This window comes from Aptenodytes patagonicus, chromosome 11 (genome assembly GCF_965638725.1).
Source record: "Aptenodytes patagonicus chromosome 11, bAptPat1.pri.cur, whole genome shotgun sequence".
Classification (NCBI taxonomy): Eukaryota; Metazoa; Chordata; class Aves; order Sphenisciformes; family Spheniscidae; genus Aptenodytes; species Aptenodytes patagonicus.
The window spans coordinates 22,298,787-22,732,020 of NC_134959.1; the positions used below are offsets into that span (position 1 = coordinate 22,298,787).

Below are 433,234 nucleotides of genomic sequence, written 5' to 3' on the forward strand. Positions count from 1 at the left end.
GGCACCAACGTCGGCACCCTGCGCTGGCTGGCAAGCGCGGAGCCCCGGAGCCTGTGGGGCTGTGGAAGGGCTGCCAAGGGAAGGCGAGGGCCAGCAACACCTGGGAGTCCTGGCCCCTTTGGTGTGGGAGCAGGCGCTGGACGTTTGCAATGTTGGGGGCTGGGCTCTGGCGGCATCGCTGAGAGCGAGCAAGGCACCAACGTCAGCACCCTGCGCTGGCTGGCAAGCGCGGAGCCCCGGTCCCTGTGGGGCTGTGGAAGGGCTGCCAAGGGAAGGCGAGGGCCAGCAACACCTGGGAGTCCTGGCCCCTTTGGTGTGGGAGCAGGCGCTGGACGTTTGCAATTTTGGGGCTGGGCTCTGGCGGCGGCGCTGAGAGCGAGCAAGGCACCAACGTCGGCACCCTGCGCTGGCTGGCAAGCGCGGAGCCCCGGTCCCTGTGGGGCTGTGGAAGGGCTGCCACGGGAAGGCGAGGGCCAGCCACACCTGGGAGTCCTGGCCCCTTTGGTGTGGGAGCAGGCGCTGGACGTTTGCAATGTTGGGGCTGGGCTCTGGCGGCGGCGCTGAGAGTGAGCAAGGCGCCAACGGCGGCACCCTGCGCTGGCTGGCAAGCGCGGAGCCCCGGTCCCTGTGGGGCTGTGGAAGGGCTGCCAAGGGAAGGCGAGGGCCAGCAACACCTGGGAGTCCTGGCCCCTTTGGTGTGGGAGCAGGCGCTGGACGTTTGCAATTTTGGGGCTGGGCTCTGGCGGCGGCGCTGAGAGCGAGCAAGGCACCAACGTTGGCACCCTGAGGTGGCTGCCAAGCTCTGAGCCCCAGTCCCTGTGGGGCTGTGGAAGGGCTGCCAAGGGAAGGCGAGGGCCAGCAACACCTGGGAGTCCTGGCCCCTTTGGTGTGGGAGCCGTCGCTGGACGTTTGCAATTTTGGGGCTGGGCTCTGGCGGCGGCGCTGAGCGCGAGCAAGGCACCAACGTCGGCACCCTGCGCTGGCTGGCAGCGCGGAGTCCTCCATTGCCTGTGGGGCTGTGGAAGGTCTGCCAAGGGAAGGGCGAGGGCCAGCAACACCTGGGAGTCCTGGCCCCTTTGGTGTGGGAGCAGGCGCTGGACGTTTCAATTTTGGGGCTGGGCTCTGGCGGCGGCGCTGAGAGCGAGCAAGGCACCAACGTTGGCACCCTGAGGTGGCTGCCAAGCTCTGAGCGCCAGTGTCTGTGGGGCTGTGGAAGGGCTGCCAAGGGAAGGCGAGGGCCAGCAACACCTGGGAGTCCTGGCCCCTTTGGTGTGGGAGCAGGCGCTGGACGTTTGCAATTTGGGGCTGGGCTCTGGCGGCGGCGCTGGCGCGAGCAAGGCACCAACGTCGGCACCCTGCACTGGCTGGCAAGCGCGGAGCCCCGGTCCCTGTGGGGCTGTGGAAGGGCTGCCAAGGGAAGGCGAGGGCCAGCAACACCTGGGAGTCGTGGCCCCTTTGGTGTGGGAGCAGGCGCTGGACGTTTGCAATTTTGGGGCTGGGCTCTGGCGGCATCGCTGAGAGCGAGCAAGGCGCCAACGTCGGCACCCTGCGCTGGCTGGGAAGCGCGGAGTCCCGGTCCCTGTGGGGCTGTGGAAGGGCTGCCACGGGAAGGCGAGGGCCAGCAACACCTGGGCGTCCTGGCCCCTTTGGTGTGGGAGCAGGCGCTGGACGTTTGCAATGTTGGGGCTGGGCTCTGGCAGCGGCGCTGAGCGCGACCAAGGCACCAACGTCGGCACCCTGCGCTGGCTGGCAAGCGCGGAGCCCCGGTCCCTGTGGGGCTGTGGAAGGGCTGCCAAGGGAAGGCGAGGGCCAGCAACACCTGGGAGTCCTGGCCCCTTTGGTGTGGGAGCAGGCGATGGACGTTTGCAATGTTGGGGGCTGGGCTCTGGCGGCGGCGCTGAGAGCGAGCAAGGCACCAACGTCGGCACCCTGCGCTGGCTGGCAAGCGCGGAGCCCCGGTCCCTGTGGGGCTGTGGAAGGGCTGCCAAGGGAAGGCGAGGGCCAGCAACACCTGGGAGTCCTGGCCCCTTTGGTGTGGAAGCAGGCGCTGGACGTTTGCAATGTTGGGGGCTGGGCTCTGGCGGCATCGCTGAGAGCGAGCAAGGCACCAACGTCGGCACCCTGCGCTGGCTGGCAAGCGCGGAGCCCCGGTCCCTGTGGGGCTGTGGAAGGGCTGCCAAGGGAAGGCGAGGGCCAGCCACACCTGGGAGTCCTGGCCCCTTTGGTGTGGGAGCAGGCGCTGGACGTTTGCAATTTTGGGGCTGGGCTCTGGCGGCATCGCTGAGAGTGAGCAAGGCGCCAACGGCGGCACCCTGCGCTGGCTGGCAAGCGCGGAGCCCCGGTCCCTGTGGGGCTGTGGAAGGGCTGCCAAGGGAAGGCGAGGGCCAGCAACACCTGGGAGTCCTGGCCCCTTTGGTGTGGGAGCAGGCGCTGGACGTTTGCAATTTTGGGGCTGGGCTCTGGAAGCTGCACTGAAAGCGAGCAAGGCACCAACGTCGTCACGCTGCGCTGGCTGGCAAGCGCGGAGCCCCGGTCCCTGTGGGGCTGTGGAAGGGCTGCCACGGGAAGGCGAGGGCCAGCAACACCTGGGAGTCCTGGCACCTTTGGTGTGGGAGCAGGCGCTGGACGTTTGCAATTTTGGGGCTGGGCTCTGGCGGCAACGCTGAGAGCGAGCAAGGCACCAACGTGGGCACCCTGCGCTGGCTGGCAAGCGCGGAGCCCCATTGCCTGTGCGGCTGTGGAAGGGCTGCCAAGGGAAGGCGAGGGCCAGCAACACCTGGGAGTCCTGGCCCCTTTGGTGTGGGAGCAGGCGCTGGACGTTTGCAATTTTGGGGCTGGGCTCTGGCGGCGGCGCTGAGAGCGAGCAAGGCACCAACGTCGGCACCCTGCGCTGGCTGGCAAGCGCGGAGCCCCGGAACCTGTGGGGCTGTGGAAGGGCTGCCAAGGGAAGGCGAGGGCCAGCAACACCTGGGAGTCCTGGCCCCTTTGGTGTGGGAGCAGGCGCTGGACGTTTGCAATGTTGGGGGCTGGGCTCTGGCGGCATCGCTGAGAGCGAGCAAGGCACCAACGTCAGCACCCTGCGCTGGCTGGCAAGCGCAGAGCCCCATTGCCTGTGGGGCTGTGGAAGGGCTGCCAAGGGAAGGCGAGGGCCAGCAACACCTGGGAGTCCTGGCCCCTTTGGTGTGGGAGCAGGCGCTGGACGTTTGCAATTTTGGGGCTGGGCTCTGGCGGCATCGCTGAGAGTGAGCAAGGCGCCAACGGCGGCACCCTGCGCTGGCTGGCAAGCGCGGAGCCCCGGTCCCTGTGGGGCTGTGGAAGGGCTGCCAAGGGAAGGCGAGGGCCAGCAACACCTGGGAGTCCTGGCCCCTTTGGTGTGGGAGCAGGCGCTGGACGTTTGCAATTTTGGGGCTGGGCTCTGGCGGCGGCGCTGAGAGCGAGCAAGGCACCAACGTCGGCACCCTGCGCTGGCTGGCAAGCGCGGAGCCCCGGTCCCTGTGGGGCTGTGGAAGGGCTGCCAAGGGAAGGCGAGGGCCAGCAACACCTGGGAGTCCTGGCCCCTTTGGTGTGGGAGCAGGCGCTGGACGTTTGCAATGTTGGGGGCTGGGCTCTGGCGGCGGCGCTGAGAGCGAGCAAGGCACCAACGTCGGCACCCTGAGGTGGCTGCCAAGCTCTGAGCGCCAGTGTCTGTGGGGCTGTGGAAGGGCTGCCAAGGGAAGGCGAGGGCCAGCAACACCTGGGAGTCCTGGCCCCTTTGGTGTGGGAGCAGGCGCTGGACGTTTGCAATTTTGGGGCTGGGCTCTGGCGGCGGCGCTGAGCGCGAGCAAGGCACCAACGTCGGCACCCTGCGCTGGCTGGCAAGCGCGGAGCCCCAGTCCCTGTGGGGCTGTGGAAGGGCTGCCAAGGGAAGGCGAGGGCCAGCAACACCTGGGAGTCCTGGCACCTTTGGTGTGGGAGCAGGCGCTGGACGTTTGCAATTTTGGGGCTGGGCTCTGGCGGCGGCGCTGAGAGCGAGCAAGGCACCAACGTCGGCACCCTGCGCTGGCTGGCAAGCGCGGAGCCCCATTGCCTGTGGGGCTGTGGAAGGGCTGCCAAGGGAAGGCGAGGGCCAGCAACACCTGGGAGTCCTGGCCCCTTTGGTGTGGGAGCAGGCGCTGGACGTTTGCAATTTTGGGGCTGGGCTCTGGCGGCGGCGCTGAGCGCGAGCAAGGCACCAACGTCGGCACCCTGCGCTGGCTGGCAAGCGCGGAGCCCCATTGCCTGTGGGGCTTTGGAAGGTCTGCCAAGGGAAGGCGAGGGCCAGCAACACCTGGGAGTCCTGGCCCCTTTGGTGTGGGAGCAGGCGCTGGACGTTTGCAATTTTGGGGCTGGGCTCTGGCGGCGGCGCTGAGAGCGAGCAAGGCACCAACGTCGGCACCCTGCGCTGGCTGGCAAGCGCGGAGCCCCGGAACCTGTGGGGCTGTGGAAGGGCTGCCAAGGGAAGGCGAGGGCCAGCAACACCTGGGAGTCCTGGCCCCTTTGGTGTGGGAGCAGGCGCTGGACGTTTGCAATGTTGGGGGCTGGGCTCTGGCGGCATCGCTGAGAGCGAGCAAGGCACCAACGTCAGCACCCTGCGCTGGCTGGCAAGCGCAGAGCCCCATTGCCTGTGGGGCTGTGGAAGGGCTGCCAAGGGAAGGCGAGGGCCAGCAACACCTGGGAGTCCTGGCCCCTTTGGTGTGGGAGCAGGCGCTGGACGTTTGCAATTTTGGGGCTGGGCTCTGGCGGCATCGCTGAGAGTGAGCAAGGCGCCAACGGCGGCACCCTGCGCTGGCTGGCAAGCGCGGAGCCCCGGTCCCTGTGGGGCTGTGGAAGGGCTGCCAAGGGAAGGCGAGGGCCAGCAACACCTGGGAGTCCTGGCCCCTTTGGTGTGGGAGCAGGCGCTGGACGTTTGCAATTTTGGGGCTGGGCTCTGGCGGCGGCGCTGAGAGCGAGCAAGGCACCAACGTCGGCACCCTGCGCTGGCTGGCAAGCGCGGAGCCCCGGTCCCTGTGGGGCTGTGGAAGGGCTGCCAAGGGAAGGCGAGGGCCAGCAACACCTGGGAGTCCTGGCCCCTTTGGTGTGGGAGCAGGCGCTGGACGTTTGCAATGTTGGGGGCTGGGCTCTGGCGGCGGCGCTGAGAGCGAGCAAGGCACCAACGTCGGCACCCTGAGGTGGCTGCCAAGCTCTGAGCGCCAGTGTCTGTGGGGCTGTGGAAGGGCTGCCAAGGGAAGGCGAGGGCCAGCAACACCTGGGAGTCCTGGCCCCTTTGGTGTGGGAGCAGGCGCTGGACGTTTGCAATTTTGGGGCTGGGCTCTGGCGGCGGCGCTGAGCGCGAGCAAGGCACCAACGTCGGCACCCTGCGCTGGCTGGCAAGCGCGGAGCCCCAGTCCCTGTGGGGCTGTGGAAGGGCTGCCAAGGGAAGGCGAGGGCCAGCAACACCTGGGAGTCCTGGCACCTTTGGTGTGGGAGCAGGCGCTGGACGTTTGCAATTTTGGGGCTGGGCTCTGGCGGCGGCGCTGAGAGCGAGCAAGGCACCAACGTCGGCACCCTGCGCTGGCTGGCAAGCGCGGAGCCCCATTGCCTGTGGGGCTGTGGAAGGGCTGCCAAGGGAAGGCGAGGGCCAGCAACACCTGGGAGTCCTGGCCCCTTTGGTGTGGGAGCAGGCGCTGGACGTTTGCAATTTTGGGGCTGGGCTCTGGCGGCGGCGCTGAGCGCGAGCAAGGCACCAACGTCGGCACCCTGCGCTGGCTGGCAAGCGCGGAGCCCCATTGCCTGTGGGGCTTTGGAAGGTCTGCCAAGGGAAGGCGAGGGCCAGCAACACCTGGGAGTCCTGGCCCCTTTGGTGTGGGAGCAGGCGCTGGACGTTTGCAATTTTGGGGCTGGGCTCTGGCGGCATCGCTGAGAGCGAGCAAGGCGCCAACGTCGGCACCCTGCGCTGGCTGGCAAGCGCGGAGTCCCGGTCCCTGTGGGGCTGTGGAAGGGCTGCCACGGGAAGGCGAGGGCCAGCTACACCTGGGAGTCCTGGCCCCTTTGGTGTGGGAGCAGGCGCTGGACGTTTGCAATTTTGGGGCTGGGCTCTGGCAGCGGCGCTGAGCGCGACCAAGGCACCAACGTCGTCACCCTGCGCTGCCTGGCAAGCGCGGAGCCCCGGTCCCTGTGGGGCTGTGGAAGGGCTGCCACGGGAAGGCGAGGGCCAGCAACACCTGGGAGTCCTGGCCCCTTTGGTGTGGGAGCAGGCGCTGGACGTTTGCAATTTTGGGGCTGGGCTCTGGCGGCGGCGCTGAGCGCGAGCAAGGCACCAACGTCGGCACCCTGCGCTGGCTGGCAAGCGCGGAGCCCCATTGCCTGTGGGGCTGTGGAAGGGCTGCCAAGGGAAGGCGAGGGCCAGCAACACCTGGGAGTCCTGGCCCCTTTGGTGTGGGAGCAGGCGCTGGACGTTTGCAATTTTGGGGCTGGGCTCTGGCGGCGGCGCTGAGAGCGAGCAAGGCACCAACGTTGGCACCCTGAGGTGGCTGCCAAGCTCTGAGCGCCAGTGTCTGTGGGGCTGTGGAAGGGCTGCCAAGGGAAGGCGAGGGCCAGCAACACCTGGGAGTCCTGGCCCCTTTGGTGTGGGAGCAGGCGCTGGACGTTTGCAATTTTGGGGCTGGGCTCTGGCGGCGGCGCTGAGCGCGAGCAAGGCACCAACGTCGGCACCCTGCGCTGGCTGGCAAGCGCGGAGCCCCATTGCCTGTGGGGCTGTGGAAGGTCTGCCAAGGGAAGGCGAGGGCCAGCAACACCTGGGAGTCCTGGCCCCTTTGGTGTGGGAGCAGGCGCTGGACGTTTGCAATTTTGGGGCTGGGCTCTGGCGGCATCGCTGAGAGCGAGCAAGGCGCCAACGTCGGCACCCTGCGCTGGCTGGGAAGCGCGGAGTCCCGGTCCCTGTGGGGCTGTGGAAGGGCTGCCACGGGAAGGCGAGGGCCAGCTACACCTGGGCGTCCTGGCCCCTTTGGTGTGGGAGCAGGCGCTGGACGTTTGCAATTTTGGGGCTGGGCTCTGGCAGCGGCGCTGAGCGCGACCAAGGCACCAACGTCGTCACCCTGCGCTGGCTGGCAACCGCGGAGCCCTGGTCCCTGTGGGGCTGTGGAAGGGCTGCCAAGGGAAGGCGAGGGCCAGCAACACCTGGGAGTCCTGGCCCCTTTGGTGTGGGAGCAGGCGCTGGACGTTTGCAATGTTGGGGGCTGGGCTCTGGCGGCATCGCTGAGAGCGAGCAAGGCACCAACGTCGGCACCCTGCGCTGGCTGGCAAGCGCGGAGCCCCGGTCCCTGTGGGGCTGTGGAAGGGCTGCCAAGGGAAGGCGAGGGCCAGCAACACCTGGGAGTCCTGGCCCCTTTGGTGTGGGAGCAGGCGCTGGACGTTTGCAATTTTGGGGCTGGGCTCTGGCGGCGGCGCTGAGAGCGAGGAAGGCAACAAAGTCGGCACCCTGCGCTGGCTGGCAAGCGCAGAGCCCCGGTCCCTGTGGGGCTGTGGAAGGGCTGCCAAGGGAAGGCGAGGGCCAGCAACACCTGGGAGTCCTGGCCCCATTGGTGTGGGAGCAGGCGCTGGACGTTTGCAATTTTGGGGCTGGGCTCTGGAAGCTGCACTGAAAGCGAGCAAGGCACCAACGTCGTCACGCTGCGCTGGCTGGCAAGCGCGGAGCCCCGGTCCCTGTGGGGCTGTGGAAGGGCTGCCACGGGAAGGCGAGGGCCAGCAACACCTGGGAGTCCTGGCACCTTTGGTGTGGGAGCAGGCGCTGGACGTTTGCAATTTTGGGGCTGGGCTCTGGCGGCAACGCTGAGAGCGAGCAAGGCACCAACGTCGGCACCCTGCGCTGGCTGGCAAGCGCGGAGCCCCATTGCCTGTGGGGCTGTGGAAGGGCTGCCAAGGGAAGGCGAGGGCCAGCAACACCTGGGAGTCCTGGCCCCTTTGGTGTGGGTGCAGGCGCTGGACGTTTGCAATATTGGGGGCTGGGCTCTGGCGGCATCGCTGAGAGCGAGCAAGGCACCAACGTCGGCACCCTGCGCTGGCTGGCAAGCGCGGAGCCCCATTGCCTGTGGGGCTGTGGAAGGGCTGCCAAGGGAAGGCGAGGGCCAGCAACACCTGGGAGTCCTGGCCCCTTTGGTGTGGGAGCAGGCGCTGGACGTTTGCAATTTTGGGGCTGGGCTCTGGCGGCGGCGCTGAGAGCGAGATAGGCACCAACGTTGGCACCCTGAGGTGGCTGCCAAGCTCTGAGTGCCAGTGTCTGTGGGGCTGTGGAAGGGCTGCCAAGGGAAGGCGAGGGCCAGCAACACCTGGGAGTCCTGGCCCCTTTGGTGTGGGAGCAGGCGCTGGACGTTTGCAATTTTGGGGCTGGGCTCTGGCGGCGGCGCTGAGCGCGAGCAAGGCACCAACGTCGGCACCCTGCGCTGGCTGGCAAGCGCGGATCCCCGGTCCCTGTGGGGCTGTGGAAGGGCTGCCAAGGGAAGGCGAGGGCCAGCAACACCTGGGAGTCCTGGCCCCTTTGGTGTGGGAGCAGGCGCTGGACGTTTGCAATTTTGGGGCTGGGCTCTGGCGGCGGCGCTGAGAGCGAGCAAGGCACCAACGTCGTCACCCTGCGCTGGCTGCCAAGCTCTGAGCGCCAGTGCCTGTGGGGCTGTGGCAGGGCTGCCACGGGAAGGCGAGGGCCAGCAACACCTGGGAGTCGTGGCCCCTTTGGTGTGGGAGCAGGCGCTGGACGTTTGCAATTTTGGGGCTGGGCTCTGGCAGCGGTGCTGAGAGCGAGGAAGGCGCCAACTTCGGCACCCTGCGCTGGCTGGCAAGCGCGGAGCCCCGGTCCCTGTGGGGCTGTGGAAGGGCTGCCACGGGAAGGCGAGGGCCAGCAACACCTGGGAGTCGTGGCACCTTTGGTGTGGGAGCAGGCGCTGGACGTTTGCAATTTTGGGGCTGGGCTCTGGCGGCGGCGCTGAGCGCGAGCAAGGCACCAACGTCGGCACCCTGCGCTGGCTGGCAAGCGCGGAGCCCCATTGCCTGTGGGGCTGTGGAAGGGCTGCCAAGGGAAGGCGAGGGCCAGCAACACCTGGGAGTCCTGGCCCCTTTGGTGTGGGAGCAGGCGCTGGACGTTTGCAATTTTGGGGCTGGGCTCTGGCGGCGGCGCTGAGCGCGAGCAAGGCACCAACGTCGGCACCCTGCGCTGGCTGGCAAGCGCAGAGCCCCATTGCCTGTGGGGCTGTGGAAGGTCTGCCAAGGGAAGGCGAGGGCCAGCAACACCTGGGAGTCCTGGCCCCTTTGGTGTGGGAGCAGGCGCTGGACGTTTGCAATTTTGGGGCTGGGCTCTGGCGGCATCGCTGAGAGCGAGCAAGGCGCCAACGTCGGCACCCTGCGCTGGCTGGGAAGCGCGGAGTCCCGGTCCCTGTGGGGCTGTGGAAGGGCTGCCACGGGAAGGCGAGGGCCAGCTACACCTGGGCGTCCTGGCCCCTTTGGTGTGGGAGCAGGCGCTGGACGTTTGCAATTTTGGGGCTGGGCTCTGGCAGCGGCGCTGAGCGCGACCAAGGCACCAACGTCGGCACCCTGCGCTGGCTGGCAAGCGCGGAGCCCCGGTCCCTGTGGGGCTGTGGAAGGGCTGCCAAGGGAAGGCGAGGGCCAGCAACACCTGGGAGTCCTGGCCCCTTTGGTGTGGGAGCAGGCGCTGGACGTTTGCAATGTTGGGGGCTGGGCTCTGGCGGCGGCGCTGAGAGCGAGCAAGGCACCAACGTCGGCACCCTGCGCTGGCTGGCAAGCGCGGAGCCCCGGTCCCTGTGGGGCTGTGGAAGGGCTGCCAAGGGAAGGCGAGGGCCAGCAACACCTGGGAGTCCTGGCCCCTTTGGTGTGGGAGCAGGCGCTGGACGTTTGCAATGTTGGGGGCTGGGCTCTGGCGGCATCGCTGAGAGCGAGCAAGGCACCAACGTGGGCACCCTGCGCTGGCTGGCAAGCGCGGAGCCCCGGTCCCTGTGGGGCTGTGGAAGGGCTGCCAAGGGAAGGCGAGGGCCAGCAACACCTGGGAGTCCTGGCCCCTTTGCTGTGGGAGCAGGCGCTGGACGTTTGCAATGTTGGGGGCTGGGCTCTGGCGGCGGCGCTGAGAGCGAGCAAGGCACCAACGTCGGCACCCTGCGCTGGCTGGCAAGCGCGGAGCCCCGGTCCCTGTGGGGCTGTGGAAGGGCTGCCAAGGGAAGCCAAGGGCCAGCAACACCTGGGAGTCCTGGCCCCTTTGGTGTGGGAGCAGGCGCTGGACGTTTGCAATTTTGGGGCTGGGCTCTGGAAGCTGCACTGAAAGCGAGCAAGGCACCAACGTCGTCACGCTGCGCTGGCTGGCAAGCGGGGAGCCCCGGTCCCTGTGGGGCTGTGGAAGGGCTGCCACGGGAAGGCGAGGGCCAGCAACACCTGGGAGTCCTGGCACCTTTGGTGTGGGAGCAGGCGCTGGACGTTTGCAATTTTGGGGCTGGGCTCTGGCGGCAACGCTGAGAGCGAGCAAGGCACCAACGTCGGCACCCTGCGCTGGCTGGCAAGCGCGGAGCCCCATTGCCTGTGGGGCTGTGGAAGGGCTGCCAAGGGAAGGCGAGGGCCAGCAACACCTGGGAGTCCTGGCCCCTTTGGTGTGGGAGCAGGCGCTGGACGTTTGCAATGTTGGGGGCTGGGCTCTGGCGGCATCGCTGAGAGCGAGCAAGGCACCAACGTCGGCACCCTGCGCTGGCTGGCAAGCGCGGAGCCCTGGTCCCTGTAGGGCTGTGGAAGGGCTGCCAAGGGAAGGCGAGGGCCAGCAACACCTGGGAGTCCTGGCCCCTTTGGTGTGGGAGCAGGCGCTGGACGTTTGCAATTTTGGGGCTGGGCTCTGGCGGCGGCGCTGAGAGCGAGCAAGGCACCAACGTTGGCACCCTGAGGTGGCTGCCAAGCTCTGAGCGCCAGTGTCTGTGGGGCTGTGGAAGGGCTGCCAAGGGAAGGCGAGGGCCAGCAACACCTGGGAGTCCTGGCCCCTTTGGTGTGGGAGCAGGCGCTGGACGTTTGCAATTTTGGGGCTGGGCTCTGGCGGCGGCGCTGAGCGCGAGCAAGGCACCAACGTCGGCACCCTGCGCTGGCTGGCAAGCGCGGATCCCCGGTCCCTGTGGGGCTGTGGAAGGGCTGCCAAGGGAAGGCGAGGGCCAGCAACACCTGGGAGTCCTGGCCCCTTTGGTGTGGGAGCAGGCGCTGGACGTTTGCAATTTTGGGGCTGGGCTCTGGCGGCATCGCTGAGAGCGAGCAAGGCGCCAACGTCGGCACCCTGCGCTGGCTGGGAAGCGCGGAGTCCCGGTCCCTGTGGGGCTGTGGAAGGGCTGCCACGGGAAGGCGAGGGCCAGCAACACCTGGGCGTCCTGGCCCCTTTGGTGTGGGAGCAGGCGCTGGACGTTTGCAATTTTGGGGCTGGGCTCTGGCAGCGGCGCTGAGAGCGAGGAAGGCGCCAACTTCGGCACCCTGCGCTGGCTGGCAAGCGCGGAGCCCCGGTCCCTGTGGGGCTGTGGAAGGGCTGCCACGGGAAGGCGAGGGCCAGCAACACCTGGGAGTCCTGGCCCCTTTGGTGTGGGAGCAGGCGCTGGACGTTTGCAATTTTGGGGCTGGGCTCTGGCGGCGGCGCTGAGCGCGAGCAAGGCACCAACGTCGGCACCCTGCGCTGGCTGGCAAGCGCGGAGCCCCATTGCCTGTGGGGCTGTGGAAGGTCTGCCAAGGGAAGGCGAGGGCCAGCAACACCTGGGAGTCCTGGCCCCTTTGGTGTGGGAGCAGGCGCTGGACGTTTGCAATTTTGGGGCTGGGCTCTGGCGGCGGCGCTGAGCGCGAGCAAGGCACCAACGTCGGCACCCTGCGCTGGCTGGCAAGCGCGGAGCCCCATTGCCTGTGGGGCTGTGGAAGGTCTGCCAAGGGAAGGGGAGGGCCAGCAACACCTGGGAGTCCTGGCCCCTTTGGTGTGGGAGCAGGCGCTGGACGTTTGCAATTTTGGGGCTGGGCTCTGGCGGCGGCGCTGAGAGCGAGCAAGGCACCAACGTTGGCACCCTGAGGTGGCTGCCAAGCTCTGAGCGCCAGTGTCTGTGGGGCTGTGGAAGGGCTGCCAAGGGAAGGCGAGGGCCAGCAACACCTGGGAGTCCTGGCCCCTTTGGTGTGGGAGCAGGCGCTGGACGTTTGCAATTTTGGGGCTGGGCTCTGGCGGCGGCGCTGAGCGCGAGCAAGGCACCAACGTCGGCACCCTGCGCTGGCTGGCAAGCGCGGAGCCCCATTGCCTGTGGGGCTGTGGAAGGGCTGCCACGGGAAGGCAAGGGCCAGCAACACCTGGGAGTCCTGGCCCCTTTGGTGTGGGAGCAGGCGCTGGACGTTTGCAATTTTGGGGCTGGGCTCTGGCGGCATCGCTGAGAGCGAGCAAGGCGCCAACGTCGGCACCCTGCGCTGGCTGGCAAGCGCGGAGTCCCGGTCCCTGTGGGGCTGTGGAAGGGCTGCCACGGGAAGGCGAGGGCCAGCCACACCTGGGCGTCCTGGCCCCTTTGGTGTGGGAGCAGGCGCTGGACGTTTGCAATTTTGGGGCTGGGCTCTGGCAGCGGCGCTGAGCGCGACCAAGGCACCAACGTCGTCACCCTGCGCTGGCTGGCAAGCGCGGAGCCCCGGTCCCTGTGGGGCTGTGGAAGGGCTGCCAAGGGAAGGCGAGGGCCAGCAACACCTGGGAGTCCTGGCCCCTTTGGTGTGGGAGCAGGCGCTGGACGTTTGCAATGTTGGGGGCTGGGCTCTGGCGGCGGCGCTGAGAGCGAGCAAGGCACCAACGTCGGCACCCTGCGCTGGCTGGCAAGCGCGGAGCCCCGGTCCCTGTGGGGCTGTGGAAGGGCTGCCAAGGGAAGGCGAGGGCCAGCAACACCTGGGAGTCCTGGCCCCTTTGGTGTGGGAGCAGGCGCTGGACGTTTGCAATTTTGGGGCTGGGCTCTGGCGGCGGCGCTGAGAGCGAGCAAGGCACCAACGTGGGCACCCTGCGCTGGCTGGCAAGCGCGGAGCCCCGGTCCCTGTGGGGCTGTGGAAGGGCTGCCAAGGGAAGGCGAGGGCCAGCAACACCTGGGAGTCCTGGCCCCTTTGGTGTGGGAGCAGGCGCTGGACGTTTGCAATTTTGGGGCTGGGCTCTGGCGGCATCGCTGAGAGTGAGCAAGGCGCCAACGTCGGCACCCTGCGCTGGCTGGCAAGCGCGGAGCCCCGGTCCCTGTGGGGCTGTGGAAGGGCTGCCAAGGGAAGGCGAGGGCCAGCAACACCTGGGAGTCCTGGCCCCTTTGGTGTGGGAGCAGGCGCTGGACGTTTGCAATTTTGGGGCTGGGCTCTGGAAGCTGCACTGAAAGCGAGCAAGGCACCAACGTCGTCACGCTGCGCTGGCTGGCAAGCGCGGAGCCCCGGTCCCTGTGGGGCTGTGGAAGGGCTGCCAAGGGAAGGCGAGGGCCAGCAACACCTGGGAGTCCTGGCCCCTTTGGTGTGGGAGCAGGCGCTGGACGTTTGCAATTTTGGGGCTGGGCTCTGGCGGCGGCGCTGAGAGCGAGCAAGGCACCAACGTTGGCACCCTGAGGTGGCTGGCAAGCGCGGAGCCCCAGTCCCTGTGGGGCTGTGGAAGGGCTGCCAAGGGAAGGCGAGGGCCAGCAACACCTGGGAGTCCTGGCCCCTTTGGTGTGGGAGCAGGCGCTGGACGTTTGCAATTTTGGGGCTGGGCTCTGGCGGCGGCGCTGAGCGCGAGCAAGGCACCAACGTCGGCACCCTGCGCTGGCTGGCAAGCGCGGAGCCCCATTGCCTGTGGGGCTGTGGAAGGTCTGCCAAGGGAAGGGGAGGGCCAGCAACACCTGGGAGTCCTGGCCCCTTTGGTGTGGGAGCAGGCGCTGGACGTTTGCAATTTTGGGGCTGGGCTCTGGCGGCGGCGCTGAGAGCGAGCAAGGCACCAACGTTGGCACCCTGAGGTGGCTGCCAAGCTCTGAGCGCCAGTGTCTGTGGGGCTGTGGAAGGGCTGCCAAGGGAAGGCGAGGGCCAGCAACACCTGGGAGTCCTGGCCCCTTTGCTGTGGGAGCAGGCGCTGGACGTTTGCAATTTTGGGGCTGGGCTCTGGCGGCGGCGCTGAGCGCGAGCAAGGCACCAACGTCGGCACCCTGCGCTGGCTGGCAAGCGCGGAGCCCCATTGCCTGTGGGGCTGTGGAAGGGCTGCCACGGGAAGGCAAGGGCCAGCAACACCTGGGAGTCCTGGCCCCTTTGGTGTGGGAGCAGGCGCTGGACGTTTGCAATTTTGGGGCTGGGCTCTGGCGGCATCGCTGAGAGCGAGCAAGGCGCCAACGTCGGCACCCTGCGCTGGCTGGCAAGCGCGGAGTCCCGGTCCCTGTGGGGCTGTGGAAGGGCTGCCACGGGAAGGCGAGGGCCAGCTACACCTGGGCGTCCTGGCCCCTTTGGTGTGGGAGCAGGCGCTGGACGTTTGCAATTTTGGGGCTGGGCTCTGGCAGCGGCGCTGAGCGCGACCAAGGCACCAACGTCGTCACGCTGCGCTGGCTGGCAAGCGCGGAGCCCCGGTCCCTGTGGGGCTGTGGAAGGGCTGCCAAGGGAAGGCGAGGGCCAGCAACACCTGGGAGTCCTGGCCCCTTTGGTGTGGGAGCAGGCGCTGGACGTTTGCAATTTTGGGGCTGGGCTCTGGCGGCGGCGCTGAGAGCGAGCAAGGCACCAACGTCGGCACCCTGCGCTGGCTGGCAAGCGCGGAGCCCCGGTCCCTGTGGGGCTGTGGAAGGGCTGCCAAGGGAAGGCGAGGGCCAGCAACACCTGGGAGTCCTGGCCCCTTTGGTGTGGGAGCAGGCGCTGGACGTTTGCAATTTTGGGGCTGGGCTCTGGCGGCGGCGCTGAGAGCGAGCAAGGCACCAACGTCGGCACCCTGCGCTGGCTGGCAAGCGCGGAGCCCCGGTCCCTGTGGGGCTGTGGAAGGGCTGCCAAGGGAAGGCGAGGGCCAGCAACACCTGGGAGTCCTGGCCCCTTTGGTGTGGGAGCAGGCGCTGGACGTTTGCAATTTTGGGGCTGGGCTCTGGCGGCATCGCTGAGAGTGAGCAAGGCGCCAACGTCGGCACCCTGCGCTGGCTGGCAAGCGCGGAGCCCCGGTCCCTGTGGGGCTGTGGAAGGGCTGCCAAGGGAAGGCGAGGGCCAGCAACACCTGGGAGTCCTGGCCCCTTTGGTGTGGGAGCAGGCGCTGGACGTTTGCAATTTTGGGGCTGGGCTCTGGAAGCTGCACTGAAAGCGAGCAAGGCACCAACGTCGTCACGCTGCGCTGGCTGGCAAGCGCGGAGCCCCGGTCCCTGTGGGGCTGTGGAAGGGCTGCCAAGGGAAGGCGAGGGCCAGCAACACCTGGGAGTCCTGGCCCCTTTGGTGTGGGAGCAGGCGCTGGACGTTTGCAATTTTGGGGCTGGGCTCTGGCGGCGGCGCTGAGAGCGAGCAAGGCACCAACGTTGGCACCCTGAGGTGGCTGCCAAGCTCTGAGCGCCAGTGTCTGTGGGGCTGTGGAAGGGCTGCCAAGGGAAGGCGAGGGCCAGCAACACCTGGGAGTCCTGGCCCCTTTGGTGTGGGAGCAGGCGCTGGACGTTTGCAATTTTGGGGCTGGGCTCTGGCGGCGGTGCTGAGCGCGAGCAAGGCACCAACGTCGGCACCCTGCGCTGGCTGGCAAGCGCGGATCCCCGGTCCCTGTGGGGCTGTGGAAGGGCTGCCAAGGGAAGGCGAGGGCCAGCAACACCTGGGAGTCCTGGCCCCTTTGGTGTGGGAGCAGGCGCTGGACGTTTGCAATTTTGGGGCTGGGCTCTGGCGGCATCGCTGAGAGCGAGCAAGGCGCCAACGTCGGCACCCTGCGCTGGCTGGGAAGCGCGGAGTCCCGGTCCCTGTGGGGCTGTGGAAGGGCTGCCACGGGAAGGCGAGGGCCAGCAACACCTGGGCGTCCTGGCCCCTTTGGTGTGGGAGCAGGCGCTGGACGTTTGCAATTTTGGGGCTGGGCTCTGGCAGCGGCGCTGAGAGCGAGGAAGGCGCCAACTTCGGCACCCTGCGCTGGCTGGCAAGCGCGGAGCCCCGGTCCCTGTGGGGCTGTGGAAGGGCTGCCAAGGGAAGGCGAGGGCCAGCAACACCTGGGAGTCCTGGCCCCTTTGGTGTGGGAGCAGGCGCTGGACGTTTGCAATGTTGGGGGCTGGGCTCTGGCTGCATCGCTGAGAGCGAGCAAGGCACCAACGTGGGCACCCTGCGCTGGCTGGCAAGCGCGGAGCCCCGGTCCCTGTGGGGCTGTGGAAGGGCTGCCAAGGGAAGGCGAGGGCCAGCAACACCTGGGAGTCGTGGCACCTTTGGTGTGGGAGCAGGCGCTGGACGTTTGCAATTTTTGGGCTGGGCTCTGGCGGCATCGCTGAGAGTGAGCAAGGCGCCAACGGCGGCACCCTGCGCTGGCTGGCAAGCGCGGAGCCCCGGTCCCTGTGGGGCTGTGGAAGGGCTGCCACGGGAAGGCGAGGGCCAGCAACACCTGGGAGTCCTGGCACCTTTGGTGTGGGAGCAGGCGCTGGACGTTTGCAATTTTGGGGCTGGGCTCTGGCGGCGGCGCTGAGAGCGAGCAAGGCACCAACGTCGGCACCCTGCGCTGGCTGGCAAGCGCGGAGCCCCAGTCCCTGTGGGGCTGTGGAAGGGCTGCCAAGGGAAGGCGAGGGCCAGCAACACCTGGGAGTCCTGGCCCCTTTGCTGTGGGAGCAGGCGCTGGACGTTTGCAATGTTGGGGGCTGGGCTCTGGCGGCGGCGCTGAGAGCGAGCAAGGCACCAACGTCGGCACCCTGCGCTGGCTGGCAAGCGCGGAGCCCCGGTCCCTGTGGGGCTGTGGAAGGGCTGCCAAGGGAAGGCGAGGGCCAGCAACACCTGGGAGTCCTGGCCCCTTTGGTGTGGGAGCAGGCGCTGGACGTTTGCAATTTTGGGGCTGGGCTCTGGCGGCGGCGCTGAGAGCGAGCAAGGCACCAACTTCGGCACCCTGCGCTGGCTGGCAAGCGCGGAGCCCCGGTCCCTGTGGGGCTGTGGAAGGGCTGCCAAGGGAAGGCGAGGGCCAGCAACACCTGGGAGTCCTGGCCCCTTTGGTGTGGGAGCAGGCGCTGGACGTTTGCAATGTTGGGGCTGGGCTCTGGCGGCGGCGCTGAGAGCGAGCAAGGCGCCAACGTCGGCACCCTGAGGTGGCTGGCAAGCGCGGAGCCCCAGTCCCTGTGGGGCTGTGGAAGGGCTGCCAAGGGAAGGCGAGGGCCAGCAACACCTGGGAGTCCTGGCCCCTTTGGTGTGGGAGCAGGCGCTGGACGTTTGCAATTTTGGGGCTGGGCTCTGGCGGCGGCGCTGAGCGCGAGCAAGGCACCAACGTCGGCACCCTGCGTTGGCTGGCAAGCGCGGAGCCCCGGTCCCTGTGGGGCTGTGGAAGGGCTGCCAAGGGAAGGCAAGGGCCAGCAACACCTGGGAGTCCTGGCCCCTTTGGTGTGGGAGCAGGCGCTGGACGTTTGCAATTTTGGGGCTGGGCTCTGGCGGCATCGCTGAGAGCGAGCAAGGCACCAACGTCGGCACCCTGCGCTGGCTGGCAAGCGCGGAGCCCCGGTCCCTGTGGGGCTGTGGAAGGGCTGCCAAGGGAAGGCGAGGGCCAGCAACACCTGGGAGTCCTGGCCCCTTTGGTGTGGGAGCAGGCGCTGGACGTTTGCAATTTTGGGGCTGGGCTCTGGCGGCATCGCTGAGAGCGAGCAAGGCGCCAACGTCGGCACCCTGCGCTGGCTGGCAAGCGCGGAGCCCCAGTCCCTGTGGGGCTGTGGAAGGGCTGCCAAGGGAAGGCGAGGGCCAGCAACACCTGGGAGTCCTGGCCCCTTTGGTGTGGGAGCAGGCGCTGGACGTTTGCAATTTTGGGGCTGGGCTCTGGCGGCGGCGCTGAGAGCGAGCAAGGCACCAACGTCGGCACCCTGCGCTGGCTGGCAAGCGCGGAGCCCCGGTCCCTGTGGGGCTGTGGAAGGGCTGCCAAGGGAAGGCGAGGGCCAGCCACACCTGGGAGTCCTGGCCCCTTTGCTGTGGGAGCAGGCGCTGGACGTTTGCAATGTTGGGGGCTGGGCTCTGGCGGCATCGCTGAGAGCGAGCAAGGCACCAACGTCGGCACCCTGCGCTGGCTGGCAAGCGCGGAGCCCCGGTCCCTGTGGGGCTGTGGAAGGGCTGCCAAGGGAAGGCGAGGGCCAGCAACACCTGGGAGTCCTGGCCCCTTTGGTGTGGGAGCAGGCGCTGGACGTTTGCAATTTTGGGGCTGGGCTCTGGCGGCGGCGCTGAGAGCGAGCAAGGCACCAACGTCGGCACCCTGCGCTGGCTTGCAAACGCAGAGCCCCATTGCCTGTGGGGCTGTGGAAGGGCTGCCAAGGGAAGGCGAGGGCCAGCAACACCTGGGAGTCCTGGCCCCTTTGGTGTGGGAGCAGGCGCTGGACGTTTGCAATTTTGGGGCTGGGCTCTGGCGGCGGCGCTGAGAGCGAGGAAGGCGCCAACTTCGGCACCCTGCGCTGGCTGGCAAGCGCGGAGCCGCGGAGCCTGTGGGGCTGTGGAAGGGCTGCCAAGGGAAGGCGAGGGCCAGCAACACCTGGGAGTCCTGGCCCCTTTGGTGTGGGAGCAGGCGCTGGACGTTTGCAATTTTGGGGCTGGGCTCTGGAAGCTGCACTGAAAGCGAGCAAGGCACCAACGTCGGCACCCTGCGCTGGCTGGCAAGCGCGGAGCCCCGGTCCCTGTGGGGCTGTGGAAGGGCTGCCACGGGAAGGCGAGGGCCAGCAACACCTGGGAGTCCTGGCCCCTTTGGTGTGGGAGCAGGCGCTGGACGTTTGCAATGTTGGGGGCTGGGCTCTGGCGGCATCGCTGAGAGCGAGCAAGGCACCAACGTCGGCACCCTGCGCTGGCTGGCAAGCGCGGAGCCCCGGTCCCTGTGGGGCTGTGGAAGGGCTGCCAAGGGAAGGCGAGGGCCAGCAACACCTGGGAGTCCTGGCCCCTTTGGTGTGGGAGCAGGCGCTGGACGTTTTCAATTTTCGGGCTGGGCTCTGGCAGCGGCGCTGAGCGCGACCAAGGCACAAACGTCGTCACCCTGCGCTGGCTGGCAAGCGCGGAGCCCTGGTCCCTGTCGGGCTGTGGAAGGGCTGCCAAGGGAAGGCGAGGGCCAGCAACACCTGGGAGTCCTGGCCCCTTTGGTGTGGGAGCAGGCGCTGGACGTTTGCAATTTTGGGGCTGGGCTCTGGCGGCGGCGCTGAGAGCGAGCAAGGCACCAACGTCGGCACCCTGCGCTGGCTGGCAAGCGCGGAGCCCCAGTCCCTGTGGGGCTGTGGAAGGGCTGCCAAGGGAAGGCGAGGGCCAGCAACACCTGGGAGTCCTGGCCCCTTTGGTGTGGGAGCAGGCGCTGGACGTTTGCAATTTTGGGGCTGGGCTCTGGCGGCGTCGCTGAGAGCGAGGAAGGCGCCAACTTCGGCACCCTGCGCTGGCTGGCAAGCGCGGAGCCCCGGTCCCTGTGGGGCTGTGGAAGGGCTGCCAAGGGAAGGCGAGGGCCAGCAACACCTGGGAGTCCTGGCCCCTTTGGTGTGGGAGCAGGCGCTGGACGTTTGCAATTTTGGGGCTGGGCTCCGGAAGCTGCACTGAAAGCGAGCAAGGCACCAACGTCGTCACGCTGCGCTGGCTGGCAAGCGCGGAGCCCCGGTCCCTGTGGGGCTGTGGAAGGGCTGCCACGGGAAGGCGAGGGCCAGCTACACCTGGGAGTCCTGGCCCCTTTGGTGTGGGAGCAGGCGCTGGACATTTGCAATTTTGGGGCTGGGCTCTGGCGGCGGCGCTGAGAGCGAGCAAGGCACCAACGTCGGCACCCTGCGCTGGCTGGCAAGCGCGGAGCCCCGGTCCCTGTGGGGCTGTGGAAGGGCTGCCAAGGGAAGGCGAGGGCCAGCAACACCTGGGAGTCCTGGCCCCTTTGGTGTGGGAGCAGGCGCTGGATGTTTGCAATTTTGGGGCTGGGCTCTGGCGGCATCGCTGAGAGCGAGTAAGGCACCAACGTCGGCACCCTGCGCTGGCTGGCAAGCGCGGAGCCCCGGTCCCTGTGGGGCTGTGGAAGGGCTGCCAAGGGAAGGCGAGGGCCAGCTACACCTGGGCGTCCTGGCCCCTTTGGTGTGGGAGCAGGCGCTGGACGTTTGCAATTTTGGGGCTGGGCTCTGGCGGCGGCGCATAGCGCGACCAAGGCACCAACGTCGGCACCCTGCGCTGGCTGGCAAGCGCAGAGCCCCGGTCCCTGTGGGGCTGTGGAAGGGCTGCCAAGGGAAGGCGAGGGCCAGCAACACCTGGGAGTCCTGGCCCCTTTGGTGTGGGAGCAGGCGCTGGACGTTTGCAATTTTGGGGTTGGGCTCTGGCAGCGGCGCTGAGCGCGACCAAGGCACAAACGTCGTCACCCTGCGCTGGCTGGCAAGCGCGGAGCCCCGGTCCCTGTGGGGCTGTGGAAGGGCTGCCAAGGGAAGGCGAGGGCCAGCTACACCTGGGCGTCCTGGCCCCTTTGGTGTGGGAGCAGGCGCTGGACGTTTGCAATGTTGGGGGCTGGGCTCTGGCGGCATCGCTGAGAGCGAGCAAGGCACCAACGTCGGCACCCTGCGCTGGCTGGCAAGCGCGGAGCCCTGGTCCCTGTCGGGCTGTGGAAGGGCTGCCAAGGGAAGGCGAGGGCCAGCAACACCTGGGAGTCCTGGCCCCTTTGGTGTGGGAGCAGGCGCTGGACGTTTGCAATTTTGGGGCTGGGCTCTGGCGGCGGCGCTGAGAGCGAGCAAGGCACCAACGTCGGCACCCTGCGCTGGCTGGCAAGCGCGGAGCCCCGGTCCCTGTGGGGCTGTGGAAGGGCTGCCAAGGGAAGGTGAGGGCCAGCAACACCTGGGAGTCCTGGCCCCTTTGGTGTGGGAGCAGGCGCTGGACGTTTGCAATTTTGGGGCTGGGCTCTGGCGGCGGCGCTGAGAGCGAGCAAGGCACCAACGTCGGCACCCTGCGCTGGCTGGCAAGCGCGGAGCCCCGGTCCCTGTGGGGCTGTGGAAGGGCTGCCAAGGGAAGGCGAGGGCCAGCAACACCTGGGAGTCCTGGCCCCTTTGGTGTGGGAGCAGGCGCTGGATGTTTGCAATTTTGGGGCTGGGCTCTGGCGGCGGCGCTGAGAGCGAGCAAGGCACCAACGTCGGCACCCTGAGCTGGCTGGCAAGCGCGGAGCCCCGGTCCCTGTGGGGCTGTGGAAGGGCTGCCAATGGAAGGCGAGGGCCAGCAACACCTGGGAGTCCTGGCCCCTTTGGTGTGGGAGCAGGCGCTGGATGTTTGCAATTTTGGGGCTGGGCTCTGGCGGCGGCGCTGAGAGCGAGGAAGGCGCCAACTTCGGCACCCTGCGCTGGCTGGCAAGCGCGGAGCCGTGGAGCCTGTGGGGCTGTGGAAGGTCTGCCAAGGGAAGGCGAGGGCCAGCTACACCTGGGAGTCCTGGCCCCTTTGGTGTGGGAGCAGGCGCTGGACGTTTGCAATTTTGGGGCTGGGCTCTGGCGGCGGCGCTGAGCGCGACCAAGGCACCAACGTCGGCACCCTGCGCTGGCTGGCAAGCGCAGAGCCCCGGTCCCTGTGGGGCTGTGGAAGGGCTGCCAAGGGAAGGCGAGGGCCAGCAACACCTGGGAGTCCTGGCCCCTTTGGTGTGGGAGCAGGCGCTGGACGTTTGCAATTTTGGGGTTGGGCTCTGGCAGCGGCGCTGAGCGCGACCAAGGCACCAACGTCGTCACCCTGAGCTGGCTGGCAAGCGCGGAGCCCCGGTCCCTGTGGGGCTGTGGAAGGGCTGCCAAGGGAAGGCGAGGGCCAGCAACACCTGGGAGTCCTGGCCCCTTTGGTGTGGGAGCAGGCGCTGGACGTTTGCAATTTTGGGGCTGGGCTCTGGCGGCATCGCTGAGAGCGAGGAAGGCGCCAACTTCGGCACCCTGCGCTGGCTGGCAAGCGCGGAGCCCCGGTCCCTGTGGGGCTGTGGAAGGGCTGCCAAGGGAAGGCGAGGGCCAGCAACACCTGGGAGTCGTGGCACCTTTGGTGTGGGAGCAGGCGCTGGACGTTTGCAATTTTGGGGCTGGGCTCTGGCGGCATCGCTGAGAGTGAGCAAGGCGCCAACGGCGGCACCCTGCGCTGGCTGGCAAGCGCGGAGCCCCGGTCCCTGTGGGGCTGTGGAAGGGCTGCCAAGGGAAGGCGAGGGCCAGCAACACCTGGGAGTCCTGGCCCCTTTGGTGTGGGAGCAGGCGCTGGACGTTTGCAATTTTGGGGCTGGGCTCTGGCGGCGGCGCTGAGAGCGAGCAAGGCACCAACGTCGTCACGCTGCGCTGGCTGGCAAGCGCGGAGCCCCGGTCCCTGTGGGGCTGTGGAAGGGCTGCCACGGGAAGGCGAGGGCCAGCAACACCTGGGAGTCCTGGCACCTTTGGTGTGGGAGCAGGCGCTGGACGTTTGCAATTTTGGGGCTGGGCTCTGGCGGCGGCGCTGAGAGCGAGCAAGGCACCAACGTCGGCACCCTGCGCTGGCTGGCAAGCGCGGAGCCGCGGAGCCTGTGGGGCTGTGGAAGGGCTGCCAAGGGAAGGCGAGGGCCAGCAACACCTGGGAGTCCTGGCCCCTTTGGTGTGGGAGCAGGCGCTGGACGTTTGCAATTTTGGGGCTGGGCTCTGGCGGCATCGCTGAGAGCGAGCAAGGCACCAACGTCGGCACCCTGCGCTGGCTGGCAAGCGCGGAGCCCTGGTCCCTGTGGGGCTGTGGAAGGGCTGCCAAGGGAAGGCGAGGGCCAGCAACACCTGGGAGTCCTGGCCCCTTTGGTGTGGGAGCAGGCGCTGGACGTTTGCAATTTTGGGGCTGGGCTCTGGCGGCGGCGCTGAGAGCGAGCAAGGCACCAACGTCGGCACCCTGCGCTGGCTGGCAAGCGCGGAGCCCCATTGCCTGTGGGGCTGTGGAAGGGCTGCCAAGGGAAGGCGAGGGCCAGCAACACCTGGGAGTCCTGGCCCCTTTGGTGTGGGAGCAGGCGCTGGACGTTTGCAATTTTGGGGCTGGGCTCTGGCGGCGGCGCTGAGAGCGAGCAAGGCGCCAACTTCGGCACCCTGCGCTGGCTGGCAAGCGCGGAGCCGCGGAGCCTGTGGGGCTGTGGAAGGGCTGCCAAGGGAAGGCGAGGGCCAGCAACACCTGGGAGTCCTGGCCCCTTTGGTGTGGGAGCAGGCGCTGGACGTTTGCAATGTTGGGGGCTGGGCTCTGGCGGCATCGCTGAGAGCGAGCAAGGCACCAACGTCGGCACCCTGCGCTGGCTGGCAAGCGCGGAGCCCCATTGCCTGTGGGGCTGTGGAAGGGCTGCCAAGGGAAGGCGAGGGCCAGCAACACCTGGGAGTCCTGGCCCCTTTGGTGTGGGAGCAGGCGCTGGACGTTTGCAATGTTGGGGGCTGGGCTCTGGCGGCATCGCTGAGAGCGAGCAAGGCACCAACGTGGGCACCCTGCGCTGGCTGGCAAGCGCGGAGCCCCGGTCCCTGTGGGGCTGTGGAAGGGCTGCCAAGGGAAGGCGAGGGCCAGCAACACCTGGGAGTCCTGGCCCCTTTGGTGTGGGAGCAGGCGCTGGACGTTTGCAATTTTGGGGCTGGGCTCTGGCGGCGGCGCTGAGAGCGAGGAAGGCGCCAACTTCGGCACCCTGCGCTGGCTGGCAAGCGCGGAGCCCCGGTCCCTGTGGGGCTGTGGAAGGGCTGCCAAGGGAAGGCGAGGGCCAGCCACACCTGGGAGTCCTGGCCCCTTTGGTGTGGGAGCAGGCGCTGGACGTTTGCAATTTTGGGGCTGGGCTCTGGCGGCGGCGCTGAGAGCGAGCAAGGCACCAACGTTGGCACCCTGAGGTGGTTGGCAAGCGCGGAGCCCCGGTCCCTGTGGGGCTGTGGAAGGTCTGCCAAGGGAAGGCGAGGGCCAGCAACACCTGGGAGTCCTGGCCCCTTTGGTGTGGGAGCAGGCGCTGGACGTTTGCAATTTTGGGGCTGGGCTCTGGCGGCGGCGCTGAGCGCGACCAAGGCACCAACGTCGGCACCCTGCGCTGGCTGGCAAGCGCGGAGCCCCGGTCCCTGTGGGGCTGTGGAAGGGCTGCCAAGGGAAGGCGAGGGCCAGCAACACCTGGGAGTCCTGGCCCCTTTGGTGTGGGAGCAGGCGCTGGACGTTTGCAATTTTGGGGCTGGGCTCTGGCGGCATCGCTGAGAGCGAGCAAGGCGCCAACGTCGGCACCCTGCGCTGGCTGGCAAGCGCGGAGCCCCAGTCCCTCTGGGGCTGTGGAAGGGCTGCCAAGGGAAGGCGAGGGCCAGCTACACCTGGGAGTCCTGGCCCCTTTGGTGTGGGAGCAGGCGCTGGACGTTTGCAATTTTGGGGCTGGGCTCTGGCGGCGGCGCTGAGAGCGAGCAAGGCACCAACGTCGTCACCCTGCGCTGGCTGGGAAGCGCGGAGCCCCATTGCCTGTGGGGCTGTGGAAGGGCTGCCAAGGGAAGGCGAGGGCCAGCAACACCTGGGAGTCCTGGCCCCTTTGGTGTGGGAGCAGGCGCTGGACGTTTGCAATGTTGGGGGCTGGGCTCTGGCGGCATCGCTGAGAGCGAGCAAGGCACCAACGTCGGCACCCTGCGCTGGCTGGCAAGCGCGGAGCCCCATTGCCTGTGGGGCTGTGGAAGGGCTGCCAAGGGAAGGCGAGGGCCAGCAACACCTGGGAGTCCTGGCCCCTTTGGTGTGGGAGCAGGCGCTGGACGTTTGCAATTTTGGGGCTGGGCTCTGGCGGCGGCGCTGAGAGCGAGCAAGGCAGCAACGTCGGCACCCTGCGCTGGCTGGCAAGCGCGGAGCCCCGGTCCCTGTGGGGCTGTGGAAGGGCTGCCAAGGGAAGGCGAGGGCCAGCAACACCTGGGAGTCCTGGCCCCTTTGGTGTGGGAGCAGGCGCTGGACGTTTGCAATTTTGGGGCTGGGCTCTGGCGGCGGCGCTGAGAGCGAGGAAGGCGCCAACTTCAGCACCCTGCGCTGGCTGGCAAGCGCGGAGCCGCGGAGCCTGTGGGGCTGTGGAAGGGCTGCCAAGGGAAGGCGAGGGCCAGCAACACCTGGGAGTCCTGGCCCCTTTGGTGTGGGAGCAGGCGCTGGACGTTTGCAATTTTGGGGCTGGGCTCTGGCGGCGGCGCTGAGAGCGAGCAAGGCACAAACGTCGGCACCCTGCGCTGGCTGGCAAGCGCGGAGCCCCGGTCCCTGTGGGGCTGTGGAAGGGCTGCCACGGGAAGGCGAGGGCCAGCAACACCTGGGAGTCCTGGCCCCTTTGGTGTGGGAGCAGGCGCTGGACGTTTGCAATGTTGGGGGCTGGGCTCTGGCGGCATCGCTGAGAGCGAGCAAGGCAGCAACGTGGGCACCCTGAGCTGGCTGGCAAGCGCGGAGCCCCGGTCCCTGTGGGGCTGTGGAAGGGCTGCCAAGGGAAGGCGAGGGCCAGCAACACCTGGGAGTCCTGGCCCCTTTGGTGTGGGAGCAGGCGCTGGACGTTTTCAATTTTCGGGCTGGGCTCTGGCAGCGGCGCTGAGCGCGACCAAGGCACCAACGTCGTCACCCTGCGCTGGCTGGGAAGCGCGGAGCCCCGGTCCCTGTGGGGCTGTGGAAGGGCTGCCAAGGGAAGGCGAGGGCCAGCAACACCTGGGAGTCCTGGCCCCTTTGGTGTGGGAGCAGGCGCTGGATGTTTGCAATTTTGGGGCTGGGCTCTGGTGGCATCGCTGAGAGCGAGTAAGGCACCAACGTCGGCACCCTGCGCTGGCTGGGAAGCGCGGAGCCCCGGTCCCTGTGGGGCTGTGGAAGGGCTGCCAAGGGAAGGCGAGGGCCAGCTACACCTGGGCGTCCTGGCCCCTTTGGTGTGGGAGCAGGCGCTGGACGTTTGCAATGTTGGGGGCTGGGCTCTGGCGGCATCGCTGAGAGCGAGCAAGGCACCAACGTCGGCACCCTGCGCTGGCTGGCAAGCGCGGAGCCCTGGTCCCTGTCGGGCTGTGGAAGGGCTGCCAAGGGAAGGCGAGGGCCAGCAACACCTGGGAGTCCTGGCCCCTTTGGTGTGGGAGCAGGCGCTGGACGTTTGCAATTTTGGGGCTGGGCTCTGGCGGCGGCGCTGAGAGCGAGGAAGGCGCCAACTTCGGCACCCTGAGCTGGCTGGCAAGCGCGGAGCCCCGGTCCCTGTGGGGCTGTGGAAGGGCTGCCAATGGAAGGCGAGGGCCAGCAACACCTGGGAGTCCTGGCCCCTTTGGTGTGGGAGCAGGCGCTGGATGTTTGCAATTTTGGGGCTGGGCTCTGGCGGCATCGCTGAGAGCGAGTAAGGCACCAACGTCGGCACCCTGCGCTGGCTGGGAAGCGCGGAGCCCCGGTCCCTGTGGGGCTGTGGAAGGGCTGCCAAGGGAAGGCGAGGGCCAGCAACACCTGGGAGTCCTGGCCCCTTTGGTGTGGGAGCAGGCGCTGGACGTTTGCAATTTTGGGGCTGGGCTCTGGCGGCGGCGCTGAGCGCGACCAAGGCACCAACGTCGGCACCCTGCGCTGGCTGGCAAGCGCGGAGCCCCGGTCCCTGTGGGGCTGTGGAAGGGCTGCCAAGGGAAGGCGAGGGCCAGCAACACCTGGGAGTCCTGGCCCCTTTGGTGTGGGAGCAGGCGCTGGACGTTTGCAATTTTGGGGTTGGGCTCTGGCAGCGGCGCTGAGCGCGACCAAGGCACCAACGTCGTCACCCTGAGCTGGCTGGCAAGCGCGGAGCCCCGGTCCCTGTGGGGCTGTGGAAGGGCTGCCAAGGGAAGGCGAGGGCCAGCAACACCTGGGAGTCGTGGCACCTTTGGTGTGGGAGCAGGCGCTGGACGTTTGCAATGTTGGGGACTGGGCTCTGGCGGCATCGCTGAGAGCGAGCAAGGCGCCAACGTCGGCACCCTGCGCTGGCTGGCAAGCGCGGAGCCCCAGTCCCTGTGGGGCTGTGGAAGGGCTGCCAAGGGAAGGCGAGGGCCAGCAACACCTGGGAGTCCTGGCCCCTTTGGTGTGGGAGCAGGCGCTGGACGTTTGCAATTTTGGGGCTGGGCTCTGGCGGCGGCGCTGAGAGTGAGCAAGGCACCAACGTCGGCACCCTGCGCTGGCTGGCAAGCGCGGAGCCCCGGTGCGTGTGGGGCTGTGGAAGGGCTGCCAAGGGAAGGCGAGGGCCAGCAACACCTGGGAGTCCTGGCCCCTTTGGTGTGGGAGCAGGCGCTGGACGTTTGCAATTTTGGGGCTGGGCTCTGGCGGCGGCGCTGAGAGCGAGCAAGGCACCAACGTCGGCACCCTGAGCTGGCTGGCAAGCGCGGAGCCCCAGTCCCTGTGGGGCTGTGGAAGGGCTGCCAAGGGAAGGCGAGGGCCAGCAACACCTGGGAGTCCTGGCCCCTTTGGTGTGGGAGCAGGCGCTGGACGTTTGCAATGTTGGGGGCTGGGCTCTGGCGGCATCGCTGAGAGCGAGCAAGGCGCCAACGTCGGCACCCTGCGCTGGCTGGCAAGCGCGGAGCCCCGGTCCCTGTGGGGCTGTGGAAGGGCTGCCAAGGGAAGGCGAGGGCCAGCAACACCTGGGAGTCCTGGCCCCTTTGGTGTGGGAGCAGGCGCTGGACGTTTGCAATTTTGGGGGCTGGGCTCTGGCGGCGGCGCTGAGAGCGAGCAAGGCACCAACGTCGGCACCCTGCGCTGGCTGGCAAGCGCGGAGCCCCGGTCCCTGTGGGGCTGTGGAAGGGCTGCCACGGGAAGGCGAGGGCCAGCTACACCTGGGCGTCCTGGCCCCTTTGGTGTGGGAGCAGGCGCTGGACGTTTGCAATTTTGGGGCTGGGCTCTGGCGGCGGCGCTGAGAGCGAGCAAGGCACCAACGTCGGCACCCTGCGCTGGCTGGCAAGCGCGGAGCCCCGGTCCCTGTGGGGCTGTGGAAGGGCTGCCAAGGGAAGGCGAGGGCCAGCAACACCTGGGAGTCCTGGCCCCTTTGGTGTGGGAGCAGGCGCTGGACGTTTGCAATGTTGGGGGCTGGGCTCTGGCGGTGGCGCTGAGAGCGAGCAAGGCACCAACGTCGGCACCCTGCGCTGGCTGGCAAGCGCGGAGCCCCGGTCCCTGTGGGGCTGTGGAAGGGCTGCCAAGGGAAGGCGAGGGCCAGCAACACCTGGGAGTCCTGGCCCCTTTGGTGTGGGAGCAGGCGCTGGACGTTTGCAATGTTGGGGGCTGGGCTCTGGCGGCATCGCTGAGAGCGAGCAAGGCACCAACGTCGGCACCCTGAGCTGGCTGGCAAGCGCGGAGCCCCGGTCCCTGTGGGGCTGTGGAAGGGCTGCCAATGGAAGGCGAGGGCCAGCAACACCTGGGAGTCGTGGCACCTTTGGTGTGGGAGCAGGCGCTGGACGTTTGCAATTTTGGGGCTGGGCTCTGGCGGCATCGCTGAGAGTGAGCAAGGCGCCAACGGCGGCACCCTGCGCTGGCTGGCAAGCGCGGAGCCCCGGTCCCTGTGGGGCTGTGGAAGGGCTGCCAAGGGAAGGCGAGGGCCAGCAACACCTGGGAGTCCTGGCCCCTTTGGTGTGGGAGCAGGCGCTGGACGTTTGCAATTTTGGGGCTGGGCTCTGGAAGCTGAACTGAAAGCGAGCAAGGCACCAACGTCGTCACGCTGCGCTGGCTGGCAAGCGCGGAGCCCCGGTCCCTGTGGGGCTGTGGAAGGGCTGCCACGGGAAGGCGAGGGCCAGCAACACCTGGGAGTCCTGGCACCTTTGGTGTGGGAGCAGGCGCTGGACGTTTGCAATTTTGGGGCTGGGCTCTGGCGGCGGCGCTGAGAGCGAGGAAGGCGCCAACTTCGGCACCCTGCGCTGGCTGGCAAGCGCGGAGCCCCGGTCCCTGTGGGGCTGTGGAAGGGCTGCCAAGGGAAGGCGAGGGCCAGCAACACCTGGGAGTCCTGGCCCCTTTGGTGTGGGAGCAGGCGCTGGACGTTTGCAATTTTGGGGGCTGGGCTCTGGCGGCGGCGCTGAGAGCGAGCAAGGCACCAACGTCGGCACCCTGCGCTGGCTGGCAAGCGCGGAGCCGCGGAGCCTGTGGGGCTGTGGAAGGGCTCCCAAGGGAAGGCGAGGGCCAGCAACACCTGGGAGTCCTGGCCCCTTTGGTGTGGGAGCAGGCGCTGGATGTTTGCAATTTTGGGGCTGGGCTCTGGCGGCATCGCTGAGAGCGAGTAAGGCGCCAACGTCGACACCCTGCACTGGCTGGGAAGCGCGGAGCCCCGGTCCCTGTGGGGCTGTGGAAGGGCTGCCACGGGAAGGCGAGGGCCAGCTACACCTGGGCGTCCTGGCCCCTTTGGTGTGGGAGCAGGCGCTGGACGTTTGCAATGTTGGGGCTGGGCTCTGGCGGCGGCGCTGAGAGCGAGCAAGGCACCAACGTCGGCACCCTGCGCTGGCTGGCAAGCGCGGAGCCCCGGTCCCTGTGGGGCTGTGGAAGGGCTGCCAAGGGAAGGCGAGGGCCAGCAACACCTGGGAGTCCTGGCCCCTTTGGTGTGGGAGCAGGCGCTGGACGTTTGCAATGTTGGGGGCTGGGCTCTGGCGGTGGCGCTGAGAGCGAGCAAGGCACCAACGTCGGCACCCTGCGCTGGCTGGCAAGCGCGGAGCCCCGGTCCCTGTGGGGCTGTGGAAGGGCTGCCAAGGGAAGGCGAGGGCCAGCAACACCTGGGAGTCCTGGCCCCTTTGGTGTGGGAGCAGGCGCTGGACGTTTGCAATGTTGGGGGCTGGGCTCTGGCGGCATCGCTGAGAGCGAGCAAGGCACCAACGTCGGCACCCTGAGCTGGCTGGCAAGCGCGGAGCCCCGGTCCCTGTGGGGCTGTGGAAGGGCTGCCAATGGAAGGCGAGGGCCAGCAACACCTGGGAGTCGTGGCACCTTTGGTGTGGGAGCAGGCGCTGGACGTTTGCAATTTTGGGGCTGGGCTCTGGCGGCATCGCTGAGAGTGAGCAAGGCGCCAACGGCGGCACCCTGCGCTGGCTGGCAAGCGCGGAGCCCCGGTCCCTGTGGGGCTGTGGAAGGGCTGCCAAGGGAAGGCGAGGGCCAGCAACACCTGGGAGTCCTGGCCCCTTTGGTGTGGGAGCAGGCGCTGGACGTTTGCAATTTTGGGGCTGGGCTCTGGAAGCTGCACTGAAAGCGAGCAAGGCACCAACGTCGTCACGCTGCGCTGGCTGGCAAGCGCGGAGCCCCGGTCCCTGTGGGGCTGTGGAAGGGCTGCCAAGGGAAGGCGAGGGCCAGCAACACCTGGGAGTCCTGGCACCTTTGGTGTGGGAGCAGGCGCTGGACGTTTGCAATTTTGGGGCTGGGCTCTGGCGGCGGCGCTGAGAGCGAGCAAGGCACCAACGTCGGCACCCTGAGCTGGCTGGCAAGCGCGGAGCCCCAGTCCCTGTGGGGCTGTGGAAGGGCTGCCAAGGGAAGGCGAGGGCCAGCAACACCTGGGAGTCCTGGCCCCTTTCGTGTGGGAGCAGGCGCTGGACGTTTGCAATGTTGGGGGCTGGGCTCTGGCGGCATCGCTGAGAGCGAGCAAGGCGCCAACGTCGGCACCCTGCGCTGGCTGGCAAGCGCGGAGCCCCGGTCCCTGTGGGGCTGTGGAAGGGCTGCCAAGGGAAGGCGAGGGCCAGCAACACCTGGGAGTCCTGGCCCCTTTGGTGTGGGAGCAGGCGCTGGACGTTTGCAATTTTGGGGGCTGGGCTCTGGCGGCATCGCTGAGAGCGAGTAAGGCGCCAACGTCGACACCCTGCACTGGCTGGGAAGCGCGGAGCCCCGGTCCCTGTGGGGCTGTGGAAGGGCTGCCACGGGAAGGCGAGGGCCAGCTACACCTGGGCGTCCTGGCCCCTTTGGTGTGGGAGCAGGCGCTGGACGTTTGCAATTTTGGGGCTGGGCTCTGGCGGCGGCGCTGAGAGCGAGCAAGGCACCAACGTCGGCACCCTGCGCTGGCTGGCAAGCGCGGAGCCCCGGTCCCTGTGGGGCTGTGGAAGGGCTGCCAAGGGAAGGCGAGGGCCAGCAACACCTGGGAGTCCTGGCCCCTTTGGTGTGGGAGCAGGCGCTGGACGTTTGCAATGTTGGGGGCTGGGCTCTGGCGGTGGCGCTGAGAGCGAGCAAGGCACCAACGTCGGCACCCTGCGCTGGCTGGCAAGCGCGGAGCCCCGGTCCCTGTGGGGCTGTGGAAGGGCTGCCAAGGGAAGGCGAGGGCCAGCAACACCTGGGAGTCCTGGCCCCTTTGGTGTGGGAGCAGGCGCTGGACGTTTGCAATGTTGGGGGCTGGGCTCTGGCGGCATCGCTGAGAGCGAGCAAGGCACCAACGTCGGCACCCTGAGCTGGCTGGGAAGCGCGGAGCCCCGGTCCCTGTGGGGCTGTGGAAGGGCTGCCAATGGAAGGCGAGGGCCAGCAACACCTGGGAGTCGTGGCACCTTTGGTGTGGGAGCAGGCGCTGGACGTTTGCAATTTTGGGGCTGGGCTCTGGCGGCATCGCTGAGAGTGAGCAAGGCGCCAACGGCGGCACCCTGCGCTGGCTGGCAAGCGCGGAGCCCCGGTCCCTGTGGGGCTGTGGAAGGGCTGCCAAGGGAAGGCGAGGGCCAGCAACACCTGGGAGTCCTGGCCCCTTTGGTGTGGGAGCAGGCGCTGGACGTTTGCAATTTTGGGGCTGGGCTCTGGAAGCTGAACTGAAAGCGAGCAAGGCACCAACGTCGTCACGCTGCGCTGGCTGGCAAGCGCGGAGCCCCGGTCCCTGTGGGGCTGTGGAAGGGCTGCCACGGGAAGGCGAGGGCCAGCAACACCTGGGAGTCCTGGCACCTTTGGTGTGGGAGCAGGCGCTGGACGTTTGCAATTTTGGGGCTGGGCTCTGGCGGCGGCGCTGAGAGCGAGGAAGGCGCCAACTTCGGCACCCTGCGCTGGCTGGCAAGCGCGGAGCCCCGGTCCCTGTGGGGCTGTGGAAGGGCTGCCAAGGGAAGGCGAGGGCCAGCAACACCTGGGAGTCCTGGCCCCTTTGGTGTGGGAGCAGGCGCTGGACGTTTGCAATTTTGGGGGCTGGGCTCTGGCGGCGGCGCTGAGAGCGAGCAAGGCACCAACGTCGGCACCCTGCGCTGGCTGGCAAGCGCGGAGCCGCGGAGCCTGTGGGGCTGTGGAAGGGCTGCCAAGGGAAGGCGAGGGCCAGCAACACCTGGGAGTCCTGGCCCCTTTGGTGTGGGAGCAGGCGCTGGATGTTTGCAATTTTGGGGCTGGGCTCTGGCGGCATCGCTGAGAGCGAGTAAGGCGCCAACGTCGACACCCTGCACTGGCTGGGAAGCGCGGAGCCCCGGTCCCTGTGGGGCTGTGGAAGGGCTGCCACGGGAAGGCGAGGGCCAGCTACACCTGGGCGTCCTGGCCCCTTTGGTGTGGGAGCAGGCGCTGGACGTTTGCAATTTTGGGGCTGGGCTCTGGCGGCGGCGCTGAGAGCGAGCAAGGCACCAACGTCGGCACCCTGCGCTGGCTGGCAAGCGCGGAGCCCCGGTCCCTGTGGGGCTGTGGAAGGGCTGCCAAGGGAAGGCGAGGGCCAGCAACACCTGGGAGTCCTGGCCCCTTTGGTGTGGGAGCAGGCGCTGGACGTTTGCAATGTTGGGGGCTGGGCTCTGGCGGTGGCGCTGAGAGCGAGCAAGGCACCAACGTCGGCACCCTGCGCTGGCTGGCAAGCGCGGAGCCCCGGTCCCTGTGGGGCTGTGGAAGGGCTGCCAAGGGAAGGCGAGGGCCAGCAACACCTGGGAGTCCTGGCCCCTTTGGTGTGGGAGCAGGCGCTGGACGTTTGCAATGTTGGGGGCTGGGCTCTGGCGGCATCGCTGAGAGCGAGCAAGGCACCAACGTCGGCACCCTGAGCTGGCTGGCAAGCGCGGAGCCCCGGTCCCTGTGGGGCTGTGGAAGGGCTGCCAATGGAAGGCGAGGGCCAGCAACACCTGGGAGTCGTGGCACCTTTGGTGTGGGAGCAGGCGCTGGACGTTTGCAATTTTGGGGCTGGGCTCTGGCGGCATCGCTGAGAGTGAGCAAGGCGCCAACGGCGGCACCCTGCGCTGGCTGGCAAGCGCGGAGCCCCGGTCCCTGTGGGGCTGTGGAAGGGCTGCCAAGGGAAGGCGAGGGCCAGCAACACCTGGGAGTCCTGGCCCCTTTGGTGTGGGAGCAGGCGCTGGACGTTTGCAATTTTGGGGCTGGGCTCTGGAAGCTGCACTGAAAGCGAGCAAGGCACCAACGTCGTCACGCTGCGCTGGCTGGCAAGCGCGGAGCCCCGGTCCCTGTGGGGCTGTGGAAGGGCTGCCACGGGAAGGCGAGGGCCAGCAACACCTGGGAGTCCTGGCACCTTTGGTGTGGGAGCAGGCGCTGGACGTTTGCAATTTTGGGGCTGGGCTCTGGCGGCGGCGCTGAGAGCGAGGAAGGCGCCAACTTCGGCACCCTGCGCTGGCTGGCAAGCGCGGAGCCCCGGTCCCTGTGGGGCTGTGGAAGGGCTGCCAAGGGAAGGCGAGGGCCAGCAACACCTGGGAGTCCTGGCCCCTTTGGTGTGGGAGCAGGCGCTGGACGTTTGCAATTTTGGGGGCTGGGCTCTGGCGGCGGCGCTGAGAGCGAGCAAGGCACCAACGTCGGCACCCTGCGCTGGCTGGCAAGCGCGGAGCCGCGGAGCCTGTGGGGCTGTGGAAGGGCTGCCAAGGGAAGGCGAGGGCCAGCAACACCTGGGAGTCCTGGCCCCTTTGGTGTGGGAGCAGGCGCTGGACGTTTGCAATGTTGGGGCTGGGCTCTGTCGGCCTCTCTGAGAGCGAGCAAGGCACCAACGTCGTCACCCTGCGCTGGCTGGCAAGTGCGGAGCCCCGGTCCCTGTGGGGCTGTGGAAGGGCTGCCAAGGGAAGGCGAGGGCCAGCAACACCTGGGAGTCGTGGCACCTTTGGTGTGGGAGCAGGCGCTGGACGTTTGCAATTTTGGGGCTGGGCTCTGGCGGCGGCGCTGAGAGTGAGCAAGGCGCCAACGTCGGCACCCTGCGCTGGCTGGCAAGCGCGGAGCCCCGGTCCCTGTGGGGCTGTGGAAGGGCTGCCAAGGGAAGGCGAGGGCCAGCAACACCTGGGAGTCCTGGCCCCTTTGGTGTGGGAGCAGGCGCTGGACGTTTGCAATTTTGGGGCTGGGCTCTGGCGGCGGCGCTGAGAGCGAGCAATGCACCAACGTCGGCACCCTGCGCTGGCTGGCAAGCGCGGAGCCCCGGTCCCTGTGGGGCTGTGGAAGGGCTGCCAAGGGAAGGCGAGGGCCAGCAACACCTGGGAGTCCTGGCCCCTTTGGTGTGGGAGCAGGCGCTGGACGTTTGCAATTTTGGGGCTGGGCTCTGGCGGTGGCGCTGAGAGCGAGCAATGCACCAACGTGGGCACCCTGCGCTGGCTGGCAAGCTCTGAGCACCAGTGTCTGTGGGTCTGTGGAAGGGCTGCCACGGGAAGGCGAGGGCCAGCAACACCTGGGCGTCCTGACCCCTTTGGTGTGGGAGCAGGTGCTGGACGTTTGCAATTTTGGGGCTGGGCTCTGGCAGCGGCGCTGAGAGCGAGCAAGGCACCAACGTCGGCACCCTGCGCTGGCTGGCAAGCGCGGAGCCCCGGTCCCTGTGGGGCTGTGGAAGGGCTGCCAAGGGAAGGCGAGGGCCAGCAACACCTGGGAGTCGTGGCCCCTTTGGTGTGGGAGCAGGCGCTGGATGTTTGCAATTTTGGGGCTGGGCTCTGGCGGCATCGCTGAGAGCGAGTAAGGCGCCAACGTCGACACCCTGCACTGGCTGGGAAGCGCGGAGCCCCGGTCCCTGTGGGGCTGTGGAAGGGCTGCCACGGGAAGGCGAGGGCCAGCTACACCTGGGCGTCCTGGCCCCTTTGGTGTGGGAGCAGGCGCTGGACGTTTGCAATTTTGGGGCTGGGCTCTGGCGGCGGCGCTGAGAGCGAGCAAGGCACCAACGTGGGCACCCTGCGCTGGCTGGCAAGCGCGGAGCCCCGGTCCCTGTGGGGCTGTGGAAGGGCTGCCAAGGGAAGGCGAGGGCCAGCAACACCTGGGAGTCCTGGCCCCTTTGGTGTGGGAGCAGGCGCTGGACGTTTGCAATGTTGGGGGCTGGGCTCTGGCGGCATCGCTGAGAGCGAGCAAGGCACCAACGTCGGCACCCTGAGCTGGCTGGCAAGCGCGGAGCCCCGGTCCCTGTGGGGCTGTGGAAGGGCTGCCAATGGAAGGCGAGGGCCAGCAACACCTGGGAGTCGTGGCACCTTTGGTGTGGGAGCAGGCGCTGGACGTTTGCAATTTTGGGGCTGGGCTCTGGCGGCATCGCTGAGAGTGAGCAAGGCGCCAACGGCGGCACCCTGCGCTGGCTGGCAAGCGCGGAGCCCCGGTCCCTGTGGGGCTGTGGAAGGGCTGCCAAGGGAAGGCGAGGGCCAGCAACACCTGGGAGTCCTGGCCCCTTTGGTGTGGGAGCAGGCGCTGGACGTTTGCAATTTTGGGGCTGGGCTCTGGAAGCTGCACTGAAAGCGAGCAAGGCACCAACGTCGTCACGCTGCGCTGGCTGGCAAGCGCGGAGCCCCGGTCCCTGTGGGGCTGTGGAAGGGCTGCCACGGGAAGGCGAGGGCCAGCAACACCTGGGAGTCCTGGCACCTTTGGTGTGGGAGCAGGCGCTGGACGTTTGCAATTTTGGGGCTGGGCTCTGGCGGCGGCGCTGAGAGCGAGGAAGGCGCCAACTTCGGCACCCTGCGCTGGCTGGCAAGCGCGGAGCCCCGGTCCCTGTGGGGCTGTGGAAGGGCTGCCAAGGGAAGGCGAGGGCCAGCAACACCTGGGAGTCCTGGCCCCTTTGGTGTGGGAGCAGGCGCTGGACGTTTGCAATTTTGGGGGCTGGGCTCTGGCGGCGGCGCTGAGAGCGAGCAAGGCACCAACGTCGGCACCCTGCGCTGGCTGGCAAGCGCGGAGCCGCGGAGCCTGTGGGGCTGTGGAAGGGCTGCCAAGGGAAGGCGAGGGCCAGCAACACCTGGGAGTCCTGGCCCCTTTGGTGTGGGAGCAGGCGCTGGACGTTTGCAATGTTGGGGCTGGGCTCTGGCGGCCTCTCTGAGAGCGAGCAAGGCACCAACGTCGTCACCCTGCGCTGGCTGGCAAGTGCGGAGCCCCGGTCCCTGTGGGGCTGTGGAAGGGCTGCCAAGGGAAGGCGAGGGCCAGCAACACCTGGGAGTCGTGGCACCTTTGGTGTGGGAGCAGGCGCTGGACGTTTGCAATTTTGGGGCTGGGCTCTGGCGGCGGCGCTGAGAGTGAGCAAGGCGCCAACGTCGGCACCCTGCGCTGGCTGGCAAGCGCGGAGCCCCGGTCCCTGTGGGGCTGTGGAAGGGCTGCCAAGGGAAGGCGAGGGCCAGCAACACCTGGGAGTCCTGGCCCCTTTGGTGTGGGAGCAGGCGCTGGACGTTTGCAATTTTGGGGCTGGGCTCTGGCGGCGGCGCTGAGAGCGAGCAATGCACCAACGTCGGCACCCTGCGCTGGCTGGCAAGCGCGGAGCCCCGGTCCCTGTGGGGCTGTGGAAGGGCTGCCAAGGGAAGGCGAGGGCCAGCAACACCTGGGAGTCCTGGCCCCTTTGGTGTGGGAGCAGGCGCTGGACGTTTGCAATTTTGGGGCTGGGCTCTGGCGGTGGCGCTGAGAGCGAGCAATGCACCAACGTGGGCACCCTGCGCTGGCTGGCAAGCTCTGAGCACCAGTGTCTGTGGGTCTGTGGAAGGGCTGCCACGGGAAGGCGAGGGCCAGCAACACCTGGGCGTCCTGACCCCTTTGGTGTGGGAGCAGGTGCTGGACGTTTGCAATTTTGGGGCTGGGCTCTGGCAGCGGCGCTGAGAGCGAGCAAGGCACCAACGTCGGCACCCTGCGCTGGCTGGCAAGCGCGGAGCCCCGGTCCCTGTGGGGCTGTGGAAGGGCTGCCAAGGGAAGGCGAGGGCCAGCAACACCTGGGAGTCGTGGCCCCTTTGGTGTGGGAGCAGGCGCTGGATGTTTGCAATTTTGGGGCTGGGCTCTGGCGGCATCGCTGAGAGCGAGTAAGGCGCCAACGTCGACACCCTGCACTGGCTGGGAAGCGCGGAGCCCCGGTCCCTGTGGGGCTGTGGAAGGGCTGCCACGGGAAGGCGAGGGCCAGCTACACCTGGGCGTCCTGGCCCCTTTGGTGTGGGAGCAGGCGCTGGACGTTTGCAATTTTGGGGCTGGGCTCTGGCGGCGGCGCTGAGAGCGAGCAAGGCACCAACGTGGGCACCCTGCGCTGGCTGGCAAGCGCGGAGCCCCGGTCCCTGTGGGGCTGTGGAAGGGCTGCCAAGGGAAGGCGAGGGCCAGCAACACCTGGGAGTCCTGGCCCCTTTGGTGTGGGAGCAGGCGCTGGACGTTTGCAATGTTGGGGGCTGGGCTCTGGCGGTGGCGCTGAGAGCGAGCAAGGCACCAACGTCGGCACCCTGCGCTGGCTGGCAAGCGCGGAGCCCCGGTCCCTGTGGGGCTGTGGAAGGGCTGCCAAGGGAAGGCGAGGGCCAGCAACACCTGGGCGTCCTGGCCCCTTTGGTGTGGGAGCAGGCGCTGGACGTTTGCAATGTTGGGGGCTGGGCTCTGGCGGCATCGCTGAGAGCGAGCAAGGCACCAACGTCGGCACCCTGAGCTGGCTGGCAAGCGCGGAGCCCCGGTCCCTGTGGGGCTGTGGAAGGGCTGCCAATGGAAGGCGAGGGCCAGCAACACCTGGGAGTCGTGGCACCTTTGGTGTGGGAGCAGGCGCTGGACGTTTGCAATTTTGGGGCTGGGCTCTGGCGGCATCGCTGAGAGTGAGCAAGGCGCCAACGGCGGCACCCTGCGCTGGCTGGCAAGCGCGGAGCCCCGGTCCCTGTGGGGCTGTGGAAGGGCTGCCAATGGAAGGCGAGGGCCAGCAACACCTGGGAGTCCTGGCCCCTTTGGTGTGGGAGCAGGCGCTGGACGTTTGCAATTTTGGGGCTGGGCTCTGGAAGCTGCACTGAAAGCGAGCAAGGCACCAACGTCGTCACGCTGCGCTGGCTGGCAAGCGCGGAGCCCCGGTCCCTGTGGGGCTGTGGAAGGGCTGCCAAGGGAAGGCGAGGGCCAGCAACACCTGGGAGTCCTGGCCCCTTTGGTGTGGGAGCAGGCGCTGGACGTTTGCAATGTTGGGGCTGGGCTCTGGCGGCGGCGCTGAGAGCGAGCAAGGCACCAACGTGGGCACCCTGCGCTGGCTGGCAAGCGCGGAGCCCCGGTCCCTGTGGGGCTGTGGAAGGGCTGCCAAGGGAAGGCGAGGGCCAGCAACACCTGGGAGTCCTGGCCCCTTTGGTGTGGGAGCAGGCGCTGGACGTTTGCAATGTTGGGGCTGGGCTCTGGCGGCCTCTCTGAGAGCGAGCAAGGCACCAACGTCGTCACCCTGCGCTGGCTGGCAAGTGCGGAGCCCCGGTCCCTGTGGGGCTGTGGAAGGGCTGCCAAGGGAAGGCGAGGGCCAGCAACACCTGGGAGTCGTGGCACCTTTGGTGTGGGAGCAGGCGCTGGACGTTTGCAATTTTGGGGCTGGGCTCTGGCGGCGGCGCTGAGAGTGAGCAAGGCGCCAACGTCGGCACCCTGCGCTGGCTGGCAAGCGCGGAGCCCCAGTCCCTGTGGGGCTGTGGAAGGGCTGCCAAGGGAAGGCGAGGGCCAGCAACACCTGGGAGTCCTGGCCCCTTTGGTGTGGGAGCAGGCGCTGGACGTTTGCAATTTTGGGGCTGGGCTCTGGCGGCGGCGCTGAGAGCGAGCAATGCACCAACTTCGGCTGTGGGGATGGGAATCTCACTAACGGACATTCCTGAGTTTGATTTTAATGAGCAAACACTGTACCACCTGGCATGACAAGGCACTTAAGCAGAAAACAACGGAGAAAGGAATGTGCAGCTGGAAGGAGAAAAACAAGATAAAGACCATGAGGGCATTTCGCATGATCAGAAAGAACGGGCCAATCTGCTAGAGCATAGATGCGCGTGAACACAAGGCTATAACCTATCTGCAAGCTGCAGGTAGCGCGTGTACACTTCTGCTTGCTATAAAAGATGCTAACAAAGAGCAATAAAGGTCTTTGGTTGCCGTGTCTGCCGGAGTCCGTGCCGCTTTTCACCCCCACAAATGGCGCCCAACGTGGGGCGAAAATGCTGGAGCAGAGCACCGGTGGGGAGCCAGCTGAACGAGTCATAGCCAGCGGGAGACAGAGCAGTCTCAGGAAAGAGCTGGAGCCGGAACTTTGAATCATCGCCTCGTTGGAGCAGAGGTGAGCAGCTGGGAAACTTAAAATGGGATCGCAACTAACTAAGGAGGAGGAATCTATACTATGTACTATTAAGAAGCTGTTAGAAAAGTGTGGAATTAAGTATGATGATTATACCCTCCGCCTATTGCTTTCATGGCTAAAACGAAAGGGAATTCCCCTTGATTCGGCTACTGCTTTTAACGGCGAGCGGGAGACCCGCTATGGGGCGTGGGACTCGCTCAGTTAATGGGGGAAGACCCTGTCAATACGCCGCAACTGCAGGCACGGCTGGTGCCTGAAATTTTAAGACAATCAGCAGACCTTGCGTTTCAAGCAATGATAAAGGTCCCTGATACAGGACGACCGGTAAAATCCTTTACTAGCATTAAGCAAGGGACCAACGAACCTTATATGGATTTTATCGACAAGCTCCAAGAAGCTATTCAAAAACAAATACAAAATCCTGAAGCCAAAGAGGTATTGCTTATGAAATTGGCTATAGAGAATGCCAATGAGGACTGTAAAAGAGTCTTACAGACATTGCGAAATCCGACCATAACAGACATGCTTGACGCGTGCAATCGTGTGGGTTCAATTACACATAAGAATGAGGTTTTTGCAGCCTGTTTAGCCGCTGCCTTGCGTCCCGGTAACAAAGCGTGTTTCCGCTGTGGAAACTCGGGGCATTTTAAACGGCAATGTCCTGAGAATCCTGTACAGAAGGGAGGATCGGAAGGAATTCAGCAGCCCCCTGGTATTTGCCCGTGCTGCTGCAAGGGGAGGCACTATGTTAATCAATGCCGGTCGAAATACGATCTCCGCGGTCGACCCTTGTCGGGAAACGGGAAGTCGAGCGCGAGGTGGGGGCGCGCACCGACACAAATGCCACCCCAAAATCCCCAACCCCAAAACCCCATGAGACCGCTGTCTCAGCAGGCCTGGATCACCTCAAGGCCAGAACCATCGGCAGTGCCGGAGTGGATGTCTCCACAGCCACCAATCTCTCTATAAACGATCAGACTGTGCACAGGGTGCCCCTCAATGTGAGAGGCCCCCTTGGCCAGGGGCTGAGTGCCCTATTGGTGGGAAGGTCCAGTGCTACTATGCAGGGTTTGTTTGTGTTACCTGGGGTTATCGACTCTGATTATACGGGACAGCTGCAAGCGTTGCTATGGACCCCCTCTCCTCCAGTATTTATTCCAGCTGGAAGTAGGATTGCACAGCTAGTTCCTTTTAAGAGTATGGTTCGTAATCGGGATCCTATTTCCCGGGGGGCTGGTGGATTTGGGTCAACAGGTGAACCAAATATTTTTTGGACTCAGCTTGTCCAAAGAACTCAGCCCACTTTGACCTGCACTCTAAAGAATAAAGGCAGCAAACCGGAACAACTGGTAGTGAAGGGAATGATAGATACAGGGGCAGACGTTACTATCATCAGTACTGCAAAGTGGCCTGGATCATGGGAAACCATCCCGGTCAACACAGGGCTAGTGGGAATCGGAGGCCTGTCGACGTCCAGGCAGAGTGCCAACTTAATACAGATTGTAAGCCCAGAAGGACAGGTTGCAACTATTCGACCTTTTGTGGTTCCTGTGCCGTTAAACCTGTGGGGACGAGATGTCTTGAGCACTTGGGGACTAGTGATTGGCACTGCTGATTCGCATCAACATTTTTAGTGGGGGTCACTGGCGCTCGGCCCACCGTTCGACTCACATGGCTCACCGATCAGCCAGTGTGGGTGGATCAGTGGCCCCTATCACAGGAAAAGGCCGACGCGTTGCAAACGTTAGTGGACGAGCAAGTGAGTCAAGGACATCTGGTTCCCACCACCAGCGCCTGGAACACCCCAGTGTTTGTTATAAAAAAGAAAAGTGGTAAATGGAGACTTCTACATGATTTACGGCAAGTAAATGCCGTGATTCAAGATATGGGGACATTGCAACCAGGTATGCCTTCACCGACATTGATACCTCGTCAATGGGACATTGTGATTATCGATTTGAAAGACTGCTTTTTCACGATTCCCTTAGCGCCGGAAGATGCTCCCAGATTTGCCTTCTCTCTCCCAGTTGTAAACCATCAAGGGCCTAGGCTGCGATATCATTGGACGGTGTTGCCCCAGGGCATGAAAAACAGTCCCACAATATGTCAAATGTATGTTGCGCGTGCGTTGTCGCCCATAAGAAACAAATATCCTGACTTAATTTGTTATCACTACATGGACGATATTTTAATCGCCGGACGAGACCCAAAGGAACTCGTCACAGTTATGAAAGATATGTTGCAGGGGTTAAAGACATACGGCTTGCAAATAGCTCCTGAAAAGGTGCAAGTGCAAGCCCCGTGGAAGTACTTGGGGTGGAAGATTTTAGAACATACAATACAGCCCCAACCCATAACCTTGCAATCTAACATTAAAACACTGAATGACTTGCAAAAACTAGCAGAGACTATCAATTGGGTACGCCCATTGCTGGGAATAGATAATGACATGTTAAACCCACTGTTCAAGTTGTTAAAGGGTAATCCTGAGTTGACATCTCCACGAGAATTAACGACAGAGGCCAAACAAGCGCTACAAAAAATATCACAGGCGCTTACCGAAAGGCAAGCACAACGCGTAATTGAAGGATTGGGAGTTAACTTGTATGTCCTAAATCAGTCCCGACAAGCAGTGGGCCTCTTAGGCCAATGGGACACCAAGGGTACCCAGGATCCCTTAGCCATCATTGAATGGGTATTCCTGCCGCATCAAGCACCAAAAACAATAGTGACAAGGGTGGAAATGTTTTCGATGCTTGTGCGAAAGGGACGCGCACGATGTTTGGAATTAACGGGCACAGATCTTAAAACAATTTATCTCCCACTGACTAAAGACCACCTTAATTGGTGTGAGGCTAATAGCCTAGAACTACAGATAGCACTGGAAAATTTTAAGGGACAAATTCTAATTCACTATCCATCTCACAAATTATTCTCCCTTAATGAGGAAATTAGTATAATTCCTGAATCGTTGAGTAAGGAGGTACCTGTCGAAGGACCCACCTTATTCACCGATGGATCAGGACGAACAGGTAAGGCAGTTATAGTGTGGTCTGAAAAAGGGGAATGGAAACATCAAGTTCACCATGTTGTAGGAAGTCCTCAGCTGGTGGAAATATACGCAGTAATTCAGGTCTTTCGCCAATGGGAGATGCCATTAAATTTGGTTACTGATTCTCAGTACGTCGCCAACGTTGTCAGGCGCTTGGAAAAGGCTTGGCTCAAAGAAGTTGATAACGAACCAGTGTTTTTAATGTTCAAACAGGTATGGGACTTGTTGAATCGCCGTGTAAACCCGTATTACGTGCTCCACGTGAGGAGTCATACCTCCCTCCCAGGGTTTATATCGGAAGGGAATGCGCGAGCTGATCGTCTCGCTGCCCCCGTATGGACAGTCCCTGTACCAGACGTTTCTACACAAGCCCGATTGTCGCACGAGTTTTTCCATCAATCTGCCCGAATGCTGCGTCGACAATTTGGGTTGACTTGGAACATGGCACGAAGTATCGTACAAATGTGTTCTGACTGTCAGCAATTAGTTCCCATACCCCAAACAGGGGTAAATCCCCGAGGAGAAAAGGCCCTACAGATTTGGTAATCCGATGTTACTCATATCGGAGAATTTGGCAAACAAAAATATGTGCATGTTTCCATCGATACATTCTCCGGAGCTCTATGGGCGACCGCAGAGACCGGAGAAAAAAGCAAAGATATTTTACGGCACTGGAAAGGGGCCTTTGCTGCTCTAGGGGTTCCACACCAGATCAAAACGGACAATGGGCCCGGGTACATAAGCGCAAAAACGCAGGCCTTTTTGGCACAATGGGGCATTCGACATATCACTGGTATCCCTTATTCCCCTCAGAGCCAGGGTGTCGTTGAGCGGGCTCATCTTACTCTCAAGCAGCTACTACAAAAACAAAAAGGGGGAATGCTAGGGGAATCACCGCAAGCCCGCCTCCATTAAGCAATATATGTGTTAAATCATCTTACAATAAGGGAAGACAGGACAGCAGTTGACAGCCCTAACACGGTAATAACGAGACACTTTACATCTTGTAACTCAGCTTCTCCAGTAGGAGAAAGGGCTCGGGTGTGGGTCAAGTCATTGGAAAATAGCCAATGGGAAGGCCCTTATGATCTTATAACATGGGGGAGAGGATATGCTTGTGTTTCCACAGATCGTGGACCCCGGTGGATACCTGCCCGCTGCGTTCGACCGTATCTGGACAAGGAGCCCAAGGAGGCCACAGATGCATCAATGGTTTGAAGTAGATTACTGGGACTTACACAAAGTATCTCATTCGATATTTGGGGAACCACCTAGTGGGCCAGGCCGTGCCGGGGTATATAGGGGACCAAGTGTGTTGCCATTAGCCGTGGACTGGGAACACCAGGCGGCAGAGAACAGTCAACTGGATAATCGAGAGGTGACAGGAATTCCCTGCCTCCAGTGTCCCGGATCAACACATCACGCATGGACTTTGTGCAAATGTGATAATTGCAAAAAAAAAAAAAAAACCCAAAACCTGGTATTGTCACTCTCAGTTCCGGGCAGGAAGGTGCACAAGGTGTAAAGGGAATACCACCGGGAACGCCGAACCACAGAATCTACAGCTAGTGTGTGGGAGATCACATTGTGTCCCCCAGCTGTGGACTGTGTGGGAAACGGACTGGGAAAGTACCAAACGACAGTGTGACAAACGACTTGGGTGGAAACGGAACAAAAAGAGAACGTAAACCATGACGCCAGCATGGGGGGGTGTCTTGTGGCTAGTATCACTGTGTGCGGTTGCTGCGTTATGGGCACCCTCACAGCCGAAGGAAAATGTTTGGGTAACTCTGGCCAATCAGACAGGACAGGATTCCATCTGCCTGTCGATATCTTCCCCCGGAACCCCTTTTCTACCTGCCTAGTGGGGCTTCCTTTAGATAATTGGGACTTGGGCCTGATTAGTTCTTTCAAGGAGGCCTGCGGGGGGGGACGACACGCCACTGACAATTGGGATGGATGCCTACCACATCTTAATCACTTGCCAATAGAACCTCAGGAACTTGAGCTATTAGGGTCCATAAAAATGGATTGGTGTTTGTATTTCAATTATTCAGGGGCCAATGTTTCCTGAGCCTGGCCTGGCATTCCCTCTCATATTAAAGGTGGGCCGTGTTCGTTGGGAAGATTAACTCTACTAATGCCAAACACATCTATGATCCTAGACCACAGAAGGAGCACCCCTAAGACGCGCAGTAAGCGCAGAGCACATGCCTACACTTCACAATGTGATGATGCTGTCGACCTATGGAACCGGAACACTATAGCTGCGGTTGCAATCTTGGCTCCAGGTGTCGCAGCAGCAAAGAGTTTGGTCACATTAAATAAATTAGGATGTTGGCTAGCGAAACAATCAAATGCAACCTCTGAAGCACTAACGGGATTATTAATGGATGTAGATTCTATACGACATGCTACTTTGCAAAATAGAGCAGCGATAGATTTTTTGCTTTTAGCGCAAGGCCATGGGTGTGAAGAGTTGGAGGGAATGTGTTGTATGAACCTATCTGATCATTCGGAATCAATTCACCGCAGCATTCAGATGTTGAAGGAAGGAGTACAGAAGCTAAGAGTGGAAGACCCCTGGGACTGGTTGGATAAATTATTCGGGAAATGGGGTCTAAGTGGCTGGTTAAAAGGACTAGCCAAGCTAGGAGGGCTATGCTTAGTAATGTTTCTTTGCATCCTGGTTTGTGTGCCGTGTCTGTTACAAGGTATGCGAAAAATGATTGAAAGATCTGTTTCAGCAGTGTTTCTAGTAAAACAAAAAGGGGGAGATGTGGGGATGGGAATCTCACTAACGGACATTCCTGAGTTTGATTTTAATGAGCAAACACTGTACCACCTGGCATGACAAGGCACTTAAGCAGAAAACAACGGAGAAAGGAATGTGCAGCTGGAAGGAGAAAAACAAGATAAAGACCATGAGGGCATTTCGCATGATCAGAAAGAACGGGCCAATCTGCTAGAGCATAGATGCGCGTGAACACAAGGCTATAACCTATCTGCAAGCTGCAGGTAGCGCGTGTACACTTCTGCTTGCTATAAAAGATGCTAACAAAGAGCAATAAAGGTCTTTGGTTGCCGTGTCTGCCGGAGTCCGTGCCGCTTTTCACCCCCACAGTCGGCACCCTGCGCTGGCTGGCAAGCGCGGAGCCCCGGTCCCTGTGGGGCTGTGGAAGGGCTGCCAAGGGAAGGCGAGGGCCAGCAACACCTGGGAGTCCTGGCCCCTTTGGTGTGGGAGCAGGCGCTGGACGTTTGCAATTTTGGGGCTGGGCTCTGGCGGCGGCGCTGAGAGTGAGCAATGCACCAACGTGGGCACCCTGCGCTGGCTGGCAAGCTCTGAGCACCAGTGTCTGTGGGTCTGTGGAAGGGCTGCCAAGGGAAGGCGAGGGCCAGCAACACCTGGGCGTCCTGACCCCTTTGGTGTGGGAGCAGGTGCTGGACGTTTGCAATTTTGGGGCTGGGCTCTGGCAGCGGCGCTGAGAGCAAGCAAGGCACCAACGTCGGCACCCTGCGCTGGCTGGCAAGCGCGGAGCCGCGGAGCCTGTGGGGCTGTGGAAGGGCTGCCAAGGGAAGGCGAGGGCCAGCAACACCTGGGAGTCGTGGCCCCTTTGGTGTGGGAGCAGGCGCTGGACGTTTGCAATTTTGGGGCTGGGCTCTGGAAGCTGCACTGAAAGCGAGCAAGGCACCAACGTTGGCACCCTGCGCTGGCTGGCAAGCTCTGAGCCCCAGTGTCTGTGGTGCTGTAGAAGGGCTGCCAAGGGAAGGCGAGGGCCAGCAACACCTGGGAGTCCTGGCCCCTTTGGTGTGGGAGCAGGCGCTGGACGTTTGCAATTTTGGGGCTGGGCTCTGGCGGCGGCGCTGAGCGCGAGCAAGGCACCAACGTCGTCACCCTGCGCTGGCTGGCAAGCGCGGAGCCCCATTGCCTGTGTGGCTGTGGAAGGGCTGCCAAGGGAAGGCGAGGGCCAGCAACACCTGGGAGTCCTGGCCCCTTTGGTGTGGGAGCAGGCGCTGGACGTTTGCAATGTTGGGGGCTGGGCTCTGGCGGCGGCGCTGAGAGCGAGCAAGGCACCAACGTCGGCAGCCTGCGCTGGCTGGCAAGCGCGGAGCCCCGGTCCCTGTGGGGCTGTGGAAGGGCTGCCAAGGGAAGGCGAGGGCCAGCAACACCTGGGAGTCGTGGCACCTTTCGTGTGGGAGCAGGCGCTGGACGTTTGCAATTTTGGGGCTGGGCTCTGGCGGCGGCGCTGAGAGTGAGCAAGGCGCCAACGGCGGCACCCTGCGCTGGCTGGCAAGCGCGGAGCCCCGGTCCCTGTGGGGCTGTGGAAGGGCTGCCAAGGGAAGGCGAGGGCCAGCAACACCTGGGAGTCCTGGCCCCTTTGGTGTGGGAGCAGGCGCTGGACGTTTGCAATGTTGGGGCTGGGCTCTGGCGGCGGCGCTGAGAGCGAGCAAGGCACCAACGTCGGCACCCTGCGCTGGCTGGCAAGCGCGGAGCCCCAGTCCCTGTGGGGCTGTGGAAGGGCTGCCAAGGGAAGGCGAGGGCCAGCAACACCTGGGAGTCCTGGCCCCTTTGGTGTGGGAGCAGGCGCTGGACGTTTGCAATTTTGGGGCTGGGCTCTGGAAGCTGCACTGAAAGCGAGCAAGGCACCAACGTTGGCACCCTGCGCTGGCTGGCAACCTCTGAGCCCCAGTGTCTGTGGGGCTGTGGAAGGGCTGCCAAGGGAAGGCGAGGGCCAGCAACACCTGGGAGTCCTGGCCCCTTTGGTGTGGGAGCAGGCGCTGGACGTTTGCAATTTTTGGGCTGGGCTCTGGCGGCGGCGCTGAGAGTGAGCAAGGCACCAACGTCGGCACCCTGCGCTGGCTGGCAAGCGCGGAGCCCCAGTCCCTGTGGGGCTGTGGAAGGGCTGCCAAGGGAAGGCGAGGGCCAGCAACACCTGGGAGTCCTGGCCCCTTTGGTGTGGGAGCAGGCGCTGGACGTTTGCAATTTTGGGGCTGGGCTCTGGCGGCATCGCTGAGAGCGAGCAAGGCACCAACGTCGGCAGCCTGCGCTGGCTGGGAAGCGCGGAGCCCCGGTCCCTGTGGGGCTGTGGAAGGGCTGCCAAGGGAAGGCGAGGGCCAGCAACACCTGGGAGTCCTGGCCCCTTTGGTGTGGGAGCAGGCGCTGGACGTTTGCAATTTTGGGGCTGGGCTCTGGCGGCGGCGCTGAGAGCGAGCAAGGCACCAACGTCGGCACCCTGCGCTGGCTGGCAAGCGCGGAGCCCCAGTCCCTGTGGGGCTGTGGAAGGGCTGCCAAGGGAAGGCGAGGGCCAGCAACACCTGGGAGTCCTGGCTCCTTTGGTGTGGGAGCAGGCGCTGGACGTTTGCAATTTTGGGGGCTGGGCTCTGGCGGCGGCGCTGAGAGCGAGCAAGGCACCAACGTCGGCACCCTGCGCTGGCTGGCAAGCGCGGAGCCCCAGTCCCTGTGGGGCTGTGGAAGGGCTGCCACGGGAAGGCGAGGGCCAGCAACACCTGGGAGTCCTGGCCCCTTTGGTGTGGGAGCAGGCGCTGGACGTTTGCAATTTTGGGGGCTGGGCTCTGGCGGCGGCGCTGAGAGCGAGGAAGGCGCCAACTTCGTCACCCTGCGCTGGCTGGCAAGCGCGGAGCCCCGGTCCCTGTGGGGCTGTGGAAGGGCTGCCAAGGGAAGGCGAGGGCCAGCAACACCTGGGAGTCCTGGCCCCTTTGGTGTGGGAGCAGGCGCTGGACGTTTGCAATTTTGGGGCTGGGCTCTGGCGGCGGCGCTGAGAGCGAGCAAGGCACCAACGTGGGCACCCTGCGCTGGCTGGCAAGCGCGGAGCCGCGGAGCCTGTGGGGCTGTGGAAGGGCTGCCAAGGGAAGGCGAGGGCCAGCAACACCTGGGAGTCCTGGCCCCTTTGGTGTGGGAGCAGGCGCTGGACGTTTGCAATGTTGGGGGCTGGGCTCTGGCGGCATCGCTGAGAGCGAGCAAGGCACCAACGTCGGCACCCTGCGCTGGCTGGCAAGCGCGGAGCCCCATTGCCTGTGGGGCTGTGGAAGGGCTGCCAAGGGAAGGCGAGGGCCAGCAACACCTGGGCGTCCTGACCCCTTTGGTATGGGAGAAGGTGCTGGACGTTTGCAATTTTGGGGCTGGGCTCTGGCGGCGGCGCTGAGCGCGACCAAGGCACCAACGTCGGCACCCTGCGCTGACTGGCAAGCGCGGAGCCCCGGTCCCTGTGGGGCTGTGGAAGGGCTGCCACGGGAAGGCGAGGGCCAGCAACACCTGGGAGTCCTGGCCCCTTTGGTGTGGGAGCAGGCGCTGGACGTTTGCAATTTTGGGGCTGGGCTCTGGAAGCTGCACTGAAAGCGAGCAAGGCACCAACGTTGGCACCCTGAGCTGGCTGGCAAGCTCTGAGCCCCAGTGTCTGTGGGGCTGTGGAAGGGCTGCCAAGGGAAGGCGAGGGCCAGCAACACCTGGGAGTCCTGGCCCCTTTGGTGTGGGAGCAGGCGCTGGACGTTTGTAATGTTGGGGGCTGGGCTCTGGCGGCATCGCTGAGAGCGAGCAAGGCACCAACGTCGGCACCCTGCGCTGGCTGGGAAGCGCGGAGCCCCGGTCCCTGTGGGGCTGTGGAAGGGCTGCCAAGGGAAGGCGAGGGCCAGCAACACCTGGGAGTCCTGGCCCCTTTGGTGTGGGAGCAGGCGCTGGACGTTTGCAATTTTGGGGCTGGGCTCTGGCGGCGGCGCTGAGAGCGAGCAAGGCACCAACGTCGGCACCCTGCGCTGGCTGGCAAGCGCGGAGCCCCGGTCCCTGTGGGGCTGTGGAAGGGCTGCCAAGGGAAGGCGAGGGCCAGCAACACCTGGGAGTCCTGGCCCCTTTGGTGTGGGAGCAGGCGCTGGACGTTTGCAATTTTGGGGCTGGGCTCTGGCGGCGGCGCTGAGAGCGAGGAAGGCGCCAACTTCGGCACCCTGCGCTGGCTGGCAAGCGCGGAGCCGCGGAGCCTGTGGGGCTGTGGAAGGGCTGCCAAGGGAAGGCGAGGGCCAGCAACACCTGGGAGTCCTGGCCCCTTTGGTGTGGGAGCAGGCGCTGGACGTTTGCAATTTTGGGGCTGGGCTCTGGCGGCGGCGCTGAGAGTGAGCAAGGCGCCAACTTCGGCACCCTGCGCTGGCTGGCAAGCGCGGAGCCCCGGTCCCTGTGGGGCTGTGGAAGGGCTGCCAAGGGAAGGCGAGGGCCAGCAACACCTGGGAGTCCTGGCCCCTTTGGTGTGGGAGCAGGCGCTGGACGTTTGCAATTTTGGGGCTGGGCTCTGGCGGCGGCGCTGAGAGCGAGCAAGGCAGCAACGTCGTCACCCTGCGCTGGCTGGCAAGCTCTGAGCACCAGTGCCTGTGGGGCTGTGGAAGGGCTGCCACGGGAAGGCGAGGGCCAGCAACACCTGGGCGTCCTGGCCCCTTTGGTGTGGGAGCAGGTGCTGGACGTTTGCAATTTTGGGGCTGGGCTCTGGCAGCGGCGCTGAGAGCGAGCAAGGCGCCAACTTCGTCACCCTGCGCTGGCTGGCAAGCGCGGAGCCCCGGTCCCTGTGGGGCTGTGGAAGGGCTGCCAAGGGAAGGCGAGGGCCAGCAACACCTGGGAGTCCTGGCCCCTTTGGTGTGGGAGCAGGTGCTGGACGTTTGCAATGTTGGGGCTGGGCTCTGGCGGCGGCGCTGAGAGCGAGCAAGGCACCAACGTCGGCACCCTGCGCTGGCTAGCAAGCGCGGAGCCGCGGAGCCTGTGGGGCTGTGGAAGGGCTGCCAAGGGAAGGCGAGGGCCAGCAACACCTGGGAGTCCTGGCCCCTTTGGTGTGGGAGCAGGCGCTGGACGTTTGCAATTTTGGGGCTGGGCTCTGGCGGCGGCGCTGAGAGCGAGCAAGGCACCAACGTCGTCACCCTGCGCTGGCTGGCAAGCTCTGAGCACCAGTGCCTGTGGGGCTGTGGAAGGGCTGCCACGGGAAGGCGAGGGCCAGCAACACCTGGGAGTCCTGGCCCCTTTGGTGTGGGAGCAGGTGCTGGACGTTTGCAATTTTGGGGCTGGGCTCTGGCGGCGGCGCTGAGAGCGAGCAAGGCACCAACGTCGGCACCCTGCGCTGGCTGGCAAGCGCGGAGCCCCAGTCCCTGTGGGGCTGTGGAAGGGCTGCCAAGGGAAGGCGAGGGCCAGCAACACCTGGGAGTCCTGGCCCCTTTGGTGTGGGAGCAGGCGCTGGACGTTTGCAATTTTGGGGCTGGGCTCTGGAAGCTGCACTGAAAGCGAGCAAGGCACCAACGTTGGCACCCTGCGCTGGCTGGCAAGCGCGGAGCCCCGGTGTGTGTGGGGCTGTGGAAGGGCTGCCAAGGGAAGGCGAGGGCCAGCAACACCTGGGAGTCCTGGCCCCTTTGGTGTGGGAGCAGGCGCTGGACGTTTGCAATTTTGGGGCTGGGCTCTGGCGGCATCGCTGAGAGTGAGCAAGGCACCAACGTCGGCACCCTGCGCTGGCTGGCAAGCGCGGAGCCCCAGTCCCTGTGGGGCTGTGGAAGGGCTGCCAAGGGAAGGCGAGGGCCAGCAACACCTGGGAGTCCTGGCCCCTTTGGTGTGGGAGCAGGCGCTGGACGTTTGCAATGTTGGGGCTGGGCTCTGGCGGCATCGCTGAGAGCGAGCAAGGCACCAACGTCGGCAGCCTGCGATGGCTGGGAAGCGCGGAGCCCCGGTCCCTGTGGGGCTGTGGAAGGGCTGCCAAGGGAAGGCGAGGGCCAGCAACACCTGGGAGTCCTGGCCCCTTTGGTGTGGGAGCAGGCGCTGGACGTTTGCAATTTTGGGGCTGGGCTCTGGCGGCGGCGCTGAGAGCGAGCAAGGCAGCAACGTCGGCACCCTGCGCTGGCTGGCAAGCGCGGAGCCCCAGTCCCTGTGGGGCTGTGGAAGGGCTGCCAAGGGAAGGCGAGGGCCAGCAACACCTGGGAGTCCTGGCCCCTTTGGTGTGGGAGCAGGCGCTGGACGTTTGCAATTTTGGGGCTGGGCTCTGGCGGCGGCGCTGAGAGCGAGCAAGGCACCAACGTCGTCACCCTGAGCTGGCTGGCAAGCGCGGAGCCCCAGTCCCTGTGGGGCTGTGGAAGGGCTGCCAAGGGAAGGCGAGGGCCAGCAACACCTGGGAGTCCTGGCCCCTTTGGTGTGGGAGCAGGCGCTGGACGTTTGCAATTTTGGGGCTGGGCTCTGGCGGCGGCGCTGAGAGCGACCAAGGCACCAACGTCGGCACCCTGCGCTGGCTGGCAAGCGCGGAGCCGCGGAGCCTGTGGGGCTGTGGAAGGGCTGCCAAGGGAAGGCGAGGGCCAGCAACACCTGGGAGTCCTGGCCCCTTTGGTGTGGGAGCAGGCGCTGGACGTTTGCAATTTTGGGGCTGGGCTCTGGCGGCGGCGCTGAGAGCGAGCAAGGCACCAACGTCGTCACCCTGCGCTGGCTGGCAAGCTCTGAGCACCAGTGCCTGTGGGGCTGTGGAAGGGCTGCCACGGGAAGGCGAGGGCCAGCAACACCTGGGCGTCCTGGCCCCTTTGGTGTGGGAGCAGGTGCTGGACGTTTGCAATTTTGGGGCTGGGCTCTGGCGGCGGCGCTGAGAGCGAGCAAGGCACCAACGTCGGCACCCTGCGCTGGCTGGCAAGCGCGGAGCCCCAGTCCCTGTGGGGCTGTGGAAGGGCTGCCAAGGGAAGGCGAGGGCCAGCAACACCTGGGAGTCCTGGCCCCTTTGGTGTGGGAGCAGGCGCTGGACGTTTGCAATTTTGGGGCTGGGCTCTGGAAGCTGCACTGAAAGCGAGCAAGGCACCAACGTTGGCACCCTGCGCTGGCTGGCAAGCGCGGAGCCCCGGTGTGTGTGGGGCTGTGGAAGGGCTGCCAAGGGAAGGCGAGGGCCAGCAACACCTGGGAGTCCTGGCCCCTTTGGTGTGGGAGCAGGCGCTGGACGTTTGCAATTTTGGGGCTGGGCTCTGGCGGCATCGCTGAGAGTGAGCAAGGCACCAACGTCGGCACCCTGCGCTGGCTGGCAAGCGCGGAGCCCCAGTCCCTGTGGGGCTGTGGAAGGGCTGCCAAGGGAAGGCGAGGGCCAGCAACACCTGGGAGTCCTGGCCCCTTTGGTGTGGGAGCAGGCGCTGGACGTTTGCAATGTTGGGGCTGGGCTCTGGCGGCATCGCTGAGAGCGACCAAGGCACCAACGTCGGCAGCCTGCGCTGGCTGGGAAGCGCGGAGCCCCGGTCCCTGTGGGGCTGTGGAAGGGCTGCCAAGGGAAGGCGAGGGCCAGCAACACCTGGGAGTCCTGGCCCCTTTGGTGTGGGAGCAGGCGCTGGACGTTTGCAATTTTGGGGCTGGGCTCTGGCGGCGGCGCTGAGAGCGAGCAAGGCACCAACGTCGGCACCCTGCGCTGGCTGGCAAGCGCGGAGCCCCAGTCCCTGTGGGGCTGTGGAAGGGCTGCCAAGGGAAGGCGAGGGCCAGCAACACCTGGGAGTCCTGGCCCCTTTGGTGTGGGAGCAGGCGCTGGACGTTTGCAATTTTGGGGCTGGGCTCTGGCGGCGGCGCTGAGAGCGAGCAAGGCACCAACGTCGTCACCCTGAGCTGGCTGGCAAGCGCGGAGCCCCAGTCCCTGTGGGGCTGTGGAAGGGCTGCCACGGGAAGGCGAGGGCCAGCAACACCTGGGAGTCGTGGCACCTTTGGTGTGGGAGCAGGCGCTGGACGTTTGCAATTTTGGGGGCTGGGCTCTGGCGGCGGCGCTGAGAGCGAGGAAGGCGCCAACTTCGTCACCCTGCGCTGGCTGGCAAGCGCGGAGCCCCAGTCCCTGTGGGGCTGTGGAAGGGCTGCCAAGGGAAGGCGAGGGCCAGCAACACCTGGGAGTCCTGGCCCCTTTGGTGTGGGAGCAGGCGCTGGACGTTTGCAATGTTGGGGGCTGGGCTCTGGCGGCGGCGCTGAGAGCGAGCAAGGCACCAACGTCGGCACCCTGCGCTGGCTGGCAAGCGCGGAGCCCCGGTCCCTGTGGGGCTGTGGAAGGGCTGCCAAGGGAAGGCGAGGGCCAGCAACACCTGGGCGTCCTGACCCCTTTGGTATGGGAGAAGGTGCTGGACGTTTGCAATTTTGGGGCTGGGCTCTGGCGGCGGCGCTGAGCGCGACCAAGGCACCAACGTCGGCACCCTGCGCTGACTGGCAAGCGCGGAGCCCCGGTCCCTGTGGGGCTGTGGAAGGGCTGCCACGGGAAGGCGAGGGCCAGCAACACCTGGGAGTCCTGGCCCCTTTGGTGTGGGAGCAGGCGCTGGACGTTTGCAATTTTGGGGCTGGGCTCTGGCGGCGGCGCTGAGAGCGAGCAAGGCACCAACATTGGCACCCTGAGCTGGCTGGCAAGCTCTGAGCCCCAGTGTCTGTGGTGCTGTAGAAGGGCTGCCAAGGGAAGGCGAGGGCCAGCAACACCTGGGAGTCCTGGCCCCTTTGGTGTGGGAGCAGGCGCTGGACGTTTGTAATGTTGGGGGCTGGGCTCTGGCGGCATCGCTGAGCGCGACCAAGGCACCAACGTCGGCACCCTGCGCTGGCTGGGAAGCGCGGAGCCCCGGTCCCTGTGGGGCTGTGGAAGGGCTGCCAAGGGAAGGCGAGGGCCAGCAACACCTGGGAGTCCTGGCCCCTTTGGTGTGGGAGCAGGCGCTGGACGTTTGCAATTTTGGGGCTGGGCTCTGGCGACATCGCTGAGAGCGAGCAAGGCACCAACGTCGGCACCCTGTGCTGGCTGGCAAGCGCGGAGCCCCAGTCCCTGTGGGGCTGTGGAAGGGCTGCCAAGGGAAGGCGAGGGCCAGCAACACCTGGGAGTCCTGGCCCCTTTGGTGTGGGAGCAGGCGCTGGACGTTTGCAATTTTGGGGCTGGGCTCTGGCGGCGGCGCTGAGAGCGAGCAAGGCACCAACGTCGGCACCCTGCGCTGGCTGGCAAGCGCGGAGCCCCATTGCCTGTGGGGCTGTGGAAGGGCTGCCAAGGGAAGGCGAGGGCCAGCAACACCTGGGAGTCCTGGCCCCTTTGGTGTGGGAGCAGGCGCTGGACGTTTGCAATTTTGGGGCTGGGCTCTGGCGGCGGCGCTGAGAGCGAGTAAGGCACCAACGTCGGCACCCTGCGCTGGCTGGCAAGCGCGGAGCCGCGGAGCCTGTGGGGCTGTGGAAGGGCTGCCAAGGGAAGGCGAGGGCCAGCAACACCTGGGAGTCCTGGCCCCTTTGGTGTGGGAGCAGGCGCTGGACGTTTGCAATGTTGGGGGCTGGGCTCTGGCAGCGGCGCTGAGAGCGAGCAAGGCACCAACGTCGTCACCCTGCGCTGGCTGGCAAGCGCGGAGCCCCAGTCCCTGTGGGGCTGTGGAAGGGCTGCCAAGGGAAGGCGAGGGCCAGCAACACCTGGGAGTCCTGGCCCCTTTGATGTGGGAGCAGGCGCTGGACGTTTGCAATTTTGGGGGCTGGGCTCTGGCGGCGGCGCTGAGAGCGAGGAAGGCGCCAACTTCGGCACCCTGCGCTGGCTGGCAAGCGCGGAGCCCCGGTCCCTGTGGGGCTGTGGAAGGGCTGCCAAGGGAAGGCGAGGGCCAGCAACACCTGGGAGTCCTGGCCCCTTTGGTGTGGGAGCAGGCGCTGGACGTTTGCAATTTTGGGGCTGGGCTCTGGCGGCGGCGCTGAGAGCGAGCAAGGCACCAACGTCGGCACCCTGCGCTGGCTGGCAAGCGCGGAGCCCCGGTCCCTGTGGGGCTGTGGAAGGGCTGCCACGGGAAGGCGAGGGCCAGCAACAGCTGGCAGTCCTGGCCCCTTTGGTGTGGGAGCAGGTGCTGGACGTTTGCAATTTTGGGGCTGGGCTCTGGCGGCGGCGCTGAGAGTGAGCAAGGCGCCAACTTCGGCACCCTGCGCTGGCTGGCAAGCGCGGAGCCCCGGTCCCTGTGGGGCTGTGGAAGGGCTGCCAAGGGAAGGCGAGGGCCAGCAACACCTGGGAGTCCTGGCCCCTTTGGTGTGGGAGCAGGCGCTGGACGTTTGCAATTTTGGGGCTGGGCTCTGGCGGCGGCGCTGAGAGCGAGCAAGGCACCAACGTCGGCACCCTGCGCTGGCTGGCAAGCTCTGAGCACCAGTGCCTGTGGGGCTGTGGAAGGGCTGCCAAGGGAAGGCGAGGGCCAGCAACACCTGGGCGTCCTGGCCCCTTTGGTGTGGGAGCAGGTGCTGGACGTTTGCAATTTTGGGGCTGGGCTCTGGCGGCGGCGCTGAGAGCGAGCAAGGCACCAACGTGGGCACCCTGCGCTGGCTGGCAAGCGCGGAGCCCCGGTCCCTGTGGGGCTGTGGAAGGGCTGCCAAGGGAAGGCGAGGGCCAGCAACACCTGGGAGTCCTGGCCCCTTTGGTGTGGGAGCAGGTGCTGGACCTTTGCAATGTTGGGGGCTGGGCTATGGCGGCGGCGCTGAGAGCGAGCAAGGCACCAACGTCGGCACCCTGCGCTGGCTGGGAAGCGCGGAGCCCCGGTCCCTGTGGGGCTGTGGAAGGGCTGCCAAGGGAAGGCGAGGGCCAGCAACACCTGGGAGTCCTGGCCCCTTTGGTGTGGGAGCAGGCGCTGGACGTTTGCAATGTTGGGGGCTGGGCTCTGGCGGCATCGCTGAGAGCGAGCAAGGCGCCAACGTCGGCACCCTGCGCTGGCTGGCAAGCGCGGAGCCCCGGTCCCTGTGGGGCTGTGGAAGGGCTGCCAAGGGAAGGCGAGGGCCAGCAACACCTGGGAGTCGTGGCACCTTTGGTGTGGGAGCAGGCGCTGGACGTTTGCAATTTTGGGGCTGGGCTCTGGCGGCGGCGCTGAGAGCGAGCAAGGCACCAACGTCGGCACCCTGCGCTGGCTGGCAAGCGCGGAGCCCCATTGCCTGTGGGGCTGTGGAAGGGCTGCCAAGGGAAGGCGAGGGCCAGCAACACCTGGGAGTCCTGGCCCCTTTGGTGTGGGAGCAGGCGCTGGACGTTTGCAATTTTGGGGCTGGGCTCTGGCGGCGGCGCTGAGAGTGAGCATTGCGCCAACTTCGGCACCCTGCGCTGGCTGGCAAGCGCGGAGCCCCGGTCCCTGTGGGGCTGTGGAAGGGCTGCCAAGGGAAGGCGAGGGCCAGCAACACCTGGGAGTCCTGGCCCCTTTGGTGTGGGAGCAGGCGCTGGACGTTTGCAATTTTGGGGCTGGGCTCTGGCAGCGGCGCTGAGAGCGAGCAAGGCACCAACGTCGTCACCCTGCGCTGGCTGGCAAGCTCTGAGCCGTGGTGCCTGTGGGGCTGTGGAAGGGCTGCCACGGGAAGGCGAGGGCCAGCAACACCTGGGCGTCCTGGCCCCTTTGGTGTGGGAGCAGGTGCTGGACGTTTGCAATTTTGGGGCTGGGCTCTGGCGGCGGCGCTGAGAGCGAGCAAGGCACCAACGTGGGCACCCTGCGCTGGCTGGCAAGCGCGGAGCCCCGGTCCCTGTGGGGCTGTGGAAGGGCTGCCAAGGGAAGGCGAGGGCCAGCAACACCTGGGAGTCCTGGCCCCTTTGGTGTGGGAGCAGGCACTGGACGTTTGCAATTTTGGGGCTGGGCTCTGGCGGCGGCGCTGAGAGCGAGCAAGGCACCAACGTCGGCACCCTGCGCTAGCTGGCAAGCGCGGAGCCCCATTGCCTGTGGGGCTGTGGAAGGGCTGCCAAGGGAAGGCGAGGGCCAGCAACACCTGGGAGTCCTGGCCCCTTTGGTGTGGGAGCAGGCGCTGGACGTTTGCAATTTTGGGGCTGGGCTCTGGCGGCGGCGCTGAGAGCGAGGAAGGCGCCAACTTCGGCACCCTGCGCTGGCTGGCAAGCGCGGAGCCGCGGAGCCTGTGGGGCTGTGGAAGGGCTGCCAAGGGAAGGCGAGGGCCAGCAACACCTGGGAGTCCTGGCCCCTTTGGTGTGGGAGCAGGCGCTGACGTTTGCAATTTTGGGGCTGGGCTCTGGCAGCGGCGCTGAGAGCGAGCAAGGCACCAACGTCGTCACCCTGCGCTGGCTGGCAAGCGCGGAGCCCCAGTCCCTGTGGGGCTGTGGAAGGGCTGCCAAGGGAAGGCGAGGGCCAGCAACACCTGGGAGTCCTGGCCCCTTTGGTGTGGGAGCAGGCGCTGGACGTTTGCAATTTTGGGGGCTGGGCTCTGGCGGCGGTGCTGAGAGCGAGGAAGGCGCCAACTTCGGCACCCTGCGCTGGCTGGCAAGCGCGGAGCCCCGGTGTCTGTGGGGCTGTGGAAGGGCTGCCACGGGAAGGCGAGGGCCAGCAACACCTGGGAGTCCTGGCCCCTTTGGTGTGGGAGCAGGCGCTGGACGTTTGCAATTTTGGGGCTGGGCTCTGGCGGCGGCGCTGAGAGCGAGCAAGGCACCAACGTCGGCACCCTGCGCTGGCTGGCAAGCGCGGAGCCCCGGTCCCTGTGGGGCTGTGGAAGGGCTGCCACGGGAAGGCGAGGGCCAGCAACAGCTGGCAGTCCTGGCCCCTTTGGTGTGGGAGCAGGTGCTGGACGTTTGCAATGTTGGGGGCTGGGCTCTGGCGGCATCGCTGAGAGCGAGCAAGGCACCAACGTCGGCACCCTGCGCTGGCTGGCAAGCGCGGAGCCCCGGTCCCTGTGGGGCTGTGGAAGGGCTGCCAAGGGAAGGCGAGGGCCAGCAACACCTGGGAGTCGTGGCACCTTTGGTGTGGGAGCAGGCGCTGGACGTTTGCAATTTTGGGGCTGGGCTCTGGCAGCGGCGCTGAGAGTGAGCAAGGCGCCAACTTCGGCACCCTGCGCTGGCTGGCAAGCGCGGAGCCCCGGTCCCTGTGGGGCTGTGGAAGGGCTGCCAAGGGAAGGCGAGGGCCAGCAACACCTGGGAGTCCTGGCCCCTTTGGTGTGGGAGCAGGCGCTGGACGTTTGCAATTTTGGGGCTGGGCTCTGGCGGCGGCGCTGAGAGCGAGCAAGGCACCAACGTCGGCACCCTGCGCTGGCTGGCAAGCTCTGAGCACCAGTGCCTGTGGGGCTGTGGAAGGGCTGCCACGGGAAGGCGAGGGCCAGCAACACCTGGGCGTCCTGGCCCCTTTGGTGTGGGAGCAGGCGCTGGACGTTTGCAATGTTGGGGGCTGGGCTATGGCGGCGGCGCTGAGAGCGAGCAAGGCACCAACGTCGGCACCCTGCGCTGGCTGGCAAGCGCGGAGCCCCGGTCCCTGTGGGGCTGTGGAAGGGCTGCCAAGGGAAGGCGAGGGCCAGCAACACCTGGGAGTCCTGGCCCCTTTGGTGTGGGAGCAGGCGCTGGACGTTTGCAATGTTGGGGGCTGGGCTCTGGCGGCATCGCTGAGAGCGAGCAAGGCGCCAACGTCGGCACCCTGCGCTGGCTGGCAAGCGCGGAGCCCCGGTCCCTGTGGGGCTGTGGAAGGGCTGCCAAGGGAAGGCGAGGGCCAGCAACACCTGGGAGTCCTGGCCCCTTTGGTGTGGGAGCAGGCGCTGGACGTTTGCAATGTTGGGGGCTGGGCTCTGGCGGCATCGCTGAGAGCGAGCAAGGCGCCAACGTTGGCACCCTGCGCTGGCTGGCAAGCGCGGAGCCCCAGTCCCTGTGGGGCTGTGGAAGGGCTGCCAAGGGAAGGCGAGGGCCAGCCACACCTGGGAGTCCTGGCCCCTTTGGTGTGCGAGCAGGCGCTGGACGTTTGCAATTTTGGGGCTGGGCTCTGGCGGCGGCGCTGAGAGCGAGCAAGGCACCAACGTCGGCACCCTGCGCTGGCTGGCAAGCGCGGAGCCCCGGTCCCTGTGGGGCTGTGGAAGGGCTGCCAAGGGAAGGCGAGGGCCAGCAACACCTGGGAGTCCTGGCCCCTTTGGTGTGGGAGCAGGCGCTGGACGTTTGCAATTTTGGGGCTGGGCTCTGGCGGCGGCGCTGAGAGCGAGCAAGGCACCAACGTGGGCACCCTGCGCTGGCTGGCAAGCGCGGAGCCCCGGTCCCTGTGGGGCTGTGGAAGGGCTGCCAAGGGAAGGCGAGGGCCAGCAACACCTGGGAGTCCTGGCCCCTTTGGTGTGGGAGCAGGCGCTGGACGTTTGCAATTTTGGGGCTGGGCTCTGGCAGCGGCGCTGAGAGCGAGCAAGGCACCAACGTTGGCACCCTGCGCTGGCTGCCAAGCTCTGAGCCCCAGTCCCTGTGGGGCTGTGGAAGGGCTGCCAAGGGAAGGCGAGGGCCAGCAACACCTGGGAGTCCTGGCCCCTTTGGTGTGGGAGCAGGCGCTGGACGTTTGCAATTTTGGGGCTGGGCTCTGGCGGCGGCGCTGAGAGCGAGGAAGGCGCAAACTTCGGCACCCTGCACTGGCTGGCAAGTGCGGAGCCCCATTGCCTGTGGGGCTGTGGAAGGGCTGCCAAGGGAAGGCGAGGGCCAGCAACACCTGGGAGTCCTGGCCCCTTTGGTGTGGGAGCAGGCGCTGGACGTTTGCAATTTTGGGGCTGGGCTCTGGCGGCGGCGCTGAGAGCGAGCAAGGCACCAACGTCGGCACCCTGCGCTGGCTGGCAAGCGCGGAGCCGCGGAGCCTGTGGGGCTGTGGAAGGGCTGCCAAGGGAAGGCGAGGGCCAGCAACACCTGGGAGTCCTGGCCCCTTTGGTGTGGGAGCAGGCGCTGGACGTTTGCAATGTTGGGGGCTGGGCTCTGGCGGCATCGCTGAGAGCGAGCAAGGCACCAACGTCGGCACCCTGCGCTGGCTGGCAAGCGCGGAGCCCCGGTCCCTGTGGGGCTGTGGAAGGGCTGCCACGGGAAGGCGAGGGCCAGCAACACCTGGGAGTCGTGGCACCTTTGGTGTGGGAGCAGGCGCTGGACGTTTGCAATTTTGGGGCTGGGCTCTGGCGGCGGCGCTGAGAGTGAGCAAGGCGCCAACGTCGGCACCCTGCGCTGGCTGGCAAGCGCGGAGCCCCGGTCCCTGTGGGGCTGTGGAAGGGCTGCCAAGGGAAGGCGAGGGCCAGCAACACCTGGGAGTCCTGGCCCCTTTGGTGTGGGAGCAGGCGCTGGACGTTTGCAATGTTGGGGCTGGGCTCTGGCGGCGGCGCTGAGCGCGAGCAAGGCACCAACATCGTCACCCTGCGCTGGCTGGCAAGCTCTGAGCACCAGTGCCTGTGGGGCTGTGGAAGGGCTGCCACGGGAAGGCGAGGGCCAGCAACACCTGGGAGTCCTGGCCCCTTTGGTGTGGGAGCAGGTGCTGGACGTTTGCAATTTTGGGGCTGGGCTCTGGCGGCGGCGCTGAGAACGAGCAAGGCACCAACATTGGCACCCTGCGCTGGCTGGCAAGCGCGGAGTCCCGGTCCCTGTGGGGCTGTGGAAGGGCTGCCAAGGGAAGGCGAGGGCCAGCAACACCTGGGAGTCCTGGCCCCTTTGGTGTGGGAGCCGTCGCTGGACGTTTGCAATGTTGGGGGCTGGGCTCTGGCGGCGGCGCTGAGAGCGAGCAAGGCACCAACGTCGGCACCCTGCGCTGGCTGGCAAGCGCGGAGCCCCAGTCCCTGTGGGGCTGTGGAAGGGCTGCCAAGGGAAGGCGAGGGCCAGCAACACCTGGGAGTCCTGGCCCCTTTGGTGTGGGAGCAGGTGCTGGACGTTTGCAATTTTGGGGGCTGGGCTCTGGCGGCATCGCTGAGAGCGAGTAAGGCGCCAACGTCGGCACCCTGCGCTGGCTGGCAAGCGCGGAGCCCCGGTCCCTGTGGGGCTGTGGAAGGGCTGCCAAGGGAAGGCGAGGGCCAGCAACACCTGGGAGTCCTGGCCCCTTTGGTGTGGGAGCAGGCGCTGGACGTTTGCAATTTGGGGGCTGGGCTCTGGCGGCATCGCTGAGAGCGAGCAAGGCGCCAACGTCGGCACCCTGCGCTGGCTGGCAAGCGCGGAGCCCCGGTCCCTGTGGGGCTGTGGAAGGGCTGCCAAGGGAAGGCGAGGGCCAGCAACACCTGGGAGTCCTGGCCCCTTTGGTGTGGGAGCAGGCGCTGGACGTTTGCAATGTTGGGGGCTGGGCTCTGGCGGCTGCACTGAGAGCGAGCAAGGCACCAACGTCGGCACCCTGCGCTGGCTGGCAAGCGCGGAGCCCCGGTCCCTGTGGGGCTGTGGAAGGGCTGCCAAGGGAAGGCGAGGGCCAGCAACACCTGGGAGTCCTGGCCCCTTTGGTGTGGGAGCAGGCGCTGGACGTTTGCAATTTTGGGGCTGGGCTCTGGCAGCTGCACTGAGCGCGAGCAATGCACCAACGTCGGCACCCTGCGCTGGCTGGCAAGCGCGGAGCCCCGGTCCCTGTGGGGCTGTGGAAGGGCTGCCAAGGGAAGGCGAGGGCCAGCAACACCTGGGAGTCCTGGCCCCTTTGGTGTGGGAGCAGGCGCTGGACGTTTGCAATTTTGGGGGCTGGGCTCTGGCGGCGGCGCTGAGAGCGAGGAAGGCGCCAACTTCGGCACCCTGCGCTGGCTGGCAAGCACGGAGCCCCGGTCCCTGTGGGGCTGTGGAAGGGCTGCCAAGGGAAGGCGAGGGCCAGCAACACCTGGGAGTCCTGGCCCCTTTGGTGTGGGAGCAGGCGCTGGACGTTTGCAATTTTGGGGCTGGGCTCTGGCGGCGACGCTGAGAGTGAGCAAGGCGCCAACTTCGGCACCCTGCGCTGGCTGGCAAGCGCGGAGCCCCGGTCCCTGTGGGGCTGTGGAAGGGCTGCCAAGGGAAGGCGAGGGCCAGCCACACCTGGGAGTCCTGGCCCCTTTGGTGTGGGAGCAGGCGCTGGACGTTTGCAATTTTGGGGCTGGGCTCTGGCGGCGGCGCTGAGAGTGAGCATTGCGCCAACTTCGGCACCCTGCGCTGGCTGGCAAGCGCGGAGCCCCGGTCCCTGTGGGGCTGTGGAAGGGCTGCCAAGGGAAGGCGAGGGCCAGCAACACCTGGGAGTCCTGGCCCCTTTGGTGTGGGAGCAGGCGCTGGACGTTTGCAATTTTGGGGCTGGGCTCTGGCGGCGGCGCTGAGAGCGAGCAAGGCACCAACGTCGGCACCCTGCGCTGGCTGGCAAGCTCTGAGCACCAGTGCCTGTGGGGCTGTGGAAGGGCTGCCACGGGAAGGCGAGGGCCAGCAACACCTGGGCGTCCTGGCCCCTTTGGTGTGGGAGCAGGTGCTGGACGTTTGCAATTTTGGGGCTGGGCTCTGGAAGCTGCACTGAAAGCGAGCAAGGCACCAACGTTGGCACCCTGAGCTGGCTGGCAAGCTCTGAGCCCCGGTCCCTGTGGGGCTGTGGAAGGGCTGCCAAGGGAAGGCGAGGGCCAGCAACACCTGGGAGTCCTGGCCCCTTTGGTGTGGGAGCAGGCGCTGGACGTTTGCAATTTTGGGGCTGGGCTCTGGCGGCGGCGCTGAGAGCGAGCAAGGCACCAACGTCGGCACCCTGCGCTGGCTGGCAAGCGCGGAGCCCCGGTCCCTGTGGGGCTGTGGAAGGGCTGCCAAGGGAAGGCGAGGGCCAGCAACACCTGGGAGTCCTGGCCCCTTTGGTGTGGGAGCCGTCGCTGGACGTTTGCAATTTTGGGGGCTGGGCTATGGCGGCGGCGCTGAGAGCGAGCAAGGCACCAACGTCGGCACCCTGCGCTGGCTGGCAAGCGCGGAGCCCCGGTCCCTGTGGGGCTGTGGAAGGGCTGCCAAGGGAAGGCGAGGGCCAGCAACACCTGGGAGTCCTGGCCCCTTTGGTGTGGGAGCAGGCGCTGGACGTTTGCAATGTTGGGGCTGGGCTCTGGCAGCTGCACTGAGCGCGAGCAATGCACCAACGTCGGCACCCTGCGCTGGCTGGCAAGCGCGGAGCCCCGGTCCCTGTGGGGCTGTGGAAGGGCTGCCAAGGGAAGGCGAGGGCCAGCAACACCTGGGAGTCCTGGCCCCTTTGGTGTGGGAGCAGGCGCTGGACGTTTGCAATTTTGGGGGCTGGGCTCTGGCGGCGGCGCTGAGAGCGAGGAAGGCGCCAACTTCGGCACCCTGCGCTGGCTGGCAAGCGCGGAGCCCCGGTCCCTGTGGGGCTGTGGAAGGGCTGCCAAGGGAAGGCGAGGGCCAGCAACACCTGGGAGTCCTGGCCCCTTTGGTGTGGGAGCAGGCGCTGGACGTTTGCAATTTTGGGGCTGGGCTCTGGCGGCGGCGCTGAGAGCGAGCAAGGCACCAACGTGGGCACCCTGCGCTGGCTGGCAAGCGCGGAGCCCCGGTCCCTGTGGGGCTGTGGAAGGGCTGCCGCGGGAAGGCGAGGGCCAGCAACAGCTGGCACTCCTGGCCCCTTTGGTGTGGGAGCAGGTGCTGGACGTTTGCAATGTTGGGGGCTGGGCTCTGGCGGCATCGCTGAGAGCGAGCAAGGCACCAACGTCGGCACCCTGCGCTGGCTGGCAAGCGCGGAGCCCCGGTCCCTGTGGGGCTGTGGAAGGGCTGCCAAGGGAAGGCGAGGGCCAGCAACACCTGGGAGTCGTGGCACCTTTGGTGTGGGAGCAGGCGCTGGACGTTTGCAATTTTGGGGCTGGGCTCTGGCGGCGACGCTGAGAGTGAGCAAGGCGCCAACTTCGGCACCCTGCGCTGGCTGGCAAGCGCGGAGCCCCGGTCCCTGTGGGGCTGTGGAAGGGCTGCCAAGGGAAGGCGAGGGCCAGCCACACCTGGGAGTCCTGGCCCCTTTGGTGTGGGAGCAGGTGCTGGACGTTTGCAATTTTGGGGCTGGGCTCTGGCGGCGGCGCTGAGAGTGAGCATTGCGCCAACTTCGGCACCCTGCGCTGGCTGGCAAGCGCGGAGCCCCGGTCCCTGTGGGGCTGTGGAAGGGCTGCCAAGGGAAGGCGAGGGCCAGCAACACCTGGGAGTCCTGGCCCCTTTGGTGTGGGAGCAGGCGCTGGACGTTTGCAATTTTGGGGCTGGGCTCTGGCGGCGGCGCTGAGAGCGAGCAAGGCACCAACGTCGGCACCCTGCGCTGGCTGGCAAGCTCTGAGCACCAGTGCCTGTGGGGCTGTGGAAGGGCTGCCACGGGAAGGCGAGGGCCAGCAACACCTGGGCGTCCTGGCCCCTTTGGTGTGGGAGCAGGTGCTGGACGTTTGCAATGTTGGGGGCTGGGCTCTGGCGGCATCGCTGAGAGCGAGCAAGGCACCAACGTCGGCACCCTGCGCTGGCTGGCAAGCGCGGAGCCCCGGTCCCTGTGGGGCTGTGGAAGGGCTGCCAAGGGAAGGCGAGGGCCAGCAACACCTGGGAGTCCTGGCCCCTTTGGTGTGGGAGCAGGCGCTGGACGTTTGCAATTTTGGGGCTGGGCTCTGGCGGCGGCGCTGAGAGCGAGCAAGGCACCAACGTGGGCACCCTGCGCTGGCTGGCAAGCGCGGAGCCCCGGTCCCTGTGGGGCTGTGGAAGGGCTGCCAAGGGAAGGCGAGGGCCAGCAACACCTGGGAGTCCTGGCCCCTTTGGTGTGGGAGCAGGTGCTGGACGTTTGCAATGTTGGGGGCTGGGCTATGGCGGCGGCGCTGAGAGCGAGCAAGGCACCAACGTCGGCACCCTGCGCTGGCTGGCAAGCGCGGAGCCCCGGTCCCTGTGGGGCTGTGGAAGGGCTGCCAAGGGAAGGCGAGGGCCAGCAACACGTGGCAGTCCTGGCCCCTTTGGTGTGGGAGCAGGCGCTGGACGTTTGCAATTTTGGGGCTGGGCTCTGGCGGCGGCGCTGAGAGCGAGCAAGGCACCAACGTCGGCACCCTGCGCTGGCTGGCAAGCGCGGAGCCCCGGTCCCTGTGGGGCTGTGGAAGGGCTGCCAAGGGAAGGCGAGGGCCAGCAACACCTGGGAGTCCTGGCCCCTTTGGTGTGGGAGCAGGCGCTGGACGTTTGCAATTTTGGGGCTGGGCTCTGGCGGCGGCGCTGAGAGCGAGCAAGGCACCAACGTGGGCACCCTGCGCTGGCTGGCAAGCGCGGAGCCCCGGTCCCTGTGGGGCTGTGGAAGGGCTGCCAAGGGAAGGCGAGGGCCAGCAACACCTGGGAGTCCTGGCCCCTTTGGTGTGGGAGCAGGTGCTGGACGTTTGCAATGTTGGGGGCTGGGCTATGGCGGCGGCACTGAGAGCGAGCAAGGCACCAACGTCGGCACCCTGCGCTGGCTGGCAAGCGCGGAGCCCCGGTCCCTGTGGGGCTGTGGAAGGGCTGCCAAGGGAAGGCGAGGGCCAGCAACACCTGGGAGTCCTGGCCCCTTTGGTGTGGGAGCAGGCGCTGGACGTTTGCAATTTTGGGGCTGGGCTCTGGCAGCTGCACTGAGCGCGAGCAATGCACCAACGTCGGCACCCTGCGCTGGCTGGCAAGCGCGGAGCCCCGGTCCCTGTGGGGCTGTGGAAGGGCTGCCAAGGGAAGGCGAGGGCCAGCAACACCTGGGAGTCCTGGCCCCTTTGGTGTGGGAGCAGGCGCTGGACGTTTGCAATTTTGGGGCTGGGCTCTGGCGGCGGCGCTGAGAGCGAGCAAGGCACCAACGTCGGCACCCTGCGCTGGCTGGCAAGCGCGGAGCCCCGGTCCCTGTGGGGCTGTGGAAGGGCTGCCGCGGGAAGGCGAGGGCCAGCAACAGCTGGCACTCCTGGCCCCTTTGGTGTGGGAGCAGGTGCTGGACGTTTGCAATGTTGGGGGCTGGGCTCTGGCGGCATCGCTGAGAGCGAGCAAGGCACCAACGTCGGCACCCTGCGCTGGCTGGCAAGCGCGGAGCCCCGGTCCCTGTGGGGCTGTGGAAGGGCTGCCAAGGGAAGGCGAGGGCCAGCAACACCTGGGAGTCGTGGCACCTTTGGTGTGGGAGCAGGCGCTGGACGTTTGCAATTTTGGGGCTGGGCTCTGGCGGCGACGCTGAGAGTGAGCAAGGCGCCAACTTCGGCACCCTGCGCTGGCTGGCAAGCGCGGAGCCCCGGTCCCTGTGGGGCTGTGGAAGGGCTGCCAAGGGAAGGCGAGGGCCAGCCACACCTGGGAGTCCTGGCCCCTTTGGTGTGGGAGCAGGCGCTGGACGTTTGCAATTTTGGGGCTGGGCTCTGGCGGCGGCGCTGAGAGTGAGCATTGCGCCAACTTCGGCACCCTGCGCTGGCTGGCAAGCGCGGAGCCCCGGTCCCTGTGGGGCTGTGGAAGGGCTGCCAAGGGAAGGCGAGGGCCAGCAACACCTGGGAGTCCTGGCCCCTTTGGTGTGGGAGCAGGCGCTGGACGTTTGCAATTTTGGGGCTGGGCTCTGGCGGCGGCGCTGAGAGCGAGCAAGGCACCAACGTCGGCACCCTGCGCTGGCTGGCAAGCTCTGAGCACCAGTGCCTGTGGGGCTGTGGAAGGGCTGCCACGGGAAGGCGAGGGCCAGCAACACCTGGGCGTCCTGGCCCCTTTGGTGTGGGAGCAGGTGCTGGACGTTTGCAATTTTGGGGCTGGGCTCTGGAAGCTGCACTGAAAGCGAGCAAGGCACCAACGTTGGCACCCTGAGCTGGCTGGCAAGCTCTGAGCCCCGGTCCCTGTGGGGCTGTGGAAGGGCTGCCAAGGGAAGGCGAGGGCCAGCAACACCTGGGAGTCCTGGCCCCTTTGGTGTGGGAGCAGGCGCTGGACGTTTGCAATTTTGGGGCTGGGCTCTGGCGGCGGCGCTGAGAGCGAGCAAGGCACCAACGTGGGCACCCTGCGCTGGCTGGCAAGCGCGGAGCCCCGGTCCCTGTGGGGCTGTGGAAGGGCTGCCAAGGGAAGGCGAGGGCCAGCAACACCTGGGAGTCCTGGCCCCTTTGGTGTGGGAGCAGGTGCTGGACGTTTGCAATGTTGGGGGCTGGGCTATGGCGGCGGCGCTGAGAGCGAGCAAGGCACCAACGTCGGCACCCTGCGCTGGCTGGCAAGCGCGGAGCCCCGGTCCCTGTGGGGCTGTGGAAGGGCTGCCAAGGGAAGGCGAGGGCCAGCAACACCTGGGAGTCCTGGCCCCTTTGGTGTGGGAGCAGGCGCTGGACGTTTGCAATTTTGGGGCTGGGCTCTGGCGGCGGCGCTGAGAGCGAGCAAGGCACCAACGTCGGCACCCTGCGCTGGCTGGCAAGCGCGGAGCCCCGGTCCCTGTGGGGCTGTGGAAGGGCTGCCGCGGGAAGGCGAGGGCCAGCAACAGCTGGCACTCCTGGCCCCTTTGGTGTGGGAGCAGGTGCTGGACGTTTGCAATGTTGGGGGCTGGGCTCTGGCGGCATCGCTGAGAGCGAGCAAGGCACCAACGTCGGCACCCTGCGCTGGCTGGCAAGCGCGGAGCCCCGGTCCCTGTGGGGCTGTGGAAGGGCTGCCAAGGGAAGGCGAGGGCCAGCAACACCTGGGAGTCGTGGCACCTTTGGTGTGGGAGCAGGCGCTGGACGTTTGCAATTTTGGGGCTGGGCTCTGGCGGCGACGCTGAGAGTGAGCAAGGCGCCAACTTCGGCACCCTGCGCTGGCTGGCAAGCGCGGAGCCCCGGTCCCTGTGGGGCTGTGGAAGGGCTGCCAAGGGAAGGCGAGGGCCAGCCACACCTGGGAGTCCTGGCCCCTTTGGTGTGGGAGCAGGCGCTGGACGTTTGCAATTTTGGGGCTGGGCTCTGGCGGCGGCGCTGAGAGTGAGCATTGCGCCAACTTCGGCACCCTGCGCTGGCTGGCAAGCGCGGAGCCCCGGTCCCTGTGGGGCTGTGGAAGGGCTGCCAAGGGAAGGCGAGGGCCAGCAACACCTGGGAGTCCTGGCCCCTTTGGTGTGGGAGCAGGCGCTGGACGTTTGCAATTTTGGGGCTGGGCTCTGGCGGCGGCGCTGAGAGCGAGCAAGGCACCAACGTCGGCACCCTGCGCTGGCTGGCAAGCTCTGAGCACCAGTGCCTGTGGGGCTGTGGAAGGGCTGCCACGGGAAGGCGAGGGCCAGCAACACCTGGGCGTCCTGGCCCCTTTGGTGTGGGAGCAGGTGCTGGACGTTTGCAATTTTGGGGCTGGGCTCTGGAAGCTGCACTGAAAGCGAGCAAGGCACCAACGTTGGCACCCTGAGCTGGCTGGCAAGCTCTGAGCCCCGGTCCCTGTGGGGCTGTGGAAGGGCTGCCAAGGGAAGGCGAGGGCCAGCAACACCTGGGAGTCCTGGCCCCTTTGGTGTGGGAGCAGGCGCTGGACGTTTGCAATTTTGGGGCTGGGCTCTGGCGGCGGCGCTGAGAGCGAGCAAGGCACCAACGTGGGCACCCTGCGCTGGCTGGCAAGCGCGGAGCCCCGGTCCCTGTGGGGCTGTGGAAGGGCTGCCAAGGGAAGGCGAGGGCCAGCAACACCTGGGAGTCCTGGCCCCTTTGGTGTGGGAGCAGGTGCTGGACGTTTGCAATGTTGGGGGCTGGGCTATGGCGGCGGCGCTGAGAGCGAGCAAGCCACCAACGTCGGCACCCTGCGCTGGCTGGCAAGCGCGGAGCCCCGGTCCCTGTGGGGCTGTGGAAGGGCTGCCAAGGGAAGGCGAGGGCCAGCAACACCTGGGAGTCCTGGCCCCTTTGGTGTGGGAGCAGGCGCTGGACGTTTGCAATTTTGGGGCTGGGCTCTGGCGGCGGCGCTGAGAGCGAGCAAGGCACCAACGTCGGCACCCTGCGCTGGCTGGCAAGCGCGGAGCCCCATTGTCTGTGGGGCTGTGGAAGGGCTGCCAAGGGAAGGCGAGGGCCAGCAACACCTGGGAGTCCTGGCCCCTTTGGTGTGGGAGCAGGCGCTGGACGTTTGCAATTTTGGGGCTGGGCTCTGGCGGCGGCGCTGAGAGCGAGGAAGGCGCCAACTTCGGCACCCTGCGCTGGCTGGCAAGCGCGGAGCCGCGGAGCCTGTGGGGCTGTGGAAGGGCTGCCAAGGGAAGGCGAGGGCCAGCAACACCTGGGAGTCCTGGCCCCTTTGGTGTGGGAGCAGGCGCTGGACGTTGGCAATTTTGGGGCTGGGCTCTGGCAGCGGCCCTGAGCGCGACCAAGGCACCAACGTCGTCACCCTGCGCTGGCTGGCAAGCGCGGAGCCCCGGTCCCTGTGGGGCTGTGGAAGGGCTGCCAAGGGAAGGCGAGGGCCAGCCACACCTGGGAGTCCTGGCCCCTTTGGTGTGGGAGCAGGCGCTGGACGTTTGCAATTTTGGGGCTGGGCTCTGGCGGCGGCGCTGAGAGTGAGCATTGCGCCAACTTCGGCACCCTGCGCTGGCTGGCAAGCGCGGAGCCCCGGTCCCTGTGGGGCTGTGGAAGGGCTGCCAAGGGAAGGCGAGGGCCAGCAACACCTGGGATTCCTGGCCCCTTTGGTGTGGGAGCAGGCGCTGGACGTTTGCAATTTTGGGGCTGGGCTCTGGCGGCGGCGCTGAGAGCGAGCAAGGCACCAACGTCGGCACCCTGCGCTGGCTGGCAAGCTCTGAGCACCAGTGCCTGTGGGGCTGTGGAAGGGCTGCCACGGGAAGGCGAGGGCCAGCAACACCTGGGCGTCCTGGCCCCTTTGGTGTGGGAGCAGGTGCTGGACGTTTGCAATTTTGGGGCTGGGCTCTGGAAGCTGCACTGAAAGCGAGCAAGGCACCAACGTTGGCACCCTGAGCTGGCTGGCAAGCTCTGAGCCCCGGTCCCTGTGGGGCTGTGGAAGGGCTGCCAAGGGAAGGCGAGGGCCAGCAACACCTGGGAGTCCTGGCCCCTTTGGTGTGGGAGCAGGCGCTGGACGTTTGCAATTTTGGGGCTGGGCTCTGGCGGCGGCGCTGAGAGCGAGCAAGGCACCAACGTGGGCACCCTGCGCTGGCTGGCAAGCGCGGAGCCCCGGTCCCTGTGGGGCTGTGGAAGGGCTGCCAAGGGAAGGCGAGGGCCAGCAACACCTGGGAGTCCTGGCCCCTTTGGTGTGGGAGCAGGTGCTGGACGTTTGCAATGTTGGGGGCTGGGCTATGGCGGCGGCGCTGAGAGCGAGCAAGGCACCAACGTCGGCACCCTGCGCTGGCTGGCAAGCGCGGAGCCCCGGTCCCTGTGGGGCTGTGGAAGGGCTGCCAAGGGAAGGCGAGGGCCAGCAACACCTGGGAGTCCTGGCCCCTTTGGTGTGGGAGCAGGCGCTGGACGTTTGCAATTTTGGGGCTGGGCTCTGGCGGCGGCGCTGAGAGCGAGCAAGGCACCAACGTCGGCACCCTGCGCTGGCTGGCAAGCGCGGAGCCCCATTGTCTGTGGGGCTGTGGAAGGGCTGCCACGGGAAGGCGAGGGCCAGCAACACCTGGGAGTCCTGGCCCCTTTGGTGTGGGAGCAGGCGCTGGACGTTTGCAATTTTGGGGCTGGGCTCTGGCGGCGGCGCTGAGAGCGAGGAAGGCGCCAACTTCGGCACCCTGCGCTGGCTGGCAAGCGCGGAGCCGCGGAGCCTGTGGGGCTGTGGAAGGGCTGCCAAGGGAAGGCGAGGGCCAGCAACACCTGGGAGTCCTGGCCCCTTTGGTGTGGGAGCAGGCGCTGGACGTTGGCAATTTTGGGGCTGGGCTCTGGCAGCGGCCCTGAGCGCGACCAAGGCACCAACGTCGTCACCCTGCGCTGGCTGGCAAGCGCGGAGCCCCGGTCCCTGTGGGGCTGTGGAAGGGCTGCCAAGGGAAGGCGAGGGCCAGCAACACCTGGGAGTCGTGGCACCTTTGGTGTGGGAGCAGGCGCTGGACGTTTGCAATTTTGGGGCTGGGCTCTGGCGGCGACGCTGAGAGTGAGCAAGGCGCCAACTTCGGCACCCTGCGCTGGCTGGCAAGCGCGGAGCCCCGGTCCCTGTGGGGCTGTGGAAGGGCTGCCAAGGGAAGGCGAGGGCCAGCCACACCTGGGAGTCCTGGCCCCTTTGGTGTGGGAGCAGGCGCTGGACGTTTGCAATTTTGGGGCTGGGCTCTGGCGGCGGCGCTGAGAGTGAGCATTGCGCCAACTTCGGCACCCTGCGCTGGCTGGCAAGCGCGGAGCCCCGGTCCCTGTGGGGCTGTGGAAGGGCTGCCAAGGGAAGGCGAGGGCCAGCAACACCTGGGAGTCCTGGCCCCTTTGGTGTGGGAGCAGGCGCTGGACGTTTGCAATTTTGGGGCTGGGCTCTGGCGGCGGCGCTGAGAGCGAGCAAGGCACCAACGTCGGCACCCTGCGCTGGCTGGCAAGCTCTGAGCACCAGTGCCTGTGGGGCTGTGGAAGGGCTGCCACGGGAAGGCGAGGGCCAGCAACACCTGGGCGTCCTGGCCCCTTTGGTGTGGGAGCAGGTGCTGGACGTTTGCAATTTTGGGGCTGGGCTCTGGAAGCTGCACTGAAAGCGAGCAAGGCACCAACGTTGGCACCCTGAGCTGGCTGGCAAGCTCTGAGCCCCGGTCCCTGTGGGGCTGTGGAAGGGCTGCCAAGGGAAGGCGAGGGCCAGCAACACCTGGGAGTCCTGGCCCCTTTGGTGTGGGAGCAGGCGCTGGACGTTTGCAATTTTGGGGCTGGGCTCTGGCGGCGGCGCTGAGAGCGAGCAAGGCACCAACGTGGGCACCCTGCGCTGGCTGGCAAGCGCGGAGCCCCGGTCCCTGTGGGGCTGTGGAAGGGCTGCCAAGGGAAGGCGAGGGCCAGCAACACCTGGGAGTCCTGGCCCCTTTGGTGTGGGAGCAGGTGCTGGACGTTTGCAATGTTGGGGGCTGGGCTATGGCGGCGGCGCTGAGAGCGAGCAAGGCACCAACGTCGGCACCCTGCGCTGGCTGGCAAGCGCGGAGCCCCGGTCCCTGTGGGGCTGTGGAAGGGCTGCCAAGGGAAGGCGAGGGCCAGCAACACCTGGGAGTCCTGGCCCCTTTGGTGTGGGAGCAGGCGCTGGACGTTTGCAATTTTGGGGCTGGGCTCTGGCGGCGGCGCTGAGAGCGAGCAAGGCACCAACGTCGGCACCCTGCGCTGGCTGGCAAGCGCGGAGCCCCATTGTCTGTGGGGCTGTGGAAGGGCTGCCAAGGGAAGGCGAGGGCCAGCAACACCTGGGAGTCCTGGCCCCTTTGGTGTGGGAGCAGGCGCTGGACGTTTGCAATTTTGGGGCTGGGCTCTGGCGGCGGCGCTGAGAGCGAGGAAGGCGCCAACTTCGGCACCCTGCGCTGGCTGGCAAGCGCGGAGCCGCGGAGCCTGTGGGGCTGTGGAAGGGCTGCCAAGGGAAGGCGAGGGCCAGCAACACCTGGGAGTCCTGGCCCCTTTGGTGTGGGAGCAGGCGCTGGACGTTGGCAATTTTGGGGCTGGGCTCTGGCAGCGGCCCTGAGCGCGACCAAGGCACCAACGTCGTCACCCTGCGCTGGCTGGCAAGCGCGGAGCCCCGGTCCCTGTGGGGCTGTGGAAGGGCTGCCAAGGGAAGGCGAGGGCCAGCAACACCTGGGAGTCCTGGCCCCTTTGGTGTGGGAGCAGGCGCTGGACGTTTGCAATTTTGGGGCTGGGCTCTGGCATCTGCACTGAGAGCAAGCAATGCACCAACGTCGGCACCCTGCGCTGGCTGGCAAGCGCGGAGCCCCGGTCCCTGTGGGGCTGTGGAAGGGCTGCCAAGGGAAGGCGAGGGCCAGCAACACCTGGGAGTCCTGGCCCCTTTGGTGTGGGAGCAGGCGCTGGACGTTTGCAATTTTGGGGCTGGGCTCTGGCGGCGGCGCTGAGCGCGAGCAAGGCACCAACGTCGGCACCCTGCGCTGGCTGGCAAGCGCGGAGCCCCGGTCGTGTAGGGCTGTGGAAGGGCTGCCACGGGAAGGCGAGGGCCAGCAACACCTGGGAGTCCTGGCCCCTTTGGTGTGGGAGCAGGCGCTGGACGTTTGCAATTTTGGGGCTGGGCTCTGGCGGCGGCGCTGAGAGCGAGCAAGGCACCAACATCGGCACCCTGCGCTGGCTGGCAAGCGCGGAGCCCCGGTCCCTGTGGGGCTGTGGAAGGGCTGCCAAGGGAAGGCGAGGGCCAGCAACACCTGGGAGTCCTGGCCCCTTTGGTGTGGGAGCAGGCGCTGGACGTTTGCAATGTTGGGGCTGGGCTCTGGCGGCGGCGCTGAGAGCGAGCAAGGCACCAACGTCGGCACCCTGCGCTGGCTGGCAAGCGCGGAGCCCCGGTCCCTGTGTGGCTGTGGAAGGGCTGCCAAGGGAAGGCGAGGGCCAGCAACACCTGGGAGTCGTGGCACCTTTGGTGTGGGAGCAGGCGCTGGACGTTTGCAATTTTGGGGCTGGGCTCTGGCGGCGGCGCTGAGAGCGAGCAAGGCGCCAACTTCGGCACCCTGCGCTGGCTGGCAAGCGCGGAGCCCCGGTCCCTGTGGGGCTGTGGAAGGGCTGCCAAGGGAAGGCGAGGGCCAGCAACACGTGGCAGTCCTGGCCCCTTTGGTGTGGGAGCAGGCGCTGGACGTTTGCAATTTTGGGGCTGGGCTCTGGCGGCGGCGCTGAGAGTGAGCATTGCGCCAACTTCGGCACCCTGCGCTGGCTGGCAAGCGCGGAGCCCCGGTCCCTGTGGGGCTGTGGAAGGGCTGCCAAGGGAAGGCGAGGGCCAGCCACACCTGGGAGTCCTGGCCCCTTTGCTGTGGGAGCAGGCGCTGGACGTTTGCAATTTTGGGGCTGGGCTCTGGCGGCGGCGCTGAGAGCAAGCAAGGCACCAACGTCGTCACCCTGCGCTGGCTGGCAAGCTCTGAGCACCAGTGCCTGTGGGGCTGTGGAAGGGCTGCCACGAGAAGGCGAGGGCCAGCAACACCTGGGCGTCCTGGCCCCTTTGGTGTGGGAGCAGGTGCTGGACGTTTGCAATTTTGGGGCTGGGCTCTGGAAGCTGCGCTGAAAGCGAGCAAGGCACCAACGTTGGCACCCTGAGCTGGCTGGCAAGCTCTGAGCCCCAGTGTCTGTGGGGCTGTGGAAGGGCTGCCAAGGGAAGGCGAGGGCCAGCAACACCTGGGAGTCCTGGCCCCTTTGGTGTGGGAGCAGGCGCTGGACGTTTGCAATTTTGGGGCTGGGCTCTGGCGGCGGCGCTGAGAGCGAGCAAGGCACCAACGTCGGCACCCTGCGCTGGCTGGCAAGCGCGGAGCCCCGGTCCCTGTGGGGCTGTGGAAGGGCTGCCAAGGGAAGGCGAGGGCCAGCAACACCTGGGAGTCCTGGCCCCTTTGGTGTGGGAGCAGGTGCTGGACGTTTGCAATGTTGGGGGCTGGGCTATGGCGGCGGCGCTGAGAGCGAGCAAGGCACCAACGTCGGCACCCTGCGCTGGCTGGCAAGCGCGGAGCCCCGGTCCCTGTGGGGCTGTGGAAGGGCTGCCAAGGGAAGGCGAGGGCCAGCAACACCTGGGAGTCCTGGCCCCTTTGGTGTGGGAGCAGGCGCTGGACGTTTGCAATTTTGGGGCTGGGCTCTGGCGGCGGCGCTGAGAGCGAGGAAGGCGCCAACTTCGGCACCCTGCGCTGGCTGGCAAGCGCGGAGCCGCGGAGCCTGTGGGGCTGTGGAAGGGCTGCCAAGGGAAGGCGAGGGCCAGCAACACCTGGGAGTCCTGGCCCCTTTGGTGTGGGAGCAGGCGCTGGACGTTTGCAATTTTGGGGCTGGGCTCTGGCAGCGGCCCTGAGCGCGACCAAGGCACCAACGTCGTCACCCTGCGCTGGCTGGCAAGCGCGGAGCCCCGGTCCCTGTGGGGCTGTGGAAGGGCTGCCAAGGGAAGGCGAGGGCCAGCAACACCTGGGAGTCCTGGCCCCTTTGGTGTGGGAGCAGGCGCTGGACGTTTGCAATGTTGGGGGCTGGGCTCTGGCGGCTGCACTGAGAGCGAGCAAGGCGCCAACTTCGGCACCCTGCGCTGGCTGGCAAGCGCGGAGCCCCGGTCCCTGTGGGGCTGTGGAAGGGCTGCCAAGGGAAGGCGAGGGCCAGCAACACGTGGCAGTCCTGGCCCCTTTGGTGTGGGAGCAGGCGCTGGACGTTTGCAATTTTGGGGCTGGGCTCTGGCGGCGGCGCTGAGAGTGAGCATTGCGCCAACTTCGGCACCCTGCGCTGGCTGGCAAGCGCGGAGCCCCGGTCCCTGTGGGGCTGTGGAAGGGCTGCCAAGGGAAGGCGAGGGCCAGCCACACCTGGGAGTCCTGGCCCCTTTGCTGTGGGAGCAGGCGCTGGACGTTTGCAATTTTGGGGCTGGGCTCTGGCGGCGGCGCTGAGAGCAAGCAAGGCACCAACGTCGGCACCCTGCGCTGGCTGGCAAGCTCTGAGCACCAGTGCCTGTGGGGCTGTGGAAGGGCTGCCACGAGAAGGCGAGGGCCAGCAACACCTGGGCGTCCTGGCCCCTTTGGTGTGGGAGCAGGTGCTGGACGTTTGCAATTTTGGGGCTGGGCTCTGGAAGCTGCACTGAAAGCGAGCAAGGCACCAACGTTGGCACCCTGAGCTGGCTGGCAAGCTCTGAGCCCCAGTGTCTGTGGGGCTGTGGAAGGGCTGCCAAGGGAAGGCGAGGGCCAGCAACACCTGGGAGTCCTGGCCCCTTTGGTGTGGGAGCAGGCGCTGGACGTTTGCAATTTTGGGGCTGGGCTCTGGCGGCGGCGCTGAGAGCGAGCAAGGCACCAACGTCGGCACCCTGCGCTGGCTGGCAAGCGCGGAGCCCCGGTCCCTGTGGGGCTGTGGAAGGGCTGCCAAGGGAAGGCGAGGGCCAGCAACACCTGGGAGTCCTGGCCCCTTTGGTGTGGGAGCAGGTGCTGGACGTTTGCAATGTTGGGGGCTGGGCTATGGCGGCGGCGCTGAGAGCGAGCAAGGCACCAACGTCGGCACCCTGCGCTGGCTGGCAAGCTCTGAGCCCCGGTCCCTGTGGGGCTGTGGAAGGGCTGCCAAGGGAAGGCGAGGGCCAGCAACACCTGGGAGTCCTGGCCCCTTTGGTGTGGGAGCAGGCGCTGGACGTTTGCAATTTTGGGGCTGGGCTCTGGCGGCGGCGCTGAGAGCGAGGAAGGCGCCAACTTCGGCACCCTGCGCTGGCTGGCAAGCGCGGAGCCGCGGAGCCTGTGGGGCTGTGGAAGGGCTGCCAAGGGAAGGCGAGGGCCAGCAACACCTGGGAGTCCTGGCCCCTTTGGTGTGGGAGCAGGCGCTGGACGTTTGCAATTTTGGGGCTGGGCTCTGGCAGCGGCCCTGAGCGCGACCAAGGCACCAACGTCGTCACCCTGCGCTGGCTGGCAAGCGCGGAGCCCCGGTCCCTGTGGGGCTGTGGAAGGGCTGCCAAGGGAAGGCGAGGGCCAGCAACACCTGGGAGTCCTGGCCCCTTTGGTGTGGGAGCAGGCGCTGGACGTTTGCAATGTTGGGGGCTGGGCTCTGGCGGCTGCACTGAGAGCGAGCAAGGCACCAACGTCGGCACCCTGCGCTGGCTGGCAAGCGCGGAGCCCCGGTCCCTGTGGGGCTGTGGAAGGGCTGCCAAGGGAAGGCGAGGGCCAGCAACACCTGGGAGTCGTGGCACCTTTGGTGTGGGAGCAGGCGCTGGACGTTTGCAATTTTGGGGCTGGGCTCTGGCGGCGGCGCTGAGAGCGAGCAAGGCACCAACGTCGTCACCCTGCGCTGGCTGGCAAGCGCGGAGCCCCGGTGCCTGTGGGGCTGTGGAAGGGCTGCCACGGGAAGGCGAGGGCCAGCAACACCTGGGAGTCCTGGCCCCTTTGGTGTGGGAGCAGGCGCTGGACGTTTGCAATTTTGGGGCTGGGCTCTGGCATCTGCACTGAGAGCAAGCAATGCACCAACGTCGGCACCCTGCGCTGGCTGGCAAGCGCGGAGCCCCGGTCCCTGTGGGGCTGTGGAAGGGCTGCCAAGGGAAGGCGAGGGCCAGCAACACCTGGGAGTCCTGGCCCCTTTGGTGTGGGAGCAGGCGCTGGACGTTTGCAATTTTGGGGCTGGGCTCTGGCGGCGGCGCTGAGCGCGAGCAAGGCACCAACGTCGGCACCCTGCGCTGGCTGGCAAGCGCGGAGCCCCGGTCGTGTAGGGCTGTGGAAGGGCTGCCACGGGAAGGCGAGGGCCAGCAACACCTGGGAGTCCTGGCACCTTTGGTGTGGGAGCAGGCGCTGGACGTTTGCAATTTTGGGGCTGGGCTCTGGCGGCGGCGCTGAGAGCGAGCAAGGCACCAACATCGGCACCCTGCGCTGGCTGGCAAGCGCGGAGCCCCGGTCCCTGTGGGGCTGTGGAAGGGCTGCCAAGGGAAGGCGAGGGCCAGCAACACCTGGGAGTCCTGGCCCCTTTGGTGTGGGAGCAGGCGCTGGACGTTTGCAATGTTGGGGCTGGGCTCTGGCGGCGGCGCTGAGAGCGAGCAAGGCACCAACGTGGGCACCCTGCGCTGGCTGGCAAGCGCGGAGCCCCGGTCCCTGTGGGGCTGTGGAAGGGCTGCCAAGGGAAGGCGAGGGCCAGCAACACCTGGGAGTCGTGGCCCCTTTGGTGTGGGAGCAGGCGCTGGACGTTTGCAATTTTGGGGCTGGGCTCTGGCGGCGGCGCTGAGAGTGAGCAAGGCGCCAACGGTGGCACCCTGCGCTGGCTGGCAAGCGCGGAGCCCCGGTCCCTGTGGGGCTGTGGAAGGGCTGCCAAGGGAAGGCGAGGGCCAGCAACACCTGGGAGTCCTGGCCCCTTTGGTGTGGGAGCAGGCGCTGGACGTTTGCAATGTTGGGGCTGGGCTCTGGCGGCGGCGCTGAGAGCGAGCAAGGCACCAACATCGTCACCCTGCGCTGGCTGGCAAGCTCTGAGCACCAGTGCCTGTGGGGCTGTGGAAGGGCTGCAAGGGAAGGCAAGGGCCAGCAACACCTGGGAGTCCTGGCCCCTTTGGTGTGGGAGCCGTCGCTGGACGTTTGCAATGTTGGGGGCTGGGCTCTGGCGGCGGCGCTGAGAGCGAGCAAGGCACCAACGTCGGCACCCTGCGCTGGCTGGCAAGCGCGGAGCCCCAGTCCCTGTGGGGCTGTGGAAGGGCTGCCAAGGGAAGGCGAGGGCCAGCAACACCTGGGAGTCCTGGCCCCTTTGGTGTGGGAGCAGGTGCTGGACGTTTGCAATGTTGGGGGCTGGGCTCTGGCGGCATCGCTGAGAGCGAGGAAGGCACCAACGTCGGCACCCTGCGCTGGCTGGCAAGCGCGGAGCCCCGGTCCCTGTGGGGCTGTGGAAGGGCTGCCAAGGGAAGGCGAGGGCCAGCAACACCTGGGAGTCCTGGCCCCTTTGGTGTGGGAGCAGGCGCTGGACGTTTGCAATTTGGGGGCTGGGCTCTGGCGGCGGCGCTGAGAGCGAGCAAGGCGCCAACGTCGGCACCCTGCGCTGGCTGGCAAGCGCGGAGCCCCGGTCCCTGTGGGGCTGTGGAAGGGCTGCCAAGGGAAGGCGAGGGCCAGCAACACCTGGGAGTCCTGGCCCCTTTGGTGTGGGAGCAGGCGCTGGACGTTTGCAATTTTGGGGCTGGGCTCTGGCGGCGGCGCTGAGAGCGAGCAAGGCACCAACGTCGGCACCCTGCGCTGGCTGGCAAGCGCGGAGCCGCGGAGCCTGTGGGGCTGTGGAAGGGCTGCCAAGGGAAGGCGAGGGCCAGCAACACCTGGGAGTCCTGGCCCCTTTGGTGTGGGAGCAGGCGCTGGACGTTTGCAATGTTGGGGGCTGGGCTCTGGCGGCATCGCTGAGAGCGAGCAAGGCACCAACGTCGGCACCCTGCGCTGGCTGGCAAGTGCGGAGCCCCGGTCCCTGTGGGGCTGTGGAAGGGCTGCCAAGGGAAGGCGAGGGCCAGCAACACCTGGGAGTCCTGGCCCCTTTGGTGTGGGAGCAGGCGCTGGACGTTTGCAATTTTGGGGCTGGGCTCTGGCGGCGGCGCTGAGAGCGAGCAAGGCACCAACGTCGGCACCCTGCGCTGGCTGGCAAGCGCGGAGCCCCGGTCCCTGTGGGGCTGTAGAAGGGCTGCCAAGGGAAGGCGAGGGCCAGCAACACCTGGGAGTCCTGGCCCCTTTGGTGTGGGAGCAGGCGCTGGACGTTTGCAATTTTGGGGCTGGGCTCTGGCGGCGGCGCTGAGAGCGAGCAAGGCACCAACGTCGGCACCCTGCGCTGGCTGGCAAGCGCGGAGCCCCGGTCCCTGTGGGGCTGTGGAAGGGCTGCCACGGGAAGGCGAGGGCCAGCCACACCTGGGAGTCCTGGCCCCTTTGGTGTGGGAGCAGGCGCTGGACGTTTGCAATTTTGGGGCTGGGCTCTGGCGGCGGCGCTGAGAGCGAGCAAGGCACCAACGTCGGCACCCTGAGCTGGCTGGCAAGCGCGGAGCCCCAGTCCCTGTGGGGCTGTGGAAGGGCTGCCAAGGGAAGGCGAGGGCCAGCAACACCTGGGCGTCCTGGCCCCTTTGGTGTGGGAGCAGGCGCTGGACGTTTGCAATTTTGGGGCTGGGCTCTGGCGGCGGCGCTGAGAGCGAGCAAGGCACCAACGTCGGCACCCTGCGCTGGCTGGCAAGCGCGGAGCCCCGGTCCCTGTGGGGCTGTGGAAGGGCTGCCAAGGGAAGGCGAGGGCCAGCAACACCTGGGAGTCCTGGCCCCTTTGGTGTGGGAGCAGGCGCTGGACGTTTGCAATTTTGGGGCTGGGCTCTGGCAGCGGCCCTGAGCGCGACCAAGGCACCAACGTCGGCACCCTGCGCTGGCTGGCAAGCGCGGAGCCCCAGTCCCTGTGGGGCTGTGGAAGGGCTGCCAAGGGAAGGCGAGGGCCAGCAACACCTGGGAGTCCTGGCCCCTTTGGTGTGGGAGCAGGCGCTGGACGTTTGCAATGTTGGGGGCTGGGCTCTGGCGGCTGCACTGAGAGCGACCAAGGCACCAACGTGGGCACCCTGCGGTGGCTGGCAAGCGCGGAGCCCCGGTCCCTGTGGGGCTGTGGAAGGGCTGCCAAGGGAAGGCGAGGGCCAGCAACACCTGGGAGTCCTGGCCCCTTTGGTGTGGGAGCAGGCGCTGGACGTTTGCAATTTTGGGGCTGGGCTCTGGCGGCATCGCTGAGAGCGAGGAAGCGCCAACGTCGGCACCCTGCGCTGGCTGGCAAGCGCGGAGCCCCAGTCCCTGTGGGGCTGTGGAAGGGCTGCCAAGGGAAGGCGAGGGCCAGCAACACCTGGGAGTCCTGGCCCCTTTGGTGTGGGAGCAGGCGCTGGACGTTTGCAATTTTGGGGCTGGGCTCTGGCGGCGGCGCTGAGAGCGAGCAAGGCACCAACGTCGGCACCCTGCGATGGCTGGCAAGCGCGGAGCCCCGGTCCCTGTGGGGCTGTGGAAGGGCTGCCACGGGAAGGCGAGGGCCAGCAACACCTGGGAGTCCTGGCCCCTTTGGTGTGGGAGCAGGCGCTGGACGTTTGCAATTTTGGGGCTGGGCTCTGGCAGCTGCACTGAGCGCGAGCAATGCACCAACGTCGGCACCCTGCGCTGGCTGGCAAGCGCGGAGCCCCGGTCCCTGTGGGGCTGTGGAAGGGCTGCCAAGGGAAGGCGAGGGCCAGCCACACCTGGGAGTCCTGGCCCCTTTGGTGTGGGAGCAGGCGCTGGACGTTTGCAATTTTGGGGCTGGGCTCTGGCGGCGGCGCTGAGCGCGAGCAAGGCACCATCGTCGGCACCCTGCGCTGGCTGGCAAGCGCGGAGCCCCGGTCGTGTAGGGCTGTGGAAGGGCTGCCACGGGAAGGCGAGGGCCAGCAACACCTGGGAGTCCTGGCACCTTTGGTGTGGGAGCAGGCGCTGGACGTTTGCAATTTTGGGGCTGGGCTCTGGCGGCGGCGCTGAGAGCGAGCAAGGCACCAACATCGGCACCCTGCGCTGGCTGGCAAGCGCGGACCCGCGGAGCCTGTGGGGCTGTGGAAGGGCTGCCAAGGGAAGGCGAGGGCCAGCAACACCTGGGAGTCCTGGCCCCTTTGGTGTGGGAGCAGGCGCTGGACGTTTGCAATGTTGGGGCTGGGCTCTGGCGGCGGCGCTGAGAGCGAGCAAGGCACCAACGTGGGCACCCTGCGCTGGCTGGCAAGCACGGAGCCCCGGTCCCTGTGGGGCTGTGGAAGGGCTGCCAAGGGAAGGCGAGGGCCAGCAACACCTGGGAGTCCTGGCCCCTTTGGTGTGGGAGCAGGCGCTGGACGTTTGCAATGTTGGGGCTGGGCTCTGGCGGCGGCGCTGAGAGCGAGCAAGGCACCAACGTCGGCACCCTGAGCTGGCTGGCAAGCGCGGAGCCCCGGTCCCTGTGGGGCTGTGGAAGGGCTGCCAAGGGAAGGCGAGGGCCAGCAACACCTGGGAGTCCTGGCCCCTTTCGTGTGGGAGCAGGCGCTGGACGTTTGCAATGTTGGGGGCTGGGCTCTGGCGGCATCGCTGAGAGCGAGCAAGGCGCCAACGTCGGCACCCTGCGCTGGCTGGCAAGCGCGGAGCCCCATTGCCTGTGGGGCTGTGGAAGGGCTGCCAAGGGAAGGCGAGGGCCAGCAACACCTGGGAGTCCTGGCCCCTTTGGTGTGGGAGCAGGCGCTGGACGTTTGCAATGTTGGGGGCTGGGCTCTGGCGGCATCGCTGAGAGCGAGGAAGCGCCAACGTCGGCACCCTGCGCTGGCTGGCAAGCGCGGAGCCCCAGTCCCTGTGGGGCTGTGGAAGGGCTGCCAAGGGAAGGCGAGGGCCAGCAACACCTGGGAGTCCTGGCCCCTTTGGTGTGGGAGCAGGCGCTGGACGTTTGCAATTTTGGGGCTGGGCTCTGGCGGCGGCGCTGAGAGCGAGCAAGGCACCAACGTCGGCACCCTGCGATGGCTGGCAAGCGCGGAGCCCCGGTCCCTGTGGGGCTGTGGAAGGGCTGCCACGGGAAGGCGAGGGCCAGCAACACCTGGGAGTCCTGGCCCCTTTGGTGTGGGAGCAGGCGCTGGACGTTTGCAATTTTGGGGCTGGGCTCTGGCAGCTGCACTGAGCGCGAGCAATGCACCAACGTCGGCACCCTGCGCTGGCTGGCAAGCGCGGAGCCGCGGAGCCTGTGGGGCTGTGGAAGGGCTGCCAAGGGAAGGCGAGGGCCAGCAACACCTGGGAGTCCTGGCCCCTTTGGTGTGGGAGCAGGCGCTGGACGTTTGCAATTTTGGGGCTGGGCTCTGGCGGCGGCGCTGAGCGCGAGCAAGGCACCAACGTCGGCACCCTGCGCTGGCTGGCAAGCGCGGAGCCCCGGTCGTGTAGGGCTGTGGAAGGGCTGCCACGGGAAGGCGAGGGCCAGCAACACCTGGGAGTCCTGGCCCCTTTGGTGTGGGAGCAGGCGCTGGACGTTTGCAATTTTGGGGCTGGGCTCTGGCGGCGGCGCTGAGAGCGAGCAAGGCACCAACGTGGGCACCCTGCGCTGGCTGGCAAGCGCGGAGCCCCGGTCGTGTAGGGCTGTGGAAGGGCTGCCACGGGAAGGCGAGGGCCAGCAACACCTGGGAGTCCTGGCACCTTTGGTGTGGGAGCAGGCGCTGGACGTTTGCAATTTTGGGGCTGGGCTCTGGCGGCGGCGCTGAGAGCGAGCAAGGCACCAACGTCGGCACCCTGCGCTGGCTGGCAAGCGCGGAGCCCCGGTCCCTGTGGGGCTGTGGAAGGGCTGCCACGGGAAGGCGAGGGCCAGCAACACCTGGGAGTCCTGGCACCTTTGGTGTGGGAGCAGGCGCTGGACGTTTGCAATTTGGGGGCTGGGCTCTGGCGGCGGCGCTGAGAGCGAGCAAGGCACCAACATCGGCACCCTGCGCTGGCTGGCAAGCGCGGAGCCGCGGAGCCTGTGGGGCTGTGGAAGGGCTGCCACGGGAAGGCGAGGGCCAGCAACACCTGGGAGTCCTGGCCCCTTTGGTGTGGGAGCAGGCGCTGGACGTTTGCAATTTTGGGGCTGGGCTCTGGCGGCGGCGCTGAGAGCGAGCAAGGCACCAACGTGGGCACCCTGCGCTGGCTGGCAAGCACGGAGCCCCGGTCCCTGTGGGGCTGTGGAAGGGCTGCCAAGGGAAGGCGAGGGCCAGCAACACCTGGGAGTCCTGGCCCCTTTGGTGTGGGAGCAGGAGCTGGACGTTTGCAATTTTGGGGCTGGGCTCTGGCGGCGGCGCTGAGCGCGACCAAGGCACCAACGTCGTCACCCTGCACTGGCTGGCAAGCGCGGAGCCCCGGTCCCTGTGGGGCTGTGGAAGGGCTGCCAAGGGAAGGCGAGGGCCAGCAACACCTGGGAGTCCTGGCCCCTTTGGTGTGGGAGCAGGCGCTGGACGTTTGCAATGTTGGGGGCTGGGCTCTGGCGGCGGCGCTGAGAGCGAGCAAGGCACCAACGTCGGCACCCTGCGCTGGCTGGCAAGCGCGGAGCCCCGGTGTGTGTGGGGCTGTGGAAGGGCTGCCAAGGGAAGGCGAGGGCCAGCAACACCTGGGAGTCCTGGCCCCTTTGGTGTGGGAGCAGGCGCTGGACGTTTGCAATGTTGGGGGCTGGGCTCTGGCGGCTGCACTGAGAGCGAGCAAGGCACCAACGTCGGCACCCTGCGCTGGCTGGCAAGCGCGGAGCCCCGGTGTGTGTGGGGCTGTGGAAGGGCTGCCAAGGGAAGGCGAGGGCCAGCAACACCTGGGAGTCCTGGCCCCTTTGGTGTGGGAGCAGGCGCTGGACGTTTGCAATTTTGGGGCTGGGCTCTGGAAGCTGCACTGAAAGCGAGCAAGGCACCAACGTCGGCACCCTGCGCTGGCTGGCAAGCGCGGAGCCCCGGTCCCTGTGGGGCTGTGGAAGGTCTGCCAAGGGAAGGCGAGGGCCAGCAACACCTGGGAGTCCTGGCCCCTTTGGTGTGGGAGCAGGCGCTGGACGTTTGCAATTTGGGGGCTGGGCTCTGGCGGCGGCGCTGAGAGCGAGCAAGGCACCAACGTCGGCACCCTGCGCTGGCTGGCAAGCGCGGAGCCCCAGTCCCTGTGGGGCTGTGGAAGGGCTGCCAAGGGAAGGCGAGGGCCAGCAACACCTGGGAGTCCTGGCCCCTTTGGTGTGGGAGCAGGCGCTGGACGTTTGCAATTTTGGGGCTGGGCTCTGGCGGCGGCGCTGAGAGCGAGCAAGGCACCAACGTCGGCACCCTGCGCTGGCTGGCAAGCGCGGAGCCCCGGTCCCTGTGGGGCTGTGGAAGGGCTGCCACGGGAAGGCGAGGGCCAGCAACACCTGGGAGTCCTGGCCCCTTTGGTGTGGGAGCAGGCGCTGGATGTTTGCAATATTGGGGCTGGGCTCTGGCGGCATCGCTGAGAGCGAGTAAGGCACCAACGTCGGCACCCTGCGCTGGCTGGGAAGCGCAGAGCCCCATTGCCTGTGGGGCTGTGGAAGGGCTTCCAAGGGAAGGCGAGGGCCAGCAACACCTGGGAGTCCTGGCCCCTTTGGTGTGGGAGCAGGCGCTGGACGTTTGCAATTTTGGGGCTGGGCTCTGGCGGCGGCGCTGAGAGCGAGCAAGGCACCAACGTGGGCACCCTGAGCTGGCTGGCAAGCGCGGAGCCCCGGTCCCTGTGGGGCTGTGGAAGGGCTGCCACGGGAAGGCGAGGGCCAGCAACACCTGGGAGTCCTGGCCCCTTTGGTGTGGGAGCAGGCGCTGGACGTTTGCAATTTTGGGGCTGGGCTCTGGCGGCGGCGCTGAGAGCGAGCAAGGCACCAACGTCGGCACCCTGCGCTGGCTGGCAAGCGCGGAGCCCCGGTCCCTGTGGGGCTGTGGAAGGGCTGCCAAGGGAAGGCGAGGGCCAGCAACACCTGGGAGTCCTGGCACCTTTGGTGTGGGAGCAGGCACTGGACGTTTGCAATGTTGGGGGCTGGGCTCTGGCGGCTGCGCTGAGAGCGAGCAAGGCACCAACGTCGGCACCCTGCGCTGGCTGGCAAGCGCGGAGCCCCGGTCCCTGTGGGGCTGTGGAAGGGCTGCCAAGGGAAGGCGAGGGCCAGCAACACCTGGGAGTCCTGGCCCCTTTGGTGTGGGAGCAGGCGCTGGACGTTTGCAATTTTGGGGCTGGGCTCTGGCGGCGGCGCTGAGCGCGAGCAAGGCACCAACGTGGGCACCCTGAGCTGGCTGGCAAGCACTGAGCCCCGGTCCCTGTGGGGCTGTGGAAGGGCTGCCAAGGGAAGGCGAGGGCCAGCAACACCTGGGAGTCGTGGCACCTTTGGTGTGGGAGCAGGCGCTGGACGTTTGCAATTTTGGGGGCTGGGCTCTGGCGGCTGCACTGAGAGCGATCAAGGCACCAACGTCGGCACCCTGCGCTGGCTGGCAAGCGCGGAGCCCCGGTCCCTGTGGGGCTGTGGAAGGGCTGCCAAGGGAAGGCGAGGGCCAGCAACACCTGGGAGTCCTGGCCCCTTTGGTGTGGGAGCAGGCGCTGGACGTTTGCAATTTTGGGGCTGGGCTCTGGAAGCTGCACTGAAAGCGAGCAAGGCACCAACGTCGGCACCCTGCGCTGGCTGGCAAGCGCGGAGCCCCGGTCCCTGTGGGGCTGTGGAAGGGCTGCCACGGGAAGGCGAGGGCCAGCAACACCTGGGAGTCCTGGCCCCTTTGGTGTGGGAGCAGGCGCTGGACGTTTGCAATTTTGGGGCTGGGCTCTGGCGGCATCGCTGAGAGCGAGCAAGGCGCCAACGTCGGCACCCTGCGCTGGCTGGCAAGCGCGGAGCCCCGGTCCCTGTGGGGCTGTGGAAGGGCTGCCAAGGGAAGGCGAGGGCCAGCAACACCTGGGAGTCCTGGCCCCTTTGGTGTGGGAGCAGGCGCTGGACGTTTGCAATGTTGGGGCTGGGCTCTGGCGGCGGCGCTGAGCGCGACCAAGGCACCAACGTCGGCACCCTGCGCTGACTGGCAAGCTCTGAGCACCAGTGTCTGTGGGGCTGTGGAAGGGCTGCCACGGGAAGGCGAGGGCCAGCAACACCTGGGAGTCCTGGCCCCTTTGGTGTGGGAGCAGGCGCTGGACGTTTGCAATTTTGGGGCTGGGCTCTGGCGGCGGCGCTGAGAGCGAGCAAGGCACCAATGTGGGCACCCTGCGCTGGCTGGCAAGCGCGGAGCCCCGGTTCCTGTGGGGCTGTGGAAGGGCTGCCAAGGGAAGGCGAGGGCCAGCAACACCTGGGAGTCCTGGCCCCTTTGGTGTGGGAGCAGGCGCTGGACGTTTGCAATTTTGGGGCTGGGCTCTGGCGGTGGCGCTGAGCGCGAGCAAGGCACCAACGTGGGCACCCTGCGCTGGCTGGCAAGCGCGGAGCCCCGGTCCCTGTGGGGCTGTGGAAGGGCTGCCACGGGAAGGCGAGGGCCAGCAACACCTGGGAGTCCTGGCCCCTTTGGTGTGGGAGCAGGTGCTGGACGTTTGCAATTTTGGGGCTGGGCTCTGGCGGCGGCGCTGAGAGCGAGCAAGGCACCAACGTCGGCACCCTGCGCTGGCTGGCAAGCGCGGAGCCCCGGTCCCTGTGGGGCTGTGGAAGGGCTGCCAAGGGAAGGCGAGGGCCAGCAACACCTGGGAGTCCTGGCCCCTTTGGTGTGGGAGCAGGCGCTGGACGTTTGCAATGTTGGGGGCTGGGCTCTGGCGGCGGCGCTGAGAGCGAGCAAGGCACCAACGTCGGCACCCTGAGCTGGCTGGGAAGCGCGGAGCCCCATTGCCTCTGGGTCTGTGGAAGGGCTGCCAAGGGAAGGCGAGGGCCAGCAACACCTGGGAGTCCTGGCCCCTTTGGTGTGGGAGCAGGCGCTGGACGTTTGCAATGTTGGGGGCTGGGCTCTGGCGGCATCGCTGAGAGCGAGCAAGGCGCCAACGTCGGCACCCTGCGCTGGCTGGCAAGCGCGGAGCCCCGGTCCCTGTGGGGCTGTGGAAGGGCTGCCAAGGGAAGGCGAGGGCCAGCAACACCTGGGAGTCCTGGCCCTTTTGGTGTGGGAGCAGGCGCTGGACGTTTGCAATTTTGGGGCTGGGCTCTGGCGGCGGCGCTGAGAGCGAGCAAGGCACCAACGTGGGCACCCTGCGCTGGCTGGCAAGCGCGGAGCCCCGGTCCCTGTGGGGCTGTGGAAGGGCTGCCACGGGAAGGCGAGGGCCAGCAACACCTGGGAGTCCTGGCGCCTTTGGTATGGGACCAGGCGCTGGATGTTTGCAATGTTGGGGGCTGGGCTCTGGTAACATCGCTGAGCGCGAGCAAGGCACCAACGTCGGCACCCTGCGCTGGCTGGCAAGCGCGGAGCCCCGGTCCCTGTGGGGCTGTGGAAGGGCTGCCAAGGGAAGGCGAGGGCCAGCAACACCTGGGAGTCCTGGCCCCTTTGGTGTGGGAGCAGGCGCTGGACGTTGTCAATGTTGGGGCTGGGCTCTGGCAGCTGCACTGAGAGCGAGCAAGGCACCAAAGTCGTCACCCTGCGCTGGCTGTCAAGCGCGGAGCCCCGGTCCCTGTGGGGCTGTGGAAGAGCTGCCAAGGGAAGGCGAGGGCCAGCAACACCTGGGAGTCCTGGCCCCTTTGGTGTGGGAGCAGGCGCTGGACGTTTGCAATTTTGGGGCTGGGCTCTGGCGGCGGCGCTGAGAGCGAGCAAGGCACCAACGTCGGCACCCTGCGCTGGCTGGCAAGCGCGGAGCCCCGGTGTCTGTGGGGCTGTGGAAGGGCTGCCACGGGAAGGCGAGGGCCAGCAACACCTGGGAGTCCTGGCCCCTTTGCTGTGGGAGCAGGCACTGGACGTTTGAAATGTTGGGGGCTGGGCTCTGGCGGCATTGCTGAGAGCGAGCAAGGCGCCAACGTCGGCACCCTGCCCTGGCTGGCAAGCGCGGAGCCCCAGTCCCTGTGGGGCTGAGGAAGGGCTGCCAAGGGAAGGCGAGGGCCAGCAACACCTGGGAGTCCTGGCACCTTTGGTGTGGGAGCAGGCGCTGGACGTTTGCAATTTTGGGGCTGGGCTCTGGAGGCGGCGCTGAGAGCGAGCAAGGCACCAACGTGGGCACCCTGCGCTGGCTAGCAAGCGCGGAGCGCCAGTCCCTGTGGGGCTGTGGAAGGGCTGCCAAGGGAAGGCGAGGGCCAGCAACACCTCGCTCTCAGCGATGCCACGAGAGCCCAGCCCCAAAATTGCATACGTCCAGCGCGTGCTCCCACACCAAAGTTGACAGGGCTCCCAGGTGTTGCTGGCCCTCGCCTTCCCGTGGCAGCCCTTCCACAGCCCCACAGGGAATGGGGCTCCGCGCTTGCCAGCCAGCTCAGGGTACCCACGTTTGTGCCTTGCTCGCTCTCAGCGCCACCACCAGAGCACAGCTCCGAAATCGCAAACGTCCAGTGCTTGCTCCAACACCAAAGGGGCCAGGGCTCCCAGGTGTTGCTGGCCCTCGCCTTCCCGTGGCAGCCCTTCCACAGCCCCACAGGGACCGGGGCTCACAGCTTGGCAACCAGCTCAGGGTGCCCACGTTGGTGCCTTGCTCGCTTTCAGTGCCGCCGCCAGAGCACAGCTCCGATATTGCAAACGTCCTGCACCTGCTCCCACACCAAAGGGGCCAGGACTCCCAGGTGTTGCTGGCCCTCGCCATCCCTTGGCAGCCCTTCCACAGCCCCACAGGGACTGCGGCTCCGGGATTGCCAGCCAGCGCAGGGTGCTGAAGTTTTTGACTTGCTCGCTGTCAGCAGCACTGCGAGAGCTCCGCTCCCAAATTGCAAACGTCTAGTACTTGCTCCCACACCAAAGGTGCCAGGGCTCCCAGGTGTTGCTGGCCCTCGCCTTCCCTTGGCAGCCCTTCCACAGCCCCACACACACCGGGGCTCCGCGCTTGCCAGGCAGCTCAGGGTGCCCACGTTGGTGCCTTGATCGCTCTCAACACCGCCGCCAGAGCCCAGCCCCAAAATTGCAAACGTCCAGCGCCTGCTCCCACACCAAAGGTGCCAGGGCTCCCAGGTGTTGCTGGCCCTCGCCTTCCCGTGGCAGCCCTTCCACAGCCCCACAGGGACCGGGGCTCAGAGCTTGCCAGCCAGCTCAGGGTGCCCACGTTGGTGCCTTGCTCACTCTCAGCGATGCCGCCAGAGCCCAGCCCCAAACTTACAAACATCCAGCGCCTGCTCCCACACCAAAGATGCCAAGACGCCCAGGTGTTGCTGGCCCTCGCCTTCCCGTGGCAGCCCTTCCACAGCCCCACAGGGACTGGGGCTCCGTGCTTGCCAGCCAGCGCAGGGTGCCCACGTTGGTGCCTTGATTGCTCTCAGCACTACCGCCAGAGCACATCTCCGAAATCACCAACGTCTAGCACCTGCTCCCACACCAAAGGTGCCAGGACTCCGAGGTGTTGCTGGCCCTCGCCTTCCCGTGGCAGCCCTTCCACAGCCCCACAGGGACCGGGGCTCCGCGCTTGCCAGCCAGCACAGGGTGCCGACGTTGGTGCCTTGCTCGCTCTCAGCGCCGCCGCCAGAGCCCAGCCCCAAAATTGCAAACGTCCAGCGCCTGCTCCCACACCAAAGGGGCCAGGACTCCCAGGTGTTGCTGGCCCTCGCCTTCCCTTGGCAGCCCTTCCACAGCCCCACAGGCACTGGCACACAGAGCTTGCCAGCCAGCGCAGGGTGCCTACGTTGGTGCCTTCCTCGCTCTCAGCGTCGGCGCCAGAGCACAGCTCCGAAATCACCAACGTCTAGCGCCTCCTCCCACACCAACGGTGCCAGGGCTCCCAGGTGTTGCTGGCCCTCACCTTCCCTTGGCAGCCCTTCCACAGCCCCACAGACACTGGGGCTCAGAGCTTGCCAGCCAGCTCAGGGTGCCGACGTTGGTGCCTTGCTCGCTCTCAGCGCCGCCGCCAGAGCCCAGCCCCCAAATTGCAAACGTCCAGCGCCTGCTCCCACACCAAAGGGGCCAGGACTCCCAGGTGTTGCTGGCCCTCACCTTCCCTTGGCAGCCCTTCCACAGCCCCACAAACACTGGGGCTCAGAACTTGCCAGCCAGCTTACGGTGCCCACGTTGGTGCCTTGCTCGCTCTCAGCGCCGGTGCCAGAGCACAGCCCCCAAATTGCAAACGTCCAGCGCCTGCTCCCACACCAAAGGTGCCAGGGCTCCCAGGTATTGCTGGCCCTCACCTTCCCGTGGCATCCCTTCCACAGCCCCACAGACACTGGCGCTCAGAGCTTGTCAGCCAGCTCCGGGTGAACACGTTGGTGCCTTGCGCGTTCTCATCATCACCACCAGAGCACAGCTCCAAAATTACAAACGTCCAGCGCCTGCTCCCACACCAAAGCTGCCAGGATTCCCAGGTGTTGATGGCCCTCGCCTTCCCATGGCAGCCCTTCCACAGCCCCACACGCCCCGCGGCTCAGAGCTTGCCAGCCAGCTCAGGGTGCCCACATTGTTGCCTTCCTCGCTCTCAGCGCTGCCGCCAGAGCCCAGCTCAGATATCGCCAACGTTCAGTACTTGCTCCCACACCAAAGGGGCCAGGGCTCCCAGGTGTTGCTGGCCCTCGCCTTCCCGTGGCAGCCCTTCCACAGCCCCACAGAGAATGGTGCTCAGAGCTTGCCAGCCTGCTCAGGGTGCCGACGTTGGTGCCTTGCTCGCTCTCAGCGTCACCGCCAGAGCCCAGCTTCCAATTGCAAACTTCCAGCGCCTCCTCCCACACCAAAGGGGCCAGGACTCCCAGGTGTTGCTGGCGCTCGCCTTCATTGGCAGCCCTTCCACAGCCCCACAGAGAATGGGGCTCAGAGCTTGCCAGCCAGCTCAGGGTGCCCACGTTGGTGCCTTGCGCGTTCTCAGCACCACCGCCAGAGCCCAGCTCCGAAATCGCCAACGTCCAGCGCCTGCTCCCACACCAAAGGGGCCAGGACTCCCAGGTGTTGCTGGCCCTCGCCTTCCCTTGGCAGCCCTTCCACAGCCCCACAGGGACCGTGGCTCAGAGCTTGCCAGCCAGCTCACGGTGCCCACGTTGGTGCCTTGCTCGCTCTCAGCGCCGCCGCCAGAGCCCAGCTCCCAAATTTCAAACGTCCAGTGCCTGCTCCCACACCAAAGGGGCCAGGACTCCCAGGTGTTGCTGGCCCTCGCCTTCCCTTGGCAGCCCTTCCACAGCCCCACAGGCACCGCGGCTCAGAGCTTGCCAGCCAGCTCAGGGTGCCCACGTTGGTGCCTTGCTCGTTCTCAGCGCCGCCGCCAGAGCCCAGCTCCGTAATCGCGAATGTCCACCGCCTGCTCCCACACCAAAGGGGCCAGGACTGCCAGTGTTTGCTGGCCCTCGCCTTCCCGTGGCAGCCCTTCCACTGCCCCACAGAGAATGGTGCTCAGAGCTTGCCAGCCAGATCAGGGTGCCGACGTTGGTGCCTTGATCGCTCTCAGCGTCACCGCCAGAGCCGAGCTTCCAATTGCAAACTTCCAGCGCCTCCTCCCACACCAAAGGGGCCAGGACTCCCAGGTGTTGCTGGCCCTCGCCTTCCCGTGGCAGCCCTTCCACAGTCCCACAGGGACCGGGGCTCAGAGCTTGCCAGCCAGCTCAGGGTGCCCACGTTGGTGCCTTGCTCGCTCTCAGCGCCGCCGCCAGAGCCCAGCTCCGAAATCACCGTCTAGCAGCTGCTCCCACACCAAAGGTGCCAGGACTCCCGGGTGTTGCTGGCCCTCGCCTTCCCTTGGCAGCCCTTCCACAGCCCCACAGACACTGGGGCTCAGAGCTTGCCAACAAGCTCAGGCTGCCCACGTTGGTGCCTTGACCGCTCTCAGCGCCGCCGCCAGAGCCCAGCCCCAAAATTGCAAACGTCCAGCGCCTGCTCCCACACCAAAGGGGCCAGGACTCCCAGGTGTTGCTGGCCCTCGCCTTCCCTTGGCAGCCCTTCCACAGCCCCACAGGCAATGGGGCTCCGCGCTTGCCAGCCAGCTCAGGGTGCCCACGTTGGTGCCTTGCTCGCTCTCAGCGCCACCACCAGAGCCCAGCTCCGAAATTGCAAACGTCCAGCGACTGCTCCCACACCAAAGGTGCCAGGGCTCCCAGGTGTTGCTGGCCCTCGCCTTCCCGTGGCAGCCCTTCCACAGCCCCACAGGGACCGGGGCTCAGAGCTTGCCAGCCAGCTCAGGGTGCCCACGTTGGTGCCTTGCTCGCTCTCAGCGCCGCCGCCAGAGCCCAGCCCCAACATTGGAAACGTCCAGCGCCTGCTCCCACACCAAAGGGGCCAGGACTCCCAGGTGTTGCTGGCCCTCGCCTTCCCTTGGCAGCCCTTCCACAGCCCCACAGGCACCGCGGCTCAGAGCTTGCCAGCCAGCTCAGGGTGCCCACGTTGGTGCCTTGCTCGTTCTCAGCGCCGCCGCCAGAGCCCAGCTCCGTAATCGCGAATGTCCACCGCCTGCTCCCACACCAAAGGGGCCAGGACTGCCAGTGTTTGCTGGCCCTCGCCTTCCCGTGGCAGCCCTTCCACTGCCCCACAGAGAATGGTGCTCAGAGCTTGCCAGCCAGCGCAGGGTGCCCACGTTGGTGCCTTGATCGCTCTCAGCGCCACCGCCAGAGCCCAGCCCCAAAATTGCAAACGTCCAGCGCCTGCTCCCACACCAAAGGGGCCAGGACTCCCAGGTGTTGCTGGCCCTCGCCTTCCCTTGGCAGCCCTTCCACAGCCCCACAGGCAATGGGGCTCCGCGCTTGCCAGACAGCTCAGGGTGCCCACGTTGGTGCCTTGCTCGCTCTCAGCGCCACCACCAGAGCCCAGCTCCGAAATTGCAAACGTCCAGCGACTACTCCCACACCAAAGGTGCCAGGGCTCCCAGGTGTTGCTGGCCCTCGCCTTCCCGTGGCAGCCCTTCCACAGCCCCACAGGGACCGTGGCTCAGAGCTTGCCAGCCACCTCAGGGTGCCCACGTTGGTGCCTTGCTCGCTCTCAGCGCCGCCGCCAGAGCCCAGCCCCAAAATTGTAAACGTCCAGCGCCTGCTCCCACACCAAAGGGGCCAGGACTCCCAGGTGTTGCTGGCCCTCGCCTTCCCGTGGCAGCCCTTCCACAGCCCCACAGGCAATGGGGCTCCGCGCTTGCCAGCCAGATCAGGGTACCACGTTGGTGCCTTGCTCGCTCTCAGCACCACCGCCAGAGCCCAGCTCCCAAATTGCCAACGTCCAGCGCCTGCTCCCACACCAAAGGGGCCAGGACTCCCAGGTGTTGCTGCCCCTCGCCTTCCCTTGGCAGCCCGTCCACAGCCCCACAGGCCCCGCGGCTCAGAACTTGCCAGCCAGCTCAAGCAGCCCACGTTGCTGCCTTGCTCGCTTTTACCACCACCGCTAGAGCTCAGCTTCCAATTGCAAACGTCCAGCGCCTGCTCCCACACCAAAGGGGCCAGGACTCCCAGGTGTTGCTGGCCCTCGCCTTCCCATGGCAGCCCTTCCACAGCCCCACAGGGACTTGGGCTCCGCGCTTGCCAGCCAGTGCAGGGTACCCACGTTGGTGCCTTGCTCGCTCTCAGCGCCGCCGCCAGAGCCCAGCTCCGAAATCGCTAAATTCCAGCGCCTCCTCCCACACCAAAGGTGCCAGGACGCCTAGGTGTTGCTGGCCCTCGCCTTCCCTTAGCAGCCCTTCCACAGCCCCACAGGGACTGGGGATCCGCGCTTCCCAGCCAGCTCAGGGTGCTCACTTTGTTGCCTTGCTCGCTCTCAGTACCGCCGCCACATCCCAGCTCCCAAATTGCAAACGTCCAGCGCCTGCTCCCACACCAAAGGGGCCAGGACTCCCAGGTGTTGCTAGCCCTCCCCTTCCCGTGGCAGCCCTTCCACAGCCCCACAGGCACCGGGGCTCCGCGCTTGCCAGCCAGCTCAGGCTGCCCACGTTGGTGCCTTGCTCGCTCTCAGCACCACCGCCAGAGCCCAGCTCCCAAATTGCCAACGTCCAGCGCCTGCTCCCACACCAAAGGGGCCAGGGCTCCCAGGTGTTGCTGGCCCTCGCCTTCCCTTGGCAGCCCTTCCACAGCCCCACAGGGACCGGGGCTCAGAGCTTACCAGCCAGCTCAGGGTGCCCACGTTGGTGCCTTGCTCGCTCTCAGCGCCGCCGCCAGAGCCCAGCCCCAAAATTGCAAACGTCCAGCGCCTGATCCCACACCAAAGGGGCCAGGACTCCCAGGTGTTGCTGGCCCTCGCCTTCCCGTGGCAGCCCTTCCACAGCCCCACAGGCACCGGGGCTCCGCGCTTGCCAGCCAGCGCAGGGTGCCCACGTTGGTGCCTTGCTCGCCCTCAGCACCACCGCCAGAGCCCGGCTCCCAAAACTCCAATGTCCAGCGCCTGCTCCCACACCAAAGGTGCCAGGGCTCCCAGGTGTTGCTGGCCCTCGCCTTCCCGTGGCAGCCCTTCCACAGCCCCACAGGGACTAGGTCTCCGCGCTTGCCAGCCAGCTCACGGTGCCCACGTTGGTGCCTTGCTCGCTCTCAGCGCCGCCGCCAGAGCCCAGCTCCGTAATCGCGAATGTCCACCTCCTGCTCCCACACCAAAGGGGTCAGGACTGCCAGTGTTTGCTGGCCCTAGCCTTCCCGTGGCAGCCCTTCCACTGCCCCGCAGGGACTGGGACTCAGAGCTTGCCAGCCAGCTCAGGGTGCCCACGTTGGTGCCTTGATCGCTCTCAGCACCACCGCCAGAGCCCAGCTCCGAAATTGCAAACGTCCAGCGACTGCTCCCACACCAAAGGTGCCAGGGCTCCCAGGTGTTGCTGGCCCTCGCCTTCCCGTGGCATCCCTTCCACAGCCCCACAGGCAGTGGGGCTCAGAGCTTGCCAGCCACCTCAGGGTGCCCACGTTGGTGCCTTGCTCGCTCTCAGCGCCGCCGCCAGAGCCCAGCCCCAAAATTGTAAACGTCCAGCGCCTGCTCCCACACCAAAGGGGCCAGGACTCCCAGGTGTTGCTGGCCCTCGCCTTCCCTTGGCAGCCCTTCCACAGCCCCACAGGCACCGCGGCTCAGAGCTTGCCAGCCAGCTCAGGGTGCCCACGTTGGTGCCTTGCTCGTTCTCAGCGCCGCCGCCAGAGCCCAGCTCCGTAATCGCGAATGTCCACCGCCTGCTCCCACACCAAAGGGGCCAGGACTGCCAGTGTTTGCTGGCCCTCGCCTTCCCGTGGCAGCCCTTCCACTGCCCCACAGAGAATGGTGCTCAGAGCTTGCCAGCCAGCGCAGGGTGCCCACGTTGGTGCCTTGATCGCTCTCAGCGCCACCGCCAGAGCCCAGCCCCAAAATTGCAAACGTCCAGCGCCTGCTCCCACACCAAAGGGGCCAGGACTCCCAGGTGTTGCTGGCCCTCGCCTTCCCTTGGCAGCCCTTCCACAGCCCCACAGGCAATGGGGCTCCGCGCTTGCCAGACAGCTCAGGGTGCCCACGTTGGTGCCTTGCTCGCTCTCAGCGCCACCACCAGAGCCCAGCTCCGAAATTGCAAACGTCCAGCGACTACTCCCACACCAAAGGTGCCAGGGCTCCCAGGTGTTGCTGGCCCTCGCCTTCCCGTGGCAGCCCTTCCACAGCCCCACAGGGACCGTGGCTCAGAGCTTGCCAGCCACCTCAGGGTGCCCACGTTGGTGCCTTGCTCGCTCTCAGCGCCGCCGCCAGAGCCCAGCCCCAAAATTGTAAACGTCCAGCGCCTGCTCCCACACCAAAGGGGCCAGGACTCCCAGGTGTTGCTGGCCCTCGCCTTCCCGTGGCAGCCCTTCCACAGCCCCACAGGCAATGGGGCTCCGCGCTTGCCAGCCAGATCAGGGTACCACGTTGGTGCCTTGCTTGCTCTCAGCACCACCGCCAGAGCCCAGCTCCCAAATTGCCAACGTCCAGCGCCTGCTCCCACACCAAAGGGGCCAGGACTCCCAGGTGTTGCTGCCCCTCGCCTTCCCTTGGCAGCCCGTCCACAGCCCCACAGGCCCCGCGGCTCAGAACTTGCCAGCCAGCTCAAGCAGCCCACGTTGCTGCCTTGCTCGCTTTTACCACCACCGCTAGAGCTCAGCTTCCAATTGCAAACGTCCAGCGCCTGCTCCCACACCAAAGGGGCCAGGACTCCCAGGTGTTGCTGGCCCTCGCCTTCCCATGGCAGCCCTTCCACAGCCCCACAGGGACTTGGGCTCCGCGCTTGCCAGCCAGTGCAGGGTACCCACGTTGGTGCCTTGCTCGCTCTCAGCGCCGCCGCCAGAGCCCAGCTCCGAAATCGCTAAATTCCAGCGCCTCCTCCCACACCAAAGGTGCCAGGACGCCTAGGTGTTGCTGGCCCTCGCCTTCCCTTAGCAGCCCTTCCACAGCCCCACAGGGACTGGGGATCCGCGCTTCCCAGCCAGCTCAGGGTGCTCACTTTGTTGCCTTGCTCGCTCTCAGTACCGCCGCCACATCCCAGCTCCCAAATTGCAAACGTCCAGCGCCTGCTCCCACACCAAAGGGGCCAGGACTCCCAGGTGTTGCTGGCCCTCGCCTTCCCTTGGCAGCCCTTCCACAGCCCCACAGGCACCGGGGCTCCGCGCTTGCCAGCCAGCTCAGGCTGCCCACGTTGGTGCCTTGCTCACTCTCAGCACCACCGCCAGAGCCCAGCTCCCAAATTGCCAACGTCCAGCGCCTGCTCCCACACCAAAGGGGCCAGGGCTCCCAGGTGTTGCTGGCCCTCGCCTTCCCTTGGCAGCCCTTCCACAGCCCCACAGGGACCGGGGCTCAGAGATTGCCAGCCAGCTCAGGGTGCCCACGTTGGTGCCTTGCTCGCTCTCAGCGCCGCCGCCAGAGCCCAGCCCCCAACATTGCAAACGTCCAGCGCCTGCTCCCACACCAAAGGGGCCAGGACTCCCAGGTGTTGCTGGCCCTCGCCTTCCCGTGGCAGCCCTTCCACAGCCCCACAGGCACCGGGGCTCCGCGCTTGCCAGCCAGCGCAGGGTGCCCACGTTGGTGCCTTGCTCGCCCTCAGCACCACCGCCAGAGCCCGGCTCCCAAAACTCCAATGTCCAGCGCCTGCTCCCACACCAAAGGTGCCAGGGCTCCCAGGTGTTGCTGGCCCTCGCCTTCCCGTGGCAGCCCTTCCACAGCCCCACAGGGACTAGGTCTCCGCGCTTGCCAGCCAGCTCACGGTGCCCACGTTGGTGCCTTGCTCGCTCTCAGCGCCGCCGCCAGAGCCCAGCTCCGTAATCGCGAATGTCCACCTCCTGCTCCCACACCAAAGGGGTCAGGACTGCCAGTGTTTGCTGGCCCTAGCCTTCCCGTGGCAGCCCTTCCACTGCCCCGCAGGGACTGGGACTCAGAGCTTGCCAGCCAGCTCAGGGTGCCCACGTTGGTGCCTTGATCGCTCTCAGCACCACCGCCAGAGCCCAGCTTCCAATCGCCAACGTCCAGCGCCTGCTCCCACACCAAAGGTGCCAGGACTCCCAGGTGTTGCTGGCCCTCGCCTTCCCGTGGCATCCCTTCCACAGCCCCACAGACACTGGTGCTCAGACCTTGCCAAAAAGCTCAGGCTGCCCACGTTGGTGCCTTGCTCGCTCTCAGCACCACCGCCAGAGCCCAGCCCCAAAATTGCAAACGTCCAGCGCCTGCTCCCACACCAAAGGTGCCAGGACTCCCAGGTGTTGCTGGCCCTCGCCTTCCCGTGGCAGCCCTTCCACAGCCCCACAGGGACCGGGGCTCCGCGCTTGCCAGCCAGCTCAGGCTGCCCACGATGGTGCCTTGCTCGCCCTCAGCACCACCGCCAGAGCCCGGCTCCCAAAACTCCAATGTCCAGCGCCTGCTCCCACACCAAAGGTGCCAGGGCTCCCAGGTGTTGCTGGCCCTCGCCTTCCCGTGGCAGCCCTTCCACAGCCCCACAGGGACTAGGTCTCCGCGCTTGCCAGCCAGCTCACGGTGCCCACGTTGGTGCCTTGCTCGCTCTCAGCGCCGCCGCCAGAGCCCAGCTCCGAAATCGCCAACGTCCAGCGCCTGCTCCCACACCAAAGGGGCCAGGAATCCCAGGTGTTGCTGGCCCTCGCCTTCCCGTGGCAGCCCTTCCACAGCCCCACAGGGACCGGGGCTCCGCGCTTGCCAGCCAGCTCAGGGTGCCCACATTGGTGCCTTGCTCGCTCTCAGCGTCACCGCCAGAGCCCAGCTCCGAAATCGCCAACGTCCAGCGCCTGCTCCCACACCAAAGGTGCCAGGGCTCCCAGGTGTTGCTGGCCCTCGCCTTCCCGTGGCAGCCCTTCCACAGCCCCACAGGGACCGCGGCTCAGAGCTTGCCAGCCATCGCAGCGTGCCGACGTTGGTGCCTTGCTCGCTCTCAGCACCACCGCCAGAGCCCAGCTCCCAAATTGCAAACGTCCAGCGCCTGCTCCCACACCAAAGGGGCCAGGACTCCCAGGTGTTGCTGGCCCTCGCCTTCCCTTGGCAGCCCTTCCACAGCCCCACAGGCACCGCGGCTCAGAGCTTGCCAGCCAGCTCAGGGTGCCCACGTTGGTGCCTTGCTCGTTCTCAGCGCCGCCGCCAGAGCCCAGCTCCGTAATCGCGAATGTCCACCGCCTGCTCCCACACCAAAGGGGCCAGGACTGCCAGTGTTTGCTGGCCCTCGCCTTCCCGTGGCAGCCCTTCCACTGCCCCACAGAGAATGGTGCTCAGAGCTTGCCAGCCAGATCAGGGTGCCGACTTTGGTGCCTTGATCGCTCTCAGCGTCACCGCCAGAGCCGAGCTTCCAATTGCAAACTTCCAGCGCCTGCTCCCACACCAAAGGGGCCAGGACTCCCAGGTGTTGCTGGCCCTCGCCTTCCCGTGGCAGCCCTTCCACAGCCCCACAGGGACCGGTGCTCAGAGCTTGCCAGCCAGCTCAGGGTGCCCACGTTGGTGCCTTGATCGCTCTCAGCGCCGCCGACAGAGCCCAGCTCCGAAATCACCAACGTCTAGCAGCTGCTCCCACACCAAAGGTGCCAGGACTCCCGGGTGTTGCTGGCCCTCGCCTTCCTTTGGCAGCCCTTCCACAGCCCCACAGGGACCGGGGCTCCGCGCTTGCCAGCCAGCGCAGGGTGCCGACGTTGCTGCCTTCCTCGCTCTCAGCGCTGCCGCCAGAGCCCAGCACCGAAATCACCAACGTTTAGCGCCTGCTCCCACACCAAAGGTGCCAGGGCTCCCAGGTGTTGCTGGCCCTCGCCTTCCCGTGGCAGCCCTTCCACAGCCCCACAGGGACCGGGGCTCCGCGCTTGCCAGCCAGCTCAGGCTGCCCACGATGGTGCCTTGCTCGCCCTCAGCACCACCGCCAGAGCCCGGCTCCCAAAACTCCAATGTCCAGCGCCTGCTCCCACACCAAAGGTGCCAGGGCTCCCAGGTGTTGCTGGCCCTCGCCTTCCCGTGGCAGCCCTTCCACAGCCCCACAGGGACTAGGTCTCCGCGCTTGCCAGCCAGCTCACGGTGCCCACGTTGGTGCCTTGCTCGCTCTCAGCGCCGCCGCCAGAGCCCAGCTCCGAAATCGCCAACGTCCAGCGCCTGCTCCCACACCAAAGGGGCCAGGAATCCCAGGTGTTGCTGGCCCTCGCCTTCCCGTGGCAGCCCTTCCACAGCCCCACAGGGACCGGGGCTCCGCGCTTGCCAGCCAGCTCAGGGTGCCCACATTGGTGCCTTGCTCGCTCTCAGCGTCACCGCCAGAGCCCAGCTCCGAAATCGCCAACGTCCAGCGCCTGCTCCCACACCAAAGGTGCCAGGGCTCCCAGGTGTTGCTGGCCCTCGCCTTCCCGTGGCAGCCCTTCCACAGCCCCACAGGGACCGCGGCTCAGAGCTTGCCAGCCATCGCAGCGTGCCGACGTTGGTGCCTTGCTCGCTCTCAGCACCACCGCCAGAGCCCAGCTCCCAAATTGCAAACGTCCAGCGCCTGCTCCCACACCAAAGGGGCCAGGACTCCCAGGTGTTGCTGGCCCTCGCCTTCCCTTGGCAGCCCTTCCACAGCCCCACAGGCACCGCGGCTCAGAGCTTGCCAGCCAGCTCAGGGTGCCCACGTTGGTGCCTTGCTCGTTCTCAGCGCCGCCGCCAGAGCCCAGCTCCGTAATCGCGAATGTCCACCGCCTGCTCCCACACCAAAGGGGCCAGGACTGCCAGTGTTTGCTGGCCCTCGCCTTCCCGTGGCAGCCCTTCCACTGCCCCACAGAGAATGGTGCTCAGAGCTTGCCAGCCAGATCAGGGTGCCGACTTTGGTGCCTTGATCGCTCTCAGCGTCACCGCCAGAGCCGAGCTTCCAATTGCAAACTTCCAGCGCCTGCTCCCACACCAAAGGGGCCAGGACTCCCAGGTGTTGCTGGCCCTCGCCTTCCCGTGGCAGCCCTTCCACAGCCCCACAGGGACCGGTGCTCAGAGCTTGCCAGCCAGCTCAGGGTGCCCACGTTGGTGCCTTGATCGCTCTCAGCGCCGCCGACAGAGCCCAGCTCCGAAATCACCAACGTCTAGCAGCTGCTCCCACACCAAAGGTGCCAGGACTCCCGGGTGTTGCTGGCCCTCGCCTTCCTTTGGCAGCCCTTCCACAGCCCCACAGGGACCGGGGCTCCGCGCTTGCCAGCCAGCGCAGGGTGCCGACGTTGCTGCCTTCCTCGCTCTCAGCGCTGCCGCCAGAGCCCAGCACCGAAATCACCAACGTTTAGCGCCTGCTCCCACACCAAAGGTGCCAGGGCTCCCAGGTGTTGCTGGCGCTCGCCTTCATTGGCAGCCCTTCCACAGCCCCACAGAGAATGGGGCTCAGAGCTTGCCAGCCAGCTCAGGGTGCCCACGTTGGTGCCTTGCGCGTTCTCAGCACCACCGCCAGAGCCCAGCTCCGAAATCGCCAACGTCCAGCGCCTGCTCCCACACCAAAGGGGCCAGGACTCCCAGGTGTTGCTGGCCCTCGCCTTCCCGTGGCAGCCCTTCCACAGCCCCACAGGGACCGCGGCTCAGAGCTTGCCAGCCAGCTCAGGGTGCCCACATTGTTGCCTTCCTCGCTCTCAGCGCTGCCGCCAGAGCCCAGCTCAGATATCGCCAACGTTCAATACTTCCTCCCACACCAAAGGGGCCAGGGCTCCCAGGTGTTGCTGGCCCTCACCTTCCCGTGGCAGCCCTTCCACAGCCCCACAGGCAATGGGGCTCCGCGCTTGCCAGCCAGATCAGGGTACCACGTTGGTGCCTTGCTCGCTCTCAGCACCACCGCCAGAGCCCAACTCCCAAATTGCCAACGTCCAGCGCCTGCTCCCACACCAAAGGGGCCAGGGCTCCCAGGTGTTGCTGGCCCTCGCCTTCCCGTGGCATCCCTTCCACAGCCCCACAGGCAGTGGGGCTCAGAGCTTGCCAGCCACCTCAGGGTGCCCACGTTGGTGCCTTGCTCGCTCTCAGCGCCGCCGCCAGAGCCCAGCCCCAAAATTGTAAACGTCCAGCGCCTGCTCCCACACCAAAGGGGCCAGGACTCCCAGGTGTTGCTGGCCCTCGCCTTCCCTTGGCAGCCCTTCCACAGCCCCACAGGCACCGCGGCTCAGAGCTTGCCAGCCAGCTCAGGGTGCCCACGTTGGTGCCTTGCTCGTTCTCAGCGCCGCCGCCAGAGCCCAGCTCCGTAATCGCGAATGTCCACCGCCTGCTCCCACACCAAAGGGGCCAGGACTGCCAGTGTTTGCTGGCCCTCGCCTTCCCGTGGCAGCCCTTCCACTGCCCCACAGAGAATGGTGCTCAGAGCTTGCCAGCCAGCGCAGGGTGCCCACGTTGGTGCCTTGATCGCTCTCAGCGCCACCGCCAGAGCCCAGCCCCAAAATTGCAAACGTCCAGCGCCTGCTCCCACACCAAAGGGGCCAGGACTCCCAGGTGTTGCTGGCCCTCGCCTTCCCTTGGCAGCCCTTCCACAGCCCCACAGGCAATGGGGCTCCGCGCTTGCCAGACAGCTCAGGGTGCCCACGTTGGTGCCTTGCTCGCTCTCAGCGCCACCACCAGAGCCCAGCTCCGAAATTGCAAACGTCCAGCGACTACTCCCACACCAAAGGTGCCAGGGCTCCCAGGTGTTGCTGGCCCTCGCCTTCCCGTGGCAGCCCTTCCACAGCCCCACAGGGACCGTGGCTCAGAGCTTGCCAGCCACCTCAGGGTGCCCACGTTGGTGCCTTGCTCGCTCTCAGCGCCGCCGCCAGAGCCCAGCCCCAAAATTGTAAACGTCCAGCGCCTGCTCCCACACCAAAGGGGCCAGGACTCCCAGGTGTTGCTGGCCCTCGCCTTCCCGTGGCAGCCCTTCCACAGCCCCACAGGCAATGGGGCTCCGCGCTTGCCAGCCAGATCAGGGTACCACGTTGGTGCCTTGCTCGCTCTCAGCACCACCGCCAGAGCCCAGCTCCCAAATTGCCAACGTCCAGCGCCTGCTCCCACACCAAAGGGGCCAGGACTCCCAGGTGTTGCTGCCCCTCGCCTTCCCTTGGCAGCCCGTCCACAGCCCCACAGGCCCCGCGGCTCAGAACTTGCCAGCCAGCTCAAGCAGCCCACGTTGCTGCCTTGCTCGCTTTTACCACCACCGCTAGAGCTCAGCTTCCAATTGCAAACGTCCAGCGCCTGCTCCCACACCAAAGGGGCCAGGACTCCCAGGTGTTGCTGGCCCTCGCCTTCCCATGGCAGCCCTTCCACAGCCCCACAGGGACTTGGGCTCCGCGCTTGCCAGCCAGTGCAGGGTACCCACGTTGGTGCCTTGCTCGCTCTCAGCGCCGCCGCCAGAGCCCAGCTCCGAAATCGCTAAATTCCAGCGCCTCCTCCCACACCAAAGGTGCCAGGACGCCTAGGTGTTGCTGGCCCTCGCCTTCCCTTAGCAGCCCTTCCACAGCCCCACAGGGACTGGGGATCCGCGCTTCCCAGCCAGCTCAGGGTGCTCACTTTGTTGCCTTGCTCGCTCTCAGTACCGCCGCCACATCCCAGCTCCCAAATTGCAAACGTCCAGCGCCTGCTCCCACACCAAAGGGGCCAGGACTCCCAGGTGTTGCTAGCCCTCGCCTTCCCGTGGCAGCCCTTCCACAGCCCCACAGGCACCGGGGCTCCGCGCTTGCCAGCCAGCTCAGGCTGCCCACGTTGGTGCCTTGCTCGCTCTCAGCACCACCGCCAGAGCCCAGCTCCCAAATTGCCAACGTCCAGCGCCTGCTCCCACACCAAAGGGGCCAGGGCTCCCAGGTGTTGCTGGCCCTCGCCTTCCCTTGGCAGCCCTTCCACAGCCCCACAGGGACCGGGGCTCAGAGATTGCCAGCCAGCTCAGGGTGCCCACGTTGGTGCCTTGCTCGCTCTCAGCGCCGCCGCCAGAGCCCAGCCCCAAAATTGCAAACGTCCAGCGCCTGATCCCACACCAAAGGGGCCAGGACTCCCAGGTGTTGCTGGCCCTCGCCTTCCCGTGGCAGCCCTTCCACAGCCCCACAGGCACCGGGGCTCCGCGCTTGCCAGCCAGCGCAGGGTGCCCACGTTGGTGCCTTGCTCGCCCTCAGCACCACCGCCAGAGCCCGGCTCCCAAAACTCCAATGTCCAGCGCCTGCTCCCACACCAAAGGTGCCAGGGCTCCCAGGTGTTGCTGGCCCTCGCCTTCCCGTGGCAGCCCTTCCACAGCCCCACAGGGACTAGGTCTCCGCGCTTGCCAGCCAGCTCACGGTGCCCACGTTGGTGCCTTGCTCGCTCTCAGCGCCGCCGCCAGAGCCCAGCTCCGTAATCGCGAATGTCCACCTCCTGCTCCCACACCAAAGGGGTCAGGACTGCCAGTGTTTGCTGGCCCTAGCCTTCCCGTGGCAGCCCTTCCACTGCCCCGCAGGGACTGGGACTCAGAGCTTGCCAGCCAGCTCAGGGTGCCCACGTTGGTGCCTTGATCGCTCTCAGCACCACCGCCAGAGCCCAGCTTCCAATCGCCAACGTCCAGCGCCTGCTCCCACACCAAAGGTGCCAGGACTCCCAGGTGTTGCTGGCCCTCGCCTTCCCGTGGCATCCCTTCCACAGCCCCACAGACACTGGTGCTCAGACCTTGCCAAAAAGCTCAGGCTGCCCACGTTGGTGCCTTGCTCGCTCTCAGCACCACCGCCAGAGCCCAGCCCCAAAATTGCAAACGTCCAGCGCCTGCTCCCACACCAAAGGTGCCAGGACTCCCAGGTGTTGCTGGCCCTCGCCTTCCCGTGGCAGCCCTTCCACAGCCCCACAGGGACCGGGGCTCCGCGCTTGCCAGCCAGCTCAGGCTGCCCACGATGGTGCCTTGCTCGCCCTCAGCACCACCGCCAGAGCCCGGCTCCCAAAACTCCAATGTCCAGCGCCTGCTCCCACACCAAAGGTGCCAGGGCTCCCAGGTGTTGCTGGCCCTCGCCTTCCCGTGGCAGCCCTTCCACAGCCCCACAGGGACTAGGTCTCCGCGCTTGCCAGCCAGCTCACGGTGCCCACGTTGGTGCCTTGCTCGCTCTCAGCGCCGCCGCCAGAGCCCAGCTCCGAAATCGCCAACGTCCAGCGCCTGCTCCCACACCAAAGGGGCCAGGAATCCCAGGTGTTGCTGGCCCTCGCCTTCCCGTGGCAGCCCTTCCACAGCCCCACAGGGACCGGGGCTCCGCGCTTGCCAGCCAGCTCAGGGTGCCCACATTGGTGCCTTGCTCGCTCTCAGCGTCACCGCCAGAGCCCAGCTCCGAAATCGCCAACGTCCAGCGCCTGCTCCCACACCAAAGGTGCCAGGGCTCCCAGGTGTTGCTGGCCCTCGCCTTCCCGTGGCAGCCCTTCCACAGCCCCACAGGGACCGCGGCTCAGAGCTTGCCAGCCATCGCAGCGTGCCGACGTTGGTGCCTTGCTCGCTCTCAGCACCACCGCCAGAGCCCAGCTCCCAAATTGCAAACGTCCAGCGCCTGCTCCCACACCAAAGGGGCCAGGACTCCCAGGTGTTGCTGGCCCTCGCCTTCCCTTGGCAGCCCTTCCACAGCCCCACAGGCACCGCGGCTCAGAGCTTGCCAGCCAGCTCAGGGTGCCCACGTTGGTGCCTTGCTCGTTCTCAGCGCCGCCGCCAGAGCCCAGCTCCGTAATCGCGAATGTCCACCGCCTGCTCCCACACCAAAGGGGCCAGGACTGCCAGTGTTTGCTGGCCCTCGCCTTCCCGTGGCAGCCCTTCCACTGCCCCACAGAGAATGGTGCTCAGAGCTTGCCAGCCAGATCAGGGTGCCGACTTTGGTGCCTTGATCGCTCTCAGCGTCACCGCCAGAGCCGAGCTTCCAATTGCAAACTTCCAGCGCCTGCTCCCACACCAAAGGGGCCAGGACTCCCAGGTGTTGCTGGCCCTCGCCTTCCCGTGGCAGCCCTTCCACAGCCCCACAGGGACCGGTGCTCAGAGCTTGCCAGCCAGCTCAGGGTGCCCACGTTGGTGCCTTGATCGCTCTCAGCGCCGCCGACAGAGCCCAGCTCCGAAATCACCAACGTCTAGCAGCTGCTCCCACACCAAAGGTGCCAGGACTCCCGGGTGTTGCTGGCCCTCGCCTTCCTTTGGCAGCCCTTCCACAGCCCCACAGGGACCGGGGCTCCGCGCTTGCCAGCCAGCGCAGGGTGCCGACGTTGCTGCCTTCCTCGCTCTCAGCGCTGCCGCCAGAGCCCAGCACCGAAATCACCAACGTTTAGCGCCTGCTCCCACACCAAAGGTGCCAGGGCTCCCAGGTGTTGCTGGCGCTCGCCTTCATTGGCAGCCCTTCCACAGCCCCACAGAGAATGGGGCTCAGAGCTTGCCAGCCAGCTCAGGGTGCCCACGTTGGTGCCTTGCGCGTTCTCAGCACCACCGCCAGAGCCCAGCTCCGAAATCGCCAACGTCCAGCGCCTGCTCCCACACCAAAGGGGCCAGGACTCCCAGGTGTTGCTGGCCCTCGCCTTCCCGTGGCAGCCCTTCCACAGCCCCACAGGGACCGCGGCTCAGAGCTTGCCAGCCAGCTCAGGGTGCCCACATTGTTGCCTTCCTCGCTCTCAGCGCTGCCGCCAGAGCCCAGCTCAGATATCGCCAACGTTCAATACTTCCTCCCACACCAAAGGGGCCAGGGCTCCCAGGTGTTGCTGGCCCTCACCTTCCCGTGGCAGCCCTTCCACAGCCCCACAGGCAATGGGGCTCCGCGCTTGCCAGCCAGCGCAGGGTGCCCACTTTGGTGCCTTGCTCGCTCTCAGCACCACCGCCAGAGCCCAACTCCCAAATTGCCAACGTCCAGCGCCTGCTCCCACACCAAAGGGGCCAGGACTCCCAGGTGTTGCTGGCCCTCGCCTTCCCTTGGCAGCCCGTCCACAGCCCCACAGGCCCCGCGGCTCAGAACTTGCCAGTTAGCTCAAGCTGCCCACGTTGCTGCCTTGCTCGCTTTTAGCACCACCGCTAGAGCTCAGCTTCCAATTGCAAACATCCAGCGCCTGCTCCCACACCAAAGGGGCCAGGACTCCCAGGTATTGCTGACCCTCGCCTTCCCGTGGCAGTCCTTCCAGAGGCCCACAGGCACTGGGTCTCAAAGCTTGCGAGACAGCGCAGGCTGCCCACGTGGGTGCCTTGCTCACTCTCAGCGCCGCCGCCAGAGCCCAGCCCCAAAATTGCAAACGTCCAGCGCCTGCTCCCACACCAAAGGTGCCAGGACTCCCAGGTGTTGCTGGCCCTCGCCTTCCCTTGGCAGCCCTTCCACAGCCCCACAGGGACTGGGGATCCGCGCTTGCCAGCCAGCTCAGGGTGCCCACTTTGGTGCCTTGCTCGCTCTCAGTACCGCCGCCACAGCCCAGCTCCCAAATTGCAAACGTCCAGCGCCTGCTCCCACACCAAAGGTGCCAGGACTCCCAGGTGTTGCTAGCCCTCGCCTTCCCGTGGCAGCCCTTCCACAGCCCCACAGGCACCGGGGCTCCGCGCTTGCCAGCCAGCTCAGGGTGCCCACATTGGCGCCTTGCTCGTTCTGAGCGCCGCCGCCTGAGCCCAGCTCCGTAATCTCGAATGTCCACCGCCTGCTCCCACACCAAAGGGGCCAGGACTCCCAGGTGTTGCTGGCCCTCGCCTTCCCGTGGCAGCCCTTCCACAGCCCCACAGGCACCACGGCTCAGACCTTGCCAGTCAGGGCAGGGTGCCGACGTTGGTGCATTGCTCGCTCTCAGCGCCGCCGCCAGAGCCCAGCTCCCAAATTGCAAACATCCAGCGCCTGCTCCCACACCAAAGGGGCCAGGACTCCCAGGTGTTGCTGGCCCTCGCCTTCCCGTGGCAGCCCTTCCACAGCCCCACAGGGACTGGGGCTCAGAGCTTGCCAGCCAGCTCAGGGTGCCCACGTTGCTGCCTTCCTGCTCTCAGCGATGCCGCCAGAGCCCAGCTTCCAATTGCAAACATCCAGCGCCTGCTCCCACACCAAAGGTGCCAGGGCTCCCAGGTGTTGCTGGCCCTCGCCTTCCCGTGGCAGCCCTTCCACAGCACCACAGGCACTGGGGCTCAGAGCTTGCCAGCCAGCTCAGTGTGCCCATGTTTCTGCCTTCCTCGCTCTCTGCGCCGCCGCCACAGCCCAGCTCCGAAATCTCCAATGTCCAGCGCCTGCTCCCACACCAAAGGTGCCACGACTTCCAGGTGTTGCTGGCCCTCGCCTTCCCGTGGCAGCCCTTCCACAGCCCCACAGGCACCGTGACTCAGAGCTTGCCAGCCACCTCAGGGTACCCACGTTGGTGCCTTACTCGCCCTCAGCGTCGCCACCAGAGCCCAGCTCCCAAATTGCAAACGTCCAGCGCCTGCTCCCACACCAAAGGGGCCAGGACTCCCAGGTGTTGCTGGCCCTCGCCTTCCCGTGGCAGCCCTTCCACAGCCCCACAGGGACCGGGGCTCCGCGCTTGCCAGCCAGCTCAGGGTGCCCACATTGGTGCCTTGCTCGCTCTCAGCGTCACCGCCAGAGCCCAGCTCCGAAATCGCCAACGTCCAGCGCCTGCTCCCACACCAAAGGGGCCAGGACGCCCAGGTGTTGCTGGCCCTCGCCTTCCCGTGGCAGCCCTTCCACAGCCCCACAGGGACCGTGGCTCAGAGCTTGCCAGCCATCGCAGCGTGCCGACGTTGGTGCCTTGCTCGCTCTCAGCACCACCGCCAGAGCCCAGCTCCCAAATTGCAAACGTCCAGCGCCTGCTCCCACACCAAAGGGGCCAGGACTCCCAGGTGTTGCTGGCCCTCGCCTTCCCTTGGCAGCCCTTCCACAGCCCCACAGGCACCGCGGCTCAGAGCTTGCCAGCCAGCTCAGGGTGCCCACGTTGGTGCCTTGCTCGTTCTCAGCGCCGCCGCCAGAGCCCAGCTCCGTAATCGCGAATGTCCACCGCCTGCTCCCACACCAAAGGGGCCAGGACTCCCAGGTGTTGCTGGCCCTCGCCTTCCCGTGGCAGCCCTTCCACTGCCCCACAGAGAATGGTGCTCAGAGCTTGCCAGCCAGCTCAGGGTGCCGACGTTGGTGCCTTGATCGCTCTCAGCGTCACCGCCAGAGCCGAGCTTCCAATTGCAAACTTCCAGCGCCTGCTCCCACACCAAAGGGGCCAGGACTCCCAGGTGTTGCTGGCCCTCGCCTTCCCGTGGCAGCCCTTCCACAGCCCCACAGGGACCGGTGCTCAGAGCTTGCCAGCCAGCTCAGGGTGCCCACGTTGGTGCCTTGATCGCTCTCAGCGCCGCCGACAGAGCCCAGCTCCGAAATCACCAACGTCTAGCAGCTGCTCCCACACCAAAGGTGCCAGGACTCCCGGGTGTTGCTGGCCCTCGCCTTCCTTTGGCAGCCCTTCCACAGCCCCACAGGGACCGGGGCTCCGCGCTTGCCAGCCAGCGCAGGGTGCCGACGTTGCTGCCTTCCTCGCTCTCAGCGCTGCCGCCAGAGCCCAGCACCGAAATCACCAACGTTTAGCGCCTGCTCCCACACCAAAGGTGCCAGGGCTCCCAGGTGTTGCTGGCGCTCGCCTTCATTGGCAGCCCTTCCACAGCCCCACAGAGAATGGGGCTCAGAGCTTGCCAGCCAGCGCAGGGTGCCCACGTTGGTGCCTTGCGCGTTCTCAGCACCACCGCCAGAGCCCAGCTCCGAAATCGCCAACGTCCAGCGCCTGCTCCCACACCAAAGGGGCCAGGACTCCCAGGTGTTGCTGGCCCTCGCCTTCCCGTGGCAGCCCTTCCACAGCCCCACAGGGACCGCGGCTCACAGCTTGCCAGCCAGCTCAGGGTGCCCACATTGTTGCCTTCCTCGCTCTCAGCGCTGCCGCCAGAGCCCAGCTCAGATATCGCCAACGTTCAATACTTCCTCCCACACCAAAGGGGCCAGGGCTCCCAGGTGTTGCTGGCCCTCACCTTCCCGTGGCAGCCCTTCCACAGCCCCACAGGCAATGGGGCTCCGCGCTTGCCAGCCAGATCAGGGTACCACGTTGGTGCCTTGCTCGCTCTCAGCACCACCGCCAGAGCCCAGCTCCCAAATTGCCAACGTCCAGCGCCTGCTCCCACACCAAAGGGGCCAGGACTCCCAGGTGTTGCTGGCCCTCGCCTTCCCTTGGCAGCCCGTCCACAGCCCCACAGGCCCCGCGGCTCAGAACTTGCCAGTTAGCTCAAGCTGCCCACGTTGCTGCCTTGCTCGCTTTTAGCACCACCGCTAGAGCTCAGCTTCCAATTGCAAACATCCAGCGCCTGCTCCCACACCAAAGGGGCCAGGACTCCCAGGTATTGCTGACCCTCGCCTTCCCGTGGCAGTCCTTCCAGAGGCCCACAGGCACTGGGGCTCAGAGCTTACCAAAAAGCTCAGGCTGCCCACGTTGGTGCATTGCTCGCTCTCAGCGTCGCCGCCAGAGCCCAGCTCCCAAATTGCAAACGTCCAGCGCCTGCTCCCACACCAAAGGGGCCAGGACTCCCAGGTGTTGCTGGCCCTCGCCTTCCCGTGGCAGCCCTTCCACAGCCCCACAGGCACTGGGTCTCAGAGCTTGCGAGACAGCGCAGGCTGCCCACGTGGGTGCCTTGCTCGCTCTCAGCGCCGCCGCCAGAGCCCAGCCCCAAAATTGCAAACGTCCAGCGCCTGCTCCCACACCAAAGGGGCCAGGACTCCCAGGTGTGGCTGGCCCTCGCCTTCCCTTGGCAGCCCTTCCACAGCCCCACAGGGACCGGGGCTCCGCGCTTGCCAGCCAGCGCAGGGTGCCCACTTTGGTGCCTTGCTCGCTCTCAGTACCGCCGCCACAGCCCAGCTCCCAAATTGCAAACGTCCAGCGCCTGCTCCCACACCAAAGGTGCCAGGACTCCCAGGTGTTGCTAGCCCTCGCCTTCCCGTGGCAGCCCTTCCACAGCCCCACAGGCACCGGGGCTCCGCGCTTGCCAGCCAGCTCAGGGTGCCCACATTGGCGCCTTGCTCGTTCTGAGCGCCGCCGCCTGAGCCCAGCTCCGTAATCTCGAATGTCCACCGCCTGCTCCCACACCAAAGGGGCCAGGACTCCCAGGTGTTGCTGGCCCTCGCCTTCCCGTGGCAGCCCTTCCACAGCCCCACAGGCACCACGGCTCAGACCTTGCCAGTCAGGGCAGGGTGCCGACGTTGGTGCATTGCTCGCTCTCAGCGCCGCCGCCAGAGCCCAGCTCCCAAATTGCAAACATCCAGCGCCTGCTCCCACACCAAAGGGGCCAGGACTCCCAGGTGTTGCTGGCCCTCGCCTTCCCGTGGCAGCCCTTCGACAGCACCACAGGCACCGTGGCTCAGAGCTTGCCAGCCAGCTCAGGGTGCCCACGTTGCTGCCTTCCTGCTCTCAGCGATGCCGCCAGAGCCCAGCTTCCAATTGCAAACATCCAGCGCCTGCTCCCACACCAAAGGGGCCAGGACTCCCAGGTGTTGCTGGCCCTCGCCTTCCCGTGGCAGCCCTTCCACAGCCCCACAGGCACCGTGACTCAGAGCTTGCCAGCCACCTCAGGGTACCCACGTTGCTGCCTTGCTCGCCCTCAGCGTCGCCGCCAGAGCCCAGCTCCCAAATTGCAAACGTCCAGCGCCTGCTCCCACACCAAAGGGGCCAGGACTCCCAGGTGTTGCTGGCCCTCGCCTTCCCGTGGCAGCCCTTCCACAGCCCCACAGGCCCCGCAGCTCAGAGCTTGCCAGCCAGCTCAGGCTGCCCACGTTGCTGCCTTCCTGCTCTCAGCGCCGCCGCCAGAGCCCAGCCCCAAAATTGCAAACGTCCAGCGCCTGCTCCCACACCAAAGGGGCCAGGACTCCCAGGTGTTGCTGGCCCTCGCCTTCCCTTGGCAGCCCTTCCACAGCCCCACAGGCCCCACGGCTCAGAGCTTGCCAGCCAGCTCAGGCTGCCCACGTTGGTGCCTTGCTCGCTCTCAGTACCGCCGCCAGAGCCCAGCCCCAAAACTGCAAACGTCCAGCGCCTGCTCCCACACCAAAGGTGCCAGGACTCCCAGGTGCTGCTGGCCCTCGCCTTCCCGTGGCAGCCCTTCCACAGCCCCACAGGGACCGGGGCTCCGCGCTTGCCAGCCAGCGCAGGGTGCCCACGTTGGTGCCTTGCTCGCCCTCAGCATCGCCGCCAGAGCCCAGCTCCCAAATTGCAAACGTCCAGCGCCTGCTCCCACACCAAAGGTGCCACGACTCCCAGGTGTTGCTGGCCCTCGCCTTCCCTTGGCAGCCCTTCCACAGCCCCACAGGCACCGTGGCTCAGAGCTTGCCAGCCAGCGCAGGGTGCCCATGTTGGTGCCTTGATCGCTCTCAGCGCCGCCACCAGAGCCCAGCCCCAACATTGGAAACGTCCAGCGCCTGCTCCCACACCAAAGGGGCCAGGACTCCCAGGTGTTGCTGGCCCTCGCCTTCCCTTGGCAGCCCTTCCACAGCCCCACAGGCACCGTGGCTCCGCGCTTGCCAGCCAGAGCAGGGTGCCCACGTTGGCGCCTTGCTCGTTCTCAGCGCCGCCGCCAGAGCCCAGCTCCGTAATCTCGAATGTCCAGCGCCTGCTCCCACACCAAAGGGGCCAGGACTGCCAGCTGTTGCTTGCCCTCGCCTTCCCGTGGCAGCCCTTCCACAGCCCCACAGGCACCGTGGCTCAGAGCTTGCCAGCCAGCTCAGGGTGCCCACGTTGCTGCCTTCCTGCTCTCAGCGATGCCGCCAGAGCCCAGCTTCCAATTGCAAACGTCCAGCGCCTGCTCCCACACCAAAGGGGCCAGGACTCCCAGGTGTTGCTGGCCCTCGCCTTCCCGTGGCAGCCCTTCCACAGCCCCACAGGGACTGGGGCTCAGAGCTTGCCAGCCAGCTCAGGGTGCCCATGTTTCTGCCTTCCTTGCTCTCTGCGCCGCCGCCACAGCCCAACTCCGAAATATCCAATGTCCAGCGCCTGCTCCCACACCAAAGGTGCCAGGACTCCCAGGTGTTGCTGGCCCTCGCCTTCCCGTGGCAGCCCTTCCACAGCCCCACAGGCCCCGCGGCTCAGAGCTTGCCACCCAGCTCAGGATGCCCACGTTGGTGCCTTGCTCGCTCTCAGCGCCGCCGCCAGAGCCCAGCCCCAAAATTGCAAACGTCCAGCGCCTGCTCCCACACCAAAGGGGCCAGGACTCCCAGGTGTTGCTGGCCCTCGCCTTCCCGTGGCAGCCCTTCCACAGCCCCACAGACACCGGGGCTCAGACCTTGCCAGCCAGCTCAGGCTGCTCACGTTGCTGCCTTCCTCCTCTCAGCATCGCCGCCACAGCCGAGCTTCCAATTGCAAACGTCCAGCGCCTGCTCCCACACCAAAGGGGCCAGGACTCCCAGGTGTTGCTGGCCCTCGCCTTCCCGTGGCAGCCCTTCCACAGCCCCACAGGGACCGGGGCTCCGCGCTTGCCAGCCAGCTCAGGGTACCCACGTTGGTTCCTTGCTCGCTCTCAGCGCCGCCGCCAGAGCTCAGCTCCGAAATCAAAAATGTCCAGCGCCTGCTCCCACACCAAAGGGGCCAGGACTCCCCGGTGTTGCTTGCCCTCGCCTTCCCTTGGCAGCCCTTCCACAGCCCCACAGGGACTGGGGCTCAGAGCTTGCCAGCCACCTCAGGGTGCCCACGTTGGTGCCTTCCTCGCTCTCAGCACCACCGCCAGAGCCCAGCACCAAAATTGCAAACGTCCAGCGCCTGATCCCACACCAAAGGTGCCAGGACTCCCAGGTGTTGCTGGCCCTCGCCTTCCCGTGGCAGCCCTTCCACAGCCCCACAGGCCCCGCGGCTCAGAGCTTGCCAGCCAGCTCAGGCTGCCCACGTTGGTGCCTTGCTCGCTCTCAGCGTCGCCGCCAGAGCCCAGCTCCCAAATCGCCAACGTCCAGTGCCTGCTCCCACACCAAAGGGGCCAGGACTCCCAGGTGTTGCTGGCCCTCGCCTTCCCGTGGCAGCCCTTCCACAGCCCCACAGGCCCCGCGGCTCAGAGCTTGCCAGCCAGCTCAGGCTGCCCACGTTGCTGCCTTCCTGCTCTCAGCATCGCCGCCACAGCCGAGCTTCCAATTGCTAACGTCCCGCGCCTGCTCCCACACCAAAGGGGCCAGGACTCCCAGGTGTTGCTGGCCCTCGCTTTCCCGTGGCAGCCCTTCCACAGCCCCACAGGGACCGGGGCTCCGCGCTTGCCAGCCAACGCAGGGTGCCCACGTTGCTGCCTTCCTGCTCTCAGTAATGCCGCCAGAGCCCAGCTTCCAATTGCAAACATCCAGCGCCTGCTCCCACACCAAAGGTGCCAGGGCTCCCAGGTGTTGCTGGCCCTCGCCTTCCCGTGGCAGCCCTTCCACAGCCACACAGGCACCACGGCTCAGAGCTTGCCTGCCAGCTCAGGGTGCCCACGTTGGTGCCTTGCTCGCTCTCAGTACCACCGCCAGAGCCCAGCCCCAAAATTGCAAACGTCCAGCGCCTGCTCCCACACCAAAGGGGCCAGGACGCCCAGGTGTTCCTGGCCCTCGCCTTCCCGTGGCAGCCCTTCCACAGCCCCACAGACAGCGGGGCTCCACGCTTGCCAGCCAGCTCAGGGTGCCCACGTTGCTGCCTTGCTCGCTCTCACCACCACCGCCAGAACCCAGCTCCCAAATTGCCAACGTCCAGCGCCTGCTCCCACACCAAAGGGGCCAGGACTCCCAGGTGTTGCTGGCCCTCGCTTTCCCGTGGCAGCCCTTCCACAGCCCCACAGGCACTGGGGCTCCACGCTTCCCAGCCAGCTCAGGGTGCCCACGTTGGTGCCTTGCTCGCTCTCTGCGCCGCTGCCAGAGCCCAGCCCCAAAATTGCAAACGTCCAGCGCCTGCTCCCACACCAAAGGGGCCAGGACTCCCAGGTGTTGCTGGCCCTCGCTTTCCCGTGGCAGCCCTTCCACAGCCCCACAGGGACCGGGGCTCCGCGCTTGCCAGCCAGCTCAGGGTGCCCACGTTGGTGCCTTGCTCGTTCTCAGCGCCGCCGCCAGAGCCCAGCTCCGTAATCGCGAATGTCCACCGCCTGCTCCCACACAAAAGGGGCCAGGGCTCCCAGGTGTTGCTGGCCCTCGCCTTCCCGTGGCAGCCCTTCCACTGCCCCGCAGGTACCGGGGCTCAGAGCTTGCCAGCCAGCTCAGGCTGCCCACGTTGGTGCCTTGATCACTCTCAGCGCCGCCAACAGAGCCCAGCTTCCAATCGCCAATGTCCAGCGCCTGCTCCCACACCAAAGGTGCCAGGGCTCCCAGGTGTTGCTGGCCCTCGCCTTCCCGTGGCAGCCCTTCCACAGCCCCACAGACACTGGGGCTCTGCACTTGCCAGCCAGCTCAGGCTGCCCACGTTGCTGCCTTGCTCACTCTCAGCACCACCGCCAGAGCTCAGCTCCCAAATTGCAAACGTCCAGCGCCTGCTCCCACACCAAAGGGGCCAGGGCTCCCAGGTGTTGCTGGCCCTCGCCTTCCCGTGGCAGCCCTTCCACAGCCCCACAGGGACCGGGGCTCAGAGCTTGCCAGCCAGCTCAGGGTGCCCACGTTGGTGCCTTGATCGCTCTCAGCACCACCGCCAGAGCCCAGCTTCCAATCGCCAATGTCCAGCGCCTGCTCCCACACCAAAGGGGCCAGGACTCCCAGGTGTTGCTGGCCCTCGCCTTCCCGTGGCAGCCCTTCCACAGCCCCACAGGCACCGCGGCTCAGAGCTTGCCAGCCAGCTCAGGCTGCCCACGTTACTGCCTTGATCGCTCTCAGCACCGCCGCCAGAGCCCAGCCCCAAAATTGCAAACGTCCAGTGCCTGCTCCCACACCAAAGGTGCCAGGACTGTCAGCTGTTGCTGGCCCTCGCCTTCCCGTGGCAGCCCTTCCACAGCCCCACAGGCCCCTCGGCTCAGAGCTTGCCAGCCAGCTCAGGGTGCCCACGTTGGTGCCTTGATCGCTCTCAGCACCACCGCCAGAGCCCAGCCCCCAACATTGCAAACGTCCAGCGCCTGCTCCCACACCAATGGGGCCAGGAATCCCAGGTGTTGCTGGCCCTCGCCTTCCCTTGGCAGCCCTTCCACGCCCCACAGGCACCGTGGCTCAGAGCTTGCCAGCCAGCTCAGGCTGCCCACGTTGGTGCCTTGCTCGCTCTCAGCACCACCGCCAGAGCCCAGCTTCCAATCGCCAACGTCCAGCGCCTGCTCCCACACCCAAGGTGCCAGGGCTCCCAGGTGTTGCTGCCCCTCGCCTTCCCTTGGCAGCCCTTCCACAGCCCCACAGGCACCACGGCTCAGAGCTTGCCAGCCAGCGCAGGGTGCCGACGTTGGTGCCTTGCTCGCTCTCAGCGCCGCCGCCAGAACCCAGACCCAAATTGCAAACGTCCAGCGCCTGCTCCCACACCAAAGGGGCCAGCACTGTCAGCTGTTGCTGGCCCTCGCCTTCCCGTGGCAGCCCTTCCACAGCCCCACAGGCACTGGGGCTCCGCGCTTGCCAGCCAGATCAGGCTGCCCACGTTGGTGCCTTGATCGCTCTCAGCACCGCTGCCAGAGCCCAGCCCCAAAATTGGAAACGTCCAGCGCCTGATCCCACACCAAAGGGGCCAGGACTGTCAGCTGTTGCTGGCCCTCGCCTTCCCTTGGCAGCCCTTCCACAGCCCCACAGGCACCACGGCTCAGAGCTTGCCAGCCAGCTCAGGGTGCCCACGTTAGTGCCTTGATCGCTCTCAGCACTACCGCCAGAGCCCAGCTCCCAAATTGCCAACGTCCAGCGCCTGCTCCCACACCAAAGGTGCCAGGGCTCCCAGGTGTTGCTGGCCCTCGCCTTCCCGTGGCAGCCCTTCCACAGCCCCACAGGCACCGTGGCTCAGAGCTTGCCAGCCAGCGCAGGGTGCCCACGTTGGTGCCTTGATCGCTCTCAGCGCCGCTGCCAGAGCCCAGCTCCATAATCGCGAATATCCACTGCCTGCTCCCACACCAAAGGTGCCAGGGCTGCCAGGTGTTGCTGGCCCTCGCCTTCCCGTGGCATCCCTTCCACAGCCCCACAGGCACTGGGGCTCAAAGCTTGCCAACAAGCTCAGGCTGCCCACGTTGGTGCCTTGATCGCTCTCAGCGCCGCCGCCAGAGCCCAGCCCCAAAATTGCAAACGTCCAGCGCCTGCTCCCACACCAAAGGGGCCAGGGCTCCCAGGTGTTGCTGGCCCTCGCCTTCCCGTGGCAGCCCTTCCACAGCCCCACAGGCACCACGGCTCAGAGCTTGCCAGCCAGCTCAGGGTGCCCACGTTGGTGCCTTGATCGCTCTCAGCACCACCGCCAGAGCCCAGCTCCCAAATTGCAAACGTCCAGCGCCTGCTCCCACACCAAAGGGGCCAGGACTCCCAGGTGTTGCTGGCCCTCGCCTTCCCTTGGCAGCCCTTCCACAGCCCCACAGGCACCGCGGCTCCGCGCTTCCCAGCCAGCTCAGGGTGCCCACGTTGGTGCCTTGATCGCTCTCAGCGCCGCCGCCAGAGCCCAGCTTCCAATCGCCAACGTCCAGCGCCTGCTCCCACACCAATGGTGCCAGGGCTCCCAGGTGTTGCTGGCCCTCGCCTTCCCGTGGCAGCCCTTCCACAGCCCCACAGGCACCGTGGCTCCGCGCTTGCCAGCCAGCGCAGGGTGCCCACGTTGGTGCCTTGCTCGCTCTCAGCGTCACCGCCAGAGCCCAGCTTCCAATCGCCAATGTCCAGCACCTGCTCCCACACCAAAGGGGCCAGGACTCCCAGGTGTTGCTGGCCCTCGCCTTCCCGTGGCAGCCCTTCCACAGCCCCACAGGCACCGCGGCTCAGAGCTTGCCAGCCAGCTCAGGCTGCCCACGTTACTGCCTTGATCGCTCTCAGCACCACCGCCAGAGCCCAGCCCCAAAATTGCAAACGTCCAGTGCCTGATCCCACACCAAAGGGGCCAGGACTGTCAGCTGTTGCTGGCCCTCGCCTTCCCGTGGCAGCCCTTCCACAGCCCCACAGGCACTGGGGCTCAGAGCTTGCCAGCCAGCTCAGGCTGCCCACGTTGGTGCCTTGCTCGCTCTCAGCACCACCGCCAGAGCCCAGCCCCAAAATTGCAAACGTTCAGCGCCTGCTCCCACACCAAAGGGGCCAGGACTCCCAGGTGTTGCTGGCCCTCGCCTTCCCGTGGCAGCCCTTCCACAGCCCCACAGGCAGCACGGCTCCGCGCTTGCCACCCAGCTCAGGGTGCCGACGTTGGTGCCTTGATCGCTCTCAGCACCACCGCCAGAGCCCCGCTGCCAATCGCCAACGTCCAGCGCCTGCTCCCACACCAAAGGTGCCACGACTCCCAGGTGTTGCTGGCCCTCGCCTTCCCGTGGCATCCCTTCCACAGCCCCACAGGCACTGGGGATCAGAGCTTGCCAACAAGCTCAGGCTGCCCACGTTGGTGCCTTGATCGCTCTCAGCATCGCCGCCAGAGCCCAGCCCCAAAATTGCAAACGTCCAGCGCCTGCTCCCACACCAAAGGGGCCAGGACTCCCAGGTGTTGCTGGCCCTCGCCTTCCCTTGGCAGCCCTTCCACAGCCCCACAGGCACCGTGGCTCAGAGCTTGCCAGCCAGCTCAGGGTGCCCACGTTGGTGCCTTGCTCGTTCTCAGCGCCGCCGCCAGAGCCCAGCTCCATAATCGCGAATGTCCACCGCCTGCTCCCACACCAAAGGGGCCAGGACTGTTAGCTGTTGCTGGCCCTCGCCTTCCCGTGGCAGCCCTTCCACAGCCCCACAGGCACTGGGGCTCAGAGCTTGCCAACAAGCTCAGGCTTCCCACGTTACTGCCTTGATCGCTCTCAGCACCGCCGCCAGAGCCCAGCCCCAAAATTGGAAACGTCCAGCGCCTGCTCCCACACCAAAGGTGCCAGGACTCCCAGGTATTGCTGGCCCTCGCCTTCCCGTGGCAGCCCTTCCACAGCCACACAGGCACCACGGCTCAGAGCTTGCCAGCCAGCGCAGGGTGCCCACGTTGGTGCCTTGATCGCTCTCAGCACCGCTGCCAGAGCCCAGCCCCAAAATTGCAAACATCCAGCGCCTGCTCCCACACCAAAGGTGCCAGGGCTCCCAGGTGTTGCTGGCCCTCGCCTTCCCGTGGCATCCCTTCCACAGCCCCACAGGCAGTGGGGCTCAGAGCTTGCCAGCCAGCTCAGGGTGCCCACGTTGGTGCCTTGATCGCTCTCAGCACCACCGCCAGATCTCAGCCCCCAAAATTACAAAGGTCCAGCGCCTGCTCCCACACCAAAGGGGCCAGGACTCCCAGTTGTTGCTGGCCCTCGCCTTCCCGTGGCAGCCCTTCCACAGCCCCACAGACACTGGGGCTCAGAGCTTGCCAGCCAGCTCAGGGTGCCCACGTTGGTGCCTTTCTCGCTCTCAGCACCACCGCCAGAGCCCAGCTCCCAAATTGCCAAGGTCCAGCGCCTGCTCCCACACCAAAGGGGCCAGGACTCCCAGGTGTTGCTGGCCCTCGCCTTCCCGTGGCAGCCCTTCCACAGCCCCACAGGGACCGGGGCTCCGCGCTTGCCAGCAAGCTCAGGGTGCCCACGTTGGTGCCTTCCTCGCTCTCAGCACCACCGCCAGAGCCAAGCTTCCAATCGCCAACGTCCAGCGCCTGCTCCCACACCAAAGGGGCCAGGGCTCCCAGGTGTTGCTGGCCCTCGCCTTCCCGTGGCAGCCCTTCCACAGCCCCACAGGCACTGGGGATCAGAGCTTGCCAACAAGCTCAGGCTGCCCACGTTACTACCTTGATCGCTCTCAGCACCGCCGCCAGAGCCCAGCCCCAAAATTGCAAACGTCCAGCGCCTTCTCCCACACCAAAGGTGCCTGGACTCCCAGGTGTTGCTGGCCCTCGCCTTCCCTTGGCAGCCCTTCCACAGCCACACAGGCACCACGGCTCAGAGCTTGCCAGCCAGCTCAGGCTGCCCACGTTAGTGCCTTGATCGCTCTCAGCACCACCGCCAGAGCCCAGCTTCCAATCGCCAACGTCCAGCGCCTGCTCCCACACCAAAGGTGCCAGTACACCCAGGTGTTGTTGGCCCTCGCCTTCCCGTGGCAGCCCTTCCACAGCCCCACACACACCGGGGCTCAGAGCTTGCCAACAAGCTCAGGCTGCCCACGTTGGTGCCTTGATCGCTCTCAGCATCGCTGCCAGAGCCCAGCCCCAAAATTGCCAACGTCCAACGCCTGCTCCTACACCAAAGGTTCCAGGGCTCCCAGGTGTTGCTGGCCCTTGCCTTCCCGTGGCATCCCTTCCACAGCCCCACAGGCACTGGGGCTCAGAGCTTGCCAACAAGCTCAGGGTGCCCACGTTGGTAACTTGATCGCTCTCAGCGCTACCACCAGAGCCCAGCTCCCAAATTGCAAACGTCCAGCGCCTGCTCCCACACCAAAGGGGCCAGGACTCCCAGGTGTTACTGGCCCTCGCCTTCCCTTGGCAGCCCTTCCACACCCCCACAGACACCGGGGCTCCGCACTTGCCAGCCAGCGCAGGGTGCCCACGTTGGTGCCTTGCTCGCTCTCAGCGCCACCGCCACAGCCCACCTCTGAAATCTCCAATGTCCAGCGCCTACTCCCACACCAAATGTGCCAGGACTCCCAGGTGTTGCTGGCCCTCGCCTTCCCGTGGCAGCCCTTCCACAGCCCCACAGGGACTGGGGCTCAGAGCTTGCCAACAAGCTCAGGCTGCCCACGTTACTGCCTTGATCGCTCTCAGCACCGCCGCCAGAGCCCAGCCCCAAAATTGCAAACGTCCAGCGCCTGCTCCCACACCAAATGGGCCAGGACTCCCAGGTGTTGCTGGCCCTCGCCTTCCCTTGGCAGCCCTTCCACAGCCCCACAGACACTGGGGCTCAGAGCTTGCCAGCCAGCTCAGGGTGCCCACGTTGGTGCCTTGCTCGCCCTCAGCGTCACCGCCAGAGCCCAGCTTCCAATTGCAAGCGTCGAGCGCCTGCTCCCACACCAAAGGGGCCACGACTCCCAGGTGTTGCTGGCCCTCGCCTTCCCGTGGCAGCCCTTCCACAGCCCCACAGGCACCGGGGCTCCGCGCTTGCCAGCCAGCTCAGGCTGCCCACGTTGGTGCCTTGCTCGCTCTCAGCACCACCGCCAGAGCCCAGCTCCATAATCGCGAATGTCCAGCGCCTGCTCCCACACCAAAGGGGCCAGGACTGTCAGCTGTTGCTGGCCCTTGCCTTCCCGTGGCAGCCCTTCCACAGCCCCACAGGCAATGGTGCTCCGCGCTTGCCAGCCAGCTCACGGTGCCCACGTTGGTGCCTTGCTCGCTCTCAGCACCACCGCCAGAGCCCAGCTCCCAAATTGCCAACGTCCAGCGCCTGCTCCCACACCAAAGATGCCAGGGCTCCCAGGTGTTGCTGGCCCTCGCCTTCCCTTGGCAGCCCTTCCACAGCCCCACAGGCACCGTGGATCAGAGCTTGCCAGCCAGCGCAGGGTACCCACGTTGGTGCCTTCATCGCTTTCAGCATCGCCGCCAGAGCCCAGCTCCCAAATTGCCAACGTCCAGCGCCTGCTCCCACACCAAAGGGGCCAGGACTCCCAGGTGTTGCTGGCCCTCGCCTTCCCTTGGCAGCCCTTCCACAGCCCCACAGGCACCGTGGCTCCGCGCTTGCCAGCCAGCTCAGGGTACCCACGTTGGTGCCTTGATCGTTCTCAGCGCCGCCGCCAGAGCCCAGCTCCATAATCGCGAATGTCCACTGCCTGCTCCCACACCAAAGGTGCCAGGGCTCCCAGGTGTTGCTGGCCCTCGCCTTCCCGTGGCAGCCCTTCCACAGCCCCACAGGCACTGGGGCTCAGAGCTTGCCAGCCAGCTCAGGGTGCCCACGTTGGTGCCTTGCTCGCTCTCAGCACCACCGCCAGAGCCCAGCTCCCAAATTGCCAACGTCCAGCGCCTTCTCCCACACCAAAGGTGCCAGGGCTCCCAGGTGTTGCTGGCCCTCGCCTTCCCGTGGCAGCCCTTCCACAGCCCCACAGGCACCACGGCTCAGAGCTTGCCAACAAGCTCAGGGTGCCCACGTTGGTGCCTTGATCGCTCTCAGCACCACCGCCAGAGCCCAGCCCCAAAAGTGGAAACATCCAGCACCTGCTCCCACACCAAATGTGCCAGGACGCCCAGGTGTTGCTGGCCCTCGCCTTCCCGTGGCAGCCCTTCCACAGCCCCACAGGCACCGTGGCTCAGAGCTTGCCAGCCAGGGCAGGGTGCCCACGTTGGTGCCTTCATCGCTCTCAGCATCGCCGCCAGAGCCCAGCTCCCAAATTGCCAACGTCCAGCGCCTTCTCCCACACCAAAGGTGCCAGGACTCCCAGGTGTTGCTGGCCCTCGCCTTCCCTTGGCAGCCCTTCCACAGCCCCACAGGGACCGGGGCTCAGAGCTTGCCAGCCAGCTCAGGGTGCCCACGTTAGTGCCTTGATCGCTCTCAGCACCACCGCCAGAGCCCAGCTCCCAAATTGCAAACGTCCAGCGCCTGCTCCCACACCAAAGGTGCCAGGGCTCCCAGGTGTTGCTGGCCCTCGCCTTCCCTTGGCAGCCCTTCCACAGCCCCACAGGCACCACGGCTCAGAGCTTGCCAGCCAGCGCAGGGTGCCCACGTTGGTGCCTTGCTCGCTCTCAGCACCACCGCCAGAGCCCAGCCCCAAAATTGCAAACGTCTAGCGCCTGCTCCCACACCAAAGGTGCCACGACTCCCAGGTGTTGCTGGCCCTCGCCTTCCCGTGGCATCCCTTCCACAGCCCTACAGGCCCCGCGGCTCTAGAGCTTGCCAGCCAGCTCAGGGTGCCCACGTTGGTGCCTTGATCGCTCTCAGCACCACCGCCAGAGCCCAGCTTCCAATCGCCAACGTCCAGCGCCTGCTCCCACACCAAAGGAGCCAGGACTCCCAGGTGTTGCTGGCCCTCGCCTTCCCGTGGCAGCCCTTCCACAGCCCCACAGGGACTGGGGCTCAGAGCTTGCCAACAAGCTCAGGCTGCCCACGTTGGTGCCTTGATCGCTCTCAGCACCGCTGCCAGAGCCCAGCCCCAAAATTGCAAACGTCCAGCGCCTGCTCCCACACCAAAGGTGCCAGCGCTCCCAGGTGTTGCTGGCCCTCGCCTTCCCGTGGCATCCCTTCCACAGCCCCACAGGCACTGGGGCTCAGAGCTTGCCAGCCAGCTCAGGGTGCCCACGTTGGTGCCTTGATCACTCTCAGCACCACCGCCAGATCTCAGCCCCCAAAATTACAAAGGTCCAGCGCCTGCTCCCACACCAAAGGGGCCAGGACTCCCGGGTGTTGCTGGCCCTCGCCTTCCCTTGGCAGCCCTTCCACAGCCCCACAGGCACTGGGGCTCAGAGCTTACCAGCCAGCTCAGGGTGCCCACGTTGGTGCCTTGATCGCTCTCAGCATCGCCGCCAGAGCTCAGCCCCAAAATTGCAAACGTCCAGCGCCTGCTCCCACACCAAAGGGGCCAGGACTCCCAGGTGTTGCTGGCCCTCGCCTTCCCGTGGCAGCCCTTCCACAGCCCCACAGGCACTGGGGCTCAGAGCTTGCCAGCCAGCTCAGGGTGCCCACGTTGGTGCCTTTCTCGCTCTCAGCACCACCGCCAGAGCCCAGCTCCCAAATTGCCAACGTCCAGCGCCTTCTCCCACACCAAAGGTGCCAGGACTCCCAGGTGTTGCTGGCCCTCGCCTTCCCGTGGCAGCCCTTCCACAGCCCCACAGGCCCCACGGCTCAGAGCTTGCCAGCCAGCTCAGGGTGCCCACGTTGGTAACTTGATCGCTCTCAGCGCTACCACCAGAGCCCAGCTCCCAAATTGCCAACGTCCAGCGCCTGCTCCCACACCAAAGGGGCCAGGACTGCCAGCTATTGCTGGCCCTCGCCTTCCCGTGGCAGCCCTTCCACAGCCCCACAGGGACTAGGTCTCCGCGCTTGCCAGCCAGCTCAGGGTGCCCACGTTGGTGCCTTGCTCGCTCTCAGCACCACCGCCAGAGCCCAGCCCCAAAATTGCAAACGTCTAGCGCCTGCTCCCACACCAAAGGTGCCAGGGCTCCCAGGTGTTGCTGGCCCTCGCCTTCCCGTGGCAGCCCTTCCACAGCCCCACAGACACTGGGCCTCAGAGTTTGCTAACAAGCTCAGGCTGCCCACGTTGGTGCCTTCCTCGCTCTCAGCGCCGCCGCCAGAGCCCAGCCCCAAAATTGCAAACGTCCAGCGCCTGCTCCCACACCAAAGGGGCCAGGACTCCCAGGTGTTGCTGGCCCTCGCCTTCCCGTGGCAGCCCTTCCACAGCCCCACAGGCACCACGGCTCAGAGCTTGCCAACAAGCTCAGGGTGCCCACGTTGGTGCCTTGATCGCTCTCAGCACCACCGCCAGAGCCCAGCCCCAAAAGTGCAAACATCCAGCGCCTGCTCCCACACCAAATGTGCCAGGACGCCCAGGTGTTGCTGGCCCTCGCCTTCCCGTGGCAGCCCTTCCACAGTCCCACAGGGACCGTGGCTCAGAGATTGCCAGCCAGCTCAGGGTGCCCACGTTGGTGCCTTGATCGCTCTCAGCACCACCGCCAGAGCCCAGCTTCCAATCGCCAACGTCCAGCGCCTGCTCCCACACCAAAGGTGCCAGGACTCCCAGGTGTTGCTGGCCCTCGCCTTCCCGTGGCAGCCCTTCCACAGCCCCACAGGCACTGGGGCTCACAGCTTGCCAACAAGCTCAGGCTGCCCACGTTGGTGCCTTGATCGCTCTCAGCACCGCTGCCAGAGCCCAGCCCCAAAATTGCAAACGTCCAGCGCCTGCTCCAACACCAAAGGTGCCAGGGCTCCCAGGTGTTGCTGGCCCTCGCCTTCCCGTGGCAGCCCTTCCACAGCCCCACAGGCACCACGGCTCAGAGCTTGCCAGCCAGCTCAGGCTGCCCACGTTGCTGCCTTGCTCGCTCTCAGCACCACCGCCAGAGCCCAGCCCCAAAATTGCAAACGTCCAGCGCCTGCTCCCACACCAAAGGGGCCAGGACTCCCAGGTGTTGCTGGCCCTCGCCTTCCCTTGGCAGCCCTTCCACAGCCCCACAGGGACCGGGGATCAGAGCTTGCCAGCCAGCTCAGGGTGCCCACGTTGGTGCCTTGCTCGCCCTCAGCGTCACCGCCAGAGCCCAGCTTCCAATTCCAAGCGTCGAGCGCCTGCTCCCACACCAAAGGGGCCACGACTCCCAGGTGTTGCTGGCCCTCGCCTTCCCGTGGCAGCCCTTCCACAGCCCCACAGGCACCACGGCTCAGAGCTTGCCAGCCAGCTCACGGTGCCCACGTTGGTGCCTTGATCGCTCTCAGCACCACCGCCAGAGCCCAGCTCCCAAATTTCCAACGTCCAGCGCCTGCTCCCACACCAAAGATGCCAGGGCTCCCAGGTGTTGCTGGCCCTCGCCTTCCCGTGGCAGCCCTTCCACAGCCCCACAGGCACCGTGGCTCAGAGCTTGCTAGCCAGCGCAGGGTGCCCACGTTGGTGCCTTGATCGCTCTCAGCATCGCCGCCAGAGCCCAGCTCCCAAATTGCAAACGTCCAGCGCCTGCTCCCACACCAAAGGGGCCAGGACTCCCAGGTGTTGCTGGCCCTCGCCTTCCCTTGGCAGCCCTTCCACAGCCCCACAGGGACCGGGGCTCCGCGCTTGCCAGCCACCTCAGGGTGCCCACGTTGGTGCCTTGCTCGTTCTCAGCGCCGCTGCCAGAGCCCAGCTCCATAATCGCGAATAGCCACCGCCTGCTCCCACACCAAAGGGGCCAGGACTGTAAGCTTTTGCTGGCACTCGCCTTCCCGTGGCAGCCCTTCCACAGCCCCACAGGCACCACGGCTCAGAGCTTGCCAGCCAGCTCAGGGTGCCCACGTTGGTGCCTTGATCGCTCTCAGCACCACCGCCAGAGCCCAGCTTCCAATCGCCAACGTCCAGTGCCTGCTCCCACACCAAAGGGGCCAGGACTCCCAGGTGTTGCTGGCCCTCGCCTTCCCTTGGCATCCCTTCCACAGCCCCACAGGGACCGGGGCTCAGAGCTTGCCAACAAGCTCAGGGTGCCCACGTTGGTGCCTTAATCGCTGTCAGCATCGCCGCCAGAGCCCAGCCCCAAAATTGCAAACGTCCAGCGCCTGCTCCCACACCAAAGGTGCCAGGGCTCCCAGGTGTTGCTGGCCCTCGCCTTCCCGTGGCAGCCCTTCCACAGCCCCACAGGGACCGGGGCTCAGAGCTTGCCAGCCAGCTCAGGGTGCCCACGTTGGTGCCTTGATCGCTCTCAGCACCACCGCCAGATCTCAGCCCCCAAAATTACAAACGTCCAGCGCCTGCTCCCACACCAAAGGGGCCTGGACTCCCAGGTGTTGCTGGCCCTCGCCTTCCCGTGGCAGCCCTTCCACAGCCCCACAGGCACCGTGGCTCCACGCTTGCCAGCCAGCTCAGGGTGCCCACGTTGGTGCCTTGATCGCTCTCACCACCACCGCCAGAGCCCAGCCCCAAAATTGCAAACGTCTAGCGCCTGGTCCCACACCAAAGGTGCCAGGGCTCCCAGGTGTTGCTGGCCCTCGCCTTCCCTTGGCAGCCCTTCCACAGCCCCACAGACACTGGGCCTCAGAGTTTGCTAACAAGCTCAGGCTGCCCACGTTTGAGCCTTGATCGCTCTCAGCGTCACCGCCACAGCCCAGCCCCAAAATTGCAAACGTCCAGCGCCTGCTCCCACACCAAAGGGGCCAGGACTCCCAGGTGTTGCTGGCCCTCGCCTTCCCGTGGCAGCCCTTCCACAGCCCCACAGGCACCACGGCTCAGAGCTTGCCAACAAGCTCAGGGTGCCCACGTTGGTGCCTTGATCGCTCTCAGCACCACCGCCAGAGCCCAGCCCCAAAATTGCAAACATCCAGCGCCTGCTCCCACACCAAAGGGGCCAGGACGCCCAGGTGTTGCTGGCCCTCGCCTTCCCGTGGCAGCCCTTCCACAGTCCCACAGGCACCGTGGCTCAAGCTTGCCAGCCAGCTCAGGGTGCCCACGTTGGTGCCTTGATCGCTCTCAGCACCACCGCCAGAGCCCAGCTTCCAATCGCCAACGTCCAGCGCCTGCTCCCACACCAAAGGTGCCAGGACTCCCAGGTGTTGCTGTCCCTCGCCTTCCCGTGGCAGCCCTTCCACAGCCCCACAGGCACTGGGGATCAGAGCTTGCCAACAAGCTCAGGCTGCCCACGTTGGTGCCTTGATCGCTCTCAGCACCGCTGCCAGAGCCCAGCCCCAAAATTGCAAACGTCCAGCGCCTGCTCCAACACCAAAGGTGCCAGGGCTCCCAGGTGTTGCTGGCCCTCGCCTTCCCGTGGCAGCCCTTCCACAGCCCCACAGGGACCGCGGCTCAGAGCTTGCCAGTCAGGGCAGGGTGCCGACGTTGGTGCCTTCATCGCTCTCAGCGCCGCCGCCAGAGCCCAGCTCCCAAATTGCAAACATCCAGCGCCTGCTCCCACACCAAAGGGGCCAGGACTCCCAGGTGTTGCTGGCCCTCGCCTTCCCGTGGCAGCCCTTCGACAGCACCACAGGCACCGTGGCTCAGAGCTTGCCAGCCAGCTCAGGGTGCCCACGTTGCTGCCTTCCTGCTCTCAGCGATGCCGCCAGAGCCCAGCTTCCAATTGCAAACATCCAGCGCCTGCTCCCACACCAAAGGTGCCAGGGCTCCCAGGTGTTGCTGGCCCTCGCCTTCCCGTGGCAGCCCTTCCACAGCACCACAGGCACTGGGGCTCAGAGCTTGCCAGCCAGCTCAGTGTGCCCATGTTTCTGCCTTCCTCGCTCTCTGCACCGCCGCCACAGCCCAGCTCCGAAATCTCCAATGTCCAGCGCCTGCTCCCACACCAAAGGTGCCACGACTTCCAGGTGTTGCTGGCCCTCGCCTTCCCGTGGCAGCCCTTCCACAGCCCCACAGGCACCGTGACTCAGAGCTTGCCAGCCACCTCAGGGTGCCCACGTTGGTGCCTTGCTCGCCCTCAGCGTCGCCGCCAGAGCCCAGCTCCCAAATTGCAAACGTCCAGCGCCTGCTCCCACACCAAAGGGGCCAGGACTCCCAGGTGTTGCTGGCCCTCGCCTTCCCGTGGCAGCCCTTCCACAGCCCCACAGGCCCCGCAGCTCAGAGCTTGCCAGCCAGCTCAGGCTGCCCACGTTGCTGCCTTCCTGCTCTCAGCGCCGCCGCCAGAGCCCAGCCCCAAAATTGCAAACGTCCAGCGCCTGCTCCCACACCAAAGGGGCCAGGACTCCCAGGTGTTGCTGGCCCTCGCCTTCCCTTGGCAGCCCTTCCACAGCCCCACAGGCCCCACGGCTCAGAGCTTGCCAGCCAGCTCAGGCTGCCCACGTTGGTGCCTTGCTCGCTCTCAGTACCGCCGCCAGAGCCCAGCCCCAAAACTGCAAACGTCCAGCGCCTGCTCCCACACCAAAGGTGCCAGGACTCCCAGGTGTTGCTGGCCCTCGCCTTCCCGTGGCAGCCCTTGCACAGCCCCACAGGGACCGGGGCTCCGCGCTTGCCAGCCAGCGCAGGGTGCCCACGTTGGTGCCTTGCTCGCCCTCAGCATCGCCGCCAGAGCCCAGCTCCCAAATTGCAAACGTCCAGCGACTACTCCCACACCAAAGGTGCCACGACTCCCAGGTGTTGCTGGCCCTCGCCTTCCCGTGGCAGCCCTTCCACAGCCCCACAGGCACCGTGGCTCAGAGCTTGCCAGCCAGCTCAGGGTGCCCACGTTGCTGCCTTCCTGCTCTCAGCGATGCCGCCAGAGCCCAGCTTCCAATTGCAAACGTCCAGCGCCTGCTCCCACACCAAAGGGGCCAGGACTCCCAGGTGTTGCTGGCCCTCGCCTTCCCGTGGCAGCCCTTCCACAGCCCCACAGGGACTGGGGCTCAGAGCTTGCCAGCCAGCTCAGGGTGCCCATGTTTCTGCCTTCCTCGCTCTCTGCGCCGCCGCCACAGCCCAACTCCGAAATATCCAATGTCCAGCGCCTGCTCCCACACCAAAGGTGCCAGGACTCCCGGATGTTGCTGGCCCTCGCCTTCCCGTGGCAGCCCTTCCAGAGCCCCACAGGCACTGGGGCTCAGAGCTTGCCAGCCAGCTCAGGGTACCCACGTTGGTGCCTTGCTCGCCCTCAGCGTCGCCGCCAGAGCCCAGCTCCCAAATTGCAAACGTCCAGCGCCTGCTCCCACACCAAAGGTGCCAGGACTCCCAGGTGTTGCTGGCCCTCGCCTTCCCGTGGCAGCCCTTCCACAGCCCCACAGACACCGGGGCTCCGCGCTTGCCAGCCAGCTCAGGCTGCTCACGTTGCTGCCTTCCTCCTCTGAGCATCGCCGCCACAGCCGAGCTTCCAATTGCAAACGTCCAGCGCCTGCTCCCACACCAAAGGGGCCAGGACTCCCAGGTGTTGCTGGCCCTCGCCTTCCCGTGGCAGCCCTTCCACACCCCCACAGGGACCGGGGCTCCGCGCTTGCCAGCCAGCTCAGGGTACCCACGTTGGTTCCTTGCTCGCTCTCAGCGCCGCCGCCAGAGCTCAGCTCCGAAATCGAAAATGTCCAGCGCCTGCTCCCACACCAAAGGGGCCAGGACTCCCCGGTGTTGCTTGCCCTCGCCTTCCCTTGGCAGCCCTTCCACAGCCCCACAGGGACTGGGGCTCAGAGCTTGCCAGCCACCTCAGGGTGCCCACGTTGGTGCCTTCCTCGCTCTCAGAACCACCGCCAGAGCCCAGCACCAAAATTGCAAACGTCCAGCGCCTGATCCCACACCAAAGGTGCCAGGACTCCCAGGTGTTGCTGGCCCTCGCCTTCCCGTGGCAGCCCTTCCACAGCCCCACAGGCACTGGGGCTCAGAGCTTGCCAGCCAGCTCAGGCTGCCCACGTTGGTGCCTTGCTCGCTCTCAGCGTCGCCGCCAGAGCCCAGCTCCCAAATCGCCAACGTCCAGTGCCTGCTCCCACACCAAAGGGGCCAGGACTCCCAGGTGTTGCTGGCCCTCGCCTTCCCGTGGCAGCCCTTCCACAGCCCCACAGGCCCCGCGGCTCAGAGCTTGCCAGCCAGCTCAGGCTGCCCACGTTGCTGCCTTCCTGCTCTCAGCATCGCCGCCACAGCCGAGCTTCCAATTGCTAACGTCCAGCGCCTGCTCCCACACCAAAGGGGCCAGGACTCCCAGGTGTTGCTGGCCCTCGCTTTCCCGTGGCAGCCCTTCCACAGCCGCACAGGGACCGGGGCTCCGCGCTTGCCAGCCAGCGCAGGGTGCCGACGTTGGTGCCTTCCTGCTCTCAGTAATGCCGCCAGAGCCCAGCTTCCAATTGCAAACATCCAGCGCCTGCTCCCACACCAAAGGTGCCAGGGCTCCCAGGTGTTGCTGGCCCTCGCCTTCCCGTGGCAGTCCTTCCACAGCCACACAGGCACCACGGCTCAGAGCTTGCCTGCCAGCTCAGGGTGCCCACGTTGGTGCCTTGCTCGCTCTCAGTACCGCCGCCAGAGCCCAGCCCCAAAATTGCAAACGTCCAGCGCCTGCTCCCACACCAAAGGGGCCAGGACGCCCAGGTGTTCCTGGCCCTCGCCTTCCCGTGGCAGCCCTTCCACAGCCCCACAGACAGCGGGGCTCCACGCTTGCCAGCCAGCTCAGGGTGCCCACGTTGCTGCCTTGCTCGCTCTCACCACCACCGCCAGAGCCCAGCTCCCAAATTGCAAACGTCCAGCGCCTGCTCCCACACCAAAGGGGCCAGGACTCCCAGGTGTTGCTGGCCCTCGCTTTCCCGTGGCAGCCCTTCCACAGCCCCACAGGCACTGGGGCTCCACGCTTCCCAGCCAGCTCAGGGTGCCCACGTTGGTGCCTTGCTCGCTCTCTGCGCCGCTGCCAGAGCCCAGCCCCAAAATTGCAAACGTCCAGCGCCTGCTCCCACACCAAAGGTGCCAGGACTCCCAGGTGTTGCTAGCCCTCGCCTTCCCTTGGCAGCCCTTCCACAGCCCCACAGGCACTGGGGCTCCATGCATCCCAGCCAGCTCAGGGTGCCCACGTTGGTGCCTTGCTCGTTCTCAGCGCCGCCGCCAGAGCCCAGCTCCGTAATCGCGAATGTCCACCGCCTGCTCCCACACAAAAGGGGCCAGGACTGCCAGCGTTTGCTGGCCCTCGCCTTCCCGTGGCAGCCCTTCCACTGCCCCGCAGGTACCGGGGCTCAGAGCTTGCCAGCCAGCTCAGGCTGCCCACGTTGGTGCCTTGATCACTCTCAGCGCCGCCAACAGAGCCCAGCTTCCAATCGCCAACGTCCAGCGCCTGCTCCCACACCAAATGGGCCAGGACTGCCAGGTATTGCTGGCCCTCGCCTCCCCTTGGCAGCCCTTCCACAGCCCCACAGGGACCGGGGCTCAGAGCTTGCCAGCCAGCTCAGGGTGCCCACGTTGGTGCCTTGCTCGCCCTCAGCGTCACCGCCAGAGCCCAGCTTCCAATTGCAAGCGTCGAGCGCCTGCTCCCACACCAAAGGGGCCACGACTCCCAGGTGTTGCTGGCCCTCGCCTTCCCTTGGCAGCCCTTCCACAGCCCCACTGGCACCACGGCTCAGAGCTTGCCAGCCAGCTCACGGTGCCCACGTTGGTGCCTTGATCGCTCTCAGCACCACCGCCAGAGCCCAGCCCCCAACATTGCAAACGTCCAGCGCCTGCTCCCACACCAAAGGGGCCAGGGCTCCCAGGTGTTGCTGGCCCTCGCCTTCCCGTGGCAGCCCTTCCACAGCCCCACAGGCACCGTGGCTCCGCGCTTGCCAGCCAGCTCAGGGTGCCCACGTTTGTGCCTTGCTCGTTCTCAGTACCGCCGCCAGAGCCCAGCTCCATAATTGTGAATGTCCACCGCCTGCTCCCACACCAAAGGGGCCAGGACTCCCATGTGTTGCTGGCCCTCGCCTTCCCGTGGCAGCCCTTCCACAGCCCCACAGGCACTGGCGCTCAGAGCTTGCCAGCCAGCTCAGGGTGCCCACGTTGGTACCTTGCTCGCTCTCAGCACCACCGCCAGAGCCAAGCTTCCAATCGCCAACGTCCAGCGCCTGCTCCCACACCAAAGGGGCCAGGGCTCCCAGGTGTTGCTGGCCCTCGCCTTCCCATGGCAGCCCTTCCACAGCCCCACAGACACTGGGGATCAGAGCTTGCCAACAAGCTCAGGCTGCCCACGTTACTACCTTGATCGCTCTCAGCACCGCCGCCAGAGCCCAGCCCCAAAATTGCAAACGTCCAGCGCCTTCTCCCACACCAAAGGTGCCTGGACTCCCAGGTTTTGCTGGCCCTCGCCTTCCCTTGGCAGCCCTTCCACAGCCCCACAGACACTGGGCTCAGAGCTTGCCAGCCAGCTCAGGGTGCCCACGTTGGTGCCTTGCTCGCCCTCAGCGTCACCGCCAGAGCCCAGCTTCCAATTGCAAGCGTCGAGCGCCTGCTCCCACACCAAAGGGGCCACGACTCCCAGGTGTTGCTGGCCCTCGCCTTCCCGTGGCAGCCCTTCCACAGCCCCACAGGCACCACGGCTCAGAGCTTGCCAGCCAGCTCAGGGTGCCCACGTTGGTGCCTTCCTCGCTCTCAGCACCACCGCCAGAGCCCAGCTCCATAATCGCGAAAGTCCACCGCCTGCTCCCACACCAAAGGGGCCAGGACTGTCAGCTGTTGCTGGCCCTTGCCTTCCCGTGGCAGCCCTTCCACAGCCCCACAGGCAATGGTGCTCCGCGCTTGCCAGCCAGCTCACGGTGCCCACGTTGGTGCCTTGATCGCTCTCAGCACCACCGCCAGAGCCCAGCTCCCAAATTGCCAACGTCCAGCGCCTGCTCCCACACCAAAGGTGCCAGGGCTCCCAGGTGTTGCTGGCCCTCGCCTTCCCTTGGCAGCCCTTCCACAGCCCCACAGGCACCGTGGCTCAGAGCTTGCCAGCCAGCGCAGGGTGCCCACGTTGGTGCCTTCATCGCTTTCAGCATCGCCGCCAGAGCCCAGCTCCCAAATTGCAAACGTCCAGCGCCTGCTCCCACACCAAAGGGGCCAGGACTCCCAGGTGTTGCTGGCCCTCGCCTTCCCTTGGCAGCCCTTCCACAGCCCCACAGGCACCGTGGCTCCGCGCTTGCCAGCCAGCTCAGGGTACCCACGTTGGTGCCTTGCTCGTTCTCAGCGCCGCCGCCAGAGCCCAGCTCCATAATCGCGAATGTCCACTGCCTGCTCCCACACCAAAGGAGCCAGGACTCCCAGGTGTTGCTGGCCCTCGCCTTCCCTTGGCAGCCCTTCCACAGCCCCACAGGGACCGGGGCTCAGAGCTTGCCAACAAGCTCAGGCTGCCCACGTTGGTGCCTTGATCGCTCTCAGCACCGCTGCCAGAGCCCAGCCCCAAAATTGCAAACGTCCAGCGCCTGCTCCCACACCAAAGGTGCCAGCGCTCCCAGGTGTTGCTGGCCCTCGCCTTCCCTTGGCATCCCTTCCACAGCCCCACAGGCACTGGGGCTCAGAGCTTGCCAGCCAGCTCAGGGTGCCCACGTTGGTGCCTTGATCACTCTCAGCACCACCGCCAGATCTCAGCCCCCAAAATTACAAAGGTCCAGCGCCTGCTCCCACACCAAAGGGGCCAGGACTCCCGGGTGTTGCTGGCCCTCGCCTTCCCTTGGCAGCCCTTCCACAGCCCCACAGACACTGGGGCTCAGAGCTTGCCAGCCAGATCAGGCTGCCCACGTTGGTGCCTTGATCGCTCTCAGCATCGCCGCCAGAGCTCAGCCCCAAAATTGCAAACATCCAGCGCCTGCTCCCACACCAAAGGTGCCAGGGCTCCCAGGTGTTGCTGGCCCTCGCCTTCCCGTGGCAGCCCTTCCACAGCCCCACAGGCACTGGGGCTCAGAGCTTGCCAGCCAGCTCAGGGTGCCCACGTTGGTGCCTTGCTCGCTCTCAGCACCACCGCCAGAGCCCAGCTCCCAAATTGCCAACGTCCAGCGCCTTCTCCCACACCAAAGGTGCCAGGACTCCCAGGTGTTGCTGGCCCTCGCCTTCCCGTGGCAGCCCTTCCACAGCCCCACAGGCACCACGGCTCAGAGCTTGCCAACAAGCTCAGGGTGCCCACGTTGGTGCCTTGATCGCTCTCAGCACCACCGCCAGAGCCCAGCCCCAAAAGTGCAAACATCCAGCGCCTGCTCCCACACCAAATGTGCCAGGACGCCCAGGTGTTGCTGGCCCTCGCCTTCCCGTGGCAGCCCTTCCACAGCCCCACAGGCACCGTGGCTCAGAGCTTGCCAGCCAGGGCAGGGTGCCCACGTTGGTGCCTTCATCGCTCTCAGCATCGCCGCCAGAGCCCAGCTCCCAAATTGCAAACGTCCAGCGCCTTCTCCCACACCAAAGGTGCCAGGACTCCCAGGTGTTGCTGGCCCTCGCCTTCCCTTGGCAGCCCTTCCACAGCCCCACAGGCACCACGGCTCAGAGCTTGCCAGCCAGCTCAGGGTGCCCACGTTGGTGCCTTGATCGCTCTCAGCACCACCGCCAGAGCCCAGCTCCCAAATTGCAAACGTCCAGCGCCTGCTCCCACACCAAAGGGGCCAGGACTCCCGGGTGTTGCTGGCCCTCGCCTTCCCTTGGCAGCCCTTCCACAGCCCCACAGACACTGGGGCTCAGAGCTTGCCAGCCAGATCAGGCTGCCCACGTTGGTGCCTTGATCGCTCTCAGCATCGCCGCCAGAGCTCAGCCCCAAAATTGCAAACATCCAGCGCCTGCTCCCACACCAAAGGTGCCAGGGCTCCCAGGTGTTGCTGGCCCTCGCCTTCCCGTGGCAGCCCTTCCACAGCCCCACAGGCACTGGGGCTCAGAGCTTGCCAGCCAGCTCAGGGTGCCCACGTTGGTGCCTTGCTCGCTCTCAGCACCACCGCCAGAGCCCAGCTCCCAAATTGCCAACGTCCAGCGCCTTCTCCCACACCAAAGGTGCCAGGACTCCCAGGTGTTGCTGGCCCTCGCCTTCCCGTGGCAGCCCTTCCACAGCCCCACAGGCACCACGGCTCAGAGCTTGCCAACAAGCTCAGGGTGCCCACGTTGGTGCCTTGATCGCTCTCAGCACCACCGCCAGAGCCCAGCCCCAAAATTGCAAACGTCTAGCGCCTGCTCCCACACCAAAGGTGCCACGACTCCCAGGTGTTGCTGGCCCTCGCCTTCCCGTGGCATCCCTTCCACAGCCCTAAAGGCCCCGCGGCTCTAGAGCTTGCCAGCCAGCTCAGGGTGCCCACTTTGGTGCCTTGATCGCTCTCAGCACCACCGCCAGAGCCCAGCTTCCAATCGCCAACGTCCAGCGCCTGCTCCCACACCAAAGGGGCCACGACTCCCAGGTGTTGCTGGCCCTCGCCTTCCCTTGGCAGCCCTTCCACAGCCCCACAGGCTCCGCGGCTCCGCGCTTGCCAGCCAGCTCAGGCTACCCACGTTGGTGCCTTGCTCGCTCTCAACACCACCGCCCGAGCCAAGCTTCCAGTCACCAACGTCCAACACCTGCTCCCACACCAAAGGTTCCAGGACTCCCAGGTGTTGCTGGCCCTCGCCTTCCCGTGGCATCCCTTCCACAGCCCCACAGGCACTGCGGCTCAGAGCTTGCCAACAAGCTCAGGCTGCCCACGTTGGTGCCTTGATCGCTCTCAGCACCGCTGCCAGAGCCCAGCCCCAAAATTGCAAACGTCCAGCGCCTGCTCCCACACCAAAGGGGCCAGGACTCCCAGGTGTTGCTGGCCCTCGCCTTCCCGTGGCAGCCCTTCCACAGCCCCACAGGCACCACGGCTCAGAGCTTGCCAGCCAGCGCAGGGTGCCCACGTTGGTGCCTTGCTCGCCCTCAGCGTCACCGCCAGAGCCCAGCTTCCAATTGCAAACATCCAGCGCCTGCTCCCACACCAAAGGTGCCACGACTCCCAGGTGTTGCTGGCCCTCGCCTTCCCGTGGCAGCCCTTCCACAGCCCCACAGGCACCACGGCTCAGAGCTTCCCAGCCAGCTCACGGTGCCCACGTTGGTGCCTTGATCGCTCTCAGCACCACCGCCAGAGCCCAGCTCCCAAATTGCCAACGTCCAGCGCCTGCTCCCACACCAAAGATGCCAGGGCTCCCAGGTGTTGCTGGCCCTCGCCTTCCCGTGGCAGCCCTTCCACAGCCCCACAGGCACCGTGGCTCAGAGCTTGCCAGCCAGCGCAGGGTGCCCACGTTGGTGCCTTCATCGCTCTCAGCATCGCCGCCAGAGCCCAGCTCCCAAATTGCAAACGTCCAGCGCCTGCTCCCACACCAAAGGGGCCAGGACTCCCAGGTGTTGCTGGCCCTCGCCTTCCCGTGGCATCCCTTCCACAGCCCCACAGGCACCGTGGCTCCGCGCTTGCCAGCCAGCTCAGGGTACCCACGTTGGTGCCTTGCTCGTTCTCAGCGCCGCCGCCAGAGCCCAGCTCCATAATCGCGAATGTCCACTGCCTGCTCCCACACCAAAGGAGCCAGGACTCCCAGGTGTTGCTGGCCCTCGCCTTCCCGTGGCAGCCCTTCCACAGCCCCACAGGGACTGGGGCTCAGAGCTTGCCAACAAGCTCAGGCTGCCCACGTTGGTGCCTTGATCGCTCTCAGCACCGCTGCCAGAGCCCAGCCCCAAAATTGCAAACGTCCAGCGCCTGCTCCCACACCAAAGGTGCCAGCGCTCCCAGGTGTTGCTGGCCCTCGCCTTCCCGTGGCATCCCTTCCACAGCCCCACAGGCACTGGGGCTCAGAGCTTGCCAGCCAGCTCAGGGTGCCCACGTTGGTGCCTTGATCACTCTCAGCACCACCGCCAGATCTCAGCCCCCAAAATTACAAAGGTCCAGCGCCTGCTCCCACACCAAAGGGGCCAGGACTCCCGGGTGTTGCTGGCCCTCGCCTTCCCTTGGCAGCCCTTCCACAGCCCCACAGACACTGGGGCTCAGAGCTTACCAGCCAGCTCAGGGTGCCCACGTTGGTGCCTTGATCGCTCTCAGCATCGCCGCCAGAGCTCAGCCCCAAAATTGCAAACATCCAGCGCCTGCTCCCACACCAAAGGTGCCAGGGCTCCCAGGTGTTGCTGGCCCTCGCCTTCCCGTGGCAGCCCTTCCACAGCCCCACAGGCACTGGGGCTCAGAGCTTGCCAGCCAGCTCAGTGTGCCCACGTTGGTGCCTTGCTCGCTCTCAGCACCACCGCCAGAGCCCAGCTCCCAAATTGCCAACGTCCAGCGCCTTCTCCCACACCAAAGGTGCCAGGACTCCCAGGTGTTGCTGGCCCTCGCCTTCCCGTGGCAGCCCTTCCACAGCCCCACAGGCCCCACGGCTCAGAGCTTGCCAGCCAGCTCAGGGTGCCCACGTTGGTAACTTGATCGCTCTCAGCGCTACCACCAGAGCCCAGCTCCCAAATTGCCAACGTCCAGCGCCTGCTCCCACACCAAAGGGGCCAGGACTGCCAGCTATTGCTGGCCCTCGCCTTCCCGTGGCAGCCCTTCCACAGCCCCACAGGGACTAGGTCTCCGCGCTTGCCAGCCAGCTCAGGGTGCCCACGTTGGTGCCTTGATCGCTCTCAGCACCGCTGCCAGAGCCCAGCCCCAAAATTGCAAACGTCCAGCGCCTGCTCCCACACCAAAGGGGCCAGGACTCCCAGGTGTTGCTGGCCCTCGCCTTCCCGTGGCAGCCCTTCCACAGCCCCACAGGCACCACGGCTCAGAGCTTGCCAGCCAGCTCAGGCTGCCCACGTTGCTGCCTTGCTCGCTCTCAGCACCGCCGCCAGAGCCCAGCCCCAAAATGGCAAACGTCCAGCGCCTGCTCCCACACCAAAGGGGCCAGGACTCCCAGGTGTTGCTGGCCCTCGCCTTCCCTTGGCAGCCCTTCCACAGCCCCACAGGGACCGGGGATCACAGCTTGCCAGCCAGCTCAGGGTGCCCACGTTGGTGCCTTGCTCGCCCTCAGCGTCACCGCCAGAGCCCAGCTTCCAATTCCAAGCGTCGAGCGCCTGCTCCCACACCAAAGGGGCCACGACTCCCAGGTGTTGCTGGCCCTTGCCTTCCCGTGGCAGCCCTTCCACAGCCCCACAGGCACCACGGCTCAGAGCTTGCCAGCCAGCTCACGGTGCCCACGTTGGTGCCTTGCTCGCTCTCAGCACCACCGCCAGAGCCCAGCTCCCAAATTGCAAACGTCCAGCGCCTGCTCCCACACCAAAGATGCCAGGGCTCCCAGGTGTTGCTGGCCCTCGCCTTCCCGTGGCAGCCCTTCCACAGCCCCACAGGCACCGTGGCTCAGAGCTTGCCAGCCAGCGCAGGGTGCCCACGTTGGTGCCTTGATCGCTCTCAGCATCGCCGCCAGAGCCCAGCTCCCAAATTGCAAACGTCCAGCGCCTGCTCCCACACCAAAGGGGCCAGGACTCCCAGGTGTTGCTGGCCCTCGCCTTCCCTTGGCAGCCCTTCCACAGCCCCACAGGGACCGGGGCTCCGCGCTTGCCAGCCACCTCAGGGTGCCCACGTTGGTGCCTTGCTCGTTCTCAGCGCCGCTGCCAGAGCCCAGCTCCATAATCGCGAATAGCCACCGCCTGCTCCCACACCAAAGGGGCCAGGACTGTCAGCTTTTGCTGGCCCTCGCCTTCCCGTGGCAGCCCTTCCACAGCCCCACAGGCACCACGGCTCAGAGCTTGCCAGCCAGCTCAGGGTGCCCACGTTGGTGCCTTGATCGCTCTCAGCACCACCGCCAGAGCCCAGCTTCCAATCGCCAACGTCCAGTGCCTGCTCCCACACCAAAGGGGCCAGGACTCCCAGGTGTTGCTGGCCCTCGCCTTCCCTTGGCAGCCCTTCCACAGCCCCACAGGGACCGGGGCTCAGAGCTTGCCAACAAGCTCAGGGTGCCCACGTTGGTGCCTTAATCGCTGTCAGCATCGCCGCCAGAGCCCAGCCCCAAAATTGCAAACGTCCAGCGCCTGCTCCCACACCAAAGGTGCCAGGGCTCCCAGGTGTTGCTGGCCCTCGCCTTCCCGTGGCAGCCCTTCCACAGCCCCACAGGCACCGTGGCTCCACGCTTGCCAGCCAGGGCAGGGTGCCCACGTTGGTGCCTTGATCGCTCTCACCACCACCGCCAGAGCCCAGCCCCAAAATTGCAAACGTCTAGCGCCTGCTCCCACACCAAAGGTGCCAGGGCTCCCAGGTGTTGCTGGCCCTCGCCTTCCCTTGGCAGCCCTTCCACAGCCCCACAGACACTGGGCCTCAGAGTTTGCTAACAAGCTCAGGCTGCCCACGTTTGTGCCTTGATCGCTCTCAGCGTCACCGCCACAGCCCAGCCCCAAAATTGCAAACGTCCAGCGCCTGCTCCCACACCAAAGGGGCCAGGACTCCCAGGTGTTGCTGGCCCTCGCCTTCCCGTGGCAGCCCTTCCACAGCCCCACAGGCACCACGGCTCAGAGCTTGCCAACAAGCTCAGGGTGCCCACGTTGGTGCCTTCCTCGCTCTCAGCACCACCGCCAGAGCCCAGCCCCAAAATTGCAAACATCCAGCGCCTGCTCCCACACCAAAGGGGCCAGGACGCCCAGGTGTTGCTGGCCCTCGCCTTCCCGTGGCAGCCCTTCCACAGCCCCACAGGCACCACGGCTCAGAGCTTGCCAACAAGCTCAGGGTGCCCACGTTGGTGCCTTGATCGCTCTCAGCACCACCGCCAGAGCCCAGCCCCAAAATTGCAAACATCCAGCGCCTGCTCCCACACCAAAGGGGCCAGGACTCCCAGGTGTTGCTGGCCCTCGCCTTCCCGTGGCAGCCCTTCCACAGTCCCACAGGCACCGTGGCTCAGAGCTTGCCAGCCAGCTCAGGGTGCCCACGTTGGTGCCTTGCTCGCTCTCAGCACCACCGCCAGAGCCCAGCTTCCAATCGCCAACGTCCAGCGCCTGCTCCCACACCAAAGGTGCCAGGACTCCCAGGTGTTGCTGGCCCTCGCCTTCCCGTGGCAGCCCTTCCACAGCCCCACAGGCACTGGGGCTCAGAGCTTGCCAACAAGCTCAGGCTGCCCACGTTGGTGCCTTGATCGCTCTCAGCACCGCTGCCAGAGCCCAGCCCCAAAATTGCAAACGTCCAGCGCCTGCTCCAACACCAAAGGTGCCAGGGCTCCCAGGTGTTGCTGGCCCTCGCCTTCCCGTGGCAGCCCTTCCACAGCCCCACAGACACCGGGGCTCAGAGCTTGCCAACAAGCTCAGGCTGCCCACGTTACTGCCTTGATCGCTCTCAGCACCGCCGCCAGAGCCCAGCCCCAAAATTGCAAACGTCCAGCGCCTGCTCCCACACCAAAGGGGCCACGACTCCCAGGTGTTGCTGGCCCTCGCCTTCCCGTGGCAGCCCTTCCACAGCCCCACAGACACCGGGGCTCAGAGCTTCCCAGCCAGCTCACAGTGCCCACGTTGGTGCCTTGATCGCTCTCAGCACCACCGCCAGAGCCCAGCTCCCAAATTGCCAACGTCCAGCGCCTGCTCCCACACCAAAGATGCCAGGGCTCCCAGGTGTTGCTGGCCCTCGCCTTCCCGTGGCAGCCCTTCCACAGCCCCACAGGCACCGTGGCTCAGAGCTTGCCAGCCAGCGCAGGGTGCCCACGTTGGTGCCTTCATCGCTCTCAGCATCGCCGCCAGAGCCCAGCTCCCAAATTGCAAACGTCCAGCGCCTGCTCCCACACCAAAGGGGCCAGGACTCCCAGGTGTTGCTGGCCCTCGCCTTCCCTTGGCAGCCCTTCCACAGCCCCACAGGCACCGTGGCTCCGCGCTTGCCAGCCAGCTCAGGGTACCCACGTTGGTGCCTTGCTCGTTCTCAGCGCCGCCGCCAGAGCCCAGCTCCATAATCGCGAATGTCCACTGCCTGCTCCCACACCAAAGGAGCCAGGACTCCCGGGTGTTGCTGGCCCTCGCCTTCCCTTGGCAGCCCTTCCACAGCCCCACAGACACTGGGGCTCAGAGCTTACCAGCCAGCTCAGGGTGCCCACGTTGGTGCCTTGATCGCTCTCAGCATCGCCGCCAGAGCTCAGCCCCAAAATTGCAAACATCCAGCGCCTGCTCCCACACCAAAGGTGCCAGGGCTCCCAGGTGTTGCTGGCCCTCGCCTTCCCGTGGCAGCCCTTCCACAGCCCCACAGGCACTGGGGCTCAGAGCTTGCCAGCCAGCTCAGGGTGCCGACGTTGGTGCCTTGATCGCTCTCAGCGTCACCGCCAGAGCCCAGCTCCCAAATTGCATACGTCCAGCGCCTTCTCCCACACCAAAGGTGCCAGGACTCCCAGGTGTTGCTGGCCCTCGCCTTCCCGTGGCAGCCCTTCCACAGCCCCACAGGCCCCACGGCTCAGAGCTTGCCAGCCAGCTCAGGGTGCCCACGTTGGTAACTTGATCGCTCTCAGCGCTACCACCAGAGCCCAGCTCCCAAATTGCCAACGTCCAGCGCCTGCTCCCACACCAAAGGGGCCAGGACTCCCAGGTGTTGCTGGCCCTCGCCTTCCCGTGGCAGCCCTTCCACAGCCCCACAGGGACTAGGTCTCCGCGCTTGCCAGCCAGCTCAGGGTGCCCACGTTGGTGCCTTGCTCGCTCTCAGCACCACCGCCAGAGCCCAGCCCCAAAATTGCAAACGTCTAGCGCCTGCTCCCACACCAAAGGTGCCAGGGCTCCCAGGTGTTGCTGGCCCTTGCCTTCCCGTGGCAGCCCTTCCACAGCCCCACAGGCACTGGGCCTCAGAGTTTGCTAACAAGCTCAGGCTGCCCACGTTGGTGCCTTGCTCGCCCTCAGCACCGCCGCCAGAGCCCAGCCCCAAAATTGCAAACGTCCAGCGCCTGCTCCCACACCAAAGGTGCCAGGACTGTCAGCTGTTGCTGGCCCTCGCCTTCCCGTGGCAGCCCTTCCACAGCCCCACAGGCACCACGGCTCAGAGCTTCCCAACAAGCTCAGGGTGCCCACGTTGGTGCCTTGATCGCTCTCAGCACCACCGCCAGAGCCCAGCCCCAAAAGTGCAAACATCCAGTGCCTGCTCCCACACCAAATGTGCCAGGACGCCCAGGTGTTGCTGGCCCTCGCCTTCCCGTGGCAGCCCTTCCACAGTCCCACAGGCACCGCAGCTCAGAGCTTGCCAGCCAGCTCAGGGTGCCCACGTTGGTGCCTTGATCGCTCTCAGCACCACCGCCAGAGCCCAGCTTCCAATCGCCAACGTCCAGCGCCTGCTCCCACACCAAAGGGGCCACGACTCCCAGGTGTTGCTGGCCCTCGCCTTCCCGTGGCAGCCCTTCCACAGCCCCACAGGGACCGGGGCTCAGAGCTTGCCAACAAGCTCAGGCTGCCCACGTTGGTGCCTTGATCGCTCTCAGCACCGCTGCCAGAGCCCAGCCCCAAAATTGCAAACGTCCAGCGCCTGCTCCAACACCAAAGGTGCCAGGGCTCCCAGGTGTTGCTGGCCCTCGCCTTCCCGTGGCAGCCCTTCCACAGCCCCACAGGCACTGGGGCTCAGAGCTTGCCAGCCAGCTCAGGCTGCCCACGTTGCTGCCTTGCTCGCACTCAGCACCACCGCCAGAGCCCAGCCCCAAAATTGCAAACGTCCAGCGCCTGCTCCCACACCAAAGGGGCCAGGACTCCCAGGTGTTGCTGGCCCTCGCCTTCCCTTGGCAGCCCTTCCACAGCCCCACAGGGACCGGGGATCAGAGCTTGCCAGCCAGCTCAGGGTGCCCACGTTGGTGCCTTGCTCGCCCTCAGCGTCACCGCCAGAGCCCAGCTTCCAATTGCAAGCGTCGAGCGCCTGCTCCCACACCAAAGGGGCCACGACTCCAAGGTGTTGCTGGCCCTCGCCTTCCCGTGGCAGCCCTTCCACAGCCACACAGGCACCACGGCTCAGAGCTTGCCAGCCAGCTCAGGCTGCCCACGTTAGTGCCTTGATCGCTCTCAGCACCACCGCCAGAGCCCAGCTTCCAATCGCCAACGTCCAGCGCCTGCTCCCACACCAAAGGTGCCAGTACACCCAGGTGTTGTTGGCCCTCGCCTTCCTGTGGCATCCCTTCCACAGCCCCACACACACCGGGGCTCAGAGCTTGCCAACAAGCTCAGGCTGCCCACGTTTGTGCCTTGATCGCTCTCAGCATCGCTGCCAGAGCCCAGCCCCAAAATTGCCAACGTCCAACGCCTGCTCCCACACCAAAGGTTCCAGGGCTCCCAGGTGTTGCTGGCCCTTGCCTTCCCGTGGCATCCCTTCCACAGCCCCACAGGCACTGGGGCTCAGAGCTTGCCAACAAGCTCAGGGTGTCCACGTTGGTAACTTGATCGCTCTCAGCGCTACCACCAGAGCCCAGCTCCCAAATTGCAAACGTCCAGCGCCTGCTCCCACACCAAAGGGGCCAGGACTCCCAGGTGTTACTGGCCCTCGCCTTCCCTTGGCAGCCCTTCCACACCCCCACAGACACCGGGGCTCCGCACTTGCCAGCCACCTCAGGGTGCCCACGTTGGTGCCTTGCTCGCTCTCAGCGCCACCGCCACAGCCCATCTCTGAAATCTCCAATGTCCAGCGCCTACTCCCACACCAAATGTGCCAGGACTCCCAGGTGTTGCTGGCCCTCGCCTTCCCTTGGCAGCCCTTCCACAGCCCCACAGACACTGGGGCTCAGAGCTTACCAGCCAGCTCAGGGTGCCCACATTGGTGCCTTGATCGCTCTCAGCATCGCCGCCAGAGCTCAGCCCCAAAATTGCAAACATCCAGCGCCTGCTCCCACACCAAAGGTGCCAGGGCTCCCAGGTGTTGCTGGCCCTCGCCTTCCCGTGGCAGCCCTTCCACAGCCCCACAGGCACTGGGGCTCAGAGCTTGCCAGCCAGCTCAGGGTGCCCACGTTGGTAACTTGATCGCTCTCAGCGCTACCACCAGAGCCCAGCTCCCAAATTGCCAACGTCCAGCGCCTGCTCCCACACCAAAGGTGCCAGGACTGCCAGCTATTGCTGGCCCTCGCCTTCCCGTGGCAGCCCTTCCACAGCCCCACAGGGACTAGGTCTCCGCGCTTGCCAGCCAGCTCAGGGTGCCCACGTTGGTGCCTTGCTCGCTCTCAGCACCACCGCCAGAGCCCAGCCCCAAAATTGCAAACGTCTAGCGCCTGCTCCCACACCAAAGGTGCCAGGGCTCCCAGGTGTTGCTGGCCCTCGCCTTCCCGTGGCAGCCCTTCCACAGCCCCACAGACACTGGGCCTCAGAGTTTGCTAACAAGCTCAGGCTGCCCACGTTGGTGCCTTGCTCGCTCTCAGCACCGCCGCCAGAGCCCAGCCCCAAAATTGCAAACGTCCAGCGCCTGCTCCCACACCAAAGGTGCCAGGACTGTCAGCTGTTGCTGGCCCTCGCCTTCCCGTGGCAGCCCTTCCATAGCCCCACAGGCACCACGGCTCAGAGCTTGCCAACAAGCTCAGGGTGCCCACGTTGGTGCCTTGATCGCTCTCAGCACCACCGCCAGAGCCCAGCCCCAAAAGTGCAAACATCCAGCGCCTGCTCCCACACCAAATGTGCCAGGACGCCCAGGTGTTGCTGGCCCTCGCCTTCCCGTGGCAGCCCTTCCACAGTCCCACAGGCACCGTGGCTCAGAGCTTGCCAGCCAGCTCAGGGTGCCCACGTTGGTGCCTTGATCGCTCTCAGCACCACCGCCAGAGCCCAGCTTCCAATCGCCAACGTCCAGCGCCTGCTCCCACACCAAAGGTGCCACGACTCCCAGGTGTTGCTGGCCCTCGCCTTCCCGTGGCAGCCCTTCCACAGCCCCACAGGCACTGGGGCTCACAGCTTGCCAACAAGCTCAGGCTGCCCACGTTGGTGCCTTGATCGCTCTCAGCACCGCTGCCAGAGCCCAGCCCCAAAATTGCAAACGTCCAGCGCCTGCTCCAACACCAAAGGTGCCAGGGCTCCCAGGTGTTGCTGGCCCTCGCCTTCCCTTGGCAGCCCTTCCACAGCCCCACAGGCACTGGGGCTCAGAGCTTGCCAGCCAGCTCAGGCTGCCCACGTTGGTGCCTTGATCGCTCTCAGCACCACCGCCAGAGCCCAGCCCCAAAATTGCAAACGTCCAGCGCCTGCTCCCACACCAAAGGGGCCAGGACTCCCAGGTGTTGCTGGCCCTCGCCTTCCCGTGGCAGCCCTTCCACAGCCCCACAGGGACCGGGGCTCCGCGCTTGCCAGCAAGCTCAGGGTGCCCACGTTGGTGCCTTCCTCGCTCTCAGCACCACCGCCAGAGCCAAGCTTCCAATCGCCAACGTCCAGCGCCTGCTCCCACACCAAAGGGGCCAGGGCTCCCAGGTGTTGCTGGCCCTCGCCTTCCCTTGGCAGCCCTTCCACAGCCCCACAGGCACCACGGCTCAGAGCTTGCCAGCCAGCTCACGGTGCCCACGTTGGTGCCTTGCTCGCTCTCAGCACCACCGCCAGAGCCCAGCTCCCAAATTGCAAACGTCCTGCGCCTGCTCCCACACCAAAGGGGCCACGACTCCCAGGTGTTGCTGGCCCTCGCCTTCCCGTGGCAGCCCTTCCACAGCCCCACAGGCACCGTGGCTCAGAGCTTGCCAGCCAGCGCAGGGTGCCCACGTTGGTGCCTTGATCGCTCTCAGCATCGCCGCCAGAGCCCAGCTCCCAAATTGCAAACGTCCAGCGCCTGCTCCCACACCAAAGGGGCCAGGACTCCCAGGTGTTGCTGGCCCTCGCCTTCCCTTGGCAGCCCTTCCACAGCCCCACAGGGACCGGGGCTCCGCGCTTGCCAGCCACCTCAGGGTGCCCACGTTGGTGCCTTGCTCGTTCTCAGCGCCGCTGCCAGAGCCCAGCTCCATAATCGCGAATAGCCACCGCCTGCTCCCACACCAAAGGGGCCAGGACTGTCAGCTTTTGCTGGCCCTCGCCTTCCCGTGGCAGCCCTTCCACAGCCCCACAGGCACCACGGCTCAGAGCTTGCCAGCCAGCTCAGGGTGCCCACGTTGGTGCCTTGATCGCTCTCAGCACCACCGCCAGAGCCCAGCTTCCAATCGCCAACGTCCAGTGCCTGCTCCCACACCAAACGGGCCAGGACTCCCAGGTGTTGCTGGCCCTCGCCTTCCCTTGGCATCCCTTCCACAGCCCCACAGGGACCGGGGCTCAGAGCTTGCCAACAACCTCAGGGTGCCCACGTTGGTGCCTTGCTCGCTGTCAGCATCGCCGCCAGAGCCCAGCCCCAAAATTGCAAACGTCCAGCGCCTGCTCCCACACCAAAGGTGCCAGGAATCCCAGGTGTTGCTGGCCCTCGCCTTCCCGTGGCAGCCCTTCCACAGCCCCACAGACACTGGGGCTCAGAGCTTGCCAGCCAGCTCAGGGTGCCCACGTTGGTGCCTTGCTCGCTCTCAGCACCACCGCCAGAGCCCGGCTCCCAAATTGCAAACGTCCAGCGCCTGCTCCCACACCAAAGGGGCCAGGACTCCCAGGTGTTGCTGGCCCTCGCCTTCCCGTGGCAGCCCTTCCACAGCCCCACAGGGACTAGGTCTCCGCGCTTGCCAGCCAGCTCAGGGTGCCGACGTTGGTGCCTTGCTTGCTCTCAGCGCCGCCGCCAGAGCCCAGCTCCGAAATCGCCAACGTCCAGTGCCTGCTCCCACACCAAAGGGGCCAGGACTCCCAGGTGTTGCTGGCCCTCGCCTTCCCGTGGCAGCCCTTCCACAGCCCCACAGGCACCGCGGCTCAGAGCTTGACAGCCAGCTCAGGGTGCCCACGTTGGTGCCTTGCTCGCTCTCAGCGCCGCCGCCAGAGCCCAGCCCCAAATTTACAAACGTCCAGCGCCTGCTCCCACACCAAAGGTGCCAGGACTCCCAGGTGTTGCTGGCCCTCGCCTTCCCATGGCAGCCCTTCCACAGCCCCACAGGGACCGGGGCTCAGAGCTTGCCAGCCAGCTCAGGCTGCCCACGTTGGTGCCTTGCTCGCCCTCAGCACCACCGCCAGAGCCCGGCTCCCAAAACTCCAATGTCCAGCGCCTGCTCCCACACCAAAGGTGCCAGGGCTCCCAGGTGTTGCTGGCCCTCGCCTTCCCGTGGCAGCCCTTCCACAGCCCCACAGGGACTAGGTCTCCGCGCTTGCCAGCCAGCTCACGGTGCCCACGTTGGTGCCTTGCTCGCTCTCAGCGCCGCCGCCAGAGCCCAGCTCCGAAATCGCCAACGTCCAGCGCCTGCTCCCACACCAAAGGGGCCAGGACTCCCAGGTGTTGCTGGCCCTCGCCTTCCCTTGGCAGCCCTTCCACAGCCCCACAGCGACTAGGTCTCAGAGCTTGCCAGCCAGCTCAGGGTGCCGACGTTGGTGCCTTGCTCGCTCTCAGCGCCGCCGCCAGAGCCCAGCCCCAAAATTACAAACGTCCAGCACCTGCTCCCACACCAAAGGTGCCAGGACGCCCAGGTGTTCCAGGCCCTCGCCTTCCCTTGGCAGCCCTTCCACAGCCCCACAGGGACTGGGGATCCGCGCTTGCCAGCCAGCTCAGGGTGCCCACTTTGGTGCCTTGCTCGCTCTCAGTACCGCCGCCACAGCCCAGCTCCCAAATTGCAAACGTCCAGCGCCTGCTCCCACACCAAAGGTGCCAGGACTCCCAGGTGTTGCTAGCCCTCGCCTTCCCGTGGCAGCCCTTCCACAGCCCCACAGGCACCGGGGCTCCGCGCTTGCCAGCCAGCTCAGGGTGCCCACATTGGCGCCTTGCTCGTTCTGAGCGCCGCCGCCTGAGCCCAGCTCCGTAATCTCGAATGTCCACCGCCTGCTCCCACACCAAAGGGGCCAGGACTCCCAGGTGTTGCTGGCCCTCGCCTTCCCGTGGCAGCCCTTCCACAGCCCCACAGGCACCACGGCTCAGAGCTTGCCAGTCAGGGCAGGGTGCCGACGTTGGTGCATTGCTCGCTCTCAGCGCCGCCGCCAGAGCCCAGCTCCCAAATTGCAAACATCCAGCGCCTGCTCCCACACCAAAGGGGCCAGGACTGCCAGCTGTTGCTTGCCCTCGCCTTCCCGTGGCAGCCCTTCGACAGCCCCACAGGCACCGTGGCTCCGCGCTTGCCAGCCAGCGCAGGGTGCCCACGTTGCTGCCTTCCTGCTCTCAGCGATGCCGCCAGAGCCCAGCTTCCAATTGCAAACATCCAGCGCCTGCTCCCACACCAAAGGTGCCAGGGCTCCCAGGTGTTGCTGGCCCTCGCCTTCCCGTGGCAGCCCTTCCACAGCACCACAGGCACTGGGGCTCAGAGCTTGCCAGCCAGCTCAGTGTGCCCATGTTTCTGCCTTCCTCGCTCTCTGCGCCGCCGCCACAGCCCAGCTCCGAAATCTCCAATGTCCAGCGCCTGCTCCCACACCAAAGGTGCCACGACTCCCAGGTGTTGCTGGCCCTCGCCTTCCCGTGGCAGCCCTTCCACAGCCCCACAGGCACCGTGACTCAGAGCTTGCCAGCCACCTCAGGGTACCCACGTTGGTGCCTTGCTCGCCCTCAGCGTCGCCGCCAGAGCCCAGCTCCCAAATTGCAAACGTCCAGCGCCTGCTCCCACACCAAAGGGGCCAGGACTCCCAGGTGTTGCTGGCCCTCGCCTTCCCTTGGCAGCCCTTCCACAGCCCCACAGGCCCCGCAGCTCAGAGCTTGCCAGCCAGCTCAGGCTGCCCACGTTGCTGCCTTCCTGCTCTCAGCGCCGCTGCCAGAGCCCAGCCCCAAAATTGCAAACGTCCAGCGCCTGCTCCCACACCAAAGGGGCCAGGACTCCCAGGTGTGGCTGGCCCTCGCCTTCCCTTGGCAGCCCTTCCACAGCCCCACAGGCCCCACGGCTCAGAGCTTGCCAGCCAGCTCAGGCTGCCCACGTTGGTGCCTTGCTCGCTCTCAGTACCGCCGCCAGAGCCCAGCCCCAAAATTGCAAACGTCCAGCGCCTGCTCCCACACCAAAGGTGCCAGGGCTCCCAGGTGTTGCTGGCCCTCGCCTTCCCGTGGCAGCCCTTCCACAGCCCCACAGGGACCGGGGCTCCACGCTTGCCAGCCAGCGCAGGGTGCCCACGTTGGTGCCTTGCTCGCCCTCAGCATCGCCGCCAGAGCCCAGCTCCCAAATTGCAAACGTCCAGCGCCTGCTCCCACACCAAAGGGGCCACGACTCCCAGGTGTTGCTGGCCCTCGCCTTCCCGTGGCAGCCCTTCCACAGCCCCACAGGCACCGTGGCTCAGAGCTTGCCAGCCAGCGCAGGGTGCCCATGTTGGTGCCTTGATCGCTCTCAGCGCCGCCACCAGAGCCCAGCCCCAAAATTGGAAACGTCCAGCGCCTGCTCCCACACCAAAGGGGCCAGGGCTCCCAGGTGTTGCTGGCCCTCGCTTTCCCGTGGCAGCCCTTCCACAGCCCCACAGGCACCGTGGCTCCGCGCTTGCCACCCAGAGCAGGGTGCCCACGTTGGCGCCTTGCTCGTTCTCAGCGCCGCCGCCAGAGCCCAGCTCCGTAATCTCGAATGTCCAGCGCCTGCTCCCACACCAAAGGGGCCAGGACTGCCAGCTGTTGCTTGCCCTCGCCTTCCCGTGGCAGCCCTTCCACAGCCCCACAGGCACCGTGGCTCAGAGCTTGCCAGCCAGCTCAGGGTGCCCACGTTGCTGCCTTCCTGCTCTCAGCGATGCCGCCAGAGCCCAGCTTCCAATTGCAAACGTCCAGCGCCTGCTCCCACACCAAAGGGGCCAGGACTCCCAGGTGTTGCTGGCCCTCGCCTTCCCGTGGCAGCCCTTCCACAGCCCCGCAGGGACTGGGGCTCAGAGCTTGCCAGCCAGCTCAGGGTGCCCATGTTTCTGCCTTCCTCGCTCTCTGCGCCGCCGCCACAGCCCAACTCCGAAATATCCAATGTCCAGCGCCTGCTCCCACACCAAAGGTGCCAGGACTCCCGGATGTTGCTGGCCCTCGCCTTCCCGTGGCAGCCCTTCCAGAGCCCCACACGCACCGTGACTCAGAGCTTGCCAGCCACCTCAGGGTGCCCACGTTGGTGCCTTGCTCGCTCTCAGCGCCGCCGCCAGAGCCCAGCCCCAAAATTGTAAACGTCCAGCGCCTGCTCCCACACCAAAGGTGCCAGGACTCCCAGGTGTTGCTGGCCCTCGCCTTCCCGTGGCAGCCCTTCCACAGCCCCACAGGCAATGGGGCTCCGCGCTTGCCAGCCAGATCAGGGTACCACGTTGTTGCCTTGCTCGCTCTCAGCACCACCGCCAGAGCCCAGCTCCCAAATTGCCAACGTCCAGCGCCTGCTCCCACACCAAAGGGGCCAGGACTCCCAGGTGTTGCTGCCCCTCGCCTTCCCTTGGCAGCCCTTCCACAGCCCCACAGGCCCCGCGGCTCAGAACATGCCAGCCAGCTCAGGCAGCCCACGTTGCTGCCTTGCTCGCTTTTACCACCACCGCTAGAGCTCAGCTTCCAATTGCAAACGTCCAGCGCCTGCTCCCACACCAAAGGGGCCAGGACTCCCAGGTGTTGCTGGCCCTCGCCTTCCCATGGCAGCCCTTCCACAGCCCCACAGGGACTTGGGCTCCGCGCTTGCCAGCCAGTGCAGGGTACCCACGTTGGTGCCTTGCTCGCTCTCAGCACCGCCGCCAGAGCCCAGCTCCGAAATCGCTAAATTCCAGCGCCTCCTCCCACACCAAAGGTGCCAGGACGCCTAGGTGTTGCTGGCCCTCGCCTTCCCTTAGCAGCCCTTCCACAGCCCCACAGGGACTGGGGATCCGCGCTTGCCAGCCAGCTCAGGGTGCTCACTTTGTTGCCTTGCTCGCTCTCAGTACCGCCGCCACAGCCCAGCTCCCAAATTGCAAACGTCCAGCGCCTGCTCCCACACCAAAGGGGCCAGGACTCCCAGGTGTTGCTAGCCCTCGCCTTCCCTTGGCAGCCCTTCCACAGCCCCACAGGCACAGGGGCTCCGCGCTTGCCAGCCAGCTCAGGGTGCCCACGTTGGTGCCTTGCTCGCTCTCAGCACCGCCGCCAGAGCTCAGCTCCCAAATTGCCAACGTCCAGCGCCTGCTCCCACACCAAAGGGGCCAGGGCTCCCAGGTGTTGCTGGCCCTCGCCTTCCCGTGGCAGCCCGTCCACAGCCCCACAGGGACCGGGGCTCAGAGATTGCCAGCCAGCTCAGGGTGCCCACGTTGGTGCCTTGCTCGCTCTCAGCGCCGCCGCCAGAGCCCAGCCCCAAAATTGCAAACGTCCAGCGCCTGATCCCACACCAAAGGGGCCAGGACTCCCAGGTGTTGCTGGCCCTCGCTTTCCCGTGGCAGCCCTTCCACAGCCCCACAGGGACCGGGGCTCAGACCTTGCCAGCCAGCTCAGGCTGCCCACGTTGGTGCCTTGATCGCTCTCAGCACCACCGCCAGAGCCCAGCTTCCAATCGCCAACGTCCAGCGCCTGCTCCCACACCAAAGGTGCCAGGGCTCCCAGGTGTTGCTGGCCCTCGCCTTCCCGTGGCATCCCTTCCACAGCCCCACAGGCACTGGGGCTCAGACCTTGCCAACAAGCTCAGGCTGCCCACGTTGGTGCCTTGCTCGCTCTCAGCGCCGCCGCCAGAGCCCAGCCCCAAAATTGCAAACGTCCAGCGCCTGCTCCCACACCAAAGGTGCCAGGAATCCCAGGTGTTGCTGGCCCTCGCCTTCCCGTGGCAGCCCTTCCACAGCCCCACAGGGACCGGGGCTCCGCGCTTGCCAGCCAGCTCAGGGTGCCCACGTTGGTGCCTTGCTCGCTCTCAGCACCACCGCCAGAGCCCGGCTCCCAAATTGCAAACGTCCAGCGCCTGCTCCCACACCAAAGGGGCCAGGACTCCCAGGTGTTGCTGGCCCTCGCCTTCCCGTGGCAGCCCTTCCACAGCCCCACAGGGACCGGGGCTCCGCGCTTGCCAGCCAGCTCAGGGTGCCGACGTTGGTGCCTTGCTTGCTCTCAGCGCCGCCGCCAGAGCCCAGCTCCGAAATCGCCAACGTCCAGTGCCTGCTCCCACACCAAAGGGGCCAGGACTCCCAGGTGTTGCTGGCCCTCGCCTTCCCGTGGCAGCCCTTCCACAGCCCCACAGGCACCGCGGCTCAGAGCTTGACAGCCAGCTCAGGGTGCCCACGTTGGTGCCTTGCTCGCTCTCAGCGCCGCCGCCAGAGCCCAGCCCCAAATTTACAAACGTCCAGCGCCTGCTCCCACACCAAAGGTGCCAGGACTCCCAGGTGTTGCTGGCCCTTGCCTTCCCGTGGCAGCCCTTCCACAGCCCCACAGGGACCGGGGCTCAGAGCTTGCCAGCCAGCTCAGGCTGCCCACGTTGGTGCCTTGCTCGCCCTCAGCACCACCGCCAGAGCCCGGCTCCCAAAACTCCAATGTCCAGCGCCTGCTCCCACACCAAAGGTGCCAGGGCTCCCAGGTGTTGCTGGCCCTCGCCTTCCCGTGGCAGCCCTTCCACAGCCCCACAGGGACTAGGTCTCCGCGCTTGCCAGCCAGCTCACGGTGCCCACGTTGGTGCCTTGCTCGCTCTCAGCGCCGCCGCCAGAGCCCAGCTCCGAAATCGCCAACGTCCAGCGCCTGCTCCCACACCAAAGGGGCCAGGACTCCCAGGTGTTGCTGGCCCTCGCCTTCCCTTGGCAGCCCTTCCACAGCCCCACAGGGACTGGGGATCCGCGCTTGCCAGCCAGCTCAGGGTGCCCACTTTGGTGCCTTGCTCGCTCTCAGTACCGCCGCCACAGCCCAGCTCCCAAATTGCAAACGTCCAGCGCCTGCTCCCACACCAAAGGTGCCAGGACGCCCAGGTGTTCCAGGCCCTCGCCTTCCCGTGGCAGCCCTTCCACAGCCCCACAGGCACCGGGGCTCCGCGCTTGCCAGCCAGCTCAGGGTGCCCACATTGGCGCCTTGCTCGTTCTGAGCGCCGCCGCCTGAGCCCAGCTCCGTAATCTCGAATGTCCACCGCCTGCTCCCACACCAAAGGGGCCAGGACTCCCAGGTGTTGCTGGCCCTCGCCTTCCCGTGGCAGCCCTTCCACAGCCCCACAGGCACCACGGCTCAGAGCTTGCCAGTCAGGGCAGGGTGCCGACGTTGGTGCATTGCTCGTTCTCAGCGCCGCCGCCAGAGCCCAGCTCCCAAATTGCAAACATCCAGCGCCTGCTCCCACACCAAAGGGGCCAGGACTGCCAGCTGTTGCTTGCCCTCGCCTTCCCGTGGCAGCCCTTCGACAGCCCCACAGGCACCGTGGCTCCGCGCTTGCCAGCCAGCTCAGGGTGCCCACGTTGCTGCCTTCCTGCTCTCAGCGATGCCGCCAGAGCCCAGCTTCCAATTGCAAACATCCAGCGCCTGCTCCCACACCAAAGGTGCCAGGGCTCCCAGGTGTTGCTGGCCCTCGCCTTCCCGTGGCAGCCCTTCCACAGCACCACAGGCACTGGGGCTCAGAGCTTGCCAGCCAGCTCAGTGTGCCCATGTTTCTGCTTTCCTCGCTCTCTGCGCCGCCGCCACAGCCCAGCTCCGAAATCTCCAATGTCCAGCGCCTGCTCCCACACCAAAGGTGCCACGACTTCCAGGTGTTGCTGGCCCTCGCCTTCCCGTGGCAGCGCTTCCACAGCCCCACAGGCACCGTGACTCAGAGCTTGCCAGCCACCTCAGGGTACCCACGTTGGTGCCTTGCTCGCCCTCAGCGTCGCCGCCAGAGCCCAGCTCCCAAATTGCAAACGTCCAGCGCCTGCTCCCACACCAAAGGGGCCAGGACTCCCAGGTGTGGCTGGCCCTCGCCTTCCCGTGGCAGCCCTTCCACAGCCCCACAGGCCCCGCAGCTCAGAGCTTGCCAGCCAGCTCAGGCTGCCCACGTTACTGCCTTCCTGCTCTCAGCGCCGCTGCCAGAGCCCAGCCCCAAAATTGCAAACGTCCAGCGCCTGCTCCCACACCAAAGGGGCCAGGACTCCCAGGTGTGGCTGGCCCTCGCCTTCCCTTGGCAGCCCTTCCACAGCCCCACAGGCCCCACGGCTCAGAGCTTGCCAGCCAGCTCAGGCTGCCCACGTTGGTGCCTTGCTCGCTCTCAGTACCGCCGCCAGAGCCCAGCCCCAAAATTGCAAACGTCCAGCGCCTGCTCCCACACCAAAGGTGCCAGGGCTCCCAGGTGTTGCTGGCCCTCGCCTTCCCGTGGCAGCCCTTCCACAGCCCCACAGGGACCGGGGCTCCACGCTTGCCAGCCAGCGCAGGGTGCTGACGTTGGTGCCTTGCTCGCCCTCAGCATCGCCGCCAGAGCCCAGCTCCCAAATTGCAAACGTCCAGCGCGTGCTCCCACACCAAAGGGGCCACGACTCCCAGGTGTTGCTGGCCCTCGCCTTCCCGTGGCAGCCCTTCCACAGCCCCACAGGCACCGTGGCTCAGAGCTTGCCAGCCAGCGCAGGGTGCCCATGTTGGTGCCTTGATCGCTCTCAGCGCCGCCACCAGAGCCCAGCCCCAAAATTGGAAACGTCCAGCGCCTGCTCCCACACCAAAGGGGCCAGGACTCCCAGGTGTTGCTGGCCCTCGCCTTCCCTTGGCAGCCCTTCCACAGCCCCACAGGCACCGTGGCTCCGCGCTTGCCACCCAGAGCAGGGTGCCCACGTTGGTGCCTTGCTCGTTCTCAGCGCCGCCGCCAGAGCCCAGCTCCGTAATCTCGAATGTCCAGCGCCTGCTCCCACACCAAAGGGGCCAGGACTGCCAGCTGTTGCTTGCCCTCGCCTTCCCGTGGCAGCCCTTCCACAGCCCCACAGGCACCGTGGCTCAGAGCTTGCCAGCCAGCTCAGGGTGCCCACGTTGCTGCCTTCCTGCTCTCACCGATGCCGCCAGAGCCCAGCTTCCAATTGCAAACGTCCAGCGCCTGCTCCCACACCAAAGGGGCCAGGACTCCCAGGTGTTGCTGGCCCTCGCCTTCCCGTGGCAGCCCTTCCACAGCCCCGCAGGGACTGGGGCTCAGAGCTTGCCAGCCAGCTCAGGGTGCCCATGTTTCTGCCTTCCTCGCTCTCTGCGCCGCCGCCACAGCCCAACTCCGAAATATCCAATGTCCAGCGCCTGCTCCCACACCAAAGGTGCCAGGACTCCCGGATGTTGCTGGCCCTCGCCTTCCCGTGGCAGCCCTTCCACAGCCCCACACGCACCGTGACTCAGAGCTTGCCAGCCAGCTCAGGGTACCCACGTTGGTGCCTTGCTCGCCCACAGCGTCGCCGCCAGAGCCCAGCTCCCAAATTGCAAACGTCCAGCGCCTGCTCCCACACCAAAGGTGCCAGGGCTCCCAGGTGTTGCTGGCCCTCGCCTTCCCGTGGCAGCCCTTCCACAGCCCCACAGGCCACGCGGCTCAGAGCTTGCCAGCCAGCTCAGGCTGCCCACGTTGCTGCCTTCCTGCTCTCACCATCGCTGCCACAGCCGAGCTTCCAATTGCAAACGTCCAGCGCCTGCTCCCACACCAAAGGGGCCAGGACTCCCAGGTGTTGCTGGCCCTCGCCTTCCCGTGGCAGCCCTTCCACAGCCCCACAGGCACCGGGGCTCCGCGCTTGCCAGCCAGCTCAGGGTGCCCACATTGGCGCCTTGCTCGTTCTGAGCGCCGCCGCCTGAGCCCAGCTCCGTAATCTCGAATGTCCACCGCCTGCTCCCACACCAAAGGGGCCAGGACTCCCAGGTGTTGCTGGCCCTCGCCTTCCCGTGGCAGCCCTTCCACAGCCCCACAGGGACTGGGGATCCGCGCTTGCCAGCCAGCTCAGGGTGCCCACTTTGGTGCCTTGCTCGCTCTCAGTACCGCCGCCACAGCCCAGCTCCTAAATTGCAAACGTCCAGCGCCTGCTCCCACACCAAAGGTGCCAGGACTCCCAGGTGTTGCTAGCCCTCGCCTTCCCGTGGCAGCCCTTCCACAGCCCCACAGGCACCGGGGCTCTGCGCTTGCCAGCCAGCTCAGGGTGCCCACATTGGCGCCTTGCTCGTTCTGAGCGCCGCCGCCTGAGCCCAGCTCCGTAATCTCGAATGTCCACCGCCTGCTCCCACACCAAAGGGGCCAGGACTCCCAGGTGTTGCTGGCCCTCGCCTTCCCGTGGCAGCCCTTCCACAGCCCCACAGGCACCACGGCTCAGAGCTTGCCAGTCAGGGCAGGGTGCCGACGTTGGTGCATTGCTCGCTCTCAGCGCCGCCGCCAGAGCCCAGCTCCCAAATTGCAAACATCCAGCGCCTGCTCCCACACCAAAGGGGCCAGGACTGCCAGCTGTTGCTTGCCCTCGCCTTCCCGTGGCAGCCCTTCGACAGCCCCACAGGCACCGTGGCTCCGCGCTTGCCAGCCAGCTCAGGGTGCCCACGTTGCTGCCTTCCTGCTCTCAGCGATGCCGCCAGAGCCCAGCTTCCAATTGCAAACATCCAGCGCCTGCTCCCACACCAAAGGTGCCAGGGCTCCCAGGTGTTGCTGGCCCTCGCCTTCCCGTGGCAGCCCTTCCACAGCACCACAGGCACTGGGGCTCAGAGCTTGCCAGCCAGCTCAGTGTGCCCATGTTTCTGCCTTCCTCGCTCTCTGCGCCGCCGCCACAGCCCAGCTCCGAAATCTCCAATGTCCAGCGCCTGCTCCCACACCAAAGGTGCCACGACTTCCAGGTGTTGCTGGCCCTCGCCTTCCCGTGGCAGCGCTTCCACAGCCCCACAGGCACCGTGACTCAGAACTTGCCAGCCACCTCAGGGTACCCACGTTGGTGCCTTGCTCGCCCTCAGCGTCGCCGCCAGAGCCCAGCTCCCAAATTGGAAACGTCCAGCGCCTGCTCCCACACCAAAGGGGCCAGGACTCCCAGGTGTTGCTGGCCCTCGCCTTCCCTTGGCAGCCCTTCCACAGCCCCACAGGCACCGTGGCTCCGCGCTTGCCACCCAGAGCAGGGTGCCCACGTTGGCGCCTTGCTCGTTCTCAGCGCCGCCGCCAGAGCCCAGCTCCGTAATCTCGAATGTCCAGCGCCTGCTCCCACACCAAAGGGGCCAGGACTGCCAGCTGCTGCTTGCCCTCGCCTTCCCGTGGCAGCCCTTCCACAGCCCCACAGGCACCGTGGCTCAGAGCTTGCCAGCCAGCTCAGGGTGCCCACGTTGCTGCCTTCCTGCTCTCACCGATGCCGCCAGAGCCCAGCTTCCAATTGCAAACGTCCAGCGCCTGCTCCCACACCAAAGGGGCCAGGACTCCCAGGTGTTGCTGGCCCTCGCCTTCCCGTGGCAGCCCTTCCACAGCCCCGCAGGGACTGGGGCTCAGAGCTTGCCAGCCAGCTCAGGGTGCCCATGTTTCTGCCTTCCTCGCTCTCTGCGCCGCCGCCACAGCCCAACTCCGAAATATCCAATGTCCAGCGCCTGCTCCCACACCAAAGGGGCCACGACTCCCGGATGTTGCTGGCCCTCGCCTTCCCGTGGCAGCCCTTCCAGAGCCCCACACGCACCGTGACTCAGAGCTTGCCAGCCAGCTCAGGGTACCCACGTTGGTGCCTTGCTCGCCCACAGCGTCGCCGCCAGAGCCCAGCTCCCAAATTGCAAACGTCCAGCGCCTGCTCCCACACCAAAGGTGCCAGGACTCCCAGGTGTTGCTGGCCCTCGCCTTCCCGTGGCAGCCCTTCCACAGCCCCACAGGCCACGCGGCTCAGAGCTTGCCAGCCAGCTCAGGCTGCCCACGTTGCTGCCTTCCTGCTCTCACCATCGCTGCCACAGCCGAGCTTCCAATTGCAAACGTCCAGCGCCTGCTCCCACACCAAAGGGGCCAGGACTCCCAGGTGTTGCTGGCCCTCGCCTTCCCGTGGCAGCCCTTCCACAGCCCCACAGGCACCGGGGCTCCGCGCTTGCCAGCCAGCTCAGGGTGCCCACATTGGCGCCTTGCTCGTTCTGAGCGCCGCCGCCTGAGCCCAGCTCCGTAATCTCGAATGTCCACCGCCTGCTCCCACACCAAAGGGGCCAGGACTCCCAGGTGTTGCTGGCCCTCGCCTTCCCGTGGCAGCCCTTCCACAGCCCCACAGGGACTGGGGATCCGCGCTTGCCAGCCAGCTCAGGGTGCCCACTTTGGTGCCTTGCTCGCTCTCAGTACCGCCGCCACAGCCCAGCTCCTAAATTGCAAACGTCCAGCGCCTGCTCCCACACCAAAGGTGCCAGGACTCCCAGGTGTTGCTAGCCCTCGCCTTCCCGTGGCAGCCCTTCCACAGCCCCACAGGCACCGGGGCTCTGCGCTTGCCAGCCAGCTCAGGGTGCCCACATTGGCGCCTTGCTCGTTCTGAGCGCCGCCGCCTGAGCCCAGCTCCGTAATCTCGAATGTCCACCGCCTGCTCCCACACCAAAGGGGCCAGGACTCCCAGGTGTTGCTGGCCCTCGCCTTCCCGTGGCAGCCCTTCCACAGCCCCACAGGCACCACGGCTCAGAGCTTGCCAGTCAGGGCAGGGTGCCGACGTTGGTGCATTGCTCGCTCTCAGCGCCGCCGCCAGAGCCCAGCTCCCAAATTGCAAACATCCAGCGCCTGCTCCCACACCAAAGGGGCCAGGACTGCCAGCTGTTGCTTGCCCTCGCCTTCCCGTGGCAGCCCTTCGACAGCCCCACAGGCACCGTGGCTCCGCGCTTGCCAGCCAGCTCAGGGTGCCCACGTTGCTGCCTTCCTGCTCTCAGCGATGCCGCCAGAGCCCAGCTTCCAATTGCAAACATCCAGCGCCTGCTCCCACACCAAAGGTGCCAGGGCTCCCAGGTGTTGCTGGCCCTCGCCTTCCCGTGGCAGCCCTTCCACAGCACCACAGGCACTGGGGCTCAGAGCTTGCCAGCCAGCTCAGTGTGCCCATGTTTCTGCCTTCCTCGCTCTCTGCGCCGCCGCCACAGCCCAGCTCCGAAATCTCCAATGTCCAGCGCCTGCTCCCACACCAAAGGTGCCACGACTTCCAGGTGTTGCTGGCCCTCGCCTTCCCGTGGCAGCGCTTCCACAGCCCCACAGGCACCGTGACTCAGAACTTGCCAGCCACCTCAGGGTACCCACGTTGGTGCCTTGCTCGCCCTCAGCGTCGCCGCCAGAGCCCAGCTCCCAAATTGGAAACGTCCAGCGCCTGCTCCCACACCAAAGGGGCCAGGACTCCCAGGTGTTGCTGGCCCTCGCCTTCCCTTGGCAGCCCTTCCACAGCCCCACAGGCACCGTGGCTCCGCGCTTGCCACCCAGAGCAGGGTGCCCACGTTGGCGCCTTGCTCGTTCTCAGCGCCGCCGCCAGAGCCCAGCTCCGTAATCTCGAATGTCCAGCGCCTGCTCCCACACCAAAGGGGCCAGGACTGCCAGCTGCTGCTTGCCCTCGCCTTCCCGTGGCAGCCCTTCCACAGCCCCACAGGCACCGTGGCTCAGAGCTTGCCAGCCAGCTCAGGGTGCCCACGTTGCTGCCTTCCTGCTCTCACCGATGCCGCCAGAGCCCAGCTTCCAATTGCAAACGTCCAGCGCCTGCTCCCACACCAAAGGGGCCAGGACTCCCAGGTGTTGCTGGCCCTCGCCTTCCCGTGGCAGCCCTTCCACAGCCCCGCAGGGACTGGGGCTCAGAGCTTGCCAGCCAGCTCAGGGTGCCCATGTTTCTGCCTTCCTCGCTCTCTGCGCCGCCGCCACAGCCCAACTCCGAAATATCCAATGTCCAGCGCCTGCTCCCACACCAAAGGGGCCACGACTCCCGGATGTTGCTGGCCCTCGCCTTCCCGTGGCAGCCCTTCCAGAGCCCCACACGCACCGTGACTCAGAGCTTGCCAGCCAGCTCAGGGTACCCACGTTGGTGCCTTGCTCGCCCACAGCGTCGCCGCCAGAGCCCAGCTCCCAAATTGCAAACGTCCAGCGCCTGCTCCCACACCAAAGGTGCCAGGACTCCCAGGTGTTGCTGGCCCTCGCCTTCCCGTGGCAGCCCTTCCACAGCCCCACAGGCCACGCGGCTCAGAGCTTGCCAGCCAGCTCAGGCTGCCCACGTTGCTGCCTTCCTGCTCTCACCATCGCTGCCACAGCCGAGCTTCCAATTGCAAACGTCCAGCGCCTGCTCCCACACCAAAGGGGCCAGGACTCCCAGGTGTTGCTGGCCCTCGCCTTCCCGTGGCAGCCCTTCCACAGCCCCACAGGGACCGGGGCTCCGCGCTTGCCAGCCAGCTCAGGGTACCCACGTTGGTTCCTTGCTCGCTCTCAGCGCCGCCGCCAGAGCTCAGCTCCGAAATCGAAAATGTCCAGCGCCTGCTCCCACACCAAAGGGGCCAGGACTCCCCGGTGTTGCTTGCCCTCGCCTTCCCGTGGCAGCCCTTCCACAGCCCCACAGGGACCGGGGCTCCACGCTTGCCAGCCAGCGCAGGGTGCCCACGTTGGTGCCTTGCTCGCCCTCAGCATCGCCGCCAGAGCCCAGCTCCCAAATTGCAAACGTCCAGCGCCTGCTCCCACACCAAAGGGGCCACGACTCCCAGGTGTTGCTGGCCCTCGCCTTCCCGTGGCAGCCCTTCCACAGCCCCACAGGCACCGTGGCTCAGAGCTTGCCAGCCAGCGCAGGGTGCCCATGTTGGTGCCTTGATCGCTCTCAGCGCCGCCACCAGAGCCCAGCCCCAAAATTGGAAACGTCCAGCGCCTGCTCCCACACCAAAGGGGCCAGGACTCCCAGGTGTTGCTGGCCCTCGCCTTCCCTTGGCAGCCCTTCCACAGCCCCACAGGCACCGTGGCTCCGCGCTTGCCACCCAGAGCAGGGTGCCCACGTTGGCGCCTTGCTCGTTCTCAGCGCCGCCGCCAGAGCCCAGCTCCGTAATCTCGAATGTCCAGCGCCTGCTCCCACACCAAAGGGGCCAGGACTGCCAGCTGTTGCTTGCCCTCGCCTTCCCGTGGCAGCCCTTCCACAGCCCCACAGGCACCGTGGCTCAGAGCTTGCCAGCCAGCTCAGGGTGCCCACGTTGCTGCCTTCCTGCTCTCACCGATGCCGCCAGAGCCCAGCTTCCAATTGCAAACGTCCAGCGCCTGCTCCCACACCAAAGGGGCCAGGACTCCCAGGTGTTGCTGGCCCTCGCCTTCCCGTGGCAGCCCTTCCACAGCCCCGCAGGGACTGGGGCTCAGAGCTTGCCAGCCAGCTCAGGGTGCCCATGTTTCTGCCTTCCTCGCTCTCTGCGCCGCCGCCACAGCCCAACTCCGAAATATCCAATGTCCAGCGCCTGCTCCCACACCAAAGGTGCCAGGACTCCCGGATGTTGCTGGCCCTCGCCTTCCCGTGGCAGCCCTTCCACAGCCCCACACGCACCGTGACTCAGAGCTTGCCAGCCAGCTCAGGGTACCCACGTTGGTGCCTTGCTCGCCCACAGCGTCGCCGCCAGAGCCCAGCTCCCAAATTGCAAACGTCCAGCGCCTGCTCCCACACCAAAGGTGCCAGGGCTCCCAGGTGTTGCTGGCCCTCGCCTTCCCGTGGCAGCCCTTCCACAGCCCCACAGGCCACGCGGCTCAGAGCTTGCCAGCCAGCTCAGGCTGCCCACGTTGCTGCCTTCCTGCTCTCACCATCGCTGCCACAGCCGAGCTTCCAATTGCAAACGTCCAGCGCCTGCTCCCACACCAAAGGGGCCAGGACTCCCAGGTGTTGCTGGCCCTCGCCTTCCCGTGGCAGCCCTTCCACAGCCCCACAGGCACCGGGGCTCCGCGCTTGCCAGCCAGCTCAGGGTGCCCACATTGGCGCCTTGCTCGTTCTGAGCGCCGCCGCCTGAGCCCAGCTCCGTAATCTCGAATGTCCACCGCCTGCTCCCACACCAAAGGGGCCAGGACTCCCAGGTGTTGCTGGCCCTCGCCTTCCCGTGGCAGCCCTTCCACAGCCCCACAGGGACTGGGGATCCGCGCTTGCCAGCCAGCTCAGGGTGCCCACTTTGGTGCCTTGCTCGCTCTCAGTACCGCCGCCACAGCCCAGCTCCTAAATTGCAAACGTCCAGCGCCTGCTCCCACACCAAAGGTGCCAGGACTCCCAGGTGTTGCTAGCCCTCGCCTTCCCGTGGCAGCCCTTCCACAGCCCCACAGGCACCGGGGCTCTGCGCTTGCCAGCCAGCTCAGGGTGCCCACATTGGCGCCTTGCTCGTTCTGAGCGCCGCCGCCTGAGCCCAGCTCCGTAATCTCGAATGTCCACCGCCTGCTCCCACACCAAAGGGGCCAGGACTCCCAGGTGTTGCTGGCCCTCGCCTTCCCGTGGCAGCCCTTCCACAGCCCCACAGGCACCACGGCTCAGAGCTTGCCAGTCAGGGCAGGGTGCCGACGTTGGTGCATTGCTCGCTCTCAGCGCCGCCGCCAGAGCCCAGCTCCCAAATTGCAAACATCCAGCGCCTGCTCCCACACCAAAGGGGCCAGGACTGCCAGCTGTTGCTTGCCCTCGCCTTCCCGTGGCAGCCCTTCGACAGCCCCACAGGCACCGTGGCTCCGCGCTTGCCAGCCAGCTCAGGGTGCCCACGTTGCTGCCTTCCTGCTCTCAGCGATGCCGCCAGAGCCCAGCTTCCAATTGCAAACATCCAGCGCCTGCTCCCACACCAAAGGTGCCAGGGCTCCCAGGTGTTGCTGGCCCTCGCCTTCCCGTGGCAGCCCTTCCACAGCACCACAGGCACTGGGGCTCAGAGCTTGCCAGCCAGCTCAGTGTGCCCATGTTTCTGCCTTCCTCGCTCTCTGCGCCGCCGCCACAGCCCAGCTCCGAAATCTCCAATGTCCAGCGCCTGCTCCCACACCAAAGGTGCCACGACTTCCAGGTGTTGCTGGCCCTCGCCTTCCCGTGGCAGCGCTTCCACAGCCCCACAGGCACCGTGACTCAGAACTTGCCAGCCACCTCAGGGTACCCACGTTGGTGCCTTGCTCGCCCTCAGCGTCGCCGCCAGAGCCCAGCTCCCAAATTGGAAACGTCCAGCGCCTGCTCCCACACCAAAGGGGCCAGGACTCCCAGGTGTTGCTGGCCCTCGCCTTCCCTTGGCAGCCCTTCCACAGCCCCACAGGCACCGTGGCTCCGCGCTTGCCACCCAGAGCAGGGTGCCCACGTTGGCGCCTTGCTCGTTCTCAGCGCCGCCGCCAGAGCCCAGCTCCGTAATCTCGAATGTCCAGCGCCTGCTCCCACACCAAAGGGGCCAGGACTGCCAGCTGCTGCTTGCCCTCGCCTTCCCGTGGCAGCCCTTCCACAGCCCCACAGGCACCGTGGCTCAGAGCTTGCCAGCCAGCTCAGGGTGCCCACGTTGCTGCCTTCCTGCTCTCACCGATGCCGCCAGAGCCCAGCTTCCAATTGCAAACGTCCAGCGCCTGCTCCCACACCAAAGGGGCCAGGACTCCCAGGTGTTGCTGGCCCTCGCCTTCCCGTGGCAGCCCTTCCACAGCCCCGCAGGGACTGGGGCTCAGAGCTTGCCAGCCAGCTCAGGGTGCCCATGTTTCTGCCTTCCTCGCTCTCTGCGCCGCCGCCACAGCCCAACTCCGAAATATCCAATGTCCAGCGCCTGCTCCCACACCAAAGGTGCCAGGACTCCCGGATGTTGCTGGCCCTCGCCTTCCCGTGGCAGCCCTTCCAGAGCCCCACACGCACCGTGACTCAGAGCTTGCCAGCCAGCTCAGGGTACCCACGTTGGTGCCTTGCTCGCCCACAGCGTCGCCGCCAGAGCCCAGCTCCCAAATTGCAAACGTCCAGCGCCTGCTCCCACACCAAAGGTGCCAGGACTCCCAGGTGTTGCTGGCCCTCGCCTTCCCGTGGCAGCCCTTCCACAGCCCCACAGGCCACGCGGCTCAGAGCTTGCCAGCCAGCTCAGGCTGCCCACGTTGCTGCCTTCCTGCTCTCACCATCGCTGCCACAGCCGAGCTTCCAATTGCAAACGTCCAGCGCCTGCTCCCACACCAAAGGGGCCAGGACTCCCAGGTGTTGCTGGCCCTCGCCTTCCCGTGGCAGCCCTTCCACAGCCCCACAGGGACCGGGGCTCCGCGCTTGCCAGCCAGCTCAGGGTACCCACGTTGGTTCCTTGCTCGCTCTCAGCGCCGCCGCCAGAGCTCAGCTCCGAAATCGAAAATGTCCAGCGCCTGCTCCCACACCAAAGGGGCCAGGACTCCCAGGTGTTGCTTGCCCTCGCCTTCCCTTGGCAGCCCTTCCACAGCCCCACAGGGACTGGGGCTCAGAGCTTGCCAGCCACCTCAGGGTGCCCACGTTGGTGCCTTCCTCGCTCTCAGCACCACCGCCAGAGCCCAGCACCAAAATTGCAAACGTCCAGCGCCTGATCCCACACCAAAGGTTCCAGGACTCCCAGGTGTTGCTGGCCCTCGCCTTCCCGTGGCAGCCCTTCCACAGCCCCACAGGCCCCGCGGCTCAGAGCTTGCCAGCCAGCTCAGGCTGCCCACGTTGGTGCCTTGCTCGCTCTCAGCGTCGCCGCCAGAGCCCAGCTCCCAAATCGCCAACGTCCAGTGCCTGCTCCCACACCAAAGGGGCCAGGACTCCCAGGTGTTGCTGGCCCTCGCCTTCCCGTGGCAGCCCTTCCACAGCCCCACAGGCCCCGCTGCTCAGAGCTTGCCAGCCAGCTCAGGCTGCCCACGTTGCTGCCTTCCTGCTCTCAGCATCGCCGCCACAGCCGAGCTTCCAATTGCTAACGTCCAGCGCCTGCTCCCACACCAAAGGTGCCAGGACTCCCAGGTGTTGCTGGCCCTCGCCTTCCCGTGGCAGCCCTTCCACAGCCACACAGGCACCACGGCTCAGAGCTTGCCTGCCAGCTCAGGGTGCCCACGTTGCTGCCTTGCTCGCTCTCAGTACCGCCGCCAGAGCCCAGCCCCAAAATTGCAAACGTCCAGCGCCTGCTCCCACACCAAAGGGGCCAGGACGCCCAGGTGTTGCTGGCCCTCGCCTTCCCGTGGCAGCCCTTCCACAGCCCCACAGACAGCGGGGCTCCACGCTTGCCAGCCAGCTCAGGGTGCCCACGTTGGTGCCTTGATCACTCTCAGCGCCGCCGCCAGAGCCCAGCTCCCAAATTGCAAACGTCCAGCGCCTGCTCCCACACCAAAGGTGCCAGGGCTCCCAGGTGTTGCTGGCCCTCGCCTTCCCTTGGCAGCACTTCCACAGCCCCACAGGCACTGGGGCTCAGAGCTTGCCAGCCAGCGCAGGGTGCCCACGTTGCTGCCTTGCTCGCTCTCACCACCACCGCCAGAGCCCAGCTCCCAAATTGCAAACGTCCAGCGCCTGCTCCCACACCAAAGGGGCCAGGACTCCCAGGTGTTGCTGGCCCTCGCTTTCCCGTGGCAGCCCTTCCACAGCCCCACAGACACTGGGGCTCAGAGCTTGCCAGCCAGCTCAGGGTGCCCACGTTGGTGCCTTGCTCGCTCTCAGCGCCGCTGCCAGAGCCCAGCCCCAAAATTGCAAACGTCCAGCGCCTGCTCCCACACCAAAGGTGCCAGGACTCCCAGGTGTTGCTAGCCCTCGCCTTCCCTTGGCAGCCCTTCCACAGCCCCACAGGCACTGGGGCTCCATGCTTCCCAGCCAGCTCAGGGTGCCCACGTTGGTGCCTTGCTCGTTCTCAGCGCCGCCGCCAGAGCCCAGCTCCGTAATCGCGAATGTCCACCGCCTGCTCCCACACAAAAGGGGCCAGGACTGCCAGCGTTTGCTGGCCCTCGCCTTCCCGTGGCAGCCCTTCCACTGCCCCGCAGGTACCGGGGCTCAGAGCTTGCCAGACAGCTCAGGCTGCCCACGTTGGTGCCTTGATCACTCTCAGCGCCGCCGCCAGAGCCCAGCTTCCAATCGCCAACGTCCAGCGCCTGCTCCCACACCAAAGGTGCCAGGGCTCCCAGGTGTTGCTGGCCCTTGCCTTCCCGTGGCAGCCCTTCCACAGCCCCACAGGCACTGGGGCTCTGCACTTGCCAGCCAGCTCAGGGTGCCCACGTTGCTGCCTTGCTCGCTCTCAGCACCACCGCCAGAGCTCAGCTCCCAAATTGCAAATGTCCAGCGCCTGCTCCCACACCAAAGGGGCCAGGGCTCCCAGGTGTTGCTGGCCCTCGCCTTCCCGTGGCAGCCCTTCCACAGCCCCACAGGGACCGGGGCTCAGAGCTTGCCAGCCAGCTCAGGGTGCCCACGTTGGTGCCTTGATCGCTCTCAGCACCACCGCCAGAGCCCAGCTTCCAATCGCCAATGTCCAGCGCCTGCTCCCACACCAAAGGGGCCAGGACTCCCAGGTGTTGCTGGCCCTCGCCTTCCCGTGGCAGCCCTTCCACAGCCCCACAGGCACCGCGGCTCAGAGCTTGCCAGCCAGCTCAGGCTGCCCACGTTACTGCCTTGATCGCTCTCAGCACCGCCGCCAGAGCCCAGCCCCAAAATTGCAAACGTCCAGTGCCTGCTCCCACACCAAAGGTGCCAGGACTGTCAGCTGTTGCTGGCCCTCGCCTTCCCGTGGCAGCCCTTCCACAGCCCCACAGGCCCCTCGGCTCAGAGCTTGCCAGCCAGCTCAGGGTGCCCACGTTGGTGCCTTGATCGCTCTCAGCACCACCGCCAGAGTCCAGCCCCAAAATTGCAAACGTCCAGCGCCTGCTCCCACACCAATGGGGCCAGGAATCCCAGGTGTTGCTGGCCCTCGCCTTCCCGTGGCAGCCCTTCCACGCCCCACAGGCACCGTGGCTCAGAGCTTGCCAGCCAGCTCAGGCTGCCCACGTTGGTGCCTTGCTCGCTCTCAGCACCACCGCCAGAGCCCAGCTTCCAATCGCCAACGTCCAGCGCCTGCTCCCACACCCAAGGTGCCAGGGCTCCCAGGTGTTGCTGGCCCTCGCCTTCCCTTGGCAGCCCTTCCACAGCCCCACAGGCACCACGGCTCAGAGCTTGCCAGCCAGCGCAGGGTGCCGACGTTGGTGCCTTGCTCGCTCTCAGCGCCGCCGCCAGAACCCAGACCCAAATTGCAAACGTCCAGCGCCTGCTCCCACACCAAAGGGGCCAGCACTGTCAGCTGTTGCTGGCCCTCGCCTTCCCGTGGCAGCCCTTCCACAGCCCCACAGGCACTGGGGCTCCGCGCTTGCCAGCCAGATCAGGCTGCCCACGTTGGTGCCTTGATCGCTCTCAGCACCGCCGCCAGAGCCCAGCCCCAAAATTGCAAACGTCCAGCGCCTGCTCCCACACCAAAGGGGCCAGGACTCCCAGGTGTTGCTGGCCCTCGCCTTCCCTTGGCAGCCCTTCCACAGCCCCACAGGCACCACGGCTCAGAGCTTGCCAGCCAGCTCAGGGTGCCCACGTTAGTGCCTTGATCGCTCTCAGCACTACCGCCAGAGCCCAGCTCCCAAATTGCCAACGTCCAGCGCCTGCTCCCACACCAAAGGTGCCAGGGCTCCCAGGTGTTGCTGGCCCTCGCCTTCCCGTGGCAGCCCTTCCACAGCCCCACAGGCACCGTGGCTCAGAGCTTGCCATCCAGCGCAGGGTGCCCACGTTGGTGCCTTGATCGCTCTCAGCGCCGCTGCCAGAGCCCAGCTCCATAATCGCGAATATCCACTGCCTGCTCCCACACCAAAGGTGCCAGGGCTGCCAGGTGTTGCTGGCCCTCGCCTTCCCGTGGCATCCCTTCCACAGCCCCACAGGCACTGGGGCTCAAAGCTTGCCAACAAGCTCAGGCTGCCCACGTTGGTGCCTTGATCGCTCTCAGCGCCGCTGCCAGAGCCCAGCCCCAAAATTGCAAACGTCCAGCGCCTGCTCCCACACCAAAGGGGCCAGGACTCCCAGGTGTGGCTGGCCCTCGCCTTCCCGTGGCAGCCCTTCCACAGCCCCACAGGCACCACGGCTCAGAGCTTGCCAGCCAGCTCAGGGTGCCCACGTTTGTGCCTTGATCGCTCTCAGCACCACCGCCAGATCTCAGCCCCCAAAATTACAAAGGTCCAGCGCCTGCTCCCACACCAAAGGGGCCAGGACTCCCGGGTGTTGCTGGCCCTCGCCTTCCTGTGGCATCCCTTCCACAGCCCCACAGACACTGGGGCTCAGAGCTTGCCAACAAGCTCAGGCTGCCCACGTTGGTGCCTTGAACGCTCTCAGCACCGCTGCCAGAGCCCAGCCCCAAAATTGCAAACGTCCAGCGCCTGCTCCCACACCAAATGGGCCAGGACTGCCAGGTATTGCTGGCCCTCGCCTTCCCTTGGCAGCCCTTCCACAGCCCCACAGGCACCGTGGCTCAGAGCTTGCCAGCCAGCTCAGGGTGCCCACGTTGGTGCCTTGCTCGTTCTCAGCGCCGCCGCCAGAGCCCAACTCCATAATCGCGAATGTCCACCGCCTGCTCCCACACCAAAGGGGCCAGGACTGTCAGCTGTTGCTGGCCCTCGCCTTCCCGTGGCAGCCCTTCCACAGCCCCACAGGCACTGGGGCTCAAAGCTTGCCAACAAGCTCAGGCTGCCCACGTTGGTGCCTTGATCGCTCTCAGCGCCGCTGCCAGAGCCCAGCCCCAAAATTGCAAACGTCCAGCGCCTGCTCCCACACCAAAGGGGCCAGGGCTCCCAGGTGTTGCTGGCCCTCGCCTTCCCGTGGCAGCCCTTCCACAGCCCCACAGGCACCACGGCTCAGAGCTTGCCAGCCAGCTCAGGGTGCCCACGTTGGTGCCTTGCTCGCTCTCAGCACCACCGCCAGAGCCCAGCCCCAAAATTGAAAACGTCCAGCGCCTGCTCCCACACCAAAGGGGCCAGGACTCCCGGGTGTTGCTGGCCCTCGCCTTCCCGTGGCAGCCCTTCCACAGCCCCACAGACACTGGGGCTCAGAGCTTGCGACACAGCGCAGGGTGCCCACGTTGGTGACTTGATCGCTCTCAGCATCGCCGCCAGAGCCCAGCCCCAAAATTGCAAACATCCAGCGCCTGCTCCCACACCAAAGGTGCCAGGACTTCCAGTTTTTGCTGGCCCTCGCCTTCCCGTGGCAGCCCTTCCACAGCCCCACAGACACTGGGGCTCAGAGCTTGCCAGCCAGCTCAGGGTGCCCACGTTGGTGCCTTGATCGCTCTCAGCACCACCGCCAGAGCCCAGCTCCCAAATTGCAAACGTCCAGCGCCTGCTCCCACACCAAAGGGGCCAGGACTCCCAGGTGTTGCTGGCCCTCGCCTTCCCTTGGCAGCCCTTCCACAGCCCCACAGGCACCGCGGCTCCGCGCTTCCCAGCCAGCTCAGGGTGCCCACGTTGGTGCCTTGATCGCTCTCAGCGCCGCCGCCAGAGCCCAGCTTCCAATCGCCAACGTCCAGCGCCTGCTCCCACACCAATGGTGCCAGGGCTCCCAGGTGTTGCTGGCCCTCGCCTTCCCGTGGCAGCCCTTCCACAGCCCCACAGGCACCGTGGCTCCGCGCTTGCCAGCCAGCGCAGGGTGCCCACGTTGGTGCCTTGCTCGCTCTCAGCGTCACCGCCAGAGCCCAGCTTCCAATCGCCAATGTCCAGCGCCTGCTCCCACACCAAAGGGGCCAGGACTCCCAGGTGTTGCTGGCCCTCGCCTTCCCGTGGCAGCCCTTCCACAGCCCCACAGGCACCGCGGCTCAGAGCTTGCCAGCCAGCTCAGGCTGCCCACGTTACTGCCTTGATCGCTCTCAGCACCACCGCCAGAGCCCAGCCCCAAAATTGCAAACGTCCAGTTCCTGATCCCACACCAAAGGGGCCAGGACTGTCAGCTGTTGCTGGCCCTCGCCTTCCCGTGGCAGCCCTTCCACAGCCCCACAGGCACTGGGGCTCACAGCTTGCCAACAAGCTCAGGCTGCCCACGTTGCTGCCTTGCTCGCTCTCAGCACCACCGCCAGAGCCCAGCCCCAAAATTGCAAACGTTCAGCGCCTGCTCCCACACCAAAGGGGCCAGGACTCCCAGGTGTTGCTGGCCCTCGCCTTCCCGTGGCAGCCCTTCCACAGCCCCACAGGCAGCACGGCTCCGCGCTTGCCACCCAGCTCAGGGTGCCCACGTTGGTGCCTTGATCGCTCTCAGCACCACCGCCAGAGCCCAGCCCCAAAATTGCAAACGTCTAGCGCCTGGTCCCACACCAAAGGTGCCACGACTCCCAGGTGTTGCTGGCCCTCGCCTTCCCGTGGCATCCCTTCCACAGCCCCACAGGCACTGGGGATCAGAGCTTGCCAACAAGCTCAGGCTGCCCACGTTGGTGCCTTGATCGCTCTCAGCATCGCCGCCAGAGCCCAGCCCCAAAATTGCAAACGTCCAGCGCCTGCTCCCACACCAAAGGGGCCAGGACTCCCAGGTGTTGCTGGCCCTCGCCTTCCCTTGGCAGCCCTTCCACAGCCCCACAGGCACCGTGGCTCAGAGCTTGCCAGCCAGCTCAGGGTGCCCACGTTGGTGCCTTGCTCGTTCTCAGCGCCGCCGCCAGAGCCCAACTCCATAATCGCGAATGTCCACCGCCTGCTCCCACACCAAAGAGGCCAGGACTGTCAGCTGTTGCTGGCCCTCGCCTTCCCGTGGCAGCCCTTCCACAGCCCCACAGACACTAGCGCTCAGAGCTTGCCAACAAGCTCAGGCTGCCCACGTTACTGCCTTGATCGCTCTCAGCACCGCCGCCAGAGCCCAGCCCCAAAATTGGAAACGTCCAGCGCCTTCTCCCACACCAAAGGTGCCAGGACTCCCAGGTATTGCTGGCCCTCGCCTTCCCGTGGCAGCCCTTCCACAGCCACACAGGCACCACGGCTCAGAGCTTGCCAGCCAGCTCAGGGTGCCCACGTTAGTGCCTTGATCGCTCTCAGCACCGCTGCCAGAGCCCAGCCCCAAAATTGCAAACATCCAGCGCCTGCTCCCACACCAAAGGTGCCAGGGCTCCCAGGTGTTGCTGGCCCTCGCCTTCCCGTGGCATCCCTTCCACAGCCCCACAGGCAGTGGGGCTCAGAGCTTGCCAGCCAGCTCAGGGTGCCCACGTTGGTGCCTTGATCGCTCTCAGCACCACCGCCAGATCTCAGCCCCCAAAATTACAAAGGTCCAGCGCCTGCTCCCACACCAAATGGGCCAGGACTCCCAGTTGTTGCTGGCCCTCGCCTTCCCGTGGCAGCCCTTCCACAGCCCCACAGACACTGGGGCTCAGAGCTTGCCAGCCAGCTCAGGGTGCCCACGTTGGTGCCTTGCTCGCTCTCAGCACCACCGCCAGAGCCCAGCTCCCAAATTGCCAAGGTCCAGCGCCTTCTCCCACACCAAAGGTGCCAGGACGCAGAGGTTTTCCTGGCCCTCGCCTTCCCTTGGCAGCCCTTCCACAGCCCCACAAGCCCCACGGCTCAGACCTTGCCAGCCAGCTCAGGGTGCCCACGTTGGTAACTTGATCGCTCTCAGCGCCTCCACCAGAGCCCAGCCCCAAAATTGCAAAAGTCCAGCGCCTGCTCCCACACCAAAGGGGCCAGGACTCCCAGGTGTTGCTGGCCCTCGCCTTCCCGTGGCAGCCCTTCCACAGCCCCACAGGGACCGGGGCTCCGCGCTTGCCAGCAAGCTCAGGGTGCCCACGTTGGTGCCTTCCTCGCTCTCAGCGCCACCGCCACAGCCCACCTCCGAAATCTCCAATGTCCAGCGCCTACTCCCACACCAAATGTGCCAGGACTCCCAGGTGTTGCTGGCCCTCGCCTTCCCGTGGCAGCTCTTCCACAGTCCCATAGGCACCGTGGCTCCGCGCTTGCCAGCCAGCGCAGGTGCCGACGTTGGTGCCTTGATCGCACTCAGCGTCACCGCCAGAGCCCAGCTTCCAAATTGCCAACGTCCAGCGCCTGCTCCCACACCAAAGGTGCCAGGACTGTCAGCTGTTGCTGGCCCTCGCCTTCCCGTGGCAGCCCTTCCACAGCCCCACAGGCACCACGGCTCAGAGCTTGCCAGCCAGCTCAGGGTGCCCACTTTGGTGCCTTGATCGCTCTCAGCACCACCGCCAGAGCCCAGCCCCAAAATTGCAAACGTCCAGCGCCTGCTCCCACACCAAAGGGGCCAGGAATCCCAGGTGTTGCTGGCCCTCGCCTTCCCGTGGCAGCCCTTCCACAGCCCCACAGGGACCGGGGCTCCGCGCTTGCCAGCCAGCTCAGGGTGCCCACGTTGGTGCCTTGCTCGCTCTCAGCACCACCGCCAGAGCCAAGCTTCCAATCGCCCACGTCCAGCGCCTTCTCCCACACCAAAGGTGCCACGACTCCCAGGTGTTGCTGGCCCTCGCCTTCCCGTGGCATCCCTTCCACAGCCCCACAGGCACTGGGGATCAGAGCTTGCCAACAAGCTCAGGCTGCCCACGTTGGTGCCTTGATCGCTCTCAGCACCGCTGCCAGAGCCCAGCCCCAAAATTGCAAACGTCCAGCGCCTGCTCCAACACCAAATGTGCCAGGGCTCCCAGGTGTTGCTGGCCCTCGCCTTCCCGTGGCAGCCCTTCCACAGACCCACAGGCACTGGGGCTCAGAGCTTGCCAACAAGTTCAGGCTGCCCACGTTACTGCCTTGATCGCTCTCAGCACCGCCGCCAGAGCCCAGCCCCAAAATTGCAAACGTCCAGCGCCTGCTCCCACACCAGAGGTGCCAGGACTCCCAGGTGTTGTTGGCCCTCGCCTTCCTGTGGCATCCCTTCCACAGCCCCACAGACACTGGGGCTCAGAGCTTGCCAACAAGCTCAGGCTGCCCACGTTGGTGCCTTGAACGCTCTCAGCACCGCTGCCAGAGCCCAGCCCCAAAATTGCAAACGTCCAGCGCCTGCTCCCACACCAAAGGGGCCAGCACTGTCAGCTGTTGCTGGCCCTCGCCTTCCCGTGGCATCCCTTCCACAGCCCCACAGGCACTGGGGCTCAGAGCTTGCCAACAAGCTCAGGCTGCCCACGTTACTGCCTTGATCGCTCTCAGCACCGCCGCCAGAGCCCAGCCCCAAAATTGCAAACGTCCAGCGCCTGCTCCCACACCAAATGGGCCAGGACTGCCAGGTATTGCTGGCCCTCGCCTTCCCTTGGCAGCCCTTCCACAGCCCCACAGGGACCGGGGCTCAGAGCTTGCCAGCCAGCTCAGGGTGCCCACGTTGGTGCCTTGCTCGCCCTCAGCGTCACCGCCAGAGCCCAGCTTCCAATTGCAAGCGTCGAGCGCCTGCTCCCACACCAAAGGGGCCAGGACTCCCAGGTGTTGCTGGCCCTCGCCTTCCCTTGGCAGCCCTTCCACAGCCCCACTGGCACCACGGCTCAGAGCTTGCCAGCCAGCTCACGGTGCCCACGTTGGTGCCTTGATCGCTCTCAGCACCACCGCCAGAGCCCAGCCCCCAACATTGCAAACGTCCAGCGCCTGCTCCCACACCAAAGGTGCCAGGGCTCCCAGGTGTTGCTGGCCCTCGCCTTCCCGTGGCAGCCCTTCCACAGCCCCACAGGCACCGTGGCTCCGCGCTTGCCAGCCAGCTCAGGGTGCCCACGTTTGTGCCTTGCTCGTTCTCAGTACCGCCGCCAGAGCCCAGCTCCATAATTGTGAATGTCCACCGCCTGCTCCCACACCAAAGGGGCCAGGACTCCCAGGTGTTGCTGGCCCTCGCCTTCCCGTGGCAGCCCTTCCACAGCCCCACAGACACTGGCGCTCAGAGCTTGCCAGCCAGCTCAGGGTGCCCACGTTGGTGCCTTGCTCGCTCTCAGCACCACCGCCAGAGCCAAGCTTCCAATCGCCAACGTCCAGCGCCTGCTCCCACACCAAAGGGGCCAGGGCTCCCAGGTGTTGCTGGCCCTCGCCTTCCCGTGGCAGCCCTTCCACAGCCCCACAGACACTGGGGATCAGAGCTTGCCAACAAGCTCAGGCTGCCCACGTTACTACCTTGATCGCTCTCAGCACCGCCGCCAGAGCCCAGCCCCAAAATTGCAAACGTCCAGCGCCTTCTCCCACACCAAAGGTGCCTGGACTCCCAGGTGTTGCTGGCCCTCGCGTTCCCTTCGCAGCCCTTCCACAGCCACACAGGCACCACGGCTCAGAGCTTGCCAGCCAGCTCAGGGTGCCCACGTTAGTGCCTTGATCGCTCTCAGCACCACCACCAGAGCCCAGCTTCCAATCGCCAACGTCCAGCGCCTGCTCCCACACCAAAGGTGCCAGTACACCCAGGTGTTGTTAGCCCTCGCCTTCCCGTGGCATCCCTTCCACAGCCCCACACACACCGGGGCTCAGAGCTTGCCAACAAGCTCAGGCTGCCCACGTTGGTGCCTTGATCGCTCTCAGCATCGCTGCCAGAGCCCAGCCCCAAAATTGCCAACGTCCAACGCCTGCTCCCACACCAAAGGTTCCAGGGCTCCCAGGTGTTGCTGGCCCTTGCCTTCCCGTGGCATCCCTTCCACAGCCCCACAGGCACTGGGGCTCAGAGCTTGCCAACAAGCTCAGGGTGCCCACGTTGGTAATCTGATCGCTCTCAGCGCTACCACCAGAGCCCAGCTCCCAAATTGCAAACGTCCAGCGCCTGCTCCCACACCAAAGGGGCCAGGACTCCCAGGTGTTACTGGCCCTCGCATTCCCTTGGCAGCCCTTCCACACCCCCACAGACACCGGGGCTCCGCGCTTGCCAGCCACCTCAGGGTGCCCACGTTGGTGCCTTGCTCGCTCTCAGCGCCACGGCCACAGCCCACCTCTGAAATCTCCAATGTCCAGCGCCTACTCCCACACCAAATGTGCCAGGACTCCCAGGTGTTGCTGGCCCTCGCCTTCCCGTGGCAGCCCTTCCACAGCCCCACAGGCAATGGGGCTCAGAGCTTGCCAACAAGCTCAGGCTGCCCACGTTACTGCCTTGATCGCTCTCAGCAACGCCGCCAGAGCCCAGCCCCAAAATTGCAAACGTCCAGCGCCTGCTCCCACACCAAATGGGCCAGGACTCCCAGGTGTTGCTGGCCCTCGCCTTCCCGTGGCAGCCCTTCCACAGCCCCACAGGCACCACGGCTCAGAGCTTGCCAGCCAGCTCAGGGTGCCCACGTTGGTGCCTTGCTCGCTCTCAGCACCTCCGCCAGAGCCCAGCTCCCAAATTGCCAACGTCCAGCGCCTGCTCCCACACCAAAGATGCCAGGACTCCCAGGTGTTGCTGGCCCTCGCCTTCCCGTGGCAGCCCTTCCACAGCCCCACAGGCACCGTGGCTCAGAGCTTGCCAGCCAGCTCAGGCTGCCCACGTTGGTGCCTTGATCGCTCTCAGCACCGCTGCCAGAGCCCAGCCCCAAAATTGCAAACGTCCAGCGCCTGCTCCAACACCAAAGGTGCCAGGACTCCCAGGTGTTGCTGGCCCTCGCCTTCCCGTGGCAGCCCTTCCACAGCCCCACAGGCACCGGGGCTCCGCGCTTGCCAGCCAGCTCAGGCTGCCCACGTTGCTGCCTTGCTCGCTCTCAGCACCACCGCCAGAGCCCAGCCCCAAAATTGCAAACGTCCAGCGCCTGCTCCCACACCAAAGGGGCCAGGACTCCCAGGTGTTGCTGGCCCTCGCCTTCCCTTGGCAGCCCTTCCACAGCCCCACAGGGACCGGGGATCAGAGCTTGCCAGCCAGCTCAGGGTGCCCACGTTGGTGCCTTGCTCGCTCTCAGCGTCACCGCCAGAGCCCAGCTTCCAATTGCAAGCGTCGAGCGCCTGCTCCCACACCAAAGGGGCCACGACTCCCAGGTGTTGCTGGCCCTCGCCTTCCCGTGGCAGCCCTTCCACAGCCCCACAGGCACCACGGCTCAGAGCTTGCCAGCCAGCTCAGGGTGCCCACTTTGGTGCCTTGCTCGCTCTCAGCACCACCGCCAGAGCCCAGCTCCCAAATTGCCAACGTCCAGCGCCTGCTCCCACACCAAAGATGCCAGGACTCCCAGGTGTTGCTGGCCCTCGCCTTCCCGTGGCAGCCCTTCCACAGCCCCACAGGCACCGTGGCTCAGAGCTTGCCAGCCAGCGCAGGGTGCCCACGTTGGTGCCTTGATCGCTCTCAGCATCGCCGCCAGAGCCCAGCTCCCAAATTGCAAACGTCCAGCGCCTGCTCCCACACCAAAGGGGCCAGGACTCCCAGGTGTTGCTGGCCCTCGCCTTCCCTTGGCAGCCCTTCCACAGCCCCACAGGGACCGGGGATCCGCGCTTGCCAGCCACCTCAGGGTGCCCACGTTGGTGCCTTGCTCGTTCTCAGCGCCGCTGCCAGAGCCCAGCTCCATAATCGCGAATAGCCACCGCCTGCTCCCACACCAAAGGGGCCAGGACTGTCAGCTTTTCCTGGCCCTCGCCTTCCCGTGGCAGCCCTTCCACAGCCCCACAGGGACCGGGGCTCCGCGCTTGCCAGCCAGCGCAGGGTGCCCACGTTGGTGCCTTGATCGCTCTCAGCACCACCGCCAGAGCCCAGCTTCCAATCGCCAACGTCCAGTGCCTGCTCCCACACCAAAGGGGCCAGGACTCCCAGGTGTTGCTGGCCCTCGCCTTCCCTTGGCATCCCTTCCACAGCCCCACAGGGACCGGGGCTCAGAGCTTGCCAACAAGCTCAGGGTGCCCACGTTGGTGCCTTGATCGCTGTCAGCATCGCTGCCAGAGCCCAGCCCCAAAATTGCAAACATCCAGCGCCTGCTCCCACACCAAAGGTGCCAGGGCTCCCAGGTGTTGCTGGCCCTCGCCTTCCCGTGGCAGCCCTTCCACAGCCCCACAGGTACCGTGGCTCAGAGCTTGCCAGCCAGCTCAGGGTGCCCACGTTGGTGCCTTGATCACTCTCAGCACCACCGCCAGATCTCAGCCCCCAAAATTACAAAGGTCCAGCGCCTGCTCCCACACCAAAGGGGCCTGGACTCCCGGGTGTTGCTGGCCCTCGCCTTCCCGTGGCAGCCCTTCCACAGCCCCACAGGCACCGTGGCTCCACGCTTGCCAGCCAGCTCAGGGTGCCCACGTTGTTGCCTTGATCGCTCTCAGCACCACCGCCAGAGCTCAGCTCCGAAATCGAAAATGTCCAGCGCCTGCTCCCACACCAAAGGTGCCAGGGCTCCCAGGTGTTGCTGGCCCTCGCCTTCCCTTGGCAGCCCTTCCACAGCCCCACAGACACTGGGCCTCAGAGTTTGCTAACAAGCTCAGGCTGCCCACGTTTGTGCCTTGATCGCTCTCAGCGTCACCGCCACAGCCCAGCCCCAAAATTGCAAACGTCCAGCGCCTGCTCCCACACCAAAGGGGCCAGGACTCCCAGGTGTTGCTGGCCCTCGCCTTCCCGTGGCAGCCCTTCCACAGCCCCACAGGCACCACGGCTCAGAGCTTGCCAACAAGCTCAGGGTGCCCACGTTTGTGCCTTGATCGCTCTCAGCACCACCGCCAGAGCCCAGCCCCAAAATTGCAAACATCCAGCGCCTGCTCCCACACCAAAGGGGCCAGGACGCCCAGATGTTGCTGGCCCTCGCCTTCCCGTGGCAGCCCTTCCACAGCCCCACAGGCACCACGGCTCAGAGCTTGCCAACAAGCTCAGGGTGCCCACGTTGGTGCCTTGATCGCTCTCAGCACCACCGCCAGAGCCCAGCCCCAAAATTGCAAACATCCAGCGCCTGCTCCCACACCAAAGGGGCCAGGACTCCCAGGTGTTGCTGGCCCTCGCCTTCCCGTGGCAGCCCTTCCACAGTCCCACAGGCACCGTGGCTCAGAGCTTGCCAGCCAGCTCAGGGTGCCCACGTTGGTGCCTTGCTCGCTCTCAGCACCACCGCCAGAGCCCAGCTTCCAATCGCCAACGTCCAGCGCCTGCTCCCACACCAAAGGTGCCAGGACTCCCAGGTGTTGCTGGCACTCGCCTTCCCGTGGCAGCCCTTCCACAGCCCCACAGGCACTGGGGCTCACAGCTTGCCAACAAGCTCAGGCTGCCCACGTTGGTGCCTTGATCGCTCTCAGCACCGCTGCCAGAGCCCAGCCCCAAAATTGCAAACGTCCAGCGCCTGCTCCAACACCAAAGGTGCCAGGGCTCCCAGGTGTTGCTGGCCCTCGCCTTCCCGTGGCATCCCTTCCACAGCCCACACACACCGGGGCTCAGAGCTTGCCAACAAGCTCAGGCTGCCCACGTTACTGCCTTGATCGCTCTCAGCAGCGCCGCCAGAGCCCAGCCCCAAAATTGCAAACGTCCAGCGCCTTCTCCCACACCAAAGGGGCCACGACTCCCAGGTGTTGCTGGCCCTCGCCTTCCCTTGGCAGCCCTTCCACAGCCCCACAGGGACCGGGGATCAGAGCTTGCCAGCCAGCTCAGGGTGCCCACGTTGGTGCCTTGCTCGCCCTCAGCGTCACCGCCAGAGCCCAGCTTCCAATTGCAAGCGTCGAGCGCCTGCTCCCACACCAAAGGGGCCACGACTCCCAGGTGTTGCTGGCCCTCGCCTTCCCGTGGCAGCCCTTCCACAGCCCCACAGGCACCACGGCTCAGAGCTTGCCAGCCAGCTCACGGTGCCCACGTTGGTGCCTTGCTCGCTCTCAGCACCACCGCCAGAGCCCAGCTCCCAAATTGCCAACGTCCAGCGCCTGCTCCCACACCAAAGATGCCAGGGCTCCCAGGTGTTGCTGGCCCTCGCCTTCCCGTGGCAGCCCTTCCACAGCCCCACAGGCACCGTGGCTCAGAGCTTGCCAGCCAGTGCAGGGTGCCCACGTTGGTGCCTTGCTCGTTCTCAGCGCCGCCGCCAGAGCCCAGCTCCCAAATTGCAAACGTCCAGCGCCTGCTCCCACACCAAAGGGGCCACGACTCCCAGGTGTTGCTGGCCCTCGCCTTCCCTTGGCAGCCCTTCCACAGCCCCACAGGGACCGGGGCTCCGCGCTTGCCAGCCAGCTCAGGCTGCCCACGTTGGTGCCTTGCTCGTTCTCAGCGCCGCTGCCAGAGCCCAGCTCCATAATCGCGAATAGCCACCGCCTGCTCCCACACCAAAGGGGCCAGGACTGTCAGCTTTTGCTGGCCCTCGCCTTCCCGTGGCAGCCCTTCCACAGCCCCACAGGCACCGCGGCTCAGAGCTTGCCAGCCAGCTCAGGGTGCCCACGTTGGTGCCTTGATCGCTCTCAGCACCACCGCCAGAGCCCAGCTTCCAATCGCCAACGTCCAGTGCCTGCTCCCACACCAAAGGGGCCTGGACTCCCGGGTGTTGCTGGCCTTTGCCTTCCCTTGGCAGCCCTTCCACAGCCCCACAGGCACCGTGGCTCCACGCTTGCCAGCCAGCTCAGGGTGCCCACGTTGGTGCCTTGATCGCTCTCAGCACCACCGCCAGAGCCCAGCCCCAAAATTGCAAACGTCTAGCGCCTGGTCCCACACCAAAGGTGCCAGGGCTCCCAGGTGTTGCTGGCCCTCGCCTTCCCTTGGCAGCCCTTCCACAGCCCCACAGGCACCACGGCTCAGAGCTTGCCAACAAGCTCAGGCTGCCCACGTTGCTGCCTTGATCGCTCTCAGCACCACCGCCAGAGCCCAGCCCCAAAATTGCAAACATCCAGCGCCTGCTCCCACACCAAAGGGGCCAGGACGCCCAGGTGTTGCTGGCCCTCGCCTTCCCGTGGCAGCCCTTCTACAGCCCCACAGGCACCACGGCTCAGAGCTTGCCAGCCAGCTCAGGGTGCCCACGTTGGTGCCTTGATCGCTCTCAGCACCACCGCCAGAGCCCAGCCCCAAAATTGCAAACATCCAGCGCCTGCTCCCACACCAAAGGGGCCAGGACTCCCAGGTGTTGCTGGCCCTCGCCTTCCCGTGGCAGCCCTTCCACAGCCCCACAGCACTGGGGCTCCGCGCTTGCCAGCCAGATCAGGTTGCCCACATTGGTGCCTTGCTCGCTCTCAGCGTCACCGCCAGAGCCCAGCTGCAAAATTGCAAACGTCTAGCGCCTGCTCCCACACCAAAGGTGCCACGACTCCCAGGTGTTGCTGGCCCTCGCCTTCCCGTGGCAGCCCTTCCACAGCCCCACAGGCACCGCGGCTCAGAGCTTGCCAGCCAGCTCACGGTGCCCACGTTGGTGCATTGCTCGCTCTCAGCACCGCCGCCAGAGCCCAGCTCCGAAATCGCCAACGTCCAGCGCCTGCTCCCACACCAAAGGTGCCAGGACTGTCAGCTGTTGCTGGCCCTCGCCTTCCCGTGGCAGCCCTTCCACAGCCACACAGGCACCACGGTTCCGCAGTTGCCAGACAGCTCAGGGTGCCCACGTTGGTGCCTTGCTCGCTCTCAGCACCACCGCCAGAGCCCAGCCCCAAAATTGTAAACGTCCAGCGCCTGCTCCCACACCAAAGATGCCAGGGCTCCCAGGTGTTGCTGGCCTTCACCCCTCGCCCACCCCCCCCATACCTCACCGGGTGCCACGCTATCTCCCGAGGCCGCGGCTGCACGGCCAGCGGTGGGGCCTTGCCCATTGGCGTCTATAAGACGCGCCGAGCCCCAGGCAGGGTCTATTCTCTCGAGTGGCGATGGTTCTGCTGTGGCTGGTGAGCTGCCTAGCGCTGGCGGGCTCTGCCCGTGCCACCCTCTCACTGGTGAGTGCATGGGGCTGTGGGGCCCGGCAGGGCGGGCGAGAGGCGAGGGGACGCGTCGGCAGTGGGGGGGCACGGGGCACGGGCAGCCAGAACCCCGTCCTACGTCTGCCTGTGCCCCACAGGCTGCGGCGTGCCTGCCATCACGCCCGTCATCCACGGCTACAACCGCATCATCAACGGGGAGCCGGCAGTGCCAGGGTTCTGGCCATGGCAGGTCTCCCTCCAGGTGGCTGCCCGCAGCGGGGCTGGGTGCTGGGCTGGGTGCCAGGGTGGGTGCCGGGGCGCGGGCCGGGCACAGAGCACCCCGGCGACGGTGCCGGCAGTGCCGGGAACTGACAGCAGCTCTTCCCGCCAGCGCTATGACAACTTCCACTTCTGTGGCGGGTCGCTGATCAGCGAGAACTGGGTGGTCACTGCTGTCCACTGCGGTGTCAGGTAGGCACCGGCTCTGCCGCCCACCAGCCCGGGGCTGGGCATGGGTACGGGTCCCCAGGGCCCCCCCACCCCTGTGCCCGGTGCTCAGTGCCTGCCCGTGCCCAGGACCACCGACACCATGGTGGTGGGCGCGTACGACCAGACCTCGCCCAGCCCTGACGAGCAGAGGCTGACCATCGAGAAGATACCACCAGCGCGGGGGCCGTGGGCCTGCGGGGTCCCACAGACACCACGGGGAGCCCTGCGGGTCCAGGTCCCCCTTGTCCTGGGGCTCAGGTCCCCAGGGGGTCCCTGGTCCCGTTAGCCTGAGGGTCAGGATCCCTGGGGTGTCCATGGTGCCCCGCACCCCTGGTCTTGGGTCCCCTGGGCTGTCCCTGCTCCCCCAGTGCTCCTGGGCTTGCGGCTGCCCAGCAGGGCCCTGAGCAGCCCCGAGGTCCCCGGCCAGCAGCAACCCCAGGTGGGACATGGGCTCATTGATGGCCCCATTGTCCTGACCATTGGGGTCTGGCGCCTGCTCCCTGGTCCCTGGCACCCATCGGTGCCTGGGGTTGTCGCCTGCTCCCTGGGAGCGCCTCAGCTGGGGATTTGGGGTTTGCCCCCCGCCCCCAGGGTCTCCCCGAGTCCCCGTTGCTGTCCTTGGTGCCTGGGGTGTCCCCACTGCCCAGTGCCCCAGGGGCTGGGGTCTGCTCCCCAGGTCCCCATCAGCCCAGGGTTTGGGGTCTGCTCCCTGTTGGTGTCCCTGGTCCCTAGGGGGTGTCCCTGGTCCCTGGGATGTGCCTGCCACCCATCTGTCCCCAGACTGGGAACTTCTCTCTGGGTCCCTTTCAGCCCAGCACTTGGGTTTTTCTCCCTGGGTCCTCATGAGTCCCTGCCACATCCCTGCTCCCCTGTGCCCCAAGGGCTGGGATCTGCACCCCAGGGACCCTGTCAGCCTGGGACCCACGGGGCCATTCCCCGGGATCCCCTCAGTCACAGGGGACCCCGTTGGTCCCCAGGGTCCCCATCAGTCCCTGGGGTCCCTGTTGGTCCCCGTGGAGTCCTCAGTGCCTGGCGCCCTGGCCGGGGGTGCGGGTGCTGGGAGCGGTGCCGCCTGCTCCAGGTCTTCAAGAACCCCAGGTTCAACATGCTGACCATCCACGATGACATCACCCTGCTCAAACTGGCCACTCCGGCACGGCTGTCGGCCCGTGTGTCCCCCGTCTGCCTGCCCCAGGCCACTGACTACTTCCCAGGGGGCATGACCTGCGTCACCACCGGCTGGGGGCTCACTGACCCCAACGGTACCGCACCTTCCTGTCCCCATCCCTATACCCATCTCCATCCCTGTCCACGTCCCCATGCAAGTCCCCATCCCCATCCCTATACCCATCCCCGTCCCTGTCCCCATCCCCATGCCAGTCCCCATCCCAATCCCTGTCCCCGTCCCTGTCGCCGTCCCCGTCCCCAGGGCACCCGGGGGCCGTGCGGGTGCTGACGCCAGCCCACTCGCCTGCAGCCTCGGGGACGCTGGCGGTGCTGCAGCAGGTGGCCCTGCCCCTGCTCACCAACGCACAGTGCAAGCAGTACTGGGGGGTACCGCATCGCTGATGTGATGGTGTGCACCGGTGCCAACAGCGCCTCCTCCTGCATGGTAGGTGCCCCCGGGGCCCCCCCGCCCCCAGCCCCCCCCCCCCCAGCCCCTGCGCTCACCCGCTGCCCGCAGGGCGACTCCGGGGGCCCGCTGGTGTGCCAGAAGGACGGCACCTGGACCCTGGTGGGCATCGTCTCCTGGGGCAGCAGCACCTGTGACCCCAACATGCCCGGCATCTACGCCCGCGTCACCATGCTCTGCAACTGGATCAATTCCATCCTGGCGGCCAACTGAGGCCGACAATAAACGCTGCCACCCCCACCGCGCTGCCTCCTCTCTGCGGCACCGGGATGGGTGGGAGGGGGGGGTGCGGGGCAGCCGGACGGCTGGGGGACATGTGGCTGGGGACGGGGGCACGCGGTGGGCTTGGGGACACTTCTCCGGGCATGGGGACCCCTGGCCAGCACGGCTGGAGGCATGGGGACACCTGTCTGGGCATGGGGACCCCTGGCCAGGAAGGCTGGAGGCACGGGGACGTGTGGCCTCCCATGAGGTCAGGGACCCCTGTCCAGGTGTGGGGACACGTGGCCAAGTGCAGGGGCAGGGACCAGGCATGGGCACACCTGGCTGGGCTTAGGGACCCCTGGCCAAGGAGGGCAGGAGGCCTGGGGATATGTGGCCTCCTCTGGGGACACGGGACCAAGGCAGGGGTGCGTGGGCAGGTGCAGGGACACCTGAGCAGGCACGGGGACACCCGGCTGTACACCAGGTGTGGGGACAGGAGGCCAGGTGTGGGGGCATGTGGACTCCTACGGGGACACCTGGCTGGGGAGGGTGGCACCTGGCCAGGCACAGGGGCACGTGGCCTGGGGTGGGGACACCTGGGTGGGTGTGGGGACACCCAGGTGGACATGTGGGGATAAGGCCGGGTATGGTGACACCTGGTCAGCTGTGGGGACACCTGGCCGGGCATGGGGACTCCCGGCATGGGTGCTGGAGGCACAGGGCCCCCTGGCTGGGAGAGGACCCGTGTCCCAGCCCCACGGCCCCGTCAGCTGGAGCCACCTTAACGTGACGGCATCTGCGGCGGGCAGTGGGAGGGGACTGGAAGGGAAGGGCCAGTGGGGCAGGGGGAGGGCAGCGTCCTGATCCTGATCCTGGCCCTGGCCGGGCGCTGGCTGTCCCCACCATGGCTCTGCGGCGGGTGCTGGGGCTGGGGGGGGCCCTGGGGCGACGGAGCTGCTGCTCCAAGGTGGGGCTGCATGGGGGCACGGAGGTAACATGGGGCATGGAAGGACGGGGGGTAGGGACTGAGGGCCAGGGGTCCCGGTGTGGCCCTGTGCCCTCGGCTGTGGGTGAGGGTCCCAGGGCCATGGCCCCCAGGCCAGAACATCCCACCCCCGCCCTGACAGGGCCCTCCCCCCTGCAGCGCCCGCTTCCCCCCGACTTCGTGGAGGCCCTGAGGGCCGTGGTCGGGGGCCCCAACGTCTCCACAGCCATGGCAGTGCGCGAGCAGCACGGCCACGACGAGTCCATGCACACGTGGGTGCCTGGGGCCCGGGACCCCTGGGGGGAAGGGTCTGGGCAGGGGAAGGGTCTGGGGAGGGGAAGGGTCCTTGGGGGGGAAAGAGTGCTGGGGAGGGGAAGGGTCTGGGGAGGGGAAGGGTTCTGGGGAAGGGAATGGCCATGGGGAAGGGAAGGGGCATAGGGAGGGGAAGGGTCCTGGGGAGGGGAAGGGCAATAGATAGGGGAAGGTTCTGGACAGGGAAAGCGTCTGTGGAGGGGAAGGGTCATGGGATAGGGAAAGAGTCTGAGGAGGGGAAGGGTCTGGGGATGGGACAGGTCTTGGGGAGGGGAAGAGTCTCGGGGAGGGGGAGGTCCATGGGGCAGCGGTTCCGCCCTGTCCTCCAGCTGTGCCCCCCCGGACGCCGTGGTGTGGCCCCAGGCAGTGGGGCAGGTGCAGGAGCTGGCGGCGCTCTGCTACCGCTGCCGCGTGCCCATGGTGCCCTTCGGCACCGGCACCGGCCTCGAGGGTGGCGTCAATGCCGTGCAGGTACTGGGCCCCCCCCGACACCCCCCTGGCATCCCCAGCATCCCCTGCCCGGCCCCTGCCAGGGGCTCTTGGTGCCCAGCTGTGCCCAGCCCCTCCGGTTCCCCCGTGCCAGGGCGGCATCTGCTTTGACCTGAGCCGCATGGACACCATCACAGAGCTGAGCCTTGAGGACTTCTCGGTGGCGGTGGAGCCTGGCGTCACCCGCAAGGCCCTCAATAACCACCTGCGTGGCACTGGGCTCTGGTTCCCCGTTGGTACCGTGGGCGCCAGTGCAGCATCCGGGGCGGCCATGGCGCCAGGGGTGGCATGGGGCCAGGGGCGGCGGCACTGGGGGTGCCGGGACACCTGTGGGGCTGAGGGTGCTGGGAGCACTGGGGGTGCTGGGTGTGCCCGTGTGGCCAAGGGTGCTGCGATCCCAGGGGTGTAGCAGGGGTGCTCATGGGGCTGGGGGTGCCGTGGCCCCAGTAGTGCTGGGGGTGTCATGGCCCCAGGCCTGGTGGGGATGCCCATGGGTTTGATGTGGTCCCAGGGGTTGCTGGGAGCCCATGGGGCTGGGGTGCTGGGGTCCCAGGGGTGCTGAGGTCCCCATGGGGTGCCGTGGCACCAGAGGTGCTGGGGCGGGGTCGGCTTGGGTGTGCCGTGGTCCCAGGGGTGTACTAGGGGTGCCCATGGGGCTGGGGCTGCTGTGGTCCCAGGGGTGCTGGGGTCCTCATGGGCCTGGGGATGCTGTCGTCCCAGAGGTGCTGGGGGTGCCCATGGGTGTGCTGTGGTCCCAAGGGTGCTGGGGCTCCCCACTGAGGTGCTGTGGTCCCAGGGGTGTCCATGGGGGAGTGGGTACCATGGTCCCAGGGGTACTGGGGTCCCCATAGTCCCAGGGGTGCACTGGGGCTGCCACGCGGTGGGGCTCCCGGGGTGCCAGCCGGGCATGGTGCAGGGTCCCATGGGGGCATCCCGTGGCCCCGTCCCCATGCCAGCCGCCCGTCCCGTCCCCATCCCCATCCCCTGCCTGCAGACCCCGGGGCGGACGCCTCGCTGTGCGGCATGGCGGCCACGGGCGCCTCAGGCACCAACGCGGTGCGCTACGGCACCATGCGGCCCAACGTGCTCAACCTGCGCGTGGTGCTGCCGGATGGGCGCCTGCTCCACACCGCCGGCCCCGGGCGCCAGGCCAGGTGGGAGCTGGGGGACCGGGACAGGCTGGGTGGGGGCCACGCGGGCACCCACTCACTGGCCCCATGCAGGAAGCGGGCAGCTGGCTACGACCTGACCTCGCTCTTCGTGGGCTCCGAGGGCACCCTGGGCTTCCTGACACAGGCCACGCTGCGCCTGCACCCCCTGCCCGAGGCCGCCGCCGTCACCACCGCCGCTTTCCCCAGTGTGCAGGCAGCTGTGGCCTGCACCGTCCAGGTGCTGCAGGCCGCCGTGCCCGTGGCCCGCATCGGTGGGTGCCGGGGGCCGGCGGTGGGGCCAGGGAGCCGGGGGCCGGGGGCAGGGCTCAGCGCTGCCTTCTCCCGCCCAGAGTTCCTGGATGAGGTGATGGTGGGTGCCTGTGGCCGCTTCAGTAAGCTGGAGCTGCCAGCAGCAGCCACGCTCCTCCTGGAGCTCCATGGCTCCCGGCGCAGCCTGGCCGAGCAGCAGCAGCAGGCGGGTAGGGACAGCGCCGGCACAGGGATGGGCTGACTGGGGTTGGGGACAGTGTGCCTGGGGCTGGGGGCCATGGTGGGCACCTAGGGGTGAGGGATGGGTGCCCAGGGACAGGGGGATCAGAGGTGTCCTGGGGTGAAGGACAGGTGCCCAAGAATGGGATCTGGGGGACCTGGAGGGTCACCAGGGTGAGGGATGGGTGCCCAGAGCTGGGGACTGGGGTACCAGGGTGTCACCAGGGCAAGGGATGGGTGCCTATGCATAGTGGGACCAGGGGTGTCCCGGGGTGAGGGATGGTGCTGGGGGGCCATGGTGTGGCTCTGGGGTGTGTGATGGGTGCCCAGGGAGAGGGGATGGGGGGACCAGGGGTGTCCTGGGATGAGGGATGGGTGCCCAGGGCCATTGTCTGGGAGACCTTGGGGTCACCAGGGTGAGGGACAGGTGCCCAGAGCTGGGGACTGGAGGATGAGGGTCTGGAGGTCTTGGGGATGGGGATGGGTGCCCAGGACCAGGGACGGGGGACCAGGGATGGGTGCCCAGGATGGGGACCGGGGAACCACGGGGCGGGGGTCACCAGGGTGAGGGATGGGTGCGTGGGCTGGGGGTCTGCTGGGGGGCCCAGGGCATGGGACAGGTGCCCAGGGACAGGGGGACCAGGGTTGTCCCAGGGCAGGGGACAGGTGCCCAGGGACAAGGGATGGGGAGACCAGAGGTGTCCTGGGGTGTGGGATGGATGCCCAGGATGGGGACTGGGGCTCCCAGGGCGAGGGTGGGGTGCCCGGGGCTGCTGCGGGTCCCGGCCCGACCCCGTCCCAGGGCTCCCGGCTGCCAGCAGAGGAGATCGTGCGGCTGAACGGCGGCTCCGGCCTGGCCTGGGCGGAGGAGCCGGAGGAGCGCGGGCGGCTCTGGGACATGCGCCACAGCGCCTGGTACGCCGCCCTGGCCCTGCGGCCCGGCTGCCAGGTGAGGGACGGGCACAAGGATGGGGACGATGGTGGCAGCGCCCCATGGAGCTGTGGGTGCCACAGCTCTGCCCTGCCCTGCCCTGCCCAGGGCTACTCCACGGACGTCTGCGTGCCCATCTCCCGCCTGCCCGACGTGGTGGTGGAGACCAAGCAGGACCTGCAGGACTCCGGCCTCACCGGTCAGCAGGGTCGCGGCCCCCCGGGGCAGGGGGGTCAGTTGTGGGGGCCACCATTGTCCCTGCCATGCCCCGCCTGACCCGCAGCCCCGCAGGCCCCATGGTGGGACACGTGGGCGATGGCAACTTCCACTGCCTGCTCATCTTCGACCCCCAGGACCCGGCCGAGGCCCAGCGCATCCACACCTTCACCCAGCGCCTGGGCAGGTGGGGACGTGGATGCCCCGGGGGGATGGGGACAGGGGGGCAGATGGCCCCATGCCATCCCCTGACCCCCCTGTCCCACAGGCGGGCGCTGGCAGCAGGGGGCACCTGCACTGGCGAGCACGGCGTGGGGCTGGGCAAGCGGGCGCTGCTGCTGGAGGAGCTGGGCCAGGAGGGGCTGGACACCCTGCACCGCATCAAGGCCGCGCTGGACCCCCACAACCTCATGAACCCCGGCAAGGTGCTCTGAGGGGACCCCTGGCACCAGCACCCGGCGGGGGGGACGGCAGCCCCCCAGACTCAGGGCCGGGGTGGCCCCGCTGCCCTGTGCTGCCACCCTCCCTGCTCCCCCAAACACCCCCGTGGGTCGGGGATCCCCAACCCCCCAATAAACACCTTTGCATCCATGCCCTCCATGTGCCATGATGTCTTTTGGGGGGACAGGACACCCCAGCCCCTCCCCAGGGGCTCCCTGTCCCAAGCAGTGCAGACGCAGACTCCCACAGGGCAGGGGGACGGACACCCACTTTAGCTGCTTCCCCAGAGCTGCAGTGCCAGGGGTGCAGGACTGGGAGCCCTCCAGGAGGTGCCGAGCACTGCCCTGGCCATCCCCACACCAAGGCAGACACGGGGAAGGGGCAACAGCGCGGGTGGGGGGCTCCGGCACGCCGCAGGCATCGCCTGTTTCACCAAGAAAGCCAGTGAAATAAAATAACAGTGAATATTTTATTGAACATTGTTTTAATACCATATCAAAACACCTTTACTAATGAAGGAAGCTCCCTCCAAGCTCTGAACTCTTAGGTCTTTTTCCCCCGTTTGTTTTTAATATATAAATACAGAAAGGTTTCCCGCAGGGGCACGGCCACCGGCAGGGGAGGTCTCACCAACGAAAGCGCGCCCGCCGCGCTGGGAGGGGATGGGGATGGGCTGGGGGGTGTGGGGGGATCCACTGCCATGAAATGACTCCATCTTAGCACCTCCGGCAAAGCCACCCCTGTGGCCGGGGGCATCCGGGAGAGGGCCACTGGTGGCCTTCCCCCGTACCCTCCTCGAAAGGGTTCGACTCAAAGGCGATGGAAAGAAAGAGGGAGCGGGCGGTTTTGGCAAGAGGAGCCCGGCGGGGGGGTGGGGGCGGCGGGGATGCTGCGGCTCTCCAGTCTCTGAGTGGTTATAGCTGAGTTAAAGAGTGACCAGTCTGTAAACATCACCGGGGCAGGGAAGCTCAAATCGAAGAACACGCCAGTCAACACGAAGCTTCAGTTGTGGTTTAGGTTGGTTTTTTTTTTTGTCGGTTTTCTCTTTTTTTTTTTTTCTTCTTTTTTTTTCCTTTTTTTTTCTTTTTTTTTTTTTTTCTCGTTGTAAACACTTGAAAGACGGACCCCTGCAGCTCGGCAGGGGGGAGCAGTGGCCCCGCTCCCGGCGTGGGGCAGAGTCCCCGTCTCACGCTGCCGGGGCCGGGGTGGACATCTCCAAAAGGGAGACGGGAGAGAGGGAGAAAATTCCCATTTAGTCAGTGCAAAAAAACCGAGCAGAGCCCCCGGGCAAGTCCGGGTGGGAGGTGGGGGGGTTGCCGGTGAGAAATGCCGCATGCTCCGTTTGGCTGGCCGTCCCCCGGCAGCTTTCCCCTTCGTTTCGGGGAGAAAAGCCAAACATCATGGCAGGGTTTCAGCCGAGGGCGTCCCCGGGGCCTCCCTGGCGGGCAGAGCTCTCCTGGTGACCAGCGGCTGTGGAGGGGAGAGCGGGTCGCTCCACTTTTCTCACACTGTCTTCTCCTGGATGTTTGGGGGTTTTTTTTTAAATCTTTTAAATTAAAAAACCCAAAAAAACCCCAAAAAACAACAAAAACAAATAATAATAATAACATAAAATAAAAAAATTCGCCGTTGTCCCAAGTGGATTCAAGTTTCTGGGTTTTATTTTTGTCTTCTCGAGGAATTTAAAGTCAGCCCAAAACTCCAGGCGGGGCAGGGGGGGCGGGGAGAGGAGGTACAGCAGGTATAGCAAGGTGCCCTGCAAAGACAGAGAGAGACGATCCCAGGTGAGGAGCAGGAGCCACGGCCACCCCATCCCACCCCATCCTCCCCTCCTGGCCCAGGATTCAAACCCAGCATGGGTAAATTAAATTTGAACAGCCCGCCGCAGGCTCACCTTAGAGAGAAGTCAGCAAGCATGCCCGGCGGGTCAATCAGAAGGATGCTCCGGGCAAGATCTGTTCACTTCAAACCATGAGTCTATACAGCTGGAGAGAGGAGAGCGCGTCACCACCATGCCGCCGAGCCTCGGGATGTCCCCCGCCTGTCCCCCTGCCACCCGCCTGGCCGTGTCCCCTCACACACAGAGGTACCTTTTGTGATAAATGCAGAGGCAGGGCAGCCTGGCTATCGTGTCCCCCTGCAGCAGCTCCTCCAGGCAGATCACGCACTCGCCGGCGTCCTTGGTCAGCACGTCATCTGGGAGGGGAGGAGAGGGCAGTGGTGAGACACAGTCTACCGCGGCGTCCCGCTTCCCAGGAGGGAGGGGAACCCACGGCCACCTCCACGGAGGCAGCTGGGATGGGGCGGCCGAGCGGCAGCAGCGCCGGCAAATGCTGGCAGGAGGCTCAGGTAGAGGCACAGGGGGGGAAGACGGGGCTGGGGCGGCTGCAGCGAACACATCCCCTACCCCTGGCTTCCAAAAAAGCACCACCGAGGAGGGGTGAGCATCACCCTCCCGCGAGCAGTCAGGAGAGAGGATGGGAGATGCAGGAGCTTGCAGACCAGTGGTCAGCCCAGTAAGCCTCACTACCAGTGAGGAGGGGAGGAAGGCAACAACCCTTCAGAGGGGCAGCCCAGGAGGACACATGTCCCCTGCCCTAGCCAGGCAGGACGCCCAGCCGGGATGGCTCCCTCCGGCACGGCACACCATGATGAGCAACACGGGGCGGGGGCTGCGTTACAAAGGGTCCCAAGGCAAAAGCAGCAGGGCTGAGCCATGCTGGCGGAGCGGAGCGGAGCAGGGACCGTGAGCTGCACCGGTCCGCTGGAGCACGGCCCTCTTGGCAAGCCCAGCCGAGCCGCGTGCCCGCGCAGCCTGTGGCAAGCATCTCTCCAGCCTGCCCGGAGCCATCCCAAGCCGGCAGGACGCCGTGTCCCTCGCACAGCCTGGCCATCGGCCCTTACCGTTGTAGGAGAGGCGAGGTTTGCTCAGACACATGATAAAGTGCATTTCCATCTCGTCAGAAGCCACAGATTTGGAGCAAATGGGGCACTTGAAACCTGGAGGGAGAGTGGAGAGACGAGCCCTTAGCAGGGGGGAGGAGGAGAAGAGCCCATCCCACATCCCGGGCAGTCCCCGAGGCCACGGCGGGGCACAGCAGCGGGCAGCCCCCTCACCTGCTGCCTGCATGGTGGCACGCACCCCACGCAGCGCCCACCGGGCGCCCACTCATCCTGTGCCGGCTGCCAGCAGCGCCGGCGCGGGGGACAGCCACCCAACAGGGGACAGCCGCCCGAGCCAGTGCACCGGTCGTCCCTGTGTCTGCCACACAGAGGGCACGGAGAGCGTGCCAAGGCAGCGCACACGTGGCCATCAGCTGCTGCTGGGCCTTAAAGGGCGAGGAGCAGCCCAGGGCACACAGCACCCCGTGGCTGGCAAGCGCAGGGGCACGTCCCTGTTCCAGGATGGTGCTGTCCCTGCTGCCATAGCTCAGCCCCACACAGCTGAGCCAGAAAAGCTGCAAGGAAGGAGGCTTTTCTGTAGGGCCACTGCAGAGGACAGGCAGGCCGGAGCCACGAGCCCAAATTGCTGCTTTCTCCAGCTTTTTGCAGGAGTGAGGTGGGTGCTTGCCCCTCCAGTGCCAGCCAGCAGCCCCAGGAGCAGCGTGACCCGGCAGGCTGATGTCCCAGCTTGACCTTGGCCCTGCCTTGTCACCCAGACCTGCCTGGTGACCTGGACTCTTGGGTGAAGCTGGCCATGATGTCCAGATCTGCTCTGTGTCCTTGCTCGGGCATGAGGATGGGGCCCGGCTGGTGCCAGGGTATCACACCGGTGCCACCCCCTACTCGAGCCATGCAAACTGCCACGGCATCGTCCCCAGCGCCAGCGAGTGAGGCTGCCCCAAACCCAGATTTCCAAGCCCCAAACTCCCGGGGATCAAATCCCCAACCAGCCCTACAGGTCACCTGCCCGGGACTCCCTGCCCTCCCACCAGAGCCAGCTCGAGGCCATGTGGTTTGTCGCTGCCCAGCGCAGCAGGGCTCAAGCCCATGCAGCCGAACACGTACGTGCCACCACCGCCACCATGGGTTTGCACCAGAATATCTAGCAATTCCCTGCCTGCAGAGAGGGACAGGGTAATTTAAGGACCTGTCTTCTAAAAGCAGATCAGGTTTGACTGCAGTGCCGCTTAAGAGCTTTCTTCATATATATGCAAAGGTTGCTCAGGAAAGAAGAGAAAAGGAACGTACACGAATTATCTAAGGATGAATCAGGTTCTTGTTTGCCACCACGTGGATGTGGTGAGGGCATTCTTTTTTTGCTTCTTGGAAGGGAGAAAGTGAGGGTGGCTTTAATGGGAGGCAGCTCAGACGTTTGCCGTGCAAACAGCCAGGATAACCGCTCAACGCCCGAGCACCCTCTCATTAGCAACAGTGATAAATACAGATTACTTCCCAGCTCCCCGGATGAAAGCCTAGGACGGGGATGCCGACTCCTGCCCCTCTGGAGCGTGGTTATTTCCCAGGAGGGCACAGCAAGGATGAGCGTCATGGATGGTGGGGGACTGGCTAAAACAAGGAGCCCAGGGCTCCTCCGGCTGGCCTGCAGCGTGCCACCACAGGGACACATCCCTGCCCCAGCTGGGCCGAGCCACAGGGTCTCCACTGTGAGTCCGCCCCCGTTTGCACCAAGCCCCGGGGGAAAGGGCAGCGCTGGCAGCCGGAGCCTCACAGGCAGCAGCACCGACCTGCCTTCTCCTCTCCAGCCTAATTTTACTCCTGATCGATTTATACCTTGTGGCAGCAGTGCCCATTAGCTGAAATAGTTGGGTTTTTTCTTCTCCCAAGTGTTTACCCGCCTGGTGTATTTATAGAGCGGGCTCAGATAGCCTCCCAGCCTGCCTTCTGCAAGACCCGACTAGCCTCCCCTCGTGAGACACCTTTCCCAGCTCCCCTGACAGCCCACCTGCCCCTGTCCCCGGCTGAACCAATCCTGCTTGAATGTGGACAGTCTGCCAGCACCTACTGGGGAAGATCTGGGGACCAGCTTCCAGCAGCGAGCCCCTGGCACGGGGCGGCTGCAAAGGGCTGCCTTTGGAAAAGGTGTTTTGGCTGCAAACTCTGTGTCAGGACAAGGCATTCGCAGAGGTTAAGTACCGTCCCCCGTGCACTGCACAGGAAGACCTCGTTTCCTCTGGTCCCCCCTTTTTCTGTGCCAATGTGTTATTTTAAACAGCTGCCCCAGATCTGCCAGCTCCAGCAGCACCCAAAGGGATCCTACGAGACGTGCAACCGGGGCAAAGGGAGAGGGCCCTGGATGAGACCGCCCGGCCCGCGGCTGCCGGGGCATGACTGTCGGCTGCTGGCAAAGCAGCAGGAGCTGTGGAAAGAGCAGGGCTCTTTGCAGGCTCCGGTGAGCGGCTGTTGCCGTATCTCCAGGCCTCTTTGCTAGCTGGGGTAGCTTTAGCACATTTATAAATAGCCAGCACAAACACCCATCACGCTCCTTCGTGCTCCCTGGGCAGCTGGCTGGGGGACAGGGACCCCCAGTGCCGCCACAGCCCTGTGGCAAGGACACGGCGGGGACATTGCGCAGACAGAGGGGCCCGGGCTCAAACCCCAGCACGGGCGCAGCGTGCTCCAGCCACAGACGCTAGCTGCCACACGGGCTCAGGGGTTGAGCCAAGCACAGAAGCACACACGCTTTCCTGGCTCTGCATTTCACAAGATGGAAGGGGAGGGGGATAAAATTATGAAAATGCAATTGCATAAATTCCTGGGTCTGAGCGGGAGTGAGGAGCCGGTGTGGAAAGGCCCCCAGGGCAGGTGGTCACCCTGCACCCCAGCTGTCGGCACAAATACTTGGCATTGCAAGAGCAACTGCTGGCATCCCCCTCCACGGCAGGCACCGGGAACCGCAGGGAGCCCACCGCCAGCGGGAAAGGGGAGGCAGAGAAGGGGGTCAGGCTCCCTTGCCCCTTCTCCGGGTGACCTTTGGGGGAAGGTGGTGGATGGAAAACCACTGAGGCCAGGGAATAGCTGGCACCCGACAGCAGCAGGCGCCAAGCCCTGCATCTCAGAGCATCCCTCCACAATTCAGGCAGGCGCTGGGGCCGGGAGCCGGTCCTGCAGATGAAAGGGCCGCTCCCCATGTGGCCGGCCCCCTCCGGGCCATGGTATTTTCCACGTTCCCCGAAATCCCCATTAATTTATCCTGCCTAAGCTGCCAGCCCAAGCAATGCAAGAGATTACATTTTGACAGCTGCTCATGGAAAATTCAGCTCCCTCCCTCCTCCTCAAGCCCTTTCCACCCTCCTCCCACATGCCTAAAAAAAAAAAAAACAATAATGAGAGAGGAATGGCCCAGCTATTCCTCCTCACCTGGGCCTCCCACGCCCACAGGGAGGCTCAGGGGATGCTCCGGGGAAAGGCCATAGACCCTTCCTCCCTCCCAAGGCAGCTGGCGATGCTCTTGCCTGTGGCATGTTAAACCTGAAGCTGGCACCACCTCCACAAGCAGAGATGTGCAGGCAGGCACCAGCTCTTGCCAGGAGCGAGGAAGAGGAGGGTGCTGCGGGAAGCGGGCTGGCCCGGAAAGGCAGGTTCAGATCCAGACCTGGACTCTTCTATCTTGCAGGAGACTTTGAGAAAGCCAAGGGCTTTCCAGGGCTACGAGACACACGGTGCCAGGTGATCTCATCTCTCCGATGGCTTGGTCTAGAAACGGGGAGCAAGCAGCGCTGGTGCTCTCCTGGGGCTACTGCCCTCTGAGTATTTTTAGGAAGGTTACATGGTTAATTTTAGACAGCCAGGCAAAGCAGAGCTGGGAACCTCAGAAAATCTCCGCCAGGTCCTACACAAGCTGAAAAAGCCATTACGGTGCCAAAAGCACCACCACACAGGCTGCCGGGGCTTTAGTGGTGGCAGGAGGGTCAAGACACATTTCCAACCCAACTGTAAACATCTCAAACACAGCTGCTTCTGAAGCTGGGATAGGAAATTCCCATCACTTGTGTCTATAAGCGATGTCCACAGCAACCTGCACGGCTTGCACCGAGCACTACAGCGGGGTCAACCACATCCTGCGAGTGGAAGTGACTGCTCCCCTCAGGGAGGGGCGAGGCGGCGTCCACGGGAGCTGCAACCCCATCCCTGACCACAAGGAAAGGCACACATGCCACGTCCGCATTCACTCGCCCAACCCTTCGCTAGGTCAGTGTGCATCGGGACAGACCACTTACAGGCTACGGTGCCACCAGGAGATGCGGCATCACCCCAGAGGTAGGAGACCCTGGCTCTATCGGTAGCAGATGGCCGAAACACAGGGAGCAGCAGCTTCACCACTGTGCAGCACCTCCAGCGACAGGAGGAAGATGCCGGTGGGGGATGACATGCCCTGGAGGCAGGGGGAAGCAGCAGCCCAGGCACAAGTGAGCGAGTACAACCCCAGCAACCCACCCCATGGTGAGCAGCATTCACCAAAGGGATCCCCAGCTGCCCAGGACCCTGCTACCACAGCAGGATAAACCAGGAGCCCTGCATGCGGAAGCAGCTACGCAAACTCCCCAAAACACACCCACGCCAGGAGGGGTCCCTCCCCCAGCGCCCAGCCACCCCACAGGACACCCTGAGCACCCGGGAGCTCAGGGGTAAGCCCCAGACTGCCTGATGTCCATGGGAGATCTGGAAACCTCAGCTGCACTGCCCATCTCCATGTCTCCAGAGAGCATCCTGGGCCTCCAGCCAAGGGAGCTGGCTTACACCAGGTGAGGATGCAGCCAGGTGCAAGATAAATGCAGGGAATATTTGGTCCACGCACGCAGCTGAAGCAGGGTCCTGGTGCCTCCTCCTCGTTAAGCAAACCCTGAGGATCCCACCTCCTCCCACGGCTTCCCCGACATTGCTAGCTGAACCAGCACCAGGTGGAAGCTGGAAGAGATGGATCATCTTTAAAAAACCACACCACCAGTGATTGAAGAGGAGGGCAGGACTGAAAGACCAGGTATATGGGCCCAGTTGGTCAGTCTGAAGCAGAAACATGTGGGGTTGGGCAAGAAGAAAGGACACCACGTCCTCCACCTCCCTTACCCCTCATGGGCTCCAGCGCAGCCCCAGGAGGGAAGGGATCACGGAGGAGTTGTCCTCCTTGCCAGCCGAGCAAAGGAAACCTGCAGAGCCAAGACATTCAGACCTGACATCTCCTGGAAAATAAATTCCCTAGTGGCTTAAAGCAGCCTCATTGTTTGAAAGCAATGGTCGCAGGACAGCACATTGGAGATGGCGTATGGGGTGCACAGAGCACACCTCCAGCACCTGGGCACCACAGGGACCTGGTAGCTGAGGACCTCCATGGGTATCCTCTTCCAAGAGCATCACCCACTGTGGAGGTGATGCTCTACCAGCCTCTGAGCGATGCAGCCAGCGATGCTGCCTCACACCGGGGCCAGGAGGCAGCTCGCAGCTGCACCAAGGACCCGTCCCACCAAGGACCACGCTCCCTCTGCCAGCAAAGTGCTTGCATTGAGTGCCTGGAGGCCGGGGCACCCAGCAGGATCAGGCCCGAACCCACTTCCCCTTGCAGAAGGAAATAGCATCAGCTGCAGGGGCAGATGCAGGAGCTGGAGCCCGACACGGCCCCACTGCCTGCTGCCCTGGCAGGACACAAGGCGCCGGGTGAACGCCACGACGGTGCTCAGCTATTGTGCAGCACAAGGGTTGACACGAGCAGGGACACGTAGGCAGGAAGGAGTAAAGCACTTAAGCGGCCTCATTTACCGGCTCCAAAGAAGGGCCGTATGAGAGTCCTTCCTCCCAATTCAAGGCTGCAGGGAGGCGGGGAAAGCATAAAGGACGGGTCCAGGGTGGAAACAAGACATCCCACCTTCCTCAGGGCGGAAGGGAGGCAGGGCTGGGGGACGCCAGCGGGCCAGCCCCAGTCGACGAGCCAGGCAGCGGGGACATGGCTGGGCCAGGACGTCCCTGGATGGCAGCGCTTGGAAAGAAACCCAACGGTGCAGGTTGCTGCCTCAGCAAATGGATGGTCCTGCTCCATCCCACCATCTCCTTGCTGATCAAGTCAGTTCGGCTGGCTGAGCCCAGAAGAAAATAAACTCTTGTAACGTGAAACAGCACCCCAAAAAGAAGCCACTCCTGTGCAACGTCTAAGAAAAGCTATCCCTGGTTCCCGGTGGCTCCTGGCAAAGCCCCCACGCTGCAGGTGTTTGCTGTCAGGTCGGCCACACACCAGCCAAGGGTGGCAGGGACGTGCCATGGACCACAAAGCTGGCCAAGGCCAGCACTGCTGTAACACTCAAGGCAGCAGGTTTTGGAGATGCCTCTGCCCACTCCCACCCAACTCAAGCCATGAAGATGCAGCAGCGAGGAAAAGGCATCGGTGCTCCAGATGGAGCACGTGGAGAAGCCACTAGGGCCAGAGAGATGCAGGAGGGGCTGGGTGGCATCACGTCGCGGCAGCCCAGGGCTGGCTTGCTGCAAGCTGGGAGGCAGAGAGATTTTTTTTTTTAGCCAGCTGGTTTCTTACAGAGGTGGTGGGGGAGGATGGGAAGAAGCAGAACAGATCGTAATACTGGGTCTGAGGGAAGCAGAGAATTGGAAAGGGGCAGGAGACGTGAGAGGGGAGCTCCACAAGGACATTTGCTCCAGAGCACCCAAAGCCATCAAGCCTCAGCAGATGGACATACCAAAGCCCTACAAGAGACCTCCAGCACAGCCCACGGACACCTGGGAGGTGGGAGGGCAAGGAGGCCTGGCTATATGGTCACAGGATGTCCAGAGCCACCCTCCTTACACACACATCCTCAGGGAAGACGTGCAAACAGCCTCTGCACGCCAAGCATCCCCCCCTGCCTGTTGCTGTTTGAGTATTGCCCCTTTCATGGCTGCAATTGCAATTTTTGAACAAAAGTACCTACGATACAGGTAGAGAGCATCTCCCTCCTATAGCCCAGGCTACGCTGCAGGATCAGCTCCCCAAGACCTGGATGAGAAAGGCAACCTCCTGGGGTCACCCTGCCTTCCAGCTAGTCCTAGTTTACTGCAGAAACACTCCCCCAGCTGCTGAGAACAGGGTTCTTCATAAGGAAGAGCGTGTAGCCCAAAGCTAATTTTAGCATCCCGGAGAACAGCAGTTAAGCAGAGGGGTCCTGGGCGACAGCCCAGAGAAGGCATTAACACCTTAGACTCCTGACATTGGGCTGCAGGGCTTGCATTTACTGAGTTACAAGCTCATTCAGGGCTCCTGCTAGTCACAGAACCGGCCTGGGGGCATCTCAGCGCAGAAGAGCCGCAGGGATGACCCAGAGCTGTCTCCCCACCTCTCAAGAGATGCTCAGGGTTTCAAATTCACTGCCCAGAGAGGAGAGGGATCCTGCAGGCACACCTGGGAATTTCCAAAGGGTTTCCCTGCGTGCCTACTTTTTTCCTCCTAAATATTTCTTGTGCAAAGGAGGAAGCCCAACCACAAGCCCTGCTGCAGGCAGCAATCATCCGCAAGATGCATGGAGCCAACAGGGCAACAGGGGGGTCCCAGGTGCTGCAATGAAGGAGCGCAGGGGATCCTCCAGCAGCACAGTGGGACGCAGCGACTCGGAAATCGGAGCAAAAAGGGAGAGAATCAGATGTTTCGGCTCCGCAGGGGCTGGGAGGGAGCAGTGAGGCAACGTCACACGGGGACCGGTGGGGTGAGTCACTTCTGACTAAGCCATCCGTTGGGGAGGCACCCACGGAGTCCCCACCGCCAGGCTCCAGCTGCTGCCGAGCCGCCAGAGGAACTCCTGCTTTCAGAAAGGCTCAAGCACAAAAGCCTGACCTGAGCCACTCCCAAACACAAGCAGATCCGACCCCGTGGGGTGGAGCAGCAGCTCCCTGGCTACCTCCCCCCTGACCCCCGGGTTTTTCCAAAGCAGAAAACTCCTGCCTTGATGCTGCTGAGGTTCCGTCACACCACAGCTGATCTCGCTGGGAGGATGAAGGGACACTCCGGAGACACACGATGACATGCCCCGGCTTTGCAATGCTGGCAGAGGGAGCAGAGCCCAGCACTGATCTCACCCACGTACCTGCTGCTGCCAGGAAGCAATCCCATCCGGCTCCTGGGACGCCTCCTCCCTGTGCATCTCACGGCAGCACCGCACAAACTGAGCGGTGGAGGGTCTCCCATGGCACTTCGTGCCCAGGCCACGGGACACCCCATGCAGGTGGCAGGAGTTACTGGGGGTACAAACCCCCCAGCCCCCAGGGTGCATGGGAAGGACACAGCACTGCTTTTCAGGGTAGAGAAAGGGCAGTTTTTACGTAGCAGGCAGCAAACAGAGCACAAAAGGCACACGGAGCTACACCCACAGGCAGTGCATGGCTGTGAAATGCTTACGGCCAGTTAACACTGGTTGTTTCTGCAGGAAGAAACACACTGTTGGAAAAAAATCCTAGGGAGGAGCACACTGCAGAGCAAGCCCTAACCTCACCTGCCCCCAGCTCCTCATGCAGTAGGAAGAAATGCATGGCAGAGAGCATCCCCCTGCTCCCCAGGAGGGTCTGCAACTGCTGAGGGATGCCCGGTGAATGCCCTAGGCTACCAGGACAGCAGGAAGGGATAAAGTCGGGTGCAGACCTGCAGCATGATCACACACCTCTGCTGTGCATGATGCAGGAGGGGAGGGATGCTCAACAGCACCGAGCTGCCCGGCCAGGCAGCATGAGCTCCCCTTCATCCCCAGAGGCTGGGGATTTGGGAGATACCCCTGTGCCGGGGATGGGGCCACACCGCACAACTCGCTTTCGCTCCCGAGCAGCCCTGCCCCGTGCGCTTCCCGGCTGCCTTTGCAGCATGGAGGCGGCTGGCAGACAGAGCCGGCTTTCTGCAGCACTGGGAGCTGAACCTCCGAAACAAAAGCATGACGTCTAGGAGAAACGAACCCCTTGGCGAGTGGCAGGGTCTGCCCACGCCAGATCCTGCTAGCAGAGGCAGGAGGGGCTGCACACTGTGCCACAGACAGGAACAACGCTGCCCAGCTGTCCCACCTTCTCTGCTCCTGCCTCCCCTTCATTTCAACACATGCCACCCTCGAACACGGGAAGGGCCAAGCTGTCTCACGGCCAGCGGCCATTGGGAGCAGGAGGGGGATAGTGGGGCTGCAGACGACAAAAATCCCAGCTGTGGGATTTCAAGGTCTCTCTTCCCCAGGAGAAAGGAAAAACACCACGGCAACGCCCAGAGGAGCACAGTGTACCCCCAGAGCTGGGGAGGGCCTTGGGAAGCAGAGTCCCCCCATGAAACACTCACCCAGGACACCGCCCAGGACCGGCTGCACGGTGCTGTCTGCTTCATACCTGTCTATGGGGAGCAAAAAGAAATCAAAGGTGTCTACAACCACCCTTGGAAGGGTAAGATCCAGGCAAATAGCAGACTTCAAGGGCTATGAAATCAACGTTACAATAAATAAGCGGATGGACAATAGCTTCAAAGCAGCAAGATCTGGGTGGGGATAACCCAAAATCCCGAGGCAGCTCAGGCAGGGTGCTCAGCCTCACCCCACCCCACTCAGCACCAGCTTAACAGAAGGCTGGCCACAAAACCGACCTCAACCCATATTGACTCGACCTCCCTGCAGACGGTAATTTAAGCCATCTGGCTAGAGCCAAACGCCCCTCCATTCTCCCCCGGCTACAGACGTACAGGCCTTGGATGGGTGGATTGAAAGGTGGATCTAATTCCCCTGCAGCACTTCCGATGAAATGCAGCTCCATCGCCTTGTAGGGAGAGCTCCCAAATGAATTACTGCAATTACCCCGGCTGCAGGAGAAACTGCGGGTTTTCCCTTGCTGGCGACAAAGACTTCTCAAAAAAAAAAAACAATCCCCAAAACGCCCGCCACACCAAGCTGTAATGCAATCATCTGGGATGCACAGAGGGGAGCCCCTGACACCACCCTCGGGCCACTGAGCCGTGATCAGAAAAACACGCAGCCATGGTGAAAGCCGAGGGGAGAATGAAGCCAGCCGCCTTTCAAGGCAGCAACAGGCAAAGAGGCACAGAGGACATGGAAACTCCTTAACACCAGGAGCCCCGGCCCGGGTGGAAACAAAATGCTGGGCAGGGATGTGGGACAGGGGGGAGCATCACTTGGTTCTCCTGCCTGACTGCTGCTTTCCTTCTCTTGCGTTGCAGGCAGCTGGCCTCTAAAAATACCCGCTGTTGTCACGCCGTCCTGCCTGCTAGGGCCAGGAAACAGCTCTGAGCAGCTTTCAGTTCAATTCTTCATCCGTGCCATTGTGCCTCCCTTGCCAGGGCCCATCCCAGCCCCATTTCTGTGCCTGGTAGGTGACAGTCACTCAGGAACCGTGGCCATAATCCGACACAGCCTCAACAAGCTGAGGGTGCTCGCTGGGAATATACAGCCCTGGGAAATTTCTGCTAGCGTTGCTAAAACTAGCAAAAGGGTACATATTTCCACTGCAACTCTCTGCTCCTCTACAAAGCGCCACAAGACCGTTGCACAAGGCGCATCGTCTCGTTTCCGTGCCGCTGATGGGAGGCCCGCAGCTGCACAAGCATGCACGAGTGCAGACAGCCGGGAATTTCCCAAGCTAATTTAGCCTGCACCCTTCCAAGCGGCACGACACCGCAGCTGTCCCGGGGGCCGACCTGCTGCCGACACCGGCCAGCACAGCTCGGCTCCGTGGGGAAGGAGGGGAGAGAGGAGTCAGCTCCACCTCGGAGGTGCACTGTGGCCTCTCCAACAGGGAGGCACCATCCCCGCCGGCAAAATACACCTTGTACCAAACACCTCCAGCTGCCCACAGACCCGCCATCGGGGCCTGGGGAAGGACGACGCCAGCGCTGAGTGATGCATCTGCTCAAGCTCAGCCGGCCACACGCGGCACAAACCCAGCAGTACGCAGGCACAGGGGCCATGACAGGGAGCACCAATGGACCGAGCCCCATGCCAGCGGCACAGAGACCAGCCGCAAGGACCTGCCTGCCGGCTCCCCAGCTCTCCCCGCCACCCTCCTCAAACCCCGGGCTGTGCGCGACCCAGAACAGGCTGGAAAACTAAGCCACACCAAGAGAAAAGCAGCCCTTGTCCCCCGCCGCAGGCACTCCCCTCCCCTGCCCGCAGCCCGGCAGGGCAGGAAACCTGCCGGCAGCCGGGCTCTGCCCACGGGAAACGCTGTGCAGCGGCACGAGAAGAGGCCCCAGGCCAGCAGAGCTTCCTGCAGCTGCACCTCCCGACGGCCTCCCACCACAAAGTGCTGAGCAAAAGTGTTCGGCCAAGCAGTGCCCGCAAGGGACAGCTGGAGCATCCCTGGGGGGAGACCCAAGCCCCCAACGGGTTCGCCCGCATTTGAAAGCTGTCCGCTGGGACCAGTGCCGGCGACACCTTTAAGGCCCAACTTGAACCACTCCTGCTCTATCTGAAATAAAAAAATGGGTCTGCCTCTACAGAGAGAGGCTTGTTCTACCTCAATGCACAGCCACACCGGAGCAGGTGGGTAAAACGCTCTGTGTCAGGGCCCGCTGCTTTACAGCATCACTCGGCCGCCCATGCAAATCACTCGCGAGCCCTTATGATTTCAATTTTCAAGGGAACCAGGAGAAAGCCAGGTCACATTTACTCAAACCCAAGTATTCGGCACATCTGGGGTTTCGGCGTACCAGCAGCAGAGGCAACGAGACACACATCGTGGTTGCCCACCGGCCAGCCGGGGTGCCACAGGACCGGTTCCTGCAGAGGGAATTCATTCAGACAAAGAGCTCTTTGCTGCCTGTCTGATTTGTCACACGGGTGATTAGATCGGAGGAAAAAAAGCTTGGGGTTTTTGTTTTTTTTTTTCCCCTCCAAAGTGGGTTTTTTGCCCTCCCTGCGTTTCTCGAAATTAATTTTCGGCATTTAGCAGCATTTTCCCATGACTCCCCGCGGTTCCCTTGGCTGGGCGCCAGCCCTGGTACTGCTCCTCCACCAAAGATGTCTGCATCTGATTGATCCTCCAGCCAAATGAACAAGAGAGAAAAAGAGAGAGAGAGAGGAAAGGAGCCCTAATAGCACATTAATAAATAAGAGAAGCCTTTACGGTTATTCCAGTCACCGGAACAACCATCTAAGCAAAACAAACCAGCATGGGATAAACTGACATCACGGGCCGGGAAGACAATCCTGGCTGAGAAGTGGGTCAGCCCAGGGAGCACGAGAGCATCGTTCTCAGCATCTCTGGAGCGTACATGTGTGCGGAGGGGGAGAGGGCACCCAGCTCCCCTGCACTGATTTATGCACAGGTTTAGAGAGGAGCGAGCCCAGCCAAGCCAGTTAGCACACACAGCAATTAGTGCCTCGCTCCTGGGCAAGGCGGCCGAGAGATTTCAGAGGGCACCAGAGTGGCAAGGCAGCGCAGCAAAAGCCTGCGCTAGCTCTCGCTGCGGAGACTGAAGATAACTGTCACCACGCGCAATGCCAACGTTGACACACTTAAACTTCATCTCCAGGCTGCGGGTCTGGTATGCATTAAAGCTGCCTTCGAGTCTCCTGTCTTCTGGTATTCGGTGCTTCGTTCTTCCAAGGTAGCTGCTGCCTCTTCCCCTGGCCCCGGGTGTATGCTGTCCTGCGGCCAGCTCAGAGAAGGCAGAAGTGAAAGAGCAACCCCTCCAGACCCGGAGAGTCCAATGGCTGAATATCTCTGGCCTAGGGAGTCATCAGGACCGTTCCTGCACCGCTTCCCAAACAATCTGCAGGCCTGGCAACGTTGCGGGTGCCCGACCTGGCTGCTAGGCAGTCACCAGCACCAAACCCACAAAAAGAGAGTTTGAAGACAGGCTCCTTTGGAAATTTGCACTGGCAAAAATAGATTCACAATGGCAAGTTCCTGCAGACCTTGGGGTGCCCTTCCCCTGGCCTAGCCCCTGTAGAGGGGGGAGGAAAGCATGTATGATGTCTGCATGTTGAAGTGTTGGTGGCAGGAAAGTCAGGGCTGACAGTGGACTCCCTCCAGCAGCCTGCAGACTAGCCAGCTAGAATTAAGCCTTCTGCTTTTGGTGTAGAGGTTGCAATGGCAGGACTAGCTCAGGAGCAAGGATCACCAAGCACCAGCGAGAAAAGGCTCAGGACTCGAAGCTGTCGGAGCACAGCAAGGGTACACCACAGACCTGCCTCTTCCCCCGCTGGGCAGAGACAGGGGCTGCCCGATGCAGGGGTTCACACACACCTTCAGCTCACCTTCTAACAAGTGACCCCTATTTCACATCCCTTACTCCAGAGCCGGATGAAAGAGCGCTTCCAGCTTGTTTCACTCTCCAACCCTGCCTGGAAGAGGACCCAGCCCAGCACCCTGGCTGCCGTCTCTGCGCCAGACACCCATGTCCCCCAGGCTGGGCCCTCCCGCTCCAAAACAAGGCACTGCTGAGAACGAAGCAGCTCACTTGGCAAGGGAGACCTCCTGACCTTGCTGCTGCCAGCACCCAGGACAAACAGCTTGTATTGTCAGTGCACGGGAAGCCTGTGACATTCCTGATGGCTCTGCAGAGAAGGATGAGCTAGGCATATCCTTGGGCTAGCCAGCAGACAGGGAGATATGGAATTATTGGAGATTCAAACACTCAAGGCCTTTGGGTGATGAGGGGGATTTCCAGATAAACTTTAAGCTACTTACAGCCTCTGCAAACTCCCCGAGATCCTCTGATGAAGATGAATAACACGAGTGATACTAAGAGAACCACGCAAAGCTGGAGACGTGCAGCGTTAAACCACACATCGCTTTTTTCTCCCTTCTTCCCGCTAGCCTTGGCTTTGCCGAGAAGACCTAATGCTCATGAAGCTACACAGACAAGGTCAAGTGCTACAAGCAAACTCCAAAGTTGCAGAAGATGTTTTGTCATCTTCCACCAGCGTAGGCCAGGAAGCAGATCTCAGAAACCCTGGGCAGACAGGGAAATCCCAGAGCAGTGTCAGGTGGAGCTGGAACAGTTATGTCGCTCACGTGGATGGCAGGCACACCTGGGAAAACCCCCGTCAGGAAACAAGATCCACTTACCCCGGGAGGTGCTGTCCCCTCAGAGGGAGGGACAAGCTCTGCCACAAAGGTCAGAGCCCCCTCACCCACTCCGTTTGAAAGATGCATTTAGGCTTTGCTATTCATAAGAGCAGCAGCTCTCCTCCCCATCCCTGGAAGGGCTAGAGGCCATCAGTATGTAACTGCTCCTGCCGTCTCTGCACCCCGACAGCCGTGGCAGAGCCCGGAGGGATTCAGCAGCGGGCTCTTCTCGCCGACTGTCACAACGCACAGCACCCTACAGTGATGCTGCAGCACACGCCGGCCCTGGGGACCACTTCGCAACCTCCCTCTGCACAGGCTTCCCAGTGCGGCCCTCCTCTCTCCTTCCCCGGGCACGCCTGGCTCTTCTGCAAGCCTTCAACTGCAGAGAGGGGAAGGACTGACACCAGCTAGGGAAAAGAGCTCAGCCCACCCCAGCTCGCCCCTCGGGGTCCCTGCCAACAGGCCAGATGAGCCATGAAGCAGCCAGGGAGGCACACAAAGTCAGCATCGCAGATAAAGGGAGCGGCAAGGCGCCAAGCCTATCTGCGTGTTCCTGTTATCGCGGACACAATGCCGCAACGACAACACCTTATCACCGGCGTGAAGCCAGGGCTCCTCGCTCTCCCACTGAGGTCCCTGCAGAGCCCAAGTTGCATTTTGAGGCTCCTGGCTCTTCCCCCAAACCCAAGTACTCCTGGAAGAGCAAGCCTATGGACACAACCTTCCCCACGTGCTGAGATTGGCACCATCCAAGTCTCCAGCCTGTGCAGAGGCAGGAGGAAAGGGGCAGGCAGGGCAAGGATCCACTCTCCAGCCACAGAGTTCGGGGGGCTTGTCTCCTCGTGGCAGTACAGCAACTTGGGCGGATCCCCCAGACCTCCAGGCACGTGTCCTCCTGAGCGGGTTCGGTGCGTCTGCGGGTCCCCTCGTCCCCACCCTCAAGTTATCCTTCAAAAGGAACAGGGACAGTCACGCACAGCAATGTCAAAGCTCCTCTCCATTTACCGGAGCGCTGCTGCTTCAGCACTTTCCAGTGGCTAATGGAGTGGCTCAGCGCCGCGAGAGGAGCGGGTCGATGGGGAGGCAGAGGCAGAGGGGAAGAAGCGAGTAGCTCCTGACTGCCCTGCTGTAGGTTAAGCAGCTGCAACGGGAGATTAGCAGGAATTTTAGCAATCTCGTGGTGCCTTACTTTCCCTTCCCCTCAGTCTCCAAATCCTCCATCAACCTCTTACGCTAAGAGGAAGAATGCAGAAGTTTAATGAGCTCCGACAAGTTTTCAGAACGGTTTTTAAGCATCCTCTGCTCCTTTTGCTATTAATTAGCGACGAGGAAGAACCACTGCCGGGAGAGGCTTCGGCACAGACTGAATGGCTCTCGCTGCTGCCCGCACACGCTTCGGCACAGCTCAAACGCTCTCGGAGGGCCGCAAAAGAGGCACCAGAGAAACCCAGTTCTTGCAGCACTTCCCACAGCTCGCGCTGCAATCTTCCAAGGGCACCGGGTTTAACTTCACAGCATTGGACTAACTTGCACAAGCAGCCGGAAAAAGCTTAACTCCATTTTGCAGCTGGTTTGTTTTTTATGAACAGGTTTTTGCCTCTCAGCATTGCAGTTTGAGAACTATCATTTAATGTAACTGACACTCTCTGACCGACCACCTCTACGCACAGATTAGCTGCATGGTGTTTCTCTAACAAAACCCTCTTTGCTCCAGCGCCAGCCTCAGCAGAAGGCCCCATGGCACTCACTCGCACAGAGGCTTGCGGAATACCTGGAAGGATGCTGCACCTTCGCTTCCTTCTGTGTTTAAAAACCAGAGCAGCGGCACAGCCTGCGCAAGGTCACAGAGCAAGAAAGTTTGCAGAAACGCTCGGTCTCAACTCTGGCGCCACATGCCAGCCAGCCCCCTCCATCTGCCAGGGAGGGCTGCAAGCGCCTGGCTTTTCCGGATCAATAGGAACTGGGCCCGGGGTGTTCTGCCACTGAGAATGCAATGCGAGACATACAGCTTCAATCTAACTGAGAAGAGCAGCCCCCAGAGACTGCGTAAAGGGGAAAAATCCCAAGATGGAAGTAGGAAAACAGGCCCCGCGAGCCTCGTTTTGCACTTTGCTCTTGTCCACTGGTTCAGCTTCAAGCCTTCCTGAAAATGAGGCATTGTCCCAAGGCGTATTATGAAATTCCCAGACCACATCAGGCAAGGAGAACACTTACAGCGTTTGCAAGGGGGCCGGGTGGGAGAGAAATCCCAGACTATTCCAGGAAACACAAGGAGACATCCCTGAAATGACTTCCCCTCTAGCCAGGAGGGGAAGGGAGGACCTCCCACCTCGCTCCCTGTACCCAGCCAAAACTAGGTCAGTGACACAGCCCTGCTCGCAGCCGGAGCTCCTCTCCAGATACCAGGACACATGGAAGGGTCCAGCCGCAAGGGTTAGGATGGGGGCAACCTTGCCCCCTCCCTTAGCCTGACAGGTTTCCTGCAAGAGAGCCCAGCCGGCTCCCCAGCCCTGTAAAAGAGGCAGGCAGTTCCTCCTCTGCTTCCTCCCCAGCACCACAACAGTGCCAGCTGGCTTGAATGAGAAAACCCACTTCGGCCTCTCCCTGGCCCTTTATCAGACGAAACAAAGGAGAAGAATTCCCACACCTCACTTTCAAAGGCTTCCTCTGCCCCTTTCCCAGTTTCTAAGGCATGGGAACCGCTATACCTGACTGGCACCCCCCAAACGCCTTCAGAAGAGGAGCTCAGCCTGGTCTTCAAAACCAAGGGCTCGAGCTACAGCACCCTCAGCCCACTTTCCCCCCAAGTTGCGGAGGGGGGGTGTGTGTGGGTGTGTGTGTGCGCCACATCCACTGCTTCACGTCCCAGAGCCAAAACACCGCCCTTCTAGAAAGCCTCCTCCCTCCACAGCCCCTTCCTCCCTTGACCTTGACACAGACGCCAGCCCCGGTGCTCGCTCGCCCACCCCCACCCCCCCCGTCTGCGCCGGGGTGGGGATGGGGGTCCCTCCTTCAGGCTTGACACAACGGGTCTTGACCCGCCGGCCAAGCGGGGGGCAGCCCCCGCTTCCCAGCCACCCCTTGCCGGCTGAACCGTGCCCACCGCCGCCCCCGGGGCCCGGGTACCCACCGAGGGAGGGGAAGCCGGGGGAAGGCTCCGGGGAGCCGGCACTCACCGCTGTGCGAGCTGAACCACCGCGGTGCGATGTGAAGGGGCAGCGCGTCGGCCAGCGAGGCCCTGGCGCCCAGGTACAGCATCCCGTCTCTATGGTGACCGCCTCCCGTCTCCTGGTAACCGTTGCCATGGGCGTACGTGGAGTCGGAGCCCGGGCCGCCGCCGCCGCCCGGGGCCCGCTCGGCCTCCCCCGCCGCCCGCGCCGCCGCCGCGTACAGCCCGAAGGGGACGGCGCCGGCCGCCGCGGGGTCCATGCCCATACCGGCCACCGAGCTGACGGAGCGGCTGCGCAGCCCCATGGCGCCGCCGCCGCCGCCCGCCCGGTAATGGCCGAAGGGGGGCGGCCCCCCCCCTCCTCCCGGCGGCGGCACGGCGCTGTCATCCGTCGACACCCCCGGGAAAGGGCCCCGCGAACGGGCCGCCGTGCTCTGCTTGCCCCCCATATGGGCGCCGCCGGGCCGGAGGGAGCCGAGCGACAGCCCCCCGCGGGGAACGGGGCCGCGCCGCCCCCGCCGCCGCTGGGAGGCGAGAGGGGGCGGAAGGAAGCGGGGGGGCGCGGGGAGCTACGGGCGAAAACCCATCCCCGCCCCAGGCATCCTCCCCCCACCGGGCCCGCAGGGGCGAGGGCGCCCCGAGTCCGCCGCCGCCGTCACCCCCGGCTGGGGCCGCCGAGGGCTCCGGGGCCGCGGAGGTGGGGGGGGGGGAGGAGGACGGGGGGGGACGGGACGGCGGGGGAGGGGGGGAGGTGGACGCCGGCCGGGTCGCTCCGCCCGCCTCGCTCCTGCCCGGGGCGCGGCCGGCAGCCGGGCGACGATCAGCTGCGGCCCATGGGGCGGCGGGGGGCGGCGGGGGCGGCGCGCCCCGCTCCGCTGCGCTGCGCCGGGCACGGCCTCGCTGCCGGCCGCCGCCAGCCGCCTGGGTGCTCGGCGCCGCGCCGGAGACAATAGAGGCCGGCAGCACGCATGCTCCCGCCCCCGGCCCCCCCGGCCCGCCGCCCTTAACCCCTGCGCTGCTGCCGGCCACCGCGGCCCGGGCCTGCGCTCGCCGCCGCGGCCTGCGGGTCACCGAGACGCCGCTCCGCGGCCGGGCGGGCGCTGCCCCGCGGAGCACAGGCCTCGACACCCCACACACACACACCGCGCTCTGCAAGGGCCTGCAACGGGCCCGTAACCGCCCGGAGGCCGCCGCAGCGAGTCCCGAGGAGGAGGCCGGGCCCAGGCGGGCCGCGCTGCGCCGCCCGGGCCGTGAGGCTCCTCGGACCGCTCTGCCCCGGGTCACCGGGGGTGTATTGGGGGGTGGACTACATTTCCCAGCCGCCCCCGCGCGGTACCCCCCCCCCGGCTGTGCGCAGGCGCGCTGGCGCCGGCTCCTCCCCCGCCCCGCCGGCGTCGGGGGTTGCTGGGGCGGCCCAAGATGGCGGCGCGCTGGAGCAGCGAGAATGTGGTGGTGGAGTTCCGCGACGCCCAGGTCGGGGGGGGCTGCCGCCGCTGCTGCCGGGGGGCTGCCGCTCTGACCGGCCCTCGGGGAGCCGCCCCGGACGGGCCCGGCCGTTCCCGTGAGGAGCGGGAGGGGGTCCCGGCCCGGGCGGGCTCGGCGGCCCCGCGGGGCCTTTCGCCGGCTCTGGACGGGGCTGAGCCGGTCTCGGAGCCCATTGCGCGGAGATAATACCATAATTCACGAGGCACTTTGTTTCTAATCTTAATCGGATCTTGGTTGTTGGGTTTTTTTAACTATATTGGCAGGCCTAACAGAAGATATTACCACTTCCCACACATCTTTCCTCATTTTTCCTCTGAGACCATTATAGCTACTTTATCGGCTGTGATATAAATTGTTGAGTATTGCTCGATTAGCAGGAAAAGCAGGTTAGACTTTTTTATAAACAGCAGAAAGGTCAGCTTTTGTTTTTGAAGTTGCTGGTTACAGTAGAACTCCCCTCAGAGTTTGCTTACGTACTTTCTTAGAAGCTATTCTGAGAAACATGTTTTTTTAAGGCGTTGGCAGTTGCTTAGCAAAGCTGGATATGGTGGGTGAACTATGAACTACTTCAGCAGGAAACGCAGAAGGGTTAAAAAAATAGTTCTGGAAACTCTCATCTTCTAGTTTGTCCTCTTGTGCTGGAGCAATGTCAGCTCGGCGTTCACCATTGCGACTAGGGGCATTGGATCTCGTGTGCTACATCCAGCCTACCCTCTGTAAGCTAGCAAGGCTTTTCACTTTCATACCTCAAAAGCTTTATATCAGTTTTGTTTTCCTCCTGGACGAAATGTTAAAGCAGTCTTGTCTGCTGTTGAAGATTTGCTCCCAGGAAACCGGTAATGAGATGCGAAGGTACGTCTTCTTAGATCACAGATTCAAATTGCGTCTGGCTCAGGAGATACGTGGCCTCACGAGTTGATTGCTTATTCATAATGACTGGTGTGTAGGAGCGGAGAGGGGAGAGAACAGGTGTTTCCATCCTCTTCTGCAGCAGTTGGTTTCAGTCTCGCTGTTGTGCAGGCATATACCTTACTAGAGAGGTTAACCACTGGTATTTCAGTTGCTTCCGTTTACTCTGGTGTGATCTCTCTAAGAGCCGTTCTGACCGGCCTGCTCTCTCGTATGAAACCAGAGCACTTCAGTGGGCTGGGGCTGCTAGACTATTGCTTCAAGCTAAGCTCATTTATATATTTATGCTTGAGCTTTTTTTAGGAGGCTGCACGAATGTTTTTGCAGATGGGAAACGTGAGCTTGAGAAATTGAAACACTTTGGCTGTAATCATCCTGTACCAGGCTTGAGCTCTGCCTGTAGGCCACGCTGTCTCCAAAATCCCTACCCCAAAACCAACTTAAGTGGAAACGAGTCAAAAGAGTGGGCAGCTGTTGTATTTATAGCCCGTGCATGTCTGCAAGCACTGCAGTTGTCTTTGTTCACCATGCCAGAGCGTGTTGTGTGAAAACTACAGCACCCAACCTGTAACACTAAAGAAAATATCTGGGTAGTTTTGGGCCCGTATTGCCTACAAGCGTCATCTTTCTGTACAAGCTGACAGAGGTGGCAGCCTCTGTACTTGTCCGATTTGAATGTGACCCACAGGCTCTTGTCAGGCTGTCCATGAAATAGTACCATCTGTAGCAACTCAGCGTGTAGACAGGAAGTTAGCTACGCAGGGAACTGGTCTTTCTTGCTAAGAGTTTGCAGCTCTTGAAAACCAGTGTAGCCTTGGCAAATCGAGTTGGTCTGCTGCCTTTCAGGTGGAGAGAATGAAGCTAGATACTAATGTAAGTTCAGACATGAAGAGGTTTTTCTTGGCTTGCCTAGCAGAAATCAAGTGAAATGCCAAAGTAGACATTTGAAGTCTGAGAAGGTGCCGCCTGGGCTGTGGGCTCAGAGCTGGTTTTCAAATGTGCAGTACTCCTACCGTGCTTATTCGCATAATTGTTACTCATAAACAGCAATTCTAGCTATCCTGATTGTTGTTTTAGGATAAAAGCTGCTTTCAGGTTGCTTTGTTCAGTTTCAACTCCCCCCTTCTGGAATGTTGTGCTGTGAAGACTGACGTATCAATATACCAAGCACATTAGATGATAAATGTTTGGTTTTTTCCCTGTTGCCTAGATAAGACTGTAGTATTGTGGGGAACCGTGCCATAAAACGACTTTGTGACCCACCAGAGCAGCAGCCTGACATGTGAAGCTTTTCACTTCATTCTAATTCCTCATTATATTTTATGATGTTCGGTGCCTGGAAAAACAGTTTACCAATGTTCATTATTAAAAACAATTTGTAAGGATTTATAAGATCCTGGTGCCAACACCAGAAAAAATAAACTCATATCTGAAATTATCAATCACTTGAAATTGATGGGGTTTTTTCGGTCTTGAGGAAAGATGGCCACAGCTGTATGAAATATGTCGGCTGACTAGCTCTTCATCACATGAGAAAGTTCTGGTTCCAGTAATTGCATTAGTGATCCTCATTTTAATTCCTCACAAGTGAAATGTGTATCATCTGGGAAAACATCCCTCTCCTGCTTGCTTTTAGTAACCCACTTTGTTGTTTTGCAAGGTGCTGTGAAATCTAGGAAGCTGGAATTCTTTCTTTACCATTTAGAGATTTTAAAACTGGCTTCTTATTTACAGCATTAGTTTTAGGATGAGGAAAACCTTGCCAGAAGACTGGATTTGTTACCTAGGAAAAAAACAATGAAAGCGGGTCGTTCCTGGAGCAGCAAAAGCAGTGAAACTTGGCTTGGCTGGGGTATAGATGTAGGCCTGGGGTTTACTGCGGACTCCTGCTGAAACTCTGCAGGCATTTGTAGCTCTTTGCCATGTGGACTCTTGGTCTCTTGTGAAGAATGAGCTCGTGATGCTGTTTTTCCCTTAGTTGGGGTACTTGCAAGCAGGGGATGGGGCCCTGGTTGAAAAAACTAGGTTTTTGTGATGGTTATTCTCCTGTCAAATCTGATCGAAATGGAGCGGGATTGCCATATTGTCTGTCTGGTTTTAGTGATGCTTATAAGTAGTAGCTGTGGGGTATCCTGAAGTCCTGTTACATCCACGCTGAGAGTACTTAGCAGAATCCTAAACAGCAGCAGAGACATCCTGAGCCTTCAGAGAGTTAGCTTTGAAGATGACAGCAGTTAGTTTGAAGAATATGGGGCTTATTCTGATTTTGTACTGTGAACGCTAAAACCTGCATTGAAGTTATAGCTATGTTTATGGGCTGAACTGTTCAGCTTTCCAAGTAAAATTTTCCTTTATTCTCTTGGCAATTAAACGAGATGATGAGCCAATTCCATTCTGAATGAAAAGAGGGGAAGACAATGTTCAAACGGTCTATTTTTTTTTTCTTCTTAAGGCATTTAAGTTATCTCTTAGCCTTCTTTACAAGCAATGCCAAAGTAAATTCTGATGCCTCTTAGCCGTCTCTCATTTTTGGAGACCAGCCATACACAAATGGTTGCACTTCTATCTTCCAGTACATATATAATTAGATCTGGCCCTGCAATGGAAGAGAGAGAGACTGAGAAAGCTCCTGAGGAGGAGCAGAGGCTGATTAATATGGATTATTAGAGATTGCTGATTGAAAGGCTGCAGCTGTGATTGCTGTAGCAAGGAGAAGGGAGCAAGGTCTCAGTGCTTGTAATGGTGTCTGCCAGGTCTTGTCTTCGGCTTACTCTAACAAAGATGTTTTCCGTGTGCTGTCCTGCACCCCAAAATCAACTGTTACAGCCTGTCACCCATCTGTGGTTCTTTAAGGGGACGCTACTTCTACCATCCCTGACAGATACCCGCCTTGACTCCTACCGTAGCAGTTTATACCTTGAAGATGAGTTGGCAGGTTTTCCTGAACTCCTCCCCAAAGCTGTGTGTTTGACTGAGAAGCTGACCTGACAGGTATAATTTAGTTTTGTTCTCTGTTTCTCTTTAACAGGCGACTGCGATGTCAGTGGATTGCCTGGGACAGCGCGCAGTACTCTCGGGGTGAGTGTGACAGTCCCCATTAGAAATGTATGACAGTCATTTCCACAAGCCAAATCAGCAACCTTCGGGCTGACCTCAATGGCAGGGCTTATGCATTGTTTCAGAAAGGTGCAGCTGAATTCTGTTCAAGGCTTGATGAAAAGGATTCTGGTTCACGTTTCCAATTGGATACAAAGTGGAAAGCCAGCAACAACGGCATGATAAAATACTGGCTTTCCTGTTGCACGCTTTCCCCAATCCGCTTGTGGGAGGTGGAGCATCATGAAGTACTGTTTGGATTCTGCTTGAAATACAGATGAAATCATTTCCTTAAGGCAAAATTTGCCCCAAATATTCCCGTGGTGTATTTGGGCAGAGGAGCCAAGCTCTCTGACCTGCTCCTCTGCTGGTTCAGTGTGGGATGATACTCAACAAGAGCAGTAGGTGCCATAGACTCCAAGCTGCTAGAGCTCCCAGGAGGGCTTGGCATTATGTAGCCACCTCCAGGGCAAGTCTTCAAACAGCTCAGCAGTTGCCTGCCCAGCTGCCGCCTTTCAGTGCTAACAGCTATTCCTGTCCCACTGTCAGTGACACAATTACCACACCAATTAGGATGTTCGCTTCAAATTCAGGATCATGTGGGTGCAGCTGAACTTTGGTCAGTCTTAGAGGAAACAGGTACTCTGATACAACTTGAAGGCCCGCTCGTTTCCCTGTAAACCTTTAGTCCAGCAGCCCTGCACAGGAATAACCAGCTCAGCAGCTGGTTTGGGTCTAATTTGATACCTCTTCCTCCTTACACCTGCCCAGTTTCACAGCTTGCTTATTTGGGCCAACAGCGAGCTGGGGATGGCTTGCCTGCAATTCAACATCAGGTCTGTGACCCTCTGCTTTTCAGGCTTCTCCTGCATGCTCAGCAGCGCTTCAGGACTCCCCTCAGTTATTTTAAAGCTGTGCGAGAGCCTCAGAGGGCTCAGCATCTTCACTCTTCAGAGTAGGGAGCCCCAAGGACTTTGGTCTGGAAAGGCAGCAAAGATGTTCTTTGTGTTCCTTCTCTCGGGAAAATTCACAGTGCTCAGAGCAGCTGTATGCTTGCTACGCAGCTGACGTATGTGATGCTGGTGTGGTTAATTATGTATGGTTCAATATGTTTTGGTGCTGGTCTTCCACTAGAGTTCAGCTGGCTCACAATTATTTCTGGGCGGTTTATCTTGCTTGTAAGATGAATCACAATGTGGAGGGAATGATACCTTGCCTAGCTTTGTGGGGAGTTGGTCACATCCAGCAGGATGTATGAGCTCAGGTTTAGCATCATGCAAATACATCTCTGCAGCATATAGGGTTAGCTCAGGTAAGTAGTATAACCAGATTAGTGCAGTGCTGTGTCCACCCATGTTAATAAGCTGCTGCAGCTGAGCTAGCTCTGTGCAGATGTACTTGTACTGTCTGCAGAACCAAACCCCCAAACTGTGGTGTGGAAACACGCAGCCACGTAGAATCATCTTATGTTTGTCAAGGCTCATTAACTCTTGCTCAGAGCTACCTCTCCAGATGTAGCTGATGTGGCCAGCTGATGCTGGCTCCTGTGAAACTATTGCGTTGCACTCCCAGCCCTGTGCCACCTCGGCTCTGCTGCTGCATTGGGCCAGCAAAGCGTATTTGGATGTGTTTGCACCATTTCCCAGCGCTGCCTTTTGTATCCTAGTTATCTGGGGGTTTCTGTGGTCTGAGCTACCCATTACATTTGCAAATCCTGTCTAATTTCAGCGTGTCTCTTCATATTTTTTTTTTTAAATGTAGCCCTTTTTCAAGTACGTGGTCAAATGTAGCGTTCTCAGGAATAGTATTTTCATCTGTCTTGTCAAATGCTTCTCTTTGGTCCTCTAGGCACAAGGCTGTGAACTCCATGTGAGCTTGGAGTTTTGAGATCGGTCCTGTGTGATACGGCCTCTTTGTACCTGTGTGTCTTGCAGCCGCCGTTTCCTCTACATAGTCAACCTGGATGCACCAAACGAGGGTCATCGAAAGATCTCGCGACAGAGCAAGTGGGACATCGGGGCAGTGCAGTGGAACCCACACGACAGCTACGCATACTACTTTGCAGCTTCGGTGAGTTCACTCATTTAAAAGCTGTAGCTCGTCATCTTCCCCGGTGTTTCATGGGTGGACTTCTGCAGACTTGGAAGGCTGCATGGAGCTGGCACAGGCATGCCCCTGCAAGTCACGTTGCAAGATCAAGGCCTAGCTCTGATTTACTGCCAGGGAGGTATTTGGCTTGGTGGTTCTCAATTATTGGTCGGCCAGTGTTGAATCTAGTTTTGCTTGCTTGTCTTTTATAAAACACCTTGCCAAATAAATCGGGCATCCAAATGGTCCTTTTCTGGAAGAAAGGGGGGATGTGCTCTCTTTCTAACTTCCATTCTGTTATGAGATCTGCGCGCTTACTGAATATCTTGCTCTGTGCTCTTTTCTTTTCACCTCCCTGCCTTCCTGGTGGGATGTGGTGCACCAGGCAGTCTGTAAATAGCACAAGTCAATACTGGCTCACCACTGTAACAATCTAGGTTTGCGGATGGGCAGGGACCAAGTCAGCGAGGAGTTCTTATTCAGTGTGAGGAGAAGTAAATAGGCTGGTCTGAAGAAGCAGTAGTGGCCATCTGAGACTTGAGTGTGGTTTTTAGCTCTGATCTTTACAGAGCATAATAGACCGAGTAGCTTGTTCATCCGGAGCCCTGAGCTTCTGCTAGCAGCAGTCTTAGCCATCAACCACAGCGCTGCAGCAACCGGCACTAGCCCAGCGCAGACTGTTCTCATGGTGAGGTGCCTTTGCTGCCGTGTTGCATCTGCTTTTATAGCCTAAGAATCCTGGAATAGCTGGGGTTAGAGAAGTTTCATCTATTTTTTTGAGAAAACACTTAGCTAAAGGTGGTTTCCTGGGATTTTTGTTCCTTTTGCTTCCTGGACTGGCTATGATTGAAATTAAAGGCAGTCCTAAAAGTGGACCAGTGTTGTCAGTTAGGAGCCTTTGCTTGTTTGCTCTCTGACATTCCCCAGCCTGTCTCCTCCCAGCTCTGGTACATGACTGACATCTTAAAGGTGCATTCAGCAGCTGTCTGCTTCTGAGTGGAAAGTTAGTAAAACTTGCAAAAAGGTGTCCTTTGGTGCCACTTCTGGATACAGTCTGTGAAAATCAAAACCAAATAAGGAAATGTGCTGTGCAGGCCACGAGTAGAGCGGGAAAGCTTCTTTTCAAACACACTCTGAAGGCAATATCCAGTGATCGGTTAACACTGGTCTGAGCAGGACCCTGCTGCAAAGGGGAGCTGTGCCCATCTCGCCCGTCTGAGCACTCCTGTCTCTTGCTGCCCTGAGCGGACACGGGAACCCATCTTGTTCCAGACTGAAACTAGGTGTAGCTGGAATCAAACCTTGCTGCTCCCGTTTATAAATGAAGATACTAAGATGCTCTGGTGATTTAGACGTAGTTGCTGACACACATCAGGTGAGGAATCCCTAAGATGAGATCGGGCAGCTTTTCCAGTTTGGGTCAGAAACACTCCCTTTCCAGCCATCTCACAGTTGGCTGGCATTTTGGTGCTGATGCAGTACAGCCCTGTCCTAGGACTAGAATTTAGCCTGTCTTGTTTAGAAGTGGAAAGCGGATTTACAGCATGTGCTCAGGTCTGTGTGTCCCAGGTCAGGACTGGAGGCAGTGTGGATGTGTTTGAGGGCCATACCTAAGGGGGCAAAGATGCATTGGGAAGGCTAAATCAGCTTGGATTCAGCACTGTGAAGATGTGATTTGCTACTTCTGGACTCAAGCTGGCTGTCAGTCCCCCGTGAGTCTGCTGTTGAGGTCATCGTATGTTCAGGTATACCACACAAGTGTTGTAGACGGCCCTGAGGGTCCTATCCCTCTGCATCCTTGTGGATGGAAAGGGAGTGTAAAAGGCTACCATCCTGTTTGCCAACAGCTTCACCTGGTTTGCAGTGCCGTTAATTGGAAGTGGTGCAGGCAGGGGGGAAGCCTGTCCTCGTGTTTGGATAAGGGCTTCTTATTTTTTAGCTTCTTTCCAGAAGAGCTGAAACATGTCCTCTTGCTGTGCTTGGCTCTGTCTGCCCTCTGGCTCAAGCACATTTCTGAGGACTCCTAAGCTGTTGTTTCAGAAATGCCATTGTTTGCCATCCTAGATCCTTGTTACTTCTTTTGTGTGGTCACAAATGCTTGAACAAGAGGGTGATGAAATTGTTGGAAGCGTGTACTGATATTTATCACAAGAAGCACATTTTTTAGAAAATCGTACTGGGAGGAGCTGTCATTCTCCCATACCTGGTGCTACAGGCAACACTTTCCATGTGAGATGCCCCACTAAAAGTCTTGAGAAAATTCTGGTGATCCTTATCTCGTAGCATCAACTCTGGAGTCCTGGACAAATCCCGTTGGGTAATTTCACTCTGCCCCCTTAAATCCTTCTGTCAATGAGAAACATGCAAGGACTTTTCCTTGCCTCGAGCTCTTGTGCAGCCCTGCTGTGAGCTATTAGAGAAACGCCATATATTGTTGCTGAATTGGGAGGACACCTTCAATTTCAGGGAAGGCTGGAGTGTTTTATCCATCTGCAAGTTCAAATTCATATCAAGCAGCTTTGGGGTAAAAAAACCAAAAACACCACCACAAAAACCTGTCACAAAAAATGTAAAATAAGTCTTTTCTCTATTATCTTTTCCCTCATCTACCTGTAAGTTTGAAAACAAGGGGCTAATGAAGATCAAATTTTGAAGTCATGTTATTTCTGTTTTTGCAAAATCAACATGAATTTCCAGTCATGGCCCAAAACCCGCTGTGCTTGGTGCTATATATGCACCCAAAAAGGCAATTCCTGCCCCAGAAAGATTAGAGTTGGCCTGGGCTGAAGTGAACCTTGACTGGGGCAGAACATGAACTTAAAGCACAATAACTAGTTTCAAGTAACTTTGTGTGTGGCTGCATTTGGGGGAGGATTTACTCCTGGAATGAATGAAGAAGCCCTAATTAATGTTGTCATTGATTCATCTGGTTTGCTCCTGTGGTTTATGGTTAGTGATAAGCACTTAAGGCTTTTTTTCCTGGGCTGGCCAGGATGGAAGTACCCTTGAGGAGGTGACCTTGAAGCCATTAGATTGTATTGTTCATGTTTGACAATGGCCCTGATTATCCCAGAAGAGAATCAAGGGAGAGTTGAGGAGGCCCAGTGGTGATCCATCATCCCCCTCACTGAAAACTCCAGTTGTGAATCTGAACAGACTGGCAGGGTATTCCGGCAGAGAGAATTTGGCTGCCTGTTGCCTGCAGTTACAGCACGTTGTTAGGAAATAAAGCTCCGAGAACATAATTTCGTGGAAACATTTTGCAATATGATTTTTTTTCTCCCATTCTTTTTTATCTCCCTTTTTAAGTGGGTGTAATTAAAGTGTAAGCTTTTGAGAGTCCTTGCAGCCTGTAGGTTCATCTTTGCTCTCCTGCTTTGGGCAAGGACTTGGCTAACTGCAGTGTGACTCACTGGTGACTGACGTTACCAAAGAGAAGGGAACCTGGTCCTGACACATGGATTCCTGTCTGACCTTGTTCGCCTGACACTGTCTCCTTTCTTCCATCTAATTTCAGAGCAATCAGCGAGTTGACCTGTATAAGTGGAAGGAAGGTAATGGTGAAGTCTGCACATCGCTGCAAGGACACACACGTGTGATCAGGTGAGGAGCAAGCGATGCTGCAGACTGCTGGGTGGAAAACGATGGGTTGTTTCACAGAAGGTGGATGTTTCGGTCCTGGCCCCGCTCAGGCTCTGCTCTGAGCCTGTTTTAACTCTCTTTTCTGGAGTGTACTGTCTGCCCCTCTGTCCTGCCTTCCCATTTGGAGATGATGATTTGAAGCTGCTCACCCTCTCATGGCTTCCCCCAGTATATCAACTTAGCCTTTGATGGCTCAAGTGTCATTGCCTTAGGCTGCTGTCCTTGTAATGAACAGCAACCGTCATCTGCCAAACAGATAGCAGCATGTTTGTTAAATTGAATCCCAGCCGTGTTTCTGTGTGATAGCAGCTTAATTAAAGCAGGTAATCCCAAAGATCAAGTTCACGGTATGTTACGGTGGTGCAGGGGAGACTTCTGCCTCTGGTTCTAGGGGTGTATTTTAGTGCTGGGCTGGAAATGCAGGTGAAGGACCGTTTTTATTCGAGCTCCTGACTGTGGAAAGTAATCGCAGCCCTTGAAATGGCTGACTGGGGCCTGTTTGTGTCCCAGGTGCACCTGGTGAGCCCAACAGGAAGGCATCCCAGAGTTGAGGGGTTGATGCCAAGAATGTGTGATAACTGGGAACTTGCTGAGACAGCGTCCCTTTTCCTGTGGAGGAAAGAGCACACGCACGATAGCTGCAAAGTTCAGGGCTAGGAGGATGCTTCACTGGAATTTACTTAGAAGGATTTCATTGCTTCTTGGAATTTACTTAGAGAAATGATTAAGATCTTGCTTTTTACTTAAAAAGTTTCAGTAGATGTCATGGAGTGGCCATGAATTTGTCAGAGAAATGTACTAGGGGCTTGTGAGAAGTTGATGAAAACCGCGCTTTTCTCTGCTGAGCTACTATGATTTTGCATTTGCAGCGACTTGGACTGGGCGGTGTTTGAGCCAGACCTGCTGGTCACCAGTTCTGTTGACACATACATCTACATCTGGGACATCAAGTAAGAATCAGTATGTTTCTGCACTGCAAGGAAATCATTGGACTCCTTTCCATAATTAGCAGCTTGCAGGGCAAAGCATGCACTGATGGGTGCTGCTCTTCAGCTGTGCTTGCAGGGGCTTCATCTGCTTCCCATAATCTCAAAGGTGCCTTCTGTTCCCCTAGTTTCAAGCCAGTTCGGAGTCAATGAAGGGCAGCAGAGTGGTACGGTTAAGCCACAGTCATGCTCCTGTTTTGAAAAAATACCGACTGGCTTCACTCCCTACCCACTTCAGATCTTTCCTCGGGAGCTTTTCCTGGAGCCCAAGGGCGTTCCTCAACCTGTTGGGTTTTTTAGCTGAGTGAATGCACACCGTTTCATGATCCTGCAGCCATTTTCCACTAAATTCAGTGATTGTTGCTGGCCCTCCCTCAGCAGTGGGAAGACTGGCAGTGGTATTGAGGAATCTTTTCCTGTTCGTGTCTTCCCTTGCTTCCTGGTGCTTTCTATCAGGAGTAATTTCAGGGTAACAGATCTTTCCAAATCCACTAATATTACAACCCCGCGTTTTACACCTGAGAAGCGAGGAGCTGGCACTGGGACTGCTGGGTTCTCTTGCTGGCTGTACAGCAACACTTTATGACCCCCAGCAAGTCACTTGGTTCCCCTCTGCCTCCCTTGCTCAGTTGTAATAGGAGGATAATTATATAACCCCACTGCACCAGGCTACCCTGAGGCTTGTTTAGCTCCTATGAAGCACTTAGATCCTTGGTTAAATGGTGCTTGAGAATGGCAATATATTATTAATGTGTAATTAAAAGGCAGAGAGAGACAATAACTGCTGGTTGTGTTTCCTGTGATACTATCTTAGTGCCAAGCAAAAAATAAGAGTTCTCTGAAGGTTGTTATCAGAAGCCCTGCTTTAACTCTATTGTGCCCTTCCATCATTTTGTGTGTGCGTGTATCATTTGTCCAGAAATGCTTGCTTAGGCAGTCTCTGACTAGCCTCTACATCCCACTTGTGCTAGTAAGATCTCTGCGCTTGCTGGGGCAGTGAGGTCCTGGGGCTGCTGGCCTCCAGCAACTGAACATCCTGCTGAAGCAGCTGTCTCTAGTGACACCCTAGGGAGATAGCCCTGCAGTAAGGGCAGCTGGAAATTCCCCACGTAATTTCTCATACAAAATAACTTTTTGTTTAGGCAGAAATTCTTAGAGGAAGAGGTACAGTCCATTCCGGAAAATGTTCTGCTTTTCAGCAAACACAAAAAGCCAAAGACAATATTCCTCATTTTCACTGGCATTTTTCGTGAAAGGGCAGGTGAATTCCTGAGGAGCAAGGTCAAAGAGCGAATTATTGCCCTGATCCGTGTCCTGGCTGCTAGGAGTTGTCATGGTGCCGCACTGGCTTCTGCCACCACAGAATTTGGTCTGTAGAGTCTGCACACAGCTGGGCTTATTTCCTACTAATTTTGTTGTTATATGCTAGATGTGAAGTCTTTGCTCTGAAGTCACTGCTCCATCTGCCTTGAATCAGGGTCTGCAAAGGCTTGACAAACCCATCAGTGGCGTTTGTCGAGTTTTTCCACAGCTCTGTTTGTTCCTTCTAATCCTCCTGGGAAAGGCTGTTTTGTTGCTTCCTGCAGCAACGCTTTGTGAGTCCAGTGTTTCCTTGCCTGCCCAGTTGCAACATACCACGCTTCGCACGTGTTTCTCCTCCCTCTAGTCCCCTTCAACTCCATCCTATGTCCTAGACTTGCTGCTCTATGTGGTGGCAAGCCAGAATGGCTGTTGTCCTCCAGCCAGTCGCTTTTTTCTTTATTCCATTTAACATGGTGTATTTTGGTAAGCTGAAGGCACGTTAGCTCCCAAGAGGCAGCAATAAAATTAGCCCTGGAATAGCAAGGAGCTCACTGGGGAGGCTGGACCCGCTGGGCTATGCTGTGGGTACTCACATCAGCCATGCTGTGTTTCAGAGACACCAGGAAGCCTACAGTCTCCCTCTCTGCGGTCGGTAAGTATGACGTGTGTGTGTGTGATGTAGGCATTAAACAAGCCTATTGTTGTATGCCCCTGCTGTTATTCTTCCCTCCGAGGCTGAATGTGGCAGAGTACAGAAGTGCCACCGTGTGTGATTGTCCCATGTGGTAGCAGCCTGAGAGGCTCCAGTTCACAGCTCCTTTTAGAGGAGCAGAATGCAGAAGGGATGTGGAGCCTTTGGAGGTTCCCAGGCATGGAGGGTGGTGGTGGCGCTTGGACTCTCTGTCCTAAAATTGGTGGACAGTTACATAGCATTTGTGCCTTCTAGACATGAGTAGCTTCTTCCCTGCTAAACCACCCTCTTGCACTGCTTGTCCTGTGTTGTCTGTCTGCAATTTCTCCATGTCCTTTTATGTTTGATTGAATCAGCTGAGAAACTAAATCGCACCCCAGGCAGCGGTGTTGAATGCTGCCGACTGCCAGCCTGCCCCCTTACTTACTGAGGGGCTGGGTACATTAACCAGCTGTATCTGCTTTCCTGCGGCACCCTCAACGTGCAGGCAGCTGCAGTGGTGACACAAAGGTGCTCTCTTTGGGCTGCGCTTGCTCTGGAAAGGCACTTGTCAAGGCTGTCGGCAGCACGACTGTCCAGCCGCCTGTAATACCGCCTGCTGGCAGGTGCTGTGTGTCAGTCCTCACCGGCTGCATGTTGGAACTGGGCAAAGTACGGATGATGAGCAAAACGTCCTTTTCCTGAGTTACTGTCCCCAGTATTACAGCAATCCTCGCAACGTGTGTGTCTCATGCTCTGCTGCTTAGATCTCCTTAGGCTACACATCTGCAGTGGCTCCCCCTTCCCTCCCAGCCAGCAAACCTCTCTGTCACAGTGATGCGAAAAACTTACTGAATCAGAGAGAAGCAGTGTTCGGTTCTGGCGCCTGGGATGAGGTTTCACAGGTCAGCTGAGCCAGCCCAGCAGCCAGCTCCCCAGAAAGCTTCCTTCCTCCCATGCCCGATTCTGTTTAGTGCTGGTCCAGACATTTGTGTACCCTTCAGTGAGGGGATCAAATCAATCAACTGGCAGCCTATTTGCAGCTTTTTTACCCCTGGACTAGCTTTTTGCCAGGTTGTCAGGATGAATCTGCTCACCGTGCAGCAGGAGGTGGGTAGTGAAGGTGGGGAATAGCAGCAGGCTGAGATCCATTTAGCTTTCTTATGGACCTCACCTTTCTGATAGCTTAAAATGTCTTGAAAATACTGGCAGAATAAGGATGGACAGAATATGTATTTCTCTTACAATATCTGAACAATCCACATCAACTGAAGCTATATCTTGCTGCTTATTAGAAATAACCAACCAACTTCTGATTTTAGGCACTTGACTGAATCCTTCCTGATACCATATAATGATATCTGGACCATCATCCAGTTTCTTTACAGTGCCATTGATGTCTTTGACTTCTGTGGTGTATTTTGACGGTTGGGCCTTCTGGTCCACCCAGTGAGTCTACCTCCAGCTGGCCAGACACGAGGTCCACCTGCACTGCAGCCTTCTCCTACACCTGTATTTTAGTAATAGATCAGTAACACTGATTCCCTGTATAGCATCAGATAGTATAGAGGGTGTTGGGGAGACAAAGAAATCGATCCTTGAGCACCTGGAAGTAGCTTGAATCAAAACAGAAGGGATTTGGGAGGGGGCGATGAACCTGCAGTTCTTGTCTGGATGAAGTTGCTCCATCTGAACTAATGGACATGAGTATTTTAATCAGGTACAACCCATGGCTAGAAATTGCGATGAAGATCTCTGAGTGTGTAACTGGAACACTCGTGCTTTGAGGTCCTCAGGACACAAACACTAAGCTGAGGAATCGGGAGTTAATCCTTTTCATGCCATCCTTCATGCTGGCTTCTGGGATATCTTTCCTCTGAACTGCCCTTCCTGTGCTAAGAAGGGCAGCTCTAAGCCCAGGTCAAGGGTCTGTTGTGGCCACCTACTTTATAATCACTTGTTTTGACCTGCTCTGTTTGTGCTACAGCTGGAGCTTCCCAGGTCAAATGGAACAAGAAGAATGCCAACTGTTTAGCAACAAGCCACGATGGGGATGTCCGAATATGGGACAAAAGGGTGAGTTGAGGGTCTCTTGAGCAGCCTGTGCATATTACCATGTAGCCGATACAGACATCCCTCTGGTCAGAGATAAATACTGAGAAAAACATACTACTTCATCCCAAATCTCTCCTGTGGGTCCATTTAAACTAGAGAGAATTGGGAGCCCGCGAGCCTGAAGAGAGCATGTAGATAGCCTCCTTCCCCAGAAACTGTGCCCATTAACATTTTGCTTTTGATCTCATAGTACTTAACTGTTTTACTGAGTATAAAGCATGGTTCAGGGCTGCGCTCGGTGACTGGAATTTCCCACACCTTCACAGGACCTTTCCTTCAACTAGTTTTGCTGAGCTATTTGCCCTTCCCCAGCAGGAGGGTGTTCCACCTCTTGCCCTTGTTCAAGTGTCTCTTTTTTTATGTCAAAGAACTAGACCAAATTTCAGGAGTCCTGTGCTGAGAAGGCGAATGTCTCTCCTTGCAGAAACCCAGCACTGCAATAGAGTACTTGGCAGCTCATCTCTCTAAAATCCACGGTCTGGATTGGCATCCTGACAATGAGTATACGTTGGCCACTTCCAGCCAGGACAACTCTGTCAGGGTAAGTGTTGCTTCTGGGACTCCTGCTTGGGAGATGTCAGGGTGGTGGAGCAGATCCCCTTCTACTACTGCTGAATTCTTGGGGACTGCTTGCCATTGGCAAGATCTGGATCCTTGTTTTTTGATTTCTGGCAGCCTGTGTGTGATGAGCCAGGGGTGCGCTTAGGGAACAGGCAGAGAAGTCATTGCAGGATGGGTGCACATATGTTTGCCACATATCTGTGGTGGTTTGGGCAGTACTGAAGCTGAAAACAACCGCCTCTGCCTATTGCTTGCCAGAAGGGAGCTGGCCACACATGCCAGAAGAGCCTTCTCCCCAAAACGCAGTGTTGCCAGCCTCAAGCTGATTACAGCAGCTTGGGGGGAGACACACTCCAGGCCCTGGGGTTCCCAAACTTATGTTGAATTGGGTTATCAATAAGAGACTGCCTGCAAGCATTGCTATGCAGGGCCTTTTACTTGGGGGGAAATAGTGTGCTTTGTATGTCAGCCAAATGGAGTTCATTCACATTTAGCTAAACTCTGAGGCAAATGCAATTGATGTGTATTCTAGCAAAGCAAAAGGTTAGATTCTTCATTACAAAATTAGCAGTAACAGCAGGGTGGGCCTGCCTCCAGTCTGGACTGGCACATTGGCTGGGAGCCTGCAGTGTACCTTGTAGCTCTGAAAGCCCAAGCAGGCTGCCTGTCTCCCTGCTCTAATTACTCAAGCTATGATCACTGTGAATATGACCCCAAGTCACTTGTTGTCTGAGGGATGCTGCCAGATGCTGATAGCTTGATATTTGTCCTTTGGGGCCATCTCTGCTGTTAATGAGTGGGATTACTAATGATGCTGTGGGCACCCTGGCATGTTTTTCGCTCTATTATATCTGCAAGCCACATGGAAAACTGCAGCCTGAAAGTATAGCCAGCTGACTCCTGCTTTGCTTGTCTTTTTGGGTTTTTTTGAAGTTCTGGGATTACCGTCAGCCTCGGAAATACCTCAATATCCTTCCCTGCCAGGTTCCCGTCTGGAAGGCAAGATACACGGTGAGTGAGAAACTCCCACCAGCCCCACTTGTGCTGTGAGAACAAATGCACAAAGAGACATTGAATAAAGAAGAACTGCTGAAGGGCTTCTCACCAGTTCTACTGCTGGACATGATGAAGTTGATTTTAAAAATCCCTCTCGGTGCTTAAAGGCCTAGAAAAGCAATGTCCGCAATGGGGGCACTTGGGAAAAGGAATGACTAGTAGTGCGAGATCCCAGTCTTTGGCATCATCCTCCTGGGGGGGGAAAACCCGGGTGCAGGTGGTTGGCTCTGGGAGCAGGAGGCTCAGAAAGCGGCTGCTGCTCTCGCTGTCCTTTTTTTCCACTCAGCTCCAGTATTGGTATCTGTGGCACAGAGCAACGCAGCGGTCTTCTGCCCTCTCTGAGTGCCTCCTCTACCCCCAAGGCTTCCAAGTGTGCTGTAAAGCACATCAAATCCAAGAACTGTTGCCTTTTATAGAGCAAGCACCCAGCCATGTGAAGCTAAGGCTCTTAACGTCAGGCATATCCGTTCTCTTCCCCAGACATCTGAATGTGGCCTGAAGCCAGTGCTGTGCCTTGAGTCTTTGATCCCCTTTCCCCATCCCCATGGTGGGGGGTGTAGGACTGGGTTCCAGTGTTCCTCTGAGTGTCGTGACCCTGAGCAGCTGCTGGGGCTCTGTCCCCAGGCAGCAGTTCTTGTAGCTCCAGGCAAATTGCCGTAAGGATCCCATGTGAAAAGTCAAGGGTGAAATCCCTCCAGCCTCACAGCTGAAAAGTGAAGAAGCAGCAGAAAGAAATGATTAATCTTAAGTGAGCTGCATTGACTATCTCAGTGTACTACATCTTATCCCTTGTAAGACACTCTTTTTGCACAGCAATTGCCTTGGACCCTCCCAGTTTTAGGCCTGGTTCTGTTTTGTGCTGAGCTCCTTTAAAATCCACACGTTCTTCTTGGTGGGAAAAGGGAAAAATTAGAGTGTGATAACAGCAGCATGGGAGCATAATTCCCCAAGGCTAACTGGAAGGGTGTTTCTCTCTTAAGCCTTTCAGCAATGGGCTGGTGACAGTGATGGTCCCCCAGCTCCGGCGAGAGAACAGTCTCCTTCTCTGGAATGTCTTTGACTTGAACACGCCTGTCCACACTTTTGTGGGACATGATGACGTCGTGCTGGAGTTTCAGTGGAGGAAGCAGAAAGAAGGTGAGTTCAGGGCTGGGTGTGCTCTCTCCCCTGCACTGCGGCCATTGGCTAACCAGGGGTGTGGAGGCCTGGCTGCAATGCTTATGCTATCGCCATTTAACTCTTGTCTTTCCTTGGAGTACCTCCTACCCACTTTCCTGCCCCCCCCCTCAAGGTACAGCTGTTTTGTACTTGTTTTATGGCACTGCCCACAGAGGCATTGCCCTGTTGTTCACATGCTAACAAAGCAAATCTACCAACTGTTGAGTGTGTCAGCGGTGACTCCTAATTGTTTCCACTCTCCTGTGAGTCTATTTGTAAATGGATCTTTCAGAATAAATTGTACAAACTATTAGATGGGTGCACGAGTGCAGGCACTCTCCCCCTGCTCAGAGCTGCAGGCTAACCAGTTAACCCCTCACATCACTGCCTAGATCAGCAGCCTCCAGCATATCCCAGACCACAGACCCAGCGAACCCACCTTATCTGTGTGCTGGCAAAGGCAGGGCAGGAAGAGCGTGGGATGGAGAGGCTGCCGTTAGAGTTCAATCCTGACTAAATTTTCCAGTGTAGGCAGCTAAATATAGGAGATTCCATATTAGAGGTTGGATAACCACACAGAGCACGGCTTTATTTCCAGCACCTCAGCTGCCATCGGCAGAACAAGCACGTCTGGCTTTGGTGTCACTTGTGGTACTGCTTTGCAGTGCTGTGTAAAAGTTCTGGTCCATCCCTCTGCCACCAGCTGCTGGTGCAATTCAGTTAAGTCACCTTCTTTTCCTCTTTCAAAAAGAGGAGAGCAATATAGAACCGTGTTAGGATCTGGAGGCGCAGGCTAAGACCGCTTGTGAATGAACATTCAAGCAGGCTTGAACCACAGTTGTGTTATCTTAGCTGAGTTAGTAGATATATATCCGAGGTTGGAAATCATGCTCGTCTCAAACAACGTAAATCAATCATACAAGCATTCCAAGTCCGCTTCAATGCGGAAACAACCAAGATAGCACAAATCTCCTTCCACGGAGTCTGCTGTGCTGTATTTAGACAGCCCCTGTGCCTCAGCAGAGGGGTGTAGGAAGCAGCTGTGCAGCAGCAAATTCTTAAGTGTAGCAGTTGTTTGACGAGGGAAACTTAAGCTGTATCACAAGGCCTAAACATGGGCATAAATAAGTCTGTGTACCTTTATCTGTTGATAGATAGCGTGTGGCTAGATGTATTTCATTACAACCTGAACTTGTCTTGGCATCGTCCAAGTCTTTCAGAAGGAAAAAGGGGGAGGGTAGAACCAGCTTCTCAGCTTAGAAATGTTTTAAAACATCTGTGTCTTGAAACAGATATGATGAACGAAAAGATATTTTGACTTTACAGTTATCGTAAAAATAAATCTGTTTCTCAACTATATTATTTCTTCTATTTAAATAAGTATTGCAGTAGATCTTGTTCATTCCTAGTTGGAAAACTTGCATCACATTCATTTTACCTACTTTGTGCTTTTTACCTGTAAATTACACCCCATTTAGAGGTGTGGTAACCATGGTGCAGGGAGGCATAAAGGCTGATGCACCTAGGTCAATTCAAAGCAGAAAAGGACTCACTCTGCCTTTCGGTTTAGTGCCTTATCCATTGGATATCCATTGACTGCTGGCTTATCTGTCTACCCTAAACACGGGGCTCTGTTTTCAGCGGGATCTATACGTTGTTTCTGTCCTTTTTAGGTTCTAAAGACTACCAGCTGGTTACGTGGTCCCGTGATCAGACTCTGCGGATGTGGCGGATTGACTCTCAGCTGCAGAGGGTACGTAAACACTTTTGCTCTTGAACTGTAGACAGTTTTCTTACAGGCTGGACTCACCTCCCTTTCCTTGCACTCCCAGTCACTACTCTGACGTCCTAGAGTTGCAGACACAGCAGCCAGCTGCCGCTTCACTTTCCTCTTCAGCTCCAGCCCAGAAACATCCCCAGGGAGACCTGTGATGAGGCCTCTCTATGTCTGTGCCTCAGAAGCTTCTGTGGAAGTGCGAGGCTGCTTTGTTGTATAACAGTAAGTGTAGAAGTCATTTGGGAAAGGTGGAGATCAGTTACTGCTTGCATTGCCTCTGAAGATGCCACCTCCATGGCTGCAAGACTGTATGACTCTTTCTTGGCATTTTAGACAGCAGGTAAATGTAGGGATTGTGCCCTCCACTTCCTCCCCTTGTTTCCTTTGCCTCATAGCCTGGTGCAGGCAGCATGAATCCTGTTGTTCTGCTGTCTGGCAGCAGTTACAAATTGCTGATGTAATTACTAGAACAGCTGTGCTGGGTCAGACCAGAGGTTCATGTGGCCGCGATGGCCCATACTGCCCTATCTCATCTTCAGCTGTGGATGTCTTGGAAGAGGATAAGAACAAGGCAAGTGTGGAGTGATGTTTACCTCAAATGCCCTCGAACCTCCTGTGGTTTGCAGCTTAGAGGGTCGTTGAGTCTGGCGTCTTTGTATTTGATAGAGCTTGATGAGTTTCACTTCCATAGACTTGTTCTGTCTTTTCTTGGACCTGTGTAAATTTTTGTCATCTTAAACATCCTATGAACAAGGAGTTTCATGGCTTTTCTTCATGTTGTGTGGAAAAACAGCTCCTTTCATTTGTTTATTTTGCAACCTGCTAGTTTCATTACATTGAAGATGAAATGAGCAGGCATCTTGTCTGTGCTACTCATGATTCTGTAGACCTCCATCATATTCCTCCTCAGCCGCCTCCTTTTTCAAGTCAAAAGGTCTTGATTTACCTCATCCCTTGTATGAGAACTTTGATTGTCCTTTTTCAGTTCTACTATATACTTTTTGGGATGGGGATCTGAACTTTGTTCTTTCCAAAGAATTCCCAGTACTCATTTTTTAAATTGTTGGGCATAATTCCATGAAAACATCAGCTTAGTCTGGCCTCTACATCTTGTTCCCTCAGTCAGCTTGAACTTGCCATTTTTCCCCTGTGTGAATTGCTTTGTATTTATCTGAACTGAAGTTCATCTTTCATTTTAATACAGTTACTCCTGTAAGGTCCTTCTGTGATTGTTTGCAGTCAGCCACTCTTGTTACTACCCTGAATAACTTAGTGACATCAGCAAACCTGGTCATGTCGCTATTCACCTCCTATTCCAGGTTTTTAATGAATATGTTGAGAAGCATGTGTTCCCAGCACAGATCCTGCAGGAGTCCTGCAGGTCTGTAACAAACCTTCTCTGTGAAAAATGACCCTTTACTCCTACCTGATATATTTGTGAATATTTTCTTTCTTTCCTGTCTTTAAACCAATTGTTCATCCATGTCAGAGCCTTTACTCTTCCTCTGCTGGCTCCCACTCTTTTCTCCTTGTCTTTGTCTGGATCAAACTACACGCATGCTGGCATGTTGCTGGTGACCAATTCTGTAATTTGCTACATTGCACCCTTATCCTTTCTCCTCCCTGTGTTTCTTCTCTTCATCTTCCCTGTTTTCTTGTGCTGAACTTAAAATACAAGTTTTCATGGTCTCTTTTTGATACGGGACCTAGAACACTAGGGGCCCTAGTATGTACCTGGGTCTCTAGATCCTACTGAAGTGTAAATATCAAAAGCAGAAAGTGTGCTACTATTATATCCGATCTAAAAAATTAAACCAGTTTTGACAAATTAATTCAAAGAATTAAATTCATAGCAGCTTTAGTTTTGATTAAAGTAAAACCTTTGTTACTTAGACTGGCCCTGTCAATTAAGTGGCTTTGTAAGTGAGCAGGAGATTTGGCCAGGCTGTCTGAGGCGACAGAGCTGAGGATGCTGAAAAGTGGAAGATCATCTGTCTTTGTCACAGAAACAGTGCTGAGGTCTTAGTTACAGTTAGACTGTTGCGTGGACAGACCTACCTTGCAAATCCGGCTCCCTGGAGGAACGAGTTGTTTAGTGGTGGCTCTTTCCACAGTTTGGTTTCTGTTGTGCAGCATGTGGGTGTGTTTGTTCTTTTCAGCTGTGCGCTAACGATATCCTGGATGGAGTCGAGGACCTCATCGATGGGATTTCTCATCTGCCGGAGCCAGACAAGACCCTTCACCCCCAGGACTCTGAGCCCCAGCATAACTCTGGGCATGGGGATGAGGAAGGTGAGACAGGAGATGGCATTTCAAACACCAGCTCTCTTTGTGTTGGGAAGAAGATGTATCTTGGCATAAGAAAATAACATCGTAGGCAAAGCACAAACTGGTGCTGTTTCAAAGGTTAATGGATTCCCCATCTGGGAGGAGGGAAAAAAACAGGGGTTTCTCAGGATGGTCCTCCCAAGTTTTTTCTCCTCTCACACAGTGATGTCATTCTAGCTGTAAAACGCAGCTCTTCCTTGTCACTAATATAATTTAATTGCATTCTCTTTGGGTCATAGTTGTGGCTTGCTGCCAAAAATAAGGCAACCAGAAAGTCAGTTCTGGCTCTTAAGAAAGTAGTTCAGTTTAAGCTGAGAGACGAGCCCACAGAAGAGGGGAGCATATGGGTAAGGCACTCTGACAGAAGCTGCTTACATCACTCCTGGTACCTAAACACTTCTGCTGGGGTCACTGCGTGAACTGATCTAACATGGAGATGCTTGCTGGTGTCTTCTCCCATCCACCAGAAGTAGTATGGAGAGAGCTCGTGAATTTTTGTTTGTGTATTGATGAGAGGTGGCTGAAGGCTGACAGAGCAGAGGGGGAGGGATGGTGTCTCTGACTTCTGAGTACCAGATGGGTGGATGGGAATGGGTCAGAGGCTTTAACAGAAAGCATTGATTTGGCTTTATGGAAGAGAAGGCATACAAGGAAGGAATGCGAAGGAGGGTTTGTGTGGTTAAGACTCTGGCCAGGTTAAACATTCAGGGTGTCAGTGTTTGAAGAGTGTAAGTACCAGAATAGAAGAGATTGCAGCAGCTGAGACCCATGGTGATGATGTGCACGTGAAAAAGCTATCTAAAGAGATTTCTATGTCTTAACACCGAGGGAGAAAAAATGGGTGCTCCCATGCCTTTGTGCCAGCTTGGGTTTAAACCAGGGTAGCAGGGTGCTACAATGGATCCCCATGTGAGAAGCTTGCTGGGAAGCAATTTGATTCTCCCTTTGACTTGCCAACAAACTGGAGAGAGGGGGAATATCTGTCCTCTGAATAAAGGAGCCAGCTGTGAGGTCCCTTAGGGAAAGCATCTCTTCCTAACTGGAAGTTTCCTGCCCAGCAAATCCCAGTGAAGTTCTCTGCTGCCTGTCCTGTGTGGCAGCAGAACAAGTTTCTAAAAACTGTCAGTACCTCTGTCTACATGAGGGTTTTATAATATGATAGAAAAAGCCCCGGTTACCTGTGCTCACCATGAGCAGTACTGTGTGGGGAAGCACAGCCTCTCTTGCTCCAGCTGGGAGTGTTAAATGTTCTCATTCTAGCTGCCTGACCTCTCTTTTTCCACAGGAGAGAGTTAACTCTTTCACTGTCCCTGATGAGGTCATGTTCATACGTCCTATGTGGTTTCTGTGTGGGTCTTGGCTTTGGTTCAGAGCGTTAAGGTTTCCCTTGTGGCCAAAGGGAGTGAAAATGGCTTTTCTGTAGCAGGGTAGATTTTGCAGCAAATACTGTGACTGCAGGATCAATGCACAAGCAAGTCCCTAGGTAGGAATTTCAGTTCTTTCTAGCCTAAAAGCTATTGTGGACTGTTGACGTTTCACCCTGGAGGTGGCTGCATTTCAGCTGCAAAGTCTCCATGTTATTTTAGTAAAGCACTTTGGGGGATATTTGAAGAGAACAGCGCTCTGCAGATAAATCAGAAAGCCCACCAGCTGTGTCTTCAGTGTACAGCTCTCCTCACTGGCTGCTGCCTATGAAGGATCTTTAGGAATCTAAACAAATATGTGGGCTTTTGGGGATTAGAAACTAATTGGAAGGGAATGGGAGGAGAAGACAAAGGGAGGGTACTGCCTGTAGTGGGAACCTCAGAGATGGCTTTTCAGTAAGCTATGTGGTGTCTTGTGCTAGAAACTGTTATCTTCCCTGAGAGCCACTGATCTTCCTTTAATCCCTTTTTCAGCTCCCTTTTGTGAAGTATATCTAAGCACTATAATAAAATTGCAAACAGGAATGAGTTGCTAAGCATCCTACCTATCCAAATTCAGCAACCCACTGGGCAGCAGTAAAACCGGATATATTTGTCCCAGCAGCAAAGTCAGTAACTTTTAGGCAAACGCCTGTAAAAGGCCAGCTTTTTGCATTTCTTGTCATTTCTTTTTTTTGCTAAGAATAGTCTGTGCAATATGGTATTGCAAGTGTGAGAATGACAGCTGAATAATCAGGACTTCCCTTGTGTCCTTGGAACCATCATCAAAAAATACATTTGGTCGTCTTGGGAAGTGGTGCCACAGCGAAACCCCCTTCCAAAGGAGCTGCCCCTGCCCTAATGGGGGTACATAGCAAGATACGAGGCAAAAGCCAGGCACGACCACAGGCAGAGACCAATTCTTCTGAAACTCAGTCAAGTTTGCTATCTTAACCATAATTCCTTGTGTCCTGCAGCACTTGCCTAGCTGTTTAAATGTATTCTGGCCTTCGGGGGTTATTGTCCTCCTGAAAACTGTTGGAACCGGACAGCTAGACCCAGCATTTAGATGAGTCTTTAAAGACTGTTAAAGCACTAGAGTGCTTTGCAACTTTAAATGCAAATGGCTGCTACAAATTAATTAAGCCTCTACTAGGGCCAGAAATGCCCTCTTCTTTCCCCCAAAGACTTATTATGCTTTGGAAGAATTCCCTGAAAGCCAAGAGTGGTGGGGTGTGAGTCCCGAAGACCAGAGCTCCTCCTGGAGACTGCTTTGGCAGCAGTTCTTTCCCGCTGAACCGAGAGGCTCCGGTTCAACTGTTTGTGACTCTGACAGTACTGTGTAGGGAGGAGAAGGGGTCTCAAATGAGTAGAGACAGACTGTTTAGGGCTGTACAGAGTACAGGCAGCTTCTGTAACCTTCCTGGGAAACCTGTGTGCAGACCGGTTTGTTTTTTTGAAGAACAAGGCTCAGAAGCCTGCCTCTAAACAACAGCTGAGACCCTCCAGCTCACAGGTCTTTGCCAGGTAAAACTCATACCTCTATGTGTCAGAAGAGCAGAGGAAGGCCTGCTGTCTTGGCTGCCTCCTGGCATTGCATGCCAAAAGTCTGTCTATTGTAGCTTGTCTCAACCTGTTCTCCATCTTCCCTGTCAGCCTTAAAAGAAGATTTCCTGAATGACCCCCTGGTGGGAAAGAAAACGGACCAGCTGGGGCTGCCTCAGACGCTGCAGCAGGAGTTTTCACTGATCAATGTGCAGATCCGAAATGTCAATGTGGAGGTAAAGAGTTTCCTTTTTCTGGCTTGTTAGGAGGGGATGTGGGCAGGCTGGCTCATTGGAGCTTTTTGAGGGGAACCTTTTTTGCTGCAGTGACTGCTGTCTGTAAACAAGGCTTATTTTGAGCTGTAGAGATCCTCTTGGCCAGGGGTAGTAGGAAAGAGGATAATCCCAGACACTGGGAGTGAGGGAGGTATTTCAGCACAGTAAGCATACTGGCGCTGGTCCCGAGAAGGCTGGATGATGTTTTCCTCTCTGCGTAGACTGCGGAGTGGAAAGTGACTTGTTCCACTACATGCAGCTGATCTCGTTTCAGCTGTTTCTGAACCTGATCTGCTGAGCCCTCCCTATCGTCCACTCTCTCCCTCAGTTTTGGCTTCTCCCTTGCACACCAAACCCTTCTCTGTGCGTGGAAGCTGGCTGGAGGCACAGCACTGTGCTGGGATGGGAGGCTTGAGGCAGCTCCCTGTCTCCTTTCCCACCCCTGTGGTTTCACGGCTCATGGCATGATCCCGATGTAGTTTTCTGAGGCAGTGCTGTATGATCTTAGATGGTGCCTATTACTGCTGCGCTGGGCCTGGAGCTCTCCATGGCCAGGTGAAGTGGGCTTGGGTGCAGTGGCTGTTGGGAGCAGAGCCTGATTCCTGGCGCAGCCTGGGCTGGCTGTGGTCTCCCCATGCTGGACTGGCAGTCTGCTGGTGCGAGCTGAGTCTGTCCCCATCTGCCTGGGGTTTTTTTGCTGTCACTGTGTTCACTGCCCTTGAGAACAGCATGACTTCGTCTCATGGGTGTGCAGAGGAATCAGCCCCTCAGCATGAATTTAAGCCACTATAAGTTTAAAGGTCCTTGGAGGTCTAACTACAGAGCAATTGTTTTTCCCCACACAGATGGATGCGGTGAGTCGTAGCTGTACAGTGTCAGTGCACTGCGGCAACCACAGAGTCAGGATGCTGGTGATGTTCCCTGTCCAGTATCCCAATAATGCTGCACCATCCTTCCAGTTCATCAACCCGACCTCGATCACTGCCTCCATGAAGGCAAAGCTGCTGAAGGTGTGTGAGGAATGTACACTGTCTTTATGAATATACAAATGCTGGACACTTGACATCTAGCTTACTGACACAATAAAACATCTGACCTTGCTGAAGACATACCACAGGTCACTTTGAACTGATACACTGTGGAGCTCCTAGGATGAGTTTTTTGTTGGGCTTGGAGCCTTTCTCCACTGACGCTTTTGAACACGTGTTCTTCACTGCTACTGTGTTCCTGTGTGATGTGTATGGCCTGAGGATCCCTAACATCCTTCTCTTCACGCAGTTGCCTCCCACCCCATAGTAGACAAAATGACCAGCTAAGCATCCAGCTGCAGAAAGATAATATTTTTGAGCTGGGATGTTGCTTCCTGCTCTCCTGTGCAAACTGTTTCAAAAATGAGGAGACTTTTTACACAGGCCCTGCTAATTTCAGACCAGGTGTTTGATCATCTGGTGTGGGATTTCATCAGCGACAGGAATTCCTTTCCTCAGCAACAAGTAGATGGATCAGTTTGGGTTCCTTCCTGAAAAAAAACTGATTCAGTTTGCCACAAACTGGTATGGAACGTATGGGCTACAGTGGTATAGAAGCCCAAATCCTGGCTTAGAGTATGCTGAATCTAGGTGAACCCTCGGTGCTCTGATCAAAACTCGCAGTCGTTCCTCAAAGCAGACAGCATACCAGTGGGTCAGTGTGGCTCCAGTGGATGTTACGGGGTGTCTTTGGCCTCTCTGGATCCTGGCGTCTTAGTTGTTCTACAGGCAAAAAAGGATGTGGGGAAGGTGTGGATGTAACCATGATTCAGGCTGCATCTTGTATGTATTCCAGATATTGAAAGACACTTCTCTGCAGAAAGTGAAGCGGAACCAGAGCTGCCTGGAGCCCTGCCTGCGTCAGCTGGTCTCCTGGCTGGAGTCTGTTGTGGTATGGAGAACTGCGTGGGCTTTCTGCCCTAGTTTGTTGTCTTCTCCCACATCCCACACTTATGACTCTGCAGTGAGAGTCCAGCCTCATTAGACATGTAAATAGACCCCTGTGACTGGCCATTACATTTGTGTAAGCACTTCTGGTTAATGTTGAAGAAAACTGAGCGGATGATTAGATGTGTTTTGTTTCCGAAAATCAGGCCCTGAAGGTTTGCTGCTTTGGGGAACTCTGCATGCTCACCGATATTCAGGTTAGCAGGAATGACTGCGGGTTGGAGCATCTTAGTGGTGCATGGTAGCTTCCCAGCTCAGAGTATATCTCACTGAGTGCCAGGGCATGGTTATCATCTGTGAGAGAAGGTAAGAGGCCTCAGGGAGCTGATGGATTCATTCTTGTCTGAAGGGCAGTGGCGGATGTCTTTACCTCCTCAGTTTTAGTCAAAGATCCTGCTAGTCCTATTCTAGGGTCTTTTTTTCTTCCCTCATAAAAAGAAACTGCAAAAGTCTGTTTTTTCTGAAGCCTTGTGCTGAGGTTTTGTAGGGATGATACTGCAGATAAATCCAAGTCACACTCTGCCCTTAGCCGAGAGATCCATCATACCTACTCAGCATCCCAGTGTCAGGTATTAGGTTTGTGTGTGGGTGAAGTGTACCAGAGTGGGTGTTTTTAGCATTCAGGAAAAGATGGGAGAGTCTCCTCAGGTTTCTCTTCCGAGAGGCTTTGTTTAGTCATCACGAACGAAGGGCTTTTTTTACATGGAAAGGCTTAATTCTGTTTGGTTTCAGCAGTAATGTTTAAGAGTGGGAACTTTCTCCATTGTATGGAAAACTGATGTCTCGAGCCAGGCACTGCTACCTTTAAAGAATTCCTTTAAACCTAAGCTGTAGTACTCTTTATCCAAATAAATGCAGATTTCTGCCAAAATTCCTATGGATAGGCCTGAGATCCCTCAGTATTTCACACCACCTGCCTTCCTCATTTCAAAACTCCCAACCTGCATTTGGCCCCCCACAGTTGTGTGGTATTCCTATTTAAGGAGACTTTGTCTCACTTGCATCATTGAGGTATCAGTTTTAGCTCAGCTCCCTGTGTTGACAGTCATATCCAGAGTCTGAAGATCAGATTTTCTGTATAGTTTCCCACTGTTTCACCCCAAGTTAAGCCCTGTATTTCAACACGACTGTGGTGGGAGAGAGATCTCTGGACAAGCAGCCAGAGAAGCCCTTTTCCCAAAGGTAAATGTGCTTGCAAGTGCCTTTGCAGCCAGAGCAGTAACCATGCTCTGTGCTTGATCTGCTCTGGCTCAAAGGACAAGCACCTTCTGTGAGGCTGCTTGGCACTGCGATGCCCAGTGCTCCAAGCTGGGTTTCCTTCCTGTGGCAGCAGGAGCGTGACCTTGGGTAACTTCTGTTTCAGAACCAAGAGGACAGCACGTCCAGCAATCCCTACGCTTTGTCAAACTCCGTAACACCCCCCTTGCCCACGTTCGCCCGGGTCTCCAATGCCTATGGCTCCTACCAGGACTCTAACATCCCATTTCCACGGACCTCTGGAGCCAGGTTTTGTGGTGCAGGTTAGCCCCATCACTGATACATTACAACAGCTACCGGGGGAATGGTCCTTTTAATATCTTGGGGAACGCTTGCCTCTGAACAAGACAAGGCTTTGGTCACTGCCATGCAATGAGTAAGAAATGGTATTAAAGTAGCGATGTTGTGATAAATTTATAGATAATGAGACTAGTTAGCAACTGTTTGCCATTGGTGTTGCATGTGGGATTTTAGGATTTGGAAATCCAGGACTGGTTGAAGAGCTGGCCTTTGGCTTGTGGTATGCCAGAGGCATTGGCAGACCTTTTACAGAAGACTGGGAATAGCTATTTTACTTGCCTAGTTCTCTCCTACCAGCATCAAACTGCTGGACATGTTCTGGCTCTCAGTCTTCACAAAATTACTGTGATTTAGGATTGAACTTATCCCTTGCTGAAGCCATATTCTTGTTACTAACCACTCTTTTCTCATTCTGCACCATTTCTCTTGTCCAAAAAAGCTTTCCCAAGGTCATTGGGAAACTTCTCCTAAATGGGAGATGGGGTGCAATCACGTCCAGGTTTCCAGGAGAGTGTGTACAGTGCAAAGATCATCCTTAAAAAACAGGTTAAGGTCTGAGTAAGAGCTGTTAAGTTTCACTGAGCTGTTTTGGATGCAAGCATGCCTCCTCCAGACCTGACCGTATCCCAGTTCAAGCATGTTTTGGAAGCTGCTTTTCATACAGGCCTCACCGAATTCCCCGCAAAAGTAAAACAGAGTAGTATTGCATTGAATAGGCTCAGTGAAACCTGCTAAGTCCTGAAACTCTTGGAAGAGTGGGTGGCTGAAGACACTTGAGATGCTAACAAATGGAGTAAGGCTTGCGAGAGAGTGCTTTGGAGTTGGCTGGGGTTATCCTTTTGAAGAGGAGAGTCGTACAAGCTGCAGTGGTTTCTCTGCATAGCCAAACATCACCTCGCTTGCCTCTGGAGTATCAGTGCTTGACAAGTTCTGGTGAAGAATTAAAACATGAGTATGTATTTGCTCATTTTCTTTCACTGTCTTTTGTCTAACATCTGTATGCCACTTGAGGTCGTGCTTTTAAGACAATCATCTCAACGAAAGATGCTCTTTAATGGGTTTACAGGGAGTGGATTTGGGTTGAGAAAATGTGGTTGTCTACTTGTAGTTTAAAAGCGCTCAGGGTAGTGGATAGGCACCCAGCCCCTTGACTGATACCTTAAATGACCAGGTTTCCCTGTGTAAACCACCACTGGGTAATCTCCTCGTTGCGTGATCTTTATGCCATGTCCTGTCTTTTCAGGGTACCTGGTGTATTTCACAAGACCCATGACCATGCACCGTGCGGTGTCCCCGACGGAGCCCACACCCAGGTGAGTACTCTGCGTCGCATTTGAGGTGTGCTGCTGTCATAGGCAGGAAAGCAGGAGAATATCAGATCCTACGCTGGAGCTACCAACCCTCAGAAAGTACTGACCTCTAGTGTTAGCTGTGCCCTCGACACAGAGAGGCTGGTCCCTTACATCACTGGCCCTCAGCAGAGACCCCTTCCTTCAACACACCTGAAACATTGCTAGCAGCTTGGGTTAGTGGAGATGTCAGTGTGAGCCTCCAGGGCAATTTGGTGGGTGAAAGCTCCTGAAAGTGTATTCTTGTTTCTAGGTCCCTGTCAGCTTTATCAGCATACCATAGTGGCCTCATTACTCCAATGAAGATCCGCACAGAGACTCCAGGCAATCTGCGTTTGTACAGTGGGAGTCCGACACGCAGCGAGAAGGAGCAGGTCTCCATTAGCTCCTTCTACTACAAAGAAAGGGTAAGTACCAGACCAAAAAGCCTTTCCTAACACTTCAGCTTTTATGACCTGTATTCCTTTTATATAGCTGTGAGCATTGCTAATAACAGAAGCTTCATATTCCTCTCAAGAAGGCATCCATTTACAGGCAGCTCTGTAAAAACGTCACATAGATTTATCTCCTATTAGTAGCTTCTTTACTGATCCTCTCTAGCGTTCCACCTGCTTATTTTGATATCTCTCTACACTGACCATCACAGCTTCCTGTCTCCCTTTGCATTACACAGGGGTAAAATCTCACACTTAAGGAGTTGTAGTCTCCAGATAAGTACATATAGGCAACTCTGCTTTTCTCTGCACTCCCTGATGTATGTAACTGCAAAGGGTTGTGGCTCTCTGCAGCTTACTGACAACCTCTCCTGGATTATGGGTTATATTTGGGTTATTTCTATTACAGATGTCTCTTTCAGGGATATGTGCCCCTTTGGTCTGTTTCAAACAAAAATCATTCCTACATGATTCTCCAAAGATCTTCCAATCCACGTACTTCTGGTTTAGGTGTAGGTCTGCTGTCATTGCTGTTTACAAGCAAGGCTTTGGGGGAGAGGGGGATTGTTTTCTTCCGGGATACAGTGGGTGAGAAAGACCCATTGGTAATTGTAGGGTGGCCATAGGGTAGTTCTGAAGCAGCTGAGGGCCTGGTGTGCCCAGAGCAGATGCTGTGGGAGTAATAGGCCGTGCAGCTTGCTCAGAAACAAACTCTCTGTGCTTCAGCAGGGGGTGAAGTGGCTTGCAAAAAATACGGTAAGCTTCCACCAAGAGCCTGAGAATTCAGGGCATTCAAGTAGTTTGCCCACTGTCCATGCTGAGGGCACTCATCTGCTGCAGCAATGGAGAGCTTTCAGGTACCCCAAGGAAAGCCAAGAGCTGTCTGCACTCTGCTGCAGTGGAGCAGAGGGAAAGTCAGAGCCTTGAGCTCTCGTCCTTCCTGGGCACTGAAAGAGGTCTTGATTTTCCAGTAGTGCTGGACATGACAGCCAACCCCTCTGGGACTGTGTCCTGCTTACGTGATGTGAGTTAGTCATGACACCTACCAGCCGTGGGGCGAGCCTCTCTCCCCATTGCGAGCTTTGTCTCCATACAGACCCCAGAAGACTCTTGGAGTCCCCTTCTGGTTTTTTTTTCCTCACACAAATTTCTATTTGATGAGAAGAGAAAATGGTGCTGCCTGGTACAAGAATTACAGCCTGTTCTAGTCTTTGCAGGAAAGTTTATTTAAAGAGCTACCTTTGTCCTCTGCAGCATGCTTGTCGCTGACACGCAGCTCTCTTAACATGACAGACAAGGCTAAAAATAACATGTGGAAGCAGCTTGGTGCAATTTCATGTGACCTGTCTCCCCAGCCCTTGTATTGATGGCGACAAGCTTGTTGTCAGGGGGAAGAAAAGTCGAGAGAACAAAGCCTGTGCGTAGCCACGTCTGCTGAAAGCCAGCGAAAATGCCTGTGTTCCCCTTCCCCCTGCCAAGCTATCTCCTTGCATGCTGGGTTGGAAGAAGTGTAAGGGCCCTAGCAGGGAGCTAGTTCAAATGTTCTTGTAGATGAAATAGTTTAAAAGAAAGCCAAAAGAACTGTATCTCCCTTCAGCAAAGGTTTTCTGATTCTTCAGTTGATGTCATGGCCTCTATTAGATCAATGCTACATATTTTTATGTCATTTCATTGTGAGGATTTTAAAAAGCCCAGACTCGGAGTCTAGTTAGCTCCTTGCTCTGAAGCTTGGATTTTACATTTGCATTAGATAAAAATCGAAATTTAGTGTGTTAAACTCTCATGTTATATAACTTCAGCCCCAAAACTGAATTTGTCAATGATAACCAGGTTTTTAAATCCCATGTAGCGACCACTGGCGTCGCTGCCATTAGCAAACAAATGGAATTTGCCCGTTGCTAGACAGGAATTATGTCATGTTCCCGTAAAGGCAGGGGAGCTGCTGAACCCAACAGAGGTCTCCTTAGTAAACCGAAATGAAACTAAATCTGGCACTGAGCCTTTCTGTGCTCATTTAAATGTATGTGTATACACACACACACACACACACACATATATATATATCTTTCTCACTTTTTATTCACACATGCACACTTCTCCTTTCTTCCTCACTCTTTTTCACTCCTCAAAAAAAATCCCACTAAAGAAGAGTAGTGAGCAGAAAGGAGAAGCTGTATCTATACTGTGGCAATGCCATCAGTGTCTCAAACCTGGATGTCTCTTAAAGAAGGTGCCATGGCTGTGTTTTTCTCCCCCCAGTTAGAGGGTCGTGCCAGTGGGGACCTGGGGACAGCTCAGCCTTGCCTGAGGGACAGCTGGACACAGGGGTGATGACAGCGGTGTCCTCATGCTTCCCATTGGGGAATTTGGCAGGTCTTGGAAACTGCTGCTTCTCAGGACATCCCTTGGGCTTTGCCTCGTGCCCACCTGGTTGCAGACCTCTCAGACTCACAGCACATGGCAGCAGTGGCTGCCTACAGGAGAGCAGGACTTTGTTGGGGGACTGAGCTTAGTTTTGCTTCTTTTCCACTATACCGAATTTCCTTCAGCTAACCCCTTTCTCCTTCTCTTGGGAGGCCTGGTGGAGGAACCTGTAGCACAAGGCTGCAGTCTTCTCCTCTCTCTTTCTGTGGGACCCTGCAGCTCGCCTCGCCCCTCAGCTCCTTGACTGCAGGGTTCTCCCAGCAGTGAGATGCAAGGGAAGGTAGAGGCTGAAGGCATGGCTGATGGTCCTGACTGCCTGTCATCAGCTGGAAATAAATGTAAAATACATCGCACACGACACAAATAACCCTTTTATTGTGACTCTTGCAGAACTATAACAGAAAAATTTTTTTCAAGTGAGTGCACAGTAATGTGCTTTGAGAGATTCTGTTTATTGTTGCTATAATACTGCATTGAGTACTTAATGAAATGTCTGCAAGTTTGTAATGAAAGCCTACTTTGGAGCTATTCTGCATAGTCAATCAGTGAATTTGATTGCTCACTCAACCTGAATGAGTTCCTCAACCCATAATGACAATTTCCACATGGCCCTGCCAAGTAGCAGGGTCTCTACATCCCTTCTAATATCCTGACACGTGGCTTTTATTGTTTAAAATGAAAGTGAACAGTTACAGCAGGTTCCAGTGAATGAAGTCCTGGAGGATGCTGGATGTTAAAGGGATATCTGAGTAAGCAGGAGTGTTTATTTAGCTTCCTGCAGATTTCTGTGCCATGGCGCTGGACAGCTGTGTTAAAAATGATGCAGTTTGCACTTAGCTGCTTTCCTCTTCAGCCAAGAGGAGTAAAACTGGTTAGAGTTGGAGCCTGGCGTGTGGGGCGCCAGGGTGTTGTCCTCTGCTCTGCTGTCAATTCATGGTATGAACAAGGTCACATGAAGCAGTTCAGTGCTTATTGCAGTAATACAACTCCGTGTGGAAGACTTTATTCAGATTTGTGGTTGCCGAAGTCTTCCACAGAGGCTGGTGTGGGACACAGACACAGCAGCCCTTGCTTTGCCAGGGCCGTAGGTAATGTTGTATAGTACAATTGTGTGTGGATGAAAGGGGGGATTGTGGTTTGCAACTGTTCGTTGTGTAACAGAACCATTGGGAACAGTATCTTTTACTCTGCTGGTTCAGGGCACTTTTCATTTCAGTTTATTTACCTTTGTCTTTAATTTTCTTGGTGTCTTTCTTCCCTTTTCCTGGGTATAACGTTTTCACATACAGATGTCTCCTCGCTCTGCCCGGCGACGTTGGTCCATACAAGCAATTAACGACTTCCCGGTACTGTGCGCTGTGCTAATACTGTCCTTGATATAACCCTGTCTTCTGCCCAAGGGCCCAAGAATAAAATGCCACCTGTCTGCCTTTGAGTAACCTGCACAGAGGTGGGGGACTTGCACTCCACACAGGACCTAGGGCTTCAGTAAGAGTAAATGCATGTGTAAGTGGACAGGAGCAGACACTAGTTTGCAGGGTACAAATACTGACCTACAACAGGCCTATTTTATCTGGCCTAGCAGTCAGAAAAGGATGCCAAGGGGTAGTTTGAAGTGTAAGAAAAGATCGACCTCTAAGAAAGTGCGCTGCAAAAGAGCTGAATGATTATTATGCATCATCAACCAATTGATGAGTGACATTAGAGCACCTCATTTCTGAAAAAGATGAAGCCTTGCTGGAGAGGGAGGATCACTTAAGAGCTGTGGAAGAAACAAACTGGTTGAGTTGCTGACAACGATCTGTCATCTCATTAAAATGAGCTGCCTATTCTCAGTGCAATGCACCATAAAGTCTTATTTCCTAGAGCAATAAATAGAATTTCTCCTTAATTTGTGATCTTCTCCCAGCCCTTGGAATGGCACCACCCTGCATTCAGTTCGAGTGGTTGCACTTCCAGCTACCCTGGCAGGTACTCCCTCCTCCTGGCACCTGCCCTTCCGAGACTGCTTTGACAAGTCATTTTCCATTAGTCAGGTCCACGTGTCCCTCAAGCTTGAACATCATTCATGTGAACATCTTGATGATATCAGCATTGCTCAAGCTGTGCTGTAAATTTGAGCAATTACTATCTCATCACTCATCTGCCAAGCATAGGCAAAGCTTACAAAACTCCATTTCAATTTAAATATGATCTCTTTAGGTCCGTTTTTCTTAATGTTTGTGTGAACAATTGTTTTTTCACAGCTGCTGTCCTTCATGCTATCTCTTCGTAAGACAGCAGGGAATAAAATAGAATCCTGTAACACCTAATTTAACTTGGTATAATAGGATCAAGTCTTCCTAATTACAACAGCTCTAAGAATATACTAGCAAATAATAGGTGAAAGAAACCAGAAGTAATTTACTTGACTCCATCAAGGCTTTTTGCAAAGAGCTAATAAAGAAATGTGAGCAGTGGAGGCAAGAAATGAAGTTCTGTCTTGGATCCGGAACAGACTGAAAGAAAACCAAGCAAGGAACTTGCCGGCTTGTGGTGCAGTAAATTGTGGTGCACAAAGGGCCACAGTTTAATTGCCTTACCACTGGCTTGGAAGGAAGAACCAAGTAGTGATGTGATAAAGTTATAATTTTGTGTAACATATACTTAAAAATGATACATGGATTAGTCCAAGCCTTGAAGGATTGATTGTATTTGTGGATAACCTTTGGAAGAGGCTAATCACGCGCTCTAAAGTGGGCAACAGCGCCCAAGGCGAAGACATGGGCAGGCACGAAGGGAGGTGTGGGTTATTTGTACAGACCAGGTGCCTTCCTTCTGGAAGAAGAGCTCAGCTTTGCTGAAGGTGCTCAGGGAAGCAAGAGCTTAGCAAGTCTAGAAGAAGGAATAATTCTTCCTTCTTTCTAGGTAATGACTACCCTCCACTTCAGAAATGCCTGTGCTTCAGGGCAGGTGCCAGCTATTAATTGATGGAAGCTATAAAGAAATATTCCTGCTGTGGGGCACTTGATTCAAAAGTGCCTCAGATTTTTTTAGCCCCTTTGTGGAAGGTGCCTGGTGCTGAGAGATGCTGGAAATAGTAAATGTTGATTATTTTGAAGAGAAAATCCAGGCAGTGCTGCATGACCTGCATGGGGGAGTTAATCTGTAGGCAGTTGTTCAGAATAAAGGAGCATAGCTTTCTGCAGGGAGGCAGCAATTTTTAAATTTTATTTAAAAAAAATAATATTAGAAGCAGCTTGAACCTGACTTTGAGCAGGTTTAACTCTTTATTTTGTAAATGCCTTATTGCAGCTTAATCTTTGGCATCAAGTCTGTTCCCTTCTGTCCGCAACCTTTCCCTTTGCCCTATTAACACCAGTTTATACCACGAACCCTGAAATTTTGCATAGGCTTATGCGAAACAGGCACTTTACATTTCACGATGCTACTTACAGCACTGCCTGTCTCAGCAGGATCCAAAGACACACACACCCAACTGTTCAGCATCCTTTCTGAGCAGGCATGCACCATTTTGTAACTACTTCTGCTGAGTATGCAGTGATGATGATGGTTGCTACGAAGCAGTTGGTGGCTTATTCTTGGGCTATCTGTTTCTACATGTAACCCATTTACTGCCATCGTTATCACCTCAGATTGCAGCAAATTACAGCCTTGGGTATGGTAGTGCAGGTGCAGGCTGGCTTTTTTAGTCATTATTCAGTGCTGTTCCCCGCTGTCACCTCCAACCCCATGATTGTCATAAATGCTCTGGTTTCTTTCCTTCTGGTGCTCTGAGGAACTGATGAGTCTTAATTTACTATCACCGTAGCTATTTTCTTTCTTCCTCTCCTTAAACTCTCAGGAGCAGCTGGGTAGATGCAGTTCTCCTTGGCATGGATTCTGGGCTGCAGAAAGAGCTAGAAATGTCGGGGGCAGTGCACAAGACCTGTGCCTTTGACCTTCAGCTGTCAATAGTTAGCTTGGTGCATGCATGTTGATTTCTGCTTCAGCTCCAATCGTTATGTTCCCTGCTCCCCCTCGTGACCTGTGCTCCAGCCCCTAGAAAGAGACTTATTTTCTGTTCTACCCTAATGCCCGTGAGCCTCGATGACACCTTTCAATAACACCATAGTGGGGGCTTCTCCTGGGAGAAGAGGTGAAGCAGAAGGGAGAGAGGAACCTTGTGGTGGACCTGGGCCAGACAGACCCAAGCTAGAGCTCTCCTTGCCTCTGGTAATCCCTGTTAAAGGTGCTCAAATACTGCCTGGTGGAGAGCTACTCCTGTAATTAACGCCAACAATTATTTGGTTCAAAGTAGAGCTTCTGCTGCCAGTGGTGATGAGCTTTACCTCATCCATGATGGTTCCTATACTTCTGATCGTAGGTTTTTCTAACACTTTGTTGCTGTAGCTGAGGCAAACCTGAATTGCAAAAAAACAGACATTTTTGATGGTGACTCTACATGTGGCTTTATGATTTTCTTCTGTCACAGCTCGAGGGTCATGGAAGTGTAGTACTGGCAGGGCATATGGCCATCGACTGACTCTACACCAGGAGCTGCACTAGTAAAGAATTAGGGCTTCCCTTCTTGCCAGTAAATAGGCAGTGCTAAGAGGAAGAAAACAGGACGATGTTGTTGTGAGTCCAAGTTTTCAGGGGGTTCTGATACATTTAGTGTCTTCATTTGTCTGGTGATATGCTAACAGCAAGCAGTGGAAACCATTCTTGGGGTCTCTCTTCCATTCTCATCCTCATTTGTTGTCATTCTCCTCGGAAAAAAAAAAAGTGACTGAATTACCTGTGGAAAGTGATATGTGTTGTCCATGTTTCTAGTCTTTGAAATGCCCGTTGGGAGGCTTCTTCAGTCCGCTCTTGCAGAGGGCAGGAGCAGGTTGAATCTGTTCCCGATAATGGGGCAGAGAACCTGCCTTGGTCAGAGGGAACTCTCCATTGGCTGCGAGTCCTGGGGGCAGCTGGCTTACAGATGGTCAGGAGGTGGCAAGTTGCTCTCCAAATTACCTGCCAATCTCTAGAAGCCCTTGGTGATAGACCTGCAGAATGTGGTTCTGCGTCTGCAAGCCTGGGTTCCAAAAGCTGCTTGGACACAGCACAAATAACAGCTTTTGTTGCGAGAAGCCTGGTAGCCCTTCCAGGACAGTGCCTGAGCTCTTGCCCTGATAGCATGTTGTTGTGCTGGGGCTCCCAAGCTTTGCTCAAGTATTATTTTTGGCAGCATCAGCAGCTCCTCACTGCACCTAGGAGACAGCATTTAGCTGCCCTGACAAGGAATGAGGTACAGGTGCCACTGTTATTTGGGAACCTTGTTGTAATACAGCCCACATCCTTCAGCACGGGAAGGGTAGCTACGTTTTTAGGTGTTATCAAAAGAGGTATAGTCTGCCCAATGGCAAGAGAGCCAGAGCTGATCCAGATAGTGCCTTGATTAGGAACTGATGGACTGAAGAGAGTTTGGTCTCCCACCTGACCACGTTCTAGCCACCTTCCGCTGGATAGCGCTTCTCAGCTTCAGAGTGATGTAGCAGATAAATACTGCAGGCAAATTCTGCTTGGATGAATTAGGACTTGAGGGGATGTGGCAGAGAACAGAATCATGCCCTGGTCAGCCAGCTTTTCCATAGCACTGAATGCTGACAGCCCTGTTTTCACCAGCGTTTGGCACTTCTGAATATTGGGCAGCATGCACACTCTGCTCCTCTTTAATCTGGGGAGCGGTGGAAGATCAGGGGAACTGGTGATGCTCTGTCACGTGGGCATCCCTGGAAGAATCCACCTTCACCTCCTTGAAGTCTGAAACGCCTTCTTCACTTACTGTCAAGCCTGTGCTTGAGCCTCTGAGCCTCGGTCACCCAGTGTCCAGAGCGACTTCAGGAGCACATCCTTTTTGCTTCTTGTGGCATGTGCTAGTAGTATGCTCAGCACAGCAAGACCTCCTCAGCACTTTGGCCTAAGCTTGGGCCAGGCAGGCAGTGAAGGAGGAAACGATTTCTTAAGGTTATTAAGTTTGTTCGGGTTTTTTTAAGGGCATTTTGTGTCTGTGATAAGCCTTCCCAGGTTCTCACAGGACTGCATGATCATGGTCAAAGGCAGTTTGGCACCCAGCCATCCCAGAGCTGGCCTGACATCCACAGTAGAGGTGACCCTGCTTGCGGGCCAAAGACTTGCCCTTCCTGTAGCCCAGCCTGCTCTTTAGGAGCGCCGATGTGTTGCATGTGTGAGCTCTGCCTGCCTTGCAGAGCCGTCAGCACAGGGCTCTCTTGCTGGCCCCTTCAAAGGGGCTGTTCTGCTTCGGACAGGGGTGTAGGAAGCCCCACCACAAGTGCCTCAGGACACCCTCCATAACTACGACCAGGAGACGCTTCTGCGTAGGAGCATGGACTCTGTGTGTCAGTGAGAGAACACGCCACAGGGGAGCAGCATTGCAAAGCGTCCTTCACTGCTCTTAGGAGCCCTGCGTAGCAGCCGGTGCTTCCCTCGGTAGAGCTCCAGTGCCTTCTGCCTGTCGTGCTGCCGCACAACCTCTCATCCCTCCTCCTCACCCTCCTAGAGCAAGGAGCTGGAAGAGGCCAGGATACCAGCCAAGTGCTCTACGGTGTTTCATACAGCCAAGGTAGCTTTATGCAGCTTGGCGTTAAGTTGGCCTCTGTGTCTATTACAGGGAGTATTTGGGAATCTTGGCTTCTTGTTTTTGTTCCCTTGTGTTGATTCCTCTCCTTTCTTCTCCCCCCACCTTATGTCCTGAGCCAGCTGTAAGCAGCTGTGAGCATGGTACCTAAGGATCCTTGCTAGGAAAACTTGGGCCCTGCTTTATCATCTGCCAGTCGTTTGTTTGAAGATGTTGATAAAGCAGGAGGTGGGAGCCCTGTCCTGGCGCTAAACAGGGGTGTACTCGAACACTGAATGAAGAGGCCAGAAGAGACAGTCTGGAGCTGTTGGCTTGCCCTGAAGCTAAGGGCAAGCAGAAGCTGCCTCCCACGTGTCTCTGTGCTGATGTTGGCTGAAGTCAGCGGTGGTCTGTGTGCAGAGGGTTCCCAGACCAGACCTCTAATGAGAATGATAATTGAACCATCCTCCTGCCAAACCTGCCCAGCTTTGATTGGCATCCCGATGCTGATTTGTTCTCTTATTGGCTTTCACAGGGGAACTCACAAAATACTTTTTGAGTGAGTTTGACCTTGAGCTCGCTGCCTTGACCTGCTTTTCACTTCCTACAGATGGAGATGCTTGTTCTCCTGGGCATGTCATGGATGTTTTCCAGGGTAACACAGAGCCTTCTGAAAGGCAGGTTTGGGTGCTGCTTGCATTATTCCTGACCCTAGCGCTTTGTTCCCTGGCCCAAGAAGCCTGCTGTCCTCCTCCCCAGTAACACGTTGCCATTTGTTCTGCAGAAATCAAGGAGGTGGAAAAGCAAACGCGAAGGGACAGATGCCAACAACCGACCCATCAAAGCTGCCGGGAAAGTTATTATCCAAGATATTTCCTGCTTGCTGCCTGTCCACAAGCTGCTAGGAGAGCTCTACATGTGAGTACGGGCTGGCATCCTTTCCCAAATGAAAGCAGCCGTCTTTGGCATTGCTGTGCTTTAATCCTGAAATCGGTCAGCACTGATCTTTGAACATTTCCTTACCTTCTTCCTCTGTTCTTGCCTTGCTGCTTTTTTATGGTATCCCTCTCTGCCTGTGAGAGGGGACTTGTCTCCTATAAATCTGAGAAGTGTGATGGAAGAAATTTGTGATGGGGTATTGTACACAGAGTTTGAACCGGTGCTCCAGCATCATCGCTGCAGGTTCAGGTTTTTGTCAGCTAAAGAGAGAAATTATCAGTACAAATTATTTCTCAAATCTCACGTTAAACTCCACGCTTAAATGCACGGGCTTAAAAATCCCAATAAATGCACATTCTCATGCTATAAAACTGTTACTAGCTCATAAGGCATTTTAATTTCAGAAGTGTTTGGAGTGCCCCATTCACTTGGAGACTTGGTTGTACATGACAGTGTCTGTACATCAAGTTCTTCTACTTTAATGGAAAGGATGGAGAAGTTCTGTTTGTTTTGTTTGGGTTTTTTTTAAACAAGGAGCTTCTTTTCCCAAACTGTCTGATTCATATAGTTACAAAATTTCAGTTCCTGAATTTTTCCTTCCTTAGCTTTGGTAATACTATCTGGTCCTTCACAGAATTTCCAGTCTGTGGACATTCAGGGAAGAAGCAGGCTTCCCTTCTTAAAGGAGGGAGAGGAAAAAAGAGAGAAGAAATCTTCCTTCTCTCTTTTCTGTATTATTAAAAAGAATATTCTTTAAAAAGACCTGTTGGACCTTTCTTCTCGGGATATCTCATGTGTAAACAGCCTGACCCTTTTCCATTTGCTGTAAGATCTTAAGTAGTAAAAGTGTCAAGTGTCTCAGGAAGATTTCTGATGATAAGCAGGAAAGCCCACGTGGGTTTCCTCAGCCCACCTTGCCAGCCTCTCGGAGACTCCCCGGTGGGTGTGTTACCCTACTGGGGAACAGGCTGAAAACCAGCCTGCTTCTCCACAGCATACTGCTGTCTCCCTCCAGGTCAGTCAGAGCAGACCAACAGGCTGAATGGGAACAGGACCATGGGACTGATGGCACCAGCTTCTAGGGACAAGAATGAATCTTGGCTTGGTGGTATCCTGGCACAAGTTTGGTCCGACATCTCCTTGGAAGCAGCTCGTCTTAGGATCAATCCCAGCTAGTTTGGAGCTGGATTTGATGTGCAGTGTGTTAGGGAGGATGAATAGTGGGAGTTGCCAGAAGGGTGGCAGTGATCCCTGAATAACAGGGGAGGAAGAGATGTGATCCTGGCCATGCTCGCAGGCTCATATTGATCTGGAAGTTCTGGGCTAGTCACTGCTGCCAGTACCACTTTCCCCTCATCCCTCCCCACCTTCGTAGGTAACGTGCCAACCAGAGCTGAGCTATCTCCTTTCTTTGTAGACTGAATGTGAATAATATCCAGGAGACTTGCCAGAAGAATGCTGCCTCAGCCTTGGCTGTGGGACGGAGGGATCTCGTACAGGTATTACGTTGAATCAGGCCTCTTCCTCAGCATGCTGTGCTACCCTCAAACGGCTTGCACTGTCGCCTTGCTACCCCAACAGCCACCTGGGTTCAGCAGTTGTTCCAGGGAGTCTCTGGTTGGTGAACCGAGGCCTGTGGAACAGCCACGGAGGTAGTTTCTACCTCAGTGACTCTTGGTATCGAGAGATTCCTTCCCAGGGCTGCAAGCAGATTGTGTTATGCCCTTTGCCAAACTGAGTGAAGCACATTTTTCAGGGAATTCCTGCAGGCAAAGTGAGGAATGCAGCCTGCTTTTGAGTCAGCAAACGGAGTAACTGTGCACACAGTTGCCTAGCTGCTGTCAGCATTTTGATCGGTGATTTTGTCTTACTTATGTAATCGTTCCCGTTGTTTGCTATTCATCTGCGCTGGCACTGGGTGCTGACTGCAGCTAGCTTCTCCCCAAGAGAGTCTGAGCCCAGGGACACAGCCCCAGAGCAGAGCTGGCCGCTTACCTTCAGCTAGCAATAGGAGAAAAATGGTTATTTGGGCCCATCCTTTTCCATGTGATTAGTCCATAGCAACAGGCAGAACATTTGACAGGACTCAGGAGTGCCTGAAAGAGATGGGAGCGGGCTGGCACTGCCAGAGGAGCCTGTGCACCTCTCCTGAGCATTTGGCTCTTCCTAGACGTGGGCAGGGAACATGCATAGGCTTACCTGATCTAAGCAGAAGCAAACTCAAGCTGTTGTCTTGCTTCTTGGTGGGTTCTCCACCAGGAGAGAGAAGGTAGGTCTAGTTCCCCTTTGTCTGTGCTTCATCTTGCTGTCTGGTTTGCCCACGTTGGACCAGAGCTCAGGTGGAATAACTTCAGCAAGATTTCTCTGATACACCTCTGTTTCTTGCTTGTTTTTCCCTTTCCCATGTAACTCTAGCCCGTATTGCAGCTTGCCTTGTTCCTAGCAGACAAGGAGGCTTGAGTTGCAGGTTACATGTAAGATGTGCTCTATAGCAGTGTAGGAAGTGGTGTCTTTCCCGTGTCCTTCCTGTGCTCTCTTGTACTCAGCCCTGTCCTTGTTTCAGTTCCTCTCCTGTTGCTTTCTCTCTGGTTTCACAGTGAGCAGCTGTGGGACTACTGACTGGTCTGTGAGACTATAGACTATTCTTCAAAGTTTAACCCAAACTCAAAGCAAGTGGGACAGGGAAAGCTTCCGTTTTGTGTTACTCTACATTATTTGTGACACAGAGGCTGAAACTGTTCCCTGCTGCTGGGGGGGGCTGGAAGCAAGCTCCATTACTACCCGTCTGTGAGTGAATCTGTGCACACCTATACCCTGGGAGTGTGGTTATTTCTAATTGTAGCTTTGATGCTTTTCCTTCCTGTCTGCCAGGTTTGGTCACTGGCCATGGTAGCCACTGATCTCTGTCTTGGACCAAAGTCTGACCCAGATTTGGAGATACCTTGGGCACAACATCCATTTGGACGTCAATTACTGGAGTCCTTGTAGGTGTCTGAATGCTGGGAAGGGGTTGGGGAACGGTTGCTGAAGCAGAGCCTTCCATAACTATGTACGTTGTATGGCATCATTTCAGACTTGGAATAGTGCCACAGCTTGTATTTTTTTTTTCCTCTCTCAAGCCTGAGATGCATCAAGAAGGGAAGATGCAAGTGTGTTTATGACATGCAGGAGGCAGCATTTGGCCTCCCATCTAGCACCCAGGTCCGTCTTTGGCTAACATTGAGCAATAGGCCAGGTGCAGTTGGAGCTCTGCTTTCCAGCATGCCCGCAACGCCTGACTTGGAGATTTTTGGTTTTCTGCTCCCCACCTCCTAAATCAGTGTGTTGGTGCAGCTGATTTGTTCACCTTCAAATTTCCTGTTGCCGTATAGCATTACTGGGAAATCATTCCAACTCCAACAAAGCCAAGTGTTAGCTGCAAATGTCTTCCTGCCAGTGAATCTGTTCAGGAGGGGACATAATTAGTAATTGATATTATCTGTTGATATACCCGATTTGGAGGCACAGGATTTGTGTGGTGTACTTTGCATACTGTTGCTGGACCTAGCTCTTTCCTGCTGTGTGGCAGCAGTGGGAGGGGAGCACAGGTTGTTCTTTGTCATTCTCAGTCTTCAGAGCAATCCAGGAACTTCATAGCCCTCCAGTAAACCTGTGGTGGGGATTTGCCTTGAGATCTAGACACAGGATGCTTGCGTGTAGAGGGTTTTGTCAAAAAGACATTGTGGCTGGGGGTGAGTCTAAAGGCTCCAGCTTTACATCCAGTTAAAATCAGTTCTGTGGACATTGTTCCGGAAGCTGCACAAACTTGGGATAATCAGGCCACGAGTACTGCTGGATTCCCAGAGCTCCCATCTTTCTCCCGCCTGTTAGGCCATGAGTGTTTTCAGAAGGAGGACTTGGCTCCTCAAAGGTGTGACGGAAAGGGCAACCCAGTCCTGCAGAGCACGTATGCCTCCTGTGGGCAGTAATGTGACCCAAATCGATTTATGCAACAGGCTTGAAATTGGTTGCCCTGGAGTCTCGATGCTTTTGCCACTGAACTCTGCCCAGTCTCATACTCTCTGTGTTTTTCAATTCCCAGGCTGGCTCATTACTCGCAGCTCCATGATGTGCAGACCCTGGCCATGCTGTGCAGCGTGTTTGAAGCCCAATCCAGGCTACAGGGGTGCCCAAACTCCTATGGCCCCTTTCCTCAGCGTGCCTCCAACCTGGCTTCCCACAGCCGATATGTATGACCGCCATTTCTGTCCCGTTTGTCTTGGATATCTTTGAACATCTCTCACGTAGATGACGTGATTTCCTCTCCTTTCCCCCTCAACAGCCGAGCTTTACTTCCTCCGGCTCCTGTTCCAGCATGTCAGATCCTGGACTCAGCACCGGAGGCTGGAGCATAGGTACCGAGACCTGGGTAGTAAATAGAGGAACCTGCCTCCCTTCTGGCCTAGGTTTTAGATGGCTCCTGTGGTGGGAAAAGAAGGGAGTTAGTACTGGCTGTGATTGCAGATGTGCTCTGCCAGAGCAGCTTTCTGGGGTTTGGCCAATGTGATGTGACTCCATGGCTGGAAGTGAGCAGGGCTTGCAGTAACCGTGTCGATGCTCCGGCAGTCCTGCCCCTTCTGACTTCTGTAGCGTGCTGTCCAACTGGGAGAAACTGTTACAAACACCCTAGACATACCGAGCTAGGCCCCTGGATCGCAGTTTAACCCAGAGCCAAGAGCTCCCACTGCTGCCTTTTCCAGTTGGAGACAAGTAAAGAGAGAGACCAGTTTGTACCATTTTTGTTTCCAGCCTGGCTGTAGCAAGCACTCGAGGTGACTGCCTCGATGCTGCCTGGTGCCGTAAGCTTTCCACAGCCCTAGCGCTTTGCACGGTTTGAGGCTGTTATCCATGCTGACTACTCCTGATAATTTCCTTGTCCTTCATGTGCCTGGAAATGGCTCCCAGGTTTAGCTGCTCTGTCGCCTGCCCAGTGATCGAGGTGAGGCTGACTGGCCTGCAGTTCCCTGGGTCCTCCTTCTTGTCCTTTTGGAAGACAGGAGTGACATTTGCTTTACTCCAGTCCTCAGGCACCTCTCCCAATCGCCATTGATCGTTCAACGATTATCGAGAGTGGCCTCGCAGTGTCATCAGCCAGCTAATTCCACAGGATTCAGGGGAAGAGGCAGTGTTGTGCTTTCTCCTGCCACTGGAAAAACAGCAGCAGTTGGGAAGGCTGGGTTCTCGGTGGCATGAATACCCGTGGGCCTAAGGACATTTTCTGCTGAGCTGTGAAGGTGTCAAAGACAAGTCACTCTTAAGGGCTCCAGTGTCAGAGTTGAAGCTGTTGGCTGATTCCTAGTGATATACGTGGCCTTGGGGCAGCATCAGCCCTGTTAGCACCAAAGCTGTAACTTTTCAGCGCGATATCAAGGCATCTGTGACATGGGGAAGAGTGGAGAATGGGGGTTAATGGAGCTGATGTTGTCTTGTAGCGGTTATTAGCAGTCTTCTCCCTGCCCCCAGGGCAATACTTTACATACAGAGGCCCCTTTACGTAACAGCAGCCCTGGTGATGAGAGTCCTCCCTGTCTAGGAAAGAGGAGCCCAGGCCTGCCGGGGATAATGTTCCCAAGCAAATTCTATGGGATTGATTCCCTGGAGACTTTTTGTCTAAAGTGGAAGGCAAAAAGGATTCCTCCATGTTACATTTCTCTGCCCGATGATCCCCATTCCCATCCTGTCACCAGAAGTGCAGTAGGAGCACTGGCAAGTAGAGGTTGGCACTTAGTTTTCTGAGGCAGGGCAGTATTTGTAGGAATGCAGAAGGTATGCGACCATGTCTTAGAGAGAAAACCGGGGTGTGCGAATGTGTGGTCTTCCATGTCTCCTTCTCCACCCCGGTTTTGACACGGTTGTGCTCGTGAGCGCTGTGCTTTCTGAGGTACGCTCACAACCTTTTTGCTGCTTGCAGCAAACAAAGACACGGAGCAGGCCTCCACTCCCTGGTGCGAGTCTTCTCCGGATGACTTCCGCTACGGAAACCTGATGTATCCCGATCATCGGGAGCGTGAGAAAGACCAGCACGAGAAAAACAAAAGGTAGGTTATAGCGCGCCTCGGGGGTATTCAGGGATGCGTCACTCTGTGCCCAAGTCAGCTGGAACTCTATAGCCAGGTCTTTGTTGATGCTGTGAAAACTAGTAGCTCGCCTGCTCCTAGACCTTTTCATTCAGATAGTCATTTGGAGAAGCTTCATACTGCAGATCAACTCTGCTGGGCTTGCATATGATACCTCTATAAGTGGCCATGGTGGGGGCCCCAGAGAGTAGTCCACCCATTCGTCACACCCTTGAGGGTAGAACAGGTGAAGGCCAGGCCAGTTAGTGTTCAGCAGTGTTTCAGCAACACATGGGAAGTAATCTGCTGCTCTTCTAGCGATGTGAGCTGGTTCCCAGCCATCACTGGGAAGAGGATTGCAACCAGAGTCTCGGAGAGTCAATCGGGTGGATGACAATGCTGTTTGTTCCTCTAGGCTCCTGGATCCTGCCAACACTCAGCAATTTGACGACTTTAAGAAGTGCTATGGAGAAATCCTTTATCGCTGGGGCCTGCGAGAGAAGCGGGCCGAGGTTCTGAAGTTTGTCTCTTGTCCTCCTGATCCCCACAAAGGAATTGGTGAGTGCCTGCTTCGGTCTGCTCCAGCTGCCCGGGCAGAGTCACGGCTCTGCCTCAGGGGCTTAGGAACATGCAGTCAGCAGGTGGGATGAAAAGCATCCATCGATCTGCCCAGAGGTTAGCTCTGCCAGCAAATGGTTTGAGCTTCTTCGCAGCTCTGGGTGGAGATGAGGCTTGCAGATGTTGGTTCAAGGGCTTTGTGGACTGTAACAGCTCTCCAGCGAAGCTGGAAATGCACATACTGCTATGCGAGCAATGTTCAGCTCTTTATGCTGATGGCTGTTCTTTATTCCCTCTGAATAAGAGCCCAGACACGCACTGTCCTAATCTCTGGTTCTGGGCTGAAGTATCCTTATAGTGCATGCGTAAAATTGCAAGATCTCTAACTGTGGGTGAGCTAGCCAAGAAATAGGCAAATAGAATGTTTCTCCCAAAATATTTTCAGCAGCATAGCTGCCCAGAACTGCCACTTAAGGACAGCTTCTATCTTCTTCCTGGGTCTCTGGGAAAAGATGCACTTGCCCTGGGAGGAGAGAAGCAGGTGCGAGGCCCAGAGAAGCAGCGGTTGCTTGCTTAGCTCTTGTTACAGTCTCGCCTTGTCACCAGGGTCTATTCCTGGGGAGTAACTGGAGTGAAAATTGGTGACTTCAACCACTGCCGTTGCACCTCCATGGCTAATAGTCACAACACTGATACAGCACGCGTTGAGTGTGCTCTGTGCTCTCTCCGTGATGGGAAACAAAGGCCATTCTCGTTTGCTCTTAGTTACACTTCATAGTGATGCGAGGCAGACAAGACCAGCAGGAAGCCTTCATCTCCGCAGCATGGGTCAGCATGTTCCGAGCTAGAAATCTGACACACGTTCCCAGCTGACAGCGGTTTAGTCATCAGGGGAATCGGTGGGCCAGTGTGTGCCCGGCACGCCGATTGCCCATGTCTTTGCTCCCATACGGAGACCAGCTAAGACCTCTATAAGATACCGTTCTCCCACCCTGAAGGAGATTTGAGGCAGATCTCTTGGGCAGTGGGTTCGGGGGACTCATCTGTTGAACGGGGAGGCTGTATGCAGGGCTTCTTTGTCCACGATTCTGCCAGCACTAATTGTCTCGCTCTCTGTTTCTTTCCTCCGGCCAGAGTTCGGCGTGTACTGCAGCCACTGCCGCAGCGAGGTGCGCGGCACCCAGTGTGCCATCTGCAAGGGCTTCACCTTCCAGTGCGCTATCTGTCACGTGGCAGTGCGAGGCTCCTCTAATTTCTGCCTGACCTGCGGACACGGAGGCCACACCAGTCATATGATGGAGTGGTTTCGCACCCAGGAGGTGTGTCCCACAGGCTGTGGATGCCACTGCCTGCTCGAGAGCACCTTCTGAGCAGTGGTGACAGCAGGGTGCCCGTGAACTGGATTTAATATTTAATTCCCAAGCCATGTTGAATCAGCTCTGCTCCACAGTGCCTGGAGGAGATGCCACAGGGAGCTGAAGCAGGATGTCCTGGCGGTGCGCTGCAGTGACGTTTACAAGTGCTTCCAGTATTCCTACACTTCCCAGGTTGCTTTCAGACTGATTTGACCAAACTCCCTGTGTCCATTGCTGGCAATGGATGCCAGACCAGAAAAATTGCTCTCTCCTGCAGAAGGGTGTGTGAATGTTGGCTAGTCTCTGTTGGGATGAGGAGGTGTTAAAAAACTCCTTTGGAAAGGGCTCGCCTGGCAGAGCCAAACTCACTCCAGCTACGTAGTGTCTTTCCAGGTGCCTCCTTCCAGGAGCTCAAAGTGAGTGAAACAGTCGTCTTTGCACAGTTAAGGCAGAAATAATTCGCAAACAACAGTGAGCTCTAAAGGCAAACTGTAAACTGCACTCGAAGAGCAAATAGTCCATGGGACCGTGCTCAGAGTTACTTTTGGAAGCAACAGGGTCCTTATTTTGAATGGCTGTTTACATCGTTTAGATTACCCCATAAAGCAAGAGAACGAAACTACAGTTTTCAGGATTACTTCCTAAATAGCTTCCTACTCACTGGTCAGTATCTGTGGCTGGTGTGAAAAGCCCAGCCGTGCGCCCAAGGTCACTGGGATTAGTTGCTTTCTTCCAGCTGTTTTAGTACCGTTACTCTTGAGGTGTCTCCACCTCCTGCTCTGACCGGGTGATATATGCACTTTAACTTGCCTGTCCCTGCCTTGTCAGTGACACGTCCTGGTGATTGGGAAAGGCATCTGCCTTTTGAGTTTGGGATCCACACAGTGTTTCCATGGATGGTGGCATCTGGGGGCGTTTTCGGAAAGCCTTTGCTTCCTTACTGAGAAAACACAAGGAGGACGCTTGCTCCATGCAACTCCTTTTGGCTGTTTTCTTCTTTAGGGGGGGAATCAATGAATAATTTGAGATTTGCTGCCGGTGTGCTTGAGTGACGAGGCTCTTGAGCCGGGGAGGTGGCAATTTCTAGGGGAAAAGGGGTTTTGGAAGGGTGGTGGGATTCACGGAGGCAAAAGGTTTGTGCCTTTTCTCCCTGTGGAGCTTCAATTGGAGAATGTACCGGATCGATCCGTCTGTCTGGGGCTGTGCCTGCTGGGCGCTCCCATCCCGGGGACGCTGCAGTGCCACTGCCTGCGTGGTTGTGTGCACACCCTGAGCGCGCAGCCTGTGCCTCTCCTGAGCAGGCTTCCACCTGAGCTTTGGTTTTGGGCAAACGTGTGGTCAGGGATGAGCCCGCCGGAGTTACCCCCCACCCCGCGCCGGCGCTGATCCCTTCCTCCCGTGCTTGCCTGCTGAGCAGGGCCACGTGCCGTGCCCACTCCCAACCTTTGTGCTAACTCAGGCTGTGGGATCCTGCTGTGGAAGAAACAGATGGTGTATCTTAAATGTTAAAACATTAAAATTATTTTTTTAAGTGCTGTTCTGATAGAACTTGGTGTTGCTGTGCTAGTTCTCCCTCCGTGGGGAGCCCCCAGCAGCTCTCCCTCCCAGTGCGGCAGTCAGGGTGGCACCCCACGACCCTCTCCCTGCACCCCAAAGCGGGGGTCCCACTCCGGATACCTGTGCCCGGTGGCAACAGAGACCTGCAGCAGCTGGGGGGGCTCACCGGCTGCTGCTGGGATCCCCTGCCCTGGCTCTCGCAGCGGCTGCGTTCGTGCAGGGGCAATGTGGTGGCACGTGGCACTGTGATGCCACGCCGGCCTGGCAGCTGCCCACGGGTCGTGATGCACCTCTTGTGAAAACAAAGCCAGGCGGTGGCTGAGCTGTCGGAGAACCAAACCCCGCGTCCTGCAGTTCGGGGAGGCCCCGGGCAGCGTCTGCGCCCTCAGCAAGCAGGCAGGCGCGCTCGGGTCCTGCCCGGCGCCACAGCGGGTGCTCCAGTGCCACGCTGGCCCTCGGGTGAGGGTGCTCTCGGCTGGGAGCCGCGGGGAGAGGGCTCCCGCCCTCCGCCTTCCTATGTGACAGCCATTCAGCTCGGAAGTATTTTCATTTCCATGCTTGAGCATGCATGTAGGTTGGAAGGGAAAGGAGACTTGTTACTTAAAGGTGACGGACCGACAGATCGTGGTATTTATGTGTGTCATTACAGGTCTATCTCCATAGTATCTGAATACCTCCGAGGTGGAGGGCGGCTGGGTGCTTCAGAGGAAGGCGGAAAAGCACTTGCTGTGGCTGTTTGTGCAACCCTGCACAGGTAGGCAGAATTTCTTCCCGGACGCTGCGGGCATTTGTCTCACACCCTGCAGCGTGTGTCGCTTTGGGAGCGGTCTTGCTCAATGCAGAAGTGACTATTGCAAGGAAACGGGAATGGCTTACTCTTCCCTGCCTGGAGCCCGGCGAGGAGAGAAATGCATTGCCTTCGCTGTGCTCGGCAGCCCCTGGCTGGAATAAATGATCAGAAATGGGGCGTGCTGCTGCACTGGTGACCCATGCCAGCCCCTTCATCTGCTCTGCCCCCCAACTGCTTGTCCTCTTACCCACCTGCTCTTTGAAATAACTTTGGTAAAGTGCAAAAAGTTCCCAAATCTGGCCAAATCTCGCTGAATTTTAGGCTTTAGAGAAGGGAGCAGGAGGGGGAGAGGAGGCAGGCACTGCTCGGGAGGCGGGTCTTGGCACAGAGCGTGCCAGTGTGCACCGAACCAGCTCTGGGGATGCCGCCGTGGTGAAACCAGGCAAATCAAATAGAGCATCCAGCCGAAGGACAGTGCCGTAGACCGTGGTCAGTCCTGGGTGCTGGGGAGGGCTGTGAGCCCTTCATGGTTTCTGCTGGTGCAGGAACTAGGGGGCATCGAATTAAACTGGCTGCTCGGCGCGAGGCAGGAGCGAGCTCTTCACACGCCGCGTGGGAAGGGTGTGAAACCGCTTCCCTCGGGGCATCACCGGTGCCACGGGTTTGCCAGGGCTCCAGGAGCGACCGGACACTTCCAGGAAGGGGAGCTCTATCCCAGACCCTCGCCAATGCTGCTGCCAGCCAGAGAGCCCTGCCCGCGCATCCCCAGCCAGCAGCGCTCTGCAGAGATGCCGCCGCACCTCCCGCTTGCTCTTGCACCCTTCCCTGCCCATCGCTGCTGGCCATTGCAGAGGAGGATGCTGAGCGCGGGGGACCTTTGGGCCGACCCCGAGTAGCTGCTTTGGCAAGTCTTGCTTCAGCTGCCTGCTGAGCGCATCCCCAGGGCTGTTAGTGCATCCGCGCTGGCTTTCCCAAGGATGGCTGGAAGAGAAAGCTCCCACGTCAGCCCACGCTGTGCCCTCGAGGCCACCATCAGCTTTTTAAACCCTTTTCGTGCTCCGCAGAGCTAGCGGGGGTGTAATGAGTGTGGGGTGCCTTCCCCATCCCCCCCGAGGCTCTCCGTACACGGAGAAGGAAGTTTAATCCCCGATGATCAGAGTTTGGCAGAGAAACGAGGAATGATGATAATCGGAGAAGGTGCCAAGGAAAACCTTTCCCCGTGGATGCTGCTCCTCGCAGTGTCTGTATCAGCCCCCTCCTCCTCTGCGGCCACAGCCCCATTAACCCAGCGTCGGCCTGTGCCAGCACTGCAGGGCCTGATCCTGCCCAAAGCCTAGCGGCGCATTCCTGCCATCTCCCTTGCGCCGGCCCCAGCGTCTGTCCGTCTGTCTGGTGGGTAAACCAGTTCAGGAACTGATGAGCCAAAACTATTTGGCTGCTCTTGTTTCGGCCAGGCTGATCATCAGATGGCTCCACTCCCTGATGGTGCTCGCCCTGGGGCCCGGCACAGCACGGGGACAGGGACAGGGACGGTGGTGGGGGTGGGTGGCCGGCCATCGGCAAAGCCCTCTGCAGCTGATTTGGTGCTCTTACGGTGGTGTCTGCCATACAGCTCGGTCCCAGCACCATCCCTCTCCCACAGCCACCAGTGCTCGGTGCATCCCTGCTCCTGAGGGGGACGGGTCACCCTGCTCCCCCATCCTTGCCGCAGAGCTGGGGGTCGGCTCATCCGCTCTGGGGACACCCCTGTCCCTCGCGTGGGGGACAGAGCCCCCCCATGGAGCCCAGGAGCCATCGGCACCCTGTAACGAGAGCAGACAGGGTGTCAGCTTGCAACGGGCTCGCCAATGTCCCTGAGCCCTGCTGCAGCAGAGCTGGGGACAGCAACCCCCGTGTGCTCGGGAGGAGACGGTAAGCAGAGACCCACCGGTGCACCCGGCAGCTTTGCACCCTGGGCCGTGCCAGGGAACCCGGGGCTGGCAAAGGCTGGACCCGTCCCTGCCCTGAGCTGAGACCACAAGCGAGCCCCCAGGGTGGCCCTTGGCAGCACACGGTGCCCAAGGGACGTGCACACCCCGAACCCCCGGCATGCAGTGCATGCCCCCGGTTCCTGGGCCATCACCGTGGCGCCTGGCCTGCCATCCCTCGCCCTCCTTGCCCAGGAGCACCGGACGGGGCGTGGGTGGGAAGGGAAGGAAAGGAAATGCCTTTCCCCGGTTTTGCCAGCCCCTGCGGCTGCGGGGAGAGGCCAGGACAGACCGGGAAGTGCTGGGGGCCGCTGCTCCCAGCACCGCCACAGCCACGGGACGCCGTGGCAGGGCTGGGCCATGAAGGATGTCCCGGACCCACGCCGCTGGCAGGACTGGCTGGGGCAGCAGGGAGGCGGCACAGCCAGTGGGGATGGCGTGGTGGGGTCATGGCCGGGGGTCTCCCCTGCCTCCCCCAGCACCCCACGATGGGGTGGTGGCCATCGTGCCCGCTCCGGTCACGCTTGGGGGCAGGGGTGCCCACCCGGTTTGGGATGTGGGTGCAGCGGCCTCTGGCTGAGCGCCCCAGTTCGCCTGGATCCGCCTCCGTCCCCACCTCGCCCCCACACTCACCCAAAAACCCCACCCGGGAGCTGCCCTGCCACGCCAGAGGGCTGCGCCGGGGCTGAGCTCACCCACCGGGATCGGGGCTGCCCCCGGCCATGGAGGGCGTCGGGAAAGCCCCCCAGGAGAGCGGGGCGTCCTGCTCCCGGCACCTCCTTTGGGGTCTCCCGGCAGCCTCTCGGGGCTCCTCCACCCTCCGGCCCCGCCACCCGGCCCCCAAAGGATGTTTTTGACGACCACCCCAAAAACCCCTCCGTGGGATCCCTCTGCACCCGTCTGTTGATGCACCAAGCATGCACCGCGGCAGCCCCGGCCGGGGACGTGCCCCCCCAAACCCTGCTGCTTCCATTGGGGTGGAAAATTAACCCATCCCCCCACCAAAAAAGGGACTTTCCCCCCCCCCCTGAGCTGGTGGCAGGGCGATGCCGGGAGCCAGGCGGGGAGATGGAGCCGACGCCGGCCGCCACGGCAGGTTTGGCATCCCTCTTGATTAAAGGCATCGCTTAACGCCCGGCCGGCCGTGCCCGCCGGCACCCTGCAGCGCCCCAAAGCTGGGGGGCCGGGGCAGGGCCGGGGGAGGGGGGGGCTCCCCATTCCTGAGCTGGCAAACCCCATCTTAATGACTGGCTGCAGCCCGGCGTGGCCGGCAACGCCAAAATTTGCCGGCACGCAGCCGGCCCCTGTGCTTAAGGGTGTCACCCCAAAGCATGCGCCCCCTCCCCCCCAACCCCAGCGGCTGCTTGGAGGGAAGGCGTTCCAAAAAATGGGGAGAAAAGTTCCTTTCTTGTCGTTCTTTGTGATTTATTTGTCCGTGATTCTCTGTGGGGGGTTGGGGCTGCTTGGCCCCAGCCCCCCCGGCTGCAGCGCTGCCCGCCCGGGCTAATTGCATGCGTGAAATTTAATTAAATATTGAAATAAATTTGCAAGCAGCCCGGGGGTGGGGGGTGGGGCGTAGCGCCTCACGGCGAGTAACGCTGGGGTGGGGGGGGGCCCGGGAGGGTCCCCAGGAGGGACCCCCGCTCTCCCGGGGAGGGGGGGGGGGTGTCCGAGGAGGGACTGGGGCTCCCTCTGCCTTGGCCACCGCGGAGCTGGGGGGGGGTGGCACCCTGGGAAGGGTGATAACCCCGGGGGTGCCCCCCATAACTCCCTGGGGTTGCTCTATCCCCCCCAACTACACCCCTGGGGCGCCCCCATACCCCCCCAATTCCCGCCCCCCCCCTCCCCGGGCGCCCCCACACCCCCATCCCTCCCCCAGGGATGTCCGTGCCCCGGCTCCCCCCCCGGGGCGCCCCGCTGCCCCCCCATAACCCATGCGGGGTTGCCCAGACGCCCCCATTTCCCCCCCCGCCCCCGGAGCAGGGCACCTGCCGCGGGGCGGAGCCTCCCCCGCCCCAGCCCCACCCCTCCCCGCCGGCGCGGTCCAACGGGCGGCGAGGGGGCGGGGCGTGGCGGGCGTGGCCGGGCGGCATATGCATGTATGCAGATGAGCAGGTGTCGGCAGAGCAGAGCGCGGCGGCCCGGGCAGCGGGACGGGCAGCGGGGCCATGGCGGCTCCGCGCTCCTTCAGCGCCGCCGAGGTGCGGGCCCGCTGCGCGCAGGGCGCCTGCCTGGTCCGCTGCCGCCGCCGCCTCTACGACCTGAGCGGCTTCGTGCGGCTGCACCCGGGCGGCGAGCAGCTGCTGCGGCGGCGGGCCGGCACCGACGTGAGCGCCGCGCTGGACGGGCCGCCCCACCGGCACTCCGCCAACGCCCGCCGCTGGCTGGAGCAGTACTACGTGGGAGAGATGGAGCCCGGCGAGGAGCAGGTACCGCCGGCCGCTCCGGGCTGCCCCGGGTCCGGGCCGTGCGGGGTCCGGGATGTACGGAGTCTACGGGGTTCCCCGGCTCCGGGGTGCCCCGGCTCCGGGATGTACGGAGACTATAGGGTGCCCCGGCTCCGGGCTGTGCGGGATCTGAGCAGTGCGGCGTCTATAGTCCAGGGCGCACGGGGCCCGAGCTGTACAAGTTCTATAGGGCACCCCGGCTCCTGGCTGTGCAGGGTCCAAGACGTACAGGGCATGCAGAGGCTGTACAGGGTCTGGAGTGTACGGGGCATGGAGTCTTTGGGGCGCATGTAGCGTATAGGGTGTATGGGGCACCCAGGTCCAGGTCTGAGCTGTATGGGACATGGTGTGTGTTGGGTCTGAGCTGCACAGGACGCTTGGGGTCCAGGCTGTGGAGGGTCTGGGGCGTATGGGACATGAGGGCTGTATGGGGCAGGGGGTGTTTGAGGCTCCCGGGGTCCTGCATGAATGGTGCCTGAGGCGTACGGGGTGCAAATGTCCCGGGTGTATGGGGCACACTGGCTCTGGGGAGGTCTGTGGGGCTGTCAGCGTCTGTGGGGCTGGGGTTCTGTGGGGCCTGAGGTGCAGAGGATCCCGAGGCACACAGGGATCAGGGCCTGAGAAGGACCGTGTCCCAGGTGCACAGAGCCTGGTATCTATGGGGTCCCATCCTGCCCTGGCCGTGATGGGAGGCAGGGCTCATGGGTGACCCCGGCATCCCAGCGCGGCATGGAGGTGTTGGGGTCTCCAAAGGGGTGTGAGAGACAGGGACGCGCAGCTCGGTGTTGGTTCTATCAGGACCATGTGGCACGGGGTGGGCGATGGGACAGGGCACCCTTCCTGGCACCTCCAGCGCTCGGCCAGGGACCAGGGTGCTGGGCGCTGGGGCTTGCCGGCAATGAGTGGCCGCTGCTGGGGAGAGGAGCCCAGCCCCCCCCCCCCCCCCAACTGTCCGGGTGTGGGGTAAGGGTGGCCGTGACTCAGCGCTGTCCCTGCCACACCAGCCTCGCGCTCAGCCGCTGCCCAGGCGGAAGGGAAAACGCCTCGGGGAAGTGCCACCGCCAGGTGAACTTCCAGGAGGCAGCGTGGCACCGGGCGCTGCCACCCCAATTACCAGCCCTCGCCAACGCAGGATGCTGGAGCAGCGGGCCCAGCTCAGCCCCCTTTGCCAGCCCAGAGGCCGCTTTCCCCTCGGGACATCCCGGCAGGGTCGGTGACCGGTTGGTCCCTCCGAGCTGGTTGTTTGCATTCGCTGGTTCTCCTCCCCGCGGCGCAGCCTCGGCCTCAATCGGTGGCAGCACCACAGACGGGGCTTTGTTCGGCCTCGGTGCGACGCCTGCTCTTTCCCCAGATCCCGGCGATGGCACCTCCTCTGTTGGGACACTCGTTGCTGCCGCCTCCTCACAGGCGTGACGAGCCCGACGGGTTGGGGCGAAGGAAGGTACCGGATAAACGAGTTCTCGTGCCGCAGCCGAGGGGAATTGCCACCGTCCCAATGCAAACACACAGCGTGATAACGCTGGGGCGCAGGGAGATCAGACACTACCTGGCACTAGATAAACCATCCCGGGCTGTAACACAGGGGGGAGGGGGAAAAAGCTGCCTGCTGCACGGCGAGGCTGGCCGTGCTGCATCTGGCATGCACCTGACGTGTGAGCTGCTCTGCCGGACTTGCCACCCCCCAAAAATCCCCGTTGGAAGGAGATGCAGGAGTCAATGCCCTCGGTGGCACTTGGGTTCTTCCTTTGGCTGCTTTCGGGCAGGCGTACCCCAAGCAGCTCTTTGAAGGAGGCATTGCACGACCTCGGTCTGGCTCCGGACCCCCGGCACTTTGCCGGTGCCTCTCCTTGCCCACCGGAGGTTGCAGGGCTGTGCCATCCCCATATCGAGGGACGCGGGAGCCTGTGGTCTTGCAGGCATCCAGCATCCCCCCTGCTTACACCCAGGGACTTCGAGGGTTTTGGAAAAGGGGAAAAAAAAAAGTGTTAATGCAGGAAGGGTGAAGAGGAAGATGAGAGCCAGCCTTCGTCCCACCGGCACGCCTCTCTATGCCCCTTCCTGCAGCTCTCAGGAGGTCCATCCTTCGGCCACAGGTCCCTCTTCTGCGTCATCCAGCCCCGTTTGGCTAAGGACAAATTAACCCTCAAACTTTTTATCTATGCAAACAGAATGTATAGGGGAGATCAAAGTGAGAAGCGATAATTACCCAAACTAGACAGTGGATTTTAACAGCCTTGCTAGAGGGAAACTGGATCATCTAATTACCCCTCCAATTTAAGCAATGAGAGACTTTCATCACAGCCTCTTTGGGGTGCATGATGTGGCTGTGAGTCACGGTAAATCCCCCGTCCCTCTCGGGGTTGTTGTCCTCCCCTTCCTCACGCCCGCGTCGCCGTGTGTCGGGCTTGTCCCGGCTCTCCGTCCCAGCCTGAGCTCACTTGGACGTGGGCGCTCACGCGTTATTCAGAGGTGTTGTAACAAGAAGTGGCTTTTTTTTTATTATTATCATTGGAACAAGTTAAATTCAACCTCCTTTTAATAGTCCTGCTGCACCCAGTGTTTAATGGGCTGAGATGAAGCCTCGTGGGGCTCTGCCAGCCACTGTCCGGGGACCGCGTTGCTGATGGGATGGTGATGCTGGGAGCGTGTCACTGCGGGTGGGGACCTCGCTTGGGCTCCCTGTGCCTCGTGGGGTGTCCTCGTGCTACGTGCCTGAGCCTGCATTGCCAATGCAGCTTGTCCCACGTGGACATCAGCAATTCGAGCTGTTTGGGAGCTCGGTGAAGGTGCTGGAGGCTCTGGGGCGATGCAGAGGCACTGCAGGGCTCCTGCGGGGTTTGACTCGCTGGGCAAATGGGCACGGGTGGAAAAACTGGGTCCGGGCTGCTGGCAGAGCAGCTGTCTGCAGGCAGCATCGCCCGCTTGGGCCAGGGGGAGGTTTCCAGCTCTTCCTCCTGCCTGCGTCCCAGGCACATCGGACCCCGTGCCGGACCATCCCTCCTGTCTGTACCTGCTCCTATCACAGCTGGATTTTGTTTTTCTTTTAACACCCCGAGCCCTGATGCGGGGCAGCACCGGGGCGGCGTAGCTGGCACAGGCCCGGCACCAAGTTCCCCACGGCCCTGCCTGACCCGCACAGGGCAGCGGGATGCTCGGAGGCGGATGCTGGGTCACCAGGTCACTGCATCGCACCGTGCCCTGGGTGTCTGGCCGCATTGCCTCCCAGCAGGAGAGCCGGCACCTCGCCGGAGCTGCCGCTCACTGGGGCAGTGGCGCGGGAAGGCGGCGCTTCATAGGCGTTAACTTTCCCTTCGTTACATCAGGCCTCTTACGCATCTTTCCTGGCAGGACCTGTTTGCCTGGGGACGACTTGGATGCATCGGCATCACCCATGGGCGACAGGCAGAGCCCGGCGCTTGCGAAGACCCCTTTGCCTCCTTCAAACCCACCTTTTATTTGGAGGAGGAAGACGGGCAGGAGCCCCAGCGCTGGTCCGGGTGCTGGTGGGGCTCGGTCCCCGTGGGACCCCTGCGCGCTTGCGGCAGGCAGGAGCATGCCGCCGCTCCGGGGAGCGAGCTGGGACATGCAGGCATGGCTTGCACCCCGGTTGCGCCACAGCTGCCGGTCCTTTTGGTGCCAGCCCTAGGATGAACAAGAGGAGAGCCTTCCTCCTGCTCCCCGGCTAAGGAAGAGGAGGAGGAGGAGGTGACTCAGGCGAGGCTGGGCACTGGAAGGGAGCTGCCATAGCACACAGGGCGATGGCATCTCACTGGTGGCACCCGTCCTCCCCAGCCCGGGTGCTGCCGGCGAGGTGGGGTCCGAGCCCCCGTCCGCCTCCCTGACCTGGGAGGACGGGGAAGTCTCCGGCCACGACATGGTGCTCGGGCGTCCGTGGGCAGGGGAGTTGGAGGCGTGTGGACATTTTGGAAAGGGGAGGAGAGGTGCCAGGGTATTGCGTCAGCCCAGCTTTCTTAAGCATCCTTCCTGCCGCCGGCGAGGCTGCGGTGCAAGCGTTGAGGTGGAGAGCACGGGCTCATTTCTTGGGGGACAGAGAAGCCATCTCTGTCTTAAAGCCAAATTTTCTTCCAAAGCACTCGCGGGGAGGAGGCAAAAGTCATAACTTGACCATCCTTGGCTGGATTTCAAGGCATCCCACCACCCCCAGGGTTTCAGGATGTCTGGCTGAAGGATGGAGCGTGCAAAGCAGAAAATAGCGGTGGGGACCCTCGCGGAGAGAGGTGTGGTGGTCCACAGCATCAGCTCACGCCGGCGTTCTGCCTGCAGTAAAATTGATGTCTGCTCAAGTCCAGCCTGGCTGGAAATATCCCCTGCCCTGCCCTGCCCTGCCCTGCGCGCTCCCCCGGGGCGAGGGGCTGCCTCGGGGCTGGGCAGCGCAGCTTCCGTACCAGTGGGATGAGTCTTGAAATCCAGCTAGCCCGGGAAAGGGGGTGGGAGCCCAGCCGGCAAGGAGTGCCCACTGTCAGCAAACAGCACCAGGGCCCTGCCTCGGCATCACCAACGTGGCACAGAGTAAAGTCCTGTCCACCCCGGCGAGGTGACGCTGGTCCTCCTGCATCCCAGCTCCTCCTGCGGCTGCCGGGGGCTGGGGAGGGGGGGTTATTCCCAACAGGGACGTGATGCCCTCGCGTCCTTCAAGGGAATCGCATCCCTCTTGGAGCAGCAGGGAGAGCATCTGTCAAGGAGCCCCGCTTGCGCCGCGGCTGCTGGGAGAAAACCCTTCCACGCTGCAAGCAGCACAGCTGGAAACCCCGGCGGGCATTGCTGTGCTGGGGCTGCCGGGCCGCGCCGTACCCTGCTGCCGGGTTAATGGGTAACTCAAGGTGACAAAGCGGGAGCAAAGGCATGTTTGGCACGTCCTGCCCAGGGAGCTGGCAGGCTGCCGGCGCTGCTGCCGGGGCGCACGGCCGGTTCAGGGCTTGCAAGGGCACACTGCGGTCTTGCCAAGCCCCCCGTCAGCGGCAGGGCCGGCGCCGGAGCTGGCAGGGCCACAGGAAGGAGGCCGGTGCTGGCAGCCGGCAATGTGTTTGCTTCCAAGCATAAGCCAAGGCAGGTTTCTCCTGTTTCTCAGCCAGCCCTGGCAGCGGGACTGCAGCCTGGGCTTCATCCTGCCGCTGCCGCACCAGCGCGTCCCCCCTAGCCCTCTCTAGCCAAAACCAAACCCCCACCCCATCTTGCATAGCCTGTGGCGAAAGTTCCTAGCCCAGCGCCGCCCTGCGAAGGGCACTTTGCCTTTTTCCCCGGGGCAAGCTCCCTCCTGCTGCGTTATTTCCCCTGTGCCCGGAGCCAGGGTGGTGGCACCAGCCGTGCCACGCTCCCCGGCTCTGGTAGCCCAGCTTTCTCGGGGACCGAAACGCCGAGCTGGGCTTTTGCTGGAGAGCAGCGGGGTGAGGAGGAGGCAGCCCAGCGCCGGTGTTGTGAGCAGTAAACCAACGATGCCCCTCGCTTTGCTGGCAGCGGCGCTGGCTCAGGCTGGTGCTTGCCGGGCTGCTGGCCTGCGGGAAGGTGAGCTGTGCTACGGCACTGCCCGTTTGCAAGGGGCAACGCTGGCCAAGGGCCCGGAACCTCTGCTTTGCGAGGCCCAAGCACTGGCACCCGGTGCCCTCCCAGCAGCACGGTGGGGTGGTCTGAAAAGTGGGCTCGGGGGGCAGGTTTCCAAAAAGACCCGAGCACGCAATGCTCGGTGCACAGTTCAAAGGGCAGCAGAGCTCACCAGCAACCGCATCCCTTGGGAACCTGCTCTGCAGGAACTGACCAACTTAAATTCATCAGATTTTTTCCCTTATTTATTTAGCAGGCAGGCATGAGCTCGCTCTGCCCGTGCCCCTGGGTGGAACGGCCACCGCCATCCCCAACCGCGTCTGCCGCTGGTGTTTCACCACCAGGTTTTCCTTCTCTTTTCAGAGCCACCCCGAGCCGGTGGATGAGAAGGCAGCGGATGCTGCAGCCCAGACCCCAACCCGGTTGGATCCCCGCTGTAAAACGGTGGACGTGGAGAAGGTAAGAGCCGGGGGTTCCTCCAGCACGGTGTTTGCCAGGGGGCTCCCAGGGGAGACCAGGTCTCCTCTTCCCTGCAGGAGCACTGGCTTTCTGCTGAGCCCAGGATGGGAGGGAGGCTGGGAGGGAGCCGATCCGGCTGCTCCTGCCCTTTCTCCCGGCACAGACAACATCGCTCGTGCTTTGTTGCCCAGGTGTGGCCACGCTGGGAGGCTCCTGCCGTGGCGGCGTGGGCGGAGATGGCTTTCTCTGACAGCAGCTGTGCTCTTCGAGCGGGATGTGCTGCCAAGCCACACCTTGCTTGCTTGCTTTATTTTTTTTTTCTTGCTTTATTTTTTTCATTTTTTCCTCTTGACTGAGCAGCCATAATGAGCCCTAAGGGATCCCCCAGGCAGGGCAATCCCCGTGCACGCTGGGTGCTCCCTGCCCTGCCAGCTCCTCTCCAAGCATGCCACGGGAGCGGCGGTTCGTCCCCAAGGTGCCTTTGGACGTCCCTGCCGTTCACAGCACCATCTGGCCGCCGTACCTTGCACAGTCCCGGCTCGTCGATGAGCGTGCTTTTATCTTGCAGAAGGATTTTTCTTTTTTTTTGAGCATGAGAATGCCTTTCACCTGCTCCTCTTAATATTTTGCTGCTGACAGTCTTTAAAAACGAATCTGCCATCCCAAAGTGACATTTTTGCTCTAACTTTTCCCCAACCTCCCTGACGGACAGTGTCTCCATCCCTGTCCATGCACCTGCTGCGGGCTGGGGGTGTTTCACCTCCTGGACAATCGCGTCCATCCCTGCCTGGAGCAGAGCCCCCAAAATGCCCGCAGCCACCTCGGCTCCTTGCCCTGAAGCGCCCCAAGCTGAGCTGTGCCCCCCACACCGCTGCCAAACGACTGCCAGCACAACCCTGGGCGCTGGGTTGCCGTGCCGGTGCCGCACGGCACAGGACAGCCGATGGAGAGTTGCCAGGCCTGGGGCTCGGCTGAGCGAGTGTGATTTCTGTCCCGGGGCAGGGGTGGACCGAGAAACCACTTTATCTGGCCGGGCCAGCAGAAGACGCGTCCGGGGATGCTGAGCGGCAGCAGAGGCGGTGCTGCCGGTTGGGTCTCTCTATTTTCGTCCCGTGCAGACATGCGCGCCCACACGAGTCCCTTCTTGCTCTTGCAGCCATCTGAATGCAGCCACGCGCTGGAGCAGCGGCTGGCGTTCGCGTTCCCATCCTGTATCCCTGCTCCCCATCCCTTTCTGCTTCGCTCCTCACCGCCGGAGCGCTCGAACGGCTGCAGCTGCCCCACGCGTCCTCTCCGCAAGGAGAAAAGCCCTTGGCCGGGGCAATGCCAACGGGGACGGGCTCCGCGTCCTACCGGTGGCTCGCTGGCATGGCTAGTGAGCGGGGAGTATCGCTGCTTGCTATCTAATCTTGGCAGCTCCCGAGGGCAAAAGAGCCTCGGTTATCAGGGCCTGATGCTGAGCCAGGTCCAGGTACAGCCGCCTTCACCTTGAACCACCGGCAGGTACCTGGTGGCACAGGGGCGAGCTCAGCCCCGCATTCGTGGGTAGATGGGGCTGATGTGTGTCTGGCTGTGCTTGTCTGCCCCGCACCGGTGCTTGCAGGGAGCTCAGGGCTGCCTGGAGCAAGAAGCAGCTGCTTGTGGGGCATGGGAAGGGGCTTGCAGCCCGAAATCCTGCAGCTGCGGCGCAGCTTTGTGCCCAGTACCGGGGAGGGTGTGGGTCCCATGGGGGTACAACCGCTCTCTGCTCCCTCAGGACCTGGTGGACTGGCAGAAGCCCTTGCTGTGGCAGGTGGGCTACTTGGGGGAGAAGTACGACGAGTGGGTGCACCAGCCTGTGGATCGGCCCATCCGCCTCTTCCACTCGGATTTCCTCGAGTCCCTCTCCAAGACGGCGTGGTGAGCCCCCGGGGGTCTGCACTGTGCCCGTCCGGTGCCTCCACGGGGAGCGGGGGGGACGGCTCGCCACCCGGTGGGACGCTCCCTCTGACATCTCCCTCTATCCCATAGGTACGTGGTGTTCATGGTGTGGGCCCCCGTGGTGCTCTATCTCAGCTGGGTCAGCTACACCTCCCTCGCCCAGGGCAACACCAGGCTCTTCTCCTCCTTCACCACAGGTACGAGCAGTGGCAAAGCCTTTGGGCTCGGCTCGCTGCCCACCCTTCGGGTCCAGGGGCAGGACAGCCATGGACGGGGGGAGACCTCTGCATCCCTTCTGCATCCCTCCTTCCGTGCATGCTCGCTATGAGCCGCATGCAAGAGCAGCGGGTGAGCCCCTGTCCCTGCAGCCACTGGCATGTCCCCTGCACGAAGCCACCTGCGCTGCTTTGAAGCCTGAGCTCGCCCACCTCCATTCCCTCCCCTCGCCCACACAATTCGGTCCCCCGGGGGGATCGATGGAGGCAGGGAGCCCGCTGGCCCAGGGTGCAGCCTGCTCCCTCTCGCCTCCCTTCACTCCATCCCCAAAACGGAGCCCTGCCGGTGCTGCGGTGCATGCCACCCCCCGCCGACGCCCACCCCAGGCCGCATCTGAATGCCGGCGCGGCGGGCAAACAAACCCGGCTCTCAGCGCTGCTGGCGTCGTACAGTGCGGGGCTTGTTTGCCCAAAGCGCCTGCCCTTGAATCTCCCACTGTCTGCTCCCCCGGGAATAACAAGCGTGGCCGGGGCAGGCTGTCTTCTTTGTTGTGCTTTTTTTCTTTTTTTTTTTTTGCTGGGCTCCCTATTTTTTTTGCAAGGTGCCACCCGGTGCCGGCTGTGCCTGGCTGCAGGGTGGAGCACCCGCTGCACCGGCACCCCCACTGCTCCTTGCGGCATTTGGCACCTTGCTGCCAAGGGGTTTTGTTTTGGTTTGGTTTTTTTTTCTTCTCCCAAAAATGAACAGGTTTGGGGGGGATCTGAATTCTGCTAGCGAGGACGCAGGGCTGGCAGCCAGCCCCGAAAGGAGGAGGTGGCTGAAAAATGCTCTGCGGGGGAAAGTGCCTAACAAACCTATTCTTTTTCCCCAAAAATAAACAGTGTTGCTGGTGTTGGTTTTTTTTTTTTTTTTTTTTAAACTGTCACAAGTGCTGCCTGTGCAGATAAGATCCCTCCTGCCTTGTTCTGGTGGGTGAAGCAGCTTTGTAAGGACAGGGCTGTCCCTGGAGTGCATGTCCAAGCCCCCACTGGCATCTGGGACGCAGAGGACCCCCCCCCTTGCCAGCTCCTTGCGGCAGCGAGAAGCCGACTGTTTCTGTAAAGAGTGTAAATTAAGGGGAATCAAAGGAAAACGTGGCTTGGAGTGGTGCTTGGGAAGGTAGCTCCCTGGGGAAGCTTGGGGCAGGAGGCGGACAAGAGGTGGGAGGGAGAGCCGAGCTTCACCCAGATGCCAATGGGAGGATGGCGATGGATAAGAGCACCCACACGTCGCCTGCCATGCTGACCGCTGCACGTCTCGTTGTGTAGAGTACTCCATCCCCGTCCACAAATACTACTTCCCCTTCATCTTCCTCCTGGGGATGTTCCTGTGGTCCCTGCTCGAGTACCTCATCCATCGCTTTGTCTTCCACATGAAGCCACCCGCTAGTAACTACTATCTCATCACCCTGCATTTCTTGCTGCATGGGCAGCATCACAAGGTGAGTCGCAGCTTACGCCTCCACCGGCGCCCGCTGGGCCGTGGGAACGGTGGCCTTTGCTCAGGCGGAGCCTGTTTGTGCGTGTTCAACGTGACTCGTGGCATCTTCGCCCCAAGCGGGGCCCTTACCTAATACCAGCAAGGGTTGCAAGACTGGCTCAGAGGAGCTGGAGTTAAACTTGCAAGCTCCGGTTGGGCGAGGGGGAAAACCAAAAAAGCCATGGGCTCCCTCTAGCTTCGCTGAAGGAAACGTCCCCATGGAGCTTGGGGACCTGCCAGACAAAGCCGCCAGCTGCCGGGCCACCTCGGCGTGGGCGAGGGGCTGCTCTCGCCGCTGGGTACATCTTTTGGGTAGGGCTTCTGGGGGCTGCTTTGGTGTTGGCTTTTCCCGAATGGGCGTCCCCAGTGCTTGGCAGGGATGTTCTGGGGGCTGAGGGACGTGGGGTGAGCTAGGAGCTGCCTGTCCCACCGTCCTTCTCTGCTTCCAGTCTCCCTTCGACAGCTCCCGCCTGGTCTTCCCTCCTGTGCCAGCCTCGCTGGTGATCGGCTTCTTCTATGGCGTCCTGCAGCTCCTGCTGCCGGAGGTGCTGGGGCTCTCGGTGTTCGTCGGGGGGCTCTGCGGCTATGTCATCTACGACATGATGCACTATTACCTCCACTACGGCTCACCGAAGAAAGGCACCTACCTGTACGGGCTGAAGGCTTATCACGTCAAGCACCACTTTGAACACCAAAAATCAGGTAGCGCCGCCTTTCCCCACGCGTGCCAGTGGGGGCAAGGGCTGTCAAAGCCCAGCCTGCCTGCACGTGTGCAGCTGATGCTCTGAAATATTTAGCGTTCAGGATTTGGGCTGGGGAAACTCAAGAGCTGTGTCGCTGGGGAAGCGATGTACAAGGTGCTGCAGCCCCATGGGGCACGTTTCTCGGCCCCCAGATTGAGGATGGGGAGCTGGCGCGGCGCAGGGGCGAAGGCAGCAGTCCATCTCGCCGGCAGGCACCGATGCCGCCCGGGGATGCCGGGGCGGAAGCGGAGCCCCCGCAGCACCGGGATGTGGGTGCCCATCCCCGCCCGGGGCAGCATCTCCTCCTGCCGGCAGGCGTTGGCGGGCGCAGGGTGAGGCCCCGGCCTTCCCCGGGTCCGCCCCACGCCTTCCCCAGCCTGGCGCTTGCTCAACCTGCCCTTTGCCCGGTTTCTTAGGAGCAAGCACCGCCGTCCAGATAAGCTATCGTCCATGGGGCCTGGTGGCATGGCCCAGCCAGCTCTCTCTGCTCTTCCTCCTCGCCCTCCCCTTGCCTTCCTCCCTCTCCAAAACGTGGGCTCCTGCCCCTCCCTCGCCAGTCTCTCCAGAGGGACCCCTGGCCCCGGCATCGCTGTCAGCCGGTGTCACCTTTGCACCCAGCCGGGCGATGTCCCATCCCCGCCACGTGCCCCTCGTGCCGACTGCTCCCAGCCCTGCCGGTCTCGGCCATGGTGGCACCGGCTTGGTTAATGTTGAGCAAGCTGCACCCTGTCCCTGGTGGGATCCTGGTGATGGCGGTGCCGCGGGCTGAGCACTCTCTCCCCTGCCCGCAGGCTTCGGCATCAGCACCCGCTTCTGGGATCACCCCTTCCGGACACTCATCCCCGAGGAGACCTTCGAGAAAGAGGACTGACGGCCCCGCCGCGGTGCCCAGCTGCCAGCTCTGTCCCTCCCAGGCTGGGGCTGGCATCCCTCCCCAGCCCTCGGCGAGGGGGGCTGGCCTCTTCCCCCTTCCCAGGGGCTGTGCCACAGCGGTGGCCCCACACCGGAGCATCTCCATGGTGCGCTGTGGTCCAGCTGTGGCACTGCCAGGGGGGGCGAGGATGCAGGGAAAGGGGATGAGGAGGTTGCGGGGCTCCTGCCCCTTCCTCGCCACCCTCCCGCTCCGGGTCACGGATGCGCAGGCAGGTCTGCTGCCCAAGAGATGAAGTGCCCGATGCCGCCCTCCCCCCTCTGCCCCAGCACCTCGCCGGAGCCCCCCTGAGCCCCTGGCCCTCCTGGGGTGCCCCCTCCCTGGGTCATCCAACATGCTGCAGTTAACCCCATCACCTAACTCGTGCCGAGGGGCTTCCGTATCCCGGGTCCTTCTCCGGCCCGATCCCAGCACAGGGTTTTCTTGGCCTGCGGCCCTTGGGGTGGGGATCCCGCAGGTCTGGATTTTGCCTTTTTCTAACCAGTGCACCCGTATCTCTCTGCCAGATTTACCAAGTTCATGGTTTTTGTAGACATTGGCTACTTGAAACTCAAACTCCAATGAACAGAATTGCTACGAGATGCCTTTTTTTGCTGATCCTGTGATTTTTTTTTTTTTTCTAATGTTTACTGCAGATATTTAAAGGTTTGGAATAAAGTTATATGTAAAACTGTAGACACTACAATTGTAAATAAAGTGTATATTTTGAAAAATAAAGCCTTTTAAAAAGGGTCTGGCAAGTGTATCCCTCGGGGCTGCTCCCACCTTCTGTCACCCTCGGTGCCGTGGTACCTTGCGGTCGCCTTCCTCGGCTCCCTGTGCTGACGAAAGCTGTGCCGTCAACCACGGTGGTGGCGAGGAAGATGCTCTTTGCCAGGGGAAATCATGGCAAACGTGCGTGACCCTGAGCTCTCGGTAAGTGGAAGCTGGTCAGAGCCACCGCTCACTTCTCCGAAGTTGGGCAACAGCATCACGTGCCACCCCATGCTTACCCAAATCAGCCTGGCCCTCTGATGAAGCCAGCCGCAGTTTCCTGCATTCCTGGCAGAGGTCAAGCATCGTTTCCAGCACTTTCTTCGATGCTGGGGGGTCCTGGGGCTGCAGGGATGGGGAGGGGAGCGGAAGGTCCCAAAGTACCAGCATCACTCATGCAGGACAGGTGTACTCCGGAGGGTCCCGCTGCCCGGTGCGGGAAGCTAGGCGGGGGTCACAGAGCTGATGCCGAGGGTGTTGCAGCACCCTGGGCAAGCCTTGCTGGAGCCGGCAGTGCAGCAGAAGGGGTTGGGGTGCTCAAAATAGCAGCAAGTGTCATGATGGGGGGCACAGCCTCCCCCCATCCCCTTCTTCCTGATGCACTTCTGCAGGCAATTCCTTCCAGCTGGCAAAACCCAGCGCGGGGGGATACAGCCTGCCCGGCCCCTTCCTCCACCACGCCCAGCAGCTTTCTGAGAATGGGGAGCCACAGCAGGTTGCACAATGCCCCTTCCGCTGCCTGCGGGAGCAGCGGCCAGGGAAAGCACCCTATAAACTCATGCTCGTCCTGCCGTGCCTCTCCAGTCTGCAGAGGCAGCCGAGGCGGAGGCGGGCGAAGCAGGGGCAGGTAAACCCAGCTGATTTCTCTTAGCAAGCGGACGAGCTTCTTCCTTGGCGGCCGTGCTGGAGAGAGCCTGAAGAGGAAGGGAGAGTGGCTGCAGCTTGTTTCTGGGTGTGTTTCTGTCTCGTTTCCAGCTGATAGAGCCCGGCACCTCTCTCTCAGTGCTGGCTGCATCAATGGCACGGGTGGCTGCTGCTAATTTCTCTGCAACCGGGGCAGTTTTCTGTCCCTGCTGCCAGGACACAGGCTGGGGAGCAGGGACCGTCCCTGCGGGGACACTGAGCACATAGAAAGAGTTTGATTTAAAATCTTAAGCAGGCAATACAGGGCTACAGGGAGAAAAATATGGAGAAGTCAGGATGCCGGGGCTGTGAAGGTGTGAAAGCTTTTATTAGATGGGTGATAACAGAGAGAGATGTTGGCTAGAAATGAAAATGGATCTTTATGGTCAAAAACGTAGGCTCTGTGGGCAGGACCCCAGGGTGGCGCGGGGCCGGTGTCAGGGAGCACTGCCTGGGGGATGCTCCTTGGATCATCACTGACCCTGCTCGTCTGCGTGTAAGCTCTCTGGGTATGGCTAACACTAAATTAATTTACATAAATCAAGCCAAAACATCTCTTGCTAATGCGGAGCGAGATGTGCCAATACTGCTGCTACCGACGACTGTGTTTGCAGGTGCCCGCTCCGGTCTGCACGAGCGGCCGCGGTGCCAGGCGAATCAGAGAAAGCAAAGCAGACGGAGGAGATATAAGGGGCTATAGGAGACCTGGAGGGTGGTGTGCCATGTTAAGGCTGTTCCTTAGGGTGGAAGGCGTGGAAGAGCCGCATCCGGCTGATCTCTGAGTGGTGCCTGAGGCTCACCTCCACCAGACGCTGCCAGCCCGTGTCCCCAGCGGCCAAGCCTTTTGCTGCAAGCATGGACATCGTGGAGAAAGTCTTCTCTGTGGCCCAGGCCATCCACACACAATTCGAGCAGGTGAAGTGCTGCAAGCACCAGTGCCACCGCCTTGTGGAGCGCATCCAGATCCTGCTGGAGCCCGTGAGGATCCTCAAGGCTCAGCCGACGAAGCACATCTCCTACCACGAAGAGGAACTATTGAAGAAGCTGCTCTGGGCGCTGGGGGAAGCCCAGAAACTGGTGATGAAATACAGCCAGACCAGCTGGATCCAGAAGTTCCTGAGAGCCCACAGTGCCAGCGAGGAGTTTGTCTGGGTGAATGAGAGTCTGGAGGACGTCGCCCAGGGGCTCTCACTCCTGCTGCAGGCAGAGCAGAAGCAGGCTTTCCTGGAGGCTTTCCAGGCAAAGACCTGTCGCAGGCAGGACGCTGAGGACATGAAGGATGACAGGGCTTTCTTGGACCAGGTGATCACAAGTAAGTGTGCATTTAGCAAACCCTCTTTCCCTGAGACCGGCGGTTGGCATCTCTCCCCAGCTGCTGCCCAGCTTTGTCTTGATGGCCATGGCCAAGGAGAGCCAAAGGGACATTTAAACCATGAGAAAAACTAACCACATCAGTCCTGCACGTTCATCCAGTGGCCCCACCTCTGCACATTTCTCTCCCCAGGTACCGAGGAGCCTGAAGTCATGGCCAAGGAGATCTACATTGACAGACAATGTATGGAGAGCAAGGTAGACTGGATGCAAAGTGAGCTGAACAAAATCATGCGCGTGATGGAGTGTAAGTCAGCATCACACCTCTAGGCACCCTATGCACTGTGTCCTTTCCCCCCGAGCCCTACTTAACGTGTCCCTCGTTCCCTCCCGGCGCATGGCGGAAGCAGGCTTGAAGAAGGTCAATGTTGGTAAAAGAGAAGACATCACCGAGATCAGGCGGGACCACCTCACCTTCTACAGACACCTGCAGGACACCGAGAGCTACGACCTCTACAAGGGCGAGTACCTCAAGTACCCCGTCGCCATCAAAACCTTCAAGAGGCCACTGACCACCGACCCAGTGTGAGTTGTCCTGGGTGGGAGCAACATGGGGCAGCCAAGAGGGGAGGGTGGCACAGCACCATGTCATGCCTTGTTCCAGGGATCTCACCGTGCTGTCCCTTTCTGCAGGAAGGTGAGAGACATCTTCGAGAAGGAGATTCAGACCCTGAAGAAGTTTGAGTCTCCAAACATCCTGCGCATGTACGGGATCTGCATTGAGGAGAAAGGTAGGAAATGTTGCATTAATGTCACCCTTCCCCCCCACACCTGTCCCTGACGCTAGCTGGTGGCAGATGGTTTGTTGTGGTCCCCTCCCAAGAGGGGGCACAAGGTGGGATGCTCAAGGTTTTGCCTTGCAGATGGGAGCCCCTGCTTCTCCATCGTCATGGAGTACTGTAAGCACGGGACGCTGCGGGATGTGCTGACCAAGCAACAGCATCTCTCCTGGGATATCCGCATTCGGATGGCCCTGGGAGCCGCCAGGGGCCTTTACAGGTGAGCTCCTGCCTAAATCGGTGAGCAAGTCCATCTGACGACCCACAAGCCATGCTCAGCTTCCTGGTATCTCTCAGTAAGCAGTGGTATCCTGTTAGACACTGTTTCCACCACCTTGGGACACCGGGATGGGAGGCTGGTGAAGAAGTAGGCGGTGGGTTTGGATGCAGTAGTGCCCATCTCCCCTGGTCACTGGCCCCTACGTCTGGCTTCAAGCCTGCAAAGGCCTGGAAAGGAGAAATCCCCTTCCCCGCACCCATAGAGCAGCTTCAGAAGCACCCTACAGCATGGCCAGTTCTCCTTACGGGTCCTGCTCATCCGCAAGGCTCATTATTTTGCCCCAGCAGCTGCTGGAAAGGTTGGCTTGGCAGGGTTCATCCACCAGGACAGGCAGAGAGCTGCTGCCTTCTCTGGGTGCATGTCAGTCCATCCCCTAACGCAGCAGGAGGGAGCCCTGAGGTGGGGATGGGTCCACCACCAGCATATGTTGCCCTTGGTTCTGTCCGGCTGCAGATTGCACCAGACAGAGGAGAAGTCCCGACTCCACGGCTGCATCTGCAGTAGCAAGTTCCTGGTGGCCGGGGATTACTGTGTGAAGGTAAGGACCATGCTTGGAGAAGCTCCCGGGAGTTTTGCATGTCTTTGTGGATGTCTTCCCCCACCAACACCAAAGGGAATTATGATGGTCCAGAATAATAGCTGGGGTAGAGTCATCTCCCCTGTCACCTTAGACACTTAACATCTCAGTTCAACATTATCTCTGTTTTATCATCAGCAAAGTGAGTGTTTCTGAGCCGTCCACCCTGGGATGAGCAGTTCACCTGCCTCCACCTACGGTTTTGCTTGCAGAAAGAGCCACATGCCGGGCAGCACACGTGGCTGCATGCCAGCCTTTGCTGCTGAGGGCACCTCGCTCTGTTTTCTCCAGCTCGGGGCAATCCTCAGCCATGCCACAGGTTTCTGCAGACTCTGTTTCTACCACTTCTCCCCCTCTCTCTCTCATTCTCTCAATCAGCTGTCGGGATTTGAGCTGTGTGAAACGGAGTCTTCCATCAAGAGGAAAGCCAAGAAGAACTGGAAACAAGTCTCTATGTTGGCTTACATCGCCCCTGAGAACCTGCAAGACATCAACTACCCCTACAAGAGGCCCTGTGAAATATACAGGTGTGTCTGTCCCTCCCAGGAGAGGTGCCCGTAAGCAGGCAGATGCCTGGCAGCGTAGCTGTTGAGCTATGGAAGAAAGCCAGGTTTAATCGGACACATAAGCAGCCGTTTGTGGTTGGCATAGCCCGACAGACCCCTACGTTAGGAAGGAGTAGAAGGTGGTAGGATCAATGCTGAGACTCTTGCTTGTCTCCTTCCAGCTTCGGTATCGTGCTGTGGGAGATTGCGACCTCCAAAATCCCATTTGAAGGTGAGACAGAAGTATCTCATCCCCCGCGTAATAGCCACACGGCCCGGTGCGGCTGCTGGCTGGCGTTGGGTGCTCCCTGCTCCTTCCCGGAGCATCCCGCGGCGTGCGGGTCCCAGTGGCAGTGCCTGGCGTGCAAAACAGCTTCATGGCTTCTCCTGGGACTCCAATACAGTAAAGCATTTCAGCGACATGCTTAAACCACAGACATGCAAGTGATTTTTGTCTCCGTTTGATCTTCCTGTGCATTGAAGCATAAACACATCTCCTTGCTCCACTGGAGCCCAAAGGTGTCATGCCAAATACGGGGGGGTTCATTGCAGACACAGTTTGGGTGGCTTCTCTGCTGGCTTCTCCATGCCATAGGCTGCAGGAAGGCTCTTGGCATGGCTTTGCACTGGGTTTCCTCCCCAGCACCCTCCTGTGACAGCAGAGCTCTGTCCTGACACTCCTGTTTGCACGCGTGTTGTCTAGGCTGCATTCCCCAGGAGATCACAGAGAAAATCTGCAACCACCATTACCGGGACCCTGTTGGGGAAGATTGTCCCGCAGACCTGCGGAAAGTCATTGACCAGTGCCGGGCCTTTGACCCTTCCCAACGCCCTTCTGCAGAGGGTAAGTGTCCTGGACATCTGCTCCCCGCTCCACAGGCCCTTTGTATCCCTCTATCAGCTGCTTCAGGGGTCAGTTTGCCCCTTATTTTCCATATGAATTTGTCTGGCTTTGTGTTTCGGGATCACTCCTTGACCTACCTTCTTATGCTAATGAGTCCCCTAATTAGTAGACCTCTTTCTCCTGTAGTGTGATAGTTCATACAGTTAACGTTTATCCATGCCTTGACAATAATCACCAGGCTGTTCATCTGGCATCACATAAGAGTGAGCTTTTTCTCTCAGACAAGCGCCGAACTGGGAGCAGGGGTGTGTGGGTTAATCCCCACTCAGGTCCTACAGATCCTGTAAGCTGGAGGAGCAGCCACGACACGGTGCAGGAACATTTCCTGCCTTGGGCTTCAAGCAATAAATTGCAATCTTGGGAATTGCTCTGCGGCGGGGAAGATTTCACCGTCTTTGAAGTTGGTCTGGGTCTGATCAGATAAATAATTGGTCTCCATCGGAAGATTTAACAGAAACAGCAGGAAAAGATAGAGGAACTTTTTCGGTGTGCTTGAAGGCACAGAGATTGTACCCTTCCCTCAGTTCATCTCTCCAAGGGGAGGAAGCTTCCTTCAAACTCACCTGCCCCATCCTACGGAGATGGTTTCCATACAAGAGATATGGAGCGTGTGCTTAAGAAACCACCCAGCTCCTGCTGTGTGCCACGCTCTCTGTGCCTCCGTCTCCCAACAGCAGCTCCCCCAGCAGACCCTGCTGCAAGGAATCGCCCCGGCTGAAGTGAAAACACCAAAAAATCATCAGAAATGTTGGCAAAGCCGCACTGAGGATACAGCATGTCTTTATTACTCTAATCCAACGTCCAGTCGTGCCTGCGTGGCGCTGAGCTGGAAGGATGTGTTCTCACAGCTGTTTCCAGGCATCTCTCTGTATACATGGCTGCTTCTCTTTGGGCTGTACTCACCTGTGTCTGTTTGGGGCTGTCCCCTGCTCACGGCTGCCCAGTCGCGCTGGCCTGAGGAGAGAGGGACTTCATGTCCTGGTTGTTATCAGTGAGGGAAAGCTATCTTCTCCTCAGGGTTAAAAAAAAAAAAAAAAAAAAGCCTACAACAAATACTCTGTTTTGATTAACGCCATCCTTGTGTTTTGCAGAGATCGTGGACTTGCTGGCTGACCTGGAGAAAAGCAGAAACCAAGGAAGTTAACTGCGGAAAGCAGGGCCGGGTGACCAAAAGCAGCCAGGTGCCTCAGAAAGCAAGCCAAGGGAAAGCAGCGGGCCTTCCTCCTGCAGGCCGAAGCGTGCTGCTCGCCCCTCTTCCCCGCCTTCGCAGAGACTGATCGTTCAATACACGTGTATTTGTTTCTGTAGGCCGAGACCTTCACCTCCCCAAGGGGCCGTGCCCGGGTTTGCCTCGGAGGCAGCTGGCGGGTGAGGGCACCCTGCCGCAGGCTCTGTCCCCGAGCAGCCACCCCCAGGGGATGCAGGGGGAGGCCGGTAGAACCCCGGCAGCCGCGGGGACCAGGGGGAAGCGACGCGGCCAGCTTCTCCTCAGCCGCGGGGCGCTGGGGCCTGGCTCCCTCACGGCCTCCTCAGGGGGCAGCGGGCCCCGCCGCCATGGCAACGCCCCGCCCACCTCGACCCCTGTTTGAATCAGCTCGAGCTCCCGCTCATTTCGCCGCAGCGGCGGCTCCCCCAATGGAAACGCGCTCCCCGGCGCTTGCCCCGCCCCCTATAGCCGTAGGGTGTCTCGTCGCCCAATCGGCCGGGCGCTACCTACGGCCCTCTGACCATTCAGAGCAGGCCTTGCCTCCCCGCCCCTCTCCCCCCTCACCCGCCGTTCCCTCGGGCGGACAGACGGAGCGGTTAGCCAATGAGAAGGCGGGCCTGGCCCCAGCTCGCCCAATAGAAGCGGGAGCGGAGGTCGCGGCCAGCCAGTAGGGCGGCGGGGGTGGGGCAGCGCGGAGCTCGAGCGGGGCGGTTGGGCTCCGCCGGCAGGTGAGCGAGGGGCGGCGGGGACGGCTCCCACCCCCGGCTCGGTTCCCCCGGCCCGGCGTCCCCCGAGTACCGCGGGCGCGGCCGGGCCTCCGCGGCCGGCCGCCGGGGAGGGGTGCGGGGTCCTGCCGCGGCCTGGCCCCTCGGGGGCCGGGCGGCGGGAAGCCTGGGTGACGGCGGGCCCCGGCCTGAGGGGCCGCGGGGAGGTCGGGAACGGCGTCCCGAGAGCTTGGGGTGCCTGCGGCTGTCGGAGGAGAAGTCTCCCTCTCCCGCGCCGTTTATGTGACCGCTTCTTAGTTAATAAGCGAGCCCTGGAAAAAGCCAGAAATAAACCCATGCTTGTGGAGCGCGCGCTTGATTTTGGGTGGCGTTTGGGGGTTTTTTTGGTTGACTTTATGTTAAAGCAGGTGCAGTGTAAGAGCTCCTGGAGATGCAGAGCGGGGCCTGGGTTGGCCTGAGCGCTGCCGGGGGCTGCGTGGTGAGGAGGCCCTCCGCAAGGGGAGGCCTGTGCTTCAGCCTTCGGCTCTCTGGTTAGTACCGCGGAGGCTTCTGTGGAGCCGCCCGCTGCGCTGCCTCGCGAGCTCCGTCCTGCCACGGCACTCCGGTCTGTCTCGCGTGGGCCCAAGAAGCTTGTTCGTGGAGACCTTCCATCTGCCGGCTCCTCCAGTGGCTGCCGGGTGGGCAGCTGGCTGCCTTGAGGAAGACGCTGGCCTTTGCCCCTTTCAGGAAAACACCAAGGTTTAATGGTGAAAATGCCAGTATTAACGTCTTTTTTTGGTTGGTTTGTTTTTTTTTTTTTGTTAGGAGTTATGCAGGGCTAGTTAACCCACGATGGTGAATGTGTGCGGTATTTAACCCACAATCGTGAATGTGTGCGGTATTTTTAAGTCTCACAGTTAACTTATGGGGAAAATAAAGGGTCTGTTATGCTTATAGGTGGCAATTTTATCATGAATGTGAGCTTAGTGCTGGAGAAGCAGTACTTGACCATCTGTATGACTGTTCTGGTGGGAGGTGGCGCTTAACATCTATTTTTGGCCTAACTTAGGCCGAATTGGTAATTAGGATAAGAATTATGAAATGATTCGTAAGTTAGAATTTCTTAAAAGGTCGATAAAAACACGTGAGCATTAGTACATCCCCCTCTAGTAATTCTTGTATACATTTTCTAATTATTCTTTGCACTAAAAGCAGCCTTTCTCTATTTGCACAGCGCCTAGCCTAATAAGTTTTGGTGTGTGCTTTCAGCTCTTGCGTAATGCTAAAGGTCTGCAATTCCCAAGGCCTTTCAGGTTTACGATTGCTTAAGTATTTTCTGAGAATGTGAATGACCTTCAGCAGCTTGCAGAATTTAATCCACATGCCTCCTCCAAAAAAGGACTATTTTTTTTTTCTTTTGGCGCACCTATTTTTGCAATTAATGAAATAATCTTCAACTTTTTTGTGTTGTAAGACTGCCTGTAGCACAGGGTGACTAAAGTGCTCTAATTTGGTGGCTGACAGCAGCATAATAACTAGGGATGCACAGGCTGTCGTCTCCTCTGTTTTTCTTCAAAACCTAAGGTAGTACTTAGGTTAGGAGGTAACCTGAAATCTTTATCCCAAAGAGGTTTGCAGGGTAACCATCCTTAAATAATATATGTGAGGTTTTACTGCAAATTTCGTGTTTATCTAGTCTCAGGCTGAATATGGATCTACAAACGCTGATGCTGTAGGTAACTTGCTACCCATAATGTCTCAGTCGTGGGTTCTGCTGTGATACCCTTTCTGGGTTGGCATGGTGTTGGTGAATATAAAGTAACCGAAAGGTCTGTTAAGTAGGAAAGGGTTGCGGTGATCTGTTACCGTAATGGAATTTTATTCGAAGAAACTTGAAAATAAACCCACCTCCTGAGAGCGATGCGACGGACAAAGGGCTGCATTGTAGAGCTCGTTTCTGGCTGTATATGTGGGTGTTAGTGCAGCGCTGCTCACCAGGGAGAATCTCTAGAATATTTCCAAACTGTTCTCCGAGATCCACATGAATTTACTGGCAAGTAAATGATGCCAGCAAGAAATCCTTAACGTTCCGTATTCATCCAAAGGCTTGCTTAAGTCGATTTTGCGATGTGCCTTTGGTGCTAGCTGCTGTTGAGCCAAAGGCTTCGAGTCCAGGACTCTGGGAGGGTGCTGCCTGCTATGCCAGCTCACATACCTGTATTGACTGGAGGCGGTTTAGCTCTGCTGCGTGTCTAAGGCAAAAGGACAAATTCTCTCTCGAGTCTGAATTCTAAAAGCTTTTGTAGTCACTGATGGCTGCACCTGATTCTTGCCACCGTCAGGCTAGAAGCAGGGCGCAGACTTGCAAATACTAGCTGTTTTCTTCACCTTTTTGCAGAAATGGCTCAGGAAGAGATGGAAGTTGATCTCCAGCCAGTGGCTGGTTACTCTGTAGAGAACCTCAGGACGCTTCCCGCAGAGCCCTCTGGTCACGCAGTGCTGTCGTCCCGTGCTCCAGTGCTCAGTGAAGGAGGAGGCAGCGTTACAGTTCTTCCTGCTGATGACGCTGTTGTCATACCAAACGCTGGTACAACAAGGGAGGCAGCTGCTGAGCCTGACCCGCAGTTGAGTCCTGCCTCGGCTCTCGACGGACTGCAAAGGCTACAAGGGGCGTTTGATCCCTATCGGCCATTGCCTGTGCCACAGGTCACGCAGCGTCCGCGAGTGAGGAGAGCTCGCAGGCAACAGAGAATTGGTGGTTCCCAGAGGACAGTCGGTGCCAGGTAAAGCAGAAAGGAAATTGGGTCTGAACTGCACTCTTATCAAGTCCGGCATCACTTTAAAAGTGCCTTGCTTCCTGGCTTATAGAGCCCAGCTCAGGCCAGAGGTGTGGTCGTGGCCAAATTCTGGGCAGCTCACATACCATTTAAGCTCGATAGTAGCACAGTGCTCTCTGATCTCTTCTGGCAGGATCTCTGCTCTTAAGTGAATCCCCCCGTTTCTTATGTTGGCAGTGGTGGTATTGACTTCTGAGCCCTTCCACGCTTTCTATCTTGCTTGCAGAGCTTCTGCTCGCACCATTCCCCCTGCTCTGCCAGATTCCTGTCGGTGCTCCCTGCAGCAGTGCTGACTCTCGGCAGTTCCCGCCAGCATTTAGCTTAGTGGAGCTTGTGCTCCGTTTTACGTTTCACCTTTGATTTGAGGATTGCTCGATTAGGTTTTCTGGTGACAACTGCTGCAGAAACTTTCAAAAACATGCAAACTAATATTTTTCTGTAGGGTTTTTTTTTTTTTGTTACCTCCAGGCAAAGAAAGTAAAAATTCTGTGTTTAATACCATTTGTGATGGGTTTAAAGGGTGATGAGTGGGGATGCTCTCCAGCCAGAAAGAAGTCCCCGTTTCTGGTTTGTTTGGTTTTTGTCTCATCTTTGTAGCTTTTGTAAATGCCAAGGGTGAAATTATAATTAACTGGAGCATCGCCTTTAAATTCAGCGAGACCAAGAATTCCTCTCCTCCCAAATGATTAAACATAACTGTACTGTTTGCCCTTAGATTGTGTGTGAAGGTCACTGTAGTTCCCAGGGCTAGAAGGCAACCTGACAAACTTCGGCTTTGAATCTGAAGGATAATTGAGATGATAGCTGAACTGATGGGGAGAGAGGGGAGGATGTTTCTATCCAGGGACGAAGTTCCAGTAGAAAAGAGGAGGGAAAGTAGAAAGACTAGGCACAAAGTAGTCAGTGGAATGAGACTGATACAAGCCTCGTGCATCTAATATTACCAGTGGCTATGAGAACCAGGCCTGAGGTAGGGTTGGAGGTACCGATTAGGAGTTCCTTAGGCTATTACTGAACGATACTTCTTTGCTTTTCTTCTCTCCAACCCTACCACCACCCCACCCCAAAAGAAGACAATGTCAGTGTTGCAATGAGAAGGAGATTTTCTCTGAGCTGAGCAAAATGAATGGTTGCTGTATGATACTGCTGATTGTTCATAAAGTGGGCAATTGTACGTGATTGCCCCTCTTACCAGAGAAGATCTGTCTTGATAACTTTGATACCTTCCTATTGCAGTCAGAGCCTGGGAATTGTACCGCAAACAAGCATGGAGAAACATGTGGAGTCTTTAGTTTACCTGAAATAACTGGGTTTTATTTCTTCCTTTTCTGGACTCAGGGCAGCATTGGACAGTTACTTTCAACTCGGCAGGACCCAAGAGCCAGCCACGGGACCAGTTCCACGTCTGGAGCCCTTGCATATCGCGAGGCACAGCCAGGAACACAGCTCAGACGAAATAATAGAAGTGAGCGACTCTGACAGCAGCACTTCTGCTGAGGAGGAGGAAGCAGTGGAGGCTGCAGCACCGCTGCTACCATCAGCCCAGGAGACACCTCCAGCAGCTAGATCAGGAGGTCTGTGCTATATTTGAGCTGTGTAGAGACTTATTTCATAAACTCATCTTGCTGCTTCAAAACTTGGTGGGGAAATCCTTTCGAGCTTCACAACAGACGGTGCAGAGAGATCATTATGCCCACAGCTGACGGGAGCAGGTTGCTACCACAAGGCTTTCTGGCAAGCAGTTCCTAAGAGCAGTAGCAGCAATGGGTGATTGCTACTGTAATGTTAAATACAATCTTTTTGCTATTTGCAGGCTGCTGCTTGTAAATAATCCTGGAAATGTTCAGAATAACTTTGAGTTTAGAGATCCTTACTTAGCACACTTCTGCTGTTATATATTATCAAGGAGTATTATTGAAGCCATCAAGTCACATCTCTGGAGATCAGCAGTGGTTTCAGTTTTCAGAGGAGGATCTGATTCAGTATTTTTTAATTATTTGCGATTTCAGTCTGCTTCAGTTTAGAGTTTTCTTTTCATTCCTGTAACTTCTTGCGACACTTAGCTGAGGAGGTAGAGATACTTAGGACACTGGGCTTTTTGTTTGTCTTTTTCTTTCCTCGGCTTTTTCTGGCTCGCAATCCGTTATCCAAACTCATGTTTGCAGGCTGCCACGCACTTCAGTGACATTGTGATGAACATATGCAGCTTATGTAAGAGTGACAAATAGTTAACTTGCTATTCAAAGTTACTGATGCCCAGAGAATATGAGAACAAGATTTTTTTTTTCTTACTTCAGTCTCTAAGGAATGTCCTTATGTTTCACTCTCTGCCCTTAGGTTTGCTTTTGATTGGCCAGCCCACCTTGACACATTTTTTTGAGGGTACATCTATGAGCTGTCTTTTGAACAGATTCATTCTGCTTGCTCTCAGCTAGTCTTACATGTGACAGGAGCTCAAGCTGTTAAGTGCTGTCTAATATTGTGTGAACATATGCTCTCTGTTGGATTTTCTGGAATCCCCTTGTCTTTTTTGCTTATATAAGCCACTGGTTCCTGTGCAGCCCTGAACCGTAGAGGCTGAGAACTTTATTGACATTAGCCAGGATTAGGTGGTACCTCTCCACTGGATTGAGAATATCTGCCTCGAATACGAAACGTGACTAACAACTCTTTTGTTTTGTCAGGAGATGGGAGGAGACAGTGATTTCTGCTCCTTTTTAAGTATGCTACCGGTGGTAATCCAAACATAGCGTTTCTGTGTGCCCATGCTTCAACAGAAGGGCTAACAGAGGCCTGCCACAAAAACATATGGCCCAGCAGAATTGATAGTTCGGATAACTACCAGCTGGAAAACTGCTTAAGTCGGGGTGAATGGATAGATAGCATACAGTAAATGCTTTCTTGGCACATGAAATATGCATGCTTCGATCCCTTGGCAAAATGACTTCTGCATATTGGTGTCTGTCTTTCTCCGGGCGTAATGATGCAGGGGTGTAACCTTACATCAGCCTAACAACAGACCTGTATGCAGATACGCTTGTTCCAGCAGGTCAGAAAATTCTGATAACAACGGCTGTCTTTAAAAGACCTCCCCTTCTTCACTGAAATTCTGCTGCTTTCTATAAAAGAAAACATAAAGTTCTTTAGCGCTACCGTTGATGAATAGAAGGGCTTACGCACAGACTGCCTGACCTTCGGTATCCAGGACACTGATCTGAAGCTGTGTATGTAACCTGTGCTGTTGTTGCACAGCTTACCTTATGCCCTGATGATTTCAAATCAAGCCAAGGAGAGCTCCTTTTCCCCTTGTTACGTATCGGTTCATTTAAGCAATGCTTTCTTTAGTTTCCAGTCAGGTCCAAGCAGAGCCACCTCAAGCTTTGTCTCAAGCTTCTGCAGAACATGGAAGTCATGAAGATGAAGAGGCTGAAGTCCAGCAAAAGCAGGTAAGGTGACCTAAATGCTTTAGGAGACAGATCAAACATGGTAAATGCTGCATTTGTCTAAAAAAAGTTGTGGTTTTTTTGTTTTGTTTTTTTTATTTTTAATTCTAGAGAACTCCACTAAAGAAACTGGAACCATCAGTTCCTGTTGCGCCGCTGGATGAGGAGGAAGGGGATACCTGTGCAATCTGCTTTGAGCAGTGGACCAATGCTGGGGACCACCGTCTCTCAGCGTTGCGGTGTGGGCACCTGTTTGGTTACACCTGCATTGAAAGGTGGCTCAAGGGACAGGCAGGGAAGTGCCCCCAGGTAAAATGGACTTTTATGTGCACTGGAAAGGACTTGCTATCGGGTAACTTCTGCTGCAGGTGTGAGCACCGTAACTGTTAAAACTGCTTGCTGCATGAAGAGTCCACCTTTGCCTGCTGTCAGAAATAACAAAAATCACCGTTATTTTGATGTAACTAGGCCAGGAACAGCTAGCACTGCTTTAAAGGGAGGATTCTGGCTTGAATTTTTTCTCCTGAAGTAAAGCATTTGTGAGTACCAACTCAGAAGTTTGAGAGTTCAAGTGCTAAACCTGTAATTGGTTTCAGAACACTGCACTGTGGTCCTGGAGCGTGGGAATGGCAGACAGATTCCTAGAAGCAATTAACTAAGCATAAAGAATAAGTTATTGGACAAGAAATCTGTTTGAGAACTGTTTTCAGGCGGTTAATCTTCTGTTTTGAACTGCATCTGCTTTTGCAGCCTTTGAGCAGATCAGTTTGTTTAGGCAGCTTGCAGAGAGCAAACTGAGAAACAAGTTGCATCCTTTAATGTTCATTTGCAAGTGGTAGATCTGCTTTTTAAGGTGCTCTCTTTGGTTTTGTTTCCATGGGTAATACTGATCTCTTTCGATTAGGTCTACATTTCTCTGTGATGTGCTTCCATTCCTTATTCCTTTTCTCCAGAAAGGAATGTTGACAAAAAATAGGTCAACGAGTACCTTGTAAATAGGATTCAGTTCTGCTGCTTTCCGAGTTGGTGGCTGGAAGCCCAGGATTTCTTTGGCTGTCATTTTGAGAGCTTCCATGGTCTTCCTTGACTTTGTGCAGGATTCCCTCCTCTCAACAAAAAACTTCCTGTTGACGTGCACTGTGATTAAACCTAAAGAATCACTGTTGCCGTAGCAAAGGCCCAAACCTTATTTTTCTTATCCCTGTCAATTCTGTGTGAGCTTTTCTTCACCCACTCCAGGCCCAGACAGAATTCTCGGAGACCTTCCTGGCATCTCTGTTCTTTGGAATTTTGTGACTGCTGGCTTCTTGAACCCTAACAACTCGTAAGGGGTGCTTGCTCCCTCTTTTTCTTCCAGTGATGTAATCACTGAAAATTTCCTGGGAGAACTTCTTGCTCCGGAGAGAACCTTGCAGCTAAATCATCTTCCCTTCATTTTCAGTCGCTGTCCTTTGCGACTGGGCATTCTCTAATTGAATAGCACAGAGTTGCTGTGCGTGGTGCTCTGTATACTAAGTGGCTTGAGCGCAAGTTACTGTGAAATTGCAGCATTCCTGATCCTGCCACTGGCAGCTGCTGGCTGCCAGGAAAGCTGTCTTAGCCACTTAGTGCCCTGCAGGGCAGTTCTTTACGAAGGGAAGGGGGGCTGTCTGATCTGAAACTGTTGCCTGAGATATCTTCGTGCTACTAAATAATAGAGAAGTCTGCATTTTAAGCACACAGTAATTTAATGTTCAGCGAAGGTTACTCGGTCTGAGTATTCACTGCCTCTTTTCTGATTAACAAAGTATATTTGCAAAACGGTAAGCTTGCAGATGCCCTAATTTCGTCCACGTCCCAACTCAGGAAGGCATTATCTCTTTTTAAGGTGAATCTAAAGTACTAAATGGTCACAGCCAGACGCACAAAATTTTTGATGTATCTTACTCCCCGCGTATCACTGAAATCAGTGGGATGTCAGTGTTTCATACTGACACTGGAATGCTTTTACGGATTTGGGCCTATAGGATTTGATCAAAGGAATATAGTACATAAATAACAGAGTTGGGAGTATACTCAGGGGTTCCCAAATCCTTGTCTGTTGGCCAAGCAGCCAGTCTGATGTTTTCAAAGTAGAAGTTGGGCTGGTGTTTTCTTTTAGATCTTTTTTTTTTTCCTCTCCCTTTGTCTAATTTTTTCTTTCTGGTCCCTGGAATTTACCTGACCATGCTGCGTCGCTGGTGCTTTAGCAGAACAAATTTAGTGGGAAGCAAGGAGATGCATTATTAAAGGTGCAATAGGATACATGACCTAAACTGTTGTTGTAGCCCCGATGAGAGCTCTGGTGCCTGTATGAGGGAGTGTCTTGCAAACACGCCGTGGTATGTTTGTGGTTTTGTGGACTTGTTTTCAAGCAGACAACCCCTCCCTTCAAAGCTGTAAGGATTTTTCAAAATAATGCCTAGCAACTTGTAGGGATGCATAGTTTGGATAGTTAAATTCTTGCAGATGAACCAAATTTGTCTTTTATTTCAGTGCAATAAGAAAGCCAAACGTTCTGACATTGTGATCCTGTATGCTCGGACTTTGAAAGCGCTGGATACCAGTGAACAGGAACGCATGAAAAGGTATGGAGTCTCCATGTAACGATACGACCTCGCTGACTGCGTGCTGTTGAACTGGCTTCTACTTCTTGCTTTAATTTCCTGTCTTGTCTAAAGCAATTTGTGCATTCCCTTGGGGATTATCATGAGTATGGCTGGCTTAACAAACCAAGGCCTCACCGGGTTGCACCTGCCTTCCCTGGAAGGAGGATTTTCTTTTGGAATGCAATTCTTGAGTTTGCACTTCGCAGCACTGAAATAGCAAAACCTATCTTGTGCTGTATCCTGAAATGTCATCCCGGGAGAACATGCAGAGTTGCTACCAAAAAGCCATATATTTCTAATTCATCATTAGATGAGAAAAGTGAGGCATAGTTAAAAATGCAAGGGGGGTGAATAGCTGACCTTTTCTGCCATCTTTTCTGCATGCATTAAACAGAGTAATCTCTCATGAATCACTTTCCATCTTGCTTTGTCAAACTCTTCATGTAGCTTTACTTACAAAAGGTCAGCAAGCATTTCTATGACTCTACTTCCCCCTCCAACTTAAATGTAGACTTCTTATTGAAAAAAGGAAAAGCGGGGATGAAAATGGGGACTAATTTCTTTTCAGTAAGATGCTGTCACAGATGCTATTCTGAAATTAAAAGGCTGCAGATATCCGAGTTCTCCTGAATCTTGTAGTGAATAGAATTTAATTGGGGTCGTCTTCACATGTCTCATAACTATACTGCTGTTCTTTCAATGCAGTCTTTTCAACAGCAACCTCACTATACTGGTAATTATTAATCAGAAATGATTGAGGAGTAACTGTCATGAAGGGAAAATATCTCTTCTGTCCAGATTGCCACTGCCTGATGGTGTTTGAACTGTACCTTTAGAAGGATCACGCTTCTTTGACTGGATCGACACTGCAAACCAAATGATAAATAAGATTTTTTTCAAAAGCACAGAAAGCATTTGGGTGTTTAAATCTTGTTATCTCTCATGGAGAGGTAGTTGTCTAACTGCTTGTGTCTCAGAATCTCGCTGCAGCCCTTCCCCGCTTGCCCTACACCTCCTCTGCCTCCTGTTTTTGTTGGGAGGCAGACAGCAATGACTGCCTGTCAGTCCAGTTAAGTTGCTGGCAGTGGCTGCTTTGTGGCACACAGCCATGAGTGGAGGACAAACGTGAACACTGATGCATGCATCAATATTGTTTGCATATAGCCTTGAACTGGGTTTAAGATCATGGGTTTTGTTCTTCACGTTCAAAAAAGCCAGCCTTCAGGCTCTGGGTACTTGTGTAAAGAATGTGTTTGCGATGGTTAAATAAAGCATTTCACCTGTTTCTTCTGCGGCAAAAAAAATTGTGTGAAGACACTATAGGGAAATGACAGAATTCTGTGCTTGGTAAACATGCAAGGCTATGTCTGTATATTTAGAAGGTATTTAGGCAAGCTGGATCTCCCTGCACCTGAACTACTGAAATAACTGGAATATTGCAGTTTTTGAAGTGCAGAATGCAGTGGTCAACACTATAGACCAAACGTGTAGATAATCTTAAGGAATACTGGTGTTTCTTCCCCCTCGTTAACTATTCTTTCATATGTAAAGCATATATGAAAAAGAAATTGCAGTATGTTATCAAAACTGCTGCTGCTAAATTGTGTGTATGCACTTTTAGGCTCAAGGTGAGGTAGTAAGCATGGCTTCTACATGGGCATTCACAGAGAATTCATCTGTATCTGCCTATTTCTGATACAGTTATATTTCCTGAAATACAAAATTAGTTAATGGCAGTAGAAACAAGCTTGAAGATCTTACTGTGTTATGACTTGCTGTATTACTGACATGGTATATTACGTGGACATTGATGGTATGGAATTTGCTAAACTGTTTCTGTAGGAAAAAAAAACACAACACCCTGATTTCTCTTTTGCTCTCCTCTCCTAAATTAGCACATTTGGAGAGGGTGAGGAGAAAGGCTGTTGTTTCTATGGAACAATACTTGAGTGAGTCACTCAGTACAATTGCATAACCGAGAACATCTCGAGGTGAATGTACTGGATGAGTGTGGTACCGGACTTTCTGTTAGTTTTGAATTTACCTGAACAGGACTTGTGTTGGGATGAAGTCGGGTGATAGGAGTAGACAGCCCAGAGAAGCATCCTCGGTAATACCTAGTCGTAAGGATTGCTTTTCTCTCATTCCTCCAGCTCTTTAGAAAAGGAACAGATGTTGCGTAGACAGGCAGAGCTGGAATCTGCACAGAGCCGTCTCCAGTTGCAGGTTTTGACAGACGAATGCAGCAAACTCCGCAAGCAAGTTCAGGTGAGTCTCACGTTACTCATACACAGAGAATTCCCTTTCTCTTCAGCCTGTCTCTTGCATGTTCCCTTAGAGGAGAGAAGACAGGCTTCCAGTTTTAATAAGCAGCAAGATTTAGTAAACTCAATTGCCGAATCATCAGGAGTATCCTAAACATCCCAGGCTGGCATATTCATGTATACTCCGTAACACTGACTTTTTTTTTCGGTGGTGCTTCTAAGACTTAATCAAAGTTGCAAGTACAGCTTAGCAGTAGTTTTTTTGGCTGCTGATGTCGCAGGTTCCTCCTGAGGTTTTGTGGTGCCTGGAAAGGCCTGGCAGTACAGCACCAAACTTATTCTCCTCATCTTTATCTTAGCTGCGTGAAAATAAGCTTAGAAAATCTTTATAGTAAACCTGTAATGGGGCCTATTATCGCTAGTTAGTAAAGAGCCTTTGAGAAGTAGCTTGTGAAGAGATACGGCTATTTGCAAAAACAAAAGAAAACAACAGAAACACCCTAATTTTTTGTGAAGGTCAGTCAACATTCTACTTAAGCATCTTCTGGTACCATGAGACCTGGCCTGTCATTAGGGTAGGCTGTATGCATGGGCTGAACAGCTGCTAAGGGGCACCTCTGTCCCCCTTAGAATACAGATTACTGAACAGAAATGACTGGTTGCTAAACGACTGCTTCCTTTCTGGCTCATATCACAAAATACTGTGGTATTTTGTAATCCATCACAGCTGCTTTTGCTGCATTCCTATAAATTGTGGACTTTACTGGTGCTTCCAACTGTGAATTATCTGGCGTGTTCCACCAGTGCTAGGTTTTCCAATAGCCTGTTTCACAGCCAGTTTGCTACTTTTTTTGTTGTATGAGGTAGATGATATCTAATCTCTCACTGTCTAGTAACTCGCTTAATTTTATGCTTTTCTTTACTTCTGGATTTTTTTATAGCCTTGGTTATTCATGTCTGTACATTAAGCAACATCCTCTTTGCTGAAGTCGTCCTGTATGACGTAAGATAAGGCTTTATAAATTGCTTGCCTAAATTCTTGCATGAAGCTGTATGCTCATCAGAGCTAGTAAGAAAATTGGGCCACTTTGGCTTAAGAAAAATGTGAGTAAGATAAAACTGCAGGTCCATAATGTCTTCCTGCAATTCTTCTTGTGTTAAACAATAGAGCATCCAGCCTAACTGAATTGAAGTCTCATGTTATAAAGATTAAGTACCCTGTGTTCTTTAAGCTCTGTTTCAGTATTTATACTGCATTCATCACTGTCCTGTAGTGGTTAATGTGAATGCTGGAAGCAATTTTAAGGTGCTTGTTTATACTATGAATAAACTAAAAGCAAAACAATTTGCTAGGGAGCAGAAAATCCACAGGAAGTCTGGAATAAGTCTCTAAGTTGTTTGATTATATTTTGAGCATATGCCTAATAAGTTCCTTGCTTTACTAGATGACCTCTCATAAGACAAGTACTTGCACAGAATTGTTTAGGTTGGAAGGGACCCTAGCTGGGTAACTTCAGCACTGGGTTGCTCAGGGCACTGTCATGCCAAGCGTTGAGTGTATGCAAGCAGATGGCACAGCTTCTCTGGACATCTCATTGTTTGACCATCCTCACTGAGAAAATTTTTTTTCCTAACATCTAATCTGAATTTGCCTTGTTACGTTTTGAGTCTGTTGCCCTGGTCCTTTCAGCAAGCAATGTTACTGATGGCACGAGAAAACGTGTTTAATTGGCAGGCAAAGCTGTAAGTCAGTATAGAAAACGAAGTGCTGTGGGATTACAAAAGAAATGTGTGAAATGTCCATACGCTCAGGGGGACATTCGGTATGGCAAAGTTCAGTTGCATAGAACTTTATTGGAATAGTTATGATGTTCATTGGTTGTGTCCAAACCTTGGCGTCTGAAGTCTTACGGGGAAAGCAAATGCCATCGGTTCCCCCCCAAAAGTCATTGTGTGAACCCTTTTTTTTTTTGTTGCTAATGCGCTTGAGAGCTGTGCCTCATCAGCAGTCGTGTCACTAGTTATGACCTTTTTTAGGTTTGTATGCATTTTTCCCTGCTCTTGTCCATTAACAACCTTGTCTGTTGTACTTTGTTATTGAAGTATTTAAGATGATTGAGGCTAGAAAAGGGACATTTTGTAAGTCTTTAGCTGTATGAAAATATATGAGGAAAGGATCTTGAGGGGAGAGAGCGTAGGTAGCTAACTGGAAGCAAGCTCTCACCAGCGTTGTTTCTGTGTGTAAACTGCAGTGTGTGCTGTGCTGAGCTATATGCTGCACACTGCATGGCAGGTTCAGACTTGCATTTTGGAAGCAGTGCTACTGAAGCCTTACTTTAGGCAAAAGTTTTTCCTTTGTGAGCACAGAGAACTGGGGAATCAGATGTGAGCTACTGCAGTACTCCTCCTGAATCTGCCAAAATTTTCAATAAAAGTTAGTTAAGGATAAGCAAACCATCTCTGGCTTCCGGCATTAATACCACTGATCAACAGGGGTAGGAGATTCATTTTTGCAAGTGGGAAACAGTAGCTCTGTTTGCATATGGAGCAGTAAAGGGAGGACTGGCAGGGAAATGACAGGAGATTGCATGCTGCTGTGGAGAAGAAAGCAAGTGTGATTGTGAGCCTTGCAGAGGTCAGTTTATATTGCTTGATGTGTTGGAAAAGCTTTTTTTAAATAGGATTTTCAGAGCATCCAAAAGGAATTAGATGGCAAAACATCAATAAAAATTTGTGAACCTAGCACTTTTAGAAAAATTTTAGGCTAATGGTTTTATTGCATAAAAATCTTTCATCTTTGTGTTCACCTCCAGTTGATGTCTGGGGAAGATCTAGAAGAAGTAAGCAAAACCTGATATTTCATTCAGCTGTTAACGTATAGTGAAGCCGATTAAAAATGCTCTGTGTCCCTTTGACTGAATTTGAACCTGAACCAAAGGGAGGTGGAAGGCGGAGTGCCTGTAGTGCTGCACCGTAGCTCGAGGTGGTACAGTCATGTGTTTATGTCTATTAGATGCGAGGCTGGGGCTGTGTAGTGCAAGACAGCAAGCGTGACTTCTGTAAGGAGGTCTGCGGGAGCACAGCCAGAGAGTGACCGTCATCTGATAACTGCCTTTGTCTTTAAAGCTTCATATCGGCTATTAAGACTGTAACCTAATACTCAAAAGAAAACTGTTCTGAATTTGTTGTAGCTGGTGGTTTCCCTTTCCTGTTCATTGTGCTCTCCTGCTTCTACTTCTCATGCTTATTCCTCAGGAAGACTTCTGCTGTATATCCTCTTCTTTCCCCAACCTGTGTGACTGTGTTCATTCATCACTACAATGGCAAGCTGAAATCTAGGAGGCAGTCATAGCGTGTGCAGAGAGACGAGCGTGCCCTCGAGGCCCTTAGGCAACACCAGGCATCAGGAAAACTCTGCAAACATCTTAAAGGAAGGTACAGGTTTACACTACCAGAGGAGTGTTCTTTTGAGCACAGTTAGTGGAATTCGTTCTGCAGTGCAACGTTTTTAATCACCTTGGTAATGTGTCTCCAGTAAGACTTCCTGATTCTGCTGGCTTTGTCCATTGTGTTTAAATGTAAACGTTGTACTAATAGTCCTTGTGGTTTTAATTGCCTGGTTTCCTTTTTAATAACTTGTGTAAAAGTTGAATGTTGAGTGCAGGTGACAAGGAGAATTTTGTAAACTCTCCAGAGCAACAAATAACTCTAATCTCTTCTGATCCTCAGTGGTGGTGGTATCCTCCTGCCTTTTAGAAATAATGAGTTTATTACATTTTTGATTAAAAGTCACTTTCTTCTAAGTTACCTGTGTTTTCACTGACTGCCTACTCTAAGCCCAAAGCTATAGCTTCCATCATAAGCATCCTGGCACGCCCCACACCTCTTCTTCCTCCCCAGGTTGTTTTGTCTTTGCTTGCTCTAACAGGATCATCTTGAGTCTTCAGCTTCAATTTTTATTCCCTTGGGGAATGTGCAATGAGCTTGATGCAAAACAGATCGGACCTCTGTAAAATATCAGAACTGTTCTCCTCTTGAGCAGTTTCCAAAAGCTATAGGTCTTGATGATAACTATTAATGTAGAGCTTGATCTTTGATCTTGCCTCTTTGAGAGCTGCTGCCTTTGCTTAGACCTGAGTTAAGTGGTAGTGGCTGGTTCAATATTGAGGCTAGCTTGCAATCTACTAATATATTCATAATATCACTCTTGTGGCCCTTAATTGTTTAAAAATTACGTAGTATTTGAAGCATAATCTATGTTGCTCAGACAACAGAAAGCAAGTAGCAATTTTCATAATATATACACTCCCTCTAATATCCCTGGGGTTCTGTACTGTCTGGTTTTGCCCTTGGATTGCAGCAAGTTGGTCAACATGCTTTTGGGGGTGGGGGGGGCATTTTCAGTTGACTCAGAATATGCCAGTGCCACTACTCACATACCCACCTCACCCCTGATGATCTCTGTGGAAAGAGGAATTCTAGGAATACCTTGTTGCTGATAGAAGATGTCCTTGGCCATGTCTCCGCTGAGCATCCTTGAGCATTCATCAGTTGGCAGGGAGGAGGTGGCGGAAAACGGGGCTGGAGCTCGAGAGTTGTGTCATTCCTGGAATTTGCTGCCCAGGGTTTACAAGAACAGGGTCATCTTCATTAAATAGACTCACTTGTTTCCTGCAACGCTCTTTATGTTGAAACTTGGGCTTTTATTTTTTTATGGGGTATTCTGGAAATTCTGGAAAATGGTTCTAATTGACTTTCTCTTGTGGTTTAGCTGCATGTAATACTTGGCAGTTCATTCTTTTCTAAACAGCATTGATCTGGTAATAATTGTTACTGGCTTTTATGTGTTGCCCAAGAGTCCTCTCTCTCACAGGGTCTCATACATACAATAACAGACTTTGAGTACATTGTGCCAGAACTTGCATAGCATTTTGAATGCTTTTGTTGCTCGCTGTCATAGTCAGTGGACTTGGAAATCCAGCATTTCAGGAACAGCATGGAAATTGGACCATATTCTCCCTCTTTATCTGAGAACAAGTACAATTGGAGCATCTGGAACAGATAGCACAGTAGGTTACATGAGCCAGTGACTCATTAAAGCTCTTTGAGTCTTTTTCTTTGCAGGAGCTGAAGGCTCTCGTGGCCCAGCACAATGTGAGTGCTTCTCAGCAACCTGGCAGCTCCCACGCCTGCCTCCCAGGCAGCCTCCCCTCCAGCCAAAGCCAGCGCAAGTACCACTTGGAAAAGGTTTTTGTGGTGTCTCAGACTGGGAACTGCAGAGTAATGGCGTACTGTGACTCGCTGAGTTGTCTCGTGGTATCGCAGCCTTCTCCACAGTCTACTTTTGTTCCTGGTAATTATGCGAGTCAAGATTTGGGGGTTCATAGGTGACAGTTAAATGTGTGTTCTACTTGCTCCCTGCTTCCCCCCTCTCTCTGGCTTGACTTTTGCATGTGCCTTGTAAACTGGGAATACCCATAAGACTCCCTGTAGTTCATCTGGCCCCTGCGTTGGTACCTTCTGCCTAGCGAGGCAGCTCGTTTCCCCTGTCACTTCTATGGCAGAATCCTAGCAGAGGGGCTCTGGCTCTTCTGCTGAAGTGCCACATCCACAAGAAGGTAAAAGGTGTGTCTGGTACTCCTTGCAAAGGCGGGTCTTCTGAAAGAGCAGGGGGCTGGTGCACTAGGGCATGCGGAGAAGCTTCCAGTGCTTGAGTGAGAAACACTGCTCCCCAAATTGTAGGTGGATTGATCCACATGCAGCTGATTTGTCAATACTCTTTAAAAGTTTTTTGCTTTTGGTTTTTCTTTTTTTAATATGACTGATAGGAGCACTGTTTCCCAGTGAGGAAATAGGAAGCCAAGAAGTCATGGGCAGCCCTGTTTCTGTCGCACTGTTATGGCCAGCGGCAAGTGACCTGACATCTGGACCAGTGCCAACTTGCTTTTTCAATGAAATAGGTGTAGCATTAGGATTCTGAGAGAGCAAAGTACTTCAATGCTTTCTGAACGATGAAATTTGCTTTATTTGGTTAATGGTTTGGAGATTAATATGCCTTATCTAGACATAACAAAATTGTTTTCTGCATTCAGCTGACCTTATTTTTTCTGGCTTCTGGAGCCAGGGAATGAATCTCTGACTGGAGGCTTTGTGGTGACTCTTGTAGCACACAGGTTAAGTTCACCTGTAAGCATTCTTTGCAATGGTACTTGTTCTCTTAAATAGCCATGTAATCCTACTGTGTGTGTGTTTATCTAGGCGAGAATGACTTTGAATAAACTGGCTAAAGAGCAGCAGGCTCTTGTTACAAGAATTGTAACACTAAGTTTGCTCTTGCTGGCTGGCATCCTTAAGGATTTAGCCCTGTTGCCAGTTGAACTGAAGAAGGATTTGTGGCAGTTCTTATCCAGAACAGCAAATAACTTTTACGTGTTCATCACGCCACAGGCTTCAGTACAGACACTGTAGTTCTGGCATAGAATTGCTAGTTCTCCACGTATGCCGCTTCGATAACCTGCTTTATCCTTCCTCTGTGACAGGTTGTGGTGTTAAGATGATGAGCGTGGCCAACCTGAAGAGTTGTCAGTACATCCCCATCCATAGTAAACAGATTCGAGGACTGGCTTTTGGCCGTCGAGCAGATGGCTTGCTGCTCTCTGCTGCTCTGGACAACACTCTCAAACTTACCAGGTGAGCCCTGCTGGGGGGAGCAACCTGTCCCAGTGGAGTTTTGCTATGTGCAAGAGACTGGATTGGATTTTGTTCAGTCTCGCTCTAAATGTCTTGCAGCACTTGCTATTCTGCTTTCCAAAAGATGCTGCTAAGATGAGATCTGGTCTGCGTATATTCTTCCTGTGTGTGGGAACTAAAGAGAGTAAGACTTCTTGCTTTTAGATCCTTTACATGGAGGTGTTATGGAGCCACCTGTCTCTGATAATTTTCCCGTGGAGAATTCAGTGGAAAACAAGTAATTCAACACGGATTGGCCAAGTTGTGTTGAGAAGAAATGTAGCACGATGTATAGATGTGAAATTTACTGTCCGCTTGGTTTTCTGTTACTGCAGGGAAGTGTGGAGCGTGGGAACTTGTATGGCCTAAAACAGAAACAAGGGGTATTTAGGTTGGGCGCTTTCTTCCCTGCACTAATGTTGGCTTCTCTGATGTTTAAACTTCTTGCAGAGGATGGAATTCATCTGGGATATGAAATGCGTAGACAGCACTGTTGAGCTCGTGCCAGAGGAACACAGGTTCTCTAGAGCTAGCAGAGACTTAAAGCAGCGGGGTGGCGACTAGTTAAACAAAGGCTGAGAGAAAAACGTGTCCAGTCCTGGTAGAATTTACAGCCTATGAGTGTATTTTCTTGCTACTCGGTGCTGTTCTTCAATCTTAAGCTTAAGCTGCTTCAAAACTTTGTCGGCTAATTGATTCTTATTGAGTTATATTAACATCTTTATGCACGTCTGTCTGTCAGTTAGCGTAGGGTTAGGCAGGATACGTGTCTGTTACATGACTGATTGGTCCCAGTTCTTTCCCACGAGTGAAGCAATGAAGAGAACTTAATCCTGCAACAAAAATGTAAAGAATGTTGCTTTCCTGTTACCATGTTGAAATGTTTGCTAGGCTAGTTAAAAGTAAACAAAACTGTCTCTGCTAAAATCAGCATGTCAGATTTCTAACCGATGAGGTTGATATTCTTTTCATGGTTTAATCTGGAGAGCAGCTTCTCGTCGCAGTATCTGCTCAGACACTTGACTCCCATATCTGCCTCGTTGGCTGCATCGGAACTTGTGATCCCCTTGCTTTTGTGCTTGATCCCAGAACATCTTGGAGTTAAGTGCTTGCTTCAGCAGCATCTTCATACTTCTTTCAGTCTCCCTCTGAAAGAAAAGTCCCCCTTTGGTCATCTTTCTTCTCTAGTTACTGATTTCATAGTCGTTCTTGGATAATTCCTTTTGGTAGGTGTCCTTGAGTCTCCTCTTCTGGCTTGCAAGTGTTTAAAATAGCACCATGATTTGGTTTTTTTTTTTCCTGTTGTTTTGAACCAGTCACTGTTCTGATATCAAACTCCCTGTTTCCCCAGCCAGGTTTGTCTTTGTGGTTGTTCCCCTTATCCTTACCTGGGAGCAATTACTTGCTTCTCCCTGGAGTAATCTCCGAGCGTAATCACCTTCCCCAGGGAGAAACCCACGTGTTGTAACAGATATCCAGAGTTACTTGATGCGTGCTGTCTTCTGTCTCACACTGTTCTCGGTGTGCTGGGCCTATGTTGACAACGCTGCTCTTTGCAAATACGGTCTAACCTGATGCCAACTTCATCTGCTATTCTGCGTTGTGCCTCTCTGTGTAGTCCCCTCTTCTTCCTTCCACAAATTGAGTTTCTAAAGAATGAACACTATAAATGTGCTTTTAACTGTCTTTACCCCACTCGCTGTCTCACTCTTGCTCGAATTGGATTCTTTTGAGGCATAAGCACTGTTCCTCTCGTGTAAAAAGGGAAATAATTAATGAGAGATGTAATCTGAAGAATGAGCCCTGTGATCTTGGGAATATGCAATATTACAGGATTACACTAGAGGCACTTCTAATTGTTTCCAGAAAAGTAACTTCGCTTTCCCTTTCCAGTAAGGCAGCTGAGACCCTGCTCTGAGATTTCCTTTCCCAGTCTCCAAAGATCAATCTGGAAAAAGAAGCATTGGCCTGGAAGAATTATAAGTCACTTGACAATAACCAAGTGATTATTCTGTCTAGATTTTCCAGATTCATGTCTGGAGTAAAGGACGAGTTAATTCAGAATTCAGTCTGAAGAGAGATGCTTCTGTCCAAAGACTTTAAAAAGCTAGATTTGCTTACCTTAATTATGCTATTTTCTCATCAGTAGATGCTTGTGCAACGGGCCAACACTTTGCTTTTCTTCTGCAGCTTGGCAACAAACACTGTGGTGCAGACATACAATGCTGGCCGTCCTGTCTGGAGCTGCTGCTGGTGTCTCGATGATACAAACTACATCTACGCTGGATTGGTCAATGGCTCTATCATGATATATGATTTGAGAGACACGAACTCTCATGTCCAGGAACTAGTCCCTCAGAAGTCCAGGTATGGCATAAGGATTTTTCATTCCTCTCAACTTCACCAACGCACATTAAGCTAAGCATAGCTTCTTCCATAAATCACACAGCAATTGTAATAGCTTAAATTGTTTTATGCGAATCTCTTGTTCAAAAATTCAAATTTAGCACAGATGTGGGAAGTTTCTCATAAGGTATGAGAGTTATACGTGGTATATGTATAACTTAGTACGAGTGCTTGGCACCTGTATCTTTTTAAGGCACACAGTGGTCAGAAACGGACCCACCAGTGCAGCCTAAGCAGGAGAACTGAATTTGTTCTGGAGCTGGGTTTTGTATTTAATTTGGAAAGGACAAATTAGAGAGAGGTGTGAGACGCTGGTACTTCCATCTCTTCCACTCAGGGAATCAAATGCTGATTTACACGCATCTGACGTGTGCTGTCTGATGCTTCTTTAAAACGTAAGGCTCGGTAGTTAAGTTGAGTGTCGTTTATTCTTGACAAACCCACTGGGGTTCCTTGCTTGAAGGACCATTTCGTAGCCTGCTTAGGCCCTTTCTTTGCAGTGTGGTTGGAGAGACTGGAGCTCTGAAGCGGTGAGGCAGCACTGACTCTTGCCAATCACACTTGCAGGTGCCCCATGGTATCGCTGTCCTATCTGCCCCGAATGGCCTCAGCCTCGCTGCCTTGTGGCGGAGTATTAGCCGGGACCTTGGAAGGAGCCTGCTTTTGGGAACAGAAAGCTGGCAACTCCTACCAGCCTCATCACCTGCCACTGGAACCTGGAGGATGCATCGATATTCAAACAGAGATCAGCACACGGCACTGCCTCGCGACGTACAGGCCTAGTATGTAACGGCGTGCATCTGCAATGCACTTTTCATCGCCGCTCTGGCCTGCTGTCTGTCGAGTTCAACAGCAGCTTTTTTGGTGCCGAGGGCACAGCAGAAATGTAGTACCTGCCCTAGCCAGAGCAATAAGCATTTGCACATAGATAAGAATTGGGTGAGGTCAAAGGGAGGCAGCTGCAGGGTGGTGTTGCTTGTATTCCTACAGGGAAAACTTGTCTGCAATTAAATTTTCCAACAGTTACCTTTTTATTTCTGCCACACAGGTAAAAATAACCCATGTGTGCGTTGTGTGATGATGGAACTGACTTGCAGGCCACTGACAGAGGCCTCTGAAGATGTGGTGTGTTCTTCTAACCCAGTTCAGACTTTCAGTGCTGGGCCCACCTGCAAGTTGCTGACCAAGAATGCCATTTTTCAGAGCCCAGACGAGGATGGCAGCGTCTTTGTGTGTGCTGGTGATGAGGCATCTAATTCTGCCCTGGTACCTCTCGTCCCTTTCTGTGTGGTGGAGGGTTTTATTGCAGTTCGTAGGAGAGAAGCCGTATCAGTCACAGCATCAGTGTGTTTTGGTGGGAATTGTCTTGTCACGTGCGTTACCCTGTGCGGGTTGTACTTGCTGTAGCAGGTGTAGCTTTCTGATAGCGTGGGACACTCAGTATTACCCAAGGCCTGTGGTCCACATCCATCGAAAGGAATGTAGGCAGCGAGCCCCTGTTGTCCACCCGAGGAATGCAGGTGGGCACACTGGCACAGCTGGGCACCGTTAAGTGGTGTGTAACGGACTTGGTGGGATAGCTAATGTGGTAAGCGCCGTGCGGGATGGGCGCAGGCTCTTTAGGAATGACAGGGAAGATGAGGAGAAGGGTTGCCCTTATATGAAAAAGCAGCTCAGATGCAGAGGATGGACGACAGGCTGCTTGAGAGCTCATGAGGAGAGGGCAGTCAGGGTGACATTGTGCTGTGAGTCTGTTAAAGACCGTCCAAGCAGGGTATGAAAGTAGACAAAGGGTCCTGTAAGTAACTTGAGGAAAGTCTTTTCTCTAGAGAGAGGAAGCTCTGGTTTGGATGGGAGGGGGGAATCCTGCAGTCTTTGACCTTGTCTGTCCCACAGCTATGGGATGCTGGAAGTGGCTCCTTGCTGCAGAAGCTGCAGGCTGACCTGCCTGTGCTGGATATCTGCCCCTTGGAAGTGAACCAAACCCACCTCCTGGCTACTCTGACTGAGAAGATGGTGAAGATCTACAAGTGGCAGTGAGAGTGGTCCCTACGCCTGCCATGGAGAGGCTTTCCAAATATGCTGCTGACTAACCCTACACAACCGCTCGGTCCCAGACTCCGCTGTCCTGCACATGCTGCTTACAGGAGGCAGGAACCGCCACAGCACCTTCCTGGCAGGAGGCAGGAACTAGGATGTGCTGGTGCCTGGAGCAGTTCCCTTCTACCTCCATCTTCCTTTTTAGGTCTGCCCTTATTTCTTCTTTGGTCAATTTTCTTCAAGTCAAACTCTGCAAGCTGCCTCATTACAGCAATAATTCTTGGACTGTCTCCAGTGTGTGTTGCTGCGTTTTTTTCCAGTGTGAATACAGCACAGGGACTTGCAAATCTCTTCTACGAATCAACAAAGCAGGAGGAACTTGAAGACCTGAGACTCCCACTGCACTTTCTCGTGGAGTCCTGCTGTGATTACTGGGTGATGGGAAGGTGGCAATATTGGCATCTCACTAGCACTGCTGATACTCGGTGTAAAGCAAGTTCACCGCTTTAGGGAACATACTGCTGTGTTCTTTTGAAGGTCTAAGGTCGGTTGGCAGTTATTCCCTGATGAGGACTGACCCTGTTTTGTGGCCACGGAGAGAACAGGCTTAGAAAATCTACAGAGGACCTTTTCCTTTTGTGGTGGTTTTTGTTTGTTTGTTTTTTTCCATGAGCATATAATTTGCACTGTAATTCCCGAACACTCTGCCCCCATTTCCTTCCCCTTCTCTCTTCCCTGCTTCACCCTCAAGCAAACTTGGACAGTTTGGTTGTGGAGAATGAAACTAGAGAAGTACAAGTAAAGAGGAGGAGATGATTCTTGTACTGTTGGCTGCTGAAGTCCATGGTGTCTGTCCCTAAAGACAGCAATGTACTGAAACAGACAGTACCTTGGAAAAAAAATGCTGGCTGCTTTTTTTTTTTTAGTGGGGTTCCCCCCCCCTGCCCCGCCTTTGAGGAACTGGTGGAAACTCAGGGATTTCATCAGCTTGCTTTCACTGATGTTTTGCCTTCCTGAAATCATAGTTGCCAGTTCACTGGCCGGTCACAGACAGCTTCCAGTTATATTTGTGTGCAAGCGTGCTGCAGACTCGCTGGCTTATGTAAATCTGAGCCTGTCGGGTGGGATCACGGGCCAGGGGATGTGTGCTGGCCAGGTGGGCTCTTAGCACCCTTACCATAAACATGCTGAGGGGTGCGAGAACGTTTATCTCCAGGTCAGATCATGAAAGAGGACTTAGGTTCCATTTTATGTTTAACGAAAGCGAACTTGCCAAGGATGTTGGAAGCTGCAAGATGAGTTCCCTGTGCTGGAAACGTATCCCTCGGCACACCTCTGCCTCTGGCCGTGGTAAGCAGCATCTGTCCTGTTCGGCTTGAGTGTGCCACCACTTAAACTGCCAGAACAATTTTATTTTCTGAAGTCTGGGGCTTGCACAGTATGATCCTGTTTGTCTTTCCTCTTGAAAATGAGATTGAGAAGATCTCTGCTTAACTTTATATTTTTCTGTATAGTATTTTCTTCCTATATTTTTATATACTTGAAAGAATAAAGTGTTTATAGTTACCAAATATAACCGGTGCTGCTGTACTTTAAAAATATGTCTCAGCGATATACACTCCGTATCCTGTGAACATAAACAACACCCCTGTGTGCAGGTAAGGTTTCTCATGCTTTGTATTGCTTCCAAGTCACGCTGAGCTTCAGACTGAAACAATGGAATGGAGGCTTTTAGTGAACGAAGAGTCCTCGCTGAACCACGCTGCTCTCACCAGGTGAGGGGAAAGGAAAGGGTTGAGCAAAGTCGCCGTGTGCACCTGGGACATCCTTTTAACTAGAAATAAACTCGCCGACGTGAGACTTTTTGGCATTTTAACAACGATCAGGAACAAAGGGTTAGTAGAAAGAGTAACACTGTGAGGCGGCCTCCGGTAAGGCCAGCTAAAACCAGAAGGAGCAGGCTGTTCTCCGCCAACTTCATGCAACGAGCTGCTGCTTCTCGGCCATTTTGAGGCATCATTTATGCACAGTCAACTCCAACCCCTTCTTCCCACAAGAAATTTGGAAAACTTTACACAGGAAAAGGAATTAGAAGGCCTCTCAGCTTCTGATTTTCTAGGTAGCACTTGTTTTCTACTTTATACTGCCCTACAGGAAAAAGAGGTGCAAACTTAAATGCTATTAAAATAATAATGGAAGATGACACTCATGTTCTCTCAGTTTTCAAATCCAGAGTTTAAGAAAATTTTCAAAGATTTGAGATGTGAAGAACCTCATAACACTCCTAGTCACAGGTTTGCAGCAGGCTCCAGGAAAGAGCACCTAAATTGTGTGCAGAAAGCCATCAGCGTTGAGGGCTGATAAAAGGTCAAATGTGTTAATTAAATATTTGCTCATCTCTGGAGTCAAAGGGACAGATTCTGGGATGGAAGAAGAAAAAAAAAAATGAGTGTGTCTGCACGATGCAGGGCAGCTGTCGTTAGTGGCTGAGCTGTGCCACTGGTGTTTTAGGCAATAAGCCACTATTGTGGCTATTTCTGTCTCTGGGAAGATGTTGTTATCGTGGAGCAGGGCGGCCCCTTGGCAATTCCTGCAGTAAATCTGATGCGAGGCGATAGGTAAAGCCGGGCAGCGCTGTGGCTCCTGCAGATGGGGCCTTGCTCTTAGCTGTGCACGGGCATTTTTTAGTATTTTTTTTTTTCCAGGCTGTGGCGGGGGAACACCTTTCCTAATTTTAATTCTTGTAAAACCAGGCCTGAGGGACAGCACAGCGTTGGCCAGAGCTGGCTGTGGTGGCAGCTTGGCAGGAAACCCAGGGGCCGTGCCCGCGCCGCTGCTCCCTGCGGAGGTGCGGTGTTGGGGGGCGGCAGGCTGGGAAGGGGAAGCCGGAGTCGGAGGGAGCCGTGCTTTCCGGAGAAGGGCTGTCCTCCATGTGCCCCTCTAACAGGAGCGATCCAGCGTTAGGCCGTGGCGATCTGCAGAGTGAGCAAGAGCCTGGGCGCAGGGGAGGGTCAGGAGGCAGCCAGCTCCCTGCCTGCGCCTGGCCTCTGCGCCGTGGGGACTTCATTGCCATAGCATCCACCCTTGCGTTTTAGCCGTTGGTTTGTAGTGACTCAGGGGTGAGAGTTCAACAAATATAATGAAAAACGTTGCAGATGACAAAAGGGTGTGCTAAAAAGTGTGAGCAAAGAAGGGAGCACAGCTCGGTGTGTGCAAGGCAGGACCTGCCAGTGCTTCGCTCGGCTCTGGCTGTGCCTGCCGCTTCCCGGAGGGCGGAAAAGTGGTTATTTTATGTGTCCCGAACCAAATTGGATTAAACCCAGGCAATGCAGCAAGCGAAACAAGCAGCTTAATCTGAACCTTGTTACACTGAGGTAGCCAGAGCATCCCAGTGGGATTTCATTTAGTTCTCCTTTTTGGGTTGCAAGGAGACACGGCAAGATTTTCTGCTAATGTAGATTAGCAGATTTTCTACCAACGCAGTAAATTCCTTAACCGACCTGGCTTTCTGCTGGTTTATGAAGGAGAGAGAGAGAATATGAGGAAAAGGAGTTCAGGGAGAAGGAAGGGGGGGGGTGGAACAAAGGAACGAGCAAGCAAAAACTAGTTTTCTGTTGGGTTTGATTTGCATCGAATGCCAGAACTAAATGTGAAAGAACAGATTTCACTGCCGAGAGAGGTAGGGAGAAAGGGGCGAGGTCCCCCCTGCTGGGATGCGCTTTCAACTAGCAAAGCTGCAGTAAAGGCTTTTCCCAGCTAAAATGTGAATTAGTTGAGCGCTCAGACACCCTTTGCATCTAGCCCCATCCCTAAATGTTGCGGCGTTGCCTGCGAAATCGAGCAGAGGGGTCGCAGCACCTCAGCCGTGGGCCTGCCCCTCCGCCCAGCTGCTGTCATCCCCTGCGAGCACGCAGCCTGCGAAGTCAAGCATGTTGGTGTAAGCAGCCTCTGTCACTTAAGATAACAATATTTATCATTGTTTACTTGCATTTGAGATAGTTAAAGGTATTTAGAGATGCTGCTGAGAAGGCAGAAATGCCTGGTGCTCGCATCACTTCTCTTTGCTCAGGAAGATGGGCTGCGCTCGGATGGCAGCCTGAGCTGCGGGTGCCCTGGCGTTACAGAGCACTGGGTGCTGCGGGGTGGGTGCCCATAGGAAACTTGTGCCCTGGTACAGGGGAGTTCATTGAGAAAGTCTTGGAGTGGTAGCAGCATCTCGAGAACACCAAGGGGATATGGGATGTTGCTCCTATCCTGCCTCTTGCAAAATAGTGCCTCTACCTAGAAAAAAAAAAAATAGAGAAGTTTGGGGAACTATGCCCTAAATGCTTATCTAATCCTTGGGACAAACTTAGCAGGTACCAGGCCCTGTCCAGCCTGTGCTGGTCAAGAGAAAAAATGCCTCGAACTAATTTCAGTGATTATCCTACTCTGTGAAGCGTAATTAATTTGAGGGTCCAGGGGCTTTAGTCTCGCATCAAGTCCAATTTGGCGCTTCCGCTAGCGGCAGAGGTCGCGGAAGGGGGAGCGAGCCTCCCGTGCTTCAGATGGGCGTCAAGCTGGGAGCAGCACTGAGCACTTGGGAAGGCAGGAGCAGGAGTGGGAAAGAATTGTGGCAGGTTGGAGGAAGGGTTGGAAAATCACCCTTTTTGTTTGTTTGTTTAAAAGTAGGTGCTAACTGCAACACAGAGCTGCATAAATACGGGGGGAGCAACAGGCTCTGCAGTAATGACCTGGGGCTTCCGATGCTTCGGTGAAGCAAAGGTGTGTCAGCAGCAGCACTCTCTTGTGAAAAACACAAACCTCACGTCGGGCTGGATGACGAGCTGTGCGTAAGAGGCACAAAGCTCCCCTTGCGCTTGACACTCACAAGGTTATAGCTGGAATATTGTCTCCTCTTTGTCCACGGCTTCTTCAGAAGCTAAATACTGCCGTGGCCATCTGGTTATTTCCTAAGGTGGATGAGCAACAGTGCTGCAGGGCTCTGACCTACGAGAAAAGCTGAAACGAAGCGGGGCTGAACCTGTGCATGTCATGCAAATAAAACACAAAATACCAGGCCAGTGTTGCTGCCTTAGCCATCAAGAAAAAGCGCTGAACGGTAGCGGTAACGAAGCACCCGACTAGGTTCTCTGCAACAGCATTTGTTGGTGGAGACGATCATCAGTTGGGAAAGGCAGCGCTGAAGTTTTGGGGGACCCACCGCGTTGGAGGGAGGCAGCTGAGCCAGTCTGCGTGCAAGGGAGAGGGCCTCAGCACGCTGTGTGGGGGCTGAGCCGAGATTCAGAGCGGTGCCCGTGGCCGCATGGGAGCGAGCGGTCTGTATCCAATTAAAAATTGGAGCAGCTCCTCCGCATGGACCGAGGAAGAGCTTTTCTTCTCCCCGAAGCGGCGAGCTGGAGGGCGAGGATGCTGCTGGGAAGGAGCGAGAGGCATCCCAGCAGCTCATCTCACCCCCGCCTCGGTCTGCAGAGCTGGGGGCTATATAAATGCATTTTATTGCTTGAAGTGGTGAGACTTAAATGTGCTGCCTGCTACAAAAGCAGACGACTGCAAGCACTTAATGCAGCGCCCAGAGTCTGAGAGTCTTGCTGGTAAAATGTTTAAAATGTGGCAGTAAGGGAGTTTCCACCGAGCCTGTGCCGAGGGGCTGCAGTTGCAATGAGCCGCTGGGGTTATTGCACGGGCAGAGATGTCGCTATGCGCAAAGAAATACCTCTTCCTTGTTTAACTTGCTGCGTGGACACGGTGAGCGTAGGGCTCTTTTTATGAAATGCTTATTTAATGGCGGATTACGCAGGATGGTAAAATCCAAGGTTGGGAGGCGGTTTCTCTTGAGCACAGGATGCTCGGCAGAAGGATGTGGGCTGCTTGTCAAAAAACAAGTCTGCGGAGAGCTCCCAAGGGTGTGGGGAAGGAGAAGGGAGCCGTAACCCAGCTCCGCTGCTCCCCTCTATCCTCGTCCTGCAACGGATGGAGGAGCGGAGCCAGCTCTCGCGCTGGGCTAGCTCTTCAAATAACTTCCACTAAGCCAAACGGGCTGCCAAGCAGGGGCTGGATTTTGCTGGCTTTTAAGTGTTCCCAGCTGCGCGGCCCCTGGGTGCCAGCACAAAGCCACTTTCCTGAGCACTGCGTCCCAGCGCGATGCTCGAATGCAAGAAGCGCGGGGGCTTTGCCAGCTTTGCCCATCCCTCTCCTGCCCTTGTCTCCACCTGGACGAGGCGGCTGCAGGCTGGTGGCCGCGGTGGGCTCCAGCTTGCTCACGGTGCTCTGGTAGCTCCTGGTGTGGGCAAGATGGCTGGTGGCATCCCCAAAAGACGGGCCTTGCCCAGGCGGGATGAGGCAGCCTGGGGCAGGAAGGGAGCAGCCCTGCAGCTCTGCTCCACCCCGGCTCACCGAGCCAGGGCAGACCCGTGGAGCGCCCTGGCATCCAGGCAAAAGCTTCTGACTTTTGACCGATGCCGGCTTGTGCTGGGAAAACCGCTCCTGAAGTCAGCCGGGCAGAGGAATTGAGACGGGGTTCTCCCCGTCCCCCGTTTCCATCTGCCATTGGAAGCAAAGCTGAGATTTTGGGGCAAACCCATCCTGGGAGGGTGCTGTGAGCTGGCCTGGTGAGATCCTGCTACTGGGAGACTCTGAGGGCACCTGAAAAGCTGTGGTTGCTGAGCTGGTGGCGGACCTGTGTCCCACCGCTGCCGCCAACCCAACACCCGGATGGATTTTTTTTTTTTTTTACTGTGAAATTCAGTTCTGGCTGCCAGGGTGGAAGGGGCCGTGGCATTACCAAAACGCTGTTCCGACGGAGGCTCCACGGTTGCAGACGCTGCTTTTAGATGATCCGTCGCCAAATTCAGCATCTAACTCCCCCTTACTGCCCTAGGAGGAACTTGTAGATCCCATCTACAATGGGATCAGCCATTGTAGATCCTGCTTTGGGCACAAGATCACTCTCACAGGAGCACCTGTTTCTCTCCATCCCCATGAAGAAAGCCCGTATGGAGCCACAACTGAGTGGGACATGCCAAATCCTAGCCCCGAAACCAGTGGGCCCTGCACTGAAAGGGCATGAGGTGCAGCCAACCCACCAAACCCTAAAACGAGCAGCCTCGTGGCACCCCCAAAATGGGATTTTTCTGCCCTTGTTCGGCTGCCTGCTCGCAGGGCTGGGCTATCCCAGCACAGCTAGTGGGATTTATCCCGTCCCCTCCTGCCAGCCCGGGCGTCCTGCCCCAGGAGGGGCCGCGGGTGCATCCGTGCATGGGCAGAAGGTCACCCCAGCTGGTAACTCGGCACCTGACATGGGGAAATGCCAGCACGAAGGTCTGTGCCGATGGGGTTTGCTGCCCATCTCCGGGACGATGCAACCCTTAATTGCGTGATCCCGTGCTATTTTGTTACCGTGAGCCTTTGCCCACAAGTATCCTGGCTGGCTGGCAATCACTATTCAATATTTTTGTGGTTTTTTTTTCCAATATTCTATTCAAGCTTTTGTTTTATTGAGCAGCTATTCAGTATTTTTTCTTCATTGTTCCGTATGTGGCCCCAAGTTTTCTTTACTGCACGCTAGTCCAATACTGCTCTGAGCACCGTCTCCTCACGGCCTTTCCTACGCCCTCCATCACCGGGGCAGCCAAGAGCTTCTCAGGCTTCTATCGACCCTCCCCAACGCCGCTCTGAGGAGAACGGCACTGCGAGCTCCATTTCAGGCGTGGGAACTGAGATATTTTTGGGCAAAAACCGGCCGCAGCTTCTGGATACCTGCTGTGGGAGGTGCAGGGCCGGGCTGCCTGCCCAGAGGTGTGAGCGTGCTGGGGGCACGGCTCCTTGCGTCCCCTGCCACCAGCGCCGGCTCAGCAGTTTGGCAAGCGCCATCCTGCGTGGCTGACGGGCTGTGGGGGCCATCGTGGGGCTGTGATGGCGGCTGGGGGCCAGTGACGGCCGTTGGAGGCTGTAATGGCGGTTGGGGGCCATGATGGCGCCGGGGGCCGTGATGGCGCATCGACCTCTTGAGGCGACGACGGGCGGGGCGGAGCCACGGCGGGCGGGGCGGAGGGGCGGTCTGAGGGCGGGGCCAGGGAAAACCCCGCCCCTTGGCCCGAAAGGGGCGTGGCTCGCGGAGGGGGCGCGGCGCGGTGATGTCAGCCGGCGCGCTGATTTGCATACGGCGTGCGTGCCGCTGGGTGGGCGGGCGGCCGCGCCGGAGGTGGCGGATCCAAGATGGCGCCGTGCGGACGTGTCCGGAGCCGCTGCCCGGGCCCGGCGCTCCTCCTGCTCCTGGCGCTGGCGGCGCGGCCGGCGGCGGGCGGCCCTCCTCCCGCGGGCCCCGCCGCTGGCGGCGGCCTGTCCTTAGCGGGGCAGGCGGTGGGGCCGGGCGCGGCGGGCCCGCGGGGTCCCCGCGGCGGCGGCGGCGGCTCGGGCAGCGGGTGGAAGCTGTCGGAGGAGGCGGTGTGCCGGGAGGACGTGGTGCGGCTCTGCTCCAAGCACAGCTGGGCCAACAACCTCGCCGTCCTCGAGTGCCTGCAGGACGTCCGCGAGGTGAGGGCCGGGCGCCGCGCCGGGCCGGGCCTACCCGCGGCAGCGAACAAAGAGCGGGGCTCCGCGCCGCCCGCCGCCCGCGCCCCTCGGCCCCGCCGCCGCTCCTCAGGGGAGCGAGCGCGGCCCGGGCCGCCGTTCCTTACTTCCCTCATGATTTTTGTTTTAAAAAGCGGGGTTTGCGTGCAGGCCGGCGCCGGCCGCGCTTCCCGCGCTGCGCCCCCGCCGCTGTGGAGCTTCGTGCGAGGGGGACGGGCCGGCTCGGGGAGCCGCCCGCGGGGGTGAGGGCAGGGGGCTCCGGGAGAGGAACCTCTCTCCTGCCGGCACCCCTCTTTATTTGCACCTCCGGGCTCTGCGCTGCCGCCCTAGCAGCGCCCTCCTGGGAGGGAGAGGTCTGGGCGGGATGGCTTTGTTTTGCCTCTGGTGCCTTACAGAGTTACTCGCTTTCGGGGGTCTGGGGAGAGTGCTGCCCGCCTAGCGCTGAGGAAAGGTGCCTTGCTGGTAGCGGCAGTGACCCGAGAAGGTTTTTTTTTTTTTCAGGTTCAGATTCCCACCTTCGTGTAAAGCTCAGCTGCAGAGGTGGTTGGTTTCCAAGTGCTTGCCTGTGCGTGTACGAAACTAGATTTACAACCTTTAGACCTGGCTTAGTTTATGTGGGGAGGTTGGCTGGGCAATCTGCGTTGTCCCCAAACATCTGTCGTGAGTGGCTTAAGTCTAACTCAAGAAAAAACCGAGTTGCTACCTCAGAGTCTTTTCTAGCCCCATCTTTTCATTCATTCCTTGGTGGTTCTTGCTCAGTTTGAAGAAGCCTTTGGGGGAAGCCTCCTTGGTGAGCTGTTTTGGTGTTGAGGTCTGTTTAGTTCTTGGCTTCTCTGCTGTGAGGTCCAGGAATGTCAGGCTGGGTCAGTTTTAAGGGTGTTTTATCAAGTGGAAATGCAGTCAGGAAAAGCCTGCGCTCGTTTCTTGTCTGCTATTGCAGAGACAGCAGATGGCAGTGACTTAATGGTTACTCTCATCAAGGGGAGTCTTGAACCGATAACTGTCAGTGATGACTTCCTGGCTTAAAATCCAAAAATAATTTCGATTTTTTTTGTCTAGCTTCATGTTTTAATTTGGGACAGGTAGTTTAGTAAGACACTCGTGGCAGACTTTTTTAAATGAGTCCTGATGCAACGTCTGTCACAGTTCTAAAATGCTCTGATACTTGCTTTATGAATAACTTGTCACATCTAGTTTCTTCCACCTGTCTGGGACCGTTTGGACCTCCTGTTAGGGAGGCACCGTCTCTGAGGCCATCTCAGAAGCTGTGCTTACAGGCGGTGGCTCGCAAGCTACCAGCCTGCCAAAAAGGCAAGCTCTTGTTGTTCCTTTCTTTACAGTTGTGTGGCCCCTCCCTTCTCTTTTCACAGTTCCAGTGCTTACTGGTTTTCTGCCATTTTAGTGAGGTGGACATTTTTATCGTCTAGTTTGTCAGCTTTCTGCTGGACTAGTTTTGTCATTTTACTGAGTTAAACACAGAGGGGGGTGAGTGCGGGGCTAGGGCACGGGGGTGTGCAGGGAGAAGCAACAGATGAAGGGATGCTTCGCATCACACTTTATTTTCAGCCAGTACAAGCCCTTATGTTGGTTCTGCATATCTCATGAGAATTCCACTGTCTTTTGAATGTCGTGTCTTGCTTGTGGTTTTCCTGTTCGCCTTTTAAAGCCTGCCTTGATGTCAGTAGTTTGCTGGCTGTTGGTCTTGTCTAGCTGTAATGCTGTCTGATATCCAGTGCCGAAGGTGAATCTTTTCCTGGGACGTGCCAGGCATCGATAGGACATCTTGGGGACGTTTTGGATTGAGTTGTCTCTCCAAAGGTGCCCATCTGCAGCCTTACCCTTATTTGTCTGTCAGCCTGTGAAGACCACTGTCAGCTGGTCTTAGACTCACGGTTTGCCTGCTGTAACGCAGATGTGATGGGCTGTATCCTGATGTAAAAATGACTTCCCAGAGTGCTGCTCTGAGAAATGAATTAAAATAACTGACTCCTGTGTATCCCCACTGTTTAACTCTTGATATTTAGACTCTGAATAAAAGTCATGAGTTGTAAACATTGGGTGGCACATTAGGTGATAGGGAACGGGGTCAGATGTTGTCTCAGATGTTTCCTTTGCATTGGAGGTGACAGCAGAGGAAATAATTGACATATTAGCTGTTACTGTTGTTGATTAACTTTTATTTTTGACCCTAGAGCATCTGACAGCTTTTTTGGACGATACCAGAAAAGTGACAATTACACTTTAAAATAGGCAGGGAACTAGTCTAAGTCATACAAGCCCACTTAAAAAAAGTCAGGCTATAGTAAATGGAAGATTTGGGGGAGTTGCTGTGTGTGTGGTGACGTCAGTGAGGACAGTATTTGGACACTGCTTCGCTACAAGTAGCAAGTAAGATTTTTAGATGTTTTTTCCATAGGTGCTTAAGATGATCTTACTTTTCTCATAAGAAATGTTCCTCTAAAGTGGAGAAACTTTCAGTTCGAAACTGGGGGCGTTACTGTTGTTATACTGATTATCCATTGATTTTTCTTCTTAGTGTGATACAGAAAAGTTAGGATGCTTTTAAATTTGAATAACCAGGGGAAACAACTGCTTGAAACCTTCCTTTTGAGTCCATAAAGTATATAGAAAAGAAGAGTTGTGCTTTTTTGTTAGCCAGTGTGAATGCGGTTGCATTGTTTCAGTATCTGCTGATTTGTTAGTGTGGATGTCTTTAGAGTAAGTCCTCCCTTGCTTTTGCTGGGTGGTTCTCCTGAATCTAAGGAAACAGGAGTGTCAAGTCTGTGGTTGATGGGTACAGGAGCCTATCTTGTAGGGTGAATGTTGAGAGAAGCTGTTTAACACAAATATTGAGTAAAGAATAATTTGAAACAAAAGAAAACAGTAAAAAAACCTACAAAACAAACACCAAACAAAAACCAAAACCCAAAATCATAAATTTTAAAGTCTTGGTTTTGAGAGGTTACTTCTAGACTGTCAAAGTAAAGTATTATCAACACAAGATATTTAAGCACTGCATCTTTTTAGAATTCTTTTTTTAAAAAGTCAGACCCCCAGACTGATATCAAATACTTTACCGCTGATTTTCCAGCAAGTCAATGAAATGCTTAATTGACCTAGTGCAGAGTCCACTTCTGCAGGTGCAGAACTCTTCTGCATTTCAGGTTGTTCAACTGTTTGAAAGATAGAAATCAAGGGACAATCATGCTTTTCTGCTTTCCTTCCATAGTAGAAGAAAGGGAGGGATGCTCCTCAATTGGAGGAGGTAGTGGTCAGAGCTAGTCAGCTTAAATATCTTTGACTATAATCAGAAAATAGGATCAAACACATGTTTTAGTGCATTTTCCAGGCGAATTAATTTCCTTCTAGTTAAAATTATTTGTGCACTGGATATATTACTCTTTTGAGTCACTTAAATTTTGTCATCAATGTTTTAATTGTTATCCAAATAACTTTATGCCAAGATATAAAAAGAGTGTAACAGGGTGGTGTATACTTCTGTTTTTCAAAAATGTGTTTTAAAGTGCTTTTTTCTGAAGCGATTCGGGTTGCTAGCCTGTTTCTAGAGAGACTTGGGAGCTTGCCTTTCACTCAACATAGACTGCAGCCTTTAAACCGTTTTTTATGGGCTGCCTATTAAACTAATTTTCATGGTGGTTATAGTATAAATAAACCCATGAAATATTAATATATTTGCTAGGTAAAAAATTTTGCATGATTAATGATGATTTAGCATTTAAAGCATGACTGAGTTGTTGAATTTGAGGTAGGTATGAAAATATCTTAACCGGTGTAGCTCTTTTATCTGGCTTATTAGTGGAGCCTAATTTTACTGTTAAAACATACCTTAGATCTGATTAATCAGTGAAGTAACTTAATGTCATAATTGTTGAGCTTTACTTGCATTGCGCTTGTAAAGATTATGCAATATATAAAGCATTATATCCATCTATATAATGTTAATGCTTTTTTTTTTTTTGCATTTTTTCTAAGATCAAACGGTCGTGGTTAAGTTGGGATTAGAGATCAAAGTTTTGGCCTCCCGCTACTTTCTTCATCCTGAATGGTTCCGTTTCTTTGGTCACACCTTTACAGCGGGGACAGCATAATTGAGCCTGAATGCTCTGCTTTCTGGAAAAAATAAGGCCCTCTTAATGTTGAGGATTGCCTTAAGAACAAAACAAGTTAATCTTAAAGCTGTGTATTTTAAGAATAGTATTTTTCCTGTTATTTGAGATGCATAGTCAGTGTAAAAGGCCAGAAAATTAATTTGATGTGACTTAAAGACTAGGAAGCATGTAACGTTTGGGTTGGGAACTGGCACGTTTCTTCTGTATAAATGTTTTATTCTTGCTCTGTATGTACCTGAGCTCCTTAAGTGGGCTGATAAAATATTGCCAGTCAAATTACCTAAGTTTTAAAATTATAGATGGAAAAGAGAAGCCAGACAGTAATGCGCGTTTGGAGTCATCTCTTTTGGTAATACTGTAGTTGTAGGAAAAGTCGTGTGTGCTCAGTCCCTGTGCTTGTTCTCTAGCTTTTCTACTTTCTTGGTAAAGGGATTGGAAATGTGAAGGCTTCCCTGAAGCTTTTTGATTGCATTGAGGTGGATAAGCGTGATCTGTCACGGTAGCTCAATTTATTTCCCCCCCCCCTTTTATCTCCATAATTTGTTGTGTTGAAGGGCAAAGATTTTGTTTTGACTCAGCATGTGACATTATCTCATATCTGAGCACGTACTCATGTTATTTCTGTCTCTCACAGCTTTCCCATGCACAAGTGGAGGCTGGCATTTAAAGTACCTTTTTTGAGCTGTCTGGGCTGTGGCAGCAAATGACTGTTTACCTGGCCAGAGCTGTAAGTAATTGAGGGCTGTGGATTAAACATAGCACGGGGGTGGGCTAGTTTTTAGGAAATGCAAATAATGAAGGCACTGTTTACTGAGTTGGCCATCTCCTTCAGTGCTTATAGTTTGCTTTTGTCCCACAAAACCTCCAGGCATTCTCCCTGGCTTTCAGGTGAGCTGTTTTGAATGGGAACTGCCAGTTTCTCAGGGTGGTAAGTACATACTTGTGGGATGGAGGCTGTTCTGGTTCTCTCATCATTACTATTGCAAAGGAGTAGGCAGTTAGTATTCCGGTGATGCTCTTACAGTGCCTACAGCGTTATCATCTGGTTCAGATAACAACAGGCAAAGGGATTTTTTTTTTTTTAAAGGCAATGCTCAGAAACCTGGAAAATGTACCTTAAGCCTTGCCAAGGGCTTTGCTTACACTTTCCCTTTTTTCGAAGGGATATTGACCTGGTGATGATGCAAAGCCACCTGTACAGGGCACGGGAGTTTAAAAACTCTTACATCCTTAAGAAAAAGGAGAATTCTTACCCGTAGTTGAAGTTGAGCTAACTTAAAGTAAAAATGTATTGCAATTTTAAGAGATTGAGTTAATTATTGGGCTGTAACTGGATGCTAGACTCTGTATGAGTTGAAGCCTGTGCATCTGTACTAGAAATTTCCAGATACCTTTCTGTCTCAAACTGAATTTAACAAAGAATTTACAGTGGTTTGTGGCAGATGCAAATTAACTTGAATGGTCAAGACTGGTCCCTCCTTCTTCTAAAGTTCATAAAATGGAAGATGGATCTGTCAAAGTCCATGGAAGGGAATGGTTGGACCTAGGAGGAAGGGATTGAGACGATCAAGTTTTGAAAAAAAAACCATATGAGCAACAACAAAAGAAAACGATGGGAGACAAGGCTGGAACACTCTCTGAAGCTTTGGCTTGGCTTCTTAACAGAGATTAGCCACATTTTTGGTCTGAAGTTCTTGTTTCTCCTTGTGTTCAGAGAGCATAAGCCAAATTTCCTCCTGGCTTTTGTAGTTAAGTCTTAAAGTAAAATTCTAAATACGCTTTAAAAGTCTGATTTGTGTTTGGGTTGCTTACTTTGGCATCAGCCTTTGGCTTCATCTCAGGATGTAGCAATATTTAAAAGCACCCTTTTCGTCTTACTGAAGCCATGTGTGAGCTGACTAGAGGGTAAGATGGTCTCTCTCCTGCTAGGTCCTGGACTAGTCTTTTGAACAGAGCATTAAGCACAGGTTCTTAGTTCTCCATATCCTTCACAATCTTAACAGTCGCTGCACTTCTGCTTATCTGAGAGAGTTATTTTTGTGGGTTTTCTGGGGGGTGGGTTGTTTGGTTTTTGGTTTTTTTTTTTTAGTTTTGTGCTGTTCTTGGCAGGCTGATACTTGTGGTAGCTGTTTGTGCATCAGTTTGGCCTGGGATGTTTGGCTTAATAAAAGGGATTATCTTACAAGTCTGCTTCTTCTAGCGAGCTGGCGCTGCTGGCCTGCTGCAGCTCTGAATACCAAGGAGAAAAGGGACGGAAATACAAGGGGAGAAGTAAAGTTTGATGCAGGCTGCGCAGTCTGAGCTTGGCTCAGGATGAACTGAGAAAGCTGTGTTATGCAGAGGTCCGGTTACAGGGAGGTGATTTACTAAGCCAAATAGCTGAATATATTGAAAAGCAAAGACTCGGTCGGTTGTGGCAGTAGACAGGTACAGCTAGGTTGTGTTTTCCCTGCTTGCATCCTCTCCTCCCTCGTACTGGAGGAAAGGAGATCTCTCTAGCTCTTGGTGTTGCTTTGGGTTGTCACGGTTGGAACGGAATGATTTCAGGAAAGATTATTCTAGGCAAACTATGTGCTGTCTTTATTTTCTAGTATAGAGATAATGTCTAGATGTTCTTTATAGTGTAGCTTTCCTGCATGCAAGGACCACTTTCTCGGTGGGCTCTGCTTGATTTGGTCTTTGGAAAATGTATGCTTACTTTGGAAAAAGCTTTGCAATTATTCTTCCTAATAACAAACCCCAAAGAATTGGATGAATAGAAGGTCTAAGTAATTGCCTTTTTATTTGAAATCTTGCCTCAAAATATTTTTTTTTGATCTTCTGACTAATCTAGTTTTAAGGTCTGTGAAGTTGGTTGCTATGGCACTAAAAAATTTTCAGTTCTGTTAGCTGATCATTTTTTGTCATCGTGGGATACTTTCATTTTCTGGATGTTCAGTTTATCAGCATCTGTAGCAGTGTGTTAGGTGAGGAGCAGAGATCCTCCCTTCCCCAGGTACCAGCTTGTAGCATAATTGCAACCTCTCTTCATCAAGACAGTAGATGAAAACCCATACTGTTCTACTCCTGAGCAGAGGTGGCATTCGTAAAAGCTGTGTCCTGGCACGCTGGTGTCTGAACGTCTGCAGCTCCGAGCTGAGGAATTTCCTTCAGTAGTTGAGAGGTGTCTGTTTTCTCCATGCTGTCTTTTTGGGGGTGTAGTGCCTGAGTTTATTTTATTTTTTTCCTTTGGATAAGTGTATCTTGTAGCTCTTACAGCTTTGTGAGCTTAGATGTCATGTGTTTGCATTAGAGTGCATTACTTGGTTGCAATGTCTAAAATTTTGCCTTAACTCAAACTGAACGTTTGATGTCTTTATTATTGTCAGTGCTGTGGCTTAAGACTAATGGGACACATCTAATACGTCTTTTGCCAGGTAATAACATAGTGATAAATGAACATTAATCATGCAGGGCAGGAATGTTTATTTGCTGCGTTTGTTATTGTTTGCATCTTTGCCTGAAACAATGCATAAGAACTGCTGAAGTGACAAAAAGGTAGTATTTAGTGTAATAAGTATTCATGGTTTCTCTACATGCCTGAAGTATTTTACTCTTTTGCAGTTAGTGGTAGAACTGTGTGCTCTTCTGTGAAAAAACTTCTTGTAATGTCCTTATTTGATTCTAAGGAGTTTTGAGTCTCTTCTAGAGAATGCAGCTGGTTTTGTTGATATAATTAAGTACTTGTATGTAACAGGGTAGGTTAATAACAAATAGCTATTCCAGCCGTGCTATGCAAAATCATTCAGGCAAATGTGCTGTCTTTTGTTTAAAAAATAATGCCTAGCTTAATCTGGTGGCAGGTTTGCTGTCTAGATCTCTTGAATCTTAATAGGAGGCTCACCAGCCTTCATCATGCTCAGTAGTTTGCTAATTGAGACTTTCTTTTCTAGAGTGTCCTGTTAGCGCAGGATAAAATACTTTCTATCAAGTGAACTGCAGAACAAACTCAGCAGAGCATGCATTCTTTTAAGTGTTGAAGTAATTGCCCTACAAAAAGTTTTGATAGAATTAAAAAACAAAACAAAACAAACCAACCTGCTTGGCTTGTAGACTTTCTGTAACAGTCCGGGCTTGATTTGATCTGAGTCAACTTTTGTTACACTGTTCTCAGCTGAGTTGAAATAAGATCTGGAAGAAGCTTACAGTAAGCTCTTTCATTATCAAATTGATTTTTTGCTTGTGTCAGTGTCTGTGTGGCCTGTCTACATATGTCATAAAATCAGAAAAACTAACCACCTTCAAGTAAAATCACTGCAACACCACAGTTGTCATAATTTACAACATGAATTGTTCACGAGACTGCAATTCTTTAACCATGTTCATGGTGATTTAAACAAATCGATATTAATGTGGTCCTCTTATTGTTGAATTCAGACAGGCTAGTCAAAATCTGGTCTCCATTGACACAAGGTTCTGAGTAAATGCGGGGTGGAGAGAACTGTTGGCCATGAGTTTTATTTGTCAAACATTTTGTATTGCTGTTCACATATGACATTGTGTTGACCCTGCTGCTTTTTTGATTGTTACTTTTGAACCGATGCTACGAGCACTGTATTTTTGGTGTTCCAATATTTTAGACACGTGAGGGGTGAGATGCTGGGTCTCTCACCATAACACAGCTATCCAAATTCATGATGGCATCTATCTGACCTTACTGAAGTCTGTAGAGTCGACCCTGCGTAAGCAACAAGTATGCCGATGCAGTCTTTCTTGCTCCCCGTCTTCAGACGAGAGTCTGCTTTTCAGTAATGTACATATGTTGCAGGTGGTATCATTAAAGAAGTGTGGAAAAGTCTGCGTGTTATAGTTGGCAACTGGAACGGCGTTCTTAATGTAGAACAACATACAGGAAAATCTTTTTAGTCAGCATGGAACTTGCAGAAACTCGGTGTGCTGTGAAGTGTGGTTTGAATGGGAGATTTCTTACGGCAACCTTAATGATGCATTTTTTTCTGTTTAAAACAGTGAGATGAAGTTTCTGCTGAATCCCTGCCTGAAAAGCAGACACACCAGGTCAATGCTTACTGGAGGGAAGTACAGGTTAGGAAATGCTTAACAGCGGTCGCTGCTGGAAAACACAGAGCTGTTTGAGTCACTATCTGCAGCAAAAGTCAAAGATTTTGTGAATGTAGTAACATCGCTTACTTTTTTAACTGAAGGCTTCCAGGCAGCGGTCAGCAGCCATCTTCACTTATTTTGTTTCTGATTAGTCGTATGAAGCAACATTATATTTTAAAGCCGAAAAAGAAAAAGCTGAAACACTAGTTTATGGTGTAAGTCTTCCTTGTATTTTTATTAAACTGAGTAGTGGAACGGGACTCCCATGGCGAATGCTTGTCCTGTCTCTAGGAATCCCAATGGTAACAGATAACAGCATCATCTGGGAAGGTGTGGTGCTAGGGAACATACTTTTCCCTCAACTGAATCACAGCTCTAAAGGTGTATGCTCATTCTAATGTTACTGTTAATAGCCTTAACTAGAAGTATATGTGCAAAATAGTAGTTGTAGGAGGGATGTGATTTTGCACTTTCCTCGCAGAACACAGACAAAGCCTTGCTGTGTTTCATATTTTTGTTTCATGACGCTTTACCTGTGCTGTAGCAGGCACCGAACATACGGTGAACCATCACTGATAGTACTCTCATCTCACACTGCTGCTATGTCTGCAGCCAATAGGGCAGACTTCCCTGGAATAATGCAGCGTTTGTTCTAGCTCAGGTACTCGGCGGTGTGGCTTAAGCTTGTCCACATCAAACCCCTTTCACGTGCTCTGAGGCTACATTGGCTTCCTTTCTATGAGCAGCTCATTGGTAAGGCCTACACAAAGGGAAAAGCGTGCGACAAGCCACAAACTACAGGGTTTTTTGTTTCCCTCCCCTCCTCCAGGCATTTGTGAACTCTTGCAGCCTCCTGTTGTATAGAACCATAGTCTAAACTACTTCTGCTAGGGAAAGTGCTGATGGAATTGAAATTCTTTTCTTTGTATGTCAGCTCTTCCCAAAGTAATTTCTCCAAATATTTTCCTCCCTTGAGACATTACAGTGAAATCCATCATGATTTTGTGATGCCCTCAAATATTAATAAATGTTGTCTTCTAATGTCTGGTTTTTTACTCACTAGGGTTCACAGTATCTTAAACTTAGAATACTTGCAAAAGGCATTTTCTGAAAACTTTCTAAGAATACTGGAGAGCTGAGGTAGGGACACAGTTGGGAGGAGTATTGAACCTGGATTTCTGTTGTGTAGTTAAAAGAGAAGGTGAGAATCAGTGCTTCAGTCGCTTTACCTTCTGATTGTTGGCTCACCACAGATGTATTATCCAGTGTGTTGTCTGAAGTGGCTTAGGGCCAGTGGAACTGGGCAAAAACCTTCCTATGGCTTAAGAGTTGTACATCATGAATAACTTTTGATAACATGGCAGCATGTTGTTGCCATCTTAGAGTGATCTTTGGTCTGTTGGGAGATGGAGTTCAATCTCTGTAATCACTTCTGCGTTACCTAGTGGGACCACTGATTTGGAATTGGGATTCTGTTTTGGAGATCAAAGTTTTGGCTTGGGGGGGGGGAAAAAGCTCTGTGAACTTAATATTGAGCCATTCAAGCAGAACAGTAAAAAAGGAAGATGTTAAGAGCAAGGTAACAGAGTAGCTTATAGACTGTTAGATACTAAAATGTTTGAAAACCTGTGTATATCTTAAACTTGAGGCAATAAAGTTTTTAAGGCAGAGTATTATTTCATATACCTTGATTGTTCTGATCTTAAATTGGGCCAGAAGAGTCTTTCCCAACTGAAGTTTTGTTCTCAGGAACCATTTAAAATAAACTTGTGGAGGCTGGCTGATACTACAATTCACTACCTTGGGAACCGTGTTGCTGAAAGTACTTCTGAACAACCCTTTGGGGGTTTGGCATGGTTTTCTGTAAGTTGTTTGTATGTTGCACGCTTTTCCTAACATTAAAAGGCACAAAATAAAGTGAATCAAGAGGTCACCTTTGAAAGGTATCTAAAGTAATGCCTCAGAGCTCTCAAAACATTGCATGTGAGTAAAATTTGGGCAGTGCAAGTACAGTGCTGTTTGCTTCCGTATTTACAGAGCTCATTGTTTTGTTTTGTCCTCTGGAAGAAGTTCATCAGTTTGGGTCCTGTCCCTTGGTAGCACTATTTTGGGTATGTTTTACCACGTGATCAGGCATGAATCCAGGACTTCAGTAGTGAGATTCCTTCTGTGTATGCTGGTGAATCTGAAACCATATGGACAGGTGAGCCACATGAGTTGTCAGTGGATCAGCATCTTTATAGGAAGAGATTGGGGTAGATGGAGAATTGCACAGCACAGCCACTTTCCCAGTCATGAAGCCACCTGGAAATGAAGGGAAGGATGACGATGTCAGGGTTATTCTCCTTGCTGCTTCTAGAAGCTGATGTGCAGAAGCTGAGGGGATCCAGTCTCAGGCAGGCAGTGCTCTTTGCCGCTGTTTCCCAGCTGGGACTCTTACTTCTCATGGGATACTAGAGCAGTAGGCTTGTGTTGAGCATCTGGGCATGTAGCCGTCATTAATAGTCAAAGCGGACACTTCTTGCTCGTTTGGATTTTTCTGTCCCTTATTATTCAAATGTCAAACCAAAGCTATGCTAGCCAAATCATCTTAAATAAGTCTTTCCAGGGCAAGGTACAGGAACTATTATTCTAGCTTGCTCTTGTGTGGAAAGTACTTATTTTCCTAGAAATAGACTGTAATACTCCATGATACTGATAAAATCACAGAATTGGCCTGATGACAGTGAATACAGGAGCTGGAAACAATGATTGATTTCGTAGAGAAGCAAACAAGAGGTTTCTATTAGAATCTCTTCTTGGATCACATGACATATTGCTGGGATTTTGACCATGGAAGTATTTATCTTGAAATTCTGATGTTTTTGGTTGGATGCAATAACAGTAGAAAGATGCTGCCTTTCCCTGGAAGAGGTACATGATCATGTGAATCTTCCAGAATAACAGTGACTTGGAAAGGATAGAAATCCTTTCTATCCTGGTGTTCCAGGTAGCGGTAGTTGTTAGCACCCACCTTAGTAAAGCACATCTCGCATCTTGTTCTGCGGACTGCTACAGCCCTGGTGCAAGGGGGAGAAGAACTTCTTCCGCATCAATTGCCATTCCTGTAGAGTTACCCCCACGGATACGCTCTTAATTTGCAGCCTTGTCTGTTTTTGTCTTACTGGGTTGCTCACATTTGTTCTTTCCTGGGTCTGACTGTCCAAGCTGAAAAAGATACTGTAAATCTGACAGGTATCCGAGGTTGATGACCTCTTGGGCTGGACCTGGATGAGAACCTGTGTTATGATCCTGCGTCACTTTGGGAGCTGCAGGTTAAAATAACTCTGCTTTGGTTTCCTCAGCTACAGTACTTGGCAACAGTAGAATAGTATAGAGGCTGAAAGCGTGGGCAAAACAGCAAGCCTGTCTCGGTGCCGTGAGCAGAGGTGAGGGTTTTTTGGTTTTCTTTTGCTTTTCAGCATTACATGTTCCATAACAGTCGAACTTTACCTGTATAATCTTGGGAATGAGTAGCATCTCTTAATGGTGAGCAAATTGCGTATTTTTTTAAAATTAGTCTCTCATCTGAATGAGATATAGCTATGTTTGTTCTTCCTTACAAAAAAAAAATATGAACATGTTTAACATATACTGGCAAGACTTGCTGTATCAAAAGATAACAGTGCACTGGGCGTAGATCTGAGTTACTTGGTGTTTCACATCCTTTCTGACTGTCTGTTGCTAGCTCTAATCCATGGAAAGTGCTTTGTGAAAAATATGGAAGAGTTTCTTTTGCCTGTAGCATCTCAGAGTCTTAAAAACATTGTGTGGGATTGAAATGTTGCTTCATCCTTCTTCTGGAGCAAATCTGCAACTTGTTTTAGTCCAAAAGGAATTCTAGGACTACAAAACAGCAGTATGCTATTTCTGTACCAAAATGCCCGAGGTTCTTGTCAAAGAGAAGTGTGATCTGGAGTAGGATATTACTGCCCAGAAGAGCTAATTTGTTCTTAGATTTGATATTCATGTGCCTGGTGAATACTCGGGATTTGATTGCCCTAGGCATTCATCCTTCACGAAAACTGGAACTCCACCTTTTAATGCGACAGAGACCCTGGCAGCAGCTGTGGAGGAGGGAAGGGGCACAGGCAGCTTGTCCTCAGATTCTGTAGACAATGTGTCTTGTGAAGTTTCTCGCACGTGTTTATGAAGTCGCAGGTAATCTGCAACAAGCTGTGTATCTGCTTGAGAGTGTAAGAGCCTGAGGTATGTGTGTGATGAATACTGCTCGTGACTTCGGGGATATGGCAGCACTCCGTCTTACCCTTGGCTGTAAGACTGTGGACGCAGTTGGGTAGTTTTATCAATGAAACTCGCCGCTCACTGTTGAGAAGAAAGTCCTCATTGAGGAAAACAACAGATAAAAGTTATGAAAATAACCCTTGTTCCCTGGAGAGCTGCCGGTGGAGCAGGGAGGGAGGCCCGTTGGCCACACTTGCATTTGAATAACATGACATAACATAATATGAAACAGTTTAGGATGAAGGGAGCAGGGGGAATGCGCTTCTAGCCCCTCAGGCTTGCTCTGTGTTCAGAGCTTGGTTGCTTGGGTAGGGTGTGTGGGATCCAAATGTGAAACTAAGCTTAATAGCTTTAAATCTTGGCACGTGTCAGGCTTGTCCGAGCTTAACTAAATTGAGTGCAGGACTAAAATGATGCACATCGCTTACATGGATGTGTCATAGTTGACTACTTGTTACCTATGTGATCGGGGCCTAATTTTTTATAAGGTGTTTGTATTTTTACAAAATGTCCTAGTGAACCTAAGCTGAAATTTTCTCTCTGAAATGTTTAACAAATTGTGAGTAATCTGTTGTTGTTTCTGTTTTATTTTTTTTTTTAAAAAAAAGACACCCCAGTTGACTTCATTTAGACTGTTTGGACCATTTACTTAGTGTTGAGGTACCCATGTCCCAAATGGTGATTTTTAGTGGGTGTTTCAAATAGTTTATGCTGTAAATTTGGAGCAATGCTATAGCAGATAAGAGAGGCAGTGGCTCTGCCTGTGGAATGGCGTGAAGGGGCATGTTAGCCCATCTGACTGAGTAGCAAGGGGAATATATGCTAGAGGTGTATCAACAGCTACAGCTGAATCCCTGCGTGAGGATTCGGGATTTCCCTTTTCCAATAAGGGGAAACAGCTTTAGCTTTGATTTCTTTATTAACAGTCTCTTTCTTCTGTTTATGGAATAAGCTGGCCTGTCTGGTCACTCATTCAGAAATGTTCCAATATAACAGTTTCTGGACGAGGTGGTCAGCTCTTTTCTCAGGAGTGAATTTTCTGGATAAAATGGTGCGTGTTCAGTATAGCTTTCAAGTACTAGATGCAACTCTGGCACCCTAAGATCTTACTGCAGTTGGTTTGCCTCATTTGTTTCCAAGCTGTTTGATTACAGAGCTTTTCTCTGTTTTAATGCTTGTTTTTGAAGAAGGGATTGTCTCAGGGATGTATTTAGCTAGTTTGGGGGAGGAGTGGATAGCATGTGTTTCAACCGATAGAAAATTTAGTTTGTCCTCTTTAACACTGCACACCGTGGCATTCAATAATGACAGTAATAGTATGGGCTAATTATATGTACATTTATGCTTTTCCTCTCTGAACCAAGCATTTTGTTTATCATGTGTGAGGGGAAGATGATTAAAAGGTTCTAGTGAACCTTTCCTGGAGGTTTTTTGTGCTTTTACAGGTGCCTTGTTTGTAAGGTCAGTGTTCCCTGGAGGCTTGCATGCCTCAGCTAACCCTTGATATCTAGCTCTTGTCCCACTTCCTATGCTGTCTTTGCGATGCATTAAAACGTCAGCAGAGTACTTCAAGGAAGAGCATTGTCTGAGAAGTCGTGTCTCGCTTTATTCTGTCATGCTTTGTGATACTTCTAGGAAGAGTGTTTTTGGGAGAGGCTGAAGTGTGATGGCTTGCTGGCTAGGTAAGGCTGCTTCAGGAGCTCGGCGCTCTGGTTAAGAGTCTCGGAGCTGATGGCATAGAGAGAGATGCTCTAAAAGAGCCTGTTAGCATGAGCGTCCATACATAGGGAGGTAAAACTGAGGCATGATCTTATGATTATGCACTGCATGTTATTAACATAAATCACGGTGATGGGTAATAGTTGGAGGTCTAGGCAATTGATGAAGTGAGCACTGATTTGACTCACAGAAGCAAATTAAATCCAGGAGTAATAAGTTTCTAACAGTTGTCTGCTTCACTGCTAAAGGCTGCTGCTCCTGTGGCCAGGGTGGCTGAACAAAACACGGAGCAGTTCTTGTACAGGGAAAATGGGAGCTGGTTTCAGCGTGTTTGGCTGTGAATGGTGGTGCTTAGGCATAGCTTCGTGTGTTTCAGTGGTCCCTGCTCCAGATATGCTCATCCTTGGAGAGATTTGGACAGTGTCAGCTCATCCAGGTAAAACCTTGGTGGCTGAAGTTGCAAGTCAAGACCCTTTGGAGAGGAGCTTGATACTAAAGTCAGGAGGAGAAAATATTTCGGTTCCGTGTAACAGAAATAGGGCAAAGACTTGGTGAAGCCTTGACGGGAAAAGATGTCCATATTATGGGAAACTGGGCTTAAGGGGGTTAAAATTTTGCACCTGTGGCACATGGCTGTGTAAATGAATTCAGATTATATATCTAGGGAGGCTAATGGAAGCATGTTTTAATGAACCCTGGCTAATTACTCTATTAAGTTCCTGATCAATACCCAGGAGACCTCAAACTGCTTGCAGATAGTTTTTTAAAAAACCTGCGCTCTCTCTCTCTCTATATATATTTTAAATCTTCTGCATATAATCAAAACAACTGAAGGCACTTGGTTTGCAGAGTTCTGGTTCACCAGGGCTTTATATATTTGGAGGCTGTCTCTAAATTAAAGCTGAAGACTTAAGCACTTCCAAAAGTATTAATTGTGAATTTTTGATGGGAAGTGCAGATGAATAAATGGGCTTGAGAGAGCAGATAGTAGGAGAGAACATGATTTTTTTTTTTGAATAATTTTTTCTATAAGTATATTGAAATGTATGGGATGATTAGTTGGGTTACTTTAATGTGGTCTGTTTTTTGCTTTAGGGTTGGAACCTGTTGCACATGCTGGTGTAGACCAGACAAGGCAGATGTGTGTGGTTTTCTAAAAGAGGAAAGAGTTCTCGTAAATACTTGCTGGTGTATGTGTGTTCTTAAAGTGACCTATATAAGGACCACCTCTTACGTTATCTCAGAAACTTGATTTTCTCCAGAGTATTGTGTATGAATTTCAGTGGACTCAACATTAATATTAAATAAAAATGTCACGCGGGCAGCTTTACCCTTAAGGGATAAAATACTGTCTTTAAATTGGTTCATATTAAGGAAGCTGGAATATCTTTAGACTTTTCTCATTGAGCTAATTAGCAAAACTGTATTGCGTGTTCATGGTTAATACATCACTGTGTGTGTGCAAATGGATAATGAATGCATAACCAAGATTAGGAAAGGTAGCCCTTCAGCAAACAGCCTGCAACACCATCTCCTTGAGTTTTGTTTCATGAATTCTTGGCAGTATTCAGCAAGGAATGCCAAGTCTGTCAGACAGATGGCTTTTATTCTTGTGTGTATTCAACCCATTGCAGCTTCTGGTCTCCGTTGGTAGCAGCACTGATCGTATCAATGGGAAAGTATCTGTGCAGCCTGCTTTGACTTGCATAGCGAGGGAATGACTATGCACACGAAGGCTTTAGGCAGCCTGTCAGGTGCATTAATGCTGTACCACTTGAAGGCTTGCCCTCTTCCTATACTTTGGTGGCAAAGGGGTGTAAGAAGCAGCATGTGCCTTGTAAAAAGAAAGTTAGGAGCCTAGTGGTCTCATTAAGGGAATCCCAAGTAGAGCATTCTCTGTATAAATGAACATCAGGTGGTGCTAACTTAAAAACACCCACAAATCCCAAGTTGTAGGTCTTGCTGAAGATTATAAATCCTCACTGACTCTCACTGAAATTATTTAGTGGTTAATGGGCCGGCTGAACAGATCCTTTGCCCGGGAGCTTTTCAGAATTGAAATTGGCAGGCAGTTCGAGGAGCCGGTTCCTGAGGTATGAGCAATCTGCTTAAAAGCTTTTTTATTAGACCCCAAAAATTTGTTAACTTGGTAGAAGCCTTGAGAGGGATGTTGTCACTCGGAGCCAGAGAAACCAGAGCCCAGCTGGGTCTTGAACTTTGCAAGAGAGAAGTCCTTGGAGCAGGCAGTTAGCAAACAGGGTTAAGAGATTAACGTGGAAATCATGGGACTTTGAGGCAGAATCCAGCTCTTCCCCCTCTTACAGAAAACCGAACACACCCTTTTCATAAATTTGAGATCCTCCATCCTGTGCTATCTGAAAGCAGCAGTTGTGTGATGTTTTGTTAGCATACTGTTTCCTTGAAGTTTTCAGAAAGATCACAAGATTGAAAAATAGCCAACAAACTTTGTTCTCCGTATTCCTTCAGCAGTGAGTGGGAAAGTTGGAGTTTTATGCTTTAGTGAAATTGTAGTTTGCTTTCCGTGTTCTCTTATCTTGTTTAATGTTGTTGCTTTTGTGCCTAACTCTTTGTTTTATTGTTGATACAGCTCTTGTTTAAAAAAAGGAAAAAATCCCTGTTATGTTATCAAGAGATTGTTCAAGCATGACTAGAGATAAAATTAACTAGCAAGTCAGTGCTGTGTGCTCAGAGGGGTGGCTTCAGATGATGGCTCACATTCCCGTACTAAAAATGACCTTAGGCAGTGATATAAAAAGACAGGGGTGGGCAAGGGATATCAGCTGGAGTGAAACTGTTCATCCGGTGGTGGATATAAAAGGACAAGATCTAACCTTAACAGCGGGTCAGTGGAAGATGGCTTTTTTCATATACAGAAGTCTAACAAATAATTATTTGATAATTATTACTCTTCAGTGCTTTCCATGCTCATACAAAGCATAGCCGATCTGGCTCGTGGCCTTTACAGAACCTTTACTGAACAGCTTCAGTAAATGATTGAAATCGCAGCGATTCTTTCCTGCAATCTTGCAGTTAGTCTCTGGCAAGAAGGTGGGGATCAAATACGGACAGGGTTTCTAACCACTGGGCTTACTGATTATTTTTTTTGCTAATACCCTTTTCACCTAGGTTCTCCTGGCTGTGCTAAAGGAAAAGAAACTGCTGTACAGCTGTGGATCGTATCAAAGACTTCAAATATACTGGCAAATCTTTTGAGAACCGGCAAACGCGTTCTGTAGTTCTCCTGCAGTGAATTCCTAGTGCAGGTCCCGTGTACTGGCTGAAGGATTTTCTCCCTGTGTAATTTGGTGTCCATTGGGATTTCCAACGGCACAGCTGTGCGGGTGAGAAATCGTGTCTGGTTGATGTCATCCTAAGAAACATGTAGAAAAGGCCATAGCCATTCAGACTTCCTAGGAGCAAAAGTGGAGTTAACACAGTAACAGTACCGGGTTTTCATCCTTTACTGCTTAATTTTCTGTAGTTCCCTGGCTAATAACATAGTTGAGGAAAACTTAAAATTCAATCTCTTAGGTACTTGAAACAAACACTTTTTTTTTTTTAATGGGTCAGATACTGGCAATTGCATTCATTGATGTAAGTATTATTAAAGAGGCAACACAGCTGGTGGTCCACAACTTGGTATATTGATGGTTGTGTTCAGAAATCTGCTTAATTCTGTGTTAAAATGGGATGTCTGGATGTGTAACTGTATGCAGACTCCTTTGCAGGCTGTCTGCAAGTAGTTCAAAAGCTGTTGCTTCTTAAAAATCAAAGAGAACCTTGCAGCCAGCTGAGCTGATGTAAAATCCTTTTCTTGATCTCACAGAAGCTTTACATTCTCCTGCAAGGATATCCTGGAGCACATCTTTGGAGCTTTAGTTCATTCAAGTAGAATGTGTTTATGTGAAATGCTTTCTTTGCTGTTGCTGGTTTATGAGGAGCCTCCTGTGCCACAGCTTGTTGCTGTGTGCTTAGTTATGCCAGCTGAGTTGCTTGCAGGGCTGAGCTGTGAACTGAATTACTGATTGAGCTGGACGTTGCGGTGTAGACCCAAACCTTTGATCAACCGTTAACTTGAGCAGCGCAGCTCCTCAAACAGTTGCATTTGAGATGGCGTTCAGGGTGCCAGCGTGAACAAAGAGCTGGAGATTGATAGGGGATGTGGAGCAGGGTGGATCCTTAAGCCCAGTTTGAACTGCCAGTTCAAGGCAGTTGAAGTTCCAGCAGGGTGGATCCTTAAGACCAGTTTGGTCTCCAGTGGCAGGCAAGATCTAGCAAGTCCCACAGGCAGAATAGTAAACATGGTCAAGGAGCTGGTCAAGACTTCTTAAACAAGTCTCTCTCACTTAAGAGCGCCTGTTAAAGCATGAAAGGTGTACATGAAGCTTGACATCTGAAGTCTTAAATCAAGTCCATTGCCTGTGACTTTGCAATAACAACAGAAAATTGAAAATGTAGTGTTAAACTGAGGTACAGCCTTGTAATAGTATTGCTCTGTTTTCAAACCGTGCAGTTATTGTCTAATAACTTCAAGTGATCAGTCTTGGAGGATCTGGAGAAAATGCAGTGAATTCTCAAAAGTTGAGGTGAGTCTCATGTATGAGAAACAGCAGCAATAATTCAGTTTTATTACACTTGGCAACATAAGACCCCCTAAAACTAAGCTGAAGGGGCATTTGATCTAAGTATTAGTGTATAAAAGAAGATTCAAAGAGAAAGGATGCTACAGAGTGCATTTCCAGGTAGTTAAAATGTCCATAACATCATCTTTCCTCGCCGCCTCCTCTCTTCTTAATCCTGCCATTGCCAGTGAATGTGACCAGCGAGTGGAACTGGATGAACATGCAGACTTGAGCGCTGCACAAATTTAACCGGTCATTAAGCTTTCTCTCTGGCATAGTTTACCTATGCTTTCCTTTCAGACTTAATTCTGTTTAATTTTGTACTGTGGTAAAAGGAGACTCTCTGGTTAGACTCATTTGCCATTGTTTTCTCTAGCATTGCTCAGACTTGCTTGTTTGTTTTGCAAGTCTCAAAAGATGTCTGATCTCAAACCAGTTTTAGTGATCTGAGATATGCATGTATTGAAATGGATGCTCTCGGTCAACAAAAGGAGCACCTTGATTTACAGTGAACTTTTGGGTGGCTCACAGGCAGATGGAAATGTGCTTAAAAGGGATATAGACTTTATAGAAATGCTTTGCTGTCCTTTCTAGTCAATACAGAAAGGTTGTCTGGTGCAATTTTCTGGTGACCTGTTTCTAATTAACGTGCAAATTAACTGCTTGGTGCTGGAGATCAGGATTGCAAATACTAAGTGCTAATATGTGTTAGGTTGGGAAATCCCCGGCATCTGTTAAAGCTCCAGCACTGTCTACCTTGTGTTTGCTGCTGCCTGCAAAGCGGTTCCCTCTGGAGGAAGAGCTACTGCAACCTGCTATCAAATGGCTCCTTTGTTTCACTTCAAAGAGAACAGTTTTTAGTTTTGTGATGTTGATGCTTGTTGCCCCTCGTAGGGAGTCATCTGAGTGCATTTACAGCCTGGTTCACCAAAACTGGCTGTCGTGAAAATGGGCAAGATGAGCCGCTCTCCATCATTTATCAGCAGTCCTGGTTAACGGGGGAGGTCCCGGACGACTGGAGGCTTGCCAATGTGACACCCATCTACAAGAGGGGCCGGAAGGAGGATCCGGGGAACTACAGGCCTGTCAGCCTGACCTCGGTGCCGGGGAAGATTATGGAGCGGTTCATCTTGAGGGCGCTCACAAGGCATGAGCGGGACAACCAGGGGATCCAGCCTAGCCAGCATGGGTTCATGAGAGGCAGGTCCTGCTTGACCAACCTGATCTCCTTCTATGACCAGGTGACCCACCTAGTGGATGAGGGAAAGGCTGTGGATGTGGTCTACCTGGACTTCAGCAAGGCCTTTGACACCGTCTCCCACAGCATTCTCCTAGAGAAGCTGGTGGCTCACGGCTTAGACAGGTGGACTCTGCGCTGGGTCAAAAACTGGCTGGACGGCCGGGCCCAGAGAGTTGTGGTGAATGGAGTTCCATCCAGTTGGCGGCCGGTCACGAGCGGTGTTCCCCAGGGCTCAGTTTTGGGGCCAGTCTTGTTTAATATCTTTATCGATGATCTGGATGAGGGGATTGAGTGCACCCTCAGTCAGTTTGCAGACGACACCAAGTTGGGCGGGAGTGTTGATCTGCTCGAGGGTAGGAAGGCTCTGCAGAGGGACCTGGACAGGCTGGATGGATGGGCCCAGGCCAATTGTATGAGGTTCAACAAGGCCAAGTGCCGGGTCCTGCCCTTCGGCCACAACAACCCCATGCAGCGCTACAGGCTTGGGGAAGAGTGGCTGGAAAGCTGCCTGTTGGAAAAGGACCTGGGGGTGCTGGTCGACAGCCGGCTGAACATGAGCCGGCAGTGTGCCCGGGCAGCCAAGAAGGCCAATGGCATCCTGGCCTGTATCAGAAATAGTGTGGCCAGCAGGAGTAGGGAAGTGATCGTGCCCCTGTACTCGGCCCTGGTGAGGCCGCGCCTCGAATACTGTGTTCAGTTTTGGGCCCCTCACTACAAGAAGGACGTCGAGGTGCTGGAGCGTGTCCAGAGAAAGGCAACGAGGCTGGTGAGGGGTCTGGAGAACAAGTCTTCTGAGGAGCGGCTGAGGGAACTGGGGTTGTTTAGCCTGGAGAAAAGGAGGCTGAGGGGAGACCTCATCGCTCTCTACAACCCCCTGAAAGGAGGTTGTAGCGAGGTGGGGGTCGGTCTCTTCTCCCAAGTAACAAGCAATAGGATGAGAGGAAATGGCCTCAAGTTGCGCCAGGGGAGGTTTAGATTGGATGTGAGGAAAAATGTCTTTACTGAAAGAGTGGTGAAACATTGGAAGAGGCTGCCCAGGGAAGTGGTGGAGTCCCCATCCCTGGGGGTATTTAAAAGACGAGTAGATGAGGCACTTAGGGACATGGTTTAGTGGGCATGGTGGTGTTGGGTTGATGGTTGGACTCGATGATCTTAGAGGTCTTTTCCAACCTCAATGATTCTATGATTCACAAAACACTGCAATTCCTCTAGGGAAAGATGTGAAATAACTTCTTCATACTAGTGTTACAAATGCCAACTAAATGAAGAAATTAGCATATTTATTAATGCTTGTCATCACTTAAAATTTAGTTTTTCATTAAATGCTGCTGTACAGTTTTATTTAGAAAGTGGCTTTGATCAACAGGTAGAGATGATTAATTTAGTAAAGCTCTGGTCAGAAAGTGAGGTTGTACCTTTGTCCTTGAGGCATCTGCTTATTTTGGTGTCACAGAACATCTTATCTTTCCTCTTCAGCGTTTTTGTGCCAACATTCCCTATTACCAATGATTGTAACAGCTGATATAGTAACACGTTTTGGCACAAGCTGTATAAGGTACAAGAAAACCCCACTAGATTTTTCGGATCGCAGTTTGTTTCTAGTGCTGGCAATTAAGAGAAAGATCTTTTGTGCAAACTGAGCAAATTTGAAATGGAAAAAATGAAGCAAATAAGTGCTCAAAAGCCCTTTTCTTCTCCAAAATGCAACTAAGAAGCTTTGTGAGAGAGTTATGTTGAAACATCGAGCTGTCAACAAAATTGGGTCTATTTTAAAGCAGAGGAAAAATGACTTTTAGTTGTGTAAGTCGGTTCAAAGAGTTAATAACCAAATGGTTTGGTTGCAGATGGAGTCCCACAAGCTGGCTCCAGCAAAGACGGTGGGAGCCTGTGTGGTCAGTCCTAAACGGCACTGAACTGCACCAGCAAAGGAGGCTGGAAGTGAATCTGCCTGAAATTTTGTGCTAACTAGGTTGGGGCAGTGTAATGACAAAATTAGTTTTGTAAAAAAATTGTAGCTCAAATAAGCATGGAGGTCGTTAGTGAGCCTAATTAAAAGGAAAGACTTCTGAAAAACCACCATGAAGGACTTTTAAATTCAGAGGTGTTCTTGTGTAGACTGTACTTCCTTTTTTTCAGAAGATACTGTAAGTGTCTTAGAAGAATTAAAGCATTTCAGCAAACCGCCTGTCAGCACCTTACATTACGGTGCTGCTGTGTAAAGCCTGAACGCTGCACACCTTTCCTGGCTCTCATGTCTTTACAGTGTAAAGCTTCACTTTGCTAATCCTACTTCCACCGAAACTTTAAATAGAAGGTGAGGAAGAAGGATCACGTCTTCAGTTTGCATAATTGATGGATTAACTCCAATTTGCTTATCTCAAAGGACAGTAAGAACTGGCTTCTAGCGGTGAGCCCCACCTGCGTTGGTAAGATCTTGCTTGTTCTGACAAGGTTTCCCGCTGCACAGCAGAGTCGTTGAAGGAGTCAGTCTTCCAGAAATGTGTGGGAAACTACCTGGGTGTTTTAGAGGGTTTCTTACTGCAAAAAGTCAGCAAACTTAGTGCCAAGTCTGTGCAATTGTCTGCCCTGGTTTTGAAGCGATGTGTAGGGAAATTTGCTATTCCAGATGTTTGGTAATTCTATGCAGAATCTCTTCCTCCAGTTCTGAAGTCAAACTGAGCACTTGTGATAACTTGCTGAGCTGAGAACAGCAGAGTTAGTGTTTGTCCCCTTAGACCGGACAAATCGTGTTGCACCCACCTCCCCCTTCCCTACAAGCAAGCCACAATTAGTCTCGGTTTGCAGAAGCAATTTTTATTTATGTAGCTGTGGAGCTCTCATCCGCCTACTGCTGCGGATGCTGTGTTCAGCAGGTTATCCTCATTTGGCTCTTCTTTAGGAATGGGGAGGCCGGGATCAGCCAAGGACAGTTCACTGGAAAGCACGAGAGAAGAATATATGCTTTAATAATACATTTTCTTCCCAGTTTTGCATTGCAAGAGCAAGTGGAACAACTCAGTTTTCTGAAGACGGTTATCTTCATGTGCAGTAACAATTAGTTGAGGACGTAGGACCCTCATCGCTGAGACAGGGTAGCATCGCTTGTACTCTGAGAAGCAGCTTTGCAAGTTCAAATGGGCAGAAGCCTTATCTGCCTGAAATTACTTGCAAATGTGTGAATCTGTGGGAAACTACAGTGCTAGTGCTTGTGGTAACAAGCCTGGGAGCTTAATCAGAGCAAAACAGCCTTTCTCGCAGCAGTTTGAGTTGCGTTTGGTGTAAGGGCTCCCTTGTGGTTGTTGCACATCTCTAACAACTTGGTGGTTGCCTGCAAAATGCTAGGTTTGCAAGTCTTGGGCTTTAAAATGTAATCACAAATACAACTGATAAGGAACAAATTAGCTTTTTTGCCTGTGCTTTTTTTTTTAAAGAGAAGCATAGTGCATCTAGCACAGGAAGGTGTGTACAGTACAGTGAAGGTTTCAGAATAAGTTCTGAGATTTCCTGATATTGATCTATAATTCAATCTCAGTTCTCATCCAATTTGCCTGAAGAATTGGCAGCCACTCTGGCACAGTGGGAATTTTTTTATTTACAAAAATTACTCTTTTGAGAGCCAGCCAAGCTGTTCTGTCAGCCCACAAGTTTAACTTCCTCGCAGGTTTGTGCCCTTCTTTGATTTCTTATGGTGAGAGCTGCTCCCAGGACTTCAGATTGGTAATCTCACTGGTCCTGTAGAGAAGAGAATATAGAGATTTTTGCTAGCTTCTGGCCTGCTCTCAGGTTGAGCTGGGCCTGGGGATTTGGTTTTGTGGGAACAGGTCCGTGATAGCTCAGGTTGACTGAAGTTAATCTTGCATTTATCCTGTGTCATCCTTCCCCCCAGCAACACTGACCCTTGAGGCTGCTGTGAGAGGCTTCAGCTCAGTGGAAAGCAAGAAACTAGCAGAAAACTTACAGAAGTTCTTAAGGAGAAGCAGTGAAGGTGGTTTGGGTTTGGTTTTTTGCTCGCACAGTCAACTGATGCATATTCTAATTCACCAGCTGTTCATCTGCTGCCTGAGTTGTGGTAGACTTCACCTGAATGACTTTGCATAAGCACACATAAAAAGTACCAGAAAAGTTTTGCTTTGTAATACAGATGCATGCAAAGCTCTTTGTCACTGAGAAGGGTTAGATGGACACTTAATTGTATCGCCCCTCTGTGCATCGTGGTAGTGATCCTTCTGTTCTCTGCTAAATGCAGGTGATGGTGAAATGTCAGTGCTTTCAGCAGCTTGAGAGATGTGGAGGCGATAGGCTGGTGTAAGTGGGGATTCTTTGCAGTACAGTTACACCGCTGTAGTTATGTGTAATACTTCATGAGCATTTTATTTTGGAGTTAATTGTTTTAGCTCATCCTTTTTCCAAGACACACCCAAAACCAGGAGAAGTTGTCTTGTGGAGAAACAGGTTAAAATTAAAGTTATTCCACAGTATCTTCTCTTCTTGACCTCGGTGTTAAGGCTAGTTCAGTAATTTGCTAGATTATCCATTATAAAAATATCCTTGTTAATCTGATTGCCTCAGGTAATCTGGTAGATGCTATGTTATAGCTAGAAATGTAAACCTGAATTTACTAAACTCAATTTTGCGGGCTTCAGGAAGCCTGAAAATGTTGCTTTTGGAATGCCTGGCCTGTGATTAAATGAAAATTGTCTGAATGTGGCAGTTCTTAATTTGCTCTAAGGCTTTTCTGTCCTTGCTGCTTGTTTTCGAGGGCAATGAGGGGGGAGGTAATATATTACTCTGCCCTCTAGATTGTCTGGGCGAAGAGCAGTGAACCACTTGTGTTGGTGCCAAGCCTGGCACTCACCATGAGCTACATATTTTCAAAATGCAGCTGATGACAATGCACACACACACAAAAAATCTTGCTCTCGCTGTGTAAAGTCATGTCTCTTCCTTGTTGTGCCATCTGAGTTCAAATGTAGTTTATAGAAAACTGTGTACAATAATGTCCCATTTATTGGGGGGGCTGGAAAACCCCTAAGGATTGCATCTGAATGCTGAATAGTCGCTGGAGAAGATTTTGCTCTTGAGTTCCTTCTCCATCTGCTCTCATTTTTCAGATGCCTCAAACTCTTGCTATGTCACATTTGGGCTCTTACCCAAACGATACCAATGGAGCTTTGAATGCTCATTTCCAGTGTATATTTTGCTAAGGTTTAATTTTCACTAAAAAAAAAAAAAAAAAAATAATAGGGCCTCATAAGAGGCTCAGTTGCTACTGTGCCAGGTATTTGCCTACACCTACCGGGGTGCTCCTACCTCTCAGAGCATTACTTGGAAATATCTGACTTGTTTCTGGAGATCTGTTTGATGCATCTAATACCTCTGATATTCTGGGTTTTATCTTTCATTGAAAATTGTCATGGGACAATCCAGCCTCTTCTCTACTCTCTATTGTATGCTAATGCTAAAATGCACAGATAAATTATTTGGTAACCTGGTGGGTAAATTTTTAAGTTTTCTTTTCCTTTTGTATGGAGACTGACAAGTTTTTTCACCCAGCAGAGTTAATTCTCACCCTGAGCAAGAACTCTTCAAGGCTAGTCAAAGACATCGCGGGAGACCAAAATAGGTGGTTTTGGTTGCAGTGTTGACCTGTGCTTAAAGCTTTCAGATCTCACCTTGTTGTGCAAAAGTTGCACTACCCCAACAGTTTTTTTCCTATGATTCAGATAGAAATCTGCAAGCAAGGGATTTAATGCTCGCACTGGGTGGAAAACTGCTTGCCTGAAGGTACTGCTGTCAGCTTTTCCCCTCAGTGTCCCCAGGTATGCCACTGCCTTTTTGTTGACATGCAAACCACATCGTGTACCTGTGCCACTTGGATAAGAACAGATCAGACTCATAAAGTCCTATTCTCAAATGTTACCTGCTGGGGAAAATGTGTTTATTCTGCTTAGGGGTTGGGACAAAACAATCTCCCTGTGTTACCAGGTTCTGCAGCTAGGACTGTCTGGACTTTGCCATGGGCATACTGGAAGTAATCCTGAAAACTAGGTATTGTCTGTTGTGCATTTCTGTGCCTGCAGAGACCAGAGATTTCTAACTTTGTGTTTATTTCTTCAGCCGCAACTGGGCTTTCAGATGGTAGGAAAACCTTGCTTTAGTGTGTAGCTTCAAACAGGTTAATAGTGCATAACTATATACAGACCACCACCATTGACCAGAGACTAGAATAAAGTATTTTCTATCAAGTGGCAATTGTTGCCTACTAAATACTTAAACTCTGAAGTTCTCTTTTAGATATAATTGAAAATTCAAGTTACAGCAAGAAGAAGGTGTAGTGCTGCCTGTGTACTTGCCTGCAGCCCTTCCAGCCTGCCCTGGCTGGTGCAGGTGGCTGGCTTTTAGGTCTGTAGTCCTGAGCCTTGTAATTGATTTTGCTGTTTATCAGAAATAATCAGGAGGAAGAATAACCAGCCGTTTCTACAGCAGTCGAATTGTTGATCAAATTCCTGTATTTTGACAGGTGAAAATTGTTCAGCAGTGATACTGGTGGTGGTACTGCGCGGGGCGGTGTGCTGTGTGTTGGCACAGAGCTGTCTGCAGTGGTGGTGTAGCATGGCTTATTGCATTTCTCCCCTCTCCCTCCCCCATTATTTTCTCTCTGTCGTTACTAGCAGAGAAGCTGTAGGTGTGCTCAGCCTTTTTAATTGCAGCTTGTCTTTATTCATAGCTTTTTAAGTAAGAGTTAGGGAAACAGTAATTGGAAGGATTTGTGGGCAGGTGTCTGGCTCTCCTGCGTATCAGTAAGACATCTTTCTACTAACGTTGCTTTCCAGAAAGCTCTTCAAGCTCACTTTTAAAACCCAGCATCAAGCATGTCTGTCTTTTTTTTTTAAAGTTGCTCATCTGTGCAAAACTAGTCAGCTATAATTTCTTCGTTTGGCTTAAGGGAAACTGCTACTGATCTGGCTGCTTACTGTGGTATCACTTTTAAATCCTCCGAATTACCGTTACAGTCAGAATTTTCAAGCAAAGTGCTTGGCTTAACGGCTTTATATAGCTATTGAGCTGAGCAGTTCAAGCTGAAAAACCTGAGTGCTTTTTGGAAAGCAGCTCTCAAAATACAATAATGCATTAAAAGCCAAGCTTCTACGGCAGAGAAGACCAGTACCTATGGAGAAGTGTGCTGCAGCTCATTGCCCCAGGCTTCTCCCAGGAACAAGGTTAATTTAAACCTGTATCTAACCTCTTGAGGAAGTGCAGAGCTTAAATAAGAAGATGTATGTACAGTTTTCTTTGTTTTAATCCTTTAATCAGTGTGGTGAACTGAAGAAAGGTACTTGGTTTGGTCCTGTAACAGGGCTTTTGTTTGCATTTTCTGAAGGCAAGCAGATTTTTTTATTTGGTAGTTGGTCACTAATCCCATGGAAACCTTGCCTTAGCAGTGACTGTAAAGACTTATTCATGTTGATTTTTCTGTTGAACAAAATCCAAGCGATTTTATCCAGGGTTAAAATAAACATTAGAGTTTGCTTTTCTTCCAGTTATATAAAGAAAATATTATGGTTCATCCACGTGAAAAGTTCTGTGGCTGTGTATAATACCACGCTGGTCCTGTGCTTTTGAAGAAATTATGCCCAAGCAAAGGAGGAAAAAAATGCATTTAAATTAGTTTGTGTTTTATATCTAGTCTCTTAAAATGACTTGTGGCTTGCATCTGCCTTTTCCCTGTATTCTGTACACAGATTCCTAAATAGCCGGAGCATGCTGTGTGCTGTGAATCAGGCCTGCCAGTGGGTTGATGACTCATTTCCTTATTGGTGCAGATGTGTATAGTAAATGTTTCTGGAGAACTCTTTTCATATGAAATGCAGCTCCCCTGTGAGAAATGAACAGACAGCAATCACTTTAATTCGGTGTGCACAAAAACTTGGTCCTGAAGAAAAGCTCAAATGGCTTTTCTCGCTGAAGACCGCGTGGTTAGCTCGTAGCGAAGGGTGAGTCTTGGAAACTGCTGTGATGATGCTGCTTTAGGGTTTTTTGATTTATTCTTTTATCTTGCTTCTCTCTCAAGCTTAAAAACAAGCTGCCGTTTATACCAGCACAATTCTTTAGGTAAATGCTGTAAGCGTTTATTTAATCAAGTATGTCATGCTTTCCGATAAGACTTCTTTTGAATGGCATGCTCTACCTTTTGGCCAAGCTGGAATGAAGCACTGCTATATTTTTCACATCAGTAAAGGCATTAACACTGTTAAGTTTGCTGAAAATCTGTTTCATACACTTGTGCGTATAAAATCTAGGTGTGTGTTGCTGAAGTGTAGTAGAGACGAGGTAGTAAGAGAAAATAAAGTGCATTAGCCATGCTGCATTTCGTGAGTCTCCAAGAAGAAAAATGGCATTTGTGATTGTGATGCTGGTGCTGAGGTCTGTGACTGAGTGCTGCACCTAGCAGCTCCGGCGTGAGTCACTGTGCCCAGCTGCCTTTACTTGCCAAGACATTTATAACTTGGTTTAATGTTGTGATGTATAATCTGTCTGAATGCAGAATGCCTTACAATGTTGTGAATCAGCTGATTTCATCTTGCCTTTCTGGTCTTTTCCTTTTTCTTGTCGTGGCTCTTACGAAAGGAGAACCAGACGCTAGGGAAATCAATTTACCACAACAATTTGTGTGGCTCACAGGCAGATTGATTTAAATAAGCCAGAAGCTTAGATTTGAATAATTTCAGTCTTGCTTGAACACTCTAGTAATCTTTCTAGAGCTTTCTAGTCTGGTGGTATTATTTTGCAGATAATTTTAGCTTTTATTGCTAGGCTTGGTATGTTTCCTGACTAAATTGATATGATCTGTAACTATTTAAATGGTTGCATCTTAACATTTCTGTCTTTTTTTAATAATGTTTAAAAATGGCAAGACATTATCTACTGAATTACTTTTCCATGCATCAAGCTGCTTTTGGATAGAAATGGAAGCTTAATTAAAATGCAGAAGATAAGTATTGTTAAAGTAGAACTGAAGTACTCAAATACTGGATCAGAACAGTTGTTTTACATGGAAAAATTGTTAATACATCAGTCTAGCTTTCCTGGTCATTATGACCTTTGAGACTTGAGAGTAAGTGATTTTTTTTTTCTAATGATTAGAAAAAATGATTCTTTTTTTTTTCAGTTTCTATTCAGTGCTTCAGCTTCAAGGTATTGAAGTGAATGCAGTTGTAATTGAGAACCTATTTTGTCCACACGTGCGGAAAAGGCTCGTGTGTCAGAAGTCGGTGATGAGTTCCCGGAGGAGGAAAGGGAAGATGAGCCATGGCAGTGTGATAGCAGGTTCCTGAGCTGTGTATCGATGGCTTCGAGAGCAGAAGTACCCACCGCAGGTCCCGTCACACAGCAGTCCGATGATGTGATTTCACCAGCGTCCTCGAGAATTTTGAATTTGGTGCGTCTTGCCCGGTCTTGTTGCTTGACGGCACCATCCATCAGGTGGACTGGGTGGTTGTTTCGGTTCTCCAGTACGCGAGGAGAGAGGGCTCGATTTCTGGCTGCTTGCGCTCCCTTGAATTTCTTCAGTTTCTTGGTCAGAGAGGCTGGTGATGGGTACCTCTTCATGACTAAAGCTTCGGTTGGCTTATCCTGACCAGTGTTTTTTGGCTGACCCAGATTGCATTTAACCATAATTCATGTTTCTGAGGAGAAACTGCAAAACAGATAACTAGAGCTGTTTAATTGTGAGTGTAACAGGATGGATGTCCTACCCGGCCACCTTCAAGAAAGTTTTGAAATTTACTGTTGAGTGCCTTCTAATTGTTTTTTATAAAGGACATAAAATTGGTGGTAGATTGTTGTTAGCTGTTACTTGAGAAGCACAGCTCCATACTGCCTTCTGAAGCGCAGAGTAGCGTAGGGAGCAGGGGTCATTTTGGACATGTATCTCACAGGCAAGCCTTCCTGTACGGGAGGGACTCGAAATGGAAGCAGGGCACCGTGCTGTTTCTAGGACTCCCTAAAAATAGCCTACAGGCTTTTCCTGCCGAGTTCAGTGGGTGATGGTGAGAATCCAGCAGAACAGATTTCGGGGGGGGGAAACTCATTCAGGGCTGGCTGGAGAAGTCTTCTGGCCTGCCGAGGCAGTGTCTTAATTCTCTGTCACAGAGTGATGCTGCTTGCAAGCTGCCGTTGTGGGCTGTGCTGTAGACCTTAATATGCGTTAACATTTTGTGCTTATTTGCACGTATTCCCACTGTGTACAAAGGCAGTGCTGTTCCTTAAGTGAATTTATAATAGCCTCTCTCTGTGACTTTTGCCTCTCTAGTGTAACAGGATGTGCTATTTTGAATAACCAGAAGGTTTTCAACAGAGAAGTTTCTTTGGGAGAATTGGAGAATGAATAACGTAGCAAGTCCAGCTTTTTTCTGATATAGGCTGATCTCTTAAAGTATTTTAAAATCCAGACTTCTGGCCCTTGTAAGTGGTGTCAAGTCAAGAGCTTGTGTGCAGCATGGCTCTTCTCAGCTCCCGTGTTATGCTTGACATAATGAACTTACGTTGCAACGTGTCCTAACAGTGTGTTAATTGCTGTCACCCCAGCACTGGGGAGCCTCAGGTCGCCATCGGGTTTTCCCGGCAGCTGTGTGGTACCTACAGCTTTTTCAGTGAGCTTGTGAGTGTTGTAATGAAGAAAGAGGATGGACGCAGCCAAGGAGAGGGTGGTGGCTGGGCACGGTCGTTGAGCATTTGTCATAGCTTTTTTTCATGTCTTGAATAGTACTGTGATAAAATTGACACATACGGGGGATGATAAAGTCGGTGATTGTGGTTAACGCTGAAGTGTGAGAAGAACTGAAATGGTTTATTTTAACAGCAGGGAGTTGCCCGGCTCAGGGCTCTTGTTCTTCACCTGCCTCTTACTGCGGGGAAGAAGCGAGTGATGTGTTGGGGCCCCCTGGATCTTCTGAAGAAAATTCCAGTCTTTTATTTTAAATCCAGCTGTTAGAAGTGACTGAATGCTGCCTATGCTAAGGCTGCTCTTGCTTTTGAGGGAGACTTTCCCATCGCACTTCGTCTCTCAGGAAGGCAGCTGGACTGACAGCCAAGGTCCAGGAGACTTTGTGCTTTCAGGAAATCTCTTGCAGGGTAATAGCACTGCAAAGCTGGCATGCGGGGTCCCTTGGTACATTCTGCTCCCCGCTTTGGCATTGCGAGGTAACAAAAGAGATGCTGAATATCGCATAGGAATTGAGCAGGCTATAAGCCACGCAGAAAGCTAAAATAGTCCTTTTCTTGTAATGGCGGGGGACTAGTGCTGGGTGTTGTGCAAGAACTTTTGCAGGCCTGTTTATCTGTGTGTAACCTCCAGCACTTTTTGGAAGTCCTGATGTTAAATGCAATTGTGCCTCCATTGCTCTGATCTGAAATACTGACAGCTGTGATAGAGGTAACTCCAGGTTTATTTTGTTTCTAGCCTAAAAAAAATTGAGGCAGGTCAGGGGGAAGAGTTAGGGCTCTCACCGCTGTCCTGAAGGAAAGAGGAAAAACTTAAAATAAAATTGTTCTTCTTGTGGTTAAGGCTGAAGTGGCTTCTTTGAGGTATTTGATTTTTATTGCCCCTAAATAGAATAGCTGGCAGGAACTAAAAATAGCTGAGTCTGCTTCCCACCTGTTTGGATGCTCATCTTACTTTGGTTCGGAGGTGGAATGTGTGAATGTAAATCATGAGGATTAAAGCAGCACTGCTCGTGCCCCTGAACGATGGGCACGAGATGCTTATTGTGCCTTGGTGAGGATAGACGCCCTGATTGATGGGACACGTGGGCCTTGTTGAAAGAGCAGGAGGAAAATGCTCCTGGGGAAGGATCTTTGGGAGCACTACATGGCTTTCAGTGTGGAAAATTGGAGTCAGGAGCCCACATGCTGAATTACAAAGACAAATATGAATATTGGCTGGTTGAGTGTTTAGAGCATTGTTCTCTGTTTATGCTGAATGAAGCAAGAGCCCTTGGTGGGGGAGCCTGGTAATGATTAGAGATACTCATGAGCTGTGGTAGTGTAATGAAGGTGCCTGCAAGTCGGGGATGTCGGAGCTTGATTGCTTTGCTTTGCAGCATAACACTTCATTAAGTTGTGGGAGTGGGGAGATGAGTAAGCAGTGTTTGCTCTGAAACCTGCACTTCTCGTGTGCCTTGGGACGCAGAGCTTTTGGTATGAACTTTTTTCCTAGCTTCTGTTCAAAGCTAATTTAGAAAGGATTTCTCTAGTTCCAGGCCATGTGCATCCAAAACATTATTCTCTGAGGAGCAAAGCATGGTTAGGAAAATGTGCTCCTCTTGGGAGACAGGGGCTCTACCATGCCATGTACAACCACCTTTTATTTTGTGTAAAACTGAATCTTGGTTGTGAACTCTTCATGGTGTGAAGTCTCTGTATTGAGAATAAGTGATGAAATTTGACTTACTAAGAGATGGTGAACATATTTGATAAAAGCTTTTTCATTAGCTGTTGCACTGGAATTATTTGTTGGGGCCTCCATTCCTTTCTTCACTCATTTCTCCTCTGCATCCCCCAGCAGATGCTGTGCAGTACTGCCAAAACCCATGCTGTCGATTTTGCCTCTCTACTGGAATACTCTTCAGTTATTCTGGGATCTTTCTGGTTGGGGTTAAGGCAGAGGGTCATCCAGGAAGGTAGTTTGAGAGGTAGGTTGTCTCAGCACAGCTTGAATAGATGTATGGGCTGGCTAATGCTGCAGGTGGAGATGCCACTGTGCTTTCCCAGTAATCGGACTGGTGGTGGTGGGACTCCTCCGTAAGCCCATTTGTACTAGCCTGGCAGAAAACTCTTTAAAATGGCAAACAGCTTTTCTGTTGATTTGCTGAGTTCTGGACTCTGCCATGAGCTGGAGCCAGCGGCAGGGGCGATGAAGGCAGCAGACTCCCTGCCACCTCGGTCGGTGGGATAGCAGGTCGGTTAAGCAGTCTACTGTGGTTTCACCCGTCTCTTTCTAACAGCTCTCCTCCTTTCCTCCGCTCTCGTGACGCTACCAGCATGCTTGCATGCCTTTTGATCTCCTTAAGTTTTTTGCCAGCGTTGTAAGAGAGCTTTCCAGGAGCAAATCCTGAAACCTCCTGGCTGGATCTGCAGCTTGGTGTTGGTGCTATGCTTAGTAGCAGAGCTCTGTTGTGGAGGAGTGTTACGGGAAACATTATACCTGGTAGCAGTGCTGCCAAACTTCTGTGGCAAACACGTAATTTCAGGGTCTGTCTTGCTCCACAACACATCGGGACTGGCTGGAAAGCCTCCAAGAGGAGGAAGAGAGGCGACTAAGGGAAGAACAAACAGAAACATCTAGGGCAAATTTGCTTTGATCGTGCTGAGTGTTAGAACGTGCTCTGATGCGTGGATCAGCATTGAAATGAGAAAGGTCCCTGATAAGAGGGCTTAAGGGCTTGAGAGTCCCTCATGCAGGGAGACAGAAGCAGCAGGGACAAGAATAGCTTGTGCAAGCGGGCTGTTTCGCACAGAGCATGGCACTTCCAGCACAGAGCAGCTGTGCAGCCTCCTTGCACCCGCCTTGCAGCTCTGCACAGGAACAGCCAGCTGGGAGAAATAACCACCAAAGATACTTGGCTTTTTAGGCAAATGGGATCTCTGCTGTGGAGGAAAGGCATGCAGCATGTTAAAGGCTTTGTTTTGTGTCAAGCAAATGTGAAACAAGCAAAACATGACAATTACTAAAATTCTATTGACTTCTTATCAAAGCTACGTAGGAAAGGGTGAGGCTTGCTGAACCTTCTTGGTGTTTGAAGGAGATCCTTTTTGATCCAGTTTGAACACTGGATCCTGAAAGTGCGAGTGGACAAGGCCCGCTTCATCCTTGGCTCCTTTTTCCCCTGGCCACTGGGCCAGAAGGACACACAACATGTTGTGCTGGGGTTTTTTGATCTTGCTTTGTGATACCTTTCCTGAATGAGCATACCTGTCTTAATGGTGTCATACCCATGGAGGATATAAAACGTTAGCATAGGTGGAGAAGTTTGTGGAATCTAGAATTTGGTTAAAACAGTGAAAAACGCGGTTGCAGAATTTGGTGTTTGGGGTGATTTGCTACTTGTGCTTTGTGTGTGCACGGTGGCTAAAGAAGTTGCTGCTGGTCCTGATAACTTGACTTTCATACGCAAAGTTCTATGTATGTTTTGGAGGCAGTTGTTACGTGTTTGTGTATAATTTGTATTGTTAAGTGTGCATAAACTAGGAGTGCCTAGCCAATGTGGAAATAATTATTCGGTCAAATGATTTGCAGCCTTGCAGACTGGCACTCTAAGTGGGGGAAAAAATTATTTATGTGAAATAAGCAAAGTATATGGAAGCTAGGAGCTTGGTAACTGTCGTGGTTTAATTTCAGTCGGCAACTAAGCACCACGCAGCCGCTCGCTCACTCCCCCCCACCCGGTGGGATGGGGGAGAGAATTGGAAGAGCACAAGTGAGAAAAACTCGTGGGTTGAGATAAAAACAGTTTAATAATTGAAATAAAATGATAATAATAATAATAATATGATAATAATAATAATAATACACAAAGCAAGTGATGCACAGTACAATTGCTCACCACCTGCCGACCGATGCCCAGCCAGTCCCCGAGCAGCGGCCCCCCCGGCCAGCTTTCCCCAGTTTATGTACTGAGCATGACGTCCCATGGTATGGAATGTCCCTTTGGCCAGTTTGGCTGTGCCCCCTCCCAGCTTCTTGTGCACCTCCAGCCTTCTCAGTCGGTAGAACATGGGAAGCTGAAGAGTCCTTGGCTAGCGTAAGCACTGCTCAGCAACAGCTAAAACATCGGTGTGTTATCAACTTTGTTCTCATCCTAAATCCAAAACACTGTACCAGCTACTAGAAAAGAAATTAACTCTATCCCTGCCGAAACCAGGACAGTAACTTTGGTGCATGATATATGCAGAGTATCATGCTTCAAACTGGCTTTTTTCAAAGCATGAATGATAAGTGTAGAGTTTTTTTGCTGACATGACAACACTGGGTTTGTTTTTAGTACTACACAGTTCACTGGCATTAGAGAATATTTCAAGCTCAGCATAACAAGTTTAACTTCTACTGCTCACTAAACGTGTAACTAAATTACGAAGTCTTCTAATCTGTTTTGAACTTAAATTATCTCTGGTTTTAACTTTTTTTCACACATGACTCTTTCAGGATTGCAGGATGTGTGAAAACGGTTTACTGTGGCCATATGCTTGTTGGCACAGAACTCCAGGATGTTCCAGTAGGTTGGAAGCATGGGTGGTTGTGTGATGTGTGTTTTTTCTTCTTTTACAGAAGCTGTGTTGATTCTTGCCTAGACTACTGTATCTGTTCTTGTTTCCACAGACTGTTCTGCAGAATAATTTCTAGTGGCTGCCTTGGGAAGGGATCAGATTTGCAGGAGGGTATCTCCCCCAGATCTCTCCTTGATCCCTGCTTTCCTTCTAGCCTGTGCTGTTTTCTGGCGTCGTTAAGTCTAGCTAGCTTGAAACCTGTGGATTGAATCACCTTATTGTGAGTTTCCTGTCCCGGCTGGGTGTGTTCAGTACGAAGGGGATTGCTGTTACCTGTGGGAAGGACACAGCTAAGAAGTAATTTTCCCTTTATCAGCCGGATAGCCTCCTTGTTAGAAGCTCCTGGGTCAGCAGGCCTGCTCTACCATATCTCTACAGATATTCATGATAAATATGTTTAGGTCAGAGTGGAAAACTTCAGCACTGTGGCTAGGAACCATGAGCTACCTGTACTACGTATCCATACGCACCGTGCTCCGTAGTATATCGTACGTGTGACAGTGCAGTAAACTGGGGAACACCCGTAGTCTGGCTGGACTTCTGCCTACCCTCTCTTTCATGGGAAGGTAGATTAATTAACATCCTTTCCTAATTGATTTGTTTGATCTTTTCACAATCTGTTCCTGAGTTTAGGGAGAGAACATCTACTGGGTTCCTCCCATCCACAAGCCAATTGCCTTTTTATTTTGCTGGTTTGCTCCATGCTGGTTCTCAGTGGTTTTTGCTTGAGCGGGTCTAAAGTCTGTTGTCTTCAATGCCTGAAGATTAATCATAGTTAGTATTTGAGATATGCCTGCTCCTTACTTTTCAGCAAGTGCGCTGCTACTCTTGCCTTAAAAGAATAGTGGAAACGTCTGCTGTCATCCCCTGTTCTGCTCTAAGGAGGGATTAAAATCTGGAAATAAAGGCACTTGTGCGGTTGAATTCATACTCTTCTATTTGCATGACATTTGCAAGGGAGCAAAGGAAAGGAAGGTCAGGCAGCTGCTGGTGATTAAAATAATCCCTGCAGAGTTCTCCTAAGACCTTGAGTTTCATCCACAGTAGTTGATTAGGATTCTTACCTTGCTTTTCAAAATCCAGTGGTGTGAATTACATTTTTTAGGATGTGATGAAATAAGACCAAACCAAGTCTGTTTTGTATGCACAGCTGAAAGGGGCCCTGACTGAAGCCGTGGGGCTGACCCCACAATTGCACCCCAGGCAATGTGCTCTTCACTAGATGGTGATGCATGACACTGGTTCATGATATAGCTACAACTAGATAAGTATTGCTGGGAACCAGCATGATGACGGTCCCTTTCTGAAGCTAAAACACCAACGCCTTGTGCCTCCTTGAGCCTGGATAGTGGTGGCGGGTCGCTCATTTGCTAGTTTTGACTAGTTTTGACCTACTCTTATACTGCTGCTAAAGCAGAGAAAGAGGTGGCTGTCGTGGCTTGTTTCAGTGAGTTGAGATCTGGTGGATGAGAAAAGGCACTTTTAAACACAATGATGTTGACGACCTCATAGTCTGGTGGTGATATGACTTCATACAAACCTTTGAATTGCTCTGTAGAGTTCACAATACTAATGCAGTATGATTTGTCTCTCTTGTATGTGGTTGAATGGAAGGAAATGCTTTTTCTGTCCAGGTTTTCTTATAGCTGGTACTTGTTCTAAACTCTGCTTTTCCTGGGAGGTAGGAAGTGGTGTTCATACTCTGGAATGTGAGTGCTGGTGCGCGAAGGAGTTTCGAGAGCTTTTTAGAGAACTGTAAAGGGAGGCAATATATTCCCACCAAAGCTGCTAAACAGCAAAAGCTTCTGTGAGCCCAGAGGCACATGTACTTTCTGTAAAGTCTGTTTTTAATCCTTCAATTGGGAGATGTAAGAGGAGTCCTTCTCCCTCACTCATCAGTGGAACGTCCTCCTTTCCATCAGCTTCCCCTCCTAAAATGCCTTGGCTAGCACGTAGTGCCGGTCTGGGCTGCTCTCCTCCTTCCCCCTGCCCCCGGGGTCTCTGAGCATCTGTGTTCCTCAAGCTCGCCACATGGGACTGACACAATGCAGCTTTTCTTGCTGCTCAACTTCTCCTAGTGGTAATTTGAAACTTACCTTTTTTTCATGACTGTTACTACACAAGCATGTTGTTCTGAAACTGCTCTTGTTTAGAAGGTTGCTTGGGTGGATGTAGTGGATAGAGGGCCACAGGCTGCCTCCTTAGAAAGGCAGAACTGGTGTGGGTTGCGCTGGAGAGTTTGGTTTTTTTTCTTCCTTCCCCTTCCTCAAACTCAGCCCTTCAGTTTATCAGACACAAGATAAAAAGGATTATTTTTCTCCTTTTGCTTCCCTTAAATTGGGAGAAGCAGGTCAGCATTGCCACTGAACCCACCTCTCCTACACTTGCAATGGTAAGAGGGAAGAAGGATCACAGCATTTAGCTAGCAGGTGGTCATCTTGTTCCACATTTAAAGGATTATTGGCTAGATCTTATGCTTTTGCATATTTAAGTACTGAACTGTGAATGTATGCAGTACTAAAGCTTAGTTAAGGTCCCATTTAACTTCCATTACTCTTCTCAGAAGAGTAAGGCATGATTTCTCAGAGCTGAGGTGAGCACAGGAAGGCTTGGTATTTCACTGTGCAGTATTTTAATGTTGTGTATTTCAAGAAAAGCTTGTTTAAGCTTTCCAAGTCAGTGAGAACCAGTCTGTTATCTTCTTGGGCTCATCTTTCCAGAAAAACTGAGCTTTAATCTTTGGTGGATCTGAAGTAAAGGTTACTAGGTTGGAGGATGCAAAAATAACTAAAGCAACCAAGAAGGGTTTTGGGAGAATGCTCTCTGGCCCTTACAAATCCTCCTGCTTGCAGATGTGTTAGTAAGTCCTGTCCTCTAGAGGAGAATTACAGCGCTAGCCTATATATTTTTATAAAACAACTGTCCTTGACTAAAAGACTGAGACAGCAACTTCAGCGGAGGGCGTTCTGACTCTCAGCTTTTGAAATTAGCTTAGTCTAAAACCTCTGTCTGTTGCTGAATGATTAGGATGGGTGCAGAAAATTAAGGAAAAACCACCTTGTAAGTCATGATAGTGTTGGTCTTAGAGGCTGTTTTAAAATAGTGTAATTTGGATGTCATCTTAGTTTTCAGTTGTGAGAATCGGTTCTGCAGTCTGAGGATAACGAGCAGGCATCTGCTAGCCTTTTCAAAAAAGTTGATATCCTAATTTTTAAATTTATGATTACTTTGGGAGATATGGTTTTGGATGGTGGCAGTCTGACCCAACTGCAATTAATTACCATGATCCTTCAGGTACCATTTTGTTTTTCTATGTTCTAAGTGGAGAGGTAATTTCTGCCACTTCCTGCTATAGAAAATAAAAGTGCTTTTGTTAGTAATGGCTGTAATTAAGGACTTGGAAACGTTTCCCATGCTCTCTTTTTCCCATAAACTTGTGTTCGTGCTCTCCGAAGCAGCAGTGGTGCAAGTGTTGGCGTAACACGTCATGCAGCGGCAAACTCTTGCACTGAATAACTCTTTAGGATGTAGGCTGCTTGCTTCCAACACTGATGAAATGCTGGTTCTTCTTACGTCAAATATCTGAGGTCTGACATGTTAGTGTCAATGATATGTTTAAGCTTTGAGTGGTTTTGAGTGTCTGTGGCTCTTAGAACACGTCTGGCATCTTAAATATCAGTGGAAGCAGAGACTTTGTGAGTCAGGGTTGATTTTTCTGTGGGTACGATGGGCTGGTGATTTTGTCCTGCGTTTGTGCTGTTTTGCTATGGAGATGTGATACGGATTTGTATGATTAACTTTTTTTTCAAGGAGTTCTCCATTGTGAGAGCTACTCAGGCTGGCAGGAGGACCACCCCTGGAAACATTCAAGGTCAGGTTGGACGGGGTTCTGAGCAACTTGATCTAGTTGAAGATGTTCCTGCCCACGGCAGGGGGGTTGGACTAGATGACCTTTAGAGGTCCCTTCCAACCCAAACTATTCTATGATTCTATGAGGACAGGATGGTTTGCAGCCAGAGTTCTTTCCAGAGCGGCTCCCTGTGGAGCATGGGTGTTTCTCTCGACCACACTAACTGGTCTGGTGGAGGCTGTGCGGTAGGACTTGTCAGTTGGATTGTCATGAGGACATAGCAGTATCTTCATTACTATAAAGAATATAGCAAATATTTTGAAATGATGTATGAATATTGGATGTTACCAGTTTCTTGTGGTTGAAGGTGTAAATCTCAGGGCTGCTTTGGACCGGCCCCTTTATGTACATCTGAAAGAAAAGACGTTGCTTCTCAAACGGGGAATATAAACATTTCGATCTGGGGGAGGGAAGCGAGTCCTACCTTTCTCCTTCAGTTGTATGCATGAAGCTTACTTTTCTTTAAAACTTTACTACCACATCTTTGTTTTCCCACAGATGCTTTTTTGCCTTCTTAGTTTGGGCAATTGGGCCAAGCACAAGCACATTCATTTGGGCCAAGCACAAGCACATTCATTATGTTTTTGCAGCGTCTACATAAATGCTGCTATTCTTGTGCCATTTATGTTCTGTCGAGTTAAGACAGCATTGTGTCTAAAGTACCTCTTATTTCAATCTTGTTGGTACTTAGGTATCATCACTCTTATTATGCAGGTTTTAAAATTTCCTGTTGCTTATGTCAAATTGTTTCTTACAATGAAAACGAGTTGACAGTAGGTTAGTTTCTATAAGTTTATACTCTTCTGTATGTTAAATGCATCACATCAGTAGTGAACTGACGCTCCTTTTTTCTCTTTTCAGCCAGATAATGAAATCTCTTCAGACTGCAATCACGTAAGTATTGCTTTGTTTTATTCAGTCTCTAGCTATGGCATTTGCATCTTATATCCCTTATCAACCTTAGGTATTTTGCATAGTTCGGTAGTTGGCAAAAGGCATTAATCAGGACACATTTGGGTTTCTGTACTGGCCTGTGGAGGAAGAACACAAGGCGACTTCTTTAACCCAGTATAGCCACTATGGTCTTACTGGAGACTTCAGAGTGGAACATACCTAAGAGCTTTATAAACTGTACTTCTGTATCAGAGGAGGATAGCAGACGTCTTTCCTATTTTATAGTTGGGGGGTGGTTCCTGTGAGTTACTGGGGGCAATATGATGTGCTTCTTTTGGGAAAGATGTGAGCAGTACTGAATTTAAACTCTTAATTTCAGCTGTTGAAGCCTTCTGTATTACTTTCACAGCTGCTAAATTCGTAGACTCGCTTGGAAGATGCTGTGGGGGTGTGATATTTAGAGGCAGTTGGAACCACTTGGCTGGTTTTAGAACAGATTTCCCCTCAGCACTGTGTTTAACAGTGAGCAAACTGTTAGCCAGTTTTCAGGCTGTCAAGCTGACTCTTCAAATCTCGAGACTCTAAAAAAAATAAAAATCATCACAGCTAAGGTTGGTGTTAGGTTTCCTTTTGCTTCTCTCATTTGCATTCTGTTAGAATACGCCATATCAAGATTCTGCATTGATTAGCCCTGGACGCAGACAGACAAGTGCATGCCTCAATAACGGTCTTGGTTTCAGATGCTTGAGAAGCTGTATTTTGGTTTATTATTGGAAGATATATTCCAGAAATGAAACCCGGCTCTGCTGTACAACTAGTAGTTTCCAACTGTGTTTATAAATTAACCTTTAGCACTGCACTGCCTGACTTCATGGCAGCTGTAATTCTCTGTTGTGCAGGGTTGGATCAGATGAAGGGCACATCATGTTTCTGTTTAAGTCTTGTCTTTTCTTGAAAAAGAGAAAACTTTGGTAATTAAAACATACCTACCTGACATTTAAATGTGCCAACAGAAATTACCTGGATGAAGAAGAAATTGAGAATTCTAGAAATCAAAGTTGGACCTTTCCTCTGCTGGATTAAATGACAGATGTCATGCTGCTATGGATTATAGAAGCCATTCAGGAATAGGAAGTGTGGGCAAAGTCCCTTTTTCCCAGGCAGAAATTGAAGGGGAGTGATCAAAAGCTAGACCACAGAGAGGTGTCTCATGTCCAAATCACAGAATGGTTTGGGTTGGAAGGGACCTTAAGGATCATCTAGTTCCAACGCCCCTGCCATGGGCAGGGACACCTTCCACTAGACCAGGTTGCTCAAAGCCCCATCCAGCCTGGCCTTGAACAATTCCAGGGATGGGGCATCCACAACTTCTCTGGGCAACCTGTTCCAGTGCCTCACCACCCTCATAGTGAAGAATTTCTTCCTTATATCTAATCTAAATCTACCCTCTTTCAGTTTAAAGCCATTACCCCTTGTCCTATCACTACAGGCCCTTGTAAAAAGTCCCTCTCCAGCTTTCTTGGAGGCCCCCTTCAGGTACTGGAAGGCTGCTATAAGGTCTCCCTGGAGCATTCTCTTCTCCAGGCTGACCAACCCCAACTCTCTCAGCCTGCCTTCATAGGAGAGGTGCTCCAGCCCTCTGATCATCTTTGTGGCCCTCCTCTGGACTTTCTCCAACAGGTCCAAGTCCTTATGTGTTGGAGGCCCCAGAGCTGGATGCAGTACTTACTCCAGGTGGGGTCTCACGAGAGTGGAGTAGAGGGGAAAGTCACCTCCCTCGACCTGGTCGCGCATCTTTTGATGCAGGTTACAGTTGGCTTTCTGGACTGTAAGTGCACATTGCCGGGTTATGCTGAGCTTCTCATCAACCAACACCCCCAAGTCCTTCTCCTCAGGGCTGCTTTCAACCCATCCTCTGCCCAGCCTGTATTTGTGCTTGGGATTGCCACAACCCATGTGCAGGACCTTGCACTTCACCTTGTTGAACTTCATGAGGTTCGCACGGGCCCACCTCTCAAGCCTGTCCAGGTCCCCTTGGATGGCATCCCTTCCCTCCAGCGTGTCGACTGCACCACACAGCTTGGTGTTGCTGGCAAACTTGCTGAGGGTGCACTCGATCCCACTGTCCATGTCACTGACAAAGATGTTAAACAGCGCTGGTTTCAATACCAGCGAAAAAGAAAATGTTTTCTTTGCCCCTCTCTGCAGTCTTTGGTAGTACAGCTGCTGATTGTCTCCTGGGAAAATACTGCCTAGTGCTAAAATCTGATTTTTTAAGCTGCAAGTTTAACCTTCCTTCTGTCTGTAGGAAGGTTCCTTTGGAGAGCATTTCATTTTGAGACTCTCCAAAGTTTGAGATTACAAATGCAGAGGTGTATTCTTATGGTGTTGGACCTCATTCTTGTCCTTCCGATCCTGGCTGGGAGAGGTCTACAGCACTCTTTGCGAGGACAGGTTCCCTGTTTGTTCACTTTTATCTATTAAACCTGTATATTTACAACTTCTTACTCCCTCTGAAATACCCTAGGATCCCATCATCTCCTTTTTTTTAAATTTTCACAACTCCATGATATGAGGTGTGGAAGACAGTGCAGCTGTGCTGATTCCATTTTTAGTTCTCTCTGCGTGCTTCCACCCTCTTGGAGATGATGTAAAACCACTTTCCTTGTGTACAGGCACGTTGTTGTGTTTTCTTAGTGTTTTGTGTACAATTGAAACTTCAGAGTAAAGTTTGACCAAACTGTTTATCTTTTTGGTATTAAGTTGATTTTGTCACAAAGGCAGAGTATTTGAAATGAATTTTTAAAACTATTTAATCTTTATGTTAATGAAAAGTGTTTAAATGCAACTCAAGTTCCTAGAGAAAAACAGATGAGCTAATAGAGCTTTTCTCGGGCAACATCTCAGCTATTAGTTTGCTGAGGTTTTGCTATCTTACCCTGCATTTTTACTTCATGGTGCCCCAGGAGGACATCTGGGATGTGTATACATCTGCAGAGTGTGACTTACCCAAGATCGATTCTTGCACAATGACCAAATGCATCTAGGCTCCTACGTGAGTTCCTCTCTGGCTCCTAGAAGAACAGGCATCCTTACTGAGGCGTCTTGCAGTCTAACCTCTAATGTATCATTGTGCTTCGCAAGAGAGAGAACCTCCTATAGGTTTGAAATACATCCGCATCCAAAAAGTTGTCTGTTCGCAGCCCCTCACAGAAGGAAGTGAATAAGGGACCAGCTGTATTGTCCTCCTTCCTTTTGTGCTAGGCTTTTATTAGGTTTTCAGCATGAAATCTGCTCATATTGAGGACTTCATTTTTGTTAGGTCATTTGCATCAGGCAGACAAGCCATGGCACAGAAGGGTGTGGTGGGCTAAAGACGTTGCTAAATATGGAGCAGGTAGCAAGTTACAGCTTTCATTGCTTTATCCTTTCAATTATGAAATTGTCTTCATTAGATATATTTCCTTTTAATGAGTCAGCTCATGACCTTATAGAGAGATTTTTAACAGTCTGAATTTGTTCAAGATGAGAAAATTATTGTGGAAACGAAGGGACAAAATTGTTGTCAAGGAGACTTTACATTGATTGTTGCACTGTAGAAGGATGACGATACAGATTGGGAATAAATGATGTTTCATTCTTGTCTGAAGCAAAATATTTGTCATTCTCCATGGGAAGCTCTTAAACCCCCTTTATATAAATGCTTTCTCTATAGCTCTTGTGGAACTACAAGCTGAACCTGACTACAGATCCGAAGTTTGAATCCGTGGCCAGAGAAGTCTGCAAGTCCACTATTGCAGAGGTAAGCCAGAAGAAAGACATGGCTGCTGTTGTGGCACTAAGGTTTTTTTTCATTTCTTTGTGGTAGTGAATTAGTGTGTGAATAATGTTTTGGGTTTGGGGAAGCTCTAGTCTTATATGCCAAATTACTGGGCGTAATTAATTCGATCTCCTTGCAGAAAAAAACAGTTACCTTAGTGGTGCCAGGCAAAGGGGCGGGGCAAAGAAATTATAAACTAACAACTCATTAGCTCTTATCTGACCTTTTGTCAGAAATCTGTTATGAATCGGGTTTGTCCCCTCTTTATCAAATGTTGGACAATTGTAGCAGGGGTTCCACTGAATGTAGTGGAACCATAACCATAAGGCTGGTTTTGGATTGTGTCTTGCTAGCAGAGAGGATAAACATGTAGACCTCAAATGATGAATCAACGTTTTTTTCTTCAAGGCTCAAAGTTTAATTACTCCAAGGACTCTCTGTTTAGTTTAGGAACTTCCTCTTTTCAGGTTGCACTAGGAGTTAGTTTTCTGTATCTCAAGCATCAACACACCTCGGTCCAGCTTCAAAGATTACTTGATTAATCATTTCTTTCCTTGTGCTCATGCTAGAGCTCTTGAGGCTGTGTGCTCAGCCACGCAGGAGCTGACTGAGCTGAGGTTTTTCCCCTTTGGTTGGGGTAGTTTTCAGCTAGACTTCAGGGGAAGCAGTGGAACCAAGGCTCTTCACAGCGGCACAGGCTTCAGCTGACTTAATTCAGTCATTAAACTGTGCTCTGAAAAACATCATTTGTATATCCACCAGAATAACTTCACCTATCCATAAACTTGCTCTTTAAAAAAAATTGTTTGCTCTAGATGATGGCCCCTTTGTGGCTTTTAAAGTAGGTTTTCCTGAAAGACAATCAGTTGCATGAATAACAGATTGTCTCTCCAACCCCAGTTTGTGTTGGCAGTTTATCTTCCATAGGTCTAGCTTCCAGTGCTGCAGACTTGCTTATTAGACAAGAGGAGTATGTCAGTGCTCAGAGCAGGTTTAAGACGAGTGGTTCCCCAAGTCCTCAGGCTTTGATGGAACCACCTATGTGGTTCCCCATTCTTTACAAAGTTTTCAGAGGAACACACAAAGATCTGAGAAATTGAGGATGTCAACAGCAGCCTGGCTCCAAAAGTTTGGGAATTAGTAGTGTAGTTGAGGGGTACTCGATTGCTTTTTTCTTCATGGCCTGCTAGGGTTCTGCTTCCCCTTCTCAGCACCAGCTGAGTTACAGTAGGAATAGCATTAGTGGGAAACCATTATTTAATGTAAGAAGGGATCAAAAAAATAGTTAATACAAGAAGGCTAGAATATTAAACAGTGGAAGGAAAACAGCTTGTATCAAAGGGTTATGTTGTGATTGGAGTTCAGTAACTCCCAAAAGCAAACACTGCAAAATCTGTCAAATTTCACTTTTTGCAATCATAGGGAAGATTATATTTTTCTGTTTTATGTCATATAGCTGCTGCAGAATTTTTACAACCAAGGCATCCTTAAAAATGCTCTTTTAACAGTCTGTTTAATTACCACTTTTGTACAGTGACAGTCTGGCATTATTGTAAATGATGCCTTCTAAATCTGGAATATGATGTCTAAAAGCAGTGGGAAGAGCATAGCATTTTAGCTGTACATTAACCACCAGTGTTCCTCTTATAATTGTGGTGAATGGCAGCATGAACTACTGGTATTTTGCCATTTGGTGAGTGGTTTTTATTTAAAGAAAAAAAAAAAGTTGCGTAAGTAACAATAATCTCATGTGTTTGATCTTCTGATACTTAATACTGAGGCAAGTGCATAAACTATTCCACTAATTTTTAAAAGTATTTCTAAAACACTAAAACTAATGTATATAGTGGGGAATATACTGCTAACATACAGTATTAGCCTATTAATATTTTTCTTTAATTCACATTAACAAGGAGGTGTGTTCTTGCTGGTGACTGAGCTCTGATTTTAAGTATTGCTTTGTATTAAGAAGAAAATACAACTAGAAGAGTAATTTCTAGTGAAAGTCATTTGGGAATTGGTAACTGTACCAACCGGGTACAGTCTGAAAAGTCCACCTTTAATTTTATCAGCTAAATATAGATTTAAATATCAACTTTTTTCTCAACTGTTGCGATTTTTATAAGTTCTGGCAATAATGCTAATCTAGAATTATAGTTGGCTACCAGATAATGGTGGTTGTTTCAGAAGTGGCCAGGCAATAACATGATTGCTTGGTCTTTTACGCAGTTCGCTGGCTCAGGCCATGGAGCTCTGGAGCTGTTTCCAAAGCCAGGCTCTTCCAAAAACAACATGTTGCTGTTGTGTGCTGGTTTGGCTTGCGGTACTTGAGCTGAAGTAGGGCCAAACTGAAGATGCAGCTTTCTCGGAGAAAGCTTGCTCAACTCTCTCCCTTTCACCCTGCAATGAATCATACGTGTTTTCACTTCAAAATGTATTTTATGTCTTATCTATAACAACTACATTGACCTTAGTAACTATGTTTTTCTAATAGTTATATAGATTAAATACAAAATGTTCTACCAGCCTACATCTGCCTTCAAATAATGGTGTTTAAAAAGTTGCGTGTTTTATTTGTTATATAGAAAGTAACGGCCTCATAAGCTGAGACAGAGAGAGATCTGTTTTATTCAGCTAGTCTGACCTGTATGAGTCTGTCACAGGATGCCCCGAGTTAATTCTTGTTTGAATTAGAATATATCTTTCTAGAGATGGCTCTCCATTTTTTAAAATTTCCAGTATAAAGATTCCAACTTGGTATCTGAGAACTGATAAAATGGTTCCCTGCCTGTTCCCTTAGCGGTGCCCTTGCTTGGTATCTGAACCCGCCTGGATTATTGATTGCCATGGATCTCCCTTTAGATTGATGAGCCCTTCAGTATTTGTACGGGAACAAATCTTTGATGTAATCAAGTCAACCCATGTATCTATTGCTTGAAAAACTGTCACCATTGAACTTTAGTGTCTGGCTGTCGAGCATGCTTTCTGCGTCATTATGGCTGCAGTTTTCAGCGTACTCCTGAACAGGTGTCGTGGTTTAACCCCAGCCGGCAACTAAGCCCACACAGCCGCTTGCTCACTCCCCCCCGGTCGATGAGGGAGAGAATCAGAAGGGTAGAAGTGAGAAAACTCGTGGGTTGAGATAAAGACAGTTTAATAGGCAAAGCAAAAGCTGCACACGCAAGCAAAGCAAAACAAGGAATTAATTCACTCCTTCCCATCGGCAGGCAGGTGTTCAGCCATCTCCAGGAAAGCAGGGCTCCATCATGCGTAATGGTTACTTGGGAAGACAAACGCCATCACTCCGAACGTCCCCCCCTTCCTCCTTCTTCCCCCAGCTTTATGTGCTGAGCATGATGCCATATGGTGTGGGATATCCCTTGGGTCAGTTGGGGTCAGCTGTCCTGGCTGTGTCCCCTCCCAGCTTCTTGTGCCCCCCCAGCCTGCTCGCTGGTGGGGTGAGAGGCAGAAAAGGCCTTGACTTTGTGTAAGCACTGCTCAGCAATAACGAAAACACCCCTGTGTTATCAACACTGTTTCCAGCACAAATCCAAAACACAGCCCCATACTAGCTACTGTGAAGAAAACTAACTCTACCCCAGCCAAAACCAGCACAACAGGGGACACCAGAACTGGGCAAGTCTTTCAACACGGGCTTTCCAGGGTTAAAAAGCATCTGTGTAATCTCGGTACTCCTTGGAGCAAGGCATTGCACTGCTGCTGTCACAAGATTCCTTGGGGAGCATCCTTAACTAATACGTAACCATGTTTTCCACTTCCTTTGGAAAGACGCTGTCAAAACTGCCTGCATCTTTTACTTCCAAAGGTGACGTTTTTGGCCTTACTGTCTGCTTCCCTGAGCAGTGCAGGCTGTGATTTATACTGGGGACCTGTCTGTTCATGTACACTGCTTTTCCAGTCCCTGCACAGCTTTCAGCTTTTGTTAGCCGTGATTTTTATTTTTTTTAGACCACTGAGTAAAACAGTTTAGTACCAAAAGCCTGATAAAAATGGATTTGATGAGGATTTTCCTTTATAGTAATTTTCAGCTTCCAGCAAGTTAAACAGTTCAATAAATATTGTGTTGACTCTTGAATCAGTCTCACTTCTCGCCAAAATGTTATATTGTATGAGGTCAGGTGGCTAATGGGGGTCCAAGTATGATTTAGTGATGCTGTAATATGCTCAGCTTTCTAAATAAAGGTTTGTCAAACTAGCATTTTTCCTACAAATCCACTAGATTGCAGGGGTTCAATGTGATTAATATGAAAGATGATTATTGAGCAAGAGGGTTTATAGTCCTCAAGGTCGCTGCGTTTGCTTTCTTCAGATACTGGCACACATGAGGTATTTCTCATTTTTGAAATATTTTCAAGTATTCTGACTTACTGAAAATCAAACTAAAGCCTAGGGGCTTTCTTTACCAGCAGATTTTGAAGCTACAGATGCAAGTTTCTGAGGATTTTTTTTTTAAAAAAAAAGGTTAAATTCAGTAGCTGCAGCCACTGTATTTTTCTTTTTTTTTTTTTTTAAACAGATCAAGGACTGTGCAGATGAACCAGTTGGTAAAGGCTTCTTGGTGTCATGTTTGGTGGATCACAGAGGCAACATCACTGAGTACCAGTGTCATCAGTACATCACTAAAATGACAGCCATTATCTTCAGCGATTATCGGTTGATCTGTGGCTTCATGGATGACTGCAAGGCTGACATCAATCTCCTGAAATGTGGCAGCATTCGACCTGGAGAAAAGGTATTCAGAGAACATGTAGATTGTCAATAGGCTTGTAAAAGTCATTCACTTAAGGAAACGTATGTGGAGACTCCGCAGGGGTAGTATTGTCTGTCTTGCAACTGAGAAAATAGATGGCATATCTCATCTGTCTGAAAAGGGTGATATCCCGATTCTGCATAGTTCCCTTTTAATAAATATGCATTCATTCCTCTATGAGGGACTGCCATTCAGAGACGACTTTCATTTGTCTTTCCTTACCGCGCTACAGGTGATCTGGTAGGTAGTTGTCTTTTTGATCACGCTCTGTCAGGCTTGACTTGATACGATTAATCCAAACAATAGGTTTAAGCAGACCTATTGCTAGGCTCATTTCACAGTCTGGTCGGGTCTGGTGCAGGAAGGCTATCAAGGTGATGTGGCCTGTGCTATAACCCTTTCTGCTTTCTCAGGCTGTAGTTGATAGACTGGATCAAGAGCTTTTATCTGTTCGCTTCCACTTTCCCCTGCCCACCCGAAAACGATTGAAGGGCACGTAGTACCTCATTTTAGTAGTACGGACTTACTAATACTGCAGTGTTTTTACTGAATAGATGTTCTTTTGCCATATGAGACTTCAGCAGAGGTTGATGCAAAGAACAGTTTGTGGTGACTAGATGTGGGGTTATTTTCAAGGCACTATCTTTCCCTGTCTACTTCAGCATAGCTAATGCAGGCAGCAATTATGTAGTGCTGCAGGAATGAGTGGCTTCTTTTATGGTAAGTTTTTATTTTTAGGGATGAAGTTAAAATTAGCCTATCAACTTTTTACAGTGCTTTTTAAATTATAGCTGTTACGCTTTTAAGAATTAGTCTCTTAAATCGGCTATTAATGAGGAGGTATATAACAAAAAATATACTTTTTCTGGTTTTAAAAAAAAAGTTTTCCTAGTTGTTTGATATGTTCGCTGCTGTAAGCAGCTTCACATCCGTAGTGTGGTAAATTGAAGTGCTAGTGTATTCCAGAAGACTTTAGCTGAACAACAGAAAGCACAAAAATACGGACTCGCTTTCAAGAACAAAAGCAACCATAGAAGTGGGAGGAACTTGCAGGCACCGCAGGTTCAGACTGGTAACAGCTGAGTAACTTGCTTTCTCTATAAACTAAAGGCTGTCTTTTAATACTGGGCTGAAGGACCTCATGAAATGAGAAATTGCTTTTAACAATCAGTATAGAATCAGAAGTGTAATACGGGAGTCCTGGGTGTCAGGTCTGCGTATTACCTGTGGCTTGACCAAATTAAGATAAATTGAAGTACTTACGGTAGCACTGAAGGGTACAGTAGAGTGGATTTCGTGAGCATAAGCCAAATCTCATGTAGTAGAAGTGAAACCAGTGCTGGCGGGCTTGTGTGCATAACTGCGCGTAACCCACCGTCTTGGTCGCAGGAGTTAAGATGGGTGAAGGGTGAGGATGGCTGGGGTGGCTAAGGTTGCAAGGCATCTGGGAGGGGGAAACGAATGCAAACTTTGGGTCACCAAGTTTCTGTGGGATAGCAAAGCGAGTCGCTAACCAAACTTCTATGGGGGCTAGTGCGGTTTATGCATATTCCTCACTTTCTTGGTATCCGACCCAGAATATTTTGCCTTGGTTTGTGAAAGTGTCGCAGTCTGTCCTATGAAGTCTTTTGTTATGCTGTCATCCTTGGCGCTTAGAGCAACTGAAGTATTTTATACTGCTATGGAAACAGCTATAAATGGCTATGCAAGCATTTCTTTTGTTGGTGTTCTGTTCTATCCCTTTTCTGCTTTGGAGAAACCTCATCTAATTTGCTCCCATCAGATGCTGGTTCAGGTTTTACTTCCATGCTGTAGCTTCTGAGAGTTGCCTGTAGAGAAACAGTCATTACCCTTTTGTGTGACTGAATGTAACTGTGAATTTAATAAATAGGACCTGGACACCTGAGGAGGAAGGTGAGGGAAGAGATTCATCTCTCTCTTTTTTTTATGGAAATAAGCACTGCTAGACCGCTAACTCCATCCGCATCAGGCGGCTAGTAGATTGCAGTATGATAGCTTCATCGTAGTAACTAGGATAAACTGGCATTTTTAACTGTAAAAGGCACTTCAGTAGGTATTCTGGAATTACACTGCCTCTTGAAGCCCCTCTGCTAGCTAACCGTTTTCCTTTTCTATACTTTTTTTTTTGTTTTAGCTTGCTTTCTACTTCCTAATTGAATTCTGTTCCTGCTGGGTTTGTTGCTTCCGATGTGGTGTTTTCTGTGCTTTCTTTTCCATGTTTCTTGTTGGTTTTCTGCTCTTTAAGAGCAATAAAGTTCAGCTTAGAAGTCTTGATCTGACTGTAGACTTCATTTTGCTATATATAGCAGAAAATGCTTTCTAATGACACATCTACAGCCTAAGTTTTGTAATGTGCCTGTGTTGTGGAGTTGGGGTGTTTGTTTTTTCTTCCAGTTAACAGAGAAATATTTAACAGTAGTTTCAGTCACCTTTCCAGTTGGCTGTTGTGCTTTATAGCGAATTTGGTCTCCTGGTATTTAAAGCTTTCTTTGTCTTCATGCAATGGGGGTCTAATTTGAAATTGAAATTGGTAATTGCAACAGAGCTTTTCTTATTGGGCTGCCTATCAGAATGAGCTGCTTTCCCGATCCCAGTAATGTCCAGGATTGTATCGAACTAGTGGGTAGTGTATAGTTGCCTGAGTGCTCGATTTAGCCATGCTGTCCAAACTAGAGCTGATTATTTGCCATAATGAAGGCTATATAAGTGTCAATTGCACATCTGTTGTAGTACTTTACCAGATAATAGTATTTTGCAGATTCCTAAAAAAAGACACATTAGGAGACCATTGTTTTCTTGCTTTTTTCACCCCTAAGTGCTTCGAGTACAGTTGCTCTCACTCTTTCCCTAGTTTCATAGAAGTACCGGACACAGAGGGGAAACGAGTCTAAATGGGAAGAGATAACATTCAGCTCAGTCTTTGTTTACTTAATGTAGTATTATAGCAGTGTACTATCAGCTGAAGTACTGGGAATTAGCTAATCTAAGAGCCATCCCCGTAACCCTGGTGTTCGGGTTAGCCAGGTGGAGTGCCGAACTGCAACTCGCGATAGATCTGCGGGGTGGTTTTTCATAGCCTGACTGCTCTGGCTCCAGCAAGTCAGCACGGCCATTCAGTGCAAGGTGCTGTGCTGGTAAGACAGGTTATGTTTTACCCTCCTGCCTGCTGCTCCTTTCTGCTCTTGACTCTTTTCTGATCACTTTTCTAGCTTCTCTCTGCAAGTCTGCATCTAGAACAGTCATGAGCTCGAGGCATGTCAGGTTTCAGACAGAATGAAGTCTTTTCCAGGGGAGCTTCTGAAAATGACAAAAAAATAAACGAGTTGCAAAGCCTGAACTATACCGGGGGGGGGGGGGATCTCTGATGGAAAATGAAAGTAAGAACAAGGTTTTTAAAATTCTGTCTTGGCCTAAAGCCATGTGCCTGGAGTTTGAATTTTGCTCATAGCAATTAAAATCTCCCAAAGTGTTGTGGTGAAGGGGGTTTGCTTGGGCACATTTAGAACTTAGTTCCATTGCTCTGTGGCTCAAAGTGCTGTAGGACAGTATTGGAAAGCTGCTTGTATCCTTTGTGGATCTACATGTATCCTTTCATAAAACTACATAGAGTTTCAAGGCACTCCAGACTCGGTAATTATCTAGTATATTTAACAGATCTTTGCAACTTTCAGTTAAAATTCTCCATTTAAGATTGATAGTGGTGGTGAGGCAACAATTCCAAGAAGCATGTATGGTTTTTAGATTTAATCTCTTGTATTTCAGTGTGTTGCACTGGAGAAATGAGGCCTAGACTCTGTCAGCCCCTACAGCAATTTTGGGGAGTCCTGACTGTGGAGTGAACTTAGAGGTCTTCAGTGCTAAGGTGGAGGTTTTCTGACAACAGGGTGCTGGGTAGAGGAAAAGCTTTGTTGGGATTCATTCCACAGCAGAGCCACAGCAGGTGTTTATACCCTTGTACGCCCCAGGCAGCCGGTGCTGGAGCAGGACCAGGAGAGCTCACGTTGTGGGATGCCAACCCTCGGCTTTGGTGCCTCTGAAGCTGAGCTGGCCCCGCAGGACTGGTGGCATGTGGAGTGCAGGTGGGAACAGGCAGCTCTGCGTGGTGTAGAGCTGCGAAGTGATGCAGGTACCGCAAATGTCAGAGCTGTCCTGCCATCCTTAGGACGAGCCTGTCAAACTTTTGGTTGCCAGCTGCTTTAGAAGATGACGGTTGAGTGCAGCTGTACACATGTTTGTTTTCCCCTCCAGTCTGCAATAAGAGATTGTACAGTCTTAAATACAGTAGCTGTTAGCCTATAATTAAAGCTTGATGTGATATTTCTCTAAACCACATTTGTAAAGTGCCATCTATACTCTGTTTGGCCAGCAGCGTGGCTGCCTTCATGCACTTCTGAAGAAGCGAAGAGTTAGGACCTCCTTAAGCTGTCTTTACTAGTTAGCACTAGCACTCAGGGACCTGATCTGCCTGAAAATGAACCCCAGATTAGGTCAATAAATCTCCCAAACAGTGTCAGGTGGGCACAGGAACACTAATGGCACCACAAGAAGACATGTAAATGCTTGGAGGCAGGAGGAAAGGGCAGGACTGCATCTTTCAGGAGCCAGCTGTGTTGACTTGTGTGTGTTTCTATTTCTGTTAAGTCTGACATGTTTTCAAATTGCTCTAATACACGGCAGCAGAGGGGCCAGCACTGCAGGATAATCTACCCAAATGGAAAAACTGTATTTGCAAAGTAATGCAATAAATTAGTCATTTCATGTTGTGTCCCTGAAATGCAACAGTAAACATTCAGCATCCAGCATATGGAAATCTGCTTTCACTAGACTATTAAAAATAGGTTTACTTTCATATCTAGTATGACTCTGACCAGGAATCTAGACCCAGGCTGCAAGAAACCAGGAAACTTCTGATTTTCCTAGCAGGAAAAGCTTGTTTTGTGCCCTCCTTGATGGCTTGCAAGGGGAGGCTGCAGGTGTGTGAGAGTAATCTTGGTCTGCCTTGCCTCCCAGCTGCAACCTCACCTAGGCTGGAGAAAAAAACCTGCCAGAGGAGCTTAAAATGGTTGTTTTCAATCATTTATGCTTGCCAGCTCCTCAGTTGTAGTCACTACCTATGACTGACCACAAGAATTTGCGGAACAGTGTTTGTGTTTGGCATGGTTATGGATAAATGTCAATTTTAAGTAATGTGGCGAATGTACTGCTAACTAGTATTCCTCAGATCCCTTTTGGGTTCAGTCCTAAAGGGACTGTTGAGACATAATTATATTTCTTCACAGATGCTGATATCTGGCCAGTATGTGGAGTTGGCCAGTTCCCACTCAAAGAAAAGAGCAAACCAAAATAAGGAGTTTTGGGGTGTGTGGGTTTTGGGGTTTTTGCCTTTTTTTTAAGGGGAAAACTACTTTTAGCCCTTTTAAACTGATTATACTTCTGGGTTGTGTTTACAACTTTGTAATCGGCCAATTCTGCTTGTGCTCCAAGTGTAGCAGAGTTAAAACAGGAATCAGAGGCTGCCCGCCTGAGGAGACATGTCAGAACAAAAGAGATTTGGAATAGTCATGGTCGTGTTTTAGGGAGACTGCTCTCTTACTCATGCTGCTGCAACAGCAATGGATGAATCTACTTGATGGAGCGAGCAGAAGGGATGGCTCCTGAATGATTACTGCAAATGTCAGGTTGAGTGACTCAGATGTATGCAAATATGCATGCCTTGTTGTATACTCCAGATAGTCTGATACAAGTTTAGTAGCGATATCCTCTCACAGCAGAGCAGCGTAAGTTAAGATGGTCTTCACGGGAAGAACTTGCAGAAGCCTTGAGAGAACTATTCCAGAAGAGTTCTTGTTTATTAGAGGAGTCACACCTCCTACAGAGGTATAGAGGGGGTACAGTTCCCTTTCTAAACACGTGAAAAGGATGTAGGAAACTAAATGGAGCTTTGATCAGCTTCGCCCTGCCTCTTCTGGGCTTTCATAGAAAGCACAGGCTCTCTATGTTTATTGGCAGTCGCTGGTCATAGTCCAAAGTTGTCTTCAGGTTTGCAGGACAGTGGACGTGGCATACAGTATTGGGCCAGAACTGCATTGTCTGAGACTTCATCTACTTTTGAATGATTCGAATTTTTTTTTATTCTCTTAATGGAGGAATTAGCATTGAGAAGCCTACACTGGTCAAAGCTCCTTTGTGGCCTTTTTAGCATCACTAATTATCACTACCCAGACTGAAGGCTTGTCTCAGCATGGAGGAACTATGATTTTTTTTTTTTTTTCCTCTCCTCCAAGTATGTTCTTAATGTGATGCTGTTGCTTGCTGTTGCCATGGTGCGAAGAGAGCTATGTCAGATTAAAGATAATTTGGCCATTTTGGTAAACTGCTCTGAGCAGTGTGACTAAGCAGTGATAATCTCATTAAGTCACATGAAAACAAACCCAGAGCATTGGAGGGGGGATTTCATGGTGACCATCAGCAGGGTGGTGGTGTATAAAGTGTGTGGACAGTACAGATATTAACTGTTGCCTCCTCTGAACGTAAATGCAGTTTAGGCTGAACTTCTGGAAGTCTGTATGTAGACAGTTTGTTTGTTTGCTTAATTTATGTGGTGCTTATCCAGAATCACAGATCACTTGATCATGTAAGTGCCTGGTTACAGATGTTGTCTTGTTCTTCTCATATAGGATGCCCACTCACAAGGAGAGGTGGTGGCATGCCTGGAAAAAGGCCTGGTAAAAGAGGCGGAGGAGACTGATCCTCGAATTCAGGTTTCTGATCAGTGTAAGAAAGCAATTCTTCGTGTAGCTGAACTCTCTTCGGATGACTTCCACTTGGACCGGCATCTCTACTTTGCATGCCGAGATGATAGAGAACGATTTTGTGAAAATGTGAGTAGTTTCCTCTTGCCTTCTCTTCTACAGTAATCCATTAAAAAAACCAAAACCCCATTGGAAGAAGGAACGGAATGGTAGAGTGGACCCTAAGTGAGATCGTGTACTACTGAAAACAGACACCTTGTAGCTGTCATTTTGCAATAAATCTGGCATTAAATTCACTCACCCAACAAACAAGCATTATTTCCCGTGGGCTAATGAACTGAATTGGCATAAATGGTTTAATGGCCATCAGAGCTGCTGTGACAGGGAGTGGAACGACTCGAATGGGGAGGAGGTAGGAAAGGTAAGTGACTGCTCCCTTCTGCAGCGGTAAGCTGTTGCACAAGGTAAGCCTGGTCTGACTCTACTCGCAGCACTCCATATCCCTGGAGCCGTGAGCTGGAAGGCTGCATTGTTCAGTCTGAGTTAGCTTGTATCAGCTGAGCATCTTCTCGCTATAAGGGTGACGAACAGGACCGGATCTCTTTTTAATGCAATAAAATTTAAAATATTTTTATAGTATAGAAGCTATCACTGTCATTAGAAATATATTAATACGTTAAAGTTAATATTTAAAGTTTAAAAAATAAATCTCTTTAGGTGTAATTTATCCTGCTCGTTAAGCTTTACAAGTCTTATCTTTAATGGTAAATGTTACTGTTCTGTTTCACAGACTCAGGCTGGGGAAGGCCGAGTCTACAAGTGCCTCTTTAATCACAAGTTTGAAGAATCAATGAGTGAAAAGGTAGGTATCTGTCTTAGTGAGACAAATCCTTAATGCAGAAATCATCAGATCATTCATCAGTCCAGGCTACATTATTCTTTTCCACTGTTGAGGAAAATCCATCATCTATGTGGTCAGATAACCGACTGCTTTAACAGATGCTTTTACTTTGATATGTTTGTGTTTCCAGCTACGTGCTGATGGCTTGAATCAATTGTACTCAAGTTACAGCCTTTAAAGTTAAGGATTTAAATAAATCAAAGCTTTTGGGTGGGTAATTTGGGAAGGTAGACATGGAGCTCAAGTGGTAGCACTGTGATTGAGTGTTTAAAGTAGAAGTCACACCATGCTGGGGTAAGCCTTGGATAAATGCTGTCATAACGTACAGATTAGAAACAAAAGGCCCAAATGCCTCAGCACAGGAAGCTGCATGTGTTTCACTTTTGTTTTCAAGGGTATGAGTGTCAGACTATGAAGCAGCAAATTCTGTGGGAAAGATGCACAGTTCAGTTACTGAAGTTTTCCGTATGTTTTTCCTGAAGATGTGGTTTTCAACAACAACAGCAACAAAGTTGTTCTGGAAAGCCAGTCCTGAAAAGAGTTTGTATTGGTGTAGGTGTTTTGGGAAGGCAGCAATGCTTTTGGTGATTTCAGAAGCAGCATCATACTGTTTGGGATTATATGGAATTATATCATCTGTCTGAAAACATACAAAGATGGATATCTGTAAAGCCCTCCTCAGAGAAGCTCCGCTGAAGGAGCCCGATTCAGAGGCCTGGAGGGATCTGACTCATTTCCCTTTCTTTAAATGCGTTAGCTATCTGAAAGCTTGGTTCCAATTAACAAATTCAAACCAGAGAGTGATCCCTGAGGGCTTGAAACAAAGCTTCGTTTTGTACAAGCGCGTTACTGAAATGGACTGCTATTTTTGCTTGACCTGTTTTTGGTTGTACAGGGACAGTGGTGGTTTTTGAGGGGTCTTTTCCGTGATCAGCTGTCTAAGATACGAATGTAAGATGTTGAGACCGTAGACAAAGCTGTAGCAGGTGACTTGGTAGGGAGAGAGGGGTGCATGCTCTGAGGGCACAGTTTGCAGAGCAGGAGGAACACAAGATCTAGTTCTCACTCTTGTAGCTGCCAAGGTTGGACCATCTGCAAAGTCACTAGTTTTGTAGAAGCTGTTACCCACTAAAAAGTCCCTCCTTGCTGATGGCATCGGCTGCTGCACACACATGTAGCCAACAGTAGCTGCCTAGTGGGTGGCTTGCTTTGTGTAATCCAAAACTGCTTGCCAGGCTGGGCTCCCTGGCTGTACCCGACCTTCCCCAGCTTTGGGGGATGAGGTATCTGCGAGCCTGTATCTCCCTGTGTCCAGAGCTTTAAGTCTGTCCAGTCCCAAGGTCTCAGTCATGGCACAGAGATGGGCGCATGAAGGAGGGGGTGGGAGTATCTTGGAGTAGGGCTTTCCAGGTCCTGGAGTAGGTGGGGGAAGAAGGGGGAGAAAAGTCAAAAACCTGATGTAAGGAAGGGGAGAGGGCGATAGGGCTACGCTGTTCCTTGTGCAGAGATTGCTCCCTGTTCTCCCCACCCTACACATGCACAGTTTTCCTTCCTTTCAAATAGGCTGAGAATGGACAAATTTGCCTGAGCTATTCTGAATTATCTGCCGCCGTCAGATTTAATTTTCATATAATTTAAACCAAAAGCTACAAAGCGTAGCAGTGTTTTTACAGGCCCGTTTTTGGATGAAATTTAGAGGGTTGTTCTTTCAGCTGCTGGGTTCGGGTTTGGCCACAGTGCATCCTCGTGAGTCTCACCAGTTGTGGAAAATGGCTAGAAATTCCCACAGTTAGACTGCTTTATCTGCTGTCATCTGTTCAGCACGTTGCAGAACAAATCCAAAGAACACACTATTTTGTAAATGCGACTGGAAAAAAGTTGTTTCTTGAGGGCATGGGGTGAGTGTGTACCACAGCTGGGATAAATGTCAGCAACTGATCCTAGTTACCAAAAATGAGTCATGCTTTCAGCCGTAGCTCTTCACAAAAAGCTGGATGAATGTGCAGTTTTAAGTAGTGCTCTGCAGAGAGCTGCTGCCTTTAAAACCCTTGATCTGTTGACCTCGGTGTGCATTGTTAACTGTGTGGTTTCTGTGAGACAAATGAAATTTAACTGCAGTCCAGCTTAAGCGCATGAATTTTTTAAAGCGTCAGTCGTCTTTTGAAACACAACTTGAAAACTTAACAGCAGCAGGTCTAGCTCTCCGCTACCAGTGTGCAGAAGCTCATTCAGCCATCCCAATGTGTCTCCTGCAGTGTCGTGATGCGCTGACAACCCGCCAGAAGCTGATCGCCCAAGACTACAAAGTCAGTTACTCGCTGGCAAAGTCCTGTAAAAGTGATCTGAAGAAGTACCGCTGTAATGTGGAGAACCTTCCCCGGTCTCGGGAAGCCAGGCTTTCCTATCTGTTGATGTGTTTAGAGTCTGCTGTGCACAGAGGTAAGTGGAGTTCCATCAAGAGATGTGTGACTTGTTGGGACCTTGATTTTAAAAGTTTCTCTTGGACCTTCAGGTTCAACATGTATTTACAGTCCCCTTCTCCAAGTAACCTTTTCCAAACTTTGGTTCAGAGGCAAGTTTCCTCATCATAATGCTTTCATCGCTGTTGTTTTGAAGGTCAGAATAGCTGAGTAAACCTCTGATGCTGACTCCTATTGTGTAGGCAAGAAGTTTAAAATGCAAAATAGCAAATCCCACTTGGACTGATGATGTGTAATTGCAAATCCTTCTATTCACTGTGAATTCAAGCAGCTTTTTTACTCCTTTATGTAGTGAGCGTTAAATATGCTACCGGGTTAAAACACAGAATAGAGAACCTGCTTATCATCACTCTGGGAAAGCCAGGGATACTCAGTCCTCTGCCTCTTGTAAGTAATGTTCTTACCCAAGCTACTGAACTGCGAGGAAAATGCCTTAATTTCTCTACCTCTAGTTTTTCCTATATAGAAGGAAGGTAAGTGTGAGAATATTCTTTTTGTTCATTTAAGTTAGTGTAAGCTGGAGATGTCCTAACACCAGCGGCTGTCCCAAAGGCATTAGAGGGCCCTATGCGGCAGGACCATGCTAAAGGTTCTCTGTGAAATTGCCATAACGTGTAAAACAACATGTTATATCCTCTAAAGCTGCACTGGAGAATTGTTTGGTTTCCCCTTTGGCATGCGGCTGGGTGGTTTCTGATTCAGCAGCAGGGCTGCATGCTGCAATGCCCCTGGCACAGGAGGGAAAGGCTGCCGTAACACCATAAGCAATCTGTGCGTTTGTGAGTTTGAATAACTCATTGCTTCTGATTGATGTGGAAATGACGCGTGCTGTTTGTGGAAAACTTGTGGGGTTTTTTTCCTTCTCCCTGCAGTAGGGCAGGTGCTTTCCTCAATTACATGCAGAAAACTGCTGTTCAGTTTTCTGAACAGTTCAGGAAGTTCATTAACTTCCACTTTCACGGTGGAACAGGTTCTGCAGCGTGTGGCTTGTGCACGAAGCATAGCCCAGGAGGAACACTAATTATTCCATGCACCTCCACGTGTCTGTATTATAATGCCTGGGAGCCCCCGTTGGGGTATTCGACCTCCGTTGCATGGGGCGTTGTACATGTATGGGGCGTTGTACATGTATGAACAAGTTGTGATGGGGGCTAAGGGGAGGGCATAGCAAAAAAGACATGTTCCTTTTGATTAAAAAAACCCAACAAACTGTCTACATGGGGACTGTAGGAAAGCTTATAGCAGATCTAAGCGTTGATTAAAGTTAGATTCTGTGCAACTGCAGCAGTTTGTTAGACACTCCGTATATACTCTTGGTAACATACTCTATTCTGTGTTTTGGCTTCCTGAGCAAGCATGTGCTATTGCTCTAGAAAACGTTTTTCCTCAGAAAGTGTTTAAACTGCTGTCTGGACAAATTCCTCCCCCAATTGCGTATCAAGCTGGTAGATTACCAGAGGTGACTTCTGTTTCTACAGGGGAAAAACGAGCCCTTGAGCATACAAGGAAGAGCTGACCTGTACCACAGAACTGCAGATCACCGAGTGTTTTCAGCTGTTCTTCAAAAGCACCTCCTGTAATCTGAAATCCAAATAAGATTCTCCTAATCTTTCAGGAATCCCTTTTTTCAAATCCACGTATTGAATCCATAGACCGGCTATTTTACAGGTTTAATTAAATGCTGGGAGCTACCGTAACAACTGGTTTAATACCCAACATGTCTGCTCTAGCACACTTGTTGCAATCTGGTGTTGTCCAGGGTGTAGACATCGTCCCTATTCTTCCAACGTGATGGTAGCGTAGGTCAAGAAGGGCTCTGCTAAGCATTAATACTAAATCATGTTGTCTTCTCTTGGCTCAGGTCGACAAGTGAGCAGCGAGTGCCAGGGTGAAATGTTGGATTACCGGCGCATGCTAATGGAAGACTTCTCACTGAGCCCAGAAATCATCCTGAGCTGCCGAGGGGAGATTGAACACCACTGCTCAGGCCTGCATCGGAAAGGTCGCACCCTGCATTGCCTGATGAAAGTAGTACGGGGCGAAAAGGGAAACGTCGGGCTGAATTGTCAGCAGGCAGTAAGATGCTCTTCTATCGCTTTGCTTCTAGGTTGCTCAGTTGGTAGAAGCACTGATTTGTCTGTTAACATTTTGCCTTGCGATGGAGATTCTTCTGAAGGCAGTCTGTCTCTGCCAGATACCAGTGAATGCTGGAGGCAGTTGTGTAATGGTCATGGTATGAAGTGTAACTTGGTATCTAGCAGCACATTAGTAATGTTTTTTTTCCTCAAAAATACATTTTGGATTGCTTTGCTCTGGATTTTGTACCGGATCTCCAGTAGTTCTTCACCAGCAGCTCTCAGGTCATGGAATTCTCTCCTGGGTGCAAGATGTAGGGAAACTTGCTTTTTTATAAGTGTTAAAACATTCCCTCTCCTTCCCTTTTCCCCCCTATGCCCTATCCTTAGAAATGCACTAAATCTTCTCAAAGTACCTTTCCACTCAGTTTTATTTTTGCTATTTCATTCAGCTTAAACGATGGAAATGGAACTTCAGGGACAGGTAGGTACAACATACTGCTGCATGTTGTTGTAGATGCAGCCACTGAAGGAATTGTCATTCTTCTCCAAAATACCTCTTTAACAGGGGATGATTCTTTTGCCTTTTTTAAAGCTCCATTTTGGCCCAGATGCATCCTGCTTGTAGTCTCTTTAAATTGAAAACAATTGTTTAATACTTGTTCAAACTCATTAGTGCTTTTTAATGTAATATTACATTTTTTTTTTACTTAATACCTGCTTTTTTAATGACCCATGAGCCTGGAAAAGTGACATCAATGCTAAAAATGGCTAGGGGGCGTTAGTGCTGATGTAGGAATTTGGGGGAGATGTGTGCTCTTGACCTCCTGCAATATACAGAACCACAGTAGTCCATTTTCCGTGTAAATGTAGCTTGAAGCCTGAGCCCAAAATGCTGCCGGTTTGTGTATGTTATCAAAGATAAATGAATTGTAAGTAATTTTTGTAAGGGATAGGATGCTTTTGTGATGAAGCTTATTTCTGCATAAATACCAGGTGTATTGGTGCAGCAGCTGTACAGTTTGAGTCATTTCTGCGGTAAGCTGTAGTGTGTGACTTATGTTTTGCAACATTAGTGTGAAAAACTGAATACTTGTTTCTGTTTAAATATGAAATTGAACTTGCTGCCTCAGAACTTGATTATTTGCAAATTGTCAGAAGATCAGTTCATCTTGGGAATAACTTCCAGATCATGAAGTGCATGTTCAGAACAAGTCATAAGTCAAGGCAGGGGACCCCCAAAAGTGATATGAGTTTTGAGACTTCTGGGGAAAAAGAATGTCTGTAGAAATCTATAGGGTTTTTTTTTTAGTTCTCTTACACTTAAGCTTCTGCTTTGTTTTTGTACAGTAAGCTGATGCAACAGCAGGGCTTCTCCATGACTCCCCTTCAAGTTGAATGACCTGTGTGCTGTTCTCTGTGCAAAAGACAGCAGGAGCCTAAATTAAGTGTTGATTTTATAAAATATGATTAGTTTGTCCATGTTTTTATGGGCAAGAGGAAGTAGATGATTGCAAGAATATGCTAAACATTCTAATGCTCTGGGTTCCTGAGGACTGGCATGGTGCTATTATATAGCTGCCTACGACTTCTGAGGTACTAAATCGTTTATTGTTGATATTTTTGTATGTGAATGGCAATGGTTGTCTCAGCTGTCACTGGTTTTATTCTGTTTTGATTTATTGTGTTAGAATGAGCTTCTTGCTTTTATCTTCTATGGTAGGTAAATTATCTTTGTAAGGAAGATAATACTGTCTGAAACCCTTCCAGATACTGTGCGGCTTTTGCAAGAGACTCAAACTCGCCTGTCGTATGAGATTGGCCCATACGACAGGCCTTGAAGAAGGCAAGTTAGAGGTCCATCCCTTCATAGAGGCTGGAGCTACTTAATTTCCTTTTGGATACCTAGAGAGTACCTTTAATGTATGCTTCTGCTGAGCCACGGATGCTTTTCTGAAGCTGATTTCTCAGCATCTTCATTGCCATGTGTCAGTATGGTTCTGTCTTTGAGACCTGCGGGTGGTCTCAGGAGTGCTGCTTCAGTAAATTCATTCATGGGGGAAAGATTAACCCGTGTTGGGGTTTCCAAAAACTAGTTAGCAGACTGCATCAAAGAGCAGTTTTGGTTTGGGGTTTTGGGGTTTTTTTTGTCTACAGTGTAATGTTGGTGAGATGTCCTATCACTTTGTACCTCCAATGGCTCCTCATCTGCAGATAGGATGGCTGCTTCAGCCATCTCCTGCTTGCTTGCTCGTGGCTACTGCTTGGTCTACATGGCTTCAGACCAAGTCCAGCTAGACCAAAGCTGACTGATGTTGGTCCTTGCTTTCTGATGTTTTTGGGCAATTCTTATTTCAGGAACGTGGTGCTGATGCTCTGATTGAACTTTGATGTGGCTGTTGATGGTGGAACTACTGGTCTGTGGCATCTCTACCTTATCACCTGTGGAAACAGAGGAAAACAACACTGTTGCTTTGGGCTCATCTCCAGACGTTGTCTTTTCTATGTGGAGTCAAAAACTTGTGTCCATGTGCTTTTAGTAGCATCAGTAGGTAACACTAATACAGCAGTTTAATTTCTTGGCTAGCCCAAAGCAGTAGGACTAGTCCTGAAATTCTTCAGACGTGCTTGCCTAGACAGTTTGCTTGAGGAAATTGGAATGGGAAACGTCTAATTTGGATCTGTTTTTACTTACTGTCCTGTCTGTCAAGGTTTGCTCTGATTCTGCTTGCCTTATGAAAGGAAGATGTTTGCCCATCTGCCAAAAACAACACAAAGAATCCCAAAACAACAAAACATAACCGAAGAACCTCCATAATTTTATTTTCCTGCAGGAGCATCTGCTCATACCCTTTCCTGCAGGAGGAATACGAGTGATTCTTTGTATTTAAAACTGTCAGTGAAATGTGTTCTCAAACCTTCGCAAACCCCAATTTATTGATCTGAGGGGTTTCATTTCTTGTGAGACACCTCAACCAGAATGATCTTGCATATGGGAGTCTGCGCTCACAATTAACTGTGCTGTTGTGCAAGAGGCATGCCTAGACCCAAATGTCTAAGAGCTGTGTGGTTTTTTGTCTCGGTTTTGATCAGTGAACTTGCCAAAATGCCCAAGTTCTGTGAATGGTAGAGGAACGATGGCTTTCTGTGTAACATAAATGGTTCAGCCTAAGTTTAAAAAAAAAAACTCCTGGGTGTTTGGTCAGCCTTATCTTGCCTAACTGTAGGCTTAAGTACCTTCCTCACCCCAGGATATCACAGGTGCGCTCTAGCAATGTGCCCTCTTAAGGGCTCTTTCCAGTTTGGCTTTGCCATCTCAGAGAACGCTCTGCCTGTTCTGAAGCAAAGGATAGGGCTCCTATTATTTATACTATTGATGTACTTCTATAGGGGCATGCATTTTATTAAGAAAAAAAAATACCATCGGGATGAGATACTACTTCAGGAGCACGTCTTCCTGTGTAAAACAAGCTCTTTGCTTTGGGGAAGCATATACAGCTTGGATATGTTCCAGTCATTAAATGGTCTTCTGCAAATATTATTGTTACGTTATTCTTCAAAGACAGAGATCCTGTGCGTAGGGAGAGTGGGTCTGTGATGCTGTAGGTCATCAGACAGCAGATATATGTGTCCCTTAATTGTGAGCATCAGCCCTTAAAAGATCAACAGCTGTACTGGCGGTGTCTAGCACCTGTGGTGCTGTTCAGTGGAAGCAATATTTTGTGCTAGAGCTGCTGGGAAACTGTTTATCAAATACGTGACTTTTATTTTGCTCTGGTCTCATCTTTGTTTTTTCTCTTCAGTCCCTTGAGCAGGTAAAACTATGATCCTTGCTAAAAGGGCAGATATTTCTGCTTTCAATTTCTAATACAGCTAATAAGTCGATAGTTAATTGTTAGTTCCACACACCATCAGGATAAAAGTTCAGAGGATTATAAAGGTTATCCAGCTGCTTTTCAGCTGCAAGGGTTTGTTGTAGGAGGGAGGAAAATCCTATAAAACCTTCACTTTTATTACTGGTGCCAAATTATTCCCTTGCCCCTGCAGTCAGGGCAGCTGGCTCGCTGCTGCGCATCTTGCACGTGGTTGAGAATCGGGACTGGGAATCCTGCAGTAGTGCCCAAAACGGGACAGAGAGACTGTAGGAGGCAATCTGGTGCTTCCGAGCTGTCGTACCCAGTGCACTTTGGCCTCTTCCACTTGATAGCAACACAAATACCACTTAAACTGAGACCTGAGGAAGAATCCTGCCTATGTAATACTCTGGCCAGTTTATTTGATCTGTGTGTGTAAGAAAGTGTCAGGTTTGAGGTTTTATTAACCCATTTGTCCTTGAGGGAGTAATTCCAGTAATCATTCTTGATCCCTTTTTATATGTAAACATCTGACACGAAGTGAGCCCAGCACTTTACGTGCAGTGTATTGTCCGTCCATGCAGGCTGTGTGTGTGTGTGTGTGTGCATGCCAGCAGAACGACCATATTCTACTCCTTGCATTGACTCTTACAAAGTTTGTAAAGAACTTCTCACTTCTCCTGCTGATTAAGGTGCAGCTCCCTATTATGAACCGGATCCTGTATTGGCTTCTGTTTGACCACTGTCAGTCGTATAAAATGTTTATTTTTTTTATTATTATTTTTTAGTGAAAATATCGCAAGAATTTTTGAATCAACAGCTTGTGCCTGCTAGGCAGCGCTCTTCTGAGCTGCCTGCATCCCTTAGAAGCTGAGGCTGGGCCTAATTAACTTTGGCCAAGAGCGAGTTGCAGGAAATCCTGTGTTCCTCCCAGGCAGTCTGTGGTCTGTCCTCTTGATTACAAGCTTCCTACCAGATAAATCGCGCTAGCTTGTATCTTCTCCAGTTTTCTGATGCCTTTTTTTTTTTTTCTTCTCCATGTTTTGTGATGTTAGGGCTTTGCCCCTGGAAGTTTCCTGGGTGGTGTTCAGGTGCAGACTTTGAAAGATGGAGGATAAAATTGTAACTGTGCTTTTGATTTAGTTGGGCTGGGGGCCAGTGACAAAAGTCATTAAGTAAGTGTCAAGATGTTAACAGTGTAGACCATTTGATGTCGGTGTGCAGTTGCCTTCTAAGCAAGCTCTCTTTCTGCTCCAACTTGTGTCAGCTATAAATGTTTGCCTGTGGAATGATAGCAGTCTCTGCCCTATGTCTGCCTGTTCGGACTTTGGGAAGTCAATGCTTGGTGAGAAATGAGGTGGGGCGTGGGGATCCTGGGCTGAGTAGTGGCCCACAAAGCTACCCTTCTGCCCAAAACTAGAGATTAAGTGAGATTGAGACTTACCTAAATTCCCTTCCCCTGGCCCAGCAGACACCTCCCAAATTCATGTTCAGATGCCATGGGCTGTGTCTGGATCTGATTTGGAAACCTAGTGCTGTGGATGCTAAATTATGTTTCCTTATTAATGAGACAGTTATTTTTCTGAAGCTTTAATCAGAATAATGGTTTTGCAAGAAGAAAGGACTTGATGAAACTGTTCATACTGTATTTACCTATGACAGTTGAAAGTATTCAGAAGTCACAGAAGGAGTGCAGGGATATCACAGCTTCAAGTTAGCGCACCTGGTCTCTCAATCTTTGGGAAGTTTTTGTTTTCATCTTTTGCTTATACCATGGCTTCTCTTAAGTAGATTAAAAACTGACACCTTGCTTTTGTTATATGTGTGTATATGTATTTTATATATATTAAAAATTTTATATTATTTTTAAATATAAAATTTTATATAGTATAACTTTATAATACAATAATATTTATAATAATTTTACAGTATTTATAATAATATTAATACTAATTTTATATAATAATATAATATACAATTTAAAAATGTTTAATAATTACATAGTTTTATCTTTATATATATTAAAAATTCTTTAATATAGCCCAAATTGTGGTTACCCTGGCTTCCAAAAGCTTGAGCAGGCATACCTGAGGAAATGACACTTCATGGGCCAGCAGAACGGGACATTTTATCCCGTATTTCAGTGAAACTTTTGTGTCTTCTCCAGGCAATTCAAAAACGTTTTTAAGCTTTGTTTGTAGTTAGGCAACTGGCCTTTAAACATTGATTTGGGTTTCAGTTTAGAACAGTAGATAGTCTTCATGGAAGTGTGACAGATTTGCATGTTTGGTATCATCAGCCTTATGGGATGAAGATGGATCAAAAATACAATATTCAAATTTTGCCAGTTCCATTTTGTAAATTGGCATATAAGTGGTTGAGGAACACAGCTGACCTTCAGCGCATGATCAGTCTCCTCCAATGTTCCTGGGTCGCTTCGTAAGGATAATTAGGGTTCAGCAGCACTGGACTCCCATGTCTGGTAATCGAGTTGGCAGCACAAGCGCTTGAAATAAGCAACTGTAGAGCAGAGGTCATACCTGGTAGTGGTGTTATTGGCATAGAATTGCCACGCTGAGAAGTTGTAAGTGCTCTCATTTTGATTGTTATAATTTTGTTTTCCTATGCACAATTTCTTTCTTCCAGCTTCAAACACTGATTCAAGAAACTGACCCCGGTGCAGATTACCGCATTGACCGAGCGTTGAATGAGGCCTGTGAATCGGTGATACAGACTGCCTGCAAGCACATACGGTCTGGAGACCCAATGTAGGTGGCTCTCGGTTACAACTGGTTTTTGTTTCTGTTGGGCATCCATGAAGGTTGTGTGGCTGACCAGTATAGGTACTAAAACCTGTCCAGAAATGACGGACTCGAAACTAGCAATTCATACAGGGTTGGAGGTGTGAACAGGAATGAGCTCTGTCTTCATTCTTGCGGTATAAGCAGGCTAGTATTTCTACAACAAGGCTGGTTTAGCACTGGTGAAGGACGTAGCTATCTCAGGCGCTTCGATTAAATTTGTAACATTTGATGTGCTAATTTCTCTTACCACATAAGTCTTGAGCAATGTCACAAAGAAAAGTAACAAGCCTTGAAAGGCCAGTTAAGCAAATCCATACTGCAGAGAGAAACGTGTCCTTTATCTTCAGGTCTGATATATAGTGTCTCCTGAGACAGATTTTATATAAAATATTCCTTATGATTTTGTCGTATATCAGACTTGCTGAGATAACTAAAACAATGGAATTTAAGAGGGTACAAATGTGGTATACAGTTGTTTTAGATGTAATCTTTTTGAAGGAAGAGAAAGATCTTCACTGTGTTTGGAGGTCTTATCTATGGTTCATTGGAAAGACTGATTTGGCAACACCAACTGTTACAAGGAAGCTCAGCATGATTATAACGGTCTGTTGCCTAACTTTTTTCTTCCGTTTGCAGGATTCTGTCTTGCCTGATGGAGCACTTGTATACTGAGAAGATGGTAGAAGACTGTGAGCATAGGCTCCTGGAGCTCCAGTATTTTATATCTCGTGATTGGAAGTGAGTACTGTGAAACAAGATTTATCCTCACTTGATGCTTGTATTTAGTGTTTGTATGCATTAGCAGTTCCTTGTAAAACAGTATAGCTTATGCTTGTTCAAAAGAGGACTTTGAAGCATGCCAGGTCTGTAGGGCATTAATGCCTGTCTAGAACAGTAGAAGCAAAAGCTGCTTGGAAAATAAGTGTGATGCCCACTTAAATCAGGTACTCACTTAGAAATGATGCAACCCTAAAAAGCATCTCAAGTTTGAGCTCTGAAATTCAATGCATCTTTAATTAAAAGAAATCTCTCTGGCCATATTGAAGTTGAAGGTCACTTTCTGTGCAGGTTGTAGCCAGTTTTATCTGCTCTGAGTGCTACAATATGGGAGTTAAGAAAACCAAGCTACTAAGTGTAACAAAGAGACACTGTGAGAGGCTCCCTGCTTCCATTTCTGCCTTTTTTTCAAATTCTCTAGGTGTGATTACAGCCTGTAGAGCAGATGCAATTCCCTTTGGAGCACTGCTTTTCCAACTTTCTCATCCAAAGATGGCAGTGCTTTGTTTTAAATATACACAGAGCCCCTGTGCCTGTGTGGGTTAAGATGAGGAGAGTATAAATTTGATAAACATAACCAGTGAGGAAAGAATAAGCATTTGGCTGTTCTTCTGGAGAAGGTTGAGAGGTGAGGAAGTACAGTACATCAAATGGGGTTACTTCAAGAAATGGAATAATTGTTCTCAGTGACCACAAGGAGTGTAAGGCAAGAAGTCATGGGCTTTGATTACTGCAAAGGGTATTCAAATCAAACATTAAGACAATCTGACTCATAGCTGTATCTATGGGCAGCATCGCCAGTAGTTAAGAGCTGACATGCTCTGTGAACCTTCTGCTTTTAAAATACATGGGGCTTCATGGACTAGAGAGTTTAGGATTCTGTGGCTGTTTATTTAGTCATCTCAATAGCTGTCTTCATAGGTAGACAAGAATACTCTAATTTTTTTTCCTCCTCTTCCTTTTTCCCTTCATTGCTGGTTCTCCTGCCTGTGCCATGTTTCCAGCAGGTAATTCGTTGCTTGAGCCAAACTTAAGTGATTGGAGGAAGGAAGACTGAGTATTTGCTTTTTGCTGGGAGTAAAGATAATTCTAATTCATATTGCAGGCTGGGCAACATTGGCTCATCTTTCTTGTTTAACCACTGTTTCCTAAAACTGGCTTATGAAAACTGTTGTATTAACTGTGCGCCTAGCACAGATGCATGGAGTAGAAATGGTTTTCTTACTACTTTTATCATTATCTATATAATTGTGTCCACTGATATCACGATGTTTGCCTTCTAAAGTGTTGTAGAAATCTGAAGTTTCCACTTTAGAAAGCTGGCAGTATCTCACTTTAAGGTAATTAGACGTCATCTTAAGAGATCTGCACTTGCAGTTTTCTTGTATGCAAAAGCAAGGGATGCTGAGTCTTCAGTTAGCTCAAATCCAGAGCAGACAATAATTAATCTAACTCATTTCTATGAAACTAGCATTTCAAACTGGCAGCAGTACAAAAATACATAAGATATACAAGCAAAACATGGTATGTACCTGCTTTTCTGCTGCTTTAGGGCATCAAGGAGATGATTTCTTCTCTCATGTGTCAGCATTTGGCTGGCATGCTGCAGAAGAGAATGGGAGGCGCTTCAAGAAGCATTGAAGATTTAATCTGTAAAGATCTTAGTGTATTTTTGCAACATTAGGGAGTTGACTCCAAATTGAGTGACAGGCATTTTGCCACCTGTTGGTTCAGTTGGTTAGACACCGCTGCTAAATGATGTGGTGGTGTATGAAACTTGAAGTAGATTTTTCTGCCTCAGAAGCATTTCAGAATATGAAAAACGTTAAAGGTTGGAATAAAGTGCTAGTGATAACTTTTCTGTTGCAGATTGGATACAGTCCTTTACCGCAAGTGTCAGGGAGATGCCTCCCGTCTCTGCCATACTCATGGCTGGAATGAGACTAGTGAGCTGATGCCTCCAGGGGCTGTTTTCTCCTGCTTGTACAGGCATGCGTACCGCACAGAGGAGCAAGGAAGGAGGGTAGGTGCTTGAGTGCAACTACTGCTCTTTGATCTGTGGTAGAAGGGTTGTATGTACATTTGGAAGTTGGACACACTGTGCTAAAACTGTAAGAACTGGCAAAAGCTACTTAAAAGCATTTACTGTAGGTGGTACTTGCACTGCTTCAGATGCGCAACTCCTCCTCAAGTGTGCCTTTGGAGGTCTGTGGTGGTGTTCTGGTAAGGCAAAATAGCCACATCAAGATGTGACACTTGCCCGCAGGGGGAACTGTGTGCTGACAACAACTTATGTATATCTGTTTAGACACAGTGCAAGTCCTCCCCTTGTCTTTCCAAAGAGGAGTCTGATTCCTTGTAGATCGCTAGCATAGCTGCAAAATTGGTTTTATGCAAAAAGGAGTTCCAAGCCCAGCTTTCCTAGGCTGTTTCTAATTAAGTTTTGATTTGAGTACAACTTCAGATTATACCCTATTAAATTCTTCCTATGGCTATAAAGCATCCTTTCAATTCTTTGGAGCATGCTGTACTGGTAAATGTGCTTATGCCGTCTTTAAAGAAGACAGCAGGGATCTGACTTGCTGCCCTGCAATCTGGAGATCCACCATAATCACATTTGTTTGGTTCAGAGCTACTCTTTTCAAGTCTGCTGCCCTCTCGTGCCTTTATCCAGGCACTCTCTTGAAAGCAGCTGGGTACTCGGTTCCATTTCTTTTGGCACTGTAGTGTACACAGCCCCTAGGAGTTGGTGGGTTTACACAATGGCCTGGCTTAAAAATTAATTTCTACAGCTTGATTTAAAAGGTCTTTTGTGACAGAGGTCAAGTATTGATTGAAAGCATCTCTCTTTTAGGAATAATTTTTTTTAATGCAGTTTCTTAGTCTGCTGAGTTGAGACTTTTTAATTCCATTTTATATTAGTGCTGACCAAAGAAATCAATAGCCAGCCTGCAAATAATCTATCAGAGAGAGAAAAGGCTTTTAAATGTATCTTTCTTGTGGAAAGTAGGCTAAGGGAGCAGCTGTGATTTTGAAATTTAGCATTTGAAAGCAAACTCATCAGAGGTTAGGTCTGTACTTTTTTTCCAGTGCTGTCCACAAAATGCTAGGTAACTTCCAGTGGTTTGGATTTTTAAATGTATGAAGTTTTAAGCTTCAACCGGTGCATTTTAGGTCTGACAAGCGCCATGCCAGTATCCCTTGATTTTCTACAATTTCTTTCTTCCTCAGTCTTGGCAAATGCTGGCTCTGATGTGCTGCAGTGGGGATTGCTGAGAAGAAATTACAGCTGGACTATATTGCCTCATTCTGGGCTTCCCTTTTGGTATCGAGGGCATGAGCTATTTTGACCTTCTTCTCCAGAAGCAGTCTGTAGCTTTGAGTGAAGGGGGCAGTGCAGCAGATAATCTAGGGACCTGCTTTGACATCTCATTTCAAAAGCAAAGTGAAGGTTTAAGAGTATAAGATTTATTTTAAGGGAATAAAAGGAGCCTTCCTCCAAACTAAATGACAAAGCTCCAAACTTTTTTGGAGCCTGGATTGCTTGTGGGGGCCCTGGCAGGCTTGTGCTTAGCAGTACAGGACAGCTTCTGTACTTTCTGGGATTGCTGATGGCATTTGTGGTTACTCTCAGTACTTCACCTGACAGCATCTTGTTTGTGTTGTACGGATTTAGAGACACCCCATATGCTAAACGCTCTTTGCCCTCTTTGCAGCTATCGCGAGAGTGCAGAGCAGAGGTCCAGAGAATCCTCCATCAGCGTGCCATGGATGTGAAGCTGGACCCAGCCCTCCAGGACAAGTGCATGATTGACTTAGGAAAGTGGTGCAGTGAAAAAACGGAGACAGGGCAGGTACTGTACACAGGAACACTGCTAATTCATTTGCAAAGCTGGAGGGGCGGGAAGGGCAAAAAAGGGGATAAAGGGACATCTTGTTGTTAGCTGTCTTTCTATACCTGAGAATATATTAAAAATGCGTGCAGTTTCAAACATAATCTACACTAGACTGAGAGACGGAGGTGATACGAAGAAGCTTTGCACCTACTGCATGGCTTCAGTAGGTTTAAATGTGTAGTGAAATGGGAAGGGGATAGTTAACAAGAAGGACTTTAATGAAGCAGCCCCACCCCACCCGGACTCTAATTTGTAATACTCTATTACAAGCTTCACATTTCCCACATAAACTTTATCCCATTTCCATTTGGCAAATACTGACATGCTTCCTGTGTTTATACAGAACTGAACTAACATCTGCTGCTACGTAACAAAGTTTCAACAAATTAATTTCATGTTAAATTGCTGTGCCTTAGCATAGCTGTAGGGAAGGAGCCATTCAACAGCAGATGCAGTAGAGCATACACCACTGTCTTTTTGAAGTGCCCATCATAGGTTGTAGTTTGGGTAATTAACCTCTCATTGAGGTTATGTGAAGGGCAAATTAAATGTCATATTCCAGAAGTGAAAGCACATCATGCAGGTTCTGAGAACAAGCGGTAACATCCTAGACCAACATTCTCAATCACTATAACGTATATGTGTTCTGGGAGTGCCGGTAGAGGAGTGGGATTAAATGAGACTTAGGACTTTACAAGGAGGAGGGCAGTTTCACATGTGTTACAGTATTTCAAACCCAAATTTTCAAATTGGGTTCTTGGAAAAGAACTAACTGAACTCACTAAACTGTTTTTGTAGGAGCTGGAATGCCTTCAGGACCATCTTGATGACTTGGTGTCTGATTGCAGAGACATAGTAGGAAACCTCACTGAGCTGGAGTCTGAGGTGAGCGGTTTTCAGCCTGGGATAAAGGGAAGAGTTGAGTGTGTCTAGTTAATGTCATTCTGATAGTGCTGGAAAAAAGTGAGGTTAGAGTAGCTGCAGAAATGCAGCTCTCTGGGATCAAGCAGAGACCATCCATTCTAACCCATACAAGGTAAGTTTTCATGTGGGGTTCTTGAGGAAGAGAATTGAATTTTAGACTGGTGATGACATTTCTCCTGCTTAAAATCAGTTATGGTACTGAAGCTAAGATTTCTTGCACAGGTAACCCAGTTACCTTTAGTACGAGTCACGATATGTCATGGGACTTCATTTTTTGGCCTTGCTTGCAAGTAGTTTTGAGTACCATATTGCAACTTCCTTCCCCTGTCCCAAAAATTTTGCAAGAAGTAACTGCCAGGTGCATCATTAGAGGTTTTCAGTGAGGTCAGCAGCTTTAGCTATTTTATGAAGCTGCATATTTGACTATCTTGCCCCAAACTGTTCCCCGTGTCGCTTAAAATTTACATTGTGCCCTAGGGAAAGCTTCTTCCCAGTGGTTACAAAATGGTTTGTTCAGAACTATCATTAGTTTAACTACTGCCTAGGTGTAAGGTGATTTCTAGTGCTGTAGCTTCCAGTTTGGAGAAGGTTGGCTGAAATATCCAAGCAGTGAGTTTCTGTGGAGACCAGGCTTTTTCCTTAAGCTGGGAGGCTTGTCTTGCGTTTGCCACGTAGCTGGCAAGAGTGAACCTTAGGATTTCCAGAACTGAAGGGCAAAGCTGTCTGGATTGCATCTTTCAAAACCGTGTAAACTGGGTTGAGTTTAACTTGTTATCATAGTGGTTTTTTCAGAGCCTTTTTTCTTGTTCATTCACTGTGAAAATGAAATACTGCATGTTTTCTGCAGGACATTCAAATTGAAGCCTTGCTGATGAGAGCGTGTGAGCCCATTATCCAGACGTTCTGTCATGTGAGTACTCCGTAATAGTGTGAATGTCTTTGGGGGAAAAAACACTATGTGGGAAAGGTTTTTTAGTATTAGTTCTTGGTGTACTTGCTACACTTCAAAAATAAAATCAGATATAAGCAGTTACAAAAGTCTTTAATTAAAAAACCATCCTAAAACAAAAATTCTTTGTTCCATCTAGTACTTCTGCTGTTGTCAGAGCCCTAGCATAAAAGCTAGAATTTGAAGATGAAAATTGCCCTGTAATTGGAAAAAATCACTCTTTACAGTGGGTTAAAAACTAAACTTTTTCCTTCCCCCTTGCCCGCAAGCAGTGTGTCTAGCCACTCCACTCTGTGCAGCTGCTCAGCATCGCTGAAATAACTTCTTACATTGCTCTAGGATTAAGTAGTTAAATAGCAGTGAAGGCACCTAGCTGTAATACTTCATGTAAGCATTGAGTCTCTGCAGTATGTTCTCCTGAGTCTAAAGTGTGCATGTGCCTGAGATGATTCTTTTCTGAACTATATCTATAAATACTTGTGTGGTACAACTCTTGGGTGGTCAGGTAATGGTGAGTGTAAGCTCACAATAGAGTGTGGCACTGCAAATTCCATTATTTCCTGGTCGCAGTGGGCTAAAGGAGCATAAAAACCATGACTTGTAAGAGTAGCTTGTTTTTAAGCCTTTCATCTCTTCAGGAGGTTGCGGATAACCAGATTGATTCTGGGGACCTGATGGAGTGTCTAATACAGAACAAACACCAGAAGGAAATGAATGAAAAATGTGCAATCGGAGTTACTCATTTCCAGCTGGTAAGCAGTGCTTTTTCTCTGCTCTCAGTGGAAGCTTGTTCTGTTCATTGAGGGTGTTGACAGGAATTAGCTAATTATGAAACCCCTCCTTCTTTGAGATTGATTTCCCACTGTATTTAAAGTGCTCTTGTGAATTCAGACAGTTGTACTTGCATGCCTGGTCATAAATGGTCACTTCTGGAGATGATTTATTTTCAGGTCCTCCGTCCTTCCTGGCGTATGGTAGATAGGGTGCCAGCTTCTTCAGCAGTGCAGCGTCCCCCTTGCTTCCACAGTAATAAGTTGTGGACAAAAGCATCTGCTGATTGTATGAGTCAACAAGTGTTCTTTTGGGCAGCACTTTTTTTTTTTCCTCTGGGTAACCAAAGTTGTTTTTCTCATTTCTCTCTTGCAGGTTCAAATGAAAGATTTTAGGTTCTCATACAAGTTTAAAATGGCTTGCAAGGAGGATGTGCTGAAACTTTGCCCCAACATCAAAAAAAAGTATGTAGCACCTGACCAAACAGCAATCTGGTTGTATAAATACATAATAAAGTTACAGGATATTTCATGATAGGACAGAAAACGCTGGACTTCCTTTAAAGGCTGATTGTTTTGTGTGTTTTCCCTTAGTGACTCCATTCTGCAGATGTTTAAGGTAGAGGCATTGCCTGCCTCTTTTAAAATTACTTCTGCTTTACTCTTGCATACAAGCCTGTCCTCTTTATTTTTCTTGCTCTGAAAATAGCTAATGATTATGATTAGTGGACTGCAGGTCCCAGGCTGTTTTATGTCCTTGCTGGATTCATCGTCTTCTAAGATGCAGGCTACCGTTGTTCCAGTTGCTGATCTGGGAAGGGAAAATATCCCACTTGTTTTAGCTGGTTTATTCATTTCAGTTTAAGGGGTTTTTTAATGGCCTACTGCCATGACATAAAGGTAAATTACACACAAGGTCAATCCTGTTCATGGATGGCAAGACTATTTGCATTTTATGATATAAATGCCCTTCCCATAATGCAAAAGGATTGTTTGCAATGCCACATAGGTATTGACCTTCATCTATTTCTGAGATTAAGTAAAGCTTTTCTAAAGTGCTCACATGACTTAGGAGCGGAGATCTTGCTGGGCAGGGGTGTGGTGGGATTTTGAATATCTTCTTGTCTGCTGATCTAGACTCCAATTAGATAGCGTCAGATTTAGGTTTTAGTTGTGATCCAGTTACTCTACATAGAGCCGTACCCAGGCTACAAGTAAGCATAGTTGCACAAGGACTTTATGTGGTGTGTTTGGATTCTTGGGGTCAATTTCTCTGATGTGGTGATCCAACACCAATCTTGGCTGGTCTAAGTGAAGGGTATATGGGTAAAAAGCTCTTTTCTTTTCTGCAGGGTGGATGTAGTGATCTGTCTGAGCACAACTGTGCGCAATGATACTTTGCAGGATGCCAAGGAGCACAGGGTCTCTCTGAAGTGCCGCAAACAGCTGCGTGTTGAGGAGCTAGAGATGGTAAACATGCATGAAACTCCTGATCTGCCTGCTCTTCTAGTGAGGTCCTTGAATTAAAGCTTCCTGGTTTGTCCACCCTGGAAAAAAAAGGAAGCTCATTTGTAAGATGTATCTAATTTATTTTTTCCACTTTTCTTACAACACGAGGCTCAGTTGCCCTTCATGGTGAAAGTAATGATTGTCTACTTTAATACCTTAAATATAGTCTCATGAAGGCTAAGGCAAGCTAAATGGTCATTGGAATTTCAGCTGGAAGTGATTATGTTTAGTGTTAGATAGCAATGTGCTACACATGCTGATGTCCCTAAAGTCCTCTAGGAGAGAATAAAAGCTTCATTTTACAGACTGAGGAAACAAGCACAGATGAAGCAACTCGACTCCAGCTGCTCTAAGATGCTTAGTGGATAAATAAGAGTAGTATTTGTTCTGGTACGCAAGGCTGCCTCTCAACTTCCTGCTGCAGTGCTTGCAGCAATAAACTCATGAGGTCTTTGTCCAGTAGATATTGTTTGAGTGTTAAAGCTTCACCTTAAGTAGGCCCATATCAGAAGATGCAGCACTCTTGCCTTTGTATGGAAGAATTCAAATGCTGGGCATCACTAAAATCAGGAAACTTCACATCCTCCAGATCACCCAATAGATGAGTGGTTATTAATATGTCCTTTAGCTGTCACATGAAAATATTTTGGCTGTCTTGGACGTTTGTGTCGATGCCCTTTTGGGAGGAGCAGTGGAAACAACTTGCCGGCTCTAAAATTCGGTTTAAACCCTTTCTTCAGTGTAAAAAGCCAACTGATCCACTGCATGGATTTGCAAAGTTGATTTCCCACTAACACCACTTCTCACACCCAAGACCCTTAAATTCAAAGAAACTGACCTGCCTGTTGTGAGAGTTGCTTGCTTTTTGTGAGTAGAGGGCTCTAGTTAATAGATTAACAAAGTAAAATAGTCTTAAGAGTCCTATTTAAAAGTTGGTATTGTAATTTATCCTGCAGACCGAGGATATCAGACTTGAACCAGAACTGTATGAGGCTTGTAAAAGTGACATCAAGAATTACTGCCAAAACGTGCCCTATGGCAATGCTCAGGTAATGGATTTTATTAATAATTTACAATTTAATTTGTACTTCCATTTCAGAAAACTTTTGAAGAACACTTTTGCCCCTGTGAGTGCAGCGTTAGATTTTCATTTTGATACCACTGAAATCTTTCATTAGTATTTTGGAGCATAATCTTTTTTTCCCCCACTGGTTCACAAGCATTAATATTGGGTGAATGCAATGCTGTGAGCAATTCATTCCTCAGTTAATGCTAGTTTTAAGCTATTAGCAGCTGGTTACTGCAAATGTTGCTAAAGATTTCTTAGGCATAATGTCTGCAAGATGAGGTGGGGTTTTGGAGTAAGTCCAGGTGGCCCTCTTCATCTCATTAAATCTTTGTGAGAAAAGATGAGCTTAAAGCAAGTCTTGGAAATAAGCATTGGTAATGACTTTTGATAAGATCTAGGCATTGGGAACCTAACTGCATAAATCAGGTGAAGATAGCCATTAGGGGAACACATAGCTGTGTGTTTCGAGCAGCATATGACAGAATCATATCAACAATGTGTCTGTTATGATTGCAATACTGTGTTGTAGATTATCGAATGCCTGAAAGAAATCAAGAAGCAGTTGAGTACCCGGTGCCACCAGAAGGTGTTTAAACTGCAGGAGACAGAGATGATGGATCCAGAACTGGACTACACGCTCATGAGAGTCTGCAAGCAGATGATCAAGGTAATGGTAGCGTGCTGATTTAAGAGGGTGAGGTTGGGGTGCAAGAGCTCTACCCGTTTTGAGATTCCCATAAAGGCTTGTTTACAAGACTGCTGTGTTGTTTCAGAAGTATGATTGCTTTTTTGCAAAGTAATCAGTTTCTTAACTCTGAATCAGGCTGAGGTTTCTTCAGGGCTCTTCTCTTCAAATGTACTTCCTCCAAATATCTGATCAAAGCCTGTGCACTAATAAATTCCTTCCTAACTGCCAGCAGAATTGAGGAGGAAGTCTGTGCTGAGGCTTCTAATACAGTTTTCATCTGGTCAGTTTGGATTTGGATTGGCTTCTAGCAAAGGTGAAGAAGTTATGATTACAGAGAGGAGTAACATCTTCAGTTTGCTGCCGACCTGGTGCACACAGACTTTCATCAAACTGATGAAGCAGGCAAAATCATGCAAAACTTAAAATTAGCAATGCTGGCTTGAAGTGGTACCACGTGGAAAGCAGCAGTGAATGTTAATACAAGACACTCTTGCACAGTAGCCAGAATTGCAAGGCCTGAAACACTAGTATGTGTGGTCTGGATGCAGTACCCTGAGTCCGTATTGTGGCCGAAGCAGAATATCTTGAGAATTTATTGCTCTCCAGTACAGACTCACGCTTTTTAAAAAAGACCTGTGATCTCACCAAAATGGTGAGGATTAGAAGATGCAACAGCCTTATCTTACACCCACAGAATTAGTTTCTAACAAAAGAAATTAGTACCTTGGTCTGAATTTTGGGTAAGCTGGTTCACTTTTGACTATCTAATTCAGGGCAGGAATGGGCAAATTAGTATCAGTGAGCTGTTCTCTGCTTTCTAGTTCTGTATGGTCTGTCTTAGTCCTGAGTGTTACTAACGAAGTCTTTACCTGTTGCTTTGTCCAGCCAGCATTTGTGCAGAACAGCAGTATGTGTATAGGCTTAAAAGATTCCCTTTTTAGTGTCTAAAATAAAGGGGAGCGAAAGTAGTTGGGTGTATAATTTGGTGGGTATTTCTTGCAAAGTGTGCTCTAACTTAACAGAAAATAAAGGCAAATTGCTTTTGATACTGCCAACACAAGCTGGTGCCTAGAAGCCAGTCAAGACTGTACGGCTTAGTGCTCAGCAAGCAGAGATATTCGTGCCCGTAGTCAATTTAGAGAGTAGCACTGTTCTTTTTAATAGGAGGTGTTGGGGCTAGGGAGTGTGTCTGTATACCTCTGGGTTGGGCAGGTGGTTATTCTTTTCCATGAATATAGTTGTTTTGGTTTTTTTTCCCCTCAAGTGCTTAGTGATGAAACTTGGGGTTTTGGTTTTTTTTCTGTAGCGGTTTTGTCCAGAGGCAGACTCAAAAAATATGTTGCAGTGTTTGAAACAAAACAAGAACAGTGAAGTGATGGATCCTAAATGCAAGCAAATGATTACCAAGCGCCAGATTACACAGAACACAGGTACCCTCTTCTGAAAAAAACTTTCTGCCTGAGCCGTTGAGTGGTCTCTGCATGGCTGACAGAATATTTGCTTTGTTTTACTCTCCTTCGTGGTTGTCAGAGCACACACTGACTTTATTCAGTCAAGTTCTTGAGGGTCAGCATGCGTTATTGGATCCACTTTATTCCTGAAGCTCTTACCTCACAAGTTAAAATTCTGTTGTGAAAAAATATTTTTCCCCGAAATTAAATGTATCAGTGGCACAACGTCATCCGGGAAATTTCTATCAAATCTCTGAGTGTTATGTTCTGTAATCTGAAGAGATGTGTACTCCAATGAAGTTCTGTCATCTTTCCCGGTTAGATTACCGCTTAAATCCAGTGCTCAGGAAGGCGTGCAAAGCAGACATACCGAAATTCTGCCAAAATATCCTGAATAGGGCCAAGGATGATACAGAGTTGGAAGGACAAGTCATCTCATGCCTGAAGTTGAAATACGCAGACCAGGTGAGTAGAGCTGGTGCATGCAAATGAGAAGCTGTGCAGGATTGTGCTGATCAACAGTCACTGAATAACAAATCAAACTTGGGCTTGGTGTGTTCGATGTATGTGACAGGCTGTACATAAATGAGTTTTCACACTCCTATACAAGTGTTACAGAATACACAGGTTAAAATGCAAGGTGATTGATTTCTGAAAATAAAGGTCATTGAGTGGGTTAATGACTTTCTCCGCTTAATAGCGTCTCTCTCCAGACTGCGAGGACCAAATTCGAGTGATAATCCAGGAATCGGCTCTTGATTATCGGCTGGATCCCCAACTTCAAATGCACTGTTCTGAAGAGGTAGGAGTAGCAGCTCAGCAGCTACTTTTTCAGGATGGAAACTCCCTTCATGAAACAGATTTTGTTTCTTAAAGCATGAACTGTCCTGATAATTAAAACAGACAAAAACCCCCTTTGAACTGCTTCTAGCTAGTCAGGCTCTCTGCTTGTCATTTTTGTCCAGTGTGCAAGAATTGCAGTTTCCTGTGCAGTGCTAATATAAAATCAATTTTTTCAGCTGGGATCTCATCAGTACTCGTGACTATGGAAAAATACTGCTTCCCTGTTGTAAAAAAATGTGTGCTGGTTCTCTGGTCTTGTCAACCTTAACTGAAATACAGTCAGATTTTGAGCTTTCACTTTTGAAAGCCGAATCAGCCATGTCTCAAGTATTGCTTATTTCATATCTTAACATTATTTTTACGCTGTTTTCCTCCCAGCTTTCCTCTCAGTACAGTAACATTGACTCCTTGCTGTTGGGTTTCGAAGGGTATGCATATTGCATGAGCCAAGCTGCATTTGGCTCTGGGGATTCGGGGGGGGGGGGGGGACTGTCTCATTGTGTGCTCTCTAGCTGCACCCTGTGATGAACTGGTACACTGAGATATAAATGTGCTAAAAGGCTGAATAATTGTTGTGAACTACTTACGTTAAAATACCTTTTTCAAAATAGATTTCCAACTTGTGTGCAGAAGAAGCAGCAGCTCAGGAGCAGACTGGGCAGGTGGAAGAATGTCTGAAAGTGAATCTGCTGAAAATAAAAACTGAAATGTGCAAGAAGGTAAAGGAAATAAATTGAATGTGCTCTAGAAGGCATCCCGCCCCTGCAGAAGTCGGGTCATTTTTCCAGATCACAGCCCAGGCCATGTTCTAGCTAGTATGAAGCCAGAGCTCTGCAAATTTCCTTACACATCTCATTTCTGGCCTGCAGAGATTCAATTCAATTTCAGTTTGCCAGTGAAAATTGTGCCGACAGTGCTTCCTTTGCAATTCCAGGCTTCGATCCTTTCTTGATTATGGTCGCCAAAGTTTCTTGTTACTAATCTGTTTTCTGTTGCTGTCTCCATTGCAGGCTTCCTGAGTGCTGGGTATGGCCTAGGCACTGGCTATGATCAAGGGCTGTATGAGTTGCCCCCGTGGCTGTGGCACCTTATTTCAGTTCTAACTGAAGTAACCCTGGCATATTGACTTCGTATTTTAGATTAATATGGGTATTTTAATGACCACAACTATGGTAACCCTTATAAACCAGGACATTTAATCCAGCCTAAACCAGCATTCATAGCCTCATCCAGGGACAGTGGCGTTTTTTTTCACGATCCTGGATTTAAAAAGATGATGCATCTTTCAGAAACAGAGCAGTATGAGTTTTGTTCTCTCTCCTTTTTTTGAGATGTACTTGTAATTCCCCCCTCCCTAGGAAGTGCTCAACATGCTGAAAGAAAGCAAAGCAGATATATTTGTTGACCCAGTGCTCCACACAGCCTGTGCCCTAGACATCAAACACCACTGTGCTGCCATTCCACCAGGGAGAGGACGCCGTAAGTGCTCGTGCTTTACTCGTATAACCTTTCAGTCCTGAGGGCCTTAATGCTGGTAAGAGAATGCAGCCTATCTTAGGTAGTGGATCTTTTCACCAGTCCTTTGCGGGTAATGAAGTGGAATGGCTGCAGAGGTGGTAGATGCCACTAGAAGATGGCTATCAAGAAGGTCTTTCCTTGTGTTCAGGGTGGGACCGGTTCTTCAATCCTGATATAATATCCTTGCAGCCTTATCTGCAAATTTAATCAGTATATTTTATATTCCATCATTCATATGATTACTGAGAATAGTGTGTGATACGAGATCCGTAACCCTTTTGTAAAATCCCTCCTCAGTTAAAGCCTGTTGAAAACAAGCTCTTAATAGACGTGGACTGAAGTACATGGACTCATTTTTCAGTGAGGTTTATCTCCCACCCTATATCAGCTTCACACAGGATACAGCTCCCAAGCTTAAGCTTGCTTATGACAGTGTTACATCGGACTGCATCAAAAGCTTTCCTGGAACTAAGCTGCTTCTCTTGCAGAAGCAAATCAATTTGGTTTCACAAGATTCATTCGTAGCTAACCCCCTTGGTCCTTCTTTCTTTATGTCAGTCTTTGTCCATGGTCGGCTTCTTTGTTTCAGTATTTTTGACAGACAAAATTAAACTGAAGTCCTTTGATCCTCTTTTTTCTTTGCTTAAATGTACCATTTTTTTTCTTTTCCAATATTACAGAGGGTAGGTAATCTTTACTACATTTTGTAAGTTCACTTAGCAGCTAAAGGCTTTGAGACTTCAGCAACTGTTCCAAGTCCCCTAAGACTGAGTTCATCAGGTTCAGACCACTTGAAACATCATTTATTTATTTCCTAACCCATTCTTTCCCTGTTTGAGGTCGAGCTCTTGTACTTTGTTACTGTTACTACGTTAGTATGGCTGTTTAAGGAAAGCTAGTGAGGAAAAAAGTTCTGAACTTTCCCATCTTTCTGAGTTTATCTGGCATTAAAAATAGCAGCCAAGTATTTTCCTGATCATTATCTTTCGTGCTGGTTACTGAATGCCTTCCTGAACTTCTGGATATCCTTTATTCCTGTTTTGTCGTAATTCTTTTGATGTGTGTTCTGACGCGTTTGCACTGAAGGTATGCAGAAGTTTGTAGCTTAGAGAGGGATCTGCCTCCGAGTGTTTGAACTGACAATTGTGTTTAAAAAGTCTGGAGTTAGCTTAAAGTTTGCAGCCTGTTTGCTATGAACAAAATAACTCTTCAGTGCAAAGCAGAAAGCATCCAATTAGGGATTATTCAAGTAAGGTAGTGTAAGTATAAAATAATTGTCAGTGTCTCATATGAGCATATAAAAGAGCTTATGAATTAGCCAAGGCGCCCCGTAGGCACCCAGAACATTGGGATCCCATTTCCTTTGTACAGAACTGTGCGAAAACTCAGGAAGTTAAACCTTTCCAAAACATTTTGTTGATCAAAAGAAATTCCTAACAAGCCTAAGGAGATACACTGTTTTTTCCTGAGCTGAATTTGATCTTAGTTTTCTCTAAAGGGTAGTGGCGTGGAATTTAGAGTACAGCTCATTGAAGGTGCAAATTTGTAAGACTTGATAAAGTTGCATGAATTACATCTTGGATACCTACCGTAATTTCATTTTGGAAGTCAAAATTCCTTGCACCTCAAAATGCAATATTAATCATGAATCTTAGTGAAATTGCTAGCCTCAAGGGTACAACAGGGCTTCGTATCCAGTCTGTCAGGCTGGCTAGTCTGTTTAGAAAGCTATGTAACAGTCAGCCTTCAGTAGAATTGAAGTGTCCCTTTCCAGCAGCCTTTCCGTAGCGTGTTGTTGAAGCCAGCGTTTCTATTTTGTGACACCATCTTCTCCACATTACAGAAATGTCATGCTTAATGGAAGCTCTGGAAGATAAGCGTGTGAGGTTGCAGCCTGAATGCAAGAAACGCCTTAATGATCGTATTGAAATGTGGAGCTATGCTGCAAAGGTGACTATGTAAAGGATTTCAGTAAACTACCTCCTTTTTTTTTTTGCATTGGATCTTTCTGTTGCAAGCTATTTATGAGAAGTTTCAACTGTAATGAAATTCTTGTCTCTGAAGTTAGTATTTTGAGTTTGGTCCAGAAAAATTGAAATCAGGTCTCCTTTTTTGAACTTATATACCTTACTCTCTCAGTGTCTGGGATGCATCCCCACAGTGCAGAATTAAACTGTCTTTTGTGCACACAGGGCTTGGTCTGCTGTAGAGAAGGTCTGGGGCAATGAAATAGGGTCAGCAGAACTTCCTGTTAACAAAGCTGTCTCCTGAGCAGCAGTTCCTTCAGATGAATCATTGCAGGCCTGCTTGTTTGTGGTTCAGGCCAAGTCTGACGATGACAGGAGGCAATAGCGGTACCGGAGACTAAACTTGACAAATGCCGAGGCTGAGGGTCGCATGGAGAGCGCAGCTTGGCTCATTTATTCCCTTCTCACCTCCAGGTTGCCCCAGCAGAAGGCTTTTCTGACCTTGCCATGCAAGTTATGACCTCTCCGTCCAAGAATTACATACTGTCTGTGATCACGGTCGGCATCTGCGTACTCTTCCTGATCGGCCTGATGTGTGGACGCATCACCAAGCGGGTGACAAGAGAGCTCAAGGACAGGTAGAGCCTGGATTGCCTGCTGAAGAAATGCCTGCCCAGTGCCCAGTTTTGTACAGCCCTCCTCTGTATAGTCTACCCACCCCCTCTTGTGAGAGGAGAATAAAAAAAAAAAAAAAAAAAAAAAATTAGAACAGCAGCAGGTGTTGGCTCAGTTTTCCCATCCTGGATCTCATCCACAGCATCTTCATCCTATGAAAATTTGTGTGCAACATTGGCAGCCCAGCCAGCAGCTTTTATTACCCCTTTGTTAGCAGACTCTCGTTTACCTGCCTGTAGACAAGTCTCTATTGTACTGTTGGAACTGCCTTCACTCTCCAAATCAGACTGATATGACCTGCAGCTCAAGCAGTTTTTAAGTAAATTTTTAAAGAAAGACATACCGACTATATGATTTAGGTAATGGTTCATACTGAAATCTAGTCATCCTCTGTGGCTGGGTGAAATTGAGGCAGGAAATTAAAGGGTAAATTGCATCTTACACCACAGTTGGCCTTGTTTTGGACATCTTGCTCATCTTATGTAAAGCATCTTCAGAGCATAGTCTTGGACAACCTAAGGACACCAGTCACTGGTGTCATCTTCTAATGAATATCCTGCTTTTGTTACTGTGGATTTTTTTGGCTGAAAAGATGTCCTCCCTTTCTTCCTCTGCCACTCACAAGATAGAATAAAATACTGACCAGGATCAAACACCCATGTGAGCTGTACAACTTGTATTTCAGTAGATTAAAGACACGGTGTAGACGCGAGGCATGTAGAGCCTGTCAGTAGTGTACGGCGCTGCTGTCAGCGGGCATTAAGTGCCCTGATCAGTTACTCGGTCAACTTTTTTATTAGGGATGATGCAGTAAAATTCTAACACTCCTTTTATTTTTACCTCGCTGCTGCTAAGCTATTACCCTTCCGAATTAACTATTACAGATGGTATTGACGCGCTGGCAGTACGGTGCTTTGTCAGTGATGCAGAAAGCGACTGAATGCTCAACGTGCTCTATCTGTAAAACGGTTACTTGTGGGCCAGTGCGGTGGTTTGTACGGTGGTTTGTAACTGGCCTGTCTGGGTCTCGATGGTTCGAATGGTAGCACTGAAGAGTGTTTTTCGTTTCCACAGCTACAATTAATAAGGGATAGCAACTGGCGTTTTCTGGGATGTAGGACACAGGTGCTGGTCCAGAAGGCCAAGCAGGAGTGGATGGGAGGATGATAGTGTTGTAGGAAAGGCAGAAACAGCTGGATCTTTAAGGGAAGTAGCTTTCACACTGTTACCATCAGGGCATGCGCTCTCGCTGTATATAGTTACACTCCCAGAATGTGATACTCGCACCTGAGAGCCCAAAGAAGGTGTTTTAGAAAAGCTGCACCAGTAGTTGTGGCCTCTTCTGACCATCACCTCTGCTCCTCGAGTACAAGGAGGTGTGGAGGTCACAAGCCACGTGCTTTGGCTGAAACATTGAGTGTGTTGGTGAAATCTAGAAGTGACTGCACGAGAGTCCGTGTGTACAGTAGGATACGCTTTATTCGCCTTTTAGATGTGCTCACCTGCGTGTGCTGCAGCAAAAATCATGTGCCTGAAAGTGTCCAACTTAGGCTGATGCTTGTACCATAACTTTATTTTCCCACTTAGTGCACTGCTAGGTAAGACCTGACACTTCCAGTTCTCCGTGTCGTTCTCTAGAAGAACAGCGGAGGTGGTTTTGAGACTTTTTGGAGTGTGGACCAGCTGATTCTGATGATGCTGCGTGAACAGAATGGCGTATAGAAAATACTATGAGCTTTTGCCGCAACTGAAGCTTTTTGCCAACGTACCTTCATCCCACTCTGAGGATGGACAGCAAACTATTAGTGATATGGTTTTAGACTTACTACGCTAGTGAGTCTTTCACAAACATTTCTGTTTTTTTATCAAAGCATTATGAACACAAGGCAACCAGTAGAGAAAGTCTGAGCAATGAAGGTTCAGTGGAGAATTAGTGCATGGTAGGATTCCAGTTAAGTGGTTAGGTAGAGCCGAAATTAAGCCTGAATTTTTTCTCTCGCCCCTCTTCCCTGGTGCTAATGGAGCTTAACTGGCCCTCTCTCAATGTGAAGTGGAGCAGAAGAGGGACGGTTGATCGTGTCTCTTGAGGTAGCACAGGTGTATAACACCACAAACGTTAGTTTGGCAATTATAAGTATATATTGTTTCACTTGACGGAGTGCTGAAATTATTGCTGTAGAGATGGGTGTGTTTGCAGAGCTGCCGGCAAGGGAAGTGGGATCTTTGTGCAGCCTGGCTTGCTTGGCACAAGTCCTGCTTCTCGAAATGTCTATCAGGCATAATTAAATTGCTGTCAGAGGGCTTTTTTTAAACTGTTGTGACTTTCTGAAAAGGCGTTTTGTAACCTGATTAGCTTGAAAAGCCTAATTAGATGGTTTATTGTCTAGAAATAGCATCTTCCACTAAATTCCAAAACACATTGCAGTGAAAATTGTAGGTTTGTAGCCATAGTTCTGAATGTAAACCCTGTTCAGCTCTGAAGGTGACTTTCTTCACAGCTCTGAAGGCGACTTTCTTTACTTTCAGATACAAGGCTTTCTGGGGTTTTTTTGCTTTTTAATTTAGAGAAGGTTAAGGTAAGGGTGCCTGGAGCGCGCTGCGTTAGGAGTCTGTGGCCTGTGGTCGGTGGTGTTTCTGACTGTGTCAGCAGGCTCACCTGGGAATTCGGTTTCGGTGCGAGTGCTCTGGGGTGGTGTTAGAGGTATGTGTGTGGAGGCCCTCTGAAGCAAAGGTAGGATGCTAAATAAATTTCTACATGATTTCCTCAGATGCCCTTTGTCACTGTAAGGGCACAGACCCGCCTTTTAAAGGTATGACACTGGCAAAGGGTCCAGGCCATTTTATCATTGAGCATCGTTATCTCTTCACGTTTTAAAATGGGGCCTCCTGCCACTGCCAGTGATGAAATTTGCTTTTTTCGTGACTAGAAATCTACCAGTCCCAGTCTTGAAACATCCTCCTCCTTTTCACGTTTACCTAAAAATCTGGAGGTCTCAAAAGCACAGAAGCCCACACAAGTACTCCTCCAAAAATAGCCTGCCTGTGCTGTTGCCCACACAACCTCTTGCCTGCAGGTACCCATTTTCCATTGCGGGGAAAGAAAGAAATGGTTGTAAGAAACACTGCTGTTGCCTTGAACTTGAGGAGGCTCTTGGAGAGCTGATGCTAAACGTGGTGATGCCGATGCCCCTGGGGGTGTATGGAAGGACTAGATGACTGGGACCTAGCAAGGCATGCAGCTCTCCGTTTCCCTCCTGCTGCTCCGAGGGTTAACAAGTTATGTTTCCTAAATGACAGCGCGTGTTTAGATGACGTGGGTTAAGGGGGACTGTGCATGATGCGCACCTTGTTACTTCACTCCTGCTAGCCCGTTAGTGTTCGTTCTCGTTGACCTTAATAAGCTTATTTATTGTTTACCTAGTGGGTCTCATCGAGTCCTTTTGCTGAGTTTCAACTTGGCATTCTCCTGCCTCGCCTCTGTCATTCAGGCTGCAGGAATAACTCCTCTGGGTAGGAAGAAAAGTCCTGTCCAGCGAGCTGAGGACCCGTATGTCTGTGTCGCTGCAAAGGGCTGGAAAAGCCCCAGTGGAGTTCAAATAATCCTGTAACAAAATTTAAGCGTTTCACCCAGAATCTGACACTTAAAAATCCATGCAAATAGAATCGGTCTTGTTCTGAAAGAATCCACAGTAAGTGCGTTGTACGAAAAATGACGGGGAGGAGTGAATGTCTCTAAGAGCAGAAACTAGCTGGGGGTGGGTGCGGAGGGAAGAAGTGCAGCAAGCCAGAGGGGTCACTCGAATCCCATAATGTTGTAGAGGAATCGTGTTCAAGTTGGACGGCGACTTCTGTTAAAACACAACTTTATTATTTAGTTGAAAGAAGATTGTAGTACTTCTTGTTTTTTGCTTTATCAGTTTTGTTTAAAAAAAAAAAAAGGTAGTTTTGAGGTGTGTGTGAGTGCATGGGTGTGGTATGAAACCGGAACCTTTCATCTAGCACTTCTGTCCCTATTTAAAATATAGCTCTGTGGACTCAAACAGCTGTAGTGTCGGTTTGTATAAAAGTACATTCTTAATTACGGGGTTTAAAATCTTCAAGGCAGCCCCCAGGTACCGATGTTTGTGCAGCCTCCCTGCGTGGAGGCCAAACCTGCCGGCTCGCTTCCGCTCATGAATCGTGGTTAGAGGGGACCCAAATCACACGCCCCCGGGGAAAGAATTCGGCTGGTACCCCTGTTTGCCCTATACTGGTAGAATTCCGCATCGTACCCGCTCTGTCGAGTTCCGAACGCTGCCTTGTGTGGGAGAGGGAGGAGTAATAACGTAGTGCCACTCCCTGGCCAAAGGCAGGTTGCTGTTTTCTCCTTCTACAACACCCGGCTTTCATTCCATAGCTGACCAAAAGCGAGAGATCCCTTCCTGGGTGGATCGCTGCACCCCGAAATCCCGCCCCAGGGCCCCCCTGTATTTGCTGAGTGGACGGGCTCGCCTGGCTCTCGCCTTGGGAAATACTGAACGTGGGGAAAAGGGAGAGGTGTGACTGTCGCCCGTAGACGCTCGCGCCCAATGGAGGCGATCAGAAGCTGTGACTGATGTTTGTCTTGGAGTGGACAGCGTACCAGAGAAACCAGAGCCGGGTTTTTCGGGGAGGTGAGGGGGTACCCCAGCACACCCCCGTCCCGTCCCCCTCGGGATGGCACTGCAGGCCTCCCCCACAGTGTACAAACCAGACCCAGCGGATTCCTGTTGTACAGCAGAAGCTGTTTGAACGTAGTCTCTCTTCTTTTTAGTTCTAAATGTGACATTAATGAGACTTTTTTTTTTTTGTAAATTGTTTTCCCTTTCTGTGTATAAATCCTGGCCGGTCCTTGTTTTGGTTTTGTTTTTTTTTACATGTTCATGCTGTGTAATTTTGAGATGTTGCTGAGATTCTGAACATAATAATGTGCATTTTTTTTCTGTACAGATGAAATGGGAGAATTTAATAAAAAGAGTCTGCAGGTTTTTACTTGTTGTAGTTTATTTCTTAGGGCTGGTCGCGCCCGCCTCCTGGGGGCGGGGCGAGGGGCGGGGCACAGATCGACCACGCCCCGCCGCCGAGCTGGGGATTGGCCGGCGGGCGGTTGACGCAGCGCGCCGGGGCGGCTGTCGCGCCGCGGCTGGCGGCCGTAAAGCGCGGAAGGTCAGTCAGGCCTCCCACTCCCCCAGGTGAGCCGGCGCCGCCCCGCCGTCCCCGCGGCCCCGCCGTCCCCGCGGCCCCGGCCCGCTCCCCCGGCAGCCGCCGGCACCGCTCCTTGCCCCTGACCTCCCCCTCCCGGCCGCCCCGCGGCGTTCGGCCGCGGGCCTGCCCCGCTCCCTGGGGTCGGGGGCCCCGGCGGGGAGGCGAGCGGGCCAAGGCGGCGGCGGCTCCCCCGCCTCCGGGGCTGCCGGCGGGGCTCCGCTGCTGCTGGCCCCCTTCCCGCCCTGACACCCTTCCCGTCAGGCGCCGTGCCGCCTTCCCGATACGGATCTGTGGCGTGTGGCAGGCTGCGGATAAGAGAAACCAGGAGCCTACGGCAAAAACCTGCTTCGCGCGGGCACGGTGTTAAATTTGACTTTGGTCACCGGTCTGAGCTGCTGCGTGGCGTTGCCGCAGTCAGGGGTCCCGGGTAACGTCTTGTGGTAAAACTAACGTTATCAGGGAAGCGCGTCTCCAGTTCCTTCTTCCAGTTACTCTGCTGACAGGCTTTGCTTCCTTCCTCAGGTAAAGGCCTGACAGCATTAATAATCCAGCTTATTTGCGCCCTGTTAACCTCAGCCTTTATGAAAGATTTCAGAGCACGTTCTGTGCCCGCTGGCTTTCTCTGATCTACCTGTTGTTGGTGTGAGAGCGTTCTCGCCGTTCTTTTCCAGCTGGTTCTTTGCTCATTGTCACGTTACACTGCCGTCAAAAGCAAAGGTGTAATACTCTGTACCCACTATACGATCTAAGTTTAAATCTTAATAGCAAGACTGTTGTTTCAGGACCAAATAGGTGCTCTCCTGTGTGTTTACTCATCAGCTTTCCCGTGTCCACTTATACCTGACACACCACGTGATATTTGCCGCTGCCAACCTTGTATATAATAAGATAAGTGGTAACGTGATTCTCATCTTTTCCTTCCTAGAAGGAGCGGCACTGAATTAACGTCTGAACACGTCTAGGTGGTGCTTTAAGAAAACTGACAAATAGCTGCCGGGATGTTTCTCCGATTATTGTCGGATGTCCGGTGGCGGGCGGCTAACCCAAAATGGAGAAGAATGACCTGCTCCCGGCGAAGTACCTCAAGTACAGCAGAACCTCACCCGGTTTCCTTGCCAGCACAGGCGCAGGTTGTCATCTGTGGTGGTGGAATCATGGGCACTTCCGTGGCGTATCACCTTTCCAAGATGGGTTGGAAGGATATAGTCTTACTTGAGCAGGGCAGGTAAGGATTTCTGGTAACAAAACCAAAGAAACAGGACTTCCGTGCGTAGCAGCATCTGCTGTAATGTGTTATTCCTACCTCTTCACCTGGACTTGGACCCATGGAGTAAGCTCATGCTGAACATTAGTAACGACGCTCACTACTTCTTCCCGAGCACAGGGCAGACCTGCCAGGTGAAGGGTATCCCTTGTGTGATTGTGGTGGGTTAGCCTTGGTTAAGGGCCAAACTCCCACACGGCCACTCGCTTCCCCTCCTCAGCGAGGCGGGGAGAAAGTAGGCTGAGAAAGCTCCGCGGACACAGAGATTGCTTACCAATTACTGCCGTGGGCAAAACAGACTTGCCTTAGGGAGAATTAACTAACATAATTAAAGAATTACTTTTATTTCATGCCAGTTAAAATAGATTCAGGTAGTGAGAAACAAAACCCAGACATTAAAACACCACCTTTCCTTTCCCATGCTCAACTTCACTCCTGCGCTCCGGGGTCTTCTGCCCCCCCCACTCTGCCCCAAGAAGCGCAGGGGGTGAATGGTGGGGGTATGATCGGTACTGGGCTCCAGTGTTGGGTCCTCCATGGGCTGCAGTTCCCGTCAGGAGAACTCTGCCCTGGCCTGGGTTTTCCGTGGACCGCAGTTCCTTCGGGAGATATCCATCTGCTCTGGCGTAATCACAGGTAATCGTGTAAAAGACAATGCAGCTGGCAAAGATGGACCATTTTAGGAGAACTAAAAATCTGTGTAAATCATCTGTTGACCATCTCTAGAAGTAGGATGTGGTACATATGTAAAGTATTACACCACTAGCAAAGCTCAAAAGAGATTGCAGGAGCTGCAGAGGTTATAAGCAGATGTCACTAAAACGTCACCCTGTAAGCTGGTTAAAGGCTCGGGTTGCCTAGTTTTGTCTGTTGCAGGATTTAGCGCCTGTCTGTTAAAAGGCTAAGGCCGCGACACTTTGGCTGAATACGAGTCTCTGTGCGCTCCTCGGTGAGTTGGATCTGCAGTCTGTTGCAGCGTACATAGGTCCTGTTGAAAGCTGACTGCGCGGCCCTCACCTGTTCTTTAGATTTCCGTTTCGGAGGTGGATTCGTGGTGTTTTCATTAAGCGGTTTGGGGACCTCCGGCATGAGACAGTGCTAGGACTTTGGGGGTTTGAAGAGGTGTTTATCACAGCAGCTTCTAAGACTCTGAATCAAGTGCTGGACCGAGAATATTTACCGTCTAGCTTAGAGCTTCCCACCCGATGCTGCCTTCAAGAATAATTAGCTGTGACTCCTTGACTTTGCATGGCTGGGAAGCAGGCAGCATCAAGTTCTTTATAGCTGCAAAGAGAGGAAATCGGGTAGTCTCATCTGAGACCTTGTGAGCGGTGTCCTTTCGAGTGAAATTAGCTGCTAGGCTTCATTTGTCTGGAAACATAACCGTTACTAGCCTGGAGTGGGGTATGAATACCCCGTTACCGATCTTCATTGAGTTAGATGCTGTACAAGCTCAGTCCGTGCATGTGCTCAAGGAAAAAGAACAACATTGCATTAGCAGAAACGTCTTACGTGAAGCACAGCGTGGTGAGACCGTGCTTCAGCTGTTTCGGTTGTGACTTGAGTAGGGATGTAGCAAAAAGAATACCTTACTCGACTGATTCTTCAGTTGAATTTCTGAGAGAACATGGGCGCGCTAGGCCAAAAGCAGTCTTGTCGAAGGCTTGCATAGGCAAGTGGAAAAATGCAGGATTGCTTTCGCAGCAGGAAAGATGACTTGGAAGTATTGTTGAAGCAGGGTCGCGAGAGAGACACTTAAATCTAATTGGCTTTGTCTTCACCTGTCTATGCTGCAGGGAGTTTTTAATGGGTTTCTAGCTCTACAGCAGCCCTTCGCCAAATAGTTAGATGGACAGTGGCTTAAGGGCAGTTTAAAAAGGGACAAGAAATACGTGTACCTATCTACGGCAGTTGCTGCACAGTGAGAGGGACTTGTTCTTACTGTAAACTGCAGAGAGGCAAGACTGAGATCCAAGTTAATTTTCATTTGAGGGAAATCCTGCTTTGGAGAAAGAAAGAATCAGGTAGGCAGGTGGACTTGAGCGTAAGGTGATTTTTTTTCAAGTGCTTTCTTTGAAAAATTTCAGTGTTTAGGACTAGTTAAAGAGAAGTGGTTTCGGAATACAGTGCTTTTTCAAAAGTGAGCTAAAGGAAAAGCATTCTAGAGGTTGCGTTATCCCCGCATCGTCCAACTCCCAGCTTTTGGTCTGATATGTTTGGGGGAGAGGTTGCTGTCTGGTTTGTGCTGTCAGCAGAGCCGCTGGAGCAGCCTGACGGGGGGCGCTTGCCTCTCCGCCGGATGAGGCCGCCTTTGCAACTTCTCCTGCAGATTGGCCGCTGGTACCACTCGCTTCTGTGCTGGCATCGTGAGCACTGCCAGGCACGTGTCCATAGAGCTGAAGATGGCAGACTATTCAAACAAGCTCTACCAGCAGCTGGAACAAGAGACGGGAGTAAAAACAGGTACTAAAAGTGTAATCATTGAGTAATCTGTGGGAAACGGAATCGAAGTATTGACACTGAAACATGAATGTAATTTTACAGTGTCTTAAGGGTTGGTGGTTCCTGCTCAAAAACGATACATTTGGACCGAATCAGATGCAAGGGGATGTTACTAATGTAACCAGAAGAGTGGGAAGAAGGGTATCGGATGGGCAAACCGAAGGCAGACTACCTGCAAACTGTGATCGTTTTTTTATGCTGTCTGTAACTTGGGCAAACGTAGGTGAATTTTCGCAAGGACGCTAAAAAGTATATTGCAGTGACCCGAGCAGCTGGCCCATTTTCTGCACCGATTCACTTCTCAAAAAGAGAAAAAGATTAACAGAAGCACTAAAGCATAGGCAAAGCAAGATATCTTACTCTAGTCTCACCCTGGAAATAACAAGAAAACATTGTGTTGAAATTCTCCCTCTCCCTCCAAGACGCTCAGGCATGTACCTGATAGGAGGAACTTGGTCACTGAAAGTTTTCTGCTGACAAGGACTTGTGATATATGTCAGGCTCAACAGAGGTTAATAACTGTGCCTGTAATTAAGATTATAGTATTAATCTATTGCAGGTGGTGGAGTCACAAAATGCATTTAGTTGTTGAGGTTTTATTCTTCTGAGTAGTTATTAGATCACTTTTTTGCCAGTAACCTCTCTCTCTTTTAATAGGTACCATGTGTGAAGTTTAATTTTTTTTATAAACATGAGTAAATGTAGTAGAAAGATTTAGAACACAAGTCAAAATTAAATTGCTTTTTTGAAAAGTTGGCTAATGCAGTTTTTAGTTACTAGCTGATAAGCGTGTAAAGTTATTTGGGGATCTGGGATTTCCAGGGTCCTGAGTCGTGGAAGCAACGGGTCTGCCATTATATTAAAGCAGGGGGTCTGAGATTAAAAGGAATTCAAGATCCTGTCCGAATCTGACTTGACTTTGGTCATTGTCATAGGGTACGTGAAGACAGGCTCTATTTCACTGGCTCAGACTCAGGATCGACTAATCTCCCTGAAACGCGTTGCTTCATCACTGAAGTACGTATAAGAGGAAACATAACTGATCTTAAGTTTGCACCGGCTCTCCTGCAAGACTAATGACGGCATTTTTCTTATGTTCTGTGGCAGTGTAATGGGGATACCTTGTGAAATTATCACCCCAAAGCAAGTGGCACAGCTCCACCCACTGATCAACATCCATGACCTTGTGGGGGCCATGTATGTGCCAGAAGATGCACTCGTGTCATCTGCCAATGTGAGTCTGGCTCTGGCAACCGCTGCCTCACGGAATGGTATGAGGTTTTTTTATCTATAGAGTAATCTCCTGCATGGTAGTTATCTTCTTTCTGTAAAAGAAAATTATGCTCTGCATCTCTTTCGGTATTCTAACTGAGCACTGAAGACCAAAACTTGGTTATTTCTATAACGTTCAGATTCTTTAAAATCTATTTTTTCTCAAAAAAAGGCTGAATTTTTTTTAACATACTGAATCTTTACAGAGCTGCTGTGCTAGATCAAACACCAGTTTGTTGTCCTTACTTGTTATATATTTCCCTGAATAAGCACACACTCTTTTATCATAAAAACAATCCTTCGTAGGACCTGACTCAAAATTACACATCAAAAGAGTTTTAATTGTCTGCAAATGAAAAGGTGTGGCTGAGTCCTTGTGGAATATTTCACAGGGTGCATATGCTTTGGAAATGAGTTTGGAAGCGTAGTAATAAAGGCTGTTTGCCCAGCACTTGGGCAAATTTGGAGGGGTCTAAAAGTGGGAGAAAGGTTAGATGCGATAACAGAAGCTCGTTAAGGATGAAAGTCCATCAGATTGGAAGAAGCTACTTGGGAAGATACCTCTCTTCGGTTCTTTTAGTCCGGCTTTTTTTGCATACTGTTAATTGATTTTTTTCACAAAACGACTGATTTCCCATAAAAGAACCAGTCTTGCCATCTGAAACTACAGACTGTTGCATAAAGGAATTGTAATGGAAAGAAATCCGTAGCTGAGACGCTTTTTTTCATGTTGTTGATACTAGGCTATATTTATCACCCAGATTCTCACATGGGAAAAAGTACTGTAACTCATCACAGCCTCAGCCTTTAAATTATGTACAAATTGTGTGCGTGACATTTTACGAGTAACAGGGTTTCACTTCAGAATTACTGGGTCAAGAATAGAAATTTTGTCTTAAAGAGAAAATAAGCATTTAGGTTGAGGTTAAGGGTTTAATGTTAGCAGCCTGACACATCAGAAAGAAGGCTTGTGGTATACTGGCTTTCTTATGTCCCCTTCAGGTGTCCAGATTCATGAACGGACGAGTGTCAGTCATGTCTCGGTCCAGAAGGGTCGTGTGACTGGAGTCGAGACCGACAGAGGACAGATTCAATGCCAGTACTTCATCAACTGTGCTGGCCAGGTTGAATTATCAAAATTTGTCTTTCCTTTTTCTTTTGGTTAAGAACATGTGCATTTTCCTCGGGGGTTTTTTTGTTTTCCTTTTTTTTTCTTTTTTACGGTTTGTGCTTCGGCTTGGTTTACTGGAGTAGATCAAAGTCATGTTATTCAGCTTCTTAGACCAGCAGGGGTGTGAAGGAAGAAAGCAGTGCTTGCTGTTTGCTTGGCAGCAAAGACTGGATGTTAACCTGCTGAGGAGCACCCTGCAGCCTGTTGGTACAGCTCTGCCCGTGGTCTCTGTCCTGGGGGGTGCACCCTTCTGACAGGAAGAGTTTTGCTTTGGCTCTTAGTGAGACAGTTAAGTCTCTACCCTTCTCTTCCTCTCTCACACACACGCCGAAAGTTCCTTTTTCTGTTGTTTTTCTTAGTGTCATGTCTTCTCCAGTCTGAAAATACATCTGACAGTTGCTGTTTCTCAGCTTGCAGCTGGCTGTCCTGTTCGTATGGGGTCTTGGCAGCCTAGGCACCTAAATCCTGACTATTCTGCTTCTAGAGCCTGAGCATAGTGTTGACTTTGGTGTACAGATCTTGTTTTGCTTTTGTATTGTAAGTTGATACTTCTTAGTCTTGAATCAGGGCCCCACTTTTCTAGATCTTATGTGAGCAACAGAAAAAGCGTCTTTGTCCTAAACACTTCAAATTCTAAGCAAAGAGAAAAAATGTGTGTCTGTTTAAGATTTAAGGGACTAAACCAAATCTTATTTGGCCTTTTATGAAAGCAAACCCACAGAGAGGACCTCTGCTTTTGTCCTGCCTTTTTTTTGTTGGAGTTAGTTTTCTTCTTTTGCATTCTAACATGCACTTTTTTACTGCAGTGGGCCTATGAGTTGGGCCACTCTGGGGAGGAACCAGTCAATATCCCACTCCATGCCTGTGAACACTTCTACCTCCTGACACATCCTTTGAAGGAACCTCTGGCAAGCAACTTACCAAGTAAGGATTCTTCTGCTCTACCTCACTTTTCTTGGTGAATTATATCTGCCTTTGCAAGGTGATGCATAGTTTATGACATAAAGGCCAACTAAGGGCTATCAGTTCTCAGCTCCTTTGGGATTGTGAAGTGCATTCTAGCTGAATTGCTCTGAATATCCTCTTTCAGTGGTGGAATCTCTTTCCTTACTCTTGGGAAAGCTTTCGCTGCAGAAATTGATTTTCAGAGTCGGTCATCTTAGCAGGAGAATGACCTTGACTCTAGCTTGACTAGTAGGTGTGTCTGAGACTTGGATTATTGCGTTTGTGGGCTGGAGAGGGTGCTAGCCTTGGCACTATGTTTTCCTTGCAGGCTGCTGTCCCCAAATGGCCCATCTATTCCTTTCCTCCAACTGAAGCTAAGGCTTTACAATGGCATTTACATGTCTATGAGCTGTAGGGGCAACCAAAGCACTTGAGGTAATTGCTCCTCCCCCATGTTCTGGCTTTTGGATCTCTTAAAGAAAAGCCCTTGTGTTTGAAAACTGTAGTTGGGAAGTAGAAAGCTTTGCTTATTTACTCTCAGTCTTTAGCGAGAGTTTCTGCCTCTAGTGAGTAATGTATATACTCCCCAGGGAATCCAGCTCTGCCCAGAGTCCCTGAGTGCTTCACTTTTACTTGATTGAGTTTTACATATATATATATATATATATTTTCACAGCTGTTCTGTACATGGGAAAGATTGCTATGGAACATGTCAGGTGGAGTATCATAAATGCTTCAAGTTGGCACTACCACTGGAAGAAGCAATCCCGACCTGACTGCTTGTCCTCACCCCAGTGCTGCCCACGTTCTTTGTGCTGGTGGCCTGCAGCAAACTGGATCAGTGATGTGTCCCCATTAAAATTAACTGTTCTTAATATAGGAAGAGAAAGAGGGGGAGGGCAAGACATCTCTTGGTGGAAGGTCTGGTCTTGGGTGCAGTTCCAGTGGAACTAAGCCAGTATAATAGCTTATCGGTGCCACAAGGGATCTGATTCCCTCTTGTGTCCTCCCACTCCTGGTAACGCTGTCCTGCTGGCTTGGGTGCTCTTCAGGTTCAATTCAGTTTACTGTGCTGCCCAAAAGTTAACATGCATGGTCGTGGCGGGAGTTAATGCTGGTTTAGTAATCTAAACTGGCTCACCAAGGCGTCACGTGAGAACCAAAATGGTGCGAAAGTGTGGGGCTGGGGGATGGAGACCGTCCCTTCTCATGTCAGGGGGCCGCTAGCTTGGCCCAGCCTCTCACCAGACCCCATCATTGGTGTTTGTGGAGCAGCAGCCTGAGATAGCTATCCCTTCTCTCAATTCCCTTCCCACCTCTTTTCTTCCCTCCGCAGCTATCGTAGACCCAGATGGCAGGATCTACATACGCAACTGGCAAGGTGGCATCCTCTCGGGAGGCTTTGAGAAAAACCCCAAACCTCTCTTCACGGAGGGACGGAACCAGCTGGAGATTCAGAACCTTCAAGAAGACTGGGATCATTTTGGTACGTTAGGGAGGAAAGATTCCCACAGCAATGAAACACGTGGCTTCAGCAGAAGGCAGAGTTAGCAACAACGCAGGCTGTTGTTGACCAGCTAGCATGTGTCTACCTTTACCTGAAAGGTGTGGGAAAGATGAACGTTCTCTCAAATTCATTCATCCCTTCATTTGTCAGTAATTTGTGTAAAACGCCTTTACCAAGGACTACATTGATGCCTGTGTAGTATTTAAAAACACCGGCTGACCCTCAGCATATATTAATGTCCTCTAGTGCAGCGAGGTACTACATAAACTTTCCAGCGCTGTTCTTCCATTTCATTTGATTTTTGACTGTCAGTGCCACATGCTGCTCCTCTTGTGACGCTGTAGATCAACACTGTTGACCTGCTGTGTAGCCGTGGTATTTTGTTTCTGCAGCTCTCTCCAGCAGTGACTGCCAAGTGCATTTCCTTCGGTGGCGGTTGCTTTGTGGACAGCATTTGGTATTGTTGCTTCCCAGGCTTCATCCCACCATTGACAGTGGTGGTTTATTATATTCCAAATGTTCTGTCTTTCTCTTCCTGTTTTATTTGATTCTATTTTTATATTCTGTATGTACTTTTACATGGAGGGCTCTTTCTGTAGGAAGGAACATAACATGGTTTATGAGTCCCTTTTTTTTTTCCCCCCTCTTTTATGCCTGATAAGTTTGAGTGTGCCCTCTCATCTTCAAATTTGCCTTTTTTTCAGGGATCCAGTTTTCCCTTGTGTCAGAGCTCTTTGCATCCCTTGTGAATGCGCATGCCTCTGTGTGTGACTGTAGGCACGGATGGATTTTCACTGATTCCTTTCTGCAGTGGTAGTATGTTCTTCCAGCTGTTCCCCAGGTTAAATTGATTCATTTTACTTTCATTTCTGTGGGATACCGTATTGATACCGTAAAACTTTAAATTCCAGGGGGTGGAGCCAGGGTGGGGTGCAGTTTTGTGCTGGCATACGCTAAAGGTTTTTAGATCTAGAGATGCCTACAGACTTGCTTGAAGATATTAGCTTCACTAAGGAGTTGCTCGAGCTCTGCACCCACTTCCTTTTTGATTTTCTAGGTACTGCTGAAATGAAAAGGCACTGCTTGTCGGTGCCCACAAATTGCCCAAGTTTTGGAAGCAACTGCATGCTATGTTCCAGCATTACCCTTTTATCAGTTCAAACATACCGGACAGTTGAGCAGAGTCAGAGCTTACTCAGCCAATATTTGATCCTTTTCTAGGCCTGCAGTTCCTGTGGTTTGAGCTCTTGCATTACTGCTTTGATCTCTTTCGTTGGAACACCTTTTGATTTTAAAATAGCCTGTACAGTTGCTTAAATGTTGGGCTGGATTTGAGAACAAATCTAACACTGATCTCTCTTTTTATCAATAAAAAAAAGAGTCTGTAACTACAGGCTCTCACTCTGGAATTCTAATGCATGAGAGAGGGAAGAAAAAGAGCAGGTCAGAAAGACTGTTTCTGTTCGTAGCTTCTTAGGTAATGTGAAATCTGATTATTTTACTGCTTGTGTGTAAAGTGGAGGAGTGTTATTAGTGCTGAATCTTGAGGGCTTTTATCTGGAGTACTACACAGAGGTAACTTCTGGACAAGAAAAACAAAGTAGATAGCTAATCCCTTCATTAACGCTCTCAAATGTCAGACTGAAGAATTGCCGAAGGACCTTTCCAGCATGACTGGGCAATGAAGTGGCAAGAAGTTCAATGAGGATAAATGTGAAGTGACGCAAGTGTGTGGGGGTGTGTGGAGGGATGGTCTTATTTTCACCGTACAAAATGATGGGCTTTGAACTGACCTTGGGGTTGTATTAGTTCTGTGAAGACATCAGCTCAGCAGCAGTCACAGCAAAAGACAAGTTAGGAATTATTAGGAAAGGAGCAGAAAACACAATCATTATGCAAGACTAAATCCTTGGTTTGCCAGATACTAGTTGTTGTTCTAGGCTCCCTGTCTCCAGAGGGTGTGGTATGACTGGAGAAGGCCTGGTGAAAGAGCAGCAAGAGGCTGATCAAAGCTTGGAACAGTTTCCAAGTGAGGAATGACTGAGTGAGCTGGGAAAAAGAGATGACAGAAGGGAAATAAACAGAGGTCTATGAAATCTTGAATGAGATGGGCAGGATAGATGGGGATCTCCTGTTCACCATCTCTTCTATTATGCCAACTGGGAGGCATCAAAAAAAGTTAATTGAGTGTGAATTTCAAAACAAAAGGAGGTGATTCCTCGTACAACAAATAACTAAATACGTGGAACTCCTTGTCAGCCTCTGTAGGATGTTTTCATGAGTTTGGGGAAGACTGGTCAAGTACTTAGAAGAGAGATCGATTTAGGGGTTACTCAATAGGGAAAACATACCAGGTTTTTAGGAAAACCTCTGAGCTGATGATGGTAAGCGGAGGCTGGCAGAGCACGTGGGACAAGCGTCATATAGATTTGCCTGTTCTTATTCCTCGCTAGGTATCTATTTGGTGTCTGTTCCTGTTGTTTTCCTAACAAAACTGAACACGCTCTTGCACTGTTGAAAACAATACTGGGCTCTTGGTCTGGATCGGTATGGCTGCTTTTACGGTATACCGTGTGATCCATTTCGAGTAGTTTGATTCCAGCAGGTAAATGGTTTATCCTGCGACTGTATCGAAACATGGAAGCAGTTTCCATCTGTTGATAGCAGCATGCCTCTGTCGTGCTGTCCAGTTTGAAGGTGCAGTGCATCGAGACTGAAGGCTGTGACTTTTTGTCTTTTTTTTTGTTTGTCTTGGGTCCTAGAACCACTTCTGAGTGCCCTTCTGCGCAGGATGCCGGATTTGGAGGCTCTGCAGATCATGCAGTTAGTGAATTGCCCAGAGTCCTTCACACCAGATATGCGGTGCATCATGGGAGAGTCACCCACCGTGCGGGGCTACTTCGTTCTGGCTGGCATGAACTCAGCTGGTATCTCATATGGTGGGGGAGCAGGCAAGTAAGTGGTTTATCACTGTTATGTGTGTAAGTAAGGTTTTAACCAAGAAAAGAGACTGCTCAGGTGATCCTTCTGTGTAGAATGTTCTGGTCAGTATTTGTCACCTCCTCTCTGACAAAAGACTTCTCTTTCGTTTCCAACTTGAGTGAAGGAGAGGAGCGGTTGCCATGTTCTGATTATGTTCTCCTGTGTGTATTCCAAATCTGTGTTCGACTCTCCTCCTATCCTGCACACCTCTCCTTGGGCATCACATCTCGGTGATCAGCAGCCTGCTGGGGATCAAGTAAGCTTCCTCAGAGCTAACTGGTCTGATTTTTTTTTTTTTATCTACCAGGAAGAGATAAAAGCTTAGCAAAGCACATATTCCCTCATCTTCTGTAGTCCATGATCCCCTTTAATTTATTATTTGATTGAAGTCCTTAGATCATTCAAGTGGACACAGCAGTTAATTTCTTTGGAAGCAGAGTGAATCTGATGCAGATGAAGCACCGCATATGTGATGCCAGTGCTGCCAGTACTGTTAAAGACTGTCCTCTGCCAGTGAGCTAGGGATGGAATCATTTCCCAGTAAAATCCAGTTTCTGTGTTAATGCAAATACTTTGACAGGCATATAAGTGTGATCCCAGCAGGAAAGTTGCTTGCAGAATGATCATCACTCCCTCTGATTGCCATTTGGTTTTGGCAACCCAGCATCCCTTCTGCCGTACAGCCTTCTTAACAAGCTTCTCATTTTTCATGGCAGGTGTTAGTATCTGCATTTGTCTCCGCTAGTTTCTGTCCGTTGTCTAATAATTTAACTCACCAGGGAAGCAACTCATGATTTTTTTCTTTGTCATATAAAATATAGAGAATCTCTGCAGTGAGGTTCTCTAAGAAGCAAAATAATTTCTGAAGGTAAAAGCACTATTTGTCCGTTTGTTGCTACAGCCTCAGGATAAGCAGCTTAGCTTGCTAATGTAACTTTTAATGATCAGTCTCAAACCCCTTTGTTTTTCTGTTTACTGACTGTGAACAGATCCTTCTGCTCTGCTTTGGTCTGAGCTGCCTTTGTCCTTTAGCTCTGGAGCATGCCTTCCTCCTTCACTGCTAGAAGTGTAGCTAAACATAACTTGGCTGGCACCTCGTGCTGAAAGGAATGCTGTCACTGATGGTTTGTGGCTGAGCCTACACCAGGTACTGAAAAATGACAAAGCAGTCAGCCTCCTAACTACAACCCAGACGTACTCCGCACCTCCTTTTGTAGCGTAGCCCGAGGACTTGACATAGTGTCAGCCAGGCTACCTGTCCAGGCTCTGGCTTCATTTACCACGTGTCCTTAACTTTCTGCTGCCCTGTATATTTCATCCTAATGGGAAATTAATAATTTGGAAATCTGGTGGATGGGTTTTGTAAAGGGAACTTTGCAGATTCTGCTAGTATTTAGAATACCATGTTAGTTGTCTTCTCTCTCCCTACTGCAAGAAATTCTCATGTCCAAGTTGCCTTGCTTCTGACTTCAAAGCTAGACTCTTTCCCTTAAGGCATTGGCTGATATCTCAGTCTTTCTTTACTTCTTCCATCAGGTACCTGGCAGAGTGGATGGTAAATGGGTATCCGTCAGAAAATGTCTGGCCTCTGGATTTGAAACGTTTTGGTACCCTTCAGAGCAGTCGCACTTTCCTCCGTCACCGTGTGATGGAAGTAATGCGTAAGTGAGGCCTCTGCATTCAGTGCTGGCCAGGATGTCCAAGATTTTCCTCTTTGCTGCACTGTCTCTCCTCTGTCATCACTCTGAGAACCATTTTCCTTCTTCCTGGCCTCCTTTGTGGCAATACAGCCTCTTCCCAGGAGAAAGGAAAGGATGGGGTATTTTGTATTAGCGGTGTTCTTACTAACTTTTCTTAAAGAAATGCTGTTGGTACCGTGCTCTCTCCTATTTCTGTGCTTTGCCTCTGGTATGGGGAAACTTGTGCGTATCTTTGTAGGACTCCAGCCTAATAGAACAATACCAAGGTCTTAACTGGGAATATTACGCTCTCTCAAACACTGTTGTTCTTTGCACATCATTACAGTGTGGAAATACTGTCACTTCCAACTTACGAGTATGTGATCCAGTTATCTTGCATCATTCAGGAAGTCTGCATAGACATATTCTGTCAAAGTTTGCGATAAATACCTTGCAGAATAGATTTGAGATGTCATTGCTCCTGTCTAAAGCCATACTTGGTTTCCTCCTATTGTTTGATTATCTGTCCTGAGATAATGTGGACAACCTCTTTTCAAGTTTCAAATAGAAGTACAAAGTGCTCCACAAGTTGCAAAACATGAACGATTATTTGAATACCAAGTCTAAACTAAAAACATGTGTTTGGGTGAAAGCAGAGAAGTTGGGTAAACCTCTTAGCCCTGCTATATCCAGGAAATGAAAACCTTATGCTTTGACATTCCTCCCGGAAAAATCACTTTATACTCTTGGCATTGTTCTGCAGTTGCTTTCCAATACAAATCTCGATTCCGATAGCTACAGAATCACTCTAGTTTTTACAAGATAAGTACTATATTCAATTTCTGCCGTCTTACATTCCCATTCTAATCTATTTTTCCCTCTACCCACTCTTTCGGGAGTACCAATACCAGATAATGCCAATAAAATCATTAAATCATTAGCTGTGAGGCAAAGCCAATAGAAGTATTCAGTAAGAAATATTTGGCTCATCTTCAATTTTAAGCAGTTTATGACCTACGCAGAAACTTAACATTTATAAAGAAGTATTCAAGCATGCTTGAGTTATTAATCCCCACTGGTAACCAGGGAGGATGCTAAACATTTATTAGGGTAACTTGTTTTCTAAATAAGAATATTCTGTATTGGGTGAAAAGGTATAGGAGCCATTTGGAAAAGCTTCAATAATTAGAAAAGGCTGAACTGCCAATATTTAAGAAGATAAATTAGATGATCCTTGTAGCTGTGGGCTGCCTACCCCAGCATTCGTATTGTCAAAATGATAAGCGTCTGATATAGTGCGCTGTCAGGGAAGAATCATGTATAATTAATGCCAGTCAACATGACTTAATGAAAAATAGAGAGTTTTTGTTATCTTGGCAGTATTGTCATGAGACCATAAGTATCTATAAATATAAGCATTCTGTGCCAATTGTTACTCTGATTTTGAATAGCTATAAACGGATCAAAAGAGGTTTGTCAGTTTTCAAAAACAGAAAAGGAAGGTCAGAACTGTTCTGAGGGAATTTCATTAATGGTTCAGATATTAGTAAGTATGTTTATTGATAATCTGGAAGAAAATTTTAGATAAAGATGATCACTTTGCCTAATAATGGAACTTTGTGACCATTGCAGCCCTCATGTGTGATCTGAAAGTTCCCCGTTGGGACTTCCAGACCGGCAGGCAGCTGCGTACTTCACCATTGTACGACCGTCTGGATGCACAGGGAGCAAGGTGGATGGAGAAGCACGGATTTGAGAGAGTCAAGTATTTTGTCCCACCTGGGAAAGGTGAGATCATGTTTTCCTCTGCCTAGTGCATCCCTGTTGGTCTGCGTAAGGTCTTAGTTCATCCAGTTTATGAATTGTCCCTTTGATTCTTCTTTACATTAGATCTGTTGGATTTGGATCAGAGCAAAACCTTTTACAAACCAGACTGGTTTGATATTGTGGGTTCCGAAGTCAAGTGCTGTAAGGAAGCGGTTTGTGTCATTGACATGTCGTCTTTTACCAAGTTTGAAATAAGCGTAAGTACCTGGGAAGCGACAAAGCATCAGCCTGGTAAAGGTGGCCTTTAGTTCATTATCGACTGCTTTTGCAGAATTCTGTGTGTCCTATTGAGGATAGACAGAGGAAGTCAAGCTGCATGACCAAATTCAGGTTGTACCACACTATTTAGCATAGATTGCTTTTTGTCTGTCAAAGGCCCAGTTTACAGAAATACCGGCTTGGTCTATAAATAGAATTTGACCTCCAGCAATATGTCACCCTTGTACCCTATTGCGCTCCAGACATCAGTGTCACTATCATTACGAATCGAAAGAATTTGGGCCAGGACGTTGATGCGGTCTTAAACTGCCCCACTGGATTTGTATGGCTCAGACGGCTTATCTGACTTTCTCCCCCTTGCAATTCCTGTAGTCCACAGGAGACCAGGCCCTGGAGAATCTGCAGTATCTCTTCTCAAATGACCTGGATGTGCCAGTTGGGCATGTTGTGCATACAGGCATGCTTAATGAGAAAGGAGGTTATGAGAATGACTGCAGCATAGCACGGTTGAGCAAACGCAGGTAGGTATGCAGGCAGCATCTTTATCTGCCACCCTTCGGGTGTTGGAGCCTTTAAGAACCTCATAATGGAGATCATAAACTTTTTTCACCACTGTAAAGAAAAAAGAAAAGTTGTAATTCTCCACTTACATTCCTAATTCAGTAACCCAAATGAGAGGGAGCTCCTGAGTTTACGCATATTGGGGAAAATACGCCTCTTTCTGGGACTACAGATGAACATAGATTTCTGCAAAATGTTAGGCCTTGAGACGTTTAGTTTCTCAACTGAAAGACAAATTGTTTTCGGCAGTCATTAGAGTTTATTAGTTTAGGTAATCATTTAAAGTGCAAACCAAACGGTTCCTCATTGGCTCCTGGCCAATCTCCTCATTGGAATTCCGTGGTGAAAATACTCCTTTTGGATTATTTCAAATTGCATTGTAGTATGGTTACTCTCATTCCCAGCTCTGCAGTCTCTCGTGGTTCATTTTTGTGCTCTCTGGTGCAAACTGACATGATCACAGGATCTCATCCTTAGACTCAACAGTTTGGGCTCTCTTTGACATTTAATAAAAAAAACCTTCTCATTTTTAAAAACTTTTTCATGGGCACGTCCCAGCTGTGTGTTGGTTTTATTTCTCTGGACTGTTTTCTATGCATGTTTTCATTGTTTTGGTGTGAAAGCATTCTTTGCTGCTCTTTCAATTAGAAACAGCTTTTCTTTCTCTTCCTCTTCTATCTGCATTCATGTATTGCTTAAAAGTATTGTCCTTCTCTGTGTGAAACCAGTAGCTTGCCTCCTTGCCTAGTCATTCCTGCAGATGTTATCTCTGTCAATAATGTACTTTAACTCTCGGTTTGTGTGAAAGAGACTTACACAACAAGTAGCTCATTTTCACATATCAAGTGGAGTTCTGTTTTTGGAAACTGTTAATAATAACCACCATTGTGTGTGAAAAGACTTCTGCTGAAACAAGAAATTGCTGTGTGAACCAAGCACTCTTCTGACTGTCAGAGTAGACAGAATCACTGGTGGTGAAGAGCTGCGAATACCTTCTGCAAAATGACTGTGATTTTTGAGATACCCTGTGAACTTTCTGTAGAACTGCCTGTGTTCCCCTTCTAGTCACTTCTTGTCACCAGACCACTGCTAACGCTGGAAGGCTGGGGTTTCTTGTCATGACAGATGTGATGGCAGTGATCCAGAGACTTTAGCTGTGGTTTTTGCAAACCAGCTTGTTTTGGTCTCCTGTTAGCTTGGAAGCTGCTGAATGGCTCCAGTAGTTCGTGGACAAAGAATGAACTGAATCATCTTGTGGCTGTCCATTCATTGTTTCTTGGTTTCAATTTGTCTGTTCCAGCTTCTTCATGATTTCCCCTACTGACCAACAAGTCCACTGCTGGGCCTGGCTGAAGAACCGCTTGCCCGATGACAGCACCCTGACCATGGAAGACGTGACCTGGAAGTACACGGGTAAGAACTCACTGAAAGCAGACCTCCTTATACAGCCTGAAATCACAAATGGTGTCTTGTGCTGCATGCCAGTTAATTGTCTAAGGTGTGTAGAGTGGTGGCTGGGTCTCCTTTCCAAACGGTTGGATGAAAACAGCAATTCAGAAACCTCCTTCTAGCAAGCCATGAGCTGGGAGACGGCTTTCCCTTCCTGCGGACTGTCAGGAGAGAGAGTTTAATGACTCTTTCCTCCATTCTTAAATGTAAATGTACCCGTTAGTTCAATAAACACTAAGACTTTAGAAATTGCGGCATGCGTATATGCAAGTTAGACGCCGGGCAAGATCTCTCCAGTCTCATCCTAATACTGGTATCTTCCCCTCCGTAGCTCTCAATCTGATCGGCCCTCGTGCTGTGGATGTCTTGTCAGAGTTGTCATATGCCCCGATAACTCCAGAACACTTTCCCTCTCTCTTTTGCAAGGTGAGTGACTCTGCTTCCTTCCTCCTCGCTCTGCTAGGTTTTTTGAAGCATGTGTGGAAGGAAGGGAAGAATTATGTTTTGGGTAGTTAGAGGGGAATTTAGATTTACATATAGATTTACTGCAGTTACTGAGCTATGTTGGTAATGTACTCACTAGGCTCACTTTAAATATTTCTCTTTGGGCTCTGCTTGCTAGCTATATAGGTGAATATGCATTTGTTTTCAATATTCCACTCACTGTAGGCTTGGTGCCATTTGATATCTTGGCATATTTCATATAATCAATTATGAAGCTGTCAGTCAGAGGGGCAGCTGGGATCGGTGACTCGGGAGTCATTGTCTCCTGTCACATTAAAAGGCTGAGCAGATAGCTGCCATTCAACTTCTGTCTTGTATCTAGAATACAAGCCTTTCCTGACCTAGTACCAGGGCTTATTGCCAAGTGTCATTGAGTGATTAAGAAGTCTGGATAATGTGGTATCACTGTTTGAATTTTTAAATTTAAATTCTTCGCAAGTATGTGCTGGTGGTGAACTGCAGTGAGGAGGGGGAGAGAGCGGGCCAGTGTGGTTTGCATTATGCATTGTGCTCCTTCTGGATCTCTGTGCTGTGTTCCAGTTTGGATGATTTCACCCCCTCTGATTCTGCAGGAGATGAGCGTGGGCTATGCTAATGGCATCCGTGTGATGAGTATCACTCACACAGGAGAACCTGGATTCATGCTTTATATCCCCATAGAGGTAAGAGTACACTGTAGCCTTAGCTAATTAGAAGAGTTGCTTGCATGCATAATCAGAAACACTTTCCAAGTTGACTCAGGGTAATGAAATGTCTGGTCTGTGCCATGGGAAAGCTGCCTGCAGGCACCAGGGGGAGTTTCCCTGCTTTGTATAGCATTCCAGTCGGGCAGACCTCTTGTGCTTCGGAGGCCGGGCACAGTAACATCCATGGTGGTGTGTCAGATGCTGTTGCTCTCTCCTGGTGTTCGTCTGCAGCTCTGTGTTTCACCCTTCCTTTGCAGTACGCCCTTCACGTGTACAATGAGGTGATGAACATGGGACAGAAGTACGGGATTCGGAACGCCGGTTATTACGCGCTCCGCAGCCTGCGCATTGAGAAGTTCTTTGCATTCTGGGGCCAGGATCTGGATGCCTTTACCACTCCTATGGAGTGTGGACGCGAGTTCCAGGTCAAGCTGGAAAAGGTACAGTGGAAAACTGAAATCACCTCCTGCAGTGGGGTCTGCTATTGCAGCAGGGGTGGGTGGGAGAGAGCGGTACTGAACCGAAAAGACTGCCATCCAAGTGGGTAGATAGATCATTTTTTTGATAGAGCTGTGTGCAGTGCGTAACTATGAACTATATTCTTGTATTTCATAAAGGTGCTAGAAATATCAAAAATATTCTGCCTTCCTCCTTTCTGGGCAGCGTTCCCAGTGATCTGTGTAGCGCCCTGTGTTGCTCATGTGTGCAATGCTCAGTACAGTGCGGGTGCTGCGTACCTTTCAGATGCTCAGAGTTCATGTTTCTCCCAGCTGTTTTCCCAATCTGATGAAGCAAAAGCCAGCCTGTGCACCAAGTGGCGTTTAATGAAGTTAAATATGAGGATAGGCGCCAAGAACAGGTGTTCTCTATTTTTACTAAAACAGGGGAGTTCTCTATTTTTATTAAAACATAGAACAGCCTAGAGTTGTATCCTGCTTGTTGTGGTGGCAGGTGCCATCTCTGTCACTTGCTTGTTGCCTTCTTTCTCGCATCTTTGCACGAGCCAAAACAAATGCGTGTATCAAATAATTCAGAGAAGGGAATGTAGTGATTAGGGACACAAATTTCGTATGTTGTTACAGTTTCCCCCGGTTTATAAAACATGGTAGACCTCTGGAACCAGAAAGATGGCAAAAACTAGAATGGTGACATGTTTTCACTACAGTGAAAATTAGAATGAATTTTTTGAAGGCCCACTTCACAAATATTTTTGTGTCTTTTAACATCTGGAACAACAAACATGACAGGAAAGCTTCTGTCTGAGCTGGGCTTCTTGCCTGTAGAAGCAGCCTGTCTTGATAGGGCATGAGTTCCATGCGCAAATTCACCTTGTGTCAGTAAGCTTGTCTGCTGAAACTCAGCAGCTGCTACAGATCCTGTTCCTTTCATCGGCTGATGCTTCCTTTTCTCCACAGGGAATGCAGTTTGTTGGCCAGGAAGCACTGTTGGAACAGAAGCAGAACGGTGTGTACAAGCGCTTCACTATGTTCATTCTTGAGGACCATGACACAGATATGGACCTCTGGCCCTGGTGGGGGGAGCCCATTTTCCGCAACGGCCGGTACGTGGGCAAGACCACCAGCAGTGCCTACAGCTACACTCTGGAGCGCCACGTCTGCCTCGGCTTCGTGCAGCACTTCAACGAGAAGACAGGAGAACAGCTGGTGGTGACAACTGACTTCATCAACCAGGGCGAGTATGAGATCGACATTGCTGGGCAGCGCTTCCAGGCCAAAGCCAAGCTCTACCCCTTCAGCTCCCTCTTCACGCACCGTCGCCGCAAGGATGAGGTGGAACTGAGTGGCTACCAGAGGGAGTAGTGCTGACTAGACCCGACCCGCTCCTTTTCCCAAGTTGGAGTCTTCTCCCACCACCTTCCAGTCCTTTCTCCTCACCCCATATATTTCTTTCTTTTCCTTTCTTGTCTTGCAACTTTTAAACTTTTTCCAGTGTGTTACATTTTGTATATTTTAAAACTTTAATTTTCAACCTTTCTCAACCCTGTCTGTCTCCCTCCTTCAACCCTTTGCTTGCCAGGCTCCCACGTGCCCCAGTGGATGAAGCACAGCGCTGAGCATGCGTCCAGAAGTCCATGGGAAGCCTGTATAGGAGTGAACCCCGCCAGAGGCCCTAGCCTTACGGCGATGGGAAGGGTTCGGGTGAACCCCTGAGGACTACACCCTTCCTCTCTCCTCTCCAGCGTAAGGCACGGGACAGCAGGTATTTGCTGCCTGCAGTTCAGACGAATGCTGTGACTTCACCCTGCTCTCCGCATATCATGTTGTAGAGGGGTCGGTGCGTCGATGCACACAGCAATAGAACGATCAGCTACCTCACTGGCACGAGACATAGCGTTGTGTGAGCAGCGGCCAAGAGACAGGTTTTGGTATAGTCCAGCCTGTCACTGCCCCCCTTTGTCCACCATTTTTTTTTCCCTAACAGGGAGTCGAGTAGGTTTAATCATCAGATCATTGAGATGGCAGTTAAGCGCTGGTAAGTTTGTTGTTGTTGTTGGGATTGGATTTTTTGCGTGGGGTCACTGAAACTAAATGGCCTGCTATAAATATAATTGAAGATCAACATGTGTGTTTCACTTCTATAAAGGAATGGCGTTTGTTTTTTTTTTTTTATTAGCAAAAATACTGATTTCTAACAAGGACAGATGTTAGTGTTTAATGTTAATAGCAGTGTTGAAATGCTGCTTCTCTTTCAGCTGCACGGTATACAGTCTCTTTGGGGATTTTCTTTCAGTTTCCTTTGTTTATGTGACTCAGTCGAGCTCATCTGGCGAGGCTCATGCAGTGAACACAAGTTTCATGTAAAACTTGTGTTGGTTTGGGGAACTTGAGCAGCAGGAGAGGAGGGGACATCATCTATTTTTTTTAGCTGCCCGTAGTTATTTTGAAAGTAGAGGAAAAGACCCAGCATTTGTCTCACCTGTGGTGCTGGCAGTATTGCAAGAAACACCACTGGGTTTTCTTCTGGTGGTGAAAAAGCATCTCAGCAGCTCCTGTCAGACTCGAGAAGTTGTCTTCTGTTTTTCTGCTCAAATCTGTTGCACTTCTTACTTCTCTGCCTTGGTAGTACCTCAGCTGAAGGGATCTCATAGAGGGAGTGCAGGGAGTGTGGCAGTGGGATTACAAATCACTTTCCTTCAGCAAAGCTCTTTGCCGTCACGCTCCTCATACAGATGCTTCAGGTAGCGCAGCTGGGATTCACCCCTTCTTCAAGTGTCAAAATGCGCCGATTCAAACACTGATGGTAAAGAAGTGGGGGGATGCTGAACGGTACTGTGCGCATTTACATCTTCTTCTTTTTCCTCTTCCCATTGTGAGCACAATCAAAAGCAAAGATTCTCTTTATTTACATGAAAAAGATGTGTTAAACGTTTTCCCTGCCTCTGCCACTCGCATACTCGTCGTGGTCTTTCTGCTCCAGCAGCTTTCTGTCTGGAGTTCAAACACAACCAGGCACTGATGTCTGCCCTGTCAGCCATGGCGAACACTTCCTCTCTATCTAGAACCTTTTTTGGGCACTTTCTTTTCCAGTTAAATGGCGAGCATCAGTGGTGTAAATATGAGCTCAAAACCTTCCCCGGTTCTTGTTTTAAGTTTGTTTTCTGCTGCATTAGTTGCTTCAGGTCATGCCTTCAGTTGAGTCTGTGGTCTGCCAGTTCATGATCCAGATGTTCTCGGCATGCAAAAGGGGTCGGATGTCCCTAAAGCAGCAAAGGTGAAAGTCCAAAACCTTTACACCTTAAAACAGGTCGTCGGAGCAAGCTGCCCCATCCAGGGTGATAAGGAAGCTGTGAAACCTAGGAGTGGAGAGTCAGGAAAGGGTGTAAGAGAATTAAGGATTTGAGCATGCGGGTGTAGTAGGTTGAACGTAGATGTCACTTCTTCGAGCGTGCTCTCCTTTGTGAATGGTGAATTCCTTTGTAGTGGGTGACCTCTTTAAGGATTTCAAACTTATTTTTGAATTGGCATGCAAAACTTCCCCAGCCTCTGAAATGTAGTGACCACAGTAGGACAGCTTTTTGAGATCTTGCAGCCGAGAGTACTCTGCGTGGCTGCTGTAGGCGGAGGTTCCACTTGGCTGTCATTTCTTCCAAATTTCCCTATGATTGCTCTCTGAATTGAAATTTTGCCTGGTGAGTTAAAATTAATCGCTGAAATGAAAGGTTCATAAGGCATCTAATAGCAGTTTAAAATCCAATCACTTCTTGCATGTCTTTCCCACATAGAGAGATACTGTGATCCCACTATTCCTGTGCTGGATGTGCGTACCGAGGAGGACCTTGGTCCCTCCGTTGGTTTTATGGGACGCTGCTGTGCCTTTCTTATCCAGGGAAGCAGGCGTTCAACCAAAGAGTTTTCTATGTGGTACTTAGGATGTGTCTTAGAGCAGCCCTTCCGATTAGAGTTTATTGACCGTTTGTCGTCACTGGTGAGGCATGATACTTCTTCAGGAGAAAACAAAGTATACAGCTGAGGCGAGCTGAAGTGCTTAATGCAGCTCCTGAAGAGAGATTTTAGCTCGAAGCATTCAGTTTGTTCTCTGCAGAGTTAGAACTAGTTAAGACCAAACTGGAAAGTTAGCAGCATGCTGTCCTCTACCAACCACTCCTTCCTGAAGTATCATTTGAGTTGCAGCCAGATTATATTCCTCCTTGTGATTCTTTTTTCTTTTCCCTAATTTATCGGTGCCTGTTAGTTCCTCGGACAACTTTTGATACGGGTGTCTCTTCCCACAGCAGTTCTGACAATAAAATTGTGTTTTATGAGCTACTTTTGTCATTATGTCTGCTTAGGCTTATTTTATGTCTAGGTCTATTGACTTTTTCAATACCAAAAATGGAGAGCGAAAATAATTTTCTATCATGCCAACAGATATAGCAACACTTTCTGTAATGTTATGTTTGAGACTTAGAAATAGGTGGTTTGATAATTATCAGTCTTGCAGCTCATTAATGCCTCCTCTGGCTTTCCCTGCTACGAATTCTGATTCTCGTTCCATATCCCAACCTGTAGTCTTCAGCTGCTGTTTAAGCTTAGTCAATTTAATTTCTGGCAGCTATTTTTAACCTTATAATGTTAAAAGAATAGTTTGCCTTCACCAACTTGAATACCCATCAAGGGGACAATTGTACAGCATGTTTTAAAATAGTGCTAGATACTGAGACCGAGGAAGGTCCTTCCAGTGTCACGTTTTCTTCCAGAGGTATTAAACGGTGATGTAAGACTCTAATCCCTTTATCTGGTGACTAAAAGTAGAGTGCCTAAAAAAAGAACAACAAAATCAGTTCAAGAGTTACCACCTTCAGTACAATTCCAAATTAGAGAATTAGAAAATTGGATCTTGGAAGCTGCTATGACACAGTCTTAGCATCTAAGATGGTAAATAATGTGGACTATAAAATTATACCTCATGATTCTCATCCTTAAAACTGCCTTAAAATGCTTTCTGCTGAGAAAGGCGGTTTGTTCTCATTCCTCACGGTAAGACTATGAACCTTGGATGGGAAATACTAAAATAGCATCCCCCTCCTCTGCAGCGAAAGGGGTAACGGCCTCGTTCTGTGCTGAAGCAGGAGCAGCAGGTCTGCCCTGTGCACCTCGTGCGTAGCAGTTGCGAGGGTGTTATCAGTTCTCTGAGTCTCGCTGTCCAGAATGGGAACGGTCCTGTAGATTTTGTTCATGCAGGCAACTTTGCAAGAGAAACGCTTGAAGGGAAGCTAACTGCAGTTTAGTATGAGAAAATAATTTGTCTTTTTGGCTAAAATATTATAGGTTGAGCATAACCCATTTTAGGATAAACTTATGACCCATCAGCGACAAACGTTAAGGACAGCGTGGCCCGTGGGGAGATGCGCCACTGCGGGTGGCGTGCACTTGGCACGCGTAGGCTTGTTTTTTCTTACCCCAGAAGTCAACACCTGAGTGGGTTTGCTGGCGTGGCAGTGGTGAATCCCTCTAAACGTACAGCGTTCCTGGACGCTGGGAAGGGCTTGCTTGCCCAAGGGTCGTCTGTAGTGTGGGGAACCTGTGTGGCAGCCTCTTCCATTAAATGATTTCTCCAGAGGTATCGATGTTGTCTTACCCTTGTTGCGTCCTTTCTTAAGTTCTTACGTTTTGTCAGTCCTTGAGTGAGTACTGAAAGGCTTGAGTAAAAATGGTATTAGAGAAGAGGGACTTTATTGTTCATATTTAATGATCTGAGGATAAAATTAAAGCGGTCTATTTAGGAATTATGTTTTCTGTTTCAGGAGGGTGTGTTACAGTGATTTTCACATCTGTCTTTGCCAGTCTTTGTTTCTTCTTGTTTTCTCTGTGCTGACTCCAGTGTCCAGATTTGATGTGCCTCGTTGGACAGTTTCTTCTTATTATTTTGTGGCAAGGAGGGGAGGCTACGTGAAGCTTGCACTGCATCTCCAAGTCTTGGTGTAAGCCTGGATTCCTCCTTTCTGCTGTTGCATTCAAGCTGCTGCCAGTCTTGTTGCTTCTCCTGCAATACCTCCAGCCTGTGCTGCTGTAGGACCTCTCGTGCGCAAGGTTCCTTTCTTGGTTCTACCAAGTGCTTCATCGTCTGGGCCAGGTTGGCTCTAGATCTGTCTCTCTGCATTGATTTAAGCTCTTCGACTTTTAGTTGGTGCAGATACCAACATCCGAAGCCTCAGGCGGGTTTGCGGCCACCGTATATTCCATCATTTAACCCTCCCTCTCCCCGTGCCAGGGCTTTCCCGCTCTGCTTAACGCTTCCCAATCTCCTTCCTCAGGCAGCTGAGCACGTGAGTTCCTTTTGCCCATCAGAGAGCGAGGCGCGGCAAAATAAAAACAGGCAAGGGGATGGCAGAGCAGCCGAGCTGAGGCGGAAGGAGAGGCGTGATAGCGGTTTGATCCTTTGCCAATTACTCAACCACTTAAGGCCAGCCTTGGAGAGATGATCAGCCCTGATTCCCAGCTCAGGGAGCATCTTCCTCTGCAGCCTTAGTGCTGGACACGCGCTGAGTGATCGCGATGGCTCTGGACAGAATCGGGACAGCGTTATCACGGAAGCGAGAGGAGCGGTGGCACTCATTTTCTGACATACGTTTCCCTCTACCGTTTCTTGTTCCGATGAAGGAAACCGTGCCGCATGGAAGAGGTGGGGAGTTTCCAGATTCCAGCACACCAGATTGCTCAAAACACTTGTCTGTCTCTGGCACGTTCTTGCAAGTGGTGTCTAACTGTAAAGGTACAGCACTGACCTCAGCCTGCTGGGGCCAACCTCGTCCTTCCAGCACACTTTAACCAAAGTGGTTACATTTGGGGAAGAAATCTGTAAAAACAAGGTCGTTTCCATGTCGGGGGGGGGGGGGAAGTTGTTTGCGAGGGCAGAAGTCATTCTTATTTCAAACAGAACACTTAGCTGCTGATAACGTCCAGCAAAACGTTCACAACCTTCAGATTTGTCTTCCCAAATGATTTTATTGTGATACTCGGTCAGGTTAATTTCCGCCCATTTCGGGATGCTTTTCTGTTTTAAACTACCTTTTCCTTAACTGATTGTTTGGATTTTTGTTGAAAAAACCCCATTCAGTCAGGGAACAGGACTTGGGGAAGGAGGGGTTAATGTCATCAGGTGACTTCAAGCTGTTTCCAAAAAGCATCTGAAAATTTTCTTGGCACTTTAAATTTCCTTAAGCGTTATGATTGTAGCGTGCTTACAGCCCTCGGCAAGAGCAGCCTTTGCATTTGAGGGAGGAAAAACTTTAAATATTTGTGAATGCCTTAAAGCTTTAGGTGAGGTGTCTGGGCACTGATTGTGCCTGCCATTTGATTTTCTTCCTGGAGAGCTGTGTGCTGAGTGTACAGAGCAGACACGAACGTCGGCAGATGGTTTTGAGCAAGCGCTGGGGATGGTGGAAGCCGCTGTTGCAGTGTGCGATTCCAGCTGAGGCTGGAATTTGTATCGAACTAAACTAAATGAGCTGGGAGCCCCCATGCCCGTACGGCTGTCTGTGCTGACACCTTGCCTCTTTTTTTTTCCCCCAGAAATGGATTTATTCGGTATATCACTCATGCTGTAATGGGTTTTATCCTTTCTTTAAAGAAAGAAGCCTGGGCTGATGTAGAGTGCTCTGTGAGTGTCCTGTTGCGTTAAAGGAAACAAAATTCTCTGCTTGAACGCTTCCCTGCTGTACCAGCTGCCATTCGCAGGCAGGAGTCAGGAGAAGCGGAGGGGATCTGCTGCTGCCCATAATGTTTGTTGAGATGGCTCTGAGACTTCTCATCTCCCGTTTGTCTCAAAGCTCTGCTGGATTCCCGATGTCAGGCTGGCTTCTGAGTTGCAGCACAAAACAAAGCGCTGCTTTGCAGGTATGGCACGCTACTCTGATTTACTTTGTTCAGAGGTATCGCCTGTTCAGAAAAAGGTATCTCCATGAAGACGAGTGGTAAATTATAATGAAAGAGGCACCGGAGAAAGGTGTTCACATTAATTTTATTGATTTGTCAATGCTGGTAACAGCCAGTCTTCCCACACGGGTGCTTGACACCTGCTACAAGCAGAGTGGATACTTGGGAGTCGTCGGCCATCCCAACTAGGGCATGATCCATTTTGTGTGTACGGAGAAAAGTCCTGCGCTGTCACCTCTCGCCGTGGCACCGCTGAGATATCTTCCACACTACAAATAATTTTCCCTACTTTTCCTGTAGTGGGACAGGTTTCACTTAGGCCTTTCCTCCAGTACAGCTGGAGGCAGATTAGTGTCCCTGAAGTTGTTGACGGGTTCTCCTGCGCCTCGTGGTCAGGCTTACGACAGGGCACGTCCCTGCTCGATAACGTGCTTCTGCCAGAGAATCGACCCAAGCTGCGCTTGGGGGAAAGGAGCATGCCCGCGCTGTGAGTGCAGTTGTTTCCAGACCGCCTGCCAGGCAGCTGGCTGGTGGTGATGTTTCCTGCACCTTCGGGAAAAGTTGGGGAAAACCCTTTTTGGCCCAGATCAACTCCTTGCTGCTGCTCCTGAGACAACGTGCTTGCTTTCTGCCACTTTCTGCTCTGTTCCCAGCTGTGCACGCGTGAGGGCTCTCGCCATCGCCGGTTTTACAGGAGACCCGAGCTCTGTGGGAGAAGGGCTCCCCGCTTCTTGGACAGGTACCCGGTGCAGGTCTCCCGAGCAGAGACTGCCATCTTGTGAACTGCACCAGTACGTCCCTTCTCCACCGTTGCTTCTGGTTATCAGGTGCACCAATTTACTTGTCCAAAGCCCCTTCATGCTTTTATCGATCTCCCGAGACCAGATTTTCAAGGGCTGGGAGGACTTCTGCAGTGTGCTACTGCCGAAATTTTAAGAACAACTGAAGTTTGAACCTGTGAAAACATTTTTCTAGTGCCTTATGCTTGTGAATGTTGTGCAATGGATGTAGCTGAGGTGGGACAGAGCAAGGAGCAACTTCGGTAGCCCGGTTCCCCGTCCACTACAGCCGCCTCCATCTCCCCTCGCAGGGTCTCGGCAAGCAGACGCCAACAGATCATCTCTAGCAGCGCGGGGATGCTTTTTAATCCCTTTGAGATCTGGGGTTGTAGAAACGTTAAACTGTAAAACCTTGCGCCGGGTGGTCTGCCATTGAGAGGGGCAGTGGTCTCGCCTCCGCCGGTTTTGGATTCAAAGGGGTTTAGGAGAGACAAAGCTGCTCTGATCGCTAGACCCCGTGATGGAGGACGTGGACAGTTGTTCCCAAGCGCACAAGTCAGGGTGAGTTTGCTGCTCTCCACTGAGGCCATGTTGTTATGTATGCTGTATTTATATCGTGCTTTATTTCATTTAATATTTTGGTTGGCTTAAATATCGCTAGGTTTGTATATTAATAAAGAGGTGTTTTAACTACTCCCGAATTTGGCGATTTGTTACGCGAGAGCCTTGTGTGTCTTTCAGGATCCAAACCCCCTGGTCGTCTGGATGGATCCTGCAGGGACGCTGGGCCTGTTGCAGGGCTCGGTGCTGGGAGCTGGAGCAAGCCCTGGCCCTGCTGGGTCACCCCAGGGCAAGTCGCTTCCCCTGCCTGTGCCTCCACCCCCTTTCAAAATTACGTCCTCCGAGAGTTTGTCCATGTCCTTCCCTGCGCCCGTGCAGGGGCTCAGGGGCGTGGGCCGTGTGGGACCGGAGCCTCT

General features: G+C 55.9%; 9 protein-coding genes across 26 annotated transcripts; 8 read left to right on the plus strand and 1 right to left on the minus strand.

Annotated features, from left to right (window-relative positions):
• The first annotated feature begins 179,277 nt into the window (after window positions 1-179,277).
• On the plus strand, window positions 179,278-181,642 carry LOC143165491 (chymotrypsinogen 2-like). The gene is given in 8 exon segments (XM_076348965.1): window positions 179,278-179,326; window positions 179,466-179,569; window positions 179,699-179,778; window positions 179,884-179,971; window positions 180,878-181,058; window positions 181,274-181,347; window positions 181,349-181,408; window positions 181,481-181,642. Coding segments are annotated over 8 exon segments (798 nt in total).
• Window positions 181,643-182,520: 878 nt separating this feature from the next.
• Window positions 182,521-187,116, plus strand: LOC143165739 (putative D-lactate dehydrogenase, mitochondrial). 11 transcript variants are annotated; one of them, XM_076349419.1, is made up of 11 exons: window positions 182,521-182,624; window positions 182,778-182,890; window positions 183,260-183,401; window positions 183,514-183,655; window positions 184,414-184,573; window positions 184,643-184,842; window positions 184,921-185,049; window positions 185,862-186,008; window positions 186,099-186,189; window positions 186,282-186,393; window positions 186,475-187,116. In XM_076349419.1, the coding sequence occupies exons 1-11, from the start codon at window positions 182,538-182,540 to the stop codon at window positions 186,814-186,816; spliced, it is 1,665 nt and encodes a 554-aa protein (XP_076205534.1). In that variant the 5' UTR covers window positions 182,521-182,537; the 3' UTR covers window positions 186,817-187,116. The 11 variants fall into 11 exon arrangements, with proteins under 11 accessions (XP_076205534.1, XP_076205536.1, XP_076205538.1 ...); XM_076349421.1 differs by having other exon boundaries at window positions 185,878-186,008; window positions 186,344-186,393; XM_076349423.1 differs by having other exon boundaries at window positions 185,881-186,008; window positions 186,344-186,393.
• On the minus strand, window positions 187,098-207,452 carry ZNRF1 (zinc and ring finger 1). Its single transcript, XM_076349431.1, has 5 exons — window positions 206,807-207,452; window positions 189,552-189,647; window positions 188,738-188,843; window positions 188,542-188,632; window positions 187,098-188,403 (listed from the first exon to the last, which is right to left on the minus strand). The coding sequence occupies exons 1-4, from the start codon at window positions 207,246-207,248 to the stop codon at window positions 188,575-188,577; spliced, it is 702 nt and encodes a 233-aa protein (XP_076205546.1). The 5' UTR covers window positions 207,249-207,452; the 3' UTR covers window positions 187,098-188,403; window positions 188,542-188,574.
• A 759-nt stretch (window positions 207,453-208,211) lies between these two features.
• WDR59 (WD repeat domain 59) lies at window positions 208,212-259,004 on the plus strand. Of its 3 annotated transcripts, XM_076349417.1 has the most exons (28): window positions 208,212-208,272; window positions 212,222-212,271; window positions 214,224-214,359; window positions 217,895-217,980; window positions 218,889-218,969; window positions 220,922-220,959; window positions 222,965-223,053; window positions 223,517-223,633; window positions 224,587-224,664; window positions 225,690-225,846; window positions 227,541-227,620; window positions 229,804-229,936; window positions 233,032-233,156; window positions 234,041-234,205; window positions 235,020-235,115; window positions 236,535-236,691; window positions 237,972-238,041; window positions 238,331-238,484; window positions 242,225-242,281; window positions 248,324-248,457; window positions 249,896-249,977; window positions 251,350-251,462; window positions 252,560-252,707; window positions 252,800-252,872; window positions 254,429-254,555; window positions 254,989-255,131; window positions 256,266-256,450; window positions 258,693-259,004. In XM_076349417.1, exons 1-28 carry the CDS (start codon window positions 208,219-208,221, stop codon window positions 258,711-258,713), a joined length of 2,949 nt encoding a protein of 982 aa, XP_076205532.1. In that variant the 5' UTR covers window positions 208,212-208,218; the 3' UTR covers window positions 258,714-259,004. The 3 variants fall into 3 exon arrangements, with proteins under 3 accessions (XP_076205532.1, XP_076205531.1, XP_076205533.1); XM_076349416.1 differs by lacking the exon at window positions 258,693-259,004 and having other exon boundaries at window positions 256,266-258,017; XM_076349418.1 differs by lacking the exons at window positions 242,225-242,281; window positions 258,693-259,004 and having other exon boundaries at window positions 256,266-258,017.
• Window positions 259,005-262,966: 3,962 nt separating this feature from the next.
• Window positions 262,967-275,325, plus strand: FA2H (fatty acid 2-hydroxylase). 3 transcript variants are annotated; one of them, XM_076349434.1, is made up of 7 exons: window positions 262,967-263,229; window positions 269,170-269,265; window positions 271,022-271,164; window positions 271,276-271,382; window positions 272,709-272,881; window positions 273,369-273,621; window positions 274,454-274,613. In XM_076349434.1, the coding sequence occupies exons 1-7, from the start codon at window positions 262,969-262,971 to the stop codon at window positions 274,531-274,533; spliced, it is 1,113 nt and encodes a 370-aa protein (XP_076205549.1). In that variant the 5' UTR covers window positions 262,967-262,968; the 3' UTR covers window positions 274,534-274,613. The 3 variants fall into 3 exon arrangements, with proteins under 3 accessions (XP_076205549.1, XP_076205550.1, XP_076205548.1); XM_076349435.1 differs by having other exon boundaries at window positions 273,450-273,621; XM_076349433.1 differs by lacking the exon at window positions 273,369-273,621 and having other exon boundaries at window positions 274,454-275,325.
• Window positions 275,326-276,974: 1,649 nt separating this feature from the next.
• On the plus strand, window positions 276,975-282,012 carry MLKL (mixed lineage kinase domain like pseudokinase). The gene is made up of 10 exons (XM_076348969.1): window positions 276,975-277,561; window positions 277,754-277,867; window positions 277,971-278,145; window positions 278,254-278,351; window positions 278,484-278,619; window positions 279,133-279,217; window positions 279,635-279,783; window positions 279,984-280,033; window positions 280,505-280,645; window positions 281,797-282,012. The coding sequence occupies exons 1-10, from the start codon at window positions 277,105-277,107 to the stop codon at window positions 281,847-281,849; spliced, it is 1,458 nt and encodes a 485-aa protein (XP_076205084.1). The 5' UTR covers window positions 276,975-277,104; the 3' UTR covers window positions 281,850-282,012.
• A 615-nt stretch (window positions 282,013-282,627) lies between these two features.
• RFWD3 (ring finger and WD repeat domain 3) lies at window positions 282,628-305,877 on the plus strand. The gene is made up of 13 exons (XM_076349436.1): window positions 282,628-282,640; window positions 285,015-285,399; window positions 286,792-287,027; window positions 288,799-288,899; window positions 289,008-289,205; window positions 291,411-291,502; window positions 293,677-293,791; window positions 298,912-299,140; window positions 300,327-300,477; window positions 302,707-302,883; window positions 303,490-303,704; window positions 303,971-304,188; window positions 304,819-305,877. The coding sequence occupies exons 2-13, from the start codon at window positions 285,017-285,019 to the stop codon at window positions 304,960-304,962; spliced, it is 2,259 nt and encodes a 752-aa protein (XP_076205551.1). The 5' UTR covers window positions 282,628-282,640; window positions 285,015-285,016; the 3' UTR covers window positions 304,963-305,877.
• Window positions 305,878-313,179: 7,302 nt separating this feature from the next.
• On the plus strand, window positions 313,180-404,297 carry GLG1 (golgi glycoprotein 1). The gene is made up of 26 exons (XM_076349437.1): window positions 313,180-313,497; window positions 354,745-354,777; window positions 358,493-358,579; window positions 363,135-363,350; window positions 370,067-370,270; window positions 370,932-371,003; window positions 373,298-373,481; window positions 375,384-375,598; window positions 382,098-382,219; window positions 382,892-382,993; window positions 384,902-385,055; window positions 386,749-386,886; window positions 387,727-387,813; window positions 388,700-388,762; window positions 389,440-389,553; window positions 389,948-390,036; window positions 390,924-391,041; window positions 392,037-392,129; window positions 392,679-392,816; window positions 394,144-394,267; window positions 394,611-394,753; window positions 394,989-395,090; window positions 395,743-395,850; window positions 396,490-396,610; window positions 398,493-398,599; window positions 399,091-404,297. The coding sequence occupies exons 1-26, from the start codon at window positions 313,180-313,182 to the stop codon at window positions 399,256-399,258; spliced, it is 3,420 nt and encodes a 1,139-aa protein (XP_076205552.1). The 3' UTR covers window positions 399,259-404,297.
• A 149-nt stretch (window positions 404,298-404,446) lies between these two features.
• On the plus strand, window positions 404,447-425,075 carry PDPR (pyruvate dehydrogenase phosphatase regulatory subunit). 4 transcript variants are annotated; one of them, XM_076349440.1, is made up of 18 exons: window positions 404,447-404,475; window positions 405,443-405,739; window positions 408,108-408,241; window positions 409,216-409,297; window positions 409,388-409,551; window positions 410,555-410,676; window positions 411,530-411,647; window positions 413,005-413,154; window positions 415,938-416,130; window positions 417,694-417,818; window positions 419,469-419,624; window positions 419,727-419,860; window positions 420,255-420,403; window positions 421,744-421,856; window positions 422,224-422,318; window positions 422,969-423,058; window positions 423,340-423,522; window positions 424,498-425,075. In XM_076349440.1, the coding sequence occupies exons 2-18, from the start codon at window positions 405,513-405,515 to the stop codon at window positions 424,900-424,902; spliced, it is 2,640 nt and encodes an 879-aa protein (XP_076205555.1). In that variant the 5' UTR covers window positions 404,447-404,475; window positions 405,443-405,512; the 3' UTR covers window positions 424,903-425,075. The 4 variants fall into 4 exon arrangements, with proteins under 4 accessions (XP_076205555.1, XP_076205553.1, XP_076205554.1 ...); XM_076349438.1 differs by having other exon boundaries at window positions 404,451-404,501; window positions 405,440-405,739; XM_076349439.1 differs by having other exon boundaries at window positions 404,456-404,501.
• The last annotated feature ends 8,159 nt before the right edge of the window (window positions 425,076-433,234 follow it).

Coding starts and splice junctions, on each gene's coding strand:
- LOC143165739 (XM_076349419.1), top strand. CDS start 182,538: ATGGCTCTGCGGCGGGTGCTGGGGCTGGGGGGGGCCCTGGGGCGACGG. Junction 182,625..182,777: donor GGCTGCATGGGGGCACGGAG/GTAACATGGGGC, acceptor TCCCCCCTGCAG/CGCCCGCTTCCCCCCGACTT. Junction 182,891..183,259: donor CACGACGAGTCCATGCACAC/GTGGGTGCCTGG, acceptor CCTGTCCTCCAG/CTGTGCCCCCCCGGACGCCG.
- ZNRF1 (XM_076349431.1), bottom strand. CDS start 207,248: ATGGGGGGCAAGCAGAGCACGGCGGCCCGTTCGCGGGGCCCTTTCCCG. Junction 189,648..206,806: donor GTGGTTCAGCTCGCACAGCG/GTGAGTGCCGGC, acceptor CTCTCCCTCCAG/GTTTCAAGTGCCCCATTTGC. Junction 188,633..188,737: donor CTCTGCATTTATCACAAAAG/GTACCTCTGTGT, acceptor TCCTCTCTCCAG/CTGTATAGACTCATGGTTTG.
- WDR59 (XM_076349416.1), top strand. CDS start 208,219: ATGGCGGCGCGCTGGAGCAGCGAGAATGTGGTGGTGGAGTTCCGCGAC. Junction 220,960..222,964: donor AGTCTCCCTCTCTGCGGTCG/GTAAGTATGACG, acceptor TTTGTGCTACAG/CTGGAGCTTCCCAGGTCAAA. Junction 225,847..227,540: donor GTGGAGGAAGCAGAAAGAAG/GTGAGTTCAGGG, acceptor TGTCCTTTTTAG/GTTCTAAAGACTACCAGCTG.
- FA2H (XM_076349433.1), top strand. CDS start 262,969: ATGGCGGCTCCGCGCTCCTTCAGCGCCGCCGAGGTGCGGGCCCGCTGC. Junction 263,230..269,169: donor TGGAGCCCGGCGAGGAGCAG/GTACCGCCGGCC, acceptor TTCTCTTTTCAG/AGCCACCCCGAGCCGGTGGA. Junction 271,383..272,708: donor CTTCTCCTCCTTCACCACAG/GTACGAGCAGTG, acceptor CTCGTTGTGTAG/AGTACTCCATCCCCGTCCAC.
- MLKL (XM_076348969.1), top strand. CDS start 277,105: ATGGACATCGTGGAGAAAGTCTTCTCTGTGGCCCAGGCCATCCACACA. Junction 277,868..277,970: donor AATCATGCGCGTGATGGAGT/GTAAGTCAGCAT, acceptor TGGCGGAAGCAG/GCTTGAAGAAGGTCAATGTT. Junction 278,352..278,483: donor GATCTGCATTGAGGAGAAAG/GTAGGAAATGTT, acceptor TTTGCCTTGCAG/ATGGGAGCCCCTGCTTCTCC.
- RFWD3 (XM_076349436.1), top strand. CDS start 285,017: ATGGCTCAGGAAGAGATGGAAGTTGATCTCCAGCCAGTGGCTGGTTAC. Junction 285,400..286,791: donor CAGAGGACAGTCGGTGCCAG/GTAAAGCAGAAA, acceptor TTCTGGACTCAG/GGCAGCATTGGACAGTTACT. Junction 293,792..298,911: donor AACTCCGCAAGCAAGTTCAG/GTGAGTCTCACG, acceptor TTTTCTTTGCAG/GAGCTGAAGGCTCTCGTGGC.
- GLG1 (XM_076349437.1), top strand. CDS start 313,180: ATGGCGCCGTGCGGACGTGTCCGGAGCCGCTGCCCGGGCCCGGCGCTC. Junction 371,004..373,297: donor AAGAATCAATGAGTGAAAAG/GTAGGTATCTGT, acceptor TGTCTCCTGCAG/TGTCGTGATGCGCTGACAAC. Junction 373,482..375,383: donor AGAGTCTGCTGTGCACAGAG/GTAAGTGGAGTT, acceptor CTCTTGGCTCAG/GTCGACAAGTGAGCAGCGAG.
- PDPR (XM_076349440.1), top strand. CDS start 405,513: ATGTTTCTCCGATTATTGTCGGATGTCCGGTGGCGGGCGGCTAACCCA. Junction 409,298..409,387: donor CGCGTTGCTTCATCACTGAA/GTACGTATAAGA, acceptor GTTCTGTGGCAG/TGTAATGGGGATACCTTGTG. Junction 423,059..423,339: donor TGCTTTATATCCCCATAGAG/GTAAGAGTACAC, acceptor CTTCCTTTGCAG/TACGCCCTTCACGTGTACAA.